The following is a 566,804-nucleotide window of genomic DNA, read 5'->3' as shown; positions in this document are numbered from 1 at the left end:
CCTCCGGCAATAATCAATGTTGATCTCGATATTCATAAGAAAAAACTTCCCAAATCTGGTTTCTTCATTTGGCAGATTAAACTGACAGCAAAAGTAGAAAAGTAAATTGTTGTCAATTTACTTAAATTACGTGTGTATTATACATAAGCTGGTGTGGGGGGGAGGGGGAAAGGAGGAAAAGGTCAAAACGAAGAGGGAGAGAAGAAAGAAATAGCTTACCTAACAAATAAATCTACTGTACTGTAAGTATCAGTTACACTACTGTTAATACAAAGATTTCTTATTAAAGGAGTCTAAGGAGGAGTGGATTTTTAACTTTCCATTGAAAATTGAAAAATTACAAATACTACAATACAGGTACCAGAATAGCATTTAACTCTTACTACCAACGGCCCAGTAACAACAGTACGATAGTAGAATCCACTAATATGTTGCACAGCTGAATAGTATAAACAAAATGAATCGAATTATCAGCCTGGGCATGAAAACCGAACTTGATCCACTCTCAACCCCAGCCCCCCCCTCCACCCTCACATCTACAATGTAACCATGCCATCATGCAGATGTTAGATATAACGTACAAACTCTACACTAGTCATAACAAAATTGAAAAATTTAAGAGTGTTCCAAAATAACCAAGGGCAAAAAAAAAAGAAAAAAAAAACAGGATGAAATTGCATGATATCTAAGCTACATGACAAAAATCGTCACTGACTTTACACAGCTTGCATATATTTCAGTCGTTATATGTAGTAAGAGCGTATTAACAGAGTACTTAGTTTAAATGAAATCGTATGGTCTCTCGCAGATGCTAGATCACATCACCGTATGACACACTCTCACAGCGACGACGACGATGCTCTTCCCTTAATGCATCACGCCTCGTTAATCTCCTCGACAAACACTACATCCAATTACTGACTGATGGCCAGAAAAGTATGTTTGCACTTCATAAAAAAATAAATAAAGAAAACCTGTCATAGCAGGGTGACAGGGTGTGTTAAAGCAGAATGAAATATCATTGCAGAAGATGTGTCTGCAGCAAGCAGCACAGAATACAAGGTTATCAAGTACCCTTTTAAGTAACTTTTAACCCCTGACCTCTGACATGAAAAATCCACACCATACAGGTATAAATTTCCACACTGATGCCGATCAGCATGGGCTACACAGTATATAATACCATTCATGCACTCCGGCTCTCAAATAAACCAATTCATGAATTTTATCTTTCACCCACAAAACATGACATTTGCATGATTTACAAGAGACTTTTTACTGATCACAATGCTTTCACCAATTCTGACAAGACGGCTGGGTAATTTTGTTCCACGCTGAGTGATGGCAGAGTGAGGGTTTTGTCACCAGCTTTCAAGGCCACTAAGGCCAGCTGAGATGAGGGCGCTGTACTCTGCTTGCTGGTTTCCAACGAGAGCATCGGCAGGAGGCCGTCCGTGACCGCATTGATCATGTAAGGATCTTTTATCAAGTGTTTGTTGGATGTGGGTTGAGATAGCTTGGAATCTTGTCTTTGTCTAGGAAAAAAATAAATAAATGAACTCAAAATTGGCTTCCATTATGTGACTGCAATGGTTGTATCATATGGGTTGAGAAGGTTTTACTACACACCAGAGCTAGAAAACACTGGTCAGGACTTGTTGGGCCCTGTGGGTTCACAATGTTTTCACAGTGACAGGGACCGAGTATGACAGTGGCTCTCTGAAGTATGGTACACTCAAGATAAGACCTTTTTCTATCGCATATTACTTCCTTTAAGAGAGTGAAGAATGACAACCTCTGGTGAGCAAAGTGCTCCTATTAATGTATGATCAGCTATGACATTGATCTGGTTCCTTTGACCAAACTCTGAAAGAAAAACATCATTTTTACTCCCAAACCATATAAAAACTGGGGCTCACCTGAATTTCCTTGGAATATTTGGCCCTGTGACTTTCTTAGGTCCCTTTTCTCCTCCCTCGACTCCTTCGAACAATTTCATGAGAAGCTCTTGGCTGGCAGGAGACACTTTGAGTATTCTCGCCGTGGGTCGGCCGGGGTGGTGTCTCCTCACCACCAGGGGCGATGAAGAGTCCTGCACCGGGTCCTTACTGAGAAACAAATCTCTCTCCCTGGGGCTACTCAGGACAGATTTACCGGTACTTTCTACCGTGTAAGATTCACTGTTTCTATCCTTTACTTTATTGCTATTGTTATTTAGGATGGAAGTCTTTGGATGGACTTCCATCGTCGTGTAATTGTGGTCTTCCAGTTTTGGTCTCGTCATATCATCCTCGAGTGTCGGAGATATTGGTCTTATTTCTGGAAGAAAAGGGGAAAAAGGGAAAGGAAGTGTTAGGATGGAAAATATATATATAACATTTCACAGTTCTACAGACAAATGTTGAAAAAAAAAAATTATTACTGATATTTTTCATTCCAACTCCTGGCATGCTTATCAAACTTTTCCACTAAAGCAAAATCAACATATGCAAATGTTTTTAGCAGCTAGACCAAAGGTTGGAAAAATAAGGTGTTTGCAAAGTAAAACCTAACTGCGCCCTGTAGTCACAAATACAGTTTGGCTTATGAGTAACATTTTCTGCAAATCAGATACATATATGGGCAAATACACAGTAAACCAACACGAAATGATCACAAAGAGGTTTTCCACCCATAAAATTGATATTTCCAATGTTCTGTAATGTTCAATATTACTCATTTGAAGCAAAGAGCTAGAGTAAAAAAGTTTCAACTTCCTACTTAAATCTTGAAAAAATGGCCCATTAGAATCCTATAGGAAAATAACGGTTGAACATCGACATACGGCAAGAAAATACAACGGTTGCAAATCATTGACATATATCTACATTGACTATATGCCAGCATAGGAAAATGTCCAAGACTATATATGTTTTAAACTTTATGAAAAATTGCCTGCCATGTGATGTATGTCAATGTGTTACAACCGTTTTATATTATGTATGTCAATGTGTATGTCAATGTGTATGTCAAGTTTATGTGTATATGTCAATGTGTGCCCGTTATTTTTCCCATAGGATTCCAATGGACCAAAATTTCAAAATTTAAGTAGGATGTTGAAACTTTCTATGCTATCTCTCTGCTACAAATAACTAACACTCATCCTAATAAAACAAAGAAAATACCAATTTCAATACTGAAAGCTCCATGTGTTGATTTTCATGTTGGTTTACTGTGTAAAGGCCTATATATATATCAAACTCTTACAGAATCCAGCAAATCTATTGTTGCCTGATTCAAATTCCACACACATTTTTTTTTTTTTTAAATTTTTTTTATAAAATGCTAAAGTGAACAATCATCTTCCTTGTCAACAAAGTTCTGCTTGCCGAGAAATTGATACGTACCTGAAGGATCCACGTTGGAATGTTCTGATTTACATAAGGGGGGCAAGACGGGCAGGTACATATTCCCAGGGGACATCGTATTTACAGAGTTAGGCTGCTGCCAGAAAGATTGGGGTAGCGCTCTCAACTTCATCGGTAACGGATCTAAGAAAAAAAACATGAAAAAAACATGAAAATTGAGAATGTGGATTATCATGTTACTATGGAAACAAAACAATGTGCATAAAATTATCTGTTTTCTCATTTTTGAAAGGGTGGCTGTTATGATTGAGTTCTTCTTGAAGCTACATTTAAACCTAACCTTTACTTACAAGTAGGTTGGATTTTATTGTCATCTCAGTAATCTAGATATTATTAAATTCACCTTGTTTTTTCCAAATTTGTAAGCCACTGTTTGTATTCGTCATTCTTAATAGAACAGAACAAATCTTACCTAGTAGAAACTCTTACAAAAACACTTGTCGGCAGGGGAGAGTGGGCAACGACTTGAGCTGTTTTCCTACGACCCGCTCCTCAGAATCGACCTCTCCCTTCCTTCCCCATTCCCCCATCCAAATCTCTGCCTGTCTCTCAAATGAGCAAATGGTATGTTTTCCTGCGTATTAAACTGCATTGCTCTTTGTATTCAATGTAGGTGGGTTATGTAACACATTCTTTAGGTAAAATGCATAGCTACCAGAGTTAAAATGTGGAACCCGAAAAAAAAATATTATCTGCTAATTTTACGTCATCAAAATCACAAAAAAGAAACAATGAGATTACTGTAGGTATGTAAACTTCACAGTTTTGCACATTAGAAATTTGCACAAGAGTTAGTCACATTAGATGTAAGATTTTGTCTTTCAAGGATATATATACAAAACACTGACAATGAAAGAAAAAATAGATATTATATTTGACAGCAGGTTCATGGGCTGCTCCACTCATAATACTATCCTCCACACGAGGTGGGTTTTCTCCCACACTGTAAAATCCTCCAACATGCCAATCCTGTCCCATCTCAATTCCCCTGTCCTCCTCCCCTCCCCCTGTACGCCTCCCCTCCCCGTCAAGCATTTTTAGCCACCCTCAGGAACAATGATTTTTTTTTTTTTTATCTATAGCTGTTGAAACTGCAACTAAAAATTTCTCCTTTACCAACCCCGAACCCCTCAAAGCTAAAATATGCTGTCAGATATTCCAAACGTAATCCCACATCTGTGTAACTAGGGAAGTGTTGTGAATCTTTTTTGATTATTTATTTTAAAGCCTACAACTGGATAACCTTCAAGTGTTGTCAGCCCTGGGCATATTGAATTGAATCATGGCTTAGCTCCGAGTGCTGCCGTTTATTAATTTTCAGTATGGCTGAGCTGTTGAGTGAGTTCAAAATTATGTTGCCTGCACCCAGCGAGACATATCTTGTAAAATAAAAAGATGTAGATTTTTGCCCATTTTTTTCCATTTTTCCTTTAAATTTAGACAAACTCGGGGAGATTTTGAGTAAAGGTTAAAACGGAAGGGTTAATTAATGGGTGGGGTCACTAGCCTCAAAATTATATCACACAACTCTGTTCAATTCACCATAATTTGTTTCTTATTAACATGAAAAATGTTTCTAATTAATACGAATACAGTATATAGTTTTGATGGAATCAGCTGGGTGGAACTATTTGATTGGGTTGACTTCAATGGCATTTGAAAAGTTACCATTTGCAGTTAAAAGCACAAACTGTGCAAAGTAAAGACTGAGGAGCTTAATACAGTATTGGTTTATAGTACAGTACAACATACTTAACATTCTTATGTACCTTTATATACTAAGTAATTACTACAGTATGCATTTATATACTGTATACTGTAACCCTCAATCTCTATAGTGTGTTACGAAGTCCAGATATCATGGTTTGGGAAACGAACACAATAAAGTAGGTTAGATAGGTTTTGTTTTAAAAGAATCTAATGCGTGTCTCTTGGTAACAAAAATATATAACTTAGCATAAATACACATACCTTAATACTTAAAGTTAACTTAGCGCGCACGCAAGGTACCTCGCTACCGCTGGGCTCTCCGTCGGGGTGTCAAATCCCAGGGTAGTCTGTAACCGGAGTGCGGGTGTGTCTGGAAGATTCCGGAAGGCGCTTTTCGTATAAATAACAGCTCCGGTATAGAGAACAGGACCAGGTAAGGTAAATAATAAGTTCAGAAGAATGGTATCCAAAAGAGAGTTAAGAGTAAGTCACACACAGCGTGGTTGACATGGTGAAGAAAGGCCGGAACGGAAAAGGTAGGTTTTGTAAGGGCTATGCAGACATCGTTGTGATACGTGGCGTGACGTATAGGTTGGTGCCACTGGGAGAAGAGACCGAGCCACTCCTTGAAAACTAATATATATGGCATTCGGTGAGGTTACTCGACCGTAGCTTAGAACTGCACTGATTGTGCTTTACGTTTACAAATTAGCATTATAATACACCATTAAAGAATTGCATAACATCAATTAGCGTAGTTAACCTTTAAAGTAACATGCTACATCATAACATTCCCCCCCATAAAGTGGAAAAATACAACCAAAAAGGGAGTCTTTTTCCCTTGAAAACACTTAGCATGTGATGATAATTACACAAATTAAAAACACTTTAACCACTCACATATATAAACAATTAACCGACACGGCTGAGTGCGTCTGCACATATGTTTTCCTTTCCAGGTATATGAACTATCTTTAGGTCATACCCTTGGAGGAAAATACTCCATCTCATCAAACGTGCACTCTTGTTCTTAAACTTATTAATGTAAACCAATGGATTGTGGTCGGTATATACAGTACGACAGTTTGATATGGACCGTTAAGATACACTTCAAAATGCCCTACAGACAAAATAAGAGCCAATGCTTCCTTGTCAATTGTAGAATAGTTTCGTTGACTTTGATTTAATTTTTTGGAAAAGTAAATAACAGGATGTTCCACTTTTTGGTCATCCTCTTGAAATAACACAGCGCCGACTCCGACGTCACTTGCATCGATAGTCATGCTGAATGATATCTTAAAATTTGGAGCCGCAAGTACAGGCTCACTTATAAGAATGAGTTTAAGATTCTCAAATGCGGTCTGACAACATTCTGACCATAAAAATTTATTTTTCTTTGCTAATAGGCTAGTGAGTGGACTGGCCACATCTGCAAAATTCGGACAAAATTTCCTATAAAATCCTGTCATTCCCAAAAAACGCATTAGTTCCTTTTTGTTTGAAGGAACTGGAAATTTATAAATTGCTTCAACCTTAGCTGTTTTGGGTAAAACCTTACCCCCTCCCACAACATGACCAAGATACGTAACGGAAGCCTTTCCTAGATCACTCTTGTTTAGATTTATTGTTAAGTTTGCACTCTTACAGTAAGTCTCTCAAAAAAAACCTTGGTTTGTTCTATGTGAGATTGCCAGCTGTCAGAATATAAAATAACATCATCGATATAGGTACCACACCCTTTAAGACCCTTACAAACTATGTTCATGAGACGGGTGAACGTACTTGGTGCATTTTTCATGCCAAAAGGCATTACATTACATGCCCATACACCATCCGGTGTCACAAAAGTCGAAATTTCTTTAGCTCTTTTAGTTAAGGGGACTTGCCAGTATCCCTTCAATAAGTCATATTTACTCACAAATTTTGAATTCCCAATACGATCGATGCAATCATCGAGACGAGGTATAGGATGAGAATCGGTGACTGTCACTGAATTTACTTTCCTATAATCTATGCATAACCTTTGGGATCCATCTTCCTTGGGTACTAGTAATATAGGTGAAGACCAAGGGCTATGACTAGGAGAAATAATCCCGTTCTCAAGCATATATTCAATTTCTTTCCTAACCACAGATAGTTTTGAAGGATTGAGTCTATATGGGTGTTGTTTTATTGGTTTTGCATCCCCAACATCAACATCATGGAACAATACACTTGTTTTTCCTGGAATATCGTGAAGAATACTGGAAACGAAGAGATTAACCGTTTCAGATCTTCCCTTTCATTCCGCTGTAGGTGACCTAACTTGCTGTCAAGATTGCAAAGAACTTCAGAGTTCGTTTTAGTCACTTTTAAGTACTTTTCCAACAATTCTGTCTCATCACCATTATCCTCTACTACTGACATCACACAAAAATTGTCTTCTCCCCTCTCATGATACGATTTCAACATGTTAATGTGACACAGACGGTTAGACTTACGCCGTCCAGGAGTATCAATAATGTAGTTCACATCACTAATTTTCTTTGCAACACGATACGGTCCAGAGAATCTAGCACGCAATGGTTCACCGTGTACTGGCAGTAAAACTAAGACCTTTTCCCCAGTCTGAAAACTTCTTTCTTTTGACTTCTGATCGAACCTTTTCTTCATTCGATCTTGACTCTTTAACAAATTATCCTTTGCCAATTTGCTAGCCTTGTGCAATCTCTCATTCAAATCTGATACATAATCTAGTACATTGACCTCAGCAGGCGAATCTGTCAACCACTTTTCCTTCATTAACTTCAAAGGCCCACGAACCTCATGCCCATAAATTAACTCAAAGGGGCTGAAACCCGTAGACTCATTTGGTGTTTCTCTAGTTGCAAATACCACAAAGTGGATACCTTTATCCCAATCCATCTGACTTTCGTGACAGAACGTTTTTAGCATATTTTTAAGGGTTTGGTGGTAACGCTCTAGTGCACCTTGGGATTCGGGGTGGTAGGCAGATGACGCCGTTTGCCGAATACCTAGTGTTTGCAATACTTCTGAGAACAACCCGCTCATGAAATTTGAACCTCGATCATGTTGTACTTCCCTAGGAAGTCCAACTCTGGTAAAGAACTTCAAAAGTGCATCAGAAACAGATTTTGCCGAAATATTTCGAAGTGGGATTGCTTCAGGGTATCTGGTAGCCACGTCCATTATCGTCAAAAGATACATAAAACCGGACCTGGTTTTGGGGAGTGGACCAACACAATCAATGATAACTTTATCAAAAGGCTGCCCTACTGCGGGGATAGGAATGAGGGGAGCACTCTTAATTTTCTGGTTTGGTTTACCTACAATTTGGCAGGTTTTACAACTTCTACAAAACTCACTTACATCTTTATATAACTTTGGCCAGAAGAAGTGCCGCAGTATGCGATCTCTAGTCTTCCTAACGCCTAAATGACCTGACATTGCATGGTCATGAGCAACCTGAATGATATGAGCCCTGTACTCTGACGGGACAACAATCTGATGAAAAACTAGCCATTCTTCATTGGCTGCTACTTCTGGGTGCCGCCATTTTCGCATAAGCACCCCAGACTTTGACATATAATACCCTACTGGTATCTTAGAAATCTCCTGTTCAGTATGAACCGATTGCAGAAGTTTCTTGATTTGATCGTCAGCTTTTTGCCTTTCGATCAAGTGTTGTTGATCTAAAACCAATGGTTTGACAACATCAGCATTTTTTGCTGGATTCTTATTAAATTGATTTTCTCGAGATAAATCATTAAGATTTTCAAAGAATGTTCCTGCCAGTTGGAAACATTCATCACCTGTTGGAACATTAGTATCATTCACATTAGGTGCTTTAAGAGCCATAGAACGAGTTGTTACACAAGCCGGAAAAATACCAGGAAATTCTGTTAACAACCGTTCTGTTTCCTCATTAGACTGAGGTTGGTTACATACATGGACACAGGGGGAAGTGTGGACTTGGCCACCAGCAATATCATTGCCAAGGAGAAAATCTATACCGTCGACCGGCAACCTCTCTACTACTCCTATCTCGACTACCTTAGAGACATACTCACAATCGAGCTGAAGTTTAACGAGGGGGGCTCTCACGGTATCCTCTCCCATACCCCTTACTAACACATGCATTGGACTGGTTTCTACGCCATGACTTGGGGAAAACACATTACGCAACATCAAAGAACGTGATGCCCCAGTATCCCTCAATATATGAATTTCTGAAAAATCAGTAGTGCCTGGCCTAGTAACAGTGCCAACTGACATAAAATTATCGTAGCCATGTGGTTTGAGATTTGCCCTAATTTTCTCAATTTGACTACTAGAAAGCTTGCTTCTCGAAAATATGCTATTGTCCTTAACATAGTTCGGTTGAATGAGTGGGGATCCCATAATTAACTTTTGTTTACTGGCAATAAACGCCGTTGGCTTTTCAATTTCTCTCAACCGTTTGAAACAACTTTCATAAACATGGCCAATTTTGTGACAAAAACTGCACGTGGGCCTATTTCTGGAACCTGCATTTCCAAAACTACCCCTTCTTGTGTCAGAATCATTGCCCTCTCCTGATCTCCCATATTTGCCCTTTCCTTTGAAATAATTTGGAACTCTGGGATTCTGGGATTGACCAAATGAGCTCTTGTGAACCAGCTCATAATCATCTGCAACAATGGCAGCTTTCTCCATTTGCTCTACCCCCCTGTCTGAAAGATGAGTTCTAATCTCCCTTGGAAGACAGTTACAAAATTCTTCCATCAAAATTAACTCTCTTAATAGCTCAAAATCTACTCCAACTTTCTTAGAAGCAAGCCACTTATCAAATAGTTCCGATTTTGTTCTACTGAATTCTACATACGTTTGATCTGGACTTTTGCGTTTTGTATTTCTGAACTTTTGACGATATGCCTCTGGTACTAGCTGGTAAGCATTTAAGACTCGTTCTTTGACTTTTACATAGTCTGAACCTACAGAGTACGACAATGACGTGTAAACGTCTTTTGCTCTTCCTGTGAATACACTATGAAGCAATGTGGTCCAATATTTGTTAGGCCACCCTAACTTTCTCGCCAAATTTTCAAACGATGTAAAAAATCTGTCTACGTCATTTTCATCAAACTGAGGAACTAGCCTTATGTTCTTAGAGAAATCAAAAGACGATGAAGATTGCCCTATGTGACTTTTCGTTTCCAGCATTTTAAGAGCCATTTCATGTTCTAATTCCTTCAGTCTAAATTCGTTCTCTATCTTTAACTTTTCACTTTCACGTATCTCTCTTTCGTTTTGCAATTCTAGTTCCCTAATCTTTAATTGGATTGTTAATTTCTTTAATTCTTCACTTTCTTCATTAGATTTTGGCATATCCTCCCCTTTTCCTTTGATGAAACCCCATTTTAGTAAATGATTACCAACTATACGATTCAACTGAGGTTTCTTAGCAGCTGGAGGTACTACGATACTAAGGTGTTTAGCTAAGTCTAGGAGATTATCTTTGGATAAATCATCTACATTCTCTATAGTCAATTCAGTATGTGATACAAATGCTTCAGCCGTTGTAAAGGCCATAGCGAAATATAAATACACCGCTATTACATACATAGAAACACTAATAAGACAAGAGACACTAATTAGATGCAAATTTTGCTAATCTCGTATTTTGAAAAATTTGCAAGTTTAGCCAATTTGTTCGTTTCCCGGATAGGCCCCCAAATAATATCTGTTACGAAGTCCAGATATCATGGTTTGGGAAACGAACACAATAAAGTAGGTTAGATAGGTTTTGTTTTAAAAGAATCTAATGCGTGTCTCTTGGTAACAAAAATATATAACTTAGCATAAATACACATACCTTAATACTTAAAGTTAACTTAGCGCGCACGCAAGGTACCTCGCTACCGCTGGGCTCTCCGTCGGGGTGTCAAATCCCAGGGTAGTCTGTAACCGGAGTGCGGGTGTGTCTGGAAGATTCCGGAAGGCGCTTTTCGTATAAATAACAGCTCCGGTATAGAGAACAGGACCAGGTAAGGTAAATAATAAGTTCAGAAGAATGGTATCCAAAAGAGAGTTAAGAGTAAGTCACACACAGCGTGGTTGACATGGTGAAGAAAGGCCGGAACGGAAAAGGTAGGTTTTGTAAGGGCTATGCAGACATCGTTGTGATACGTGGCGTGACGTATAGGTTGGTGCCACTGGGAGAAGAGACCGAGCCACTCCTTGAAAACTAATATATATGGCATTCGGTGAGGTTACTCGACCGTAGCTTAGAACTGCACTGATTGTGCTTTACGTTTACAAATTAGCATTATAATACACCATTAAAGAATTGCATAACATCAATTAGCGTAGTTAACCTTTAAAGTAACATGCTACATCATAACAAGTGCCATTATGGTAGTTATAAAATATTTTAACTCACCAAGCACCCTTCCTTCACATGACTATGGCAACGTTTCTCATTCACAACTGCAGGCAATAACTAGCTGTACATACTGTATATATGTGGGGAAAAAATCTATCACTAAAGACACACTGGACAATTAACAGTATCTACGGTAGTGTTGAGCATAGATACCACATACGAAACACCCTCCCATCAGGTAATGTACTGTATGTATAAATTTATGTTATTTTCATGCACTAAGTTGCAAGTTTCCACACACTGATTAGTTTTTTTTGTATGATTAGTCTTTTTTGTATGATTTACTATTCTCCCCTATGTACTGTAATGTACTCCAGATTTCAACGGACTTATTTAAGTTGCATATTACTTCAAGACAGTTTCCACATACTGTAAAGTGGAAAAAAATTCTACTTTTTGGTAAAATTTACTATTCTCCCCTATGTGCTGTACAGGTACTCCAGACTTCAATGACAGACCTATTAAAGTTGCATATTACTTCAAGTTTCCATACTGTAATGTGAACAAATATTCTAAATTTTTCGTAAAATTTACTATTCTCCCCTACAGGTAATCCAGACTTCAACGACAGACCTATTAAAGTTGCATATTACTTCAAGTTTCCACATACTGTAAAGAGAAAAAAAATCTAAATTTTTCGTAAATTTTACTATTCTCCCCTATGTACTGTACAGGTACTCCAGATTTCAAGGACAGACCTATTAAACTTGCATATTACTATCAAGTTTCCAAATACCGCAAAGTGAGAAAAAAAAGTCTTACTTTTTTGGTATGATTTTCTATTCTCCCTTATGTACTGTAAAGTACTCCAGATTTCAATGACAGACATATTAAAGTTACATATTACTTCAAGAACTGATCACACCTATATGCTGTATGGCAGTTACTATTACAAATACATACAGATATTAAATTGACTTTTGTTTGCATCTTGGGTGAGAATATTTGCACTTCCTAAATGCCATGCACAATTCTCTGTTGACATGACCTGTCAAAGCGATCGGCAATATGCGGCATCGCTGACTTTCCCAAGTCGCTCGAAGATGACAGTTATCATCTCGACGATTTGTTTTTCTGATATAATTCCTCGACTTCAACCCGCCTCTGGAGTTTAGCCGCCTCTCAAAAAATATTGAAGATGCTCTGTAATGCAAATATTTCCAGAGCCAGAGGGAATTGTAGAAGCGTATATATATATATACATACGTACGGCCTTCGATGACTTCGTGCACGCAAACAAAAATGTTTCAAGCGAGGTTCGATGGCAGAGAACAACCATGGAGTCTAATTGAGCGGAGCTATACGACTTTCAAGCAGTACTCTGTTAATTATTAATGGACAGAGCACTTTTCTAAAGTGCTTTAAATAATCATTACCGCAAATTTTCTTGACAACAACAAGCAGCAAATTACAGTTTGGAAGAAAATTGCACTCGTCTGTCTTACCTCTGAAAGCGATTATCTAAAAAACTAATTTATTTTATTTCCGGATTGCATATAAGATTACGTTGTCGTTGTATTATTACTGCATCATAAAATATTAGTTTACTGTCAAACCACAAATTTGTACTAAAACATTATTGACACACAAAATGCAAGTGTTTCATGCATATTGATAAGCACATATTATTTCAGACATCTCTGATAGAATTTAAAATTCCTACAAACAAATATTGGGTAAATCCATAATATGGCAATTGGTACATTGCATTGTGAATGACGGGAATGTTTTGACAAGAGACAATAACATCTGCTTTTAATGATAAGCAGACGGAAAAAAAAAATGATTACCTTATCCCATCTTCTGAATCTGCTATATAAACAAAGATCATGAATATTTCAGACACTGATAAATCACAATTTCTCTTGTGTTTATTACAGTGTGTATTTATTACAGTGTTTATATCACACTAGAATGCACAGTTTGATTGAATTTGGATATTTCTAGTTTGAACTACTTAAACTAGAGTAAATATATATACTATATTTTTAAGTCAAGCTAATATGAAAGGCCCATACAAATGTTTGATTTTTCTTATATTTTATTTTTCGAAATTCAATTTGGATGTTTTTCACAGGTTACAGATCATTCAAAGGAAAGTACTATCAACACTCTCAGAGCAAGTTAAATGCAAAAGATCTTCTTAACTATTTTTTTTTTTCTTCAAAAGTATTCAGGACTCAGTAAAAGTTGATGGATTATCCACCAGCCAATACATCCTGGAGGTTAATGAAACTTTTCTTTTGTTGAGGCCTATAGACCGTCTTTGAAAAAGGAAAACCCCTAATGTCCCTCCTAATTTCCATTTTATGATACACACATTTTACCACTGTTCAAGTGACCTGTACTTTGATGCAGTTTAACTGCCATTCATATGCCACACAAGCCTACAGTACACACTGCTACACGAAAGCATTTCCCTTGTATGCCCTATCATTCATTGTTGATGCCCTACTGCACTTTTTCTTCTAAATGCAGCTTCTGAATCCTGTTGCCTACGTCAATAAAAAAAAAAAGAAGATAATGGCCGTGAATGTCTAAACCTAATGTACTGTACTACAGTACACTGTGAAGTATATATTTAAGCTTTTAATGATACCAAAGTCATATTCTGGGACATTTCGGCCTTGGATCTGTAGTAATTGGAAACACGGAATTAATGAACGACAGTAGTTGTAATAATTAGGTAACAAACAAACATACAAACACACTAGTGCATACAAAAGATTTAAGATACCATAACAAACCGCACAGGTAGATCGAATAATCTACTCACATGATAGCCCATGTTAGTAACCATAAACGAAATCATGAAATTTTGTAAAATAGGAAAATAATAGGAATGACCCATTTTTAGTCCATCAAAATACTGTTGGACTGATTAAAAGCCAGTTACTGAAATGAAGTCATCTTTAAAATAGTTTACACAGTAACGTCAGTAAGATTATCATCGCATTCTTAAACTAACAATTTTTTTCCCCATATAAGACACTGCGTTTTAAATTGTCTTTAATTGCCCAAGTACTGCCGATTCTCCTTGCCCCGAAAAAAGGAGCAAAATACCCTGGAATATTGGCAATTTACAGCATTTATTAAAAGCTTTTTAAAAAAAATATGTATATATATATATATATATACTGTATATATATATAAATGTATATATATATATATATACGATTTTCATTTATATATACCAGAATACTACGCAGAGCAATGGCCAAAGTATGATTCATAATGACATTGACGAAATTCAACATAACTTTGGTGATCGAAGAAGACTTCCATTTACACAGTCAAAAGAAATATCTCATTAGAAACCAAGCGGAAATGAAGCCGAGTAGAAAACACAGGCTTTTATGGGTGGGGCGTTTGTTGAGCTCTGCGATAGATGTGCTCGGAAATTGATTGAATTATGCCGGCAAGATGTTAACGTTGTTTCTATGAGTGTGTAGTAGGATGACTTCGCTTCGGTATTAATGGGGAACACCTTAAAAACCAGGGTTAGGTCACCAGCTGCTCAGCTGACAAATAGTTACTATGCCTTTGTTAATAGTATCTTAGTAAAATGTCATAATGTGTCATAATATTGTCACTGGCGTCCTTGGCACCACCCTTTTGTCTTGCGAGTTGCTAGTCCCTGTTTTTAAGTTACAAATTACATTATATAGAACAGTAAAATAGGCAGCATATTCTGCATAGACTGAGGCCTGTGTACATACAGTACAGAATAGCACAGTAAAATGGATAACTGTCACTGATAAATCTAATCAATATTTTTCAGAAAAACTTACTTTTAAAACTTACTTGAATAACTTTGTATACAAGACTAATTGTGAACAAATTTTTCGTTTTTCATCAAAAAAGATCCATTCACAAAATTGGAGAAAGTTATTTGGGGACTTTGCAGTTAATAATTGAATGAATTAAGTACCACTCAGCACTGTTCGAACTGTCAGTACAAGTGCTTTGAAGCATTATAGGAGAGTTCAGTATACATAACAGTGGTATTAGCAATGGAAGATTGTCCCTACAGTAACTAGCTGAAATACTCACCCAATTATTAACACCCTCGCTAGGACTCACAAGCCTTCTTCATCGTTAAAGACATGTGAGTAGGAAGTTTGTTCTTTTGTTTAGGGAAGTAAACTTTTTTTCTAAAGGATATTTCCTTAAATTAATCCTAACTGTGGTAATAAGGCAAGATGCTACTTTAGTCATGAATATTCATATCGCATTCAATATGTCTGTTTGGTAACAATGGCTGCCATTGAATATTCATCATCAAAATTTGTGATCTGTACATTGGATCGATCTATTGTTCGAACTGGACCAGCATCTTTAAAACCTTTAAGCAGCATACAGTAAATGGAAAGCTTTAAATGGGAAATACTATACTGTAAACTATACCAGCCAACTGTGAAAAATGTTGCAAGTTTCATTTAATGTAACAGATTTGAGGTTCATAAATTTAGTTTCCCATTCTGAAGAAAAGGACAATGTTGCAGACAGCACTGCTATATATACTGTACACCTTTGCCTTTGCACAGCATATTGCAGTATGCAATACCAGATATTAAATTAATCGCTCCAAACTGCAGCATAAATGTAGAACTTTGCTTGTTTAAGCAACTTTGGATGTCCAGATCACATGACTTGTCGAATACATGCAGTACCACCATATAACTTGCCTGTCTTCTTTTACCAAACAAAAAGGCAATTTTGAAGAGCTTTCCAATATTAAAAGATTGTCAACAAATTAACAAACACACTTTATTGATACTTGAGACAGATGACAGCTCTTTCATCGAATGAAAATTTAACTGTGCATGCTACACTGTACAACAGTTACCACGGCAACAGCTTGTATTTGTGCTCTGTTTTGCAGGATAAAAGCTTTTTATTGATTGGTTTGCTTCCTAGTATTGTGTAATTAGTATTAGATTGGTAGTGAGCAACTCGTCATTAAACGGCCTCTTCTTGAGGTTTTCTCTCAGACTCAGAATACCAAGATTTGAACATCTCAGGTGAGGAATCGATTTGATGAAGGATGTACATGTGGTTAGGAAGACGAGAGTTCTGTACACTACATCGTACATGCGATGAATCATGTATGCAGATACTGTACATTATTTGGCGTTTATTCATTCGATTTGGCATGTTAGTAGTAGTAGTAGTAAGTTGAGTCTCGTCTATCCGACATGCTCAGTGATTAACCTCCGCCACGTATCACGATCTAGCGCAAGGTTTATTGCTTCCTCGAAATTGTAAATGTTAATGTGTACATATGGTAATATGAAAACTGCATACCATCCTCTCGGCAATACTTGTACAGTACTGTACCTGTCTAGATTCTACTAAAGACTATTTAGCACTGGGTACTCCCTTTGACTCTCCTCTGATGGGTCAACACCCATCACCCTCTTCCTTTTCAAGCTATCAATCTGAAAAGTGATGAAGTTTCATATCATTTAGAGCTACAGTATGTTATAGCCATCATGTGATTGAACAAAACACCAGCTTGTTGCAAGTTGCAACTGTGTTGGGTGCAAAAAAATCTCCACTGCACTGTGTTATACAAGCACAAATATGAGACTGCAACAGGAATTGTGACATAACACCTAAAAAATGAAATAACTCAAATACTACAACTACCAAGTTTATTTGTAACTCTACTAACTTGTGAACATAAAATTGAAAAGCAGAAGATAACTGGACTTCAGACAGTTGAGAAAATTACAACTGAAATTCATGGTCCAGGTTTGCTCTGAGTGAATGATGTTTGTAACATGGTGTCTTTCATGGAGCTCTCACTGTGTGGTTTCCTGTCCGAATATAACCATGTTTTTGGGATTTGATGTTGAAGCCATACTTACTTCAAATATCCCCATCAACATTAGAAAGTCACCTGCATTTATAGTACATCACAATCATCGTGACAAGTTGACACCGTTACAAACATCATCCACATAACTTGCACATTTTTTCTGCAGCACTGGAAGGGGTAGCAATGGGATTATACCAACCCATTTTGAGCACATTACTCTCATCCTACTGAGGGAAGCAATATGGTGCCGCCAAATCATTGAGTTGAGATATTTTTCCCAGCGGTATTCCAGCATTGATGATGTTCGTAACAAGACACCATGCATGGTTTGCTCTCCCCCAGTTGCCAGTTTTGTGGGATTTTGATGGGGCCTAACATCTAGTTTATATTTAGCAATGATTCCGACATCATACCAAAGTCAAATATCTCAATACAGTCCATCAACCTTGGGCAATCACCTGCAAAATTCATCTATAGTACATTATGATCACATTGACAAGATGACACCGTTACGAACATCATACTCATAACGTGAACATTGTTTCTGCAGCACTGAAATGGTGGCAATTGGAATGAACCAATAGAGAATATTGAGGGATGCAATGGGTGCCTCCAAATGAATGAGTTGAGATGAATTTCTCAACAGTATTCCAAAATGGATGATGTTCGTAACAAGACACAATGCATGGTTTGTCATTAGACACCACAACCAAAGTCACTCGTATGTAACATGCATGGCTTTCATGTACCAATTTTGCAATGTTATTCAGGAGACCACAATAGGTGGTACATATTAAAAATATATACACCCCTTCTGTATCTGTGTGGAGGAATTTAAATAGCATTGCAACAAGCGATGATGTTCGTAACAGACTAGACACCGTTACGAACATCATTGAGTGAGTTACTGCTACGCAAAATATGCACGGTCCCCAATAATATTTGTCCCCCTGTTTAGTAGTTGGGAGTGAATGCTATACAGTCATACCTGTTTAAATGGAAATGATCTTGTTCTCAGGGATATTCTGAGGCATATGATGTTCGTAACATATATAGACACCGCCCGTTACGAACATCATCACACATTTGGTGGTCCATATTTTTCTTCTCTGCAAGTTCACACGTCTCATCATTTGATATTAGGTAGAGTCATGTCATGTCTATAGATTTCAATCAGGAGAGGTCTGTATTTTGGCAACCTTAAAGCAGTAGTATAGGTCCAATTTGGTGGTCATTTCATGTCACAAATTGGTGTCTTTTTTTAGTGCATTTTCGTGTGAAATGTGGGGATAAAAATTTAGTCACATAGTCTTATGTCATAATGTTATCTTATGTATCTCCTGTATACATCTATTCCAGGAATCAACAATGGATTGCTAGTTGTGACACCTATAGTGCTATTTATAGGGCAGTTCATAGCGGTGGGGCAGAATCTCTGCAGTATCATATTTGTGCATATATGTAAAATGAATTGCTATTGAGTAAAACTATATGCGCTTTGTGATTCCTGTAGTTAATAGTAGCATGAAACTCACTCACTAAGTGACTTACAGTAAACTCAACTATCCTTTACATAATTGTTTACACTATTAGTTTCAAGACTTGAATTTGGACTTCTCTTTATTGTTTACTAAGAGTGAAACAATGGACCAACTCTCCACTCCATGCATGGATCTCCCTCTGTGGCTGTCTTCACTATTGTTCTATGTTGCTCTCAAATATGGCGCAATTATGAATCAATTTTTCTTTCAGGATGCACCTCTGTCTATTAGGATGTTTATTGATGTATTTTGTCTTCGTGGTATGTATGCTGAGCAAACTTGTGCAGATATGGATTTTACATTCTTAGAACTCTTTCTATACTACTGTTCCTGGTTTTCCAACACGCTGCCTTGAAGAACGCGATGCTTTCATCATGGCAGCACGATACCTTGCCTAGGGTTAGATCACGTTTGGAATTTGTTCACTCCGAGCGATTGTGTGATACCCTGTCGATGTAACATCCTCATGATCATATGATCACAGACTTGATGTGGGGGACTGAGGTCTCTATCTCCAGATTTTCTTAAAAATTATAATTTTCTTCAAAAGTACCTTGCCTAGACTTGACTTTTGCCATCTCACTTGACTTTTCAAATGATTGGGAAAGAAGCCTTAGCTGTCCTTAACACTACAAGCTAAAGTACTTACTACAATACTACATTGTGTCTCTTCAGTTAACATTGAGTAACACATTGGACAAGTAACTAAGTGAATCTGGTGAGAAGTAAAAAATATGGTAACCGATGGCAACCAGCTACCTCAAGGCCAAAAGGGCAAAGAGAAAGCTCTGAGTGTTGATTTAAATATCCAGAATACTTTGGATCCGTAAACCCCTGCACAGATTTCTCAATCCCTTCAGGTTACCGATCATCGATTCGAGAATGACAAAGTTAGCTCTATCACTGTGCATCACAAATGTGTAACCAATATCTGTCTTTAACACTTATGCATAATTCATGAACATCTCCCGTTCCAAGAAGCAAATTTCAGAAAATTGCAGAATATCCACTGGAAACTTAAGACTTGTCAGTACCACAGACAGACAGACAGACAGATAAGATTGAAGGTACAGTGCTCAATAAGTTCTTTCCTCCATGAGATTTTTCAGTCAACAGGGAATGCAAATAAGTGCCCAAACTATATATACAACAGACAAGCAAGGGAAATTATCTATTCTCTGGGAGCCTTTTTACTCCATAAAAATCATCACATACATCAATTGTATATATTTATGCAATCTGTTTAACATTTAACACAATTTACAGTTTCTAAGATTTTGCAATAATTTATGCTACAATGATGAAAGTAGCTTTTTAAAGTTTGCTCATTATGTACAGTAATATCCTATTAAACACAAGTTTGTCTCACAGTACTTAGTAACTATAAAGTAACTTTGTAAGCATACACTTCTCAGTGTATTTGTATTTGCTTTTTTTCCAACCATGCTAAACGGTTTGTATCTGAGTTAATCTTAACACAAGACAGCCAGAGTGCAGTTTTTGTGAGGAGACAGGTCGTGAGCAAAAAAGTATCAAACTGTTGGTAAACTAAGGCATGGTTGTAAGGAGATGGCAAAAACTTGTCAGATGAGAGTCTTGCCCTTATTAGTAGTACTTACACAGCACATCGTAGTTCAGTCCAAAACATTCTTATTTGGACCCGAGTTGTCTTTTAGTTTAGACTAATATTCTTGAATACATACATTATGAAATGGAAACAAATCTCCAGTACTTCTACACTCTGTGACTTGGAAACAACTGTTTTGGTTCAGATACGACCACGAAAACTTTTGAGTGGCGGGAAATGTGGCTTACCCCTCCATGACGTCTTGAAAGGGAAGGCAGGGTGGGGGAGTGGGGAGGGGGAGGAGGATACAAATTTTCCAACAGCATAACATCGTTCTATGCAATTATGGCTAGACCTCAGAAAGAAATACATTTAATCATGTAATATTATAGAAGTCTTAACTGTACCCCTCTTACTGCCCCTTTTGACTTAAAACTGTGCCAACCACCTCGATTGTAATGAAAGAGTTTGCTGCAAGCGATATTCCAAAGCCAATTCAACCTAGTTCACAGACGTTTCGTTAATGAAGTTATTCATCAAACTGCGGGGCAGATGAAAAATTCATCACCGAAATGTCCCCCAACTGTTCGTTTCGTTAATTTTTCATCAAAAACTTCAAAAGGAATAATTTGTATTAGAGTATTACCGCATGCACGGTCGGATTGTGTTATAGTCTTTCTGAATTTAAATCCATTAGTTGCTTCATCACACAGTGACATACAAGATTGGGAAGATATGTTGCCACGGCAACCATGCTCATAAAGTGGAAAAGGTTGGGAGGTAATCATCCTCGCTCCTGACGATATATCAATGGCAGCCGTATAGGATTACAAGATGAAAAAAGAAATTGTAAAAAACAACAAATAATAAGAAACAAAGAGCTTATGCGGGAGAAGGATAATTACAATGATTAATTGAGAAAATTCAAGAAGAATTATAACTTACTGACCTGACTGACATTGACTGATATTTTCATCTATTTTAAGGCAAGTCTAAAGTCTAGTATTTTGTATGACTAGGCGCGAGCTTAATGTGTTTGTGTCATAAATTTCCTTTTGCTTTCACGTTACTGGGATTGAGCAGATGAAACACATGATTCTTTTTCCATTGACCAAATTTAATCAGACATACAAAAACAGCCCTGAACAGATTCAAAATTTTTACCACATTCATTCATTGATCATCTGGAGTGCATTTATAAATGCAATTTGTGCAGTTAAATTTTGAATTTTGAATATATATATATATATATTTTAATAATTTGCATAATTCACATTTTAGTTCCAGAATCCAGCCTACAAACTCTCTCTCTATAATTTTCCCTTCATATCTACAGTACTATACCATTTATTCATTACATACTAATATTACATGGCCGCCAAAACCTGTAGGCTGCTCACTTAATCTGTTTATTGCAGAACATTCTAGCAAGAAAATGTAATATCACATTTTATACTGTACTGTGCCTACTATAACATATGCACTTACTGAGCTCTACACCAAACACAGTAATACAGTAATGTCCATATCATTTCGGATATATTGCTGCTTGCTTGCAACAGCGGCCAAGATTTGAGTACTACCGACATGTATCTTCTGATAACAGATGAATTGAAGCAATCCTAATCCCAACTCGTCATTGTCGTGGCCAGTTGGGGTTTCGGGGATCTATTTTCGAGATTTTTTTTTTCATAAAGACATTTTACCGTCGCTGATTGACATTTATTCCCAGGAGAACAGACATTCCCGCAATTCATGAATGTCATGAAAACACAAGAGTTCAGAACTACAGTATATAAGTACTAAACTGTACAAAGCCACCACACTAATTGAGCGAGCCCTGGAAACTTTGGGATTTAATCTCGGGCGAGATGCCCTGATATTGAAACTGAAAATGATTCCACACTTATTGCAAGAGTTAAGGATGATTTCACGAATGGAGCAAGGCAGAAAAATTTACAATTATACTGTATACAGTAAGACAGAAGGTGATTCAAGACAAATATTAAGCAGAATTCTTTTTTCTTTCTTCCCCCCACTGGTTTGGCATTAATTCTTGCAACAGCATGTATAGTAGTACATCTAGGGCATAGAGAAATAACTTAATAAGCTGTACATACTATGTGTCTTTATACATAAAGTATTGCATGATACATACTGTACAGAATGGAAATAAAGAACAGACATTCATGAAGGGGGTTTTAACTATGTCAAAGGCAGACTCTAGTTATTATATCAACTTTTGTAAACCTTTCAGCCATCACAACTCTTGCCACTTGTTTCATCCCTGCCAAAGATATTTAACCCTTCACCCTACACTTCCTTTAGACATAGCAGAGGGGGGGGGGGCAGGTTATGTTTGCCAGTAGAATAAAAGGAACTTGCATTTTCTGCCAGTTGAGAGGATAAACACATGATAAGTCCAATAACAAATGTTACTTCAACATTTGGCAAGACTTGTGTACCTTCTGTACCATTTATTCCTGTATGTTCCTGCTTATTTTCAGCAAATATATCACTAGGCTGCTCCAGTAAGCTATTACAGTAAACTGACCTACAGGTGCTGTAATTCAGGAAATACCAACTGTGGTTACTTAAACTTAGCTATCAAGTAGAATTTTTAAGCACTTCCATTTTGAAAGCAAGTGGCTAAAATTGTGTAATACTGCTCAAGCCTTATTGTCCCAACCGGATGCTTCCATAGCACTTTCTCTTTAATATCATGAAAGACTGCATATTAGTGGTCTAAACAGGAATATTCAACTGTTTGACTAGCAAGTCTCTGAGGTAGCTGATGTCTTAATTTTGCCACGTTTTGGATTTCGGTAGCAAAACTGACTTGACATGACTCACAAATGTAGCAATTCCTTTCCCTCCTTGATCAATCACACTGCTCCCCTCCCCCCCCCCCCACCCTCTTCCTCTCTCTTTCACCTCTGACCCCATCAAGAAGAATCAGTATGACCTACCTTTCTTGGTCTTTGGTTTGGATGCTGCCGATGCGAGTGTAATCTCGTCTTCCCGATTCAGGCCTTGTCGTAACGACCCATTTTCGACAGGATGTCGCTTGATCCGTTTCTTTAATTTGGCCCCAGATTTGGTCGAGACATTTCTCGGTTTGGTCGCGACAATTTCTTGCCCGTGGAATTGGAAACCGGGGGGTCTCTCGTAAGTGGGTCCACTAGCCGTGCTGCTACATGGCGAAGGAGGCACATCCTCGTGGTCTGACCCCTCGCCCTCTGACGAAGAACTGGAACTGCTGAGAGGGGCGGGGGGACCTCTCTTGCTGGATAAAGTTTGCTTGGCAGCCATCCACAATTTCACATCCTTGAATTACTGCCTGAGCTTGTGAAAACCTCAAGTGTCTGCTTTGGGTTTGAAGAATGACGGGCTGTTGTCGTAAATGGCTGCTGTAATATCCGTGGCTGTATCTTTAAGACCGGAGAACCGCCATCTGTCTGCAAAATATTTCTAGTCTCGGAGTATTCTTCTTAGACTTACTGTTGGTGTGCAGTGCTTTCATGCTATTGTGAGCCAGTCTGTGTGGAAACCATAAGTTGTAGAGATCTTAAAACAGACATTTTTTCAAAATGGTACAAAAAAGGCCACTTAAACAATGCACCACCACCTTGATTCCAAGGAGTTACAAAATCTTAAAGACTTCCAAGTTAGATAGTTCCATCTAACTAGGTGATAATAGGCCTACAGGTATTAATCTGTCATCAATATGTACCTATTCATTCATGCAAGAAACATGTCGGTTCTCATCCGAGGAGATTTTCAGTGAGCTATGTCCCAGATGTAAGACAATTACTGCTTTAATATTTTGGGTAGATGAGGGAGGGTGCCTAAAGTCGATTGGAGGTAGAGGTATAGTGGGAGAACAGCAAAATATATTAGTTTATCGCCCATAAAAGAAATTTGAAATGTATTCCTTTCACATATATATGATTATTCTCAAGTAGCTCAATAGGCCAATGCTAAGACTTTATTGTTTGATAATTAACTGTTTACAATGGATTGGTAAGGTTCAATTAGCCTTGCAGAGCAACATCAGTAAAACCAGTCTGTTTGAGTCTTGTAGAGTACTGTATGTATGAAGACAATAGGTCTATTGTCTTATCTTAATTACTAGAGACATCCTTCAGGTACAGTGAAGAGAAGGTATTCCTCTATATACAGATAAAGACTAATTACGGACATTTAATTAAACTCCAACTGTCTACATGAAAGTCTGGCTAGACTGTATGAAGAGCCAATTTTAAAATTTCTAATTTACCCTCATTTTCAAAGAATATGTTAGTATAAGATCCTTTTTTTACTTTTGACTGTGATTAACTTGTTCTGTGAAGCGCCCAGAGTGCAGCTACTTCATGTTTCTGATTCAGCGCTATATAAATCCACTAATATTATTTACTATTATTATTACAACTATTATTTCACATATGCAGAACATACCGTATATATACAATGTTGAATGCAATGTCTTTTGCCACATAACTTGTAGAACAACATGTCAAACCTATAATATAATACCAAGCATTTTAGACATCTTTCATAAATTTCATAAATCTGTCTGTAATCCTCTTTTCATAAGAAAATTAAAAAAGATTCCTTCATTATCACAGGAAGAACTGAAATACTTATTTTTTAAATTTTAATTCCTTATATTAGTTATTTTACCTGACTGCCACTTTAATAGTCCTCTGGTCGCAGATTCAAGATAAAAAAGAAGTCCTTTCTCGAAAACATTCAGTTAAATCCAACACCATTCATGAGAATGAGGTTCACATTATTTGAGAAAGCAAGAATTTTCTTTTTAAAGAAAGATGTCTAAATGTCACTTAAATGTAACAATCACTTTCCATGAAATCAAGAAAGAAAAGAAATTTTCCACCACATTCCTTCCGATCCACAGTACTTTCAAACACAAACATGAAAAAATGAAAACATCCAGAGAAAATGTCTAACAACCAGACACTACTATATTTCTTCCCTAACTATATACAAGATTAGAACAGTACATTACAGCACTGTAACTCCACTTGACTCAACCCAGCCACAGAGCTGCAACTCAGCCAGCTTTCCCTGTCATTGAGATGAAATATGAACGCCGAACGTAAACAACTTTGATCTACAGCAATTTAGATTCTATTGGCGAATTTATTCTCCAAAAGGCGACACCCGATTGCAAAATCGAACAGGAGACTGGGGAGCTCTGGTTTGTTTTCTTCTACAAAATTGTGTTTAGAATTTTTCTTCTTCAGCTGCTGGCTTCCATCGGACAGATACGAAAGCTGTTACAATATGACGCCGACTGGTCAAATAATGTACCTGTTGGATAAATGTCAGTTGTACTTGGCACAGTTAATATCATCTACTACACAGACAGTAGGTTTGTATGTAGATGCTTGGATCAACAGTCCTTGTTGGTAATAATCTCCCCAGCTCGGCTGGAGGAGTTGTTGCTGAGTCAAGCTGCTGTGTGGAAGTGAAAAACCACAAAAGCAGTTTGTTTTGATGAGAAAGGAAAGCCTCTGTTCTGTCTTGTTGAGTTGATGAGGTAAAAAAAAATGAGAAGAGTCACAGATGTGTGTAAAAGACTGATGATGCTGCTGTGGATACAGATTCGAGGAGGAGTGAAATCTGTGCATGGATGAACAAACTGAATAGTGTGGAACTGGAGAGTTGATAAGATTACAGAAGCTCTTTGATGAAAGATGGAAGTAACAGATTTATGAAAAGAGAGTGACAAACACAGAGTGAAAGAGGGAACCCTTAAAAAAGGTCACATTTTCCTCCCATTTGCAACAGGTTAGGTAGGAGCATGGAGGTAAAACAGTCTGTTTTTACCTCCATGGTAGGAGGAAGCTAGCTTTGAGCGGTTTAGAATATTTCACAGTTTGTGATAAACAGTTCTCAAGAAACATCTTTATGATCATCATATATGGTTAGAGTCTGGATGTAAGAGGACTGAGGAGAGACAATCAGTTTATAAAGCTTTTTCGGTTTTATTCCTCATGCTATGTCTTTGGTGACTTTTCTTGAAAATTATTTCACTGAAACATTGTGGTACTAGAAAAGAACCATATCCCAAATTTCCAAACCAATCACTGTCTGATTGTAAGACTGTACATACAAGTACATGAAAAGCAAGGTGCCAAACATCTACTATAACCTTTAGCAGACCTGTCAACTTTCTCGATTCTTGCCAATTTTATAAGTCAACGCTCTTGCTCTCTCCATTTTACGTCGTTATCTCCAAGCAAAATCTTTTTTTAATTTGCTTTTCTCAATAGCAATCTGCAGCAGAATGCACCGCTGTGTTAGGAACCACAAATCTACTTTTAATTTTTCTCAGGGAAATATTTGTATAAAATGCCTCAGTTGTTGTGTAATGCAACGCTAGCCTAATAAACATTATTGCAGAGGTGATTTAATACCGTACAAAACAAAAAACCGTTTCTATGTTACTTTTTATATCACCATCTTGACTTATTTTGATTTTATCCAATTTGACCTATTGTATTTCTTCCATAATATTTTAACCTCCCAGTTTTTTCCCCCGTTTCCTTTTGGAAACATTGTCACATTGAATACGTTAACAATTCTGTTCCATTGGAGAACTAGAGAAAAATTGTCATTTCTCATCACTCCCCCACCCCCCCCCCCCCCATCCCAACAATTGTTTTATTACAAGACTAGTGATCAGGATTAAATCCCTTGTTCTTTCCATCAATCTGAAAGTATTTCATTCTTTTGCATTAGTTTTTATTTAAACAACATGGGAGCATCATTCAAGCATTCTTATTGAGAAAAATTTACTCAAAATACAAAAGTTTCTGAAAACTCCCCCTCACACTTCACTCTACCCTCTGCAGCCACCTCCATAGCCCCCATCGCCACCCCACTGTATCAACTTTCGACTGGTTCTGTCAGTAAATTATCCTTTTGAGAGGTTTTTTTAAGTACTTTATTTGACCTTACAAATTTATTTGAACTAGGACCAAATATGAGACATCCACACATGTCCAAGTTGCAAAAAATAAGGTTGCCATTTTTTTTTTCAAGTTCCTTGACCTGGTAGAGAATCTTGCAGAGTATTAAATGTTAGAAGGCTAAAGGTATAAAACTGATGGGAAAATTAAACTCTTGTCAACTTTTAGAAGCCACAGGGTACCCTAAAAAACAGAGCTATGCCCATATCAGTAGTTGCATTTCACCCCTGCTGTACAGTCACGATTTCTACTGGTTCGTTTCATACTGTACATGACTCATCACTATAATAAACAATAAAATTAATTGCTCCCTGGTGACTGCCAGTAGGCAAGGTCTTTGCCTCTGGATAAACAGGTCATGAATGTTTTGCATCCATGGGGAAATTCCCATGGGAGAGCATGCAGGCAAAACATTCTGTGTGGTCACAAAAAACAAAAAGAAACAAATAAATAAGTTGTATGTAGGACCATGACTACAAAACATTACCTAAATTAACTTTGGAAAGGCAATGGACTTCTGCAGTATAATTTTGCAGCATCTAGTGTAATCTTATGTTTGATATAATTTTTAATTTATAACAATAATGATGTGAATTTTTTTTTTTAAATTAGAAAATTGGATTGCATGCAGTGAAACTGTCTTCAAACTGTCTTTAATACTTGAAATACTGTATATGAATTATTGTGTCTAAGTGACCAAATATTGAGAACCGACTGGAATAATTAATTTCTTGTTTGGTAAACTGCATGTCGTAAAACAAAAATTATAGGGGTTGGGGAAGGGAAGGGGGTTTACTTGCAGTGCAACCTTATTCAGTGAGTCACTTTCCTGTAATGCTAAAGTTAGTTTTGGTAACATTGTGAAAGAACTTGTCATAGGCTGCTATACATTTGTGGTCAACAGCTACTGTAGCTACAGTAGTTGCATTTGTAATGATACAAGGTCCTTCATGGTAAATATCTAAAAAGATTCATTTGATGGTCTTTTCTTTGAGGTAACAATTATCAACACTGTGATTTAGTGTCTTTTCTTGTCCTTCAAAGTGATAATTTCCAATGGCTGAAGCAGATTTATTAATAAAGAAACGTTTGAAGTTTACTGCATCTTTTGGTCAAATACCACATCCTCATAACATTTTGTATCCATGCGAGGATATGAATTTTGTCAAATTTTGTGATATTGTGTGAATGCAACTGTTAACAGCAGAGTGAATGATGTCATTACAACAATTCAGCTTTTTTTTTTTTTTTTTTTATAATATCTAATTTATTCAAAGAGGAAATGCATATTTCTGCATCAAAAGTCTAATTGAATTTTGATGAAATTTCACATACAGAGAACATTCCCAGCTAAGAGTACATTCCGAATGTATCAGGTTTCAAGGACAAAAAACAAGATGGTGATAATAATAAAAAAGAAAAGCTTTTGAAGAAAACTTCAATGTACAGTATGATCCAAAAATAGCATTTATTCAAAATCATCCGTATCTTGAGTATAAGCAACAAGTTTTTATTCTTTGAGATAAGGTTTCAATAAACAGTGTGGAACATGATTCTCTTTTGAAATAAGTGTCATGTTACCTGCCACTAGAATATCCCTTTAAAGCTTCAATCAATGCATCATTAGCCCAATAACTGGATGACAAATTAAAGGAACTCTCACTGGAGTAATTAATTAATAACACTAGGTAGAGCTGATAAAATTCATTTCCTGCGAAAGACTTGCACGATAAAGCCATGTTATGTTTAAAGCAGCCCACAGGTATTAATTAATCTATGATGCAATTTATTGTTTGAGGTAACAGTTGTGACAATCAGCATTAAAGTAAATTTTTGATTCATAAGAGATTTTGTGCTCAAATCTCCGTTCAAAATGTAAGTACACTGTGATTAATAAGGATACCTTACTTCCAGAGAAAATCTCACTCAAAGTAGCATTATCATACATAGATCGCATTTTTCACCATCTGGTGACACTGTATTCATAACAGTTGGCCTGTTCACTAAAGGATGGATAAGTTGTCTGAATATATTATCAGCTACTGTACAGTTTTAGTTGACTAATATGGAAGCAGGAACAATCAACTTAGCATAAAGTTTCAATGGTTTGTTATTCTAACTGTGAGGAAACCAAAGTTCTTCACATTATTATAAACCCCCAAAAATAAATAAATAAAATAAATAAATATTTAAAAGAGAAAATGATTTTAAATTTGATTAAATTGCTAACATCTCATCGATTCCAAGCCTATTAATTGGTTGTTCATGTGTACACTGTCACTTACAATTAATATGTCGATGGAGAGGTACTCAGTTACTGTATTTAAGAATGAGTGAGTACTACAAGGCTTGTTCAGAATGATACAAAAGTGACAACCTAATGCTGACCACAGCTTTTACCTTTAGCAGCTTGGCAGTGGTCATTTATCAACTTTTACAAGCTTGGGTGGTGGATTGAATGACCCTAATCTACGCAGTACCTGTCAACACTAACCTACAGCACAGTAATAATCATCTACAGAATAACCACTGATATATGATCCTCTCTAGTTTTCTTGTTGGACAACTTTGAAATAGGCTAGCGACCACCCTTTAAGTTCTAAACTACCAAACCAGTCATAATTCATGACCAAATATTTGACAACCCATAAAAGTGTTGTAAACTGATATCACTCATAAATTTATTACATTTATACAATTTGAAACATTTGTGCTACATAGCATTATAGGCTATCACATATAGTATACCATACCTAACTACATTACTGTTCATGTAATCTGTTAATTAAACAGACTTGAGAAAAATAAGAGTGTACACATGTAATGTACAGTACCAGTATTCACAATTTTGTGTATAAGTTTTCACTTGATTTTTGTCAAAAACAAGAATAGTTGCTTGAATTTGGATCGCCTAGGGAAGATTTGTGATTCAATATTTACAAAGTTTGCTCACTTTGACTAATAAGAGGTCATCAATATTGCTTCCAATACAAGCTAGAAAGTTAAAATATGGTCACAGTGACTCAGCTAGATTTTAACACACATCTTTTTCCTTAAATTAGACATTTAAGTGTCCATTAAATTGAGCCCTCCTCTGTGTCTGGAAATTATATCAAGGATACGAGCCTTGACGAAAATACTTTTGAAAATTTCTAGCAATTTTTAGCATGCTTAAAATTTGGGACCAATACTGGCGACCTTTACAGATAACCAGGCTTGGGGTAATCGTAATCAGTAATCGTAATCGATTACAATCGATTACATTTTTTGAAGTAATCGTAATCGATTACATTTGTGAAAATTACCAAGTAATCGTAATCGTAATCGATTACGAGGGCAAAGTAATCGTAATCGTATTACATTTATGATTACAGTGAAATTTGAATGAGAAGGGCAAAATTAGTAGAAATGATTAAAACTAATTCTTACTATTGGCTTTTAGTGTGACCAAAGAAGTGTTCCTGCTTCTAGAATTCTCTAGCACAATAAACTTATACTAAGAAGTACTGGGGATTTGATCGCCATATTCAAGGATTTTTTATCACCTGAATTATTCTGTTCAATGCTGCCTCTCAGCCTTCACAATCCTTTTGCATACACAACTGGTTGACATTAGTTGACATGGTGTGCTGATTATAGAAAATTATTTCATTATTATATTAAATACTTAACAAACAATAACAGTCAGGCTCACAAAATACACCCTTTAAATTCATTTCAGTAAGTAAATTTGATAAATAATTCCATTTGCCATGTTCAGTGGGCCACAAGGCTCAGGTGTAGCAGCTATTGAAAGCACATTGCTATTTATGTCAGTCTATTGTTCTCATTTGAATACAGAAATACTGCAAAACACATTGGCAGCTAGCATAAAAATTCTTGTGAAAACATCACGGACGGGACATTTCAATGTCCATTAGTAAAACGTTAATTGTACTCATCTCATGTTGTGGGGAAAAAAGTTATTCAGAAATTTGCCTACATTCCATTGTCCAATAACCCATCCTCTTGGTGGATCAGAATTTGCTTTACCAGAGTTGACCCCTTTTGATAAAAATAATTTACTTTTACTTTGGCCTTCCATGTCCCATGTACAAAGCTGTTTAGTTTTATTTTGGTGTTATAATGTAAAAGAGTTTTTAGTTTTGCTGCTATGCAGAAATTATTAGTTTACAAAGTATAGTGTTGCATGAAAATCTTCATTTGTTTTACTTTAGTATTTGTCTGTTTACTCTTTGTCTGTTTAAATTGTATTTTTTACTGGACTTATGGGTTACACATCTTAAACGTGTTAAGGCATAAATGTGTAATGCCTGGTAGGAATTGTAGATATACTTCCACAATTTTGTCTGTATACTGTAAATGCCCTTCCTTTGCCCTATTTCATTGCCCTATTTTCCGGCAGAGAGTTATATTAAACAGATAGGCAGAGGATTGTGCAAGTAACCACAATGTAATCGTGATTGTAATCACGATTACATTACAATGTAATCGTAATCGTAATCGATTACTTCAACTTTAGGCTGTAATCGTATGTAATCATAATCATATATTCTCAAGTAATCGTAATCGTAATCGATTACATTCAGATGTAATCGCCCCAAGCCTGCAGATAACTGTGGGTCAGAGAAATTTAGACACAAACGATACTACAGTAGTTTATCTATACACAATAATTTAAAATGGGCTCATTGACTAATAAAGGATTCATTAACTGCAATAAGGTACGCACTCAAAATATGTAGAAAGATAAAAAGTGCATGGTCAATCATGGTCACATTATGCTAATTTAATTGCCACATTTATGTCTTACTGTCCTACTAATGTCATAAACTTGTCTAATGTGCTTTAACCCTCCTCACTGTCTATTTGGCTTTTTCATAGCATCCAGGAAATATTGTGATAGCATTTATATTAAATTTGAGATACCAATTTTGGAAAAATATTGGCAATGGCCTTTAAACCTTCAGTGTGGGGCAGTTCTATGGTCACCCAGCATAATGCAAGTACATAATAGTGGACCAACTGAAAGGTTAGCATTCATTATATATTAATAATATATATTAATAAGGATTGACTGGATTTGAAATGTCTATGGCCATGCAGATACTTGATTTGCCAGATTCAGCCAAAAACATTGGCAACTTTACCTGGAATATAGTTTGGCATATCAACCAACAAGACATTTTGGGACAACCTGCTGCACAGAACCGTTCATGAAGCCACAACTGCAAATCTTGTGGGGAGCCCTGGACCCTATACCAACATGGCTTCCTATCTGAGTTTGGGCTGTTACTTACAGTATATACCATTTTGCATTACCCTCATTCTGTGCCTCCCCCCACACATACATTTGCTCACATTTTGCTTTCCCCACTCTCAAGTGTCTGGAAATGTAACATGACATTTGTCAAATTATGGGTGCAATTTGCCCCCTGCTTATTTTCATCCTTGCTAACAAATTATTTGACAGTGTCAGGGTCAATGCCAATGGACCATAGCAAGTGATATTACTTGGGCCTAGATAAGTAGGATCTGGTACCAGGAGTAGCCTAGATGATAAGTCCTGGCTAATACTTAAGTTGTTGCAACACTTGCTGATTGTTATGGTTGTGAATGTTAAGTTAGTGTGTCCCCTAAACTGGCTTAAATTTGCTTACTGTGTTATACATGTAAATGTAGTTGCACTGTGATAAACTTTGTAGTTGCAGTGTTCGAAAGCCAAAATTGTAACCACCTTTTCCATCGCAACTATAATCTTCATAGCATGAAAGGAACTCGCCAAAATTGCCACAGTGAAACATGGAAACAATAATTTTGTACTTTGAAATACTTCCATGGATTATTCCACCCGTTCAGTGAATGAAAGCTGTAAACTTGAACAGTGCATGCCTGAAGTATGGGGAAATTTTCCTTCATTTGGGCAGTGTGACTCCTAACCTTCACAAGTATAATTCTCGTTTCAGGTGGAGTTTGTTGCTTTCCTTACTGTTTGCTTGGCTAAGTGAGACTATGTTGTTACTGGATTATGTATAGGTAGGCCGTATACGCTACAGTACACGTGTTACTTGTACACTCAACCTATTACTATAACATTTGTTAGGCCTACATAATTGTAGTGTTATTGTAAATAAACTAAGTGTAGTGATACTTAAGCTATCGTTAGTACTGGGCATGATACATACAGTGGTTATATTTTCGCAAACCTACTCTGTCTAACGTTAGAGCTAACTATTAATATATAGCCGTAATATAGTACAGGATTAGTAAGGTTAAGTCAGCGCTAGTGTAAGTTATCCTACGTCACTACGTGTATTTGTAACTGTACTCTGAACCACATACTCGTGCAGGGGCTGCTAAATGAGTGCCTTTCGGTGACAAAATGTTGATTTAAAGTTTGTCACTCACTTTCGCACTAGATAACGTTATGTACTAACACACAAATTACATAATTTATGCATTTTACCTTACCTGTAATTCATTTACAAGTCCATTTTTCGTTCTCAGTAAAGCGATTTTCCAGTTACCAAGCCAACATGGTAAGCGGTTGTCTGGTTGCTTACAAACAACTGCTCAGTTTCTATGGCTCATATGATGATGTCATTAAAATTCTGCCAAGCCATTGGCTAGCGATGAAGTAAGCTGTTTGGCGCGTAATTTTTTACTATGCAGCGACCGACTATATGGGAAAACCCCCTAAACACAGAGCCGTATATAGGCTCTGCCTAAACACGGTAAGTACCTCCATGGTTTGACCCTCCAATCCGGGAAACGGAGGTCAGTTTCAATTCCCAGATGACGGAAATCAGGCTGAAAATACTCAAATTAGGGTTGCCATTGTTTATCTGAACAAATGAGGATAAGTTGTCAACTTGTCACTACTTGTGCAGGGGTCTAATGTGAGAGGTTGCCCCTCCCCTTGCAGAAAAATTGATTTGAAGAGTAGTTCATAAAAGTGGTACCAGACTTGACCCTGACAATATCTATTGCCTTCCTGTGCTCAAATTAATTGTTGAAGCTAGATGGCCAAAAAACCGCATAGAAACTTAGCGACTGTATTCATTACAATTTTGTACAAACTATGCCTAAACATCTCAACATTTTCACAACACTTTTGATGGAATCCAGTTGTATGGTACCCCTTCTTTCAATATAGTGATGACCTTCATCTACTTAAAAAAAAAAGAGATTTTCATATTGCTCATGATGTCCCTTAAAGTGCTTTGAAGCATGACATAACATAAAAGAATAAAGGCCTACATTTATACCAACTTGGTGGACCGATCCGATCCCAATTAATTGTGCTATTGAGCGCACTATTATATGATTGTAAACTTGACCAAGGACAAATTAAATCAGCTGTTAAAGGAACACAAGTTAAAGGAATGATCGCTATAGTTGTTGCCAATTTCTCTTCTTTCTAGTTCAGTTGTCTGATTGTTATGGGGACCCCGTCAAGGAAAGTTCTCGGGAACCGACTTTGGCCCACCGATGGGGCCAGTGGCGGTCTGCTAGTGAGTCGATGGATAAATCTACATAGGCTTGCTTGTGATTTCTGAAGTATTATCTTTTTATCTTCTTACAAAAGATGTTTAATACAATGTGTAATTCTGCTTTATCTCGTGTTGTTGTCATGTCGATCAATATAATATGGTAGAAGTTAGCAGTCACTAACAGCACACCCAAATATACATACTGTTCTTAAGAATAGAGGGCAGCAACCCTAAATAACAACTTATAATAATCAAAGGTAATATATGTCATAATACAACAATTTCCTCTGCCAGGCCCAATGACAATTGCCACTGGCAGACCACTGGTGGCTTGCTATCTGGGCTATATGTAACAGCTAGAGGCTTCCCTTTAAAGGGGTTGTCAATTGTAAATGGACCTAATGGTAAATATCAAATACTAAATATTTAATGGTAAACTTTTGTAACAATCATCACAAAGTTAGTTATATATATTGACCAATTCATAAAGTTTTACACTAATGGTGCTGGTAATTAATGTGTAAATCTGGAAGTGTGGGAGACATTCAACTTTAAACATTGGAACAACCAGAACTACGATCATGGCTGCCGAGAGTTTAATGGCACTGCTTTTTTCTGACCTTCTAATGTATGAAAATTGGCACTTTTAGGCCGATTGCTGGAAGTAATATAGGCCTACCCCTTGTGGCAACTCCACCGCCCCCATCCCCCTCCATTCTTCATCCCACCCCCCACATACATGCCCATCTGATTGTCATGCACAATTATGCCCTCATAGCTGTCAAAACAATGTAAAGGAGAAGAAAGTGAAGTCAGAAAGGAAGGCTAAGGTATTTTAAACGGTTCATTATGGCTTAATTAGTGCATACCTTCTGTATATTGTAAGTACAAATCAAAGTCCATTGTGGGAAATTGTATGCTTCGATTTCCATTGGATGTTGCATAAGATTGGTATATATTTGTAGAGCCATGCCCTTTTGGTATAGCTGGCCTGCCTTAGAATTCGGACACCGGAACTGGTCAAACCTTTCCGTTCAGATTGGGAGACCCTTCAGGGCGTGGGGTAGACTTGAAATCCATTGTTCTAAGACACTATGTTACTTTTACGTTTTGTCAACTTTTGCAGCACAATTGAAGTTGTTTCTTTAATATCTCTATGTGAGCTCTCTAGTCGGTGTCAGAGAACACGCTAGTGGATTTAATACACATGGACTAGAAAACAAAAACCATTCGTCTATTCCATTCTTGTCGTCATCGGCAGAGACCCGGAGCTCCCATCACCCCACCCCCCAGGAATGTCACCACCGAACATCTTTTCCCCCGGCGTTACATATTGAAGGGCTCATCACTGTGTATGTCAAATAATGAATGCCCTGCAAATATGACTGAGGGGGATCTCTTAAAAAAATATAAAGAATACAATTTCAAAACTGTACATGAATAGACATTATGAGTATACTGCGCATATATTTAAGGCTTTCATAATTGATGATAAACAGATGATTTGTTCTCATTACACATATGTATATTGCTCATCAGTACTGAGCAAGTTGCACAATTGATTGAACACACACATGGCAATGAAGGGTGGTAAATAAAAAATGCAGAAAATGTTCATATATAAAGAATAAAAGTTTTTTTTTTTTTTGTCATTTTGCATGTTTTGTCTCATTTCAGTGATAAACATATCATAAATCAGCTGATAAAAATTCAACTTCTGTTACCAAAAAGAAGATTTTTTTTTAATTATTATTATTTATTACTAAAATATGTAGTTTAAATATTATGAAAGTTGTTATGTAAAGCAACCTTTAAGAAGACAAAAAATATGGACTTATTTAAGAGTCACATGTCATCTTCTTTCATTTATAAAAATTTGCTAAAATATGTCCTGTATCAGAAGTCAAAATGTCCTTCCTGTTATCATAGAATAACCCAGCTGAAATACCTATTGGCAAATACTAGATGTGACTTATTCCTGATTTTCATGGAAGCCTTTCATACGGAATGGTTTGATTCTTATCATACATTCGTTCGTATAAAAATAAATTAATGGCACACTTTGGTTTTCGATACTAAAAGATAAGATCCAAACCAAACAACTTGGAGAAACTTGTCCAGAGACGGATCTAATCCTTATCTGAACAACAACAAAATGTCCCTTATAGCTGTGTGGATCCCTTGTTAAAACTGTCACAGAACAGAAATTAACATCCAAACAACACATTTTGAACATGTATACAAAACAGCCTCTCTAACCCTGCCCCCTCCCCCTCCCTCTTCCTCACCCTCCTACGTGTCAATTCCAGGCACGAAATGAATAACTGTCTCTGTGGTTGGTAATTATAAAGAGAACTAGTATCCACTGACACACAATGTTACCTAATGTCCAAAAGACACTTCTTTTTGGAAGCTCAGACTTTGTGTTTAAGAATTCCATTGGTCCAAAGTGACTGGAAATAGCTGCAAAAGTATAGAGTTGTCCCACATTTATATTGAATAATACCATATTTCAGTTTATCAGTAATATCAGTAATATCAGTTTATCAGTAATATCAGTAATATATTTCAGTTTATCAGTAAAACATCTTCATTCTACCAATCATGATTTCACATTGGAGATCAAATAGATTTGTGTACAAAAAATAAGTACATTGTTCTTTGTCTCAAAGTACTAATAGTAATAATATTGAGGATTTATAAAGTGCAGACATATCCACCGATAACGGTGCTCAAGGCACATCACAATATTGCCCTGGTCATCAATAACCTGTCAAACTTAACATGGCAGCAGCTAAACAGTGCCCAACTGACGACAGATTATCTCACAGGTCCCCATTTATACACCTGGGTGAAGAGAGGCAATGGAGATAAAGTGCCTTGCCCAAGGACACAACGCAATGATCTGGCCAGGACTCAAACCTGCAAGCTTTAGAACACCTGGGTGAAGAGAAGCAATGGAGATAAAGTGCCTTGCCCAAGGACACAACGCAATGATCTGGTCAGGACTCGAACCTGCAAGCTTCAGATCACAATTCCACTGCCTTGACTGCAAAAGTATAGAGTTGTCCCACATTTACTTGAATAATACCATATTTCAGTTTATCAGTAAAACATCTTCATTCTACCAAATAATGATTTCACTTTTGAGTGCATATAAAGTTGTGTACAAAATATAAGTACAATGTTCTTTGTCTCAAAGTAATAATAGTAATAATATTGAGGATTTATAAATTGCAGACATATCCACCGATAACGGTGCTCAAGGCACATCACAATATTGCCCTGGTCATCGATAACCTGTCAAACTTAACATGGCAGCAGCTAAACAGTGCCCAACTGACGACAGATTATCTCACAGGTCCCCATTTATACACCTGGGTAAAGAGAGGCAAATGGAGATAAAGTGCCTTGCCCAAGGACACAACGCAATGATCTGGCCAGGACTCAAACCTGCAAGCTTTAGATCACAAGTCCATTGCCTTGACTGCAAAAGTATAGAGTTGTCCCAAATTTTTTTTGAATAATACCATTTCAGTTTATCAGTAAAACATATTCATTCTACCAATCATGATTTTACTTTGGAGAGCAAATAGATTTGTGTACAAAATATAAGTACAATGAACTTTGTCTCAAAGTAATAATAATAGTAATATTGAGGATTTATAAAGCGCAGACACATCCACCGATAACGGTGCTCAAGGCGCATCACAATAATACCCTGGTCATTGATAACCTGTCAAACTTAACATGGCAGCAGCTAAACAGTGCCCAACTGACGACAGATTATCTCACAGGTCCCCATTTATACACCTGGGTAAAGAGAGGCAAATGGAGATAAAGTGCCTTGCCCAAGGACACAGCGCAATGATCTGGCCAGGGCTCAAACCTGCAAGCTTTAGATCACAATTCCATTGCCTTGACTGCAAAAGTATACTTGAATAATACCATTTCAGTTTATCAGTAAAACATCTTCATTCTACCAAATAATGATTTCACTTTTGAGTGCATATAAAGTTGTGTACAAAATATAAGTACAATGTTCTTTGTCTCAAAGTAATAATCATAATAATATTGAGGATTTATAAATTGCAGACATATCCACCGATAACGGTGCTCAAGGCACATCACAATATTGCCCTGGTCATCGATAACCTGTCAAACTTAACATGGCAGCAGCTAAACAGTGCCCAACTGACGACAGATTATCTCACAGGTCCCCATTTATACACCTGGGTGAAGAGAAGCAATGGAGATAAAGTGCCTTGCTCAAGGACACAACGCAATGATCTGGCCAGGACTCAAACCTGCAAGCTTTAGATCACAAGTCCATTGCCTTGACTGCAAAAGTATAGAGTTGTCCCAAATTTTTTTTGAATAATACCATTTCAGTTTATCAGTAAAACATATTCATTCTACCAATCATGATTTTACTTTGGAGAGCAAATAGATTTGTGTACAAAATATAAGTACAATGAACTTTGTCTCAAAGTAATAATAATAGTAATATTGAGGATTTATAAAGCGCAGACACATCCACCGATAACGGTGCTCAAGGCGCATCACAATATTACCCTGGTCATTGATAACCTGTCAAACTTAACATGGCAGCAGCTAAACAGTGCCCAACTGACGACAGATTATCTCACAGGTCCCCATTTATACACCTGGGTGAAGAGAGGCAAATGGGGATAAAATGCCTTGCCCAAGGACACAACGCAATGATCTGGCCAGGACTCAAACCTGCAAGCTTTAGATCACAAGTCCATTGCCTTGACTGCAAAAGTATAGAGTTGTCCCACATTTATATTGAATAATACCATTTCAGTTTATCAGTAAAACATCTTCATTCTACCAAATAATGGTTTCACTTTCGAGTGCAAATGGAGATAAAGTGCCTTGCCCAAGGACACAGCGCAATGATATGGCCAGGACTCAAACCTGCAAGCTTTAGATCACAAGTCCATTGCCTTGACTGCAAAGTATAGAGTTGTCCCACATTTACTTGAATAATACCATATTTCAGTTTATCAGTAAAACGTATTCATTCTACCAATCATGATTTTACTTTGGAGAGCAAATAGAGTTGTGTACAAAATATAAGTACAATGAACTTTGTCTCAAAGTAATAATAATAGTAATATTGAGGATTTATAAAGCGCAGACACATCCACCGATAACGGTGCTCAAGGCGCATCACAATATTACCCTGGTCAACGATAACCTGTCAAACTTAACATGGCAGCAGCTAAACAGTGCCCAACTGAAGACAGGTGAACTATTTACATATTTACATATTTGCAGACTTATTTCATAAGCTATCTAAGATGGGCAGTGCAACATTTGAATAAAAGAACAGTATATTAAATATGTTCAATAAAAGTATTGGGTGAGAGATTCAGTTTTGAAATCAGTAGGATTTATCTGACTCATATCATCATTGTGTCTTGTCTTCTTTCTCCTCCGCCCCCCACCCCACCCCCCCCCCTCCCCCTTCCAGGTTGTCCACTTCAGTGCTGTTGATTTCAGGACTGTGCGTATCATTTCACCATACCTCTTTGCATAACACTCTCTCTCTTCTGGGTCACCTTCGAACCTCTCTTCACGTTAAGGGAAAATATTGTTCATATAAATCGAGCTGCTTGCATGCCACCAAACATTTCTGTGGAAAAGGAAAGCAATATAAATCTTGTACTGTTCACATATTGCTGACAAATCAGCGGTTGTGCATATTGCTCATTTCCATTTTGCTTGTTCTTAATATATCAAAGTTTCATTTGGATTAAAAGAATCACAGTAAGAATCAAATCGAGCTGCGATGACATTTTAAGCTTGACTGCTGTGCCAAAAAAAGTCTTGCTACATTAGTTATTGAAATATAATGAAAATCAGTGAAAAGTATAACAGAAAACCATTTGTGAGCCTGTTTTTTTATGATATAGTCATTTATTAAAACCATTTGATAAAAGAAGACATCATCCTATAACCCCCCCCCCCCCCAACTTCTCCCCTCTTCACAAACACACATACACAAAAACAAACAAAATAACACAGACACATTTTTTAGTTTATGAAATATACTAAGAATTATTCCTCTCATCCCTCAGCACCGAAACAAAGCAAGAAAACATGTCTGCATCCTAAAAGATTTCAGTTATATTCCCCCACTAAGCTGAGTAAGGTTGAGTATGGGATAAGTTGTTGTTCATTAAGGTGATTTACATTCCCTCTCAGAATCAAACACAAACCACATGTTAGTCAAATTTGGTCCAAAAGTACTAATTTAAAAGTAAAAAAATCAGACACTTTCTCAAATCGAAATATCAAAACACATCCTAGTGTAACATTCCTGGCATTTTTTTAAATCACTGCTGAAGTTTATCTTGTTATTAACTGCTTTATATTGCTTTACAGTGACTTTATAAGGTTAAGGTGGTAACACTTGTTAAAGCGCACATTACTGTTAAAACACTCAATGGCGCTATAGTGACCAGCTAATTGCCCTTACTGAAGAAGAAAAATAACATCAACAACCAAGTTTACATGGAGTTTACATGCAACCAGCTATTTATAAAAAAAGATCTCATTGTGCACTGATATTTAGTAAACTTTTGGACCACATCATCAGAATCAGGGCAGGGAAATAATTGATCTGGTATAGCATCACAAAATGCTACACAAACTGGTCAAAACTGCTATACAAGTCCAAAGATGTATAGTAGGGTTGTTGTTTTCCACAGAAACCAGAAAGTACTAGCATCACATGGAATTCTTTGCTGCTTAAATATCAGGTCACAACCTTCCCCTAATTCGTTTAAATAAACATTACAGTGATTTTACTTCAACTTATACTGAGATTGAAGTTCCCGCTTTTTCTTCCTTTTCTTCTCTTTTTGGTAGTTCTTTTCTTTATTCTCTTTTGTAAGTTATTTGTGTACTCTATGTACAGGGAGTGTATCACTAGATAAGCCCACAAGGGGTTTTTTTATACACATCCTTTCACATTCCATAACTCTCTGTATTAGCTACAATTGATGTATATATGTTGTGAAAAAAAATAAATAAGTAAACAGACAAACAAATAAACAAAGAGACAAAATTCAGAGCATTAAACAGCTGGTAAACAAAATTTGAAGACTAGATTATTCCCTGCAGGAGTCATTTAATAAATTTCTTGTCCTTTTGAAAGAGAACTGAATGGCTCTAAACAAGTCTTTGGTGGAGTAGTGGGTGTGAACTTGTGAAGAGAGGTATGTAACAATCAACATTGATCTTTCTTTTAAGGTGGCATACTCCTATTAGAGTCTATATCCATCCGCTCGATTGTTCTCCTTCAGGAAAAGTGCCAAAAAGCAGCAGGAGAACATCTTTTTTGACCTGTTATCAATCATGATTCTAGTTTTTTGTGGCTTGCACGTTGAAGAGCATGAATGGAAGTACATGTGGTGAGAAAATAGGGTCAATTGATGCAATTTTAGACCCCTTTAGGCCTCCCAGGAGCAGCGTATGAAAATTGTTTACTACTGAGTGAAAAGGTTGTTTACAAGTGACGAAACTTCCGGCTCGGATAGCCAAAAATCTGCACGGTCATGGTACAGAAAATTGATGGTGCCATTAAAGGCAAACTTGTCAGCTATCCGGTGATGGATAGCGTTTAGCTAGTAAAAATTTCTATCTAGACTTAGACACCACATTACTTTTGTGATTTAGTGTGTAAGTCATTGGGGCTTTTAATGGGCGTATGCTACCTTAACATTTTGTACAAACTAGTGTTTTCTTTCATAACCATCACTGAAGCTACTTGAGCAATATTCTGTGCAAGGTCTGCAAAGCTATTTGTTTATGTACAAACTATTCTCCATTTGCCTATAGTCACTCCAAAACTTACTGGTTTGGATATTTACGAGTGACGAGCTTACCTGTCTCCCCACAACCTTAGCACCCTCATTCTACCGCGCCTAGAATGTCCTGGTAACCTTTTAACACTGTGCACCCTCTGTGACCCGGCTCCACGGGTCACTGCCCATCCTTCTCATGAGACCAAAGCCCCTCCAAAGTGGTCTCTGCCTTGGGGTCGAGCAGTAGTCCTCCCCGACAGAAGGGGAAGGCTACCCCCTCGACTCCTAATCTAACATCGAATTTCTGACGCTTCCGACGGGAGGGGGAGTGCTTCCCGCCCAGTAGGGAGGGAGACTACCCTCTACGACCCCGTCCACGTCTGTACCCCTTAGCTCTAACAAAGAGGCCTAAAAATAGCAGGAAGTACTCTTAAGTTAGACCCAACGCCCTGAACACCGTAGTGTCGCTGTGGTGAGGAGACAGGTAAGTATAGTGACAACCAATAATGAGATATATGTAACGTTACTTCACATAGATAAAAAGGGTTTACGACACTATTACCCTAGTAACTCAAAGTGGCTCTAAGTTACTACAAGTTACTACGAGTTACTACCGGTTACTACAAGTTACCACCGGTTACTACCGGTCAAGATAAAACAATCTTTACCATGAACTCACCGATAAAAATAGGTGGTCGCACGAGGACTCGTTCGGTAGAGGCACCCCCTTTTCTCAGGTCTCTTGGCCTGTACTGGAAGGTGTTTTGTCAAGTCAGTGCGACCGCTCCTCCGTCCGGCTGCGTTCCACCCCCCTCGGGGGGAGGGAGGCGGGAATGGAGACAGGTAAGCTCGTCACTCGTAAATATCCAAACCAGTAAGTTTTGGAGTATTTACTTCGCTCCTCGCTTACCTGTCTCCCCACAACCTTAGCACCGAGTGGCACTGCCCGATGGTGGGAGGCCCGAGGGGTGGGACCTAGTACCCGCCGGACCTCGCATCACCGCGCTACAAAATGCCGCCTCAGCCTGTAAAGAGTCTGAGAGGTAACAGGTGACAAATGTCGTTGGTGTTCGCCAAGCTGCTGCCTTAAGGATGTCCTCAACTGGGACTCCTGCAAAGAGAGCTGTCGAGGCCGCTACTCCCCTGATGTCATGGGCTCTCGGTGTAGTTGTGCCAACTGCGAAGGGGCGGATGATCTCTGTCAGCCACCGAGAAATGGTATCCTTAGACGCCGTTGAATAAGGTGCTCTGGGTAATATGAACAGGGTCGTGGTTGTTCCTCTCAGGTATTGGGTCTTGTTCAGGTACCATTTGAGAGCCCTGACTGGGCACCACAGTTTGTCCTCTGCGATTGAGGAGAGAGTCTTTATTTCGGGGATAAAGATGTCCCCCGGCAGGAAGGATAAGACTTGGTTCTTGGCTAAGAATGATGGGTCGGGAACCATTCTTACCCCGTGGTTCTCGAACCTGATATGGTTCTGTTTGGTAGACAGGGCATGGAGACAGCTCCTTCTTCTTGCTGACGCGAGGGCGATCAGGAAAAGTGTTTTCTTAGTAAGGGCTGCTAGCGAGGCTGAGGCCAAGGGTTCGTATGGCGGTTTGGTGAGTGTCTGCAGCACTGCTGATAGACTCCACGAGGGGGCGAGTCGTCTGATTCGAGGACGCCTGTTTGCCATCCCCCTGATGAGCTGGGCAATGTCCCTGTTGTTGCCCGGGGTGGACCCATCTGCAAAGCCGCGGTGTATGGCGGTAATTGCCGACCTGTAGTTCTTGATGGTCGACACTTGCTTGCCCTCCTCAAAAAGGGAGTGGAGGAAGTTTACCACTTGTGCCAGAGAGGTCTCGGCTGGCAGTACCTGTCTGTTGTGGCACCATTCCCCGAACTTACGTAGTTGGGAATCGTAAGTTGCCATGGTTGTTGTTCTCCTGGCGTCAGCCGCCACAGCGGCAGCTGCTTCCGAAAAGCCCCTCTGTCGGAGGGAAGTCCTGACAACTTCCACGCAACTAATTGTAGCCCTTTGATGTCTGGATGGTTGAGGGTCCCCCGTCTCTGGGACAGCAGGTGGGGCGTGTCCGGTAGGATCGCTGGGGTGTCCATTAGAAGTTGTAGGATTTCCCCGAACCATGGTCTGCGGGGCCAGAATGGGGCTACCAGTATGACTCTCCCCCTGGAGTGACGGATCTTTCTCAGGACCTGGCCGATCAGGCGTAGGCTTCCAGATTGTCCCATGGAAAGGACAGGGCGTCGATGTGGTGCGCCCTGGGGTGGAATTGCCTGGAGCAGAAGATCTGAAGTTTGGCGTTCTCCGCCGTTGCAAACAGGTCCACCATCGGTCTGCCGAGGACTCTGAAGATCCTGTTGCATGTTTCTTGGGACAGTGCCCACTCGTTGGGGTCCATCTGTCCTCTGGACAGGGCATCGGCCATCACATTTAGTTTGCCGGCTATGTGGGATACTCGTAGTGTCATGCCGGAGTCCCTGGCTCTCATTACGACTTCCCAGGCCAGCTGACATAGTCTCTCGGAGTGGGTGCCCCCTTGCCTGTTTATGTAAGCTACCACGGTGGTATTGTCCGTAAAGACGGTGGTCGCTGTGTTCTGCAGGTTTCTGTGGAACGACTCTAGGGCACGTTTGACAGCCAACATCTCTAGTGAGTTGATATGCCATGATCTTTCTACTGGGGACCACGTCCCCCAAGCTGTTAGGTTGTTCCAGTGGGCTCCCCACCCTGTCAGTGAGGCGTCCGTCGTGACCGATGTTATTGGCAGGTTGGTGATGAAGGGAACCCCTTGGTCCCAGTTCTCTGTGTCGTGCCACCATTGCAGATGGGGTGTGATTTCTTCCGACCGGTGGATCGGCGCCGCCTTGTCCAAGGTTTGTAGGTTGGCCGTCTTTTGTAGGTGGAGTTACAGCGGGCGCATGCGTAGTCTGCATAATCTCACCACGTCGACCAGACTGGCCATTAGCCCCAGGGCTCGGAGCCACGTTCCTGTGGGTGACTCTTGTAATGATATGATCTGGGCTGTGGTCGTTTTGACTGCCTCGATCCTTTGTTCTGAGGGACTGGCTATCCCTGTGGTAAAATCTGGTATGGCCCCCAGGAACTGGATCGTCTGTGTTGGTGTCAGCTGTGATTTTGTTTCGTTGATTATCCAACCCAGTTCCTGAAGGGTTCGTACCGTCTTTTGTACGTTGTCTGACGTGTTGGACTTCGACTCTCCTACTATGAGCCAGTCGTCGAGGTAGGCGTATAACGTCACTCCTCTTTTCCTGAGGTGAGAGATTACCGTTCCCGCCACTCTTGTGAAGACTCTTGGCGCCGTAGACAGGCCGAACGGGAGTGACCTGAATGTGAATTTTCTTCTGGCGTATTGGAAGGCTAGGTACCGTTGATGGTGACGATGTATCGGTATGTGTAAGTAGGCGTCCTGTAAGTCTACACTTGCCGCCCACATGCCCTTTCTGAGTAGGGGTAAGATTAGATTTAGTGTCTCCATGCGGAAACGTTTTGGCTCTACGTAATTCTTGTTGAGGGGTTTTAGATTTAAGATGGGACGCCAAGATCCGTCCCGTTTTTGTGTTAGGAAAAGAGAGGACCGGAAGAGGGGTCCCGCCTCTCCCGATACCTCTGCAATTGCCCGCTTTGCCAGCAGGGCTGAAATTTCCCCCTCTAGTGCTGCTTCTTGGACGGGGTCCGTGGGTGTCGGAGTTAGTCTTCCTCCATCCCCGAAGGGCGGACTGGAGGTGAACTCTATTCTGTACCCTTGTGAGATCGTCTCCAACACCCACTTGTCCCCGCCCATAGTTTCCCATTGCTGGGTGAAAAGTGATAGTCTCCCCCCCACCTGCGGAATTGCCGCGGTGAGGTGGGCACCCCTAGGGCCGGGCGGCGAACGGCGGTCTAGCGGAGGAGCGGTCGCCGTCCCGTCGGGTCGTTGTCAGGCCTCTGCCTGAGCCTCTTGTTCCCCACGGTCGATGTGGCCGACTGGTCGTTCCTCATCCTCTGCCCCGTGGGGCTCCTCTTGTGGGTGTTCTGAGGGACGTTCCTCTGCCCCCTCTGGTTGGCCTGGATTCTCTTGGGCGGTGTGGTCTTGCCCTGAATCTTTCTGAGGAGCGGAATTCCGATTTGGCCAGAGTTTCTCTGCGCGAAACTTCTTCCTGCAGTTTCTGTTGGAAGCTGCCGGCGAAGAGATCATCTCCCAGGAAGGGTAAGGCTAGCATCCTGTCCTTAGCTTCCACGGATGGCCAGTGGATGGAGGAAACGATGTTTTCCCTTCTGGCCTTCACTGAGCGTGTGCTACTCGAGCGAACTGGTCGAACGCCAGTCTCACAAGCGGTCCCAGGAGTAGTAAAAGTTGGCCGGCCTCGTTTCTGGACACATAGCTATCGTCCTGTGGAAGTTGTTGGTGATATCTCATAAGCACCTCCGTGGTCAGCATAAGAACGGAAGTAAACTTCATTCCGGAGCGTGCAGCTAGGTCAACATCAACTAGCAGCTCCTCTAGCTTCTTCTGGCTAGGGTTTTTGAAGATGTGTGAGGAGGAGGAGCCTTGCTCGGACCTCAGCTTTTCTCTAGCCTCCTGCGGTATGGTCGGGCATTTGAAGAGGGTTTTCCATGCTTCGTCTGGAACCCTGATGGCTCGTTCCGCTTTGGCCAGAAACGCGGTCCATCTCTTTTTGTCCGCGATCGCCTCGAACCTGTCATAACAGGAGGCGTCGACTGGTATGGTAGATCTCGGTCGGGTAGAGGTCTCCCCTGTAGCTGTGAGTTTAGAAACTCGGGTCGGTTTAGCTGTCACTTCGGGAGCGTCTTCGAACCCAAGGTGCTTCCGGAAGATTTCGGCCGCCCGCGTAGTTAGTTCCGGGGGTAAAGTACCTCCCGCCATAGGAGTCTCCTCTTCCTCGAAGTTGCCTGAGAACTCCTCTTCCAGAGGGTCGAACTCCGGGGGGACATCGGAATCGTCCTCCAGACCCGAAAGATTTACGGAGGCTCTGCAGTCCAGAGTGTCCTCTCCGAGGGCGACTGCCTCCGGTTCCTGGGGCGGTTCCGGGACCGCAGTGGTCGTTGTTGCCGCTTTCCGGCTCCCAGCTTCTGTCTCCGCTTCGACTCTCTGTTGCTCTCTCTCGAGGAGCGGCTTGAGGAGACCTGTCAGTTGGGCTAGCCACGCTGGTTCTTCCTCGTGACGTTGTTTGTGAGGTCGATACCTCCTCTTAGCCCTTCTATATCCATCGTCGGAGGAGTCGGAAGACTGGTCTGATGCTGGCGACCATCCCCTCCTGGTGCCTCGTCTGGGAGATCGGGACCGTGATCTGGTGCGGTCCTGTCTAGCCGGCTTGGGCGAGGAATTCCTTCCTCTGCTGTCTCGGTCTGGGATCCCAGCCGGGGCTCGTGATGGCTGTGGTTCTCGGTCCCCGCTCCGGGACCGGTTCTGTTGGACAGCGACCCTCCGGTAGCTGGCTCTCTGCTATGTGCCCCGGAAGGAGCTCGGATTGGGCTTGTCGGTGCCCGTGACACCTGCCTCTCCGGCGGGTTGATTCTTTGCGACCCAGGTTGGGAAGCCTTCTCGAGGCCGGCGAGGCCGGACTTTTTCTTGGGCACTTTTCTCTTGGCCGGAGCCTTGCCCTTGTCTTTGCCTTTTCCCTTGGTCATAACTGATCCGGACGTCGCCGGGACCGTGGGAGGCACTTTCTCTTTCTCTATTTCTCTTTCTCTATCCCTTTCTCCACCTCTCTCTCTCTCTATCTCTCTCTCTCCTTCCTCCTCGGCCCTCTCTGGGCCCTTCTCCACCACCTCTCCTTCCTCTTCCTCTCCTATCTGTGCTCGGTCTCCCGCTCCTAGGGAGCCGCTGGGGTTGGGGAGTAAGTCTAGTTTATCCTGTAGCGTGCTTCTCTGACCTGCTAGCCAGGTGTCGATGTCTAGCCATTGACTGGGGGTGAATTCAATGCACACCAGACAAGGATCCCTCCGGGTGCACGTACGGCACTTGGGGCAAAGATCGTGCTCATCCCAGGCCCTCCCTGGCCGGAACATAGAGCAATTGACGCATTTCAGCTGGCTCCTAGACATGACTGAAAACCCCTGGTTAAGGAGAACTAATTCTAAATGTAGGATAGGAGAAGGGGGAGGAGGGGGAAGCTAACAAGGGAGAGATAAATAATATACATGTGGAATAAAGTCAATGCGAAATTACCTTAACACCGTGCCTCGCTAGAGGCCCGCGGCTTACAAGGTAACAGAATAGGCCTAAGGCCAGCCCACAAGGTGGGGAAAAACCAGGAACGAGCCTGGAATACGGAAGGGACAAGTAAATAAACATAAAGGAAACGAAAAGGCAAGAGAAGTAGAGTAGTTAACAACTAAACAACGGGTGAGGGAAAAAACTAACGTAATAGCGTGTGTAGCCAAAAAAGGCGGGAACTAGCGTAACTACGGTAAACAATTCGCATAACTGCTACCAGTGCTAGTGTTCTGCACAGAAAAAACGGAGCGAACGCCGCTCCCAAGAAAACAGCCCTAAAACCTCTTTTAGAATAAGAAAAGGATACTTATCGGGATGCAAAGGCTTCAAAAGCTTCCAATAACAGTGGATGGGAAAAAATTTCCGATCCTAGAAACCAAAATGGACGAAATTCGGTGGAAAGAAATCCGCTCGAAAATATACGATGTAGACTCTTTGGTTGGTAGAATGAGAAGGATGGGCAGTGACCCGTGAAGCCGGGTCACAGAGGGTGCACAGTGTTAAAGGTTACCAGGACATTCTAGGCACGGTAGAATGAGGGTGCTAAGGTTGTGGGGAGACAGGTAAGCGAGGAGCGAAGTAAATATTAGTTAGTGTTGGAATAACTTCATATCAAATTTTTCAGCCTTTAACACAGAGCTTGTTATAGTGCCTGAAATGAATACAAACTTACCATTTAGTTTCTGTTTGACTTGTAACACCATATCCAATTAAGCCTCTGCAATGATCTACAAAAGCCAAATATAGAGAAAAATATTGCACAAATTTCATTAAAGACTGAGAATTGAATGTCACAAAGACCTTTAGAAACCAGACAGAAACCCCTCCCAGGAGTTACTTGCAGTTAAATAAATTACATATGCAGCTCAAGAGTAGTTTGCAAGCTGATAACCCTGGCTGAAGTTAATACTGCAGATGGAGTGCAGTATAAATATAAACATAGTCATTAAACATTGACCTGTTGTCCCCAAATAACCTTTGACCTACACCAAAAACATTAGGCTTCTTGTACTTAATGAGATATTGTGTTTACAAGCTGGGCGTCACAAACCACACACACACACACATACGCCATCATGAATGCAAAGGTTACGATATTCATCGAAACCAAAAATGTGGTTCACCAATGAAGCATGGGTTTTTTGTGCATTTTGGTGCTTCCAAAATTTCTGCCCCTCCTAAACTGTTTGCTTGCCCCCCCCCCCCATCCACTTTGGAATTTCTGGTGCCACCACTGATTACAGTGTTTACATAATACAGCCTTACAGGCACATACTTACATCACCATCATAGGTTTATGAATTGATGCAAGAAGAACGTTGCAGTTAAAACAAATTATTGAAAGAATTCTGTTTTAATAAAAGTTAGCTTTTAGATCCTTACCATCCCAAATTATTTTTGATCCAGTCATGGCAGATCTGTGCATATTTACTCAGGCATATCCAGAAAAGAGATGCTATTGTAAATGATGCCAAGAAGACCAGCAGTGCCACATTGTAACAGCTTCCAAAAGAAGAGACTGAAACAAAATGGCATCATGATGTTAGTTCAATACTGAAAATATATGAAATGATAACTGGCATCTACTTACATAATTGGTCCTCCAAAAGGGACCAGCCAGCCAGCCACCTGGCCTCAATTTAAAAAAAAACAAATCAGAGGTGGTAGGAAGGAACTAGGTAGGGGGGGGGGGGGGAGGATGGAATCTGTGTATCTTATTCAGTCCTTACTCAATCCTGGTCAACAGAATTTACCTAAATGTGTCAATCCCTTTCCGACCACCTCCATCTGTCTTTCCCAGGATGTCAACCCTTGAAAGTCAAAATTGTTCCTTTCCCCTCATGATCAGAGGAACCATGAAGGATAATGAGAAAGATCATACTTAGCACATGACAATGAAATGTACCATATATAGAAATCAAACATAAAGATGCTCCTTACTTTCAGGGCAAGTATGTTGTGGAGGCAAGTCAGAAGCATCCTCTTTGCCTGAACCGGTGGTTACTCCTTCAGCTTTGTGAAACAAAAATGAAAAGGGTAAACTTATTGAAGATGTGGCATGATACCTGACTAATACACACTGTACATGAACGGGCACTCTAGATCCCTGTGTGCAGCGGTCATACCACAAGACACAACTCCTCCCAGTCTGAAATTGATGGGTTATATACTGTGTTTACATATCCATCCAGTGCAATGTACCTGTGGGACTGGTTTGGAATCGGATGTTATTTCTTTGCTGTATATGTACCTCCATTTCCTGTTTACATTAGAACTGGTTTACAACAGATCATTAGAGCAATGTTGAACCCGACGCACTGTCTTAAATTTGTAATGTCGATGCAGCTCGGGGCTGACCCGGAACTCGGGGTTGACCGGGGTTGACAGTGGTGACCAAGCTTCCACTGTTGTTTTATTATGCGCAAATTGCCACAACTGTAATCGTAGCAGCTCTGTACATTACGTAAGTTAAGGTTTCACAGCTTCTAGTTAAGAAACCTAAACTTCCTATTCAGTGATCACAAGTGGGAAGCGGGAGGGGGGAGTTAGGAGGGGGGTCGTGATATCTAGCACAGAGTCTTTTGTCAATGGGTGGGCTTTAAAAACCTATTTTTTTTATTTTTTTTTATTATTGTCATCTTTAAGGAGGGTAGTCCTGTTCAGTGCAGAAGCACTGCTTTCCAGAGGAGCCCTCCAATTTAATGCGCAGCATTAATCCATAATGTAAAAGCGGCTTCAGAGTAACAATTTCCTGTTTGGACTGGTAAAGTCAATCAATACACTGACAAGCACATGAAACCCATCTAATACAGTATTCCACGCTAATGGTGCAGGAATCTCAGCATGTTCATGCACCATTAGCATCACACAGATTAGTCGTCCATTGTATATATGCACTGTAGCTCCATGTGTTAAATGGTTCATAGCTCACTTAGGTAGCCCTTGCAGGAAAAGAGTGATCAGTGAAAATGAGTGAAAACTGTAGTAAAGATATCATGTCCCACTATGAATGTCCAGAATATGAAGCCAATGAAGAAAATATTCCTGCACGACAGAAAGCTTTGAACCTGAACAGTGTCTTGCAAGGCAATGCTGTCACCATGGAAACCAGTGTTTTATTTGAGCTACATAGTTCTGTAAGTTATTCTCTGTCTCACACTTACACATTGGATTTTATAATACAGTATGACAGTGAAGTGATTTTGCCCGCAATATAAAGAAAGTTAGAAATCAATTAAACTGGCAATGCTGTCACCATGGAAACCATTGTTTTATTTGCTACATAGTTCTGTAAGTTATTCTCTGTCTCATACTTACACATTGGATTTTATAATACAGTATGACAGTGAAGTTATTTTGCCCGCAATATAAAGAAAGTTAGAAATCAATTAAACTGGCAATGCTGTCACCATGGAAACCATTGTTTTATTTGCTACATAGTTCTGTAAGTTGTTCTCTGTCTCACACTTACGCACTGGAATTTGTATGACAGTAAAGTTATTTTGCCCGCAATATAAAGAAAGTTAGAAACCAACTAAACTGGCAATGCTGTCACCATGAAAACCATTGTTTTATGTGCTACATAGTTCTGTAACTTGTTCTCTGTCTCACACTTACACACTGGATTTTATAATACAGTATGACAGTGAAGTGATTTTGCCCGCAATATAAAGAAAGTTAGAAATCAATTAAACTTGCAATGCTGTCACCATGGAAACCATTGTTTTATTTGCTACATAGTTCTGTAAGTTGTTCTCTGTCTCACATTCACAAACTGGATTTTACAATGCCAGTATGACAGTGAAGTTATTTTGCCCGGAATATAAAGAAAGTTAGAAACCAATTAAACTGGGTGATCGGACATTGCAGTGAAAAGTGAAGTCGAATGGGAACATGTTTACAGGCAAATACATTCAAGCTTTAGGGGATGGCACACTACATATGAACTCCCATAAAAACACCCAGACAGAGTACGTACTGCGAACTTCAGTGAAAGTTCCCAAAGTTGTTGCATGCCTTGAAAGAAACGGGATACACAGAAAAATTTGATGATGTTACACTCATTACTGGACCTATTTCTTTTTGAATATTGGCCTTCCTATCATCAGTGGCGTAGCCAGATGCTTTGTGCTACAGTCTTGCCCCCCCCCCCCCAAATGAAATCCAGTTATGTATTCAAATTTCTTCTTTTTTACATTTTTTTCGAGTTCTAATCACAAGTATTCATACCTCAAGGCTCATGTTCATACTTCATATAAGGTCAGAACTTGGTAATCAGACCGAGATATTACACATTTTGGGCCTTCATCATACCCACATACGGAGACCGTTGATCAATATTGTCCTACAGAATAAGCGCCAATAATTTGGCTGGTTGTATAACCATTACAAACTAACGCTAGCAACCCATGTGCATTTTCAGCGACCAATGATGCCACTCATATATTTCTTGGTAATTCCTACCATCAACCATCACAGGGTTGTCCCCCTTAAGAAAAATCTTTCCCCCTACGATAGAATGCTGGCTACCCCACTGCCTATCATTCTAGAAATTCTGCAAATTATAAATGCTAGACCTCATGCTGGAAAAAAAAGAACTGTAGACAGAAACTGTCAGCGATCTCATTGGGGATTATCTCTTTCCATCCATTTATCTACAACAGATCTCTACAAACTCAAATTTGTGATGTTAATAGAGGTGTGATACCTCACCCCCCCCAACCCCCTCCTATGACGTTTGGCGACACCAAGACGCCGCATCCACTGTACCTAGGAAATCCATCTTATACTTGAAACTGTCATAACGTCATCTATCAACAAAGATTGACCAAATATATTTTATGATGTGATGTTCAACTTTGACAATTTAGACATGCAGATTTTAACCATCTACGGTCTGGTAAACCGAGTCACTGAACATTGCTGATGACATACTATGGTATGAGATGCCTTTGTTATGTAGACCCATATATAGATATGCAACGTTAGCATGAGCTCAGGAGTGCCTGTTGATGTGGGTGTCCGAAGTGACGTTGAAGTCCCATATTAATGTCTCTCAGCAGGTTTAAAATATTGAATCATGTAACTGTAGCCAACTTCAAACCTTCTACAAGTTTGCTCTTGTGTGCCTACAGTAGTACTGTCACTCAAGAATAACAATTGATTTATGCAACTGACACTAGATAATATCTTTGAGGTATGTCATATGAGATGAAAATACCAGAGGCTCGTGCACAACAATACTGACCCAGTGCCATGCGTGAAGAATATGTCAAGATAACCACTTTACAGGATACATTAAATGTAGCAGACACTCAATGTTAATAATTAATGTAATGTAACAGACAAGATAAACTTTATGGGGTTTCTATGAGATATCACTAAACACTAAAATGTTGTAAAAACACTCTCAACCTCTGCATTTTGTAGATATTTTGTGCAGATGGGATGGCAAGAGAATGACAACATATTTGGTGTATAGGTATAACTATTTAAATTGGTGAAATCAGCTTATTTAGTCTGTCGAGAAAATATCATGCTGACATGACTCCATGCAGAAGCATACACAGGCAATGTACCTTAAGATTTAGCAAAAATTAGAAACATAGAGGAGAGAGAAGATGCAGAAAGGGAACCTTGCATACATTACCAAAAGAAAAAGGACCAGAATATTCCACAAAAGAGAGAGGGGTTCAAAAGTATCTATGGGTACATCACATGCTTAAAAGGTATCAAAATGTGTTGAAAAGTGAAAACCATACAAATTTCAGACCGTGCTAAACCAAATACTGGCTACAAGCGTACAAAATTACCTGTGTCTTTGCATCAGTAATGGCTTCCTCATAATGATTTCTAATTTTGAGTGGACTGAATGCTGGAGAATGCTCCTTAAGGTAAGGTAAAATTACACAAAACTTTGAGTGGCTTTTTATCTACAGTTTGGTATGAAACTTACTTCCCACAACCTGAACGAAAACATTTGGGCAATTTTTTATGCACGCATTTACAATAGTAGGAAATAAAAGCTAATTCAAAAGTTATTTTGAAATATTACAAGGTGATGACTTGTCAGAGAAAGGTTAAATATAGGATGTATTTCAGCCAACAACTAGGGGTTTTCTTTATATTTCTCTTTCAAATCTTAATGAGTTTGACACACTACTATATATTACTTGTAAATGGAAGAAAAGAGTTTTAATACTACAACTATATCTTTTTGGTGAGAAAAAAGAGAGGGTGAGAGTAGAGGAAGGGGGAGGGTGAAGGAAAAGGGTCTTGCAGTAATGAAAATGTTGTATCAGACAGATACACTCTTCAACAATATTATTCTTGCCAGAAAGTACAAAAAAAGTCATTTCTCTCCACTCATCATTATAAAATCAATTACCTTTGAAACAAATGGAAACTGGAAATACTGAAATAAACTAAAGTATGAGCCAAAAGAGTCATTCTCCAAATTTCCCCCAAAAAATTGTTTTTTAAATTATTCCAAGACACTGTATTACTTATCTCATCCAAGCGATGTCAAAATTCTGATTTACTGTGCATTACCTTCTTCAACTGGTGCCACAGAAGCAGAAGTATTTCCACACTTAGCATCGTGGGTGATGTTACAGGACTGCAACTCCTGTGGAGCGTAGAGAAAAAGTTTAAAACGATAATTTTCAAACTGAAAAATAACTTCACAACCACATGTCATGTCATGTATGATCGTTAACTATCTCACCCTATTGAAGCTATGAATCCTTGTTCACATTGGAGAATGCAGGACAGGGCAAATAACAAACACACTTGTCATCAACTTCTTAGTCTGAATGTTCATAGGACCATCGAGGTTTCCCTTTCCGGGAGGATCCATACTGGGCCAGGGCATTCAAAGGTGTACGGGCCGAGATAGATCCTTTTACTTGCCCTCATCACTTCCGCATCAAACACAGTGTAATGACTGGTACAACGTGCACTACTATAACTAGCTCGCTGATTTGTACACAATCATCATGATCATCTCGGTCAGATTGTATTAAGGCTCTAGAATTTCGACGCTGGTTCACCACTCGCTCTCCGGGTGGACGCATCGGAGGTCAGCTTTTCTTACCTCTCACAGGGAAAATAAAGTCCTGATCCCCCTTGCATTCTCAATGTGAGGAAGGCCCTTGGCTCATTTTAGTGAACATTAGAGGTGGAAAACCATGTATAGTAGATCACTTGAAATCCAATCTGCATGACCATCCCAGAAAAGGGACAGGTTTCAACAACTCTCCTCTTTTCAATTAATATTCAGAGAATGCAATAAGCAGGGAATTAAATGTTGCACCCATGCCTTAGACCAACACTTACTATCCTCGTCCAGTGCAGAGTCATATAACGAGTATATAATAATTTGTAACAGTGCATTACATGATCTCGCTTTCCAAACTTTTTTCCTTGGCAAGATGCAACCCATAAATAAGTAGAGCCTGATATTTCCCCATAATATACCTCCATGTGATTGATGATAAAATTGCCCATTGACTGATCTGACTGCAATTGATTGCACATTGACTGATTTGATTGCAATTGATTGCACGTTGACTGATTTGATTGCAATTAATTGCACATCGACTGATTTGACTGCAATTGATTACACCTTGACTGATTTGACTGCTATTGATTGCACATTGACTTATTTGACTGCAATTGATTGCACATTTACTGATTTGATTGGGGTTGATTGCATGTGTCTGATTTGACTGCAGTTGATTGCACATTGACTGATTTGATTGCAATTGATTGCACATAGACTGAAAGTAAATTAAAAACAGAACACACACATTTATCAAAACCTAGGGACACCCTTTGAGAGCAAGGATGTTTACTGTCAGATTCCATCAGAAATAATGTTCACCCATCCTGTTAAATTTAATCTGACCCAACATTAGAGATTGGCGACCCATGCCTCGGGAAGCGCTGTTGTAGGATACTGACATATTAACAGTAGCATTGTATTTAGCATGACGTAATTATGAGATATCATATTGTAATATGTAATAATGTAATACAAAACAGAGTATTTGGTATATTTACAATTAACAAGATATACATAAAAAATTTGCAAATATATGCTGCAAACGAACCTCTCTTCCCAGTTCAGTGCAATTTGTGCATAGTATGCAACATTTGCAGTTGTTGAATTTTGGCTGATAAGTGTTCTCTTCACAAAAATCACAGCAACTTTCACTACAAAATAAAAGAAACAAAAACTGTATGGTATCTGTGACCAGAAATCAAAGTGGCTGAGAGATTACTTTCTACATTTCAAGCTGTAAAAGGAGAGTCCAGTGGAAATGTTACTTTATGGCTAATGAAAGAACAATATATACACTGTTAAAGCATCACGGTGAAATTTGTATGCAATTAAAATTGTATATTTGTAATAATTTTTACCTTGGATTGGACAGGGTTCCAACTTTGTGTTAAGGGATGTGAAGTTATTAATAAATACCAAAATGACTGTAGTGTATTCATATGTTAATGCATCGCAATTTTGGAGAATAAAACTTGGATGTATGTTTCCAAGGGGGAAAAAAACAATAAACAAATCTGTCAAAGTGAGTGATTCTATGACATCACACCTGTTTGCTTCAAGTTCACGTTTGGCAAAAAACATGTCAACTTCAAATGTTATCTCCAAAACAACACACAGGATTTGAACGGGAATTTCACCAGGATGCTCGGAGTACGCTCCTCGCATCGGCCAAAAGTGAACTTTCACCTGGCTATCCTTTTAACAACTTGTGATATTGATGATTGAAATTGTTTACGGTTTGTACTGTACCTGAACTAGAGGCAGAGAGTTATGATGTCATACATAGTTGCACACTAACAGCGAAATGATTTGCGTTGCTATATTTTCCTTTTGATTTTCTTTCTGACATAACAGTCAGAAAGCATGAAGCTAGTCATACAACAGCCTGTGATTGACAAAGTACACAGTAGTTGTTAACAGAGCTGGAAAAGTTACATAGCAGAGCAGAGCAACTGCCATTAAGTATACAAGATTTTCAGAAAATGAGTTGAGAAAAATTTTAATTAAAAAAAGTATAATAAAAAAAATGTGTCTTACGAATTATCACACTGTTCTCTTCTATAGTTTCCTTCAGTGCAAGATTTATCCACGTCACTTGTAAAGCAGTGTTTATTCTGGGGAAATCAATGGAGTCAAAAAATGTACAGTATATCAGTATGTGATAGCAAAGACAGATAACAACCATAGCAATAACTCTTTGGGAGGATTACACATATAGTATATATATATATATATATATATATATATATATATATACCATAGTATATCAAGTTCAGTAAGAGCAGTATAGTGCTCAATAAAACTGGTGCAGAGCTGTATAGATATATGTAACACGCTATTCCATGGCGTTGCAACTCAGAGTTTCACGCACACATTGAGTTCTTTTCACTGCAGCGACCATCAATTTAAGGCATTGAAGACTCACCCCAAACCCCATGCCGCTATCTGAAAAAGTTAACATTCCGTTGCTTGCAAATGGAGTTTTTTCATGCCGCTACAAAATGCAGACAGTAATGAAAAGTGATACCTTGTTATCTTTTATCTAGACCTGAGATGTCCATCGCTGCTATATGTACACTGTGTTGTGGGTATTACCGTAGCTGCGTGTCATGACTGTGCACTAGTGTCTAATTACCGATGGTAGCAAGCTCTGTGTGTATTTTCTGGGATCGATGGTGGTGTCTATCACTTCTGTTACACCTCATTTGAAGAATCGAAACTAGGTCAGATTACGGGCATGAGACGTTTCTTTGTGCGCGAGTCTTCAATGCCTTTAACCGAATCTTGCAAGGAAGACTTTTTCCTTTCGGGGCTGTCAGGGGGTTTCTTTGAACGGTTGCCAAGACAACATTTGGATACAACTTTGCTATGCTTGTTGATTGTATTGTAGCTTTTCTCAGCTCTATTTCTTAATATGAAGAACTTTACTTCCACACAGAGATTACACTGGTCGGAGTTGCGCACATGTGTATCAGAGTGCTTTAGGATTTCCCAAGAAACTTTTTAAGTCCCAGATATGTTTGAGAACTCAGTTTCTATTTGGTAAAGCTCGAATGGTTTGGTGTGGTTGTTGTACCTTGTCTTGAGCTTCCACTAGCCAGACTGATATATACAGCTGTCTCAACTCTCAAGGGGGGTATCATTGACGCCATTATGTAAGCTACAACGCCCTCAACTAGCGTGGCAAAGTTGTATCCTAATGTTGTCATGGTAACCATTCAAAGAAGCCCCCTGACACCCCCGAAAGGAAATGTGTGCGTGAAACTATGAGTTGCAATGCAATGGAACAGCATGTTTTTATAAGATCTATATATCTATATATTGTAAGTACAGAACACACTAACCTCTTCTACGCTGCAAACTGGACAATGGGCTTCATGGTCTTCATCTTCGACCACTTGGGCCATGGTAAAGAAAAAAAGGCCTACTAAATATAAACATAGCAAGCTACATTTCAGGTCCTGAGGAGAAAAAACAAGTACAAAATGTATGAAAATAGTTAGTGGTATAACATAACCACTCACGAATTCTACACAACATTTAATGTAACAATGCACACAAATGTTTATGTATTTATGTATTGAACTATTGTGGATAGCAACACCATGCAACAACATGTCAAGTATGAAGATTATCCAAGCTTTGCTTTGTGGTTCCAAGGTTTTCAAAGTTGAACTATGTTGACCGCCAATGACCTTTGACCATGGTCAATTGTAGGACACATCACACACCTGCAAAAGCCTGGAAGCATTTTTTCTTTTAAATATTTTGATGTTATTCAATACTAAAATTCCACCATTAATAGTTCAATAGCTTGATTATTGTCAAATTCCATGAAGCAATAACATAAAAGTAATAATATTTAAAATCTTCCACTCATTCAGATGTGGTTAATACTAATGTGTAGGGCGATGCTTACTAATACTCAAACCTATCACAGAGTGCTTTTTTGATCAATCGTATAACATTTTCAATCAAACTTGTATCGGTTAATTTACCACCCAAAAGGAGGAAGATAGTGCAATTATTAAAACATCAGAACAACTGACAGCAAGAACTATAATTGACCACTAATAACCAATTATAAAATCAGAAATGATTGTAAGTTTATTCATACAGCAGAGATGAAAATATATTCTAAGATAGCAATTATAACTTTGATTTTTTTCCCCCAAAAATTTATAACTGGTAATATTAAGACATAAGGACAAGGATGTGGATGAGGACTGGAGTAGCAAAGCTTTTACGAGCAATTCCTTCTTTACAAAGCAAAAGTAATAATTGGAAGAAAGAACTACATAGAAAACAATATGACAGAAACCGTTCAGGTTATAACTACAAATGGTGATAAAAATCGCTAAGGAACTGAGATTGAAGTTGGAATCAAAAGGAGAGTAAAGCATGAGCCTTTTTTAACACTATTATCTAAATTGTTCTAGATAGTGGCAATGTGGCAGCAATGTACATATAATTATATACGTTAAACAATGTTTGAGGGGGAGAGGGGGGTGGGGGGTTATATACTTGTGAACCAACTCATAAATTTCGGACCTGAACCTCTTGAAACAAAACCTTTATGGTAAAAAATAGGCAATACATACATAAGCATAATTTGCATGCAAATGAAAACAAAACATTCAGATTACCTTTGAAACTTTGTAACTTCCTGCCATTTTCTCAAAGTTTGTCTAACACTGAGGTGAAAATGAATCTGGGAAAATGAAACAGGCATTATGAAAACTTTATGAGTTCTTTAACTTATGATGGTAAATGCTCATCAATTACTCCTATAAATTTTACAGTACGAAAAAAACTACTAATGACAGTGGGTATGCCACAGAAATATTTCCATCTAAGGAGAAGGAAAATAGGCTATAGGCTAGGCCCAAATGCAATTTTATCCATGTATTATTCAGTCTCTTTTCTCACATCACTTTGAGCAAGTCCCTGCCAGTTTTGGCCCCTTTCCCACTACAGAACGTATGTTAATAACATCTAATTAAAAATGTCAATTCAAAACTCAAGCTTCAATAGCTACTTTTGACGACGATGTATGAACGTTGCACAAAACAATTAACTGAACCACGAAAAAGTTTGCAACGAAGAAATTATTGTGGTATGAACTTGAAGGTATGTTTTACTTTTGCAACACTTAATGCGAAGAGAACAAACATACTGTGAGATGAGAACTCTCAGTATCAGAGATGTCACTTTCCCACAAAATTGATACATTGTCTCAACACTCACTACTCATAACATTACATGATATATATTCTTTGAAAAAATTCAACTATAACTTCGTACCATGATCGTTTTTTGTCGAAATGTGTTTTGATACTTGAGTGCACACATATAATAAAGCCTATATAGCACAAACATCGCTACCTCTACACAAGGGGAAAGTAATGATACAACTAGTTGTTAATGTAGTGAAGTGAAATTTTGTTGTATGCACCCTTTTGAATATTTACATGTATTACGTAATATACTGTATTGTAGCGTTAGTTGTTTGCACATGTGTATTTCTTTAGTTCTGGATACGTTGTTGTATGGAGAACATCGTCCCTGCAGAGCTCCGGGGTTCGCCTCGTAAACCCCTTATTGTTTTGTCATATTTCATTATTCTTGGGTCGAATATAGCCCAGATTTACTATATATCTGTACTGTCTGGAGTCTGTGAGGAGATGTCCCCCTTTTAAGAGGCAGGATGCCTCAGGTTTTGGATGGTTCGGCTTCTGGCTCGAAGCCACTGTTTTCCAAGATGGCGGATGTACTGTATACCATAGCGAGCTGGCTAGAGTTGATGGAGTCTTGATGTCCGCGATCTCCTTTACCACGAGCGTAGAGTCCTCTTCTTCTTCTTTATCGCGAGCGAGTTGACTTCAGTATAGTAAGAGTTTAAGTCGTAAATATTATTATTGTTTAATGCCGTACGTACCCTTATTGTTAATTAAGAGAATCAGTTTTTAAGTGTTTGGCTAGGTTGTACTTTACCGTACAGAGTACATATGTTAGGTTGTATTTTTGGACCTTGGTTCTATGGGTTTATAACGTGTCTTGTTTATTGTTAAGCACGTGTGTAATATTGCGTACTTTTATACTGTAGAGTGACAGTACCGGTTAGGTTGGGTTTAAGTTACAGAAAGTTATTCACAGTTACGTGTATTGTATATATATTGTATTGACAGTGAAGTGTATTAATTATTGTACCTGTATTTCAGTATTGTACTGCTCGCAGTGTAAAGAGCTTATACCATATTTGTATTTTGTATCTTGAACATTTTTGTTACTGTTGTTACTATAGAGTTGTCTCAGAGCTTGTCCTTTAATCTTAGCCGTTCTGGATAGCTATAGAGTGACAAGTTTCTTGAGAGTTTGTGGGTTCAGGAGGTGTAAATTCCTGCTGTCTAGGAACAGTACGGTGAAAAGGCCTATAATGTGTTGCAGCTGGCATGTGTTGCCCTGACCATTATGAAGGTGTTAAAAGTCCTCGCCTGTTGGCAAACATTTTGTATTATTCATATGCAGATTATATCATAATGTTCATTTTGCATTGTTCTTTATACACTTCATACATTTTTATTATTGTACGAGTGCTATGTCGTATTGCAGGTATTGATCCTTTAATTGTATTTGTATTCATGTTGTATGAATATTTTGTAGTATTTCATAGATTGAGCATAGGTTCTGTGCATATTTTCATGGATTGAGTATAGGTTTTTTCCCGAGTTAGGATAGATTTTAATAGGATAGTAAAGAGTCTGTTAAGCCATTTAAGTTCATTAAGCCATTTGTTCATATGTATATTATCATTTTGTAGAGTTTTGCAATAAATCGTCAACCGTTGTTTCAACGCAAGAACACTCAACTTATGAGTTCGAAGCGTAGGACCCTAAATCCGGTAATTTCCCCCACCATTCCGCGGTTCGCTTCATTAAAAACAACATGCTTTTGTGTAGTATAAAGGGCGCTACAGATGCAAGAATATTTCCAGATGATGCGAATTAGTGACTATTTGCCAATCAGATCATGGGAAATTTGGAATTTTAAGCATCATATGACTATTTTTAGCATGAAAATCTCCGTAGTGGAATTTTTGTTAACTCTGTACCTTTCCGTTGATTGTTAGGATTATTTGTCTTCAAACCAATTCATCGTATGATTGGAAGAAATGTTGGTTCTTTTGAGAAGAAGTTGTGTTGTTTTTTTAAAAGAAAAGAAAGATACATTCATTCAACAGTGTGTTTATATGTTACAGTATGTTTTGCATAGGCTTAGTTGTGAGTGTGTGTACTTGGGTTTTATTTCTCAATAACAAAAAGTTTGCATCAGCCCTGAACACTTAGAGATCTGCTTTATTGGCTCCAATTATAGCACTCTATAGCTAGGAAAGTTTTGTGATTGTAGTCGAACTCAAGGGTCGTAAATCGTCCTCAGACTGTACAAAATTAGCCGGCAATCCGGCATAGCTTTCTTAAACCCATTAGGCTGGAAGCTAGTCACTTCGCCCAACCTTGCCATTTCGCCCAACTGCCATTTTGCCCAACCTTGCCATTTCGCCCAACCAGCCTGGTCATTTCAGCCAACCTTGATTAAATATTGATTTCCCCTTTGTTTGTATAATAACTTCCATTGTATATGTAACCGCCTTAAGTAGTGTAATCCTCCCATTATACCCAAAATAACTGCTCAGACTCTGATCGATATCGAGCGGACCTCACTTTATTTACCAACCACGAAGTAATATAACCCAAAATAAATCAAATTGAACTAGTGAAATAGAAAAAATAATATAATTCTGACTGAATATGAGTAAAAAAATGGTTGGGCAAAATGACCAACACAAGGTTGGGCGAAATGACCATGATAGTTGGGCGAAATGACCAGGCTGGTTGGGCGAAATGACCAGACTGGTTGGGTGAAATGGTTGTTGGGCGAAGTGACCAGAAAGCATTAGGCTCATTGTGTTAACACTGCGTAGAAATGAGTTCATGTCTTCAGTTTAGTTAATCATGCAGCATTCACACAAAGACCCTCATACAAGGAAAAATATTTGCAGACTAATTGGTAAGCGAGGTTATTTTACGACCAAGGTAAGTCGATATTGTAATCTCAAGAAAGTTTCCATGATTGATAGGTCTATACAGCAAACCTTTTACTTGAAGTTTAAGCAATTTGAAGATTTTACATCTTTGGGTAAAACACTGCGACCCAGCCGCTGAACCCTGCGTTCGTAACAATGCTGCATAATTGATGGCTAGCGCATGTATTAATCATGTTAGGCTACGGTCACACAAAGTTTAACTAAAACAGATGCCTTCTATTCGGTGTACATCTAGCCTATGCATAGGTTCTAATATGCAGGCCAAGCGCTTTCCTTGCGTATCACAGTACACAGGGAAAACATATAACAGTACTAACACTTATTTCAGCCTAACGAGGGCTAACTAGTAACACCTTACCTGACAAGCCCAACGTTCTGGAAGCCTGACGTTACCTGTAACTGTGAATCTTTTGCCGGTGGTTGATCGTGAGAGTTAAACATTCGATGTCAGTGGGAGCGTGCTTCTAAAAGAAGTGAATTCCGTTTGATTGCAAAGTCAGTGTCAAGCCTAGTTTCAAACCAAGATTGCGCAATACAACAAAATTCCCCAGGTGTGGCAATCACTGATCTACACAGTGGTGGCAATTGGCATATTTGACTATTTGGTACCGTGGCTGTAAAGGGACATTTCGAGATTTCGACTTTTTCGTTTCGAGATTTCGAGACTTTTTCGTTTAGAGATTTCGACTTTTTCGTTTCGAGATTTCGACTTCATCGTCATCGTCGTCATCATCACCATCATAATCATCATCATCATCATAATCATCATCATCATCATCATTAGTATTATTATGAACCAGTGGCGGCGGGGGGGGGGGGGGGCTCAGCCCCCCAATAAAAAAGTTGAGGGGGCAAATGCATGAAAAGCCCCCCCAATATTTACCAAGGCTCCGAAACGTGCATCTGCCCATTTTTCAATGCATACTTGTCGATCTGTCCGATGCACACGTATACTCTATAGGTGTAATAATTTTAGTAATTGCTGGGGGACCCTCGGCCCGTCCCCTGGCTATAGACCACATTGTCACCCCAACCGCGTCTTCACGCCCCGTGAAAAGTGGAAGCAGTGAGTGTGAGTACCGGTAAGCGTAACACAACTCGTCTTAGGCCAATGACTTGCCTCATTTCAGCCAGTTCTCCAACACCCCCTTACTTAGTGGCGGAGCGTCCATATATACAGTCAGGGGGCGGATGCCCCCCCCCCCTGACGGACTCAATTGGACTGCTGGCGCCCTTTTCAGCTTTTCACTACTTTTTACTTATTCGCGATTTTTGACTATTTTATTGGGCTCTCATATACCTATTGACATTTGTCATATTCTGTTGGTGTAATTTTCCGACAAAATGGCGACGACACCTATTTATTCTCCGTTTATCTGCAAATTAGCAAGGCCCCGGAAAGGGTCATTTCCTGCAATCTAGGGAGTATCTTTACTCAAAAATTTTCTGTACGCTCCGCGCAAACCTGTGGTGGCGCTCCGCTTAGATATTGTCGAAAGCGCCCCTACATACCATTCTTGCCCTCCCTGACCAATACTCTAGCTCCGCCACTGCCCTTACTACACTCAAAAACATCTTTGCGAGTACACTACGAGTAATAGCTACTCTCTTAAAAAACCATCGAATATACAAATTACAATGTTTTTAAAGACTTTTACGTGTAATCTGAGAAATTGCAGGCTTGAGACCCATATTTTAGGGCTAGGTATTCGCAGCATAAAACACTCGGAAAGTGCTGTTTCCGGCCATCTGGGGGTTTGAAAAAACCCCAAATTTTCTTGTACGCTCCTCGCCAACCGATGGTGGCGCTCCGCTTAGATAGTCTCCACACATTAGCCCCCCCCCCCAATAATTTTTCCGTTCCGCCGCGCCTGTTATGAACTATAACTACCGAAATTCTATTAGGCCCGACACTTTAATTCCAATGCATAATGGCATCTATGACATGCAAATCAATAACGAACACTTTGAAATTGTTTTGAAATTATTTGAAATAAATATATTAGTCAGCTAATTTAAATCTTCCACGTTATTTGGTTTCATTTTGTCTTTAATAAAACTAGAAGAAAATTTCTTTGATAACAACGCTGTTACTTTCATACTTTATAAAGTGAAACCACTATTTCTGCTTTAAAACAATATCCGAAGTTTTCCGTATCAATAACCCGAAAGATACAAACAACACTTCGAAAAATCTGACTTATGGCAGAAAATGGAGAATTACATTTGTGGGTATTGACCGTTGCTGCATGTATTGACTGTACACTAGTGTCTAATTACCGACGGTGGAAGCTGTGTGTGTATTTTTTTGGATCGATGGTGGTGTCTTACACTTCTGTTACACCTCATTCGAAACAAGGTCATATTACCGGCATCAGACGTTATTTCTTTGCGCGCGAGTCTTCACTTCCTTTAATCCGCTAGTTTCTGTGGACTCAAAGAGTATCTCAATACTGATGAACTGAGGAGGATATATTCTTAATTTATAAGTGTCACGTACTATTACATACCTATACAATAGTGTCAATTGAAGAAGTACTCCCAGTGCATGATGGCACTGAGACCACTGGGGGGGGGGGGCAAATTAGTATTGACAAGGCACCTGTTTTAAGTATACAACACTGACAAATTTCGGAGGCTAGGGGAAACGACCTCCCACCTACAACGCTTCATCGATGTACCATATTGTAATTTATTAAATATTTAAAACTTGCATGTCAATCATAGTTGTGACAAAACTTTGTCATATCTCCACGAGGGGCGTTTATCCATCTTTATCGTTCAATTTTAGATCGACTTCGAAACCGGACTAGCCCTTTTTCAACCGACTGATGTAGCTACAGTGACTAGCTGAGCAACTTACATTATAATTACCATTGTATTAGCTTGGAGTGTATGGGCCCCAAACCTAAACCACTGTTGATAGTTCTTGTTCTCCTTCTATGTCGATTTTGCAACGCAAAAATACACACCAGACAGAGGAAGTTCACTTGGGATACAGGGGTGAATGTCTCGGAAGTTTACGCGTTTTCATGTATTTCCTGTCCTCTCGTAGAGCGACATTTAAAATGTCATAAATAGGCTACGTACGGCAATTGTGTCGCGACGTGCGTATTAATCCTTTTGAGAGATATCACGCATGGGTACAATATGTCATGTCCGGTACAAAATGGCGTCGGCTCTCAACCTTCTTATTCCATTTAATAATATATTTCTCAACTCGCTGGCGCTACATATATAAGTTAAAGGGAGTGAAGACTCGCGCACAAAGATGCCGGTTATCTGACCTAGTTTCGAATAAGGTGTAACAGAAGTGTTAGACACCACCATCGATCCCAGAAATACACACACCGATTGCTACCGTCGGTAATTAGACACTAGTGCACAGTCAAAACAGGCAGCTACGGTCAATACCCACAACACAGTGTACATATAGCAGCGATGGACATCTTAGGTCCAGATAAAAGATAACAAGGTATCACGTTTTTATTAGTCTGCATTTTGTAGCGACAAGAAAAAACATTCACTTGCAAGCAAAAGAAAGTTAACTTTTTTCTGAGGGCAGCACACGGTTTGGGGCGAGTCTTCAATGCCTTTAATGACAGAACATTACACAACACTTATAGATAGTCAAGGACTGAGAGGGGGTGCCCGGGGAATGTAGATGGAGGGTACCGCCAATTCGAATAAGAAAATTCTAACCGGTAACTATAGCTACCACCGACGGACGAGCAGACTAAGCGAAGAGTATAACGTTGATGGAACATGTCTACTTGTACAGACATATTCAATAACAAACATGGAGTTCCTTAACTCTAAGGAATCGGGGTACAAGCAGGCTGTTATGATATACATACTACGAAGGGTGTGGGGAGGGGGGGGGGTTTGAGGTTCCGCTTGAAGAAAAATCTATAACGCTCAACAAAACATTTCAGAAACTGTCTGGAGGACATTTGGATATTCAAAGTGAAGAACAAGGAGAACCAGTTTAGGTCTTCACGGTATCAATATCATGCAGGACGTAAGATACCTCACATATTTGCCAGGGATGCACGGCTAGGGGTTTGGACGACCACGAGGGACTAAGTCAAAGGCACGCAATGTTTAGCCAGCTAGGAACCTAGGGTTATTAGCCTCCAACACACTAGGGAGGGTACTGGGCTATGTACACCCGATGATTCAAGCTTTCTGTACCATTGCTGATATGAGGACTTAGGTTCTTAATATACTCTGGAAGATCCGGCATAAATTAGAACAGAACAAGAAATGCTACAATCTTGCATTCAATTTGATGATGTATCTAATTGTTTGTAAATATAAACTTATCCTACTTGAACAGTAATTTGAGTCACTATATCGTTCCACCGTCTCATAAGTATCAAAGTTTCAAAGAAACACCTCCAGAGGGGTTCATTACACACTTTTAACCCCACCCCCCACCCCCGCACCTCCCCCTTATAAAAGTTTGAATCTGGAATATAGACAAATGACACTGCATAAACTTATATTTTACTTATATTTTAATAAGACATTCACGATTTGTAACCTTGTTTATGGACAACAATACAACATCATAAATAAACATTTCAACCGATTAACTACTTTGATGGTGCCATGCATTAAGTACTGTAAAAAGTAACACATCATTTTTAAACACACACATTTATAAAAATACTTAAATTGTCGATTGTAAAATGCTTCTAAAATCGTTTAGAATGAGTGGAATAAATCTGGGTAATGGCAATGATATGAAATGGATTGAAAATATAATATTATAGAAAAACCTAAAATATAAATATTGTACCTTGTAGAAAGATTTACTGCAGAAACATAGCAATAACTTTTTGCCTTTTTTTCTGTTTGTAAGACACTTATGGTTTTTCTTCCCTCCTGATGATTAAAATATTGTTCTTGACTCACTTGGTAGCTCATTGCTTTAAAACTTATACTTATACAAGGGTACCAAATATGTGATGTGTTCAGGCTAAATGGAAGTAGAAAAAGATTCTTGATTTCATCTGACTGACTATTTTTCTTCGTAAAAGACTATTAATTTGGGGTCTTTGTTTATCAGTTTTTCAAGAAAAGTGCTGCTTTTTCTTCTTACATAACGTAATATCTATCTCTCTCTCTATATTAAAAGAAAACTTTTTTTCAGAGCTAAATGTTTCCAGATTTTTTTATTTAAATAACCTAATATCTATTTCTCTCTATCTCTATATTAAAAGAAAATTATTTCAGAGCTATATATATTTCCAGATTTTTTTAAATAACCTAATATCTATCTATCTATCTCTCTATTAAAGAAAACTTATTTCAGTGCTACTTTATATATTTCCAGGTCTCTAAAATCCAGGGTTGAAAATTGCAAAACCATTCGTTTCTTGAAATGTACATTCCAAGGCCATACATTCAAAGGCAATTCATTTGCATGATAGACGTACATTTCAGGCTGGTAGCAAACATGTCTGTCCATACCTAGGCAGCTGATATCAGTGTGATCCACTCAAGGCTGTATTTTTCACTGTATTTCATGTCTGCCAGTAGATTCCTCGCTGACTTACATCCATGCAGGCAGCAGCAATATCATGTAAGCCACTTCAGAACTTTCTTCGGAGTGTCTGCAACCTTTCTTTCTTCGAGCTAATCTGCAATATTCCTCACGTTGGAGTTATCACCAACCTCGCTCTCTTTGGGTAGTAGCAAGTTGTGGTACAGGCCATAAAAGGTAACTGCTGTTGACCAATCTCTAAGTACCTTGGTTAACAGAGAGAGAAAAAGATGCTTGTCTATACTGCAATATGGCAACAAGACATAGTGATCTCAAATAAGAACTCTGTCTCTGAAGAAGATTCTGCTGGAATTGAAAACTTGAGCTATTTAAGTAATGAAATTTGAGATTTTAACTTCAAATGACCTTTGACCTCAACCGAAATTAATAGCAACCAAGAACTACCTAAGGGGTATACCTACTTTCTGTGTATGGGATTCACCAACACTGATCATATAATTAATTAAACCTGTTGACGAGGTTTCAAGATTTTAACGATACTTGACCTTCAATGAATGTTCTTTGATCTCCACCAAACCTAGTAAAGAGCTAGTAAAACATGAAGGAGCACCTGCTACCCAAATAACACCACCACTGCACATTGTTGAGTAAACCTGTTTACAGTGATGCTACGTTGTCTTCACCGGTGACCTCAAATGACCTCTGACCCCGCAATCAATAACAAACAAAGCCGAGGAATCATAAAGGTCTGTATACATACCAAGTATGAAATTCATTCAAGCTCATTTTAGGTGAGGTATTGTGTTTACAAGTCATGGTGTCTCACATACACATGAACATCACCATGGTTAATATAACTTTTTAGTGAGGAATCAAAAATGAAAGAAAAAATGAATTTGGGGGAAAAAGTATATAATTTGTATAGTTAGTATCACTTTTTCTGTCAGTATCTCACAGGACTTACCAACTGTGTCGTTCTTGCCTGTGGCTATTGAGGTGTGGGTGAATAACGTCTCATCCCACATATGGCTGGACATAGGAACAAAAGTGGCAAGTGAAAGAAAAAATACAGAATTTATTAAGGCAAACACAGCTAGAAACGAAGCTTAAGTTTATGATATATTAAATGATGGTGAGAATTTAGTAGAATTCAGCTTCATGTTTATAATGTGTAATTAATCAGAGGGAAAACAGGATAGTGTGTAAGTAATAAAACTGTCTATTGGCTGACACATTTTCATGGTGTTACACAGAAATACTTCACATTAAGACCTACAATATCTTACCACTAAAACTGACACAAATTTAATGCAAAATGCAGCTCTAAACACAACACAAATGATCATGCAGCCTGGCTAATCATGAAAATACATTTCCATCCAAAATATTTAAACAAGTGAATGGAACCACCTCAACCCCTCCTGTCTCCCCCCCCCCTCCCCCTTCTCTACCATATAGACCGATTCAGAAAAATTGTTAAAGGCACAAAAGCTATTTTCCTTTACCTGTTACCCCTCTGAAATATTCCCAACAGTTGAAGAATGTTTATTAAAGTTAAGATGATTCAATATTATACAGTAAGGTGACCATATTTTCGTGACTGAAATAGACCGATTCAGAAAAATTGTTAAAGGCACAAAAGCTATTTTCCTTTACCTGTTACCCCTCTGAAATATTCCCAACAGTTGAAGAATGTTTATTAAAGTTAAGATGATTCAATATTATACAGTTAGGTGACCATATTTTCGTGACTGAAATTGGGGACATATATTGCGTGACTGATATGGGGGAGGGGTTTAAAGGAAGGGGCAGTTCCCCTCCCCTTTGGAAAATTTTTAAGTGCCTAAGGTGCTTAGATATAAAATGGTGATACTTTGAAGCACTTTTTAAATCAATTTTATTTTCAAAAATGTAGCTTTTTCTTAAATGAAATCCACTTACTTTACGTGGTTCTTTGAGAGCTTGTGATTTGCTCATGCTCACACTGTAAGTGTCGTTGTGTCGCCGTAGTTGCCATTTATACGGTCGAAAGAGTGCTATAGGCTAGATCGATCTAACATATTTTTAACAGTGTTTCCACTTTACACTAGCCCACCTGAAATACTGGTTATAAGTTCCGTTCTGTGACTGCACACTTGACTAAATTTTGTTTTTACAATTATTTTACTAATGTGGGATATTTTCGAAATTCCTGAACATTTTGACAAATCGGGGACATTTTCGGGGACACTTGTTCATCAGGGACAGCACACTGTAATCGGGGACTGTCCTCGAAAATCGGGGACGTCTGGTCACCTTATTATACAGGTCACAGCCGCTCAGTGGAAGGCCATGAAACATTTCATTGTAAAATAAACATAAAACAATGTTTCATTTTAACACTAACTAGTTACTGTTTACCCAGTATAAACTTACTACTTAAGGGAAAACACCTTTTTGCAAACCAGTTAGCTGAAACTACATCAGTTTGGAACTAAAATACGCACACACCAAACCAAAAAAAGCCAAATAAATGGTCAACAGTTATAGGAACTTTATTAAATACTTGACTACCATAGCACTTCCAGTACCCTATCACCATTACCTCCACCACCCCCCCCCCCCATGAAATATTATAATTTTCACAATTAACAATCCTCAAAATCTGGATATAAATATTAGCATTTTTAGCATTTTAATACTTGGAAAAACTACTGGCTCCTTACATTTAAACGTCTCCAGCTTGGCCTTTATCCGCTCGCTCATGTATAGCACAAATGCTACTGTTACCAGCGCTGTGCCAATCATAGTTACGAAGAAGACAATCAACCCTGTTTGCATACAAGAGCAATCTTCTGTGAAATAAAAGACAACAGAATGAACAAGAAAACATGGAAATCATTCCAAATGGGTCAATAAGAACCACAATGATCATGATACTCTTTTCATATGTTCTGTGAGATGTGAGTGACAAGGTGTACTGTATCATTTTTATATAACATTTCATTTTCAACAGATTAACTTGAGATATTTGTACGATGATTTCTTACCAAAAACAAGACCTTTTCCTTGTGTCTAAAAATGCTGGTGAGTGCCAGTGAAGAGAGTATTAAACAGTTTATTTGCAACAATACAATCAGTTCTGATTCAGAAATGCAATATCATATACTGAGAAATATTTGCACTGGGAGAGGATGTTGTTCTTTAACTGGAACCTGGTTGAAGACACATTAACAAGGTTTCCACATTTGATCAGCACCAATACTCGTTCCTTATTTGTTACTGTTGAACATATTTAAATAATACCTTATTTGAGATAACACCTTATTTGGGATCACATGTTATTTGGGATAACACCTTAAGATGCCGCATGCTTGCATAGTGTTACAACTGTCATCATTGAAACCCCAAAACCGAGAAACTGAGTGTCCTCTGGCTCCTATATAATCCAAAAACCAACTTACCCGTTTCAAGAGAGCTTTCAGGCACCGTGCAATTGCATTCTTGAGTACTCAGGGTTGTGGTTCCAGTAGGGGTGGTGGTTCCATTGAGAGTTGTTGATAAATTGGGTCTTGTGGTGGCACTTGTAAATGTCTCTGGATATCAAAAAGAAAATGGAGAAAAGAAACAATATTGGTGTAACACTCACATCCTAAATACTATGTGTAAAAGTAAGTTGACCTGACGTTTCAATCCTAGCAGGATTTTCTTCAGAGGCTAAATGACAAGTAACAGTAACAGAAGGGACAAAAACATGCACAGAATACAGACAGGTTAATGAGCACAGTGAACACAATGAGATAGATGTAAGGGGATTAGTACACAAGGGATGGAGAGAAGAAAGCAACAGGGGAAGAGGAGAGGTAGGAGATAAACAGTGGAGGGACAAAGAGAGGATTAAAGGAACGGGGTAGGGAAAAAACTGGAGGACAAAACAGAAAGGTGTGGAGAAAAAAGGGGGTGGAAGAGAGCTATGAGAAGAGGAGTAAATGGGGGAGGGAACAAGTGGAGAGGGAGTGGGGACAAAATACTATAATGACAACCTAGAAATACAGCCTACAACAGTAAGAGAAAGTTGACACAATATGCTCTATATCAAGAGAACATTCTTAGGTGGCTGAATATTAATAAGTCCACCAACGGTAATTACTTACACTTACTGTATGACATGTAAGTAGTTACAGTAGCATTTGCATAAATCTAACAGTCAGCTCTTTAGTTGCTAGCCGCAAATTTTTCGAAAACCATTCCGTTTACACATTTTATAGCGATGATACAGAACTCCTGTTAATGTTTCGCATATCTACCACCTATCAACGACATCATAATAAAATCTGCAAACTTGCAATGAAATGATGTGGATACGTTCCACTGACAGCGCAGAAGCAACTCGCCTCCTTTAACTTGTACAGGTTACCAGTGTGACATTCTGCCCATCTGATACTCCCGATGTTTACGAGATATTCAGGAAGTTTCAACTACTGAGAGTGACAAAAAACATAGTTAAGATACATTAAATCCATCAATGTTTTCATTCTCACAGGCAATTTCCAACATTTTATGATGTTAAAAGGGAATGCAAGCTTTTAGTTTCCTCAAAAAAAAAAACAAAGCTGAATGGAAACAAATGGAGACGACACAGTTATTCACCCATCTTATTCTCTCAACAACAATCAGGTGACCTTTTCAACAGAAGAGTACAATCTCCATCATGTAAGGTTATGACACCCCATGTTTAAAATGGTCTTTAGTACTTAGATAAATGTATGTGACTTTCACACAACACACAGACTAACACTTTTTTTGTTAACTTAAAGTTTAACTTTGCATTACCATGAGTCTTGTTGAGTCGCTTTCCGCACACAGCGTTAACAGAATTGTTGCATGGATGAATTTCCTACAAAAGATGAAAGAAAGGAAGGGAAAAAAGTAAACCATGCAATGCAACAACTGGATATTACACATGAATATTAAAGATGTCAGGAGTTATGGTAAGTGAATATAGCTAGCAATTAAAAATGTTCAAGTTTTGTTAAGCTTTTTCAAAGTTTTGTTTCTCATTTTTAAACCAATTTGATTCTAAGTGTCCTAAATTCATATGTGCTGTTTAGATTTTGTATATTATAAACATGAATTCAACCCCCCCCCCCCCCGTAATTGTTTTCATTTCGTATAGTATGGTGTGAAATGGTACAAACCATTTTCCCCATTGCAGTGCAGTTGGTACAGAGAATGCAGCTCTGGCACGTGTTGAAAGCAGGTTGGTATGTGTACTCTTGACATGGGCAGCAGTTCCGTCTGCGAAGGAAGAGAATTATAGCCAGTGAATAAATGAAAAGGAACTTTTGTAGCTCCTTGACAGCTGTTTATGTTGGTTTATATTGTGATGAGCTAAATCAATATAATGATACTCACATTTTGTCTAAAAATAGCATTCCAAACATTTCCATGGGAATTATGAAGGAGATTTTGAAATTACCGTACTAAACACTGTACTCTACTTCTCTCTTCCAACCGTTATGATGTATTTTATACCACTCTGGGCTACCTCCACGACATCCTAATCATCTATCATGGGAAGCATGGGAGAGCATGGTGGCCAATTGGCTAAGGCATCAGACTCATGATCCAAGGATTGCTGGTTCGATTCCTGCCTAGTTCATTATGTTGTGTCCTTGGGAAAGATGCTTTATCTCACTTGCCTCTCTCCACCCAGGGGTTAAATGGGTACCTGTGAGGTAACTTGCCATTGGGCGCAGTATATAACTGCTGCCGCCTGGAGGGATTGTCTCTGGGACAGGTTATCATTGAGCAGGGGTAATATAACTTGTAAGCGTTGTGATATGGTTTACCATGAATAGCGTAGCTAAATGCCTAATATAATTATTATTATTATTATGCGAAGTAATAATTTAATACTCTCCCTGGCCCAACTATCTGGAAAAAATATAGAATGTAAGTTGAAAAAAACCTTAGTCTTACTTGCGGATTTCAGGTCCAGTTATAAAATCTACCCTGCTCTTCATTAATTCATAATTCTCTCTCATGATCTGTATCTAGCTCTGAAATCTGTTCTCAGTTAAGTTTTCCTCTTTCTTGCTTTTTTTGTTATGTTAATTTCATTTATTTAATGTGTCTGTTGGAATTTCAGTCTAAAAGTTCCTTCTTTCATCTTTCTTGGGAATCTTCTTAATCATTTATATTTTATAAATCTACCTCTAGGCATTTTGTTTCTTCTACTTGTTGAGTATTTTATACCAATTACAAAAGATTGACAGATTAGTTTTGAAACTGGAAAAGAAGTGGGAAGGGGGGGAGGGGGAAGCCTCTCTCTGCTGTTAACATGACCAGCTCCAAACTGATCGAGCATAAATACACTTGCGAGCAACAAACACAAACAAGAACCTTTACAGAAGCTGTGAACCACAATATGTAAACAGCTTAGTTTAATCTTGCATACAGGTAGAAGTATTATTGCAAGCAGTAACAAACAAAAAAAGTAAGAAAGTGTACACAACATCATATTTGAACTACATTATTACCATGGAAATAAATCATTACAAATTTCTACATGATAAATGACTAGATAAATAATTTTCATCCTGAACAAGTCCTAGTTGGTTATAGCTCCTACCATTATTGAGGGAGAAAAAAAAAAACTTTGTTAGCCTAACAAAACTGTGTTGTTGTCACACTGTCCACTCTATGGAATCCTGAAAATCGATGAGATGGTAAAATTCTGAAAATGTAGTTAAAGTAAATGCTTATCATCTATAGCAATAAGATGACGATGATCCACAACTTAGAGCTAAAAAATATCAGAAACATCTCATATTTTTAAATCTCTGTTCTTTTTTTCAATTGGAATTTACACAAGTTTATTACAAAACTCTTTTCAAAACTCTATTCGAAACTCTTCCAGAAAACTTCCTAGTTGACATATAGTCCAGACGCCAATGATTTTCATTCTCATCAATACCTTCTTTGCTCTTTGAAACTTGTTTGTTATTTCCCATGGTACATGGTAGATCATAAAGTGCAACTTACGTACGGCCACACGTATGGCCACTGTTTCTATGGTAACCTTTATTACAAGAATCAGCTTGATCATCTTCAACAAAGCATTCTTCGTTCTGGTGAAAGCAAATGGAATTAAAGTATATGTTTTATGAAAACAATGATATATGAATTGATTCTCAGAGGCTAAATTAATACCATCTATTAAAATTAAAGTTGATGACTCTGGGTGGTGAAAAGTCAATAGCTACACAGAACTTTGTTTGTGGTTTAAGGCCAAGAATGATTATAACTCTAATCCATCGCAATACTGCCAGTTTAATATTCTTTTCTCTCTCCTTTTGTCACATAAACGTCAGCTTTTCCCCTACTCCTTTTCTTTTCTTCTTTTTAAAACGTTTACCCTCTCAAAATCAACATCTGTAGTTACATCTGTAACGTTTGTTGTTGCGCTTTGAACCTACCTAGCCTAGATATGTTCAACTCTCAAAATTATGGCTATTTATTCTGGCTGAATGCTAATGGATTTGGCATTTTCTGCCTGTAGAAGTTAAGAATAAAAAAAAAGATAGTCAAAATATCAGGAGGATTTTCAACCTATTTTCAACCAGCGTATCACTGCTTATTTATCAGCAAATAATATTGTGCTGCTCCCATAACCCAGTAATGTAACTGCTGTGTGCTGTAATTCCGTACAATGGCAGTGGGAACTTGATAGTAGCCACTAGAATTTTTTAACGATTGCATTTGTTAGCAATCTTGTGGATGAAATTGTAAAATTCTAGGCCTGATAATGAAATTTCAAAACAAACTTACATCTTCTTGGTTGGCAACAGGACCTGACAAGACTTCTGCTTCTTGACCAGAGGCAATCGCAACCAATACAACGCATGCAATACAGCCAAGAATCTAAAGGGAGACAAGTTTTAAATGCAGACGGTATGTTAAAGGCATTGAAGACTCACCCCAAACCTCATGCCAGGCTCTGAAAAAGTTAACTTTCCGTTGCTTGCAAGTGAAGTTTTCTTCTTGTTGCTACAAAATGCAGACAGTAATGAAACGTGATACCTTGTTATCTTTTATCTAGACGTGAGATGTCCATCGCTGCTATGTACACTGTGTTGTGGGTATTGACCGTAGCTGTATGTATTGACTGTACACTAGTGTCTAATTACCAACGGTAGCAAGCTGTGTGTGTATTTTCTGGGATCGATGGTGGTGTCTAACACTTCTGTTACACCTCATTTGAAACTAGGTCAGATTACCGGCATGAGATGTTTCTTTATGTCTTCTCACCCTTGAAGCCAACAAAGTTAATAAGAAAAGCCAGCCTTTTTAATGAGTCTCCAAAGTACTTCTGACTTGCTCTAAATAGATTTTCTTGCTCCTCCTGATCATTAATTTAAGTCCTGATGTTGTCATGGGAACATGGAATAAACAAAATTCAGGCCATTAAACATGCACAAATGTTCGTCATCTTTTCATCCATTTTCCTGTTTTTTTACGCTTATTTTTTTTGGCATATCTTGTCAAAAAGGGATGACATGTTGGATCAAAATGTACTATAAAATGTTTAGGATATGCACTGAGTTAAAGCACAGTATCATTCTGTACATAAGCCATCATGGATGTTGAATATGAATGAAAAAAAAATGACTTCGGTCAGCTTGCGGCTTTGATAAGCCGATGATGACTTCCTAGCAAGTTCCTGCTTGCAGGAGGATCTAAAATACATACATACATACATACATACACACAAACATACATAGATCATTAGGTCTGTGTTAAAGAAGAGTTTCCATATCATAGACTCAAAATTTTTAAAGACCAACTATGGAGACAAATTTTTTGGGGGGGTTTACCATTAATTTGGGAGTTTACATACGCATAATCAACATGTGTAAAATATAATCTTCGAAAACCTACTATAACCCATAAAAAAACGACCACGAAAATGGACATTTTGGCTAGTCACGTGACATGACCCTCTGGAATGTCTGCAAACAGAGATTGACCCAAAGGAGTCTCTGGTCACCGTGTGACGTCATAATTGGTATACCCCGAAAAATCAAACACTGAACTAGGCACTGTTTATACACAGATAGCGAACAATTGTACTGTATTTGACTTCCAATTTTGAGCGTTTAAAAAGCTGTTACCTTAAAACAAGAACATATGAAGGTAAACAACTAGATTTAAGACAATTTTAAGCAGACAATTGAGTAAAATGGGTTATTTTATTAGCAAAATTTCCACTCAAATGGAGGCATCGTTTACACAGCGGAGGGTCAATAGGTACATACAGTAAAATATACTGTAGAACATGCAAGCAGCTTGCCGATTCCGTAATACAATTTGATCGCAAGATACCGCAAACTGAACAGAAGAATAGACCTAAAAGATGCCTCATGCGTGATATGTGACAGGAAAATGGTTTACGTTACTGTCACCGAATTACCCCAAAAAACACTAAACATAATCGAACAACTACGAGAAGACGCTGGCCCGAATCGACCAGGGTAGCATAAACATGACTAAGCTTTAGCTGAACATAGTAGGCCTACTTACTCGTTTTAATATCCAAAAGTACAAACACAGAAAAAGTATCCTGTCAATAAACCAAATTTAGCAGTGAATATCCAAATCCACGCTTCTCGTTCAATCCTGGGCGAAATACTACCGTGACTTTGTGTAATTCCATAGAGTTAGGTCTAGTTGAAACAGGCCTTGACCAGTAACATCCCACAATCAGATACTGCATTTTTCCTATAAGGGTCGAGAATCATTCCGCAGGATTGTAGCAAAGTCAATGCTAACTTAGTTTTAAGGACAGCTAAGAAACAAGAAGAGAGTCATAAATTTCAAACTCCTCTCCCGGCCAAAACCAAAATACTAACAGATCTATGAATAAATAAACTAGTGCAGAATAATAATTAGATACAAAATTTACCTGACTCACTTTGCGCCTTGCCATGTTGCTATTTATTGGAAAGGACGTGTAACTGGAACCTGTCAAATATGAAGCAGACAACATAAACTTCATTCTTGTTTTTGTGGTTATTGAAATATTTGTTACACACCAGCATGCATGATAAGATCATCCAATGTTTTCTGTGACCTTGTACTCAATAAGATGGACCCCATACCACATATGGTGTTTTTGGAGTTATTGTGCCTTCAAGGTTCTAAGACTTTGACCTCTGTTGACCTTTGACCTCTACCAATTTCCACAGGTCTCTTGTACTCACCAGGATGGATCAACATAGTTATTATCAACTTTATCCAAACTTCACCGTGGGAGTTTTTGTGTTTACAAGGTTTGCGGACTTTCACCTCTAGCTATTGGCCTCAAATGACCTTTGACTACCACCAAATTAAATGACAATATTCAGTTCACCCACTTGCTAGTTTTTTTAGATAAGTGTTAACAAGCCTTAGAGTCACACACATGCACCCACATGCGCACCCACACCATCCTAGGAGGATATTTCTGATTGGGGTTATGCTGTGTTACTGCAATGGAAATAATTGTGTGGTCCTGGGATAAAGCCACTAGAATGTGTACATAGCATTTTCAGATGTCTAAAATGCATGTGAGAAATGAAGAATTATTATGAAGCTATTTTTGCTTATTGCCGGTTCACATCCCGTACACCCAGACCTTGCTAACTACAACCTGTGCACACTTTCATTATTTACCTTTGAAACCTGTAAAATGGGCTGTGCTATGCTTTCGTTTCGTTTCGTTTATTTGGTTATTCACTTCATGTATAAACACAACAGATTCAACATAACATAAGTTGTTATTGCAGAAATTATATATGCAAATGAGGTGAAAGGAAGTGCAGAGAGGCTTGATGATGTGCACTTCTGTATACAATACAAAAAAATGAACAACTACAAAGACTAGCAGAAAACTAGGTATTTAATATTTATTTTTTATTTATTTAAAAGGAAGTGCACAGAAACCTGACAGGTGCTTGAAGATGTGCACTCCAGTATACAATACACAAAAACAACGAGAAAATGAACTAAAAAGACTAGCAGAAAGGAGACAGCTATAGCTGGTTCAAACGGTACTAATTTAGAATCTGTACCATTCTTTACCCCTAACCCTAATTCCTAACCCCTAACCCTATTCCCTATAGTACTTCCTAACCCTACATCCTAACCCCTAACCCTATTCCCTACTTCCTAACCCTTCCTAGCTCCTAGTAAGCTTTCCCATTCATATTGTACGGATTCTAAAGTTAGGCCAGGCAAACTAGCCACCTTTACATTCTTTGCAAAGTCAATTCAAAATGGGCATATAGTTACCACTTACCGGTTAGGATTTGTTACTCATGAAATCGGTACCGCTACCCAGCAGTACAGTGTAACTTTGGGAAGTTTGGCTAGGCCAAAAGTTAGGCCTATAAGCTAGTAGCAGTAGAAGGAGACTAGGCTAGCCTAGGGCCTAATTCAGCTGCATGTCTTACCGAGGTCTTACCGAGGCCAAATGCTTTTCGAATTGTCTAACTAGCTTATGTAGCCCAAACGCATTGGTTGCTGTTAACTAACACAGTAACAGTAACAGTAACAGTAAATTTGTCATAACACAAACATGTGACGAGGTCTGTGATTCACTCACTATTGCGCAATATTTACCGCAAGTTATACGATTTTGGTAGTAGCCTAGATTTCAAATGTGCAAAGAAGGCGATAGTTACACTAATGGCAAATGCTATAACATAATTTTTCACTCAAACAATATACTTCTTTCATTCCTTCTTTGAGCGGGGAGAGACGGTCAAATTCGATAGAGACGGGTAGGTTTTAATCAACAATATATGCATACGCAGTGTTGTGTTCTAAAACATAATTATTCACACATACAGCGCTATATACGGCTCTGCATACATACTGTGTAAAACGCCCTCAAATCGGTGCCATCTACTATTCGTGGAAAAACAGTGACATCATTTACTGTATTTTTGTTGAGTTTGCTCAATATGAAAGATTTGGTAGTAACGGAACTTATAATCTTACTTGTTTTGCTTTCAACATGTCCTTTTGAAATTGCTAATGCCAGGGTCAAATACAGTCCAACAAACACTTGTAGCTGACGCAAACATATTTGATGGTGTAATAGCTATCGGTAATGTTGTTGTCCGTTCGCTTCAATTTTATGGTTTAACATTGTAGGTTGGTAATCATAAGGATTTGTCTTTTTTTTTCCTTTTTGGACAAATGTTGATAGCCTACCCAGTCTCATGAAATACGAATTTGCGTGTAGAGGGCATTTCCTATGATAGGGGTGTTTCCTGTGTATGGTAGAGAGAGTTGTTTTAGTCTCAGTAAGATTTAGAGATTAAATTGACTTTCAGTTGGAGTTGCAGATGAGTTGCAGTTCGAGACCAACTTTTGTTGGTCTTAGATAGTGGGATGGAGTCCGGATGGATTCTTTCAATAAAACAGTCTACTTACCTTGGGCCTCTTCCTTCCTCCCTTCATTCCGCCCCACCCTGTTCCCCTACATCCAACTCCCTCCCCACCAAATACAGTCACAAACATGGCCCCTCGTTCTCTCCTTAACCCTCTTCTTTCCTCCTTTCTTCTTCCCCCTCCTCCTCATTCCCTCTCCCTGCGCCCACTCCCCTTAGGCTTCTCCTCCTCTTGCCACAGTCACACTGTGGTTCCCTTTACCCCTCGTCTATTCTCTTCTTCCTTCCCAGCACCAAGGTTTTTTCTTTCTTATCTTATCTTCGCAAGGAAGAAGGAAAGGCAGAAGAAAAAACTAATAACCACGGAAAAACTTTTAGAAAGTAAAAAAAAAACAAAAATGAAGGTAGCACCTATACTTGAACAATATATATATATATATATATATATATATATATATATATATATATATATATATATATATATATATATATATATATATACAGGTGCGTATCCAGGGGGGGGCGTTGGGGGCGCGCGCCCCCCGGGTAAGAAAAAGAGAAGAGAAAAAAGAGAAGAAAAAAGAGGAAAAAAGAGGGGGAAAAAAGAGGAGAAGGAGAGGAAGGAAGGGAAAAGAAAAAGAAGAAAGAGAGAAAAAGGAGAAAAAGAGGGAGTAAAAGCAAAACGCGAAGACACCGGGAAGAGAAAGAGGAACAGTGACATCATTACAGCGCTGAAGGGTAGCCAGTGACGGATCAATGATTTCGTAAAAGTGTGACTCACCCTACCCCTTACACCGACAACTCCATTTTTTGACGTTTCCATTTTCCTCTCTCACTAATGATCTATATATATACTATATATGGTCTATCATAACGCGTGTGTAGAATTGTGCTATGAAACCAACTGTGGCTGGTCTCGAACTCGACCATGTCGTCGGGGAACATGACGCATTTTGGGATGGGGGCGACCGCCCGCCCCCCCCCATTCAGCATTTTTTAAATGATATCGCTAAGTAATTTCAAAATAGAAAGTGCTTAGGGGCAACTTACAAGGCCTGGGAAGTGTCATTTCCAGCGATCTGGGAGACATTTTCGGCAAAAATTTGCTTGTACGCTTCGCGCTAACAAATGGTCCTGGGTAGTGCCATTTCCAGCGATCTGGGAGGCATTTTCGGCCAAAATTTTCTTGTACGCTTCGCGCCAACCTATGGTGGCGCTACGCTTAGATAATTTGCCTACAGGCTTCGCCCCTCCCTTGGCAAATTCCTCGCTACGCGCCTGTTCGAATTTGTAACGCAAACAGCAGATATCACATCATATCAGTGAGCATGAAAATGGCGTTCCAGGATGAAAAGCCTCAAAACTGTCCGACTTGCCTGAAAAAATAACCAAAAATTTTCGCTGCGCGAAGCGCGCGTTCAACGTGTTCATGTCAATATCATATAAGCAAGCATCGGTTATTACATCGCATGCCATCATGTACCGTACGGTCCGTTCAAATTGCGCAGTATACCGCGGGATGCTAATGTAAACAACGACATGTCTCATGTAGATGTATAAAAAGCATGGAGGTCCAATTATGTCAAAACTCTCTTTTACATTAGTAATGGCGAATTAGGGCCTGCACCCCCGCCGCGCAGTGGCGGAGCGTCCATATGGTCAGGGGGCGGATGCCCCCCCCCCCCGACGGACTCAAATGGACTGCTGGCGCCTTTTTCAGCTCTTAACCACTTTTTAATTATTCTAGATTATTGACTTTTTTATTGCGCTCTCATCTACTTATTGACATTTGTCACATTTTGTTGGTGTAATTTGGCGATGACACCTTATTCTTCGTTTATCTGCAAATTAGCCAGGCCCGGAAAGGGTCATTTCCTGCGATCTAGGGAGTATCTTTACTCAAAAATTTTCTGTACGCTACGCGCCAACCAGTGGTGGCGCTCCGCTTAGATAGTGTCGAAAGCGCCCCTTCAGACCATTCTCGCCACTCCTGACCAATACCCCTAGCTCCGCCATTGCCGCCGCCATAGGCGTAGGAGCCTAATTTGATTTGGGGGGGCTGTAACGACTTGCCCGAAAAATATAGCAAACATTTTTCGCGCTCGTCCAACATTTCAATGTGCATATCATATAGGCATTCATCGGTTATTACATCACATGCCTTTACCCGACGAATGCTTATATGATAAGCTCACTAAGATGTTGAATGCGCGCGAAGCGCGCGAAAATTTTGGTTTTATTTTCCGTGTTATCACCCTTTCATATTGGTTATAATTATTGGGGAAGTCGTTACGATAATAATAATAATATCAGTTTAACCATTGAAAAACCATTGCAAATTAACCATTGCAAATTATTCTTCTTTCAGTAGGTGCCCGAAAAATTATCACCATATTGCCCGAATTTTCACTAAAAAAAATGAAAAACACATTGCAAATTATTTTTCTTTCAGTAGGTGCCCGAAAAAATATCACCATATTGCCCGAATTTTCACCAAAAATTTTGGTTGGGGGGGCTGCAGCCCCCCCAGCCCCCCGCCTCCTACGCCTATGGCCGCCGCGCCTCCTACGCCTATGTGTGTAGTGTTCGGTTTCGGAAATATCTGCTATTTTTTCATTTCCTTCAACCAACTTTTATAATAGCCGTTATAACAGGTTTTAATATTTGTACACCAATAAATTAACTGTGTCTGAATTTTCGAAAATTTCTGACCAACATTCTACATCACACTTCCCTCTACTCGTTAAATTTGACCGGTCTGTTAGGGGTTGAAGGAAGTTTTTTCTATATTGGTTGTCCATAGATGAAATTTTGTACAAGATTATGGGTATGTTTTGAAGTGAGTTTATTCAAGAGAAATGTGAATTTTCAAATTCTGAACAAATATGGGGCTTAAAACCTTGAAAAGTGGGGCTGACGGGTATTGTGGGCCGCGACGTAGATTTACCTACAAAAGCAAAGACCCACAGGAGATGCGATCAGGTCGAACATGATGTGTGCCGGGTTGACAATCTTCAAAAAGGTTATGGATGGAAAAAAAAACTATTAGGAAATACTTGGTTCTCAGGCAAAAAGTGTACATCTGGTTGGTCATTTCAAGCCCAAGAAGTGCCGTTTCCGGTGATCTGGGGGGTTTCAAAACAAGAAATTTTCTTGTACGCTGCGCGCCAACCGATGGTGGCGCTCCGCTTAGATAGTAATTCGCGCCCCCCGGGTTTGAAAATCCTGGATACGCGCCTGATATATATATATATATATATATTATATATTTTACTAAATGAAAATATCAGACTTTAAGTTATTTACTCTTTATCTTGAATAAGTCAACTTTCCACATTTACAAGTTTTAATCAGTGTAAGGAATTTCCAATGGTAAAAATCTTCTTTTGTTATGTTGGGTGTTTTAAAATCTTATTTCAACACCTACTTGCGCTTGACGTAAATGGCATTTGTACATGGGTTCCTTGGGATCAGTGGTCAGCCTTTACTGGATATATGGGCGCAAAGTGAATCTATGACGTCAAAACCATGTGCGTACTTTTGAAAGGTTTGGGAGATTTGGGTTATATTCAAATGTCATTGAATGTATATGGAACGCGAAAAGTAAAAATTTATGCTTTGGTAAAGTTGGTGTTGTTTTGCATCTTGGGGGATTATTTTATACAAAATTACCAAAACAACAAAACTGTGGACTATTCTTTAAAGGAGGTTAGAAATGGAGTAAGATAGTTATGGAAAGAAGATTAGGTCAACTATTGAAAAGTAAACCTTTTTTCTTGAAACAACTTCTTAAGCACAATGAATTAACGTACACTTTATACATAACAACAGAAATTATTATACTTCTGTAAAACTTATGAAAACAAAAATCAAGAAATAAATAATTTATAACGACATTGATGTGAAAAGCTTTTCAGTTTTGATTTTCAAATTAACTTACTTTCGTCTCTGAAGCTTATAGCATTTTCATTTTCATATTTTGGATTGGAGTGGTCCTGCAGGTGTTATACTAGGTGGTACTAGATGTGCGATTTTATTAAAGTCGAATTCAGTATAAAAATTTAGTGTCCAAGCCAAAAATACACTCATTTTACAATAACCAGTTGAAAAGTGAACGCATCGTCTCAGGGCTTCCTATCACGAGTATCCGAGGTGGAGTCGAAAAACATGTATATATATAATATTTTTACATCATTCGTTTGATTGGGGTTTATTGTGATCGTTGGTCATCTACCAACTTGGAGTGAGTTTGAATCTGGTGAGCTGGTTTCGTCTTCGAAAAACATAAAATCCTGATGAAGAAAATGGAAAAGATAAGAAGTTAGATTAATTCCTAATGAAAGCTATTTAGTTTTCCATAGCCAAACTTCAATCGTAGCGGAAGTTCAAGCTATTGTTTTCGTCTCTTAATTTGAAGTATAAGGGGGTGGGGGAATAAACTTAACATAATAATCATAGCTTTGATATTTTCTCCTGTTTTATCAGTATTCTTTATCTCACATTTGATACGACCTTTAACCGAAATACGGCGGCGGATGAGGGTTCAATCTGGAGGAGGGGGGTGGGGAAGTGGGACATGTGATTTTGATTTCAGAGGGCAAAATATAAAGTTACCTCAAAAGTTCCCGACAAAATATCTCTTCTCTTCATTCCTTACCACAACTTTCATGATTTGAATGAGTTTGCAAAAAACGGGCATTTTTTTTTGTAAAGAGGAACACTTTTGAAGGGCGAAAACGGAAACGCATTTTAGTACCAAAAAGGGCATTTTTAATTAACGAAAGGAAGTAGACCTATATTCATGGATCAAAATGTGCACGATCAGGCTTTGACAGAACACTTACCAACAGAAATACGAGGCATATACAGAGAATTTTAACTTCAAGTGATGTGTTCTCGATAACTGTGAGTAGAAAAAAATCAACAAAGGAACGTGAAGCTGGTTTGACGTGACGTCACTATCATTACGTCATAAACCTTCCATGAAGCCCCAACGCTTTCCTCTGTCACAAATACATCCCTGACAATCAACGTGTAGATACCCTGTTCACCGGTATATGAGTTATATATCGGTTTAATGCTAAATGGACAAAGGGAACACATACTTCAATAAATGATTTCTACGCAAATATATTTATACCCTGTATACCGGTATTACCGATATATCATCAATGTCCTTATACGGTTTAATTAGAAGTCGACAAATAGGAACGTCATGTTAATAAGGATATACATCATGTATACCGGCATTACCGATATATCACCAATGAGCTCACTGTTTAATTATATGTTGGCAAATGGAATGTCACGTTAATACATACATACACCGTTAATACCGGTTACCGATAGGCCTATATATCATTAATAAACTCACTATTTATTTCGAATGGAATGTCACTGTTATACATACATGCACCCTGCATACCCGGTTTACAACATATATACTCCAGCAATAAACTCACAGTTTAATTCAAAGTCGTCTGCTTTCGTGTAAAGTTCTTTAGCAAATCCACTGTAAAGTTTGCTGATAGAGCCAATTTTCGAAGAACCATCTTTAGAATAGATCTATATTAATAGAAAAAGATATTGAAACTGCGTCATAGTAGAGAGACCTACGGAAATCAGTATACATTAAAATGTAACAAGTCTGCCATTAAAATAGCAACTTAAGACACCATATTATATCGTTAAAAGCTTCTTTTCAACGAAAGGCAAGTCGTTAAAAGGTAAGGGAATGGGTTGCAATATTCCTGGTCTTTCTCTCCACCGCACCAAGAACTGAGTACAAGACTGTTGAATATGTCCGTTCCCTGAACCAAATCGCCAACCTGTCATGGAAGGAATATGTTGGCCTTTGAAATTCATATCAGTATAGCTGACTATATAGCACCCCACGACCCCCCTCCCCCCCCCCAAGTATTTGGGCCATGCGTTCTTCATTACACGCCCACCCCCATCAAGACTCGTGTCGCCAAGTTTCAAACTTGAATCGACTAGAATAATTTTGCTTACTTTAGCCCCATAGAAATAACACAGTGACTCGAGTCCATGACTCGATTCGAGTCGATTCGAGAAAAGTCATTGGTAATGACTCGACTCGGCCTCCACATAAAGTGACTCGTTACTACTCCGTTATATACAGTAAGCACACGTCTAATTCCGAGTCTTTTCCCTCCACCAAATCAAAATATCTGAAATATATATCTTCTTCTTTCATTTTTTTATGTAACAATTGCCTCTTCTGTATAATATGTGCTATACCTATATCAATAAATTACATAGGCGTTTTACATTCCCAACGGTCTTACCTGAAATTCAACTGGACTGGAGCAAAGTGTGTTCTGACAGATACATCCGGGACCTTTGGCAGACGCAATCATTTCACCATCCACGTCCATGATTTCGAAATATGGTCTTAAAATACTCCATCTATTTGTAAAACAGGGATGTAATCAGTATATGCATTCAAACCGATCAATATATAATACGGTAATTCTGGTCTAGTTACGCGCTTTGTTGATTTGTTTCAATATGATGAGCGTTCGTTATGTTCTTTATACGTTTCGAAATCTATACTTCCCCATACCACCCCCCCCCCAGGCTACCACTAGTCTATTATGAGTCTAGAATGAGAAGGATTCCACATCTCCCCACCCCCACATTCTCCCATCCAATACCCTCTTCTCTTTCATTTGATAACAACGATGTCTATTTTGATTTTCCCTTTGCGCAGGAAATACTGTCTCCCACTGTAGACCATGCACCCATCTTGACGGCCCAATTTATAGTTCAGCTGATACCAGAGGGTACAAAAAATGCGTGTTCCAGAGGTCAATGGTTTGTGTTTCGTCCTAGGCAATATTTTTCTCTTTTTATTTGAAGTCTTTCCAACAAACTCCAAATAATTTTTTATGATCTGCTTATTCATAGAAAAAAAAATACGAAAATAATATTTACCTTTGACAGACTGATCCAAATACCTCCCCTGCGGGTGCGTCCACTGCTATTTCATCTCCACAGTCTGGACCAAACACAAAACATGTACATCCGATGCACGTTTTACGTTCACGAGCCAAACGAATTACCTCCTTTGTAAATAGGAAAACAAATGAAGAACTTTATTAGTTGTAAAAGACATTAAAATCAACACACCGCTATTATAACGGCGTCCGTACATATTGAAATCGTTGTGTTATGCCGTCGACGCAGACGGTAACTGGAAGTCCATCATACGTGAAAGCCTCGTACTGTGACGGGTCCATGATGTCAAATGTGGGGCAAAGGGGGGGGGGGGGAGGGGGAGATGGGGGATCTAAATTCTCCCTGACTGATTTAGGAGAGAGACAGATGAACCTTTAATAGAAGCGCTTCATGTTCCCAGAGGAGTGGTCTCATTCATTCCCGACTGAACAGTAAAACATCTTCCGACTGACTGAGGTTCTACCCCAGATCGACATGCCCGTACATTACCATTTTCGAGATCACATCATTTGAAGCTGACACGTTTTGTACCCAAAGTAAACGAGAAGCAAACAGGTGTGATATCATAGAAGCTGATACATTTTCTTTTATCTGTTTCTTTATAATTTGAAAACAAAATATCCTACTACCCAAATTGGGATATATACATGCATCTCAATACGAACACACTACAGTCATTAGTATATATTTTATTAATTGCACACATGGAAAAGTTAGAAACCCAATCCAGTCGAAGGTCAAACCAGTTAAGTGAAAAATGAACGGAAAATGAAAACATATTCATTGCTCTCAGTGTACAACTATAGTGACGTCAAACCTGTTTGCTTCAAGTTCACTTGCGGTAATATTGTGACAATTTCTATTATTGACATCTTGAGAACACCATGTAGAATTTAGATGCACATTTCACCAGGAAGTTTAAAATACGTTCTTCTTTCGCCAGTCAAAACTTTTTACCTCCTGGCCTATCCATATTTCCATGATTAATATTGCCATGCATCTCTTACCGTTCGTTGTTTGTCGAATATGCTTAGAACAAAGTTCCTGGCTGATCCGTAGCATCCACCTTCAAAATCCGTCGATCTTTCAAGCACATCGTAAACGAAGTTTCCGTAGCCGTCCAGGATGCGATATCGATTTCGTGTTTCAATCTTATTAGTAACTTTATACGAAATTAAAAGAAATGAAGAAAAAAGGATCATGTTCAAATTAAGTGTTAAAGATACTTTCAGTCAAGCTCTCCTTTTCATTTTTTCTTTCTATTCTAATATATATTTTTGAGAATGATCAGTACTTTGTTCCTATAATTGTTGATGAGCGCCCTCTGTTTTACTTCTTTTCTTTCCAACTTGTGACGTCAACATTTCACTGGTATTAAACACGATCCTGTACGTTCCTCCCAGTACATACTATATAAAAAAAAAGTCACCTAAAAAAAATAGGGCCTTGCACGAAATACCCAACAAATTGATCCCCTCATATCCTCAGTCCCTATATCGAGACTGTATAACCGTGTTACTCGTAACGATGTTACGTTAGTAAGATGTCAGTGAGGGTTTTTTTTTCTGAAAAGATCTTGATTCCACGCTTTTCCGTGGTATAACAAATTTTGTATTTTCAAAAAGTCAGAATTCACTATATCACATGTGCACCCTGAGAATCATGTTACGTCTATACGCAGCTGATAAATCAGTTCATGATCGTGAAAACTTGAAAAGGGGGAAAGACAGAGGCGTGTATATACATAGACGGCGAAAGATGGTTCTATATGGGGTACCCCTTCCCCCATATTACTTCGTTTAGGTAGTCACGGGAATTGTGATTTTGATTTGAAAACGCAAACCGCAAATAGACCCACAAAGTTTCGTTAAGTGGACCCTCTGTGCACCACAAATTCCAGTATTTTTTCAATGTGTTCTCAAAAACTCGACACTTTTTAAAAAAGCATTTTTCTTAACGTTACAACAAAATAGTACTATTCTAATTACAGTTTTCTTTCTTTCAACGAAAGGTTAGCTTTCTTTTGAGTTCACAAAAGACACGTAACAAAAACGGGGGGGGGGGGGGAGGGAGGTATACCGGTACTTAAATTGATGAAAAGGGGCAATTTAGACGGGGTTAATTCTCACAAAACTGGGTACTCTTGATTGCTTATTAGAAAAGAACCTACCTAATTCTGACCTTCTCATTCTAATGATTCAATAAACTGATGAATATAAAATTAATTTAGACGGGCCTTAATTCAGCAAAACCTAATTGTGACCTCACCTTCCAATGGTTCAATAAACTGGTGAATATAAAATTTGTTTAAATCGGCCAGAGCCTCCAAACCGACACCATCCAGTGGCAAGTTCCTTTCCTTGTTGGTCACCTGAAGAAAATAATCAAATAAAAAGTGAAATACAGGTAATATTTATATATCATGAGTGTGTATACCATCAGGCTATACGAGTTTTAAACCCACCCCTCACCCCTTCGTTTTCCCTACATAGAAAGATAAAATACAGTTCATTCTGAGATCACACCGGGATAAAGGCTCATGCACTCACCAAGTATACTCCTACAAACAAGAAACGAACACTAAACTTCTTTACTTTAGATAGAATTGAATTAAAGTTTAGAAGGCAGTTGAAATTGTTTTCTTACTTTTTCTTCAGAGTATGGCTGGGCCGTAATTGTTTCCGGTGATATTGACGTCATTCTGGCAATATTGGAGACGTTATAGGCGACGAATAATCCTAATCCCTCTAAAAAAAATCGGATGATCCTATACAAAACAAAAATGTAATTACAAAAAATATGAGATGTGCGCTTACTGCGATATTTTTGTTGTATTCTTTTGAGAGGGTGGAGGGGGGGGGGTGGTGGTAAACAGTGGTGATCTTTTAATAACCTAAACGGAAGGGTTTACCTCAGCAGGGTGCGTATAAATATTGAAAGCTATCAATATAAAAAAGGAGGGTTGACTTTATTAGAGTCCCTGAATCTGGTGGAAAGTGAAATATGCTAAATTATGGTTTAGGATTTGAAATTTATGAGTTTTAAGTGTTTTAAGACATTCTTAACTCATACACTTTTGCCTTGTTGGTGTTTATAAAATGTAAGAATTTTTCCATTTCTTCTTTGGGATAAGACTTGACTATTTTGTGTATTGTTTTTAACCCATGTTATAGTTCGGATCTAATGATGGAAAGTTGTAAAAAAAAATAAAACGCAACGCAAGAGACAAAGCCGCTCTAACTAATTAAAGGAAAGCAGCATTAATTGCGTCCAATTAGTAATGTCAGGAAGTTTTAGTAAATTTTTCGTTTAATGTTGCTGTTACACTATTAGTTATACAGTATGTTGCAGGACATAAATATTGTGCCCTTCGGCAAATGGTTAGTCCCCCCCCCCCCCCCCTTCTTAGAATCCGTTGCAAAGTTTACAAATATTAAAAACAAAATTTCTTTTAGACGAATCTGCAAATGTTAAAACAACTTACCTGTTCACAAGTAATTAAGAACTGTTCTTCTTGAAAAAATGTTTGACATCTTTGAATATACCGGGCATATATATTAAAAGGCGCACTATATTCTGACTTTTAATCCTGTACTGTACATGTATAATAAGTCACGTCCTCGGCCTGCCTCTGAAGAAAAATCCTGCTGTAGGTAGGATCGAAACATCAGACCCTCTGTTTATACCTACATTGAGTTTTGCAATGGATAAGTTTGTTAACAGTTTCTCTGTTCACATCTCTCTCTCCTCCACCTCTCTAACACACTCTGTCTCTCTTCGACTTGTAAGTAAAAAAAGGTGTATGCATAAGGCTTCGGCTAAAAACATATATATGACAAAACAAGATTACCAATTGTTAACTATAGATTCAGTTATTTTTGGAAAATAAGATTGAGGAGAACAATAACTAGTGACGTTACTGTCTCGTTGGTTACGGGACTGTACCCCATGAAGAATTTAAATCAACTCCATTTGTCGATAAGATTTAGTTGTGGTATATACGCATGAAAGACATATTGATTGGATAGTACAACTCTGGAGGGACAGCATTATGTTTAGCCTTGTTCATCGACAGTTTCATAATACTTAATTGTCATGCAGAGAAAAGACGTATCAGTTAAACGATTGGTTATCAAATAACGGGTTCACACCTTATAAAGCTAAAGGGTTAACAATCGGAACATTACCATCAACATGATAACCTGACAGATGGTTTGTTAATGTAGTACAGTGAACGTTTCAGATTTCAGACAAAAGAAAATTTTAAAAATAGAAAAAAAAGACAGCTAGTCGCGTTTTGCGTTACCGTACTGTGTAAGGTCTGCCGGTTTGAATCAAATATATTTGAAACTTGATTGCTAATTTTTATTCCTCTTGATCGCACATTATTTAGTGTATAAACTACTTAGAGGGTTTGTTACATTCTCATTCAAACAAATATCAACATTTCGCTTAGGCCTATCGAAATTACATACCTTTATTGTGCTAAGTGCGCATAGCCTAGCTTACTGTGCACATAAGAAACGGATTGGACTTTTTCGTTTTGTCAGCATTTGGTTATTTTGTAAGTGAAACTTAGAGGGCCTGATAATTCGATTCTTACAGGACCTTCTTTAGAAGCAAACTGAAACAAAAAATCGACTGAGAGCATATGTATTTAGAAAGACGTACTGGCAGACAAGTTCCATTTTCAATTGAATAATGTAAAAAAAATTTTAAATGGACACTTCAAAGGACAGTGGTAGGAAAGGAAACAGGCGGTGAAATGGCCACAGGAGATCAATGGTGCTGCACTTTTTTCTTTTTCTTTTTCCGAATACGTCATAGAGCGGAGCAGAATATTAAACAAGCAAGTCACATTAAAACTGGTTTGAAACTTAGGACACATTATAACCTTTTTCTTTGTTATCAATTGTGATAAATTTTGCAATGAAGTGTAACCGATTGACATGGAATGCACATGCAAGCACTCATGACTTAAAACCAGATTTCAAAATCAGTCTTCTGTTTACTTTCATGTCATTTTCATAGGTAGAATGTAAGCAATTTTAGAAATATTAAGAAGAGAAAATTACAGAATAAATTGAATCAAAATTGAACAAAAAAGTGGTGGTTTATAAGGAAATAACGTTAAAAGCCGTGGCAGTTAATTTGTTTCACAGTTTTCCTGCACGTTTAGCTTTAACGCGTATACGCAGATTTAGTTGGAAACAAATAACTTTTAATTGTTTATTATGTCGGATGGGGTGGAGGAGGGGGGGGGGGGGAGAAGGCAATGATCAAATACGCTACCACTTAAGTCGAATTAATACACCCCCACCTCCGCCACCCCCCCCCCCTGCCCAACGTCCTCCCGCTATCGAATCCTCAATCACAAAAGCGGACTGAAACAGTCAGGGTCAGTAAACAAAACACCCTGATTGAATTTGGATATTTTTTTTGGCCCTAGAAACCTTTTCGCCCTGGTTACGCTGCTGATTTCTAAAGTGGAGTTTCATAGAAAACAATTTATTAAAGTTAAGTGATCTGTCATGTCTGATCTTTAGATCTATATTCACGTTCCAATCAATCGGACTTTCTTGATCAATCAATATATGAACATGAATAGAAGTGGAGACAACAATGTGACGGTGTCGAGAAACATCGATATGTGAAAGGGATTCCCTCAGGCTTTAGTTTATCGACTTATAAATGCTGCCAAAAACAAATGTTTAGTTTGATTCCTAGAAGCCAAAGAAATCTTTAAGTGGCAAGCAAGCATCAAAGTGGCATCCAAGGACAACGACTGGTTGCTAGTCTATTTGCAGGCGTTTTGTATAATAACCCCCATTTCATAAACAATGTACGAGAATTGTAAAAAAAAAAATTATATTATATTAAAAAGCCGGATATGTCATTTAAAGGCAAGCAAGCATCAAAAACCCCGAGGAGCGAACGGTTGCTAGTCTATTCGCAGTCGTTTTGTATAATAACCCCATTTCATAAAAATTGTATGAGAATTGTATAACAAAGAAGTGTATGGTTTTATTCCAATTTAAGCCGAAGATATCCTTAAGAGGCAAGCAAGCATCAATGCCCTAAGAAACAACTGATTGATAGTCCATTTCAAGTCCTTTTGGGTAATAATCCCCATTTCACAAACACTGTAAGGTAATGATTAATATTGGCATACATTGTAAATTGTCGTCGTCATTATGTTTACAAACCAATGCCATATAATGTTATATACTTATGATATGAATACATTGGGGATCTATATATATATATATATATATATATATATATATATGTGTGTTAGGAACATGATTTGAACAAAACAGAGGCCCCTATAAATTTTTATTAAGTTACCTTCACAGATAGTGGTACAGCCATTCAGAGGTTAGGGGAAAATGACCTGTCAGTGGCACATTGATATACCATATGACATTGTGTTGCTGTACTATTCATTTTGCTCTGAGTTTTGTTCCTTTCTACCCCTCAGGTATGTTCTTTTTACTTTATTGTACTTATTACTCTTATCTTTAATAGTTAAAGGATCTAACTGATGTATTCTTATTATTATTCATGGTAACATTCAATAGAAATGTCCAGATATTGAAGTGCACCTTTTTATCAATGCTAGTAGTTTTATATGTTCTTAATATAGCCTTAAGCTGTATGTTACCTGTATGGTACATACGGAGAGCCAAACGTTCCATAAATGTCGAAAAAGAAAGTGAAGTGTCCAAGTTAATATATATATGTCCAAATCGATATCAACATGTTACAATTCGATATCAGCATGTTACAATTCCATATGAACATCTCGAAACAAAATACAATATGCCATTGCGTCTATCAACATGTCAAATTCAACATCAGCATGTCGAAAACTTGTAACAGCATGCCATTACTACATTGGTCATGTCAACATGCTATATTTACGTCGTGCTATAATTTTGGCACTTCGGCGCGCGCCAACGTTTCGTATATGTCGAGATTTATTTCAGTATGTCCAAAACTTGTGTCAGCATGGTGAGCGAAGAGTGGTGAAGTATTGCCATGACAACGTTGCACATGGTTCGTGTCGTTCACACGGTACTATGGGGATAGCACCACGCCTCCGAACTCGTCTAGAGGCAACGTTAGAAATAAGAGTATGTATACCCTAACTTTAGCCTTAGTCTAGGCATTGCCTAACTTAGCATAGGCTAAATACAAGTAGAACTTAGTTGAAGTAAATCCCAAAGACAGAGCACGGACTGGATCAAAGGGAGAAAGGGGCCTAGTGAAATTTCCCCAAGAATATTCTTACAAACTTTCAATTTATTACCATGTTACTGTTACTGTCAAACGTTGCCTCTAGACGAGTTCGGAGGCGTGGTGCTATCGAAAGCTGGTTTTCTCTGACGCATTGGTTTATTTCTCCAACCAAACGCTGTATGGAAGAAAAAGTTTCTTGCAAAAAATTCATTATGAATGATTACATTAAATGAACTGCTTTGTTTGGACAAAGCTTTGGCGCGACTAATACGAATAAGGGCTTGAAGATATTCTCAATGGTATATTTTCCACCTACTGCAGCAGTTTAAAACGTATTGTAACGCCGCCAACGTCTGGTAGTGAAAAACCTGTCTCGAAACCAACTGGAGGAGGGTAGGGGAGGTAGATGGTGGACGGGTACAGATTAACTCTAAATCAGGAGGCAGACACCAGAGTTGTATGTTTAATAAAAGTATAATTTCTCATCTCGTTCTACATCTACAGCGTATAATACACAATATTGACATTTGCCCAATATAACGTACTGGGGTCGGGCACAACCCAAGGATACGCAGGCATAACACTGGGGCTGCGCAAGGGTCGGGCAATCTAAACGTCGGCAATCCACCGGTGTCGGGCAGCACAGGCTTCGGGCATTCCGCTTGACTCGGGCAGGGCAGGTGTCGGGCAATCCGCTGGACTCGGGCAGGGCAGGTGTCGGGCAATCCGCTGGACTCGGGCAGCGCAGGTGTCGGGCAATCCGCTGGACTCGGGCAGCGCAGATGTCGGGCACTCCAAAATGCCTAAACATATTTGTTTGGACTTAGGCAAATATCAAAGGCTTTACCACGAGCCGCCGGAAGGAAAGTTCCTCGTCTTGCACTCGACCGACTCTCCGACTCTCTGACTCACTCATTTACGAAAGAACCCTTCATTAAAATACCCCCCGCAGTGGCGTAGGAAGGTACTATTGAGTGGGGGGGGGCTAAAGACTGATGGCCGGCCTGGGAGAGGGGTCTAAGGGGAGGGGGTGTCCCCCTCCCCTTTGGAATTTTTTTGCATTTCCAGGTGGCCTCAGATGCAATTTGGTGCAATATAGCACACTTCAACACCCACTCCATTTTGTAAAGAATTTTGCATTTTCACCTGGCCTTAGATGCAATTTGGTGCTTCAAATGAGATTTTTTTCTCATTTGGAAATGAAAAAGGGGTTTTCTGACTTGCGGAGCGGGGGGGGGGGGGGCGGAACGATACTTCCGCCCGCCCCATATTTTTCACTGGGGGGCTGGCGCCCCCAGCCCCCCCGGTTCCTACGCCCTTGAACCCCCGTATACACACGTCCGTACATAAACTGTAAAAAAAAGGCTTAGACCAATCATGGACTACCTGTATATAACTACGATGAGTTGCGACCAATGGGATCGACTCACACACCCACCGCCGTGCCTGCCTATGCCAGTCACGGGAATACATCGATATAGCAAAATTACGTAATCAGTTCCTGTTCCTGTTCCGGATAAACATCTCTCGTTACCTCCACGGAGCGCAACAGATGTAACCCCTGAGGGAACGAAACGTATCTCACTAAGGAAAAGTCGTAGCTTTCCGCTACAGTATATTCAACCATAGTACCGTGTGAACGACACGAACCATGTGCAACGTTGTCATGGCAATACTTCACCACTCTTCGCTCACCATGCTGACACAAGTTTTGGACATACTGAAATAAATCTCGACATATACGAAACGTTGGCGCGCGCCGAAGTGCCAAAATTATAGCACGACGTAAATATAGCATGTTGACATGACCAATGTAGTAATGGCATGCTGTTACAAGTTTTCGACATGCTGATGTTGAATTTGACATGTTGATAGACGCAATGGCATATTGTATTTTATTTCGACATGTTCATATGGAATTGTAACATGCTGATATCGAATTGTAACATGTTGATATCGATTTGGACATATATATATTAACTTGGACACTTCACTTTCTTTTTCGACATTTATGGAACGTTTGGCTCTCCGTAGGTACATTGTTATTTGATATGGTGAAGCCACTGCAGCTATGCCCAGGAACGAGGTGGTTCCATGGTGTCAAATTACTTAGCAGGTATAACCTGTGCTGCATAGACTAATTAGATGGATTGTTCTATTGGAAGAGGGGTTGATTAAAGTAGCTACACAGCAAGCTGCATAGGGTAGACCCCCTACAGAGGTCTGGGTGCACAGGATTGGTGGAATTGTTTAGGTTACCATGGCAATCCTATACCAGGTAGAGATATTGTTCTTGTTAGCTGTATACTGCCTGTGCAGTGGTAGCGTGTGGGTACAACTATATTGAAACCTTTGTTTTAATAATAAGTCGTGAGCTAGCCCCCTAGTTCATGCAGGGAAATGTTGCTAGTCTAGGGGTGCACAGAGGATTAAGATGTTAGAATAAATATTAGCACTTCTGTGTGCAGCTGTGTGGGTCATGGGTTAGTTTGGTGGATATGTTTGTTAGTCTATGCGTGAGTGCGTTTATCTGTAGACTGATTAGGTTTATCTGTTATCAATAAATTCATGATGTTGCACTGAGGTTGATATGATATAACAGAGAGCTGTAAAGGACAATTATGTTCTAGATTAAAGGGTTGTAAATACACATTGATATACCATATGACATTGTGTTGCTGTACTATTCATTTTGCTCTGAGTTTTGTTCCTTTCTACCCCTCAGGTGGCCTATATATTGGCTCATACCTAGGTCACCCGAATCCCCGGGGTAACATATATATATATATATATATATATATGCGGGAACAACCGTGTGCGAGTTGTAGACCACCGTTAATCAAATACATAATAACTTATGTTAGAAACGTGTAAGTTAATGTTTCATCTGTTTTCTTTCTTCACTTACAATTCTTTCTTGGAGTTTAAGTTCTCAATTTCGTCATTTCTGATGCGACGTTGATTCACTAAGCAAACTGACCACATAGTCTGTATCGTTGCATGTGCCAATCCGTGATTTTGTGTGTGGGGAGGGGGGGGGGGTTGCACCCGCCCATTTTTTCAAACCCCCAAACAAAAATCAAAATGGTTATGAGCACCAATTTGCATGTAGACCTAATTACAGTTCTAAGCTATAGCATAGATATGCCCTTGCCTGTCTAAAACGTGTTTGTGCTGTTGGGGAAAGACCCCCCCCCCCTGGACCCCTCTGCATTAGAGTCGGCCTTAACGGCTCCTTTTTTTTAAATCATGGAACAGCCCCTGTCGGTGAAGAAGAAATAATATAAGATATGATAAACGTGATATGATTTTTCATAGACTAAGGTATGTTATACCATGTCTAACGAAGTAAAAAGTTCTGTAACTAAAGAACTGTAAAGTTCTGTATTTCTTCAGGGGGTGTCATTATACCCCCTACAAGCCCTATAGGGTTTCTTAGTACACTTCCTTTCACACGTTTTGTTTCCTATATCCTTCACTTATGTTGAGATTGAACAAAAATAAATGAAATGAAATTAACTATATCGTCAAATGAGTCACTGAAAAAAGAAGATGTTTGTAATTGGTGACCAATAACTGAAGAGTTTACGAAACTATAAATGAGCTAGAATATAACTCCAAATAAACTCAAAATGAAGTGATCAACAACAAGAACAAAAAAAAAAACAATACAACGAAACAAAACAAAACAAGAACGACGAGAAAAAAAAGAGAAAAAAATCCCCAAATATGAACTTTAATATAAGAGAGTATATAATATCCATCTTGTATATAGCAAGTTCAAGATTATTTGGATCAAAGGTGACATAGAGCTGATAATCATCAGCATAAACTTCATATATTTCATATGATATGAACATATTTGTTTTCCGAGAACCGAAGTAGATAATGAAAATGCAAAAAAGGGGAGGAAGAACTAAACTGGGATATTTGGACTGTTTGTGAGCGATGTTCAAAATATGACTTAAACCACCTTAAAAAAATTCCACGGAAATAAAAATCTGTTTCCGATGTAGATAGTAAAAAATGGATGATCCACCGTGTCAAAGGCTGCAGACAAATCTAGTAGTACCAATAAAACACATTTCTTGTTATCAAGGGAGTTCGGAGATCATTTTAAAGGTCTGCTGTATAGACTCCAACTATAGCACGCTATCATGGAAAAGTTTCTTGAGATTACGTAATCGACCTGCCTTGGTCGTAACATGTCCTCTTTTTACCAATTAGTCTGCAACGCCTGCCACATATATTTTTTCTTGTATGAGAGTCTTTGTGTGAACGCTGTATGATTATAATAACTACACGTACTGTAGACATGAACATATTTCCACAAAGTGTTTACACACAGAGCCTAATGGTGTTAAGAAGCTATGCATGCTAATTGTGGAGCTTGAGGTCAATTTACGACAGTGGCAGGTGTATTACGTAATCACAAAACTTTCCTAGCTATAGCGTGCTATAATTGGAGCCAGTAAAGCAGATCTTGAACTCTTACCAAGGCAGACTCTGTGCTAAAACCTGCAGCGGTACGCTGACTGAAATGGATATTACCAGTTAATACGATTAATATGATGTGCAATTTGATTAAAACGAAAAACAGCATTTTCAATAACTTTTGATATAAAAGATAAATTTGATACCGATCTATAATTTCTCATGTCGTGAACAATCTAAATTCTTCTTTTTCAGCATAGCCTGAAAAATTGCTTTTCTACAAATACTAGGATAGTTAACAGAAAAAGGTCGCCAACTCAGATTTACAAGTTTTAATCAATCTAGTGAGGTATGGATGTGATCGAGACAACAGTGTTTGGATGCAAGTCCTGAGACGAAAAACAAATCTCAGTTGCAGCATTGTCATACAAGTAGTGTAGGATGGTCGGGGTAGGCACATATGGCGTACGTGATGCTTGCCCGAACGTCTTCAACTTTCTCCAGGAAAAATGTTGCAAATGTATCTGGTAATTGGGCAATAGGTACATTAATTGGGAAACACGACCGGGCTAGAGATTACACTCCTCTGAATTACAGCAAAAAAAGGGCCTTCGAATGTTGGTTGTTGTTCAGCATTTCTGTTCTGAAAAACGACGTCCTGTATTTAAAAATCAACGAAGGAACTTTCCTAAAATTGAGTCTTGTAAATGTCTTTGTCGAATGTTAGTTTTGATTTTAATTTATTTTGTCTCGAGATTATTTCTCGAATTCTCTGTCTTTCCACCTTTCTCTCTCTCAGTTTTCTTTCATTGCTCATCATTGGAAGTTTCAAACTCGGCAAGTCAAGTCAATGTGAATTGCCATAGCATTTACATACCAAGCAATTTGGGATTTACCGTTATATAGTTTTAACTGTATACCAAAAAATCAACATCATTTATTGCGTGGGTGAAAACTGATTTACAGACCGTCTTTTATATACTATAAACGTTGTCAACAATTGACACATGTATAAATAAATCATACCACCGCTTTGCGCACGGCATATAGCGTATAAGTTAACATGTATTATTTTCACCTCTCCTGTGTTAACAATAAACCATATATCTGAATGACCATATATACTGTTTATACGTGCTTTTCTCGGACACGGGTCAGGGATTTATATATATTGGTCCCTTAATTGAACCATCTACTCACAGTATTGTAAAACGTTAGCATATAACTAGCTAGCATATATAACCATATACATGCATGGGGCTTGCATAATTATACGTTCATTTATTATTTTGTCATCAATTGCATATGTGTGGTGTTTAGAATGTACGAGGAAAAGTCTATATACAGAGAGAGTTACAGCCTTTAGTCGCCGGATAGTGGTGAATCTATGGTCAACTCGATATGATGTGCTGGTCACGAGAACAGAATGTAAAACTACAGCAGCTAACGCAATATTCACTGCCGTAAACATCACTATTAAGTGATCTAGACGCACGGCGGGATGTATCATAATACAGCAGGCATTTCTAAGATGTACACAAAGGTCAGTCTATGTAGGCCCCATTTATATTTCCATCTGCTTCGATTGGTCAGTAGTTCTTGGAACGCCAATATATAGCATAAGACTAAACTTCAATGAACTTAAAGATGTAACCATCCACAGCCAGTTATTTACTATATATCCCAAACCGATCAAAAGCTCCGAATCGAACTGAAACATTTTGTATCAATTTCATATACCCATTTTCTTATACCTTGGGATCAAAACCGGCGACGATTCAAATCCCAATGTACATGCAAGGTTGACCATGGACGGCTTCGAATAATTGAATTGGCAATGACCTAACTATACTCCGAGTCAACTTAATGTATAGGCCTAACAATGATTTGATCACTGAATGTTCTATTAGTAATATACACCATGTACATGCCCGTTATTACTATTATATGCATGGTAACAAAGGTATGGTTGAACTTGATCCAGTGAGATCAGATCTGGACAGTTCCTCAAAGCGGCGGTCAGTTTCTGTTTCTCGGCAGGTAAAGGTTTTCTTTTTTTGTTCAATTAGTCAATATAGTCTCTCAAGAAAGGGCGCAACCATTTGTGGGGAGGGGAAGGCTAATATGTTTAGTGGTCTAGGGTAGGGGTCGTCTCCACTTTGGGGAATGTTGACAAAATGGCAATTTTAGAAATAATGTTATTTCAACTGTTTAGATTGTAGCGCATACGATGTGATATAATTATGTAATCATTTAAGCGTTTCTTTGAAATATTCTGTATGACAGTGGGGTGGTGTGGAGGGGGAGGGGGGGTTAATGCCCCAGATATTTTCTGAAACAAAATGTATACGTGGTTGCGCCCCTGTAGCTTTCTACTTTCAGCCACAGGACATTGGAATCGGGGAACGACATGTCTCGAACCCCTCTCCCGCCCTCCATTTTTGCCAAGCTCTTCGAATCATCCCAGTTCGATAATCGATCATTCAATTGATCTCAGATCAAACGTTTTATGTTTACACCAACGTATAGTATATTTGATTCGATAAACAAACACGGACAGAACAAAGGGATTTTCTAATTTCTGTTTTTCTTAGTTTCCTAATTTCTATTCCTATAGCTTTTATTTTTAATTAAATGACACTTTTTGTATTTACACGTATACCCTGCGTGCACATACAAGTTTTTTTCTACGGCCGCGTTGATTAATATGGTTTTGAAACTGACCTTCTGAGGACTCAAGTTTCGCGGGAACCGGGCACTTTACCTACGTGAGGATTAAATAATAAATGACAGTGAATGACAACAAGAATTTTATACTGTTTATATCTAAGGTATTTGCTATTTAAGTGGTAACCTTAACGAAAATACAGAAAGGAATATAAATGTGTGACTTTATGACCCAACACAGACCTGCAAGTTCGACGCATTTGTTGTTTTCTCCTGTTTTTCACTATCTTGCTGTATCTTTATTGCTTTTACCGTTCTTTCACCTATTTTTTCCCCAACAGAAATTCATAGTTAGATGGTCTATTCTTACCGTTTGTTTATTCACCTCTTTGTCCTTTGTATGGCTGGCTAAATGGAGAGGGCGCTCTTCAAAATCGAAAGACGAAAAATTTCCACATAGTATTCCCTCCACACGAGCAACAATGATTGAGAGACACATAGGGAGACCATTAGTCGTAGACCCTGATATGCCATATATTGGATACTTAAAACCAGACGAATGGAGAAAATATACTCTTCCAGAGGGTATTGGTGTCGGAAGGGGTAGCAGGGGTAAACAACGGAATAAATTTGAGGAAGAGACAAAAAAGGGTACAAAGGTTGGTGTGGAAAAGACAATACAAGGGAAACATAATGACGTGGATCCGAATCAATTGTTTTTCGACATCGCACTGGACGATGGAGTGAACACGGAAGTGAGGGTTGAAGGAGACGTCGGCCACATAGCAGAGAATATGGAAGAGGAGGATTATGGGATGGAGAAAGATGAGGAGAAAGAGGTAGAAGAAGAAGAAGAAGAAGAAGTTGGAAGCGAAATGGAAGACGGCGACGGACGGGAGCAAAGTAATTTAGTTTAGCTTCGTTTAGGTCATTTAAAATAAGTCTAAAACGCTGTGACATTTAATTATCTTATTTCAGACTGGGAATATATATATATATATATATATATATATATATATATATATATCCGTTTGAACTTGGGAAATTGGTCTTCACAAAAATCTCTATCATTATAAGCTAAATATGATTGTTGATATTTTTCCTTCTTTAAATCAGACAATAATATCGAATCCCATGCGGAAAACTTAGTTCATCGTCAGGATTAAATTGAGTCTTAGGCATGGCAGGGGAACAAAAATTATGTTTGATTGGACTATACCATTTATTTTAACAATGAAATGGAAAATCTTTAAGGGATAAATTGGCAACTACTTCCAGTGGATGCATCACTCACTTGTATAAATGCAAAACTCGAAACAGTTCAGAAACAACTTATTTATGATAAGATATAGAACAATGAATAGAAAACATCTGTCGTTTCATGTGATTTATTGTATTGACCATTCAGGTAAGAGCAACGTACGGTATTGTATTCATTTAACCTTTTGCAGTCACTTCCTATAACTTCCTAATGTGACGTATTTGATGTGCCACGTGAAGAGCTCAGTTTGTTTTTAATATTTCAATTGGGATTCTTGACAAGAATCAAATTTTCAGTTGCAATTTAAACTCCCCTTTAAAATAACGATTGTACTGATTCAAACTGAGTTTTCGTTATTTGGCCTGCAGGATGTCACTTTGTTTTGTCCCCGTAAATCGTTATTTTAGAATGGATTATGTTATACTTGTATTACCTTACAGTTTTTCTCACCCTTTTGAGTTTATTAATGCCTTATATAGGTCGATGCACAATATGCTTCTTTTTTGTAAGTTCAGTCTTAAGAAATGTGCACAATTCTTGCTTGTATTGTTCTTCGGGTTGTTTTAACCATGTATCTATAGCTATGTAATAAGGTGAAATGTTTGTGTTGATAAGTATATTTTATATAAACAGTGAGGCGATCATCTAAATGTTTTGGCGTTTTCTTATTATGACCTATATAGTGTTGATATATTCCCTATTTTGAAACTGGTTGGAGAAATTGGAAGATTATACAACGAGATGTAACCCATGGGTTGGGAAATAGCTTATACTATATTCCATCCATCCATCCATCCATCCATCCATCCATCCATCCATCCATCCATCCATCCATCCATCCATCCATCCATCCATCCATCCATCCATCCATCCATCCATCCATCCATCCATCCATCCATCCATCCATCCATCCATCCATCCATCCATCCATCCATCCATCCATCCATCCATCCATCCATCCATCCATCCATCCATCCATCCATCCATCCATCCATCCATCCATCCATCCATCCATCCATCCATCCATCCATCCATCCATCCATCCATCCATCCATCCATCCATCCATCCATCCATCCATCCATCCATCCATCCATCCATCCATCCATCCATCCATCCATCCATCCATCCATCCATCCATCCATCCATCCATCCATCCATCCATCCATCCATCCATCCATCCATCCATCCATCCATCCATCCATCCATCCATCCATCCATCCATCCATCCATCCATCCATCCATCCATCCATCCATCCATCCATCCATCCATCCATCCATCCATCCATCCATCCATCCATCCATCCATCCATCCATCCATCCATCCATCCATCCATCCATCCATCCATCCATCCATCCATCCATCCATCCATCCATCCATATATATATATATATATTTAAATGAAAATCGTAATGAGTTGGAAAATCAAGAACAGTGAAAAAACTTTCAGCCTCCACTGGGATTCGAATCACGGGCCTCCCGCTCTGTACGCGGACACCCTAACCACTAGGCTATGGACGCTGATTGTATGTCCAGAGGTTCGAAACCGGTAAGGAAGATATATATATATATATATATATATATATATATATATATATACAGTACAGAATTATTATTGTAATTTCGTTTAGTCTACTATTGGTCACCTTATGTGCATTGATATCAATATATTTGTCCATGAACCACAAAGGTGGAAGGGGAACCTCCCCTAAACCTTCAGTTCTCACCTTGTCCACTGTTCTTCAAGTAAAATTTGGTAAATCTTATTTTAGTATATACTATCCGTGGCTAGCGTTGCTACTCAAGGCCAAAGTATTGTTATTGGTTCACAATAACGTCATAAAGGCGTTTTCTGAGCTATTTGTATTGTCGTCGATGGAACCATAATGGATAACTGGCTGTATTAGAAAGAGTTGGTTTGTTTGCTTTATCTGCCACACAGATCATTGTATACACGTATCACGGAATGTAAAAAATATATATATTAATAGTTCACAAAAAGACAAAACATATTATATCTTTGCAGACCGCCCACGGGTCTTTCTATGATATGTCGTTATCGTTACAGCTTATCTATTACTTGTGTTTCATTACTCAGGCAGTTTACCACAAGCATAGTCTTCTAAGATTACGTGCATCATATTATATTGAAGAATGATTTAAGCAAATTTTGGAATTAAATATGGCGATTTTTATGGTCAGAAAGGTGAGTAGCTTCTCCTTATCTTGATATGAAAAATATGTATTGATGATGGTTTGAATCCACGACTGAGGTATATACATAACGTTGCTGCATTTTGATTTCATCGTAAAGAACAGGCTTAGTAGGCAATAGCTTAATATTCTGTAGCCACATAGTTAGCCTATATCTCTTTGTTTCAGGGGGCTGATCCATTTCTGTGTGAATGGAACATGACTTGGTAACAGCAAGGTCTAAGCAAGGTTAAAGGAAGGTCAAAGTGACACAAAGGTCACAACCCGATTCAAAATTTACTTTTTATACAGTTTGCTTGCTGATTTAATAGAACATTGGTTAGTTAAAAACAGACACAGTGTGACTTGAAAAAATCAAGCGTTTACAGCAGTTTTTCGAAAATGTCATTGTGATGAGGTGGTGGGGTGGTGGGAAGGGGGTGTCGGTAAGATTGTGGTGGGGTGATGTGGTGGTGGGGTGGTGGGGTGGTGGGAAGTAGGATCTCACGCGGTCTACCACTCACCAAATACACGCTATTGATACGTTATAAATCAATACTTTGCTATCTTTTGTCGCAGAAGCGGAAGCATCTTATCCTGTGTCTGACCGTTGTTGTAGTATTTTTAATCTATTCCAAAGTTATACCATCTTTTACTCGGGTCATCAACTGGAGACGATCTTTGAGAATGGTCGAAACCACCAACCAAATGGTTAACTCTGCTATAAACGACTATGGAAAGTCATATTTACTAAAAACGATAAATAATTCAAAAATAAGCAAATTGTCTGATTTATATGAAAGAACTCAAAGAAAAAAGATGAAGTTAGGATCTACTATTCTTAAAGACAATGCAGATTTCAATGATAGCACAGACGCAAGGCTGACCCAAAACGCTTTTCACTGGAAGAGAATCGAAAACAGCGGTAATTTTACAGAAACGTTGAGCAGACAGATTTTAAGAGTTTGTCACATCGAAGGGAATCGAAGATTAAGGATTAACAGAGGGATTAATTTCAAAGGTATTACAAAGGGTAATACGTATCTTCCCTACCGTGACGTCATAGTAGCAAGAAGTAGATATATGCCCACTCAAGAGATTGACCCAACGTACGACCTACCGGATATGACGATTGATGACGTCAGGGCCATGACTGACTTACTGAAATTTCGATTAAGTCAGCACGCAGGTAGATTCTCTCACGGACCTGTAAATTATTCCAGAGATGCTCTGCCGGATGTTCTTAAATATCTTGAACCAGAGGTAGGTAATAGCTATTATAATATGCCATTGAGCATATGCATTAAGCAGCTGTGTCCCGTGCTGGAGCCACGTGCCCATTACAGCCACCTCCCCTCCCCCTCCCCCTATCCCTCTCCCTCGTATCTACGTGAATTGAAAGCATATGTTGTATTTTGCAACTAAATACATAGTTATATATTTTGAACATTTTGCAGCAAAATTACGGAGGAGGAGGCAATCAGGTTTTAATTTCATTATATATATACTTCATTTGATTTATTAATAGTTTTGTTTGTTTCACTTTACTTGGGGAATCATGAATAATAACGTATTCTCTTCCTTCTCGTTCAATATTCATCCCTCTCTCACCCTTCCCTCACCCCTCTATGACACAACCCTTACCCCTCTCTCACACAACCCTCACTCTACCCACATGTCATGCTATCCGCTATAACTTTCAACCCATCCCCCTTACTTAATCCTTTCATTTTCCCGTATCCCTCCCACATCCAACCCTCACCACCAACCAGTTCTCTCCCTCAGTTCTTGTTATCTTATTGGTCATTCCACTGAGACTTCTGATACACTTAATATGGTATACCCACCACATCAGCCCATCCCTCCCCCCCCCCCTTCCCCAATATGGTGTCAAAAATTATCACTACTGCATGCCCACACTGCATGGTTTTATTTTGAGAGACGTATTTTACAATTCCGTTTGAACTATCATACAGTCGTTGTATTTTATGTCGTGCCAAGTTTTGACGAGTAAGCAATAATAATTTTACCACCTATCTCTCCCGGAGCCCCCCCCCCCCCCCAACTCGCTTGCAACACCGCACAATAAACTCTGGAAATCGGTCAATGCTTGAACCTTATCATAACTTTGAAATAATTTCAAAATTTATTTTATTAGAATTGTTTTAACGCATAAATTTATGTTCCTTTAAGTTGTGTTCGACTGTTAAAAGGTATGCTGTATTGGCCCCAAATATGCTAGATATTCAAAATATGGTCACTGTTGGTCAAATTCTTAAACTGATTTTATTACAAACCTTCGAGGAAATTTTCCTCACTGAGACATTCAATCATCTTGTGTGTTCCTTAAAAATTGTTTGAGAACAATTTGGAGAGTAAAGACCTCCGGGAAAGTACTTTTCGAAAACTTCTAGCAATTATAGCGTGCTGATAATTTGGGGCCTATACTGACTACCTTTATACAATTGGTGAACCCATAAAGATAGCGACTGACTATGAAATACAGGGGCTACTACGATATTACTATTTGAGCATTTCAACATAGCCACACATTTTACAGACGTGCACTTGTTTGCGATTTTATCGAAACTTTGTAAACTCGGTGAATGACAGTTACCCGAAACACAATCCCAGTGATGACGTCATCATGCAAAAGTCACGTATTAAACGATGGTAAAGGACACTTGACGAGCTGTCTAAATCTAACATTGTGTCTGACACGAAAATGTCAATCAAATTTAAAAAAAAAATTAAAATTGAACTACTGAGAGTGTTTTTGGCACACGTCGCTGTATCCCCCCACCCCCCAAACTATGAGGCAATGTCAATGTAGAATGATTACAAAAGCTAGAAAAAATTGGGAGATTTTGAAAGTTCACTGCTAAAGGAATAAACCGTCAAAGACGCGCCCTTTTGTGTTAGTATGGGAGGGTCTATTTTCAGGAAGGAGAGATATTGCAGAGTTGCGAGGAGAGGGTCGATGGAGCCCTTGGAGGTTTGTGAAAAACCACAAAGGTGAGCCTTTTCCTACATTAGATGTCCCCCCCCCCACCCTATTTGTTAGTGAAAAAGTACCACTTTGCCTTTCTGAGTAAATAAAAAAAGTAGTTAAAAAGTGTCCTTTTATTGAGAAATGTCAACAAAATGTATCGTTCTGATGAAAAACATTGGAATTTGTCGTTCATTCACAGAGGATCTGTTCAAGTTTAGAGTGACTTATGGTTTGCTCTTTCAAATCAAAATCATATGTCTCATACCCCTTGAAGTTTGTGCCCCCCCCCGCCCACCCCTCCCCCATCCCTCAGATTGGACGTACCTCTGCTAGTTCTGCACGAAGAGGGCTGTAGGGAGAAGGAGGGGCTTTACGACAGGGCGGTAAGTTCCGATACCCGAATGGGACTTGGAGTGTGGTTGCCCTGGACGGATATTTGTCTCGGACTCGGGATGTCTTGGCACCTTTGTCCGAGGTCCGGGGAGCCATGCACTAATGTTTTACATACTACCCAGGATTAACGGTTTTATAAAGGTCATATTAATCTTGAATGATTACATAATTCAATTATAATGGTTTTATATCAGAACCTAAAGTGGTCTGGATGATTCCACAAACCCCGAACATTTATCACCAATCAGTCGGTAATCTGACCTGGTGACCCTCATTATGTTCAAGATATGTGACGTCACGCTTTTTTGAATTTTAGCACTAAATTTGAAAAGTAGACAACAATACTTTACAGCTGAATATCTCTTGAAGAAGTGGCATAACGATGATTTCACTCCCACATGCATACACACAACAAAACAACATGATCAACTTGTAAGCAACTTTCGAAGAGAAATTACACACTTACGGCGGGTCAAGACCAACGTGAACGAATCGAGCACTGTGTGTCCAAGTTTCAAAACGTGAACACGCGAGTAAAAAAAATGGCCAAAATTGAACTTTCCGTGCGTAAACACAATCGATCATGATGAAATTATAAACAATACGTACTCTTGGAATGGAGCTGCCCTGGACCATGGGACCGTCTCAGACTCGATTCCAAACCCCTTGTGCATGTAAACGAGGGCGATATGTAATAATCTGCACATATACATCTGCACATATATATATACAGAGAAGATTAGCTGTCTATACGACAAGCCCTCGGGGACATAACATTTGTCTACTATGCGTTTTCAAAACAACAAAATCAGTGAAAAGCTTAGCCATATATATTACGCATGATAGCGTGTCGTGTTCGAAGTCCGACAAAGTTTAGTAGCGCCGAAATAAAGAAAAGAAAAAAAAATCACACACCCATACCCGCACACAAAACAAAACCCCGTACAACGTATCGTCACGGCAAGGGTGAAGGAACATCACGACTATAGGAACATGGGCAGGGATGGGCAGGGGTGGGCAGGGGTGGGCAGGGATGGGCAGGGATGGGCAGGGATGGGCAGGGATGGGCAGAAGCTAAATAAAATATGTCGAGCAGGCTCTAAGTATATAAGCTTCATAGACTGACAATATCCTCGTGTTTGTTCTTAAACTTCCTTCACTATGACTGCAGGCTGAGCCAATGAAATCCATGTTTTGTTATCACCATCTTCATATTTCAGGTTTTCAGGATGCTACCTTCAGCAAAGGGTTTTCTGCCACGCAAGAATCCTTGTTTCGGTGACAACCAAACAGGCAAAATGCGTTGTCTCCCATACGCTTATATAGGAGGAGCTCCAAAAAGTGGAACCACTGATCTTTGGAACAGACTTCGAGAACACCCTGCAATGATTAAAAGGAAAACCGTAGGAAAAGAAGCCCACTTCTGGACGAGAGGCAAACACCCAGGTTAGAAAATGGCTGCCATTCACAGACATCGTCTTACAAAATGTCGCAACGAGCAAAAAATCAAGTTTGATTGTGGTTTCAGGGTGACATGTTTAAGAAAACACAAATATTTGTCGGTGGGGTGGGGGAGGGGGGTGAGGGAGTTTAAAAGTCTATTCTTTTTGCCTCGAGTAGAATAAAAACTAAGAAGTGATTCCAGTTATTCTTATTCTAAGATGATGCAAGTCAAGGAAAAGAAAATACGGTGACTTTTAATTGCCAATTGTTTATCTTAAGTAGGCCTATGCCATTCGCTTTGACTATGAAGAAACCAGAATAATGATTGTTTTAAAGTATACCTGATGAGATCTTATGTGATGTCATGTCATGTCATTTCATCCACAGTTACAATCTGCAGTCATTTGTTAATAATGATATAATTGTTGTTATTATCACCAGCTGCATCGGTTCGTCAATATCTTAGCATATTGAGCGTTGTCCTCAGAGAAGACGAAGATATAATTTGGTGGACACGACACAAAATCGGAGGTTTGTTATAGACCTACCCATGGGCGGCGATCATGGGGGGGGGGGCGGGGGGACATGCCCCTCCAATATTTGAAACAAATCGCCGCCCCTGGACCTACCTGTATCCGTAGAGCGTCTTGATTAGGCTATAATCCATGCATCTGTTCTAATCTACTATCTATGCCGTAATCTGATCTGTTCAAATCTATTCTTATACAAGCTATATTCTGTCTAATTGTATAGTCGAATCGAGTCGAGTCTGGTCAAATGATATTGCCATGTGTACTTGTCTGCCTCGACAAGTGGTGTCACGTGATGTTCTTCGTGCCAATTAAATACGGAAGCTGTCTTACAGACGGATTTCATGAGCTCCAGTGGTATATAGGATTCATATCTGATTCTATACTCCTGAGAGCAAATAAAGCAAAATAAAAAATAAAACTGTTAGCAAACTGTTTATCCACTAAAGAGCCTGCGTAAGAGAATGTGAATAAGTAAGAGGGCCTGACGTTTCGATCCTATAGCAGGATCTTCTTCAGCCTCTATTCGACTATATGATTAGAAAGAATATAGCTTGTATAAGAATAGATTTGAACAGATCAGATTACGGCATAGATTAGGATCTTCTTCAGCCTCTGAAGAAGACCCTTCTAGGATCGAAACGTCAGGCCCACTTTCTTTTACACAGAAAAGAGTGAAAGAGAAACCCTTTCTTTCAGATGAAGCTGTTTATGTCAAACATTGGCTTTATGTGTTAGAAATGAAATGTTCATCTTATAAAAGTGAAATTTTCTTTGTTCAGTATAAACTAAAACAACCTTAAACATGTTTTCAAGATATATCATGCTTAACAAAAGAAAAGTTAGATGGAGCTATACTAACACACACTTTATTACATTTATTATTTGGTTTCTATTGTATTATGCATGTAATTTTTTTCTCTATCTCTTTTTTTATTCCACAGTTGACGCGTCAGCGGATACGTTATGGGACAATCTGAGGGTAGTATCAATGCTTGGGAATCCCCCAGAAGGACCACCCGTTGTCTTAGCGGATGTCCTGCGTGCAGCGCAACCAGATGCCAAGTTTATCTTTATCTTGAGAAACCCAACAGAGAGATTGTATTCGGAGTACTTGTATCTTGACGACTCTTGGAAGTCACCTGATGTCAAATCGCCCACAGATTTTCACGATCGAGTGGAAAACATTATACGTACATTTCAACTCTGTCTAGAAAACAATACCCTTCGTCATTGTTTAGCACGCTCATATGCTCCGGTGAGTATACAACGTTTTTTGTTGTTGTAAGTGTCCAAATTTGTATATTTCGAAATTTGTGGTGCCAATTCTTCTTTTTTCAATAATTTATAATTTGACGTTGCAACTATTGAACTATAAGAATTTGGGACAAAAGTGTACTTGTTTTAAATACATTTCGACGATGTTAAATGGATGTGCATGCATGGGAGAACTTTAAACTTGTCTGAATACCACCAATTGGCGTTCGATTTAGTACCTTAGCATATTACTAAGCACCCATTATATATCATATTTAAGATGCAAAGAATTGTCAACCCACTCGGGTTAAGCTGCTGAAAATTTCGAGTATGGCACCCCTCCTTACGAATCACACTCGGTTAGTGTAAAATTATGATCCTAATTGGAACATTATGATTCTACACCCCCCCCCCCCCCTCCCCCCTTCCCTCAATCACAAGACGCTATCAACGTGCCTGGTTGATAAGTAATGTATTCCGACGAATATATTTTATCGCTAAAACCAGCCAATTCTCCGATACTGTATACCAATATTCTGTCCTCTCAAACCGTGCTTCAAAACACTCGTACTGGCAGTGTAAACAATTCCTATCCTTCCATATGATAGAAACAGGATTGCGTGATTGCTCACATACTGTCAGTACAAGTGTTATGAAGCATGTTATGACAGCCTATACAGTTTATAAAACAAATTGTCCCAACTGGTTGTGCTATATATTAAGCCTGCATGACTTGATTATTATTCATGATCACCTATAATTAAGCACTTCTCACGTGATCTTTATTTCAGCGCATAAATATTGGCATGTACTCTGCACATCTCCGAGAATGGTTTCATCGGTTCCCACGTGACCAGATTCATATCATACGAACTGACCAATGGAGTAGCAACCTTCGCGAGGAATACACGAAGATCCTCCACTTTTTAGATATGGGTGAGTGACGTTAAGGTCATGTCGTAGTGACATTAAGGTCATGTCGTAGTGACGTAATTGAAGTCGTCAGACCTGTACATATTATCTACAGTTATCTACGGATATTTATACGGTTCTGACTGAAGGGGTATAGAAGACCACTCAATCCATAAACTTGTGAACTGTTTTGTTTCATGTACAAAAATTATAATTATCAAATATACTAAAACCGTAAAGTTAACGTCTACTGTAGTAACGTCGTTTTTAATTGACATATACTAACTATCAAAATGTTGCAATTTTTTTTCTTTTTCCTATTCCGAACATTTCTTGGTGACCTTATAATATACTTTCTCAGAAGGATTTCAATTTGGGAACATTATGACGAAACGTTTGGTCTTCCACTTTTGATAATTCTTCTTAAAACTTTAGAACGAATTAAACTTTAATAGTAAGGGGACACTGAGAGTCATATCAGGAGGTAGGGTAGGGGTGGGGGAGGGGCAACATGTTACATTTGGGATACCATTATTGTTAAATGACCTACAGTTAGTAACATGAACATTGTTTTACATGCCACTCTAACTAGTCTGAAGAGTAAGAGCTGATTCTTTTAAGACTCCAGGGTTTATTTATAATCATATGGGGGATGGGAGAGAGGGGAGGGGTGTATAGTGGGTGGACAATGTTGCCCGCGTGGGTATCATTTCGACACATGTCGGTGAAATGTTGCAAATTATTGTGATCTTCATCTAAATGTGTGTTATTTTGCTTCATTAAAGAACATTCCTATAATTATTATAATTCGAGGGGGAAAACAATTAAGAAACCATTATAAACAAAATCGTATATTGTCTTCCTTTCAGCTGAACTTAACGAGAAACAAATGCAAGCCATTATGAACTTGGAGAAAAGCCGAACACGTTCGGAGCAAAACGCAGCTATGGGACCAATGTTACCAAAGACAGAGAAAATATTGAATCAGTTTTATAAACCTTTAAATGAAGACCTTGCTACTTTACTCGGAGATCATAACTATTTATGGCAGTCGTAGCTGATGCTTAATTCTGAATAAATTACAAAAATAACTCATAACGTGGATCTACGAATTATATAAAATTATTTGGCGTTTATTAATGAAGTTATGTCAAATTATCTAAAACTTCAAATTAGCCTTTACATTGATCAAACATATAGAAGACACCAAGTTGGGTTTTATTCTTCAGATGTTTCAAAGTCGATATCAATGTCAACCAGTTAGCCTTGGTATGCCGCACAGGAAGGCGGAGTCGGAGCCACATCGGTTACGTGAGCCCCCTTCCTCTCACCCCTCAGCCCCCCCCCCCCCCCACACCATACATACAGCAGTTTGTTATCAGAACATTGCCTTTTCGTTGAAATATGTAATAAAACTGCACTTTTGTTGAAAACATTCAAACATTGGAATTTGTGTATGGTCAAAAATGCACAATGGGTTCATTGTGTGGGACGTTTTGAAGTGATTTTGGGGCGGCTTGCACTCTCAAATCAAATCAAATCAGTTCAAAGCAAAGTCACACATCCTATCTCCGACCCCTCGAAGTTTGTGTCCCTTCCCCCTCTCCTGCAACCCCTCAAGGCAGATTGGATCCCCTCCCATTTTCTAATATCAAGCAGTTAAATTTGACTCTAAAGCTGATGAAACAAACTGAAAAATTAATTGCTCGATAAATGTGCAGACTATATATATATATAATACGACTATTTGTACGACATTTTCTCCATATTCATGTACTTATTACATTTAAGTTATCTATCGAGAATGAGGGTGTTTCTTTTGCCTTGGGAAAAGAACTGGAAGGGGAAGGGGCATGGCCGCATTAAGGGCACCTGATGCCCTAAGCTCAGCCCAACATTACAATGGTGCCATAATCGGCCTATCCATTGCTTAACTGACAAGACATTAAGACTCAATAAGTGCTGAAAGTGATATGAAAGTTTGATATATATATATATATATATATATATATGTGTGTGTGTGTGTGTGTATATATGCGTATGTGTGTATGTGGGTGTGTGGGTTTCTTGTTTGCTTACTCAAGATTGTCTCATTCGAGTTGATCACTGAACACATAAAGAAACTCTATGTGTTAATTGTTGTTGAATATGAATCATTTTCAATAATTATTAATATGAAATTAACGATAAACCTAATAATATATTAATACACAGAAAGGAAAACAACACAACACAAAGAGTAGTGGGATTAATCTTTTTTCAGTTGGGAGAGCAACTTCATTTTATGTGTTTTAGTCCATGGTAAAAAACGGCAGCCCGCAATAGAAGAGGGTGCTATATCTTAAGTTCGCGACATCTCGCAGGCTAAAAGGATTTCAAAAGGGCGCCATTGGCAAACTCACATTCTACGGTAAGTGGTTTAGCAATATGTACTAATACGATACAACCAAAAAAACAAAAAAAAAGAACAAGACAGAGAATTTTTGAAAATGTGTAGCCTATTTTAAAAATCTATATTTAACAAGTATATGTGAAACAATTGACGATGTATTTAGGGAGTTTGATGGGAGTTGGGGAGGTTTAGGAAAATTCTAAGTAGGTTTTTATATATATTATAATCAACATAAACCCATTGAAGATTATTCAACAAAGCATCAGGCCTCTTGGTAATATTTTGCTGAAAATCGGCTGATAGATTCAGTTTAAGCTCGAAGGTGAGGAGCGAATTGTATATGCACTTGTGGAGTAGGACAGGTGGGTGGTTAGGAGACTAGTTCTCCTCGTGTTTGCAACGTTACTATAGAGCTAACATTTTACTGCAGAAATGAAGACTTTGGGGCGCCAATTGAACAATTTCCATATCACCCATCTCATCTATCTCCCGATACCCTAGCTTATGCCCAGTTCCACGAACAATTTTACAGCAAGATCATCTATAATTCTATAGCTGTTAGTATGCGTATTTCATAAGCCGTTGTACGCAGTGAACCATGTCAAATTCTTTGTTGGCAAAATCTGCTAAAATTTTACAATTCACTGATTCACAATTCACACGACACCAAAGCCTAGTGCGGCGTGAACTTGGAAGCCAGTCAAAAAAGAGTATCAGTGTGTAAGCAGACGTAAACGTAACTTCATATTTGTACAACATGTAAGGGAAATTTTCCAAGTGATTCAGTCTGGAACATTGTATAACCATGCCGTCACTACCTTTAAGAAAGGTAAGCATAAGTTAATAGCGTATAATACATATAGTTTTGAATATCTTGTTAAACTTTTACAATGAACTGTAGCCTGTGATAAGCGTATAGTGTGTTTATCGTTTAACCACCGTGACCAACGAACTGTATATCAGTTATTATGATAAGGCAGTTCAGTTTCAACCTATGGTTAGGCTGTAGTATAGCCTATCGAATTCCCGTGTACAAATGCATATGTATTATAATAATTATACCGTCGGTATGAATACGAGTACAATGCGCTATATGAAGCAGTACACAATGTTTTAATTAGATCCTATACTAATATTGAAAATGTCACGAGTATGATTACAAATTCACATGACCGAGTACTCGAGTAGTATACAAGCCACACTGTTAGAATACGAGGTCAGACTCATTGCAAGTCTGGTACACAGTATATCTTATAGTTTCATTACACATCAACAATATGAAAATAATATTTGATCCTACCAAATATATATGACTGACATAGGATTAATTTCGAATGCGGGTGCCAAACATTTATATAATAGCGCCTCATTCGGAAGAATGATTTTATATTTATTTCGTATTTTATATGACATTGGCTACTCATCTTTTGGAATTTGTTATCTTCATTAAAGTTAGCAAAGGGAGGACGAGTGCATGGTGGTGGTGGTGGGGGAGGGGGTCGGGCTTAAGTATAATAAACTTCGGTACAAATTGAAACCACCCACCCCCCCCCCATTTTAATATGTAAATATTATGCAGTCGATTTATGAATTCATATTTATGTACCCCGATCTAGCGATCCGAATATAAAACTCAAGCCGCGGGCGATACTACTATTAGAAATAGGTTCAGCTGTATGGAAGAGATGTCTTAGCCTCAATATTCATCTATGAATATTCATCAATAAATCGATGCAATGGTTTTTTTTGCAGTACCGTATCTTGGAGTGGGTGTAGGGGGGGGGGTAGGGGGGACAGGAAGTGTCGGGTATCGTAGCATCCATATTCGTGTCCTTATAAAACATATCAGAAGTAATACTTAAACTTAATATTCATAAACAAATTGAATATTCATAATAAAACTTCATTCAACTAATCAGACACACCTCTAGATCTTTTTATTTTGCTGCAGTATCCATTTAGAAATGTATGAACATTAACACATGATAACTCAATAAATCAGCATGATTTCCCGTACCTATCGTTAGCCATGTACTACTGCTTATTACCAGCTACTGCATGTTATTGGATTGACGATGGAGGTAGGGGGTGGCCCGCTGTCCGCCCCCTCCCCTCCGCCACCTCCTTGGGCACGCCACTGTATTAGATACGATACCCGTCGGTGACCAATGCCTTTTTCTCTCAATAATATTAAACCATTTTCGTTCATTTGCATACTTGAACTTTCTTCTCAGCTTGAACGGCATGTACGTTTGGTTATCGTTATTGCGTCACTGTGCTTGGTCACGTGGCTTATATTAACCAATGGAAAAAGGTGGCAAGATCGATTATACGAACTCCAGCAAAACCATCCACGTGATTTTAGTGACGTTAAACCGCATCCGACTTCCACGAGTGCAGCCAAACTAAATCATTATGAGTACACCAATACGTTGGCTATGGAATGGACGCCAGCACTAATAAGAAACCTTACGCACCCCTTCACAGATGAAATGTCCTGCTACGGGCTCATGAGGGTCATCCCCTCCCTTTACAAGAAACAACTAACGGCTGAACAGCGGCAAGCAGAGGGGAATATATACATGCCAGGACGTGACGTCATCGTCGCTAACACCCAGAGGACACTCCATAGATTACCAAAAGCTCGCTTTAAGGTGAAACCAACTCTCACAGGAAAGGAAATGGCTGCGATAAAAAACACTATTCGCCGTCGACTCGATGAGCATGCGCAGAGATTGAATAGCACTCCTTTGACCTTTAACCGCAGCCGGTTGCCACCAGCTTTACTTTACATTGATCCAAAGGTTTGTACCGTAATCGCTTGGATTGTTTGTAGTTAAAAGTTACAACTTTGACATATTTAAAGCATAAAATGTTAGGTTTTTAAATAAATGTCATAAAGATGACTTTAACATCTCTGAACTTTTTTCAAGAGCACACATTGACACTTAGGCAAACCCAACCACACATGCCAAACGGATGTATCAATAGCCTAACCAAAGTTCCTTTCTGCATGCAAGGTGCAAACAATTACAATCGGGTTCTTCCCTCAAAAGATTGATACTTTCCAACTTCAATATACTTTCAGAATATGGAATCTAATAGATCGAAATCTATAACGAGACCTCTAAACTATACACTTACTACCTCCACCTTTCCCCCCACCCCCCCCCCCCCCCGCCCTCAACAACCCTTGAAAGCCTCTTGAATAAACCCTTCCGATACTTTTCTCAAACTTGCTCTACCAAAAAAAAATAATAATCCCCCACATCCCGGAACCTCTTCGCACCCTATAACGAAGGTAACATTTTCCATAATACTTTTCAAAGCTATCGTGTTTTACTTTAGCTGTGAGTCCTAATTATGGAGTAAACCATTTGTTATGCATGTAGTTATCCATAATGTACTTGATTTTGTCACAAAAATTGTTATTTTCATGCAGTGACTTTATTTCGGAGGTCGGTCAGGCTGACAGGTAGGGGCGGGGGTGGGGGGACTAATGTAGTACCTCAAGTAAGCCTCACTGATATAGGGTTGTGTGTATCTTCTATATACGTTTCACAGATCTTTGAAATATTCCCCGAGAGGTTCTTGGATGATTACAAGAGTCCATGCTGGTGGGATCGACATAATAAACTACAATGCTTGCCATATTTTTATGTAGGAGGCGCACCAAAGTGCGCCACCACTGACATGTGGAATCGATTATCGGGCCATGCTGACATCATCAGATCGTTCGGGAAGGAATCACATTGGTGGTCACGTGGGAATCATAGTGGTACGTACATAAATGTCAAAAAGGTTTTTTTTGCCGCATTCATCCATATACTTATATATTCCGTCAACAGTGGGACAAACCAATCCCCCCCCCCTCCCCTTCCCCTTTAGCAGATAACAACAACAAAAACACTCACCAATTGAAAATGTTTACAATTTGACCTTGTTAAGACTAATCACTAAAAAATCTGGACTTACGGTAAAACAACGAAAAACTCCTTTAAAAACGATCTGCCCTATACTTAAGTATAATATTTGCACAGGTGTCTGCAGAATTCCGAAAATAATTCTTTACTTTATTTCTTTCTCTCTTGACAGAAAGAGATGTCAATTCCTTTCTGAGCCGAAACAAACGCATTTTCAAAACAAGCAATATACAAGCTGTGTCTACATCATCGACGCCAAAAACGAGGGTCGCAAGTAAATATATTTCCTTCTTTTGGGCCAAATAATTGGGCTCCATAATCGTTTTTTTTTTCCTTCATATTAATATTTTATTCATGTGTATCAATAACTAGCGTGCCTTCATATCGTTCAATTCAACCTGACGTGTTCTAATCACATAATTAATTTGTATATAAGTAAGCTACAGTACGGAGAGTCAAACGTTCCATAAATGTCGAAAAAGAAAGTGAAGTGTTCAAGTTAATATATATATGTCCAATTCGATATCAACATGTTACAATTCGATATCAACATGTTACAATTCGATATCAACATATTAAAATGCCATATGAACATGTCGAAACAAAATACAATATGTCATTGCGTCTATCAGCATGTCAAATTCAACATCAGCATGTCGAAAACTTGTAACAGCATGACACGTACTACACTGGTCTCGACATATATATATACAGTTTTGGGCATTAACGAAACGTTGGCGCGCGCCGATGTTCCAAAATTATAGCACGATGTCAATATAGTATCTAGCAAGCAATGTTGACATGACCAATGTAGTAGTGGCATGCTGTTACAAGTTTTCGACATGCTGATGTTGAATTTGACATGTTGATAGACGTAATGACATATTGGTATTTTGTTTCGACATGTTCATATGGAATTGTAACATGTTGATATCGAATTGGACATATATATATTAACTTGGGCACTTCACTTTCTTTTTCGACATTTATGGAACGTTTGGCTCTCCGTACTACAGCTCATTAACATGTCGGTATTCTGTTCTTGTATTGATCCCTTGTAGTTTCTCTAACTTGTCATTCAACCTCTGAAGAAGATCCTGCCAGGATCGAAACGTCGAGCCAACTTAATTTTACACATTCTCTTATACAGGCTCTTTAGTGGATAAGCAGTTTGCTAACAGTTTTGTTTAAATTTGATTCACATTATTTATTGTTAACAATTAAATTTTGAGACTTTCGTGAAACCGTCAAAGTTTGCATTTTTTTTAGGAATTGCTCTTAAATAGAGTAATGTACTCAAAAATGATAGAAAACAGTTTTAAAAGAAACTGTGTAGTATATAAAGGCTTTTCAGACGACCTAGAACATTTCAAAAAGTAAAAGTATTGGTGCTTTGGTTTATTGTCGCTAATTAGACATTTCTTCCTGTATAAAGTTCAGTCGAGATTAGTAAAGCACCATAATTAGTGTTCATTAAGAAATATCTTTTATTATAGTACTTCCTCATTCTCTGTTTTGATTTAAAAAAATAAACAATTATACTTAAAACAATGTCAAAGATAATCAACAACAAACTACAGCCACTCCTGTTAATTACAACAACACAAATTAAAATCTGATGCATCTCTAATGTTTATTAATTCCACTTTCATAAATTGGCGTTACAACTGAAAAAGTTGATTACAGTCTTTGACGTTTAATTTAATGACTGTTATCTTTTTTCAATCAGTATCATCCTAATTTATTCTTTCTACAGTGGATGCTTCAGCGTGCACATTTTGGCACAATTACCGCTCCGCAAGAATCCTTGGCAATCCACCCGAAGGACCGCCGTTTCTACTGTCCGATATTATGAGGGCAGCACAACCGGATGCCAAGTTAATCTTCATATTACGTAACCCAACCGAAAGACAATACTCGGAATATTTAGACATTGACGACTTGTGGAAAGGAAAAATTAAGTCACCAGTCGATTTTCACATCCGAGCGGAAAACGCGATAAGACTCTTTGATTTATGTCTGCGAGAAAATACGTTGAGACATTGTGTGGCCATCAATTATGCACCGGTAAATCATCAACTGCACGGTCATATGTTACGTATATATATATATATATATATATATATATATATATATATATCAACAACAAATGAATGATTGTTATTTAACACCTTATAAAATCATGTTAGAACAATCTTAATACATATAATACAGTTGACATTTAGTAAAGTCTGCCTAAATTTAGGGGAAAAGAAAGGTTTCACCGTCACCTTAAAGAGAGAACATTCCGAAAAGTGAAATATTTGAGTGAATATGTGAACCAATTGGAAGGTCAACCAGCTCCTGCAAAGATCATTGCGGAAAAGCTTTCGAACTATAGTTGTATTGTCTTAAAATTACAAACACATTTCGAAATTACTTTCATTGCCGAACGTTTAGAAGATTTTTTTTTGTGTGACCTTTCTTCGGTATTTTCGTGTCAAATGGAAGTCCGGGTTTTCTTTCCAATAGAAGTATTATGTTTACTCCTATTTTTCTAGACGTATGTTGTTGTCGTTAAGTTCATGTCGATCATATTTCTTCATTATATAACTACTGTTATACAATCTCGTCGTTGTTTTACAGAGACTCCATATCAGCATGTACTCTGTTCACCTCAGGGAATGGTTTCAAAGATTCCCAAGGGAACAAATTTACATCCTTAGAACGGACGAGTGGAAGAAAAATGTCACCCTTGAGATTGATAAACTGCTAAAATTCTTAGATATGCGTAAGTATAAAGTTTATCTTAAAATGATACCAGAGTATGATATTAGAGTACACAAGATATCAACATTATATTTCCCTCCCTCCCTCCCTGGACCTGCCCGGGACCGGTACTATCCTACCTACACCAACCCACCCCCCCCCGCCCCTTCCACACCCTTTCCGGATTATTCACAACTGCCATATATATCGTCACTATCTAAACCAATTATGGATCAACCATATTGTAGAGAAAACATAAATTTGTGATCAATAAATTGTTTATCTATATAAATTGAACCAACTTAGATCTTATCTCTTTCGCAGCTCCTATGCCCGACGTTCGAATGAATCTTATCCTGGAAGCTGCGAATGCTGGTGTGCGATCGTCACGTGACAAGAATATCGGACCAATGTTGCCAGAAACAAAATCACTCTTAGATTACTATTTTCAACTTTTCAAAGAGGATTTAGCTCAACTGTTGGAGGACGAAAAATATCTCTGGGCATCTAGTGAAGAATAAATATCTCTTTGTCAACAAAGAATTTCAAAAGTAGAGAGAGAGAGAGGTGGAGAGAGTGACGTTAAAAGGGGAAAATAAATAATAAACCTGGCGATATCATAAGGTGCAGAAAATATAATTATCTCTGAAAATCGATTCACCATAGTTCTACCAAAAAATCATTTTTGGATCATATTTTTTATAGAAATATTTTACCAACTATAATCTAAGATAACAGCTTTCTACTACTATACATTGCCTTTGTATTACATCAGGTACCGTGAAGGACGTATGATAGGTATTTTGACGGGATCACGGAGTGCTGTTGACTGTGTGAAGGTACTTTCCTTCCATAATTATAAATTGAAAAAGAAATAAAAGGTCAAAAACAAAATATCAGCCTCTCACATAGCTATGAAAAGTCTGTATAAGTTCATGAGATGACCATCGTCATCCAGGGGTGTGGGGGTGTACAACATGCCACCCCACCCCAATAAGGCCAGAAGTTGAAAATTTATTATTATTATAATTTTTTGTGGTAATTTTGATGAGTTGGTATTGGTCGACAAAATGTCAATTTTCAGATGCTTGTCATTTTGACGAACTGTTGCATCTCATCAAAACGTCGTCTGCTCCCTAGGAATGACAGGAGTTGCTGCGAATCCGTGTCGTGTCGCAACACCAACATTACACTGCAATATACTTCCTTATATGGCTCCCAAAGCACTGGTGACTTGTTGAGAGGACTTGTGTACTAGAACCCGCCCCCCCCCACCCCACCCCCTTATTCCCCTCACCTTTGTTGTTACCTGACAGTGATTATAGTTTCGAGCACACCTTTGAGATTTGGAGGTGTGAAAAGTTTTCGAAAAATATGAAGCAACTACTAGCCACCCCCCCCCTCCCCTTCCCATTTCCCCTCACCCAACATGGTAGAAATGTACATGTGTTAATTGAGAAGTTGCACTTCTGTATGGTATTATCAAAGCAAGTGAGGATCGTTGATAACTGCAGAAAATCTTGCCGGGGTTGAAAGATGAAATAGGTCGAAACTTGTTGAATCAAGTAAGGCACTATTGTCTGATAAGTTGGCACAATTTGTTTGTGTTCATAAAGGATGACCCCTTATTGCACTTTACTGTGAAGTTTTTTTCACAAATGCTCATGTTCCAATTATCATGATGATACTACTACCACTATATTTACTACTACTACTACTACTACTACTACCAATGATAATAATACGTGTCTTCAAGATGATTGTACAGTGTACAGCTGAAAATTTATACTATTTTATTTGAAATTATTTATTTGAAATGCGGTTGGAAAATAAACTTTTATGTTCACTTTATACCGGTAAATACCATGAACGATATTCTCAGTGGATTTATTTACGATTCTGAAATGGATGAAAGCAATCGCTCTGACTCTCGGAGGAGTCCGTTGCACTTTCTTTCATTCAATAATATTTAGCTTTGTGAGCATAGGACCTTCTCAATCAACTTTGACAAAATGTCATCATCATTAACCAATGTCATGATACGGCCTCATTCAAATGGGAGGTGGAAGGGTGACGGGTGGAGGGGTGGGGATGGTCCCCACGACCATCGTCAGTCGGAGGTAAAACGTTCAGTTGGCCTATTGCCATCGGTGGGAGCACTGGGGGTTGTAAGGGACATTGGTGTTTTGTAATTTTCGTTACTATATTAGATAATAGACATTCAGGGTGAATGTTGCCTGAGAAACGGGAGGCTTGGGAGAGGGGAGGGGAGGGTAAATGTAGTACCAATTCACAAAAGAAAAAATAGAAAAAAATTAATATGCAACGTGGTCTTTCCGTTGATATGTTAAGAATGTCTCCTCCCTTTTTCTTATATAAACCACCTGAACTGCTGTTCATTAAGTATTATGTTTGCGTTCAATATTTGCACGTTCTGATAATAGGTTTTTCCCTGTGTTTTGTACTAATATTTCCACATCAAGAACTTCAATGAAAACTACCCGGTCCCAAAGCTATAACAAGAGCTGTAGCTAACCAGGTGACAAAGATACATATTTACTTAAGTCGAAACAATTAGCACGGATTGAGCTATATATTGTCACGCCCATCGGGCTCGTTTAATTTGTGTTTACTTTACGTCACAGGTATTTGTATCACCATTATTAAAGTCATGAAAAAAAGATTAAAACGTAGGAGTGAACAGGTGCTTTGCCATGGCCAACTTATCGGTGAATGATATGGTTAACTAAAGCAAGTTTCAAAGGAAATCTTGTGTTTTATTTTAGGTGCTAACATTTTGTTCTCATGGCGTTAAAACCAGAGCAAAGAACTTTGTGGCTAGAACTGGGATTCGAGCCTGTGACCCGCGGGGTTACAAGTCTTGCACTCGACCAACTATAGCTATCCAGCCCTATATTTTGTTGCGGATTACAATACTTCCATTCCACAAAAATTTAAATAAATTCAGAAAGGTCTTGTGTCTTTGAAGGTGCATATTAATGAACTATCCGATATTCCAGTTTTCTCGGCTGCTATATATTCCAAGTGATGTTACATAATTATTATTACACGTGCGACAACACGATATTCTGCGTTCGACGTAGAGAATCGTATAGTTTGCCGACGTCACGATTGCTGCAGGTGATACCGTAGCGAACAGTAGGTTGCCCTCTGTATGTAGGTCGGAGAGTTTTCATATGATAGAGTCACGTGATAGTGATAATGTGTGATAGTGTTGCCGTAGCGTTGGAAATCGTATAGTAAAATTTGTTTCATGCCAATTCCCCTAAAGCCACATTAGGACACGGGGCCCGGTCCAGTTGGCGGAGGGGAAGGGGAGGGTAGGTGAGGGGCTACTCATACAGTCTCCCAACAGACCATTGTTCAAACAAAACAGTAGGATTGCTTAAATACACTTTGAACAGTTTGAACGGATGCCATACCATGCCAACAGGTTAAACATGGTTAAACCAGCGCTCGGTTTTTATTGTATAGAGATCTTTTTAGGTGTGTTGTCTTTCTTGACAACGATCTCATTCAGTTCCACCAAATTGTGAGAAAAAAGTCCAGTTCAGTTTAAGGTCAACATATCTTTCTTGTATTTTATGGTCGGTTCTTTTCCTTTCATTTGTCTTTTGTATTGAAGTGTCTGATCATAACTCCATGGTCAAGGTGAAATCTGCTTATAGTGTAGTATCACACGATGTGGACATTCTTGTTCACAGTATGCTTTATAGCTTTGGTGGAATAGATAATATATAACAGTATATCATGGGCATAATTTTGAAGAAAAAGTCAAGTTGAAGTTTACTTCACTGGGCGACCAACAGTCTCATACATGGATCAAGGGTAACAACTATTTTACTGGTTAACCAAACCTTGAAAAGTGTAGGTAAATGAAAGTGGACAGTTTTCTAGTGGCGTTGCAGGGGGAACGGACATGAGGCACATGCCCCCCCCCCCCCACCAACAAATTGTAAGTCTACCTCCAAAGTTATATAAATTTGAAGTTGGTGTTATGTTGTGGAACGATAAAAACGCCTCACCCCGTGACCCCCACCAGGAGCCCATCATCGTCATTTCAACATAACGGAGGCTTACATTTATGTAAATAAAAACTGGTATGGGACAGGGGTCAGGGTACATCGTAAACAATAAACCTTAATATATCGATCAAGGGAGTATGGCCTAGAGGTATAAGAAAAGGTGTGTTTAGTCTCACCAAACTGACATCACTGTCCCCGCCCTCTAATCACCCAACAATTATACTAAGGGGATTATTTGATCGTTTCTGGAAGGGCGCTACCTTTTACAATCTACGCTTCTCGTTAGTCAAGTAACGGTTTTTCACTTACCATTGATTATCACTGATAATTTTTTCTTATGCATTTTGTTGAATTTTGCTGAATATCACCTTTCTGCTTCAGTAAAATTGAGAGGTCATTTAGTAGTGGAAGGTCTTTCCATCCAAGGCAAGATTGCGTCCTTTAACAAAAAAAATCATTACTTCCACATCTCGCATATCCAAAGATGATAAAATCCCCCTTTTCATTGATATAACTTCAAGGTGATTGGACTAAATTTAGGACCGTAATTTTTATTGTCCAATGACAAGCCTTGTAAAACCTGTACCTTAATTTACCTTTCGTACACATGTGGGCAAGTGTGCGCAATAAGCATTTTACGTATCATTGACCAAAACTACCAAAAAGGAAGAGGTTCTACTAAGGAATATTATTGAAGTCAACGTTTGATGTAGAGTTTCTTACAAAATAATTTTATAACGTCCACAATTTGAGACCAAAGACCTTCGTGTCTGTTTTTTTATTTATATTAACTGCGATGTTTTCTGTACAGTCAATGTTTATGGATGAGGGGGGAGGGGTTATTTTTTGTTTTTTCTTAATAGTTTAACAGTAAGTTTTATATAATATCAATTTATCTGAAATTTAGTTTTCCATTGATTCAACAGCATTAAAAAACGCCATGTGTAGATTTGTTAAAAAATTACCTGATAATATTTGAGCCCGTAATAAGAATTTTACTCTTCTAAGAGCTCGACCAATTTCAACCCCCTCAGCAACCATTGGAATAGTCCAACGCAAATTTAACGTTTACCCTCCTCAATCGTGTTATCGGTGCGTGAACAAACGTTATTCAGGGCTAATTTCTGCGATTGAAGTGGGAGCGTTTTGGGTGGTACAGGAATTGATACGGAGGGGGAAAAAAGGATAATAATCAAGATCAACATATGACCAAATCTATCTATACGCTACGATAAAAGAAACCTTGCCAAATGACAAGTCACGTGAAAGTAGTAACGATAATGACGCGTACACGATGACTTCAAGTTAAAGGGTGTGAAGACTCGGGCAAAAAGAAACGTCTATTGCCGGTAATCTGACCTAGTTTCGAATGAGGTGTAACAGAAGTGTTAGACATCCCCATCGATCCGAGAAAATGCACACAAAGCTTGCTACCGTCGGTAATTAGACACTAGTGTACAGTCAGTACAAACAGCTGCTGTCAATACCCACAGGACAGTGTAGAAACGAAACGATACTGTCTGCATTTTGTAGCGACACGAACAAAACTTCACTTCCAAGCAACGGAAAGTTAACTATTTAAAGATGGCGGCACGCTGTTTGGGGCGAGTCTTTCATGCCTTTGACGTGTATCATTTTCTTGAAAGCAACTAATTCTGCAGGGACGCCTGCACATGACTGAAAAGGTCCTGCAGGGGGCCAAATATGTTTGGTGGGCAGAATCTTGTGTGGTCCATTCTGCGCAGTCACTGGCAGCTGCACCGCGAACTTGTGGTAGCAGCGTGTAGTGTCTAGGTGGGAAGCCCTCGGTAGGGGGGGGGGCAGTTCACTTGAAGCTCATGCAATTTAGCACTTTCATGAGACATTTTCTGGCACCCAAGTACCAATATATTATGGGAAATTAAGTTTTGTCCCCCTTGCTATCAGTGAAGGGTCGGAGGGGGGAGGGGGGGGGGGTTATATCATTAAAATCATCACGTTAACAACGTAGATACCATTGACTATGCTTCACAAAGTGGATGCATAGATTAATTATGCAACTGTTACTTACTGAATTCTTAATAAACGACAAAACATCTGCACACACCAAAGGGAAAAACAAGAACAATCAATACTCATACCTCACAATTGTTTCGTTTATTTAAATACATAGAATATGATAGTGTTAATAAATGACATGTCACAAATGCTGATAGACTTGATCACACAAATGAGTTAATTAAGATACGTCTATGAACAATGTACTAACTTTATTCCACTTACAATAAGACTAGAAACAATGTTCTGAGTCAACTCTTGTGAAAAATTTTCTTGTCGACAAAACATCTGCACTAATATTATTACCGTCAACAGTTCAGAACGAGAACACCTTCAGTCTATAGGTATAATGTTATGCACAGAGAAGGCTTAGCAGGGACTCCACGAACCTGTGATTTGCTTCAACAACTCCATTGAACACTCCTCCTTTTGAAAATCCTGGATCTGCTCTTGCAGCTAATGTTAAATTAACGTACCAAATGCAGACTCCATGAACCTGGGATTTGCTTCAACAACTCCATTAAGCTCCCCCCCCCCCCCTCCTCTTATTTAAACTCCTGGATCCGCTCTTGCAGCTAATGTTAAATGAACGTACAAAAAGCAGCTAAGCCTATATATCCGAGGATACAAAGGGCAAAGGTTATGAACAATGCAACGAAAAGTACAAAAGCCAGAGCAAAGGTTATAAAGGTATAATGACAGAATTGTAATATATAGATTGAAAGAGAAAATGAAATATACACATTGCATCAAAATGTGAAAGATCAGACTCGGTTTGAGAAGGAAGTGAAAGAGTTTTACTCTTTTGCTCTTGGAGCTCAGCAAATCTAAACCCATTTAGCAAACATTGGAATAGTCCACAGCAGTTCCACGTTTAATCTTCAATAACCTTTCAATTGCCTATCGGTAGCGTGAACAGACCTTACACAGGGCTAATTTCTCAGATGAAGTAGGAGCTGTTTGGCAGGCATCAAAGCCAGACTATTTAAGTTTGAAAAGTAAGGAAAGAAATGGGGGCAGTAGATTAAAAAAGAAATGAATATACAAACAAATTGCATCAAAATGTCCAAACTAAGACCTCGGTTTGAAAAGAAAGTAGTGAAAGAAATGGAATTAAGGGTTCCTGTTCAAACTTGTGAGTCTAAACATAATAAGAAAATACAAAAACATTATAGAACAAAATTTTAACTGACCACGAAATGAGCTGTTTTCTTTTAAAATAAACAATTTCCAGACATACAGACAAACAAACCGTGATATGTTTATAATTTGATTTTTAACCATACTCACGAAAATGTCACTTGATTTAAAGGAACTTTGAAAGGTAATAAAATAATATCACAAAACAGATAAACTAAAACAATAATTATTTGCATACTAATTTTGCATATATCTGATTTAATGCTTCTAATTAGTCAGCTATGTATAAAAAAAAAAATAAAAGATTTAACTGGTGGGATCCTCTCCATCTTAATTAAACATAATAATATTATTACTGACAAATTTTAAAAGTGATAAATTTGCAAAATTGATCATATTTTTCTTGTCCAGTTTTGGGCTAAAATGTATTGTGTAATTTATGTGTTCACTGAACATAATAGATGTTTGCCTGGCGTAAGCACACCCCTGAGGTCTGGAATAAATGATCATTTTTAGTTTTTACAATACAGCCATAATAACAGAAGAAAAAAGTATTTGAACTTTACATCAATGTTGTAACATTATTAATTGGATGAAGAAAATTATGTTGATTCCTAAAAATTTGTTAAAAAAATAAACATTTGAGAAATTTTATAAAATTTATATATGGATTAACAAAGTAGAAACCATCAAAGCATTTTTGGCTTCCTTTATGAAAATATTTGAAGAAATTTTTGTTTAGAGTCAATAAGACATCAAAACTTATTATTTGAAAGAACCTTTATGAAAATTTACATACATTATTCCAGTGAGTTAAACTTGATTGTAATGCTACTACACAAGCAATGCATAAAGCATACATAAATTGTTTGGAAAAAATACCTAATTTAGAGTAGCATATTAACTAAAATGTCATGGGATATAAAACTATGATGTAATTAACTGGAAATTTCATTATTCACAAAAAGTTTTGGCAGCTGACCAAGAAAGTAGAAAAACTTTGTGCAACTCAGAGGTCCTTGGTATTAGGCAAATTTCAGCTAAACTAATATATTAACAGTTGGGCTTCCCGGGGGGCAGATTGGGGCAGAAATCCCAACCGAATCTGTGATCTGAACAGTGGTGCTGGAAGACTTCAAGCAAACGTTACATGCACTTTTTATGACCAAGTGGACATCAGTGCCTTTTGACACCTCAGACCCAGCGGTGCACTGGTTCAAAGCCACTTAACTGGAAAGCCAATCTGCCACTGGGCCTCCCCAAAACAAAAACACTTCAAACAGTTCCTGGTGTCCTTGGAATATGGATATTGTAATGCTACAAAGTAAAGATTTTTTAATATACAAATGAGTTCTTCCTATTTGGCATCTTTCTTTATAATTATTTCTTATATTTCTAAATAATGTGGTTTTTGATAAAAATTTGTTAGTAGCAAGCCCCGAGAGATACTTTTCTCTGTATGAATGAGATGTCTGACATCCCTGAGAGGCTTTTTGCTTCCATCCAGAGTGAGAATTGATTTCTGTTCAGTCTTCCCACGGTCCCCAGACACCGAGATGGAGGGCAGGGTTGCTGTTCAGTGAGGGGCTGGGGTACCTGACAGGAACAGATGTATTGTAGTATGCCTTCAGTTTTGCAATCATAGATTTTACCACCTGGGTGAAGAAGAGAAACAAAAGAGAAGAATTATTCACAAGTTGAAATTCACGAGAGCTGATGCTGTCACCTTTGATAGCTGTGTAAGTACATGACGGGGAGGGATGAAGTCCCTTCCCTGTCATGTTCTGGGTTGTATCAAATGAAAATGGGTCGCAAAAAATAGCATTGAGATCGCCACTGACTAAGGGCTGGATAGCTCAGTTGGTAGAGAGCTGGGCTTGTAATCCATAGGTCACTGGTGTGGCTCTTGTTCTAGCTATAACTTTCTTTCCTCTTTTTCACCTTTGATAGCTGTTCAGCTATCAAAGGTGAAAAAGCATATTGTCCCCCAAATTCATGAAACTATCACTATTCTGTCAGTTTTTCAGTCAGTTATTTTATTTCAAGTACCAGGTACTTAAGAGTGCTCCAGTTTCCGAGTACAAAGTACATGTCTGCATACTGGATCTTGGGGATCCGAGTGCCAGTGTTTGAGTTCAGCTTTTTAGAACAAATATTTATTTTTGAGGCACAGAGCAGAGCCTATAAACCAAACCTTGACTCACAAGAAGACTATGAACTAGTAATGCACTGAGGCTATTACATTGTAGGACCATTAGTATTGCACTGGGGCTATTACATTGTATGACCATTAGGCCTAGCCTTTGCTAAGCATGTAAGATCTCCCTATTCTTGAGCTTTTCTTAGCAATCTGACATTGAAAAGAGACATCAGATTTTTTTTTTATATAATCAGATAATTTAAAATAATGGCTAACATCCTATACAAATACTACCAAGACACAACAAGAAACAAAATGAGATCCCTAATGTGACACTGCATATCTGTGGCAGACTACATGAAGGATAAAGCAAATGTTTACCAGTACTTAGACCCAGCTTACTTGTTTTCCAACAGCAAAACCTTCATAGTTTTGATCTCTGTAGGCTGTCATGTAATCTGACAGAACTCATGTCTATGATCTATCTTGTGAAGATTATTATTATTTTTAATATTACTGTTATATATTTTTTCTTCTTCTATTTTAAGACAATTTTTTCTTTTCTTGTTTACTTTTCTAGCTATTATGCATTTATTTTGACAACACATATTTTCTTCATTTTCTCCTCTCCCACTGCATTCTAGGTTGTTACGCACTAAATCAGGTGTGATTACTATCTTATTTTACCCCTTCCCCTGTCCCTGGGGAAAAAGCCATGGTCAATGATTTGGCCCAAAGTTTAAAGAGATAGTTAGCTCAGTTCATAGAGAAAATCTAGCCAGAAAATGTCTTCACTTTACCAAAAACTCATGCTGAGTTCAGCACACTAGTGAGCAAGGCATTACTTAGCGGGGGACTAGTGTTTGTTGTATGATCTGAGGAATGATTCTCTACATGCTATGATTGAAAGCTATGATGGTTTCTATGGCAACACTTACATCTGGTCTCTCATCAGACATGTCCTTGTATTCATTTGGGTCTGCAGTGATGTTAAAAAGCCAAATTTTCTGACCAGGTTTATCTGCTGGGATAAATGGCCTGAGGTTGGACTCTGGTGGTGCTTTGTAGGTACCTCTACCTGGAGGACAAAGAAGCAAAGCTCAACAACACAAGGTAAATATAAACAAAAAACTATTTCTGACACACAGCAACTTAACAAATGGCAGTGGTAGATTCCCCTTCAGAAGAAAAAGAAGGGAGACATGATGAGCTCAATTGCCATGAAAGTGTCGCTAAGGCTGGTGTTGCCAGATACCTTCAGTTGCAATCAACCAAATTGAGATATTCATATATATATTATATCATAACAAAATTTAAATTGGTTGTGAGGATGTGGTTTTCACAAAGTGAAAAAGCAAAACAAAAATTGTTTGATACAATCAACTTTTGCCATGGAAAGATTAACTCTAAATTAAAGCTCCTTTTCGTTACCAGGGAAACCTGTCAGTATCTTCCAATCTCCCACTCTGAGTGCTGCTCTCATGCTGGTGTTATATTCTGCCGGCATTTCCATCTCGTTGCTGAAGATGTCATTCACTGGGTATTGGGTGGCCTCATCCAGGATTTGATGATTCTCGGCCGATATCAACGGATCAATGTTATGAAGAATTTCCTTTCTGGGATTACTTGCTTTCCCTCTGGAAGGAAATTGTGAATTACAAATAAATAATACAATGACATATTCATATCATTAATGGGTCAAACGAGCATTGAATTTTTTTTTTTTTTTTTTTGGCTTTTTATTTTATATAGCGCTTTACACCAGCGATAGGTCTCAAAGCGCTTTACAGACGTTATATATTCTTATCATTAACAAGTCTAAAGAGTACTGAATGTTCGTATCATAAACAGCGTATAAAATATGCGCCTTTACTATCATCACCAATCGACGAGTTCTACTCACTGTAATGCCATCCATTGGTTAAATCCGTCCAATGAGAGGCCGCTGATGCTGCCCCCGGCGACGCCCTCCACCAGTGTGGGGAACCAATCGCTGACATGCATCATCTGTCTCTGTACAGTTCCCCTTAAATTTGATGGCAGGGCACCCCCAGACATAAACCCTATGCCTCTCATGCCCCCCTCCCATAGCTGATTCTTTTCTCCTCTGAGGGGCCAGTTGTTGCCTGCTCCAGTTCCACCATTGTCTATTTGATACAATAGAGATGGGAAACAAAAGAAAGAATTGTCAAGGTATTATTATTTGGGTTTAAAGTCTTGTTCAGGGCCAAGGCCCTCTCACACGACTTTACAACTTAACCCTGGTCATTGGTAACTTGTCACACCGACACACCAAAGTATGCACAATTCAATCAATCTCTCCTGGGGCACCAAAGTGTACCACAACCATGTGGTGCAGCCACGAACCCGAGCATGCAACTATATTTAAAAGTTACCTCGCAAGTCCCCATTTATACACCTGGGTGAAGAGAGGCAATCGAGAGAAAGTGCCTTGCCCAAGGACACAATGCAATGATCTGGCCAGGGCTCGAAGCTGTAATCCTTAGATCACAAGTCCACTGCCTTAACCACTTGACCACAATCCCCTTACATTATACAGTTAAAAGTTTAATAATGAGATTATGCTCCGTTGCTGGAATGAACACATGCCAAATATAAGCTCCACACTGACACAATCATTTGTTCTGAAATTTTTGTTCGAAACTCTCTCCTTTGCACTCATAAATGGAAGTCGCTGAAATATGTTTATAAATTGTTTTTTTCCCCCTGAATTTCATAGAGGCTCATAATTTAATCTTAAGGCCAATTATGAAAACTGAAACTTTGAAAGTCAAGTTCACTTTCTGCCACAGAATCTTGTCATAACATTGTCATAACCACACACATGGTCCAAACCCCATTTAAGTGTTAAAAGAGGTCGAGTGAATGGCCAAGTTAGTTTGAATTTTCATCTCAGATGTCAATCTTGAGTGTATTTTGCAATATGGCATATAGACCAATCCAAATGAGTATTGTTTACTGTTTTGAGTGAATTGTTGTACACAAAAAATGTTGTACATAAAAATATATTTTTGCTTCTTCTCCTGCTTGGTTTTTACCATTTAAATAAGTGCAATGTCATGTTTGCAATGTTGTCAGTAGCGGAGCATCCATACAGTCAGGGGGGCGGCCCCCCCTGACGGACTAAAATGGACTGCTGGCGCCCTTTTCAGCTTTTTACCACTTTTTACTTATTCGCGATTATTGACTTTTTCATTGCGCTCTCATCTACCTATTGACATTTGTCACATTTTGTTGGTGTAATTTTCTGACAAAATGCTCTAACAGCGGAACACCCATACAAACTTCCGATGACACCTATTTATTTTTTCGTTATCTGCAAATTAGCAATTTGAAAGGGTCATTTCCGGCGATCTAGGGAGTATCTTAACTCAAAAAATGTTGGTACACTCCGCGCCAACCTGTGGTGGCGCTCCGCTTAGATAGTGTCGAAAGCGCCCCTACAGACCATTCTCGCCCCCCCTGACCAATACCCCTAGCTCCCCCACTGAATGTTGTACATATATAAAAGCACACCATTACAGCTACCAAGCTACTAGTCCAATGAATATGCTGCACCCAGTTCTGACAATTGTTGTAATACTGTATTTTCATGCCACCCTTCAAAGCACTCATACTGACAGCACAAGCAGTATTAATATCCTGTTTCTATGACATAAAGGTCGGGAACTGTTCATACTGTCAGTAACAGTGCTTTCAAGCATACCATGAGAGGACAGTATACAGTGGAAGTACCATCTAAGAATAGTGCCAATTGGCTAGTTTGTATCCTGTGTAGTCCTTTAATGAGGTGATCACATGATCAATTGCACCATGGAAAACAAAGCAAAATATCCGGTTAAAAGGAAGTCACAAGGTTCAAATTGATTTGATAAGAGTGGATATGATAGTCATGAATATGTTCAACAGGCATTTCAGACCTTACCGAGAGTCGTGTTGCCAAGGTTGGATTGACTTTCCTTCAACTCTTGTCATTTAATTACCATACATTTGAAAAGTGATGTCCTGTCAAGTATAGGGACAAATGAATGTGACAGCCTGATATGTTATCATTTAAATGAAAATTACTCCACCAAAAAACAAATTGACAAGAAAAAAAAACTCCAAACCAAGAATGACATTTAAATGGGCCTAACATCAGAAATATATATATTTTTTTGAAATTAAAAAAAAATTGGTTTAAAAAAAAAAATGCATGAATGCAAGGAGTTGGATCCTTCATTGTTTACTCAATTCTACAGTGTTAAAAAAATATCAGTATGACCACGTTTGATGTTATTCTTTGAGTTTTTCAATTATGCTATATGCTGAAATGCTGGGATATTTTGGCAACAAGAAGGAAGCAAAGTAGGAGTTACTTTCAACTATATTTCCTGGTTGCCCTTAGTTTTGATGATGCCCCTTGCATAAATCTTGGATATAAACACCCTTTTCTGAATGTAATACTTCATTACAGAATAATAATATCATTATAGGAATAACTATTGTGCTTGAAACATTTCTGGGGGTAGAGGCTTCATTACAAGTTCCTTTAACATCTCAGTTCTGAAAATTGCTTATTTATTCATACTCTGGACTTGTGTAATGCCAAACTTTCTATGATATATCAAAATACATCTTAGTTGTACTTTCATTCATCTTGGCAAACCGTTGCAACCAAGTTTTCCGAATGCATTCCTGTTTGGCCTAACCACTTCCTGACCTGGTTGACCTATTGAACTAATTTTGCAAAATGATGGTTTGGAACAAATAAAAGAAATGTAAAATCAATTTCCTTTCGTCCATAAAAGATAATGAGAGCTCATTTGGCATTGGTTGCCAAGAAACTTCATTTCTTTCATTAGAAACTGTTATATTTAATTTGAGCCTTACAGCCGGTGGAACTTTTTTGGGACAATCTTTTAGGGAATTGTTCTACAGAAACAAAGACAATTGAACTCAAATTCAAATGATATCTAAAAATAGGAAGGCTAGAGAAGGGGGGGGGGGGGGGTTAGGGAGGAGGGTGTAGAAGGATGGAAGAGGAGGTAAGAGGAAGATGCAAATCAACCAGTGATGGTTGGTCTAAAAGTCCTTTGTTTTAGCAAAATTGAGTAAGCCAATCTCAGTCTATCTAGATCTCCCATTTCTGGTTTTATCAGTTGTTACTGGTTGAAAGGATTGGTACCAATTTAGGACTGAATAAATTGCATGGCCTATGGCCTGTATTCTAATGAAATAAATTTCTTTTTCACCGTTTACAGTAGAATTCAATGCTCACCTGTGGAGAAGATGAGAAGCGTGTCGTCCCACAATCCCGATGTTTTCAGTTGATCGATAACATTTCCAATGATTTCATCCATGCAAGCGATCATGCCAGCATGCGTTCGCCTGTCCGTATCTTTGATAAAGTTATACGGCTTGATGTACTGTTCGGGTACTTGTAGGGGGTTGTGAACTGATTGTAAGGCCAGGTATAGGAACAGAGGCTGAAAGATAATACGAAAAAAACAAATCATGAACAGAAAACTTGACATGGATATCATCAACAAATAAAATATGCAGCAATGATATGAGTTACGAAAATGTCTAATGTCAGAAGAATCGACTTTTCGACGGTCTTGCTAGCAATTGGCAAGACACATTTATTGAACACTATCTGGAAATTTGAACTGTGACAAAGGCAATTACCTGTAAACAAAATGTGTGCTATATTGAAGGCTGTTTGTTCTGATAGATATACTTAGGGTGTGTCTGGCTTTCATTTATGCAGTACTTTTTTGGGTCTACTTGACATTTTCTTTTACCATGGTACATTGACATATCTTTCTGAGTTATTCAAATAAAATATAAAATGAATGACAATTTCACACAGCAATTTTCATGTTTGTAGTTCTACTATCTCCCTCCTTCGGATCCTAATAAAAAATCAAAGACGATGGCAACACAAGAACCTACACAGGATGGATAGCAAAATGTTGCCACAATAACTATATAACCGTTGGTCTTTCGTATCTAGCAGATGCTACAAAGTTAGTGTCCTCTTAATCTCTATTAATCGGAACGAGATGAAAGATAACAATTGTCTTTTAACGACAGTATTTTAATGACAACTGTTGAGCCACTTGCAATATAACTTGAAAATAGTTGTAGTTGAAACAAAATTTCATGGCATTGAATAAAGTCACTGAGTTCAACTAAGAACGGGATTTGCAGTTCTTCATCCGACCATTTCTTAATTCCCTAAATGTTCAGGTTCTTTTGAGTACCTTTGACTTATCATGACCCTGGATTATTTGATTGGCTCTATCTCTAAAGACAAACGCCGAGTAATTTCCGACATATTCCCAGGCTGGTCGGTCCATATCCATAAAGTCGAGGCCGAGCCAGTGTTCTGCGGGCGGGAAGAGAGGCATGGGCCCACTACGATGATGGGTCCAGTAATCACCCATACCAGACAGATAACCTGAAATAATTATGCAAAGTTGGAACAGGACCCAAAAGAAATGGAGTTATTTTTTAAGAGTTTTAAGAGGCATAAAGGAGCATCATGAATTTTCATTTGGCACATCTGAACAACTTTTAAGGACACAATGACAGAGGAAGGGATGAGCTACTGTGTCTGAAAAGATATAGGTTTGAATTCTTCAGTCCACCCAAAAACAAATAAATTAGACATTCAGTTCAGAAGTTTGCCAAAAAAAAACAATAATAATTTGCATTAAAATGAGGAATTATCGAGATTAATCAGACATATATATCCCTGTTTAGCACAAACGTTTTTTTTAAATTCTAAACCTTGTTGTGTAAGGTCAGGATACTAACAATTGAATTTTATTTGACCACAAAGTTGTATTAAACCTACCAAAGGCAGTGTCAAATCCTCTGTTTTGTGGTAAACATTCCTTCCTGTAGAAGCCCAGGTGCCATTTGCCGACCAAATGTGTCGAATAATTAACTTCCTTCAATTTTTCAGGGAGGAAAACATCTGACAATGGTACAGAGTTTGCTTGGTCAGCCACAATCACAAAATGCTGAAGTCCAGTGTGTATCTTTAAAGGTGTAAGAAAGAATGCAAAAATACAGCTTTGCATGGTTCAGAGTGAGAGCTTGTGGACAAAGTCATTATATAACATAAACCTAGTGGTGACATATAACACATACGTTATGTAAGAATCTTTTCTACATAGCTTGTCTCAAATTTAAGTGCACACACATGCTGAGGTGAAACACGTACAGCATTACCCTAACCCTTCCAAAAGAATATCCCCACCCCCCCTCCCCAAATAATGACTAGAAAGGAACCTTTTATCAAAAAAAATTCTGGAGGGATCAGAGAAGAATTTTCAAGGACCAAGAACGTTTTTTCAGGACATAACTACCTGATAGCGACCTGTCATGAGTTGACTTCTTGTAGGTGAACAGATTGGCTGCACATAGTAATTCTCAAGTTTGGCTCCATTGGCAGCAAGACTGTCCAAGACGGGTGTCTTAATGACAGTACCATGGTAACCAATGTCATGGTAACCATAATCATCTGCTAAGATGAAGACAATGTGTGGCTGTTTCGATGCACAATTCACAAATGCAAGGCAAAGGAACAAAGCGACGATCTCTTGAACAGGTAGCATTTTAAAACTGGAAATACAAGAAAAAAATAGCAGTGCCATTCTTAAGATTCAGATGACTTGTAATCAACAATAATTCATGGTATGATATCTGGGTGGTAGCTCAGTGCAAAATGTTTGTAGTAAAACATTATCAGGTACTGTACATGGAGGTCTTGAAGCATAAAGACAAAGTACATAAAGCCCATTTTCTCACCAAACCCTCCAACATTACACACAAGCTTTAATATTCATCTTATTTTATCCCTCAATCATTTTAGAATTTGCCCAGTTTGCATAGCATTTTGTAATATGTAATCATCGAGATAAATTATTGAATAATTCCTGGTATATGTAAAGCTTTGCATTATGTGCACTACAAATATTTATCTACAATCTACTGTGCAATGAATGAAAATGGCACCCTAACCAGTTACACACTTATAACATAATATGCCTATAATATTGACAATATTAATGAAATTCTGATGGTGAAATACAGGAATGTAACAGCATAGATATCACGCCTGGCTAATTCTGGTGCCACCTAGGCCTATATGTGCAGCTAAGGAGTTAATTTGTATGAGCCAAGTGCAAGTCTGCAGTCCTTGGATTTGCCTAACTAAGTTAGTGTTCATATCACTTACATGACCTTTACAAGTTGAAACAATATATTTTACCGACCTTTCCCTTCCAGCCAGGGTAGAATAACTTGCCTAGATCTGTGGATCCAAGATGGATAGCGGCTTATGAGACTCTTCTCTTTGCAGTGTTCAACCAGTTATCGTTCCCTGCTGCACGGTCTCCGACTACCACCTCAATAATAATAATAATCACGTGAGTACAAGGTTTGTTTTGTTATGGTTCGAGGTCGACATCATTGAGAATGTGTGACCATTTTCCTAGTTTGGATAACTGCTTTTGTGAGTATCGAAATAGTAACAAAACAACTACCACTCAAATCTAGTCACTTGTACGTACTTATGATCAGCATACGCAATATACAATACACTGTTAGTTGCTGTGCTACTGTACGAGAAATGGAATATGATCGACTGTATCGCAAAATGACTTCGAATCAAGAAAACGGACATTTCGCCAAAAATTCAGACCATAATGTAGACATGTCATCGAGGGGGGCAGTAGAACCAATCGATCACCAACGGTGTCGATATCCGTACTGTATCGTTTGGACACCTATACCGATTCTAACGTACGTTTAACGTAACTTAGACTAGAGTAGACCTAGTGTACAGTAGGCCTATGTCTATAGTTTTTACTTAGGCTAGACCAGTTACAGTTACACAGTAACAGTTTAGGGTTAAGCCTAGGCTATAGCCTGATTGCAGAGGTCTCCAAACTAATTTGGAAGAGAGACAGGGTGACCTTGGGCCCTATCTTTCATCTGGGGAAATGTGTTAGTCAGGGGGAATGGTTCAGTCGGGAACTCTCCTTTTCCTCTGTAGCTTAACATTAGGCTGCTGAATGTTATTATTCCACATCACGTACTAACATAGAGGACAAACTAAAACGAATGACAGCGAATGACAATTGACTTTGTACAGGGTTAATTATCATTTGCGAATGACAGTGAATGACAGCGAATGACAACGAATGACAACGAATGACAACGAAGGACGGTGGTGAGTGGAGATAGAATGATTAACGGAGTGGAGTAAATGCGGTTATTGGTTTCCTGCACAAAAATGATTTGAGGATAATTGCATGTTACATGGTTGCAGGATTTTGGTGTAATTTACGGATAGAACCCACAGGGAAAGTTTTTGTGGGAGAATGTGCTTGAGTGCTGTGCTTTTGACATTTACCTCTGTAGATTTATATAGAAAGATAACTGAAGTAATTGTTAGGTGCTGGCTAATTGGTATGTTTGAAACTGATATCCACCATTAATTTGGGTGGAATATGCTATGATATCGTACTATTTAGATGCGTTTGTATCTTGTCCGTACTTTACTAGGTTTGCATGGCTTTAATATACCCACCAAGTCTGAACTGTGATATCCGGTTGAAGCAAATGTCTGTGCTGTCATTCGTATTAGTCAACGCAATTTTCTAGTGTGTACAACATATTGTCATTTGTTATGTGTAACGCAATTGTCATTCGTTTTAGTAACACCCTAACATAGGGCCTACTAAGCCTTATAAATTGAAAACATTTACCCACTGTTATTTTCTTATGTTTCCAGATGGTTGTTTCCATTCATTGGTCACATGGGTATTGCCACATCAACAGGAATCATCAGGGACTTTGCAGGTCCTTACTTTGTTTCAGTAAGTAAAAATGCTCATCTTATATTAATGTAAAAACTGGTGTATCAGCTATATGCAATGGGTCAATCCTTCCGTAAGACAATATCAATGATTGTAGGTTTAAGGTACAGTAGCATTCAAGAAGTTTAATATAGACAGCATCTTCAAAATTGTGCATTTTGTTGCAAAAGTGAATGTAATAACTAATATATACTTTACTCAGAAAATCAACACTAAATACCTGTCTTGATTTGATATTTACTTTTTCCCCCATCTACTTTTTTCTTCTTCTCAACTTGAAGGAAGATGACATGGGTTTTGGTAAACCAACAAGATATTGGAGCTTATATCGAGAAGATATTAAATCAACTGTTTGGGACAGTGCAGTGCTAGATGCCTCTGAAGAATATAAAAACAGAATGGTATCATTTGATTAAAACTTCATTTCTTTATTTTCTTTTCTTTATAAGTTTATTTTACTCCTGAATATGCCTTATGATAATTGCAAGCAGTATCCTTCAAATATCACTTTTAATTTTCAGTGAATATTATTAATGAATTATTATTGAGAGCATTGTTTAGTTTCATCCAGAAAATGTAGGTACGCAAACATTCAAATGACAAATTAAATTTTATCTCCTTGATGAAATTGTAACATATCTTGGAAAGGTGTAGTTTGAGTTTTAAAATGAAGTTTTAGTACGTTCTCTATACATTGTTTAAGTTACTAATGTATTTTCTAGTTAGCTGTATGTGAAAAGCAGGTGGTACCTTTTGAAATGTACAGTAATGTAGCCTACCCGTCCCAGTCATGAAACTGTTTGCATTATTAACGTCAAGTCACATATGACTACCCTCAAAACAAACAGGTAAAAGCACATTATCTTCTAGACTTCATCTAATTTTCATGAAAGAATTTGGATTGAAATTGTTGGCCTTTACAGTGTTGAAGATAATTCATCAGCTGACTGCACCCATGTGGGATGAGCAGAGGTACTACAAGACAACATTATACTAGTGAATGTGGGGGGGGGGGGGGGAGTGGAACTTGGGTCTAAATGTAATTACAAAAATAAAATGAAAAACCACAAGTAGCTTCCAGGATGATGTACAGTTGTGAGGAGAGTAGAGCAGGACTACTTCATGTGGGGAAATTTTTTTTAAATAAACTGGAGCACTGCTGAAATATTGCAAGATCTCAAAGGATGTAGGAAAAGAAAAAGGCAAGGGCTGTATATACTGGATTGCGGGGAACAAGAAAGGCTGGAAGATTGAACAAAAACAACTAGTAACAAAATGGGTATGGAGCGGGAGGGGTGGGGGAGGGAGAGGGATGTCCTATGATGCTGTATCATCACTTGGGAGCTCCACCAGACCTAGAAAACTACTTTCTCTGGAAAGTGGCTAACCCATTGAATGATAGTAGTTGGGTTAATGATCTATTTGATGATGCAACCATTACCATGACAAACAACTACACTGAGATAGCCAATCTTGGTTTACATTTTGCCCTAGGGCAGCCATTGGCTTTTACAGGGCAAAAAAAGTTAGCTAAAAAATGTTTTGTTAATGTTTCTACTTCTTCCCTCAGCATAATCTTTGTTGTGATAATTGTCATTCGCATGTTGCGATGGCCCTAAACTTGATGCAGTACAAAGGAAGCAAGTCTTGGAATATGGTCAAACTCTGTGTCCTCATCTTAATTTTTGGGAGATCTGTGGGGTGAGTGTATTAATGTATATTTACTAATAGGGGAAGTGGAATACAGTTTTGTTACTGTACTCAGGGATATAATATAGTGTTTAGAGCTTACAAAGCCATTTTGTTGATTCTTATGAAGTAAAGTTATGAAATAATGAAAAAAATAGCATTTTGTGTATTAATTAGCAAGTTACATACATAGACATCTTTGCATTTGTTCTTAACTTTGTAACTTTACTGGAAACATGCAATTTACTGCTGAGGGAGTCTTAGTATTAAAGGGTGTGAAGACTCGCGCAAAAAGAAACGTCAAATGCCGGTAATCTTACCTAGTTTCGAATGAGGTGTAACAAAAGTGTTAGACACCACCATCGATCCCAGAAAATACACACACAGCTTTCTACCGTCGGTAATTAGACACTAGTGTACAGTCACTACATACAGCTGCGGTCAATACCCACAGCACAGTAGACAACGATACATCAATGGACATCTCAGGTGCAGCTAAAGATAACAAGGTATCAGTTTCATTACTGACTGCATTTTGTAGCGACACGAACAAAACATCACTTGCAAGCAACGGAAAGTTAACTTTTTCAGATGGCCGCACGCGGTTTGGGGCGAGTCTTCAATGCCTTTAGGTGTCTAAAGGGTCTGTCTCATCATGCAAGCAATTGAGCACAAAATATATTGTTCCTTTCTGTATTACAATCAGCAAGTACTAGAGCAGTACATGTTTAGGGCATTGCATCAGTCTCAGAACATTTAACAGTGATTATCAACACTTAGTGTAAGGCGTGAACACTTTCATATATCAAAAAACCTAATTTCTATAATATTCTGGGGCAAATGTAAGATGTTATTGTTTTAAAATTCAGTGGATAAATCCAGAGAAATACCTAATGAGTACAAACAAAAATTGGATTTTGTGTAAAGTGTACTAGTGTTATCATATGCAAGCAGCTTCTGTAACAGATTGTTAAAAAACTTGAAATAAACTGCTTATAAATGTGTGATCTTCTTTTATCTCCCTTTCTTCCGTCCATAGATTAAAAGGATTCCTCAAGACATACTTACCAGCCATTCTAATATATGGAACCCTTTTTTTCATGATTGCATACTTTTAGAAGAGTGCATACTTGTCATCAGGTCTAAGGTAGAGATATTTTTGTGAAAGGTGGTAGAAAGTACTGGTCAGAATTGACCAGAAATTTCCAGTTTAACAGTATAAAGTGTGGCCAAAAGACTTTCTAAAGAGAGACCAACTTACAATGAAATCCCTCAGGAAAAAAATTGACTTGATTCAGACAGAGATGTAACAAAACTTTTTTTTACTTCAGAAGAGGATTATGTTTGGGAGGGGGAGGGAGGTGGACTGGACTTGGATTTAGATGGGATAGGGGAGGGATGTGATGGGGGCTAGGGGTGGCTATTCCTTTTGCCAGAGATTGTATGTTTTATCATTTTCTTACTTAAACAGTGACAGTGCCAAATCAGTTCACCTGTTCAGTGTTCTATCACTGTGTCCTGTTTTTTACCCTTAACAAGCTCAACAGAGCCATGACAGCTGGTATTGTACTAAGTGAAACAAAACAAGACATTTATTTTAGGGAAAGAAGACCAAGACAAGTTGTCTTTGTTGATGCCAAGAATCTTGATATGGCCATGATGGATATAGTGAAAACCTTAATCTATCTAGTGTCCAGAAAAGAGGGGGAGAGAAAAAGTATAAAAATGAATGCTAATTGTCATCTGTTTCTTGACAGCACTTTTTGAAGATTTGTACAATTGTCAATGGAGCCAAATGGCAGTCGATGTATACCTAATTTAAATGTATAGTTGTCAGTGAGAGATATCTCGAGTTATGACAAAAGACTGTTATGTTTTGTTTTTGTGAAGAAAGGAAGAGATGTATTTTTTGTTTATTGGTCCCAACAATAGCTGTTTGTAAGGATTTAAGGAAAAATCTTAACTCCTTTCATGGAGAAGTAACCCGTTTCATTTTCTGTACATGGTGAAATGTTGCATTTTTGCTACAAAGTCATATTTGCCTAAAACAACAATGTATTTTAGCAATGTGATAGTTACATGTATTGATTGCCGGTGCACTGCTAACATTCAAAGTCAATTCAAAGTGAAACATTTTAATCATGATAATAATGTATAGTTGTATAGTGCTTTACATTATGTCTCAAAGCACTATTTCATGGGACTGGAGTAAAATCTTGAGAAGTACAAATGTAAGATACGTAAGAGTAAATTAGTGGAATAATGTTGTCAAAGCAAAATAAGAAGAAAAAGATAAACAAATCAATCACTTAATCAATGAAACAAATATAAACAAGGTTAGGAAAAATAAAAACAAAGATCAGTTATTAAATTACTTGATAAAGAAGATGATTTTTTAAATTATAGTACTGAATTTGGAATTGTGTGGTAGAAATAGCAACTTGCAGGAAAGTATCACAGAGGATCTAAGTAAATATAAAACCTTGATTGGCAAGAACTATGTGATCCGGATTGTAGATTATCCAGATCCATTGTTTATTACGCAGTGGCCAAAGATAGGCTGGCAATAGGGTATAGGATAAATTTAGCTAATTGCATCTGCCAAACCAAGTAGCTGAATCAATAGGCCTGAATGTTACTACGATTATAATAGAGTTAACAGAGCTGACGAGTATTCAAGATCAAAAGAGCACTGACAAAATACCATGCCAAAAAAAACAACAGTTTTTAACATTTTTTCGACACTGAAAGGGGGAAAGCAGTTGCTCCCCCTGGCTACGTCCCTGTTGATAAGTGCATGAAATTGCACGTGAAGCATGATATACATTTTGTAAAACTCTATTGGAACATCTATTACTTGTAATGAATTAATGAAGGTCACAGAAACTACCATTCATGTTGCATACATCACATAAGTTGTACAGTGTCTACCTTGCATATGTCCCATGAAGTAAAGTAGTATTAATTATGTGGAGGAAACATGTTGAGAAGTTTATCATTAGTCTCTTCAGTCTTTCATTGTTGTAAAATAGTTTTAAACTTAGTAAGATCTTCTTAAAGCATAATGGAAAATGTATAATATCAGTTTTAGACATCACAGGCCTGGAAAACTGAACTAAGCAGGGAAAAGGAAAAACCTCTTTTTTAGATCTTAGAATTTTTGAAGTTCAGTCTGGAATAGTGAGGAAAGAATCCTCATAAGAACACTTTTAACAACTTATATGATTTGATTTATGTGAACGAGCAAGGCCTTGTTTTTTTTTACAGAAATATGAGATAAAAGTCACGTCGGAAATGCATAAGTTTGAATAATTTGTCGACAAGCAACCACTTTCAGCTTGATAACATCTTCCTTCACTTATCTGTTTGCTATGATTATTTTTTTTATGGTTGTTTAAAAATAAGAGGTGGTAGCCACCGTTTAAAGTGACATGGTAAGGTTCTCTTCAGTGTGGTAGTTACCATCAAGAAGGAAAGGGACAGGTTAGGTTTGCTTCGAGTAGGGAAGAGTTTTGTGCCATCTCCTAAACTTAAATGGTTCACTTTACATAGTGCATGCATAGTTGGAGTGTTGTGGTCAAATGGAAAGGCAATAGACCTGGCAATGGTTTGAGTCCTGAACAGATTCTTTATGTTGTGTTCTCGGGAGAAGGCAGTTAATCTTCATTGCCTTCTCGTCTCTCTGGTGTTTAAATGAGTACCTGCAAAGCGCACTTGTAAATATAGTTGTGGGCTGGTTTGTCGCCGCACCCTATGGGATGTCCCTCAGGGTACACACAGATAGGTAAGACTGGCTAATGACTCAACATGACCTTTTAAACTGAACTTGGGAAATACCACACAATCATTGTTTCTTAATAGTGGATATAGTTAGGCTAGTCTAAGAACACCAACAGAAAACTGTTGAGATGTTTAACAAACATGCTGTATTTCTTTATTGAAGGTTTTATAATTCAAATACGGTTTCTGTAACTCTCATGGTTAATAATTTTGAATAAGGTGGCTGGGAAGGAAATTTTGTCAATGATATTTTGAAAGAAATATATATTTATTTAGATGAAACATTTTCCACTCTTGCTGTGTAAATAAATCAATTATAAAGTGTAAGTGCATTGTTTTTGTCATCTGTTGTTATGTGTGTATTTTGTTACTGATAATGTTAGCTATTTTAGCAAGTCTCCTATCCACTGGAATCAATTTCTCAGAATTTTGATATCAAATATGATCCTTTACTAAAAATCTAAAATGTACATCAAACCTGACCTGCTATATTAATGAGTTATATTTCCAATTCAGCTGAGAGACAATAAAAAGTGCCCGTATTAATAAATCACAAAGGTATCCTTCCCCCAATTTTTGTACTTCAGAAGTGCCCTCCAGGTTTTCTTTGTAATGAAAAGTGCCCTTTCATATATCACTTCGAATAGTGGAATTGGTCTAAAAAACAAAATGCATGAAACGAAGAATTAACTTAGAATTAACTGGCTTCTGCTACCCCCCGACAGGTTTCATTCCAAAGTTATGATAATGGTCTGTAGGGGCGCTTTCGATACGATCTAAGCGGAGGGCCACCACAAGTTGGCGCGGAACATACAGAAATTTATTGAGTAAAGATACTCCCTAGATCACCGGAAATGACACTTTCCGGGCCTTGCTAATTTGCAGTTAAACGAAGAATAAATAGGTGTCATCGCCATTTGTGACAACTCGGAAGTTAATATGGGTATTTTGTGATAGCAGAGATGAAACAAGTATAGGCCTATGTTACACACGTTCCGATTGTCAACTAACAAATAACCTACTGCACTAATCAACACACTGATCATGGAGCGGCATATCATGTACACTGCATGCTGACTTACAGTTTGGTCTATATTACTATTTCAGCCACTGCGATCGAAAACCCCATACAGTTCTTGGAAATAGTTTCGTACAACGAAAGTGCCGATAAATTAAAGACTGCCATTAGAGCATTTTGTCAGAAAATTACACCAACAAAATGTGACAAAATAGGTAGATGAGAGTGCAATAAAAAAGTCAATAATAGCGAATAAGTAAAAAGTGGTAAAAAGCTGAAAAGGGCGCCAGCAGTCCATTTGAGTCCGTCAGGGGGGGCCTACGCCCCCTTGACTGTATGGACGCTCCGCCACTGTTGACCCAAATACCAAAACATATTTCCCATAGCCATAAATTGGTTAATAATCGTTGTATGAAAGGAAAATCTGTATTTATTATTTCCCTTATTTAACCAACTGAAAGAATATCACGTTTGAAAGATAGGTGTGTACATTTAAACAGTTAAGACAAAGATTACAAATCTTTACATTTCACAGTTGTTTATTTCTTGTTTGCACAGTGTCAAAGAAATTTTCCTTCAATTTTTACAAGTATACAGTAAATAAAATATTCAATAAAATATCAGTATACCATTGACACTAAGAAGCTACATGGAAGAACAAGGCTTCCTCAATCTTCAAAAATGAATTATTTGAAAATGCTTACATTTTTCTGTATCCCTCAGCTTCTAATTTCACTGCAAGGTTTCCCCCACTTCTGTGAAAAACCTGTAAAATTTCACTTTCATATGTTACACATTTGGAATATCCTCATCAATTCAGTCACAAATCCTTTTTAGGACGTTTCATCCTCGACAAATCTGTGAAGCTGCATACTGCCCTAGATCCTATGCAAAAAGCCTTAGATTCCATACAATTCCCCTTCTAATAACAGCATAAAGACCAGTAAATTTTCATTCAAAAATCACTCCTTCTCTTCTTGTCCTTTTATCCTTCACTTCTAATTCTCACTATCTTCATTTATACCAACATTAGAGCCAAGGTAATCCTCCCTCATCTCTTTAGATGCTACCTATCATATTTAATTTAATTTAATATCATCCTTTGTCTTCTTCTTCTTTTTCTTCTTTCTTTTCTCCCTCTCACCCTTCTCTTCATCTTCATTCCTTATTCCATCTCCTGCTCTCTCTGCAAGGTCCTTCTTTGCCCCCTTGTCCTTCTTTCTTACCTCCCTCTCACCCTTCCCTAAATCATCATTTCTTATCCCATCTCCTACTTCCTCTGCAAGGTTCTTCTTTGTCTCCTTTTTCTTCTTCTTTCTTCTTCTTTGACTCTCACTACCATCTTCTTCTCTTTGTTTTCCTTCAACAACACCAGAACCTATTCCATCTCTCTCACCCTCTGGGTCCAACGAGTTCCGTACATTATCATCGACTCCATTGACTTCTGTTATTACCTTCCTTTTTCTCTTTTGCTTTTTCCTTTGTACGTCATCTTCTTCACTTTTCAGAACAGAGACCTCTTTCTCCATATTTTCTACATTGTCTTCAACATTTGTACTAATAATAGATTCATTCATTAATTCTTTATTCTTATCTTTCTTCTTCTTTTTAGGTTTTCTTTTGCCCTCTTCTAAACAGTCTTGAGTATCTTCCCTCACATTATTTACACCAATATCATGACTCCCCTGTGATTCTTCAATCAAATCTTGTCGCTTCCTCTTCTTTATCCTCTTACCGACGTCTGCCTTGACATCGACGTCATTATCTGCATCGTCAGATGTCAGTGTCACTTTAGCATCCTCTAAGGAATGGTCAAATTGTTTGACATCTTCAAAATCATCTTCATTTAGAACAGATTTGTCTCTAGTTTTGTCTTTCTTCCTCTTTTTCTTCTTCTTTTTCAAAGAGTTTTCCCCTTTAATCCACGACGAGTCCGCCTCAGCAGAGTGTGAAAATCCTCTCTTTTTAGATTTTGTTGTTGCATCAAGGCCATGTTCTGATGCATCCATTAGTTTACTTCTGTCTTGTTTTACTTGTTCAACCTCTGCATATTCATCATCTTTACAGTTACCCTCCACTTCTCCTTCCTGGGTTTCATCTTCTCCTACTGTTTGTTCGCCTTCTCCTTGCCCGGTCTCGTTGGAAAAGTTTCTTGACTTCTTGAAAAGAGCCACGAAGAAACCATTAGTTTTGTCCTCATTAAAAGAAGCTCTTAAACATTTCCTTGTTATCTCCTCGTCTAGTTTTTCTCTCAAATGCGAATAATTCACATCCGTTTCGTAATACTCCTCTTCGTTCTGATCTTCACCCTCCTCGTCTCGTGAACTGGCTTTGGTCGGGCGATGGTGCCAAGAGGGCAGTACGGTCTCCAAGTCAAATTCTGGGTTAGCTTCCAGAATCCTCCAGACAACCTCTTCATTCTCCTCTCTGTGTACCGAACAAGTCGAGTAGATGACTCTCTCTACCGCTGGAAAGCTCATCGCGTGGTTCAGAATCCGAAGCTGGAGACCTCGCAGTAACTTCAGTCTGGTGCGGCTGGTGGTCTCACCTGTCAGATGGTCCTTTCGTGACACTATTCCTGAACCGGAGCAGGATGGATCGGTCAAGATGTGAGTGACCTTCACATATTTGGGATCTGTAGGGTCAACCTCTAAGAAGTCCGCACACTGGGCTTCCACGTTGGTAGAACCTGACTTCTCCACCATAGCTTTTAAGGTTTCTGTCCTCTTTTGGTCCAGGTCAAAGGCAAAGACTTTTCTGCGATAGATAAATGACAGAATTCATAATATTTGATTGCACTGCATTCCTACAGTTATCTAAAAATCACACATAGTTACAAACAGCACTTCCAACAGCATTCAGGCACCTCAAGATCCAATTTCTGGCCCTGGTGACAATTCTGTCACCAGGCTCCCTTATTGAAATCTTCATATTTCCTAAGTATATAATGAGTATGAGAATACATTCTTCCATATCCAATATTTCCCTGGGCCCCTCAACTAACCTTGGGCCCTATAGCTGAAGGCCCTGACCCTCCCTGATCTTGCCATGCCTGACTACAATCAGTTGTGCCCACTGCATGAACTAGTGCATTATTCCTTAGGAATGCTATATGAAGTATCTCTTTTGCCACAATTTGGTACATAAAACATTCTGGGATCTTTGCATTGTGTATTTGAGAATATTTTAGCACAATGGAATGTCTCATAGTTTATGACTCATTAACAGCCTAGCAAACAGTTCAGCCTAGAGGGTTAATATAAAGTCACACTGCAAAATCTTCACACTCTTAAAGTTTTGTTGATATTATTATACTTGCCTTTGCAATTCAAACTTTTCAGGAAACATGAAAAAACTGTTAAGAAAACATGACTTTCCACAGAAATCAGCAACATTGAACTGCTAAATATAAGATATAATATTAATACATACCCTGTGTTTTGCATAATACATGAGAGATGGTTTGTTTTGTTTCCAGGAGCAGCACATGCGTCTACCACATGACCGTCTATAGGTGGCGATAGGACCCTTGCTGGTATACAGGAAGCCTGGAGAAGGAAACATGAAAAGAAATGTATTGAATTGTGCAATTAAATATCTATAAAACAGGATATTAAAAGCAGGTTATGATGGGTGCAGCTGATTGCGAAAGAAAAAATGCTGAAAAATGACTGAAATTGCTATATAGCAATCACTACTAAAGCTAAAAATTGAATTTGAAGGTGTACAGTCTTGTCTGATGCCAAGGCCCCCCCCCCCTCCACGACTTAACAAGACAACCCCAGCTCATTGGTAACTTGTCACACCTACACACCAAAGAAAGTGTGCACAATAGATAGCTCAGTTTGTAGCACACAGGACTAATCCTGAGGTCACTGGTTCAAGGGTACAGCCACAAACTGACGAAAGTTCCCATTTATACGCCTTGGTGAAGAGAGGCAATGGAGACAAGGCCACATAAATTTTTGGCCGGGACTCGAACCTTCAAACCTTATATCACAGGTTCGCTGCCTTAACCACTTGACCACAATGGTCAGTTTGTAGCACACAGGACTAATCCTGAGCTTAATGGTTTGAATCCTGTTCTAGCCAAAATTTCTCTCCTTTTTAAATTCGTCTATAATTTCTGTTTGTGTTGGTTGTTCATATACTTACATCTAGAACTGCATTTTATGGATTATAGGATAGGTAAATATCAAAAGTGTAGTAAAATCAAAACAGAGAGCTGTCATATACAGTAATTAATGCAATGCTTGTCTCTAGATTCTTCGACGGTGTCCAATGACCATGAACAACACTGTAATAGCTAAATATAGCACACAACTGAAGTGTATGATGTCAACAGAGGAAAACCAAAGTTTGGATATATGCATTTGCACTGCCTACTTGTAATAACAATTGAGAAATTTTCTTGAGTTGCTATGTTCTAAATCAAGGTTGGGTCCATCATTCGTCATCTCATGAGCAGAATGAAAGTAGGTTAATGTTAAATTTCACTCAATGATGTAATCATGGTTAACATCTAAGTGTATCAATATTAAAACTCTTAAGTTTCTGTTAATTTTTAAGATATCAGACTTCAAGTCATAAACCTAAGATTCTACGAAATAAAAAATCGTTCTTTGGGAAGCCAACCTTATCCATCAAAATGATCTTCTTATCCAAGGTGAGGTGGTGTTTGAACAATGGAGTTGCAGGAGAAAAGACCAGGACATCTGGAAGGTGCAGATCTGACATAAACTGCCACGGTTGTAGGGACTTGGTGTACTCGTCCATCAAAGAACTAAAAATTGGTCAAAATTGAATTGAAAAATCAAAAAGAGAAGGCAACAGACAACTGTTAGAAAGAAAAGTGTTCTAATTCTTTGCCACTGATACTAATACACAGATTTTGCTCTGGCATTATGTCAAAGATTTTCTCGAACCAGAAAGTTTGCGGTAAATAAGATTATGAATGAAGACAGCCTAAAAGATTGCTTCGTCAGATGTATGTGACAATTGAATAATTACTGATTGTTTTATGTTCAAGTTTTATTAATCATACACTGTTGTAAACAGAATATTTAACATGAAAAAGAAGTACATGGTCAATATTCAAAAGTTCAGAAATTGTGTCTATTTTTTTTTCTAATGAAATTATTTCTAAAATGACAAAAGAAATAGACAGGCTAATAGATTTTATGATGATAGGAATTGTGGTATCACAGTTTGATCAAAATCAATGCAAAAATGTACTCACAAATCAATGTTTTTTTTTCATTTATAACTTAAAACTCATAATTCAATGAACATTTTACATCCATATCTCCAACCAAGTTTTCCTTAAATGCAAACACAACAATTTCATGCCACCACAGACTCCCCTCCTCTGTTTTCCCCACTAAAAATGTTGATACATTATATCACTTGTAAATCAAAACCTGCTTTCATATTAATGATTTCTTTTGTTTTCTTCCTTCCTTTAAATTTAAAATTCATTTTACATCTTTGTCTCTTACCTAGTCATCTTTTGCAATGGCAACAATCGTACAATGCAAACACAGCAATCTGATGCCACCATTCCCTCCCCCTTCTAAATATTCCGCCTCAAAAATGCTAATATCGGTTACATCACTTGTACACTGAATAGTAATTATTTCTACATTTACTTAAATTATCAAAATGCAAACTTTAAAAAAAGTACTTACCTAATAGCTTTGGCATCCTTGCCTCTTACTAAGTCGCCTACCTCCTTCCAGCTTAAAATGCAAATACAGCCATCAGCGATGAAGGTCTCCTCCACTTCTTGTACTGTTGTCTTCAGTAAATTCACTCTCACCCATCTTGGCATCGGATCTGGGAAAAGCATATTTTAAGCATTAATGACGAATAATAGCAAGCTGCATCCTTAAAGGCATTGAAGACTCGCCCCAAACCGTGTGCCGCGCTCTGAAAAAATTAACTTTCCGTTGCTTTCAAGTGAAGTTTTCTTCTTGTTGCTACAAAATGCAGACAGTAATGAAACATGATGCCTTCTTATCTTTTATCTAGACCTGAGATGGCCATCGCTGCTAAGCCTGCTATGTTCACTGTGTTGTGGGTATTGACCGTAGCTGTATCTATTGACTGTACACTAGTGTCTAATTACCGACGGTATCAAGCTGTGTGTGTATTTTCTGGGATCGATGGTGGTGTCTAACACTTCTGTTACACATCATTCTAAACTAGGTCAGATTACCGGCATGAGATGTTTCTTTGTGCGCGAGTCTTCACACCCTTTAAGTTTGTTATAGAAAAATCCTGCAAGGAATAAATTGTGAGGATAGCCACCTTTTCCATGTTACAAAGATTAGAGATGAAATGTTGAAACATTGATTTCAAGTATCAGTATACGGTATGTAAATGCCCATATCATAATAATCACATCAAGGATAGTTTTACATGTACCTTCTTTGGCTTGTAAGCCAAATTTTTCCAATAACTCTTTCCCATTTGATGCACCCATGTCTTCCTTAAGTTTTTTCAATGCGTCTTTCATTTTCCGTTGGTAGGGCCTTATCCCTTTACGGAAACTACCAGCATCTCTTCCACCAAGACCTTTCCCGAAGAGAAGTTCATAGGTAACAACTCTCAGGAGACAATCTGATAACATATTGCTTTCATGAGCACCAGTCTCTTCAATAAGCTTCTCTATGATTGGTAGATATCGCTGTGTTTCCATAGTAACTGCTGAGAGACGGCTTTTATCCTAGGGGAAAACAAAATGGAAAATAAATTTCTCAATTAACATTTTAGCAACTTTATGACAGTATATCAGCTTGGCTTGAGGCAGACTGGCCATACCCATAATCTAACAATTTACTGCAGTCACATATCATGGTAACAGACCAGAAACATAATAAATAGAGAATGAGATGTTGCTGGTTGTACAACATTATGCACCATTGTTATTGCTTTTAAAGGATGTGTTAACATGGGAATTTGATGAAGGACATGCAACACAGAACATTATAATCTAGGCGAGGGGTTCCCTAACTGGGTAGCATGAACCCCCAGGGGGTGAGTGAGTCCATCTCAGGGGTTCATGAGACATTTCTGAAAGTCAAAACTAGAGTACTTTTTGTTGAACTAAAATCTGATATATCATATAATTTAGTAATGTACAAAAGTTGTACCCATCGACAAACTCTTTTCCCGTTCCATACGCATATGTTGCCATAGTAGTACCGTACCGTGCGTGTGATAACTAACTGAATTATGAAACAGACACATGCCGCATGACTTTGGTGAAGTTGGTGTACGCATGACAGTACGTCATGAAGATAAAGTGCTGATCTGATATTGAAGTTTCCAAATGAATATTTGTTCATCTCATTGTTTTTTTTTTCATTACAATATTACACGATGACCTTTATGAATCTTTTACGAAGCACTGTTATGCGTATTATAGTATAATTATGACTCAGATAGTGTCTCGCAAAGTTGGGGGTTCGTGGACAACTCTGATATCCACAGGGGGTTCGTGGGGGGATAAAGTTAGGGAAACCCTGATCTAGGCCTAACCCTTACTTACGCGAGACAAACTTAGTTAGGTGTCTAGCCTAGGACTAGGTAGGCATACGTTATGTAGACAGTGTAACTGTAGGCATACCCAGTAACTACTTTCGTAAATGAGAGACTTTATTGAAGCCTTTTTCATTTTAGCCGCCTCAAGAACCATCGCCGCAGCATTAAGTAAGGCTGCAATCATCTCTGAGTAGCTTCCCCAGTTCTAGTACCCCAATATCGTCCACAGAATGCGCAGGATAAGTGACAACTAGCTGCACACTTCCACAGATGCAACGCGATGTTATTGTGCAATCTGCGCTAACACATGTTTTTGAAGTCAAAGTATAATTGCAACTGTTTGCGAGATGGAACTGAATAATCATAAGTTTTATTAAAGGGGCCGTCTGTGGTATTAAGGAGGTTTTTGAAATAATGATGAAAACAAAATCCTTCCAAGGAATTCACAATTTAGAGAGTTTTTCTAACTTTGCTGATACATGGTTAACTAAAACTACAATAGTTTGGAGAACAGTATTTTCTATAAAAATAATAATATATCTAATAATGTAATAATGAGATAAGTAAAAACAAATGAATCAGCCCATCTCTTTGTTTTAAAATAACAATTAAAAATATGAAGAAAATATATTTTCAATTTTTTTTTATGCATTCATCTGCAGCTGTATCCATCAAATAAAAATAATGATATTAATTCTGATATAAACATTAAAGTACTCACCATAAAACTTGTGAAATCAAAGTTAATTCTACTCTGTTATTTTTTATATCAAGGGATACATTTGTTTTTCATGTGAAAAATTTCATTTTGAGAATGATGAACTAAATTAGAATAAATGAAGCAAAGATCAATTAAAAACTGTTCTGTCATACATTCACCTAATAAAAAAACACACATCAGCAATATTGTTTCTACATTAAATTAGTTACATTAAAATCATGGCTTAGTCAGTCATCTCACCATATAAAAGAATGAAATTACTGTCATTGAAACATGTATGCACACACATATTCAATGATTACTGTTGCTTCACGAATGTTAAGAAAAGTCACCCAAGATAGAGCCTGGTCATGAAAACCAAACTGCTTAGTGATCCATTCTTAGCACGGCTGCCCGAGGCCCCTAACATCGAGACAGTAAACTGTATGATCATAACCATGTTACATCAGATATGTATCACGTGGGAAAGCAAACAGATACTACACATAATCTTAGCCAAAAAGCAGAATCTACAGCGTTCTAATGGTAACTGACTGAGCACTCATTCAAACGTTCTTCCGCTTTTACGAATATTTATATAAAGCTACAGTATGCTGCAAATAACACGAAAGGCCCTTTTAACTGGTAGCACGACACTTTACCAAATCCTACTCGTTTAATTGATTGCACACCGAATAACTTTGAAAGGCGGTGACATAGCACCGCACAGACATTTAACACATTTGGTGTGGCACCGGTTGAACTGACTGTAACACTGAAGTTACGCAGAATACTATTACTAGGCTCGAGGAGAACATTTTGCATAATTTTGACGTCGAATAGCCCCATTGTTTTGGATAAAGGTATGCACATATAGCTATATTTCATATTTCTCTTCATTAGTTATCTCTTCTTTGCATACATTAAGTTCACGAAGGGTAAATACCAACGACTGCAATTTTTATGATGATATACAATTTTAATATAAGTAAACGTTGTAATGTATGTCACTGCACAGCCGTATCCTCCCAATGTCTAGGCGAAGTTTACGTTAGAACAACTAGCAATGCAGTAGTCATACATCCGTATCATGGTCTGTGTGCCTATAATTTTTAAGTTAGGCCTTACTGAAACAGGTAAAACCTGCTGTATGTATAACATTTTTATGCCGAGGTTGCCTAGCAATGGTTAAATGTCTACAAAACTCATTCAGTCCTAACCACCAGATGTCATAACATTGGGCTGAATTAGGTCAAAGGTTGAAATGTTAAAAAGTTGAAGGTTCATGTTTGCACAAGTGAAAGTTAATTGCTGCTCCCTGGGTTGGCATTTGGATTCTAAATGAGGCTCATGTCAGACTAATACTTCATGTTAACTGGTGGAAATTAATAATTGTCATAATTTGCTAAAGAGTTGCTGTGTATTGAAATGATTAAGATTAAATTATATCACTGATAAGTTAGCAATTTAGTGGGACGTTAAATTTCAATTAGCTAGGGTTCCAATTGTGTAACATAATTACAACTAAGTAACCACCATACTCTTTAGTGGGATTAGGTGTAAGAAGTTCCTGTTATTTTGACATAGACTATACATAGGTAGCCGTAACATTGTGTATGGAGTATTCAATGCCCCTACCTCACTTCCCCCCACACCACTTGATAGGTTACAAATTTTGCAATTTATGATGAAATTATGAAAATATTTTCTATTATTCTAGAGTAGAAATCTATCAATCTTTTTCATTTGACCATTAAAAGCAATATTGAAGATATATTTTTACCAGACTGGCATTTCATTAGACAAAGATGTATACATGAAACAGAATATTCTAATATTGAACACAAGTCATCTCTAGAGATCTATAACATATAGTTTATTTGGAATTTAAAGGAATTAACAGTTTCTTCACTGCAGTGAATAAACTATTGACTTCCTTCTATCTGTGTTTCATACAGTATTTAAAGAGATCGAATGGGCCTTAGAACCAGGATCACTACTTGTAAGAGGTTTAAAGTATTAAGCCATTGAGCTGTGGGCCATCCCTATTGCAGATTAAAGCTAAGTCCTACCGGTATCATGTAAATTGTTGCAGAGGATTAAATGTGAGGCAGTCTGGATTTAATCAATTTATATACAGGTCTACAGTACACAGTTTTTTTTCACTTTATGCAGAATTGTATTTAAGTACAGTTTCTTAACAGCATTTTCTCTCGAGATTTATTTAGTGTCTTGTGGTAGAAATAAGATACTGACTTAAAGAGGCTTATTGTGCTTCTCATACCATGAAATAAAAATAAATTTGGTTGCCATAATGTTACAAGAGGTTATTAAAATCTGGAGAAAGTGCAGGGAATAAGTCAGTGTTCTCATTTTGTGTAGCAGTTTTGAAATCTTTTTGTCTGTTATAATGTACTACAGTAGGTCTCCTAGCTATGTACAAAATGACATATACACCTTTGCATAAATTTGTATCTATAAGCAATCTGCCCATATTACATTTTGTGGTGCGATACTGGATAAATCATTTCAAAGAAAACCTCAAAGGCTTCCACAGTTAATTCCATAGCAGGTACCACTCATATGTATCCTTCTTTGCTTAATAAGTATTAGCGCTGAAATGAGGATTGAAACTAATCCCCAAGGCATACAGTGCACACAATTTTTGTATCAGAAGATGGTCTGCAAAGAGTTTGCACAGAGCACTGATGGTGCCCAACATTATACCTTTTGGTGAATCTAATAGGATAAATGCATTCTGCAGGCTACAGGTACTGCAACATGAAAGTTAACTGTTTGATGTTTTCACAAATTACTTTAAAAAAGATGAATCGCTGCATCCGCAACCTCAACAAGATTTCAAATCCTGTTTCTTCTCTTTTTTTAAGTAACTTTGACGGTTGTATTATAACACAAAATTTGGTCTGAAATGTAATTTGCAATGGGACTGATAAAACGAAATGTCACAAATTTATAAAAGTATTAGTGCAATTGTGTCTGGCAATATGGTTTGGTTAACTTTGTGGCAATGTATACAATGAATGATGCTTCCAGTGTCCAGTGTTTACATACTTTATGTCGTATGCTCAGTGGTTTAGTATAATATTTACATTTCTCTGGATGAATCACCAGAGAGATTTCTTTATTAGTATCATTTGTCTTTGTGAATATATGCACACATATATTGTACTGTTCCATAATGCTGAACATAACATTACAGCTTTCAAAAAGTTACAAAAAACTGTTTAAATTTCTTTTCAAATAATCACAAAATATGTTAATGTGTCTGAAGATGACCATGTCATAATGCTGAACATAATTTTGGGCTTCAAAGAGTTTCAAGAATGCTTTTTAAATTTCTTCCGGGCTTGTGTATTTACAATGAAAGTCATCAATGTTGCAACAAAAGTGTCTGGATTAATTACAAGTTTAGTTGTAAATTTTCTGAATAGAAAGGAATCATTATTTATGATATTTGTATTGTATTTTAACATTATATTCTGTTGTAGTAATGAAATATCTTTGAGTTAAAATGCTCTATGTTGGTCTCCTTACTTGGTAAATTGCCATCATATTTACGTAAATATTTGACCTATGAGGTAAAAATGATTAATGCAAACTGGAGATGGAATGAAAAAATCTGCAGTATTTTCTTGTAATTATCAGCTCTTGAGCTTGCCAGAATAATATGATACTATTCCCAAATTTTAAAATTTTGATGCAATAGATTTAAATATGAGAGCACCACTGTAGCTTTAGCCCAGAAAAAAAAAAAGTTATGTGGAATATTAATCCTACTTTGTAACTTTTGGAGTTTAAGACAATGATCTCTGTTACAACTAAGTAAACATGAAAAAGTCAGTGAAGGATAAATTGTCAAAACCATACAAAATCTTGTAAACCTGAATCAAGTCCCCACGTAACCTCCTAAGCTCCAGTGTGGTGAGATTCAACAGTTGTAACCGCCTATAATAAGGAACACTCTTTAAAAGGAACTAATCAACCTAGTAGCCTTCCTCTGGACCTTCTCAAGTACTTCCTTATTCTTTAGCAAAATATGGGTATTGTTTCAATTGTAACTATTCTCTTAAAGATTTCTGACCATTTTAGGGCTGCACTAGGTAGACTTGCCGGAAAAAAATGAAAAATTGTGCGAGCAACAATTAACATAAAAAATGGCAATATGTATAGTATCCTTAATCATGGCAACATTTCTCAATGGGAAAGCTCCATCCCTAAGACCCCTCCCCAAGACACAGATAACCACCCTTGATTGCCCCCACCAATCAGAAACTCCTTCCAGTGGCCCAGAGAAGATAATTACGTCAATCCCAAGATTCCCTACTTGAAGTAGTTCCTTGAAATGTACATAATATGTGGAAGATACTCTATTTCTTAAATTTGTCATTCATGATCGAGTATGTACTGTACATTTACTTCAGGTGCAGGGGAAAGAGGTACGTACAGTAGCTCGGAAGTTTCAATCAAATAGTGTTAGTTTATTGAATCATGTTTAACCCTACACACACCCACATTGTTACATAATCTGTTGCAATATTTATACCAGCAAGAGCCAGACGGTAAAGGCAAGACTATCTCTCAAAAGAAAACACCTCATATTAATGAAACATTCGCTCCGCACGATGATGGAAATTTATTCGACCTTTTCGTCGAAAGGGAATCTGATTCCCATCATACGGAATTTAAGATTCGCTTATGTTTTGCACCCCATGCGTGTGATCAAAGGGTATGAGACATGATGCATCACTCCCTAGGAAACGTGTCCCTACAAAATTTGTCTTCCGACGATGCTTATCTGAGGTTAGAAGTTAACGGATCACAAAACTGTTTGTTGTTTCTTTCCATTTTCAAAATATGTGACATTCGCCGAAAATTTCTCGGAGACTTCAGCTAAAAATTTTGACAAAAATTCCACTTCACCTCGGGCTTTTTTTTTTATCTCCCCTATTTCTTATTCAAAAGGGTAAAAGAAGAGGCTGGCCTGTTGCCATGGTAACTCGGGACGAGAACAAGCTGACGTAGATGCTAAATTTAAGGCCGTATGTCTCATCTCATTTTGTAGCCGTGGAGTGACGGTGCTGCATACTGCAACTCCTGTGTGTGTGCAGAAATGCAAATTAGGTTAGATTAGCGTGCATTGTCTTTGAGCAGTGTGAGCTTAATTTACCCTGGCTATGCGGATGTATCCATAGATCTAGCAGAAGCAGCAACAGCAACAGCAGCAGGGAATTACATGCACAGAGAGAGAGAGAGAGAGCCGCCTATAATTTATGAGGTTCATTTGACGATGCACAAGGTGTCTTGACGTAATAACACTCGGCAAAGAGAAAATCCATTACGGATTCAAACGTAGGGACTCGCTGCGTTCGAGAGGGGAGAGGTTTACTTAATAGGAGTCTTCCGGTAACAGCAGACCCGCACGACTAAAGGGAAGGAAGGAAGCAAAACAAAACGAAAGATGATAATTTCTTTCGCCTTGAGACGAGCACGTTAACAGACGGACAGAACATCGAAAGGAATTAACAGGGAAAGAAAAGCAAGGATTTTTCATCCGTCTTTGATTTTCAAACGAACAGAATGAACAATTTTTTTCAATATGGTGAAGATTCTTTTCCAGATGCAACAACAATATGGGAAATTATAGCATAGACATCTGCGACTGGGAAACAGAGAGTGGGGATTGTCTATCGGACGAGCCGTCACATAATTACAGCGATCGGATAATACTTTGGCTGTAGAGAGGTTATCCTCCTTCCCATTCAGGATATTTTTTGTTTTTCTGTTTTATCAATTCATTAATTATAAATTCAAACCTGTTTGAGCAGATACCATCCTTACCAAGATGTCTTCTGTGAAGGTTGCAGTGAGAGTCCGTCCATTCAATTCCAGAGAGATCAGCAGAGATGCTTTCTGCATCATCGATATGCAAGGTTGCACAACGAGTAAGTCATCCAATTTTCATAGTTTATTTTGTTGTTGTTACATCCAGTTGTCGTGGTTGTTGCTTGTTGACACAGTTTGATTGACATATTTACTTCTTATCAGATATCGCTGCAAGAGCAAATAAAACTGACTGATTCGGTAGTCTCTAATTTAGTATAATTTATGTGAATGCATTTAGTATAAGTACCGTAGTACTGCGTAATCAAGTTGGTCAACATTCAGTATACATATTGTTAGCATGTCTTAACCCAAATTGATAAACCAAATCTTTCATTTAAAGAAATGTTATAAACATAAACTCTGTGGTAACTTTTTGTTCATTTAAAATACAAAATTTTTAAAACTAAAAAAAAAAAAGTTGTCAGAACAATTGCTGTTTTTGTGTTAAAGAAACACATCACTTCTCTTGTTCGATTTTTGGTATATCTTTGTACATTTTTGGAACAATCTCAGTCACAATTAAACCTGGTAACAGCTTTGAGCTTCTAGACTGCACGATATTGATGTGGTTTTAGCATTCACCGAAATCAATAATAGACATTGGTGACTGGCACAACTTGTGGTAGTCTTTCAATATGCTGATTCATTTTAATCAAGCCATGAAATCGTTCCAAATGTTTACGAAAAAGATCGTTGAGTGCCATGATAAAACTTGACATTATACTTCCGACAAAAAGAAACAAAATAACCTGTCAAATATTGTCATGAGCTTACAAGTGATATTTTCATGGATTAAAAAAATTTGTGCCTATTTTTCATTGAATTTGATCACTTTCCAAGTTCAATACTGTAGATCAATAGGATAGGTGTTTGGTCTGTCTGTGAATCTGTTTCACAGTGCTCGATATGTGGTTGTTTGGGAGTTGTTAACAGAGGTTATCATACAGGAATATATACTGTATATATATTTAATATACATTACCAATTTTTTTTAGTTCTGGGATAAAGTTCTGGTAATCTGGTTCCTTACAGGTGAAATCTTCAGATTTAAGTTTGGAGGAAGCGGTTTCTCTTAGGATTTAGTGAACAAAAAAAAACATTTTGTTTTTTTCACAGGGAAGCAGACGTTATTGCAATCATCTATGATTGTCAATTGATATGTACATAGCGATAAGGTTACATGTAGCTACTGCGCAGTGTACAGTAGTAGTGCACATAATTCAGTAGACCTCTTGAAGAAGCTCAGTGAGTGTCTGTGCCAGATGAGGGGCCCCGTAAAGGGGGTTGGAATTGTCGTACAGGTCTATTTAGAGCTGTCAGCTACCTCAAATTTGAGAGGGAAAAGTTCAAGGGCTACTATGTATTCTTATTGTATGTATGTATTTTTTTTTTTGATCCTCCTGCAAGCAGGAACTGGCGAAGAAACCTCATTGGCTTATCAAAGCCGCAAGCTGACCGAAGTCAGTCTCTTACATTCGTATTTAACATCCATGATTATGAATTGTCAACAGCTCTGTAACTGGACGACATACATTAATCTTGGAGGGACTCGAAACAGGGACCTTATATTTGGGAGGCACCGGGGTTAACCACTGAGCTACCACTCCACAATCACCATGCCAGAGTCCCTGCCAGCTAATCTCCCTGCCACGGCCATAACCTTTAGACTTTAGTGGTACGTGGGGTAGGGAATGAAGGGGAGGAGGCAGGGATTTGAGGGGAGGGGGAGTGTCAGGGATTTGCTCCACTCATTTCTTACCTGTCTGTTCTCAAATCCTGCACTTTCCCTTCTAGCTTACATGCCAAACTTTGTTACGTTTTAGTACTGGGCTCTTGCAGACATATTTCCGCTAAGTACAGTAGTACTGCACATACTGTACAGTAATTGCACCAATAAGATTCTTGCAAGATCATATCATGTATACATATCTTTAAATACATACATGTAGTAAAGCCATGAATTCTTTTTGCACTTTGGCTACAGTTGCGGAAATTAACCTAAGAAATTGAGATGGAAATTATACAGCACTCATGAAGAATGTGAGAAATTCAAGGAAAATTCATGAATTTTGCTATTTGAATAAATTTTCTGCAAAACCTTGTGGAAGTGACTGTTGTTAAAAATGCAACTTGGTTAAGGATTTCCCCATGCAGGAAGCTTGCATTTACCATAATCAGGAGGTTGAAAACATTAATTTATTCAGTTTCAAGGTTACAAGGATTCAAGGGAAAGAACTCACATTTTGACAACAATGAATCTGTAAAATGCAGGTTGAATCATGCATTCATGATAAATGTATGGATCTATGTTATTTCAGGTTGACATTGCTGAAGAAGTAAATTTACGAATGTTTAATTTATACTGTACCTTGTATCATTAATTGTGTGAACTAACTCGTCTCATATGGGAGCTGCAAAGTGCTTTTGCAACACAGAGGAGACCTCTGAAAGGAACGTCTATATATATATATATGGCTCCAATTGGTTTATGTAATTTATTTTTCTCATACCTGTCTCTAGTATGCTATATCTCAAAATAGTCCCCAAATTCCCTCCAAAAAGAATTCCCTCAATAAGGATACTTGTCGGGCTGCGAACGACTTCTAAAGAAAAGACTCTTAATTACCCAGTGGATAGAAAATCTCAAATCCTAAGGTACTGTTCTTAACGAATTCCTTTAAAAAAAAAAATTCCAATCGAAAGACGTTTGATGTCGGCACTTTGGATGGTAGAATGAGAAGGAAGGGCAATTACAGGAGGGGCCTGTCTTAGAGGGCGCACAGTGTTAAAAGGTTACCAGTTCATTCTAGGCATGGTAGAACGAGGGTGCTAAGGCTGTGGGGAGACAGGTAAGCTCGTCACTCGTAAATAACCAAACCCAGTAAGTTATGGGATATTTACATTTTCTCATACCTGTCTCTAGTGTGCAATTTCCCATCTACCTAAGGAACAAGAGAACAGTCTAGCATTGTGCTCCCTGTGACCCTACAAGCTACGGTCATCCTCTTGGCTCTGAATCAATTATTTCTCAATCTCTTCAATCGTAAAAGTCCGTAGATAGCTGAAGTGCTTTAGCAACCCTATAATATCTTCCATAATATATTTAAGACATACTGTACTATGTACGTGTGTATCAATCAAAAATTTATCAATGCTTTGACATTTTGATTTGACAAGTTTTGATTTGATTTGGTTGTTATTAGGTTTACATTATGATGTGCATAAATTGTAATGAAATTAACAGCATCGTAGCAGTAATAGCCATGTTAGATACTAATGCAATGCAGCAATAAAAACCATTGGAAGTTTAGTAAATAGTGGTTACTCACTGAGGAATGGCTGTAATATAAAAGGCAGTGCTGCAGCCTTGATATATAGCTGATTGTTTTTACTTTGATGTTCCTGTACAATGCCCTGCAATTTTTGTTTTGAGAGGAATTACGTTATATTACCAGATGCATATTGGGTTGGGAAGGGCTGGGGGTAGGGGGAAGGGGGTGTGGGGAGGGTATAATCAGCCAGCAATCAGTGTGTACTGGTGTTGAAGTTGCTTGTGTTGGCACCTGTAAGAAATTTGTGAAAATCATTGCTGGTGATAATTATTATTAGGAGGGGGGGGGTCATGGTAACCTCGCAGGGAATAATTTAGTGGGCAAATTTTTGTGAAGCATTGTTTAAGGCGCTGATGTTTGTCCCATGTAAAATACTATGATTCACATTAAAAAAAATGGTTTTCCATCTTTCCACTTGTAAAGTTATCTGACCATTTTGTATTATGCAGAAATTTGTAATGTGATACTGGATAAATAATTCCCTGCCTTGACCCCAAGGTACATTAATTTTCAAATTTGAAATAACATTGTTCATAGGTGTGGCATCAGTTTTTACAATGTACATTGTTCTGTGTCCTTGCCATTACATGGACAATAGAATAAACAATGCCATCTGCAGAGTTCATAGTACTGTTTGTAGTTTGGGTGGGGAATGAGGGGGGTGGGGGAGGAGAAGGGGGTGAGGAGGAGGGGAGGAGAAGGGGGAGCATAGCAGATAATGGGAGAGAATGGGGTATCGATCTGTAACCTACACCGATACTATGATTTTGACCATTATTGATGGTCAATATTATATATTATCAATTGAGTTAATTTTTTTGGCCAACAGTTATCTTTCACTTGGTTTCTACAGTAATTTCATTGTTGTTATTTTCCATACCTGGTGTTCAAAACAGTACAACCCGAGCCAATATAAGTATCTGATGGTTATACTGCACACATATTTAAATACAATATTACTTCAACACAGAAGCCTACTGTACAAATAGTTTGTGTCATGTCCATGGCAATCATCTACAGTATGTAGGCTGGTCTTCCTACAGTAGGTTTGCCCATCGGTTAGTAAATCATCGTTGGGTTGACATTCTCACTAGCAATATATATACAGTAGTATTGTAGCATTATATGAAGTTACCAACAGTATGTTCAGGTGCAGATTGAGTGGCAACTGCTTCTGCTATAATTTATGATATAATTTAATATTGGTACTAGTATATAATACAGTAGTACAGTTTCTGTAGTACTGTGCCCCATTGTGCATTTTATCTGTGTGATGGCTGCTTGGTCATACATCAATAGATTCATCACTTCTGGCCTTTTGGCTATATATAGATAATATATGTACAGTAGTAGCCTTTGCTATATCATTTTCTTTCCACAGAGTTTCTAGTCCACTGCATTCTCATTAGGCAAACAGTTGTATCATATATGCTTCTATAGGTGGCCTATTTGAGGGGAATTTGTAGTGCACAGTGGGTTTGATGTGGTCCGGTGATGTTGGGAATTTTACATTTCACCAGTGTAGAACTTCATGTCAAATGTACCTGTCAAGTGCATGGAAGCTTTAATTTGTATTATCACTGCCAGAGCAAAACACTATTCATAAACTGTACATCAAGTGTGTACTACTGTATTACCACATAAATATAATTTATTTTGCTACATACAATTATATTCTACTGATCATGGTCATAATTTTGTGTAATACATTACCTCAGTGTAGACAGGTTCGTAGTTACAAGCCTTCTACAAACATTTCGCCCGGTGACTGGTTTCCGTTTGACATCGTTGAAGGGTTACCGTAATGTTTTCATTTTGTCACTCCCAGGGGGCGATATGTGATACTGGAGAATAGCTTGTGCTGTACAAGAGAAACGTTTCATATTTCCGGACGGCTGGATGGTCGCCGGATGCCCAGAGGCCATCGTTCTTTTATTTGTCAAAAAAACAATAAATGCCATTACAGAATATGATTGACAGTAAATTAATTGAATCGCAGCATTAACCTGACACTGTTAGATCAAGTGATAGCCAAATTTATCAGTAAAGATTGTGGAACTAGTGGAAGGAAATTCATTTTAAATTTCTGTATATGAAATGGTTTTGCACAAAATGAAGTTTCAGTGGAGAATTAAAGAGAAGAGATAATGAAAGGAAAATAAAAGGGCTTTAGTATTAAGTTTTAGAAAATTAAATATTTGATTCTTATCAAATCTGCTAAAACATTGTATCTGATCACACATGGTCAAGTTATCACAAGTTTGCTGTCTGATGATTTAGATTATTAAATTAAATAATTATTTAGATTTTAAAGAAAAAAAAACCCACATATGTCAGATAATAAAATGAAGAAAACCTTCTATCAACACAACATGAATACTGAAATGAATAAATATATATTTTATATATTCTTCCAGGTACTGTTTTTATTTAAACAAGGCACTTTGCTTATATTGCACATTGTTGAAAACAGTAATAAAGAACTTTTGAAATTAACCGCCTTTTTTTTATATTACTATTACTTTTAGTAGATTTAATTGTGATGAATATATTTCATGTAAGACAATAGAAAGAGCTTGGAATTTGAAGGATCCATCAGTTCATTCATTGATGATCTTTAACTGTTAAAGGTAATTTTACAATAATCTCACAGAATTCTTTATAATCACTTGCATATGCATTACAAAACTTCTGAAAGGGACAGAGAGAAGACCCCCCCCTCCTCCCCTCCCAAAAAAACAAAAGCAAAATTGTAGGAAAGGACATGTATACATTAGATAACCTATGATAAGATGGTAACCTGATGCTTCACAGCTATATAATATAATAAAACAATTTGAAATTCTCTGTTTTTAGCAAAACATGAAGGTTTCTGTATAAATTACTTTTTGTATCAAATAAAATTTAACCCTTCAATGTAGTGTATTCGTATAATACTGTAGCAAGAATCTTCTCATGTGGAAAGCCAGTGCAGATATATTCAATAGAGATCTGTAATATTTGTACAGGTATAATCATAGTCAAATTAGCAGAACTAATATAGTCAGCATTATATGATGAATTTCAGCTTACTTAATAAAACTCAGTATGCTACCGTACGTATGTACTGTACATATCGCCAGAAATCAGTTTGGAGACACGCCATCCAATAATGGCATGTATATTATATATACAGTATACTGGTAACATCACTCGATATCTACTAAAACGAAATACAATATTCAGTGATTACGAATTACGCTTGCAGGTTTGGCATTTCGTAATACGGTGGCTGTACTGTATTGATAGTGTGGCCTTCTTCGCGATCAATAAGAAAGATAGGAGATTCATTGTGTCCGTGAAAAAACTTTAATTTACATGGCGCAGTTATATTGCAGCAGAGTGTGCATAATGATTCAGCCAAGCAGGGATGTATATGTACAGTAGAATAAGGTTCTTCAAGATTAATATTGAGTACAGTATGAATAATATTGTATACATACTGGGTATGTGTGCAGTAAGCATGGTAATTGGTTGTGTTGCAAAAATATATGTGGGTATAAATATAAATATGTGTGTATATGTAGATACATTTATTATATATATATATATATATATATATATATATATATATATATTATATATATATATATATATGTGTGTGTATGTAGATATATATATATGTGTGTATGTAGATATATATATATATATATATATATATATATATATATATATATATATATACACATATATATATATATATATATTTATATATATATATATATATATATATATATATATATATATATATATATATATATATACACATATATACATATATATATATATATATATATATATAAATATATATGCATGTATGTGGTGCATCATTTTCAGTTTGTGATGGAAATATATCAAATTTTGACAGTAAATTTCATGTACAACTATGAAAACCTAAACAGAAGAAAGTATCATTACACATAGAAACAATTTACTGTTGTATGGTAGTGTATAGCTTGTTATTTTCTTTTTATATGTACATACCACAGTCACTTTAATTTTGTTAATTAACTTTCTGCAATAAGTGAGTCTAACAGACTACAGCTGAAATATATTGCTGAGAGACTTCTTCTGTCTGCGTGTGATAAATTTAAAAAGCTCTCAAATACTTTTTCATGAAAGGTTTCTAATTTTTAAATTAAGTCGAACTGCTCAGTGGGATACTTAACCTGCTTTTAGAAAATTGTTAACGAGGATTTCGTATTAACCCGAGTGCTACTTTGTAAATTTGACAGTCGTTATTAGTCATCAGTTTAATTGAGAAGAAGAAGACTTGATATATAACACAATCAAACCATGAATAAAGAGAGTCTGCGCTAAAGTGTTAAGTTAATGACAACATGCAGAAACAGTGATGTAAGTTGTAGCTAGCTGGTCACATGTAATTTTATTGTGAAAAATTACCTGGTATGAGGGGGGGGGGGGAAGGGTTGAAATACTGGGTTAGGGAGGGAGGAGGAGGAGGCAGATTTACCGTAGGAGATATGTCCTGTTGTCATGTCTTAAATTAAATCTACTGTATGCACTTGCAAAATGGAGTACTTTAATACTGTACTTTCCACCTACAGTGTGTGTACCTGTGTCCAATGGCAAACTGTATAGTTACTGGAATCTTCTTGCACAAAATTGCTCTTGCATGAATACAAGTTTATAACAGTTAGCATATATACAGCCTATAGTACCTATTACATTCAATGATGGATATATATGTTTGAAGAGCAGTTCTAGGCTATTCAGGATCCAGTGGAAGAAAGAGGAGGTTGGAGGGAGGGGGGGGTGAAGAGCAGAAGGCTATTCAGGATCCAGTGGAAGAAAGAGGAGGTGGGAGGGAGGGGGGGGGAGACCCAGGGCTAGAACCTTGCTTCTCACCCTTCTTATTCCAAAAATTTGGAAACTTAATCAGCTTTCCTGGTGTTATAAGCATACACACAGTATATTACAGTATAGGCTCTGATATCGGACTATGCTGCAGTACATATCATGTATATCGCAGAGTGGATCCTCAATACCAAAACATCCATTATGTGTTAGTATCTACAGTTGTAGGTTTCTGTACTTCTTTACATAAGGGAGCCCTCTTAAAAACATTCTCAAGATAAAATTCATAGAGATTAAATGGGTAATCATGGCCTCATGGGTATATAAACATAATAATCTTATCCTTTCTGTAATGAAATATAAAGTCAAATTTTGATATGTGCCTGTAACTTTGAAAGCTGTCGTGTAGTTCTCTCTGTTTGGTTGCAAGTTTATTTATAGTGCCATTCATCCTTTTGATGTTTTAATCCCATCCTGCCCTTCTCCCTCCCCCCCCCCCAACAAACAAAAACCCCTGTTTGTCTGCCCTCTCCAAAACTTGTCAGAATTTTATTTTTTAGAAGATAGATTCTGCCTGCTCCTGGAAAAGCTTTGGGTCCCTCTAAGAAAGGAAATCCAGCCCCTGTTTTTTACGTCTATAAACTTAATTGCATCAGTTTTTAAAACGTCTGAAAACTACAAGAACAATATCGAGGTACTTGCAATTATTTCAAAAATATCATGTGTATGAACAGTATGATATCATACAACTATACATTATGATTTCTATCGTATCCTACTTGTAATTGTTATTCTGGTAATAAGCAAATTGTGTTTTGATTTCATTAGATTATTACTGCCAATTAAGGACTGATAAACCAAATTTCTCGAAAGAAATTACCAAATTGCCGCTACAGTATAGTGTTGTACTACTAACGTTATTTAATTGAGAAATTAACATACTTGGATTTACAATCTACATGATGCATCTTTTAGAGACTTGTAGAATCTGTTGGCATATTCTCCTTCCACTTTTATCAACCACTCATGACCAACTGTTCGAGCCTGTGATCCAATAAGGACGTAATAATCTACTTGCCAAACTTACGACATGGAAATCTATACATTAATCAGAAATCAAGCGCTCTGAGCTCACACAAGTGGGTTGCCATGGCGATATCGAGGCAGACGTCATCACTTAGCGTCTGCCAGGGGATTAGAAGTAGCTCGGTCGGTTCTGTTCTTTCCGTCGGCAATCGCTAGAAGCCGATCGTCCAATGGCTATGCGACGTCAGCGATGATCCGGGCATTATAGTCAGGCCGACCAAAAAGTCAACGGAAAAGAGTTTTGGGCATGCATTGGTTACGTGAGACTTTACGGATGGTTAGTCATCGCCACTTGGCGAAGAGATTGATAAAAAATAATCAATGCCGATGGAAGAAATATTTAGGAAGATGAAACTGTTTTAAAAATATGAAGCTTGGAAGAGTGGCTGGATCAGACAATTGATATCTGGGGTTTTTGGTGTGAAATTTAGATTAAAAATTAATTTTGTATAAAGTTTAGTTAAAACTGTTTGTATGGTTTAGTATAGATGGTATAGATGTCATCATGGCCTTAATATTGGTTTGTGTCAGAATATCTGATACAATCTTGATAAAGTTTTGATGTCGCACAGCGGGGCAAAGTTTTAACGGTTGTTATTGTTTTATTTTTTATTGTTATTGTTTGCATCAAATTCATATGGCATTGAAACCCTCAGACAGGTTAAATGATAAATTGGCATCACCCTCCATCACTTAAGTAATACTGAAATCAGACAGAGTAATGGTTATAGGCCCATGATCCCATCTGAAGGCCTATGATCCATCTGAAGTTTACAGCACAAAGCTGGTTCTATTCACCAAACCTACACATCTTTAGGAGTGTTAGCTCAGTGGTTAACCCTGATGCCTTGCAATCATCAGCTTCCGAGTTCGAGTCACTCCAAGATAAATGTGTGTCATCCAGTTACAGAGTTGTTGACAATTGACAACTCATAATCATGGACGTTAAATATGAATCTAAGAGACTGACTTCGGTCAGCTTGCGGCTTTGATAAGCCAATGATGGCTTCTTCGCGAGTTCCTGCTTGCAGGAGGATCTAAAATACATACATCTGTCCTAAATACAGTGTACATATTGGTACTGTATGGCTAGTTGTAATTTTGATACGTTTATTCGGACACATATACAAAATATCCAAAATACCAAACAACAGATCTATTAAGACATTAATTGAAGAAAGTTGCATGATCAATATTTTCAGCCCACGAAGGAAAATTTGCTTGCATCGTGACGGATGTTAGGTAACAAGATTATAAACAGCAGCTTTAAATTCAAGTTGGAAGATATTAAATATCAAAGTTTTACTTTGCTCCTCTTACATGTCTCCATCTCTAACATATGCGCATTCCTATCTACGGTACCTAAACAATTTTTGAGTAAAACTGATCAATTTAATAAATGTATTTTTGCTCTTTTTTTATTCCCCCACCTTGACATTAGTTATCTCTCTTTCTCTCTTCAGGCATTCAGAATCCTAAAATCCCAAAAGAACAACCAAAGAACTTTGAGTTTGATTATTCTTACTGGTCCCACACAAATGTAAGTATATGCTGTATAATGATATTCAATATCATGTGAAAGCACATGCAGAGAAGCTCTTGGCCAGGATGAGAGTGAAACCAGCTACTTCAGGGAAAGAAGTCCTGTACTGAGTTTAATATACCGTATCTCCCTATTAAAGGCGACACAAACCCAACTTTCATTATCAGTCTATCGGATAACTACTGTTTCATGACAAAGTGCTGATACGGTTCATTAATTCCTATCAAATTCAAACCTACTTGATACAGAAACCAACTAATAATCTAGAAGTTCATCACCTGCAAATTCCCCAAAACAGGGCAATGTTGAGGGATTTAGTTTGCTTGTTTATTAACATGGCACATGTCAAACATTTTGTGAATCATTTATCCAATTGGCATGAACAACATAATAATAATAATGAGAATCAGCAGTTCCCTTTATGATGCTTAAGCGACCACAAAATGTGGGAGAAACCCGCAAGGGCTTCTTGATCACAACTTACACGTCGGGTGGCTTCCAATTCAAACATTTCAACTCAAAGTTGGAATCTTTCCAATTTACAAAGTCATTTAGATGGGAAAACCGTACAGTAGATTGCTCTTGGATGAAAAACTCACCTTACTATGACCTGGCCGGGTATCGAACCCGGTACCTCCCGATTGCTAAGCCTCATTGCTTCAAATGCCACTGCCTTTATCCACTCGGCCACAGCACCTTCCCCAAACAGCTAAGAAACATCTTATTCCATTTGGGAGATATATCAAAGACTTAATGTTTCCTTCATACACAAAGTTGAAGACTTGAACAAGTCTAAGTATGACATGATATTTGAGCTATTTGTTCTTTCAATTTCCTATGTTTTTCTATATTTATTATAATATTTATTTTGCTGTAATGGAGATGGATTTTGAAGAAAGCTGAATCTAAAATATTGGAGGTCTGAACATAATAACCTAATGATGGTATTGGGTATCAGTATCAACACTGTGAGCATTCTACCTTGAAAATATGAATAGAAACACAAAGAGAAAGTGAAAGGTTTAATACATATATCATAGTGGTGCTTTGACATCACAGATTTATAAACTTACATCTCCCAAAATTACATCTCATATAATTTACAAAATTACATCTCCCAGACAAAGACATTCAATCCAGTACATCTCCCAAACAGAATAAGATTTTTCTTAGCTGTTTTGGGGGAGTTGTATTTCACAAATATCTTTGTCACATAAGCTCAAGATAGATAGCTGGGATTGAGTCCCATTTTAAAGCCACTGTGTCAAAGAGGAAAGCTGCAGCAGCTGCAATATTCCCTGCAGCCAGGCTGCATAAGTATCAAACAATAGAGATGACAATAGAGATAACAATAGAGATGTCAGCAGTGTCAACAATAGATAACAATAGAGATGTCAGCAGTGTCTATTGCGTGAAATGTGAAAACCACCAAAGTTAACTTCCTACTCAGCCTGGCTTCAGTTATTTTACTCAGCTTCATTTATTCTGCAGCCCCTCTCGACCAGTAGAAATTTGTTGACAAAGTGCTGATACGGTTCATTAATTCCTATCAAATTCAAACCTACTTGATACAGAAAGCAACTAATAATCTAGAAGTTCATCACCTGCAAATTTCCCAAAACAGGGCAATGTTGAGGGATTTAGTTTGCTTGTTTATTAACACAGCACATATCAAACATTTTGATAATATTTTATCCAAGTGGCATACCTCTGTGGACATCATCAAGGGTCTTAGGTTTTTCCCTTTTCTTTTGCATGGACATCAAGTGCTTTGTTCAATCGCCTTTTTTAAATCGTCACGTTTAATCCGTCCCAGACTGAACGAGAGCAATGACATGGCACCAAACCACCATTGGACAGAGCAAATTTAATTACCCGAGAGCCTTAACATGTTACAGTAATTGATTTTTCTGCCAGGAACAATTTGCAATTAATGTTTGCTTGTCATTAGACGAATGGACATTAATATAGGATCGATTACTGTATGTCCTTCTGTTGGGATACAACACACACCAATTACAGACAATTTCAAAGTAGGCTAGTAGATATATTCATTGTGTCAGTAAAAGCAAGTACTGTATAATAGTGATTGGATGTCTTTGTTTGTCACTGTTTTTTGTTGTTGTCACTGCTCCAATTAAGAAGACCCTTTCGTAATTTAAATCACCGTTTAATCCCAAGTGATGAAGTCACCTGATCATATCTTGCCAACACACAGTATAAACAACATCCTACCACACAGGCTGTATGATATGTTGTACGGTTTCGTAATCATCTCAATCTTAAAGAAAAGAAAATGGATGGTAGTATAGCTCCATGACGACAGTACAGATTATTGCGTAATACCAAATAAAATGGGCAAAAAGTGGCCAACAGCAGAACTAGCCTACTGTACAGTAGGACTATCAAGTGGCACCAATGTTCTTCAATTCATTAGGGGTTTTTTTGCTATTATTTATTGTTTTAATCTTTTTACTGTGTAATACCAAATGGATAATTTGTTATCTTATATTTCCATTTTGAATCATCAATGTCTGCAAGGATAAATATGCAAATCACCCTTAACATTCCAAGTAAACAATGAGTTTGCAGTTATCTCACTTTTAAGTCTTTGACATTATCAATTTAATAGTTTAGCTGCATACTGTACATGTGATGACTACCCAACTAGAATGTTTGTGTAAATGTCTGTCAAGTTGTGTGAATGTATTCATGTTACACTCAAACACATTCCTACCAGCAAGCTCGGCCATCATCGCCCGCTGCAGTTTTTTTCCTAATTTCCACACAGTTTAGCAGACATACAGTTACAAAATCGAAAAAGAGACACTCCCGATTCAACGTTTAAAATTTTTGGCATCGATAGCTGTAAGATAATCTGACCGAGGTTTGACTCCAACAACAACAACTGTTCGACCTCTCTTAATTGGTTACTTAGGAGTCAAGTATTTTCATGTCTAATTTGAAACGGGTTTTGATCCCTTCTCGCAGTCCTACGGTAGGTCAGAGGTCGACACATTCCGATCATGCTCTCAGGTACAGCAATAGGTAGGAAGTCATCAACTGAGAGGGTATTGATAGGTAGTACAAGACAGTAAGCCGTCCTGTTGTTTGACGTTTCTATCAGTGGTGGTCAGCTGCTATATCCGAATGTGGTATACTTTAAAACACCGTCATTTTAATGAAGCAATCAACTTCAGCCATCCTAATATCCCTTTAATATTTTAGCATTCCCTTATATGTATGTATGTATGTATGTAAGCAGGAACTCGCAAAGAAGACTCATTGGCTTATATATGTCTCTTTAATACTATATCCTCAGATGAAAAGTGAAATTTTTCATTCTCATCGAGAAATAGCCAATTTCATATTACTGTTGAAATATTTTTTTTAAAACTCATGATGTCCTCATAAGTCTGCAACTCGCATTATGCACGGGATTGTTCACAGAATGTCATCGACTCAGAAATGGAAAATTAAACTAGATCATCCAGACGAGATGTATGTTTGTCGTCTATAATGACAAGACTCTTAAGGTGAAGCGGTAAATTGAGCAGATCGACGGAAACACTTTTTTATTGGTTCGTTTAATTCAAATTTTAAAGCAACGCGTCAGAGGGCGAAGTATGTTTGCCTCCGGTATGAAACAATCTGCAGGGCAATTGAGTAGAAATGTAAATATTTGAATGACTGCATTCTTGATGTACTATACTGTAGTGAAAAACATACAGCAAAGGTTTAGCAAACTTGTGTATTGTGCACTGTTTTTTCTGATGTATCATGTGATGTAAATGTATACTGTAGTTGATGGATGCCACGTGATGCCATGCATTATTTTGCCACATACGTCACTAATATCTGTCTATTTAACACATTTGCAATTAACATTTGTGCTGGCATGTCAAGAGACTACCTGGTAACCTATTAGCAATGATCCATCACCTTAGCTCTGGAAATAGTGCCTTCCAGTCAATAACCACCATCTTCAGTTAACCACTCATTAGTGGTGTCACCAAGGGGAGAATGGGGAGGGGGCGGGGGCATGTGTCCCCCAAATATTTGCTGCCCCAATCCCTCAATCAACCCCCCCCCCCAAATGAAATTTGCCTATCTAAAAAAACCTTAGGCAGTACACTTCTACCAGTTGACTAAATATTAGGTCTACCTACAAAATAGGTGGGAAGGGCTTCTATGATCCTGTTATCATGTTAGTTATTAAAAATATTCATTCTTTACTTTTAAGATATAATTCCTTTTTACCAAGCATAACTTGTATAAAATAGTTTCATCAAAATTGTTGATTAAGCCTCAAGCAAATGACATAGTGATTGGGGGTTGGGGGAGGGGTGGGGTGGAGGTGAGAGTATTTGGATTAGCAGTGCATCTAGATTGATGCCCTGAAACTGTCTTGAATACTCAAGAATTCACAGTGATATAGCTAAGCTACAGTGCATTTATTTCATTGCTCTCTCAGTGTAACTCTCCTATAGATGTATGACTACAAACTGTTGACATTAATTCTCTTGCAGTAATGTTGGATCGTCATTTGTAAATACGCAGACCAGTAAATCTTTGGGCTTTATTTACACAGCTGGTACATATTCGGTCCGTATGCTTCATTAGGAATTCATTAATTAATTTGTCTACCATATGCAATTGACATGAACAAATTGACATTAACAAATTGACATATCAGTAAATTTTTCAACAGGTAGGACAGAGGTGGATGACTCATTTCTCATTCTTCAAATGTGTCATTTCCTGCATAAAGCAATCCTTCCAAACGGCTGGAATTGACGTTTGCATAAAATATGTTCTAATTTGTCAGGGAAATGTATCTAGAGTTTGTAGTATGTCATGTCATGGCCACAAAAAAAAAAAATTGATTTTGAAGGTATATACTGCACATGGAGTATGTCCAAGATTTTTAATGGTTATAACAAGTTCTCAATGTAGGATCAAAACGGTTGAAGGACTGTTACTATTTACAATTTTACTTTTCTGTGCTCAAATGAGAAAAAAAATCTCAAAAAAGAGTAAAGCTGGCCAAATCACTGTCGAGAAAATTTTCCACTGTCTTTATTAAATCTTCCTGTATGGCCTCGCACCAAAGAACGTAACACAGAGGACATAATGTTGGATGAAATCCTGATGTATAATAAATTAAACCCTGTCTGGAGACCAATGTTGCAAACTGTCATGTAATTATAGATTTCAGTCTAGTGGATACACTTTGAGCTATTAATTTCTATACCGACTAATTGCAGACGGATTTCACCGTATGCCGGTAGAAAAAAGGTACTGAAGTTTATCAACCAATAGACATTAAGAACACAAACATTGGTTAACAGTCATCAGTCACATCATCAGAATGATTTCCGTACATAACATAAACCCCTAAGCATTACTGCTTATTAGTAGCAAATATATTGCATGGCTCTGAATAGGCCTGTAGAGTGACAGACCTATGTTGTACAAATTCAGGAAAAAGGCCAGTGAGAATTTGAGAACTTGCATTTAATTTTTAGCAAGTGGCAAAAATTGTGAAACTCTAGGACAGATCCGACAGAGTGAGGTTAAAGGTAGTCAGTATAGGCCCCATTTTTGTGCACGCTATAATTGCTAGAAGTTTTCTAAAAGTATTTTCCTGGAGGTCTTTACTCTCCAAATTGTTCTCAGACATTTTTAAGGAACAAACAAGATGACTAAATGTCCCAGTGAGGAAAATTTCCTCAAAGGTTGTAATCAAAACAGTTTAATAATTTTGACCAAAGGTGACCATATTTGAATATCTAGCATATTTGTGGCCAATACAGCATGCCTTTAACTATACAGCTCTCGCAGATCAGATACATATGCAATGTCACTTTTATATACTCATGTTTTTATCTAGACTTTTACTTTTGTACAACTCTATTTCATGTGCTGATCCCTTGTTTTGTTTTTTATAGGTTTTGGTCTGGTTTATAGTCTTCTCGTGTTTTTAGATTTTTGTGTTCCTATTTTACATACTGTTTAAGTTTCGTTTATGTGTTTTCTAGACTTTTTATTCCTTTGATTTCTCTGTCTTTTTATTTTTTTTTATTTTCTTTTAGGTTTTGTAAAGCGCCTAGAGGCCTTTTGGCGCTATATTAAGAACTTATTTATTATTATTAATATATTGTAATGATAGAATCCATACCTTGTTATGCAAAAATTGTATTGATAATATGGATATATATGATAAATAGTGGTGGTAGTGTACTTGCTTAATACAACACTGTATTTGTGTCTGTGCATAGTGTGTGCATGTACTGTAGCTGTCAATATATTGCATCATAATATTATTATTGTACGTGACTCATTGTCAGCAGTTCCTGAGTTCCTTCTGTTGAGTAGGTGGTAGGCCTACTTGATACCTTTCAACATCTCTGATTCACCAACCTTGTAACCTTTTAGTTTCCTTGCAGTAGACTGGGTTTTGTCAAGGAGTTGTACTCATGGTTTTATTAGTGATAATTGTCAGTTCATATTAAAAAGAGCATCCTTGACTTATAGGAACAGAAATAAATAAAACATAAAATACAGAGGGAGAGCAAATCATGCGAAAAATGGAATTTGTGACTGTAGCATGTAAATTGCTAGTAAAAGCTTTTAGTTGTACAAAGTTTGAAATACATTGATCTTACCAAATGTTACTATAAGGGAAGTGGATATGTCCGTATGGTGCTGAGGGGTGGGAGTGGGAGTGGGGAGTGGGGGTGTTAATTAGTGGATAAAGAGGAAGGTGAGGGGGAAGAAGACAAACATCATCACATTCCTTTTCTATGTATTGTTTGGCTCTGTTACTAAGTATTGCAACACTACAGATACTTTTAATCCTTCATGAATTCGTACTTATATTTTTTTAAACTAACCAGAAATAATTAAGCTAATATAGGCTACTCTTTCAATATTCTTTATTAATTCTTGGTTTTCTTTATGCTTTTCACTTAAATTGTTTTTGCTCTCTTCATTATTTTACATTTTCTTCATTATTTTACACATTCTCCTACACAGGCTCTCTAGTGGATAAGCAGTTTGCTAACAGTTTTATTTTATTTTTATTTTCATTATTTGTTCAAATTTTTCTGATGCATTAAATTATAGATGAAAACTCCTCCCACTACAAAATTGTAGAAAGAGATGTAAATTGGTTAAAAGTCTCCCTCATAGATGAAGCACTTAACAGTTGTGAGTGGTGATTTAATCTATTCCCTACTGTATATGAATCAGATATTCCCACGCACAGCCCTCCTACTCAGCATCATCTAACAGCTAACATTCATTTCTTGTTCAGAAAGTGCTTGAGAAGCTTGAAGACAACAGTTAGGTTGAATCAGGGTGATTCCAGCAAGGGGAAAAAGGATTTAGAAATATAAAATTGGGCGTAGGCCTGCCTCTGCATTATCGAGCTTGTCAACAAACTCTTTAACTGATTTCATAATGTTGAAAACATTATCTGAGGTCAATGGTTCAATCTGTCATTGGTTTAAATCAGGCTTTTTTTGTTGGTTCTTGTTGTTTTTTTAAATAACCAACATTGTATTAAAATTTCTGTGCGAATTCATAACTCTTACCTGTGTATAATATCTTAACCTGGACTTGGTCTCTCGTGTAAGATTCCTACATATAGCAATGAAATATTAAGTACTTACAATATGCAATTTAAATATAATATATTTGAGAGGAAGGTCACTAGTCACTGTTCTATTGTAATATGTAACAATAATAAGTTTAAAGGCATTGAAGGCCCGCCCCAAACCACGTGCCTCGCTCTGAAAAAGTTAACTTTCCGTTGCTTGCAAGTGAAGTTTTCTTCTTGTCCCTACAAAATGCAGACAGTAATGAAACGTGATACCCTTTTATCTTTTATCTAGACCTGAGACGTCCATTGTGCTATGTACACTGTGTTGTGGGTATTGACAGTAGCTGTATGTATTGACTCTACACAAGTGTCTAATTACCGACGGTAGCAAGCTGTGTGTGTATTTTCTGGGATCGATGGTGGTGTCTAACACTTTCTGTTACACCTCATTCGAACTTGGTCAGATTACCGGCATGAGACGTTTCTTTGTGGGCGAGTCTTCACACCTTTTAAAGGTAGATGAGATAGTACTGAAGGAGAGTAGAGACAGGTTAGTTGTGGTTGTTTGTTTACTGGAAATAAAACCTGTGGGATTTAAATGGCAGCTGCAACTTATACAGCTAGTACTAAATGCCTTTGAGGTAAAAACAAAAGAATTTGGTATAAAAGCCCAAATTTACCTTGTTTTTTGTAGCAATTTATACAGGATCTGTTTAATTACACCCACAGATATTCTCTCCTTTCCAGATGTTTCAGTTATAGAGGGAATTAAAAGCATCCTTGACACTATTGGAAGGATAACTTCAGGCAAACATGCAAAACATTCAAGTAGATTTAGTACAAACTAGAAAAACAAACAACAATTTACTATACTGTCAGTGTTAGTTACATTGCAATAACAAGTTCATGTTTTTCAAAAGAAAAAAAAAAAAAAAAATCAGAGTTGGAAACCAATCAATATAGTTTAACACAGATCAGGCAGGTATAGTACAGCAGCTAACTTTAGGTGCAGTAGTTCCATGCTGCATAGTTCCAACAGTAGCTATACCAGGTATACCTAGGTCATTCCCCCCACCCCCCCTCCCCCCAAAAAACAAAGAAAGCATTGGAGTTTGAAATTTATAGCCTGAGCTAAAGAGTCGAGTTCAGAACATATCTGTTAGCACACAATAGTGAAGAATGCTAACTGTGAAAGATGCAAAAATAAATCCAAAATAAGTCTAAAATGTTTGATCACATGACTCATGTACTCTGTGCAACTTAAAACATTTCTGTTTGATTCCTAGTTTCTTATTTTCCTGGTTTCCTTTGTCTCTTTTCCTACTTTGTAAAGCACTTTGAAACACTGAATTAAGCGCTATATAAATGTAATTTATTATTATTATTATTATTCACTCCAACGTAAACTTTACCATCATGTTCTGTTGGTGAGAATTAATACTGAAATGAATTCTTCTTATTTGGGAGAGTTGCATGATTCTGCAGTAAGCTCTGATTCCCACAAACATGGACTAGCCCCCCTTTTTTTGGGGGGGTCTTGTTTCTTCACTTGTTGGGGAAAGGGGAAGGGAGCAGTGGTAGGGAGTTCTTTTATACGCAATATGGACTGGTTCCCAATTGTAACCATTGTAATACATAATGTGGTGTGAATTCTAATGATCATCATCATCTTACCAATATTCACACAACATCCCTTACAGCAATTAATTAATTTCCTAACGAAACCATTTCTATTTATTCATCATAACAACCAATTTCAGCAGATGCTTGAGTAGCTCCTACACACAATACAACACAAGATTATTGTACGGTCAAATCGTCCAAAGCGACATAGATGAATTAAAGGATGTTAAATCTATATGCAACAGAACAATTTATTTGAATGGAAACGGCTGAAGTACGTTGCATCCATCCATTTCTTTTTACCTTCGCTGTACATCGTATCTATACAGGCCCCATATATATCTTTGTTCACTTTATCCTGAAATCCGTTTAAACTAACTTTTTATGTATCACAGCTTTGTGAGTTTTGCAGGCTTTTTTCCTTTCCTACCAAACTACCATCCTTTTTTTGCAATTAATCAGAATAAGAGATAACCACAGCTTCTTTGTCGGACACGATTGTGATGTATTGATGCCTTTACTGTATGTATGTTCATGCTGCCTCTTTAGAATTGCCATGAACAAGGATTGTGCATGGTATGTGTAATTTGTCTGTCTGTCTGTCTTCTGTGTGTGTTTAATCAAATAGATCACTGACAAGCAACTTATTACCTTCTGTACAGATGGATAATGACCTCCGTTAATTAGTGGTGTCGTCCAATAGCCAAACTATACACTAGCACAGTATACGGTTTGTGTGGTTTTCATACACTGATTGGTAATTTAAATTATTCAATACTCAGAAAGCTAATTTTGACATACACACATCTGTCTGTTCATCCCATGCAGTGCTTACATTATGATGGAATCTCAGACTTATGAAAATTTAATGCTGCCTTGCCAAGCAGGAATCATATCATATATATTTCATGGAATCTCATACTTATGGCAATATATGCTGCTTGCCAAGCAGGCATCATGTCCACTCAGCATGCCATATGTTCAATATGAAAACAACAAGTATGTAGATCTATGGTAATATTTAGTGTGGGTGAGTCACAAGACAACATCAGGACAGATCAAAAGGAGACGCCTCCTCTTTACAGAAACAAACTACATTAAATTAGGCAAACTATGCAATGTTTGAACCAAGATGCTCTTTTGTTGAGAGTGAAATCACGCTGATGTTCAAGTTGGATAATAAACACATGAAATTAAAGGCATTGAAGACTTGCCCCAAACCGCATGCCGCGCTCTGAAAAAGTTAACTTTCCGTTGCTTGCAAATGACGTTTTCTTCTTGTCGCTACAAAATGTAGACATTAATGAAACGTGATACCTTGTTATCTTTTATCTAGACCTGAGATGTCCACGCTGCTATGTACACTGCGTTGTGGGTATTGACCGTAGATGTATGTATTGACTGTGCACTAGTGTCTAATAACTGAAGGTAGCAAGCTGTGTGTGTATTTTCTGGGATCGATGGTGGTGTCTAACACTTCTGTTACACCTCATTCGAAACTAGGTCAGATTACCGGCATGAGACGTTTCTTTCTGCGCGAGTCTTCACACCCTTTAAAGGAAAGGAATGTACTGTACAGTAAGTTTGTATGTATTTATGTTACATGTAGTAAACTCTTCTACTGTAGCGCTAGTAGTGTGTTTATACATTTAAAGATGGCGTACACCAGATTCAAAGGGTCCTTATCTTCTTTCAAGTCGGTTGAAGCGAGATAGGAAAGGGAAATGGAGTTGGACATTAGGCAGCCAGGGTAGTTGAGTACGATATGTGAAATCTTACACTTGTCTGTCCTTTGGTTAAACTAGGAATAGAAATGATACAAAGGAGCAAAATACAAAGAGTAAGCAATTGAATAGTGTCAGTTTACTCTTAGTTTATAATTGAAAAGGGCTAAGTCCCCCCCCCACCTCCTTCATCCCAGCCCAACCCCCCCCCCCGATCAAATTAATGATCAGACCTTTGGCTTTGAAAACTGTTTCCATGGTTACCAGTGAATAGTAGGAAGTATTTTATATTCTTATTATCCTTTGCTGTCCAGTTGGATCTGTTTTTCTTTTGTCAACTGATGATAATGGTCGCCAGCCTAAGGGCACTTTGGGAAAAGGGTTCAGTTGACCCATGGCTTCTATTTTACCTAACATCTCAGAATCTTTTGCCACATTTCACAAAAAGTGTCCCCGATTTGAGTAGCAAAGCTGTTTGCTTTATCAAGCAGGGATAATATTTAGGCCAATGTAATCAGTAATTTGAAATGGAATGGAATCTGACAAATTCTTGCCAATGGCTGTCCAGTGCCTGCCCACCTAATCAAATTGTATATATACAGTTTTTAAGACAGAAGTTGATAGGTTTTTGCAGGCAAGTGACAAGCATCTATCAGAGAGAGATAGATATATAGATAGAAAGCATTAATAATAATTGTTAAGATGTAAACCGTCCAACTCATCGAAGCTTCCTGGATTTTTAATAGCGTAGGAGTTGAGTTTGAAAGTATAGGTTAACTTGAGATAAAACAGCGTTTCTTCAAAGTGAAGGAATGAAGTAATTAGCATGATGTTTCGTTTCCTTTCTTCATAAATATCTTGTAGAACTTATCTGTGTATATGCACGATTTACTTCCCTCCTCGCTTACCTGTCTCCCCACAACCTTAGCACCCTTGTTCTACCTTGTCTAGAATGAACTGGTAACTTTTTATCACTGTGCATCCTCTATGACCGGCCTCCTCCGGTCAATGCAATGTGTATATGCACGTTTTGGGTCTTGTTCTGATCAGTAAGGGAAGGGAGGGATTCATGTTAGTTTGACCAATCCATTGCACTGAGTTATATATGCTACGTGCACGAGACGGTGAGGAGGGATTAGGACAGATTAGGAGGGATTAGGAGGGTGGAAATGCATTTCATCTGTCACTCACTCTCTCAAGGGGGCTATACTCACCTATCTCAGCACAACAGATGTATTCCATGTACCATTAAATTTTACTTTTCATAAGATTTGATGTAGGTTGTTATGTTCGTAGTTTATCGTTTCTCAGTACCCAGTACGCATGATCTAGGGCAATTTTTTAAGTACGAAACCAACGAAGAATTGCCCACTAGACTTTTCCCACTAAAATTTGAATGATCATTTATGGTCTGCAGTCAAAAGAAAACATTTCCTTGCATGTTTATATAGCATAATGACTACGAATATATTGTCACTGGTTAGTATTTAAGCTGAGGTGTGCTTCCTTGTTAAGGAGCCATTGTAGAAAAACTGTGGCTGCTGATGGTTCGTGTCAATTGCAAACAATCAGAATTCCTAGAAACTTCATAGTTAAGTCTCATGTCATATGGTTGCCATGTGGTTTTTAAGGATTGACGTTAGGTTGTAAGGTGTATAGGCCTAAATTTCCTCTCTAATGAGTTAAAATTCCTTAGAAATGGCATGAACACAAGAAACATGTACAGTTTGAGACATGTACAGTTAGAGTAAATGGCATGAACACAGGAAACATGTTCAGTTTGATTAAATGGCATGAACACATGAAACATGTACAGTTAGAGTAAATGGCAAGAACACATGAAACATGTGCAGTTCGATTAAATGGCATGAACACATGAACATGTACAGTTAGAGTAAATGGCATGAACACAGGAAACATGTGCAGTTCGATTATATGGCATGAACACATGAACATGTACAGTTAGAGTAAATGGCATGAACATAGGAAACATGCACAGATAGAATAAATGGCATGAACACAGGAAACATGTACAGTTAGAGTAAATGGCATGAACCCAAGAAACATGTACAGTTAGAGTAAATGGCATGAACACATGAAACATGTACAGTTAGAGTAAATGGCATGAACACATGAACATGTACAGTTAGAGTAAATTGCATGAACATATGAAACATGCACATTTAAAGTAAATGGCATGAACACAGGAAACGTGCAGTTCGATTAAATGGCATGAACACATGAACATGTACAGTTAGAGTAAATGGCATGAACATAGGAAACATGCACAGATAGAATAAATGGCATGAACACAAGAAACATGTACAGTTAGAGTAAATGGCATGAACACATGAACATGTACAGTTAGAGTAAATTGCATGAACATATGAAACATGCACATTTAAAGTAAATGGCATGAACACATGAACATGTACAGTTAGAGTAAATGGCAAGAACACATGAAACATGTACAGTTAGAGTAAATGGCATGAACACAGGAAACATGTACAGTTAGAGTAAATGGCATGAACACAGGAAACATGCACAGATTGAATATGGCATGAACCCAAGAAACATGTACAGTTAGAGTAAATGGCATGAACACATGAAACATGTACAGTTAGAGTAAATGGCATGAACACAGGAAACATGTACAGTTAGAGTAAAGGGCATGAACACAGGAAACATGTACAGTTAGAATATTGGCATGCAGAATCTGCAGTACTATACAACATGTAATATCAGTCTTGTTTAAAATGTCTGTATAGTCTGTAATATTTTGAAACATGTTTCCATACCTAGCCTAGACATTATCCACTCTTGCATGACTAGAGGATGAAACTGCAGAGATGTAGCTAATGGCCCACTCTGCATGTAAAAATTTGGGTTAAACTGATTGCACAAAGGGGAAAAAATAAATTTCAATGAGAGTAACTTTTGATATTCGGAATAATCGGCAGTTGTAGCCAAGATCCTATATTGAGTGAACTTTATGGGAAGTAGAATTCGGTTATGAAATACAACTAGCTTCTTTCATCACTTCATACCTTCCGATTAATGACCAAATACAAGCATGATTACTTTTTTCCCTTTCTAAATCTACTGTCCTAGATCCAGCTCAGCTGTTTTAGGAGTAGTTTTGTCAGGTTGTGGGTTATTCAGTGCTACAACTCTGTATTTTTCTTCAGTCTTCCCTTACATGCCCGACCAGTATTTTGACACTTGATGCCATTGTAGAATTAATTTGTGATTTATAATGATCCTTTGATATTCTTTCAAGTTCCTTGAAATTTTGCCAATTTTATTCTATGGATTGAAGCCTTAGCTATATATAAATTTTCAAATTGCAAGAAAATCACATAAAATAAACGATATACCTGTTGTATTTATACTGAATCGAAAATCATTTGACCCATCTTTAAGAATCTAACTTGATCCTCATCACCGGAAAGAATGTCAAAGAGAGATTATTCGAACACGCAATAATGTAATCGTTTTATTGCCGCATTCATGTACGGAACTTAACAGAATAATTCAACGAGAGATCTACAACATTTGCGGCAATCTTGCTTCGTTCTATGGTTGACGATGGAGGACGGTAATCCAATCACCCACTTGCGTGCGTTCGGGAACGTGAAAGTTACTTTGAGTATATAAAGCTCCGAATGCATAATTCTCAACTTCCCTCCAACGTAAGAGAGAGCCTCCTTGTTAAATTTAGCATCGCCCTAGCAACCGAGTTGAAAATGAGGGAAAAACTGACGTAGATTCTGAACAGATTGAAGCTGCTAGCCTTTAGATTTGTTTTTCTGATGTGGAAACGATGTGAGGTACGACGCACCTAATATGTCAAATTTTCTTGACGAACTGTTTTCCGAAAATTTGTCGGAGAGTCGCAAAACGTGGCAGAGACCTACAGCAACAAGTGGACTTGAGAGAATCGGCAAAAGAATCATAAAATGAGATATTTTGATGATGTCAAGACGTCGATGAATCGTTGGAAGTCTGCACGCAGGCACGCACGCAAGGCTGCTGTATAGGAGTGATTTGTAAAAGTGGATGAGATTTATTTGTTGGGGTCAGGCTAGTAGAATTTATCGGGGTAAAAGAAGAGAAAGAGAGAAGTTGCATAAAAATGGGTAATATGTTGGAATATCGGTATAACCACCAGTTCTTGTACTGATCTACAGTAAAACTCATGTTTAGGATGAGAAGTAGTTTTAGGGGGCATGAAATGAACCAAAAAGTTGTATCAAAAGTGCTAATTGTTTGAATATTGATATTACCAATTTTCAGGATTAATTGACTGTAAACAGTGTTAATGGAACACGCAACACACATGGAACACGCAACACACATGGAAGTCACATGTGATTAAGGTGATTGTCACATGGAGTTAGGGTGATTGTCACATGGGATCAGGGTGATAGTCACATGGGGTCAGGGTGATAGTCACATGGAGTTATGATACACTATAAGGAAAGAAGGCACAGGTGGGAGGAGGGGCACAAGGGAATTATAGAATCATTGATCTTTGTTTCTTTTGGATTTAGGTTTGAATTATACTCATAGTTCCTTCCTCTTCCCCCACCCCCCCCCACACCCCTACCCCTTCTCCGGCCATTATTCATTTCATTCATAGAACTTTATTTCAGTACTTTTGATATAAACAACATAATAATACACAGAACATGTTTAGGTCCTTGGAAACAGACACTGTGTTGTGAGTAAGGTCAAAAAAAGGTGGAATCGAGAAATGATTAGATGTACGGGTAGGGTACGAAAACTGAAAGGGTGTTCAATTTGACAAAAAGTGGAGTTTAATGTTGACTATGATCTTTGTTAATAGTGACAAATGGCGGCCCTTTTTTGGAGGTTAAAAATAAATTTGAATTCTAGAAGCATATGTACTGCCCCAAATAATATTACCCTCCACTTTTAGCATCTCCAGAAAGTCAGTTTCTAATTGTCAGAAAAGTCTGTCCAGGTGGGGGAATAAATATGCACCACAATCACAGTTTCATAGTGAGAGATTACATCGAATGAGTATGTACAAGCTCTGTACTTTGAAACACATTAATAGATGTAATAGCAAATAAAATGCAAATTTAACAGGCTTTGCTTGTCAAAATACTCTCAGCTGCCTTTTTGCGAACGCCATCTTGTTGGCTGGAAATGTCAGAAAGTAATAATGATCAACAGAAAAACTGTTACACTGATTTATACCTTAGTTATATGCCATGACGAAGAAATGAATATATACATGAACCCATGCATAAGCTGCATCTTCCCTCATCAGTGAAAACAGTTCTAAAGTATCTGGAACTGAGTGATTCTGTAACAGACGATGCTCTATAGCGGTGACAGTTTAATTCCTCCATGATAAGAACTGAGTCTTTGAAGGCCTGTCTACCAAAATGTCAGCCGGTAATCTGCTGGAACACTTAAGCAAGGAACGAACGTTGGATGGCATTTAAAGGCCAACGGATGGCCGATGTTAAAGATACATGGTTGCTGTTAAAAGTTTAGAACATCTCCAATATTGATATCAGGATGTTGAGTTTCTGTTTTCATATTTTGCCATCGTATTACACTTTGGTAAACCAACTGACTTTCATTTTTGACTTTCATTCTCTTAAAAAAAAATATATGTTGTGAAATTTTAGTAACTTTCTCTTCTTTATGATCTAAGAAATCAATATTACTCTTATAAGTATGACATGTGTTATCATGGCAACTTAAGTGAGAAATTATAAACCACCGGCAAAACAGGCCTCAAAATGCAGGTTACTTTACTGACTACAAATGCCGGGGAATTTTGCCACTCGCAAGTAGAAATAACGTCCCTTGTATTTTTCTGCCATTGGACACATGTTGCTTTTGTATTAATTCAAGGAAAATGCGAGCGGGAATTGTCATTTTAGCAATATTAAGAGTTAAGCTGGCAGGTTTTAGCAAGTGTCTAAAAATTATGAAATTCTAGGCCTGGCAATTCACCGTCCAGCTTGAATTTTAACTGTAACTGATTACAACTCTGAAGTAACTCATTACAACTCTGAAACCAATCGCTCCTAAACAGTCCATTTTTTTTTGAGGAAGAAAAAGAAACTGTTTCAGTTTCCAACCATGTGCTATGCAGCAATCGTCTAAAAGCCTCACAATTTTAGTTTTTTTCTTCAGTAGTAATCAATAAACTACTTTGAGATATCAATAGAAATGTTGTCCTTGCCATGTACTTAGAGTGGAGTAGGGCAAAGACACAAAGCCTACCTAAAGGCTGCTCGTTTTTAATTCTTTCGTTCAATTAGCGAGATTCTTATCCTCACTGCGGTGTAATCCAATGACGACGACATTTGCATCTAATTTGCATACAATGGACGGCAAGTTCAGTGCGTTAGATACCAATTTGAAACATTGTTTACAATGTCTGCGTTTATTTGCCGAGTATCAACATTTAATTATGTAGGGCTTAATTATATTATCAGTAGAAGACCATATATAATCATATTAAAATAAGAGATGTCTGAAGTCTTTCATCTACGTCTTCGTCCAAACCATAGTTGATTTTGATGTCTTGCAAGGTTTTTTTTGTTTTGTTTTTTGGTATCACAATGATCTTGTGCAAATTGAGATGGATGCAATATGGTAAAAATTAACTGCTCATCTTTTATAGGTTGCCATATGCTGCAAAAATACTTGACAGTTGCTATGGTAATTAGCGATACTACAAGTAATGTCCAGATCTATAAGTTCAGTAGGGGTTTATTTCAGAGTACAGTAGGAACATCGGGGGGGGGGGGGGGTGGGAACTAAAATGACAGCTATATATTGCTCTTCTAAGTGATGATGAGTTACAGAGAGGATGTTATGTGAAGTGATTCATTTCATTGGATGAGATTATGGAGACTAAATGGGGAGACTCCAGCCATATGCCCTAAATTAACAGGGTTCATTGTCGTTTAGGTCCTTTCTAGTTCCCTGGTGGGGGGGTGGGGGGGTGGGGGGGACTTGACAAGCTGCAGTCTCTGACATCACTGTGAGTTCCTTTTGATGAGTCTCTGAAGTAAATTTTCCTTATATGTACTTATCAATATGCCATAGATGTACATTAATTAAAGAATATTTCACATAATCTATAAAACTTTTTCCTTCCATATCAAAGTTACTTCTCTGAATTCTTCTTCACCTATCTCATCACAACTACTGCACTCTTTTTTCCCACCGTGTCAAGAGCCACTTGATGAATATTTTACCTTTGACCTCACCTTTACTTATCCATAGATTTAATTATCATTTAACACTGTGTTCAACTGAGTTCATTTTACACTATAAAGATGTGCTTTTGTACTGTATGGAGAACAGAGAAGTAAGACACATTTCCAGGACTTTATCAAATCTTTCGCCTACTTTGTCCATTATTTATTATATTTTAATCTCTGTTTTTTTCTCTTATTTTTTCTTTTCAGGATGATGACCCAATGTTTGCATCTCAAAGGAAAGTCTATGAAGACATTGGGCAGGAAATGTTGTCTCATGCCTTTGAAGGGTGAGTGCTAAAATTCATGCTAGGCTTCATTGTAGCCTTGATACATTATATACCAAGCAAGATGCTTGAGCAACCTAGGAAAGTTGCTCAGCGTGTAATCGGTGCTCAATTACCATCGTTGGAGTACTTGTACCATGATAGGGTTTGCAAAAAGTTGAAACATATCATGCAAGACCCAACACACCCTTTGTTTCAGCACTATAATTACAACCGCTCTGGACTGCGTTTATGCCCACCACGTACACTTAGGGCCCGCTACAGATACTCATTTGTGGCTAATTCTATCCATATATTTAATTCACAAGTGAGAAGATAAGTTTCTTATTTGTAGGACTTGCTGTATATATGTTTGTATTACTGTATGTGTATCACAGTCTATTGATACATATACTATTGCTGTTTTTTCTTTTCTTTTTTCGATTCCACCTATTTAAGCCGAATTTCCGATTGCGGACAATAAATTCAAATTCAAAGAAGAAGAAGAATCTCAGGAAAAAAAAAGAAAAAAAGAATGCTAGATTTGTTCCTAAGATATTCCTCTTAAAGCAGCATTTTACGTCCTTTTCTATGATATTTCTTAACCCAACTGACTCCACTATGCCATAACGACATACATAACTAGCTTATCTATTTAAATCTTACTTCAAATGGTGGTATAAGAGTCGAAAACTTTGCAACTTTCAACTTTGTTTTTCTCCAAGATATTTTCCGTTGGGATCCCCAATAAACCTCGCCCATAATATGAATATTTAAACACTACGAACATCATTGACCAATACGTAATACAACACCAAGCTTGATTTGTGTACAGTCTATATTGCAGTTGTACCAGGGAGTTCCATAACAACTCCCTGGTTGTACCAACGCAAAGTCTTGAATCTATTTTTAGCAACGGCTCATAACTAAACCTGCATCTCTGATTGGTTGAATTCAAACTAGTGGGTTTGGGGAAGTGTATGTGATTAATTTTAAATGTGGAATTTTGTCGTGGACACCTTTCTCATTATCTGCAAATATCCTTAATTACTCGTCAATTAACGATGTTGGCAGGGAAAAACTTGGCTGATATCTTAGTTTGCTGTTTTGTGATTGATATATGTAAAAAACTCAATGGACATGTCAAAAAAGTAGAAAACGGCGACCAAACGCAAAATGCTGCTTTACATATTTGTTAAATCTCCTTTTTAAGGCTAAATTGACGATGACTCAGCACCTCAGTGCAGGTCTAATTGTTAATTATAATCCATTGTTTTATAAATTCTACTTACTCAATCGAACCATGTTCCCTTAACGTATTATCAACAGCAGAGCAATCCATGATGATATTCAACACAATCTGTCCTTGACAAATTTGGAATGTTATGTAAACATGTCATTTGAGGCGGTAAAAGTCTTTATGTATGCCCATGGAGTTCTTGTGTTGCATATCTGAGGAAGTTTACTATTGACATAGTCCAAGGGGGGGGGGGGGGTGGGAGGCATAGACTGGATCATGTGCATCATCAGGCAGCTAGTTCTATCCAGTTATCTTGGAAAAACAGTGTACATGTATGCATATATGTATTTCACTTTCTCACTTGCACTTTCTCTCTTAGCAAACTCACTCTACAGTGTCTAGAGTGAACACTAACCCCCCCTTCCCCTCTTGTAGGGACCAATCATTTCTGGTCACTGAAAACACCTCACTTCACCACCCGAAGTGTCATTTCTAACATGGACTTTTATTTTTTTTGTATCTGTGCGAATTTTCATTTCTGTTAATTAGAAAGTTTTGAGATGTTTACAGCTACAGTCAGTTTAGTAGTTCTTTGATGTTGCTAAGGTTATGTTGTGAAAGCAAAACAGTGTCCATGATTGGGTCCTCTAAGCAGCTCACAAAATTGTTGAAATGTTTTGACCCAGGCTTCGAATACTTCATATAATTTTTTTTGCTTTACAGATATAATGTATGTATATTTGCATACGGTCAAACCGGTTCAGGAAAGTCATATACCATGATGGGAAAACAGGAAGGGACACAACAGGGCATTATCCCTCAGGTAATTTGCATGGCAGTCATTTATATCTTGACCAATATGATGGACAAGCAAATTTTGACAAACATATTTTGACCAGACAAGAAGGGAAGAAAGGCAGTTGTATAGTATATTCTTTTGTCACCATGTGACAAGAACCATGTCTGGAGCCAGACACAATCATTTATCACCATGCTCCCTTTTTTACATCTTCATTTTGCCTGAAGTTTATTATGACAATGAGGATACATTAATCTTTATCCCATATTTGGCCTGGGCCTTCAAATTAACCCCAAACCCCAGGGCTATGACCTCCTGCACACTTCTCATCCGACCTGTGTACTTTTCCAGATATCTGGACAGAATCTGGATTATTTTCTATTTTAGCAAAATTATGGACCATTTACACTTCCATCTGTACTATAAAAGTAGTATTTTTCTGAAATCTAAAAACCTCTCCATCTCCTCACCTAGACGGTCACTTCTCCGTCCCAGCTTTCAGCCATTTTACGATGCTTCTTCCTTCAGATTGTGTCCACAATTTTTGGCGTGACTCATTCATATTTGCTCTGACATCAAATCCAGCTTTACTTTCATTAACCACAGGACAGGATGCAAGCATCTCGATATGCACGTCTGTCCTCTCACAGTGCCCATGCATTAATATACTGCAAAGTATCGGATTTTATACAGAGCAAGTTTTCCATTAGCCCAAGCTTTATGTCCTTCAAACCCTTAGGGTCGATCGATACAGTGAATGCATGTGGGAAATACATCATCGATGGTAACCCGGCCCCAAATGTAGGTTTAGAGTTTTTTTGTAGCGAGGTTTAAAGTGACACTGTTATAATTCATCTAAAGCTTAGAGAGGTGTAATCAGAGTTTGATTCATTTTCCATATGTCATAATATTATACAAAGACAACCATAATATCAACATTTTCTGTAGTCAAAAGCCCTTCTGAATGGTATCCGATATAGATGACAGATGGAAGAAAGTTAATTTAAGTCCAGTTATTAGTTAGGCTGATTAAAGTGTAAACCATGGGTTTTATTTTATAGATTTTGTGGGGCCACAAGTGATATTTTTGCACCCAATCTACAGGTCTATATTATAAAGAGACACATAGTTACCACAATATCAACATTCTCTGTAGTCAAAAACCCTCTGAATGGTATCCAATATAGATGACAAACTATTAAACAGAACTTAATTTGAATCATCACAGTATAATGATGGTATGATTAGTCCAATTTATTATTAGTCCTGTAAGGCTTTATTGATTTTGTTTTGCCTCAAGTGAAATTTTGTACCCAATCTGTAGGATGAGAAGGGTGACCCTCTTTGATATGCCGCAGGCTTGCATGACATCATAGATGAGATTAAAAGGATGTATCCGTAACATCTTTTGGAAGTAGTATTTCATCCTAATCAATCAAGCAATCAATCAATCAATCATACCTACAGAAAGCCAAATCCATCATATCCCATTGGTATCATAAAATGTTGACATAATTCTTATAGTATGCTCTTACAGTTCCATTGCTCGCATTAATATGGTTTGCCAACCTGTTCGTGGGACACAGAAGATTGGTCTGGGTATTGCCCACATGTGGGGTGTGTGGAAGGTGTACACCCATTCCCCTTTTCACCTCACATAAGAAACAATTCAAAATTACTTTATAGCACAACCTTGTGATTAATACCTAATTATAGACCAGCTCTGTAGTATACATGTGCCCCAGAATGCACCATTTGACATTTAAAATTTCAACATTTCAGTCCCCCTACATCACGGTCAGCTTCATACACCCCAGGGCCACAGGCCTCCCTCCCCCTCCTTAGTAAAATCCTGGATTTGCCATCTATCAACACACAGTTTCAAATCAACACTAAATACAGCGTGAATCCTTTCACCGCTCAAATTTTGATTAAAAGTTTCCTTCACGGTTCATTAGCTATGGCTTCACACTGGGGATTTTTTTTTTTTTAATTCTTTTTTCACATCTCAAGTTTCAAGGCTTTCTTCGAGATGACTCACTAATTAACGAGTTTGACGTTCTTAAGCCGCAATTTTAGGTGTAGATTTTGCAAACGCTCTCAAGGGTATACAAAAACGCAAAGGACACGGTCAATATATAACAAACACCATTAACAGAAACAAACATGATACATAATACTTGCTGCGTGTGTGTGGGCGGAAATATTTTATCGAATGCAAACATCTTCTTCATAGAAAAAACCTGCTTATTACAAGCTTCACCTTGATTCCAAGATTCGTATAATTATGGAAATTGATTGGTCGCAGGTACGGAAGTTACGGATATTATATAGGCTGACATTTCACGTCAAAGTTTACGCAACAGTGCAGTAACCTTTATAGTTATTGATTAATCCTTCTCTCATTCTGTCAGGGTTGTTGTTTTTCTGCTGCTTTTTTTTTTCGATGACTGATGAAGCCAAAGAATGACTTTCCCATCAATCTCATTATCCATAGTTACATGAACACAAATTACTTTGTAATGCAAAAACAGCATGGCCTTATGATGAGAAACTTTAGAGCATAGTGTATGCTCAACTTTAAGTTCGCATTAACTTTTCATGCCACTGCAACCTCCTTTAATAGTATGAACAAAATTAGTCAGAGCCAATACATGGATGTGGTTGATTTTTGCAGCATTTGCATTGTTATAAATCAGGCCTAGAATTTCACAATTTTTGCCACTTGATGAAAATTGCAGGTACTTCAAAAACTCTACACCATAGCCAAAATGCATAATCCTGTAAACTTAGCAAGTTAATTGTTAAAACAAAAAAAATACCAAAAAAAAAACAACCACAAATTGTATTAGTGTGTGATACTATCCATAATATGGTAAGATTAAAATAATTAGCTTTCCCGAAGTAACATTCCCTACTCTTGTATTTTTTTTCTTTCTTTTTCCGCAAGACAATACTTCTTGCCGTTTCTCGTTTTTGCTCAAAGTACTTTGCTAATATTTCCTCTGTTAGATGTGCGAGGAACTCTTTGACCGCATCGACAAGAACAACGACGGCAACCTCCAGTTCTCCGTGGAAGTCAGTTACATGGAGATATACTGTGAGCGGGTCCGGGACCTTCTCAATCCCAAGAACCAGAAGAATCTCCGAGTCCGAGAGCATCCGCTTCTCGGCCCGTATGTGGAAGATTTATCCAAGCTCGCAGTCACCTCCTACAATGACATATCAGATTTGATGGATGAAGGAAACAAAGCCAGGTCAGTCCTCCCTCCTACTCTCACTCCTCAGTTCCTCATTTCCCTCCTCTTCAAATATTTCCTCCCTCCTTCTTTTCCTCTACTCCTTCCCTTTGCGTTATCCTCTTTCCTCGCCTCTTACCTCTCCTCTCTCCTCCTCATTCTCAATCCTCTTCGTCTTTGCCTTCTGCCTACTTTAACTTATACTTTACCTCCTCTTCTCCTTTCCTCCAGCTCATTTTTCTTAAACTTCTTCTTTGCCTTCTCCTCCTCTTCATCTTAAGGGAGGGGTTGGGGTGGGGTGAGAAGGTAGGGGAGAAAAGGGAGAATATGAGGTGCGGGTCAAGAGTAAAACTAAATGTACAGTTTGAAAATTGGAGTAGCTTCAATTGAAATATGTTAGCTTCGATTGAACTACTTGGGTTTAGCTTGAAACTAATTAAAGTGGGCCTTGATTGAACTCGATTGGGCTTTGGACTAAATGACTGAGAGAAAAAAAATATTGCTTTATTGAAAGCCACCATCCTAGTGTCAGGACATGTGACTGTTTAATAAGTCTATTATGTTCTGTCTAATTTTAACAATACAATAAAAAGAACTTTTGCACAATGTGCTATTGACCTAAGAGATTCTACTTTTCCAACCATTGCCCATACAACATAGGAACTACAGTATGTCATATCAGGTTTTAACAGGTCTATTTGGTTTTATCATTAATAGTTGTTTACTGGGTTGGAGATTATGTGCTCTTACTTAAAAACTTACCTAGTAAGCCCAGAACAAAAGAAATACATAGAAACAAAAGAAATCCTGGGCAATTTAATCAACCCTTTCCTCTTTTTTTCTTCTCTCTCCAGGACTGTGGCCTCTACAAACATGAACGCTACCAGTAGTAGGTCACACGCTGTGTTCACCATCGTTTTCACCCAAAAGAAGTACGACGAATTGTCCAAACTCTCCACAGAGAAAGTCAGCAAAATCAGTTTGGTTGACCTGGCAGGAAGTGAAAGAGCTGACTCTACAGGGGCTAAAGGTGTAAGGTTAAAGGTCAGTCGAATTTCATGTGTTTGCTGATGTATTTACTTGAATAAGTATCATTTTGACAACAGAAATACCAAAAAATTTTTAAAAGAAGAAAAGAAACACATCTGTATAAATTACATAAAATTGCAAGGGGGAAAAAACTTTTTATATGATTTGGACAAGACAATGCTCATTTGTCACCAGCTTGCATAGTAAAATTTTCTATAGTGTCTCTATGTGCAGGTGTCAGCAACTTGTCCATACATAGAAAACAGTAGTGCCTATTCATGGTTTTGTTTGTAATATAACTGATAAAGAAACGACAAAGAAAATTCCACTAGGAGATTTGAAATGTATGATCACATTCTCCTGAACATTTACAGTTCTAAGATTTTAGACAAAAAAAGGAACATATGTTCTTCATGTATGCATTGAATTTCCTCAAATATATTGCTTTTATTTTTCTGGTTCAATACCCAAAAGATGAGGAATTTACATCGCCCCCCCCCCTCCCTCTCCAATCATGAGTAATAAGTTTTCAGTCCATGTTTGTTTCCATGGATACTATCGTAAATCACCAAAGGCTGGAAATTTTTCAAACGTTGTCCCTTTTGAAATAGATGAAAACTCATTCCGTAGTCGTCTGCGCCGTGATTTAGTAGCCGAGTCGTATGTATACAGACCATAAATATATATACATCCAGGGCGATATAATTCAAAAGATTGCGGTTCATTCAAAATGGCATAAAATTTACTGCTCGATACAATGGCTGACGATCGGTGAACGTCTATGAATTAGGAACAAGTTCCTCTCCCTTATTCGTTGCGGATCTATCGTAGAGAGTCTGACGTACGGTACAGCCGGCAATTTATCTCTTGAATTTATTCCCTGGCCCCTGGGTATATCGAAGGAATCAACGTTTGCTACATTGCCAGTCGTAATTGATTGTACGAGGGGGGGAGGGGGGTGCATATAACTCGGGCTTGAATTTCACAGTCTCAGTCGAGTTCAATATGGGATTAAACATGAAAATAAATCATGGTCATATAGTAGAATAGCCATAGGAACGCCCTATTGACTCCTGGGATTGTAATACTAAAATGGCTAGATTATTGGCACTATAGCTGTCCACTTACCTTTGTGCATCTAGACATGTTGTATGGACAGCACCATCATTTTATATTGTGCTGCCCCCTGTTTCAGTTGTCATGGACACTGGTGATGTTTCAAAGAGGGGGAGGGACGTTGGGGAGGAACCAAAGGGGCGGTAGGGTGGGTAAGGGAGGGGGCAGGAGTGATATATAGCCTCCATATTACTTTGGATATTAGACATATATTGACCTGCCACTGCAAGAGATTTTCTTCCCATCCATTCAACATCCCCCCCCCCCCTCACCCTCCTCACCCCTTCTTTCCTGTTGAAGGCCTTTGACTGTATGCATTTCTAATTTTTATTCATCCTACACATATTCTTTGTGATCACACAAGTTTTCACCATAACAGTGACAAAGAACATGTTTCAGCACCTCTCCTTTTAGCAAAATTTTACAACGTAAAAACTGTTAGCATTATACATATTTCCATCTTGACCAACTGCAATCTCAAATTTCATCCTCAATATGCCAAATTATTGTCGTATTTGCTCCTCCAAATTTACTGAAAAGTAAACATTAATACAGTAACCAGTGTCAAAAGAATATGTTATTTTCCCCGGACAGAACTGAATGAATATTTAGTAATTTACATTCAAACTTTATCCGTCTGATTGTATTTTGGGTTTTTCTTTGCAGCAGCTTTCAATTTGAAATGTGCGTGATAATATGTTCTTTAGGAGCAGACATGAGAAATTTGTCCCCTCTCACCCCCCCTCCCCCCATTTTTTCTCCCTCTATCAATAATTATCATAATTAACTTCTTTTTGAATGACATTTTTGCCATACAAGTATAAGTGCTAGTTTTGCCTGCTATTTGTTTTCCGCTCGTACCACGAGGCATGATTCATCCTGTCGTAGCAACACTGTACAAACATTATTAATGTTATTCTTTTTTTCTTATTTTATTTTCTCTTTCTTTCTTGGGGGACTTTAGGAAGGTGCTAATATAAACAAGTCCCTGACAACACTCGGGAAAGTCATCTCAGCTCTGGCAGAAATGGTAAGAAGCGTGAATGTTTATTCAATGCTCAGCATTGCTGTAAATTATAAACCAATATTTTTTTGTTTTGGAGGGGAGGGGGGGGGGGTGGTGGTGGGGGAGCAATCCATACATTTTCTGGTTAAAACCAAATAACAATGGAAAAAAAAAAAAAAAACTGTCTTATGAGGAATCATAGATGTTGCATGTAGAATAGTTGAACTAAGGGAAAGTAGTTTGGTGATATCTAGCCTAAGAAGGTACCTCAGTAGAAGCAGATTAGGGTTGTAGCAATATGGACAGTGATATGGGAGATGAATTATTGCAACAGTTTGTATTTGGTTCCAATTTTTCAGCATTATGATATAATAGTGTTGCATAGTGTCCGCACAAACATTGCAGAGTTATTCAATCTAGGAGGGTACATGTATGGTCTACTAGACTTTTTTAGCAAGTTATTACTGCTTCCCTTCTAGTTTTAGAATTTTTTTCACCCAGATACAGTGGTAGTATTTACTTCTTTGAAAAATATAAAAAATAGAAAGATTTAAAAATTGTTTGTCTTTCTCTTGCTTTTTGCCTTAGAATGTAATGTGACTAGTTTCTTGATCATCAAATATCGTTGGCAATTATTAAACTAAAATACAAGATTTGCTGAAGGTGTCCAATGGAATTCAGCACAAATTTTTTGATTGAAAAAAACCTCATTGCTACATCATCTACTTAATTTACGAAACTCTTAAAAATTCATCTGCTTCCTGTTTCATTTTCAAGGCTATTTAGAACGAATTTATGAAAGCTCATTAGTACCATTTGTCTGTAGGATACTAGGAATCATTTATTCCTTTGTATTAATTATCATTTCGTCACTACCAAGTATTTATTTGTTAGAATTATGAATTGCTCAGAACGAATTAATAAGGTGTTCAAACAAATTAATAATTCATAGCAACAAATCAAAAATAATTCGACAAATGGCATCAATTAGATTTTCTACGAAGACATTACGTCAAGCGTACTCTGTAAGGTAATGAATGTCTTAAGTAATTCTCTGCACTACATATGCTATGATATATAACCTGTCGTATTAATACTTTTGTTCACGGAGTATGCAAAAGTGATATATATCTTATCACTCGTGTAAACCCTAATTTGCATTATTCAAAATATATTAACGACGGCATGTTCTCTTTTTGCGAGAATCTTTCAAACTCTTTGCACGTTTCTTTTTTAATTTTCCAATCATTCTGTGCCGGTTATTCTCTTAAGGCTCAGTTGCCATCGGTAAGATATACCCACCACCCACCACCCAACTCTGACAACTTTTGATGTTTTGATGCTTTTTAAAGGGACTATATATTGCTAACATAACCATCACTAATATTACCAATTTCTGAGCAATGCAAGCTTCCATCGAATCGATATGTAAACTAGACGATCATGGTTGTTTCACTCTTATAGTCCCTTTAACCATATCTCCATTAAAAACATAATATATACAGTATGTAGTTTTCCCATTGGCCACTCAAAAAACTGTTCCCATGGCGACAGTGAAGTAATGCAGTGAAAGTGCAGTCTTGTTGTAGCCTGTAGAATAATGAGAAAAAAAAATAGTTGTTTGTTTTCTGCTGAACAATGTTCACCTGCAAAGCTGCATGAATGTGTTTTTGTTTTACAGCTTTCTTCTCCTTTTTTGATTGTTTTTTATGTGAATTGAGATGTTAAGGATGAAAAGGTTGAAATATGTTGAAGATTTCACAAAACTTTGTAATATTTTGTTTTGTGTAAATTTCAAGGGCCATGGCACTGCCCTTGTGTAGCAACAATGAGCCCTACAGTTGATAGTTACCAAATTGATTGTAAAATTAATAGAATGCTGAGAAGAACATGGCTGGGTAGCAACGTGGAAGGGGAGCTCTTGAGGGTTCCCAGAATGCTTCACACTTTTGTGAGAAGAACAAAAGAAAAGCTGTATATTTATAGCTTTGACAATTGGTGACTCTGAACCGAGAAAGTCTGTGGCGTTGTAGATCAGCAGTAAGCTAGAACTGTCACAACTTGTAACCTTGAATGACCAGCTGATCCAGGTTTGGTCATATTAATTGTGAAATAAAAGATTTATTTGTCTCTAGAAATGCCACATAGTTATGCCATGTATATTAATATATTTCTGTCTGCTTTTTGTTGCATTGATTATTGAATGATTTCATCAAAGTTTCACCATAGAATGGTCAGAAAACAGAGCAGTCGTTTTTAATCCTGGATTAATTTACGTTCAGCCTAACCATAGATGTTATCTGCTATCTTCAGATGCCCCTATGCTTTCCTTGCTTTGTGATATTGTCGTTTCTGTTCTACAACATGGCTGCCATTATTGTGCTTACTATGTAGATTTGTCTCGAATTTTGAAATTGGTTTTCCTCTTTGCATTGAGTAGCATTGGCATGCTTAATGTGGTTATTTAGTTTGAAATCTCTGTACTTTGCCAGAATTGTAGTGAAAGGTCAAACGGCACTAAGAAAGTTGTGAACCATCATTTACTACTTTCGCAACCTCGATAACTTGGTCTTAAACTTTGATAAATATCCATGCTACATTCATGATCGAAGCCTTGCTATCTCTGAAGGCAATTTTAACAAGTAAAACTTTTTTGGAAGAAATAAATTGCATTTGACAAATTAGGAAGTGATCGTGGTTGCCATAGGTTACATTTCAATATAAATTCTTATACATGACAGTCATCCCAAAAGCATGTCTGAATTTGATGCTAGATATATATAAATGACACCATTCTTATACAGTATATCATTATAACCTTGCAGTGTACAAACTAAGTGCTATCCACTTATAATATTACAACGTTCACTAACATCATGTTTTTGCCTACAAGACAGTAGAACTTAACATTAATGTAATAAACATATTTTTAAGATACATCCTTTGAAAATATTCAATATGAATAGTGTGTGTCTTCAACTCATGTCTACCCTCACAAAACAAGTACCCATGGCAACTGCCCCTTGTGAACACAGGTTAAAACACAAAAGAAAACACACATAAACGTCTGTGGTTCACCTATGTTTTTGGAAACAATTTCACAGATAAAATCACATGTGTTTATGTGTGCCTATTAGGCAACTAAAATTGTGTGGTGTGGATTTGACAGATGTTTGTGAGACAATCCAAGCCATGAATAATGCAGTAAACAGACAACTTGGAAAGTTCCACGTCACAATTAACCTTGCTAGTACACACAGTTTCACTCATTGGATTTCTTGCCAGAGGTTGCCACAGAATCCTGTGTAAACCTGTGTTTTGAGGCTTCCACACTTTTTCTCCAAAATTCCAGGGGTATTCAGGGGTGATCACTGCTGAATTTTTTCATGAAAGGATAGTTTCCAGATAAGTTGAATTATGCTAGGATACTAGTGATGAAAATTCAACAACAAAAAATTTTTCTCTGAAAATTATATGTAAATCTAGATATCTGCAGTAAAAAGTCTCAATCTTACCATTTTTTCTCACAAGTATCTATTCCGGTCATGCTCGGTCGTGAAACAGTCACGGATGTGTATTTTTCTTGCAAATTATTTTTATCCTTCAATTACTTGAGTAAGAATATATATATATATATATATATATATATATATATATATATATCAGAATAGGATATTTTGGTTATGAGCATATCTCTAATTTTCTTTTCCACAATTACATTTCCTTCTGAAATATATCCGTCGTTGTGACTTGACAGATATTCGGTAATAAGAGCCGACATGTTTCTATTTTAAACTGACATCTGGCGTGATAATTTGAAAACTTGAGAACGAACAGGTGCAGATGTGATAGTTGTAAACTCTCACGTTATAAGAAGAATTAGGGCTCTCGTGCAGACTGAACAAAATGCATATGTGATAAGACAGATCCAAATAACTAATTGTAAGAATTCCCCACCTTTTTTAACATCTTAGCGCTTACACTGGTGGTTACTATTACTAACATTAGCAAATTGTCCCAACTGGTTGGTTTCTATTACCAACCCCTACATTGCAAAAATTTCTTTGTTTCATATGTAGCCTAGCATAGCAAATCTTCTACATTGACTATACACTCGAGTCTCCCAAACATCAAAACACATCATCTGCAATGCTACAATAGTCATTGTAATTGCGAAAACGGTACCACAGATTAACCGGTTATAATGTGATAAACATCGAACAAGATGGCCGCCGATCGTTTGTGCACGTCCATGGAAAATCGGTCATCTATTGATTTTGCCATTCTTCTCTTCCTCCTTCGCCCGATCCTTTCACCCGTCATTCGTTTCTGTTTTTGTCATCACTCTCCTCTTACGGAAGTTGTAATTTTCCCCTCGCCCGTGTTGGCATCATTGCCAGTTGACCTACAAGCAATCATTAATACAGGACGGCCGGATGGTTCTCCCCAGGGTTTCCGTGACATTTATGCCAGTGCTAACAGAGAGCTCTTAACTATAATTTCAATTCTGTTTGCTCAGAGATGGGAAGACATTTCTGTTGCCATGGTGACATCCAAGTGACGAGCAGTTCCATGTGTGTTCTTTTGCAGCTCGTGTTTGCTAAATACCTCTAATAGTGTTGCTATGTAGATGTTGTCTGCTGCTCGGTGTTGGACACCTCATTCGTCTAATTTTGATGTGAATGTCTTTTGATCGCTATCTCAATGTTGTTGTAGCAGTTAATCCTGTAGATGCAAGAATTCAAGACATTTTTATAAAACGTCGTGGCCGAAAACTAAAAAAAAAAAATTTTTTTTAATCTTGAATAAGCAAAGAAATTAATGTAGTTAGCTCTTTTAGGTAAAGTTGAATCATATTTCTGAGTCAGTGTATGTTTATTTTGTATTATACATTTCATGCCAAAAGCGTGAATCCTCTGAAACGGTTCGTAGCCATTTAATCGATGACTCTCATCTCGTCACGCAATATTGCAAAACCTCGGCTTGTGCCGCGTTAAGTGGCATTCGTCTTCCTCGCCCGCATTTTACCATTGTTTATATAAGAGACTGACTACCATTGGTCCTAACTCTTTGGGGATTTTCTTTCAATTTCGGTAGATTTAATGATGATTTGATGAGATCTTCAGCTGTAATGTGAACCTGTTTTTTCTCATACTGTCTTATTAATTAATATTGTCCTCATTTTTCTGCCAATCAATCTATCATTAAACAGGAAACTGGGCTGTTAAATATCATTATATCATTTCTTGGAAAACAGATATAGAATATTTATCCCAGATGTTGTGAAGCTTGATGTGATGTTTAAATTAGCTGCGTACTGGTAGGCATGTTGATAATTTTGGACTGGCAGAGCAATTACGGTTAAGGTTCCAGGAAAAAACCATTCCTTGAAAACAAATAAATAAATTCATTCTATAAGTGTAGGGTTTAGTTTACACAGCTTTGAAAGTTTCCGTAATATGGTCTTCTTTATTTTAAGTCAAGAATATTAAGAGATGTACAGTTATGAAAAATGTTTTGCTCCAAAAATTGCATACAAGCTTTCATTGTATTAATATACACATTAAAGCAACAAAAAACACAAAAAAAATTGAGATGTCAGAACTGATCGGACAAACCTTGAAAGTACAGGAGATGTTCACCTCATCAGGGCTAGAATTTCAATATTATTGCCCAAAAATTCTAAAAAATGCAAGTAGTTAGGAAAAATCTACTTGCTAAATTCAAATTCTTACTGGCATTTTGCTGAATTACACCACTGTACACACACATTGGATTACTGTGCAGGGGAATATGGGAGCACCACAATAGTATACTTTCTGTTGATAAGCAGTAATGCTGGGCTTATGTCAGGTAATGAAGTTATTCCAAATCTTTGACTGATGGTGGTTAATTAACTTATCATGAATTTCTGGTTTAATAATCTATACTACAAATAAAATGCCAGGGCCTTTTTTCTTCTGCTTCTGGCAAATAGTGAATGCACGGACATTTGGTCAGTAGATAGCCTGAATTTTGAGTGCCTGCTAAATCGTTGATTGAAGTTTCAATTGTGTAGTGTTTATCATCTTTTTATACAAAAATGTTTTAGGATTTATTTTTCTTATCAAAGCTGCTTAAGATGTTTCTCTAATTGATTTATTAACCGTTGATCTCAATGGATTGCATGCATCCACCTTTCAGTCGAGCAACAAACGAAAAAAGAAGAACGATTTCATTCCGTACCGTGACTCTGTGCTGACGTGGTTGCTAAGGGAGAACCTAGGAGGAAACTCCAAGACAGCCATGGTTGCTGCCCTCAGTCCAGCGGACATAAATTATGATGAAACTCTTAGTACTTTGAGGTTAGAAACGGATAGTTTTTAATCCTTTCATAGACACTTTTTTGTCAGTCAGATTCAAAGAATTTTTTATACTTTGTATGCATTAGGCTGCTTTTTGGCTTGGAAATGTTTCCAAACAAAGTTTTGTACTCTAATTTATATTTAAATACTAGCTCATTATGTTATCACCTCCACTTAATTAATTCCATTGAACCATGATTTTCCATTTTTCCATAATATTTTTTATCAATTTAATATTTAATGAATTATTTTGACACAGTTTGATATGATATAACAGCAAAAATTTTGTACCAATACTGGAATATTAATGTATGATTTTCATCAAAATTTGATTCTTTTGATACATGAAGCACATCATCTCCAAAGATCATGTTGAAGCTGTAATTTAATCAATGTTTCATGCAATTGGGAATATGTGTGAAAAGTATCGTCCAATACTCTGAGATCCAGGGCCCATAAATATATTGTCAGAGATCCTTGTTCGCATGAATAATTTACATTTTAATATAGACAAAAGTATGTATTCTTCCTCTGTTCCCCTGTAAGATGATGTCATTCACCTCACACTGGCCATATTAAGGTAGATTCTGAAATTTATGCAAAATATTCTGAAAAAATCTCTTTTTTTTGGGTTTTGCAACATATCATGGCATGTGAATCATAGGATTTGCATAGAAAGAGAGCAACTTTGACGACAACTGCTAGAAACAGTTTGATTTTTTATGCTGTCGGGGAATCCTTGTTGATAAATTATCTTTGATATATATTATACCGTAGATATGCAGACCGAGCCAAGAGCATCGTGTGTAAGGCTATCGTCAACGAGGATCCGAACGCCAAGCTTATAAGAGAACTGAAGGAAGAAGTCATGAGGCTTAGAGAGATCCTGAAACAGGAAGGGATTGACATCAGTAACGCTAGTCTGACGAGTACCATCGCTCAGAGAATAACATCGCCGTCTAAAGAGAGCGCCCTCGATAGGTTGAAGGTAAGCAGTGGTGGAAAGATGTCTCATGGTATTGCTCAATCAGGTTTCCATAGAAACCATTGTGCACACTGACTATTTCGGGAGCAGACAGCTGTCCATAGATATACTCCGTTATGACTTATTCTTGAGGTTTTGTCGTACGGTCGGTTGTCATCCATTAACAGTATACAAGAATCGACGACGATGATCTAGAAAGACTAATGAAAAATAAAATATATTTTTGAAGTAGAGAACTTTATCTCCAAGGAAAAGAGTTTGCTTAAACAAAGATTTAAAGTTTGTGACAAACAAGAAGAAGGTTCTGTCAGGATGGAAATGTTAGGCCCCCTACTTCATCTACCACTAGTTGTCAACATTGTCTGAAAATTAAAGAGGGCTTGCTAATCTTGTACTTGTCAATACTTCTTTTGAGAAAGAATGTGAGCAGTTTTTCTCTCCCAATTTCTGCGACTTTAAAACAAGAGTTAATTGTTGATGGAAAACTAAAGATCTTCAGTTTTTTCTGCCATTTGTTTCTTGTCAGTTTTGTCACCTGTTGACAGCAGATGAATTGTTTATTCTGCTTGAGAGTGAAGGACACTCGATCCATATCCTGTCTGAGATATTCACCTGAAAGCAGATTAAAATTGTCAAGACACAAAAAATTATATTCATGAAATGTTGATGAGTGTAAATGTTAAAAATGATTGAACGTGAAGGTCATGGCTATTACAATTGAAAGGTCAGAGCAATTTTTAGCCGAAAATTGCCCCAAGAAACATTGGTGGTACTTTGCCCTTAGCGGTTTTTCAAAACTGTGAAGGTGGAAGAGTTAAAACTGATTAATATTTTATTTTCAAATTCTAATGTGAAATTATGCAAAAGTAAAATCCTGTGGAAGCTTGGTGATATAGGATCAATGATGAAAACTAGAATAAATTTTTTAGTAGAGAACTTTATCTCCAAGGAAATGTGGAAGGAAAGAGTTTGCCTAAACAAGGGATTTAAAGTTTGTGACAAACAAGAAGAAGAAGAAGAAAATTCTGCTAGGATGGAAATGTAAGGCCCTCTGATGTCTGCATTGACCTAAACAGGCATTTTGCAGTAGATAAGTAGTTTGATAACAGTCTTTTTCTCCCAAAGAGTTATATAGTGTCAGAATTCATATCTAAAAATATCCCTTACCATGACAACAACTTATCAATTTAAAGTTAAGAAGTGTTTTCAGTTGGTAATAATGTTGATTATCTTACTAAAATATGGAACAATTTCTTCAGAATGAAAGACACCACCTATCCATATTTTAATCAAAAGTTGTCCCGCTCTCAAAATCGGATGTCCATATCGAAACACTTGCACGACTAACGAAAGCCTCCCCGGGCTCTACTGTACCTCAGTTTGGTCCATGTTGATGACATCGACAGTATGTTTAGAGAATACTGTTAACCAGCTTCCCCCACCCCCCCCCCCCTAAAGAAAACAAGGAGTTTATTTACCCACAAGATATAAAGTTACAGGATAAACAGTCAAACTTAAAAAAGGAAAAATGTTGTAATTATTTGTCAACACATTTGTTCCAACATGGCCAAACTGGACCAAAATTCACCACTCTTGGTCTGTTTGGGTATGATTGGCTTTTCAGGGAGGGAGGGACGGAGGGACGGAGGGAGGGAGGGAGGGAGGGAGGGAGGGAGGGAGGGAGGGAGGGAGGGAGGGAGGGAGGGAGGGAGGGAGGGAGGGAGGGAGGGAGGGAGGGAGGGAGGGAGGGAGGGAGGGAGGGAGGGAGGGAGGGAGGGAGGGAGGGAGGGAGGGAGGGAGGGAGGGAGGGAGGGAGGGAGGGAGGGAGGGAGGGAGGGAGGGAGGGAGGGAGGGAGGGAGGGAGGGAGGGAGGGAGGGAGGGAGGGAGGGAGGGAGGGAGGGAGGGAGGGAGGGAGGGAGGGAGGGAGGGAGGGAGGGAGGGAGGGAGGGAGGGAGGGAGGGAGGGAGGGAGGGAGGGAGGGAGGGAGGCAGTAGAGGGGGGAGGGAGGGAGGGAGGCAGTAGAGGGGGGAGGGATTGGTTGCATTCTCCAGACTGCAATCTAGTTAAACTCCTAGTAGCAACATTGGACATGGTCGGTGAATTCTCAATCAATTAATTCCAAGGAGATGTATGTCATTTGTTTGACTCAGTGGAGTGGCTTGTATGGGAATTAATTGTGACTTTAATGAGTGGGATTTGTTTCGATTAGTGCGCTCTTGACATCTGCTACATGTTAGAGGAGGTCAAATTCTAGCGAAGCATCGGCTACGTTGCTCTCCCGATAATTAGAAATGACAAGGTTACCCATTCTTTCTTTCTTTCATCGACCAATCGCAAAGGCTGTCTCCTTCAATATGTAGTTCAAGCTGTTATGATTTGTTCATGACATCGTCGTCAAGTCGAAGGAAAGTGTTTATAAAGGGTTACGTGTTCACCCTGACATCAACTACATTCAAGTTCACAGAATGTAGGGCTAGTGGCTGTTTGTTTCATGAGTAATTAGTCATAACGAGGCTTCCCAGGATTTTTGTGTGTTCTGATGAGGCAACGGCAAAGATATTGACATCATTAGGCCCCCTGAGTGGGGTTCAAGGGCACAGCATAGGCAAGGAATCAGTTATTTATTAGTTAATTACTAAATGAGGGACATTAAGGTGTAAAATTTGTAAGGTGGTATGAATGTTTGTGGTGGTAGTAGTTTTTTGGGAAGAAGGCTAGAACTGAATAAAAAATATGGGAAGAGTTGAAATATCCATTTGTTACTGGGAATAAATAGATTACTGGTAAAGTTACCTTACATCTTACATCCCTATCCAAGAATTTTGAGGGTAAACAGATGCATTGGTACCTCTCCTCCTTTAATACTCTGGTGTGGGAAAAAGCACTTGAAGCTGAACTAACCTATATATCAATGTATAAATATTAATTGATCATTCTGTGACTTTAGATACTACCCAATATACACAAGAAAACTGAAACAGTCTCATCAGACCTTAATAATAAATTTCCATCTGTCTAGATCAACGTTGAAAGGGTTTTCTTTAATTTAGCCAGCGTGATGGCCAAAAGTGTATATATCAAAAAATGATAAATTTTAGCAGAATTTTGCAATATAAAACACTTTCTAAGCAACGTCAATCACTGAAACATTGATCGAAAGAAGTAAGATAAATCGATTAGGATAAAATGGGAGCTTATTCTTTCAATGTCGTATCTGACTCACAAAGAGTTCTCTATAAACGGCGAGCCAGTATGAAAGTAATTGTTGAATTTATTCCTATCGATATTCCCCATCGACAGATATCTAATTGTTAGACAGAGGCAGTTTCAAGGTTAACTATCTAATCCTACAGCGATGACATCAATAATTCTTTCATCTTCCATTGTAAACCGTCGTAACAAAAGTACATGGATTATATTTTTATATCAAGGTTACCGTTCATTAACTTTGGCGACGTTGTACTTCAATATCGTCTTTTTTTCGTGAAGGACATTTCAGCCTGCAGTGCTCTCATTAGTTGTGTTTATAGCAGTATCATGCAGTGATATCATATATGTAACACAAAGTGTATTAATGACTGATTTGTGGAGTGGTGGCTCATAGCTATGTAGTTAAGTACAAAGTTTGTAGAGGAATCAATCAGTGTTTGGCAAGACTGTTTTTCAGTGGGAGTGTGGGGGGGGGGGCAGGGAAGGAGAAGAATAGGTTACTTTGTACATTACACATTATATTGAAGCCAGTGCTTTACCATATAATTTTAGTTCCTATTTGTGTGAAACTCCATTCCACTTATTACTAGAAATATCTGATCTAGTTAAAAGAAATATAAAAAAAAATATAGCATATTTATTGACGGTAGTTGTAGGTTTCAAATTTGGCATTTAAAACTGGAAACTTGATCACTTCATTATAAGTAATTGTGGGTTTGAAGCTTGGCCTTTAAAAATGGTAAACTTGATCAAGTCATTGTGGGTAGTTCTGCGTTCGAAACTTGGCCTTTAAAAATAGAAACTTGATCACTTCATTATGGGCATGCTGTGGGTTCGAAACTTGACCTTAAAAAGTGGAGACTAGTTTAATATCCCTGCAGTCAGTTGTGGGTTAGATACTTGGTTGTCAAAGAAAGAAACTGGCTCATGTCATTGTGAGCTGTTGTTGGTCAATTTGAAACTTGGCCATTAAAAAATATAACATGCTAGCTATTATGGGAAGATGTGGACTTGAAGTCAGCCTTTGAAAGTGAAAATTGGGTATAACAGTCAGGCAGAACAAAGGTTTGTTTCTACCCTTTGTTTATTACATATCAGAGCCACATAATACCACCTTGTTATGATACATACAGCTCTGATACTGTATCACTGTCATCTACTTCACCCGCAGGAATCTGAAAAGTTGATCGCAGAACTCAACGAAACGTGGGAAGAGAAGCTGAAGAAAACTGAAGATATTCGTCTACAAAGGTGAGAACAATAAGCCATTGTTTCAGAAAGAAAAGCTGAATGAATATTAAACAATAGCAATTGTTATTTCAGCAGTCCCTATTGTGTGAAATGTTGAGCACAAAACATTGTCCTAAGTATGCTACCCCTTTATAGCATCCGGGTTTTTAAAAAAGTTCCTACCTTTAGATAAAAAATGTTTTAAAAAAATAAAAATGGCTTAAGTCATACTTCCTTTTACAGATTTATTTAGGTAAGGAAGGCTACCATGAAAAAATGTGAATGCAAAATTTTTTATTAAACTTTAATGTGAATGCCATACAAATACATATTTAAAATTAGTCAAGTAAAGACTGGAAAGATAGTATGAAATTATTGTGGTCAATTTAGCATATAGTCTAGCAATTTTTTAGAAATTTTTGTTTTTGAAGAACAGAGCCGCAGGTTTGATAATGGAACATCTGCAACATATTACTAAGGCAAATTCAAGACAGGTTTTGGACTCATTAATGGTCGTGTTATTCACCAGAAGCAATGTCGAGTATTGTTTCTATCGCCACAGGGAGGAAATGCTAGCTGAAATGGGCGTGGCCATACGTGACGGGACAACTGTAGGCGTCTTTTCCCCCAAGAAGGCCCCACATCTTGTCAACTTGAATGAAGATCCATTTATGTCCGAGTGTCTGCTGTACTACATCAAAGAAGGAACGACGAGGTAAAAATAAACTACGTGCGTCAGATTTAGCCTCGCAGAGTTAGAATGGGATGGAATGTGAATAATGTTTGGAATTTACATCAATTTTTTTCTCTGAGTGTTGTTGTTTCCTTTTTCACATTTTGTTTATATATTTTTTTTAAATATGTGATGTGCTTTTGGCAATATTGGATCAGTTTCAATGGTTTAATATTTCTGGTGATATAACTTTATTTTAAATTAGACAATACTTATTTATTATTCTTGATTATTTTTTAAATTTATATTTATGTATGGTTGTACCTGTTACATTGTTCCACCTCAACTTTTCTATTCCAGTTTAAAATTTCGATCGAAATGTAAAGTTTTAGTTTCCCTTCATACATACGTAATTTAACTTGTACAAGATATAAAGAATAATGTTAAATTGTTTACAGTACATATAATTAGTATGTTACCAACAACATTATGGAAGTGGAGGAAACGTGACATTAGCGTTTAACATGTTAGCTATTTGCCTGCATTTCTTGAACGTCATAAAACATCTCAATTCTGGTTACTCATTTCCCACTGCTGAATGCTTCACAAGTGTCTATCGTTGAAACAATAGAATCTTTCAAAATTCAACGAGAGGACAGCATTTAGGAATTCAATAAATTAAAGGTATTTTTAAGTTTTTACATAGTGATTCGTAAACATTGCAATGTACCATTTCAAAGTCATTCTTGAATGAAAAGAAATTTTTAGTTTACATAATAAACACTTTACTTCTTTTCTGAATACAAACGGGAAAACTTCCGTCTCTGAGAATTTATATAAATAATTTCAGAAGACTAAGCTAGGACCTCTTTCAACGACGGGGTCGATATCTATTATGTATCATCGTACATTTTACTTATAGGGTGGGATTAGCTAACTTTATAATCGTACATTTTACTTATAGGGTGGGATTAGCTAACTTTATAATCGTACATTTTACTTATAGGGTGGGATTAGCTAACGAGAAGGTCCTCCAAGATATTCAGTTAAGTGGACCAGAAATCAAAGAAGAACACTGTAGGTTTGAGAACAAGAACGGCGAGATAACCCTCGTTCCATTTGAAGGATGCACCTGCTTTGTTAATGGAAAACAGATTGCAGAACCATTCCCACTGAAAACTGGTAAGGCTCTTTTAAACCGATTAAATTTTTAATATTCCCTCGTAAAAGTCATCGCGAACGTTTGATACAAAACTTCACGCAATTTCTTTATATTACTGGATTGCAGTATCGATTTTGATCATTACCCTGTTTATCCAGAACATAAAATACTATTTTCACTTTATGCAAATTTATGCAAGTTTATGCAAATATCATCATTATGCATATACAGTATCAAAATGTACATGAAACCTTCTTGACTTGATCAAGCCTTTTTCTGACCAAGGTCATATACTTCCTTCTATAGTTGTTAATTAAACTTAGGAACGAAACTCAAAGCTGTTACACTCACTTCTCAATGCACCTTTATGTTTTTTTCGACATACAATACATACTAACTTCTTGTCAAACCATACAATAGCCATTCTTCTCAAAAAGTGCTATCCTTGAAATATCTAGCGCCCACACCTTTCGTGTTCTTTTCTCCCTTGGAGCTTTGGATTCTGCACCAATCATTGCAAGCCCCCGACGACATAAAACTGGTTTTAAACATTCACCAGCCATTCAGAACCAATTTGCGGAGACTTCATAACTTCTCCCTTTGCCAACTTTATAATGCTCTGTTTCTTTCAATCCCCCCCCCCCCCCTTTCAGGATACAGAATCATCATAGGTAAATACCACGTCTTTCGGTTTAACAACCCGGAGCAGCTGAGGCAGGAACGTGAGAAGTCACCTCACTCGACCCCCACCAACACCCATCTCACCCCTGCAGGGGACGGACCAGAGATGGTGGACTGGTCGTTCGCACAGACAGAACTTCTCCAGAAACAGGGGATTGACATTAAAGAGGAGATGCAGCAAAGGTTAGTTTTTTTAGTAAATTCTGTTTTAAATTCCCAAAGATGGCGTACTTTATAATTCCGATGCTTGTGTTTGTAAGTACCTCTGTTGGGCAAATACCTGAATTCAAAGTGTGTGATCGATTGCATAGCATAACAGCAGATGCTTCAGCGTATCAAAAATGTCCGAAAAGTTTATCAGGATGAATTGAATTAACTAGGTTTAAATACATAGATTCTTTTAGATGACATTTATTGCCTGTTGTTTAAAAAAATAATTTCCACGATCTGTGTTTAGAGTTTTTATTGATTACAAGTCATTTATCATGCTTTGTCAACTCCAGCAAAATATTTTGTGTTCTGTTGTCATGGTAACATTTCATCCATTATAAGAGTCTTCTTGTTCAAAGGTTGCTTGCCCTGGAAACACAGTTCAGGAAAGAAAAAGAAGAGGCAGATCTGCTCCTGGAGCAACAGAGACAGGTGAGTCATCAGTCTATATTTAGACATCGGATAAACAAATGTCATATCTTCATATCAGAGCATCGTGGTCACATGGTATACGGCTATAGTAAATCAAAGGATTGCTGGTTCGAGTCCCGGTTGAATCATTATGTGTTTGTCCAGGTGTATAAATGGGGACCTGTCAAGTGCTTAACCTAGTATTAAATAGGGTTGAGTGTGCTGGATATCGGTTGCACCCTATGGGATGTCACCCACAGGGATGCACAGGATAGTCGGTCGCACTGTGATGTCCAGGAGCAACTGTTTGAATTGTGCATGCTTGGGTGTGACAAGTTACCAGCGACCAGAGGTTAGCTGTTTTAATGTTGGTGTGAGAATTGCCTTGGCCTTAAAAAAGGACTCTAAAGCAACTATAACTAAATATAAGAAAGTTTGTAGCACAAAGTACCACTGAAAATAAACAAAATCTAAGTGTCTAAAACTTTCCTTGGTTTAAATTTTCTTGTGTCATCAGAATGGAGAATATATAAATGTATGGAAGAGTGAATTGTACTTTGGTCTCTTTTAGTAATAGACACCCATGTGCAAAACCACATGGGTTTTATCCGTGGGATTTATCCACAAGGTACAATTCAACAGTGTAGCTGAGAGAGAAGGAGATTATTAATGAGATTAAATTATTCCATTACCACTGTAAACTAGAAATATGGCAAAACAAATGCTGAGCTATCTTGTGAATTTTTGTTATCCTAAAATTTAAAGTTGTTTTTCTTGACGGATGGATGCTTTTGACATGATATAAAGTTAGTATAACTAGTATAAAATTAAATTGGAAATACTAATTACATTCCATCTGTATCAGTCTTTTACATAATCTTATATTAAAACTCTTCAAGTATTGGATTGGAAAATATGCGACATTTTGAGTAGACTGAAACGGCTTAAATATTTTGATGTTCTTTTAAAGCTACCCTACCCATTAAAGTATCGCAATACAAAAGCACCTTTCTGCCATTTTTCCTTCAGGATTATGAAAGTCGCCTGCTGGCCCTCCAGAAGCAAGTCGAGGAGGTGACCCTCCTGTCGGGAAACACCACCCCGGGGAGCCTGAGCTGCGATGAGGACGATGATCACATCGAGAGTAAGTTCATGACCATTCTCTTCCTTGCAGCGGTGTTCTGGTATATTTATCAATTTTCGCTGATTATCATTTCGTTTCTGTTTCTCGTGAGTTGTTATCTGGTCCTGAAAACAGAGATGAGGTGACATGCGGCCCAGAGAGGGGTGCGGAAAGGTTAGAGAGACAAAAGAGTCACTTACCACCCCCCCCCCCGATGAAAATTTGTACCTATATTGAAAGCACAATCGAAGAGGTAGTGTGTCAAAAGTTGTGGAAAAAATGCTATTAAGGGCATTTATATGACCTTCCCACCTGCAAGACAAAGCTAACAAATTTCGACAAAAAAAAGTCGTTTTTAATGTGTGGTGTGTTTTCTCAAGAACTGTTGGTAGATTTGTCAAAATACATTGGGGTAAGTACTCTTGGTTAACTGAGAAGAAAGTTTTGAGAAATATATCGAGCTTTTATCCAACGTTTACTAAAACACATTGTTGATACTGCTAGAAGTATAATTCACAATCTTATGAAAGTCAGAGGCGCTCATCTTGTTTCCTTGGCAACTTCATTGATTAATTTGTGTTATTTCTAGTACCCGTCGCTGAGGCTTCCACTTTACGATGCTCTCAAGTTACTCGTAGCGTCCTTGGAATCAAGCTCGATATATTTCGTGCCGGTATCCCATCATGCTTTGGGTATAATTTACGAGTTGCACGCCTCTCTATGGTCGCTTGTGAAATGTCAAAAAAAATAAATTCAAGCAGCTACATTCTGTATAAACTTGTAACCAGAAACCAAATAAGAAATTAGATTAGGAATAGTTTCGTTCTTAATTTCACAAGTCGGTGTCGGTGACAAAAATTGTAGATCTTTTTTACTAACATTTTTCAGAAAATTTATGTTCATTGAGTTACTTTTTTCTGTTTTTCAGTTTTCATCCGTATATGATTTCAGTTTTGATGTGATTTTGCTACAAACGATATATACATATATATATATATATATATATATATATAAATCTGTTGGAGTTGTTTGAATTTTTCTTTACTTCAGACCAAAATACAGTTTTCTTTTCAGTTACAGTAATTATTATTAATAACGGTATTCAGACAATCTTAATATTTATTTACATACATTTCTGTTCCTTTTTTCTCTACATTTTATTGTTGACTGCTCACTTTATCTCAGTTAATTTAGCAATAATTTATACAACTTTAATAATTCAATTTCTACTGATTTTGTTACTTACAATTTTTATTATTGTTTTGACTGGAAACTGTCGTTGAAAATAGGCAAAAACCAGCAAAAAAAGAAGAAAAATATTTCATGACAGATCGATGTAAAATTAGGATTAGAGAGTAAAAAACACATGCTATCCTCATATGGGCTAGGTGGGAGAGCTGGGGGTGGGGGGGGGGTAGGGGGAGGTAGAGATTGTAATTTGAACAGTACACCAATAGTTGGTGGAACAAATTATTCCAAAACTATTATTAAAATAGACGAACTAAATCGTCTTTAGATCTCAGATTTAAACACAAAGTATGCAATCAGGAATATTGTCTTGTGTTTTCAACCGATGATGCACAAAGTTTTTCAGGTGACCAATGAAAATGGGACATGGGTTTTTGGAACAATATACCTTTAGCTACCTCATGGGTAAATTAGTTATCATCATTCCCCCCTCCCCCCTGCCCCCTTCTTCTCACACAAATGAGTTGCTCTGAGGGGGTCTGTGTAATATTTCTAGTCCTTTTGGTGTTCTGTTGATCTGGGTGATAAAAGGAGCATGAAGGGAGCCAATGGGGAGAGCTTTGGGAACATAACATTTTAGGACCAAAAAATTCAAAAATTCAAAAATATGATATTACATTAATTTAACATGGTCCATCCTTCCATAAATAGCTGACTTTGGTAAGAGTCTTTCTGGCAACACAAATGGTACATTTACACAGTTTTAAGGAAAAAAGTACCAACAAACATTGCTCATCGTTATGTGCAGAAGGGAAAAAAAACCTTTTTGCTAGAAGAATGCTAAGTTTTTGAATTGTAAACGTTTAAAGGTTGTTTTAAGAAATGTCGGTTCGATCAAGTTAGTCGTGCACTAGTTTGACCATCCCATTCGTTTCCCTTCTGTTTTTACCGAAAGTTGTCAGAAAGACTAATTGTTACGTTGTCTGATGGAACAAGCTGCAGATCACTGCCCATGTGACTTTAGGAGGTCATTTGGTCAAGTTCTTTATACTTCACTTTTGTGAATTATCGCACCACAATTCTACCATCAGATCAAACATCAGCAAACGCTTCCAACATCTCTGATCATAGCAAATTGTGTTTTAAAAAAGACCCCAACAATACAGAAGACTATTTTGACATGTGTGCTTCAAGTGTTCCATAGTGATCTGAAAGCGCAATTTAAATCAATTTCTTTGGTTGAAAATATGGTTTTTGGTTTAAGAAAATGGTTTCATGGTAATTTACATTTGGTGCTATATGTTTTACAAGTGCCTTTTCTTGTGTCATAATATAAGTTTAAAAAAAAAACTGTCCATAAGATTAATTTTTTGTGTTAGTGTTTCTTGTTTTGGTTCAAGTAGCCATGGAAACAGATTCTTGTGAGATCGTCATTGGTATCTTGATATTTTTGAAAGAAAAGCTTTATAATTACACATTCTCAGTCAGTAGGGACAACTTACTCAATTTGTTATGAGAAAAATTCAAGATCATTTTTATCAAATTGCATTTCAAGAAAACAATCATAAATGTTTTGAGGAAATCATCTCATTTTGTGATCTGGCAGGGGAGCTTAAATGTGAGGGTGGTGATGGTGAGGGAGTTGGGGGGGGGGAGGAGGTGAACTGGGTTAGATGGTTACATTAATCTCAAGTTAAAATCTTCAAAGTAGATGAGCATGATTTATTTGTTGTCTTTGGTTTTAGTAATTTTGAAATATTCAGCAAGTCAGAGGTATTCATTGAAACTTCTTCATGTATTTAAGTGCAATATGTGAGTATCCATCCTGATAACAGTAGGTTACGAATATTCATTATTTAAATTATTTCATCCTCTTAAGTATTCAGTTACATTAATATGCAAGTTGTTGTTGTTATTGTTGGTGTTTTTTCTGTTGTGTTTTTATGATTAAGTAGTATCATATTTAAAATATATATATCTGCTTTATGCCAACAACAATTTCACTTATCCCTCTATGCCAAACAGTTTTTCTTGTGCTTCCAAAAGTTTATGTATGCTGTTCAGTTGCCTTTAGAAGAATTAATTTGGTAGAATTTTTGGTCTATTTGAGATGGGTGTTTTTTCCTTCTTAGTTTTAATATTTTATTGGAGGTGGAGCAAGGTGGGGGTGGAGAGGGGGGCACTGGGAGGGGGAAGTGGGAGGTAAGGTGCAACTACCTTAATGATACTCTGTTTCTCCTCCCTTAAAATTGTAAACTGGCTATGGAGAACATTATAATTGTTAGTTTGGTACAAAAAAAAATGTTTCATACCTTGATAAAAATTTAACAAGAATACGCCATCTTACTTGAGATGGTATTTTTGTACGTATTAAACCTAGAACTGCTTCTAGGCAGTGTTCCTTTCTTCCTAAATTCTGTGGTCAGTATCTGTACTAATTACCACCAGATAAATTAATTAATTAAAAATTAATATCTTTGATTGGGTTTCATCGATTAAAATGAAACCTGACGTTTCCTAAATTTTCATTATTTATTGTGTGTCAGTGATACCTGAAATAGTCAAATTGTGACAGGAAATGTGTACTAAAAACCATCAATTTGTGGTCGAGTTTTGTGTATTTATTTTCTAAAGTGAACCTGCAGTGACTTGCTTCAAGAACGAGTTTGGTTTCAAAGGATACTGTATTTTTTCCCCCTCCACACCACAGCCTGAAGCTGTTCAAAATGTTAGTAGCCAGCTCTGTTGCTAGGCTACAATCTTTGAGTTTTTGTTCTTGGTTACACAAAAGCTTTTACATAAATGTTTAAATTATTGATAGTGAAGGATTAATTTGTTCATTCTATTTTTGGTTCTTCTCCCAAATGTTGCATATTTCCAACTTATATTGGTTGTTTGCCCTATTGCAAATCAGCTATTGCCACAGCTAGCTGTTAATGTCAATGCCTCATCTTAGATCTAGCATATTGTAAGCCTGGCATTAAATGTCACTGTGAATTTGGCACCTTAGGTTGTGCAACGTGTAAGCTCAAAGATATGTATGTACAGAGCATCTCCTTCAACTGAAACAGAACTACAACACCATAACACCGTCTTTCTTTGTGGTGTTTGACACCTTAACTAAAACCCTGTTTTTGTTCAAAACTTATAACTTGCTTTACTTTGTTGCATCCGCTAACATCCAATTTGCCTGGCCGTCTGCAAAAGTTGCATCTGGATGAGTCTCTATTAAGTTCAAAAACTGTTTTGTTAGTTTTGATCAAGTATAAATCGTGTTACCATGGATACGTACTAAAACTTTGAAGCCAATCTCTGATCACTCACGCAGGTTTTGATCACAAATTGTTTTAAAAGTTAAGTTTCCTCTCAAAAGTTTGCAGACAAATCCATTTGAGCAGTACTCTGTCATTCCTTTTTCATATTTTTTTATGTCATTTTAAAGCTTTACAAAAATGTAAATAGCAAAAAGAGATTTTATAGAAATAAATGTATAGCTCACAATCCATTTGTCTTTGTCTGAATCAAATTTTTAATCATTTAAGAAAACAGCTTGTAGTATTTAGTGTTTAACAATGTCCGTGTTTCCATGAAAACTGACTTAATTTAAATGCCCACAAAAACAATGGAACATTTGATATCATTTAAAATTGTTTTCGGTTCCAATTCCATTGACGATTAAACAATTAACACTGGTTGTCTTCAATTTCCCAAAATCCACCCCCCCCCCTCCCAATTGTAATTTGGATCGGTGCAAATAGAAATCTCAGTTCTTTTGCACATTACACGTTTAAATGTTTTACCAAATGTCGGTCGTTTATATCTTGCAATTTATCTTGTTCACTTTTGCTATTTTGAGACGAACAAATTTCATCTATGAGCACCAATGTTTGAACCGTTTGCCGAAGAATTGAAACAATGAAGTAAATACTGACCGTGCCTTGCTAGATCCCTGTTTGATGGTTTACATTCCAGACTAGTATCTAGCATATTTTTTTCTCAACCTGCTTGGATTTCCTGTCTTGGTCCCAGCTCCCCCCTCCCATCCCAACCCGGGGAGGGTTGAATATCTGAACATACAGGTTCTTTATTTTATACCATTTGATGATGGGAATAATTTTATACCACAAAATATGAAAATAACAACTAAACATATATCCATTATAAAAAGGTTAATTCCCATTGACCCTTAATAAAGCATGTCAACAGGAACATCCTATCTCACTCAAGGGACTTTAAATCTCATTAACCTAAATTTCAAAGAATCATCCTCCTAAAACCTGACCCATCAAAAGTATTTCAATTTACCCATAATGCATCACTGGTGATGTCAGGACCACACACACAATTATCCTAGGATATTAATGACAATTGTTATCCCAAAAATGTCTTCCCTCCCTGTTTGTGTCGAGAGATTGGAAGATGCCTGCCGTGACTCACATACTCTGAACACTTGCAAGGAAGCCCGAACCATTCTCGTTATAAACTGGGGAGCCGCACGCACCACGCAGCTGATAACAGAGGATATAATTAAACTGAAGGACTGGATTGATGAGTCATCGTCTTCTTTTCTCGTCAGCCTCTCGTTTAAACATCATCTGAGAGAGGGAGGATGGGAAGCAGGGAAAATCGAGATCATTTCGTCCATGTCAGCTAAATGGATTATTCAGCTTGGCATTTAAGGTCTCATGCAATAGATATTGTCATGAGCTATTCCTGTGTTTTAATTGTTTTAATTTAACAGATTCAGCAGTTGTTGTTGCTTCTATGATATTGTAATATGCCTTCATGGAGGGTCGGGCATAAGACGTAATGTTACGTTGTGTCGATACTCAATTGTCCAAATTTTATATTTTTAATAAATTCAAACAAAGTCAGTTTTATTCTGACTGTCAAATGAATGAATATAATTTCCATTCATACAAATTTTGTAACATTTCAACATTATTGTCATTATTAAAATTAAAATTCCTTGTAACAAGTGCTATATATAGCAAAACGAGGCATAAAGAAAGAGCTTAATCTTAGATTAAGTAAATTGTTGTTTGTTAAGTGATTATATTTTTAGGTTATTTAAAGCTATCTTCTAAGATTACTCATACTGTGTAAATGCAAGGTCATAGAATGCTCTTGCCTTGAAAATTCCAAGGAAACTATTTTTTATTATGTAAAGTATCACACCAACTGGATGAAACCTGTACTGAGAAGCCCTCATTGATTCATTTTGGAAGCCTCTTGATCTTCTACAAGACTTTCTCCTAGCCGCCTTTGTTGCTGTAGGATTGATTTTACTGCTATTGCTTTAATATTTAAACATTTTTGTTACTATGGAAACAATGTTGGATGCTCCTTGTAACAATGCTTCAGAAAGTGAAAATGTATTTACAAAAGCCGTAATGTTGACTCTTTGTTGGTTATTGTATTTAATTCACAATCAGCATTTTGGTGGTTTCCTTAATTTAGATTAATAGAGATCATACGTCCCCCCCCCCCGCCCTCCCCCTCTCCTGCTCCTCTACTCTCCCTTCCCACCACAAACTGACATTGATTGTTCCTACTACATAGATATGCTTGTAGTTCATGACACATCAAACAGCATACTTAGAGCCTGAAACTTAACTATTTACCAACATTTCCCCTACCTCTCCCCCAACCCTCCCGCCCCTCCCCAGAAACCTTTTAAGCCCCATCCTTTTCTCACTTGTAATTTGTAAAGCAAAATGCAAAATTCTGGCTTCTTCCATCTTCAAGGTGTAAACATTGTTTTGCTTTTCAAAACAATTATGTATTCATAAATGACTCCCTGATTAATCATGTTTTGTTCCTTTTGCCTTTATTTTTATTATGCTCTGCTATTCTTCTCTTATTTCAACATCTGCTTTGATAACACTTTTCCTTTGTATGATATTTGTGTAGTATCTTTATTTAACATTCATTTATGATAGCTTGCCACATACAAAAACAAAATGCTTTGTCCAGGGATTGCTTCTTTGTCTTGTCGTTCACAAAGAGCTTGGAGAGTCTTGGAGAAGTTTGTTTCCTCAACCATCCATAAGTGTGTAACATAAATTTTTACAAAGACTTGTATTGGCCCAATGTTTTAGCTTGTTAAGAGGCCAAAGAGTTTTCTAAAGGTTCCCATCTCCCATCCCCTTATGCTCCTCCTCCTCATCCTCCCCTCCCCCTTCCCAAAGGAAGTTGGTGGGGGAGGGTGGATTTGTTCAGGACAGATACTTTTACAAAGCGTATACTTTCTTTATCTTAACTGTTTCAAATTTTTAATACCCACAAATTCTGATAAACATGAAATTATTTGCTTAGTTGTCTGGTTAATTATGAGCAAAGTGAACCTTTCGTGTGACTACAGGGTTCGGAGAAGACATTAGACATGTTTGACATGAGTCAGATAGAAACGTAACAGTTACTTCTGGTTCATATTCCACGTATAAATCGTTGTCTCTAACATTTGTTTCTTTTGTCTATTTTTAATTTGTAACTGATATATCCCTGTAATACTTAGAAACTGCTACAACAATTTACCTCTCACATAAAGATGTAGAAACCTGGAGGATTATAAAAACTATTCATTCTACAATGTATACTTTCAACGCAATTAACCACTAATCACTGTACTTCTGCCCAACGTGTGTCTCATCTCATTGCCCACATTGTATTTAGGTTTAGAACTATATGTTAATTTATTTCACTTTTAGTCAAGTTATTTGAATTTATACCTTTTTCTTCCTTTTAATTTTATAGACATGCATTGTATTGCATGAATCAAGATAACATCAAATTTTTTATTTTATTTAATCAATTTATTCCTTTGTATTTTCATTCTTTCATTTTTACCGTCAAGCTCTGCACGCCAGATTTCTCTCTGTTATTAACATTCCCTCCTTTTTTCAAAATTTATATTTTTTATATATTTTTTTATTCTAACTTTGCCAGGAAATGAAAGCTCATGTTGCATTGCCTCCAAAGTTTTATCTGCTAGATGAAAATCTTGGGAAATTATTTTCCTGTAGGTTTTGATGTAGCTCAAAGTTAGAGAAAATTTCTAAGTGATGAAAATGCTTTGAACGTAGAACTTACAAAAAGGGGATATACAGTTCCAAAATAAGTTAGCACCGGTGTTCTTTCTGGCATATTTTTGGTGTAATACTAGTTATGAAGTGGTCACATGCTAAATCATTTTACAATCCTCTTTACTACTACTTGTAGCGTATATTTCCTGATAAAGACATTAAATGATGTTATTTTGACTGGCTCAGTCTCTCAAAAGAATGTTGAATTCTTTGGTGGCATGCAAAGTTATTCAGAAAAGAAGATTTTTAGCTTAAAAATGGTAAAGTTCTCTATCCTGGCAAATGTTAGTTTTTTTCCTGACTAATCCAGTAATTACATAATACTGAATATTCAGTTTATACTTAATTAGAAAAGGAGCAAATTACAAGGAGTATCCAACTTATATACTGCTAATTAAATATGCTGTTTCCATGGTAACAAATTTGTTTAAATAAGCTGGCAATTGGATGATGGAGGTGAGTTGTTTACTCTCTTTAATTTGCTCCTTTTATCTTAATATGAGTCAGATGGATTTATTTGTTTTATTGTTTATATTGGATAATTATAGTAATGAAAGGTCGTCTGTATTGCAATCAAATTTGTGACATATCTAAATTGACTAACAATTTACAAGAAATGCTCATGTTCTCCAAAATTCAACCCAGAATGTGACTAACATAAACAAAAATGTGCTAAAAAGTAGTATAAACTGAGAAATTTAAACTTTCAGTTAATGTGACCAATTTTGTTTTGTTTCATTTTGTGGTAGAAAATATGGGTGCAATACTGACTTCTAACATTAGATATAAAGTCAAATGAGAACCGTTTCTCACAAATGAACGATGTTGCTGAAATGGACGCAATGGTGTTATAGAGTTTGATTATAGTATGATAACGTTCAGTGATAAAAGTTTAATTATTACCAAACGTTATCTATTTAATTTCTCTGATATAATATTAATAATCTGTTGTCAAAAGGATAAAATGAGATAAAATATGTATATAATATACTGGACAAAAACAGAGAGAATTTGCAGTAAAATAAATTTGTTGAGTTATTCCATCAAATAATATTGATTTTCATTCCTCTCTCATCAGGTTTGACAGAAGCTGAACAACAGTTGGCTATCTGGGTGCTTCGAAAGTGGAAGAATTACAGATTTACCTCCATCAGGGTGAGTACGATCTCTTCTTTAGCGATTACCGTGTCTGGCACATACCGTATGCCACAAGTAAATCCACATGATAGATTCCATTATAAATACGAACCAAACGAACCACCTGGATGGATGGTTCTGAACAAACTTAATATGACTTCTTCTTTGATACTATCAATGGTGTGTATACCTTGTAGCGTAATGCTAACTAAGCTGAATGAAACCCAACATGTTACTTTAAAGGAGTGTAGCATATAGTCTTCTTTGGTACTGTCAATGGTGTATATCTCTTTAGTGTAATGCTTTATAAATTAAATTGTATGTCTTTTAGATCCTCCTGCAAGCAGGAACTCGAGAAGAAGACCATCATTGGCTTATCAAAGCCGCAAGCTGACCAAAGTCAATCTCTTAGATTCACAATTCACGTCCATGATTATGAATTGCAAATTGTCAACAACTCTGTAACTGGACGACATACATTGATATTGGAGTGACTCAAACTCGGGACCTTGTGATTGAAAGGCACCGGCGTTAACCACTCAGCTAACACTCCTACTAAAAGAAGAATTAAAAACCCTACATATTGCTTTTAAGGAGTGTACAATAGGTTCTTGTGTATAATATGGTCAATGTTATGTAAGCCTTTGTATGATTCCTGAAGCTGAATCAGACCTGAATGCTTCTTTAAAGTAGCTTAGAGTGAGTTCTTGTATCATAAAACAATTTCTGTGTATTTCCTTCTAATAGCATGATTCTAGAGACCTATAGCTAGTTTAAAGGAGCTTAGCATGAATAAGTTATCTGATATCTCGTACAAAATACTTTCTCATTTGACGGCATCCATCATTACATGTCATTCACAGGACGACCTTTGGGGAAATGCCAAATTCTTGAAGGAAGCGAACGCTATCAGTGTTGAACTCAAGAAGAAGGTAATGAACTTTCAACATTTTCTGTAGGGTGGGAAAACTCTACCAACCTCCAAACGCCTCTCTCTACCTTCACTAACACCACAGAAAAATTATGAAAAATAATGTAAAAACACAATGGTATTGAGCACAGATGAAAAGCAAATGAGCAAAGGCTTTGTTCTAAACTTATAATTTTTTTATATTTTTTATTAACCACCATTCTTTAATATCCTTCCCTCCAGTAGCAACCCCGTCCCCTCACCAACCACTCCCTACTCCACCTCAGACAAAATTTCTTATCAAAGTTAGTGCTTTTATGACATCATTTGCATAACCTGTCAGTTAGAAGTTATCCTATACCTGATGTTGTCTATCTTGATCTTTGTTTTTCTATACCCATTTTCAAAAATTCTCAATTTTCTGCCATTTTGGAATTTGTTTTGGTTAAAATGTAAAAACTTAAAACTAGAAAATTATCTCTTTTGTGCAGGTTGAGTTTCAGTTTGTACTTTTGAGTGACACCTTGTATTCACCTTTGACCTCTGACCTCATGCCCAACGACGACAGTCTGGTGACATGGCAGCGCCCGTTCCCGAGAACAGTGGTGGCTGCGGAGGTACAGGACAAAAAGAATGGTGCTACACACTATTGGACCTTGGAGAAACTGCGGTAAGGCATTTATAGAGAAACATAACCAAACCATAAAAACCATAAAACCAAACAGTCGATAGCTGCCTAATATGACAAGCAAACCATTTCAATTAATATTTAGTATTCAATTCTTCGTTATTTTGCATACATACAGTTTAACTATGTGTGCTACTATACTGTTTGTACGTGTGTGTGGGTGTGTGCGTGTATGTATGTATGTATTCTATATAGTCCTGCAAGAAGGAACTTGCGAAGAAGCCAACATTGACTTATCAAAGCTGCAAGCTGACCAAAGTCAGTCTCTTAGATTCGTATTTAACGTCCATGATTATGAATTGTCAACTGTCAATTGTCAACAACTCTGTAACTATCATTAATCGTTAATCTTGGAGTGACTTGAACTCGGGACAATTATGATTGAAAGGCACATTGAAAGAATGTAAGACAGCTACTAGCTTCTGTAACTTGTTCTATTCCCAAATCCCATTGGGGGGGGGGGCGGTGGGGGGAGGAAAGGTATTTACATTGGAACATCAATTCGTCTAAAGTTTTCACTGCTGACCATTATGTGATCAGTGGTGACTTTAGGCTAGCATACACTTACTGTTATCGATGTATCTGGGATCTACATGTAGGATAAGTTAAATATTTGCAGAATGTGTACAACATGCTTGAAACTTTAAGCTATCTACTGCCCTCCTGAAGTCAAAGCTTGTTATTTTTTGCCCAGTCGGTTTCCAGGAATCAGCTAGTGTTGTTGAAACCCTCAATTAGTGGTGCGTGCAAGCAAACCCATAACTTCATAAAAGATAAACAAGAGACAATTTATACAACATTTCACTCGTCATTCGTGGGAGATTTTGAAAGCATATGTAGGAATATTCTTGACATAGGTCATGTAACCGATGCGTGTTTTTTTTTTTGTATAAATCTTGTTTTTTTAGCAAACGGCTCGAGGTGATGAGGGAAATGTACGATAACGCTGCAGAATCTACGCCAACTAGTCCGGAGCCCGGAGTGAACTTTGAAAATAGTTTGACCTGTAGAGATCCCTTCTACGACAGGTTTCCATGGTTTCGACTAGTAGGGAGGTAGGTCACTCATTGGTTGCTCATCGCGTTCCTATTTTAAACTTTAAGGTATAGTTGGTTGCAGTGAAGTAGGAGGAGCTACAGTTGTCACCATTGATCTGGACAATACACTTCTTTGTTTGTTTATTACGTTAATAGTAACAACAGATGGTCCAAATCTGGAGAAAGTTATGAATTTTGGTGGAAATTGCGGAAGTATCGATTAGTGAGCTAATGCACATGTATTAAACAGACATAAAACTTGGACACTTGGAGAGACATCATTAGAAAAAAAAAAGTTAATTCATGAACTTATTATATTTCTATTTAAGGGACAATGTATATTGAAAAAAGCCATAAGAGTTGCAATGGGGATACAAAATATCCACATGGGTATGCCTAAATACAATTTCAAGTTCTATTTATTAAACATTTGTGCAAACATGCCAATATATGTTTACTTGCAAGATTTTTGAAGGATTCACATGGCCTTTCTAAATATAGCTCTGAATTGTTATCTTTAAAGTCTACCCCTTTCCCACCCCTACTGCAACCCCCCTCCCCTCCTCCTCCCTCTTATTCAGACTCCCTCAGTCGTACACTCCTAGTTAATACTACTCTGATGTTCGCTCATGGTACGGACATCTGTTCTCACATGTTTTCGTCTTCTTGTTTTTTCCAACAGAGCATTTGTTTATTTGTCCAACCTACTCTGTCCCCTCCCCCTGGTACATCGAGTGGCTATCGTCAACGACAAGGGGGACGTGAAGGGATACCTCCGGGTTGCCGTGCAACACGTGAGCGAGGATGAGAACGCTCACGAGTACGGCTCGGGAGTACGGCAGTCCGGCACGGCAAAGATCACTTTCAACGACGAGGAATACTTTGACAAGAAATTCAAACGGAGTCCAACCAACGTCTCGCTCATGAGCAGGTCCGATATGTCGGAAGATAACATACGGATCGTGGAGGGTCATCGAGACAGCTCAGAATGCAGTAGGTTTCAGTCTAATATTAAACATTTAAAAGCAACTATAAAATCAAAGCAAACAGAAATATCATTTTTGATTTTCCCCCCAAAAAATGCAGCTTAGTTTATGGTCACCATGAATACTTGGGGAACACAAATATCGTCACAAAATGTTGATTACCTTGAAAAGTTAATACTCGAGAGAGAACTGTGACAGAAAGTGTCTGACAAGTATGTTGTATGTCTTAGGAACTTCTTGACCATTTTAGTATATCTATCATATTTTGTATTGACCCTTTAAACATATTTCAACACTATTAGTTTTTCTGATACACCACATTTTTAGTCACATAGTCTGCTGACAACATTGTTTTGCTAGACTCTAAAAATTTGTCATATATTGTCCAATTTCACCACTCTGTAATATAACATGAAGTTTTACATTAATATATGGAAGAGCTTCATAAATCTTTGTAGAAGAAAAAAAAACATTTTTAAATTTAATATAAGATAATGTTGTTAAAAAATAACCTGATGGTTTCAATGGTCCATTGTTTGCAGGGTATAGAGAAATGGTCTTTCCTGCTGCTGGGAGGTAAACACCAGCTGTGACATAAAAATGAAACAAATTGATATGGTTGTAGTAAAGATGTTGTCTCTAAGCACCCATAGTTGTACAAATATAGACACCAACCCCCAGGACGGTGCTAATAAAACGGTCCACATCTTCAGTAAACGCCCCACCCTATAGAAAATCCTGCATACAGACCAATATGCAGATCAAGGGAACTGGACTATGTTTACTATATTATATTTTGTTAATATATGTTGTTAATTATGTTTATATATTATTAAGCAAAAGCAGATGCTTCTGCAACCCTTCTTGTTTTTTGGGTTTTTTTTTTTTATTGGTAAAGAAAATCCAAGGAAATAACTGAGAAAGGATGAAAACGATTTTCCACTCAAATTTTTTTTTTTCCCCGCTCAGACCTTGAAGAAGCAGCCCAAGAAATGGATGACGTTTGCAAGGCGGAATCGGTCACTTCGCAGAGTGATGGGGTCGAACCCGAACACCTCAAGATAGGATCGACGTTTACATTCCGCGTGACAGTATTGCAAGCATCCTGCATATCTACGGAATATTCAGACATATTTTGCCAGTTCAAGTAAGTTTTGCCCCCCACATTGGTTAGCAAAATAATCAGTGACTGTTTGGATTTAGTCTGCGAGACAGATTGATGGCATGCTTTTAATTTAATCTGTACTTAATCTATATTTCTGACGTTCCTACGTGATGAAGTTTTCTATGTGATGACAAAGAACAAGGAAAGCAAACAGCAAAAGGAGAAAAGAATTGGTAAATGAATTACTTAAAAGATACAAACCATTTTTCTGTGGTAGAGGAAGGGGAGGGGTGGGGAGTGATAAGATTTTACTCATAAAGTTTGTCAAAATTCCCATAATTAATGATCTATGACTGATTTTCAATAACTTCAAAAGTAGTATATAGCTTACTTTTGTATCAAAACTTAGAAAAGATTATTTCAAAAATCCAAACACCGGATTTTCTATGAATGTGTCTCAAATATGGAGAGTGCATCTCAAATCATCTATTTTTTTTTATCTTATCTCATCTCATCGATTGTGCTATTTTCTCTCTCGAAGTTTCTTGCATCACCATGACGAAGCATTTTCCACGGAACCCCTTAAAAACACCCCTAACGGGCCCCCTATGGGCTTTTATCACGTGCAGAACGTAAGTTGCGCCAAACAGGTTTTGCCGGCGCTGCCAAAAGATTTCCATTCACCAGCTTTGTGTTTTATGTGCCTTTACCTATCATTTTTGCTCTCTGCTATCTATTTTATTATTATTATGATTTATAATAAATGTTTAATCAATGTCTCTTTTATTTTTGTGCGTGCGTGTTTTCTTTACCTGTTTTCTACACGCCCTTGCAAACTTTTAAAAATATAAACCCAAAACTTAAGAATCTTAGTTTCTTAAAATGGAGACAGATTCCAAAAATTTTACCAAGAAAGAATGAGAGAAAAACTGGAACAGGAGTTTTATGTGAGAATAATTCGGCATGCTATTTATAAAAGCTAATTTTAAGTCTTAGCTTTAAGTGCTATTTCACAATTTTTTTTTTTATGCAAGCTGATTAAACACCAACTTAAACACTCCAACTTTGGAAATATTAAAACTGCCTAACATTTGATTACCTTATTTCTTAAAAAAAACGTTTCATAATTTGTAAAGAGCAAATTTTAGGTTTATCTGTGGCTAAATTGTATCCTTTGCATAAGTTTGTCGGCACAGACTTTAAGGTCAAATTTTACTTCACTGATGATTAAGATTTTTTAGGATGTTGCGGAAAAGCCCGGATTGCAAGATCAAAAATTTACAAAGAGACATGGCTTTTGGTTAGAATATGCTCAGTTCCTAGCCACACCCAGACAAGAATATTCACACCTTTTTTTCAGATTATTTCTCCAAACCAGAAGCTTTTTCATAACTTTGCATAATTTTACTTAAACTCTGTATTTATCAATGATTTATCAAACATGAATAATTTATCAAAGTCTGTAAAGAAATGGGTAAAAAATAAATAAGAAAATGAGAGATATCTTGCTAGTTTACAGAGCTTCATTGCTTTGTTTGAAAATTTTGTTTAAAACTCTTTTATCATGACACAGGAGACCTCGTGAAAGATTTTTGCTGGAATTTCAGTTTTCTTTTAAAATTGAGGCCAATTTTATTAATGCGATTGTTTCCGCAGGTTTGTTAGGATAAAAGAAAAACCATGACCCGAACTAAAAAAGAGATAATCGTTGCTTGCTGTAATTTGTCGAAAAGGCTGTTTCCATGGAAATAAATTTCACTAAAGGCTGTTTCCATGGAAATTAATTTCACTACATATACAAACAAATCTTAAACAGTAGTTGCAAGTTATCGAAACATAGCGGCGATTAAATGCTATCATCTCCAACTTGGGCGTCCGCGAGTGTGTTGAAAGTAGTTTAAAAAATCAATCTTTTCAAGAAATAGTAAAGCTAAACTTAATTATATTTTTTTCTATCAAAAACAGAAACAACAACAAAAACATCAATAACCAAAATCATTTGAGAATTAATTTAACTAGTTGGCTTTATTAAGTTTTTTAACAACTTTGCTCAATTTTTCTTTCCTTCTGAAAGATTTGTAAAACATATCCTCAACTGATTATATTAACTCCAGAGTTTACTTTAAAATGTCTAAAAACAAAGTTTTGGAGTTATAAATTCTCTCCCTTTTCTAAAATGTCAAAATCCCCTGTTTCGTTATTTATACAACGTCTGCGTTTTCCCATCGCCACAACACATACCTCTTTTTTTGCAGTTCGCTGTCTCAAAAATCGCTCCGCTTCACGCCCTGCTTCGATTTTACTTTTCATGACGCAAAACACCTGCATAAAATTTCTGTTTCTCGACAGTTTGCTGCATGGGCATGAGGCATTTGTAACTCCGTCAGTTGAAAACAACCACACGGGTAGGGCCCTTGGCGTATACTATGTACAGAATGTAAGTGGTTTAATCTGTTTGAGAACTGAATCGCTCTCTATGAGTCTGCAAGTTTGGGTTGGGGATCGTTAAGTCTGTTCGGTTCTGCAGAAATCAGGCGACATTCTCATAATTATTGCAAAACGGTCAATGTCATTTATAATGGACATGGTATGTGGTTTAATATGTGCAATTGGCTGCTCCCAAGAAGTGGGTTTTAGTAATATTTATCTTTTTAATCCATATACAGAAATGTTTTGTGTTTTTATCATGTTTCGTGTGCAAATTTACTTTGACGTTTTATGCCTAAATTTGAGAGCTCTTGGCAGACTTACGATGAATCAGTAAGTCTGAAATTCGTTTTGATGTTAAAACCGACTTAGTTGAAGAATATTTCAAAATATCAAATAAGTGGGATGGTTTGATTTTTAGTTTACTGTGAAATTAAGAAGTGACCCCACCTAGTGAATTTTAATTAGTCAAATTGATTGTAATTTATAATTTTTTTTTTACATATTTTTGGGTCATTTTCTTTTTCTTTTTCAACATAAAAATTTCATTTAATGTTCAAATTGAGGAATTTATCAATCTGGTCCGAGGGTCTAAATTGTGCCCTTTTGCTCTCTGATTTTGATGTAGTCTAGAATTCTGAAGGCACTAGTTGCAAAGTGTCAAGTTAAAGCAACAGCAAAAACTGATAGTATCCATTTATGGGGGAAGCTTAATCTTTCCCTTTCTTATCACTCTCCTTTTTGGTTCCAAAAAGAGAAAGGAAAGAATGTGAACAATATTTGCAAATTATGATGTTGTAGGTAACGGAAACAGTTTTTTGAAAATGTTTTCTATGTTACAAAACTAAAACCAGTTTTCATCTGTGTGCTATATCAGTTCCACAGTTTACGTCTTTGGTAAACCTTTGCTGAAAACCTTCCATCATTTTATTTTTGTTTTTCTGTTCAGCCATTTTTCAGTACAAGCTTTTGTCTTTAATTGCCTTAAATGTGCCCAGTACACTGGTGAAAATGCATGCTTTTTAGCAGTGTCTGTTTTTACTCTTTAAATGTTGATACTTGTTTACATACTAAAGGAGTGGTCAGTTTATTAGAAGTGGTCGGTGTGGTAAAAGAAGGAGCGGTCAGTATGCTATATATTTATGTCTTGGTTTCAGGACTTAGCTTTTAGGTTATGATTTGTAATTTTTATATATAAATTTCTTAAAGGGATATTTTGGTAGCAAAAGTTAATTGCTCTAGAAAATTGAGATTGTCTGCATCTATAGGTCAAAGTCACAGCTTCATAGCATACTGTATGGCAACTTAGAAATACATTTGTCATATATTGGTTTTATTTTGCACCTGGCAACAACAGAGTGAATGATGTCACCATAGCAACCAATACATGTATTATAGTCTTGCTATTATGATGTCATCCCTCGTAGTATAAATATGTTACAAATCCAGCAATATACAATTCAGCATAATTTAATGCCACCTTTTTGTGGAAGTACCTATTCCAGTTCTTGTTGATTTATTCATTACATATTAATGCATATGTTTGTTTTTAAATCTTCCATCAGTCGACAGAAAAGTAATCAAAATATGTTGAGGTGAAATCCCTTTCCCCTCTGCTGATCCACAATAAATGTCCTAATCATGTTTGATCTTTCCTGTGATTTAAAACAGATCTCTGTGACTGTTACGAAAGCGTTCGTCGACTATATAAAGACCTCTCCTGTTGTCTTTGAGGTACTGGGGCATTACCAAGCACACCCTCTTCATACCCAGAGCCAACAACATACCAGGTGAGGATATTGTCAATTTTTATACAAAACATATACTAACAAATAAAAACAAAACAAAAAATAATTATTGTGCACACAGCTGTTTTTGGTGCTTGTGCAGGACAGCAGTAGAGGCTGATACCCAAAGTGCAACCCATACACCTGATGAACAGTTTAGAAGATTGTCAGAAGTTATTGTAAGTGTGTGGGGGGGGGGGGGGGAGGTAGGTATTCCTTGAAATGATTGCCACAAAAGTTCAGAAGAGGGTTATTTCTTCTCTAATTTCAAAACATAAAACTAACATCATTTATAATAATAATAATACTTCATTTTTATATAGCGCCAAACAAACTATGAAATAATTCTCGTAGCGCTTAACATAATAATAACAATTATAACATATATGCTTTGGTGAAAAGGTACGTTTTGAGAGCTGATTTGAAACCGTTCACAGTATTGCACATTTTTACATGTTCTGGAAGTGAGTTCCACAGGCACGGTGCAAGTGTTAAATATCTCATGTCTTTCTTGTTCGCTTCCTCCATCTTAGCATAATTTCTGTTTTACTTTACATATTTCTGTTTTACCGTGTTTTTTTATTGCACCAGATGTCTTTGAATTAGTTATATTGCATTCAGGTCAAATGTCTATGTTCTTCTCATAGTAGAGCGGACCAATTTTTTAATAGCTAATGTTCACATCAGCAGCATTATTCGTAGAACTAAAGCAAGTTGTCTTTCCGTCGCATTTCAGAGTCCGACCTTCGAAGCGCATCTTCCCGCCGACATTACCACTAGCCAGACCAGGTGAGCATCTTAGATACCTTCAGATATGTACAGAGGGGCAGAAAGCTTCCAAAAAATTGGGGGGGGGGACCAACATCAGAGGGGCAATTTCTCATTCCACAACCACCACTTGTTATGCTATAAACCAATACACACCGGCCATATCACTTAAATATATATGATGTGTTAGTATGCTATCAATACTATTTATTGAGATTGTTTATTGTTAACCGTGCTACAAGAAGATGAGGGATGCTAATTAAAAATAGCATGTACACACTAAAAATAAATAATTAAAATTAAATATTAAAATTAACAAAGGCTTAAGATATCTAAAAGACAGTTCTTCATCAAAGGGGCACTTATTATTTGCCAATAGGGCACATTTGCTATTTTGGAAAAAAGTGGGGGAGCACGTGCCCATTAATCTTGGAGTGACTCGAACCGGGGACCTTATGATTGGAACGCACCGGCGTTAACCATTGAGCTAACACTCCGTAATTTTTCATTTCCTTTTCCAGTTCCATCTCCAAAAATTGGTCTTATAAACACTCCAAGTACCAGCCACCTTCACTCAAAACACGATTTGTTGGTCTGGTTTGAGATATGCGAACTGGCTCCATCTGGAGAGTAAGTATTGGCCATTCATCTATCTTGGTTTTTTTCCCCGTTTTAAAGTTTCATTCTTGCAGGATTTCTTCATCATAAGAAAACTTTGCCTCCGAAGAAGATCCTTGTGAGATTTATAAAACGGACCATTTATCATTTATGCATTTCAGTTTTCTAGACAGTTATTTTTAGTTGATAAAGCAGTTAATTTGAAAGATATTTCTCATCTCATCCTTTTATTCATGTGTCTTTTTGATAACATCAAATTTTAAAATCTGTGGAGTCAAAGTTGAAAACATCTGCAAAGTAACAAACGAGTTGTCCGCATGGCAGGACTGAAGTGACACCAAAACGTTAAGTATCATAAAAATGCCCCAGATGATTTAAATATAAAAAATTAAAAATTAAAAATATCTTTTAAAAAGTTTTCCACAGTTGTTATAATAAAATTAATGTTAATGATAGTATAGGTTTCGTGATGGTGATCAATTTACCCGATTTAGTTATGATGTGAAAACCTGGTCTATGCATTTTTTATTTTATTTTTTATTTTTTTAAGACTACAATCAAACTGGAGGGTACGCCATTGTCTTGGTGTGATCATTTTCTGGAATCAATGCTACAATAAGCTGACAATTCTGTCTCTGAATAAACCTTTGTACTATTAAAATATAGTCAAAATAAAATAAAACTGTTAGCAAACTGCTTATCCACTAGAGAGCCTGTGTAAGAGAATGTGTAAAAGTAAGATGGCCTAACGTTTCGATCCTAGCAGGATCTTCTTCAAAAGCTAAATGACAAGTTTAGCTAAATGAGCTACATGACTACATTAAAATATAGTATTTGATAAATATGATTTTTTTTCGTCTACAGGTACATTCCCGCGTACGTTGATCATCTGGACGATACGCCCTGCAACGGCGTCTTTTTGCTCCACCAGGGCATCCAGCGACGAATCGCAATCACGGTGATCCACGAGGCGACCAACGAACTGGTTTGGAAGGACGTCAGAGAACTAGTCGTAGGTCAGTGCCAAAGAATCGTACTTGCTCGTAGGATATTAAACTGTTGATACATAAAAGAGATAGGTATTGTAATGGTGTCATGTTACCTAGAAACTGCTAGTTTCTATTGGAAACTGAAGTTGTTCATCCATAGTGCATTTCATACATACATACACCCATACACACACACACCCATACATACGTATGGAATAGGTTTATTAAACCCCTCAAATATATCTACGTAAGTACCACATATCTTTCAATAAATCAAATTGTCATAATTTACTAAACATTTCTGAATATCCAGTGGCTTTGCTGGTCTAATATTCATGCAAAAACTATCTGTTTCATCTTGTAGGACGGATCCGAAATACGGTAGAAGTTACGGAGCCAGACAGTGAGACTTCTGTTCTATCTCTGAACCTGTTACCAGCCAACTACATCGTCCACCCCGGGGATGACAGGTGAGGAGACCAGTGCATGGTATATAGCCATGGTGTCTAGTGGCGGGGGGAGGTGGGAAGGGACAGCGGGCAGATCTCCCATCAATGACAAACCACTCCCTAATCATTTTTTTATAATTTTAATAGAGTGCCTTTCCCATCTGTCACAATCTAGATCTGGCTAACCCCCTCGCCCCCCCTCTCTCCCCCTCTCTCCCCCATCTTCCTCTGAAGCTGACTGCACACCCCTTGTGGGCACCCCACCCTACCCTGCCAAGATAAAAAAGATTGCAGAAAGGATGTATTTTCTAAATATTGAATGATATAAAAGTAACTTTGACATGTTGTAAACTTTGTCTGCTTCATGCAACAATAGTTTCCATAGCAAGTGGGACTGGTTTGTTGGCTTGTAAAGAGAAATAGTCTTATTTTGATGGTAATGCACTCTTTATCAGTAGAAATTTTGTCTTTGGAAAATCTCCACAGTGATCAATAGAAAGAGTGCATGAGTTTTATACTTCAGGGAACAATGGTTTTATGTATTCTGTTATTTAAATGAGTTTAGTCAGCTTTCATAACATTTAATTCTTCATTGTATTCTAACGACAATCATAACATTTTATCTGATTTTATCCTAGAACTTTCTTCCGATTTGAGGCGGCTTGGGACAGTTCTCTTCATAACTCCATCCTCCTTAATCGAGTCACCCCCTATGGAGAGGCAGTGTATCTTACCCTCTCAGCTTACCTTGAAGTAAGTTGTTTTTTCCTTCTTTTTTCCTTAAATTGCTTTCACTTCTTTTCAATTTGGAATGTATCTTTTGCTTGTACATCCAACAAATGTCACAGGAAACCCCCATAAGGCATAGTGTTATCACATATGCCATATTCTGATCTCATGGAAAAGACATGATGCATTCAGCATTTGCCAACTTCACATTTTATCCTCACATGGTTATGAATATCTGATGAGAGCAAGAAAAGATATGAGAGTAATAAGAAAAAAAGGGAAGAGAGGTTTAAAGACCTTCAGAAAATTTCATTTTTCCTCCTTCTTTGAACAGTTTTCAACTCCTCACCCCCCCCCTCCCTCCCTTCATACCCCAAAAGAAAACATACTTGAAACTGGCCCAACTTCACCAGCGACTTGATGTAGACCCAAGGTCGCTAAACGGAATCATGATGTCATTTATTGACACCTTCTTACTTACATCAGAATTTGTCTAGTTTTTTTGTATTTTACGAGTTGTTTGGTATTCTTCACATCTAGCTTGAAAACTGCGGTCAGTCTGCTTGCATCACCAAGGACATCTGTCTCCTCATGTACGAGAGGGATGCAAGGACCAGCCCCTCCCGCACCCTAAGGACCCTCTTTGGGAGTTCGTACAAACCTATGGAGATGTAAGTCTTGAATTCACTTGTGATAGAAGAGTAATATTTTTAACTTTATTGTCTTTGAAAGATTTCAATTTACATGTTCAGGTCTTGGGTATATTTTTAAGTTTGTTATTTATCTTCTAGTAGAACTTTTGCCGTATTTCCTGCCAATCCCCCCCCCTCCCCCCACTGCATAAATCATTCCTTGGCATGTCCCTGACACGAGATGGAGATGTTTGCTGATGATATACATTGTGGTGAATTATCTGTTTGATTCAGATGAGAGATGAATTGGTTTTGAATGTGACTTCTCTTTCCATGGAATGATATAAATGTTCCATACTATCCAGGAAGATTGAGAATGCCTGTTTCAAATCGTCAACATTATTTTGATATTTCCATTTTTCATACATCTTCCGCCCTGCAGCAACAAAGTGAGCGGAATTTATGAGGTCTCCTTGCGAAGATCTGCAGAAGCCTTGAGTCCAGGTTTGTAACTCTTGTTTCTCTTTCTGTTTTCTTGTTTTGTTTTTTTGGCGGGGGGTGGGGGTGGGGGTGGGTGGGGGGATTTGATTTAAAGTGAGGGTTTACTCTGTAATTTTAAAGAATAAAATTCATTACAAAACTTAAAAATTGACTTAGTCTGACTCTTCTCAAATGTCTCTCAGATTTAAAGTAAATTCCTTTCCATTATCACGAGCGATTCCTTTGATAAAACTACTTTTTTGTACTTTTTTTTCACAAGTGAATCTTGAATTTCTGTTTATCTTTTCTCTCATTCATTTACCATCGACTTCCCAAAAAAAAATATTTGGACCAAAGAGGATGCAGTGATTCATTCAAAAAAATTGAGGTAGAAAATGAAAAGTGCATCATATTCCAAATCGGTATTTCCTTTCTAGGTCATATCTCGGCCATTTTCAAAAGTAAACGGTATTCGATTGGGTTCACACAACTTTCCTCTGTTTCCAGTTATTTCTTATCTTAAAAGTGCTATCCTGAACACTAACTCCTTGCTAATTGACTTTTGTCTTCGCTCTTTGTGGTACTGGGAATCTGGATGTGGGAGATTTGTTTTTATTCTGTCATCTTTTGGTTTTGACAATTAGCTTATGTTCACTTTGATGAATACGACAAGGGGGTGGGGGGTGGGGGAGGGGCAAGGTCTGTCCTATTGTCCTATAATACAGTTTGATGCATTTTCCTCCCCCCTCCCCCCAAAAAAGAAAACCTTTCCAGAACATTGACAAGAAAATGGTACATTTTTCTTCATTCTTTTGCTAATACTTATAAGAATATCTGGTGCTTTGCCCAAAACCAAATCTCCACATACAAATCTAATTTTTTTTACAAAACCAAAAAAACTTCCCACTTACAGGCTTCTCGCTCAGTCACAATGATCTAAGAGAACTGCTTGAATCGACTGCTCCTAACTCGCCACAAATTAGTGGTAAGAATCTTGATGGTTAATGTATTAGTCCTGGATAGATCCTGCTTTTCTCTATGTCAAGCCTTCTTTAAGCTCTGATTGTCTTCATATCTTATGCAAATTTTTGTGAAATTTTGTTTGTTTTATCATTCTTAATTTTTTTTCTTTTCTTTCCTTTATTAGTCAATAGTCCACTTTTGTTTGGTGTTCATATTTTCTTTTTTTCTTTATAAAAAAAAACAAAATCCATTTTCATATTTCTTCAAAAGTCTTGTTTAATCATTCACATATTGCTGCTCAAAAAAAGTGTCTTTGAATAAAAATGAAGGGAACGTCACAAGGCTTTGGAAAGGTATTTGTATGAGACATCAAGGATTGTATTGAAGCAATAGGGGATGTCATGTTTCTGGATAATTTGTGTGATACAGAAATGGTCAGTTTAGTAAAAAGAGTGGTCGCTGATTGTATTTCCTATGCTGTCTTTGGCTTTGTTGTTTTCTTAATGCTTCTTCCCGTTTTGTCATATTTTTGTTTTCCTTCTGTTTCTGTAAATGTAAGATTGCTTTTGCAGCTTTTATCAACCAAAAATGCAACATTTTAGAAGGTGTGTTTCTGTTAAAGTGTGAAATGTTGCTATCTCTTGTCTTTAAAAGTCCCTGCTTTTGACTTTTTAATCAGCCCACTTTTTATTTATGAGACACTATACCAAGAAGAGGAAGAAAGGTCAGTCAATATTTACAAAGGTCAAAGGTCGTACGAATAATTGAGGTCAGCCACTGTAGCACAGCCAGGGTCAAATACTTTGAAGAAACATGCAGGGTTTCATTCATCTGCAATATTCAAACTGAGAGGAGACATGTAATCAATCAAATATCAATCAAAAGTATTTGTTTGTATTCCAACGTTAGGGGGAAAAACAACATAAGCAAACAATGCAATCAAAATATGTTTGCATGTATTTTAGATCCTCCTGCAAGCAGGAACTCGCGAAGAAGCGTCACTGGCTTATCAAAGCTGCAAGCCGACCGAAGTCAGTCTCTTAGATTCATATTTAACGTCCATGATTATGAATTGTCAATTGTCAACAACTCTGTAACTGGACGACATACATTAATCTTGGAGTGGCTCGAACCGGGGACCTTATGATTGGAAGGCACCGGCATTAACCACTGAGCTAACACTCCTTGAGTAGTAGGGGAATACAACAGTATTAGGAGCAATACAACAATTCCTCATTTGATTAGTTGTTTAAAGAGATGCCAACCATTTTGTATATATGTAATGGTTACCTTACTCTCCTTAATGACGATGGCACTGCACTGTGTGGTTTTGGTAAAGACACAAAATATAAGAAATACTATTATGCTGGCTGTGCTACAGACTGATTGAATGAGGCTAAAACACGATCCATAGTCCCAATATCGGCTGTACGGTGTTGGGTGTTGGGTTCACGCAATGTGGGTTCTACTAAAATATTTTGAGATTCTATGGTGGTTTACTAACACTAATACATAAACATAACCTGTGGAAATTACTTTTAAATTGTGTGTGCCTGAAATAAGTCTCTTCCAGGCCTTGATTAATTTTTTTTTTTTTTTTGGTGACTTGAAATGGTGAACAGGTTTGCATGTGATACAAAAAACAGTGTAACCTCAAATATAATATTACCTCTGAAATGAAGAGTGGAGTGAACAGGTTTGCATGTGATACAAGAAATAATGCAACCTCAAAAAATATAGTGGAGTGAAATTATACAAGCATCATCAACCTTGGTAAGAAAAAAAAGCCAAGGAGAAATTTTCTTCGCATCATGAATTTTAAGATGCTTCAGAGAAGAGAAATACCGATGTGAGGATAGTTAACAGATAATTTGGCTATAGGACCTCGAAAGTATTGGAATACAACCGTCTATTATTAAGTTTGGTGAAGGTAAATGACCCACAGTAAATATTTGCTGTTCTATAATTATTACTTGTGTACTGTATACTCTGCATGTGTTATTGCCAACCTTCAGCTTGCCACCACATTTAAAAATCGGAGCAATATTTTATGGTGCAAATTACTTGGAATTATGTCAATCAATAGATTATAACAAAATATGTGCCTTCATTTATAGTCTTCAGTCAATCTCTGGCAGGCAAAATTAAGATTTTGTACAATAACAACAGCTGTTGTATGTTTAGCTACACGATATATATTGCTTGCACATTCAAAGAATATTCTGGGCTATTTTATATTATATACTATTACTGCTGGATCCATGTAGTTCTCAAAGTTCTGAACCCACCTACCTCCCTCCCCACCCCTCCCCTCCTCCCCCTTTGCACCTTTCTTCCTTGTCCAACATTATCCTTGAGTTAGAAAACATAATTTGCAACGATAAAACAAGTTGTTCTTGATAACCCTTGCCATCACCCTCTTTGGGTCTTCTTGGTATAAAAACTTTGAATTTTAAGTCTGACGAAATAGAGCAAGCAGAAATTGAATACAAAGCATATCATATTAATATGCACAATTATATTGTTCCTAACAAGTAGTGGAAGAAGGGATTTAATTACTTTTCATACAAATTTTGTATCTAACAATGCACCTTTTGCAAATTCCATACTTGCAACAGAACCCACAGAATCCAGGATTTAATTCAAAAGTCTGGTTTTTACACCATTTGTCCTATGTACACTGCATTTGAACGTTTTTTTTCTAAAGAGAATATTCATCCATTATTTTCATTCTTATGTGTAGTTAAAAACAGTTAAATGGATGTGAGATTATATTTATGAATATGCATGAGCTGTTTTGTTTCCCTGTTGTGTGTATTCTACCGCTGTCGTTTTGTGTAAAATGTTTATCATTTCTGTATCTTTGATATGCATTGGAAATTGAAGAGACAGTAAATCGCTGGGATAAAACTCCTCTTCAATTTTCATTGGCTGTCACTTTTTTTTTTGCACAGGGCAAATCTGCATTTGAGTTTAGTCATATACCTTTGTCATCTTTGGTGCAATTACCTCATTTAGGGATGTATTTTGTTTATTTCTTGCTCAAATTAGTTCCCTCAAATTTTCATTGAAGGTCTGGGTTTTGAGATGCTTAATTTATTTATTTGGTATTTTCATTATGTTGAGTTTTTGTTTCATGTAAGTTTTGTTTCTTAAACAAGAAGGTTTGTAGTAAGATGTATGACACAATACCTAGGACCTTCTCCACCCCCCCACACCCTTTCCCCACCCCTCTGAACTTCCTCTCATTCCAAAGCAGTTTCAGTCCCTGTAAAACTTAAAGAAATCTGAAAAATAACGGAGAGAAATTTCAGTTTTTAACCGATAAGATCTTTCGGTCCACCACAGGTACACAAAGACGTCAACGTAAAGTCATCGACACATCGGGCACCTACGTAAGGGGAGAGGAGAACTTGAAGGGATGGCGCCCTCGTGCTGATTCTCTCATCTTAGACCATCAGTGGGAACTAGAGAAACTGGCCCGATTAGAAGAGGTATACATGGAAGGGAGGATTGTGTTAGATGAGTGTTGGTGGGGGTGGGGGGGAGGAGGGAGAGGTAAGGGTAAAATCAAACATCTGTGGGGAAATTGCAGAAAATTAAAGTGACAACAGTTGCTTAATTCATTTATTACACTTTACTCTTTTTAACTGTTGGGGTAAATTATCAAAGAAAAGTGTGAGTTCTGTACGACGTGCTTAGGATTCCCAGAATACCCGAGAAGAACTGAAAAGATAATGGAGAGATGAAGGCTATGATGTTGATATTTCTGTTGTTGGTTTTGGTGCACATAATTAAAATCATATGAGACAAATTTTAACTCTAGTCATTGCCCTCAGTGTTTCATATGAAATAACCTTCATGATCTCAAATACTTATTTTACCACCAAACTCCAGAAGCTGATTTGAATGACTTAAACATTTAAACAGTCTTATTTCCATCTTCCTTCATAAATTTGGAAATGATATAAGAAAAGGCATGTATGTATATATTTTAGATCCTCCTGCAAGCAGGAACTTGCAAAGAAGCCATCATTGGCTTATCAAAGCCGCAAGCTAACCGAAGTCAGTCTCGTAGATTCATATTAAATGTCCATGATTATGAATTGTAATTGTCAACAACTCTGTAACTGGACAACATACATAAATCTTGGAGTGACTCGAACCAGGGACCTTATGATTGGAAGGCACCGGTGTTAACCACTGAGCTAACACTCCGTAATTTTTAATTGCTGATGGCCGTATTACCATTAATGTATGGACATTTTAAGTTAAAATTTTCAGCCAAGTTTTAGCCATTTTAAGCCAATTTTAAGTTTAAATTATGTAAATATATGTTCAATTTCATTTATAACAAAATACATTTAATTAAGTTCTTCTGTTCCATCTCTTTCTCTATTTATGGAATATGAATATGGTTCTCAATAACCCCCTTCTTTTTTTTGCAGGTGGAGAAAGCTAGACACGAACTCTTGCTACGCGAGAAACTAGCTCAGGATCAGTACAACACTCGTGAAATTCGGGACGGTCAGATCAATCTTCTGCAGAAGGAGATGTCCACCTCCCAAGACAGCCTGCTTGCCACCGACGGAAGTGACGAGACAGATTCCTCCGAGCGGGAGAAATCTCTGATCACCCGCTGTCTCAAACTGCTCACGCAGTCTCAACCACCACAGCTTAGCCCACCGATTGGAAAGGTAAAATAGTCTAGAAAAATTGCCTGGCATTTGACAAGAAAGATATAGATTTGGAAGTATTCTAGAAGAAGAAAACTGCCAAACATTTCATGTAATAAAACTCCTCTTGGACGTGTGTGTTTGTTTGAAGATATTTCCTTAATAGTCATCAGGGGTGTAACAATCGAATGAAGGGTAAGAGGGGAGGGATGATGGTGGCACAAGGAATTGATCATGTGTTCAGACTTCTTGCCATAGGAGAAAACATTAAAATGAATTACCACCCAGAATACATAAATATATAGTATGTTTTGATACCCAGAGTGGGGGGGAGGTGAGGTTGAGGAGTGGGAGGGATGGTGGGGGGGGTTTAACTCACTGATTCTCCCACATCATTCATTCACATTTTGCATGTTATCATCATAATATGCGGTGGTTTATACTAATTGACTGCTGCGTGGATAGTTTCTTTCACTAACAAAGGTCATTTTGATACCTCTTTTCTTACCCTCCTTCAACCCCTTTTCCCACTCACCGCAATTCTTCATCCTACTTTCCACAAACCTCCATGACACCCCATGCTTTTTGCTTTATTTTTGACCATGCGAAACTTTGTGTTATAACCATCTACTTTCTCATATATAAACTATCTTTGCTTTTTTTATAATTTGTACTGAATTGTTTCTTTGTTTTTTATTTTGATTATAATAATAATATAAATTTCAACCCCCCCCACATACACACACAACATGCTACCCCCCATCAAAATCTCCTGTGTTTTTCCCACGTTATTAATCTTTAACTTTTTATTCATTTTTTTTTAATTTTATGCTTTATTTTCATGTCTTATTTTTCCATCTGGTAACACACCTTTTGGTTCTGCTATTAATTGCTCTTTCAAATCTGTTCCGTCTCTTCATATTGTGTGGCCGATTCTTTTATCTCCCGTCATTTGCATATATCCAATTTATTTTGCTTATTTTGAAATTACGCATGATTCTTCCATATTTTTGTCTCCATGTCACTGCTATCCCACCAACCCACTCACCCACCAACCCACTAATACTCTCTGCCATTCCGCTTTGAATTTTGGTTTTGCATCGGGTGTCCTTCATACTCACCCATCTACCCTCCTGCCAATTTGGTCGTGCATGCCACCCAATACCATCACCTCAGGTCATGGAACTGCCGTTGGTTACACTTCAGTCTGCGGACGAGGATGGCGAGCAGCCATGCGATGGCACTGTAACCTCTACCAATGATATTGTTGCCAATCCTATGATTCAGGAGGCGTCGTCCCTTGAACCACAGAACGGAAGGAAGGTGCCCGTTCCAACCGACCTACCGGGCTTACAGCGGACAGGCGTTGAAGGAGATCTGGACGAATTTGGGCACCGGAAATACCACCGTCCTATGTTCGTACCGGAGGTGGATGAAATCAGAATAAGGTAAAGCAAGGGTGGGTGATGGGAGTATGTAGGGGGTCAGTGAGAGCATGAATAGATCATTTGTATGTATGTATGTATTTTAGATCCTCCTGCAAGCAGGAACTCGCAAAGAAGCCTCATTGGCTAATCAAAGCCACAAGCTGACCGAAGTCAGTCTTTAAGATTCATATTTAACGTCCATGATGAAGAATTGTCAATTGTCAACAACTCTGTAACTGGACGACATACATTAATCTTGGAGTGATTCGAACCGGGGACCTTATTATTGGAAGGCACAGGCGTTAACCACTGAGCTAACACTCCCATGTGAATTGGTGAAAGCCCGAATTCAAAGAGTATTTCATTGGCACAACTTTGTATTACAGACATAGTTATAGACCAAAGTCAAAATATGCCTCAGAATACACCGTTAGATGTGTAAACCTTCATTGGAGTCTGCATCAGCTACCCTGGGCCCACACCTCCTATTTTTTTTAAATCTAACTCTGGCCCTTCCAAATGGGTCCATGCCAACCGCCTAAATCGGTCGAGTGATCGAGTGAGACTTTGAAGTTCTGTGCACTTCACAGGAAAAATACGCTTGTGTCCCTGGATGTTTATCTCCTATTTATCAGTGAATAATTCCAAAATTCTCAAAGGAAAACACAAAAATTTGGAGCGTACCATCGAAATCGGACTCGATAAAGTTACTTAGGGCTGTGTCTGAATTCCTCTTTCCTCCCTTCAGCCCGGTGGTGTCTCGGAGGGGTTTCTTGAACTTCCTGGAAGAAGAGACCGCCGGATGGGTGACCAGATACGTAGTGGTGAGGCGGCCATATGTCTTTATCTACTCAACCGATAAAGATCCCGTAGAGAGGGGATTAATCAATTTGGCATTGGCCAGGATTGAGTACAGCGAGGACCAGCAGGCTATGTTGAGGGTAAGTGATTCTGAAAGAGTAATGGCCGCCTCACCTCCTCAACAGGTGAATACTGAAAACAAATTTAATCAGCAGAATCAGTGACATAACCTGGAGTAGTAGTGAGAAGGAGAGAGACCCTCTCCCCTGTACCCAGAATCAAGCCTTCCCCCTCCCCACAACCCTTTTCCCTCCCCTACTCCCTGCCACAAACAAAATAGAAAGACAATTTTTACATATTTACATAGTAAATGTGTAGTCCGAAATGTGAAATGGGTTAACCTTCAAGTTGTCTTTGGAAAATGAAAATTGAAAACTTCCCAAACCCTTCTTGCACCCCTCTCCCAACCATCTCCCTCAATGCATATCCTGGTTATGACACTGGAGAGAATTCTGAAAGGCATCTGCATGCTTCTTAAATCTTTTTTAAGTTTAATAGTGAAAAGGGTGCTGGCGGGATGAATGCTGATAGTTGATGTAATGCGTTATCCGACCATTGTTGTATATTTTTAGAAAGCTTTATTTTACCACTTATTAAATGCTGCCTCCAAATATGAAACTAGTTAAAAAAGACTTCATATTTTATATGTAAGGACAATAATTCATTTTATTTCCCTCAACATTATTGAAATTTTAGATTGTCTTTAAGACTTTTCACAAATGAGCCTGACATTTTTATAGTCTTAATATGAGACTCTTCCCCTATACATTGGGTAAGGTCAGATCGGACCGTGAAACGTTTCACGGAAGTGAAACATATCCATAGGTGGCAGCAAAAACGGTGGTATCCAGGGGTGGACCAAGGTACCTCCCAGGTGCCACCTCTCCTGAAAATTTCCCTGCACTTTAAGTTAGCTTCATTCATTTATTTAACTTCATAATTTTGCTCCGAAAAAAAAAATCAAGCATGTTTCACATACAGGAAATCTTTAATTATTGCCAATATTTTCTTAATACGCATCGCTGGGTCGGTGGTAATTTTAGAGTCTACAGATCAGTATCTCCCGGGGCCTTTTTCTTTTTCCCCGAAGAAAGCCTGTATCTGTCAATTGTGTCTTAAACTTCGACCTAGTTTTACATTACTGGTCTTTCTAACTTATATAGGAGTTCTGTTGATTCAGTTTATCGGTTTTCAATAGTATATCGGCGTCAATAACTGAACAAATAAATCGTTGCGGTTTCTTCTTCTTTATCTTCTTCCATTTTTTATGGCTGCTTTGAAGCAGCAATTGTCGTCATGAGACCAGCGAGTCAAGAAACAGTCTCTTGCAGACGTTGCTGTTTAAGTATCACTTGTAACTATTCTTTCGGTCTACAGACTCCCAACACGTTCACAGTCAGTACCAAGTACCGAGGATTTCTACTTCAGACTCTGGCAGATAAGGATCTCTTTGACTGGCTGTATGCATTCAATCCTCTCTTAGCCGGTTCTATTAGGTAAGAGAGCGGTAGAATTATTTTTATTTTTATACAAATTTTGACTTGTCATTTAGCCTTTGAAGAAGATCCTGCTAGGATTGAAACGTCAGGCCAACTTACTTTTACACACTAATTTTACATATTAGGAAATTCTTAATTTTATATATATATTTTTGTTTTTTCAACATAAGTGGTTTATTATCATTTGCCTGTAGGATTGCCTGAAAAGTATGTTCTCCAAGTATAAATGGAAGTTCTGTTTCTTTCATTTTCTATCGTTGAAATTAGATCATTTTGTTTGTTCTTTTTTTCTGTTTTGCTGTTGTCTACAATGTCTGTCGTTTAAGTCACATGTTGAGATCAATTTTCCGAGGAAAGATTAGGAAGGCTACGATATACAGCTCTGTGAAAGTGCCTTTCACACGCAGCACAGTACACTCTAAAAAGTCACTTGGACACCCCGTCTTTCCCCTCTCCCACTCCCTCCCCTCACCTTTCCTACCCCTCTCCAACCGACTACCATTCCCAATATATTCGCCTTATCTGTTGGATTTGCTTTTCAACATAAAAACTAGTCAGTTTTCCTTTAATATTGTAATTTCAATCCTTACTTTACTTTTACCCACAGATCTAAACTTGCAAGAAGGACCAACGACATGGCCGTGTAGACTTCGACAGCCGCCATCTTGAATCAAGCACAGAGAATCCATAGCAATGGTTGATATTCTGTATATACAAACAGCTCTCTATTTTTGCAATGAAAGTGGTCACATTGATAGTGTACATTAGGTCGGGGTCCAGAAGCCGTTAAAACCTGTTATGATTGTCAGTATCGATATTTGAAAAAAAATTCTTGTAATTTGTTTGGAAAGTTAAAAATATCTTATAAGTCTTATTAAAACCAGTCAAGAGATGAACATTGGGGGTTAAATTTACTCACTCTCCCAACAGGGTGTGTATTGCTGGGATATCCTTTGACCTGTAGGTCACCAGGTGTTAATTAGGTATAGCATGGATATATGTATGTGATATGCTCTCAGATGTTAATTACTCCTTATGCAACTATCTGACCGGCTGAAAATGTGTCAATACTCTAAAATAAAAAAAATAAATAAAAACTGTTTTATTAATAGCTTCACCCACTATTGTGAATGCAACAAAAGCAACAAATGTCAAAGTGAAAAGAGGCATAAGTTTTTAGGGAAGGGCCCCCCCCCAACCCCCTGTGCTGCGGGTGGGTTCCCATTTCCTTCATGATTCTATGCAACTCATGCTTGGTGCAATTTTTGTACGCCGTGGTTTCAAACTTTGAAATGCCTGTGAACGAACTATGCGTAACGTGTGCAGTGTACTGTTTCCCATGACGTGTCGACTCGGGAACAGAAAAACGAAATTGTGGAATTGTTAGAAATATCGGGTGATATATACTCAGATAACAGTGGATCAGGAGTCATCAGAGATGTAGAAGTCATTTCAGGATGTCTCGGGCCACTTGAAAGAAGGGAAGGTATTTCATAATGCCTGGTTCAAAGATAAAACCATTCACTTTTGAATATGTTGAAGAGTGTGCAGTCAAGTTTGCACACTTTTGTAATTGCTTAAGGACCAGTGAAGATCTCATAAGGATTAAGCGTGGTGTCCTTGGGGGGGTGGTGGGGTTGGGGGGGTATATGGATATGGGGATAGGGTGGTGAAAGTGCTTATAATCACCAGTATTCATGTATAGAGGGCATGGCATTCTGACACATATACCATCCACCAGACTAGAAGCGAATGCACGCCTCACTTTTAAACAATTTGCATGTATGTACATTATTTGCTAGGACCTTTCAGTGGAGTGTAGTTTGGAAATTACGAATTTGAGAATTATCTTCTTTGACAAACGGACCAAGATTTTATTCTTATGTGGATCACTATCGAATAATGGTTTATGTGTGAAAACAAACAATTCGGTGCTTTTGCTTTTCTGAAAGGCTTTTACGAAGGTTGTATGTATTTGAAAAGAGAGTTGTGCATAAGTAGTTATTTCAAGCCGCCTCCTACGATTACCTCGCTGTACAGATTTTAAGGCTTATCCACCGTCAAAGTGTCGCCAAATGTATTCGTTGTTACAGTAGTCTAAAAGTCGTATCATGATCGTCTATTAACAGAACGATTTATCCAGTATCTTTATCATGCTCTGTGGAAGATTGTCAGAGTAAGGAAACAGTTTGTTGGAAGTCAGACGATAACTTGTATGTAAAAAAAAAAATCAGAAATTTGAAGATAAATAACTGCATCTAGTGAAGTTTCAAGAAGAAGAAAGAAAAAAGAGAAGGAACTAAATTACACAAATTTATAAATAATTTTCAGGTTTTTATTTCATACAGAGAATAAAAATAGAAAGGGAGTGGTTTTTTGGGGGGCAAATGGTTGGAATGAACATGTGTTCTAATATGTTTATTTGTTCCAAGTAGTATTTTATCAGAAACTATCAGAAACGACTGCCACACAGTTACAAGGCATGCTGAGTTTGTGTCTTTGTGGATCTTCTCGATTATGATGTCAAATTCTTTTGGAAATATAAATCAATATTAAACTCTGTGGAATAATTCTGTAGTCATTCCCATGTATGGAGGCAGTTTAGAAAAATGTTTAAGGTGCCTGATCAACCGCAAATGAAATCTAAAAGTTATGAATGAAGAATGTAGAAATTTATTCTTCTGATGCTACCATGACAACCATGGTTACAGAGAAAGTAATCTTAAACACTGAAGCTGTCAGTCAGAATTGCTCAGTTTGGAAAGGAAAGGGGTGAGAAAAAAAAACATTTTTCTTGCTAAAAGCTTCTCCTTCTTTTGTTTTTATGAAGGATAGCATTACTTACCTGCTTTTTATGCAAACAAGTTCAAATTAAATTTGTGCTAATTGTGGATTGGAAAGAAAAAAAATAGAAAAAGCTGTGCAATTTATTTAATATTTAGCAATGTTTGTTTTTAGTGATGTATTCCTTGTGCAATAGCAGTCCATTACTTGAAGTTTTATTTTTCCTATGAAAACAATATAAATACATATATAAATATCTATATATTTTGTTTACCCTACTTAAGGAGTAGTGCTGCGTATCCCACGTCTTTTGTCTGTTTGAAAAATGTATATTTGGTGCAAGTCCTTAAAACTGTGTAGTAGCTATATTTAATTAATACTAAAAGCAAATTGAAAAGTTCAAAATTTTCAAAGAAAATTGGTTTGTGCAAAAATGTCAATGATAGAGTTCTGTGCAAGGATAATGTAGATAAGTTTGTAAATAAAATATGTTGCAAGTGGTATTGTTGATGTAAGTTATGCAGTATTAAAAAAAAGTATATATATATATATATATATATATATAGATATATATATATAGCAGCATGAATATTCATTGCAGAATTAGCATATTTGTGATCAGGAGGCCTAACCTGTTTTCAACTTCTCATGCAAACTATTAAAAAAACATAATTATGATCATAACTTGACATCTGAGGTAGTTATAACATGTCATGATGTAATGTTGTCAAAGAGTGGGAGTGGGGTGGGGAGGGGGGTCACATTTCTGCCATGTTGTATTACACATATTCATCAACTGAGATCAATTCTGTGGGCAAACCCATTTTCAAAGGCAGTACAAACCTCATATTTTGTTTTAACTTTACGCATTTCTTATTTTACATATTTAGGTTAAAAGAAATAAGCTTTTTTATTTTTTTTGCTTGCTGCAATCTAGTTACCCTTGTTGCTTTCAATTGGTTTTTTCTGTCAGTCATTTTAAGTTAGCAATCTGATAGGAGTTATATAATTTGTTGGACATACTGAAAATTGGTTAAAATAAAGCTGTATCATGCAGCTAGCAATCAGTACTTGAGTGTAAATTTAAAATTGTTAAAAAATTATGTTGCTCTGAAAACCATTTTATACTCACTTATTCCATTGACATATAAGTATTTTTTTTTTTGTTAAGTAGAACACCACCCGAACCATTTGCGTGATAATTAATCTCAACTGTTTTTTTTTTCCCCTTTCCTTGTTTTTATTTTGCGTTTATCTTCCAAACAAACTATGCATTTGCTAGCATCAGATTTAGTAGTACAGACTGCTCTTACCGGTGTAGCTAAGGACAGTTTTGGTATTGCAGGATGTGCTATGCAAATGTCCAGTACAGTCCATCAATTGTTCAATATGATGACAGGTTTTACTATTTTGAACCTTTATTATTTACTTTATAGGGGGATGGAGGGGTTCATAATATCAAAGCACAAGTTCTTGCCAGTTTTAATTAATTGGATATTCAATCAAGTTTTTCTTATATGGTTAAAGTGATACAAGTGTTTGGTATTTAACCAAGGCACACGTTTTGTTATTGACTGTAACACTTTCACCTGCTACGGTAACTTGCTTCATCCAGTCTTGGGTGTTCAAGCAAGGAGCTGCCCATACACAAATAAAACAGGAATATCATAAGGTTAGAATCATGATAAAATTGGTTTGTTTCCATGGTAATATCTCCCACCATTGACAAACCATTTGGAACACATTTTCTTAGTTTGATTAGCTCTTCGTCTAGACTGATGAGCTCTTCGCCAGACGTGTTAATCCTTGCAAATCCAAAATTGACCTAGCCTAACTTGCTTGAAGACATTGGGATAATAGTTTTGCCACAGGTAATTACAAGAACAAATCTATCCAACCATTGATAGGAAACATAACTGTAAATTAAGTTAATAAGTGGGAAATGTATTTTTTTCTTTAAACTTAAGTAACAAACTGTATTAAAGAAGCGGTTTTGAAATGTATAGAATGGTTCATGTTATAAAGGGTAGCAATTGCTTGTTACATTTGTAACTCTGTGTGGAGGGGAAGAGGAGCTGTGGGGGAGGGGGGTAGTGGGGAGGGGGGTAGTGGGGAGGGGAGGGGCAGTGGGAAGGGGAATTAGAGGAGAATCAAGTTTTAAGCATGCATTGTATAAGCCAAACATGTCATCTAATAGGAAAATTGTACATTTTCTGTTCAAAAGCTGCACAAAGTCGCCCTATTAAATATAAAACACAAACAGCACCTTGCTAAGTCCCCAAAGTGTAGTTTTAATGGGATAAAGTTATGAATGTATTATCAAGGGCAGCTTAGACCATATAAACTAATTCAATTTCTACATGCAAATTTTAAAAATAGATTCATAACATGAAATAATGAAAAAGTTTAAAAAGTACCAGACAATACAGGCATTTTGAAACTTTTATGCCATTTATTTCTGTGCATTATATTTCAGTATTTAAAAAGAAAAGTTTTGAATTCTCATTCAGTACTTAGGCATCTCTAATGAGTATGTTATCGTGGCTCAACATTACATGTATATTGATCAATGTGTGTATTATGTCTCATTAAGCTGCAAACTTATCTAATTGAATGTGACTGGTAGGTTAGAAATTGATTGCAATGTCTTATTGGCTGCAGAGAAGAAGTCTCTTCATTAAAATGCAATTTAAATGTTTTTCAAAGTAATTAATTATGTAAAATATATACCGCAGGATCTATAAAGCAATCTACGTTGAAGAAACAAAGCAAAATGGAGATTTTGTCAGAGTTTCAGAGAAAAAGAAGACAAAATTTCATTTCTTATTATAGCGCATCTAACAGGAGAGTATACAAAAACTGAAATAATGTGCTGTGAACTCTATGAATTACTTTCGCTGGCACCTGTTGACGCAAACTTGATTAAATATCTGATGGAACGACTTAAAAAGTCGTCGAAAGTCATAAAACAAAAGAAGAGGTCAACCAAAGTTTTATGGAGTTTTAACTGCCATTTATTACACATACCATTCTGATCACAAGTTCAAAAGTATCTTCAGTTAGAGATATTTTTGTTTAGTTGACTTAAAGCCATCTTTAAATATAAATGATGAAATAAAGAATATAAAAGCTTTTTAAATTGTTAATGTTATGACACATATTAAGTTAAAGTAAATTTGTTGTCTCCATTTTTCCCTCCTTTTCCTATGTTCTTATTAACCCCACAGTAAGGTCAAGTGTCATGTAGTAAAAGGTGATGTGCATTCATATAGTAGATCCATGTTAACGTTTAACATTCATTATCAAGAATGCAATTTCTTTATAGCATGCAAAAATACTCATGTGAGGTCAAAGGTCAATCATACTGCTTATCAATCTTATTAATTGTATTGTGAATTTAGCTTGCTTGTACATAGATAATGCTTCATGATTCAATGGAAATAATTAGATTAAATGAAATGACAAAGAAACAAAAATCCATTTTCCTATCACTTGTCTTTTCTTTTTGCAGTGATCTTTATACATAATTTACATTTATACATATATACACATATAAAAATATACACATTCTACGACTTCACACATAACCTCATAAATGACCTTCCATGATTGTCCAGGAAGGGGGGGGAAAAACTATCGTTTATATTTTAGCTTTAAAACAGTTCTGGTGCATTTTGGGCATTACATACGAACGATCATGGGTGCAAAAGATGAATGATCGTCATTCCAAACAAGAAATTTATTTCACAGGGCTTGTCATATCATCCAAAGTTTTCCTGGTCATATTATTACCCTGGAGAGTGTGAATGCTTGCTGTAACTGAAATGCTTACGATTGTACTCATTGATCTACTGAAAAAGAAACAAACAAAAGAAAGAAAGAAAGAAAATCAAATTATTTACATAACATTTCTACACAGCGACTCTGTGGTGTCATGTTGCAATGAAGCACCGTCCATCCTCTGGTGTTGCGGTGCGTGGTAACTCGGCGTGTTCATTAACGTTCCTATGCTGTCTTCAAGACATGTATAGCTGATGGACTGCACTGATGGACACATGTTTTGAAAATCCAATTTATAATCATCTCACTTTCTCACATAAGACTAAAAGGCTAGAAAGCCTTGAATGAAAAAACAGCTGAAACTGCTACAACGAGGCAAGGAGACATCAAACTAAGGAAATACCTGGTTCACCTCTGATAACTCCAAACTGTTATGTACATACAGAGTTGTAACCAGTCAATTCATTTTGAGTTGAGTAGTTGCCTGTGATTTTCGTGAGTCGAGTTGTTGGCTTTAGTCCACGGTACTGTTTCTATGGTGATATACTTCACCACCTCCCTTGAGTCGTTGCACAACACTGCTGATGGAAGATTGACTCCTACCTTGGGTCACCGACAAACAACGAAACGATCGGTACTGCCCCTAAATATGCTAGATAGACCAATAACAGTTTTTCTCCTCTTCTTACTGTCTCCTCAAAGTTCTTTTCTCTTAAATGAGAGGTTTTATTATTTTGGCAATCTTTGGCATGATTTTTCTTATAAATCAAAGAATTCACAAATCAAGAAACTTCCAGGAGCCTTCGATCCTCTTCATAGAATTTCACCAGCTCTCTCTTTTTTTTCAAACTAGCTTGTTGCTCCTTGCAGAATCTGGCCGCATCTTCAACGATTTGCTTTGGAATGTTGAGCTCTTTCAGCAAGGCAAAGTTATCTTTCAGTAATTCCTGCCAAAGGATAGAGATGTCAAATTCCATAAATAATGATTTGCCTATGAGCACCCCCCCCCACACCCAAGAGGTCAAACGTATCCATAAAGAGTCCTCTTTTATTAAACCTTACATGTTACACATTTATGATATATACAATACTTTAGTCTTAAAACAACTCTACTAGTTATATATGTATGTGTGCGTATATATATTCATATATATATAAATATATATATATATATATATATATTCTTGATTTTCCAACTCATTACGATTTTCAAATATATATATTCATTTGCCTTTGTCGTTTACCTCCATTTCATTAACATTTAGTCTGTTCAAAGTATCTCTATCGAGATCCAGCTTTAGGAATCACAAATGATTTTGAGTTGGTTAGCATCATGTTTGACCTCTAGAGTAAGGCAAAATATGTCACCAAAACAGAACTAGTATTGTTCGATGCAGGTGACAAACGCCTACAGCGGAATTACGACTTTCTTACCGGTTTTCAATTTTAATTATATATATATATATATATATATATATATAGAGAGAGAGAGAGATATCTTAGCTCAAAAATGCAAGTGCTTCAAAAGTCTACCTGGTACTCTTCCTCTGTCAAAGTCATCAAAGCTGCTAGGTCGACCTCCAGCTTTGGCGTCAACTTCTTGATGAGGTCCTTGCTGGGGTCCTCCTTGATGGGGTCCTCCTTGATTGACCATTTTTCAACATCACTGCAGTTGACTCTATCCTGTGATCCTGCTTTTCCCTTTTCTTGTTCTACAGAAGAAAAAAGTATTGCAGCGTCTATCAACATGCAAAAAAGTAGTTCAAAAAAGTAGTTCAGACCAGCACGGGGACTGAAGAATTGCCTCTAAAGGTAATACTTTGGTCCACTGGTCATGTAGACAAATACTAGCTCCAAAAAACAAAATAAGACACCCTCTATCACAATACACTTTAAATCCCCCCCACAATACCCCACCCCCTGTTCACTTTATCACCAAATAAACAAACAATATGATGAAATAGTGAGTGTTCTTTGGAAAAAAGGTTGGCAGGGAAGAGGACATTGTACAGACATGATCCCAGTTCTAATCCAGATAGCACAGGTTGTCTGACAACTGTGACCACCAGCTTTAAGAGGAGCACTGATGCCATACTGCAACCCAATTCAGAATCTATGTTACCAGCAAGCAAACTTCCACATATCTGGCTTAATGTAGTAGAGCAAGTCAGTCAAATTCGTCCAAGAATTAAGCACTGGGGAACCTAGACTAGGGATACATGATCTCTTACATCCAAAAGTTAACAAATTCTTCATGTAGCATTTTTTTTAAATTTATACCAACAAAACAGCCAAGAACAACCACTTCCACATCAACTCACATCTGCAAAACTGTAAAATTTGAACTTCAGAATTAAATACACTGCTATTTAACTGACAAGCTCAGAGAATCTATAAACCCGCCACATCTTACCATATTCAATAGCCTTTCTACCGAGTTCCAGATAGTCTAATTTGTCTTTTTCTTCGTCTCTCTGACTGGCGATGTCAAAGCAGAGCCACCTGAAGTCATCTGCTGCCTCAGGTGTCATGTTCAAATATGACCCAAGTCTTTCTTCTTCTGCCTCGTGTAAAGCCTGACGAATAAAAACAGAGAATAGAAACTTGAAAATGGAGTTGGGAGCTTCAAGACCGATCGATAGGAAGATATGGGATTGAGATTCATTTGGATAAAAATTCATTTTCAAAATTTCAAATGTTCAATTTTTTTTCAAAATTTTCAAATTTCAAAATTCAAACATTTCCAAATTCATTTGGATAAACATAATTATAGCAGCAGCATCACGACAGTGTGCAATATTTGTCAGGACCAGTCAGAACAAATTGGGAGCACAATCTGAAACTGTATCACCATGATAATATTCATGATTTTTTTTTTTTTTTTTTTGGACATAAAAAAAGGCGTGTTATTTATATATGTTTGTTAAATTCCAACTATAGAGAAGTAAGACAATAAAACTCTACAGTAATTGAAGCAGTTGAAAATGCAGGCAGGTCATAGTAAAGCCTCTGTGGAGTGAACCATAATTACCAGCAACTCATCTTGTGACAAAACAAACACAGAACCCAGGTTTCCTTTCAGCTTCCGCACTGCAGCGTCATAAGGCTTTCTGTCTTCATCCATATCTGGAAAATCAAATTTCAGGGAAATAATTTATCCAATGATCCTTGCAAATATGCTTTGCGAAAAAGTGACTAAGGAACCAGAAAGCCAGTTTGCTTTATAAGCAGTTACTTGCCACATTTCGCATATTAACATTAAGGTATTAACATTAACAGTAAAATTGAAAACAAGATTTTAAATTGTTGACTATAATATCAGGCCTTAAATTTCACAATTTTTAGGGCAAGACCACTTTGGCCTTGAATGGGGCAAAATTGTAAAGGGCACCAAGGCCATGAGGTAAGGCACCAAGGCCAACTTGCATCTTAACGAAGGGCAACAAGGCCATAAAGAATTACCATCATGAAACAATTTCTGTTCAGGTCCTGGCAGCTGTTTTAATGAGGCAGACACTACAGTAGAAGGTGGTATCTCTCACTTTGCTTTCCTTTTTGTCAATAGATTTAACCCTGACTCTTATTCGAGTCCTTCCTCACCCTTAGCAAAATCAAACATCGTTATGGTAACTCAACTCATAAATTTATGGACAGACTCTGATTATGGGGGTATCTCATGTAAACTGTAAACCTTTATCAGATTACTGGAGTAGTCCTCAATCCATGCCAACACTAATTGAACAGAATAATATTCACCCAAAAATGCCTTTTTTGAGTTTGATGGGTTGTTTATAGGGGTGGTTAGGCTTATGTGGTTAATGCTGAAAATGTAACTAACAACAGTAAGTTCTTTTTAACTTGTTTATTGATGCTGAAAAATTATTCAAAAAACAGCAAATCAGGTCCTAAGAAATGCAGTACATGTACACAAAAATTAAGAAACCGAACTGCCATCACTCATTGGAAGTATGCATCATCAAAAAGGGTTGATATTTGTAACCAGTTCTGGTTTAAAGCACATGGTCAAGTATCTATCTATTCGGGCTCGGATGCTGATGAAGAATCAATACTGTCCACCTGAACAGGCAACAGATCAGCAATGATGTCAATCATTCCATCAGCATGATCAACGTCAGAAGACAAGTCATCGACTGGAGAAGATGAACAGGCAGATGAGTCTGAGTCTTGATTTGTGCAGGGTTCCTAGGTTTGTATTTCTTTACGTTTGGACGCTTGGTGTGGATTCCACTGTTCCACCATCTCGCAACAGCTGGTGCAGGGTTGAAGAGCTCTGGTTCAGGGCCCTGTGTAAATATATGGAGATCTTCTATTGTGGAAGCTTTCAGGCTGAGACGCCAGTCACCCAGAGAGCGCTTGATGTAAAAGAACTGACGCACAACCTGTGATGTGGCAACTGGTAAAACCAGGATGATTCGTATGAGGTGAATAAGGTTCGGGTATTTACCAGATTTTTCTAGCAGCATCTTCCTCCAGGGGGGGAGAAACTGCTCCTTCTGATGATGTTTTTTGATGTCTTGCTTTGCCTTCATCCACTCCTTTTCAATTTTGGTGACATCACATCCCTTCTTAGGAAGCAGTAGCTTGAAGTGGTCAGATATGGTTTGGACCTCATCCAAACCATAATCCAACAATGCTTCAGGATCAGATGGATAATTGGAAGGATCCAGGATTTCAGTAGCCATGATCACTGGATCATCCTTGAAGCTAGAAAATCTGGTCCCGATGCAAGATACAATGGTGTTGATGATGTCTGTTGTCTGCCGTTTGAATGGCTCTGTCGACCTGGCTTGAAGTTCAACACCATTGAAGAGGAAGGTGCCTTTTCCATTGGCTTCGTTGACAGCAGCAAGTACTGGTCTCAGGTGAGGGCCTGGAGTTATCCTCTTCCTCCTTAAGCTTGCTTCTGCAAGCACAACACTGGTTCTCACTGAAGAAAGAGGCAGGACGTCACGCTGAAACTCGAGAGATACCTCAGCCATGTTGTCAACCAAATCCTGGTATAATGCCATGGGTAAAACAAACTTGCAGGATTTCAGAAGCTTCAAGTAACTTATTATCTTGGCGGCATCAGCAGCTGGTACATCTCTCCGCTGCCCAGTGGCCTGCTCTTCGAATTGTGTCACCACACACTGATAATTCGTGGCCAGACAGTTCAGTGCTTTTCGTCTGTGGTCTATCCAACGGGTTTCTTGTGATCGCGATGACTTGACTACATTGCTCTTCAAAATCTTGGCAACATCTTTTCAGCTCACACTTCCTGACGGTCTCCTACAGTTCAGCGGTTTTTAACCGCTTCAATCTGTCTTCCCGAGGCATTATTGTACTCTTTGGCTTGTCGTTTGTCCCTAGATGAGTTTTTACTTTGGAACTTTATTTAGAAAACGGGAATTTTTTTTGGCAAAGTGATCCTAGAGCATGTGATGTACGTGTTCGGTTATTTTCCCGTTCTTTTTTTTCGTGGGGAAATTTATTTACACACCAAACACTCCGCCGTGTGCCACTTATCCTTGGAATAATGTTTGTGTCTCAGGGACGCAAGCCCCCCAAAAAGTTATCGTCACGTTAAAACAAGAGCCCAAGGGCACTGTGGTTCCTTGCTTGGGGTATATGACAATACACCTAATATTATCAAGCAAGATTGGACTCAAATAGTCCAAGTAATTGTGGTCCTACATGTTCCCATAAAGTAACCAACACTTTTGTGATCACAAAATGTGATCGGATTTTGCATCAAAAGGCACTTTTGAGATCTAAATATGGCGTCGAAAATGTAAGAAATATAAGAGACCTACAAGCGTGTCAACAGATATGATAACATTGGTGACCTCAGATGACATGACCTTTAAGTTTCAAAATGTTCCACCACTCCGTTCACAACTTGTCCCAAAATATCAACCATGTCACACCTTGGCATTGAGATTTAATTGCATTAAATTTCAAAAAAATAACTTTGAACTTGTATACATAACTTCACACACAAAGGTCACTCGGAGGTCAACCAATTGACATTTTTGATCGGTGAGACCTAAATAGAGCATGACTGTAAAAATTCAAACATATTTTCTTTGCCCATTTTCTCCCCCCAAAATACTACTTTTTTAACATTAGCTGACCTTTGGTGACGTTGAACCACATGACCGTTAAGTTTGAAAATATTCCCCTATACCATTTGCAACTTGTCCAAAAAAATTAACCTTGTCACACCTTGGCACTGGGAGTTATTGCATTAAATGTCTGAAAATTAACTTTGACCTATTATAACTTCGCACATAAAGGTCACATGGGGGTCAACCCATTGACATTTATGATCAAAAGGTACCTTTAACATCTGAAAATAGCATCGAAACTGTAAAAATCCACAAAACACGAAAAGGTCACCAGAGGTCAAATTGAGGTCAAGGGTCACCAAGATGCGGGTCGACAATTGGATAACATTGAAGCAACTCCCAACCCTAACAGACAATTTGTTCTCAAGTTATCGCAAAAATACTAGTTTTTTATCATTAATTGACCTTTGGTGACCTTGTATCAAATGACTGTTAAGTTTGAAAATATTCCCCTATACCATTTGCAACTTGTCCAAAAATATCAACCTTGTCACAACTTGGAACTGGGAGTTATTGCATTAAATGTCTGAAAATTAACTTTGACCTATTATAACTTCGCACACGAAGGTCACATGGGGGTCAACTTATTGACATTTATGATCAGAAGGTACCTTTAACATCTGAAAATAGCATCGAAACTGTAAAAATCCACAAAACAAGAAAAGGTCACCAGAGGTCAAATTGAGGTCAAGGGTCACCCAGATGCGGGTCGACAATTGGGTTACATTGAAGCAACTCCCAACCCTAACGGACAATTTGTTCTCAAGTTATCGCAAAAATACTAGTTTTTATCATTAATTGACCTTTAGTGACCTCGGATCACATGACCCTTAAGTTTGAAAATATTTCCCTATACCATTTGCAACTTGTCTCACAATATCAACCGTGTAACACCTTGGCACTGGGAGTTATTACACTTTATGTCTGAAAATTAACTTTGACCTCATATAACTTAACATACAAAGGTCACCTTGGGTCAACTTATTGACATTTTTGATTGATGAGACCTAAATTAGAGCATCAAACTATACAAATTCAAACATTTTTTCTTTGCCCATTTTCTGCCCCCAAAATACTAGTTTTTTAACATTAATTGACCTTTGGTGACCTCGGATCACATGACCGTTAAGTTTGAAAATATTTACCTATACCATTTGCAACTTGTCCAAAAATATCAACCATGTCACACCCTTGGAACTGGGAGTTGTTGCATTATATGTCTGAAAATTAACTTTGACCTCGTATAACTTCGCACACGAAGGTCACACGGGTGTCAACCAATTGACATTTTTGATCGGAAGGTACCTTTGATATCCAAATCTAGCATCAAAACCAAACATTTCCTTTTTTGCTCGTTTCCTCCCAAAATAAGCACATTTTTTCTAATGTGACCTTTGACCTTTTGACCTTGGTTTCAGATGAAGTTTAATCTCCTGATTCCAAAAAACAAAACGACAAGTCTGTACAACCATCCTAACTCCGACCGAAAAACTTTGACCCCATATAACTTCGCACATAAAGGTCACACAGGGTCAACCCATTGACATTTATGATCAGAAGGTACCTTTGACATCTGAAAATAGCATCAAAACTGTAAAAATCCACAAAAACACGTAAAGGTCACCAGAGGTCAAATTGAGGTCAAGGGTCACCCAGATGCGGGTCGACAATTGGATAACATTGAAGCAACTCCCAACCCTAACGGACATTTGGTTCTCAAGTTATCGCAAAAATACTAGTTTTTTATCATTAATTGACCTTTGGTGACCTCGGATCACATGACCGTTAAGTTTGAAAATGTTCCCCTAACCAGTTCACAACTTTTCCCAAAATATCAACCTTGTCGCACATTGGCACTGGGAGTTATTGCAGTTTTAATATGTTCGGTTTTTGGACCATAACTGACCTTTGTGGGCACCAAAAACAATAGGGCACACCTTCTCCATATGGCGGATCTATAGTCCAAGTTTGGCCTCAATCCAACTTTCCCTTATTGAGATAGAGCGTACCCAAGAAAGTGTCACAGATGCACACACAGACACACACACACACGCCAACCTGACTGCATAGGTTCCTTTTGCTAAAGCAAGGAACCAAAAAGCTTGCGCCCGATCGAACAACAATTGCGTTTATTGTATGAACTACTTTTACTAGTTTAATCGTAAAGATGTGATTGTGTTACTGCCTGTACTTAGTGAATGGGATACACAATAGATAGGGCAGATTGCTCAGTGCCTTAGCTTAGCTGTTTGACAAGGGCGGCCCAGCCCACCCCTTCTTTCGCCCATCCTGCCGTTTCAACCAATTTTCCCCCACCCCCTCCTCTTCGTCCGCCCTGGTACTTCCCTACTCGCCAACTCCGTAGTACTAGCTCCATGCTTTGACCTTGCAGCGATTCCAACAACCAACTCTTCAAAAATCCCTGTACCTACAGTGTGCATATCTCTCGCTAAATTCCACACAGTTCAGTTCAGAAATTTGCGGCCTGCATATCCAACTTCAAGTGATCAACAAGGTTCTTGCACAAATGCAATTTACCTATCTGGTATGAACTTCATTCCGTTTTTTTTATCATGTTTAACAAACTTTTCAGACTCTGACCTCTGTTGAAATAAGATGGATCCACATACCAAGTATGAAGTGAATCCACCATTAACTTTTTGCAATGATTTACACAGCAAGTGTCACATACATTAAGCTCAATTACACTTACTATCACCATTGCATAGATTCCTTGTGCATCCAGCAAGGAATAAAAAAAAAACTATATTGCAACCTGTGTACACAGAATCCGATTATCAGTCTTACCAGTATGTTGTTGGCCAAAACAAAAACAAAACAAAATTTTACAGACCTATAAATTGCTTATAAGTTGCAGACATCAATTTTTTCCAGAATTTCAGACATGAGGACAAACATTTTTATGTTTTCTCATGATAAATGTTAATAGTAACTACTGTAAATATCTTTGTAAAACAAGGGCCCAAGGGCACTGTGGTTCCTTGCGTAGGGGTATATGACAATACACATAATAATATCAAGCAAGATTGGGCTCAAATAGTCCAAGTAATTGTGGTCCTACATGTACCCATAAAGTAACCAACACTATAGCCAACACTTTTGTGATCACAAATTGTGATCAGGTATTTGATCAAAAGGCACTTTTGAGATCTAAATATGGCATCGAAAATGTACGAAATATAAAGTCACCTACAAGCGGGTCAACAGATATGATAACACTGGTGACCTCAGATGACAGGACAGTTAAGTTTGAAAATGTTCCACCACCCCATTCACAACTTGTCCCAAAATATCAACCGTGTCAGTGTCACACCTTAGCATTGGGATTTAATTGCATTAAATGTCTAAAAATTAACTTTGAACTTGTATACATAACTTCACACACAAAGGTCACCTTGGGTCAACTTATTGACATGTTTCATCGGTGAGACTTGATTATAGCATCAAACTATAAAAATTCAAACATTTTTTTCTTTGCCCATTTTCTCCCCCCAAAATACTAGTTTTCTAACATTAATTGACCTCGGATCACATGACCGTTAAGTTTGAAAGTATTCCCCCATACCATTTGCAACTTGTCCAAAAATATCAACTGTGTCAAACCTTGGAACTGGGAGTTATTGCATTAAATGTCTGAAAATTAACTTTGACCTTGCATAACTTCGCACACGAAGGTCACACGGGTGTCAACCCATTTACATTTTTGATCGGAAGGTACCTTTGATATCCAAATCTAGCATCAAAACTAAACATTTTCTTTTTTGCTAGTTTCCTCCCAAAATAAGCACATTTTTTCTAAAGTGACCTTTGACCTTTTCACCTTGGTTTCAGATGTAGTTCTATCTCCTGGTTCCCAAAAAACAAAAAGACAAGTCTGTACAGCCATCCTTACTCCGACCGAAAAACTTTGACCCCATAAAACTTCGCACAAAAAGGTCACACGGGGTCAACCTATTGACATTTATGATCAGAAGGTACCTTTGACATCTGATAATAGCATCAAAACTGTAAAAATCCCCAAAACACGTAAAGGTCACCAGAGGTCAGATTGAGGTCAAGGGTCACCCAGATGCGGGTCAACAATTGGATTACATTGAAGCAACTCCCAAACCTAACGGACATTTCGTTCTCAAGTTATCGCAAAAATACTAGTTTTTTTTATCATTAATTGACCTTTGTTGACCTTCCATCACATTACCGTTATGTTTGGAAACGGTCCCTTACCCCATTCACAACTACTCCCAAAATATCAACCATATTGGACCCTGTCAATGGGAGTTATTGCTGTTTTTAATATATTGGTTTTTGGTATCTAACTGACCTTTGCGGGCACCAAAAAGAAACAATAGGGATCTTCCTCTTACTATGGGCTATCCACCCACCAAGTTTGATCATGATACATCATTTCCTTATTGAGATATCGTGCACTATACACACACACACACGCCAAGTTGAAAGCATAGGTTCCTTGCTTTGCAAAAAGCAAGGAACCAAAAAGGGCCATGGAAGTTTATTCTTCGTTCGACGACTAAGTTTCCACAGATGCCCTGAGGTGCTTTCCCTTGTTAAAATTATGCAAGTTAGCTCATTAAGCTCAACTTCATATTGTGTGCAGATTAATTGGAATTAGTCACTTAAAAAAGCAACTTTCGGTAATCGAAAACCTATTAAGTTTTGTTCACATGATTGCATCTCAGCAGTGCTAATAAAAAATGAAAGCTTTAATGTCATTCTTTGCTTTAAAACCAGATACATTTATTTGCTACAACTCTTGGTTATTGGTACACTATATCAAATTTATAATAATAATAATTAGAACAAAACTAACCTAGGACAGTCATTTCATCACTTAAGGCGATAAGAGTCGTGTCTTCTGGCAAGCTTTTTAAATAATCATCATCATCAACTATGGTGTCATCTTCTTCCGAGCAAAGTTCAAAGCTTTCTTCTAGTGAAGTTTTTTCTTTTGCTATAGCTTTGAGGTAGGAAACTGACGAGTGTTGACTGCAGAACTTGAAGGGTTCTGTCAAATCACCTATTTTCATCTGGCAATATGTATGAGCACCATCTTTGGAGGAACATGCATGAGTGTACGAGCTTGAGTCCGAATTGAAACGTGGTGATGGCGTGTGAGAAACAGCAGAGGCAGCCATGACAAAAAACCCTGAAAGGGAATAAGAAAAAAACTAACCACTCAAAATGCAGTATATCATGCCTCCAAACTTAAAACTGAACTTGTATAATCCATTCAAACATAGATCAATTGATCTCTATAACAGACAGTGACTACTGTAAACATTGTGCAATGGCTATTTATAGGCCTATATGTAGTTGCCTTGTTCCAATGTTATTTCAATAATCTGAACAGTAACATCACAGTGGAATTCACATCTGAAATCGACTAGAAGGTTATGAGGCCTGAAAATCTGCTTTAACTTGGAACATTTATAGAATATCCCACTGGCTTTCAGAAAGGCAACAAAAAATCCTGCATGGAAAATGTGTTGTTTTGAGTTGTTTTCAAAAGCTCTCACGAAGGGAAACTCCAGAGGTAATTTGGTAGGCCTACATACAAAAGGGTACCGTTATTTTCCGCACACGTTACTTTCCGCTGAAACGAAACGGTGTTTTCCGCAAACAAATTTGTCAGCGGAAAACAACGTTTTTTTCAGCGGAAAGTACCGTTTTTTTTGGGAGGAACAGAATGACTTACTGAAATGATTAGGCACATGGAAGGATTTAGGAAGATGGATAAGATAGGACTTGACTGTAACAGGATAAAATGTAGCTTCGAGACTAGATTTAGGATAGCTAAGGTTGTACTTGTAGCTTAAGCTGTAAGCACTAGATTAGGCTGTAAGCACAAGTTTAATTTTAATTAAACAGCGCCACGCTTTTGGGTTGTAGTTTTCGACATGCCTTACTTATACAGCCATTTTATTTCCAGCGAAAATCAAAGATACTGCCTTTTACACCCTTTTTTTTAAACAATCATTACGCGGGCCGAATTTTTAATACTATAATTATATACTCAATCCTTCATAACGCGGGGGTCCCTTTGCCCTATTATCCGCCGACCGTCTCATACTTCTTTAATAATTCGTAATTACAAACACCCCAAGCTTCCTCTAAATTATAAGCAGCTTAACTTTTCTGACATGAACTCAGTCTAACCATCCTTGATCGACGTTCTTTGATACTTTCTCATGTTATTTTAATCATCCTGCCTGAATTTGGTATCTCAAAATTGCGGAAAAAATATAGTGTAGCATGGTGGGCTCATAATTGACGCACTTAAGGATTTGATTAACGATATCTATCAAGGAAAAATCCAAATCACTCGACTGTATGTTTTTTTCATATGTGTAGTTCCTCGGAAATGTTATGATCTCAAAATATTTAAGGTTCTGTTCTTATGCACCGTACAATTGAGCAGAATTTGACCACAAAATGTCTGCCGTGTCAAGTTCTTTCATACCCCTAAATTGACACATTCGTTGTAAAGCTAACTGTAGTGTAGGCCTTAGTATACATCCATTGACTTTAGATGCTGTTTGCTATGCTCTGAGCCTCTAAGCTCAGACTGGTCAGGTTCCAGAGAGCAGTGTTATCATATTGAGGTAATGTTGGTTATTTTTAGGGAGTAAGATTTCCAAATGACCAAAAAATGTGCAAAACTGGTGGGAGGGTGTTAAAAGCTTAAAAAATACCACAATTTGGTCAGCAAATAGCTGAAATGGATTCAAACTCATGAAATATGTCATTCTGCTTGACTGCAAAAAGTTTAGGTGGCCTGCTGTATCGTTGCTAGTAATAATTGAAGGTGCGTCAATTACGGGGGTGCGTCAATTATGAAGCCTTTACTATACAGGTAAGTGAAAAATAGGTGCTTTCCGCAGAAGATTTTTTTCAGCGGAAAGTAACGTATGCGGAAAACAACTGAAACCATACAAAAGGATACCTAGGCCTAAGAGCCTTCTATTACAATGAAAGCAAACGGAAACAGAGGAAAATCACAACAATAATTGTTTCTATCACATACTTTATTGTTGATTTCGTATAAACGGGATATTTTCTCTTTTTGGTATAATCGGAATCGGCCCGATTATGACAAAAATAATCGGTAACCGCTATTTTCTGTTAAAAAAGCATAATCGTTTGAACACTAGGCCTAGCCTAGGCTAAATACAATCGATGAAAACACCCGGTACGAGGACTTGATCCAATGTTTCTTAGTTTCACTGTGAAAATCTTGGCCCATTTCGTTAAAGATTTGTAGATTGAAAAAGTCGTTACAATTTGATTAAATTAACACTACAACTACTCTTGTCTATCATTGCTGCTAGGCCTAGCTTACATCGCAATTCGCATAGCCTAGGCCTAAATGTATAACACCCTAATTACCCACTTGTACCATACGTTAGGCTAGGGTAACATTTGGTTTGAGATAAGAATATATACATTACTTACGTTATTGGGTCGCAAATTCAATAAAAAAGCAGTAACTTCCAACTACGTTGATAAGCATACATTCACCGGAGAATGAAACCAATCTAGGCTTAGTAGATAGACTGACTCCTGACGGTTTGTCAGGAACGTGATAACAGCAAAATGGCCGCCCGAATACGTAATATTAAGAATTTCTACTGCAATGTTATAATTTTGTAAGATACTTCCTGCTTGGAATTGCGCCCCCATTTTGCTAAGGACTATTTATAGAAATTTAACTATCATGGGACTATTTCAGGGCATGTAAATATATGTGTGTGTGTTGTGTAATCCATAGAAATTGATGTAGTATAAATTTCTATGGTCTAATCAGACCATTTCATTGGAGATACAAGTATCAGACTACAAAGAACGAACAGTTTTATTTACAGTCTTATGTACAGTCTGGTGAAAAACTGCAAAACTCCTTTTTTCCCGAATTATAACTGATAGCATGTAGAAAATGCATCATGAAAGAATTAGGAGGTGTTTTACCACCTAATGGGCTGCTCTATAGGCCCCAACTATAGCTCGCTGTCATGGTAAAGTTTCTTGAGATTACGTAAACGACCTGCCTTGGTCGTAACATGACCTCTTTTTTTACCAATTAGTCTGCAACGCCTGCCACATGTTTTTTTTAATTTTTATTATGGGGGTCTTTGGGTCAACGCTGTATGATTAACTACAGTGTATACATGAACATATTTCCACACAGTGTTTACACAAAGAGCCTAATGGTGTGCAGGCTAATTGTGGAACTTGAGGTCGATATACGACCGTGGCAGGTCGATTACGTAATGACAACACTTTCCTAGCTATAGCGTGCTATAATTGGAGCCAATAAAGCAGATCTTTAAATACTGTGACTTTTATAGTGCCTTGACTAAAAATATATCGAGGACTGATTCAACTTCATTATTTGGTTATTCATGAATGTTCATTTGATGGAAAAGTGTGATCAAGGTAGTAAAATAATCAGTTAGCGTGGAAAAGAATTGCCAAGCTATCTCCAAGAATTAATTTTAAGTCACTTCAACATGAAAAGAAGGTAGTTTATTTATGTTCATCCCTTCAGTAGTTAATGTTTTAGCCTACATTTCAATGCATGTCTTCAAGACGACTCAGTAACCATATATACAGAATTATTATTGTTTTTCATCGTTTTGTACTGTTTCATGCTGGGTTTGGTTTGCACTGACCATTGCCAGGTTGTACTTTGTAATTATGACTAATACACTTGACTAGCATTGAAGCTTTAAAACTCTGTCGAATGTGTCTTGGTATATTCTGACACGAAACAAAAACAAGTCTTCACTTTTTGGTGTTAACGAACATAACACTCGTTGTTAGAATATGGCACAGTTAAGCCTAACGAACTAAGCAGTTCCATGCTTTGTCGGCGAATATGTTTTCACCAAAATGACTGATAATCTTGAAGTGTGGTTTTTGATTTTCTGCATTGAACCTCTAACGGGGTCTTGTGTCATTATCCTTAGTATGTATTTTATAAGTAGCGCCAACTCGCAATAGGCTGCTTGTTAAATACAACTTTTTAAAAAGTTTCGTATATTGTAGTATTTAGGGCTCATCTTGGGGATTTCCACATGCATGTTTATTGTTAGGGCCTAGCCTAGTCTACTTGGGCCCTTAGTACTATATTCGACTTTGCGCATCCAAGCCGTCGTGATATCGATGTTCAACAAACATTTTAAATTCATTTAGAAATGAATATATTTAACACAACATGGTTATGAATGCTTATAAGGCACATAACGTACTGTACAAGTTCAACCAATTTCCTGTGATCATGGTATTATGAGTGATGCCTTCAAGGGCGGCGGAAGCACTTTTAATCTGGGGGGGGGGGGGGCACCGACGTCGAAGGGCACTTTTCAGAAATTCGATTGGACTGATGCAACCTGATATTTAGTACCCAATATAACTCTTATTGTATTATCTTATTTGCGTATACACATCACGCCATCAACGCCCCCCCCCCCCCCTTCAAGGAAAAACTGCATACTAGCACTGCAATATGTGCAAATTGGGAAACAATTTTTCTTCGAGACAAAATTAGGTGAAATCATTATAAAGTCCCTGCACACGCGATCGATACATGCATGAAAGCAAATGAACTATGTCAAAATACGAAAGGATGGGGTAGGTTATGGGATATTAAAACTATATTCATTATTAATAGTAGGCTATAAATGGCTTCCGCTTATTACAAAGTCACAATGTAATATAGCAATGCATTTTTGGAAATGCATTAGAATTTTTTTTGGCAAATTGAATATGCATAATGGCACCATAGGCGTAGGAGGCGGGGGGGGGGGGGCTGGGGGCTGCAGCCCTCAAACCAAAAATGTTTGTGAAAATTCGGGCAATATGCTGAGAATTTTTCGGGCACCTCAAGGGACGAAATAGTTTTAGAGAATTGATTAGCAATAATTGCTCGACAATTCTTGGAAATAGCAATTAGCATTAGCAGGTACTGCATCTTTTGCTAATCAAAAGTAATATTGATTAGCTACTGGCAATTCTTGGGTAGCAAATTGCTATGCGAACCCAGTTATTTCGTCCCTTGCACCTACTGAAAGAAAAATAATTTGCAATGTGTTTTTCAATGGTTAACCTGATCTAATTATTATCATTATTATTGTAACGACTTCCCCAATAATTCTATCCAATATGGAAGGGTAATAAGACGGTAAACGATTGTATGTTATTGGCATGCGATGTAACAACCGATGCATGTCTATATGATATTGACATTAACACGTTGAAAAAAATTTGGTAATATTTTCCGGGCAAGCCCCCCCCCCCAATCAAACTGGGCTCCTACCCCTATGAATGGCACTCACCGGAATGTTAGAAACCTTGTGGTAGTAAACATTTGAGTTTGACCCACAGAAATTCATTAATACTTCTAAATGAGGATTAGATCTCTTACTGAAATATCGCTGACCTAATAAGGTGATCAAGAGTACAATTTTTATGTAGAAAAAAGGGCACATTTTTAACCTGAGGAAAAGGGGGGCACGTGCCCCCTGTGCCCCCCCCCCCCCCCGGTTCCGCCGCCCTTGGATGCCTTCACTGTATAGGCCTATGATTACAAGTCGAGAGCATGATCCGTGATGTTCGTGAACAACCTCCGTGCAAAGTCAATGGGATTTTACTATTTTACCACACATTAAGTCCCATCGACTTAATGTGTGGAAAGATCGTCGAAGAGCAAGGTTCTTCTTAAGAAAGTCTTCCGAAGATTGTTGAGAATTAACTTTTTGGTGTAATCATGGAGCTACTAACGCAACAAGGCGCTTCGTTCCATGTGTAGGCTAACACTTTGGCGGGCCATCAGTCTCAAATCGTGGGGAATCGACATAGACCGATTTAAATCGACATATATACCAATTTTCTTCGACTTATATACCAGTGTCTAGATGTCGATTTAAATTGAGACATACCGATTTATTTTACTTATCATCGATTGAAATTGGCATATGTCGATTTAAATCGATGATATGTCGAATTAAACTGGTGTAAGTCAATTTAAATCGACATCATAGCAGCTTAAATCGATGATTATGTCAATTTAAATCGGTAGAAGTCAATTAAAGCTGCTAGAAACTGGTATAAGTCCAAGGAAATTGGTATATGTTGTTTCCCTACGATTAGGGACTGATGGCCCGCCATAAGTGTAGTACTCGGAATGTGCAGCACTGATAGATACCCGGGCGATTTTGCCATTACATAGTTTTCAGCCAATCAGGTTGCTCGTGACGTCAGCATCAATAAAAACGATCGCTTGGAAGTTGGAAGATATACAATGAATCAGATGAATGATAAGGTCCACGGGTCTTAAAATGTCAAAACATGAATGAGTTTATTGACGTCACTGAAACATGCATGCATGCTGAACAGATTAATATTTGTTGTTGATTGACGTGTGACACTTAGTTAAGTCTAGTTACGGGTTTCCTTCCAAACTCCCCAACTGTTTACTATTAATGCTTGGAACACATGTTAACTTTACTTATGTGTAGTGAGTTGGAAAATTCAGGACAGTGAAAAAACTTCAAGCCTCCACCGGGATTCGAACCCGGGCCTCCCGCTTTGTATACGGACACCCTAACCACTAGGCCATGGACGCTGATTGTATGTCCAGAGGTTCGTAACCGGTAAGGAAGGTCGTAATTAGATCTACTGTAGGCGTTTTTTACCTGTATCGAACAATACTAGTTCTGTTTTGGTGACATATATGCCTTACTCTAGAGATCAAACATGATGCTTACCAACTCGAAATCATTTGTGATTCCTAAAGCCGGATCTCGATAGTGATACCTTGAACATACTTTATGTTAATGAAATGGAGGTAAACGACAAAGGCAAATGAATATATATATAATTGGAATCGTTGTGAGTTGGAAAATCCAGAACAGTGAAAAAACTTCCAGCCTCCACTGGGATTCGAGTCCGGGCCTCCCGCTTTATATTCGGACACCCTAACCACTAGGCTGCGGACGTTGATTGTATGTCCAGAGGTTCAAAACCTCTCTCTCTATATATATATATATATATATATATATATATATATATATATATATATATATATATATATATATATATATATATATATATATATATATATATATAATTCGTCACATTATAATACTCTCTAGTTACTACGAAAGCATTTCTAAGTGGTCAGCTTTACGATGGTCGAATCGACCAATATCAGAATGTCCAATACGTTCGTGTGACGTCACAATTATTAATACATTAATACATTACATTACACATAGACCATTCATCCATAACAATCACTAATGATACTATAAAAAACATGCATGTCTTACTGTGTAAAGCAAAACACATACAGAGTGTGACATGAATATCAGATTTTAAGAGATGAGTTGTTTAGTATTTATTCGTTGATACCAATATTAATCCGTCTATGTTATGGGTATTATCTTGATTTTTAGTTTTATTTTAGTTTACAACATTCTTGTCTGGCAGGCAATACCGTAACAGCGACAACTGACACTATATAAGATGTAAACGTCTGCATGAATTTTAAGTCACGGTGATCCATTACATAACATAATCGCTTTACATGTATGACAACGCATGTGGTAACGTCATCCCCTGCACTTTCCGCATGCAGTTTTCCATGTTTCGTCAATTATCATGCTGTTGGAGAAACAAAAATGTAGTAAGGCACAAAAGAATTTAATTTATTGGCGTTGAATAATTACACGATCCTATCGAGAAGAATGTTTGAATATTCAAATCATTCGTGTCTTCTACAATGACGTCATATAAATGTTACTGTAGATTAATCCAAATTATTGTAGGCCCATTTTAAGGCCAACCAAAAAAAGAAAATCAATAACAAAAAGATGTTTGAAATCTTTCCATGATTCGACAAATCAATAAATAATATTCATATTAGCAACCTTGTCAATATCTAAAAAAATATATATATATAAAAAAAATAGGCAGCTCTGTCGAATGCGATTAGATTTTCAAGACATTGGAAGGAACAAAAACAAAATAGAGTATTCTCACTTGAAATGCTTTCCCATTTGATGCTAAGCATTCCTCCACCATCGGGCCAACATTGGCAATTTCTCTCCATAGAGATTTGGTCATATCTGACCAATCAACAGTTGAAAACAGCTCTACAGTTGATTTTCTTTGTATGTCATGTTGGCTGTTGCTACCTCGAAAACTGTGAAATGTATAGTGAAAATGTTATAGAGCTGTGAATTGCTATATCACGTGTTACACACACACACACAAAATGTTGTTACAGCTTATTATAAACTGCAGTGTCGCTGCAGATGTTTAGTTACGTCGTGAGAGTCCCTAGCTTATTTTACCTATTATAGTAATCTGGGCTGAAAATTGCATGCTATTTTGTGAATTTTATCTTATGATGAGAGAAGGACCATTTTAGATAATTTAGCAAAATTAAATGACATAAAAGCCTATTTTTAGAGCCCGAAAGAAAGAACTTCTATACTTGAAAATGTATTCAATATAATAAAGAATTTCGGGCTTACTTGAAATGTTTTCTCATTCGATGCTATTATCATTAGACAATATTTAAAATGTGTCAATTGAGCGTCAGTCCCGGTGGAGTATTGAAGAGGACAAATGACTCAGACTTCCTCGCCCTCCCCTTTCACCCCACCATCCGTCCCAATATGCTGTTTACTGATCTCTGATAGTTGAATTTGTCACAATTTTGAATCTTATATACATGAATTTGAAGCAAATATAGGTATATGGTGTAATATATAATTGAACACTGACAAGAAAAAGTATGTTGTGTCGCCTAATTTATCACTATATTACTTGGTCTGATCTTGGTTTGTATAGAGAGGGTTTACCCGGGTCGTGTAGATAGGGGATGCATGTGAAGTTATCTGCTATAGAGTTATCTGTGGTATTGCGTATTGAGATGCATCATAATTTTAAAGTTGAAAATAAAATATAAATTTTTGAAGAAATTAATAAAAACACATTTGTCAGTGGGATTCTATGATATCGCAGCTGTTTGTTTCAAGTTCACTTCGATGCAAAGTTGTCAAAATTCACCAGAATGCTTCAGGCGCGTAGCCAGGAATTTGCCAAGGGAGGGGCGAAAATGTAGGCAAACTATCAGAGCCGTAGATACGGCATTGCAAACTATCTAAGCGTAGCGCCACCATAATTGGCGCGAAGCGTACAAGAAAATTTTGGCTGAAAATGCCTCCCAGATCGCTGGAAATGGCACTTCCCATGCCTTGTAAGATGCATCTTAGCATTTTCTGTTTTGAAATTACTATAGCGATATCATAAAAACATTAACAAAAAAATTTTAAAAATATGCTCAAGGGGGGGGGGGGCGGCTGCCCCCTTCGCCCCCCCCCCTTGGCTATGTGCCTGGAATGCTTAGACTTATGTTCTTCTTTCATCAGTCAAAAACTTAAATAGTCCACCTGGACGTATACCCGTTTGCGCCCTATATGCCTTTTATCATCCATCATGTTTCTCACCTGACAGTAGTTTCCTCGAAGAAGAAATTCAAAGCATCTTGTGATACGGTACTCTTGCAGACTTCTAGATCCGTCTTAGGGTAATAGTGCAGGTAATTCACGCACATCTCATCCAGAATACCGTAACCTCCCTAAAATTGACAGCATTGATAATATTGAAGGTATTTAACATTAAATTAATCTGTTTTGTTTTGGTTTTTTACTAGAAAAACTGCTGCCCTATACTGGACAAAGCTAATTTACCGTGTATTATGGAGTTGAATCTATACCGATCACAATGGTTTCACATAACCCCTTGCTGCAGCCTTGGCGTATATCCACGGTTGAGGACACATTGCAGCGTTAGTCTCTCATTTAATTGTTTTTCATCCGCTCTAACACCCCACCAACCCCCACCCCTCACCCCTCCCCTACACACACATGCACCCAACTCCGACGACCGTCTTCATAATGTACGATGGGATGTAACTGTTTTATACCAGGACATTCGTTCACTGTAGAAATTACCTTCAGTTACACATTTTAACCCTTATTTTTATTCCCCGTTATACGACCTTTCCACTGACCCATGCAGGGAGTTGATAGCCCAACACAACATGTCTGCTTTATCAGTATTGCCAATCGACTTTGGTTGACTTTTCCTGCCTCTATAAGTTAAATACTGCACTGTAAAAAAAGTGTAATTTTACCGAAATTTACCGGCAGCCAGGATTCCGGTGGAGCGACGTACTTTTACATTTGCCAGTAGAAAAACATTAGGACGTTATTTTACGGGTTATAGGAATCACCGTTTATAACCATGGTTATATATGCTACAGGGTGCACACGTCTTGTACTTACCAATGTTACATTGACTCTGTCCTCTGTATTAAATCGACATGTGGTTACCAAAGTGTCGCCCTGCATGCCAATGAAATATAAAATTAAAAGTAATTGGACTTGTAATGCATAATATGGTCATGTTATGTAAAACCTGTACGATGCAATCGTTTTTGCAGCGTATTCTCTCTTTTTTTTCTTTCTGGATAATATTATAATTATCATCAGTTATTTTTACGACGATTAAGCGACCACAACTGTGGGAGAAACCCGCAAGGGCTTATGGATTACAACTTACACGTCGGGTGGCTTCCAATTCAACATTTTAACTCAAATTTGGGAATCTTTTCAATTAAGAAAGTCATTTCAAATGGGAAAACCGTAGATTGGTCGTGGATGAAAAACCCACCTTACTATGACCCAGCCGGGTATCGAACCCGGAACCTCCCGATTGCTAAGCCTCATTACTTCAAATGCCACCGCCTTTATCCACTCAATGTTTAGCATGCTAACACATTGCTAAAAATTTCAAAAAATATACTTTGTGGATTTTTGTTACTCTCCTACTTAGGCTATTCGAAGATACTCAGGAGCGTTCAACTAGACCAATAAATTAGCTCTTACCGGGAGAATCAAAACATTATCCGGCAGCAAGCGTATGTCCTGTAAAATCAAGAAGGTATAGTATTTGTAGTATAGCATCACTGTAAATAATTGACGACCCAAAAATAAGATGTACTGAAACGATACTTGACATATGTTGTTAAAGTTGTAAGAACAGTTTTATTTACATATAAATATATTGCCCTTGGTTGTCCATTTCACCGATTTATCTTTCTGCTGCACGATCGCCCACACTTAAATTTTTCTGGAAGATAACTTTGGTGGTTTGTTCTTAAATCCGATAAACTTGCAAAACTGTTTTAAATGCAGTGCAAGTAACACGGTAATTATAGGGTGTAATCATATTTAAGTATAAGCGAAAGTGTCGTGAACTATGTAAAACAACTAATTACTAATAAAAAATAACACACACTCGTTTGTTATTAATGATTTAGAATTATGCAAAGTCGTTTCCTTACCTTCAATTCCTCCTCTTACCTCCCCTCACACATATTTCCTTGCTATGAGCCACTGTGCGTCATGACTCGGTAAAAGCTTAGCCTCGCCCTAGCAAAGTTCTGAGTCAATTTAAGTATATATGAAGTAAGAGAAGCCTATTTGATTACATTTATAAAGACTATTACAAGTTCTCTGTGACATATATATAAACACCGCCCTCTAAATATATATTGTTGACCCCATCCCTCCCCCCTCCCCCACCCATGTAGGATTATGAATCTTCACCTGGAAAAATGTTGTGTAATGGGGATCTTTGTCTAAAAGTGGTAATTCCACGTCTCCTCGAAAATGCTTTGTCTTGATTTCATGTCCACTGAGGTGAGCATGGAGTTGAGATGCAAAAACTTGGATTCCTTCAGTTGGTAAACCCTGTATACAAAATATGAAAAAGTTAACATGTAAGTGAATTGAATTGTCTAAATGGATGGATGGATCCATCCATCCGTCCATCTGTCCGTACCGTGTCCGTCCATCAAACTAATATTATCTAAACTTATCTAATCTCATCTAATCTAGTTGGCTGAGCGAGCACTTTTTTATTTAATGGGAGGGGTTAATGATGACAGACGGTACGTGACCGCTCCACCACCTCGGTCTTCCCGCTTCTCTCCCCCCCCCCCTTTCCACCCTCTCCCACATCCGGATAGAACGTTAGGCTATGTAACTATGCGCATCATCATAAGGGAAATGTTATACTTACACTTGTGCACGAAGGAAGGCAGAGACCATTCCATTCGAAGTCTTCTTCTTGTGGAGGGATGACAAGGTTTGGAGAGTACGTCACACCGACTTCCAACACCCCGATATCAAACCGTCTAAGGGTCTTAGTATAGTAATACCGAATACCGGAATTATCGATGAGACCTGAATAGAAAAATTACCGGTGTGAAACCTGGACAACCCAATAGATGTGTGTAACCAGAATTGAAAGAAAATGTCGATTCAAAGGTTACAGTTATTGTATTAAAATCTATACCCCCTGGCGCTGATTTTTTTCTTTTTCTGTACGGTAATCATTCTTTCAATCATTTCATGCATAAAGTTGACTATTTTTTATTAGCTATACGATAATGAAAATGAACAAAGTATTGCTGTAAGAAATAAACTGTAAAGCGAAGAAGAAAATAGGGACAACACATGAGCAGAAATATACAACTTTACGACACGACATTATAGTCATTAATTTTTTTCGTCTGTAGCTGACGGTGTCATCGCCATGAATTCAACCGATGCGATGGCTCAACCTCCAACGACCCTTTCCTCTCCATATTTCTTCGGTGATTTTACTCCACCCCCCCCCCCTTCCCCACCACCGCCTCAGAACCTTTCTCGATAGTGTACATGTTAACAACTTACCTGACAGTTTATGTGGGTTGTTATAATGCACCTCAATCATAAGATGTTTTGACCAGGCAGAACCACCCAACGGTACACCGGCTTCAATGGGATAGACCAGAGGCTTTAAAATAAAGGTAGAAAGATTGAAAGGCAAGAGGTTCCATATATACTTGAGTGCAACCTTTTTGTAATTTTATAGATTCGATAAACAATATAAGTATATAACCGCTCATGTTAGTAACCGGTTTCTTAAGACCTTTTTAACCAATCTATAGTTAGTCAGACATAAAAGTGTATAAAAGGTGTTAAAGTGTTCAAATTTAGCATACAGTCACTTTATTTTCATAAACACTTCGCAACCTCGGAAATTAAAAGGACTATTATGTCGTCATAATAATATTCAGTTGGGCAAGAAATGAGAGGGGGGGGGGGGGAATCTTGACAAATATAGATATGATGAGAATCTGTCTCATGGTTTTCAGAGTTAAACGTGAAAATATCTGGTGAGTAGGGTGAAGGCTCCGACCATAACAGAAATGATGGAATTCTGGGGAGGTGGAGGGGAGGGGGGGAGGGTTCGGACTAAATATTATCAACACATACATGATGCAGATCATAATGGTATACAGTGAACACATTTTGAGCACGCTTCGCGCATTACTAATATGTTATCTATAAGTATCCGTATGCACTGCTATTTCGGTAGTAATTTCCATATTGACCGAAACTTGCCTCGCTCCCCTCCGCCTCGCCCCTCTTAAAAATACAAAGCTGGATCAGTCAATGGTATTTACTTTTACCTGTGTACATATAACGAGAAAGAAATAAGTGTGTTATACCTCTGCTCCCATAGCCCAAGCAGCGATCACCTTAGAGCAAACATTAAGTTGTTTTGGCTTTTCCGGACAGGGTCCACTGTAATCGGGAATTTTGTTATCTGGAGGAACCTCACAATGATATAACTCCATATGATGCACAATCATCTCATTACCAGGAGTAATAAGAGATTCGTACTGGAAAGAGACAGATATGTTACTTGATATAAACACTATATTGCTCTCCATTTCTAGTGCAACTATACGTGTATAAACAGAATTCGGGATTTGATGACGATGACGTCATAATTCATTTGGCTCAACATTTTGTCTTGAGCACCCGGTTCTCGTTGTGGTCACGATAACTATGGTGGATATTGGTAACGTTGATCCACGATAGTATTCATAACATGTGTGACGAAGTTATATACAACACCATAACTATCGTGGATCAACGTTTACCAACATCCACCAGGGAGTTGTTATGGAAATAACAACTCCCTGCATCCACCATTGTTATCCTGACCACAACGAGAATCAGTCGGGTGCCATGAGAGGTGTACCTCTTTCTGCCTTGCATGTTTCTTTCATGATTCAATTTAACACAGAAAGGGGTATATTGACTAAGCAGATTTGCACATTGGCGTTTGTTACATTTTTTCCTTCTTAAAATCATATAAAAAATACGGAATAAAATCATTTAAAATGTACAATTTGAAACAATTGCATAAAAAGACGGAAATGAGTTTCATAGTTTAGTCTCATTGCTCGTGTCACAGAGTGCATATAGTATACAGTCTAACGAAGCTCCTAATCTAGGCTTGCATCTGTTTGGCTTCCTCCCCACCCTCCCACCCCTCTCCACCCCTCCCCTCCCCACCCCTCTCCTGTGAATGATCACCTGTGGCGTCAGAGCAACAGAGGGGATTTACAACTATTGGGATGTAAGGAAAACACATTTGGCATATGGCACAGTATTCTATCGATATCACTAATAGTAAATATACCTGGGTTTATGAAACTCCATGTTTATTTTGGTTTGTGTGCATGGATTCAATTGGTTTTGTACAACAAAACAGAAATCATATGCTATGTCGCATTATAGGGAAATGAATATCACTCTGTCGATACGCTATGAGCGATAAGCTTACCTGTATCGTAGCTGACGTCATACAAAATGACAACCAATCAGAAGTGAGAATGATGATGACGCTTATTCTTAAGAACGATAGAATAATAAAGGAACTTACGCAATATGTAGAAGGTTCATGAAGGATAACATATTAAAAAATAAAAAAATATAAAAAATATAAAAAAAAGGATAACATATTAAAGACGCATAATAGATGATAAATACCTTAATACCGTGGACTTTCTCCTGCAGATCGAACCGAAATGTTTGGCACCAGTACGTAGTATCGTCGACAGGAATTTGAAACTTAGAAAAAGAAGAAAATAACGGAATACATGACTTTGCAGAAAATTGGTATAAAAACCAGAGCTTCATTCAGACTTGGCGTAACAACGTACTGATTTTGGCAGTAGCTTAACCTAATAAAAAAAAATTATTAAATGTTTGTATCATTTTCTTTAGACTAATCCTATGACGAATGTTCATTCTTTAAAGTTGTTACAATATTGACAGTAGAATATACAGTTTTCCTTAATCATTATACATGTTGGCAGAGACACAGCTTGAAGTTTTTTTTTTATTGATCATTTGAAATGAAAGTTTGATCAAAGAAGGAACGAACTCTAAGCATGTACGAGTTTAAAACTCGAGGTCCTGTTTAAATTAACGTTGCTTTTGTAACAGAGTCCGGACAAGGCAGGCATCATACTTATGTTACATCATAGCCTATATATATACATTCATTTCTTCCCCACCCCCCTCCGCTTCCACACACACACACATACCTCTGTACGATTGTCTCCGTCAACACGTTAGTCCAAACCTCTTAGTTTGACATTGGCTTCTCTCCCTATGTTCTATGCGTGCACGAAACACAATGCTCTAGCGAAATATCGATTTAGTAGTTCCATTAATCCGCTGATATATGTAATATATAACCCAGCTACCGCTAACTTCCACCCTTATACTCGGCCCGGTCTGGCCCCCCCCCCCCGCCCGACATACATTTGTCCACCCCTATATGCGCACACTGTCGTATCGAGTACTTACTTTGTTTACAGTAAACTCCCTCAGTTTTGTGTCTGGGGGTAGGTTGGGTTCATACTGGTACTGGTTACTTTTCAACAATGACAAAGGTCTTTCAACGACGTCCATGGTCTCGAGGTTCAGTTTTCTGTAAAACTCTGGCATTTCATGATCTAGCATGAAAAATGTCCAAGTTGTTCCCCACTGCGAGGAAATTAAGATTAGTCTCGATCAACAACAGCAACAATTAAAAGCAACAAAGAAAACAACATCAACAGAAAGAAACATCAACAATGGGAACTGGAAAGTTGACAGCATCAACAAGTGAAAGGTTGACAACATCAACAATGGGCCTACGAACTGAAAAACGACAATATTATCATAATAATAATAACGGTGATTTATAATGCGCGCATATCCACCCGGAAGGGTGCTCAAGGCTGCGTGGGAGAGAAAGAGAAAAAAGAAAGCAAAAAGGAATGAACAAAATAATTATTGGTTAACATTGATGAATGCTTGACGCATAAGATGAGTTTCCAGATTTTTTTTTAACGAAGTGAGGGAAGCACAACATCTAAGTTCCATAGTGGTATATCCATTCCATGCAGAGGCGAGGAGTAGCTACTTCGAACGATCTGTCACCCCATGTATATTTAGGCCGATGTTCTTGGAGTAAATCATGTTACTGAAGCGAAGACGTCGTGTTGTAGTGTATGTCAGGAGCATGTCAAAGATTAAAGAGGAAGCCAAACCATTCGACGATTTGTAGGTAATTAACAGGAGCTTGTAAATTATTCGGTGAGAGACCGAAAAACCAATGTAACTCTTTAAGAATAAACAATGAACAACGAGAACTAACAAAATAGCAACAACGTTTAACGACTGGGAAACAACAAGAAGTCTCTTAGATTTGTCATGTAACTAAGGGTACATGCACTGTCAGTCCAAAAAAAATTATACTTGCTTCAATTTGATAATCTTCTGGATCTTTCGTGTTGAAATATCGTGTTATATCTATTTCCAAGAAAACGTCGCCATCTTCGTATAGAATATTTGAGCTCTCCATGTGGTAGTCACATCGTTCATCTGGCAGAAGAATTCCTTCCTCATTAGTAAATGCATCCTTTGGAGAGAACAATGTGACAACTGGTATAGTATCTCAACACGTCAAACTGGGAAATTTCTTTCCCCCCCCCCCCCCCTGGATAGGATGTCATTACTTTTAGAAGGATTATGTTAACTACCAATCAGCTTTTACGAATTAGCTAAACCAAAATGTTTCTGGTGAGATTCGGTTGGACATATTATGGTTTAAACAAATATATACTGTTACACTTTTTTCGCCAACACTATAGAGAGAGCATGGGCACGAAATCATTCAACTGAATCTATGTACTGTCCAGTTATATTGAGACTGTAACCATGTAAATGATTATCCCTTATAACTGGCAGCATACAATTAACATTATACTGGAACGTATCATATTAGGCCTATCTGAATTTTAATACTCCACAATGTCTGAGAAATATTGCTGAAATATCAGAACCTGCTTGAAAGTAATTTTGATTACAGTTTAGCAGATTTTATATTTTTCTTGGGAGACAATTTTGATGACCTTTCATGTAAGTTAACCTCCATTCCATCATATTGCAGAAAACAAGAAAAATCGTATTAAAGATGCATGAATATTTGAACAATATACGTACAGCAATTTCGATTGGTCTATCTTCTGTCCATGTTACCATGACAACATCTCGATCTTCTTTACCACGAGGAGAGAACCCAAACCCAAGAAATCCTTCTGATTTCATATTTCCGGTAATTTCTGCCCGAATTTTAAAAGAGATTGTTTCGTCATAGTTCAGATTCCAATAAAGAACAACATCACCTCGAAGCAAAGAGAAAGAGGAGTAGAAAGGAAAAGTCTTCGAACGCTCGGATTCTGAGATGCTCTCCTCCGAACCAGATGGAGAATTTCTTCTCCACTCTGATGAGACTTTGAATGATATAGTGGGCATCACACAAGAGAATAACAAATATTCCCAAATCAGAAATGAAAGTAGGTTCCACCTCATTTTCAAAACAAGTTATGATAGTATAAAGGAACAAAACTGAGAATGATAAGTCGGTCGTATTTTCACAGGTCCTAAAGCATAATATGATTTTTATGAAACTGTGGAATCAGAAATGCGAAATATAAAAACCTCACAGTTTAGTTTCAAGATTTGAACTGAATCCTTTATCAATTCTTTCTCGGCGTGTGTGTTTGTAAAATCCAATAAGTAGAAAGAACTGTTGCTAATAAAAACAGAACGGTAACTTTGAGAGATAAGCAGGAAGCTATACAATTCATCACTACTTCAAAGAAGTTCGACAGAGTACATTTCAAAAGAGAAAGAGAATCCTAATTTAGATTTTTCCGACTGTTTCAAGTATCATTGACGTATCTTCTCTTTGTTTACAACCGCACTAACGTATATCATTTATCCTACAGATGACGTATGATACCTTAAAGAGCTTCTTTCCTCTTAGTCTCTCTCTTTTCATTATACGGAAGGACATCACGTAGTAGCCTATACTGCTACACGTATGAATTAAAGGAACGCTTTATGCTTTAAATAGTAATTATCTTGTGGCGTGAGTGCATGGCTTCATCGCGTAGCAACTGAAAGACAGAAGATATGCCGACGATATGATACGGGTAGACTGTGGTGGCGAGGGGGGGGGGGCAGAGGGGGGTTAGGGAATTAAAAAAAGGTATGATTTTTTTAGGGGACAAAAACAACCTAATATGGACCAATGTAGTTTAGTATGCAGTTTGTATAGGCTAATGCATGTCATACTGCGAGTGGACGGATGTTCATTGTCAGCTTGCATTGAAGAGCCACACACACGTGTTAGCTGGACGGAGGCTTGCGTAAATTTGGTAGTGTATTTTTAATATTTCTATTCGTGATTTTACTTTATGAAGCACGGCTAGTCTTCACCGACAGAAGCTATTATTTTGTCAAGGCTTATGCTATGTCATAACTGCAAACTTGGACTATCCCTTTAATCCCTAAAGACCTTAATAAGATCCTATACTGTATTAGAACACCAATAGCCGGTGATCTCTTACCCTTGAAGAAATAATTAAGAGGCTCTAACTTAATTAGATCCTCATCCATTTTAGAGTAACAGGTTTTCCCCCTTCTTTCATTCATTCTCTTTGAAAAACAAGTTATTGATCGCCGTTTGTTCCTGCATCAAACAGAAAGAATAACGGTCTTGATTAGATTGGAAAGATCCTCGAGAATGGTCGGTTGAGGTCTCATAGTCATACAAGCTGTTACGTCTAGATATTAACGATCAAAATTCTGTTAAGAGTATGTACACTACATGCTCGAATTACACCATTATGATGATATAGTCCATCGGGGCAGGCTTCAAAAAGTGCTTAAAAACGACTTTCGTTGCACATATTCAGTACCAAGGTTTGTTGGTTGGAAGTTGTAGAGGGATGTCCTGGGAACATTTTTCGCGATGTTGGATGATTGGAGAGGTGTTATTTTTCGAGTAAACAACAAACAAATGACGTCACTCTTATACGGTGTACGACAATAACAACAGAGCAGTTCCTTGCCACAGCAACATGAAAATGGCATTTAAATGCATTTGAACTTATTAGAACCAAGATGTTTTTGCTGACAGGTATAGAGGGATGTCCTGAGATTATCTTAGGAGTTGTTGGATGCTTGGAGGGATGTTATCTTGCGGGCCAACAACAAATTACCTCACTATGAAGTGTGGGCTAAATTAAAAATCAGCAACGACTATTCACAGCAACAGGATTATAGTTTTTAAATGTTACTAAATCTATTTAGAACCAAGGTTTGTAGGTTGGATGATGTGGAGAAATGTCCTAAGAATACTTGAAGAGTTGTTGGATGCTAAAAGATGTATACAATACTTTACGAGTAAACAATAAACATATAACGTCATATATGGGCTACCGTATGTTTTCCTTGAAGAACTAACGCCGTAGATGCACTGATGACCTTAAAGACGACTGTCAACAGTTAAAGCATTGTAGGTGGCCGATTTAACGGGGAGGTGGTGGTGATGGGGGTTATTATAAAGCTGTATCCATGGCATTCATCAGGTTGCATATCATACAATGTTTGTGTCGTCAGTTATCATTTACCACGGGAAAGACGCAGACATGCAACAGATGGGGCAATCTTCAATAAAAACAAAATACTATTGAACGCCTGAAATGTTTTAATTGAAACATATCGTTGACCTATAAAAACATTGTAGGCAACAATTTTTTATTGTTTATAAATACCGTTGGTGACAACCTCTAGAAGACCTTCAGATAGAGACAATATCAGTTCAATGATTGTTTGAGAAATCAATTTGAACACTGTTAAGGGAATGCTATAGCAAGGAGCTACTTACTCTAACCAGGGAGCTGCTATTCTAACGTAAGAGTAGCAGCTCCCTGCTCTAACCATACAGCTCCTTGTCTCAGCATGATATATGCTCGGCCCACGGAACCCCGGAATAGAAACCGTTGCAATAACTTTTAGCAATTACATTTAGCCGTTTTTTCTATCATAAAATGGCAACCACAGTTAACAGCATTTTTTTAATTCAACAACATAACCAGTTTGAAGCTAGCAGTCATGATGTCCCAGAGAATTACACTAGCACACCGATAGTGGACCCATACTACGTGAAAGAAGGGTCTCGTCCCTTGTCTGATACTATTCCGGCCCTCAAATTCCACCATAACTGGAATTATTCTAATTTGAAAAGTAGAACCGCAAATTTTTGAGACTTTTCGGCTCGAATTAAGGATGATTTCGAATTTGAAATTTATCTCAATTATACTATGGTAGTATAACGGGATCTCAAATCGCTCCACAACTCGAATTAGTTTCCCCACGAAGGTACTATCATATTTTCAGTATTTCTCTGCGCTTAACTTATCGGTCAAGTATTTGAGATTCCTTTGGTCTAAAATGTGTCTGCTCTTAATGGATGCCAGTGATCTGTAATCCAGCATCTTTTGTCTAAGCGTACCAAGCACAGTGGCCAAAACGTGCGCCACCAATGCTGCTGCTGATGTCTGCTTTCAGTGGCTGCTAGCTACTACTCTGTACATTATTATCAAACGTTAGGAACAGTCTGTCATGCATTGCACTTGCCTCATATAAGTAGGTATAGGCACTTAGTTCCGTATTGACAATATTCACAAGAAGAGGGATTACTCACTAATCTGATACTTAGAGTAGACATAGCTAAGCGTCCCATTGTCGTTCAGTAGCATTGATAGAAAGGTAATAATGTTAAGCGTTCATTAATTTGTAAACATTGAAGAAGAGTGTGACTAAATTTCAAATTAATGTGTTCAGAGCATAGGTTCAGAGACACATAGCATAACTTAACCTAGCCTAGGCCTATTCCTAATTGTATTGTAACTTGTAGGGCCTTACTTAGGTTTTATTTAATAATAATAATAATAATCAGCGGTTATATTTTTACGACGCTTAATCGAACACAAATGTGGGAGAAACCGCTAGGGCTTATGGATTACAGCTTAGAATTGCTGGAGTGTAAATTGCTAAGCCAAGCTAACTTATTGTACCATAAATAATGAGAAGCATTTAAGAATCTCTTAAACAAAAGTTTCTTACTACTGCTACTGCTAGTACTAACTTAGTAGTATTCCTATAGGCATGGATGAAATTAGGGGATTTGAGTGGGCTATGTGTTTTTCAGCACCGGGCACAATGTAGTTGAGCTGGTTAAGTCACTTGATGCCCTCAGTCCGTAATTTTGTGTAAAGTTTGTTGTTATTTTTGTTGGACTATTAAGTTGCTGAATATTTGTGCAACCAAGTACCAAAACAGGCTATTAACGTTCCAAATATTGTATTCTCTTGCCCTTTGCAAGGCGTCAGAAGGCCACTTAAGAAAAAAAGCATTGGTATTATTTGTTTATATGTTTATGAACCAGATTGCTTAGAGCAGAGTAATTGCCATGGAGCTCTCAGAAGAAGAAAAGAATGAAAGAGTAGACCAACTGTTAAAGAAAGCAGATGAACTTCTTGGAAGAGTGGATGATCTTAAAGAGCAACTGGACCATTCGGAGGGAGGCTACAGTAAATTGATCGGCAAAATTGAAGCAGAAAAGAGCTTTGTTTCAAGTGTGAGTATTGTCTCAGACCCAGACAGAAACATATTGTTTGTGTAAGTGTGTTTGCTTGTATGTGTGTTTGTGAGAAACACAGTGAAATCACAGAAAAATAAATAAAGAAGAACAAAACTGTAAAATAAAAGCAAGCGAAAAAGGCTCTCATATGTATTTTAACAATGCACAGACATTTATAACTTTGCTACTTTCTTAAGCACAGTGGAGGCTTTCTTTTTTGTAAAGAATTTTTGTCCTTTGGAGCACCTTACTATTACAGTTATGCTTAGTTGTAAGGGTAGGCTATATCGCTACAGTATATCCAAACAAAACTGCAAAACTTGTGCATAAGAAAAATGCATTTCTTTTGCATATATGAAAAATGCATTTCTTTTGCATATATCCTTCACAAACAAGAACATTTCTTATTAATATTTGTGAGTGGGGATGTCAGTGATTTGGTGCCTGGAAAATGTATTCCAAGTCCCACAGGGCAATGTTGGTGGGATATGTTCCATTATAACATCTTTGAAGAAATACATTTGAAGACGTTTGTTTGCTTTTGTTCCACATGTCGTACTACAGCTTCTGTCGAAAGATACGCCAGTGAAGGAGAATTCCCTCCGCAGCACAAATTTGATTCATTTGGAAGCCTTAACCTACACAGCAGAAAACATCGGTCACGTGACAAGGGTGATGAGCCCCTTGAAGTTCTTGACCCAAGATCAGGATAAAATCAACATTGTGGTGGACGTCATTGGCCAGAACGGGAAAGTCTGGGTGAAAGTCACAGCCAGAAATGCGGAAGCTCTGCACAGGACGTGGCTGGGTGAGATTTTGTTTGGGTTACACTCGTAGAGGCTGCACTGTATCAGCTAGTGCATTGAAAATCAAAACTGGAGTGTTGCGTCCACCCTATTCTATGCATATGCTAATCATTTTAGACTACAGCCCACCCTTAAGCTGATTCCTGTCTAGTACAGTAGGTACATAATTGTTTGGGAATAAATGTTTATACTTTGATAAAAATTTGGAAATGTTGCTACCTGATCTGATATATATAAAGGCACAATTATATCAGAGACTAGGTAGATTTTGACAGTTTTGATTGTTATCTTACAACAATATTGGAAATTTGATAAACCCCAGTTGTCACTGGTTCGAATCTCATTCTAGCCATAAATTTCTCAGCTCATTTCCATTGTCTTAAACTTACCCCGTCAGTTTTTCCATTTAACTTTCAAATATCGTATTAAGATGGCAACTTGTGGAATAGTTTCACCAAGATATTCCGTAAGGCTGTATTAAAATGAAAAAAATTTGTAATGAATAATTCATCAGATTTAGTAGTAGGTATCGTTAACAGAACTGATTTTGACCGTGGACCCTAGATAGCATTGAATATTAAAAAGGAACTTCACATAATTTGTGTCTGCTGATTTGTATCTGAAACAGATGGTGGGGATTACGGAGACCATGACATCGTCCAACAGGTCCAGTTCTATCAGCTCGCAAGTCAGCAGAATCCCGTGGGGTACACCCATCCCAAGGTCCATGTGGTGTTTTACAACGGGGTCACTCAAGATATTGTAGGTAGGGTGTTGTCTTGTGAAGTTGTGTTAATACATTTAAGTGTATGTAATTTGTATTTCAATCATGAGATACCCCAAAAATATGATTTCGTATCAAGTTAAACTACTATGTATGCATGAAAGTCACATTTATTAATACATTTTTCTCAGTCACCAGCAACTTACCTATAGAGAGAGTGAAAAATGAAAGGTGTATTTAATTTAATTAGACTGTGTGTAGGGTAGGCATGATAAAGCTCTTTCCACAAGTTAAACTGGTTTATCACAGGAACCTGTTCCATTTGGTCTGTATTACTAGTTCTGTGAGTTGTTTCATTTTAATCATGCTGTAATTATGCAGTTTATAAAAACAGAAGGTGGGGGGAGGGGTGGCCCTGGGGTTGTTAAAACGGACACCCACTTAGGGGGTGGGGGCATGTCTGGTGCGTTGTAGGGCAGAGTTAGGCTATCAATCAGATCTATAGTTTGGTCTACACTCAAGGATGTGCTTATAACTACTTTAATTTTGGGGGGGGGGGGGGGGTGAAGATGTACACCCTGCTGGATTCGTACCTGCATAATGAATCTAATTACTTCATGACGGTAACTTTCTTTTAACATACAAATTCAGGGCCATGTTTTGGACATTACAGCCTTTCTGTGGTATTTTTATGCCATTGAATGAAACAAGCAATATATGTATGTTATGCACCAGTATTTGCTTAGCACTTGGCAGTAGACATTGGATTGTAGACACAGCCAAGTGCTTTCAATTAAATTTTTTTTTTCTCTTTGCTTTCAAGTCACATGAATTTCAGAGATGATCATTTTTCCTTGTTTCATTTTCAGATGAACTGTCAGAATTAGGAGTGACCGTCCATGGTCACATCTTCAATGACATCGATGAAGCTAAAACCGGGAGGCCGACCTTACCGGTCTTCCCTGGGGTAGATGACCAAGAAGAGGTAAAGTGACTCCCCTTAAAAAAAATTGAAAATCAAACTTTCTCTAATTTTACTAAAATTTACTGAATGCAAACAAATGAATTGGCTAGACAAGAGGCAAGGATTGCTTTCAATGACAGCCTTGCATTATGTTAAACTGAAAGGAGTAATATTCATAAATGCTTGATAAACATTCATAGAGAAGTGATGATGTCACATCCTATGGAATTGACAAGACATTGTAACCTTCACTGCAAATGCTGTGCGACGACATCAATGAAATTTAACAAATTGAAGAGTGCCAGGGTACGTAATATTGCTGGCATATCATTTTGTTAGCTCTATTCACATGTTTTACTTGGTTGGGTGTTGGTGGGGGGGGGGGGGAGGTGTGGGTGGGAGAGCTGGAGTAACAGAGGCCTAGAAAATGGGAAATACCCAATCATACCTATAAGGACAGGATTCTGGATTCACAAATTTGACATGCTAGAATTACAAGGCAGAATCAGTCAGCTTAGCCATCTTATGCATATACTTTTTGACATCCATATATACTGTACATTGCTTATAAAAAGAATTATCAACACACATACATATACCCTGAAATATTTCACACGGTAAATTTCATGTAGACATGATATACTGAACTTTGCTGCAACAACTTATACTTGTTAAACCTCTTTTCATGTTATCAGATCTTTTCTCTTCACCCCCCTACCCCTCCCCCCCACTCTCCCACATTTTCCCATATTAGCAGTCAACATCTGAAAGCGGTGTTTCCAACAAACCCCTGGTTAACATGGACGTTACCACATTAATCGCCTTGGTCTCCGAACTCAGCCACGGTGGCTGCACTTTCTCCTTCAAGGAATCCTACATCGAAGACCTTGCCAAACAGGAGAGGAAGACCCCATTTCTTTCACCGATGGAAGATTTCATCAAAAGTAAGCCAAGATAAGAAGTCAAAACAATTGTGTTCAATTTTAAAAGGTGTATTCCTTTCAAAATGGTTCTGAAATGAAGATGTAGTCATGTGTTATATTTTCTTTCTTACCCGAAACATGTTCATTTTAAATGTTTTTTTTTTGTGGTAGGTGCAAGTACCCTCCGGAAATGCACCTTCCTTCATCATATGGTGTCGACTTGGCTTTTAGGGATTTTCGAGTGACTGCAGTTGATTGCTTTAATTAAAATTGCTGGAAATTTGAAATACAGTATATGCTCAGGTTTGATAAGGTTGTCATCGTGTGTTTCTTCTCGGGTCGGTCTGTTTTGTGGCATCAAACTCGGTCTCTTATGCTGGGAGGGACTTAGCAAAGAATCAAAGGATTTTGCCAGTCAATATAGGTTAAATTCAATCTACCTAGAGTGAGGGAAAAGATATAAGTTAAGAATGGGCTTTCAACTTACAGTTTGGAATATTGGTTTTCAGTTCCAAATAAGAGTCTGCCACTGGAATATATCCCTTAAATTTTTTTTGGGGGGGGGGGGGCAAAAATTCTAAGCAAACGTATCAGTAAAAAAACATGGAACCTTAGGATTACCTAGAAATGACTTTAGAAATGTGAACATATTGGTAAACCAAAATTAAAAACTCAGGAAATAATTTTTTGCCAAGTTTTACTTTTAATATTTGATACAAACTCTTTCCCCTCGATAGATAAAGACTTGATCGTATGCAAGACCGCACTGCGGGATTTTCAAAATATCCTGGACACCATTGCTGGTCCAAATGAGTTGGCGAGAGCCAAAAGGTTACTAAAGAGGATAAGGGTCGTTGAAGACCAGCTGTCAGCACGATCGGAGACCCTGACAGAAAGCAACAGAATCAAAAGGAATTCAAAGGTGAGCAGGATTGAGAGACGAATGTCCAGCGAGAGGTTGTCCCCCCCCCCCCCTGCGCCGTTTGTAACGTGCAATGTAAACTCTTTTGTGAGAAGAAACCTTAGGAAGTATTAAAGTTTCAACAATTTGAAATTTTGTTGTCAAGCAAAAATAACAAAATTTTCTAATATCTAGTCCGTTCTGAATTTTTTAAATTTTTTGTGACTTATTTTGCAGAATTTCTGCTATTGAAATCCAGAATATGCTCAGGTTTGATATGTTCGTCATTGTGTGGTTTTTTTCTCAGGGGGGTCTGTTTTGTGGAATCAAAGCTCTGCCTCTTACTTTAAAATCTGGTTTTATTTTTCATATTAAGTTTTTTTTAATTGATTCATTTAAAAGGATCCTCGCACCCTCTCTGATCAGCTTGGAGAACATGTGTATATTAGTGAGTTCAAGAACTGTTTAGTTTCTTTGAGGAGGTCAAAGGTCATCTGAGGGCAGTCGAGGTCGAAATCTGAAAAACCTTTATAACTTAATATAACTTAAAACTTATGCGTTTATAACTATATAAAAGCATGATAACTTGTTTTGTAGATCTCCCTGACTTAGTTCAAGAGTAGTCTGTGGGAATATGTAGATTTTGTAATTTTTCAATCAAATTGTTTTCCTTTTATCAGATAACATTCGGTACAGGAGATGCCTTGGGGGCGATAACAACAACCGGTAATGTCAGCTTTATTAAGGCTGCCAGAAGAAAGGTAAACATGTTTACATTGTTGTAAGCAAACTATCAATGACAAAACAGACTAAATAACTGAGTGAAATTTGAATGACAAAGGAATAGTCTCTTCCTTAATTCCTCTCTGTTTGTTTGTTTGTTATTATAATTGATTTGCAATCAATTGTTATGTGATATGCTAAGTGGCATTTTACAATTCTTTTATTTCTTCTTCTTTTTCAACATAAGGCTGGTGGCATGTGCCTCTGTGTGGCATTACAGTCAGCGTTCTGTTAAGAAATGATTCTAATTGAGTCTGTGATTAATTTTTGTGTTAGGTTGCTTTTCGTTCTCCATTTGTTTTTACCTCTTACCTACATTAAATCTGTAATATTGAAAAATAATCTCAATCAAGTAATTTTGTTTCCCGAGGGTTTACTAGGTAAACTAGTAAGAGAATACTTTATGCAAAAACTGCAAGATTTGTATGAAACTATTTTTCTTTCATGTTTCTGTAACTTACTGATCGGAAACCTGTGATTATTATTATGATCAGTTTGGTTAATCTTTCTTCGCAGGGGGTCGCGTTTCTCGTCCACACCCACCAATCCCGTGCCTTGACAGAGAAGAAGCAGAGTAACCCAGAGAAGGTGTTGAACCCACAGATGCCCACACACGTACCCTCCCTGTTCGCAGATTCCATCCACGTGGAATTAGCCGAAGAAATCCGCCTCGGAGGCGGCATAGGGGTGGATTTGTTCGTCTCGTCGTTGAAGTCAGAACCTATGCAAGAGCTGGCCCCGGAGGAGAACGGAAACGACGAAGTCGTGTCTTGGAAGAAGGCGAAAGACGGAATCGAGATAAATAGTGAAAGGGCGCCATCATTAGGGGTCGTCGTCGAGGTGCAAGCGAGCTAGTTAGCGCAGTAGGAAGTAGTAGCGGGCAGATGGTAGTATGTAAGTATTATACAGACCCCATGCAGTTGAAAGACACTTCAATTATTGCTTCAGAGATGTAAGAACTAAGTTATTTTACTTTAGATATTTTCAGTGGGAAGAAGTGAGGGGGGTGGGGGGTTTGGGGGAATAAAGGATTCTTTGATGGGGACATGTAGTAAAGAACAGCGCCTAGAGAATGTTTAACAAAAAGGGCAATGAAAATGTTTTAACTACAATTTTGACATTTACTGAGAGCTGATGAGGGTCGTAAGGGTACTTACAGGGTCAGATAGGTCGCTCAAACAGTTGTCTTTCAGGATGCAATTGAATATTTTTTTTATGCTACAGTTAGCTATTCTGGTTTTGTGGCTGATTTATTGAAAGACCACTCTCAGTTCACTTGAAGTAAGATGTCCTTTTTTTTTTTACAGCAGTTGATTCATGCCAACATTTCTTTTGCCAATTTTCTTTCTACTTTTCCTCTCTACAAATAATTTCTATCAGTATTCTGAAATATTTGACTTTTGGTTTGTATCCACCCATTGTCACTTGTATAAAAACTTTATTTCTCCCTCCTGTGAAAAGTGATCCTTTGGCAAGATTTTTTTTCCCCTCTCTAAATTAAAACTTGCATTGTTTAATTTTTGTTGTGTTTGGGCAAGCATGAGGGAGTAGGTAAAGGTGCTGTTTGATAAGTTGCCAGCAACCAAAACACTAGCTCAACAAAACAGCAATATATATAAGGTAGGTTCCCCCAAAATTGTTGGGTCTGTTCCATTTATTGAACCATCTTTATCCCTGGTTCCCATCCTGTTTCCTAGACAATACATGGTGTGATTTCTCAATATTTTTTCCCCCAATATCACCCAAATATGTACTCCAGTCTCCATGGTTGATGATTAATGATTTAAATGCACATTGACTGTATTGATTACAAGCAATTGACTGAAATCATTGACTGAAAATTAGAAAAGAAAGAGCAAAACTCAGGAAACCTAATTATCAATTTCCAGGGAGGGAGTTTACTATCATATTCCATGGGAACCTTTGTCTACCAATCCCTTTTTTTCCCTTTCTTTTTCATTTTTTGCTGCTGCATAGCCTGTCTGGGATCCAACAATAAATTCTCAGAAGGCCATTTTTGGGTTGTGACAGAGAGTTTGAGAATAATAGACCATATTAAATACAGTATGCTCTGCAAGCGATCAAGACCATATAGGTCCTGTAAGGGAGGGGGGGGGGGTGCTTAGTATTTTTTACACAGTTCAGACTGTCTTTATACAAGAGCTTCTCTCTTTGTAGATCTAGTCAGGTTAACGAAAAAATAGTAAATCTCAGAATAAAAAAAAATAATTAAAAAATGAAACAGAGAGAAGAAATCAGATCATGGATTTGCAATGACAAAAGGACTGAAGAAGTCTATTAAACTATGAAAATTCTTTTAAATAATTGTAAGGTTGTACCTAAGGATAACTTACTTGTAGGGACAAAGCAAGATACATAAAGTTTTATGCTGATCATGTTCATAAAGTTAATTTAATTTGGAATAGTTTGTCAAAAAAAACTTTTTAGAGCAAAGAAAACTTATAATGAATTGGATTGAAAATCCATGGATAGAGTGTCAGGGAAAGAGCATTGCAGTGGTGGGTGGGAGAGAGGGTCGGGTGGGTGGGAGAGAGGGTCAGGTGGTTGGGGGTGAGGGTCTGGTGGTTGGGGGTAGCATAGTTGGGGGTAGGGTGGTTGTAATAGTTTCATTGAAGTATCTTCTCCAAATTAGTTATGTCCACTTTTAATTAAAGTGTCATCAATTGTTAAGTCATTTTTTTTCAGTTTATTTAATTTAAAATGTATTCATCACTAAGGGAAACTGGGGATAATTCCTTATCAAAATCATGAGTAAATAATGTGACTTGAAAAGTCTGATTAAGGTGTTGGCATATTGTGTTTTATTGATTTCTAAATAGTTTTCCCTCGCTAGCGTAGCTGTAAACAAAAATCCATTTAATCAGACTATTTTCTCTGCAGTGGTTGTTTTCTTTAATGTTCATATAAATTTTTAATTAAGTTGTAAAACTACATACATCTTTTTGCATGATTTGTGTTCTTGGGTGTGCATGCTTATGTGTTGAGGGTTTCATGAAATTGTAACAAATCGTTAAATTTCATGTTAAGAGGTGAATTTAGACATCTTTAAATGGATAGTCTATTTTTCTCAATTAATGGAATCTTAATTATTACGGAAAAATGGGTGACATCTTGTTGTTTCACTCTTTTTTTTTCTCTTCAAATTTGAGGGTTTTAAAAAATCCAATATTTGCTGCAGGTGTTAAAAAGGTATTAAATCTTTTGTTGTGCTAATTAGTGCTACAGTGGTATTAAAAGTTGTGCTGATCATGATTTTAGTGTGACCATCTTTGCATTTCTTCAGTTTTGCTATATTTATGAATTGATATATCTTATTGTGACTTTATTCTTGGATTAAAACTCCAAAATTATTAATTTATCAAAGGAACGATATTCCTTGTTGTGTTAATTTATTTGTTACATACGATATGACATTCATTTGAAGTGAATTCTGTCTTCGTTAAGGCTAAACAACGAGAATAGCACGTTGTAAAGGGATCGTGTCTTGTATGGAGGTTTGTCAAAGTATTCAACAGTCAACAGCTGTGTTTAATACCAACTGCCCTGAGCAGTTTGGAATATAACTGTAGACTAGCTGAATGTGTGTTTCTTGTGCAATTGTAAGACAATAATTCAAAATCTTTCTCTGCAAGAGAACCTCGCTTTGGGATGAATTTAGTCTGTTATTTCTTTCGCTGGCTTTGAAAAGAATAGGTACTTCTCATTTTTGTCCACCAAACACTTTACGAGCATCCATTTTGCAGAAGTATTTCACAGTGTTTCTGATATTTACGGTTGTTTTCAGGACTGTCTGGAATGGGTAACTTTACGAGATGTTTTCAAATGCAAAAGGGATATGAAAATAACCAGTGCAATAATTCAGAATACTTTGACAAATCTCAATAACACTTCTAACTTTTCCGTATCTTTCAGCCTACTTTCTTTTTTTTTCTTTCTTGCCGTTTGCTTCATGTGGAATAATTATTTTTGTGCTTTTGTTTCGAAGGGAAAGTTTTCAATTTTTTTGATGTGCTAAAGATCATGTCTCTTAAAAAGACTAGGTGTTTGAAACCACCGGATTCTTTATTTTTCTGACAAGTGGGCAGAGATGATTTGAGTTGGTCTAAAAATCCAGATGTTAAAAAAAAATCAACAGAACTTAATTCTGTTTCTTTTTTTCTCGTTTTCGATTTAGAAATGAGATAAGGCGTTTGACATAAAAATGTCACATAGCCAAAAATGGAAAAGTTGAAATAATAGGTTTTGATATTTTGCATTCAGGTTCAGAAATGAATAGTTAAAAACCTCTCTCGGGAACAAAGAGGATGAGAGATATTTTAAAGTTAGCATTCTGTGATAACAATTATATTGGTTTGTCATTGGCTGGATTTTTAAGTCTGGGGTGAAAATATTTGACAGGTTGGAGGAAACTATTACCAACTACCTTTTTATGAAATTTTACAAAGGAAAGATAGTGGTTGGTTGGAAGGTTGTTAGATGTGTGGAATGGCATTCCAGATATCAATTTATGAACATGTTCATTTAATCTATAAAATGTTTCATAAAAAACTGGGAACTCTTTTGTGGAAGCAGGCTGTTATTGCTTGTGCTACTCGATAAAAGTTTCAGGGGTATACCAAGGTAATTGTTTTAACGGTAAAACGGGCAAAGTCAACGAAAGAGTGAGCAAAAATGTTGACTCTCAAGGGCCCTTCAGTCAGCCTTTTGAGTGTTTTGGAAGCAAGTCAAAACTTGACCTTGTGCATGGATTTTCAGTTGTAGTAATTAAAGAGTTATCTTCCCCCACCCCCCCCAACACCTTGATTTATCATGTGTGCTCCCACAGGAAGGTGCTGATTTAGAAAAGGGGGGGGGGAGAAAAACAAAAGTTGTTATGAAAAACATCAGGTATCGTCAGAATGTACATTTATTAAAACTGATATGGACGAATTAAAAACACAGAACTGATCAGAAAATTTGCAACGAGTTTGAAAAGGTTTTGAAAAGCCAGTTCTATACAATACAAAGTACTGTGTTCTAAGCTGTCCAGTTCTTTACAATACAAAGTAGTGTTCTAAGCTGTCCAGTTCTTGATACGGCAGTAAGACAATATTATGCAATAGTTAGAAGTGTTTTTCATTACTTTGTATCAGTTGAGTGATATATTTACAGGGACAAACATCAACATGTTTTGCTGTTTGAAGAATTTAAAATGCATTTTGAGGACCTCTTTATATTATGAAAATTGTAGCCGTCAAAAATTTTCCATGACAAAAAATTCTGAGGTGCACAAAGTGCTTATCAACAATGTCATGTGCAATAAGATCGGAGGGGGGGTGGAGGGGAATCAGCCAAAAAAGGATCCGAAAGTTTTTGGTTTTAAATCCATGGTTCAATTCTTTACTCAGAGGAAGAAACAGCAACTTTTGGCCTGTAAATTACCTTTCTGATAGACCTTTGTTTTTGATATTTTTGTTTGTATATTGGAAGAGTTTGGATGGAGATCAACCAAAGGGCCTAAGATACTTGTCTTCCTTAAGAGATTTATGTATGATCATTTGAGTTGTTAAGAAAATGAAAAGAAAAATAAAGAAAAGCACAAAAAAGCATCAAAGAAGAAAACAAACACAATTATTTTCATCTTCACTTATTATTGTTTCAAATTGTTTCTTGTTTTTTTCCATCTCTTTCAAGATTTTGAGACTGAAATTTATACTCAACTAACTCAAGTGTATTTGTCATTTGAAGGCCTAATACTAAGGATACATTTCTTTACTAAAGAAGAAAAAATGTCTAAAGCCTTCAAAATTAGAATCTTACACTTCTAACACTGACTTTTGTACCTTAACCCAGCAGTGGTGTCCAGAGCCAGGTCGAAAAATGTTATCACCAACCCCCCCCCCTCCCTTTGGATGCCATTATTCTGATGTATGTTGAGAAAATGAGAATACTTTTTTCTCTTTTCCATAGTTCACCATGCCAGCTAATTGATCCCAAGCCCTGGGGCTGTAATCCCCTGACCAGCATGCACACACCACTCCCCCTTACCCCAATAGCCTCCTCACAGCCCTGCACACACCACCCTTCCTATCCCTATAGGCCTCCAGTTGCTGAGGATGTGTAACACTGCAGGAGAAATGGTGAGCAGCAATAATGCATTCCAGAGAGGTGTCAGAAGTTTGCAAACACAATTTCTCACCTCAACATATTTAGCATTGAATTAAACCTTAATGACAGCAGATGTTTGATTAGATAAATTATTTATCTACACCTGCCTGTAGCTGGCTATGCAATGGTTGTTGTCCATAATATTACATACCGATTAGTAAAACATCAAATGAAACACTTATAGCACAATGTGTCTCGAATAACAAAATAATTTAAACATGAAGATAAATCTCATAGAATATATTGAATTAACACTATAATGTTCATCACAAAGATATTGTCATTAAAGACAATCAGTTTACTAGACAAGAATACAAAATAAAAACACAATAGTCTTTAAAACACCAATACTTTCTATAAATAGTGTACCCATCATGAAATAGTACTGAAATCTAATTGAATACGGATTCCAACAAAATTTAAAGTATCATTTTAGATATCAGTAAGACTTGACCACTAAAGAAGTTAAAAATTCGAAACTCTCTCTCCACCCACCCCCCCCCCACCCACTCTACCCCAACAAGTGACAAAAAGCCAGGTAACATGTCAAATTGCAAAATTAGTTACTTTTTCACAAACTTGACAGTTTCAATAGTATTGCTCATCAACATCAATAACGAATACAAAATATACAGAAAAACAAAACATGAATACGAGGATTCTACTGTGAAAGCAAAACTATGCCTGTTATATTCAACATTCAAGTACACAGGGCCGATACGAAGCAAGAATCAATAGAAAGAGAAAATAGTTACTTAATTCATCAATTTTTGTAACAAGACGGAAATACAACAGCATACTAATGATCCCCATTCCCACTTAATATATGATATGGGTGGGTTTTCCCCCCAACCTTTGACCCCCTGCCCATCCCTCCCTTCACAAGTTTACATTTTTATCTGTTCACTCCTTTCCCTGTTTTGCTTATAAAAGTTTCCTCTCTCGCTCTTGTATCTCAATGCACTTTTTCTTGCACATGTGTAAAACATGAAGCATGAAAATTCCCAAACTGCCAATGTTTGGGTTTTGGAGACACATTACCAAATAAAGAACATGAAAAGTATGTATATTGCACCAAGTTGATAATTTATCAAGGTTTGTTGAGCAGGGACGGAGAAAAAAAACAGAGGGTAAAAAAAATGATGACTAAATTTGAGAAACATGTTTAAAATTCTGCTGCTGGTTGAAAAATTGTCAAGTTCTTTGAATGGTTGTGATACATACATTATGTCACTAAAAATGTCTGTTGGACATAAAATATATTAAACTTACAAATATGTATTTGTATTAATCAAGGTTGGTTGATAGCACAAAAATGACACTGTAGACTCTATTAACATATGCAAATATAGAAATGACCTCCCTCCCCCCTCCCCTCCGCCCCCTGAATAGGGCTGGATGGCTCAAAGACAGAGATCAGGACAGTCATGTCCTGAAGACACTTCAAATAATCCATTCATAGCGAAACACTTCTATGCTCCCTCAAGATTTGCTTTACAATTTCTGACTTAAGGGATATCACTTTATAACGACTAAGAAATAAGAACTGTTTAAAATACAAACTGGCCCTGAATATAAAAATATGATAACTTCAAAAGTATGTGATATAAACTAATAAAAAACATTTTGAATTCATGAGAAACATTTTATTTGACAATGCAGTATGAAATATTCTTCACTGACCTCAACTTACAAAAAGAAACGACTGAACTCTCAAAGACAAAACTATTCATGCCAATAGGGTCAGCTACTGTATATCATAAGCTTGCTATTTCTGAACAAGCAAAAGCACATACTGCCGAGCTTGGAACTTTTTCAAAAATTTTAAATCCAGGGTGAAGCAGTCACCTCAGGATTTACATATCTACATAATGTCTGAAGCAAACCTTCCTGACTAAATAATTATTCATTATCGTAAATCTAAAAACAAAATGCTAAATCGTAGCAGACTGTCAAGCATAGGACAATGTGAAAAATAAACCTAAGGATTAAGCTGAGATAAGTGAATTCTGGAGTGGAAGTGACAAACCTACAAACATGCTAGCTTAACAATAACGGTCAATTTTGGAATCATATGTGAAAAGGTTCATCAAAGTGAATGTTAGGTAACATAGAAATGACTTCCATACATCACCTATCACCCCCCCCCTCCCATCCCTCTCTCTTCCATTACATAAAAAAGAGGAAAATAATGCTGTGCGCCTTGATTAATCAGTGACTGTATAACGTTCATCTCTCTCAAACGATGGAATTACTTCCTCCGGCTTGATGCACTACCTTGTCTCCGGGAGGATGCACCTGTTGGTTAAACATATACAAGAGACTACCATCAAAATGTCAGTCACTGATAAAAACGAAAGGGTGTCTGGAAGACAACGGTAGGTAAACGTCACGTCCTTTGCAACTTATCTGACTTCCATTTGAGGACATTGCTACCACTCCTTTATAAGCTGAGAACAAATAGAAATGTGTCTAAAACAATTCTCAATCAGTAAAGAAAAAGAAAAAAAAAGAAGAAGAAACAAGTTTGGGATTCCCTTGAAATGCAGGAAGGTCGTTAGCAAGATTTTCACAATTCTAGAAATGAAAAGAGGAGGCTGCTTTATTTATCAGTCAAAGCATAAGGAGAGTTTGGCTGAATTTAGGCGGCTCAAAAATAATAGGGCGACTTTTTCGTCCCACTTTCACACATCTCATTTTGTCCTTCACGAAAAATGGAAAAAAAAAATTCAAAACCGAGTTGCATTTGAGTGTGTACCAGTGCTGTGTGAGAAAAGATGTGCAAAGGATATGGTGAAATCCTTCCTGATCCTATAATCATATTTATATATATATTTTATGCTGATCTTTTCATATTGCTGCAATAATATAGAGAAAAGAAGATTATTTGTTATCATATCTGGAAATAGAAGAGAGTAAAAGAAGAAAAATTCAATGTCTTGAATGATATTATGAAAAAAACCGTCCTTCTTTCCCCAGCCACTAAAGCTATATGCTGAAAAGAAAGCAGCTGTTAATATAAACTGAGAAGGAATAGTTACAAAACATTTGTATTTTGTTTGTTAAAATTTTACTGATATATACACTTATTTATATATTATATTTCCTCTCTCATCTCACCCTACATTTTGGATGGTTTAAGAATTCTTTTTTTTAACAAAATCTTTTCACTCTACGGTGAGGTGGGGTCACTACCAGTACTTTTCACAGCTCAAATTGAACCAGTGACTTAACATGTTTCTTTACTATCTCTTTGGAGGAACACAACTTTTTTTACTAAAGCTTCGTAATTTGATGTATAACCGACTTGGGTCATGGTTTACAACATAATGGTTCAACTGTTTATAATTTTAAAGAAATTTTCCACTTCAATTTGCTCATTACTGTGTGGAGGTGCAGTCACAGCAAGAGGTGCAGTCACAGCAAGTGTCAAATAGATTTAACGGGAAGAATACTTTGATTGAAGGCTGGAGATAAAGGTTTCCCATCCAACTGGGACAGAGGTGTAAGATGAGGGTCTGTGGGGTTCACTGGCTCCATCACAGAAAGCTTTCCTGTTCCTGGAATATAAAACGAGACAGCAAAGAAGTAACCTTGTCCCTAACCATCTTAGAGAAGTGTTTCTTGACCTCTTCTACTACTCATGCCCCTCGGCAAGTTAAAATACTTTTGCGCCCTCTTTTTCAACTGTGGATGAACTCCCTCTTTGCAGAAAATTTGCTGTTCATCCCTCCAATTTCTCAACCCCCTAGAGTCCTGCCTCGCACCCCCAGGGAGTGTGTGCCCACCCCATGTACAGAAACACTGACTAAGAGGGAAAAGATCATTTGTGCAACAGAATAATATGTTACAAAACGTAACAAAGGAAATAAACATTACTGAAAGATAACTTTTTTAATTTTACCAGATACTTACAAATTCAATTTCATACTTGGTAAGAATGAGACTTGAGTAAGAACAATGCCACTAACTTGTACAGACTTATGTTTATCTAGGTGCAGGTACAGTGGAACTTACAAGAAAACATAAATTTTAACAACTTAACGGATTCAATTAGAGTATGCAATTGTAGTTAGAAGAAAACTTGAGTATAAACTGACTGAGATATTAAGATCTTAATTGCACAAGCAAATGTAGTTAAAGTGATAGTTGAATATTAAAGTGACAGAGTTCAAATCTAAATTTTACAGGGATTAACTTCCAAAGAGAAAGCAAGAATAGTTAGATTTAACTCAGATAGTAAGTACAGGAAGTGCAAACAGTACAGGACTAAAATCAAGGTGGGTGAAAAATCAACCAAGCATAATTGAATGAGGAACTGAAGAAAAACTCTTAGTTTTCTTCAAATTTTGGTGACTGTGAAAGTAGACTGAATATTAAGACTAAATTACACATAGGGTCACAGCGGGAAATCACGTACAGTGATAGTGAAACTTAAGTAAGTGACTTGAGTAAAGAACATCTACATATTTATTTTAAATACTCTGTATAACAAAATGTTAGCCAAGTTTGATTTTTCAGTGAGAAAGGTCACCTTTTCTTAATATTCATGTGCAATGAAAGTAATCCCTATATGTATTTATCTTGTGTCACAAGTGTTAGCCCAAAATGCAATATGAGTGAACCTTGAGTAAGTGACGAGTGTGAAAGTATGTGAGATTTAAAGTCACATGGTTCACTCAAATGCAACAGAGTGAGAAGTGAAGAAAACTTTGGTTTTTCTAAAACACAAGGATACAGTATATGAGTTAAATTAAGCTCAAATGTGATCAGACAGAACCGCAAAGTACAAAATTACAGAGTAAACTGAGTGACTTGAGTGAGTGACTTGAGTGCATGACTTAAGTAATTTCCTTACTTGCTCTTCCAGCAGATTTTTTAGCCTGCTGGGATACCGAAATGAGATTTTCGTCATCGTCATCACCGGGGCTTATTTTGCTTCGATCACCTTGAATGTAAAATTGCTCAAAAAAGTCAGCTATCAAACTTTTGAAATTTCTGAGTCTACTTTGATATGATAATATTAATGGTTAGACTGGTTAGATAGTACCTCTGGCACAAACAGATTCATCCCTGTTGTTTTTGATGCCTATGAGTTGGAAGCAATATATTGATCTTATTACTCTATAAAGCATATATTTATGTTTTATGTTTATGTTTATACTACACTGATATTCCACCCGATATATCTACACTGAATTTCTACTTATTTTACAAAATAATTTCTACTTAAGTGAATTTCAACTTACATTACAATATTTGAAAAAACAGAGTCTTCAAATATGATACAATTTAGTAATTAATTTTGAAGTCAACATGTTGACTCACGATGTTTTAAAATCTGCTGAATGATTGGCAAAAGCCAGTCATACTTTTTTTCGTACTGTACAATACACATGACAAGCCGAGCTAACTACTACTGTAACCATGGAAATACAGCCATGCTATAACACTGCAGCGTACAAACAAAACAAGAAAACAGGCAACCTAAAACAAAATAAAAAGTATTCATATGTAATAGTCAATGGGCCCGATGTTTTGATCCTAGCAGCATCTTCTTCAGGAGGCTAACTAAAATTATTTAACGACATTAGATAACACACTGCAAAATGTTGACAAAAGAAATCGTTACTTTGAACCGAATTAAGTCTGCTGCCACCTCTTGATGTAGGTCCACCTGTATCGTTGGTCATCTTAAGAGAGACGGAACTCAAACTGGATAAAGCGCCTTCAAATGGGGGAAACAAATAACACCAATGAATCTCTACATAACGTACTAATAACAGGGAATATCTAAGAAAATGCTCACCAATTGCATCTCAAAGTACCTTTCTCACTTAAATTAACTTCCTCAACTACTTTCCTAGACTCCTTCCCCCCTGTCCTACCTCCCCCCTCCCCACCACCTGACTCTTTGCAATCTCCCACTAAATGCAAGAAGAACAAGTCCCCAAACAATGTTTTTTAAATGGTACATAGACCTCTTCACTTTTGCTTGTGAAAAGTCACAGCAAGAAAAATGTGAACATTGCAGGCCCTGCCTCTCCCCAAGACCTCTATCATACCCCACCCACTCCCCTGATCCTGCCACCACCCCACCTTTCCAATCTCCTCCAGAATAAAAAATTTAAAAAAAAAACACTCCAAGGAAAGGAAAGGTAAGATGAAGAAGGAAGGTAACATGCTGAAACATGTTTAGCGTGGTGAAATACAAATGTTTGCAAAAGTCCAAAACAACTGCCAAACATTGAATTTAAAAATCTTAAACAAATTGTCCAAAAGTCCAAAAAATGCCATACTTTTAAATAAACAATATTAAAGCAGCCTTTTGCCATCGCTAACAAGTTTACAAAACCCATCCAGTATTTATCAAATAATATCGTTAGTGATCATTTTAAGCAGCAAACAAATAATGGATTCCATCGAAAGACAATTTTTGCAAGACTACCTTTTCCCCATTAGACTTAAATAGCTCAGTGGTGAAATGGAGCTTAAGGTTAATGAATTTGCTATCTAAGGATGGCAGGTTTGAATCCTAGCCTGCTCATCACAAAGTTCCCATGTGCAAGATGCTTAATCTACATCGGCACTCTATTCACTCAGGTGTAAAAATTGGGAGCTGCGAGGTAAACCTGTAATGTAGTTGCACCTCATGGGAAATCCCCTGAGGGACACTTAGATGTGGCGCACTGTAGTGTCCCAGGAGAGACTTATGGGTTGTGCACACTAGGTCTATTGGTGTGACAAGTCACCAATGACCAGGGGATGAACTGTCGTAGAGTCCTGTGATAATCCCTAGCCTTGGTGCAAGACTGTAGACCTTCAACATTAGACTTTTTCTTCACTATCTCAAGTGAAGTTTATAAGACTTTATTTATTACCCAAACAGAATTGTCACTTGAGCGAAAATCAATTGCACAACAAACCCGCTTTAAGAATGAGATAGCACTAGGGTACACAGACAGGACAGGTAGGGTAAAGGGAGGGACAATAAGGTGATTGAAAGTCTTGATAAAACCAAGAACCAGTGAAGAGTGTGACCTTGTAAGAAGTGACGCTAATAGCAGTGCAAGTGGAAAAGAAGTGTGCTTTCAACAATTCAAGTACTATGTTTGGAGGCTGGGCGATTGGAATTTATCTCTTCCACTTCGACACTCTCCACAGGAGGAAGAGGTTGGGACTTCTTAGCTGAATGCAATCCTGATCAAAAAGAGAAAATTGTTACAAGCAAAAGGCTAACATTTTGACAAACATTAACATTGCTTTATCTGTCTTGTATTGGGCTTGCTGACATGAGAACTTCACACCATCTCACGTGGCAATCTTCTCGATGCCCAACCTTCTTTTCCATTACCATGTCATATACCTTAACAATTTTCTGATAAATTATTCTAAATTTTCTTTCAATTCACGAATATGATTCAAAGTTTATATCTGTGCTGCGTAATAACTATTAACCTCGACACTGTTCTTGTTCTGCATATTTCATGCAAAATACAATTACCTAACATTTCACCCAAAATAAAAAACAAAGTTTCCAATTAAATTTGTAACCGTGTGGTACAAGCCGATTGGTTTCATCATGTGTTTTATATCGTGGAACCACTATAGCAGCAATTCACAATTATGCTTTAATACAAAATTGCTGTCTTTCATAACTCTCTTTCTTTGTGGTCATAATGATAAACTATTTTGATTGTTTGTCCTTTTTCTTGTGGGGGGGGGGGGCAGCAATGCCACAATTTGTTTGCTCTTTCTTTCATTCTTTTTCCTCTGAATAAAATTCTCATTTGATATTTGGACAGACAGGCGAAAACAAATTGTATCATACAACTGATGAAGGATGAACACAGTGATACAAGCATCCACCCTCACAAAAGGACAGAGGTCAACTGGAAATATCGACAAGCACTGAAATATGTTCGCAAATTTCAACTCTCAAAGCTTTGATAATATCTCAGAAAATTAATGTTCAAACTTCATCGATATCAGAACATGAAATAGTGACTTTCTACCCAAACTTACTCTCGCTGTTTCCCGTCCTGCCTCTCGACGGAGAAGCGGATCTCGGAGGAGGCCCTGGAGATGTGATGCTACGAGAGGCAGCTCTACTCTCTCCGTCAGGCGTACGGGGTATCTTAGGTCTGCTTCCGAAGGCATTCGTTCGTTCATTGCTGTCAATAGAAGGGGGAAAAGATTGTTAGTTGATAGAAAATGGTACAAGATGTTGAGAAAAAAATATATAAACATATCTGATAGATATTATGACGGATCCAATACTACACGATCTGATGTACTTCTACTTCCTTTTGCTTTACCTGGGGCCCTGCATAAGTTACAAAATTAAAATGCCATTAAGGGGTTGTTCAGCATACCCCTTAGGAAGGACTTTCCTATTTATCATACAAGCAAACTCCAAATATCTTATTTATCATACAAGCAAACTCCAAATAAGTTATAAGTCATACAAGCAAACTTGATCTGCCTTTGGGGAGGAGGAAGAGAGATATAAGAGGCTATACAGCAGCTGAAACAATGCATGGATACTAAATCTCCTTTCTCTTTGCTCTGTTCATTCACTCACTACACTATGATGTGTGCAATGTTAATAAACCTAATAAACATTGCATGGATACTAAATCTCCTCTCTCTTTGCTCTGTTTATTCACTCACTACACTATTGTGTGTGTAATGTTATTAATAACTTACGGAGGTTTAGGTCTCCCTTCTGCCGATCTAGCTGTTTTATCACTTCTTTGGGGTTGTGATTGTATATCCTGATCTGTCAAAGACTGGGTAACCTGTGAGATGAAAAAAAAAAAAAAAAAAAAAAACAAGATTAATAACTGACAGGGACCAATGAGTATCATATCCACTAGAAGCGGCTAACTGTTCTCCCTTCAAGCTGATTTTTCTCGTAACAGAAAAACAAGAGTTAACGAATACATTTTAGAAACTGTGTACTGGCCAGATTTCTATGACAATTTAGTTTAACCTTAAAAAATCGGGGAGTTAATAGGCTGGGTGATCCCTTGCAGTAAATGTCAGAGGGAATGACAGGAAATATTAAAGGAATTACAGGAAATGTCAAAGGAATTACAGGAAATATAACAGAAGTTATTATTATTATTGTATGCAGTAAAATATTACAGGAATACCAAACTGCAGTGGTCAAGGGATATCATTAGGCATCCTGTCAAAAACGAAAAGCTGCAGCAAGGCTGCATCAATATCAAACAACACATAAACTCATCCAACCAGCAGTGTCCATTGTGTGAAACTGCACAGCACAAAGGTTATGCGTTACTCAGGCTAGCTGCTGTTATGCTGCAGCCCCCTCAACATTTGGCATTCGACACAATTGCTTTACAATACTCTCACAGGTCCGACAATTTTCAGAAATATTTGCCGAAAATTTTTTCTAGTCAAACTATTCAGAACAGTGTGTTATCATCTTTACTTAGTATTTAACAGTTGTGCTTGAATAGTAATATTTTAAATCCAAATTCCAGTCTCTAAATATCTGTCATTAAAGCCAAACTGAGAAGGAAACAAAACTTACCCCTACATGATCAACTTTCATCACATCTGGCACATTTCCTAGAAAATAAGAGCAAGAGAAAAAAAAATCAAAATATGAGAGTTAAGAAATTTTTAAAAGAGTTAGAGCTAAGCAAGCAATTAGGAAATTGTATAAGTATTCAAAAATACAATAATATTCTTACAATTTACTCATGGTAACATTTCATTATAGTTCTTGAATCCAAATCATTGTCAGTCTTGAACATTTGAAATCTTAAACATTCCCTTGTAATTTAAATACCAAAACATTACAATAGCTTTGCTAAACCATGGTAGCAGGAAATATATTCTTACTTTAAGGGAAGTCATGATCCCCAAGGTCAGATTAATGAGCAAATGGGGGATTGGGGTGGGGGGGGGTAGGGTGAATTGATGTTTCTCAAATACCTTGACATAACCACTAAAATAATGTGAACTGTCGTTTGCTTCTGTTGCAATAATCACTGTTGTCTCAACCCGCTTGTCTTCTACTGGAGTGTTGCACCTAAACCCAAATCCAGTTGAGAAACATGACGTTATACCTCCTCTGTCTCCCCCCCCCCCTCTCAACTACCCTACCCCTTTTCCCACTCTCTTCCTTTCCCCTTTCCTTCTCCTATAACTGCCACATTGATTGAGAACATTCAAAGTCCTTACTTGCACTGCCCAAGCGACTATGTCCATCCCCTCTGTTGGATCCTCTACTACCGCTACGAGTAGAAGGCCGTTGAAGAACCTGCTCCCAAGAAAAGAAAATAACCAAACAAAATGCTGTTAAAAACGATGATATAAAGGAAACTAGAATTCCTTGAGCCAAAAAAAAAGAAGAAGAAGAATGACAAGTTCCAAAATGCACAAGACACTCTTGTTATAAAACAGTGTGAAATTCAAGCAAATGGATGATAAATTTAGGACACAATTTCTTTAAGCATAATTTAGGTTTTTTTGGAAGAGTATTTCAGGTTGTATACATTTATGGATATAGACCTCGAATGAAAAAGTCTGAATAATCTTAATAAACTTTGGCAAATAAACTTCAAATATATGATCTTCCCAGATGCTTCAATAACTACATCACTTCACATAATCCAGCTAAAACCAGATATGGTATCTTCATGTCATGTACCTCATGTGGAGTGGCGACCTTGGATTCTCTGTTCATAGCAGTTCTGAAAAATAAAATAAAACAGTACACAAAACAACCAATCAGCTTTTAATCCAAATCTCAGTGAATCGATGAATATTCATCATCTACAGCATTTTATCCGAAACAACAGAAAATGTTACTACAAATGATACAGAAAAGGAAAACAAAAATTAATGTAAATCAATTATGTTGACAAACATTTTGATATTTCTGCACAATCAAATAAAGTTAGCTGTATATGAAACAGTAAATGGTAACAGGATCCAATGACTGGATACACAACATCATGTAAAATACTGTACATAAAGGAATACATCACACTCAGTACAAAGAGCATGGAGTGGGTGGGATATGGGGGAGAGGTAAAGGGGTGCTTTTTGGGGGTATGTTAAGGGGTGAGGGCACTTACCCTTGTCTAGAAGATGGTTCTTGACCCCTCTCAGATCTAGCTGATGTTACAATCTGAAGATGAAGATAAAAGAAGTTTTAAATTTTGTTCTTATTACTTCACCTATATTCCAGCCTCTCTGAACAGACTATGTTATAGGAACACTCCTAGATAACCATTCCTTCTGTTCCTGAGGTATCTAACTGAGGTATGCAAATGAGGGATCCTCTTGAGGTAAGCCACTCAATTACATGTTACCCTCTGGTCAGAGATATCTGCACCAGAAATGTTGATATTCTTGTAGAGACATTGAAGAGTTTTTCTTACAATCTAGCAAGTCACTGTTTGTGATTGTATTCGTACTGTAACGGCTGTACCTGATGGCATGCCCCGGGAATTATGTCAGGGCAAATTGTCGACAGTGGTCTGGTCGTCCCAGGTGACCAAATTTCAGTGAGAACTGACAGCGCAAAAAAAGTCAGCTTTGGTGGTCATCTAGGCGGACGACTAGTGGTTTGCGTCAAATTCAAATTACTTTGTACTTGAATAGCCCCATCACTTTGGAGATGGTCCTTATAGACCAAACTAGTCTTAGACCTACAGATGATCCAACTGACCCAAGGCTGGTGTTCTAATCACCAAACCTACACATCACTCCTACTCTGTTCATATTGATCATTCCAAACCAAATTCGCTGTTCGGGGGCGACCGAGATGTAAGACCCGGTTTGCCCGGTGATGTAATTCAGTAATTCCCCCTCCCTCCCACCTTCCATTCCTCCCTCACTTGTGCAGACAGCAGTGCTGTGGATTCCTACGCAGCGTATTAATCAATATTTTTACTGAATATTGTTAACCAAATTATCTCTACTGGCAGAAGATTGCAAGCACCCTTTCCCCAACCCCCCCTGACATATATATATATATATTTTTTTGGTAAATAAATGTAATTATTTACACATTGGAACACACACAAAAAAGGTATACACTATTCATAAATTATTGAAGAACACATCAGGCTACATGCTTCCACGGAGTCACACAGTTATCTGAAATATAAAAAGGGTGTGCAATCCAGAGTTTTTTCTGAAAAAAAACTCAAGAACTCTCAAAAGTACAGGAAAATGGCAAGAGGATGAGGAGGGGAGAAATACTAAGAGGGGGAAGGGGGGGAGGGTGGTGCTAGCATGGTAAGAAGGGAATATCAAGGTATAAGACTTTCTTAATTAAATTCTTATTGATTATAATTCCATTAACTTGTATCATATCCTTTATGACAAAACAATTCGATAAAAAGAATCCACCTACCACATCCTCCTAAAATCATCTGTTCTTGGTTTTTTTTTTAATTCTCAGCAATCATATATTCAATATTATTTTACTCTGGCCCCGTTTTTATTCATTATCGTACTTGACTACATAACGAGGAAATCAACCATAAATGCAGAGCAACTAGGCTTCACACTCAACCAAAGAAGAAGCTCAAGATATCCAAAAGAAGTCCTATGTGATCTAGATTTTGCGGATGATATTGTCCTATGTAGCGATGATCAGCACAACGGTCAAGAGCTACTGCAAAAGGTTGAAAAGCATGCTAGAAGTGTGGGCCTTAGACTTAATGAGTCAAAAACTGAATATCTCACAGTCAACATCAAAACCCAGGACAAAATCGACATCAAAATAAGTAGTGGTGCAAAACTAAATGAAGTCGACAACTACAAGTACCTTGGTTCCCTTGTGAGAGACAGTAAAAGTGAAATCAACAAAAGAATTGGCATGGCATGGTCTGCTTGTAATAAAATGGACACTGTGTGGAAATCTGGCCTCAACAGAAAGACCAAACTAGACATTTTTAAATCAACTGTACAGTCTGTCATCATGTATGGCTCCGATACATGGACAGTTACGAAGGAATTGGAAGCAAAACTAGATGGGTGCTACACAAGACTTTTACGGAAATGTTTAAATGTACATTGGAGTCAACATATGACAAATACTGAACTGTATGGCAACGAACCAAAACTATCCTGTAAGATACAACAATGCCGTCTCAAACTAGCAGGGCACTCATACAGGAACACCAAGGAACCAGTCTCTCAACTTATCATGTGGACACCAAAACATGGAAGGAGAAATAGGGGAAAACATAAGCTCAGCTATATAGATGTAGTTGCTAGGGACATCGGGGTGCTTCAAACTGATCTTCCTAACTTGATGAGGGACAGAAATAAATGGGCAAATCTCACATGATTCCGACTTCTGTCGACTAGAGAGAGAGATATATTCAATTCATGCATATTCATTCAAGAAGAGTATATAAACAAATTAAAAAAACTATAATTTTTTTATATTTCTCTTGTGTCTTCACAGACAGAAACAATGGAAGATAGACACATTTATATAGAAATGAGACGATACCTTCATGCGATTAAGGGAAAACAAAATACTAGAAACTGTTCTATAGGGAGGGCTAGTAGGTAATATAGGTGGTTACTGAGAGGTTCGATATAAGTGGATACATCTGCTACATGCAACAGACAAATTTCTACCTGACGGGATACTCCACTCGCCGACAGGTGTGTTAAAAACTGCACAAATTTTGATGATGTGTGATAATTGAAGATGAAAAAAAAAATTGTAAAATTTAGAAAAAAGTTAAAATACAAAAATTTAGAAATAGAAATGATACTAAAGGAAAATATCTAGTTATCGACAAAATGGAAGCTTATTCCTATGCCGGTGATAATCTGAGAATATTTACTGAAGAGAAAGCAACAAACTACGATCTAAAGTGGAAATGAAAATGAAAACCTGTTGTAGATTCAGGGAATAAGTTAGTGTTCAAATTTTGACTAGCAATTTGTGACGGCTCTGAATTTTGTTCCTTATATTAAATACTATGGTTTATGTGTTAGAAACTGCTACAAAGTTTGGACTTGTATAGCAATGTGACCATTTTGTATGGCACTTTGCGATGCGATATTGGGTAAACTATATTCCAGGAGATTGTCATTTACAAAAGGGGTTGGGAAACGTATAAATTTCACAGCAACAGGTCTAATTGGATAGACACTTTAAAGAAGCTATGTAGTACACCATTATCTTTTAAAATAATGAATCTTACCAATCTTAAGTTAAGATAATCTTCAACTTAATATCTAGTTAGGCAAGAACAGCTCTGTCTACCTCCTTTTTTTTTATCCCACCATCCCCCTCCTCCCTCCCTCTTTTATCTTTTGCTAGAAGTGGTATTGTAGGTTGTTTTTCAATAGGTTTGCTAACACATCATGCTTTGGTTTATTTCTCCTTCTGCTTCTATATCTCATCAATATCTAAATAATCATTTACAAAACTTTCCTTCACAGATAAACCAATTAATCATTAAGAAGATCTTTCTTCTTTACAGCCGTTACGATCCATTTCTTTAACCCCCATCCATCAGATGTAAATTCATCTCGAGATTTTCGCTCACCCCCAAATATTCTGTCGTGAGTAGTTTCTCTCCAACGAGCTCCCCTGCCCTGGGATTGATGATCTCAGCTTTATCCAGGTCAGCCTCCATAGCATCTTGGTCTTGATCCTCCTGAAATGAATATTCATGAATAATATCAATATTCATAACATTCAAAATAATTGTTCATTAAATACCAAATGAAAGAAGGAAAGCAACAAAACTTTTTTTTCAGTAAATAAAAATAGAATAGAAATAGAAAACTGCTTCAAAACAGCAGCTTTCAAGAAGAAGAGAGGGTACAGGGACAGGAAGAAGAAACTTTCTAAAATAATACCTGTGGAAATTTAGTTTATTTGTCACATTTGGTTTGGGTATAAATTGATGCTTTTAATTTGAATACAAACCTCATCATCTTCTTCCTCATCATCTGAATCTGTATCATCCATGGCTATTTCTGAGAGGAAACAGAAAAATGTGAAGAAATATAATTCAGATATTACGATTTTGATAAACACGTAATGTGATATCTCACAGAATTTACAAACCAAGTTTTCTCCAATTTTTACCAAGAAGTACATTATATCATAAACTTTGAAGTGAAGGTTTGACATTTGTCATTTTAATAATCATCAATAATTGGACACCCCTTAATCTTACTATAAGCAATCTAATGTGTTTATAATAATTTCCGCTGCTTAAAATTAGTGAATTAATAACAAATAAAGGGCTCTACCAAACATTCAACATATTTCTTTTCTTATCGTTGGTAAACTTCAAAGCTTTTGAGTAATTTTATTATTTCTGGAATTTAAATAACAGATACTAATTTTAAGGGTAAATCATTTATCAACTCTGTATGGTACAAATAGACTGTGGACAAACCAACTCAATATGTTACCATGGAAACTACCTCACCTGAGTTTAGCTGTTTGATGATGAATTGTAACTGTCTGTTCATCTCTGGGCTGTCTTCTTTCACAAAACACTTCAATATTTCTTCCATTCCCTGTTTATGAATGGTAAACAGAAATAAATAGTAAACATAAAGTAACACTGTCATGTACACATACAAACAAATAGACCATATGAGTTGCAAACATTCCTGTCAGCTTTTTATTCATTGACAGAAAAGAGAACTGTGCGTAAGGTGAATGGTACAAACTTCTGACCGCAACTAAGATTTGTAAATGCTAAACGGAAATAGTAAACGATAAAATAATACATACACATAGTCATACAGACAAACATACAAACAAACCCATCAGCTTTTTTATGATGGATAATAAGAGAACTCTGGGAAAGGTGAAACGCTACAAACATCCTATAGCTATAGGTTATCCAATTACAAGTAAGATTTATGAAAGAAAATAATAATAAAAAGTAAATAAAAAGAACATAATAATATTGATCATAATAATAGAAGAAATAATATTACATACAGTAATTCAAACAGACAAACAAATAAACAAACCCATCAGCTTTTTTTATGATGGATAATAAAAAGAACTCTGGGAAAGATGAAACGCTACAAACATCCTATTGCTACTAGGTTATCCGATTACAACTAAGAATTATGAAAAAAAACAAACAAAAAACATAATAATATTAATAATAATAGAAATAAAAATATTACATACAGTTATGCAAACAGACAACAAACCCGTCAGCTTTTCCAATGATGGATAAAGGTGCAACGCTACAAACATCCTATTGCTACTAGGTTATCCAATTACAACTAAGGTTTATGAAAAAAATTCATAAAAAACAAAATATTAAAAACATCATAATAATAATAATAGTAATTATAATACATAGAGTTATACAAAGAGACAAACAAACAAACATTCCTATCAGCTTTTTTCTGATGATGGATAATAAGAGAACTCTGGGAAAGGTGCAATGGAACAAAGATATGATTGCTACTAAGTATGTTTATGGAACTAACGTGTTCCTCCAAAGACTTCTTGATCAAATAGTAAAAAATGGTTTACTGAGCTTACCATTGCTCTGGCTTCATTTCTGATTTCTGGAACCGATAGAATACTGTAGAGGGTACCATTCACATAGGGTCTGATCTGAGAGGGAAGGTGAGAAATTAAACAAAACATAATCAACTTTGTAATCGATCATAATAATAACATCATAAATGAAGCAGTAATGAACAGGATTGAAACAATTGTCTGAAATAGAAATAGAAAATTCATGAATATTGAGTAGAATTATTCAGGTGATTTCATGAGTTTTTATGAGATTATGAGCGCATGCTCAGAGCTCTGTCTCTCTCCGTCTTACACATTTACTCCATCTCTGTTTCCTTTCTACCTCATTTTTGTCAAATATTCTCTTCTTATTTTCTCTCGTATTTCTCTTTAAGTTACAAGAAACTTTCCACTAGCTTTAAGATACTCTTCCTATATTCTAACAGCCTCTCACATCTTAGGTCCCACCTATACTTTATTTTGGTTTTTTAAGCAAACAAGAAGTACATTCAAAATGAATCAAATAACATGTTCATTGCAGCTACAGTATAACTAATTGAAATCAATTTTAACAATTGACTACTTCCATGAAAGTTACAAGTATACGATTTGTTGACTTAAGTTACCTCTTGATCTTCATGTCCGAGCAAGTCGCTTAAAACTTTCAGCACTTTTCCTCTTTCTGGACCACATGTCTTTTTCCCTGTCAAGAAAGAAAGCCCAAAAAAAAAGAGGGAAAAAAATGAGAGAGCATACTGAGATGACTATTAATTTGATAATAATATGAATAAATTTTCAATGTTTGCACATAAACTCCAAATACACCAATAACACATCCCTTGGGCAGCTGGAGCAATTTACCTTCAGTAAACGTTTTCATGACCTGTGTCTTAAGAAACTGTTGACTTCAATGGCATCTAAGTTCAAGCATTTTTGAAGCCCTTAAAGGGTGGGAAAATTCCCTACTCAGTCCTACTAGATACCCCGCCAATGGTTTCAAATTTCACCAATTAAAATAGCATAATATCTATTGTTTGGTCAAACATGTTATGAAGATAATTAAAAAAAATTCAGATGCCTTCGTCTGCAATGAAGTTTGAACTTAAGTATTTACAATATCATAGTCTAAAGTCTTTCTCTCTCTGATATAAACCGTAACATACATACAGATATCCGGGCCCGCCGGACTATCCGGCTAAAACATTCTCCGACTGTATAATGAAAACTTATCTGGTTCCGGTCGAATCTACAAAAATATCCAGTTGGATTTTTTACTTCGATATCTACCCACAAAGGGTAGAAAATGTAAAGGCATATACCTTATAAGTGGAATTCCTTAAAAACAGGCCCTCTTTTTAATTTTCAAATTTTCATGACACAGATGAACAGCTGCTGACAAACTGCTTATATAGGCAGCTTTCATAAAGGTCTGCGTAAATAAATGTGTAAAACTAGCAGCCAAAGACGACTAGATGTTTCGGTTCTAGTAGGATCTTCTTCAAAGGTAAACATCCTCTCCGGATTCAGATTGAGGCCACTTCTGAAGAAATACCTACAGGATCGAGACATCACACTCTCTGACATTTTGAGAGATGAGGAAGAGAGATGAGGAGAGACGGGGGGAGGTTACCTTGAGTTCGGAGACAGAGGTTCATGAGGAGGGCGACAGAATACTCCAGGGTGTAGTCGGAGAGTGCGTCGCTGTCCTCTAATATCTGCACCAACCAAGAAATGATACCGCTTTCGATCATGCAAGTTTGAAGATGCCTCCTGTTAACGATTAAATGGATTGAGAAAAAACATTCGATACTGTCAGTTAATCAGCTAGAAAGCTTCTTCCCCCCCCCTTCCTTCCTTTTTAATTGTTTTCAAGTTTATGCACTTTTTTTTATATATTTGTGTTTACTTATATGTCCCCTGAAATTGTCACATGACTTCATTTTAAATTGTAATATAGACTTTTGTGCCAAGTATCTGAGGGACCTTTCATTGCTAAACAAAAGAGAAAGTCCTGCACAACATTATGAGGTCCATACTAAACTGGCAAAGTTCCATCAACAATTTGAAAATTTCTATTCGTTTTCTGAAGATGCAATAACGAGGAGCTTCATGTTGTTGGTAAGTATTAATGTAAAGCAATGCCCTCAAATTTACATCGTGATAATTCATCAAGAAAGTAAATGGGATATGTTTAAGAGAAAGTATGTTCATAAATATAATGTGAAAAATCAAAACAATTTAAGGAGAAAGAAAACTCACAGTGAGATGCCTGTGCAAAGGGGCACATAAACACCTCCCCCCACCACCACCCACTCTTTCCCCTCTAGTTGTTGATAAAACCTCAAAAATGTCTCTAATTAAAACTAACCTTTTCCATTTTTGTATTAAAAAATTCTTTTTTGCTACTGAAAAAAAGTGACCTTTTGTTGATAGATTAAGATTTTTTTTAAAAAGTGTCTATTTTTGTTGAAAAACATTGAAATATTGGACCTGGTGGAACAGAATGCATATAGGAATTTTGTCACAAGGTACCTTAAGCCTGTGGTTTACCCTCGCAATCAAATTCACACTGCCCCTCAAAGTAGGTCCGTCCTCCTCCCCCCATACTGAACACTTCTGCAACCTCTGTTGAGATACTTACTTTAGACTGAGCTTCTGAAGAGTGCCCAGAGCATTTTCTCTGGTGATTGGGTCTCTCTCGTCCGATGTGAGGGTCTTCTGGAGTGCCTGGACAAGCTCTGGATAGGAGCCCAGATAAGCACGGCCTTCAAAACCAAACAAAAACAGGTAAAGCAGCTATAACATAATTTCCATAATTCCCATGGCAACATTGTTTTTGCTAAAGTATTTTTTCAAGAAGAATTACATGTTTATTTACATAGTACATATACATAATATTTCTGTTGTGAAAAATGCATCCATACTTAGTACATTTTAATATATGAAAGTTAAACATGTATGGTAAAACTATACCCCCGTGTGGAGTCTATGAAAATTTAAAGAGCACATGGAAAACATGATTTACTTGTTACTCTGCAGAAACATTACTTTTTATTTAGATTTGAAGACTTTTCGCCAGTTATTCAAGCTTGCATCTTATCATTTGTCGGTTGCATCACAGTGGTGTACCTACCAACAGAGAGAGAAGCAAATCCGTTGAAGAGACGACACAGATACTGCTGTACAACCTCATCCGAATCAACCAGCATCTTCAAAATAGCTACCTGTGATGAAAAATAAGTAAACACAATGGAAAGATTATTATGAAAGACTTGTAACAGCAAAACAAGGCAATCATAGAAAAAGATCATTTCTAAGCTAATATGTGGCATGATTAATTATATGACCAGAGGCTCATTCTCATGTATTTCTGGTTGGGGGGGGGGGGGGAGGAGGAAGAGGCTTATCCCTCAACAGGTAGAGAGAATATTACCAAAAAAGTCTAAGTGTACAGAACATAATTATACAACATGTCTGTGTGGTACAAAAGTTGAAGATTTTAGAACATCGATTCCAAAATTTAAAAATAATGCACTACTTTGCATCTGGCCACCTTTCAATTTACAAAAATTTCTCAAAACGGGAAGGGATACTCCTCTACATATTACATCTACATAAGAAAAACAAAAAAAATTTCAGCTGAAAAAATCACCTGATGACATCATTCACTATATTGTTGCCAGATGCAATCACAAAATATTCACCAATGTTTTTAAAATTCATATCTTACAAAATGCTATGAGGATCATTTCCATAATTTTTTATTCATCAATCCAATTTCAGTCACCTCTATTATCCCTTTAAATGCTTATAATACATGTATATACAAATCAAAGATCTGGACTCTTCCTTGGTTAAAATTACGGATGAGAACATAATCAGCTGAGTGTAGCCCAACTTACCCTGTGATCTGAGGGTTCTTTGCACCCTAACAGATCATGCTGTACATACGCTAATATGACTGTATCTCTCTGCTCTCCTGACTCACTACGAGTCAATCGCTGGAGACAAAATATATCAAATAAAATGAAACGCAGACAGAAAAATATATTACATTCTCCAGTGAATGACAAAAAGATTACAATAGAATTCTATATCACACACTAAGGTAAAGGTTTCTTGCTTCAATATGTTACATGTTACTTTGTCTCAAAAAACAATCCTCAGTGAACATTGAAAAGAATTTCTCCACCATTTATGATTAAAGGGATGTCAATATTCAAACAGTCCTGTTGGTTGATCATATTTATCAAAACAGGTCAATGTTAGAGCAGGTCACCCTCTCTATATATCCATTCAAGATACGTTCAAGATACTCATTCACCTTTGCTTCATTTTCGCTCATTTTAATTAACATCCCTTTGTTAATAATGACATCATCTCCTGATTCCAGGTCTTATTGGTAATTTCAATCCATCGAATTGAAGTTCGTTACGGACCGAATCAAAACATTATCCGGTGGCTTCATATCAAAAGCTGAGAACCCAAGTTAAACTTCCAACAGCACTCGTCCACAAAAAGATTGGTAAACAGTGAACCTTCAGCCACAAGAAATATCTTCCATCAAGAATATCTCTTTTAATTCGGTGACTACAGTAAACCTTCACCAGATATTTCTAGTAAGAATACAGGCCAGCACCGCAGAAGGAAAAGCAAGGACTAGAGGTGATTTTATCCTCACCCATCTCAAGGCAGGAAGGGCAACGATGCTTTCTTCCTCCAAAGTATTAAATAAGACGATAAAAAAATACTGATGGGTTTTAAGATATTTATTTTTGCCCTTACCCATCTCAACGCTTGAAGGAGTAAAGCTTTCTCCCTCGTCTCGGCCGAAACCAGGTCTTTCTTGATATGATCGTAATCTAGTGACGGTAGCAGGGGTACATCTTCACTGTGTACAGAATATATCAAAAGAATAATCAATAAAAAATAGCTAAATGAGTAGATAAAATTATTAATACCCCACTATCAGCTGTCAGACATAACCCCCACTAACTAGAATGGTATTTTCTGCTAAGGAAGAACTTAAGACAGTTCAAATAAAATTATCTTACTAAAATATCTTATTTGTGTTTCAGTATGGGCATTTTCTTGACTGGTATTTGGCAGTATGTGATATTCCAGGAATACAATTGTGCAATTTTTATCAAATGTAACGGATCTCAGGGGAATAATGTTTGAGTGTGACCTAAACGAACACCAGTAGTTAACAGAATACAGTCATTCAACTCATTCAACTTGTCAACTATTGAACGATAGGTCATAACAGTAACGATGAGTCAGGTTCCATTCAGAATGAGCTGGGGGAGGGAGAGGGGGGGGGGGATTAGGGTTCATCACTCTCAAGATACTGTATTATCCATGTTTTGCACCAGCAATAGCTCACCATTATCACTTATAAGGTTCTCTTTTGCTACTAAAAAGTTTTTGTCATATTCTAGATAGAAACAGAGAATTAAATGGAACCAAAGAGGACATTTCAAACTTTGTCAGCTCAGCAAAATGATGGAATCAAGACCATGAATAGACATCACACGATGATATGAAGAGGGCGCTGCTTTAGAAAATGTTTAAACATTGAATTGAAACTAAACTTTAAGTCTGTGTAGAAAGGTTTACACATGTTTACAAATGAGAGGTAAGAAATGGTAACACATCAATTAAGAACCAAGAGAAGAAACCATATTTTACTTGAGAGTCTGCAAAATTACAGATCTGGAAAAAACTCAACGAGGAAACTGATTGTAACTTCAACCAATTTGATTTTGAAGAGCATGAATTTCACATTCTCACTGAAGTATTCATCTCACTGATGTGACAAGTATTCATCAGTAATATTTTGCATTATATGTACGAAAACCTACCAACAGTTCTATAATTGTAAAATCTGGGGAAAAGGGAGTTGAGTGAAAGCAATGTTACTTGAAATGGGCAAGGAGATAGCATATCCAAACTTTTCAGTGTTAATTTCTTGAAAAAGTTGGTTGCATTTTCTTGTCTAGAATTACAATCATACTTCTTTTCCCCACAAGATTCCTTCAAATCAACGGTATGCCGTTCAGTAAGGATGTTGTGAGGTATTTATTTTGCCTAAAAAGCTGCAATGAGCTGTTAATATGCATCGTAACAATATATGACGTTATCAGGATTGGCTGGATTGTTATATATTTAATGCATATGTTGTGAGGAGGCAGGTAAGTGATCTACACTGCACAGTAATAGCAAGAATATGAAAGGATTCATAATATTGAAGTAAGGGACTTTGCATTTGTTTCAAATGGAAAATGAAGAGAAAATGGAGAGATGCACATTGCAAAACATGAGTTTAAAAAAAAAAATCATGATAATTTTACAATTGTTTTGCAGTAGAAATGAGGACATTTGATTTTTTATTAGTTATGACATAAAACTTGATAGAGAGGTTAGTAATTAGCATTGCAAATTATAGGACAGCATATGCAATGGAGTGAGAACAATAGCTATTTGTTAGCTATGGAAATGAAACTTGAGAGATAGATTAGTGATTAAAATCATGATGAGCAGGAAGATGCAAGATCGCTGTACAATGGTTTGCCAGTAGAACTGAGGAAACTTGCTATCTATTTGCAACGAGATGAACGATAAATGAGCAGCAGGTCACACCAAACGAAAGCAACATCTCTCCTTTAGTCGGTTTGCCACAAAAAATTTTAAAAACAAAGAAAATGAGAATGAACTATTTAGTTACTAAAAGGTAGAAGCAGAATGAAGTTGACTTTTTAATGAAAGTTCAAAAGAAGTAAAGTTGAATGAGAGGACAATTGAAAGCCACGCTATTTCTGTTAACTCTCTTTTACAAAACTCACTTTTTCTCTTCAATAATAGGACTGGGGAAAACGAGTACACAAGGAAAAAATATCAAAGTTACCAAAAGACGAATGAAAATAAATTCAAATGAATTAAATGTATGAAAAATACACACCGGTAACATACTGTTACGTTAAAAAGTAAGTTAGCCCTTGTTTCTTTGTGTTGTTGTTTGTACTAAGTAACCTTTGTGATGCCCAGAGAATATTAAAGTTTAAAGGATTATGACTGAATTCTCTGTTAGGATTTATAATAATCTTACATAAAGATTAGAATTTAAGAATACAAAGAGGCACATTCTTGGAGTAAATGTAACAGTGTTGAGTTAACAGCTTCAAAAATTGCATGCCGTTCCTTCGCTAAATTCTCAATATATTTGTCAAGATGCAACAACTGATGCTAGCAAATCAAAATCACCATGCAAACTAAAGTTAGTTCAACCAGATACCACCAAAGAAAATAAAGGTATTTTCAACAGAAAGAGATAATCCATGCAAATTTGATGGTGGTGTTTCGATATGTTTAATGTTTCTGTCACTGCAGCTCCATATCTATAACACAGTACAGGAATTATGGGACACAAAAAGTTACCGTATACCAACATAAATAATTAAATATATATATGATTGGAAATGACAAGTACAATTTCACACTAAAACCATTTTTTTTCATAGGCTGCAAAAAAGTTTGAAAACTAGTAGCATAAATAATCTGTATGATAACATTCCTATCTCTTTAGCTTCCATTCAAAGAGATATATCAATATTAAGCTTTGAAACATTTAAATTTGTAGCATTATTAATAATTGAAATATTATATCATATTAATAAGATCATACCTGTACTGGGCAAATGATGCTTTCAATAATGAGTTTGCCTGAATAAAGAAAAGAAAAGAGAAACAGAAATAATGACAAATTTTTTAAAGGAAATTGACTAAAACTTCCTTTGTAGAAAACCTGACAATACAATGGTAGTCTTAAATCACAAAAAGGCTTTCAATCGGCTTTCTTCGTAAAATTTACATGATTTGTTCCCTGCTATGACCTCACAACTGTGCAAAATGTTAATAGTTTAAGTGGTCAACTTTAAATTCAAGAAACTGTATTTTCTTTCAGAAGGGGGGGGGGGGGGGACGGGGTGCGACACGGCCTATTGTGGAAAAGGAAATGAACTCTGCACTCAACTTTCTGCAACCTAATAAGTTTCCTTTAAGTTTCACAACACTGAAACAGAAGTTTGTATAAAAGAAATAACACAAATTTTGTACACCGTGCAAAAGCAAGTTGAAATTACACAGGAAAAAAAAAACATGTGGGAATGGAAAGGGAGTAACTGATAGAAGAGAAACAAGATATTTGACTCACTGTTGGTGGTCTGGTAACATCCACCGATTCTCTAAGCTGGTTGGAAAATAACCTCTGACAGACACTTTGGAGGTAGTCTGGGGTTACCTGAAAGAGAGAAGAAAGATTTACAACTGAATGCATGAAATAGTGCCGTATGGTACACAGGAGAGGATATGATAAGTATTTGCACAATTATTGGAAATATTACATTCTTTGGGAACTAAAAGTTCTACATTGTCCATCTGTTATGTTAATATATCTTATCAAAAGTAAGCCCAACTTTATACAAAACTTCCAATGTTCCATGTTATTCAGTTCGGCCATTCAGTAAATTCATTCTTTCAGTTGATTTCCTGTTAGATTAAGAAAACATTTGATACAATATTACAGGGTTCCTTGACTGCATTTACAGGGTTTAGTGAAAACCTTGCCGAGCAGCAGTAAATTTGTGTGCACCGCATGTGTCCCTTCGGCTGCACATTGCTCACCTCTAGAGTAACTTACCTGGTTTCCACTAATGCAACTTTCAAGGGTGTCCACTAGCTCGGCCGTAATGCCAATCAGATTGTGATAGTCAGCCTGAAAAAGAGAAAGAAAAACTTTTCATGTTTCCATATTTGACTAGTTTCTAAGATGGTCTCTAAAAGCTGAGGTCCTACAATATGGAACTCTTTGAGTGAACGTCTCAAGTCTGTACATAACATTGCTAACTTTAAAACTTGTTACCTGGCCTGGTATCGTAGAGACTAGAGAAGTGGAAACATAATAGGGTGTGTGGGGTGTGCGGTGTGGGGTGTCCTTTGCTTTGTTATGCCAGTGTTTTACAGGTTCTACAGCAGGTTTACTTACACAGAAATATATTAGTCTTGCTTTACAAACTTACTTGTATTTTGTTGTATCTTCTGATGTAGGTCATTGTTCTCCTTTCTGCATCAACAACATTTTGCTGAAATTTTTGCATTTGACCAGAATTTTCTAAAAGAAAGGATACAAGAAGGTAAATATTATATGAAATAAAGATGATATCACCAAAAAGCTATCTTAGCTACTGTGGGAACATTGACAAAACCTTGAAAGCATTTATCTAGAAATTAAAAAATGGATAAGAACAACCGTTTGCTTTAGATCTGACAAAGTTATCTATTGGGAACTTAAAATCCTCATCTTATAAGAGAAAGATCTGCAATGGGAGAAGGCTAATGTGCTTGGTGAACCTTATGCCTTTTCAGTATTTTTCTGTGTACATATATACTGATACTTTTCATGGACTTCCTCCACCTAACATCTATCTTTCTATACCTCTTCCTTTCCCACCCCACCGACCCCTCCCCACCCCCCCCCCCAGTTTCTTCTTCCGATCCAGGACTTCCAGGTTTCCCTCACAGCCCAGGACTGCTGGATTATCTAATGGATCACTTTCTTAGCATTACCAAACCAGTAAACACTTCAAGAAAGTATACTTTTGAAAACGATATAAATTTTCTCAAATACTTACTACTGTTAATGTCTTGCTGTGAGAATGAATGAATGAATAAATTAAGGAAGATATCATTTGAGACAAGGAAACAGAGTTTCAATTACAAAAGTCAAAGACATTAACACTACCAAAACTTCAACATGAATGAAATATGTTTTTTGTTCTTCCAAAAATTACCTGTCATTGAAATAAATAAAGACAGTCATCCTAAAAGTTCTTAACACTGAAGGTCACCAGAAATACTTTTTTTCACAAATCAATATTTATTATCTGAGGATACGTAGATTTCAAACAGCCTCGGCTGAGCTTGGGCCGGGAGGGTCAGGGCAAGAAATTTCTCCAGTCTCGTCTGCAAGTCTGGAATCCAGTTCTCAGCAAACAGCTCCTTATAGGATGGATGTTTTGTTGGATCGGGAACAAACGGCAGGGCATAAAATGGTAGAAACTCCGTGGTCTGACTCAGAGCTGCTCCCTTGGTCTCCAGGAATGATTTGAACCCTGTCATCGCATCTTCTAACTTGACTTTACTCTGTAATAATCAAATTTTTACAATTGAGATTTTTAATTGCATTTACACTTTTTTTGTCATGAACATGGTTGTTCTATTTCCAATTTTTGGGGTGGGGGATTTCATTTCAGATAGTATTCCAATGAGGGTGAAGTGTTTATTGTTCTGTTCATACAGGTTTCTCAAAGCTACTATTATAAACATTTTTTCCATAAATTACATAAATGTGCATTTGACTTCTCATACATTCGTAAATGATGAGAAATGATACATAACAAAATTACCTTGTAAATTGCTGGATATCAATGTATGAAATTAGTCAAAACAGTTGGATAAATGCTTATACACTCAATCATAGGTTTTACCTTTTTTCCTGTATTCAGTTGATATTTGATGGGAAATATTGCAAAATAAATGTTGAGATAGAATTCAAGCTTCTTGCAGATGGGATCGGTCGTACGGACGCTCTCTGGAACATTGTCGTCCCACAGTCCGAAGAATTCTCTGCGATTTCCGCTTCTGAAGAAGGTGAGCAGGTCACTCTGCATTGGAGACAGAAACATTTAAAATGTCACTTACAAGTTGAATTTTCAGACTGCATATGAGCATTAGACTTTTAGTTGTCTTCTCAGGAAAGTGAAAAGTATTATGACAAAAAAAGCACAGTTTTTGGTATATAATTTTAATTGTTAGCATCATCATTTTAACAGACGTACAAAACTAATTTTTTGTTTGTTATGTTTATTTTTTGTTCTATTGATTGCTCATTTGTCTCATTTCACTCTCTGTCCATCTGTTTCTCTCTTAATGTGTTCTTAGTTTGTTTTCATTTTAGTTAGCCTAGCTCTGAAGATGATCCCGCTAGGATGGAATTGTCCGGCCCTCTAACTCTAATATAGGCTTTTTGCAGTAGATAAGCAGTTTGCCAACAGTTGTTTTTCTCTCTCTCCAAAACTAACATTTCTTAGTAGTTGTAACTGGGTCTAGTCTGATTTGCCTCCCAGGAATATGCAGAGGCAGTTAATCATCTTACGCTGTACTATCAACCCAGTAATAGTTATCCCTTTCAGGCGAGTTGAGAGATTTCATGGAGTTCCCACAGATTACACATTTCACAAAGAGTGAATCTTGTATGAAATTGACACAAGGGTTTTTTGTTCAATTATAAGAAATATGTAACTAGTTGCTTTATCATTGAGACAAATCTGTTGTTATAATTACAGATATGTCAAGTGAAGTTTGAGTACTTCCAAACAACACATGTTTACTCTTTTAGTATGTACACAGACATGTATCCGTATGACCCTAATGATACAAAATGTATGCAATATTAAAGCTATATTTCTAGCCTAGCCCACACTTATTTCTGGTTACTCTCAGCAACCATCACAATACCAGGAAATCATAGTTGGTGAGTTCTTGTAATACTCATTTGTTTGACCCATCATAATATAGACACACACCCTCCACCACATTCTTCCCCTTTCTCACTCCTCCCCCTCTCCCCCCCCCCCCAAACCACTTAAGAAAATACCATGATCACCTGCATATCAGCCTTGTTTTTGTCCCAGGACTTCGGTGGAAGTACAGCCAAGGTTTTTCCATTTTCTCTGGCTTCGCTCTCAAATGCAGTGGAGGTACGGTTGTATCCACAAAATTCTAAATACTGAAGAAAAAGGCCAAGAGATCAGTCACTTTAAACGCAACAACGATGTTAGGTAGCAATGATACTTACAGAGTACTAGTAAAGTGTGATATGGCAGTTCATCTTTCCCTAAATATGCAAATTGTCAACATCCACAGTAACAGAGACTACAGTATCTATTCGATAGTGAATATACATGTCACGACCTGAAGAACTAAAAAATGAAAAAGTTGCCACAAAACTGTGTTCAGTGTCCTTGAAACATAGGTTGTAAACAACAAAGAGATAACATAACAGAAAATTAGGCAGTTACTCCCTTTACATCATTAATGAGCATAATTAGCTAATTATGTTTATTAATAAATGAAACTAGTATTCAGAAAAGACTAGTAAACTGGTCAATCTTTGATGGATTTTTTTATGGGAGTTGAATCTATTTTCATATGATTTCTAATCCCTATAAGAGTGATGAGGACAATGTTGTTCACAGTGTCTGTAGCCCTTACAGCATATCAAGTCTAAGAATCACATCACACAGTCTTTACACCTTGCTTCTTCAACATTTTCAAAACATTCTTCATTACTGTGTGAAGTTTTTTGAAAATCTTTATCAGCAGATGTGTTTGTTATTTGGGAGATGAAATATCAATTTAGAAGTTCAGTTACTGATTATAGCAATGTTCAACTTCCCACCTACCACCCCCCTTTTCCCCATACCCTCATCTCACAATACAAAACCACAGGAAAACATTGTAACCTATTACCTCTTTCACAATACTGTTGAGTTCACTTTCAAATCCTCCCAGTGTGTTCGAAGAACTTCTTTTTGAACCCATGTTCTCACCAGCAGAAATAATAATGAGATCAAGATGTATCTGTTAGAAGAGAAGACTATGAGAAATGAACACCTTATAAAGGATAAATAAAATGTAGGACTACACAAGGAGTGGGGGTAGGATGCGGATTGATTGTCCACTCAGCTTTACTAATTTAACTATGCCTTATCTTTCCAAATTACTACGCTGCTTGTCAGTGCAGCAAGTTAGCCACTATGACAACAATATTGCATTCTGATGAAGTAACTTAGCACCCTTGACCAAACTGAGAACAAATTCACTGTTTTAGATGTGTAGCTTCTCAAAGTTATGCTTTCAGAAAGTGTTGGGAATGGTCCTAAAAAACGGCTACTTCGAACCTGTTTCTTAACCTCATTCAGACCCCAGGTGCTAATTAATGCCACATGAAACTTAGAACTGAACTGTGCTGCATAAATGTTATATTATATATATTATATTTAAATTGTCTTGTATCGAAAAGTGTCTGCATATGGAAAGTTTATCTGTGTATTCCACAACAGTCTACTGAAGTGTCAAAAACGCTAAAAATGTCTGACTCATGTAGACACATTTCCCAAATTTAATATAATATTTTGCTCTTGATCAAAGTCTCATATGTGCAATATGCATGCTTATTTTTCTCTCATCATTGAAAACCAGTGTACAGTAGGCTACCCTGTTATCTGAAAGATCATATATGAGCACTAGCATGTCTTTGAAGTGAGTTAAAAAAGCACTAGGTCTACTGCAATGCTCATTTTTTCCCAACGATAACTATCCTAGTTTTACTACTAGTAGGCCTAACCTAGTACTAGTATTGCTTGATGCTTATTTACCTGATGATTGGTTAACTTAAAAACATAAGCAAGAGTGCTATCCTTATTTAACAAAACATGATCAGGTTACCAAGTACAAGTATAATAATGCATATTTAAGCAGCTGTCAGTTAATAGCAACAGCACACACCCTTCATTTTTGTCACTGATTACGTAAACACTAAAGAAAGGCTCTCAGAGTCCTATCGATCATTTATTATAGGCCTCCTGTTAGTGTTACTGTTACTAGGCTAGGTCTACCCTGTACTTCCAAAGAATTAAAATTTAAATGTTGCTTTGATTTGTCACAAGTAGAATGGTAGCTCTGGTTCGGGCCCTTGTATTAATTGGGTAGTTGGAAAGTTTCACCTCACCATTATTACTAATGTATTAGTATATTAGCTAGTAAGTTGTTACAGTTAGCTTCCTGGGGTTAATAATAAAAGCCCACTTTTGGCTGCACTGTGAACCCTATAGCTAAGGGCTAGGCTACTGTACAGTAGGCCTAGCATTTATCACAACACCACACTTGATCAACGTGAGGAAATGCAGCTTATGCGAGGTTTTTTCATTTAATTGGCCCATTGAGTTGAGCAATGAGCGACAATTAAATTAATTGTATCGAGGAGGAGGATACACCTTCGTGCTGTATGAAACGTACTTTATCCTTACGTTAGGCTAACGATCAAACGAGAAGAAAAATTACGATGTCTTACATCAGCTTTAATTATCCTTAACAAATACCTTATTAAAAGAGGAAAGAACTACCTTTCATTAACAATTCACAAGATCTGAAAATCCCCAAATTAGACTTCCTTGCATTTCGATTCAAGGTTATTTCTGTGGTGTTAGGATTTTGTAATTTGTAGTCAATGAAAACATTTCGTCTGCAACCGAGCGAATGATCTTCCTTCTTAGAGTTCATCTGATTGGTAAATTTCCTCAGTTCTGCGTATGTTAGCCAATTAAAAGTAACGATATGAAATGTTATATTATGATGTCCCGGAAGTAAATGAGATGCGCGAGGGCATATGAACTTTGAATATTATTCTCCATGCGTTTGATCTGAGGAGTCATCAGTTCACAACTAATATTTAGTCGATAATCTTCCAGCCAACTATAAGGTTAATACAATTGACTTGTATTTAGTAGATACTAACTTATTAATTCATCAAAACATTTATAGGCCTAGAGTAATAAAGAAAATCGTGTCTGTTCCTCTGTCACTGTGTCAGTAGGTTCTCGTACTGTACGTAGGCCAAGCATAAGCGTAACTTAGGCTAGGCCTACAGTGCAATTTGGACCTACAGTAAGTACCTAGGCCTAGGCCCAAATTAGGTCTAGCATTATTCAGTAAGTAGCCTCGCACAATTACTACTATGCCTAAGTAGTAACAGTAGGCCTACTAGTACTGCAGTAACTGGTAATGATACTTAACTAGCCACAAAATTATTATTATTATTAAAATATCTTGCATGTTCATAGAAGGGTGAACAAAATGGGATCTGAATTAACCTAAGGCCACCAACTATACTAGGAAGCCTTGGGTCTAACTAAGTTTTAGGCCTACAGTACGCTATTGGACTAAGAATGATAGTACTATAAAGGCCTACTAGTACCATATTCCCTTCCAGTTCACAACAAGAACTTGTGGAATGCAAAGCATCAATCACTTTTTCAGTCAACATTTCAGCTAATCGGGAGAAGAAATAGTCAAATTTGTTTGAGACAGGATTTGAACTGTAAAACGTATGGTTAAACATTTAAAGGATGTGAAGACTCGCGCAAAAAGAAACCTCTAATGTCGGTAATCTGACCTAGTTTTGAATGAGGTATAACAGAAGTGTTAGACACCACCATCGATCCCAGAAAATACACACACCGCTTGCTACTGTCGGTAATTAGACACTAGTGTGCAGTCAGTACATACAGCTGCGCTCAATACCAACAGCACAGTGTATAAACGATACAGCGATGGACATCTCAGGTCCAGCTAAGGATAACAAGGTCTCACGTTTCATACTGTCTGCATTTTGTGGCGACACAAACAAAACGTCACTTGCAAGCAACAGAAATTTAACTTTTTCAGATTGCTGCACGGGGTTTGGGGCTAGTCTTCAATGCCTTTAAACTAAGAATCTTTACTTTAAAAAAAAATTAAATTTTACTGATTTCTTTCAGATTTAAAGTGCATCATTCAACCATGTCAAACATCACACATTCTGACAACCCTATTGTCTTCTTTGACATATCAGTCGCTGGTCAGGTGAGAGTAGCTGACTTTGTAATCTTGGTAGGATGGAGAAGAATAGTTCTCTACTGCCACATAGCTAAGATGTGTGTGTTACTCCTATTGTATGTACCATTTTGAATGCAGGTATCAAACTTTACTTCAGCAGAGCATATAATGTACACTATCCAGTAGACTTGATGACAGTTGATATTTATTCTTTTGAACCATGAGAACATTTCTGAAAACTTGTTCGTAAGACAAGAATGTCAATAATTGATTTCAAAGCAATTAAGCGTGTCGTCATGATATAAAATGATTATCTTTGTATTATTAGTCTTAAATTCATGGTCAACACAAGAAACTCTGCAGTGCCCTGGCATAGTGGTGTTGTGGTAGATTGTACCTATGAATGGAACTAAAAAAATGAATGAATTTCCTTAGAACTGCATTATTAAGATTGAACTGTGTGATTTTAAAAGTTGCCAAGTAGAATAGGTGATCTATAATGCTAAGCCTCTAAAGTTGTAGTATAATGTAGTAAATGAAAAGTGCAGTATATATGTAGTATAATTAAAATGTTGTAGTATATGTATATGTGATCTTCCCGCAAGCAGGAACTCGCGGAAGAAGCCATGGAGGCTTATACTGTAGACTCGCAAGCTGACCGAAGCCAATCTCTCGGCACACATCCATTTAACGTCCATGTTGGGAAGTTGTTATTGAACAACACCCTTTGCCAGACGACACACCTTGCTGTCGGCGGGGAATCGAACCGGGGATCTCATGACTGGGAGACTCCGGCGTTAACCACTAGGCTATACACTCCGCCAGTATATTAAAATGTAGTGTAATATTTTGAAAACTATCATGATTTAAACTTGTTCAACCTCATGATTAAATAATATTGTTTTTATCTTCTAGGAGGTTGGCAGAATGAAAATGGAACTGTTTGCCCACATTGTTCCTAAAACAGCTGAAAATTTCAGGCAGTTCTGTACTGGTGAATTCATGTAAGCTGGAAAGGTTTTTTCTTCTGTACTTTATGATTACTTGGAAATTCAACATGATTTCAAAAGGGCAACCAAAAGTCAAGTTCAGATTCCTGCACAATGTTCTACTTAAATTATTTAGAGAAATGAAAGTGCTTTGTTTTTATGTGGTATGTACGCTGACTTGGCTCAAGGTATGCTTATACCCAATAAGTGGCTCAATAATGTGGACGTTTGATGAACACAGATGAAACTCTTTACAACAATTGTAGACATTTCATATCCCATTTGTAAGTCATTCATTGTTAACCTATCATGTAAATTTAGTTCTGCTTCTTTTGAAGTGAAATTCTTCAGCCCAAAAATATACTGAAAATGATGAAATGGTCACATAATCTTCTATTTTGGAAATTTAAAACTTTTTATCAATGCCAACCTGGGAATTTGTGTTTACTGTAATTTCAGGATTAATATAAAGGGGTATATTACTGTCCAGAAAAGTTTTCCTCCAAAGTTTTAATATGATTACATTTAGGTGCTGCACATATAACATTAAAATACTACATCTTTACCCTTTTTTGGCATATTTGTTTTTACAGGAAGGATGGTGTACCTCAAGGGTTCAAAGGCTGTACCTTTCACAGGGTGATCAAGGATTTTATGGTCCAGGGTGGAGACTTTCTCAAGGTAATTGTTACCTCTAAGAAAAAGGAAAACATTTTGCCCCACAATGCTCACTATGTCTCTATTATTAAGTATTATTTTATTTCCTTTTAGTTTAATCATAGTGTCTGAATATTCATTACTTAATTTGCATTCTTTTTTCAGAAATATTATTAGATCTTCTGTTTATCCTTCTTTTGTATATGTTCAATTTGTTCAAGGCTATAATATACTATTTATAAGTCGAGATATATACGTTCCGGAAATGCACCCACATCTCTTTATTTCTTTTAAAATATTTTTATGACTCTCTGCTGACATGATTATTGAACTCAATCTAAGGTAGGATATTTGGGGGCAATTGGGGGGGGGGGGGTTGGGGGGAGGGAAGTGAAAGATGGATTAAATGGAATTTATTTTGCAGAGCTCTGTTTAATAATCATAGAATCTTTGATGTGATTAGATGTTCAGCAGATTTCATCCATGGATTTCTTGTTTAGTTAAATTGATTACCTACACTACAACAAGAGGTTTTCCCAAGGTGTGATAACAACAGATGAGAGCTCAACATGAATACTTTTTGTGCAAAATACAAAGGAATTGGTACAAACATCAAAACTTTACTTGATAGCATTAAATGTATGATCAATTCGATCAAGTCGAGAGGTTAATTGCCTTAAACAACTATATTTTCTGCATTTTAATTTTTTAAAGTGTACATTTTGACACGTTGATCATTATTTGACACAGACTCTTGTCCGAACGATGCTAAATCAACACAAAACATGTTACTTTCCCGCCTCCCTAGTCTTCCTTTCTCTTCTTGAAAAGCTGTATAGACATCTAAATACACTTCTTTCTGTAGTAAGTTCCTGAGTGTAAGGATACAACTTGCAAGTGTGAATGTTAGAGAACAAATAGTAGGAAACAAAATTGTAAAATTCTATATAATATTAAAGCCTGTCAAAAATTTGGAACAAATACCAGTAATACATTCTTTCAAATCGACTCTTCATAATGATGTGTAGGGTTTCATACGGTGGTTGCACAGTATTATAACTGCGCTACATCATTCCTTGCAGGGTGACGGTACCGGAATGGCCAGTATCTATGGAGACAAATTTGCTGATGAATCGTTCCGACTGAAGCATGATGGGCCTGGATTACTATCAATGGTGAGTGTTTAAAATCTTAAGAGATGTTTATTCCCTTGTTCCAAAGTTTATGGCATAATATTGATGGCACTGAAAAAGACATATAAACACTTTGTGATTGTTATAAAATGGTGCTGAAATTTGGTTACTCTATCTCTCTCTCTGTGATACAGCTATGAGTGTAGTAAAGCTAGTAAGATGATTACTGTACATAAATATAAGTAATCTGTAACCTTTATGAGACTGTTGTCACCACTAGTTGCGACAAGGCTTCTTAAAGGCATTGAAGACTCGCCCCAAACCCTGTGCGGCCATCTGACAAAAGTTAACTTTCCATTGCTTGCAAGTGACGTTTTGTTCGTGTCGCTACAAAATGCAGAAAGTACAGTAATGAAACGTGATACCTTGTTATCTTTAGCTGGACCTGAGATGTCCATCGCTGTATTGTGTGTACACTGTGCTGTGGGTATTGACTGTAGCTGTATGTACTGACTGTACACTAGTGTCTATTTACCGACGGTAGCATGAAGCCGTGTGTGTGTATTTTCTGGGATCGATGGTGGTGTCTAACACTTCTGTTACACCTCATTCGAAACTAGGTCAGATTACCGCCATTAGACGTTTCTTTTTGCATGAGTCTTCAGACGCTTTAAGCTGGAGGTGAGCCCAACCATCTGCTTAAACACAGAGTTGCTGATCCCCAAACTTTGACAATTAAATTTTCTTTCTGATCTTTCCAGGCCAATGCCGGCAAAGACACTAATGGCTGTCAGTTTTTCATTACTTGTGCAAAGTGCGATTTCTTGGATGGGAAACATGTCGTGTTTGGTAAAGTCATAGATGGTTTATTAGTGATGAGAAAGATTGAGGTAAGTTTGTTTGAAAATAACAACAAAAGTTTTTGTTTTTTAACCTATTAACAGATGATAACTCAATAGTAAAACTTGAACTTCATTCATAACTTGATATGTAGGTACACAGTGCAAGAAGCTCGCTGATCGCTTGAAGTCAACACTTGTCATATCTTTCAAAATTGTGTTTGCAGCATAACATTTAATTCTGTCTTACAAATAGTAGCAGAGCAATTTGGCTGAGTTGATGTGATAAATGCTTCGACGTTTTTCGATGCAAAAATCTCCCATCGTGTTCTCTGTCTTTCTTAGGCAAAAGTTTTGAACATATTTTGCAGTTATTACTTCCCTATTTTGGTTGCTAGAATGTACCAACAGGTTCTAACAACAGGCCCAAGTTGACTGTGATTATCTCGCAGTGTGGAGAGTTATGAGCGGCACCCGTACCATCTCTCAAGAGCAAAGGCAACCAACGATGGAAGAGGCAGTCGGTTCAGTCCCCGATATGTGAAGACTACTGGTACAACTGCAAAATGTTGAAAAGAAAGAGCAGACCTTCCATAAAATCAACAATCTTTTAAAAGGTGAAAAGAAGGCCCATGGACCCATATGCGGTAGACATTTCGTGGCAAAGGAGTGTAGCAATCCGTGGCCATGGAAGCACAGATGCCCAGGCTGGCGAAACTATATGAACAGATTCGTACCCAGCTGATGTTTTTAAAAAACTTGGGGGAGGGTTGGGAATGCGGGAGAGGTGGAGCCCAGGCGTGATAAACTTGAATATTCAAGTTTATAAGTCGGTCATATGACCGAACAATATTACAACGTATGTCATTAGTGTTGTTAGATATCACAAGTAATAGTAGAACCTATGTTTGTTATTTAGTAAAAAGGAAGCTGTTATGTTTTTCTATTCAGTGAAGTTTCACCTTTTATAGGAAAGTTAGTATTTAGTATTTTAGATTGGAAACTGGAACTGTAATTTGCATTGGATAAGAATTTGTTGTCACTCTGACTTAGGCTGTAAAAAGCAGCTCTTTTGCAAAATCCAGCCTTTGATCTGGCTGGTGAAAAAAAAAACATGCCAACAATCTCTTACTAATAGGGTATGCAGACTCTTTAAGAGATAGTCCCGTGGTTATAAAATGGTGGTAAATTTCTGTTTCCATAGGTCAAACACTCAAAATCACTTTCTAGTAGTATTTTCTAAGGCAAAGATATGAATTGGTAGTTTTTATCTCTGACCCTCATGGAAAATTAGTAAAGATTCCCTGACTTATGTTTTTCTTGAAGCTGAGACAAATCCTTTTCCTTCATTTAGCTAGGTTTGATCCTTACAGAGAGAGGGTTCACTTTTTGAGTAATTAAGCAAAAGGAGGAATTCTTGTCAGTACCTTCATGTTGTGTGTATACAAATCTCAACACTTATCATTACAGAATTATTTCTAATGTGGAAAACCATTGTCATTTGCGGAGGCTTCTTGGGTCGTGTGTAAACAGTAGATTGCTCATCGACCTTTGACCTGATCATGCCAGGTAGCTACTCCCTTTCTAAGGGACTTGTGAAACTCACTCGATGTCAGGGGACTGGGGTTGATATGAGGGTAGATCAAGATATTCCTTTTTTTCGATCCCGGGCTTTATCTCGACTTTTCATTAAAAGAACCGGTGTTAAATCAGATCTGTCTCTAGCTTGAATAGGCATGAGTTCTGTTGAGTAGGCCTACAGAGTATAACTATGTGTATTGGAACTTTCCATATTTGGAAATATTGGAGTAAAAATAGAGAAAATTTTTAGAGAAGTATACATCAATTGTGTAAATTACCAATGGGTACATTATCCTTTAGGTTTGATCATTTTTACTCTGTAGTGACAGTTATTTTAATAAAGGTTCTACATTAACATCTTGCTCCATTGTTTTAGTTACGAATCGTTGAAATCTTTTGAATTTTTTTTTACCTGTAAGGATGCATTGTTATCAAGTAAATGTCATCCCATTAGTATCTGAATTCAGTTATGAAGGTGTCTAATGTATCCTGACAAGCATTGAATTGGTAGGATGCAGTTAGTCATCCCAAAAGTTATTACAGCTGCTGATGACAAGATGTCATCACTCACATCGTCTGAACACTGAAAGTTACCTATTACATGGGTATGATAGTTTTTTCCATTTGGGCATTTGTCTAAACCCTCCCCCCCTCCCCATGTGTTGTTTACTTGTGACCTTTGACCCTGTCATATGTTACACAGACAACAGTCCACGCCCAGGCCAACTCCCACCAGCCTCGAACTCCACTGACCTTACAGTTCAGCAGTAGTTTGAGAATCGCTTTTCACAAAAATTGAGGTTTTAAATGCAAGTTCTGACTTCTAATATCGCTGTGATTATTGCAATCATTTTGGCTTGCAGGTTAGTAAAAGCCTAAAAATATTTCTTTTCCTCTTGTGAACTTTGACATAACTTATTACAGATAAGTACACATGGTTTTTTCCACTAATACAACCTACACACTACGAGGAGTGATGATTTCAATCACTTTAAGACATCCAAAATATTTTCAAAGTTTTCCATCTCAGGAAAGCTATGAAGATGAGAGTTTGACAAATGTTGTCAACTCCCTCTATTATTATTTTTTTACTCTGAACACTATCAGCGTCGATTTAATCTTCATATGTAATGTGGGAGCAGCTTGATGGGACAGAAAACTTTACCAGCAGTCATTTCCTTTTTATTATTGGCAATTCCTTCTCTCAGCAACACCAACAAATATAGTCACACCAAACAATACTGGAACATCATACAAAATGAAAGACAACAAAACAACTTGTTATACTTTTAACTTTCCAGTTCTATTTGCCATATTTCCAGCACTTCCACCCAAGATGCAGTGTTTCATTAAATAATTAAAACTGATAAATTCATTTAAAATAAAGTAAGAGCTCTACTCGACGACAACGGCGTCGCTTCCTTCAGTCTGAGACAAACCTTCGATAAACAGACAACAATTGGAGCAGAAAAAAATTTCTTATGCAGTATGTTCTCTGGATCCAGTGTGAACTGATCCATAATTGAAAATTGTACTAACTCAAATTCTAGAACTATGTTTGGACTGCCTCACCTTCCAACGTCTAACTAAATTTGAGAAGGCAAACTGAAACGGGTTGCAAAAAGATTTATGTTTAAGTAAACTGTCATTGTTTCCAAAAGTTATGAAAGGAACTGAATTAAAGACTAAAGTGTTTTAGACTAAAGTGTTTTACATTTTTTTTCTCAAATTTTTACTTCTTTTACTTTTTTTAATTATTTCAAAAAGTTTCACTGTTTTCAAGGAAAATAAACAAAGTTGAAAAATTCAAATATTTCATTCTCAAAGTTTTTAAAGACAAAACAGAAGGAAATGACCAGACATTTAAAATGCAGCTGACCAAAAGGTAATCTTTTCTTCAAAATTAAATTCAGTGTAAAAAAATTAACAGATTTGCAAATGTCCAACTGCAATGTAACTTACCAAAAGAATAAAATAATTAAATAAGAATTTGGGAAACTAAAAGTATTCAAAATTCTTTTGAAGACTGGGAAACCATTTTTATGATCAAAATTAAGCTTCTTTTTTTGCATATTTATATGAAAGAACAAAAAGGGTTAGGATATACACTTCAAACAAATTTAAGGAATACTGTGTCGGTTGGGTACTAAGTATATTCCATTGTTCACACTGCATGAGGTCTCGGGTACAGTGACCTGGGGATTCTCCTAATTCTAGGAATAGGTAACCAAGGTCCCAGGATTTAAAAATCTCTCTCTCGTTGAAAGCTAATAGTGATTGTTGGAAAGGTACTAAATCTTACATTATACCAGATATGAATGGATGTCAACATTCACTTAGTATAGCACACACCGGTTGTAAAGAGTCGCATCATGTCAGGGTTGAGTCCAGAGTTTAGGATATCAAAATTCTCAAATACGTTCATGCATTCTGCATAACGGGGAGACTCGAATGTCGACTCTTTGCAACACAGGTTTTTACGACGGTGTATGCATTCACGACACAATATTATAGGCTTTCTTCAGAGAGAGAGAGATATAATTTGAGCACAAGGTTTTTCTGTGTGCTGATTACTACTTTTAAAGATAACTGGCCCTGTTTCAGTAGGGGCAGCGAGGGGGGCATACATGCCCACTTTCCAAGGGTAAATGGAACAGATTCTCCTTCTACCTTGAATGATGTTTTACATCAAGTGAAGGATTTGCATACAATTACAACCACAAATGCTTTTGCATGTATGGTGACTTTTTAAGAAAGCAAAGAGAGGGAAAAGGATACAGTTGTAATCTTCCAACTTCCCTCAAGAATGGATTAATGCTTAATGACGGTAAGATTACCAAATAAAATAGACAGCTGCAGGATTAAAGATGGTATTTTTATTTTGGGCAGGCCAATTGAATGATAACAAATCCAAACAAATGACAGGAAAGCTAAGCCAAAACTATGGATAATCATGCTTAGGCACTAAATGTTGTATTCATCCAGTTCAAGCTACTAAACATTAATGTACAAACATTCTTTTTCTTTTCTATGCCAAATCAGGAAATGTTTCTTGTTCAAATTTTTTTCTCTTTTTTTTCTCTCCCTTCCTGGTTGCTACAGACATTTTTTTCATGTTTCTCATTGTAGAAATAGTAAAAGTTCTCTCTTAGCTAAGTATCTCCAAAAAGCTATTTCAAAAGGTAAACATGCTTATGCAACTGGGTGGCTGAACTGGCTTGATTGGAGGCCCCATTGTCTCTACTCCTCACTCGTCACAGGGACCTGGGTAACAGGCTCTGGGTTCTCCTGGCTTGGTCTCTCCTTATCATTACTTCCCTGAAAGTATGAAAAAAACCAAACACTCAATGTTTAGATAAGAACATAGAAGACATGTGTTCAACATTCCTTGCCAAGAAAATCTCATTAAGCAAGGTGCACTCATCTTTCTTTGCCATTGAATTTCTTTATCTGCCTCATTATCTAATTCTTATGTGCTAATGTGTTACTTTGGTAAGGGGTGTGGGGACCAGGGGCTTCTTATTCCTGCCACTTTCCTGATTATATCATGGGCAGAATGGAATTTTTTGCTTCTCTTGATAATGTTCATAGGTTTAGACAGAACTGATATTTGACTATTCTAACTATAAAAGGATGAATCCTTATGAAAAAACAAAAGAAGGCTAAATCTTCACTATCATGAACATATCCTCCATGAGTGTTACTAAGCTACATGAAAAAATAGTTTTAAGTAAAACTCTACCCTTTCCCCCCCCCCCCACCTCAAGCCTAAAAGCTGGATAAACAAAATTTCTGATCTTGATAAAAAATGTAGTGACGTCGGAGGAACGAGATGAGGAAGGTAACCCTCACCTCTGAAGTAAATCACTGATTGATTAATATCCCCCTTACCGACTCAACAAGTTACTCCATTAGAATAAGATCCACATGAAGGCTTGTTAAAAAGGGGTTTTTGCTATTTCATAGAATGGGAGAGTGAGGAAAGAGAAGGAGACATGCCATGCATGGTAAACTCGCTAACTTGTGATCTCTTAATGCCGACCCGACCAACTGATACACAACTGTCGGCTTAAATCATAGGTCCACAATCGCAATATCACATGTTCAAAAAAAGGAAACTATCTGCATTTGGACAGGAGACTGGTGACTTATTAGGTTGAGATGATAAGTAATGAAGTAATTTCTTGTTCATATTGGCATGAATCTCCTAAAAACCTGGAGTCGTGGAGGGCCTTACCTCCTCTTTGGGGGTACGACGTGGTCGACGGCGGTATCTTGGTTGATAGCCTTGCTGACCATCCTCGCCTTGTTCGCCATTCTCCTCCCTGTTCTCTTTGTTCTCTTCTCCCTCACGGGGTCGGTTGTTACGATAGCGGTTACGATTACGGTACGGACCACGGCGGCGACGTGGGCCCTCACCATCGCCCTGATTATCATTTTCCTGTACCTGCAGGAATAAAACGTTTTTTTTTTCAAAGTTTTGCTAGTGCTGACGTTATATCTCTTTACATATAAGTTTTATGTGTTTCAAGTCCATAAAAGATGTAACTGGTTTGTAGCAATTTGTATTCCATCAGATTGATGTACCTAAAGAATTTGGATCCCTCTGAAAGGTGCATTTTTTTCTGAGTTTGAATTAGTCCCCAGACACATTGTAATCAAATATTTGAAGGAAAGATAGAGGACCGGGCGAATAAAACATAACATTAATTCCACAAGAAACGATGTAGTGACGTCGGAGGAAAGAGACAAATTTAGTGTCGCTTTTGCCTCTGAAGTAAATCACTGAAAGGTTTATCTCCCCTCAACCGACTCAACAAAACTCTTCCTGGGAGGATGACCAGAAGGAGACTTGTTTAAGAGGGGGTGCCACTGCAGAAAGCAAACCAGTTATTTTTAAGCAAACATAACGATCATCAATGCGGAAAGGATGAAAGTGGTAGACACCGGTGAAAAGCTATCAAACAGTTTCAAAGGTTCAACTCCTAAAGCTGTCTCACCTCTCCATCTTGTTGGCTTCTTGGTCGACGGGGGCGATAGCGTCTCCTTCGGTAACCCCCTTGACCACCATCTTTGTTGTTGTTGTCTCCTCTTTCATTACCCTCCTCCCCATTCTGTACTTGAGCACCTGAAATTACCAGCCAAAAAAAAAAACATAACCCCACTTAGTTTCTTATTTGTGTAAAGATAGGTAAAAAAACAGGTCATTTCCAGTGATCAATTCTGACATGCATATACTCATACAAGGGATGTTAACAACACTCACAATCTGTGTTTGAAAACATATAGAGTCTGATATATAATCCTGAAGCAAAATCACACCGATTAATAGAGGAAGGAGGGGAAAGAAGTAAGTTAGAGGAACATGTCATGTCTTGTTACATAGTGTTGTGTTCCACAAATAACCTGCTCTGAATACTAATACAAGAAGATTTCAGACAACTTACGGAAGGTTTGGTATACACACACACAAAACACACCCCCCCTCCCCCCCCCCCTTAGAAAAAAAAATTCACAAAATACATGCAGACACATAGATTTTGGTCGGCTATGTTTCCATCGGCTGAGGCAAGTTGCTTTGAAAGCACAAGACATATCAATCACACACAAACAGATATTATCTTATCAGTGGAGAAATGTTACTCTATGAGAGAAGGGGGAATGAAGATGGGAAAACTTTGTTTCAATTTGGTGTAAAAATTAGTGATACAGACTTCAAAAGGTACACATGGGAAATGGAGGTGGACTCGTTGTTTTTTGTTTGTTTAGTTAATCACTATTAACCTCCCAATCCCTTCGCTTCTGGTCAATCTTTCATATATATTAAAGATTCTCAGATACTGACCGTCACTGCCCTCTCCAACTTGTTTCGGGCCCAATGGTCTTCTGCCTCCTCTTCGGTTACGGAATCGGCCGCCGCGGAATCGCGAACGGTCTGGTGCATATTTGCTACCCTGTACTGGCACACCTTCGGGGCCAGTAACATTGTTGGCCTCTGTGCCCTTCAGAAACAAAAACCACAGAATATTAAAATTTGTTGGAAAGAAACAAGGATTTATGTTGTTCAAAACTTCACACCATCAAATACCTAGTACAACAACTTCCCACTAGAAACAATTCAATGAACAAAGACACTTCTATGTTCATAGTGGGTTGGAGTTGAGTTGTACAAACATGCTTCAAGTTATGTTGACATATGTGCATTCCATATGAAAAAAAAAACTGTGAAGATGTCTATGTGTCAAGCCGGACGCTGAGCACCAATTTGACCCTTGATAACATTTGTCAACATGAACAAATGCTATTATTTGTCAACCGTAGTTGCATTCAAAAGGCCCCCTTTGCTTCCAGATCAAGATTAAAAAAGAAATAGATACATGCAAAAGCTTGTAACTTTTAGCAAAGCAGGGATTATTTTTTATCTGCTATTGCATTGTAAAATCTTTGCAAAATGGACAAATTGCTGTAAAAGTGCAAAGATGTACAGTATAGCAGTTTTTGTACACAGTACGAGCCATAGTATATTTTGTAAGGGAACATTCAGAGCCTCATTGACACTGCTATACAATATTCGAGCAGTAAATTATTACTTGCAAAGTTAATCTTTGCAAAGCATTAAAATTAAGCACTGATTGCAAAAAAGAGATTGCAAATATGTGACACAATTGTTGTAACATCAATACAAGGCATTTTCCCTTGGGCTCATTTATATTTTTGAGCAATGTTACAAGGTAAACGGAACTAGTGGTGTTCAGTCCAAGTTTGATTCCTGGTACGACTGGGTTATTTTTTTTGGAGAAAAAAATCCCTGGGACTTCTTACCAATTTTACTTGATTCAACCATTTCATTGTAAAACAAATGTTTTCAACTAAGTTTTTCTTGTTTCTTTATAAACTTATTTCAGCTTAACATAAAAAAAATAAACCAAAAAAAATAGGTTCATATCAGTGATTCAAATCAGTGAGATTTAAATAGACCGACACTGCTTTAGGAAATCAGGAAGACTGGTAAAACCCGCTTTGGTTTACTCTCTGTACTCAAACTCAACATCAAGAATAAATCGCTTAAAAAATAATATGCTTTCAAACAAGCCTAAAATGTGTGTGTATGTTCCTAGGTATTTCGTACGTGTGTATGTTTGTATGTGCCTAGTGCTTTCAAGTTCAATAATTACCTTAATTCCTTGCACTACGTCAAATTCGAGAACTTCTCCCTTTACCAACGTGTGTGTGTGTTTGTATGTGTGTGTGTTCGTCTGTGCGTAGTGCTTTCAAGTTCAATAATTACCTTAATTCCTTGCACCACGTCAAATTCGAGCGCTTCTCCTTCCCCAACACTACGACGTAGCTTCTTTGGGTTATTCTTCAGGATTGCGGTCTGGTGGCGTAAATAGAATCACAGTGATATAACAAATGTGGCACTACGTTGACCAAATACTTCCTTAATATCTTCTTTGGCAAAAAAAAAGGATCCACCGGATATCCTGTCTTGTCCGATGATTTATTTCATTTCATTTTTTTTTCTTTCATTTATTTATTTTCAGTATAAATATAAATATTTATATAAAGGACATCAAAAGTGAGTATGTAACAAGAAATTATTTTAAAATGTTAGTGTACAAAACACAAAAACAATAAATAAAAATATACATATATATACACATATACACACATACATATACACATATGTACACATATATGCACATACACACACACATATATACACATACGTACATATACACATATACATATATATATATATACAAAACGTACAAGTGCAGCTGATCCGGTTCCAATCTGATCTACACAACAATCCGTCCATGGTCTATAATATTGTATGTTTTTTTTGCAAGGAGTATGAACATGGTAAAATGGAATAAAAAAAAATGAGAATAAAACTAGATTTCCTTCTCTGTTACATTTTGAACATACTGTATTTTCACAAGTTCAGGATAAAGGAAGAGAATGGTTTCTTTTAAATGGATTCTTTCTCTGATTTCAATTAAAACGTTTGCATCCGTACTTTGCAAAACAAATAGAAGCAGTTTTACAGAGGCGAGTCACTTACTGTATGCATTCTGGTAACACACTAGTAGCACTGACACTTAGCCAAATTTTACAACCTGAGTTGTAGCTGTGACTGAAAGCAGTCTGAGAAGTTGTAAAAGGAGGGTGGCTTATGGCACAATATATAGGGATCAACAAAGGTGACTATATGTCAATATGAATCTGATATTGTAAGAACCCTAGTTGACAACTTGACGGTTGATCATTCCATATACATGAATATATATATTATCATATTATTCAAGAATCAAATACAGCCTTACAACCACTTTGAATATGAAATGATCAAACCCATGTCAAGTTTTTTATTTCCTCACCTGATGGACAAACACATCTTCTTGGGTGTCATCTCTGTGAAATGGAAAAGAAAACATTGTAAAACATTTTTTTAAAAATGTCCCCAAGCCAGAGTGTCCAAGAAGAAGTCAATTGAGGGTAGATCTGTAAGTTACGAAAAGTTGTACAACAGTTCAAAACAACTATGTCATAATCTTTTCAACCAGTGATAACAGCAGCTACTATTTGGGAGGGGCTTTTTTGTATTTCTGGGCAAGTGGTGAACATTTCTGAACAGTTGGGAAGAGAAAGGATGAACTCATTGAAAAGGAACTCCTACGTGGGAAGAGTTGCACTTGTAGTACCAACCATACAATAATAAACTTACTACATCATGATCATCACAGTGCTGCAAAATTTCTTACCTGCAAATAAATCCATAACCGTTCTTGACATTGAACCATTTCACAACACCAGAAACTTTGACGGCTAAAAGAAGGAGAAGAAGAGAGACAAAAAAAGAACAAAATGTTTAAAGTTGTTGAATGGAAATTAAATGCACAAATTTGCTTGGTCTATTTAGTAGTGTTGCGCCGATATAGTTACTATCAGATTTTGGTGATTACTGTTTTTTCAAATTCCAATATCGCCAATACCGATAACAGTAATAACAAAATAAAAACTTCAGCCTAACATTAGGCTCTCTGTGTACAACCCCCTTTCATATGAAGTTTGTTTATTATCTAGTATGATGCTACCCAATTGTTCATTCAATGTTGTTTCTTACTTATATTGTATTCTTAACATGAATTCTGAATTAACTGAATTTTTAAAATTAAAACTACAAAAAGGGAAAAGCCCAACCTTTCCAGTCGATATGTGTACATTGCAAAATATCGCAGAATGAACAAACAAACCACACAGTACTAAGGCCTGACACTAAGTGAAGGCTGGAAATCTTTGCAAAACATGTGATGGAACGATCACAAAATTTGTGAGAGAAATGCTAAAAACAGAAGACTTAAGCAGAATAAATCTCATTTCATGATGAAACAGATTTAGTGTATCCATAAACAAGACTTTGCAGTACCAATTGTGTTTATTTCAGCAAACACGACAACACTTTCACCACTTTTGTCACATACCTAAAAACTATCCTAACATTGAACTGCTGTGGCATGGCAACTAAGCCTAACCACATAGATCTGCACCTGCCTTGTGCTTGAAATATTGGTTACCACACAAGGAAAAATTGTTCACCAGGGTTTCCCAAACAAGGGAAATTTGTCAGTTAAACCAGGTAAAGTGGAAAAATTTTCTTTTCAATCTACAGATATTTTGGATTTTCAAAATATCTGCTTTTTAAACTTTGTTGCAATGCACCTTTAACACAAATTTGATGACCAAGATGTCAACTGTCTTTATCATAGGTCCATTGTTTTTAAATAATATATTATCACCTGCACTTGAAAGACAAATTTCCCTTGAAAAGTTTCTAATGCATTAAAAACATGTTTTTAGTACACTCTCACTGATTTTTAATTTGAGCTCTACGTTACAAAATGAATTGAGAACTAACCACCGGCTTAATAATTTAGCTTTTGCTATGTTCTTCTTTAACATCACATAGTACTCTTTGTGATAAACATGAGCAAATGAGATCATTGTATTGTGTCCTGATGAACACTTATATCCTGAAGAAGATGCACAGACCAGTCCAAAACTTAACTTGAATTCCTTAAGTGAATGCTGGGATGCTCTAGTCTACCTTAGAGTTAGACTTGCCTTTGCCGAAGACCTATGCTAAACATAAGCTAAAGTGAATGTCACTGAGCTGGGATAACTGGGGGTCAAGTGCCGTTATCATGAAATCTGGGTCTGACCATGGCCTAGAATCCCACACGTCATGCAATATGCCCAACTTCTAGGGTATTTACATATTTGATTTTTGTGTTAAAATCCACTGACTGACTTTACCCCACCTGATACTAGGGGTAGTTGAGAATCTGACCCTAAAGTTGGGACCCTAAAGTTTGGGCCTAACTTTAGAATCCGTACCATATGAATGGGAAAGCTTACTTCAAATCAGCAGAATAGGGTTAGGGGTTAGAAAGTAGGTTTCGGGAGTAGGGTTAGGAAGTAGGGGTTAGGAAGTAGGGTCGAATGGTACGGATTCTAAATTAGTACCAAAGTTTGTATCAAGGGTATGTTTTGATTACCCTCTGTTGAGAGCGGTACAATTATAGAATACAGGCCCATTCATTAACTCTTCCCAGCATCCGGATGCGCGGATGCGCGGTGTGTCTGTACATGTCCGTACACGTATGTCGCCCTCTAAAATTCCATCACGTATTTCATTTTGACTCCGCATCCGCGCATCCGCGCATCCGCGCATCCGCGCATCCACCCGGGAGTACTAGGAATGGACTTAAATAATTTTCGAAAGTTTCCCCATATACCATTACGTATTTCATTTTGACTCCCTCTAATTTCCATCACGTATTTCATTTTATCACGTATTTCATTTTGACTCCGCATCCGCGCATCCGCGCATCCACCCCGGGAGTACTAGGAATTGACTTAAATAATTTTCGAAAAAGTTTCGACATATACCATCACGTATTTCCAATACTGAAAGTTCCGAATGTACGAAGATATTCCACATCAATAGTGTGTCGTTCTTAAAAGGCATCCGTACATGTGTGACGCCCTCTAAAATTCCACCACAGAAGTACTAGCAAAAGACTTAGGAAATTTTTGACTCCGCATCCACGCATCCGCGCATCCACTCAAAAAGAAAGAACTGGGACTTTGACATTTTTTACTCACATACGTACTGGGGTGAGAGTGAGCATCCGCGCATCCGGATGCTCAGATAGTATCATCGAGTGGCCCTGTATTCTATAATTACTCCTTGAGAGCCTAGGCTAAATTTGTAAATGTTCAGCTGTAGAGTACCTATCTCAAGCAGCCTAGGCTAGTATAAGTTACTTATTAAGTAAGAACTTGAGCCTAAAATCAGGTCGTAAAATGTTAAAACCTTCTTTGCAAGTTCTTAAGTACTGGGTATAATCTAACGCTACCGAATTTAAGACGGTGCATAAAACTTCACATTAAACGAAGTATACCATCTCAAGTAGCATCACATTCCTCAACGTTTCCCACACATGTGCCTTGATTAGTGTGACATACTCATGTTCTCTTATTGTAACGCGAGTTAGCGTTAGTTAGACAGTTTGTATGAATCTAGGCTATAACGCTAGGTCAATGGAATGTGACTAGAGCCTACCGAAGTCGGAGCAGTGCAGTATAGATAATGCAACAGCATGATTTACAACGAAAAATGTTTTCAACAAAATCTTTACGTGCAAAACACATTCAACAAAATGAAACATCTTACCAAGTACTTTCTTCTCCGGGGCCTCCTCGGGGGTCGTGGGTTGATCTTCTGGGCCCTCGGACATCCTTCCTGGGTGGTGTTTTTCGCCCTTCGGTGTTACAAGGTCTCGCAAGCACGGATGTTCTTTGTGCTGTAAGCGTTGCCGAGTTAAGTAAACTGATATAGTATTAAATAATATAATTATATTCTGGCTGTTTATTACCAATAACAATTATATATATATATATAAATAAATATATATATATATATATATATATATATATAAATATAAATAAATATATATATATATATATATATATATATATATATATATATCTATATCTATATATATATATACATATATATATATATATATATATATATATATATATATATATATATATATATATATGTATATATACGGTATACATTGAAAGATAGATATATAGATATATATATATATATATATATATATATATATATAAACTGATATAGTATTAAATATTATAATTATTATTTAGCTGTTTATTACCAATAACAATTATATATATATATATATATATATATTTAGATAGATAGATAGATATAGATATATAGATATATATCTAGATATATAGATATATATATCTTTATGAAATTTTAATTGTAATTGTAGTGGGTTGGAAAATCGGGAACAGTGCAAAAACTTCTAGCTTCCAATTTTTGGAACCCGCCCCCCCCCCCCACCCTCCCTCCGCTTTATATGCGGACAATACTAAATTTGGAAACAGATGATTCCCCCGAAGTGATTGCGTATTTTATGACTAAGTGTCTGAACGACTGTGTTTAGTTACTCGTTTTTAGCCTACATAAACACATGTGACAGGTCCTCTGGTTAGACTGTGCATTCAGGATAGCCGACGAAGTTATATAATCAGCTATGATATATACCTTTAAAGCAGCATTTAACATAATTGACAAGAAGAATATCTGGAAAACCCGAATTGCTATATATAGACGTATTTTAACCAACTTGAACACCACATTAAATGTATGACATACCAAGACTTTAAAATTCGGTCTGTGCATGGTCTTCACCCTGGTAAACTTTGGCTTGTGGTACATGTGTGTAAAAGGTAAATCAAGTTAGATAATTATAGTTGCAATTTGGTTAACAGGTATATGAATATATATTTGACTACAAGGCTATGTCGATCAGTGGTGTAAGCAAAGGGAGAGGGCCAGTGGCGGCGGAACCGGTGGGGGGGGGGGGGTTTGGGGCAGGCGCGGCGGAACGCAAAAATTATTGGGGGGCTAATGTGTGGAGACTATCTAAGCGGAGCGCCACCATCGGTTGGTGCGGAGCGTACAATAAAATTTTGGGTTTTTCAAACCCCCAGATGGCCGGAAACGGCACTTCTCGAGTGTTTTATGCTGCGAATACCTAGCCCTAAAATATGGGTCTCAAGCCTGCAATTTCTCAGATTGCACGTAAAAGTCTGTAAAAACATTGTAATTTGTATATTCGATGGTGTTTTAAAAGAGTAGCTATTACTCGTAGTGTACTCGCAAAGACGTTTTTTGAGTGTAAGGGCAGTGGCGGAGCTAGGGGTATTGGTCAGGGGGCAAGAATGGTCTGTACGGGCGCTTTCGACACTATCTAAGCGGAGCGCCACCACAGGTTGGGGCGGGGCGTACAGAAAATTTTTGAGTAAGGATACTCCCTAGATTGCAGGAAATGACCCTTTCCGGGCCTTGCTAATTTGCAGATAAACGGAGAATAAATAGATGTCGTCGCCATTTTGTCGGAAAATAACACCAACAAAATATGACAAATGTCAATAGATAGATGAGAGCGCATAAAATAGTCAATAATCGCGAATAAGTAAAAAGGGCGCCACCAGTCCATTTGAGTCAGTCAGGGGGGGGGGGGGCCCATCCGCCCCTGACTGTATGGACGCTTCGCCACTGAGTAAGGGGATGTTGGAGAACTGGCTGAAATGAGGCAAGTCATTGGCCTAAGACGAAGTTGTGTTGAGCTTACCGGTACTCACACTCACTGCTTCCACTTTTCACGGGGCGTGAAGAAGCGGTTGGGGTGACAATGTGGTCTATAGCCAGGGGACGGGCCGAGGGTCCCCCAGCATTTACTAAAATTATTACACCTGTATAGTTTACGTCTGCATCGGACAGATCGACAAGTATGCATTGAAAAAGGGGCAGATGCACGTTTCGGAGTCTTGGTAAATATTGGGGGGCTTATCATGCATTTGCCCCCTCAACTTTTTCATTGGAGGGGGGGGGCTGAGCCCCCCAAGCCCCCCGGTTCCGCCGCCACTGGCTTGGGGGGGGGGCTCAGCCCCCAATAAAAAAGTTGAGGGGGCAAATGCATGATAAGCCCCCCCCCCCCAATACTTACCAAGGCTCCGAAACGTGCATCTGCCCATTTTTCAATGCATACTTGTCGATCTGTCCGATGCACACGTATACTATATAGGTGTAATAATTTTAGTAAATGCTGGGGGGACCCTCGGCCCGTCCCCTGGCTATAGACCAGAAGTTTTACGTGCAATCTGAGAAATTGCAGGCTTGAGACCCATATTTTAGGGCTAGGTATTCGCAGCATAAAACACTCGAGAAGTGCCGTTTCCGGCCATCTGGGGGTTTGAAAAACCCAAAATTTTCTTGTACGCTCCGCACCAACCGATGGTGGCGCTCCGCTTAGATAGTCTCCACACATTAGCCCCCCAATAATTTTCCTCTTCCGCCGCGCCTGGAGAGGGCCAGGCAACGAATGCATCATATGACGTCATTTTTGTTCTAGCAGGGACCCATACGTCAGACCCCCTACATGGACGATTCACCTTCAATGACCACAGGGCAGCACCACTGACTTTCTAATATATACTCCTTCTTTCGCCTCTGGTCCTCCCATAGGAGTTCAGGCCCCTATTAAATCAGTTGCGGGAAGTTTGAAGTTATTATTATTATTTATTAGCATAATATTGTGTTGAGAGCTACTCAATCATATGAAATCCAACTTAGATTTCTAAATAGGCCTATGCCTTCGAATTCACCATTTGACGTATAAGTATGTTTTTCTTCAACGCAGTACAGCAAAACGTGTCTATTTCGAAATATACTGAACTCAAATGCATTTGAAATAATTAAAAAACAACTGGGTTCTCTCATTTCACGAACGTTTTGCAAAATGGTATAATGTTCCCGAGAGGCTGGAGCAAAATATCACCTATCCTGGTTCTCTCGCGAGTCAGAGTATATTGTTGTACTAAATACTGTAGTCAAATCTTTCTGATTACGACTTGACACAACTTTGGGGCCCTACAATTATTCCGAAAAAATAATTTAATTAACTAACTTAGAACAATATTATCAATTTTATAAAGATGTCTTCATTTCAAGATAATTTCCTTCTATTTAATAGAATAAATTATATGGTAATGATGATGGTAATCAATATATTATATAATGAAATGTTGGAATTTTAACCGCAATATCAACAGTCTCGGAATGGAAAGATTTCCTTATATAATGAATAATACAGAGCAACCTACATGAGTTGCTAGAAATGAAATTCTTTTCATGTTATATTTTATTCTTTAGATTAGAGTGTTATCAACATAATTCAAAGGAGCTCCGATTTAAATCCACATATTTCAGTTCAAAAAGACATTGTTTCAGAACAATATCTGTTTCAAGATTTCGCCAATATTTATTTCGCTTACCACAACACTGCTTGATAAATTGACAAATGCTTTTGCAATACTGTGAATTGGCAACATTTGAGAATGGGCTTGGTTCTTGGAAGTTACAAATATATCTTGGGTAATTTGTGTATTAAAATAAATTTATATGCTATCACCATATGCCTTAGAATCATCACTCGAACAAAATATAATATAAATATGTATTTATAGCTAAATTTATGTAGGTTTACTCTTTTTCTGACTTATTGTGAATTATTTTAAAAAATCTATAAGTTTATTTACCCCATAAATTTATTCTTCCCTCCCTTTTAGGGGGTGCATCAATTGAGCAATTACTCCAGACCCTCTCGAGTCAAAATTTCAACACATCGCGATACCTTGTGCAAGCTGTCGTGTAACGGTTGTATGCATGTGTCGTGCATGAAAGGTACGTTCGGATTTCATTACAAGTCCAACGTGCATTAGCCATATCCGTCGACGATACAATAGCTTTTTCGACGCTCTTGAGCCTTTCCCTCTGCACGTGAGTACATAGTGCGGATTTCTTTCTCTTCTTTACATTTCTTAAATGTTGTCAAATTAAGGTTGTAATGAATACGCTTTGTCTGTGTGCTGCAATACATGTTATTTCTCCGCTTGATTGGTATTTATCATATTCAAAAGGCTGTTAGAAATACATTGAAAAAATCAACGTCAGAAGTAAGGTATTGATAGATCGTTAGGCTAGGCGCTTCCCGCTACCATATTGCAGGGAACAGACACTTCGGCATAATGTTAGGCTACATTACAGCTAGACTCATTGTCAAGTAGTAAGTGTAACGACAGAGAAACGTGACCTGTAACCAACGACACAATCAACGACTATTGCAGACGAGGCAATAACCCATAGCCAATCACTTTCAGAATTTATTTATGTTAATACCAAGATATTGCAACTCCGCAAATGAGTATCGTTAATCGACAAATATCAAACTAGGCTTAGGCTCAATAACACTGTTTGGCTATAGGACTACGTAACAAGTACTAAGTATGGTGGTGTACCAGCCGATTCACATGGTAGTAGTAGTGTTGTACTTTAATATTAAAAATTAACAATGTAGTTATCATTCTATCATGTAATACTATTTTAAACAATATTAACGTGGATGTTATATATAAGGCCCCTATGTTATGTTACAATATTATTGTATGATATTAATATGAATCTGGTTGGTGTACGGTAACTTAGCGTGTTCCTTAAATTTGTATTCTGTGTTATGCATATGTGGTTGCACTGATAGCCACTGTTGTTGCAGGGGTTGTTAGCCATATTGTAACCACATTTTCAATCAACATTTTTAATCTACAAAGTTTTAAGGAAATGGGCAAAGGGAACATCAATTTGGCTAGGTGAATAATTTTAGTACCTTTCTATTAATTCACATTAATTCCTGCTGTCACCTTAGCCCCAAGCCTTGGTGGAATAGCAGTTTTGGGGACAGAAGGTGAGATTCACCTTTATGTTGCTAAGTTTTCTTATGCCCCATAATATCGATGATAAAAAATTTACCATTTAAATTTTCTGCCTTTGACGTTCTGGCTTTGCTTTATTATTTAAATATTGAAATTTTTCAAAATGAATAGGAAAGTCGCTTTGATATGCATATAACAATGTAGTGAAACACTTAAAAGGTAGAATACGTAAAAAAAATTCCCTTGTTTTGCTTGCTTTCCAGTTATACTCAACATTCACGATGGAAGATGATTTTGGTGGAGGAAGTTCTGGGGCATCTAAGACCTACCCTGTTCAGTGCTCATCTTTGCGTAAGAATGGCCATGTCATGATCAAGGATCGCCCCTGCAAAATTGTGGAGATGTCCACCTCAAAAACTGGAAAGCACGGACATGCCAAGGTACATGCTGAGCCACTGATTTTCTGCATCATAAATATGGAAATTCTCTGTTCATGAATCCAAATTCTATGAAATTCAGTGTTTTTGAATCTTTATTCTGTTGTTTTTCATTGCCAACTGTATTGTGCAATTAATAATAATTATTTTATATTCCATAGCACCTTACATGCACTGTATCTTTTCTCCTCCTAAAGGTACATATGGTCGGCATTGATATTTTTACTGCAAAGAAGTATGAAGATATTTGCCCTTCTACCCATAACATGAACGTCCCTCACATCAAACGCACAGATATGCAGGTAAGTTTGAAAAAGATCTGGAAGTGTATGTGATGACACCTCCTGTGTGGTTAAATTGCGGAAAAGTGAACAATGGGGATCTTTCAATTTTTATACCGAGGGTGCTGTCACAGCGGTCCTAACTGTTGCCGTAGATACGGCTCTGGGTCCAAATACGTGTTATCTACACCATATACAAATCTCCAAAGAGTTTGTTTTGCACTGTAGGATATCTCAAGAAGTCTTTTGCTTCATAAGTTGGTCAAACAGCATTTGAGATCATAGATAGTGAAAGTCTGGATAAAGGAAACCTTGTAAACACGATTACTCCAGATGTAAACGCCCATGGACTTAACAAGTGCAAGAAACCCTTTGCATTTGTTGGAGGTCAGTGGTTACACCAGTTCTAAAGAGGTCAACACAGGGAATCACTAATCATCTGCTTGGCTTGCTTTCTGGTTGTACTTGAAGCATCTCATCAATGCTACTGCTATGTCCTTGGAGAATGCTAGTGTTTACTTTTACTAAATTAAAATAATGGCTGCCAGCACAGTAGGTGTGAAAAAATAATTAGCAAAGTTTGGAAATTTGGGGAAAGATAGTTTCAACTAGTTATTTCACAGAAGGCGTAAGAATATTAGTTTACTACTATGAGGTCACTCCAAATCCCCAGGGTTTATTTCTCCTTTAAAAGAATGATTTTTGGCACAGAATTAAGTGTCATTTATGTTATAGACTGGCCATTAAAGACCACTGAATTGTCAGTTCAGGTTGTATTGCTGTAGCAGTTTTAATATTTTTGAGAAATGAACCTTCGAGGAGCTGAGGTTCGTCAATGAATTGTCTGGACGATAGTCTAATTCACAAAAAAACTGGTCAGTTCCATAGGTGAGAAAAGTCAATGGGGAAAACAGGACTTGTGGGGTTTCAAATGATATGTTCACAATATATCACAAATTTGTTTGAGGACAAATGGTGTTGAATGTCATCCAAAGGTGCTGCTCTGTTGTTTATATGAAGTTAAATGAACATGTTCTTGTGTGGAGTAATTAGAATTTATGAAACAAAAGGATCAATGAAAAAGGCCTGTACTGAGGAGCTGATGATGTCATCATTCATTTTAATCCTACAGGAGAATTAAAGGAGCATTCGAGAGGTGAATATCGTGGAAAACTGGAATAGCTATAGACTCATTACTCAAAAGCATTCTCGTTCTCTGGACAAAAAGATATCCAAGACTTAAAACTTTGTGTCTAAAAGCAGCATTTTGCTTTTTGTCGCCGTTTTCCACTTTTTTGACAAGTCCGTCAAGTGTTTTACATATATCAATCACAAAACAGCAAACTAAGATATTAGCCAAGTTTTTTCCCTGCCAAAAGCATTAATTGGCGAGTAATTAAGAACATTTGCAGATAATGAGAAAAGTGTTGTCCGACAATTTACACATTTAATATTAACCGCATGCAGTTCCCCGAATCCACCAATTTGAATTCAACCAATCAAAGATGCAGGTTTAGTTATGAGTCGTTTCTAAAAATAGATTCAAAACGTCGAGTTGGTAACTTGATACAACCAGCGAGCTGGACTCTAACAGCTCTTTGGTACAACTGCCATAGACAATCTACACAAATCAAGCATGGTGTTGTATTACGTATTGGCCAATGACGTTTGTAGCTTTTAAATATTCATATTATGGGCGATTTTTATTTGGATCCCAACGGAAAAAAATCTTCGAAAAAAACAAAGTTGAAAGTTGTAAATTTTTGACTTCAATGCCACCATATGAAGTAAGATTTGAATAGATAAGCTAGTTATATATGTCGCTATGGCATCGTTGAATCAGTGAGGTTGAGAAAAACCATAGTAAAGGACGCAAATGTTGCTTTAAAGCAGGGTTGTCCAACCTTTTGCAGAGGAGGGCCACATGGAATGATTATGATGAAGGAGTGGGCCGCATGAACCCTACGCTCGATTTTTCTATTTTTTGCCCGAAGCCCAAGGCAACAAAATGTGAGCACTGCACCCGGAGCGCACTGATTTATTTTCCTTCCCGATAAAACAGATGAATAAAGTTCAGCCCCCCCCCCCTCCGCTGAGAGAGTGTCACACAAACTGACCTGTATGCAGTTTTTTTGACCCAGAAGGTTCAAATGATTGATTATATAGCTTCAAATTGTTATCAATAAATCTGCTCACTAAAATTTCACACGGTAGAGCATCTCTGGCGGGCCGGACGCAACCCTGCGGCGGGCCGGACTGTGGCCCGCGGGCCGTAGGTTGGACAACCCTGCTTTAAAGTCATCGTTTGAAGGAGCAGTAGTAAGCAGCAGGATTGCTGGGTCTTAGTCTTACCATCACTAGTGTTGTCCTTTTCTCTTTGTTGCAGCTCTTAGATATAGACGATGATGGATTTCTATCCCTGATGTCAGAGGGTGGTGATACACGTGAGGACATCAGAGTGCCACAAGGGGATATAGGTGATGAAATTAAAGAAAAACATAGCAAAGACGAACAAATTCTGGTAAGTTGGTTATCATATTACTATGTTTTTGCCAAAGTGTGGCGAGTACCCCGAAGAAGACCTACCTCATAAACACAATGACTTCTGAGACCAAAGTGTGGATGGAATTCGTACTTCCACTTATGTCCATCCACTTATGTACAAATCATGTTGCTGTATTCTGTAGAGTTCAGGGGTCATTTAAGGTCGTCACTTCCACTTCCACTTCTGAGACCAAAGTGTGGATGGAATTCGTACTTCCACTTATGTCCATCCACTTATGTCCAAATCATGTTGCTGTATTCTGTAGAGTTCAGGGGTCATTTAAGGTCGTCAAAGAGCAAAGTCTGAAAATGCTTAACAAATTATATCAAAAGTGAAACTTGTATGGACTTCATACTTGTTATGTGGATCCACTTGAGGGAGCACAATACCCTACCGGCTTATGTGGAGGTCAAAAATTCAAGTGAAGTGAACAGGGAGGGGTCGATGAGCGAAAACCTTGAAAACACTAATACTGACTGTAAAGGTTAAAGGACTGTTGCAGATATGTGTGTCCACGTTAATGAGTTACAAGAATCTTGTCAACTGTGAAGGTCAAAACCGTGCAGCGGGTCTGCAAGAGTTGAAGATCCTAACTTGGATCAAAACTTGGAATCTTGTCTGCTGTGTTACATTATATATTCACATGGATAACGACTGAGCCGTTTCAATTTTTGGTTTTCTTTAACTAACCTGTCTATCGAAGACTGCATCATTGCAGCACTTGAGTCTTATCTGGTTGTGTCCTACCGCCCGATTCAGTTGAAAGGCTAGTAGCAAACTTATGAAAGGAGACCTTATACTTAGTATCCCAGTGGAATTTTGCATGCAGTTCTTACTATATTGGCTTTATCATAATCATTGAGGGAATCAAACTTGACCTGATATTTACCCATTCTTCTGATATTATTCTAATGTTAACAAAGATGTCTTGCAGGAAGTTCAAAGTAAAAAATTAATATTTTCATCTCCTTATGTTGATCTATTAAAACTATCCTGCAATGTTTTTTTGTTTCAATAATTATACCACACTGTATAAGTTGATGTAGATGTAGGAAAAACAATAGTTAAGCTACACAGGCAATTTTCGCACTGCTCTGGCGTGTGAGCGGTGTTTATGATTCCTGCTACAGACCAGATCGACTCATGACCAAGTTTTGTGAAACATCCAAATATAAAAATGTAAAGATGAGACATGGACAATACTTTTAGACGAGTCGCTAAAAAGTCTAAAACACAGAATTGTAAACAGTTTGTGATTCTAGTCTTGCAGATGACATGAAACGTAAAACAATCTCGAAAATCTCTTCTCGTTCAGGTACGAAGTGGTTTCTCGAATGTACGAAAGAAATGGTACAGACAGACTTCTGTACAACATGCAATAGCTTATAATAAACTTACAATGTTTTCCCTGTAAGGTCAAGCAAGGTCAAGACTAACACCAGTTTGTATTCACTAAGACAAGGATCACTAATTGTGAAATAATAGCGCTTAATTACGCAAATCTTGCGGCTGTAGGGTTGATTGGTTAATATAGATCAATAAAAACATTGGGAAAAACCTGGTCGTTACCATTTTGTTACCAAATTGAGTTTAAATCATCAAAGATAATTCATAATTCAAACCTCTCCCTAAAATGATTACGATTATAACATATTTGAAATTTGGTTATTTGATTCAGTTTTAAACAGTCATTCATTTGGAACGTTGAATTTACTTTACTTTTTCAGACACATCTTTGCTTGAGAAAAAACTTCTCTTGTGTGTTTACCCAACAATGTATTGGAAATGTCAAAGTACTTAATTTAAAATATCAAAATGGGTCAATGGGATATTTTCGGTGCATGTTTTTTTTTTGGGGGGGGGGGGGGCGATGCTGAGAACAAAGCTAGGCCTGCTACATTGGAAGGATGACAGGTCTAGGCCAATGCAGCAATAGAGACTGCAAAACGCCAACAACAGTACATGGTTGAATGTTACGCTAGTAAACAATATAATTCAATTTATATTCTTGCTCATCAGTGTAGATGGTGCAATAAAGTTCAATGAGTAGGACAGTAAGGTATCAAGTTGACATGGATGTTACATTGTGCGGTGTGTGGTTTGTGGACAGATCAGCAGTGAACAATCATTACAGAACAGATGACTCTTAATTTCTAAGTTGTGCTTTAGGTTTTAGTTTTTTTGAGTTTAGTTTTTGTTTTATTTTATTTGAATCAAGTCATAAACCTATAAAGTCAAATAGGTGTTTGTGTTTTGTATGTATGTATGTCTTGGCTTGTAAATACTATAACTCAAGAAACATGGTGGTTCAATTTCACACATGGTATGTGGATGAACCTCAGTGAGTAGAAGAACCCTATTGTTATTTGTACTGGTGAAAGGTCATTTGAGGTCATCAGGTAACAGTTTCAAAATCTTGTAAACACCGTAACTTCAAGAACAATGCTTGGATGAACTCAATACTTGTGATGTGGATCCACCATAGTATGCAGATGGAACATATTGTTATTGGCATCGTCAAGGGTCATTTCAGGTCAAGAGGTCAGGTCAAAGCCTGAAATCCTTATAAATACAATAACTTCAATATCAAACCTTTGTTGCACTTGATACTTACTGTTTAGATTCAAATCGGTGAGTACAAGAAACCTGTTTTGTTTTTTTGGCACTTACATGAAATGTCGTATGCAGTCACCAGCTTGTCTAAAATTCGTAACCATTTGATGTGTGATTTTTTTCTTAATCCTAGGTGACCATTCTGTCAGCTATGAACGAAGAGATGGCTGTGGGTGTCAAGAATATGACCAAGTAGAAGAATTGACTACAACGAGTAAGAGGAGACATACACGGTGGCCAATGCCTAGCCCTAGGTATTCCAGAGAGCCCTCCTGTCTATTACAACTACTACTACTACTTCATGTGACCTGGCTCTATGCTATCTTTATCCTCTTAACCGGTTTAAAAAAACAGTTTCAGTTTACACTTATTGTTTGGAACTTAATTTTAGATTGTAAATCAACACACTCCTTTTGAGTTTGGCCAACCATTTTTACCTGAAACACTATTGTGCCATTGATCACACTTGGGACGCCTCCCTCTAGACTTTGACGCAGAATGAGAGTTGTAACGAGTGAGTAATAAGTGAATTTGATTGTTTAACGTTATCAATATTCTACACTTCTTATTCATTCCTAGATGCTTCCTATAATGGTAGGTGTCGTACTAAAAAGGGCGAATGATAAAAAACCAGCAACTATTTTCGGACCGTGGTTCGTTGTTTGGAAATGCAACTTAAAGTCAATGCTAGTCCAGCCAATGAGCTTACATTTTTTGTGGGGTTTTAGTAGCAGATTGCTCTGAAAGAAATCTATAAAAAATATAAAAAATCAACTCGTACAGCTGCATTTTGACATCAGGACGGAATGAGGGGCTAGTAGAAATGTGCAAGTACCAGCTCCTGTTTCTCAGGAGTTTGAACTTAATTGTTGGTATTTTTGCATGAGTTTTTCTCACTCATGAAAAAGAGCATGCTAACATCAACTAATAAAAGGCTTCAAAGTCTATAAATTGTCATGCATTTTCCTGCATTATTATTTTATTCATTCTTCCTCAGTTTACAAAAGGGATTCGTAATTGGTCGTAATCCGTTTTTTAAGTTGTCAGCCGGTTAACAGAATTCAAACATATTCTTACTAGCCTAGAAGTATACATAATATTCAAGCCTAGCTCAGTTTGTCAATGCCTTTCTTAAGTGACAAACAACCGCTAGTCACATATTGCTAATTAGCCGTGGCAGAGATTTGAAGGTATGTGTGCATATGATCATATAAAGTTTCTATATTTATTTTCAGTTTCTAGAAGTGGTAAAAAAAAAAACAATTTGACAGCTAGATTCAAAACTGGAAACTGGATAATGATTGGTATTCTTTGCAAGTCAAATAAATGCATGCTGTAAGCCAGAGACTCTTGGTTCCTTTTCTTTTTTTCCCCATTCAAATGACTGTATGTGTGAGGATGTTAAGTTCATTGTGCTACGTTTAATGATCGCATTTTTAAATCACAAGGTCTTTGAACCTCTACTGGTGTAATGTAAATTAATTGATAGGTAAATTGTGGTATTCTTGTTTCCAAAACTATTGTTTGATCAGAATGGAATGAGTGGAATGAGGGTCGTTTTTTTGTTTTTTGGGGGGGGGGGGCAAGGGCGGGGTGCGTTTATTGGTCTTACATTTTCCCACACATTCACAAAAAAATAGTTTGCTACCTTTGCCTAAGTTTGCTAACAACTTTAAAGCACAACTTTCACTGAATAATGGTTTAGCTCCACACTTAAATGTTTTTTCAAAATGATTAAAACAGCCAATCATTGTTTGTGACTAAATTGTATTATACAAAGATGTTGTCACATTGCTGTCTATTATGAATTGTATTATTATAATTATTGTTTTTCCATTCATAAATTGACAAACTGATAGTATTAAGAAATTTTAATTTGCCATACAATTTTGTTCTGGATGATAATGTGTTACTCTTTCAGATTTACATATGATAATGTTATTTTGTGTGTTTAGGGCACCCGTGAACCAAAGCCACATATTTGCATAATCAAGGAGAGTCCTTCAGTGATCATGGTGACAGCATCCCCAGTGTGTGATGTTACGGTCCTGATGATCTAGATCCGTGAGTCAAAAGTTGATTAGGATTTAGGGATCTAAAATATTCCACTTGCCCCATACAGGCTGGTTTTTTTGCCCGGCAGAATTTTTAAGTATTTTACTTATTAAGAAATAGAGGGCGGTATAGACTGCTTATTTATACTTAATTTCTCTAAAAGTCAAAATTAGTGATCATATCATCAAATTTGTATTTTATTATGATTGTCTTGTTTTGTTTTCTTCTTGTTCTCAGTATCCTATTCATTTTCATGTTTTTTCTCATATTTGATTGCTTAAAAGCAGCAAAACAATGGGCTACAGAATGAAATTGACTTGGGGAGTTTTTCCATCTTTATGATGGTGTATCAGAAGGATTTAAAAAAAATTTAAAAAATCATTGTTTTTGGAGCAAAAAGTTGTTGTGAGATGGCAGATTGTTAGGTATGAAAGTTTGCACCGGTTACATCTTTTTCATTTTAGCAAATCTTGGAAGATTTGTTAGTGCTGCAGCTCAAATGCTGTCTTATTTAAATCAGCCATGGTCCTGCATAAAGGAATTGGTCACTGGTGTGCTTTGACTGTGCTGACAACTGAGCATCTAAAAAAATGTAGTTCAGATTGTCTTAATCCTGGGAGCTATCACAGCTTCATCTTTGGGAATTGTGGGGTAAGGTCTGTCATGGACATTTTGATGCAGTCTGAGGGGGGGGGGGGTAGGGGGGCTAGGGTGGCAAATGGCACATGAACGGCAGGGTAAGAAAGTGGGTCGGTTGGTAAGGCTATGAGAGGGGAGAATATCTACGAACATTGCCGTAAGTAAGCTTGGAAGATTGGACATTTCAATTCTGGGTGAGTTGGGTTTTGCTTTTAAGGATTTTCTTTTTGGTCAGGTTGTTGTTGTGAGATGGCAGACTGTTAGGTATGAAAGTTTGCACCGGTTACATCTTTTTCATTTTATCAAATCTTGGAAGATTTGTTAGTGCTGCAGCTCAAATGCTGTCTTATTTAAATCAGCCATGGTCCTGCATAAAGGAATTGGTCACTGGTGTGCTTTGACTGTGCTGACAACTGAGCATCTAAAAATATGTAGTTCAGATTGTGTGTCTTAATCCTGGGAGCTATCACAGCTTCATCTTTGGGAATTGTGGGCTAAGTTATGTCATGGACATTTTGATGCAGTCTTAAGGGGGGGTGAGGGGGGCTGGGGTGGCAAATGGCACATGAATGGCAGGGTAAGAAAGTGGGTCGGTTGGTAAGGCTATGAGAGGGGAGAATATCTACGAACATTGCCGTAAGTAAGCTTGGATGATTGGACATTTCAATTCTGGGTGAGTTGGGTTTTGCTTTTAAGGATTTTCTTTTTGGTCAGGTTAGGTTGTATTTCCTTTTGGGATGAGTGTTTTCATTGGATTATATTTTCGATATCTTCCCGTCTGATGGAGAATCGGGTGTTACATCATTCAGAGTAACGCTTTGCTGTTTGCGTTCTCGAACTAGGAGGTCATGCAAATTTTTTGTCATGTAGGAAGGAAATTCTCAGAAAGTTAACGATGTTTTGACAAATACTTCTCTATCATCTTCTGTGGCACACAAATTTGTATTTGGGGGTCTGCATCAAAAATGTATTGTACGGTGGCAGAGGCGAAGTACCCAAGGGAAAGTTCTCCAGAGTTAAAGCAGTACAGCAGGTCACAATCAATGCTTTCAGTAATTCTAGGAATAGCCACGATGATAGGAATATCCATGTCTTCTCCCTATTTATACTTTAACAGGTTGAACAAAATCATTTTCCTTCAGTGTTAGCCTAAGCACGACCATGTAAATCGTGTTGCAGATAAGGATTTTAGAAGTGGTTCTTGTGACCTGTGAAGTTCATATCGTATTTGACTTTTGTGTCATCCACTCCTCAAAGGGATGCTTATGAAGATTTTGGTGATGATGAATATGCAATGCATAATGGTGTTTGGCCCTCTGTGAAGTTGTCCTATCTCATGGCTGGGTCAGAGGTTACGGCAACTTTTCTTGTGCCCGTTCACATTTGTACTGGATTCGAAAAGCAGATCTCGTAGGTGGACATAATCATTGGTGTACAGCTAAAAACAAGTCTTCTTAATGGATCAAATGTGCAGTGTACTCATATTATATGATAGCATTACAGGGCAGGTCCAGGGAGGCCCTCCGGGCCCCCCATCCTGGACCTTTTCCTTTTGGCACTGAAAACTATGCTGCAAATATAATTGTCTCCAGAGAAAATGAATATGGTGAAACGATTCAGCCTACAGGCATGCCTACTTTATTCTGAAACTTTAGTATCTACTGGAACTTGTCTCCCGGGCCGCTTCCTGGATCCGCCACTGCAGCATGAAGCAGTAAACAATACCTCTGGGATTTTATCCAGGAAAGAGCAATGTGGACTCGATCCAGATACACTGTAATAAGTTAATAACAAAGCTTTGCTATTGGACCAGAAAGAGGCACCATTTGTAGCTGACAAATAATGCCATAAGAGAGGTACCTACAAAGTAGATCAACAGAAAATGGGATTCTGAGAATTTCTTTTTGCAAAAATTTGAATACTTCCTTGCTACTGTAAATGCTTGTAATGTATGAGCAAATATTAATATTAAGGTCCTAAGTTCATACAGATCTTGAGCATAAAATTCAGGTTTGGTTTTGCAAGGTTACTCAAAGCAAAATATCTAGTCTTTTATGAAAAACTTTCTTCGAAAGAAACGTATAATAAACTGGATATATTGCGTACTTATCTTGTTTTATATTTTGGCATTGTGTGTTCAAATATAGGACAGTAAGGATAGGGTATGGACACACCCCACCCCCCCCCTTTCTCCCAACCCTACAGTGTAGTTGTCAAACCACTTCGCAACCACCTTTTCGTGTTATCTGCAACTACTACATGAATTTTTTAACAACCGCCCCACGCATCACCACCGCGTATTTCTAGATGTTAAAATAAGATGGTATATTGGTGTTTGTCATGTTCAACATAAAAATAACGCTTTGATGCACCACGAATACAGTCCCACATGTTGCAACAGGACGCAATCATGGCAGCACATGATGTAAATCTATCAACTGAATGCGCTGAAAAGTGGAGGGCGCTCTGAAATATCGGCATCTGAGCCGTATGACTATCAGGATTGGGACTACGTTACTTCGCAACGTATGTTACGTATGGAGTTCCGCGTATACCCACATTAAATTAGCACTGCGCTGCCCTTTCTTCTCACTATCAAACTCTGTGGCGTATTTGCCAGACGTGATTTTCTGTGAACTGCAGGCTGTGTGGTGTTAAGTTCCGTTTTGACTTTTCTTAATCTTGTGTTAAACACTGAAATAAAAATGTTTGGTAGTCCTTTCAGAGGGTTCAACGATGATCCATTTTTCAGGTAAAAGAATGATTTTGGGCAGTTGGATCCTTGTTTCTGTTGCATAGATGACTAACGTAAAGGCTAGGCTAGCATAAATGCAGTACAATTACGTTAGGCAAGGGGAATATACAAACCACTCACGATTATTTCGTAATGCGAACTTCGTTGCAAGAAATTTCGACCGCGTTGTAACGTTAGTTGGACCAAGTGGTCGCCACTTCATTGCCAATTAACGTACCATTACAAACTAGTTAGTGAAGTATGTCGGTTTATTTTGTACTGTTAGGCCTACGTACGAACTTAATGTATATCTTACATTTAGACAACACAAAGCATGTTTATTTGTGGTAGTTCGTACGAACGCACACTAAATATGTAGTTTCTATTGAATTCGTACAAAAAGAGAACACACGGCATAACTCAATGTTCCAGCAATCTTTTGTTGTAATCATGGGTTCGTACAGACTAGATAACAAAATGATTAATTTTGTACTGTTTTTTGTACGAAATAACATTTTCTTACACTAAAAATACTAAAAGGATGTTTCTTGTTGTGTTTGTGTTATTTCTTACTGGCAACGCACTCTAAATATGTCAATCCTTGGTGATTTGGTACAAAAGTAGAATACATAGCTTCGTACGCACATACTGAGTAATGGTACGTTCAACAACAGTGAAGTGGTGACCACTAATGGACTAGGCCGAACAATAACAACTTTCTTAATAAACTTTCTTTTAGCATCTCATTAAATTTGAAAATATATTGTCATCCTTGCCTCCTAACAATAAAGATAATGCTACTAGCCGCTTACCAGTCAAAACGTCCCTTTTCCAAAACGTCCCCGCTTTTGGTCAAAACGTCCCAGTTGGTCAAAACGTCCCCGTAAGTCAAAACGTTCCCGTCTATCACATTCATTCACAGTTGTGAATATATATTAATTTTAAGTTATAATTTGGCTAAGTTATCGGCATGCAAGTTGAATTACAGGCGCTAAATAAATCATTAAGGACTATATCGTTTAATTATATTTGGTATGAAAAAGGTATAGGCTATATGTTTTTCAGTGAATTAAGGAATTAAGGAAGTTCTACTACAAGAATGTAAATAGTAAAAAATCCTTGCAAAATGACTTATTTACGTCTATTTTACTTTTGATTTCGGACATTTTGGTGCAATCGTTATGCCTAAGGCACAAATCATTTTTTGTAAGTAAAGGAAGCAGTGGTGCATCAAGTTTAATTCAACCAATTTGAAAATTGTACAGTATCCATGTTAACAGTATCTCACTGTATCTCTATCTCTCTCGAATATGTTGATTTCAGTCTAAGGTTTGAGCATAGATAGTATCTTGTGTGGTGTTTACACATGACTATGTAAACCTAGTAGGGCTGTGAGTTTTCGTTTAAAGACCTAAACGTTTAAACGGCCGATTTTTCGTTCGTTTAAACGTTTAAACGTTCGCGAAATCGCGAGAAAACGCCGAGCACGCTTAGCGTGCTAGCATAAAGGCGTGGGGTCCATGGGACCGCCCTAGGGCCCTGGTGGGGCGAAGACCCCGGAAAAGGAAAAGGAAATTTTTTGCGTGTGTGGCGATAAAAAAATTCGCAGTTGAGGATGCAAAATACTGACAACTTTTTTAATTTAAATTGTCACGAAGCTGATGAAAAATTTTAAATGACAAGTTAGAGTAGCTATATTATGTTATAAAATGAAAAGAGATTTAATCTGTCTTACAATCTTTAAAAAGTTTAACTTACAGAACCTCCGATATTATGAAACAAAAAACGTTCGGCAAAGCCCCGTTTCTAGACTGCCTAACAATGAATAGCGCGCACTAAACGTACATCAGTTTACAACTGCAGTACGGTTTAACCCAACTTAAATACTGCGGTAGGATACTGTACATGTGCTCAGAATTTTCCCAGGTACAAACTGCGCGCTCATCCCCTGTCTAACACCTGCTTGTTAACATTTTTGGCACGTTTCCAAGAAACGTTTCATGGAGTATTCCCCATGATACACGAGGCACAGTTCATACACGCAGCACAAGATATCAAGCTATGGCCATCTTTATGAAAGTAAACCTTGTAATAAAATATGTTTTAGGCCACACGGCATGATTAACTAATGCTAAACATTAATTTCCATGTTCTTGTAGAAAACGTCAAGTTCGCAAAATACAATTAGTTGTGTTTTTGTAGTTACGTGAGATCCGTAACAGACGAGGTGGTTAGGCTATTTGCTATGCACTTAACTATGGTAGGACATTATTTTGTACGTATTTTTGGAATTCTAGAAAATACTTTCTTTTCCCCCAGCTTAACACCAGTTGTGGTCTTACGGTTTATTCATAAATGGGTGTACTAGAGCCTTGTTTACATGACATTAGTTGCATTTAGCACGATATGCCAGTTTCGCGTAAATTTTTCGAAAGTGTTTTGCTGGATCTTTCGTAAAAATTGAAAGGACCGAACTTACTTTTCGTACACAATTGGTAATTTCTCTACTGATTTTCAGAGTTTTTTTTTTTACCAAGTCGAGTATTCGACCCGGTATTGTCTGGTCGGAGAGTTCAACGTGATGGACAGGGATTGTAATCATTTCGATTGAACATGCATTGACTGGATTATCTGCGCCGCCGCTGTCGGCTCGATATAAAGTACACTTGTGCCGCGAATCAGGAAGTTTTCACAAAAGGATAACAGCGTTCAAGTTTAAGCCATTCATATCGCCGGATACATCGGGGGGGGGGGCAAAAGTAGGATTACGTTCGCGGTTTATGATTAGACTGATCGTAAGTTGTGTTGTTATTTCGCGTAGTAGACAAAATAAACACGGGAATTGATACGCGATTTTTGCCAATAATTTAATTTTCAGTTGATTTCATAGTTTCGTTTAAACGTTTATTAAACGTTTAAACGATGTTTCGTTCGTTTACACGTTTAAACGTGTAAACGGCACAGCACTAAAACCTAGTTAAGATATATCACATAAATTATGTTGAATTAATTAAACTTTTTCAGACAATTTTGTTGAGTCCATGAATCTAATAAAATCTCCAGTGCTCTAAGCAACTCAGAGAACTTTTAGCAAATGAGGTACAATTACATAATCTCCACTGCAAAGTACTAAACTGTTCTAAAATTGAGGTCAGATAATAGATAATACTATATTGTGATAGTTCTGAGTGTTTGCAACAGTTTATAAAATGTGTCATGAACAGGAAAAACCTTAGCCACCATTCCTTTGGGGGTTGAGCCTGGAAGGGGGGGGGTGTCAAAATACGGTCGTCACTTTTCAGTCTGTATCATTGTGTAATTTAGTCATTGCAGTAAATCAAGCCTGTAAGACATAGGATGATTTGAAATATTATTTCTCTTTGTTTTTGGTGGACAGAGATTTCCATGAAAATCACAGGAGAATGATGGGAAGTTTCTTTGGGAGTCCTCTCACTCACCAAAGTCCATTTATGGCCATCAGTGATGGCAGTGCTGGTCCCCATGGTTACCAACTTGAAGAGAGAGATAGAAGAAGACACAGACAGCCAAGACAAGAACCACAAAACGATTTATTCGTAAGCGTTTTCTTAATATAGAGCCACATTTATTTTCATGTTTATCCAGGGCTCATGTAGACAGTTTAGCAGTAGAAAAGTTAAATCGTGGAAATTTTTACTCCACAACAAGTTTCACCTGAAATTTTCTGCTTTGTTTTTGTGAACAGAATAGTATTTTGTACATGTATGATTACTTAATATGAAGCCATTTTCATTTTAATCCAGTCCACTATGCCTATGAAAACTGTACTTTCAGGGCTCTTGTAGACAGTGCAATACTTTAGATAGTTTAGAAATAGAAATGATGGTAAATCATGGTAATCCTTAATATTGAAGATTAATTTCTAATCTGCAACAAGTTTCACCTGAAATTTTCTGCTTTGTTTTTGTGAACAACAGAATAGTATTTTGTACATGTATGTTTACTTAATATGAAGCCATTTTCATTTTAATCCAGTCCACTATGCTTATGAAAACTGTACTTTCAGGGCTCTTGTAGACAGTGCAATACTTTAGATAGTTTAGAAATAGAAATGATGGTAAATCATGGTAATCCTTAATATTGAAGATTAATTTCTAATCTGCAACAAGTTTCACCTGAAATTTTCTGCTTTGTTTCTGTTAACCACAGAAATGGTTTTTATGTTCATGTTTGCTTAATATGAAGCCGTTCTCATTTTCATATTAATCCAGTTCAATATGCTTATGAAAACTACTTTCAGGGCTCATGTAGACAGACAGTGCAATTACTTGACCAAGTTTAGATATAGAATAGTTAAATCAGAAATTTTAATATGGGAGATTAATCTTTAATCTACACAACAAGTTTCACCTGAAATTTCCATCCCTTTTTTTTTTTTGTTCTTTTTTTTTTTAATGTTGTAGCATGTTGTAGATCATTTAAAAAAAAATACAGCTTTTTGCCTTAGCCTGCCAAATTTTGCAATGTTATCATGATCATCAAACTTAGACTATTTGACAAATTAAAATGGCAGTTGACCAAAAGTAACATCGTGTTAATAAGAAACAGTTGTAAGATGTATGTTAGCTAGGTCGTAATTATTAGTTAGATTGTCGTCAATGTTAACAAAACATTGCCCTGATCATCTCACTGATGTTACTCAGTGGGTTAGTTCTATCTTCTAACAATGTGATTTCATCAATGGTTGGATCAGATTTTGCCAGAATGAGATAGATTATGCCTGAGGCGGTCATAAGTCAATATGCTCGAGCAGTAGGGATAACAGATTAGATGTTCCTTCTTCCACACTCGGTTTTCACCATCTTGAGGTTGTATCTAGATCAAAATTTGGTTTAAAAAAGGGAATAAAATAAATATTTAGACACCGCTTATACTGTGCAGTTGTGCTGTTCACATGTCTATTAAACACAGTGCACAAAGCTTGGTTACATTTAAAGTTACTGTACATAGACTTCCAGTTATGTTTGATTTATTTATTAAAAATCCCAAAGCAAAACTAGTATTCACCTTACTCCGTTAACAGACCATGTAAATCAGTCCTCTTGGCATACATTCTAAGTGAAATTTTCTTTGAAAGTTTGAAAGAAGAAAAATTTGTTGTATCGTGTGTCAACAACAATATACTGACTTAGAGGTTCGGTTCTAGAACCGTAACCGAGAGGGAAAGGATGAAAAATGTACGTGAACCGTTCAACGACCGTTGAGCTTTACCTCAAGTGGGCACCAAGACCCTTCTGATTTATTTGTTTTTTTTTTACTAACTCAAATGTTTCTCTCCTACTGTGCATCTCTTCTCTGGCAGGCAATGTCACCATTTGGCGGATTCGGTATGATGGACAGTGTGTTCAGAAACATGGAACAGAACTTTGTAAGTGCAATTACATTATGGTTATCGTCCGACCCATTCCGGTACTACGGTTCTGTGGTCCAGGAATACTTTATCGTAGTAGTGTGATGGGTCAGACGCTAATCATAATGTAATCGCCGATAAGTTAAACCCTCCAATTGTGCCGCATCACAATTGGAGGGTTTCTTCGGAAAATTTACCTGATTCTCGAGGAATAATTAGATCAGGTATTGCATTGCAACATTCTATGTCAAAAGTGGCCGAGTTTGTTACACATGTTTGTGTAGCAGTTTTTATTTATACAGGACTCAATATATTTCACAATTCTGTAGTACATGGAAAAAAACATAAGCCTCAAGCATTTGTAGGCAAATTGTAACCTGTAAATGTATGCATATAGTACAGTAGGACTATCTTAGCTGGGATAATTGCAGAATAAACAATTGTCATCCCTTTGCTTTTACCTTTCACTGCCTAGCCACTAATCTTTGCTACTCCTATTTGAAAACTTGACACATTGTTCACTTTGGTTGTGAAGCAGAAAGCTTGCGTTAATGTTTAAATATTTACAGATTTATTTTGAAATCTCCCTCAGTTGAAACTGTATGCATTTATTGAGTATTTGATTTAGGCTCTGGGCTCACAATGCGTTATATGTATTATGCAGATATGAACATGAGAAACTATAGATTGAATTGTCTTATAATTTTACACCATCGGGGGGGGGGGGGGGGCGGGAGCTATCTAAGTTGTAATTTATAGATGTCTACCGTTTGTAACACTGTTGGGATCGACCAGGACTGTCTTCGGCCTTTTGTCGAGATCTAATATTAAACTTGTCATGAACTTGTGGAATTTTTTTAAAACATCAGTTGCTGATGTAAAACTTATTCAGATGGGTGTAGAACTTGCTGAAATTCTTACACAATGCAGAGCTGTAAAATGAGTTAAATCAGCATCAGTATGAGTACAAGTCGAATTTCCCCTCGGTATGAGAACCAGCATGAGTACAATATTCTAGTACTCAATCTGGTCAGGTCTATTGACTAGAATTCCAAATTCCCAGGGAGTAAAACTAGGAGCATAAATCCAGGATTGTTGAATATGATAAAACACAAGTATTTGTGTGAACATCACTACATGTCTAATGCATTTCTTGATATTTATGCAAACATATGTACCTGGAAATACATTACTGTCATAGTTCAAGGTACATTGTGATACATTTACCAACCTGTCTTGAAAACTTTACTCATACCAGAATTAGAGGGGGGGGGGAGCAAAAAGCTAGGTGAGACTCTCTGTCTCGGATCTGGGTTTGCTAGCTATATACTCTGCTCTCATGTCATATTTTAGCTTGAAAAGGTGATATTTTCAATCCATTTCTCTTTGAATTGTTTCCTGTAATTAGGAGAGACTGGCTAATGACCCTAACAGTCATTGCTACAGCCAATCTTCAGTCATGTCCTTTTCCAACACTGGCAGTGGAGCACCTCAATACTATGAGGCTACATCATCAACACAATCTGCACCAGGCGGGGTATGTATGTTACTCTCCTCTAGGTGTCTGGTTTCAGTGCTTTGGAGGGTTGGTTGGTTGAGGGAGGAAGGGAGAGAGGGAGGGAGGGGGTGAGAAGAGGTATATTGGTCTGATACATTGGTGTAGTCCATTATCTTAGAGCTCTACATGGGTCTCAAGCACCCCTGTTAGCAGCTTATGATATTGCAAACTAGGAACAAGTCATTTGACTGAGGTACTCTGACACCAAACGGAATTAGTCTAAAGAAAGAGACACCTGTCATGGATTTGAATTTGACACCCTTGGTTGTAGTTTCTATGTGTGTGTCCTAATGAATTCCTTGTAAAGTTAGGATTGTTAGTTTGTGTAGCTATCCTTATACAAGTGGCTATCAACTTTGGATGATATTTGTAACTTACAGGGTTAGAAACTTCCAAGCAACAGTGACATTTTACCAGTTCCTCAGAGGGGCAGGAAGGCAAGGAGCAAGTCCCCATCTTTTATTTTATGTGTGTGTGTGGGGGGGGGAGGGTGTTTCCCTGCTCACTTATCTATGTTAATAAATGTATAGCCCTTCCTAGCTAACAAACAAGTTGTTTGATCCCTCTTCTTCTAGATCAAGGAAGAAAGAAAAACAGTTCGGGATTCCAGAACGGGCACGCAGAAAATGGCCATTTCCCACAAAATCGGTAAGAGAGAATCCAGTGAATTTATGAGAAAAGAGTCGTCTAGCTGATGACCACCACAACATAAGCTACTGATTGGATTGCAGTACTGAAATAAATATCCCAACTCACCCTACCTTCGATCAACTTATTTACTGCAAATTCCTTTCAAAATGCAATGAAAGTATATATCTCTTGTTTAACTTGAAGTACATAGAGTAATTTGTAGTCAGTTTCAATTGTCTTTTCCCCGCAATGGTGGAATATTGTGTACAGGTATTCTTTATAAGTTTCTGTGGGAAATGTCAGTTCTGTGATCCATGGCAACTAGAACTCAATGGAGAAGTGCATACATTGCCAAGCTGGATAAAATTGCAATTCTGTCACGGTATATGATTATGCAAGGCCAAATCTCAAGGTAAGTGAGTGTTGATCGTTCTGGTCTGTGTGACAACAAAGACGCTGGGTAACACCGATTACAGCTCTTCTGAGAACTTTGCAATGTCATTGATTTCATTCTATTTCTAGTCGAAACCAATTATTTTATCTCTTTCAGTAAAACTGTTATTTCATGGCAGTTTCTGCTTAATAACAATAATAATTATACAGAATTTATAATACGCCATCTATCTACAAAAAAAAAAATCAAGTGCGGGATACAAAGAGAAAAAACAGGATACCAAAAATTTTAAAAGAACTTAAAAAAGGCGACACCGAAGACAAACCGTGACCTAACTGAGACAATGACATCAAGGAAGGTCAAGGGGAAGTTTGTTCCAAAGATGTGAAACTAAACAGTACAACTTGAACAACTGCCTTAATTGGAAGAGTATCTGAGAAAAAACTTAAAAAGCAATTTATTCGGAAGACCTCTATCAACGAGTTGGAACATATGGACGTATAAGTTTCTTTTATGTAGTGAGGTGCGGCGATATTATCGAGTGCCTTCCCCAAGTTTAAAGAATGATTTTGAAAATTTCACCAAAATGGTAACCAGTGGGACATTTTGAGAATCCGCACGAGATGTAACCATTTCCTGATATCGGGTATTTTTCTTAATACTCGCGAAAAACGTGCGCTGCGGCAATTTGGAACCAGCTTATCTTTCGCTTATATTTGTCTTTCTTGAATAAACCAAAGTGCTTGTGTTGCAATTCCTTATCCGTAAATGTTGTATGTTTTTCAAATGATATTTTCCTGATATATAGTATGCAAATTGCTGACTCATATCCCAGATCACACTAGTAACTGTTTTAAATATAAGGACCCATGACCAGACATGAGATTTTTCCGCGGATTCCCGGAATATCCGTGATTTCTTTTCTACATCTGGGACAACAACTATTATCCTAACACACTATAGCATACGCAAACTGGAGCCTATACCGCGATTTTTGCAAAGTTCCGTGATTTTTTTTACACCCCCAGGCTCATCCCTATGACATGGCTGTAGTGCTTTGTTATGCAAAAGGACTTGCATTCCTTGCCAGTAGACTGGGTTAATTTTTTTTCTTAACCATGCAACATGTTTATCATCACTTTTCTATGATACATTATACTACAGGAGACAGAGAGCATAAAGTTGAGAAAAAAAAAGATATGAAGTCCGGTCAAATTGAAGAAAACCAAGAATTTGTGAACTTGGATGAAAGTAAGATGCTATTTTTTTCATTTTTCATTCCGGAGGAAAAAAGTGACTCGCACACCTGACCTTACTCCCTTTTGTAAACTTACGAATGTAAAAATTTCTGCAGATCGAGACAATTTGACCTTGCATCATCAAAGACATATTTATGTTGGGACGAATTTTTTTGGGCAATATCCAATCTTTCGTGACTCTTAAATGATATAGAAAACGCTCAAGAAATGTCATGACGGTTGTATAAAAAATTTAAAAACAACATCAAATAGGCGTGGTAGGAATTGTTAGTATTCCATATGCAATGTGCTTTGGGATGAGGCGTTAGTAATTGTGAAATTTGAAAATCGTTTGATACAAAATCATCAGTGAGTAAAGAAATCTGATGGCCGCAAGAACAAGAAAGTTCGTCTCTCCCAGCGGATGGTTCGTTTGGTTTTCCTTGCCAAGAGTTCGTTGACCCTGGCTCGAAGATGTGACAAAACAATCTTGATATTGGTGCACAGTCTAAAAACTTTGTAGTACAAACAGATGCTCGACACAGTCGAGCGCTGTTAGTTCACCTTTTAATTCGTCAGTGATCCGTTAAGCCTAAGCTAAAGTTGACAATTCCCACGATTTTCGAATATCGAAAAATCCTTCGCGACCCAATCATTGGGTCGCCACCCATAAGTTGCAGACCATGGGTCTATTCCCACAATGAAGTTTGAAGTAATGCAAATATTTTGAAAAATTGAGCGATATTTTCAAATCGTTAACAGAGGATGCCCATTCCATTTTTGCCTGGTATATTACGTCATGTTTTCTTTGCTGTATGTGAAATTTTGTCAAAAATCATGATTGACGATAAATAACGAGCCTTTCTTGTCCTTCTTTGAAACAGCTGATGCTGGGAGATTTAACCAAGAATTCAAGCAGAAGACATCACGGTTTCATCGTCATAGAGACTCACACACACACAGGGGACAACCGTTAGCAATTGACCAGGGGCCATCGTGAGTAAACATTTTATTCATCTGATGCAAACAGCCTTCCTTGCTATATTCTCTATTTAGACGACTTTTTGTCCCGTCGATACATCACATTCTGACAATTAAGACCAACCAATCAGGTGTAGTTCAAAAAATATCAGAATTATAATGGATCAAATTTAAATAAAAAATAAAAAAAATTAAGCAGTGAGAAAAACTCAAGAATCCATTGGATTTTGAGCATTTCGTTGCCCAGCCCACATTTTTTATATAATATTAATCACACTCAAGGAGCAACTTGAATGCTTACAGAATGTGACGTTTTCATTTTCAGGTATCGCGAACGAGAAGAAGATGACCACCTCGGCCGGCCGCAAGCGCCGGGCCGCGGGAGGAAACGGGCCGTATTCCACGATGTTTAACGGAATGTCGTCGTTTCCCGTAGTGATTTCTGTCGACTGGCCTGGTGGCAAAATAAGAGGTCAATGTTTTTCAAGGATGTACAGGCATTCAGTTCGCTTTTCTAAAGTCAATCGGTTGTGCATTTGGAACTTTCACCTGCTTCTGGGCTCGTAGTTTACTGTAACCCTCAGATCTCTTCAAACTTTATGTGAGTCTTTGGAATGTATAAAAAACAAAAGTAAACAAGAGAAGTAGAGACACTTGTAAATGATCTAAAGTGAATGATGTAAACTTTTGCTTTGTAGTATATTACATTTGAATTAATTAGTTAACCAATGAAAATGATGCAGTGTCAACAGCCTCCATTTATTCAAGAGTGAACTAGACAAAACGGAAGAGGATTTATTGACAGTGACAGTGGATAAAATCCAACATTCATTGTGTCATAGCACTCCCCTACCCTTCCCCCCTTCTACGACTACCCCGCCCTCAAGTTAGTGTAGCTCTTGAAGAAGGCTATCCTCTGTGTTCAGTGATCATGTGATGGCAGCATAAAAACAGAAGAAATGTGTGACGTCATTGAATAGTATTTAAAACAGGAAAACAAATTTGTTGAAAGTAAGGATTACTAATTTAATACAAAACAGTCAAATTCTTACTTTCTGCCGGCTATTTTGCAATGAGAGTTCTTTCAAAAATATCATTTCGAGGGAGTCGAGGGACTTTATATATAATCCATCCATGTAAGTGCAAAACATTTATGTTTATTTCGGTTCAAGCATTTGATTACAATTTCTTGCAATTATCTGTCAGCGACGGTTTTTGTGTGTCGAACATTGTACACGTTGGTTTGTGAAAATCAAAATTGTAGTTTTGTAGGACCATCTGTTTTTGGCTAAAATGTCAATGTCTTAAAAAAGACATCTCCTAAGGAACAAGGTGAGTTCATTTTGCCCTTATATTTTCAATATTGCAGCTTGTTGTTATAGCTAGTTTTGGATCAATTCAACAGTGTTCATTTTTTGGTTTCTGCTTGATTTTGATTTCGGTTTGTTTATTCTCTGTTCTTTTTTTGTTCTTTCCTGTGTTCTTTTTTGTTGTAGTTTCAAAATTCTACAAAATTCTCAAAATTCTACAAAATTCTACAAAATTCTCAGAAGTTCATATTTCATTGATCATAGTCAAAGTCAGAAGGTATTAGCAATGAATTGTACCATAACAGTATGATGCGTATACTACTCAGAAAACCGACACGCGTGGAAATAACATTCTCTATCGGTCCGAAATTTCGTGGATCATATTTACTACTTTTCGTGCATTTTCCTCGTTTTTTCTGTCGATGGTTGAATTGTTATTCAATTAGAGCAGAATTGTTTGGGCTTGTTTAATGAATTTTTATTACAGAATGGACTACAGCTATTATAGATATGGTGTCCTCATAGTCAGAACTTCATAGCCCAGAAGAAGATCATGCATTTTTTGTTTTTGCCATTATTTGAAGGAAAGATTGGTAAAATGAAATAATTATTTAGACATGATTTGAGATATTCTGGACTAGACAGAATGGACAGGAATTTCACCCTGATATAATCTTTATCTAATTTATTTTTTCTTTTCGGAAATGTAGTCACCAATTGTCTAACATGTGTGTACAGGTTGTTATTAGCAAGAACTACACAGGAGCAAGAGGATCTGGGGAAATTGATACTGTAAGATTATACAGTGTTATCTGCTGGTTATCTCATTACTGGTTAATTAGTTGAAGCTGCAGACTGGTAATCCTGACAGCTTGCTAAACAGAATTTGACTGAATCACAAGTTAATTATGGCATACAGTTAGTCCTTGTAAAAAATTGCTGGTTATCTCTCTCACACACACAAGCACCCACACTCACACACACCCAAGCACGTACATGTTTGTTTTACATTCAGACCGAGGACCCCATTGTTTTTTCCATTGTTCAAATCCATGTACCCTAATCTTAACAATACCCCATACAATAGAATTCTTCCGAGGACGTGGTGATTCTTTAGAAATCACATCCAAGGACCTGGAATTCTTTTGTTCAAGTCCTCGGTCAGAATACAAAACAAATGCATACCCATACACGCACACACACATGCAAAAAAAAATTTTGATTCTTCACCAACAAACTAACATTCCATACATTAACCTTGGATGAATTGTTGCTGTGTTTATCAGGTTCTAGAGGTGGTAAGCAGTCGTTTGCCAACCCTGGAATACCGTTTGCATAATTCAGCAAATATCTTCACGGTGAAGGATTGTAATATCCAAAACAGCTGCGTTCCCTCAGCTGGATTTAACGGTATCGACAACATCAAATTGCAGGTGAAACTAATTTAAACACTTAGGTTTGTAAATATGGTTAATATATTCAATATCAAGTGGCACTCTGATACACTTGGCCAAGAACACAAGTACTGGACTTTGGCTTGCCCAGGTTAAAACTCCTGGGTAAATCCTTTATTATTGCTTCAGACTATACAACACAATGTGAGAGAAACAGTTAAAGAGAAAGAGAAATGGAATGCTTGTTGACTGTTGAGGAGAAAGTAAAGTTCTTGCCATGTTATTCATTAAGAGATTGTTAATTGATGTCATACATAAACAGTTATCAGAATATTTTCGGCGGCCATATTAATATTTGGTCTTTTCAAATATTCCATCACTCATTTTACTTTGATGTATCCAACTTCCTCAGTTTCAATCCTCCTCATGAGAAACTTACCATTTGGGATTGTTATATCTGATCCTGTGCTACCTGTACTTCTTAAATAAAATTGTATTGAAATAAAGGTATCAAAACGAAACACGAGTCTTTGCATCATTTTAACAAATGCACCTGATCGAATACCCCGAGTACCGTATTGATGTTTGTGGAGGTGACAGGTCATTTGAGCTCACTGTTTTGTGCATCATCAAATCCGGGTGGGATGTAATCTCAAGTGCAATAACCAGGGGCGTAGCGAAGGGGTTTTTGTTGGGGGGTGTGGAGAATTTGATTTGCCGACGGATCTGGAAGTGGTGACTGAAATGGGAGAGGGGTCTAAGGGGAGGGGGTGTCCCCCTCCCCTTTGGAAAATTTTTAGTTTTGAAACGTCCTTAGATGCAATCTGGTGTATATTTTAAGTCAAATTTGATTTGCCGACGGATCTGGAAGTGGTGACTGAAATGGGGGAGGGGTCTAAGGGAAGGTGTCCCCCTCCCCTTTGGAAAATGTTTAGTTTTGAAACGTCCTTAGATGCAATCTGGTGCATATTTTAAGTCAAATTTGATTTGCCGACGGATCTGGAAGTGGTGACTGAAATGGGGGAGGGGTCTAAGGGGAGGGGGTCAACCACTCCCCTTTGGAAAATGTTTAGTTTTGAAGCGTCCTTAGATGCAATCTGGTGCATATTTTAAGTCAAATTTGATTTGCCGACGGATCTGGAAGTGGTGACTGAAATAGGGGAGGGGTCTAAGGGTAGGGGGTCAACCCCTCCCCTTTGGAAAATTTTTAGTTTTGAAACGTCCCTGGATGCAATCTGGTGCATATTTTAAGTCAAATTTGGCACGGAAGAAGCTCCCGTTCTCCTTTTCTCTATTCAGCTTTCCTTCTTTCTTCCCCTTCCGCTCTCTTCACCTTTTCTCCTTTTGCCGACAGACCCAAAATTTGCCGACAGCGACAAAATTATTGGGGGGGGGGTGTGACACCCCCCACACCCCCCGCTCGCTACGCCCCTGGCAAAAACCTTAATCCGTTAAAACAGATAAGAGTTCCGTGGAATTTAATTGTGTTACAAACTTCACTTGACTTAAGAAAGGTTTTTTTTTAAGGGATGGGGAGGAGAATCTCCAGTATTCTTGCTTTGAGAGCTTGGCTTCCCTACAGTAGCTAATGTTGTGGCCTAGGGAAAAGGTACAATGGCAGGATGTATTCTCCTTCTTCTTTGAGAAGTTTTGATATGTTTAAAGGGTGTGAAGACTCTGGCAAAAAGAAACGTCTGCTGCCGATAATCTGACCTAGTTTCGAATGAGGTGTAACAGAAGTGTTAGACACCACTGTCGATTCCAGAAAATACGCACACAAATGAATTGCTACCTTCGGTAATTAGACACTAGTGTACAGTCAGTACATACAGCTGTGGTCAATACCAACAGCACAGTGTACAAACGATACAGCAATGGACATCTCAGGTCCAGCTAATGATAACATGGTATCACGTTTCATTACTGTCTGCATTTTGTAGCGACAAGCAGAAAACTTGCAAGATCGGAAAGTTAACTTTTTCATAGCGCGGCACACGGTTTGGGGCTCTTAGTTGCAAAATGGTGAAACAGTTGTGACCTATACTTTGAACAGAGATTAGATAAGATCATTATTTCACCAAATTTATGCCCCCTAGACACAAGTTTGTCTTGCAAGAAAGGAGTAACTGTGGACTATATGGATTTTTGGTTTTCTATCTTTGCTTCATTCTGTACAAGCCAAATCCCAAAATGACACATAAAAAAATCTATGAATTAATTGAAATTTAGATTAAATGCCCCTCTGCAATGATGGTTTGGATGAACGACAAAGAATGACAGTTTAACAAAGTGCTGCAAGGCAATAATATACAAATAAATACATTTATTTCTGTACATGAGAAAGAAGACCAGAGAGAATTAATTTACATACAACAAAAATATTCATAATAATATTACTTAATCAATAGCATGATCAGAAAATGATTAAATATTCGCTGCCTTGATATGTTCAGTGGCATTGAAATTGTCCCTTGAAAATCATGCCAGAAAATTAACTACCTTTGACAAGTGTGATGAGCATGTTTTCACATGATTAAATTTTGGGAAGAAAACTAAGAACCTTCCAAATGCAGTCAATTTTAAAGCTGTTCATTTTAAAAGAGAGGCACTAACTTATCACAGCCCCCATCAAGGTTATTATGTTTTGAGTTTGGTTATGATAAGTAACATGCTAGCTAAATTGCTATGTACAATTTGATTTCAGTATCAGGAAGGAATGAAAAGAAATGGGGGATTCTGAGGCAATGCCCCACAAATTTCAATAATTCCCACCTTTTTTTCACTCCAAATTTACTGGTCTCTGTAGTAGACCCCTATGGTGGATCCATGGAAATGCACCCCTCAAACAAAAATTCTGCCCCCTAAACAAACACTCTGCCCTTCCAAATTTCACAAGCTGACTACAGGCCCGAGAATCACCACTTACCACAGCAGTGAGAATCATTTCATGACTCAAAATTACCCTGCACATTCCCCCGCCCCCCCCTCTCCCACAAAAACAGATTAAAACAAATGGAAATAAAAAAGTCTGATAATTTGAGATGTTAATGAGAGAACTGAAGCTTCTCAATTGGTCATTCATTCCTAGAGATCCCATCTTGCCTAAGATCAAAAGCACCGTCGTCTTGCTCATGCAGGTGCTAAGACGACTCGTTGCACTCTCAAGATTAGTAAATTTTGCTGTCACAACGGATGAACAAATATCAAAGATAATATCTCTTTTTAGATATAAAACATTTTTCTGATATTTTTTTACACAATAATATTACTCAATTTCACGATAATATTCTATAATATATGTAATCATTTCAAAAACGTGTACTTAAAAAAGCAGCAAGAACCCGAAGTACAATCGAGAATACCTCTGTTATTATTCCGAGTGATTAATAGAACTTTGAAGTACAAAATTAGTTGGATCCTGATTTGAAATCACCATATCTATTATAGAAACTTTCGGATCCATTATTTTGATAAAAATCCATATCAGTTGATATCAAGGTTTTGTATAAGCTAAAAAATGTTTTTTTTTTTCTCCCTATTATGGCAACATTTACATGGCCTCTGATCACCTTTTAAATGGCAGTGGACTGTGGCATAAATTGATACCGGCTCAGAGATCCAACCAAAGACACTGGGGCCTTGAAATAATCGTCCCACTTCGCATCTCAGACAACACTAGCAACTTTTGTGACCAATGGGAAATAAAAACCTTCAGAACCTCAACTCTAGTGAATCCTTCGGCGTCTCGGACCCTATGACGTAACGATTCTGAGTGGGTAAACCATCAGCCCCTCCCTAAATGGCCAATGGGTAACATTCTTGTTGCAAGGAATTATGGTAGATTTTGAGTCAGTAATTACTGCATCTCATTACGAAAATATTTAGCAAATCTTATTATTTCCTGATGCATCAACTAGTTTACTATTGTATCATTAGTGCATGATGCTGTATTCTGTATCAACGGTAGAAAGTCTTTCCTTTTTTTCCCCGCTCAAAAATGGCACAACTAGTAGCTAATTAGCCTGCAGTGCACATGGATCTGACTGAGGGTGAATTAATGGCACTACTCAGTTCCTGAACAGATGGTAACTTTTCGATAACAAATCGAAACTCTTTACAAGCAGTCATACCATATCCTATTCTGAATCATAAGTTTATGGGAAACCTGATTACATCAGTCAATATCGTCGTTAAAAACTGTCTAATCAAAGCACCTTATTAACTGTGCATTGTTTGGACTATTCCTGGGAGTAATTTAGACTGTTAGGATTCTCCCAAAAAATGTATTTTGAAACCTTTTATATTCAGAATTTTAGAACGATAGAATCTTGGGAGGGATCACTGATGACATCACAGGTGCCATAAATTGATCCTTACCGATGAGGTTTCTTTCTATCACAGGTACGTTATAAATCCTTGAAACCATTGACAAAGACGAACGCAATAAATAACAAGTTAATGTTATGTACTGTTGTGACCTAGAACAACCATATGGTCAAGTAACTGGTGAAATTCACAGTTTCTCCATGAGCAAGCAAGTAAAATCCATTTCTGCTCATGAAACCAATTTCTGCTCGAGTACAAAGATCTGGCAGTCACATAACCATCATCATCATCAAGATATCACAATTCCAAACACCCATCAAGGTGTCTCAAATCAAACTGTCAAAGCCCAGAGAGAGGTTGATAAAAAAAAAAAAAAACATCTCTCTCAAAGGGGGTGGAATGGCGGTCTCTCGCCCATTAACTCCATCCTCTGCAGGTGTTCTCTCTGGAGCTGGGCAAGGGCAGGGTCAATAACTGCTCCAGGGGGTGGAGGAAAGAAACCTGGGTGTGGCACAGCAGCTTGAGGATGGGCGGGGTTGATCATAGGATGTGAGGGTGGACCTACTGGCGTCGGTGGTACCATGTGAAGTGGGGGAGGAACCATACCTGCCTCTCCCGGTATGACACCGGGTATGTACGTATGGTGGATGTGCTCCTGGGGATGGAAGTGAAGGTGCGTATGTGAGTGCGAATGGGAGTGGTGGTGGGGGGTAGCCTGCCGCCCGATGGACACCGGTGTCTGCCGGGGATGGTCCTGCACCATCACCATCCTCTCGTGCTGCAGCCGCTCCGCAGATACCCTCTCTGCGTTGGAAGGGCCGGCTTCTCGGCTGAAATGAGCTGTGGCGGCCAGATGCCTCTCGTGTGCCCTTTCGATGGGTATAGGGTAGCCCTGGATGGCGCCAGCGAGATGGGCGGCATTCTGGGCGTGTATGGCGCTCTCTCTGACTGCCTGCTCGTAGGTGATGAGCTTCATCCGTTCGTGCATCTCCCTCTCTCGGATTTCCATCTCCACCGCCTCTCGGTGTCTCTCCCTCAGCTCTTGCTCTCTCATCTCCCTCTCCCGCAGTTCTCGTTCCACCAAGTCGATCTGGGCGTCCCTGCTTCCCAGAGCCAGTGCCGTCTCCATCTGATATCTCAGTATCGGGTCCGGACCCATCAAGTGGTTCACGTTCACGGCCACGCCCGGCGGAGGTATGCCAGCAGGTACCGCCGAATGCGGCCTGGCGTATTCACTGAGCGTTCTCAACGCTGGCGTTTCGTGGCCAGGATAGGCAACACCTACCACTCCCCCGTGGGGAAAGGACGTCGAACTGTGGGGAGTCTGAAAGTGAGCTGGACCGCTGATCTGTGCATCAGCAGAGTTGTTAGCGGGTGGAGTGTCTGGCTTTCTCTGCAAAAAAATTTATCAAAATTCAAAATGGAATTAGAGGAGCCGAAAGGAAAGAAAATGAAAAACTGAAGCACTTTAGAATATCATATAGGTGTATTCTTGTCACTTATTCAGTCACACATCTTGATTTTAAATCTTTAAAATTATCCAGGATGAAATGAAAAACAGGTCGAAAAGTTTGTTGCTCAAGAATAGGGTTTACCATTTCTGGTGTTACTGTAACACTGTCAACAGAGTGTGTTTGTTTACAACATGAAACAGTAAAAAAAAAAAACATATGATGACAAATTCTTAACGAAAGAAACTACAGAAAGGTTTAAATTTCTTACGGCATATCTCTCTTTCTCCTTTTCTTTTTCTCGTTGCCGTTCCTTTTCTGCCAACTCTTGTTTCTCTCGCTCCAGTTCTTTGGCCTTCTTGTCCCTCTGAAGTCTTTTATTGGCTAGCTGGGATTTCTCAAATGGGATAAAAACGAGGTCGGTTCGACTACAGGAGTTATACCCTCTATACCAATGGCGAATGAACCTGGGTAAGAACAAAACAAAACATGGCTGTTAGGTGGGGTATCACCTGGGGAGACCCTCTCAACTGATATCGACTGCAAATATGACGTCCATTTTAATGATTAACTTTTTGTGTAGGTGAAACTGACAATGCTGTCCAGAGCCAGCTTGATCCTTTAAAGTTAAGCAACCAGACTATTTTTGGGAGTCTTCATTTTTCGTTGAGACTATTATCAAAATGAGAATAAATTATTCAATGTCCCATGTTTCAGTGGGTCTTTTAATTGACTGCAAGCCAGAGCCCCCTTCCCCCCCCCCCCCCACCCATTGGCCCTTCCTTATCAGGCCTGGAAATGGTGCTCTTCAAAGTTTGACAAAGATCAGTTGAAGTGTTAATTCCATATATTACTTATTGCACTGTGCATCAGTAAAAGCTGCGGTTAAGTATGTATCAGTTTGTGTTAAATATGGTAATTATGGTTTTCAAGATGAACCCTTCATTAATATGCATTAGATTATTTGAACATACAAGAAAATTTTTTGATTGAGTTATTTGGATTTTCTAAAACATCGAGGTCTTGCCTTTTCGTATCTCCGAACATCAAATTTGCTTCTCAAAAAACAATATTTAGCAAGATAACATAAGAGCGACCAACATGTACAAATTGTAATATGTTTGTTTGGTGAATAAAACACTAGCTTTGGTCCAGTGATACTGTCAGTTTCACTGTGGGTTACACTTTTGGGATATCATTGGGATTTACGGATATTTAGTAACAGTGCAATCTCTGAGATTGATGTAGACAACCAATTGTCCCCCGGATGACCGCCAAAGCTGGGTTTGGTTTCCGAACAGAAATTTATTGGTCTCTGACAGCCGATAAAAAATTTCCCCCTGCTGGGAGTTCTGGCAATTCTCTGTAGACCAGAATTTAAGGAGATGCAAAACTTACAGTAACAGCAGAATCTGTTTAACTGCTGAATTTTATTTTGCACCTATCCCCATTTCCATCTACAATTGAAGGTTTACCTCGCTTGCACTGTTACTGATGTGGTCATTCCTATCTACCACCACCGGTTATGCACCTATCCCTATTCCCTTCTATAATACATTGAATGCTTACCTTGCACTGTTACTGATGTGGTCATTCCTATCTACCACCACCGGTTATGCACCTATCCCCATTCCCTTCTATAATACATTGAATGCTTACCTTGCACTGTTACTGATGTGGTCATTCCTATCTACCACCACCTGTTCTGCACCTATCCCCATTCCCATCTATAATACATTGAATGCTTACCTTGCACTGTTACTGATGTGGTCATTCCTATCTACCACCACCGGTTATGCACCTATCCCTATTCCCTTCTATAATACATTGAATGCTTACCTTGCACTGTTACTGATGTGGTCATTCCTATCTACCACCACCGGTTATGCACCTATCCCCATTCCCTTCTATAATACATTGAATGCTTACCTTGCACTGTTACTGATGTGGTCGTTCCTATCTACCACCACCTGTTCTGTACCTATCCCCATTCCCATCTATAATACATTGAATGCTTACCTTGCACTGTTACTGATGTGGTCATTCCTATCTACCACCACCGGTTATGCACCTATCCCTATTCCCTTCTATAATACATTGAATGCTTACCTTGCACTGTTACTGATGTGGTCATTCCTAACTACCACCACCGGTTATGCACCTATCCCCATTCCCATCTATAATACATTGAATGCTTACCTTGCACTGTTACTGATGTGGTCATTCCTATCTACCACCACCTGTTCTGTACCTATCCCCATTCCCATCTATAATACATTGAATGCTTACCTTGCACTGTTACTGATGTGGTCGTTCCTATCTACCACCACCTGTTCTGTACCTATCCCCATTCCCATCTATAATACATTGAATGCTTACCTTGCACTGTTACTGATGTGGTCATTCCTATCTACCACCACCGGTTATGCACCTATCCCTATTCCCTTCTATAATACATTGAATGCTTACCTTGCACTGTTACTGATGTGGTCATTCCTATCTACCACCACCGGTTATGCACCTATCCCCATTCCCTTCTATAATACATTGAATGCTTACCTTGCACTGTTACTGATGTGGTCATTCCTATCTACCACCACCTGTTCTGTACCTATCCCCATTCCCATCTATAATACATTGAATGCTTACCTTGCACTGTTACTGATGTGGTCATTCCTATCTACCACCACCGGTTATGCACCTATCCCTATTCCCTTCTATAATACATTGAATGCTTACCTTGCACTGTTACTGATGTGGTCATTCCTATCTACCACCACCGGTTATGCACCTATCCCCATTCCCTTCTATAATACATTGAATGCTTACCTTGCACTGTTACTGATGTGGTCATTCCTATCTACCACCACCTGTTCTGTACCTATCCCCATTCCCATCTATAATACATTGAATGCTTACCTTGCACTGTTACTGATGTGGTCGTTCCTATCTCTCACCACCCATTGTGCACCTATCCCCATTCCCATCTATATTATATTGAATGCTTACCTTGCGCTGTTACTGATGTGGTCATTCCTATCTACCACCACCTGTTCTGTACCTATCCCCTTCCCTCCTATAATACATTGAATGCTTACCTTGCACTGTTACTGATGTGGTCATTCCTAACTACCACCACCGGTTATGCACCTATCCCCATTCCCATCTATAATACATTGAATGCTTACCTTGCACTGTTACTGATGTGGTCATTCCTAACTACCACCACCTGTTGTGCACCTATCCCCATTCCCATCTATATTACATTGAATGCTTACCTCGCGCTGTTACTGATGTGGTCATTCCTATCTACCACCACCTGTTCTGTACCTATCCCCATTCCCTCCTATAATACATTGAATGCTTACCTTGCACTGTTACTGATGTGGTCATTCCTATCTACCACCACCGGTTCTGGTGATGGTCCCCTCGATACATGTTCCTCCTCTCCTTCATCCCGTCTCTCTCCTTCCCTGCCTCTTTCATCCTTAGCTGGCTTTAGCTTATCCTCTCTCGGCTCCACTTTTGGTTTGACCATAGAGGATTCGTTACGCTGGTTCGTTTTGCTCTCTTCCACCAGCCTCTGGTTAACTGTATCCAAGGGCTCTGACTTGACATTGACTCCATAGGGGTACGGGTAGGGCACACCGGGGTACCCAGAGCGCCTCCTGTAATAGTCAATATTCTCTTGCTCGGCTCGGAAGTCAGCTGGCTGTGGGTTACTCTCTGGAGATTTTGGTTCCTCCTTGACTCTGAAGGGTAAGGGATGAGGTGGGGGCGGTGATCTGTTCCTCTGTTCTACGAGCTGCTTGGGCCTCTGAGGAGAATCATGTCTTCTATGAGCATCTGATAACAGCGACAGAGGTGGCATCCCTTTTTCCCTTTTATCGGAGGAAGCGAATTTATTTTTGCCGTTTTCTCCGTTTCCAGGTTTCGGATGTTCCTTGGAATGAGCCGTTTTCTCCCAATAACGATCCTCTCTCTGATGAGGATTCGGCCCCAACCCTCTGTCCCTTTGTAAAGTGGGTAACATCGACGGTGACGGACCAGACAACGACGAAGGTGATCTCTTTAGAGATGCTGTGGTGGATTCTTTCCTCTGTGCAGCCAGTAACTCTTTGTGATTTATTTCTGTTTTTGCAGGGATACTGCTGCTGCTAGATGCTTCAGAGTGCTTGCCATCCTTCCTGGTATTCGAGGGGAGCAGTGGTTGCCCGAAAGCTGCTTCCATGTTCATTGCACTTGTGTACCTTCGATAAAAATCGCTCGAAGGTTTCAGGGACTGTTCTGCAGGGATCTGGGTCGGATCCCTTCTCCTAGACGGCGGTTCCTGTGTCCTACGCTGGTGCATGATGGGAAAGTTTGACTCCATCGGAGCATTCGATTTGATACCTTTGTGGTTTGCACTCGCTGGAGGAACGCTGTTGGAGGAATGTGACGTGGCCACAGTCTCCTTCATCGGGGATGGTTTGTCTTGTTTCCAGGGTGCTGGCTGGTTCTCCCTCCTCTCGTCTTTCTCCTGCCTCGGTACCCTACGATGGGGCTCCTGCCCAAAGGGATAACCTAGATAGGCAGGCAGTGCGCCAAAGGAATAGCTGTTGGCATAAGCTGGTAGACGGACCTCGGCGGGTGACGAGGGAGCAATCGACGTGGGCTGCTGCTGCTTTGTTTCCGTGCTGTGCCTCGGGTCGTGAACCGCAGGGTTACCGTGAGCGTCCTTATGGAGGACTATTGATCCAGACCTCCCCAGGCTCTCCCTTGCTCTCTCGTGCTGACGGAGGCCTATAAATTTCCTCTCCGCCTCCCTCTTTGCATCCAGGGCCTCGCTTCTCTCGATCTCTGTCTTAATCAGCTGCGACAGAGTCGCATCGATGGCATTCGACATGATTTCCCTCCTCTGAGCGGTCTCGATCATTTCCTGGGTCTTACTGGATACACCGGACCTAGACATCACATCCATCTCAGAGACTGCCCTCTTTTGTGTTTCATCTGTCTTTTGCTCTTTAGCAGGTGTTTCCAAGACCTCTGTTGGGGCCTGATTGACGTCCGCTCTGGGTACATTCTGTTTCTCCACCGTCTGCTCTACTACATTAATTTTTTGATTTACTATTATTTCCGGGAGATTCGGCTGTTTTTCTTTGGACGGACCCTGACTCTCGTCTGCTGGGCCAGATTTATCCATAGGCGCAGGTCCAGTTTTCAAAGGTTCTGGCTTTGTGTCAGTTTCCATTGGGCCAGGCTTTGCTCCCATTGGGCCAGGCTTTGCTCCCATTGGGCCAGGCTTCGGTTCCATTGGGCCAGGCTTTGCTTCCATTGCGCCAGCCTTTGTTTCAGTTGGGTGGGGCTTTGTATCCGTTGGGTGGGGCTTTGCTTCCGTTGGGCAGGGCTTTGTATCCGTTGGGTGGGGCTTTGCTTCCGTTGGGCGGGGCATTGTATCCTTTGGGTGGGGCTTTGCTTCCGTTGGGCGAGGCTTTGTATCTGTGGGGTGGAGATTTGCCTCCGTTGGGCGGGGCTTTGTATTCGTTGGGTGGGGCTTCGTTTCCATAGGGTGGGACTTTGTTTCTGTCGGAAGGGACTTAGTTTCGGTCACGTCAGGCTTCGTTGGTGCTCCCTTTACTTCTGCAGGCTTCTTTGAACTTATGGTAGCCGATGCTTCGAGTTTGGCATCTTTTTCCATCTTGTCCACATGTGCAACTGGTTGCTCCTGTATTCAGAAAATCATAATATTTCAGGGATTTAAACTCTACAAAGGTGTCAGTGAAAAACACTAACGTAAAATGAAGCTTACTTCTATATCACATCACATAAGATAAATGTAGAATACTTGAGAGCTGCTTGGTCTGAGTTTCATGCGATGTAAACGCCAAACCCTCTTGCACATCACCATACACCTCCAAACCACCCCCCCCCCCCACCCGCCGCTCATCCCAACGAAAATTATACCAAATCCACAGCAATTAATGCCTAGAAGTCTTATAAAATGCCTCCAGTCATTTCACATTAGCTGTTTTAGTTATCCATTTCTATTTCTCTTGGTAACATGGTACCAAGTTCAATGACATTAATCACCAAACTGTACACATTACAAAACATGTCCACATTTTTACATCGTGTAATCAGAATGACTTCAAAAAGGTACACTTATCGTTTTTAAAATCATTTTATCCTTTCAAGCCGAGAGGAAGCATTTATTCAAAGTAATGCGTGCAAATTCAAAGTTGAAATTTGTTCATCGAAACATCTCTGACCTACCTGGTTAATATCGACATCAGAGGATGGCTGTTCATCCGTCTCTGGCTCGGTCAGGTTCTCATCTACCACATCGTCCTCCTCTTCTTCTCCCGGCTCTTGTTTGATCTCTGGAACACTGGCCGGGCTGTCAGCACCGAGATCCGATTCACCTTCCAGTATCTGGACATCGGAATGAAAGATAATTTTATATGACCCAACATGAAGGGGGTAAAAAAATATTATGAAACATATAAAAAAAAATTTAAGTAGCTAAATTTAAGTAGCTTAGGTTACAAAGATAAATATCAGGGAACAAGCCTTACATTAAGAGGCCAAGGACCAGGAGCCAGTCGAATCCACTTTTGGATCCCGGTCCTTTGGTTTTTTGGCAGGACGGGGAGCCATCCTGCCAAGAACGGGAGCCATTTCTGACAGAAGAAATGTTCAACCCAACGTTGTTATAAGAGCACTAGCTAGCCAAGCCAATCAGCTGTCGCCTGGTTGTTCAGTTTAGAGGCAAACCGAGCGCAAAATCTTGGGGATCTGGGAGTAACAATCGCCGGCGCCCGCTAAATGTAAGGCTTGTCAGGGAATAGTTAAGTGTATTTTTGCATTTTTGAAGGCTCATATACTCTGCCTCTTCTAAAATTCTATAGTTCTGTGTACACAAACTGCTGTGCATCTTTGCATTTTTATAGCAATTTGCCCATTATGCGGCGTAGCATTTTGAGATGTGATACCGGATAAATTATTCACTGTATATTCTCCCTATATTCTTACATTTTATGCTGTTAAAAATGATCCCAATTGTTGTTCTATTTGTGCTACAAAGACAACTCAATTTTACATATATATATATATTGTATATCAGCTGATCATTATATAAATGATTATTTTGGCATACAGGTACTTCCCTCAAATTAAATTGGTCTTTTGATATTTTATATGTTTATATTTTAATTAGGTTTTTAAAAAAAAAATTGTGTCAGGTATTCTGAAGGAAGGATTTGAGAATTATTGAGCGTTATGATTAACTGATGACGAATACTCATAACCATACCTGTTTCACTCTACTGCCCTCGCTTGATGAACTCATGCCACTCGGTGAGCTTCTGGAGAGGCTGTTACTCTGTCGACGGTTGGTCAATAAGGGACTGCTGGGCTCGCTTGTGCAGCGACCGCGACGAGAACCGGACTAGCGGAACGAAAAGATGATAGCACTTGTAAATTTCATTTCATTTTGCATGTTAAATTTAACATCTCCTTCATCGTCTGCCACGTTTCATTTCTTTGTGAGTTCATGTAACAGTTTCTCTTACAGGGAAAATGTCATCTCACAAAAGTTGGCACTCCTAGCCAAAATTACAAACCATATAAAATACTGTTCCTTGTTGTTATTTTTTTGTTTTCTTTCAAATCATCAAGTACATAGAGTTGATAATTCTTCTAATATTTCATTCATAAAATTGTAATTCTACACCTACCCCCCTCCCCCTTACCCAGAGGGCTGCAAGTACTGGTTTGCTTCCCTGGTCAACTTTTGAAATCAAGGGAAGCCATTTTCAGTAAAACACAGGATACATTAAATTCATCATATCTCCAAATAGGGACAAGATGGGGTTTTCAAAGTACAGAGTGGAATATTTTCTCACTTTATGGTGTAGATTTTCTGCCTTTGGAATATATCTTCAACAATTAAACATTTTAGACATTTATAACTGTCATCTTCAACAAAAATTCTGCACCATTCTACATTAAACTTTTCTTCAGCCGGAAGTTCAAAATCCTTTTTTCAGAGGAAATAAAGAAAAATTTGAAAGATAATGAAATTTGAAAAAATTGAAAGAAAAAAAAAAATTGAAAAAAAGAAAATTGTTGTCAACTCACAAAGTCTTGTCTTCTCTTTCTGAGTTTTTGCTTGATGACTAGAACCTCCTCTTCCTTGACAGGCTTGAAGAGGTACGGCGGAGGGTCCTTAGGGGATTGGATGGGGGGTAAATCTCCATACTTCTTGAAGTAGCCTCTGCACTCGGTACATAATAGCACCCTCTCCCTTCCTCCATGATGCCAGTCTCTCGAAGCTGTTAGAAAAGGACAGGGAAAGGAATCTGGTGAGATTATAATCCATTTAAAAATAAACTAAAATGCATTGTGGTTTCGATGATGTAACAGCAGTTTTCTTCATGGATCTGACGTAATGTATAGTGAAGGTGTACATGTTTACAAGGCTTTCAAGATTTGACCTGTTGTCCCATATGACCTTTGACTTTCACCAAACTCAATAAGCTTCTTTTTTACTCAATGTTTTACACATCCATACCAAGTATGAGATCTGCCCAAGCTTCCAATATTGGGAAATCATGTTTTCAAGGTTTTCACAATTTGACCTCTGATGACTCCAAATGACTTTTGACCTCCATCAAAAACAGTAGGCATCTTTTACTCAATGTGGTACTTCTACACACTAACTTAGAGGTTGGCCCAAGCAGTATTTAAATAATGACAAATAGGGATGGAGAAAAAGACCGTTCCTTGTTGCATGACGGTGCACATGGAATTAGTTACCTCTTGAACACAGGCTGGCCCCAAGTATTGGTTCATTTATCGGGAAACCCAAACTTATTTTAATAATTGCTGAGGATTATGATGACATTTCTTAACTTCTACGTCATTATCATCATTATTATTTAGTAATAATTATTTTGGGTCAATAAAATTGCTAACAATGAACCAACTTCACCTTATAATAATGAAATTTATAAATGGATTGAGACTCACTACAGCTCATTACACTTTGGAGAGGTCGAACAAAAGTCATATCAGACCATTGCACCTCCAAGAAATGCTTTCCTGGGATTTTCTGGCAACAATTTCATACTGAAAGTAAATGCTGAATAGCATGACAAACCATTTACACTCTATTTACACACATGAAGTAACATCAAAGTTTGAATATCTCTCATTTTGGATTAAGATTTTTTACTTTATCTGCTTTTGGAGAGTTGCTTGTCATAAGTACTCTTATTGTTTAGATTATTATCGATGGATGGGGTAATGTCTCCCTTTAAATGTCTGTGTGGAGAGAGACGTCCGTAGTGTGCAATTCTATTCCATGTATGTCAATGATGACAGTAAGGTTTCAGTGAATAATTAAAGGGAGTGTGTCTTCGCCTGATGAAACAAAACACAACTTTCAGACTCACATGTGGTGAAGCAGTGTCGACACGCGTAGCCGCTCATGCCCTTATCGCTGTCGTCGCTGTCGATATCGCCCTCGCTTGCAGAACTGACGTCCACTGTGAAATATCAAAACAAGCTTGAGACATAACACGAAACACTCACAAAATAAGTTTGGCTTCAAACAGTCATCAAACATTTTAAACACGGTGAGGATTTTTTTGGTCAGCTTTGTAAATGAGGAAGCATTTTATCTGATTTAATAGGAAGATTCTACCGTTTCTTTCATGATAAATGTCTAGGTTAATGACATTTGGTAAAAACATTTCAAACTGTTGAAATTATGGTAGGAAAGTCTTAATTCAAGGTTTCATGAATATGCATATAAGACTGAATATGTAAGTATCATCTATTCTTTCTGTGCTACAAATTACAGAATTCACCAATAAAGCGGGTACTAACTAATGGTAAAATATACAGAAGAATTTCAGTTTTGTTATTAGTTTTATTAAAATTTCTGCAATTTTGAAACTAACTAAGATAAACATTAGTTTGAAGATTCATGAGGCTTGCAAGGCAGAATAAATATGAAAACAGGAAAAAGGTTTGTAGAATTTTTAACTACTACCGTCCTTACTCGAATCGCTGCATGGTGGAGTGGCAGGTTTTGGTTCTGTCTTGATCTTCTTGAGGCCGTGACGACGATGTCGTCTGTGACCCCTGCTGGATGCAGCTTCCGGTGTCTTCTTCCAGTAATAGTAGAATTCAATTAGTTCTCCCTGATTGTGGGGGAAAATGAAAGATTGATATAAAGTACAGAACCAAGTATTAAACCAAGTAAACTTTCAGCAATTGAAATGTTACCATGACAACGGTAATACCTGGAATCTCACAGTATATAAAGTAATAATAATTATAATTATAATAATAATCATAATCATAATCTCATAATAAACATCATTATCATCATAATAATCATTATAATAATAATTATCATTAAATATCATAATAATAATAATAATAATAATAATGATAATAATAATATAATAATAATAATCATAAATATAAATCATAATAATGATAATAATAATCACTAAAGAAGATGTGCCATCCATTCAAAAGTACGACTTTTCTAAATTAAAAATGCTATATCTCTAGATTTGAAAGAAACATCAAACAGTTGCCAATATTCATGAGAATTTTTTTTAAAATATAATATAAGTTTATGGACAAAAAACAAACAGTTCCAATCACAAATGAAAGCTAGATGGCGACTTAGTATAACTTTAGACGGGATAGGAAAGCTTACCGTCTCTTTGAAGGGTAGGTATTCTGTCTTTATTCGGAAGAAGTTTTTCCCAAATTGTCTCAATCCTCTGACAAACATTTTCTATAAAGTAAAATATGACCAGAAAGCCAGCTAGCTTTGCGATTCCTTGCCATGCAATTGGCTCAAAATTCAAAATACTGTAACTTTCTGATTAATGTAGGGCAAGTGAGTTAAATTTGTCCAAGAATTAAGTTAGAACCAGAAATCCCTTCTGGACATCATTCACTCATAAGGATATTACAGGATAGAAGTTTAAACCGAAATGTTTCAATATCCAGAAAGAACAGTCTTCCTACGTAGAATATAGATAAATCAAATTTGAGGTAGCAATTCCTTTAAGTAATTGTTCAGAGTTTCATGACATTGTGAATATGATTATTATCTTAAGTTTTTCATTTGTTAATTTCCATAATTTTCATTCACTGTTATCCAGACGGGAATAGAATGAATTTTACTACTTACGATCTCGTCATGATTCCACTTCCTGTCGATCGTCTTTGGGACCGGGTTTTTTACCAAAGCTTGAAGTGCCTTCGAATAACTGTAATTGTTCTCGTGAAGCTAAACAGGAGGAAAATAGTAACAAAAGTAATTAAATGGGGGTAAAAAAAAGTGGATTGTATGCCATACTCAGATCTCAATAGTCTCAGGACGTCGTCCAAGAAATATGTGTTGGATTGGTGTAATAAGACACCATTCTTAAGAAGACCAATTTCCCACAAGTGCAGTTAATGAAAGACAAATAAATCATAACTTAAAATATTGATTTAGTTTGGACAAAAATTAGCGAGTGGGGTGAGGAAATCTTTATTACTTGATGTTACTGAGGTAAACCTCTCTCCATAAGCATGCTATGAAGAATGGCTTCATATGTTTTGTCCCGATAGGAAGTTTTGTAAAAGTTTAACTTTTAGTAGATCCATAACCTACAGCCGGCCTGTAAAGTCTACAGTCTCCAAAGAGGTTGTTGACATGACTGTGTGTGGTGGGTAAGACCAATATTACTTGGTTTGTTATGAAATGAACTAAAGAAGCACCTTATTTGCAGTTGAAAGTCCAAGTGTCCCATCACAGCTGATATAAATGTGATTGAATGAACTTATGTTATCCCGTTCAACACCACGCACGTACTGGGCTATCGAAAGGAATAACTATAACAACGCTAGCGCACATTAGGCCCAACTCTGACCACTCTCATCAAATTTAATATAAATATGAGAAGGAATGACATGACTCTGACAATGAGGAATATTACTTACCGCCTCTAGCGCATTAATGGTAGTGTCATCTTTGGAGGCCATTTCACATCCTTCGTCAGGAGAGCCCCCGTCGCACATCCCGACAAAAGCTGCCATACTCCTGCAAGAACGGCAAGGAAAGATTGGAAACACACAAAAACAAGGGATATTGAGCAAAAAATTAGAAATTCTTTGCAAAAAGGTCTCTCGTCAAGATTGTTGGATTTCTGTTTCTATTTTCAGAGGTAGATGGGACAATAAAACTGCATGATGAAAAGGTATCCTGACAATTGAGTTCATAAGACTTTCCAGGGGAAGAACTGGATATAAATTTTTGCATCAAGAACATCAGCAATTTTGGAAAGTTGGTTTTGTCATGAAACATATATATTGCAACTATTTACTGGGTTAGAATATACCGCTCTCTGGTCAGTTATTAAACCTGTCCGCACATTGCCCAAACTGAGTGCAACCCTGACGCAACATGACAGGGTTGTGACCTACCAATTAAGACACATATTTCTTAAAACCTGACCTTTTGCAAAATGAACAAGTGATCAAAGCATGCCATGAATGCCTCTTCTTTTACGACTAGAAATCATCTAGGTCACAAACTGCCTATCTTTTCGTCAGGATTGATCATATTTCATGAAAAACAGGCAGTCCTAATCGCAAGCAAACACAAAATGCCAACTGCAAGCGAGACTAAAGCACAGGCACCTTAAAAACTGGCAAAATCACTTGTAGTCTTTAGCACAGGTACACTGCCTAACTATCCACAACGTTTTCCACGTCATGACGGTCAAGTTGCGTTAAGTCAGTCGGTGTACAGCTGGCTTCAGAGATAAAGTCATTCTCACCTGGCAGCCTGTAGGTACATGTTTAAATCTATGTCGTTCGTCTTTGGTTTCCAGACCAATTCTTCGTAGTCTGTGATCACCTCCCCTGATGGTTCCGGGAGGGGCCTAAGCGCGGGTAGGGCGGCCTGGTGACTCGGCCCCACTCTGATTTCCCCTTGGGTGCTAGCTAATCGCCTGAAAAAGGAAACGATGAGCAAATCAAAACCTCCGGTTTGGTTGACGGACGTGTCACTAGTCCAGTGGATGGTGCACACAAGACCAACTCATTCTTCACTTTATTACAGGGGGTGGCCCAGAGCTTGCTTAATGTAAGACCTGCACAATTTGAACTTCAGATGTTGAGAAATGATGAGAGCTGTAAGTCATGAATGGTTTATCAATTTGACCTTTGACATTAACTGTGATCCAAAACAGAAGCTCTGTGAACATAGTTCCAACGAGCTGCAAATCAAACTTCCATGAAATGCATGTGGCTCACGAGCCACAGTTCGGCCACCCTGCTATAATAAATTATATTGCATATAAACTATAATAAAACTTACAAACATCAACTATATAAAACAATAAAAAAACATGTAAACCCTTTCAAATATTCACTACAAAAATATAAATACTCTAGCCAAGTATTTCTTCTATCTCCCAATGGTGCATTAAATAGTGGCCATCCTATATCCTAGTGTCGAGCTATTGACTGACCACTGACCGTTTGCCAAATTATGATTATTGTGTCACATTTGAATCATTGCTTTCATTTGAGAAACCAATCTCACCCCAACACTCGGTAAGTTTCACCTACAGAGAATAGAAAATACTTAGGCTATGTCCGTTAACAGCCTACTGAATATTTTCAGGCCTGTGTTGTTAGGTTTTGTCCGTTAAAGGCCTACTGAATATTTTCAGGCCTGTGTTGTTAGGCTATGTCCGTTAAAGGCCTACTGAATATTTTCAGGCCTGTTCTTGCCGGAAGTGACCTATGCAGATCTACCTTGTTTCTGGGTTGTATCCGAGAATGAAGAAAAACGTATCCGGCTCTGCTGTAAAATCCTTTGCAGCTTGGATGTCGCCATAGTGATAAACAGAACACTGCCCTCTGTTGAAATGAAAAGTGATACATAATTTTAAGGTACGCTACAATACCCTCTATTTGTCCTCTTGGTAAAAATTTCATCTCGTGATTAAAAATGGCACCGGTAGGCTATCACACTATATAATTTGGTTCGCTTTTCCAAAGCCTTAATTATTTTATTCAAAGAACTGATGCAACAAATGCACAACTTGGAGAATGGTGTATGCGAATGAGATATAATAGTCTACCTTTCTTTTGATTCAACTATTGGAGTCTTTCTACTTACAAACTTTAGGGTATTCTGAGCAAACTGACGGGATTCAATATTGGTTTTATACGAAACTAGAGCTGTGTAGTGCTATCATGCCAATCAAATGGACTGTGAAGAGCAGACTTTGCATGCAATGATATTTACTTATTTCTCCTGGTCCATCATTTTTTGGGATGAGGGAAAGTACAATGGGCTGGTAAAAACAAACATTGCAGTAGCAAAGTGAATCCGGCAATTTTCTCTGTTCAGATTTCAGAATCTCTCAGAGTTGAGGTTCAGAGAGGGATGTGGACATTATCACACCATAGTGTTATAGTTGTCAGAAAGACAGGGGAGTGAATAGCAATGTAATATAACATTATCCTGTTAGCCTAACAGTCACTTTCATAGGTACTTTTGTAGGCCTTTACCTTAAATGAGATATTGGATATATTTCTTACATATCAGAGCTGAATAATTTTAGAGTAGCAAAGTAGTATAATATTATCATTTTAGCCTAACAGTCACTTTCATAGTTACTTTCTAAGGTCTTTACCTTAAATGAGATATCGGATATGTTTCATACATATCAGAGCTGAATAATTCTCTATTCTTGATGATAGGATCTTGAATCACCAAATCTATGCCAGTGTCTGAAGGGGGAAAAAATTTAAAGACAATTTAGCAATTTCATCCTATATTTCACATAGCAGAGACAACTCAAAGATAAAGTAAAATTTGTAATACCTATTAGATAGCATATGCATGTCCAATATCAAAGAATGTGTAAAACTGTTATAAAGGAGTTTTGAGACATTTAAAGTCATTTTAAGAACACATTCAACAATTTCAGGGTTACTGAATTGGACTCAAAAACTTTGAAAAATAAAATTAAGGTATTTTAGAAATACTTCTCATACAAAAATGGCAAAGATTAAATTATATGGTATTTTTATGTTTACAAACTATGACCTTAAGATTAATTACCTGTCACATTGCCCCCCCCCCAACTCCTCACCCCTAAAATAGATAGTTTGATCGATAAAGGACATCAATTTCTAATGTATGTCCATTCTAACCAGGATAAGGACATCCAGAAACAATTATGAACATATATTTGTATTCAAACAATTCCGCTAGGTCTTTTCTTTTTACGTCGATACAGACTGCAGGGACTTAAAGACATCTACCTAATTGTGGGTATGTTTGAGAGGACAAAGACATCAAGAGACCTGTGTGAACATTTAGGAAGATGACTTTTATGTTATAAAGGCTACATTACTGCTAACCATTCTGTGTATGCCTGTCTTGTACCAAAGGTTGATAGACAGAGTCGGGCACCTCTGATTGCCGATAAAAGAACCGCACGACTACTTGAACGTTGTCCTTCTTGCTCTGATGAAATGGAAAAAGGATGATGAAAATGATGAAAGAAAAATGGAAGAAGGGAAACTTTTTGGTGGATTGGTGATATATACATAAGCCTACATATTATTACCTGCTTATTGAAGATGCAGTGGGAGGGGGGGGGGAAAGATTTAAGCAGGAAGTTCATCCAAGCTTTAGTTTTAGAATTGTCATGACTGCACAGGTTCCAAACTTTGATTACTGTTGATGTCAAATGACCATTGACTTCTACAAGAAACAACAGAGATCTTGTTTTCGATATGGTGCATCTGCATCCCAAATATGAGGTTCACCCACCATATAGTTTTTGAGCTATTGTGTGTACAACCCAAGGTATCAGACACACACAAGCTCCTGTTGTAAACGCACACACCCACGCCATCACCATGGCATTGGTTCCTATTGCCTTCAGCGAGGAATCAAACATCTTTTAATGCATGACGGTTGGCTCGTTTAAAATAATTTATTCTTTGTTTCAATATTTTTCTTCTACACCTTTATCGAAGTACTAGTAGGTTTTTCATATCTAATGTCAAATTTTGATTGTGTTTTGAAGGCAGCAAGTCCATTTAATGGGAAAAGAACGAAGAATATGCTCTGATGGCCTCTGAGACTTAGAATATTTCCTGCCATGAAATTCCGTAAAAAATTTTTGTTTGTTTGAGCAGTTTTGTTCTTACCACTTTATATTCTATAATTGTGCTGATGTAAAATGGCTGATCCGGACGGGAGTTCTCAACGTAGACAGTATCTAAGATAGAAAGAGAATGAAAATTTTGATAAAAGAAATTCCACTTTAATGACATCATGATAAGTGTTGTAAATCTTGAAACGGTATTTTAATACACACGTATGCAATAGACTGAGGATTCTAAGGTTTGCTAAATCAATCCCTAAACAGAAACACTTCGAATACATATGGACGTTTTTCTACAAGTTAAAAAATAACAAGACCCTCATGTACTTTTTATGCCAGATTCACCAATGTGTCGCACACAAGTTTTGCTCCATTAAAATCCACCAAATTATTTCCTTTTGTCCAAAATGGTGGTATCAGCTGGTAATTACTCTACATTACTCATGAATGCAATAAATTCAACAACTTCAGAAGAAAGGTTGGTATACATGCAAATTAGAATATGGCACAATGATACTGTCAAAGGTTTGTTGCAACACTTATACAAAGACTTAACAGCTTATGGGATCTATGGTATATCTACTGTATACTTTTAATGAACACAGGGACTCGAGAAAAGACACAAACACATTGCTCTTAGCTACTAGTTACAGAAGAAGAGAATCTATTTGACAATGCAGTTCTCATATAAATCGTCCCTTGTTTCGCGTACTGACGAATGTTAGAAAGTTATTTATCACGATCCAAATCATTTCACTGCTTTGCAACTGAATGTTTGATCACAAATAATACCTTTTAAGCAGTATCTATAAATTTATGTTACAGAAAACAAATTATAGTTTATAGACGTTTCAAATTTAAAGGATGTAGAACAATTTTAAGGGCATATAAATGTTTTAAAAACATTCGTCACTACGTAAAACAAAATAAAATATTTTGCATGTTCGTCAGTGCGTGAAACAAGGGACGAAATGAAAACTACAGTAATATTAGAGGGCGATATAGTTAAACTGATAAGGATCTCACAGGCTCCCCAGTGCAGAATTGGTATCAACTGATACAAACCCAAGCATCTGCTTTAAGTTTTGTTCAACGTGAGTTGTCGCGTTAAGGTTTTACTAAAAAAAGCATCGGTGACTTGTTTTTTGTTGAACATAAAACAGCAATGTCAACTTTTCTTCTACATAACAGTAGTTATAGCATCAAAGTTTGGTTAATAGAGATGTCATTGACATGACATTACGTTGTCATGCCATGTTACTACAATATTGAAACCTGTAGTTCAAAAGCTTTACAACATTTTGTTTAAGATAAAAGGCTACAACCATTTTTAAGTTTTTGTTCAGTGACACAACAATAAGTGCAAAGACAATGTGCCGAGTTCTATGAATGACCTATGATGCAATATTATTTAAAGTCTTCCATATTGGTAGAAATTTACCTCCGATCTCGTACGCCTCTTCATCTCCAACGTCACAAGCTATGACCTCCCCATCTTCCCCTCTTGTTATCTTGACAGGCGGATGCTTGCCTCCATGCTTGCCTTCATCTAGGGAGTTGCTCCTCTCAGAGTCCAATGACCTCTTTCGTCTAGGTTGAACGGTCTCCTCCAATTCTTTCTTTTCTCCCATGCTGGATGTACTTCTACAATCAAATAACAGTAAATTTTATTGAAATGTATCTGAAATGATCAAATATCATTCGACTTTCTGCATTACATCCTCCCCATGATTTATGCAGACAGATTCACTGAGAGTGATGTTGAGAAAGTAAGTTTTGATGTCAATTTCAAAGACAAGACCTTTATTTCATTGAATTGCTGAGCAAATACAGAAGCATGCCAAAATGTGCAAAGCATGAATAATGACAAATAACATACAGTAGCTTCCACCTACTCAATTAGTTCAAAAGTGCATTGCTTGATACCAAGATCATCTGATCCAGACAGACTATATGTCTACCTTACTTAACAAGTTTGATCATCTGATACCCGCTTATTGCCTTGTGTTGTGAATTTTAACTTTTAATATGAGGATTAAACATAAAGATGTCTGCTGATCAGCATATTTTCTGATGAACTTTAACTCAATATAATTTCAGGTTTGGTAGTCACTTCCTTCTTAATAATTCTGTTTAGTCTTTGGACAAATCTGCAACCCATTCCTGGACTACTAGAGGGCTTTTATTTTGCCATTTTTGGACATGACCTTTGAATGTAGTCTGTATGCCTAACATTATACTTTACAGGTTACTAATTAGACTAAACACTAATAAATTGAATATGTCTAATTATTAAATAATGTGATAACATTAAAAGTTATTTCAATGTCAACGCGACTTTACTCAGCAAACCAATAATTTAGATAGGAGGGTGGTACTACAGACTTCAGCTAGCATTAACAGTAACATTAGTTGTCTTGTAAAACTAAAAGTAAGAAAGAACAACGGTGCATTTGACCTACACCGTACTGTACTACCACCATGGGTAGCTCAGATTGTGACCAAATTATACCCACGGTAACTTAGGCTAGTGTAAAGCAGTGTAAGTGTACAAGCTAAGGCCTGGTGAAACTTAAACAATTCGTATCATACGGAAGTTTGCAGATTTTTCTAACCGAGAGTGCTGCCTCATAAGGAATCCTGTAGGTAGTACATCATAAACTGAATAAAATCCACAGAATCAAATTTGATTCTGGTAATGTTTTCACTTTTTTTGGAATGAAGCTACCTTAACTCTCCAGACAGATGTCACCAATCCATCGATGTATTAAAAGGCTAGTGCTATTTAGACAATAGCCTAGAATGTAGCAGCCACCGTACCAAAGCGGAAGACAACGAAGAAACGTAATAGCGCCATCGATTTTAAAATACCGCTTTGTGGCTGTCATTCTGAGTTCTGAAGTCCCATACACCACCCCCCCCCCCCTTCTTTCCATCCTCCGTTCTCGCCTCCCCGTCCCTTACACCCCCTGTACCCGCACAAACGACACAGAGGAGTACAGAACCCCTTCTTTTACAAATTAAGCGATGATACGTGTGTGTTTTTAATATATGAACACGTATTCTTTATTTGTTTTATCATTTTTTTTTTCATTTTTTTCTCTGCTAGCTTACCCTGCACAATACTCTACTGATGTTTAGTTATAATGAGCATGACATTATGTCTGGCCACCTTGTCCATTATTAATGAGTACCCTTACATTTAATTGTCCCAATGTTCTCCTTTTCATATCTCAAACGATTAGGTGCATACCACATAGGTATCTAATAATATGTACTTTGTTGAATGTCATTTGCAACATTACTAGGTATATATTTTACCTTCCTTTAATTTCCTCCCCCTCCCTCTACTACCCTCCCCATCGATAGTGTCTTCTCTTTCTTGTTGTTCTGTTCCACCATCAATCGCTGTTTTGAAAACAACAAATTTGTTGTGACAACTCAATTTATCCGATCCTCCTCAGGTTGGGCGATTAACTGTGTGTGCTACAAATAAATGCAATGTGAGAAACGGTGAATATTTTACTCCAACTTACGGAAACACCCGTGGACATCAAAGGAGCAGACATTTATCCAAAACGTATATTCCTTACTTTTTGTTGCTTGCTTCTTACTCCATTCTAAACAAACCTTATTCTTACACACACGCGCGTACCCACCCCCCCCCCTCCACACACACACAAACACAAATGTTACAAACGAGATATATTGTTTTCCAGCTGTATGTGTTAGGTCGTTGGAACGCCATTTATATTATTTCCATACCACCAGTAGCTTCAGCGTTTTGAGTTTTCGTGTGCGATACGTATAAATTAAACATGAAATAACCTTCTAAGGCCTCCTGAACTGTTTACGTATTTTATAGCCGGAAAGAAGAAAGTATTAAGATGGCAGCTGGTCCACCTCAAGAACGAAATCAAGGTAACTATATCTTCTCATGTAGTCTTTTATTTCGAGAAAGACACGCGTTTAGTTTTTCAGTACATATATCATTGAAACCAGTTTTGCGATAATGTTATGACAGGCCTTGTTAATGATATAGTCTAGGCTTCTGGTCTTAGCCTACATATTGGGGAAATTTCCGAAAGGAATTCAAAGATATAGTCAGGCAACGATCAAGAACACCATTGTTTTCTTATAAGTTTATTTCGCTATATTCACGAATAAAAATGCCTAACGTGAACTTAAGTTGAAGAGGAGTTGACCTCACCAGAGTTAGGCCTAGACCTAACTTGGCCTAGACCTGGCCTAACATTAGGCCTAGTGTGATTTGCTTAAAACAGCAGAGCACATGACAAATATTTTCTTATCACAATTGTCTATGCATTCTTAAATTAATTTCCCTATTCACAGATGCAACAGTTTATGTTGGTGGTCTGGATGAGAAGGTATCAGAGGCAATCCTTTGGGAGCTCTTTCTACAAGCTGGACCTGTTGGTAAATGCTCTTTTTCATTTGTGGATATATTCATTTGTCACACTTAAACATCACAGACAAAGGGCAAAGGCTTGGTTCAGCGGTAAGAGTGTCCGCCTCATAATCCTTAGGTTCCAGGATCAAAATTCCACCAGGAGCCAGATTCTCTTGACCTATTCAAAGATCAGTGCACTGCAGTGGTGATGTGCTGAGTCTTCAGTGGATATGGTATTTCTGGTTTGTGATCTTGGGAAAAGGGGTTTGTTTCTGTTCTCCACTTGGTTTCGAAATAAATTTGTTCGTCATGGCTGCAATGCAGTGATGTCGAAGAAGTGCCTTTCCCTACCTCGTCAGATGGGGACGTTAAATGGCAGTCCCGGAGCAGGAATGGGAGTGAATTCACACCCCTGCCTCGTTATCCTCTGAACGCTTATTCAAAAGAGAAGACTTAAAATAAGCCAGTGTTTCATCCAAGATCTAACACGGATAGGGTCTCTAATAAGCTGTAAGGATTCCTGATCCTTGTGTCTTTAAACTAGACTATTTTACAAATGTGCAATGCATGGTAATTCGAAATAAATTTGTTCGTCATGGCTGCAATGCAGTGATGTCGAAGAAGTGCCTTTCCCTACCTCGTCAGATGGGGACGTTAAATGGCAGTCCCGGAGCAGGAATGGGAGTGAATTCACACCCCTGCCTCGTTATCCTCTGAACGCTTATTCAAAAGAGAAGACTTAAAATAAGCCAGTGTTTCATCCAAGATCTAACACGGATAGGGTCTCTAATAAGCTGTAAGGATTCCTGATCCTTGGGTCTCTAAACTAGACTATTGTACAAATGTACAATGCATGGCATCAATTCACAATGTGCTGCCCTGGACATCTGATAATACTTTTCTGTATTTTCTTGCTTCCTTATAGTCAATACTCACATGCCTAAAGACCGGGTTACTCAGATGCACCAAGGATATGGCTTCATAGAGTTTATGGGAGAAGAAGATGCAGACTATGCGATTAAAGTGATGAACATGATAAAAATATATGGCAAGCCAATCAGAGTAAACAAAGTAGGTCGAGCTAACTGCCTCCTGTTTGTATTTCAATTTTAGCTGAAATTTTCAAGCTAACTTCTTCGATCTGAGGTGAATTAATTTCTTTTCGTAGAACCACAAAGATATATACAGTGAGGAAAGCATTACAGTTTTTACACAACCTATTCATGCAAGTGCAAATAGGTATACAATTTCTTCCTACGTTCCTTTTTTTTTGCTGCTTAATAGTTGTAACACAATCTACTATCAACAATCTACAATCTACAATTTACTAATTATCTTTCAATTATGGGAGGTCTAAGGTGATGAGAGATTGGAATTCTACACATGGGGTGCATGTTGCATGATAATAACTGTAATGCTTATCAAATAATGTTGTAATTCAAATAATCAAATTCTGACCATATTTTTTTTCTTTTAATGAAACTTCCCTTTTGATATTTTTTCAGGCTTCTGCTCACCAGAAAAACTTGGATGTTGGTGCAAATATTTTCATTGGAAATCTGGATCCAGAAATAGATGAAAAACTTCTGTTTGATACATTTAGTGCATTTGGAGTTATACTTCAGACACCAAAGGTTTGAATTTTCACTTGTTTACATGCAAAGAAAATTTATGTGTGATATGAATGCAGCATTCAGAGATAAAAAAGGAACATTTATTAGGCCAACATTGTTGTTGATTATATCAAGTGTTTCGACCAATTACCAGTTGATTTTCACCAGTTTCCAGAAAAGTACTTAGACTTTTGGCTGGGAAAGAATAGACAAACAATGGGACTTGGAGAGAGAGAGAAGGGGGGGGGGCACATGGGCTGTATAACTGGACAGGCTGGCTGCCTAAAATCAACATTATGTTTTTATCATTGTACGAAATCACAGAATTTTTTTTTCATGATTTTAGATAATGAGAGATCCTGACACAGGCAACTCCAAAGGTTTCGCTTTCATCAACTTTGCAAGTTTCGAAGCAGCAGATGCAGCTATCGAAGCCATGAATGGCCAGTACCTCTGCAACAGAGCCATCACAATATCCTTTGCCTTTAAGAAGGATTCAAAGGGTGAACGACATGGCTCAGCAGCAGAGAGGCTCCTGGCAAAGCAGAATCCTCTGGCACAGGCAGACAGACCTCATCAATTATTCGCAGATGCTCCGCCTACTGCCCAGTCGATAGCAGCCAATCAGGCCGCAGTTGCGGCTGCTGTCGCCCAGCCCCCTCCCCCTCCTCCTATTGCAGGTATGTGTTTAATTCTTGTTTACTGTTTTCAATTTAATTAATTAGAAGTGGATGATTGCACTCCAACTGTCGACAAAAAATGATTAATTTCTCTATTATGAACAGGTCAGCACACAAGAAATAAAATTAGGGCACAGAAGAGCGAAAGACCGGATTTGTAAAGTACCAAGTGGCTTCATTAGTATAATTAAGAATGGTCAATGTACTCCTACTGTCAAAACAGCTCTTCAATGTATCTGTTAACTTGTAGGACAAAATTTTGTTAATCAGTTGAATAATGATTTTAATACCTGATGTTTTTTGTTTTGTGTGCGTCATATTTTTCTATATGACCTCTGCTGTGCAAATCTGAGTTTCATGCAAGTTACAAGGAAAGGAAAGAAAAAGACAAGAGGTCCTTAGTTTGTACTCATTATTGGCTACTGTACAGGGTCGATGTCTTTTCATTGACAAAGATCACTGCCAACTAGAAATTGCACAGAACACACGGAACACAGGAAGTATTGTTATGATACTGGTGTGAATGTATGGCATGCTGTGTTGACAAATTAATAAACGTAATACATGTCTTGAAACACTGTATATGTATTTAATGTCTTTCACAGGGCCTCCAGACGGGATGGGCTTACCACCTTCCAACATGCCTCCGCCACCATTCCCTCCCACTTCTATGCCTCCTCCACATATGGGAGTACCACCAGGGATGCCGCCACCTCCCATTCCTCCTGGTGGCATGCCACCAATGTCTGTACCACACGGTATGCCAAACTCTGGACAGCTTCCGCCAAGACCTCCTGGTATGCACATGCCTCCTCCACCTCCTGGTGCATATCCTCCTCCACCATCTGGTCATATGCCCTTGGGACCCCCACCAGGGATGGGTCCACCACCAGGTGTTCCTCCTCCCCCAATGCAAATGCAAGGTGGTCACAACATGAACCAGGGACGGCCTCCACCACCATTTCCACCACCATTTGGTGGACCCAGGGACCAGCACGGAGGAGGAGATTCAGGTCGTGGTCCACCACCATTCATGCACCACAGAGGTCCACCTCCCATGGGACAAGGGGGCTATGACAGACCGCCAAGGCCTCCTCCACCATTTCCAAGAGGACCTCCTAGAGGTAAGTTACTAAGACAGCAAAAATTACCATTCAGAAACATGTATTTCATGCTAATCAGCAAAATTATCTCATTGTAATGAGAAGAAGGATCTGTTGAGCACCATTACAATACCAGTGATGAATTTGTGATTAGGCCAAATGTATCAAAGCAAATATCCACCAAGAGCAATGGGCACTAACTGTTTCATTTTATAGTAAGTCCATTGTCCTTTGTTTCCCTCCCCAGAACCCAAATTGTCACCCAAATTATTAAGTTGATTCCAACACTGACCAACTTGACCTCAGGAAGAGCTTCTGTATGATATCGTAGAATCTTTGAAACTTGCCATATTTGTTGCATAGTATTTTGAGCAAAGCTAAAAAACATTTTTAAAACCAAGGTTCACACATTTGGTCTGTGTGTTAATCAGCTTTGACAAATCCAAGCTGCAGTACAATATCTAAAGATATAAACTGCATTTTCCTTTTTATCACTTCTCTGTGACTGATTTTTAATCTCTCTCCAGGTCCACCACCCCGTGGCCCACCGCCACCGTTAATGCCGCAAAGGGGAAGGCCACCACCCTCTAGATCCTGAGACTGGAAAGGATATGTGTATATTGGATAACCTGACAAAAAGTACTTTTGATCACTTCACACTGAACTATTGGTGTCTCGAAAGCTATCACCTACGCTCTGTAAAAACTCTGAAGATAGTCGGTATCTACAGCAGCCGTAGGACCAGATTTTCTTCGACGTGACAAAGGAAATGTTTCTTTCTCTATGGGAGGGTTGGAAGATTGTAAAAGTGAAATTGACTGCAATTTTGTAGATACTAAAACAGGACCAGTATAAACTGTTCTCTGAGTTCAAAATTTGAGCATTGCAGTTCATCAATTTCTTTCTACATGTTAATATGTACAGTTTAGTGACTTCAACTTCCAAATTCACTGTGTAGATGATTTTCAACTTGTATGTACAACAGTTAACTACGGTTCTAACTACCCATCACTGTAGTGCTGATATGTTGAACATAGCCTGGCACTCCAACTGTATTTACAACTGCCCTATAGGTTTGCTCTGAAGCTCTGAAGTGGTTCCAACCCATTCATTGCAAAGGACATGTAATCTCACTCACTGATCTCAACGTTCCTAAAATGGTTCAGTTTTTCTTCAGTTTGTATGAAATTTTGCTCGGAATATACTGTAGTTAGTGCATTTCACGAAAAATCCAAATAGAAAAGTTCCTGGAAATGTTGGTTATCCTGACTTAGATTATTGTTGGTATACATACAGTGTCTTAATAAGGTTACCCGCTACTGCTGACTTGTGTATCAATCTTTGACATGTCAGAATCATGTCGATGGTAAATGGAACTACAAAATGCCAAAGTTAAACCGAACTCATTTTGCTCGGAATATACTGTACATAGTTAGTGCATTTCACGAAAAATCCAAATAGAAAAGTTCCTGGAAATGTTGGTTATCCTGACTTAGATTATTGTCGGTAAACATAGTGTCTTAATAAGGTTACCCGCTACTGCTGACTTGTGTATCAAATCTTTGACATGTCAGAATCATGTCGATGGTAAATAGAACTACAAAATGCAGAAGTTAAACCGAACTCATTTTAATTGGCTTGCAGTGTACATCACTCATTGACTTACGTGGCGGGTAATGAGGGACATAATAAAGCTGTTTTAAGTCATGCAAAATTCAGGCCTGCATATCGTATAAATATTTATGATGTTCAACAAGGATTTCAGTCAATCCTCCCATCACTGAGTTGAAAGCCTCAACTCTCCTGAGACTCCTTCATTTTTTCTTTTATTACTTTTATTTTTCATATTATTTCCTGCAATGTCTTGATGATAAAGTTGGAAATAAAATTTTGTCATAAAAAGGAACTAATGGCGTTAATCATGAATTTTGGAAGCCTTCATTCTTCACAGAGATCAATGTCTGGATCATCCCTTTCTGATCCCCTTTCACAATCCTGTTGAATTTGTTGCAAAATGAACCCCATATCTCCCGTTTAAACTTGAAAGCTTTTAGAAACAAATTACTGTAGGATTGATAACACTGTAGGATAAACTGTATCATTCATCATTGTGTAATAACAGAATGTTCAGTGTGTGCAGTGGAGATAGTCACCACCCTCCACCCACCCCCTCCACCCCCCCCCCCTCGATATGAAAATGAATGGTTGAGACTATAGCAGGCATTTAATCCAGATTATTACAGTGTTTCTTTCAGCCTTTCCTATGATTGTTCTCTTTTCTTTTGTCTCAAGACATGTGGTTGGGGAGGGGGGACAGGAAGGGGAAGCAAAATCCTTTTTATTTTTCCAACATTTTCCTTGCCTATCACTGATCCAAGTTTAGTGGCAACAACGTAAACCTGAACGATGTTGTTGTCCCGTAGTCTACTTATGAAAATCCAATATATCACATTTTGTAAAATGAGGGCGCATTCAAGATGGTGGCTTTCTTTGCAGGAACGCTGATTTTCCTCTTACAAATTTTTAACAATTTAACACCGTCAGGAGCGTTGTATGAGGACCAAGTTGGAAAATTTGATTGGTAATTACCGTAAGATATATGTTGTGTAGTTTCAAGTGATACACACAACAGGAACGAGTTATTTCAGTACTTTTACATTGCGTATTCCCGCACATGACCGGCCAAAATCAAGTAGGCTAGCTTGCCTAACTCAGTAACACTAGTAACAAGCCAAACGTTAAACATCTGAGGCTTACAACTTACACTAGCGTAAACTTTAACTTACACTAGCGTAAGTTGCCTAGCACAATTTAGTAGTGATGGCCAGTCTATGATAGTTTTAATACAATGGCAAAAGTTAGCCAAGGCCTGGTAAGTTGCCTGACTTACGAAATCCCAAGGCAAGGCTACATTGCAAAGACGTTACTGCTTCTACTATTTCTAGGCCACATATTTAATCCTAACTGAGATTACTTAGAGACTGGTTCACTAACTTACTCTTACTATGCCTAGGTTTTCTTTAAGTACAGGCCTAACTAGTATGAATTAGACCTGATCCCATCATTCCAATCAGATTTATTCACCTGATCACAGTCAGTGAGTTTATACTAGATGCATCCAACCATGGAAGAAAATATACAGCAACACAGTATGCAGTTCACAATGCAATTAGTAAAAATAGTAGAAAGTGTAATTGAAGTATTGAGTTCAGTAACCAAACCCTGGTAATCAAATCATAAACATAGTATATTTTATGAACTATTACCAGATATAAAAAATTATTTGCATGAGGGAAGGTTCTCAGTGAAGTAGGGTTGGGCGATATTTGCTTTTTAACGTCACGATAAATAGTTCAAAAATTATCGCGATATTTCGATAATTACGATAATTTTTCCTTGTTGTTTTTAGTGTGTTCGCAAACACACTAAAAACAACTGCCGATTTACCACCGGTGTTTTTGCGCAGCGAACACACCAACCCCTGTTGCGTGCGAGCATAATGGCGTGGGGTCAAGGGGTCCGCCTTAGGGCCCCAGTGGGGTTAAGGGATGGAACCACTTGTGTGGGGTCCAGAGGCGAAGGCCCCGGAAAATTTTAGTATTTTTGCGTGTCTGGCGATAACAAACTCGCAGTTGAGGATTCAAAATACTAACAACTTTTTGAATATAAATTGTCACGAAACTGATGAAAATTTGAAAATGACAAGATAGAGTAGCTATATTATGTGATAAAATGAAAAGAGATTTAATTTGTCTTACAATCTTTAAAAAGTTTAACTTACAAAACTGACGATATTATGAAAGAAACTATGTTCGACAAAGCCCCGTTTCTAGACTGCCTAACAATGAACAGCGTGCACTATACGTACATCAGTTTACAAGTTAACTGCAGTGTTTACCCCTACTTAAATATCACGGTAGGCTACTGTACATGTGCTGCGGATTTTCCCAGGTAAATTGCCAAACAACCCCCCCTAACACCTGTTTGTTAACATTTTTGGCACGTTTCCAAAAAACTTTTTATGGAGTAAACTATTTTGACTCCACTCTAGAATTAATTAGGTCAGTCAGTAAAGGATCTGTAAAGTTATGCGAAATATTATTTTAGACGTTTAAGAAAATTTATATCCCCGTAACATTAAGGTAGGTAAAACCATGAAGGTAAAAACACACCTCAAGCCAACCGACTCATCCGCATGAACAAAACAATATGTTCCCCATGATACACGAGGCACAGTCTATACCATACAGACAGCACGATATCAAGGCCCCAGTACAGCCCAGTACAGTATGGCCATCTTTATGAAAGTATATCTTGCAATCCCATGTTTTAGGCCATTTGGCATGATTAACTAAATGCTAAATATTGTTTCCATGTCCTTGTAGAAAACGTCAACTTCGCAAAATACAATTAGTTGTGTTTTTGTTGTTACGTGAGATTCGTAACCAACGAAGTGGTTAGGCTATGTACTATACTCCTAACTATGGTAGGATATTTATTTTTCCTTTTTTTGTGGAAATTCTAGAAAATACTTTCTCTTTCCCCCGCTTAACAGCAGATGTGGTCGTATGGTTTATTCATAAATGGGTGTACTAGAGCCTTGTTTACATGACATTTGTTGCATTTAGCACGATATGCCAGTTTCGCGTGAATTTTTCGAAAGTATTTTGCTTGATCTTTCGTAAAATTTGAAAGGTGTACCAACTTAATGTTCGTGCACATTTGGTAATTTCTCTACTGATTTTCGAGGTTTTTTTCTCTATACAGTTAATGTTGTAAAGGACGGGTTTTTTACGAAGTTCAAAAGTCAGTAAATGAAGTTGATAAACTTTATTTTGTTTCAACTTTCTTAACCATGGAATGCTAGAATAAACATTTACACATAAAACGGAGAAAGGATAATCGCATTTTTATCCACACTTATTTCAAATTTCTTTCACAAGAAATTATCGTCATTTGTTCAATCCTCAAAAAATATTGTCTTGAAAAAAAATTAAAGCGATAATAATAATTTTCGATATATTGCCCAACCCTACAGTGAAGGCTCTATTACAATACAGAATGCAGGTGCGTTGAAGATGCTATGAGTATAACACGCCTGGCTCATGTAGACACACTTCCCACTTCTAATTTAATATATCATTCATGATAGGCCTAGTTAAAAAACATTGTTAATTGGAATTTCACATGGTTTTTCACCTGTTTTCTACAAGATTGCAAATAAGCACTGCTGTGACTTGCTATGTCTCCCAACGATCAGCTCAATAAGCACTGAGTACTTCAATGCACCTTTTCTCGAAGATGGGTTGAATAAGAAACCAGAAACTATCAGTCCATGGTATGAAGCTTCTCCAAAGTCCTGAATAACGTGATTCATTTTACAGGCGACAGCAGTACATAGGTCATGTGAAGGAGGCGGTACTGGAATATGGTGGGGCTAGGAAACACATATTTGTGTCATCTGACTCCAACGTGCTAGCAGCTATCCTTGCTAGGAATGGCAACATTGCATGGCGGCATATCTTTCCTCATGGGGAGGCAGGAATCATCAATGCTTTATTATACACCGGGCAAGGTAAGCCAAAGATGTGGACTTGTTGTATACGGGACCCCTGATTAGTTTTGTAAGTTAAATTTGGTAGAAAACTGGATCAGGAGGGACATAAAGTCCTCATCAAGGACCCAATAGATGACAAAAAGCTAAACATAATACCTCAAATCCAGTTGCAATTGTTAAAATAACAGTCTAAAGCATTCTGAAAACTTTAAAAAAAAACAAAAGACAACTCAGGCAACTAATTCCATTCATTTGCTTTGCCATGAGAAGAAAGTCTTATAAACATCTTATCTACAACAAACTTTCTGCAATTTAAGGCAATGACCTAGCTAGTGTTCCTTGGAAAAACTAAAAGAATCCCTTTTTGCTAAGTTATCAAAGCTGTGGACAATCTTGTATTTAAACTCGAATTAAAGCCCCTTGCAACCTTCTAACTTCCAAGGTGGTGAGATTGAGAATCCGAAGCCTCTCATGGTTGGCAACATTCTTCAGTGAGTGAATCAAAAAATAAGAAGTCTTTGGCATTGTTACAGAGTTTCTTTCCTTATGAATTTTATATTCCTTTGTATCATATCGAGAAAATCTTTTTCATTTTTTCGCATGTGCTTCACTTCTTAAAAGGATGCATCATGTAGTCAATATGAAGTGAAAATAAAATTTACATAAAATACACTTTGTGCCAGATTTTGCAAAATTTAAACCAGGCTCTCAGTTTTAGAATTCTTCTGTTGAGAAAATTCAAAACCACTCTGTAGAAGAAAACAAATTGTCATTAGTAGGTTTTAATATTCATTTGTAAGAGTTTCTTCCCTTTCAAGAGCAATGCAAACTTTGCATCTAGCATAAATTGTTTTTGCTTTATCACTGCACACAGAGCTTTTGACTGTCTCAAATAATGGCTTTGTTGTTCGATCATGGGACCCTAACTCAGGCTCATTGCAGTGGGAGGCTATCACTAGCTCTGTGCTCTCATCAGAATCGGGGTGAGTTGATTTATTCTTAAAACCATCTGTAACCTTCTCTCTCCCTTACAAATAATGCCATGTCATTCTTTGTTATCTATTTGGACACTTTTGAATGATTTTTCTCTCATTTTGTATGTATGTATTTTAGATTCTCCTGCAGGAACTCGCGAAGAAGCCATCATTGGCTTATCAAAGCCGCGAGCTGACCAAAGTCAGTCTCATAGATTCATATTTAACATCCATGATTAACGAATTGTCAATTGTCAATTACTCTGTAACTGGACAACATACATTAATCTTGGAGTGACTCGAACTCTGGACCTTATGATTGAAAGGCACCGGTCTTAACCACTGAGCTAACACTCCACACAAACACTCCACTCTAGTAATTGAAGGAACAGAGAGCAATTTTTCCTTCTCAGCTATTTGCCTTTTGGCTTGTTCAATATAGAAGTACTGTAAATTTTCATTGAAACAGTAGTTGGTGTGAAAAGTTTGCAGCACAGAATTTCAAACGAGCAAAAAACTGAAATTATGGAGGATATTTTAGCTGTATTTCATTACCAAAATTTACGACTATAACCACTACCTCCCAGGGACGAAGACACATTGTACTTTACATAACACTAGAAACACTGTAGTTTGCCTGCACAATACTGTCATTGAAGCCTCATGGTTATATGAATTCGCTTGGGAGTTAATGTGTCATACCTGTTAAGTCTAAATCATATTCACAGTTAAACTGTACATTTGTTCCTTGTGAAGAGTAACACAGGAGTTGAACAACGTCTGTCGCATCTGTGTTCCTCTCGGTAGTTAATCGCCTTCAAAGTTTGATGTTATGTTGTTTTCCCACAAACAGAGAAAACGTTCCCGGCGTGATGCTGTTCCAGGAAGAGGGGAACCCCAAGAAACCTAGATTAGCTGTTACATACAATGGAAACGTGATTGTCCTAAACGTTAAAAGTGGAGAAGAACTTTGGAAAGAGTCACTTCCAAACAGGTTTGGCTTTATTTCCAGTAGGATTCTTAAGTCTCGTGGAGTGTGTGTTAATGATGTCAAAAATGCATAATGTTATCTGTAGTTTATTCTCTTGAGTAGTTCATTTGTGATAATTCAAACCTGTGCACGATTTGCTTGGTGGTCCCGTTACACAGATACTCAATATGGAAGTAGTGGAAAGAGACAACGTGGTAATTTGAAACGTTACCTTAATATCAGTCGATATATAGTTTAAACGTTTGTAGTTCATATTTCATCTTCCTCTTTAGATAAATGGTTTCTATTGAATACAGAAAGTAAAGACTTTTCACAGATCCCAGTATAAATTCCAGTATAAATTACAAAATTTATAAATAGGACACATAATAATGATACATAATAGACGTAAAAATGTACAATCATGAAAGCATGAACGAATGAGAAAAATGATGGAGGATTAGAAGTTTGAAAGATTAAAAGGATCTCAAAAGGATTAAAAGGATTATTTGTAATTGAATGCATCTGCCTCTGTCATATTTCTAGTGACTCCATCCAGGATTACCTGATCCAAGTTAACCTTAATGATGAAGATGACGGCGCCCTCGTTGTGCTAGGCAGAGTCCCTGGAATGGGATTTAAAGTGTTTAGATATAATGCTAAGGATGGCACACTTCTTGGACAGGTAGTGTTTTATTATTTTTTTATTTTTTTTTATAATTTTTTCTTCCTAGCTAAGAGGGGGAAGTGCTGAGGATAATTCTTCTCTTTGGAATTAGATTTGAAAGTGTTTATTTGTATGTTTCTTACTATCTGTGTCCTTTGTCTTTGGCTATATTAATACATATATATATATATATATATATATATATATATATATATATATATATATATATATATATATATATATATATATATGTATATATATATATATATATATATATATATATATATATATATATATATATATATATATATATATATATATAGATATTTACATCTTTATTCCTTTCCCTTCTTAAAGGTCACTAGCCTTGTCAAACATTTATGGATTTTTTCTAGTGTGCTTCATATGTTACATTCTTTGTTCCACAATTTTATGTATATTTTTCTGTACAACTTGCATATACGAGAAATAAATTTTCAACTTGATGAAAACTATGGCCTTTGCAAGTGCTCTCTGTCATCATGTGATCATAATTAAACCACCAGAATTCATTAATGAGGCTTTTTCCAAATAAATCTTTCATACTATCCCCATACAAAAAATTGCTTCTCATTGTAAAAAATAACAAAAGTAATAAATCTCAATATCTTACAAAAGCCAAAACAAAGCAACATCTATTCAACAAATTTATAAACCCACTCCTTTATTGCATTCTTCAGACCCAGGTACCATCTCCATGGTTACAAGAGGATACTTCATGCATGGTCCTCTCTGGGGATAAAGTGGTCTGTGCCGACTCTCAGAGTAAAGCTGTTAGAATTGCTACCATCCAAAGCAGACAACAGGATCAGACAGGGTTCTCATCTATACCTCTAACGGTAAGATTCTACACCAACATATGTAATAATTCCTTCTCTGTGAAAAGTTTGTCTAACATCACTTCTATCAGATGCTTTCAAAGTGTGATTTGTGGTCTAGGTCCTGTTTTTGTTCTTACTTATAACCTTGCTCTATCGTTGTATATGAACGGTTCATGTCGTGGAGTGAAGACAAATTGTTTAGACTCAAGGAAGGTTAAATTTTAAACATTCATGTGAAATAACACCACCCATGGTTATATTTCAGCAGCAATCTGTTGTTTTCTCCCCCTTTTTATATTTCTTCTCCTTTTATCTGTGTTTTTTTCTCCGCAGACATTACAGTTACCAGCCACCGGTTTTCATGTCGAGCCAATCAATAAATATTCTGTCGGGGATCACAGATATTTTGCCCTCGGACTCGACGACAGAACTCTAGCTTGGTTAAAATTAGAAGGGGAGGACATCAGGGTGGTAAAGACCTTTCCACAGGTAAGGAGTTTCTTTTTTTTCAAATTCTAAGAGAAATTAAAACCTGGTTGCATTAGTAACATTTAAGTTCAAAGTTGGTATTGTTATGACAGTAAATCCGTTTGAGGCATAAATGTACTAGATACATTGGTGTGCAAATAATAATAATAATATTGTTCAATTTATATAGCGCTTTATACCAGCGATAGGTTTAAAAGCACTTTACATACGTTTTATTACTGTCTGGTCAATGATCACCTGTCCCAGAGACAATCCCTCCAAGCGGCTGCTGCAGTTACATACTGCGTACAATGACAAGTTACCTCACAGGTACCCATTTAACCCCTGGGTGGAGAGAGGCAAGTGAGATAAAGCACCTTGCCCAAGGACACAACATAATGAACTTAAGCAGGAATCGAACCAGCTATCCTTGGATCACAAGTCCGACGCCTTAGCCAATTGGCCACCCAATTGGCAAAGACATGTTTAACATGAGGCTGCTTGTCTCACACATGATTGGTTGATTAAAACAGGATTAAAATATGCAGAATGCAGCTAACAGTTTTGTAACTTGTTGCAGGTGTTTGCGACGATAGTTCTACGACCAAATGCACCCTGAAAATATATAATAATCGAACAGGTGTAATTTGTCTATCAACCTGCCCTCATAATTTATATTTCTTTGCTATTTCTTTCTTCATGTAGGTTTCATCATTCACCTTTGACTACTACAAAGATCAACAGATATTAACGATAGTCTCCGGCCGAAATGAGGTAAAGCAAGAAGGATTTCATTTCATACCAATCAAAATTATACAAATTAAATACACTAAAATACTCAGTTTAATATATGCAACATTTTCCTTTTTGTTTTACTATCTTATATTTTTTTTGCCGTACAACAGGAGATGTTAATCCAAAGTCACACAAAGGACAAAGAAATCACAAACTTGAGGAGCAAAGCAAAAATTGGAGCCAGCAGTGGTTCACCCAAGAAGGTAATCATTTATGATTCAGGTCTCTTCCTTATAATTCAGGTCTCTTCCTTATAATTCAGGTCTCTTCCTTATAATTCAGGTCTCTTCCTTATAATTCAGGTCTCTTCCTTATAACTCAGGTCATCTCCACTAATGTGCAATGCAACATAATTTCCATTCAGTTTCACATAATGAAATTCAAGTGAATGGAATAATAGAAAATCAAATCCATGTAAAAGTTTAACATGATCTAAGTTGATTTCACTTTTCTTACAGGTCTATGCGATGTACCTGGATAGGAAAGATAAAACCGTGGGAAGCCGTACTCTGTTACAGACATCTGACCATGGACTACATTTGGTGCAGCAAGGAGGTAGTAACCCACTAGTAAACGTACATGATATTACTAATGTGAATTTTGCATAACCATTGTGCGTACTCGTGCAATCCTTCCTGCTGCATTTATAAAGCTTTCTTGATCCTGTCCCCTGTGAAGGGGGTGTATGCAAACAAAAATCTCCTACTTTCAGCAAAATAAACGGTTTGGTGCGTCCAGTTGTTGCACATAGCATATCGTCTGATATATATGACATATGTACGTACAATGACAAACATCCAGAAATGACAAAGAGGGTTACGACCTAGGTTTTTTTTCTTCATGAAGTGATTAGCTGGTTTGATATCAAATCCTACTTCATAACATCAAGAATATAAAGTGACTTCCTTCTCTCACATTATCATTAATATACCATAAATACTAAACAGCCTCTAAACATTGAAGTTATAAACATTTTTTATGCTTAGTCAGTTTAACCCATCATCTCCCATTGTATAAAAAGCTTTTAGATTCATCAGGAGTTGTTGTCCTGATTAAGTGACAACATAAAGTGACAGAACAAGTTGTGAAGCTTAAAAGTTGGACTAAGAAGTTTGTCTCAAAATTTTCTGTCTTTGTTAAAGCCTTGATACATCCTTTTTTCTTTTTAAAGAAAATTTCAATCGAAAAATGTAATTGAAATTTGTTGTTGAATCTTCTCGATGTGAAATTTGGACCCCTTCCCTTCTTTGCACCTGTCCTAATTGTGTTTTGTCTAAAGATAAATTTGTCATGATTCCTGCAGGAGATATTAGTTGGAGCCGTGAGGAATCATTAGCTTCTGCCGTGTCTGTGGAGATGGTCGACCTCCCAGTATCTGAGACGGAGGCTCAATTTGAAGATGAGTTTGGAACTAGGAAAGGAGGTACCAGTTTTATATTTGTGGATCAGTTAACTGCTTATAAACTTTGCATTTTGTAACAGATCCACTCGATTTTCCACAGAAGTAGCTTCATACGAATACATAATGCATCTAGAAAGTTTGGGAGCAATTTAAGCATTCTTTGTTGATAATCAATAATTCATTATTAATTTTTTAATTAAGCAGATGTTGTATTTGTTTACATCATTGTGTAAAGTTACTCTTGTTACTCTAGAGAACAGGTTATTGAATTTTTCAGAACGATTCCTTTATCGAGATCAGTAAATTATTGTATTTTAATTCTCCGTTCTTCCTGATGCTGGTATGACGTTCCTACAGATGTATGTTCAGAGCTACTAGTTTCACATCTCTGTTTAGTTAATATCTGCTGTTAAGTTATAATATCAATTACAGGCATACCTTAAGACAAACAACTTTAATCAATGAGATAAACATAGGGGGGAAAACAAAGCCCCCCCCAAAAAAAAAAACTAAATAAATAAATAAATAAAAAAAATTAAAAAAAAAACTTTCTAAAAAGAAAATGAGAACTGTTTCTTTGGTTCTAGTTATTGTTGATGAGAAATCTCTACATATCGCTTCATCTTCCTAATGTTTGAATTTGATTCATGATATTTTGAGATGACATAGTTGCCACTGCTTGTAGTGGATGGTCTGTTGTCAGAGTGCAATGTCACCAGTACACACTGTTTAACGTAGGCATACCTGGATCGACAGCAACGCAACAAAGAAAACAATAGAACCAAAGAACAATGAAAAGCAGTTGTAGATTAGAGTGTTCTACCTTGTTGAATTGTTTCATCATCCAGGTCTTTATTTATTCATTATTTAATTTGTTTTTATTTCAGATAATATATTTTCCATGTTTGCAAGGAGAACCAGTACACAGTTTGCACAACTACAGGTATTTCATTATAAAACATTGCTAATGAGTTGCGCATATATGTAGTAGAGTCCCATACTGCAACCTTTAGGCTGGTTGGTATGATTATCACTGTTCAGTTAACCTCATGTCAAATGATGTGGCAGAACCGTAACAACTTGTAGCCCCTAAAGCGAGGTCGTCTGGAATGTGGAACTGTTTGGTTGACAAAGTTATTTAGTGTATTATATTAGTTATTTAGTGTACTTAGTTTACATTGACTGTGTTAGGATATCAAATTTATCAATGATTTTGATAAATTAGCAACAAAGGAGGGTGGGATGGAATTGGGGGGGGGGGATGGGTTGGAAGGATCATTGCTATAGAAAGTATTTCATATTCTTTGGAAATGGTTGGAAAATTTCCATTATTTAAATCCTTTCATCTTTTTGCTTTGATTTTCGCCAGACGTACTTTGATCATCTTAGAAAGAAAGTGGAAGCCTTCCAGAAGGGGAGCAGTCACCATGACCACAACGTGGAGCAGCTGACATACGCCGTCAGGTTCGACGACACGGACGAGATCATTGGAGAATACCTAACCAGAGATGAGTTCAGCCTCCATAAGATCATCATTGTGGCAACCAGAGCTGGCAAGGTAGGTGGTTTTCATGTAATGCAAAGTGCAAACTTATCTCCGCTTTGTAGTGAAAGAGGGTGGTACTGTAGTCTTAAAGGGTGTGAAGACTCGCGCACAAAGAAACGTCTCATGCCGGTAATCTGACCTAGTTTCGAATGAGGTGTAACAGAAGTAAGTGTTAGACACCACCATTGATCCCAGAAAATACACACACAGCTTGCTACCGTCGGTAATTAGACACTAGTGTACAGTCAGTACATACAGCTGCGGTCAATACCCACAGCACAGTGTACAAACGATACAGCGATGGACATTGCAGGTCCAGCTAAAGATAACAAGGTATCACGTTTCATTACTGTCTGCATTTTGTAGCGACAAGAAGAAAACTTCACTTGAAAGCAACGGAAAGTTAATTTTTTTCAGAGGCGGCACACGGTTTGGGGCGAGTCTTCAATGCCTTTAAGTCTGGTACACTCGTAGCTATGCACTTTGTGTTTGGTATTGTGGACATCGTCAGCAAGGAGAGTGTGATATGCAATGCATGTTGGGAAGGCTGTCAAGTTTACTCAATATAGTTTCAAGTACGACAAGCCCAAAAAAATGTTGGTTGTAATGTTACTCTTCATGAAAGACTAGGAAGGAAAAGTGGATTTGAAACCCTCGATGGTTTAAAGTCCTTTCTTTGGCGTTTGATTGAAAGTGAGGTTTAATACTGTATGCCTATCATTTGACACATTTTAGTAACTTGTGTAGTTTTGTCCTTGTGTTCCACAAATAGGTACTGAATGAAGCTGTAAAAACCCGATCAAGAGTCGGGATGTTGATTAATTTCCTGAGAGTCAGAGAGAAAGATTGTTAGGGGCCAAAGGGCTGGAGGGAAGCAAAATCTAACTATACATAGATAGAGCACTCTGCAGGGTAAGCCAGGAGAGTACACAAGCCCAAGTACGGATGGCATGACAAAGGGCAAGATTGCGGTTTTTCTTTGTAGACTGGATTGAATCCATCCCATGTCGGATCTGATGGCAAATAACCTAGGCTCATGAGTAAGAGGAGTCCTGAGTTTTCTGGTCTTACAAGCAATTGATAATTTATTCTCACAGGTGTTTGGACTGGACTCAGAGGATGGATGCATTCTGTGGAGTCATTTCCTACCAAACGTTGAGCCAATCACTCGAGGAGGAAAACAGTTGCTACCTCTTATGATTCAGAGGACCACCGCCCACTTCCCGAACCCTCCGCAGTGTACAATCATCGCCAAGTCTAAGGTATAATGCGAGAAAATGCTTCAGTTTGTTACTTTCAGATCAAACTCACCTTCATTTTAATTTAGAGGTCTCATTTGTGATAAAAATGTGTCTGCATGAAGTCAATATAACTGACAGGTAAGAGTTTAGAAATAATTTTAAAGTGTTGACTTGATCTTCTGGACTGTCGATACGACCATAATAACACCATTTAACTGTGGTCTGAAGTTATTTCTTTTATTCGATACATTTGCAAGACTTGCTTAAATTGACCAGGTAGATGAAGGATGCACATAAGTGACTAAACTTTTCACTACAGTCACTAATTATCATGTTATTTCGGTTGGAATTTTCTTCAGAGTTTTTCTTAATTTTCTGTTATCTTTCTTTCCAGACTTCAGACAGACATGTAATTTTCTCATTTAATCCCATCAATGGTAAACCATCTCTACCAGAACATCCCCAGGGACAAGAGCTGCCTTTCACCTTGAAGCAAGCCACTATGCAAAACATTGTGGATCAAGAGTTTATGAAAGTCATCCTGTTGGTAGACACAGAGTATAAGGTAAATCAGAGATACTTTTTTAAATTAATTTGACGACAAAGAAATTGAATAATATCCTTATTTTGATATGATGTGGACACAAGGGTTGCACCTGTGGCAAAACTTTGATTTGTTTGAAAATTTCCTGATGGGTTTCTTGATCTTATGTGTAAATAACATGACATCACAGGGAAAAATTTAATTAGTATTGCATCACAAAATGTACACAAATTTATGCAAAATGGTCAAGTCAAAAGATATATCTCATTTTTAAAATTTTTATAACAGAAAAATTGTTATAAAAAATTTGAAAACTAAATCATTTCCTGTATCATATTTTTTATCTTGATTTTATGCTCATGACAGTTAATAGGTAAAAAAATGTTGAAACGTCTTTTTTTAAGAAATGTAGGTCTACTGAATATTGAGTCAGGTTTAAAGGGCTACTAAATATTCATGTTAGGGATAAAAGACTACTGAATATTCAATTATGTATGTTGTGTAAGAAGAAGATTTGATTTCCAGAAATATAAATTACCTTTTAAAATTGAGTCATGGACTGTCATATTGTTAAATAAAATGGACATCATGAATGTAGGGCAGTAATGTTTTTTTTGAAAATATTCTTTCCATAGTCAATATGAATAAAATTTACAGCAATAATATAAAATGATGTTTTTGGTATACATACAATGCGTTAGACATTTTAAAGCGTGAAATAGTTTGTAAACATATAATTTCCCTTTGAAACCTTTAAAATTTCTTAAATTGCTAGTTTATCCCTTTTCTAATTCACAGGTTTATGCATACCCTGCAAATTCTGAATCAGTCGTCCGGGAAAATGCAGACAATATTTACCTCTTTACAGCCGACTCAGATAGCGGGGCTTTGAACGGCTACAGACTGGGGGCAGCAGACGATACTCCAGCCAGTCATAACAGTTTCAGACCGATTAGAACTGCAGAAGAGATATGGCACGTCCAACTGCCATCATTACTTCAGACGATCACTCATGTCGTTGCTAAGAGACCTGCAGGTCAGAGTTCATGTTTTGAATTATTTTAATTCCATCAATGTCATCAAAGAGAACTACTCTTAAGAATGTGACCATATATCTTCATTTCTGTTTTCATTCTGTGACTCAAACTGTGTCGTTATCTTTGTCTTTTCGACAGAGGAGGTACATTCTCAGGGTAGAGTTCTCGGCGACCGGACGGTTCTCTATAAATACCTCAATCCAAACCTGGTAGTCGTCGTCAGTGAAGGGGAAGATGCAATAGCAAAGAGTCAGTATTTTATAGTTTGCTCCTTCCTTTCTTTGCTGTTTTGTGTTCTTTCTGTTTAATGCATTTTTGAGGTGGTTTCTATGTGATGTGATTTCTGTTTGATATGATTTATAATTGCAGGTTGCTGCTTGATTTGATGCGTACATATCTTCAGTCTTCACTGTATTATGTCGAAGATGCAATCCATGAGAAGATGGCTTGGGAGATTTCAGAAAATAATCCCAACTGTTTAATGGCCAAATCACTCTCAGGAAGATTTTCCTCTGTACTTAGTACAACTTTTTGACCCCCCAAAAAACCAGACGTGTTTGAAAATTTTATAAATCCACGCTCATGTGAGGTAGAAGAAAGTACATATTCAGAAATCTGAACATAACGAATCCCTTTTCTCGCGATCAGATATGGGTTTGGTGTTGTAATAAATGTTACAGCATATCATTGAAATCTGAAGAAAAGTCTGTTGCTGCAATACAAACACTACCGTCTTGACCTATCACACTTTCCTATTAGAGATACTCAGCCTAGCCTACTTTGCATGTAAGAATCAGGACTGAATCGTATATTATATTAAATTAATGAGGATAACTGTGTTTATTGGAGGAAAAGAAAAACTTGAGGAAAACTTTTCTTGAGCAACTCTACTGAATCTTGTGAGAAGTGAATTATGGTTATCAGACAAGCCAACCTCCCAAACGTTGTAACCCTGAAGATTTCCAAAAACAAAAATCCCAGAAGATTGGTGCTAGAAAACCTGGCCGAAAGCAAGTCAAATAAAAAAAAATACATTTATGACATAAAAAGTTTTGACAACTTTGTGTTAATCTGCTTTAGTAATCTGCTTTTCGTCAGTTTAAGATTTTTCATGTGAGATTTGGAGATCCCACTGTGTGATGAAACATAAAATTGTGAGTCTCACAGTGAAATCACAAGAGTTGACACGTATTGGGTTTAAAGAGATAATAAGCAGCTCTCTGAACTCATCACTTTCCTATATTATTTTGAATTTCAGGTCACGTGACTGTGTATCTTATCGATGTGGTGACAGGTAACATCGTCTTTCAAACGGATCACAAGAGGGTGGAGGGACCAGTGCATGTGGTGCACTCTGAAAACTGGGTTGTTGTGAGTAATCAGCTGTTTCTATGGCTACCTTTTTGATTCCTTGCCGGAAGGCTCAAGGAATCTATGCGATGGTGATTGGTGTGTATGTGTGTGTGTGTGTGAGTTGATATTTGCTAAAAATAGCTTGTGAACATGGTAAGTTAACATATTTAGTAGGTAGGTCCACAGTCAGTGAGAGAACCTTGCTGATCAATTTAAATCAACAATGACGAAAGCTTGGGATTATAATCTCAGTTGGCAAGGAATCACAATAAGCCCACTGTCTTTCTGGTTTATATCTTTGATCAACTGGTTGCTATGTAACAAAGCATAAAGAGCCAATCAAATGACTACATGGGCACAGGAATGTATTGTTTTGTTTGTTACATCATAGTCATAACAGGTGTTTAAACCACTCTTCATTCATACTTAGTAAAGATTCCTAAATCCTATTGGTCCATTCAGGTCAGCTGACCGTGGTTAATCCTGTGAGTAACGCACGGTAAAATTACGGGGCATCACTTTAATAAATCTTTGGTTATATGTAACCAAAAATGTTTTGTTTTATGATTTTTCCCCCACACAAATGGTATTGTATGAATGAACGGGGTTAATCAACGGTCTAGCATGCGTTACTCACATGATTAATGCACTCCGGGTGTTAATGCTATCCCTGGATGCACTCGGGCTCCGCCCTCGTGCATCGCTTGCATTATCCCCCGATCGTGCATTAATCCTGTGATTAACGCACGCTAGACCGTTGATTAACCCCTTAAAGAATGTCTGCTACTTTACAAAAGAAAATATATACCAACATTACCCTAGGCATATGAGGCTTTCATAGGGATATGTATCTAGGTCCTGCCAGCTGAGAAAATGTTTATTCCATTAGGGAGGTACCAAGTTTTTTTATCATAAACCTTGGCGTTTTTGTTTGTTTTTGAACCTTGGCATTTTTGTTTGTTTTTGTTTTTGAGTAGTAGGTGAACTGATTAGTATGTACAAAACTCTAATGTATACAGTAATCCCCAGTGTAGAATTTATTGTATATTCAAATCCAGACTTGTTTTAATGAACTTTTGACCCTGGAAGTTTATCATAGATGTGATGTTTTAATTTGAAGAAGAGACTTAACTTAAAGGAACTATTTCAAGTCCTTCAGATACTTTGAGAATGGGGGTCAGCTCTTCAATTCTAGATGATTAGAAACTCCAACGGAAATGATCTCATTTCTAAAATAGTTTAATGAAAGAATTCCTCAAGTATATTTAGGTTGCCTCTTTCTGAAGCAGTCCGTGTCTATAATAGTGTCCCAATAGTCTAAAGTACTAGCTTTAATTTTTGGTCAATTCTTTATGATTTTGTTTGAACTGCTTAAGAGTTTTCTGTATTCTTTCGATCCTCTTACCTCGCAAGGGGAGGATTTATAGAGTAAACAAACTGAAACTGAATTTCAGATTTAATACATGAGAGTTTTTCCCTCCTACATATTCACTCTCTTGTTACTCTCTTGTTACATAATTATTGTGTTGATATCTCCTAGTATCACTTCTGGAACAACCGTTACAGACGCAACGAAGTGACTGTCCTGGAACTATTTGAGGGAAGTTCTCAGAAAAATAGGTGAGGAAATGTTATTCTCAAATCAGACTTTTTCTTCCAATTCGTGAGATATTTCATCCTGTTAGTGTCACAATTCTGTCTTTTCTTTTCTGAAGGTTAATTATTTGTCAGGTTTCTCAGACAGTCTTCCTTTTAAAGACTTTTCCTTTTTTTTTCTTTTTTTGAGTGTCCCTCTTCTCTCGTGAGCCTAAGCAGCCATCTTTTACAATAACAGTTAGTTCATGTTCCTAACATACAAAATACAATTGATGTGTTCCAGTTACAGATGGATCATAAAGTGAGAATATTCTGGGTTTCTTCTTCATCATTAGAAATTAATTTCTCTCTCTCTCTCTTTAGGATTTTTAAGTACAAAATTCTGACATCATATGGACAAAGCAAACGTACCACCTTTATAATATGACTCAAGGCCATAGTCTTGATATATGATCCAACATGATATAATGGATTGTTTGCTAAACTACCTGTTCCAGCCACTTTGATATAAGGATACCTTCTCAAACATAGCAATGGTATCATAGTGCAACTTGAAGTTGTATGTTTGTATGTATTTTAGATCCTCCTGCAAGCAGAAGCCATCATTGGCTTATCAAAGCCGCAAGCTGACCGAAGCCAGTCTCTTACATTCATATTTAATGTCCATGATTATGACTTTCAATTGTAAACAACTCTGTAACTGGACGACATACATTAATCTGGGAGTGACTCGAACCGGGGACCTTATGATTGGAAGGCACCAGCGTTAACCACTGAGCTAACACTCCAGTTAAAGCTTTTATTGGTCTATCACTCGTCAAAACTCATTTTGGCGGCAACATTCCTCTTTCATGATTTGTCTTTGAACCAACAATTTACTTTGTTACAATCGCAAAACATTAAGAGAAAAATAAGCTGTTGCTTCTGACTGTTGCATGTTTTTATTTTTGCTTCTTCCTAAGAAATTGCTCTTTAGACGTGGCAGATTCATCAATCAAAGTGACTGATTTACCTAGTTTAGCATACTGATGATTTAGTTCATGCATCCTAAGTGCGGCACAAAGTTCAATAGAGAAACAAAAAGACTTGTGTGTGATCTCACAGATAACGTCTTATCAAATACAAGGATGTCGTATATCAGCCCTCATTCTTTCTCTTAAGAAGACGTTTTATCTTAAAACAAGGTCTTTCACTTTTTGTAATTTCTCTTTGCTTTTGATACAGCACCGCATTTTCCTCTCTGGATCCACCGAGCGATCCCCTGGTGGAGAGACAATCGTACATCTTCTCAGAGTCTCTGCAGGCCCTCAGCACCACTCAGACCGAGAAGGGAATTACAGCTAAACACGTCCTCAGTAAGTGACTACGAATAGCTACAAATTATTCGAGAGCTTCGGTTATCCAACCGTCTAATATGATCAGCTACCCTCTAAGTCAAATGAATATATAGACTAAAAAAAACAGAGATAAATACACTTACTCAAGACTTGAGAATTTTACGCTATGGTCTACTTTTAAGTTATGCATAGATGGTAAATGTATAGAAATATTTACTACTTTAGAGCCGTCAATCATCAGGTGTAGACAATGCAGAGTTGGAGAACATTTGGGAACCATCCAAACCAGGTTTGTGGGAAATTTATGGTCCTTGCAGGATATCACCATGGAAAAAATTAAAAATATGAATATCGTAACAAGAATAATATTTAGAAAACTTATCGTTCCATTGTAACCTGTCCTGAGGTAGCAATGTTCCGGTAATCCTTGTTAACGAGTGTCTCTAATTCTCTCGTAGTGGTGTTAAAGTCTGGTGGTATCATCTCTCTACCGAAGAGATTTCTGGATCCAAGGAGACCGCTGGTTCCGACACAGATGCACAAAGAGGAGGGTCTGATCCCGTACATTCCCGAACTGATTGCTCCTCCAACGGCCTACATCAACTACAACCAATCGGTCAGTCTCTCTTCTCATCTAGTATAATCGTGTGAAATTCCAAGAGTTTAGGGAAGCCAACAGAAAGCTCCTCTATATAAACCCTATCCATGTGATGATATCGGATATCGGATGAACACTGGCTCATATCAAGCCTTCCCATTTTGAAGAGTACTCAGAGACTAAAGAAGAAGCAGGTCTGTAAATTGCGGCACCCATTTTTATCCTCGGGATAACCACTCAACGTCTCCATTCAATGAACAAAGAGTCTCTCAGTATCTGACTAATTTCTAAAATACTTCTGTGGGGGGGGGGTTAAGGAACCCCCCTCCCAGTACATCACCAATATGGTGCAGCCATGGTGAACAAAGTTTCAAAACGATTGAAAGAACAGAATTAAACCCCATTTCCTAATTTGAGTTCCAGAAATACCAAATCCATGGAAGATTCCCCATAACAACACTGCAAAGCAGTAATCTTTGAATAGGGTCAAGAAAATCTGGTTCCTGGTGAGCTTTCAATCTGGGAGTGATCGTGCGACAGATACTCAAACCGTTACACTGTGACCTTTCTCTTAAAATTGATTCAACTATATTGCAGCATACACTCTCTCACCATGGAGTGCATTTGTTTGAACACTGGGAAATGTACTATTAGTCTAGTGCAGCATTGTCAATCGGAATGATTATATCTTGAGAAAATCTGTTAATTATAAAAACAATTTTTTGTTTTTTTGTTCCTTTCTCATACAGGTATTTGGGATCGAGAATGTGCACACCAGTCCTGCAGGTCTCGAGTCTACATGTTTAGTCCTAGCGTACGGCTTGGGTAAATCGAAAGACAAAATTCTCTTCTCTTAATAATCATAATAACTATAAAAGCATATTATGATTGCAGAAAATGTGTCATTTATAGGAAGACAAGAATATAATTCAAAATCTCATCTTACTCTCTTCTTCCTAAGTTTAAGTCAGAGTAACTTGATTGTAACTTACTTTTAGCAATAAAACCTTTGATGCTTCAGGGAATTAATCGTTACTTCGTTTCACTTAGTCTTCAAAAAAATTTTACCTTTAAATTTTTGATTTCCTAATTGGAATATTGTATCTATGAGAGACTTATACAACATGCCATGTCCTCTGAATCAAACAGTTTGTCAATGCACTATTTTGTTTGTGTATTTTTTTTTTACTTTCCTCTGCGGATTTAATAATTTGGTCATTGTAAAGAGACACAAAGAATTTTTCAGTGCTACTGGTGCGATAGCGTCGATCCCTCTAATATTGCCAGATGCATTCTTTAACATTTGCAAAAACCCATATACAAATTACATATCATGTTAACTCATGTTGCCAGAATGATAAGTTTCATTCAGGGTTTGGAAAAACTAAGATCAATAAATTGTTTGAAAAACCATGAACTTCTACCCTCTGAAATGCTCCCTGATATCTGTGACAATTTCATGAATCACCTAAAACTCCCACACTGATAATGTAAAGGTAAATGTACCCTTTTCCCTCTTCCTGTTTCCGTTTCAGATTTTTATTTCACCCGCGCCACCCCTTCTAATCTCTTCGACGTTTTGAAGGAAGATTTTGACTACCTCCTGATCGGCACCGTCCTGACGGCTCTGTTGGTTGCAGCCGTCGTCACCAGGCGTCTGGCATCCATGAAAGCATTGCGACAGGCTTGGAAGTGATACTCGGGAGATTCATCAGAGTCTGTGAGGGTAACGTGCGATGGTCTTGGCAGCATCGCTTGGTGGTCGGGGTATGCATGTTGTGTCCAATCCAGTGGATCTGAGATCTCCGGTGGTGATCGAACCTAAGCTATTATTATAACAAGAGTGGATGGAAGCTGACTAGGCTTATACAGAGCTTTGAAAATGAAACAAAAATTGTGAAAGGGGCATAGAAAGAAGGAAAGGAACGAAATGAAAAATTGATGCAGTTCGTTCATCTCTGTCTCTTAGTCTAGTGTAGAGGAAGCTGTCGTTTGAATTTTCTAAACCATCTGGTCGCCGTTTCGTCTCAGAATTTTGTCTACCTCTAGTGAAACTCTTGGGTTATCAACTCATTAGTAACCTAGGTATTTTAGCGGGATGTTTCGTTACCAGTTCAGCAAGGTAGTTTCCTTATACAAATGAAAACAATCAATTTCAAATTTAGCTCAGATACTTGATGACAATTGGAAATTCAACTCCTAATATTCTATGCAAATGAGTAAACCCTTGGGCCCAGGGACATGAAGTTGGGGAATTCCTATGGTGGTTGCTGATATGTCATCAAATAACTGTCCATCCTTCCTGGCTGACTAATGCATCATTTGATATGAACCAATGAGAATTGATCTGTGTTTGTATCCGTTTTAATAGTATTTCTACACCATCGGTAGTTCATCAGGTGGGTGTATTTGTTGACTGTTTGACATCTTGAAAATTAAAAAAAGAGGAAAAAGGGAAAAAATGGAGAAAGGGCTTAGGATGATTGAATTTTCAACTTTCCATGAATTATTTCTGAAGTGATTTACTGATGAGATGTTTCTGATAAGTCTTAGGATTACAATGAATTTTTTAATTTTTTGTATGCAAGTTGCTGTGTCATGGTGCTCAGTAGCCATAGTGATAGGGATGGGTGGGCAGAGGTGTTGTATTAGAATTTCCACCTTGACTTATAACTTTGGGTAGGGTAAAGGAAGTGGCATGTTTGTTGGGGTTGTGGTGGGAGGGGGAGTAAGGTGAATGTGTTATGGTGTATAGGTTGTAATCTTTATGGTTAAAGTATGGAGGTGAAAGGGTTAAACGGCTTGGTTGTTTTATCAGCCATGAATGTTAAAGTACTTTTATTAAGATTCATTGATATTTCATGTTGCCATTCCATGTATCTCTTATTCAGTGTTTATAGTAACATTAATATGACAAGTCATAAAAGCATTAGTTTTTATGAATTGTTTCTTTTTCTGTTTAAAGTTTTTCATGTTCCAAAGAGATGAGTCAAAGGCATTGATGTGATTATGTTTAGGGTTTGTTTAAATGTAATAATTACACATTACTGGGTACCGACTGGCATCGGGTGCTCAGTGTTTAGAGGACTCATTTATATGGAATGACTTTTAGGACTAAATGATGCCAAGTCTGGAGTTGCCATCGATATGGGAAGATAATATGGCTGACCAAACTTCATTAGATGTTTATTTGTGTTTTTTCTTTTACATTCAGAGTGTAACTAACGATTGATAATTGTCATTTTTACACCTGTGTTAAACAAACTTGTGATTGTTTACATTACTTACTTTAACATTATTTAATTGTGCAATGAATATTCATTCTAATGAAATCAAGATTGGAAGTACAAAATACATGATTGGTATTCTGAAAAAGGATTCATCTTCTTTTTTTGATCATTTTTGGTTCCTTGCTGGAAGCAAAGGATGCAGTCAGGTCGGTGTGTGTGTCTGTGACACTTGCTTGGGTTCGCGATAACTACTGAGTGATGGATATTTGTCATACTTGCTATGTAGCTGTATTATAGTGACAAGGTATGTCCTATAATTTTTGGCACAGACCTTATGAATATTAATAAGGTCATGGGGTCAAATGTAAAAAATCTTTACATTGCAGTAACTCTGCAACCTCAGATAGCAACCAAACGTTGTATACAGTTGGTGGTTAATAGCTGGTACATGTAGGCCTAAATATTTTGAGATTATCTGGGCCCAAGAAATTTTTTTATCTAAACCCACTAATGTGGGTTGAGCTTATATGATACTTTAGTTGGGAAAGTGTGTGTCTCTTTTGAGAAAAAAAAAACCTACTTCTACAATTGCTGGCTGGTTTTGTGAAATTTGCAGTGAAGGTGCCACATTGGGATGGTAATACAGCTTGTTCATGAATAGGTGATAGGATAAATGGAGTGGTAATTTTTGCAATTTTCATAATTTTTCAATGTCTTAGCATTCTTTTTAGAGTTGGTTATGACTGATTATCGGGAGGGAGGAAGTTCATCAGAGTGTGGAACAGTCGAAATTCACAATCCATTGCATATCAGAAGGCAGATCCTTCCTATGCTAATTAGGTAGCCTACTTACATATGTGTGTGTCAAGTTTGGGTCAACAATTTTTGGGGGTGGGGAGGGGGGGTGTTATTTCCTCAAAACATTTCCAGATAGTAAAGGATCAAAAAGTGTGAGGCATGTATATATAAGTTTGGTGTAACCTTGCACTTTGACCTGGACTTGTGGTTTACATGAATCTGGCTACCAGAGAGGGAGACATAGCTCTATGGTGTTGAAATCTGCTGTTAGACTAGTTGCAGACTAGATATGGTACAAATTAATCTGAAGAGACAATTACAATAGAAAAGACAAAAGAGAAGAAATAGATTCTCTGTGAGTCAAATTATTATGGAGAGATTTTGATTCAAAAAATCATCACAAAATAATTAAAAAATTGAATGAGGCGTAAGTAGTTTCGATATCAAGTAAAATACAAAAAAGTGTAGAAACTTTATAAACCTTTGTAAAATGAAAACTTTTTGATTATGAGAGCACCCATGAGCTCTAAGGCATTTCTGGCTATGATATGCAGGGTCAAATATTATATGAACACATTATGGTTATAATTTTGTTCAAACAGATTGGTGGTAATGATACAAAGAAGGAACAATTACTCTGTTAGTATATTATCATTCTTTAGTTGGCTGGATTAGAAATAAATGTACAAAAGGGCATCTCATATTGGAAATGATACTAAATATAGCATCTGAATTAATGGGCAAAACAAAATTTCCTGTTTTGGACTGAATGGTTGTTATCACTGGCTACATTTGGAGCGACTACCGGGTTGCAGCCAAGTAGCCTTCACCCTCAGACTTGAAAGAATCACAGTAGGGGGTCTGTGATGTCATCTGGGCAAATGTTCTTTAAAGTTTTACTTAGGCTATTTCTTGTTGAATTATCCCTGATAGTTGATACAATGTTTGCTAAGCTGTCAAAGTTCTCTGTACTTAGAACCAACATGTATCTTTAATTGTATAAATATTCTTTTCCTCTGTGAATAAATGATGGACAAAATTATGAAGAAAAACAGAGACATTTTCAGCTGAATTGTCCTAATAACATCATCCATTCTGCTGTTGCCAGATGCATTTACAAATTATCGCAAAAAAAAATTGAAAGATTTCATTTCTTCGTGATACAAGATGGTGTGAGGATGCAGCTTTTATCTAAGGACTCAGAACAATTTTTGGAAATTTTGTTAAGCAATCAACTTCAGCCATCAGAAAGTCCTTTAAAGGAACCAGGATTATCCAGTTATGTGTGATTGTTACATGATTTGGTGAGAATGATACTAACATACAACAAAATATGGCATTAAAACATTGAAATAAAAAAAAACTTCTGTGACGATATAATAATAAATGGCTTAACTTTCAGCCTTCCAATGTTTGAATATACAATGGTTGCCTGAACAAGTTAAAGGTACTACTCAGCTGCTGTAAAAATTAAAGCATAAAAAAACACAATCTTGAAAAGTATACTGTGTCACTTTCAGCCTATGAATATTCATAAAGTTATGTGCAACGAAAACCTTATAAAAAAAAAGACGCATAACTGTCGGGTTAGTAGTTGAGTTGGTTAGGAACATAAAACACTAGTTATGCCTTATATGCCAAAAGAAGACATTTTTAAAAAATAGAATATTATTTCAGGTTTGATGAATATTAATAGAGAGTGGTTTTCTCAAACAGGAAAAAACCGATGACAGTATGTGAAACATGCAGTTGAAGTCCACATCTAGAAGCTATTCGTTTTAACAAAACTGATTAATTTTAATATCTTATCTGTACACACTGAAGTGTAACATATTTACTCCATTGTGTCCTCAATTTACCTATGCATTGATGCCTCTGTATAATATTTCTTGCTTCAAAGAGAAACCAGCTGAAATTTCTTTCTGAGATTTAAACACTAGACAGCAATGAAACCAAACATGTCAGAGATTGTGGGGTTCAAGCTCTGGCTGGCCAAAGTAAGGTGGGTTTTTAAATCCAAGAGAAATCCAGTCTCATCCCTTCTGAAAATGGTCTTCCAAATTGTAAAAAAAAAATCCAAAATGAGCTAAGACTACAAATTGCATAGCCATCTGACGGGAAGTATAGGTTATAAATCAGGCTGCTTTGCATCGTTCATTAACTGCCTGACAGGTTAATTATATATCTAAAATTTAAAAAAAAAACATTTTTGCTGAATTCGTTCACTTTGGGGCCACGAGCTGGGTCACCTAATCACTGAATGATAGAACTGAAAGACCGTGGTTGTAATTTGATTTGTTTGGCTTCCCATCAGCAAGTAAACCCAAAGTCATTGAAATAAGTGGGAGGGAGGGGAAGGGAAGGGGGCTTATGAAGGTAGGGGCAGGAGGGCACTAAATAACAACTGTGAAGTAGGAAGAGTCACTAATTATGTACCTATATCAAACCATACATTAAAAGTATTTCGGTGTTAGTTGAAAAGAGCAAGTTATAAACACTTTATGACAAGCCAGTACTAGTTCAAATATAGATCTGTACTCCACCCCCTCCCCCCTCCCCTCCCCACCCCCTACCTCTTTTCCATTCTTTGAAAACAAATATTTGTTTGACTTCGCAGCTTAACCATACTACTGAATTCTGAAAAGATTGCACAAGGATATCAGACAAAGAAGTCATGTGACATGTTTCCATGACTACAGACTATTAAAATGTGACAATGGAATGGATGAATGTCCTCATGATTTCGTTGAGGAGAGGTAAAGTGCTGCTGAAAGGTTAAGTCCCACGCTGATTCCAAAGAGAATGGCCACCAGAAGAGACTTGAATTGTGAGGCACCTGAAAGAAAACATATATATATTATAATCATAATAATGTATAAAATAATAAAGGACAGTGAGCTTAACCTTCTTAAGTCAACGGTGTATACAAAATCACTATGCAGGGGTATAGGATGGACACCATCATCATTGATCGGGTGAGGCAGGAAGGGGGGGGGAGTGGTGGGGACAAGTTAATATGGTCATGGATATTGATTTTGACTGTCAACAATTCACTTGACCGTTAATGAGGGCAAAATAAGTAAAAAAATGAAAGTGATGGTTACCAGCTCCATTAGTACTGTCATTTTTGCTAATAATATATTCTCTTTTAAATTTAATTTTCATATGCTCCAAGTTTACTGACTGGGACAACACCTTCAGTGACCTTAAATGACTTAAGAAAAAGAGGTAAATCTCCCTCCTCCCCTCCCCCTCCCCTCCCCTCCCCCCACACTCCTCTTCTGTCTTGCTAGGCTACTGTACCTACCTGAATATCGTCTCTTGGTGTACTTTCCTTTCCTATCGTCTCTACTCCCCATCCTTGTCCTCCTCCTAGAGACACTACTACTTAATTCGTCTGAGCTGCCGTCGATGCCCGAGGTGCTCTCCTCGTCTTTGTCTTCTTTTCTTCTATTTCTCTGTTTTTCTGAAAGTTCATACAAATAATATCGATATGAGATTTGTTCCATAACAAAGCAAAGAGAACCTATTAAAACAAAACTCCTTCAGTGCGGAAATGTGCACCGTACAATTTAAATTTTGACTCTTTTGTATGGAACGAGCAAATTCTTATTTGAAATTTTTGCTCACAAACTGAGTGTTTCCTTGTTTTCAATATGGTTTCACATCATAGTGGCTGTAAATATATATCAAATATGTTATATCTCAGTATTGTCACTTCAAAAGAAATTTTTTGAAAAAAGAGAAAAAAATGTGTGCTCACATGGGACACAGACACACACAAGTATCATTTTGTCTTAATATAATAGAGAAGTCATATTTTGACTTGTTCAAGTCTTTCACTCTTGCATGTGAAGGAACATAGAAAACCTGGTGTCTTTCAAACGGTTATAGAATTTGTAATAGCAATAGCTGTCTGAGGTTGTTCTTCTATAATAGCATCACAGACAATCACATCACTCGATAGCATCATTGACAATAGCATCACTTGATAGCATTACTGTCAATAGCATCATTTGATAGCATCACTGACAATAGCATAACTCAAATAGCATCACTGACAATAGCATCACTCGAATAGCATCACTGACAATAGCATCATTTGAATAGCATCACTGACAATAGCATCACTCACATCACTAACAATAGCATCACTTGAATAGCATCACTGACAATAGCATCACTGTCAATATCATCATTTGAATAGCATCACTGACAACAGCATCACTGACAACAGCATCACCGACATCACTAACAATAGCATCACTTGAATAGCATGACTGACATCACTGACAATAGCATCACTTGAATAGCATCAAATATGATGGTTGGGTTAACGTCTTCATGAAAGGGGTAAATGAGTATCTCACTTAGGATTTGCCCAACTTAAAACTCGTAAAGTTATTTACATTAATCATATGTAGATTGTTTCAGTTGAGGAAATTAAAATAATAAAAGTGAATTTTGTTAGACCAAATACTCCCGAATAAAGACACGATTAAGGCCCTCAGCTCACACAGACCGCCTGATGTTATATCTAATGCCATCGGCTTTAACCTTGATCCAAGCATTAACTGAAGATTTTCACTCATATTGGACTATTTAAAAATGCCATGCAGAAATCTAACAGTTTCCTTCGCTACCTTGTTGGGCTCTCAAGGCAAATTGGGCCCTTACTGCTGACTGGGCCCCTGAATTTGGTAAATCACCAGACGTGGGACCATCCACTACAGAGGATGCTGCTGACCCAGGTAATGAACCACTTGCATAATTAAATCTAGCAGGAAGGACTACTGGCCTGGATCCTACCATTTCTGAAGGAGGGGGATTGTGGTCACCATGGATATGTGAGGTCCAGATGTCTGGTGATAGAGAAGTTTTAAAGAGGAGTGAAGTATTTCAGATTAACTCATTAATCTGACAAGAGATCTGGCAAAGAGACAACAAAAGAGAATAAAAGTCCAAACCAAAACCCTGTAGCAGATATGTTAGGAATATCTAAACTATTTTCTGGCCTGCCTGCTCATTAAAGGCATTGAAGACTCGCCCCAAACCGTGTGCCGCGCTCTGAAAAAGTTAACTTTCTGTTGCTTGCAAGTGAAGTTTTCTGCTTGTCGCTACAAAATGCAGGCAGTAATGAAACGTGATACCTTGTTATCTTTTATCTAGACCTGAGATGTCCATTGCTGCTATGTACACTGTGTTGTGGGTATTGACCGTAGCTGTATGTATTGACTATACACTAGTGTCTAATTACCAACGGTAGCAAGCTGTGTGTGTATTTTCTGTGATCGATGGTGGTGTCTAACACTTCTGTTACACCTCATTCGAAACTAGGTCAGATTACCGGCATGAGACGTTTCTTTGTGGGCGAGTCTTCATACCCTTTAAGAATTGGTTGCATGGTAGCTCACTGAACATGTTACCAGATTTCTCTTCCGAGGGTTTCTACCGTGGCCATGCTTGGTTTTCTGCTAGCATGTTTAGCCGTTTTTCAGACCAAGAGTATCCGCAGTTTAAAAGGCGCCCTAAGTGATCCAGCCTCGACCGAGTCCAGAAAAGAGGAAAAAGGAACGAAAAAACCCATAATATTTACCTTTCCTCTTCTTTGGTAAGTTTCCTGGTGGGCCAAGATTAAGGGAACCCATGCCGCCCCTGACTGGTCCTCGACTAGAGTTAGATGGTCCTGGAATGTCACGGTTGGTACCAGCAGTCCTTTCTCCTGATGGGATGGTAGTTGAAACATCTTCTTCTTCTTCTTCCTCCTCTTCTCCTTCCTCATCCACTTGCTCTTCCTCTGAAGACGGTCCATAGAATCCATCGATCTCGTCCTGGACTGGTTGAGGCGTCGGTAAGGAACTAATCAAAAGTAGCAAGTTTAAAAAGTTGCATTTGAGTGAAGTTTATAGGAGTCTAATTTTTCTTTTTTTTCTTTTATTGTGGTAATATTCTTCATGTTGCCAATTTATGAAGATTGAGGACATTTTATCCTTAAAGCCATTCATTAAGTTGCATTGATATTACAGTTGTGTCTATTATAAACAGACATGTGCAACATAGTCTTACCATCCGGTGACATGGTTCGGTAGATTGGTTAATTGTCATCTGGACCTCCATACGAAAAGGGGTTCATACGTTAATACGTGAGATGATTCGACTCACCGATTCCTCTTTCTCGATTTTATTAACCCGATGAGATGAGAGATCGCCCAGAATACCGAGATCAGCAGGCTCAGTGCAGACAGGAGGTAACGATAATTGTGATTTTCCAATTCTTTCCGTGGGACGATGGAAACGGCACTTTCCATCGGCAAGGAGAGCAGGAACAAGAGTGACATGACCGCTAGGAGGAGGCCATCAATTCTCCTCAAGCTGTAAGACAACAAAACGTTAAAAAGAAATTCAACCTGTTGGAGAAAGAGGATGTTATTTCTGGTGTATGTGACGACTTCGATCACCGTTCATGGAAAACGAATACCAAGGTGGAAAAAGTAGCTTTCCGAAATCCTTAAGGTGACATAACACTGGATAGTTAAGGTATTCTTTTGGTGATGAAACTGGAGGAAAGTGTAAAAAGGGGAAATTACTATACTGCCAAATCTTAAGATGTTAGGGTATTGTGAGGGAGGTAGGTAGGTAGGAAGAAGGGTTGACGGTTACCCGACCACCCCCCCCCCCTCCTCAAGTTCTCTTCTTTGATACTGTTGAATTGATGTAGGGTGTTTTTATTTTAAATTCTTTAGTGCACACCTACTCTGGAGGGAGAAAATGTGGGGGTGGTGGGTCTTCTCTTTCTGACCACCATACTGCTATGCCCAACAATAGTGTATATTGCAGTTCCCCTTACTTCTTCCTGAATGCACTCACTTTGGGGTTTACATCTATTCTCCAGAATCTGAAACAAATACTCACCTGTCTCTACCGGACAGTAAAGTTGATAAAATGAAGAGTGATAGACCAGCGAGGGCGACAGAATGTCTCTGTTCATAAACACCTGCAGGAGTGGGGGGGGGGGGGAAGGGACGAATAATGAAACAGTTAGAAAGGAAGCACTTGGTCAAAGTATGAACACAAAATGGCAGGTCTTGAGAAGAGGCATGAAAACTGAATCAGCAAAGAGAATGCATTGCATTAGAACAATTGGCAAGTTGGATGTAACCAGGAACCAAGATTGTAAGAGGGAAGGGATAGAGGGAGCAGGGGCATATATGTTCGAGAACTTGAAGGGTCCTATAGCAATTGGCAACCCTAGTGCTGTGGCTATAGATTTGGTAGGTTTCACCCAAAAAGGTTTGACAACTCAGGGAAACAACTCAAGCCACAAAAGTAACCATTTCAACTTACTTAGCCATAGAATGTGAGATTTGTTTATTTGGTCATTGTGTATGCGCATATCCGTGTGAAACAAGCTGTATGTTGCAAAGACGGCTGCAAACCGCACGAATGTTATGACGAAAATGAAACCCCATGCTCTGGGCTGTATCTATGGTAACAAAGAGAAAATATCATATGGAATAATACAATGGTAAAATAACAAATGTTTGTGGAGTTTCAATCAAATGGGACTGGGAGTTAACAGGGTGGTGTAACAGGGTAGAAGTGATGGACATGAAGGGGGGGGGGGGGGGGTTGGGGGAGCGTTGCCGGGAACTAACTCCTGTCTATTGGGTTTATCTATGGTAGCAAAGGGAAAAATTGTAACTGAACTAAATGAAGTATATATATATATATATATATATATATATATATATATATATATATATATATATAGATATATATATATATATAGATATATATATATATATAGATATATATATATATATATATAGATATTTTGATATAGATATATATTTATTTTTATATTCTACTTTAATTTTTCTTTACCCAACGTCTCTTGTCTTTCCTCTTTTGGTCCAGTCGGTGGGCCATCAATCGAGGGGCGAGAATCCTGTCCTGTCTCTCAGTTTCTCGGTTTACTGTGAGTAGACATGGGGTGCAGAGTTCAAAGATGTCTTCAAGTTCTCTATTAAAGTCTGAAAATTCTGCCTCAAAATTTGCCTGTGATATGAATATAAAATTGCATCAAGGTAGCGATCATAGTTTGAATTAACCAATACCTCTGCTGATATATGAATCAAATTTTTGTTCATACCTGTAGATGTCAACTTTAAAAAAAGTAAATCCTAATAAATCTCCCCCTCTCCCCCCAAAAAACCCCCTCCCTTTCAACATTTCACAATTCTCCTGTCTTACCAATAACATCCATACAGAAAGCTTTGTGCTATCTGGATGAACCTTTGTGAGTTTAGGCTGATCTTGTCCAGCTCACTCTTTGTCATAATATTACATTTCTAGAAGAGTACCTCATTCTCATATAAACACTAGGTTACAATGTGAGGCACAAACAATATCTCCCCTCAAATTAGGCCGTTCCTCAATCTTATATGACTTATAAGTGACAAATTTGAGGCATTTGTCCCATATTAAAGATTGACAATACATTAGAACAGTGCCTCATTCTGGCATACACACATTATGGTTCACTGATATATATTATCAATATATATTATCACATATATCAATATATATTATCAAATATCATCCCATCCCATTCAACCTTACCTCATTAAGTGGAACAAAAGCAGTCAATTGCTGTATTTTATTGATTTGATTTGCTTGGCAATCATCACACAGGAAGTTGTGATAGACTGGGGGATGACCTACGACCTCTGTGTGAATTCTTCTTTGATTGAGTTGTGAATGGTACATAGCAGGGATAGGTTTGTTGTAATCTCCATCCTATAAGACAAAGTACAAAAAAAAAAAAAAAAGAAGAAGTTTGAATCACTAATTGTTAACACTGAATATAAAACTAACAGGGAGACATTAAGAGTTATGATATCTAAATAACTCTTCCTTTTTTAGTATTTCATCTACAGACTGTAACAGCTAGCATTTTATTGAATTGTATGTGGTTTGTAATATTTTGAGACAAATAATACTGACAGATATTTTGTTCACATATCATGTCAATGGACCAAATATTGCTCAAATAATAACTCTCAAAAGTTTGTCAATCATGTACTAATTTTACTTAGTAAGCAATTTTTAATGTCACATTTATTAAATGGTCGGCTCACACATTTTTTGCAAAATCTGACTAGTTTTAACTGTAAGCAATTAGGGTCTTAAGGATTACTGATAAATATGAGATTAATATTCCACCATTTTAGTCATTCTTGCATAATTTGAAATGTGAACTTTTGCCTGTTACTTCTAATTCCATAAAAATTAAAGTTTGGGAAACTTACGAATTCAACACAATATGCTGTACTATATAAGTCAGCATCATTTACTCACCTCTGTAAACCCATTGTATTGTTCACAGTGGGGACAAGTAAACGAATTTCGTTTGAAAATGTTGACAAAAACTTTCTGGGAGCAGAACCAACACTCTGTCCTAAATGAAACAAGTTTTCTGGAAAAGAAGAATAAATGTTCTCATTATTGTATAAAAAGCAATTGGATAGTTTTGTCTATTTCACAAGTAATTTGTAGAGAAACTTGAAAAACAACAGAAGTCTATAAACAATCTACCCTGATGGTATCAGTAAGTTTTATTTACAACCAAAGAGCTTCAAAGTTTGAAAAGGTCTCAGCTGTGAAGGACCCAGCCATCCAGCAACCAAAACTGAATTGACAGTTTTTGAAGTACAGCAAAACCTCAGCCTTTGTAGTTATGCACCTATGACATCACACTTGTTCAAATGTCAACATCAGTTTTGTTACAATACCTATAAACATCAAATGAACATCTGTACATGGGAATTGGATGAACGTTTCACCAGAAATCCTAGATTATAATCCTCTTTTACACAACAAATGTATATATAATGCTCCTGAACTATCCTTCTTAACAACTATATTTAGCTGTATATATCAGACATTGATTTAGACGACACCAAATGGTACAATTCCAGGGCAAACCATCCAAATACATAGGGTTTGGTCTGAACATTAATTAATACCTTAGAAGGTACAGCAAGAACATTACAAACAGGAAGATTCCTCCAACAGTGAAACCTTTGACTGTTAGTACATCATTGATAAATTCTGTCGACATTTTATCTTCTGGCTTCAAGTCTGTCAGAATAAACAAGAGAGAACACAAGGCATAAATGTTGCATCATTTGTGTGTGGTAACACTTCAAACAATGACACACTACTTTCATCTTTAAATAAATAATAGGTCCCAGGTTCGAGTCACTCCAAGATTAATGTATGTCTTCCAGTTACAGAGTTGTTGACAATTAACAATTCATAATCATGGACTTCGGTCAGTTTGCGGCTTTGATAAGCCAATGAGGCTTCTTCGCGAGTTCTTGCTTGCAGGAGGATCTAATATACATATTTACAATAATATACCTCAAAAGGAACGCTAACAACATAACCATTAATGATTTAGCCTTTAGAACTGCAAATAAATATATGCTCATATAAATTTACGTCAGAGGAATACCTTTTACGACGTGAGGGAAAAGTCATCAGATGTTGGATTAATCTGCTTGAAAATATATGCACCAGTTTTGATCATAAGCAGTCCAATAAGGGCCTAACTGAAAATTGGCAGAGGGAAAAGCCTCTCTCTCCTGTCAAGTCCTGGACTTCAGTCAAATTGACACCCACAGATAGAAGGCTGTGGATGGTTGTTAGCAACAAATTTAAACTATCTCTGGATTAGAATACGTTGTTAAATCCGTTTCTTCTCATGTACGGTAAAGTTGTATGGTACCGATAATGAAACATGACCCTACTTTCTTGATTACGCCTATAGTAGTACGCCGAAGAGCAGGGGGATACTATGCCGGGCCTAGTACTACTACTACTACTACTACTACTACTAGTACTAGTCTACTAGAATGTTTTTCGTGGAACTAGGCCATCCATACTTTGGACTATACTGATTCAGAATATTGAACTCAGTAATTTCATACGGCTGGTATCTACAAACCCTACACATATCACTTGAAATCCAGACATCTTACGATGATTCCGTACCTTAAATCTGAATTGTGCTAACGCAGATTCCGAAGGGTCACTAAACATCCGAGTATCAGGATGTGTCATTGTGTGCACACCATCGGCATGGATGGTGCACGCATTGTGCCCACAGCAGTTGATCACATAGAAGCTACTTCCGGCTTGTGGCTTGCAGCAAATTGAAAACCAACATCAATAGAAATTGAACTGAGGCCAACAGCTCACCGCTGTAATTTTACGTTGAGTCTTAACATTAGTCTATGAAGTGCACAATTAATTTTCCAGATTGTGAGAAATTCTTAAAAAATAAATAATTACACAGAATTGTGAGCCACTTCTTATGGGTTATGTATGCCGCAACAGTTATTACCACCTCGCAGCCGGCTTCTAGCTTCACGGTCTACTGCCTTCACCACTCATATGATAGGCCTTGGCTAGGGGTGTAACTAAAACGAATGACAATTGCGTTACACATAACGAATGACAACATGTTGTACACACTAAAAAAATGCGTTGACTAAAACGAATGACAGTTGTAGGGTATGGTATGTAGTATAAGGCTTATACTACATGCCATCTCATTGGTGTTATTGTTATGTGTACTTACCCTTTATTGGTGTTATTGTTATGTGTACTTACCCTTTATTGTTATGTTAATGTTTGTATGGAATGCCTTGCAGCTGGTGTACTGCACTGCCAAGGGCGTAGGAACCGGGGGGGCTGGGGGCGCCAGCCCCCCCAGTGAAAAATGTGGAGGGGCGGAAGTATCATTCTGCCCCCCCCCCCCCCCGCTTCGCAAGTCAGAAAACCCCTTTTTCATTTCCAAATGAGAAAAAAAATCTCATTTGGAGCACCAAATTGCATCTAAGGCCAGGTGAAAATACAAAATTAAGTTTACAAAACGGAGTGGGTGTTGAAGTGTGCTATATTGCACTAAATTGCATCTGAGGCCACCTGGAAATGCAAAAAATTCCAAAGGGGAGGGGTGTCCCCCTCCCCTTAGACCCCTCCCCCAGGCCGGCCATCAATCTTCAGCCCCCCACTCAAAACTACCTTCCTACGCCACTGTGCACTGCTGTATGCAGTGCAGTGTGGGAGGAAATACAAGTCAGTTCTACACATACTACCAACCTGTCAACATCTCTTGTATTGTGCCTTTTCCATCCAACCCTCTAAGTAGTAGTGTACTCTACACAGTAATGACAGCACAGACATTTGCTTCAACCGGATATCACAGTTCAAACTTCGTGGGTATCTAGATCTAGTAAAGTACGGACAAGATAAAAACGCACCTTATAGTCTGATTTTGAAAAGTAAATTTAACGTCATTTTTCCGATATTAATTGTTAGAAACTAACAATATTATAATCTTGAAACGGCTTCAGTTATCTTTCTATATAACTCTACAGAGGTAAAAAGCACAGCACTCAAGCGCATTCTCACACAAAAACTTTCCCTGTGGTTTCTATCCGTAAATTACACCAAAACCCTGCAACCACGTTATATGCGATTTTCCTCAAATCATTTTTGCGCAGAAAACCAATAACCGCATTTACTCCACTCCAGCTCTTCTCAATACTGTCCTTCGTTGTCATTCGGTGTCATTCGTTGTCAAGCGCCTTCATTCGCTGTCATTCGCAAATGATAATTAACTCTGTACAAAGTCAATTGTCATTCGGTCATTCGCTGTCATTCGTTTTAGTTTGTCCCTTGGCTAGTGTCGTTCTCAATTATCTTCCCACTTTGCTTCGACTCCGCGAAGTCACTCATACAAAACGGACATTGAAATTACTCATTAAGATGCAACACGATAGAGTCCTTGTTGTAAATTCCAAGCAAATGACGATGAAGAAAAAAGTAAGTGGTAAATGTATATATGCATCCTTTTTGAGGTTATGAAGTAATAAATTGTATTTCACGACAAGTACTTTAAGTATGCACACGTGATCACCAGTGGCGGCGCCAGGAATTTTTAGTTGGGGAGGCTAAGGGGGGGCTGAGGCAATTTTTTGGGTGGCTTACAAGATTGAGTGATTGCCGTCCTTGGGGAGGGGTATAAGGGGAGGGGGTGCCCCCTCCCCTTTTGAAATTTTTCCCAAACCTGGAAAGGCCTACATGCAAAATGGTGGCATTTAGCGAGGCTTTTGTCACCTGAAAATTTCTCCAAAAATATGCATTTTTTTGTGAGTAACACCTGGCGGATAAAGCTGGATTCTGAATTGTTTTTATCAGTCACCAAAACAAGGCTTCCTGCACCACAACTGAGTCACTATTATCATGTGAAAAATTCATCAAAATTTCCATTGACCATTGTAGCACTGAGTTATGGCTGACAAAATTTGGGTAGGCTATATTGTTTCAATGAGGTTTTTTTTTGCCTATTTCAGTTGGGGGGCTAATGGGGGGGCTGACTACTTCAGTGGGGGGGGCTAAAGCCCCCCCAAGCCCCCCCCCCCCCCTTGACGCCGCCACTGGTGATCACTATGCATCACCGAAGATACCTAAGAGTTATCATATGGAGATTAATTTACAAAATGAAAACAATACATATAATACGGTATTACAAAAAATATATACTATACCGTGCAAGTAGACAACACTGTACCATGTTGCAATACAAGTTTGTAGGCCTACATCTATGATGGTGTTTTTTTTTCAATTGTAACTTTCATATTCTTTAATAAAGGAATGTACAGTGTAAAAAATTAGAAACAGCATGTCATCATTGTTAAGAGTTATATAATTAAAACAAAGACATATAACCATTTTATAGGGGGAGGGGGGGGGGTGGGGAGGAGCAGTGGCGGAGCGTCCATACAGTCAGAGGGGCTCAAATGGACTACTGACGCCCTTCTCAGCTTTTTACCACTTTTTACTTATTTTCGCGATTATTTACTATTTTATTGCGCTCTCAAATACCTATTGACATTTGTCACATTTTGTTGGTGTAATTTTCTGACAAAATGGCGATGACACCTATTCATTCTTCGTTTATCTGCAAATTAGCAAGGCCCGGAAAGGGTCATTGACGGCGATCTAAGAATATCTGTACTAAAAAAAAATATGTACGCTCCGCGCAAACCTGTGGTGACGCTCCGCTAGATAGTGTCGAAAGCGCCCCTACAGACCAATCTCGCCCCCTGACCAATACCCCTAGCTCCGCCACTGGGGAGGAGGAAGAGTTGCATATTTTGAGAGAGCGTAGCTATATTTCTTCTTCCATCTTGAATTTTTTGTTGCAAGTATGTGTGTACCTGTTTCTACTCGGATAATCTGATACAACAGTCAGAAAGTAAATAACATATTTTGGGCAGTTCCATTCAAAATTATTTGCAGAAGTGATATGTTCGAGTGGGTACCCAGCAAACACAAAAACGTGTTCAGGCTATTAGTTCAAAACATTCTTTTGTTAAAACATTAACATAACATTAATATCTCATAAAAACGTTATGCCGACGTTTTCATAACACCACATTTAACGTTATAAAAACATATTTTCTAGGCTTTTTTAAAAATGTTATGATAACGTTTTGTGTTTGCTGGGTATTGACCTATTTTACAACCACCTGCATCATCAACACAGCTATGTAACGGCAGCTTGGTTGTTTCATTACTATGAGGTACCTTTCAATTAAAACATGCAGCAATTTTGCGAAGATCTTTCGCTGAGCTTCAGCGCTATTGTGTACTTAAATTAACTGCCACAAAAATGTTCACGGAAGAAACTTATCTCAACATTACTTTTTCAGTCTTTATTGATCATTCACTGAGCATTTGTCTAAGGTGTATATATGGCTCCATTTAATTATTAACCCCTTTCCCAATAGTCCGGTAGCCAGGCTGGGTCCAGGAGGCATGCCCCTTTAACTTTCAGACTATATTGTTCTCCCGTCTCATCCACCCCGGTCTGCTTTATAGACCTCAACTATATCTGAGCACGCTATCATAGAAAAATTTCTGAGATTTACGTAATCGACCTGCCTTGGTCGTTAAAATGACCTCTTTTTACCAATTAGTCTGCAACGCCTGCCACATATTTTTCTTGTATGAGGGTCTTTCTGTGAACGTTGTATTATTAACTACACTGTAGATATGAACATTATTTCCGCACAGTGTTTACAGAAAGAGCCTAATGCAGGAAGATATGCAGGCTAATTGTAGAGCCTGCAGTCGATTTACGACCTTGTCAGGTCGATTACGTAATCACAAAACTTTCCTATAGCTGCGAACTATAATTGGAGCCAATATAGCAGATCTTTAATTAAGTGTCCACTATCATGTGAACTAAATCATCACAAGTAACAGCACGTGAGTATTGTGCTTCTCCTTTAATAATTGGTTCTTGTCCCTCCATAAAATGTTGGTGCCCCTCAACTCCGGAGTACCTGCATGCTCCCCAGTAGCCCAAACATTTCTGTAAAGCCGTCTTCCCTACATTTCGGTCCAATCAAAATTAATATGGTGAACAATATAGACGGCTGGGCATTGTGCCTTATGTATCTAGTTAAGGGCCTCTTGTTTTATTATCTATTATACAACATCTACTTATATTCCGGCCATTTGATTGTTCAACTGCTAGTCGATTGCATGCAAAATCCGCTCTATTGCACTCTATGAAATAGAACCATGTGTTATACTTTTATTATAGCACTTTTATCAATGGTAAGAGAGCAGAGAAACCTGTCTGTTCAAAACAATCTGTTGCATGAGTCAGTGGCGTAGGAAGGTACTTTTGAGTGGGGGGGCTGAAGACTGATGGCCGGCCTGGGGGAGGGGTCTAAGGAGAGGGGGTGTCCCCTTTTTTTGCATTTCCTTTTTTTGCTTTATTTTGCATTTCCTTTTTTTGCATTTCCAGGTGGCCTCAGATGCAATTTGGTGCAATATAGCACACTTCAACACCCACTCCATTTTGTAAACTTAATTTTGTATTTTCACCTGGCCTTAGATGCAATTTGGTGCTCCAATGAGATTTTTTTTTCTCATTTGGAAATGAAAAAGGGGTTTTCTGACTTGCGAAGTGGGGGGGCGGAATGATACTTCCGCCCCTCCACATTTTTTACTGGGGGGCTGGCGCCCCCCCCCAGCCCCCCCCCCGGTTCCTACGCCTTTGGCATGAGTGCATTTTACATCCAATTATATCCAAATTTGAAGGTGTTGTATAAAACAAATAATAAATGGTTTCCATTCGTGCAATAGTGCAAATATTTCATTCGTTGAAAGATGTAATTTGTTCTATTCAACTCGGCTGCGCCTCGTTGAATGGAACATTCCATCTTTCAACTCATGAAATATTTGCACTATCGCACTCATAACCATTTATTATTTGTATAATAACGTATACTCTTATTCATACTTTGTAGCGCTAGGTTGGCGTTTATGTCATTTTGCCATTGAGATTCAGAAGGGCCTACCGTATACTAGTTTACTTGAAGATTGTACATTTGGGAACATATGCTCGTTTTCTTTCTTCAAAAGTAAGAACAACTGTGTAAGCAGAGGCTAAATATCCGTTAGTTGTAATTTTTTTTCAACTAGTATATTTTTTCCACAAAATTCGAGCTAATCTAGATTATCTAGTGCATCAAGTGCTTCTATATGTGAAAGTAAAGGTATATTTTAACGATAAGATCACGATGTTGTCGAAACCTAGTAACTATAACCAGGGACGTCGCTAGAGGGGGGTGTGGGGGGTGTCTCACCCCCCCCCCCCCAATCTTGGTAAAAATGACGATAGTTGGAAAATTTGAGTGCGACAGTCGGAATTTCCGACTGTCGGAATTTCCGACTGTCGCCAGCTTCAATTCGGAATTTCCGACTGTCGCACTCTAATTTTTCTGACTGTCGCACTCTTATTTTCATATGTTCTTGTAATTTGTGAGTGGCATAAAATTTTCGATCAAAATTGACCTTTAATCAGTCATATTTACCACGTTTTCCTCGTCACATTGAGAAATTGTATCTCGCGATCCTTATACTCCACCATACAAAACTTCGTATGATTTTGAATACTCTAAAAAAAAATACAACGTTCGCCAGCTTCAATTCGGATAATTTATGTATTAATTTTGCTATTGGGTGGGTCGACCCTGTTCGCTAGCTTCAAGTAAGTTCAGGATATACAGGGACGTAGCCAGGGAGAGCAGGGGAGCCACTGCTCCCCCTTTCAGTGTCGAAAAATATGTTAAAAAACTGTTATTATTACACTGCTAATACACGGCGATAACAATATTTGTTTTTACGCCACTGCACATCTGGCTGTCTTAAAAAATATGAAAGTTTATATTGTCCATCAGTTAAGTTCGTCAAATGTATTTCTGGTATATTATGTAAAAGAACTCTATATTATGTAAAAGAATTCGAACAGGAAACAAAATCTGCTGATAATATGATATCATATGATAATGATGAAACTGGCAACAAATTGCACCAGATCGCATCTAAGGACCTTCAATTGTTCAAAAATATCTCAAAGGGGAGGGGGAGACCCCTCCCCTTAGACCCCTCCCCCATATCAATCGCAAAAGGTGCTCCCTCTTTCAAACTCCTGGCTACGTCGTTGGGGTATACATTGTCTCTACGGTATACAATTAAAACGCCAATGCTAATCTACGGAAGCTTAAAAGTGCCATCAACATAAGCAAAAACTTTGCCCCATAAGGTACAAATGTATCGAAAAAAGTTCGGAACATAAGTGCAGTCGCGAGAGATGGGTTGTCTGACTGACACTGACCGTATCGTTGACGATTAGTGCGGGGGGGGGGGTACAAGGCAGCAGTCGGAATTTTCTGGCTCCAAAACCCATCCAGTTGGAATTTCAGCCACTACACCCCCCCAATCATCACGCCTTAGCTACGTCCCTGACTATAACGTACAGACACCCACCCGCCTTTGCGCGAGTCATTGTTTTGGTTGTACCAAGATGGCGTGAATGATCTTCAAATCGCTGGAAAGCGTATTGTTGTCAGCAGGTGCAATCACAGAAATGTATACATTTCTGTGGGTGCTATGGCTTCTACATGTGTAAATTTCTGTGATTGTGCCTCGTTCGCTAAGTGGAAACCCTGGAACCTGTTTGAAGCCAGCAGTAAAGAGCAAGGATGCATTGCACAACCTCAAGAATCGACAGGAGTCAGAAATTTAGCAATGCCTTCCCGTTGCGCCGTTTTCAAAATAAAATCGCAAAACTGCGGATTATCTACTTTAAACATTATTGGCAAAAATTCTTAATATTAGGCGATTAATATTCCACCAAACATGCTCTATGTTCACTCATCTTCAAGAGCTGTTTCAAGTGCTTTCTACTGTTATCCTGAAGTGTATGTTCGTGTTGACTGCTAGCTTCAGACAGGCCGTCAATTGTGGAATCAGACGGCGGGTAGGACTCACAAATTGTAATTGTTCCCTAACACCGACAGTCTTCAATCTCTCCTCTGAACATACTGATATTCGCCTTCTAATTCCAAAAGTGTTATCGTCAACTTAGTCGAGATGTCAGAAGGGACGAGAACTGTAAGAGAGCGAGATTTGATGTATCGTATGATCATCAGGTAAGGTCAGCTGTAGCCTAACAATAACATGGCTTTGTCCAAACTGTTGGCTAGGCCTAGACTAACGTTAATCATATTTGTAAAATTAAGGCCTTGGTTATTCTTACGACGAGTCGTAACAACTATTTATAAACTATTCTTACGACAAAGGCAAATTCAAGAGCAGTAAAGTAAATAAACAACTGCGCATGTAGTAGGGGTAACCCTAACCCTAAACATAACCCTAAACCTCGATCCTAACCCTTACCCTAACCCTAATAGGAAATTATTGTTACTCCTCGTCGTAAAAATAGTACTCCTGGTCATGAAAATAGCAACTGCGCATGCGTAGTTGGAAATTGTTCTTATGACTAGTCGTAACAATAGCCAATTTGTAAAATTAAAGCCAGTTTTACAGCGTTACTGTTATCCCTAGTTTGGCTTAACCAATACAGGCCTACGTGATAACTCGAATAAGACATGTTTACACAATTACAGTTTAGACAGGTGTTCTGTCGTTCTCATGCTAATTACTGTGTATTGAGGACAAAACTTTAACTTTAAGCTAGCCTACATACTTACTAGGCCTACATAACATAGCATCTCCTAAACATACGAAGGCCTATTTACAGTTAAAATGAATGGAAGGAATCAAAAAGGGGGAAGGTAGGAGAAGGTCTAAGGGTAGAAAGGTCTGACATAATTACTTCTTGGTAGGCACAGGCCTATAAGATACTAGGATGACTCAAAAGTAAGAGTATGTTACCTCAAGTTTTGTGTAAAGCTAATGTTACAACAGGAAACCACCCTCAGTTTCTGTCCTATTGGCATTCCATCCTATTACTCTATAATACTAGTCATAGGCTACCGCTCTACCTCAAACAGTGTCATACATCAAGCTTAAAGTGTATGAAAACACAAGTTTAGTTTGTCAAAAGTTGAAGAATGCATGAGTTATGTAAAGCAACTTGCTAACATATGGAACAGATGGTATCATGTTTGCAGTATTAGTCTAACAACCCTGTGTAAATGTCAGGATGTTGCTTGTTACTGCCATGTAATATGTCAATGCAATATCAAAATGAATTTGCCAAAAATAGCAAGATCTGAGCAATGTCATCACCATAAGTCAACAGTTACAGCATTTGCTTTTAAATATTGATCACCAGGGAGCAGTTATAAGAATAAGGTTCTTGTATCTTTAGTAAACCAATAGCACTTGAAAAGTACTCCGATGAAAAAGTACTTGTACTCAGCTTCTAAAATGCCGTACTTTGACACTGGTATTCAGATCCTAAATAGCAGTATTCAAACTATGTTACTTGGTACTCAAAACCTTAATTGTTTGGTACTTGGAACCTCAATTTGGAAGTACTCTTGGATGAAGGTACTTGACTACAACACTGCCCTAATCTAGGGTATTATGTTGTTCTAGGCCTAGTCTAATTTTGGTCTTGAAATGTATGTATTAGAAGCACATGTAACATGCTGATAATTACAATCTTGTGCATGCCCCAGTGCTAATATTGAACTGGAAGCAAGTGGTCTTGGAAGTAGGTTATAAGGAAGAATTATAAATTAAAAAAAACAATTAGTGACTACTGTGTATACCACAAAACCACTAACAGTTAACATACTGTACATATATCTCATGTATTTATGACAAAGCATTCATGAGAGAGAAAAAATCAATTGGAATTTTAAAAATGTTATATAGGCCTAAAGAAAAAAGAAAAAAATTGCTAAACATGTTATTTTACTTTTACAGTCAGCTACTGCATGATGGACATCACGAAAGTGCACAGCTACTCAGCAAGGTCATACAGCCTGTGCCTGACTGTCCCCCTTCTAATCGGCTACAGAAAGTTGTGCAACTTGGACTGAGGTCTGAACCAAACAGTAAGTATATCAGGGATGTCTCACAAACCCATATTTTGGTCCTTTTCCTGCCTTCCATTATTAGAAGCTTGAGGGGAGAGAAGGGGAGGGCGAGGAATTAGTTGTGCATTTAGTGAATAGTTCCATTTTTGTTTGTCTAGAGGTGATTACATTCAGAGGATGCAGGTACACAAGGTTTAATATCAAAACAGATTTCGGTTATCTCCAGACGACTCGTATGACGATTGCAATTTCTGCAAATTTAGTCGTTAAGGAAGATTAATGTAAAACGAAGCGCAAATCTGTGTGCTATTATCTAAACATAAATTGTTTGTATTTCAGACAACCTACAGGGACAGTTTTGGGTTTTTTTAACCATAAAGATGGGTTTAAAGGCTAGTATTGTACAAGAACAAATGAGATTTGTTGAATATTTCTATCCAAAGCAGTTGTCTTTAAGGATAATCCATAAAGTTTAAACAGTTTCATATAATTAGGTTTTATTGGCTTTCATGAGTGTATTGGATTCTGTCGAACATCTCTGACAAATATTGAAATCTTCTAATTTTGTATCCACCATTTGGCTCCATCATTTCATCCTCGTTATAAACTGCCAACCTGCTCACAGAAAGCTCTAAACACTTTGATGACACTACAACATATGACCGTATTCTCCATAGATTAATTTGTTATTTTGTTTATTTATATGTATCCAAGAATATGGTCTGTTTTGTTCTCTTACAAATCAAATTAGGAAAACCATTGAATCAGTATTCCGATACACTGGCTCCAGCTTCTGCCATTGATCTGGATTTTGATACAGAGGGTAAGTCACAAGCTGTCACAGACACCCTTAATTAATTAATTAATTAATTAGTTACTTGATAGTATGTATATTCTCATCACAACTCTCGTTCATCTGCTCATTTTCATCCGTAATAGAATTGTTCATCAAATTAAGTCATTGTATTTCTCAGTTCTCACATATACATACGAAAAACAAAAGTAGATTACTTTGAGTCATGTTGACTTCTCTTATGAAATATGCTTTCTTCCTAAATAATTTGCAGACTTCTTTAATAGGTCTTACCTCTCATGTAAAACAGGCCATGACAGTTTTGCTACTTACTGGGTAAAAGCTAGTGGATTTTGTTGTTTACCAGTAGAAGAAAACATTATTATTATTTGTAGTAGACATTAAGAACATGAACACATGATAAGATTGTTAACAATCATCAGTCCAAAAAAATCATGCACGTTTTCAGTAAGTAACGTGTTGTAAGGCCATTTTTATCAGCAAATATCATTGTACCTGTACAATAACCAAAGTCTACCAATGGGATTTGATTTTAGCCAGAAGAATGTTTTAAGCACTTGAATTTTGTATCCAGTGGCTTAAATTGTGAAATTCTAGGACTGGTAAACCGCTATACAATTTAATATGCAAGTACAGTTAGCAAAGTAACATTAAATGTGTTCAGGCTAAATGCAGAAATTCTTTTACGTTTTTGTTGACCAAATCGTCTAGTTCAAACCAACGAGCCAGAAGCAGCTATGTATGAGACTTGTTACGTCACGTCTCACAAAGGAGCTTGTCGAACTGCTGCTTGGAGTTTAGACGGTAAGTTAACTCACCTTCATTGATCATGGTTGTCTTGTGAATCATTTAAATGTGTATGTGTGTGTACAGGGGGGGGGGGTATGAGGGGAGTCTGACCTCTTGAGCTTGTTAGCTAGTCCTTATCTCATCCCCCCAACTTGAATCCCCACTAATGATCTTAAAATAATGCTAAACGTAATGTGATATAAAATAGTAAATGGTTTGTGTCAGCAACAATTGTTTCATGCACACATAGCTGACCAACTTATTTATTGGTCTTCTCTTGTGCCCCTCCCCAATCACTGTTAAATATTCTGTGGGCCTACTATTGTAACTTGTAGATGCCCAGACAGTTATGAGGTGTTTCAAAAGGATTCCATGTTATGATATTCACAGTATAAACAGAAAAGAGCAAAGGAATTTTATGGCTAGAATGGGATTGGAATAAGTGACCTCTGGGTTAGAAACCTAGCAGTCACTGGTTGGAATCTTGCTCTAGCCATATCTCTCTTTGCTCTTTACTACCATTGTCTAAAGTATAGTTTTCCATAATTCATAAACTTGTATACTTTTCTTGTAGGTCAGTTAATTGCCACTGCTTCTGCAGATGCTTCTATTAAGGTGAGAATGCAACAGATAAAATGTTTCACAATCGATCCTTAAGTTATTCCTGATATGGAGTCGAACATGTTCGGAATATTCACCGATCACCGTAAGAGTAACCAGACGATAGGGATGTAAAATTTCAGTAGAGATTTTGTCAATTTCTTTTCTTTGACTGTTGCATTAACTTCACAAGTTTTAATAGGGGAGCAGGAGGGTGATAAGAAGGGGGAGGGTTAGGGGGGTGGAGCAATAAATCCTTCAAACACTTGATTAAGTAGTCATTTACAGATCTACCTTAATATTGAAATACAGTTTCAGCATTTATTCGTAAATAAACCTGAGAACAATTTCAAAGTTTCTGAATTGTACTTTTTGTGATAAGATATTTCGCACACTATAATAGGTTTTGTGTAACAAGAAACTGTTTTCGTTTTTGTTGCAACTTTGTAGCAATTGGCTTTGAGAGACCAGATGTATACAATTCCCAGTAGACTATCACACAGCCATCCCCTCGTAGCAAATAGATCTCTGTAAAACTTTGTGCCAGCTTTCGCAGTGGCGTGATATATTTATTAGATTTAAGAGGGGCATGGTAGTCGTCAAGACGTCAAGTACATAAATTACATTCAAACTATTTTGTTCCGTAGTTTAAGACTTAGAAGCATCTTTCTTTTGCCGCACCCAATGTTAGTGGGAAAGCGTCTAGTAGTTATCATGTCTATGTAGCAGAGCACGACGCAGCTTAGTGGAATCCACAGCAATATGACTCATCTTCGTTCTTCCCAACGTGATCTTTTGCAGATTTTGGATGTCGAGCGTATGCTAGCCAAGAGTTCTACCCCGGCTGCCATCCAAGCCATGGAAAATCAACAACAGAGTGTGGAGAGCCATCCGGTCATCAGAACATACTACGATCATTCTGCTGTAAGTATGAAACCAAAGACAACGGTTTTATCCGTTTCTCCCATCCCTTCTAACCCACCCAATCTCTGAATCTTCCTCAAAAATGGTTTCCAGTGGACCTTATGGTCTGACATTGCATCTGTTAAGGTCATAGTGGGGGTTAGGGAGGGGTGGGGTGATACATTTAGTGAAAATTTTTGAAGAAAAAGAAATTTTTGAAGAAAAAGAAGAAGATATGAGGGATGAAAATTAGAAAGTATGAAAATCTCAAAGGAATCATAGCCCACAAACGACATATAAACGACACCATTTCGAATGTTCTGAACCTGCAGAAAGTTGTTTGCTCAACATTTCCAAGGTGAATGTTGAATTTGTCTCTTGTAAAATATCCTCAAAGTATGAGTTTTCTTCAAATTGAAACATTTTAGATTGCTTTAGCTCTAAATTAGCTTTTTGACTCTTTAATACTACAATATGTATACTAAAATCCCACGTACATGTTGATGCAATTCATTACATGGACTTGTCAAAATTCACTTCAAATCAAATCCTTCTGGTAAATTAAAGATCACCTTAGGGCTGAACTATATTTCCATTTGTCACAGTCCAAAAGAAAAATGCTGGGGAGGGGTCGGGGTTGGGGGGAATGCAATCAGCTCCTCATTGCAGTTAATGGAAATCCATTATTGTATAAATTCTAATAACCATACCAAAACATTTTTCGGTAGATCACCCTTAGATGACAATCAACAGGGTTTAGATTTGTGTATATACACCTGAAAAATGTCATTTGGGTTTATACGAGTCTGTACATGGTTTCCCAGTTTCTTTTTGTAGCCATCTGAGCAACTGGGCTTAATAATGGATTGCATAATAACATAATTCATTCAGCCACGGTGATTGATGAGCCCCCAGATGTGTGAACGGCCACTATTATTTGTCAAGATATAAAAGTGATATAGAATATGCAATCGGACTGATAGTAGTGATTTTTGACTGTCTACAATTTTTTTCCCTAACAATTTTCACTTTGCATGTGAACATTACCAGCCTTGTTCAGAAAGACACTGAGTAACAAAGCCTCACCCACTACTATTTGTTTAGGGTGGTATTTCTTTATTTTTTTCACGGCCATCAACCATGTATTTAAATTCTGCCATCCATTTCATGTTATTGCCCCATCGTAGGAAGTGACGGCCGTAGAGTTCCACCCGACGTCTCCCGTGCTCATCTCAGGGAGCAAAGATTACACAGTGAAATTTTTCCAGTACTCCAAGTCGACAGTCAAGAGAGCTTTCAAGATTATTCACGAAGTAGAGAAAGTTAAAAGCCTGGCCGTGCATCCAACCGGAGATTACGTCCTGGTTGGGACCAAACACCCGACTTGTAAGTAGTTCATCTTCGTGGTATCAGAGAGAAACGAAATTGAAGAACATTGTCTTTAGTCTGATTAACAGGGCTGTGAGTCTTTAAGATTTTTTTATTTTTTTTTTATTTTTGATGGTAATATTTTTCAAGCTTACTTTTAGCTAATGTTTATCTTAAAAAGAGACAAAAATATCTGGCAGACATCATGCCCCTAACTCGAGATATAATTATTTGAATGTACTTTTACCTACTTTGATTGGCTAAACTCTTGTTTAATCTATTGTTGTAAGGGCTTGTGATGTCATCATGGTAGAGATTCTGCAAAAGCTCCACTTTCTAGTACTATAATCTTCTCGACGATGCGTAGTGCTTTTTTGGAATGTTTGCTTTGTAGCCTTCAATTTTGTCTTTAATTCAGAATAAAAAACTTTTCCTGCATGGATAAATGTTTGAAATGTTACAAAGAATACAGATAAAAAGAATTGGCTTAATTGCCGTGATGACACCATTCCCTCTGCTGTGACCAGATGCATCGAAAAAGTCATAATCTTTGCCACACTAACAGCTATGAGCTTGCATGGCTTAATAAAAAGGGACTCAGATTTGTAACCTTTGCAAAATTCATCAGTTTTATCTGCAGTCAAAGGAGACAGGATATTCACAATTGTTTTTTTTTTTAACCTAAATTGTATTTGCAAATTTGGATGTAAGGGATCTCTTTCACAACAGAAATGCATGACATTAATTTAAGTCATGTGAATCCTCCACGTCATATTTATATCAAACGTATCTTTAAGATAGAAACTTGTGGTTACGGAGAAAAGCTTTCTGTGCCCAGGAATTCACCTTTTTATCTCCTTATATATATTTCTTTTTTTCTTTGATCACAGTGCGGCTGTACGACATCAACTCTTTGCAGTGCTTTGTTTCCTCCAATCCTCAAGACCAACACAAAGGAGCGGTTTTATCGGTAAGTGTTCCTTTTGCTTGCTTCAAAGATACATATTTTTAGTAATTTTTAGTTAACACAGAAATAAACAGGAGGATAATCTCCAGCAACCGTACCGCTTCCAGAATCCGAATTGCAAAAATGCAAAATTTGTTATAATTTTTTTTATTTTTTTTTATTTCTTTATTTTTCTAACGTGTTTAGGTGAAATACAGCCGGATGGGGAACATGTACGTCACCGGCAGTAAAGACGGTGACATCAAGATTTGGGACGGAGTCAGTAACCGTTGCATCAACACATTCTACAAGGCCCACGGTGGCGAATCCGTCTGCTCTGTAAAGTTCTCAAAGAACGGAAAGGTACGCCATAGATCGTGGTCTCAATAAGTTTTGTAGAATCAACAAATTTCTTGCGGTTTGGTCCCTTTCGAGTAAGATATATTATTCATTCAGCATATCCATGCATACCGATAAAGAATGTGGGTGGGTTTGTGGCAACTTGCCGTTAATGCCAGAATGTCATACGTGTCACTTAGCCGGATCATAGAGCAGGGGTCCTCAACTGGCAGTCCGAATGCCAAAATTGGTCCGGGACAGATTTCAGTCCTGTAAAACAGAAATCAGCCTTTAATCCTGCACTTGTCTGGTATGCTTGGCTTGTTAAGACCTTAGGCTTGCTTGTACACCCAATATCGTATTAAATACACTGCAAATTGTCCAATCTAAGGAAACGGTTTTGGTTCTCGGTGGCCCTCTTAGAGAAATTAAATTGTCATGTGACTCACGAATTGATGAGTTTGACAGTTGAATTAATTGAATGCTTGTTGGCAGTTTTTGACTAGAATGGGGGGGGAGGAAAGGGGTGGGTGGGGGAAGGGGGAATCTACCAGTTCTTCAATTTGAATTCGTTTTGTTTTGATCATTCAAGGGGAATATCTGAAATTTCAATGAGTTGGCAGGTCGCAACGTTGAAAGACCATGTACTTTATAAACAATGTCTAAAGATGTAACTGATGAATTAGTCGTGCGTCTAGACACGAATAGTCAACATAAGGAAAAGTTAGACATAACCAGAAAAGGACTCAGGGTGTCATGTTACTTTAAAATCATGGAATGTTACCTTCGGATTGAAACAGCTGAACAAATTAAATTATGAAGATGTCAAATTTTCTCCCAGACGCTGTCGCATCTAATTATGTGCTTCAAACCGAATCCTGGTTTATTCAGTCAGAGCTTGGATTGGTGTAACTGCTTAATCATCAGGGGGCCACAAAATATGCCACCAGGCAACCAAATTAACTATTGAGGTCATGCTAAGGACAATCCCCCCAAAAAGGTTCTGTGCCCTTTTCGTGAATACAGATGAACAGACATGATGGCATTGGAAAAGAAGTTAGATAATTAAAGGAACAGATCAGTGCCAGAGCTACCACCACGGTCTGAAATTAGTTAAGTGTTATAAGTATAATCGTGAACATTGGCACTCCTCAATTAACCATATGTGCTGTCAAAGTGGGAAAGGATTAGTCGCTGCGACTCTGTCGGGCTCAGCTGAAATAGAAGTACGATTATGTTTGCTGGTGCTGGCTCTGACGAAGAATACATCGTCTCTCTGTTATCTATTCTCTTTTGTTTTCTGACCACACGGCATATGACTTTTGTCTTCTTTCTCTGAACAGTATGTACTATCAAGTGGAAAGGATTCGTTAGTGAGACTCTGGGAGCTGAGCACGAGCAGAACCCTGATCACGTATACCGGTGCAGGCTCCGATAAACAAAGGCACAAGAACAACGCTGTCTTTAACCACACAGAAGACTACGGTAAATGATAACAACTCAATCTCCAGAAATAGGTCTGCCTTAAGAAAAAAAAAAACCCATCGTAAATCATCGGTTTTTCTTGCATTGAAGTAATAAAACTTTTCAACCCCGGTAGACTTGCCAAATGGATCAAACTCAATTCTTAATGTTGATGTACCTAGTAGGTAGTGTGGTCTGCAGTGCAAATATCAGTTCTTCTACTCACCGACGTGTTGCAGTCCCCCCGTAAATTAGCGTGATCCTTTTCGCAACGAATAACAATTTCTGTCTTTTCCAGAGCTTTCATATGTGTTTGGTGGACATAGTCGTAATCTGCTATTATAAAAAAGTACTGTAGGCCTTGGCTAAGTATTGAAAAGTAACAAAAATGTTCTTTTGGGTGCACTGTTCTTGAAACATATTTCCGATTTTGGAGACAGTTGAATGAATGGAAGGCGGTTTTGCCTTGAAGATTGCAATCAATACAGGGATGCAACCTACTCAAAAATGTTAGAAGGTTTGAAAACTCCCAAATATCAACAAAATTTCAAGTTCTCCTTACAGTGTATTAATGAGTAAAAGTGACTGTCTGCCTGTTCACAGAAAGACTTCTTTTCCCCCATTAAAATTAATTCCATTAAGATCTGATGGTCTAGATAATTTTATTGGTTTAATTTAGTGAACTTCAAGGGTTTTAAGAAGTCATAAAACTGGCTCATTGTGAAAATGTCGTCTATACACCTGATGATCGTGGATGAACAACATTAGCTTGAATATCAAATTAGGAAATTATCAAATTAGTAAATTAAATTTAGTGTGCTAATTTTAAATGATAATTTGGAGGTTTCATGAGTCTTGAAAAGCTGAATATTACTAAAATGTTACCAAAACTTACTGTGCATCTTCGTAATTTAGATTATTATCAATTGGCAATTCTGGTTAGCATGTGGCTGCTCTAATCCAGATAGAACCTTTGATTTTCGAAGTTTTTTTTTTAGTCGTCCATGAACTGCTGCACAAAATCTCCATCTGGCTGGTCATCCTCGTTTCAGGTGGAAGAAAATCATATATGAGAATATACAGAGGACTTAGTTTCAAAATCAGACAAGTTTACTAATGGCTGTGATATTTTACTGTTTCCCACAGTCCTGTTTCCAGATGAGAAGACTACCAGCCTCTGTTGCTGGGACTCGAGGAACGCAGAGAGGAACAAACTTCTGTCTCTGGGTAAGTGCCCCATTCTGATTAATTAATTTCCTTAAAGTGCTACGGACACCTAGCCAATTTGCCCCATATTCAGTACATTTGTTGTGTGTGATAGTCTCATTCAAAATCTGTTGAAATTTATGGAAAAGCTCCTTTTGTTTCCAAGATATATACATTTGAAGTTTTTGATAAATCTGGGAAACTCATTAAATATGTGCAAACTCTTGTGGAGTGTCGTTCTCATCAAAATGTCTTACTTTAGCCCGTAATTAGTTAACCTATTATTACAAACCCACATATATCATTTGAATTATGTGTTGTTCCTCTTTTCAAAGAAGACAATAAAATATTTCAAAAAATTTGCCTTAGGCCAGAAAAAGAAATGAATAACCTAACAGAAAATTAGTCAGTCACTCCCTTTACATCATCAATGTGCATTATTAGCTAATTTTTTATTAAGAAAAAGACTTGAAGCTATTTTCATGATTTCTAAATGCCTATTAGAGTGATTAAGACAATGTTGTTCATATGTGTCAGTACACCGTCAAAAGACTGATCGAGGCGTGACCTAGAATTAAGGTTTTTCCTGAATTTGTTTTGGAGATTCAACATGGCAAACAGATAGAGATTTATTCTGTATTTCTTTCACTTTTAATACTGAGTCCAACCCTTTTCTGATCATATTAGCATCTTGTGGTTGGTGTATTCCTTCCTCATTGTAACTCAAGAATGGTGAAGCCAGCTTGTCCATTAGATTGATGAGCCTAGCCTATTGATAGCACAATTGATGACATCAAGCCAATTACATACATTCTCAAGTTTAGTAGCAAGTCACTGGTAATATTTGTCTTGGCAACAAAATTGTTAGAATCAAGCAGTCATTCATTTCTTGGCTAGTTAATGTTCAAGCATTCAGTAATTGTAATTGTTGATCGCAAAGATAAATAGGGTTCTAAAATATGCGACTGAACTTTAGTGTTTTTCCAAACTTTGCATCTCTGACAGAGTGTGATTAACATTGACAAAGGAAAACTACAATCTACCTCGCTAGTGTCATACAGATTTTGGATTAATGTCAAAGATATATAGAGATTGCCCTAAATCCATGCTATATATGCTTATGTGTGTACTTTGGGTAGACTACAGTGTTAGGCTAGGTATAGTATAACATTAGGCTAGCTTTTACACTATGTAGCATATACTGTTTATACCACTCGCTCAGTACGGCATTTCACAAAGTCGTTCCGGCTACAGCGAAACATGGATAATCCAAATCTTGATTATGTGGATTATCACGATCTGATATCCATCTATTTGTAATGTAGTGTAACGTTCATGCTGTATGATTGTGCATAGTTAACAGGCAAATTGTAATACAAACGCAGATAAGTGTAAATCTTGATTTTTTTTTTTTCTCAAGTTGGTATTGTCCTTCGAGACATCTGAGGCCTGGTCTTCTAGAATGCCTAAAGAGTGGTTGCTTGCCACTCATAATTTACCAAGTTATTTTTGGCTTCAACCCATTATTGAAAAGGTCATGTTTGTTGGCTTGTAGAACGTCATTGTAAGCTACTTGTGCTAAATTATGCAGTCGTTTCTTCAACCCCAGCTCTTTCCATGACCACTCCCAACCCCACAAGTTCCCCTTTCCTCAAGCCTCCCCAAACCTAACATTATTTCTGCACACATGTCACAATCTCAAAATATCTAGTGTTAATTTATGCAGTGAAAAATTCATACAAATGGTTTACTATAAAACTTCTTCGCTGAAGACGGACACAGGCGGGTATGAAATATACTTTTTGAAATATAATTTTTTGTGCTTTGTCCATGTCATCATGTGTTGTACACCCTTGGTCATTTTTTTTAATATATATTTATATACATAATACAAATTTGGAACCCGAATTTGTTAGACTATAATATGGTATGTACAGTCAGGAAAAGGGAAACGTAAGGGAAATACCCAGGTGAAAAGCATCAAGAGAATTCATCTTTGGTATAAGTGTCTGTCAGGGTCATTATTTAAGGACCTTTGGGACTATTTGTGGCTTTTTGAAGGACAGGAAGAGCTGTATGGGAAAGCCAGTTTGCATTTGTCTGTCAGACCCTTCATTCCTTCAAAATAAACTCATCACTAGTTTTATATTAGCTCTTTTAGTATCAACATTGTCATCTAAGTCCTGTAATAGTAGGTTTACGAAACAAAACACAGGTTTTGTAGTTTTTGGAGAGGCTTGACAACCTGTAATATACACCATGGCTGGTTATTTATTTGTTAACTCTGAGAAATGTTCTTTTAGTTAGCAAAATTTGTTTCAACATTTTCTGCATGTCCAGGTCAAAACCACACCCTAATAGCATTTTTTAGTGCAGAGATGATTTTTTGTTGTTGAAAATCTGGCAGTGGCAGGTGTCATCAAATAGAGCTTTTGAAGAAACTACTGTGATGACATCACAGTCCACCCACTGTGGTCCACTTTCTGGAGTAAGCCTCCGTAAGGGATAGTTTACCCACATAGTCAAACTAATGTGATGACATCACAGTCCACCCACTGTGGTCCACTTTTGGAGTAAGCCTCATTAATGGATAGTTTACCCAGTCAAACTAGGGTTATATTCAATCAAGCATATCTCTTGAGAGTTGAAAGGCAAGATTTTTAAATGGGGTGTCGGTCTAACAGTGTGGAATGTTTTATCTTTAAAAGATCAATGTTACATTGTGTGTCACAGAAATGTACCTCGAGACTGATCATGGATAAAAACCTGTGATCATATTTTTTTATATATTTTTTTTTCTATAATATTTTGTGGTTAAAGGTGTACTGGTGACCCTGCTCAGATGTCACAGTGATTCTTTTTATACAACTCCTTTCTTCCAGACCGCCTTTACCTTTAAAAACTACCTCTCAGGGTTCATGTAGTCAGCCCTCAATTACGGGCATTGCTCACCTGTGGTGTAATGTTGAGCACCTTGCCAATATTTTGGCAAAGACTTTCATAAACTAGCTATTAACTGCTGTTCACCTCTGACCCTATTCTAGCTGCAATGAATGGAAAAGGGTTAGTTTTCTCAGAAGAAGGCAAAGTGTGACAAAGGCTTGACAGCAGATAACAAGCCAAAGAGGAAAAAATATATAACATCATTGTAGGAGTATAAAAGTTATCATTGGCTGTATCCAGGGGTTCTGGTATCATTAATTCTTCCACTTGTATTACAACTTTTGCCAGGGGTTTGAGCGACTGGGTACATGGAGGGCCTATAGAGAGGTCAACATAAAGGAGTGTGGATAAATGTATATAGAGGATGAACTCATGGAAACCCCTCCTCCTCCTCCTCCTCCTCCTTATGGTGTTGTTTTCTCAAATTTGAGCTAGTCTTGCCAAGGCTACATATATGCTTGTTTTTTCATTCTTTCAAGCGTGCATGCTCTATCGGTTAAACTTAACATGAACTAGCTTCCCATAATTAGCTGCATAGAGATCACTGAACCCAAGATATACTGTAGAGGTACTACTTTTTCAGTGCAGGGGGGGGGGGGGGTGGGTGAGGGTAAAGTTTTCTCTCACAGAAGCAATAAAGCTGACCCTGGATGCATCCACATTTGAGAACAGGTGGTGTATCAATGACACAAAGAGAGAGCCTTAAGCATGTGTGTGAAAAAGGGTCACATTGATTGTTGATATAAAATCAAGTAGTTAGAGATACTAATACAGTCGTCTTTGGAAATAAACAGTTGTGTGTGTCTGATGTATAACTGCCAAAAAAGTTAAGGCGTATACCAAACTGCTTCCACATGCTCATTGTACATTGAAAATCTGCAAATGAATTTAACACTAGTAAAAACCAACTGGGTCTTAAAAATCGATTCCTTTTTCCGTAATTTTCATTTTGTTTTGGTTTTCTGTTCATGCTTTGTTTTTGTTGTTGTTTTTTTTTCTGAGAAAGGGGCCACTCTAATATTTCTTGTGGTTTAAATATTGTCCATATTTACAGCATTTCTTGCAGCTGTGAACCCATTCTGTTCATATTGTATCTGTAAGAGATTATCTTAAAGGTCTTGTTCACATTTGAGGAATGCAAGAGGGTTTTTCCCTCTGGGAGGTAATTAAGCTCACCCTCGATGTGTCCACATCTGTCCATATTTGCTATTCATCTTGCACATAAACTTTGTGTGTTGATGTTGTTGTTGTTGATGTTAAAAAAAGCCAAGAGATACCAACAGCTACCTCATGCTCAGTGATATATTGAATCCCTCAGTGAAACACCATCAGTTAAACACCATCAGTAAAACACCAAACACCTATAAAACACCAAACACCTATAAAACACCAAACACCAATAAAACCTCTGCACATAAACGTTGTGTGTTGATGTTTGTTGTTGTTGATGTTGAAAAAAGTCGAGAGATACCAACACTACCTCATGCTCTCTGATATATTGAATCCCTCAGTTAAACACCATCAGTAAAACACCATCAGTAAACACAAAACACCTATGAAACACCAAACACCAGTTGGGTCAACAAATAAATATTTTCCTCTGTACTTTCTGTTCTTGTTGTTGTTTTTTTCAGTTGTTTTTCTGAGAACAGTGCCTCTGTAACACTTCTTATGGTTACTTGGAGACTTGAACTCCTGTTACATCTGTACATGAATTTCTTGAAATATGAAGTGGTTGTTCTGTTTTGAAGTACCCCCTTGTTATTTGCTGTCTGAATTTCACTACTAATGTTACACCTCTCACACAGTGGCGAAGCGTCCATACAGTCGGGGGGGGGGGGAGGGCGGATGCCCCCCCCTGACGGACTCAAATGGACTGCTGGCGCCCTTTTCAGCTTTTTACTACTTTTTACTTATTCGCGATTATTGACTTTTTTGTTGCGCTCTCATCTACCTATTGACATTTGTCACATTTTGTTGGTGTAATTTTCTGACAAAATGGCAATGGCACCTATTTATTCTTCGTTTATCTGCAAATTAATAGCAAGGCCCGGAAAGGGTCATTTCCTGCTATCTAGGGAGTATCTTTACTCAAAAAATTTCTGTACGCTATGCGCCAACCTGTGGTGGCGCTCCGCTTAGTGTCGAAAGCGCCCCCCTACAGACCATTCCCGCCCCCTCTGACCAATACCCCTAGCTCCGCCACTGCTCTCACAGGTGTGTTAACTTCAACCATGAGTATTTCTGGTAGTAGTAGCAGTTAGTAGTAGTAGCAATAATATGTGAAGGGACCCCCCTTTGCTTCTGTGGTATGTGAAAATGTCTTCTAAGGTCAAACTTTAACTTTTGTGAGCTCTTGATGGACTCCATATCATTAGGGGCTTGGAGCTTCCCATTCTGAAATAGTTTTACAGATCTGACAGGCAGGGGCAAACAGATGTTTGTTTACATCGTTTTCTAAGTAACTAGAAGCCTTATTTGGAAATGTACATGGAGTGTTCAAACAGAATTCCGATGATGTTGATAAACAGCTTTTAACTAGGCTTACTGTACTTGTTCAGCTCTTGAAATCACAGTGAGAGACCATTTTATCGGGATTTGTAGTAGTCATCAATTTTTGTTTTGATAACAAACGGATGTGTAATCTTAAGTCCCTGGCTAAGAATTAACATAAAATAAACCTGTCAAAAAAGAAAAAAAAAAGGCAAGAAAAATTGCTGTCATTATATGATGCTGATGGTAGTGCCCCAGAAGAAGGATATGGGCATGGAATTTAGGGGCATGCTCCAACAAAAGTTTTTTTTGTCCCTGTCTTTCCCAACTGATAGTTTTGGTACCCAAACAGGTTTACACACACACGGTTAGTATGTCACTGTAGGGTTTAAAAAAAAAAATAATAAATAATAAAAAAAAATAAAATAAAAAAAAAGGATATACACTGTAGGAGAGATGTGTAAGTTGAACAGTGCTGGCTATTAGGGGGGGGGGGGGATACCAATTTACCAAATTACCATATTATGGGATATTTAGTTGCAATGCAATCTGAATTTGATGTAAACAACTAGTTGTTGTCAATCTGGAAACCTGGAATTTTATGGGGAATTGCAAACACTAAAGAGAGAGTCATGCATCACTTTTGATCCATCTTAATCTTGCCCTATTTGAATAGCTGCTTGTCAGGAAACTACAGTAGGGGTATATTGCAAAATCTCCCTTCTTCCAAGAAGGATTATATGAACTGCTTAGTTATAATCACAGATATGTATGTTTTAGATTGTACAGTATCCAAGTACAGTATACATATGTGTGATGTTACACAGTAATGTTAGAATAATGCTAGAATTGCTAGGTCACAAGCTAACACAAAATACTAACTCTTTATCAGTTTTCTCTCAAATCTTCAGATGTGTAAGTTGAACAGTGCCGGCTTTTGAGGGTGATACCAATTTACAATATTATGGGGTATTTAGTTACTATCTGAATTTGATGTAAATAACCAGTTGTTGTCAATCTGGAAACCTCCACAGTTGAGTTTAGTCAGACTGACTCAGAAAAGTCTCTCTTGGTTTTTTTGTTCATCTCAGGACTTTGGATTTTCTTCTCCCTCTTTGTCTACCAGCATGAAGAAGATCTTACTCTTGTGTTTACTTAGCAGCAGGAATATAAGGTCATGTGTATGTCAATTGTCAGATAAAGTTTAGAAGACATCTGATATAAATGGGTCACCTCCTGAAAAGTGCCAGGAAATCAGACAAAAAAAAAATTAACTTTTTCCAAAAGTCAATAGGGCAGAGCTCTGCATTTGTTAAAGTTTTACATGTATAGATATTTTTATGTAATTTGAAAGCTTGAATGGAAGTTAAGAAACTTCCCTTCTAAATTATCTTGTATTTCATGAAGATATGGGTGACATGGTTTGGAGAGAGAGGGAGGGGGGGGGGAAGGTGGGGGTATGTGGAAGAAGGATAGTGTTGGTGGTATGTTTGTCGTTGCTTCTGGTGCTTGCTTTTCTACCAGTGGTTGTTTTTCTAGGCTCCCTGTCAGGTTACCACACCATTCAAAATGTTTGTTTATTTTCTTCAAAGTGATCTCAGGTCATCCAAAACAGTAAGCACATTGAACGGATAAAGCCATCGCTAGTGTCAGTGGAGTATGAGATCATAAATGAATTGTTTAATGTGTTGCAGTTGGGGAAATGTTCAGAGGCGAATTATTTTCTTTTTTTTAATTCAAAAGTATTCATTAGCACAACCTCACATTTATACCTAACTTATTACAGTCTAAATATGCCTCAGAGTGCACCAGTTGATATATATATATATAAAGTTTGAATTTTTATTCTAGGGCAGGACCTCCACCCCCCCCCCCAGATCCCTTGCCGAGGGACCACGCAGTCACAACAACCCCACAGCCATACCAGCTCATTCAAAAAATTTGTAGATTAGCCTACAGCACGTCCATGAAGGTTCATGCCCCTACCAAATCCAGTCAGGGGGGAAACTGGAATTTGGTATCTTCCTCTCCTCCTCCACCCCCTCCCCCGCCCATGCCCCCTGCCCTCTCATCCCACCTTTGAAATCCTGTGCATATCCCTATTCTGTTGAGTTTTGGATTGGTACATATATAGTTGTAATTCTGTTGAACAGCAGTTCCTTAAGCCAAAATAAAAAGGTTGAAGTTCACAGTTGAATGGCAATTTAAAAGAATATTTTTTGGCAATGTTTGTCTAACATGGGTGTACCTGTCATTTCTTACTGCTGTGGTTCAGTCAATATTTCTATTATGTCCAAGGGTGCCATTCAGTGACTGACCCTGTTTGAGGCCACACAGTGTATATTTCCAGGAACTTAATTTGAGTCTTAAACCCCCCATGGAGTATAAGTGGTTGACCAATTGACCATCCAATTAATGGATGAAAGCCTGAAGGTGACCTTTTTTCTTTTGTCTGTATTTACATTAAAAAAAATTCATGGGGAATTGCAAACACTAAAGAGAGAGTCATGCATCACTTTTGATCCACCTTAATCTTGCCCTATTTGAATCGCTGTTTGTCAGGAAACTACAGTAGGGTATATTGCAAAATCTCCCTTCTTCCAAGAAGGATTATATGAACTGCTTAGTTATAATCACAGATATGTATGTTTTAGATTGTACAGTATCCAACTACAGTATACATATGTGTGATGTTACACAGTAATGTTAGAATAATGCTAGAATTGCTAGGTCACAAGCTAACACAAAATACTAACTCTTTTTCAGTTTTCTCTCAAATCTTCGACTTGTTCTTTTTTTTTTATATTTGATTGATATGGGATCAAAGCCTACTTAATGTACAAGTGTTTCATGTTTAGGTTCTGAAATTTTTTAATACACTTCAATTCTTCAATTCAAATTTATATCTTATATAATCGTACAGAGGAAGACATTTCACGCAGTGCAGTAGTAAAGTAGCATAGTATGAAGGATATTAGAAATCAGAAATACTGTTAACGAGGCTAGTGACTGTAAAGAAAGAGGACAAAGTAGCCTCAATTTGATAAAGACATTTACAGATTATAGATAAGAAAGAGACAGGACAGAACAAAAGTGAGAAAAAAGAGAGGAAAAGAAAAGGAAAAAGAAAAGAGATGAGTAAAGAACAATATAATTAATGAAAAGAAGAAAGAATAGAAAAACATGAGAAATAACTGATTAAGATGAAAAAGAAGAGATTAAGATGAGAAAGGAGAGATTAAGATGAGAAAATAGATTAACATGAGAAAGAAGGGATTAACATGAGAAAGAAGAGATTAACATGAGAAAGAAGAGATTAATATGAGAAAGAAGAGATTAACATGAGGAAGGAGAGATTAACATGAAAAAGGAGAGATTAACATGAGAAAGAAGAGATTAACATGAGAAAGAAGGTATTAACATGAGAAAGAAGAGATTAACAAGATAAAGAAGAGATTAACATGAGAAAGAAGAGATTAACATGAGAAAGAAGAGATTAACATGAGAAAGAAGGGATAAACATGAGAAAGAAGAGATTAACACGAGAAAGAAGAGATTAACAAGAGAAAGAAGAGATTAACATGAGAAAGAAGAGATTAACACAAGAAAGAAGAGATTAACACGAGAAAGAAGAGATTAACAAGAGAAAGAAGAGATTAACATGAGAAAGAAGAGATTAACAATACATGAGAAAGAAGAGATTAACAAGAGAAAGAAGAGATTAACATGAGAAAGAAGAGATTAACATGAGAAAGAAGAGATTAACATGAGAAAGAAGAGATTAACATGAGAAAGAAGAGATTAACATGAGAAAGAAGAGATTAACATGAGAAAGAAGAGATTAACATGAGAAAGAAGGGATAAACATGAGAAAGAAGAGATTAACATGATAAAGAAGAGATAAACATGAGAAAGAAGAGATAAACACAAGAAAAAAAAGATTAACAATACATGAGAAAGAAGAGATTAACAAGAGAAAGAAGAGATTAACATGAGAAAGAAGAGATTCACATGACAAAAAGTGGTCAACATAGATTATTTTTTGAAGCGGGTAGTTGAGATGATTCCCAGGTCCTCTCATTCAAATAAACTTAGAACTTCCGTCTCCCATAAATTTGCCTTGGGAAGTAACAATTTGATGTTTATTCTTATGACAGACACCTTGGATCATCCCATGGCATCTCTCTGTATTGTAGCAGCTGTCCTGTTTTTTTTTTATTCTTTCTTCTCTCTAACAAATCCAAATCAACGAATTTGATAAGCACATGGCTCTCTGAAAGTTTGTCCATGTTCTACCCTAGTGCTGCAATGATGATGATGATGGCAAATAAAGGGCCATCTTTCCTTCCAACCATCCTTCCTTCCCCATCAGCCATCTCGCTTGACACCCATTCTCAACCACCACCCACCCATCCATCCTCTCCCACCACCCACCCATCCATCTTCCATTCCACATTTTAGGCCACCTTCAGCTAATGCTTTACAGGTGGATACATATAACAGCCTGTTACAGGACTGTTCTCCAATCCTAAGGCATGGTGCTTGCACTAGGATGGACTTACATTCATTTGCATATAATTAGCTTGATCTATCCATATCATCAGATGTCTCCCTCTTGCCTCCTTCAAGGATATCCTTCCTCCTGCCTCCTTCATGAATATCCTCCCTCCTATCTCCTTCGTGGATATCCTCCTTCCTGCCTCCTTCAATGATATCCTCCCCTCCTGCCTCTTTCAAGGATATCCTCCCTCCCACCTCCTTCATGGATATCCTGCCTCCTTCATATATATCCTCCCTCCTGCCTCCTTCATGGATATCCTCCCTCCTGCCTCTTTCAAGGATATCCTCCCTCCCACCTCCTTGGATATCCTGCCTCCTTCATACATATCCTCCCTCCTGCCTCCTTCATGGATATCCTACCTCCTTCATGGCTATCCTCCTTCCTGCCTCCTTCATGGATATCCTCCCTCCTGCCTCCTTCATGGATATCCTACCTCCTTCATGGCTATCCTCCTTCCTGCCTCCTTCATGGATATCCTCCCTCCTGCCTCTTTCAAGGATATCCTCCCTCCCACCTCTTTCATAAATATCCAGCCTCCTTCATAGATATCCTCCCTTCTGCCTCCTTCATGGGTATCATCCTCCCTGCCTCCATGGATATCCTCCCTCCCACCTCTTTCATAAATATCCTCCCTCCCACCTCTTTCATAAATATCCAGCCTCCTTCATAGATATCCTCCCTTCTGCCTCTTTCATGCATATCCTGCCTCCTTCATGGATATCATCCTCCCTGCCTCCTTCATGGATATCATGCCTCCTTCATGGATATCCTGCCTCCTTCATGGATATTATCCCTCTTGCCTCCTTCATGGATATCCTCCGTCCTGCTTCATGGATCTCCTGCCTTCTTCATTAATATCATCCCTCCTGCCTCCTTCAGTGATATCCTCCTGCCCACTTCATTGATATCCTCCCTCCTGCTTCATGGATATCCTACCTCCTTCATGGATATCCTGCCTCCTTCATGGATATTATCCCTCTTGCCTCCTTCATGGATATCCTCCGTCCTGCTTCATGGATCTCCTGCCTTCTTCATTAATATCATCCCTCCTGCCTCCTTCATGCATATCCTCCCTCCTGCCTCCTTCATGGTTATTCTCCTTCTTTCAAGGATATCCAATACCTTAACTAAATCCAGAGAAACCTACACTCATGTTATCCTCTGATCCATGTTTTGTCTGTGATACCATGTTGATGATAAAATTATTGACATAAGTAGGGTCTCTCACAAGTTTGAGATTATGAAACTTTATCCTGTCCTAGTGTCACGGATGTCAAATCAACAAATGCACTTCTTTTTTAATGTTTTTAACCAACCTTTGAGCATATATATATGCTTCCGATACCTAGTGTTTTACATCGCTCCTATCTTCCCATCTCCTTGTAGCAAAAATAAATAATTTTTCCCATCTAATCAGCATATAAAAATATGTAACATTTTAGCCCATATTTGATCTCTGTCTCCTCCCCTTCCCCTTCCCCCTTCCCCCTTCCCCCTTCCCATTCCCCATTCCCGAACAATCTGTTTTGTCTTATACATTCTCATCAATCAAGTGGGTTCTTACGCCAGTGATGTTTTTTTTTTCTTTTCTGATAACAGGAGGTTTCTGAATCAAATCTCTTCCATCTGTAGAAAACATTGAATCAAGGGTGTCAGTCCTTCCAAAGGCTGATTCATCCACATTCCCCCCCCCCCCCCTGAGATCACTGCCAACACCTTAGCTGGAAACTGATGTGACCCAGATCTGAATTCCCATTTCTAAGACAAAATGATATCTTATTATGAGTTCAGATCCAAATATTTATTGCCTATAGGGCCTTTTCCAGTTAAAGCAGCAGTTTTGCATGCCGTCTGCTGGATCTGGAGATATCTATTCTTCAAATGTACATAAATTTCTGGCACACTTTCTCACCTTTCTTATATACATAAATGCCTTCTCACAAAGTTTAGCACTCTTGCTCTACCCTATTAAGAGTGCAACTGGTTTATATACCCATTTGGCACTATATGGGTACACCCTTAGCCACCAGTCACTTTCTGTCACTCTCCCCTCTTCATTTCTACCACCCCCCCCCCCTCCCAATAAAAATTTGGCTAAACGTGAACATTTTCAAATCATGGACTTGCTCTACCATGTTCAGAGTGGAACTAGTTTATACCCATTTGGCGCTTCATGGGAACACCCTTAGCAACCAGTCGTTTCCTGTCACTCTCCCCTCCTCATTTCTACCACCCCCCTCCCTCTACCCCCCCCCCCAATAAAAAATTGACTAAACGTGAACATTTTCAAATCATGGACTTTATTATCCATGCGAATCTTCCAATTCCTGGTTTTCCAGCTTTTCACCAACTTTTGTTGTCAAAGATGGAGACAGGTAACACCTCCCCCGTTCGTAGTTTATCCAAAAACTGGTGAGCTTTGAGATTTTCTCGAGATGTTACCCTACAATCGATCGACATGTCAATGTCGTGTAGTTAATGGTGGTTTAGACTATTAGTAGCTACTAGCAAAATCGCACTGTCATGGCCTCTGAGATTTTGTATCGATTGAATCTCGCCGCATTTTGACAAAAGGTACAAGCCAAGACTTAATTGGTCCTGAAATTTGGTTTAAAGGGTGTGAAGACTCGCGCAAAAAGAAACGTCTAATGCCGGTAATCTGACCTAGTTTAGAATGAGGTAACAGAAGTGTTAGACACCACCATGGATCCCAGAAAATACACACACACAGCTTGCTACCATCGGTAATTAGACACTAGTGTACAGTCAGTACATACAGCTGCAGTCAATACCCACAGCACAGTGTACAAACAATACAGTGATGGACATCTCAGGTCCAGCTAAAGATAACAAGGTATCACATTTCATTACTGTACTGTCTGCATTTTGTAGCGACACGAACAAAACGTCACTTGCAAGCAACGGAAAGTTGAACTTTTTCATAATGGCCGCACACGCTCTGAGGCGAGTCTTCAATGCCTTTAAAGAAAAAAGAAAAAAGTTTGACCAAAAAAACGGTACAATAAAAACTGCTTTAAAAAGAATCTAATCTTCCATCCATTATCCCATCTTCTGTCTTTGTCTTGGGTCTTCCACTCTCTACTGTGAACAGAAAGAACTATTTGTTGGTCTTTTGACTAATACATAAACTGACCTAAGAATGAACTATGCTTTCTATTAACAACGCCTATTCCATCTGTGTCGGCTGCCTGTAGTAGAATGAACTCTCTAGCTTCAACATACATGTCTGAGTATATATAGCAAATATCACTCTGCACTTTCCTTGACTTCTGATCAACCCTTGTCCAGGGGCTGTGGCTCCCTGAGTAAACATGTACCACTTTGGAAAACGACAAAAAGAAAAAGAAAGAAACAGAAAAAATAGAACCAGGTGTGATATTTCTGTCCTATTTATAGTTTAATCTGGTGTCTATAAATTTCCTTAAGCCTTCTTCTCCCACCAGTATTATTATTATTTATTTTTTTTTTTCGTCTTTTTTTTCCTCTCTTCATAAATTTCCTTTAAATGTGACAACTTCCTGTGATTCCGGCAATAAATACTCCTCTAAAATATTCCCTTTTTTCTTTCACGATTTGAAAATTGTCACGAGTGGAGGCTGCAGGTTGATGCAGCACTGCAAAAAAAAACCTCCTCTACTTTTGGAGGGATAAGCTTCTGTAAGCTAAAGTTCATCAGTAATTTAAAAACAAACTTTTTTTTTAACATTGCTGAGAATTTCTCAAATTTATTTATAAAGTACTTTCCTGGGATATTCCTGATCCTTAAGATTGATCCCAAGGGATGATAGGGGATTGAAGGCCCTATCACACTAGGCATTTTGCAACGCGACATGACCATAAACAATGAAATAATGTTAGTGCTTTATAGGTAGTGAAGACTTGTGCACAAAGAAACATCTGCTGCCGGTAATCTGACCTCAGGTGTAACAGAAGTGTTAGACACCACCATCGATCCCAGAAAACACACACACACAGCTTGCTACCATCGGTAATTAGACATTAGTGTACAGTCAATACATGCAGCTACGGTCAATACCCACAGCACAGTGTACATAGCAGCAATGGACATCTCAGGTCTATATAAAAGATAACAAGGTATCACATTTCATTACTGTCTGCATTTTGTAGCTACAAGAAGAAAACTTCACTTGCAAGCAACGGAAAGTTAACTTTTTTCAGAGGGCGGCACGTTGTATGGGGCGAGTCTTCACCCTTTTCACTCTAGGCGTGAAGCAGCACTTCACGACACGCCACCATAAAACTGAGTTGAAAAAAATTCAACTTTTTTCGATCATTGCTGAGCGACTTTTTTCTTGTGACCAATCATTGGTTTTATAGGAACAAATCTGCTTTTTTGACGCAACAAAGTTTAGTGCATTTTTGCAAGAAATATATACATATATGTAAAGGAATTAGCTGTCAAACAGCAGATGGGATAATTTACATGTAGATTTGTGAAAGACTTGCATGATTTGTACAAATGGTAGCAACAGTCTTTGTTGTGGCTTGTGTTGACTGCTGAATACATATATATGTACACAGTGCACAATGGAAGAGTGAAGTAAAGTAATATGGTTTTACTAGTACTAGAGTAATACACATGCAATCACTGTTTGAATGACCAGTTGCATACATGTATGGCTGTTTGCATGTGGCCCTTGCGAAAGCTGGCTATAGAAATTGTACAACATAAAACACTGCTTTACACTTTAATACCATCGGTTGGAATGAAAAAAAATGTCATTTAACTCTAAGTCAGTGGTATAGTTCGACCATGATATCAGAGTATTAGTATTGACACTTCCAAATGAAAAACAGGGAGGGGGAGGGGGAGGGGTTGGTGAGAGGGTGGGGGAAGGGGATGTACATTGATATCACCACATCTGCCATTTAGACGGTGGAACATGGTAATGACTGTACATTGTTTAATTTATCATCCCACCCATTCTCTCCTCTCCCCATAAATCGAGACAAAAATGTGCACCATTTTTCTGTCAACTTTTCAGTGGCTTCCGAGGAGAGGCTCTAATTACGCTGTGTACCAGACTGGTTAGTCCAGCCGCTGTCATTAATTGCCCTCTGATGTTTAGTGTAATTTCCTCCAAGACCAACAAAAGAGAAAGAAATTTAAAGTGAATATATATAGAAATACAACGTGGACTGCTCCAGTAGTGTTGAATGGATCTAGAATATACCATTTGAACAGATTCAATTTGTTATCAGTCCTATTTGCAATCTATTCATGAATAGCACCACCAATATCTCAATTCATTCTGCTAGGTAGTCATAGGTACAGTATGTGATATATTATTGCAGTGGGTTGACATCTGATTTATTGTATGGTTCATATTGCTAGACATATCAGTTTACTGGGAAGCTACAGTATTGTAGGTTAATATTGATAGTGCTGATAAGCATCCTCTCCTCCCCCATACCCCCCCAACCCCTCCCCGTCATACCTTCTCATTGTAACTCTCCATATTATTCCTGGTTTCTTTCCTATCTCTGAACCGACAGGTCGATCATATTAATGCCACTTTGAATATCATGAAAAATAAAAATGTTCCTTATTAACATTGAATGCAGTGCATTCTGGTGTTAATGACAGCTCTCTATGAGTTCACAGTAGGGGGTAGAAGGTTTTAGGACCCCATAAAAAAAATAAATAAATAAAACCATGAAATTGGTTGGATCCAAGATTAACTAAAATGTTTTATGACCTCAAAAAGCAGTCAGCAGGTAGATCCCAAGCTGCGGTTACAAATCTTTTCCTTTTCCAGGAATAGAACTGGCCAGCAACTTCCAGAATAAAACTGACTTTATCTGGTAATGTTAGGTTAGTGTAGCTTGAAGCCTGGGAGTAAAATTCCCAGGGACCTAGATTGAATTGAATGAATATGGAAAGCGTAAATCATCGCTAAATTCAGGGAATCAAGTTCAAAGAGAAGATTATAAAGTTTTGTTGTCATATTTCTGTGAGGGTTTTTTTTTGACAAAATGTCAGAATAAAGTGACTATTCCAGCTCCTTTGGATCAAAACACCATTTCCTGGAATATTTGATTTTAATCAGTGCAACTTATGCCTTCATGGGTGTAGTGAAGAAGAGGCCATTTTTGTAAATTTGAGTGATATGCAATATATATGCAATACGCAGTAGTAACAAACCTGCCAAGAAGAGGATGTTCAATCTGACCCTTGTGGGGGTGGGGGTGTCATCCACCAGTAGAAAGTAAAGTTTAGACATTAAATGTTGCATTCTGAGGCATATTTGGCCCATGAATTAGATTTACACACAAGGTTGCACTACATACTTTTAATTTTTTGTGTGGGATAGGGAGGGGACTAACCATGACCCCCTCCCCATCCCCCTTGATCCACACCTGTAAGTCTATTTGATACTGCATAGAATTTTTCTTGATTTCAATTGATTCTATATACAGTATTTATATATATATATATATATATATATAGATAGATATAAATACATAGTAAGTGAGTGATTGGAAGTAAACCAGCCAATGTTTGGTTTTTGCATAGCTTTCAAGCAAAAATAGCTCATCTTCGGTGCATGATCACCGAAAGTGGCCATATACATACATATATCTATGTCTATCTATATATAAATGTTCACACACACATGTTTTGTTGTTTCTTTCAGGTCACAATGGTGTTGTTAAATATATCCTCCACTCAGCAACTGGACCTGGTCTTCTGACATGCAGTGATGACTTTAGGGCCCGCTTCTGGTACCACCGAGGAAGAGACTGACCCTGTTTCTTCTTCTCCGTCCACTCAGCAGCTACATGTACAACCACGTAATAGTGCATGCATGGTGATACTTCTAGGCAGACGGTCAGAGGATTTTCCAGCCAGAAGATAAAATTTGACTCTCTTTGCAACGCATGAGGTTTTCATTCCATAGAGCCCTTGTTTTTTTATCGTTTTTGAATTTTGTGTTACTTTTTTTTTTTTGTACAAATATTTTGCTTCAATCTATAATGGTTGAGCTTATTGTACTTGTATCTATTGAGAGAAGAGAAATATGACACACACTGGAAAACAGCACGCCCAAGCTCAGTGGTGTAGTAAGGAGCATGCTGGCACTGGGCAGCAATAGAAATCTCCCTCCCCCCCCCCTAGTATTTAAGAAAATACACGAAAATGTAAAAAAAAAGAAGCTGAATTGAAAACTTGTCTTTTTAGATTAGTGCAGATTAGTGGTCATATTATTTCAGTCCAGGCTCTGGGAATTCGCACCGGCCACACAAGCCTAGTTACGCCCAACCAACAGAGAGGAAGTTCGTCAGGGAAGGATAGAGTTGGGATTGGAGGTCGGTTTGGTAGGTGGAGGTGATGATGGGAGATTATCCAGTGTAGAGCAGATTAGGGTAGGGGGAGATGTGGGGTCAGGTAGGTAAGGATGTAAGGGTAAGGTACAGTAAGTAGGGGAAGGGGTGAGAAATATCGGTAGTACGAGACTTAAAGGAGGAAAGTCAAAAAGGGATGGGTAAGAGCAGGGTGATGAAAATCTTTGAGATTGCTAGCAAATAATTTGCTTTGGTCATTGATTGAGGGGATTGGTATTGGTGTCTCTTCTTACGTTACTTTTTTGTATTCTCTAAAATGTTCTTATAGGATTTCAGACAATGCTATCAGGAATTTTTTTTGTAGTACTTTTGTTAAAAATGCATTTGGTAAACTTGATACCAAAGGTGTTGACAAAGGTGACAAGCAGAGGTATCAATTATTCCCACAGATTTGTTTGTTTGTTTTGTATCACCCATAAAACTAAAAAATATCCGTAAATTGTTTGTAGTATTATGGAAATATTTGAAGTATATAACAATCGCTTACACTCAATAATTGAAGTATATAACAATCGCTTACACTCACCTCCAGAAGCAAAAAGAGAAGAAGAAGAAGAAGCATACCTGGGTGTATAAGGGAAATCTAGGTTGGTCCCTTTTATGTTGTAGATATTGCCAGAATCTGAATAACCACCTGACGAAACACATTTGTTAGTGTTTTCAAGATGTAAAAACATGTGTCATAGACCAAATAAAGAAAAACACCAACATGATTAGCTCACTGTATCCATGTTTACTTTTTGTTCCTCAGTATTTAAGATTTCTATGAAACAATTTGAGAGTGTTTAAATTACTCATTATAGCAGTTAGTGAACTGTGTGTTTCCCAACTCTGATATTCCCCTCCATCTACCCTCCTCCCCCATCTTGCTTCAGCTATCACTTTAGTGTACAGTAATTGTGACACACAAAAGCCACAATCATATGTTAAAAGGTTATCCCCCTCCCCCCCACTCCCCTCACACATGTGTTTGGACCCTGTTGTAGATGCCTTTCTCTGTGCCCACCCCCATATACTTGATGTGTATCCACTTCTCTTGGGTAACTTTCATAGTTACGTTTTACATTTGATTGGTATTTAATGTAGTTAAAAGATTTGGAAGTCAAATGTTCTGGCTGCTTAAGCCTCAATGATTCCTCCTGCGGTAAACTTCACAGGTATCATGAAAATATATGGGGGGAGGGGAGGGGGGAATCGACAAAATGGCTTAAAGCAGATGTCACCACATGATTAAAATAATACAAAGAGGGGGAGGGGAGGGGTAGAGAATGAGAAAGGAAGGTATTATGAGGAAGGAGGGTAGTTAAATTTTAACGAACCCACAATATAATCCAGTTATAATACTGAGGCGTAGCTATAGGCGGTTCATTAAGCTAGTGTCCCTCCCCCCCCCCCCCCTCCCCAATCTCAAGGAGCCAGCAAGAGTTGCTTCTCATATTTTGAGCTAGCAGATTACATCTGGCAGTCTACGAAGTAAAGGTATAGCCAAACGGAATCTTCAAGAGCCCCAAACTGCAGCTCCCATTTTGTCGAGATATGAAAGATAGATGTGCGCCACTGTAGAAATACTATGCGTTATGAATACAATAATATAATACAAAACCACAGTGTATTGAAATTTCAAATTATTAGAGACAAAAGTTTCCATATGATATAAGCAGCTTGAATTAAAAACAACCTAGACAAGTGTGTATTCCAAAGATATCTTGTATAATAATCATCTCTAGGTCGTGTTTATTATTCCGATGAGTGCGTATTACCCTTCATAAAAGCTTTAGCTTTGGTTCCTTTAGCTTCCAATTTTAAAAGACGTCTTTTCCTTTTCCGTTCTACCAGCGGTATACTAACGACCTTTGACCTCTTATCAAGCGGGTCCCTCAAGGGTCCTTGGCCCTTCTTGGATTTTCTTTGAGTCATGATGGGTGGAAGGAAGCCGTCCTGATATTCCGACGGTTTGTTGCAAACGGGATAGCTTGCGCCGCCGTCGTAGAAAGGTTGACGAAATATTAGAGGTAGATGGATATTTTTAAAGACGGTCGCTGCATGGTAGGAGGGAAAATCTTTCAGACGGTCCCGTTGAGAGGAGTTGAACTTGAATGATGAAGATCTCAGCTCATCCATCAAAACTCCTAGGTCGGATTTATCCGCCGACAGCCGGTCAATTGAAGGTTAAATGTTCGAATATAGGGTTGCCTGCGATATATACGCTAATTCTTGACAGTAGACTGGTGGGATACCACCTGATTATGGGAGGAAAAAGCACAAAATAATCATAATAATAATATTGTGATATTTACGAAAAGGCAAACCATCAAGCTATCATTGCTACGTGTTTTTCTGTATGTAGATCGCGTATCTTTTAGAAGTCCCGGAAATTACTCTGATTAAGTCTAGACAGGGAGTATTAAAGGACAACTGTTGATTTAGATAATGCTTTTCAAGAGAGGGGTAGGAGGAGCGGTCTCTCCCCCCCCCCCCCCTCCTTTCCTAACATATTTTGGGGAATACAAAGTAGCTGCAAAAAAACTTTTGTTTACAACAAGGTACGCAGTGGGCAAATATCTACTAGCATCGCTTCACCTGCATCCCTTCCTCAAATTACATTTGACCGATGTTTTCTTATGCCCCCACCCCCACTTAAGTTCCGGTTCGATAGCTACCTATTACTTGCCTTCTCCTTCACCCAACCCAACCACCCACCTCCTCCCTCACCCTTTGAGAAATTCTGGACCCGCCGTTGATTGAATTTAATCTGTCCGGAAGGAAGTTTCGTTGTTTGATAAACCTAGATGAAAGGGGTATGAAGACAAGACTTTGAATGTGACTTTCTGACGAACACGAATGAGCGAATGGTCTAAGTTTGTTTAGGCAGAACGACTGAATTGTTTCAAGTCATTTCTACGGTAGCTCTTAAGGGAGGCGAGTTGTTTACTTGGCTTCTTGTATAACGTGACAACTCGACAAATTTGTGTATTTTTGTCGAGTTGACGTCTTACGCTAACAGTAAACATCTTGACGTTGCTATACGTTGCACTAAGCTTGACAACACATTATAATCAAGACGATTGTTGTCGAGTTGACAAGTTTTGCAAATGTTATAGACCTTGTCGGATACACCACCTACCCTACCCCCCCCCCCCACCCCCACCACCCATGCCTTTGAAGTCTTTCGAATTCCTTAAGTACCGTATGTTATAAAGATCAAAGTACATACTTGCATATCCCATAATTCCCAGTCCTCATTATTGACCCCAGTCTTGGGATGGTAGGGGCCTACATCCCTACCCGCCCACTCTCTTATCAGATTTGCCTAGATGATTATGTAGGCCTAAACATATCTTAAATATACGTCTGTAATGGGCACCCGTATGATATAGGCCTTTATACTGGACTGGAAATTAGGCAAACACGGAGGTCCTTAGAAGGTGTCAAATAACAATGGGTATACTCTTCCGTCAACTTTGATAATTATTTGTCCTGCTTATTACCATGATGAAATTCATTATAAAGTTCATAATCTTACCTCCATTGCCTACTGCCCTTGACTGCCAATTGCTCTCTTAAGTTGTAATTTCTCTAAGATGAGCGGTTTTACAAGTTCAGCTCGTGGTAAAACACATGTAATCAAGACTGGTGGTGCTGTTGTTACGTCCTCAAGTTTATCTCAACTATACTGTGAGAGCCACAACATAGATGAAGCGTTATAATCTAACCATTTATTCCGTCACTTATACTTAAGCGCGCCGACCTGAGCTGCGCTTGGCGCTTGTTATTTTAGCGTTATTCTTTAAAGCGTTGGTGTCAGAGCGTGCCTGTATAGTAAAATCAAGGATTATGTAAAAGCTCCGAAGGCTGTTGCGCATAACCAAAAATAGTCCTAGCACGGCGAAAGATTTACAGGACATCGTAACTGCATATAAATTAGGACATTCCGGTAAGTTTCTCCATCCATTCTTTTCTACAACACGTTATCTCGTGAAAAGACTAGCTCATTGGCCCTTATCAACAGTACGAGGAATAATACCCATTTTTCAGTTGGCAGACATCACTCGAAACACGGTAAATTACTCTTGAACAACTACTCCTATAAAACCTGGAAAGTGCTTCCAAATGATATAAAAACTGTTAAATTTTATGTAAAGTTTAAGCGCAAACTTAAAGCCCACCTAATTGAAAACTATATATACGCTGACTGAGTATTGATTATCTCATGTTTATTTTTCTCTACTCTTAATTGTTACCTTCTTTCATTGTTATTTGTTATTTACTGGTCGCTAGCTCGATAAACTACTATTGTTTTTCTAGTGTCCTGTTTATACTTTACCACTTTGTTCTACTGTTCTTATGTATAGACGAAATAAATGAAATGAAAATGAAATGAAATATCCAAATGAACATTTATATCCTGAGTTCTTGTTTTATCTTACTGTGACGGTTTCCTGATCTGTACTACGAAAACAAACATTCGTTTCGGTCGTCATCTGACGCACGATTCAGTACCAGAGATCTTGTATTTCTAACGAGATATATTCGGATGCAGATAAAAATGGACGGAGCATCATACCGGAATATCACAATTTATTCGCAGTTGCGATGTTACTTTTCTGCTATGCATAGGCCTATAGGTAAAATATTCTTAATTCGGTACAAATTTACAGAACGGCAAAAGTCAAGTATCTATAGCGCCTCCGGCACTGTAACATATCTTGCCGCAAGTTGGCTTCATCTGCGCATCATGAAGAAATTATATTGTCAAAAACATGTAGGCCTACGCGTGGAGACGCGCGGTTCTATACTGGTTTCACCTATTTTGTGTGTAAAAATACGCCCAAGTTGGCTTTATCATTAATGTATGCTATACGAACGCGCTGCAAGAAATGATATCGTCAAAACTAAAAAGGTGTGCAGGCGCGCGTGTAATAGCTTTACATTTTGTGTGTAAGATCAAGAGGCATATATGAGTCATCACCAATCTAGTGCCTTCGGCGCTAGTATACAAAATCTTTGGTAAGAAGTATATGGGGTCATGAATCCAGCTACAAAACCTTTGCTCGGAGCAAACCGTACGATGTTTTCAAATACTAGTTGGATCTCCTCATTCTATCTACAATGACTCGTGGGTTATCATACTTGTCCTATATATTCTGTGTGGAAAGTAATTTACTGCTGATTTTGGTCAGTGTTAAAAACAAAATGCATATTTCACAACTAAACGGCCTTGCTAACGCTAGTTGGAGTTATACACAGCATATACAATCATATAATGCCTTCAACATATAGCCTATGTAGCCTACATAAAAGGAAGGGGGGAAAATGGTAGATTGTGTTGTTGTTTTCCCTATCTACTAAAAAAAGATTCCCCCACGTATAAACCAATATGGAACCCATGCATTTACCAGTCACGGGCGTCGTGCCTAGCTTTAATCTGCATGTGGGAGGGGGAGGGGTGTTCCATCATCTAGTTATACGTCACTGAATATTCTTAACGTTGCTAATACAAATCATTCACAAACCTAACTACATGATGTATGCCTATTAAAGGATGCGCCACATCGTTCGAATCTATATATATCTCGGAAATGCCTTGCGTGGTGAAAATGTTATATTTTATGCATGCGTTTGTGCTACACTTCGCGTGTTTCTCAGGTAGTATTCATCTATCATAAACGCTATTACTTATTCGATGACGGGTATCTTATAAATGAAAAAGGAAGGGTGAGTTCAAGGAGGGGGAGGGGTGGAGGGACAATGCTGTATCGTTAATATCTCTGAAGTGAAATGAAAGACAACACTGTTTTCGCTAAATCATCATCCTGATGTCATATATATAGGCCTATATATGAAGAAAACCTGTTTTGTAATCTGAAACTTTGTAATCAAATCCTGCATCGCGCGACTATGATCGACAAACAAATGGAATCAAATAAATTCCATTAGAAAAGTACAGAACGTGATGTCAAATCCAGTCTGAGCACACAACCCTTGCTTCTAGAGATCGGAGTCATTGCATGGTATCGTTGCAATGCTACGCAGGCAACTGATCTATGATCTTGGGCAGGTCTAATCTTTATCGTTACTATACTTTCAATTTGTGACATATTTACGACTTAAATTACTCGTTATGGAACCTCTGCGACTAGACCGTTGATTGCTAGCTACCACGTGCTTATAACGTGATCGGGAGGGTTTCCTCGCGTCACGTGGTTGTGGTGTGGTTGCATCATGTCCACCTAGACTACCGGGAAAGATTTCATATTTTTCCTCTCCAAATTAGATTGTCAAAGGCATGCAAGTGCAATTTACGATTTATTCACGACTCATTGTTCAGATATGTTTGAGCTGATTTAAACAATTTCCACTCTCTCCGGTTTGAATACTGATGTAACGTTACCGTGTAAAGCTATATTACGAAATAACATTTTACAAAAGCAATGCTGTGTATGCTAAAAGGAAATGGTTGGCCAGCTCTAAATAGGTTGTAAAGTTGATTCTATGCGGTCAACGAATCAGGCAAGCAAAGAGACATATATTCAGAAATGTAATCGGTGTGACATAGTTGAGAAATTCACTCCTGAGGCCGATTGGCGTACGCAGAAAAAAATCTAAAAGGTGAGGGGGGAGCAAGCAAACGCCACTGGTTCTTTATAACCGGTTAACCGGTTAATTTTTTTAGAATCGGTTAACCATGCCATGTCGAGGGCAGGCGGTCCGAGGGTCTTTCTTCGGAGTTTCTTATCAGATATTTTTTAACGAAAGAGCATTGTTTTGGTTCATTTACTATATACCCCATTGAATTGCCTAGGGGAAGTACCACCTTTGTTCCCCCAACCCGCCACCCCACACCCTCATCGAGAAACGCCCATGCTCTGAAGGTGCGAGATGGGGGAATGCGAAATTGCCAAATATTCAGGGCATCTTCCCTGCCAGTGTATAGATACTGGCACACCGATAACACCGAGGAAGGGGTGGTGATGAGGAAGGGAGGGAGGGGAGGGGAGGGAGGGAGGTAATCTGCCAGCGCACCGTATCCCGTAAATGTCCTGAATATTCCCTTCACCGTTCCTCTTGACTAATCCATCAAATTGAATATGAATTTAGCAAAGTGTATCGCATTACTAGAGATCTACCACACACTCGTACGTGATTGATAGATCTGTACCTTTGCACTGGAAGCCAGTTTCCTCTGCGAGGGGAAGGGCACATTATACACAACCGTTTACTGTAATGAAATCTTGAATAAGGAATCCTAACACATGTTTGAGCTTAAAGGGTGGGAGGGGCGGGGGGGGGGGGCAGTGACTCTGTTCAAGGGGGAAGTGGTTTTGAAATTGCCGCACAGACGTGGAATTGATTGCTAAAAATTATTGGTGACCATGGTCCATTCCCCCGCCTCTGGTGTCGGGACCCTGTGAATGGGACTACCTTAATGATCTCACTGCAGGACGCATTCGGTTCCGTCCTAACTACTATTGGGTGTCGTCCTCCGAACCCTTCCCCATCCCTCCTCCATCCCTCTCCATTTCAAGCACCCTCCATAACTAGGTAGAGTACCCGAGCAAGGAATCCAGACATAGCGTTACTTATTGTTACCGTTATTTCATCTCTCTTAAGGCGTAAATTTAAAAAAATAAAACCTGTTCGAAACGTGTATACCTGTTTTCTTTAATTTGATTCTTTGTTTTGCTTCGTGGTTTTAAATACCTTAAACCTGATATGTTTTTGTTTTTTAAAACTTTTTGTTTTCAGCTCTTTCGCATGCTTTGTCACCTAACCATGAGTATAGCTATGTTACAGTGACATGTTAGCGATTTTTTTTTTTTTTTTTTTGTAGTCCCAAGGTTGGCCGATCATGTTCTCGATTTTGACCATATACGTCACATAGTACGTTCGTGTGTAGTTAAGTCCACCAGTAACCATTCCGTCACGTACCTCCAAGTGGTGTTATTTTCCAGAAAAATGACTTTTCTCCGTGTTCGCGCTCTACGGTGATTTCACCGATATGTCTAAACTTTTGGCACGCACAGTTTAACATCCTCATCCACGTCTTATGTCAGGGTGTCAGTGTACATACCTTGTCCCTATATACATGAATGCGGCACGTACCGTTATTGGCGTGCTTTATTTGAAATATGACAAGGTACCTCTATGATCATATTTGTCAACTTGTAATTTCAGTTTATCTAACTCTTTACGGATAAAAACTGATCCATAAACATGCTCAAGATATATATTAAATCTGCGCACGAGTTCTCTAGGAAATCTTTCCCGAGTTCATTGACGGAAAAAAAAGAAGAGAAAGCAACGATTTCGTTTAGACCACCCAGACACAGTTTTCCCTTCTCTCTTTTCTGTTTTTATTTTGTGTATACTTGTGTTATTTTTGAATGACAAAGTGTTAGACATACTAGCTACATGTTTAGACAGCCTTAACATACTCCAGGGTGACGCTTCGTAAATTGTCGCATCAATAATAATCACTGCCGATTATATCAATCCATGACGATTATCCCCTTGCCCCGCCCTCCCCCCCCCTTATCTTCCCTGTATCAAACGTCAGGGATCGCGCATACGTCATCGAGGTAAGTTCTCTGGCACCCTCTCGCCATCCCTCTCACAACAAACAGAAGCTTTATTTCGTGACAAAACAAAAGTGTACGGTTAATCATTTCATACTCATTTGATAGGAGGTAACTAATTTTTAAAATATTTCATATCGCCTTCAATCCTTCTGATTTTTTTGTTGTTGCTGTTGTTGTTGTACGTATTCGGTAACTTACTTCATCCTCTTCAATATACATACATGAAAATTAATGATGAAACCTGCAAATGCCAAAACGAAAAGTCCTATGTAGGTGGTCCATTTAGAGAATTTTCCAAACAATTGTTAACCTTTCCAGGAAGATGTGTGCTACTCTAGATGTGGTAAGGTATACCCATGAAGGTACATTCACCATTTTGCAAAGGGGGTGGGGGCAGGGGTTTGAGACTGATTAACGTTTATAGAAATAAACCAACAAAGTGGCAATTTGTTTAAGAATTACAGCTGTACACTGTTGTTGGGTAGAAGTGGACGACGTAAAACGGAAGCTGCCGCATTTTCAGAAAAACACAGGAATTACTCTCAAATTTCTCTGCAAATTCACTCAAGAGTCCTGGTAGCTCTCCAAGGATATACGTCGTTGTTATTGTAGCGCGCGTGCGCGTTACAATATTGGCTTTACTGGGCAAGTGAACGATACCTACATGACTGGAAGTTGAAACTTAAAGTTTCATATTGTTTCTGTACGTTTGCAGTTACAGAGGCTAGCTGCGTAGCACGTTGTAGGTACATACATGACTATACTCCCTGTTGTCCGCCCAAAAAATAACACCATGAACAACCGAAAAAATAATACTGCAAACAATCCACGCGCACGACAATACTGCGTATTTGCAGCCTGCAAATGCAGTTCTTTTTAGTTATATATTTGATGTTTTCTCGTAGCGAGGTTTAGCGGATCGTATTTAAAGACTATATTTGGGGTGAAACCCCGGAAGCTCTAAACATTTAGTCAGCCAAATATACACCCCAATCTGGTAACTGTGTAGACATAAGCTAGAAACAGAGAGGATTTTGTTATCATTTTCTTCATTGTTGTCCTATTACGCTTATGGTTAGACCATGCTGAATTCGGCACCAATTTTGCGACCAGATTGACATCGTTTGGAGACCGATTGCTTTTATTTTCATAGCAAGGGGGAGGGGGTGGGGGACCCAACACCTCCGCGTATGGACTCCCCCGGGAATACCTGCAGCACCCTCCGGGACCTCTACGTGAGATGACGTGCAGTGTATAGGCTCATATATATGTCAGCATGGTAGGATAACGAGGATAGGTTTCATTGGGTTGACCTACTTTAACAATGTGTTTTGTCACCGTTGCTATAAAGCTGTTCATATTTGCACCTCCGTCACAGTCATTCTAAATAAATGGGCAAAACATTTAGGTGAAGTTAATCATAAACATACTAGAAAGCAGTTTAGTTCTTTGCATTGAAAGTATGTTTAAAGTTATAGTGATTTATGACCTTGAGGAATGACATGTTAGCATTAAACCTCATCGACATGAAAGACATACCTTGTAATACGCTGTCGACACGATTTGAAAAACATTTAAAGGGCAAAGTTAAAGATTAATTTTAGCTGACATTATTGGTTATACCCAGTACAGAGTAGTGTCACTGTATTTCTGTTCTATCTTAAAGCAACTTGTTGGATGCAGTGGTAAATGATTTTCTTTGTGGACCTAATTTACCTGCAGGATTTCCATTCTGCCCTCTGCAAGTAAGCAATGGCGGGAGTTACTCCCTGGAATCTTCTTTCGAAATGTTTTTAGCACTGAATAATAGCTGCAAAAGCAGCCCAAAATCAAACAAAAGAATTGCTCAAAATAAGGTTGGGTAAATTTAACACGTCTGGTGCGCAGGCATTTCATACTTTTGATCCCATGGTTTCTTATGCACCGCAATATCCTCAATAACTTCGGTATCTAACGATACTTGTCGCCAGCCTCAATCCCCCACCCCACCCTCACCCACCCCATTCTTTTAAGAAATCTCTGGACCAGCCTTGCACTGCTATGCAAACATTATGTTATAATTATCTTGACAGCAAAAGGAACATAGAGTTAACGAAACTTAAAATTTCAAAACATCACCCCGCCCCATCTTTCCCCCCCCCCCCACTTTTTTCTTGTCATTCTCTTCTCTTATATTTTGTATTATTTCTGTGAATTGATCCGACAGGGGGATAACCGTTCCGGTGGCATAAGATGATTAATATTATTGTTCGACAAGAGAAAAAAAACTTTGCTCTAAGAAATACCTCTAAGCTCTTTTTGGGCCGTAAAGCTGTTTCTCAGAAACAAAGGTTTATCAAATAAAGACGTCCACGGAACAATTTTTTTGAACAGAAAAAAAACCCATCAGCCATTTCAAATTAGTTGATGTTGTATCCTCAGCATCTTGCTTTAAGAAAGATCTTTACCTACAGAGCGCTAGATACCAGTTTTGTAGGTGAAGGACTAAGTCTTGGATAGAATGATTAATCCAGTGCTGTTTCCATTTGCCTTTATTGTTGGAATGGAGGGGGAGGGGTGGGGGCGGTGATGGTTGGTTCTATGTCACGTTAACTGCATATATAATCCGTACCACAAGGTATAGCTATGTGAGAGTTTTCATTCCGTGGATACCGGTATGTGAGAATACCGGTATGTGAGAATACCGATATATATGGCACAGAAGGCTATAGGATGTGGCAATTGTCTTAGGGATTAAACGACGTTGCTCAAAGTTTTTTATGTCATCATTTTAAAAACAATACCATCCACTTTACTCTCTATTTGGGAGAGAAAGACAAGGGAGGGGAATGCAGGCGGGTGGGGCGAGGGAGTGGGCGGGTGGGCGAGGGAGTGGGCGGGTGGGGCGTGTTCAGACGGATATGAAGAAGAGGATGGCTAAAGTCATTCTCTCTGACGAGAGGGATATCTTAAGAGATAATAAGTTCCTTAAAATTCCTCTATAATCTTTCCATCTTTGGTGGGATCGTATCTTTCTTCAGGTTTCATTTTTGAAAGTCTAAACCGGGAAGTGCGAAACAAAATTTCCTTTGTTTTGCCCGTCACCTCCCCCTCCCCCCCCCCCCCTCTCTCTTCTCCTATAATTTGATAACGAGAGTGACAGCATTTAAAGCCCCGTTCATCCTATAGATTCGATACAATACGTCCTTAACACGACTAAAAAGAATTCGAAACTGTGTAATTATTATAGTCGACCCGTTTTCCATGCACTACTTTTGATACGGGATACGATACGGTAAAAATATAGTTGATAATCATTTAAACTTTTGTCTTACGATAAATGAAATTTGTCGGACTGCGACTTTTTTTCTTCTTCTTTTTGTTGTTGTTGTTATTATTGTTGTTGTGCAATCAGAATGGTGCTATGGAGCACGAACTAAAGAACCCTTTGACCTATGTACAATTCTATTATGGCGTTGTATAGTGCTATGCGTGAAATATAATAGGTGCACCGTGAAGATTTGTTGTCAAACCGTTCATGTTATGCGCCGTTTCATATTATGTACGACGGTTCCGGTTATCACTTCTAGAGCAAAGCGGTACAATCTGGTTCTGATTTTATCCAAGGGGTTCAACACATCTTTACAACGTTACCAATAGGATGATGCCTTGTTGTGTTGTGAGGCGAAGTGTATGCCTATACTTTTACACGCCATGATCGTTGGTTGTAAGAGAGGCAAAAAGTGTCAATCTTTTACCAGGATCATCACATCACGTGCAGTTGTAATCTAGTCCCTTTTCGAAGGGACACTCGATGATACTTCAGTGAAGAACATCGTCGTGATCACGTGGTCACCCCCCCCCCACCCCATGCATGTAAGGGGACTAGGTTTGAGAATGGATCGAGTTGCTTGTTTGTTTGTTTGTCGTGACCAAGCAACGTTATCTTGGATGATTTATAAAAAATGTATAACCATCATAATTTTATTCGAAACACTTCTTTGGACCTGAGGTGTGACGCAGTATTTTCATACTGTCTCAGTAGATTTATGAAGGAAGTTCTGAAGTCAAAGAAATAAACATTTTAATCCACCCCTCCCCCCCCCCCCCCGCTTTCTTCTTCCTGTGAAGTTTTCTTCAGATGTAAAGAAACGAAGTATCTAAATTTAAAATTGTTGTCATAAATATTATCCTGGTATATTTTTATAGTGCCGAGAGGATCTCTTTATACACCTGGCAGATATCTTCTCGAAAATACAATCCCGAGTTCAACCACCAAGGCCAAAGAATACTGGACATTAAACATCACAACATTGTTTGGTAAAATACTTTGAGAATCAAAAGCCTTGTCGTAGATTCTGAATGATTTATCGTAAATATTCCATTGCTATAAATAATGTTGATCGATCATTATTAAACGTTTTATGTACATTCTTGTGGAATGTTTACATTTTCAAGTAAAATGTGAGTTTGGTGCCATACAATTCTGTACTGTTGCGCACGCAAGATCGTTCAACATCCGTCCTTCAGCACAGTGCCAGTTTATCCAATGGGCAGATTGAGCCAATAGTGTTTAGGTGTCCCGAGGTCAAGGAGCCCCCCAGATCTATAGGACCTCCGTGAACAATTCTAGTCACACATAACTTGTTTTTGTTCTTAATTATTTATCAAAATTCATGCAAAATTCGAATAAAGTCTTGTGGTTGAGGGGGTGTCGGGTAGGGATGCATGGGAGATATGGTGCCTAGGGGTTCCAAATGGCGTTAATACCGGGGCCGACTCCTTTAGCGGGTATGGGTACAGGCCTTTTTATTAGTGACGGGGGTTGGGAATGTGGGGTTCTCCGATTACAGCTATAGTTGGTCTCTCCATGATATCACTCTATAGCAAGAGTTTTTGCTGGGAGATGAAACAAGCGTGACATTCCCTGGCGCATTGTCCCTTTGGCTCGAATAAATGTTTTCAAGGAATTCATTCTAGTTTCCCTCAGGATCGACAAGCCAAGGGAAAAAGTGGGAATCCTTCTGTCACCTTTTCCATGATGACAGGGTATTGCCCCTTTAATCAAAACTGCTTGGTATCGTGAAACCCCTCCTCCCCCATCTCCTCCCCCTCCCCCTAAAATAGCCTTCTCACCGCTCTTATGGAACGCCATTTTAACATTTAATCCGGAATTTTAGATATCTTAAATTGTTTCTTATTTTAGATATCTAAAATTCTCTTTCAGATATCTAAAATTAAATTCGAGATATCTTAAATTTAATTCGAGATATCTGAAATTTTATTTCAGATATCTGCAATTGAATTCGAAATATCTAAAATAGATTTCGAGATATCTGAAATTCTAATTCAGATATCTGAAATTTAATTCGAGATATCTGAAATTTAATTCGAGATATCCGAAATTTAATTTGAGATATCAGAAATTCTATTTCAGATATCTGAAATTGAATACGAGATATCTGAAATTGAATTCAAGATATCTGCAATTCTAATTCGAGATATCCGAAATTGAATTCGAGATATCTGCAATTGAATTCCAGATATCTGAAATGCATATGCAGAAATTCCCGATTAAATGTTAAAATGGCGTACGTATGGAAAGCCATTTTAACATTTAATCGGGAATTTTCAGATATCAGAAATTGAATTAGAGATATCTGTAATTGAATTCGAGATATCTAAAATTCTATTTCAGATATCTAAAATTGAATTAGAGATATCTGCAATTTAATTCGAGATATCTGCAATTGAATTTCGAGATATCTGCAATTCTATTTCAGATATCTGAAATAGAATTGCAGATATCTCGAATTCAATTTCAGATATCTTAAATTCAATTTCAGATATCTCGAATTCAATTTCAGATATCTCGAATTCAATTTCAGATATCTGAAATTCTCTGGGATTTCGAGATATCTGAAATTGATTTTAAGATATCTGCAATTATTTGTAGATATCTTAAATAAATTGGAGATTTCTGTAATTTAATTTGAGATATCTGAAATTATTTCGAGATATCTGAAATTCCTTATTAAATGTTAAAACGGCTCTCCATACGCCCTCTCCTAGTCCTCTCTTTAATCCTTGCCTCACCCTCTGCCACCACACACATACACATTAATGTGTAATCAACGTCTTTAAAAAACACTGCTCTGAATGCTAAGTAAAGTAAGTTTGATATCGGCCTATACAGGATGGGAGGGGGGGGGGGTAGTTGTTATATCTTCCAAATAGAGGTAAAGATATAGGTACAGATCATTTATCCCCTTAACAGAGCTCGTTTTGTCTTCACATTTTGTTTTTCAAAGTATTGTTATAAAATAATGCTCACAACAAGCGCTTAATAGCTCCGACTCTTTGCAAAGATCACCTCGTATAGCACAAGTCTGCACAGTAGTCTTATACAGACAATGACTCTTTGTGTAAGAGGTTTTTTTACGTGAGATATCGAGACTGATCTGTTGTGATATCAGTAAAGGTAATCTAGTTCATATTAATGTTAATTGCACCTACATACAACTTAAGTTTATACATTAGCAAAGGAGATCAAGTCGAGACAACGCAATGCAAATAAGTTTTCTACCGAGAAAACTGTAATGGGGGTTGCTCGAATGTGGCTTTAGTGTTCGTGTTGGTTGTGGGTGGAGAACGGGGTGGGGGGGGGGGTTGGGAGGGACTCAGCAGAAGTGGTACAAACTGACGGGCTTGTTGATAGGTTGAACATTTTATAGATCGGGTTTTCAAGTGGAATTGTATTGATGTCATTGTCATGCCAACGGGCTCAAATCATTTGGCTCTCCAAACTGTTCTTCTCTCCTGGGCGGCCATCCAGGGTCCTTTGTAATCCATCAAGGTAGGTAAACCGGTAACCCTGGGAAATGAAGAAGACGGGGAAAACAATAGCTCATCATTTGTTTCTGTTTTTCTTTCTCTTTAGCTATGTACCTTGCCGCATCACACACGAGAAATGACGACCATTTGTGACTTAATGTTTTGACACTTTGGAGCCGTGCAATACATTTATGGCATAAGATTAATTATATTGTGATCATTCTTAAACCATTTATCGATACCTATGAAAAAAAGTTTTGTTGAAGCGGGAAAAAAATACAAAGGAAACAGTTACTCCCTGAATAAAATCCTCATATTCTGCCCTACTTTGTTTTACTCTTGGAAAGTCACGTTTGAGACGTGGTGACGGCGAATGTAAATCGCTGACTACATCCACGTACGACAATATACAGACGTGACGAGATCCAGTTAAGTCGACTCGACAAAAGGAGGTAGAGCAGAGGACGGAGGAAGAGGGTGGGGGGGGGGGGGGGCTGATAGAGGTGTATAGAGAGGGAAGATAGAGTGTTGATTTTTGAAGCGGGCAGCGAATGGGGTAGAGTGCACGGGACAGAGAATGAGCTGAGGGTCGGACAGAAAATGGGGGAGAGAGAGGGGAAATGGATAGGGATAGTCTTCGGGTGGATTTCAAAACACGCTTAAAAGTAAAATTCTGCTTGGTTTGAAACTTTGAAAAGCAGTTTTCAATAACGTGACATTTCGCTGGCAGTTATGGAGGGTGGTGGTGGGGGGGGGGGGGACGTGAAATATGCGTCATTGAGTAGAATATCGAGGAATTTAATTCAACTTTTGATTTCTTGCCGATCCCACAATTATTCTTTTTCACAAATTCTTTTTATAAGTTCGATATGCCTAACAAAGACTGATGCATATTGTGTTTTTTTCTAAACAAAACGGCGTGTCCCCTTTGTGCCATCTCATGAGTTTGCTTGCAATGGTCTTTATGGTTTTAAAGAGGCCTAGAAATTAAATGACCCGATGGTGTTCATCCATGCATCATGAGCCAAAGCGCTTGTATTGACAGAATGAACAGTTCCGAACCGTTATCTGAATCTAATGCTAGTACCTGCACTCTATACTATACTCTCATACCATGCTTCAAAGCACTTGTATTGTCAGTATGAATAGTATGAAACGCTCATACTGTCAGTACAAGTACTTTGGAAGCGTGACAAAAGTACAGTATATATATACATATATATATATATATATATACATACATATATATATATATATATATATATATATGTATATATATATATATATATATATATATATATATATATATATATATATATATTTATATATATACATTTTACATAAATAAAATAGCCCAGCTCGGGCATGATGAAAACAATTGTCTCAACTAAATGGCAGTTCTATAATATATGGGCGGGGCCTCGGTATAACATATTACTAATAGTTAATACAACAGTGTTTGATTTTTGCAAACTTCGCGGTTCATATCAGCAACAGGATGAATAAAGTTACGTTGTTTCTCACGTAAGGAATCACTGAATGGTTTAGTTAATTAACGACTTTGTTTTCCTTTCAAAAGATTTTATAATTTCCCAGTCAATGTTTTTTTTATACATAAATGTAGCTAAAACATGACTCCAGTAAAATTTAAGGAAAAAAAAGAGACTAATATATGTTTACTGTCAAAACTTTCAATTTTTATTTATAATTCTTTTCTGTCTCATTCAATATTAATTTTCTGTCATTTCGCATAATATTACAGACTTAAAATAACATCGCACATTGTTTAAATAAATAGACAAAGGGACCAGCCTTTAATTTATAATAACATTAATAGGAAGAAGCAATTGAATATAACAAGAAGGAATGTTAACAGAGTTTATCTTTACGTTTAACTTTCTTAAGCACCAAACAAGCGGACATTTCGTGATCGTTATACATGGTACAATCTTATTCTTTAATTAATTCTTTAATTAATCTTTTCTTTTAAATCTTTGTTTTCCCTTTGTCTCAATGACATATTAAAACACATGAATTAGAAGGAATCTACGATTTATTTGGGTAATCAAAACTTGATAACAAAGCAATACATTGTCTTGATATGAAAATTAAACTTGTTATTTACCACAATCATAAATTTCCGTTCCTTGCAAGGAGGAAACAAAAGTCGAAAAACAAAACAGTTCAGCGTAATAAGTTAAAGATTTAAAAAAAAAATCATTTGGACGCTTTCTTTAAATAATTTATATAACTTAAATAAAATTAAACATAAATAATGACGAAATTCATAAATAGACAATGGTAAGCATAAGATTTTCAACCATCCGTTAGTTGGACCAACTCGTTAGACGTTACGTCATTCGTGATTTACATATATGAATTATTCATTAGCAATTGTTAATAAAACTGTTTCTATTGTTGTATAAGCTTCACAACTTTTCAAGTCACACTTATTTTAACCAATAAGGTTTCGGAGGTCATTTAGAAACTTCCTCTCGTTCGTATATTTAGCTAACCTTCCTAACAAAATAATTAATAATCATCATCAAAATTATGATTAAAAAAAATAATAATAATAAGATAAGACACAAAATAAATGAAAAACTTTCTTGATTAATCACTTTGAAACTGAAAGCCCGTTGTAGTATACTCTTCTAACCATTCAGGCATAATCGTTTTGACCAAAAAAAAAAAGTGTAATTAAGTGTAATTACACATAGCCTAACACAATGTATGTATATGTAATTAAATACATAGTATAATGATGCCATAGTCATTGTTTTTACTAATGAGGCCTGCTCATTAGACGCACATTATACCTGCATATACACTTTCTTTTCATATAGTTGTATTCTATAAACTTACACGACGAGATACTATAGCCTATATCGTAACATATACACGAATTCCATGGTGACGTAATTAATTATCGTTAGAAGCCTAACATAACAATATTCACATGGCTAGGAATAAATAGCCTAACATGACAACATTCACGTGGCTAGATTTAGTAGCCTAACATTACAATATTCACATGGCTAGATTTAGTAACATATAGCATAACAACATTCACATGGCTTTTTGATTTAGTTGTGACAGATGTTCAAAATGATTGTAAAATATTTCATTTTCTTGATTTTTACAGTAATTGAAATTTTAGCATGTCTTAACGACAGGGCTTTTTTACTCATTTTTTTTTCTTGTCCCGCCTTGGAATACCACCTGCTACGCACATCAAGGGTGACTGGTGTGCTAATCTCCACAGACTCTGCGGCAGGCCACATGATTTTTCCTGTTGCAGTTTGTCTTAAAGAGATCCTGTACTGACAAAACTTCACGTTCTGGGCGTCAGCCCGACCAACATCGCGGATCGATACTTAACAAATTCCTCAGTGACCCCGCTGGTTAAACAGGCGGTTTTAGATCCCTTCCAAGAGGTGACCCTCTGCACTTTGATCCACCGAACTGCGAGCTCGGAGCTGCGATGTGCTATATACTAGCCGATGTATTCACCATGAAAAGTCATTGGATAATGAACATCTTCGGGAATCTCAGCTCGACCGATCTCTTCGAAGCTCTTCGCGTCTAGTATCAACAGGAAGGAGTTTTGTTTGGCCGTGTTAATGACGGTGCTCATAATAATCCCTGGAAGAGATTTTAAAAAAAAATAAAAAATTGAAAGTACAAACAATATAAATATTATGATTTAAAGGCGACAACAGCTAATTTGAAACAAACAATCGAACCAACAAATAAACAGAGCGGCAATAAGGATTAATCAATAGACGACGTTCACAAAATAAATGAAAGTTTGTTTACAGAATCAACCACTTTATTGTGTTAGGTAAAATGGCCTGATTCCCCCCCCCCCCCCTCCCCACCCCATCTCACTCTCACTTATCTCAACCCGCCATCACTCGGTAAATATATTTCAAATTCACCGGTAAGAAATGCATTTTTCTTTATATGTTGCACAGTACTATTCAGCACAATGAATCCGTTCCAAATAAATATTCATGATGGTATGAATATGCATATATTCCATTCAAACTTACCATCATCTTCTTCGGTGGAATTCGGTCTCTCAATGAAGTTTGGTTCTGAAGGATAGCAGAATTTCTCGTACCATGTCTTACATTTCTTTGTTGGAAGATCAACTTTAACGAGCTAAACAAAAAGAGAAAAGTATACACATATTTAAATCAAGTTGTCCGTTTTCATCTTGTTCTTCAAACGAAACTCTTGTAGTTAAAGATGTTTTATTTATGTTTTATTCAATTTTGAGGCTTGAAAAACTGACAACCTTTTTTATAATTGAAAAAATGGGGATATTTGTGGTTGTAAGAATGACAACACTCCTTATGAAAATGTAACACCGTCGTCATGTTACCATGGTTACAGGTTTTATGTAAGGAAGGACTCTCGTGCTGAGTTATTGGTGCAGTTTGATGACGATGAGGTCATCGTCGCGTTTGCGCTCACGTTCTCTTTTGACTTTGGGTTTTCTAGAAAAGTGTTGCTGGTGCGTTGGTGGACAGAGGAGGTCCAAATGTATTTATTCGGATGAATCAGACATATTTTACCATCTTACTGATCGCCAAGCGTGCATAATAAAGTCATGCGCATTTTCTCTGCTTTGTTAGAATTGGTTTAGCGTGTTCTGGTCATACAACATTTAGGTTTTGTACTTGCTTCGAATGTACTTGAAGAATTCCCCCTCCCGCCCTCCCCCCCCCCCCCCCCCCCGCGCTCAGGAAAGAAAAACTTACCGTGTTCATGAATTCACCGGCGGCTTGGTTTGCACATCCAAAAGCGTACTTGTACTTTCTTCCAGCGAAACCGTTGTAGTTGATTCTCGGCATGTCAATCCCGATTTCAGAAACGACCTCGTAGTTCAGGAAAACTGTTCCGTCGTCGCGAATCATTGCTGTTGCCTGCGTATCCGGTAACGTTACTATGTTGACACCTTTTGTAGTGTTCTGTTGGTTGGTTAAAAGCAAAGGGGCAAAATCGTAAACATCGCCAATTTTACGATGGAAATAAAGGTCACTTATACTCATTGGATACATGAAGGGAACGGTTGGGGGACGATGGGGGGGGGGAGGCTTGACCCCACCCCTCCTAGCTCCCACGTTCACTTGTTGAGAAATCATTGTCAACATTAATGAATATGCATTGCATTATAATACGTATCATCCTGCTAGCCATGGCTAGTGTAATTTTCTGAAGCTACCAATAGCTAGCGCCTACCGTGTAGGCTAATGAAAACCCCCCAAAAAAACGCGCTTGGATAGTTCCAAGTTTTCTTACCTCATTAACATTAAGTGGAAGGACGAATCGCCTCAGTTCTGGTCTCGGGAACGATCTGCTTCCCGTTTTGTCACCGTTCCGTAAGTACTCGAGGTAGAATTTGTTGAGGATGGAATCGTCGTCATAGCAACAAAGATCGAAAACAATATGGCCGTCTTCTTCGTACGAATTGACTACGTGCATACCAAATAAGGCAACTGTTCTGTATTTGACTGTGGTGATTTTACCGGTCTTCTTTTCGATAACATGAAAGAAAGACTCGTCTTCAGGTTCGTACTCCAAACAATGACATACGGGTATTTTCAAAATGGCGGACATGGCCAATTTCGACACATTGCAATATAGGGTTTGTTCCAAAAAGACGAAGTAATTGTCGGTCATGCCGAAACTGTGATAGTATGAAGGTCTGGTAAGACTCCTAGCGGGAATGCTGCAAAGAGTTTCGGCAGATTTTGAAGGGTCGTCTGCGAAATAAATGAAATGAGTAACATTACTGAATTAAGATCAATGAATATTCATATATCTGCATTTAAAGGTTGTATTGTATATTGGAATTATTACATAGAAAATAAAAAAAACAGCAATGATTATTTTCTTGAAAGTCGAGATCCAATGATATAACTGTTATTCAATTGATATTGTTTACTTCTCTCACCTGTTTTCCCAGGTGTGAATTTGATAATATTATATGAACTTCCTCCAATGTACGTCGTTCCTATGTTGTACGTGATACCATCTCTATCCTTCTGAGCATGCGCTGAAGCCGTCGCGAGGCCCAACGTGTATAGCAAGTTCATCTGTCGAAATTAAAGAAAACACGTACATAATTAAAAGCTATTGTCATGGGAAATAAAATCGACCGCTCACGATTGAAATGTTATCGGCATTGCAAATTAGCTACGTGTTTAGTTTCTCACTAGCCGGGGTGATGATGTGGAGGGGAATAACTTTTTCGCACCCCATTTTTCACTCCCCCTTTTTCACTACTGGAATGACTCAAATCGTCATCAAGGGCGGCGGAACCGGGGGGGCACAGGGGGCACGTGCCCCCCCACTTTTCCTCAGGTTAAAAATGTGCCCTTTTTCTACATAAAAATTGAGGAGTCTCAAGTTTGCAAGAGGCCAGGGAACCAGAATGAACACTCGGGAAGGGCCGTTTCCAACCATCTGAGGGGTTTGTAAAACCAAAAATTTTTTGTACGCTCCGCGCCAACCGATGGTGGCGCTCCGCTCAGATAGTCGTGCATACAACTTTGCAAATCCTGGCTACGCCGGTGACTTTTAATGAATTTCCGTGGGTCAAACTCAAAGCTATTTCGAATGGAAAAAATATGTTAAGATATTGACAAGAAATAAACTCTAATTCGGAAGATTCCTACATTAGCAACTAGCATGATTTCACCTCATTTTGTCTCAAAAGAAAACTTGTTCCTTGTTTCCCAATTTGCACATTGGATATTGCAGTGCTAGTATGCATATTTTCCTTGAGGGGGAGGGGGGGGGGGCGTGGATGGAGTGATGTTTATACGCAAATAAGATAATACAATAAGAGTAATAAAGGGTACTATATATAAGGCTGCATCAGTCCAATCGAATTTCTGCAAAGTGCCCTTTGATGTCGGTGCCCCCCCAGATTAAAAGTGCTTCCGCCGCCCTTGATCGTCATCGCAACCGCCCACCCTCAATTTCCTCTCCTTCACCCCATCTCCTCCCCATCCATCTCCTTCACCCCCCCTCCCCTCACTTCCCCTCCCCTTGGTGTAAGTTAGGTAAACTCACTTTCTTTGGGTCGGATGATAAGTCTTCCACGTTTATCTTCCTAGGGTTGAAGGTTTCTGTTGAGGTATACACATCATCTCCGACACGGAAGAAATTGATAAGGTTGTTGTCGGTTATATTGAGTGGTATGAATCTGGTCACAAATCGTTCGAAGATTGTCCTGCAAGGGTCTGGAACGCCGAGTGTGCCAAATTCAGACAGGATGATTTTGTTGTACTTGCACGCTTTTTTGTACGCGTCGCTCCGTAAGAACCTGTTCTGATAGAAGACCTTCCCCTCTCGGAATGAAAACTTGTGCATTAATGCAAGCCCATCGAACCAGTGCTTGTATTTCTCCTCGCCGACTTCAAACTTGCCTGGACCATTCCTGAGTAAAGACCCGGTCAGCCATTTTGGTACTGACCCTGTATGAATGAAAATAAGAAAGAAATATACACATGATTAGTCAAACTGCTGGCAGAACCTGTTGGTAGTGTTAAAGTCACATAGTTACTATATCCTGTCGCGGCATAACACGGAATTTCGAGAGAAAAAAAACACTTGAGACCGCCTTCTTATCCTATCGAGTGCAAACATAAGCACCGTGATGTATTAGCATTTATAACAGCATTAACAACACACTTGGTACATAGTATTACTGTAGGTATCAACAGAGAAAACAAAGCTTTTAACTATACATGATATGTTAAATAAGATTTGTGGAAATTTGTGGGTTTTATTTTCAAGGGGCCGAATTAAGAAAAACAAGCAACTTTCAGTATAGGCTAGTTTAGCTTAACGTTGTTTTTCTATTACTAGTAGTATACAATCCATATATATTATAGATAGTTTTGATGTTATTTTTCACTTGGGTTGATCATTATTTGGTCAGACCATGGATGTTTTATCTCCATGGCTCAGACGTTCATTGTCCACGTGGACAAACATGAAGCGTTTAACCTTAACTGAGGACACCACAATAATTTACTTATCGACAATAGTCTGACGATCGATCGATGACAAAGTGAGCCTGCTTAATCGAATTTTCAATCAATGTCCGTTGGTCCGTCACCCGAAACATTAACCACTTGATTAGCTGGACAGTAAACAATTGGATTCGAGGTCAAGGCTGCAGGTTTTCCGCGAGTAACACACCCTGGGAAAATACGCACCATCACCAGGGATTTGCAAAGCCATCCCCTCTCAGTTTGATGCGTCAAAAAACTCTACATACAAACACATCAGGAAACACGTGTGTACATATCGTTATATACAGTGAGGTTAAAGATGCAAGAACGCCACTTCCACCAATCATCCACCCACCCCCCCCCCCCATGTTTTGCACCCATCTTGTAACTTTTGGAGTTCATTTTGCACTGGCACCAAAAAAGGTTCGAACATATTATGCTGTAAAGTGTGCACAAAGAAAAGTTTGAACATAGAAAAATGTGTGGGTCTTGTGAGATTCATTTACAGTGTATGTTACTTTCTCAAATATATATACATCGCGTTGGGGGGGGGGGGGGTTGTTCGTGTCGCAAGCTCAATTATGTAGCGCCTTTTACGAATGTACAAAATATATTTATATATCCCAACCCCTTTTTCCGAGAAGGCTGTTTTTTTAGGGAGACAAGCAGAGATAAAAGGTGGTCCGGATTAAGTACTCAATCTTCTGAACTACTTCCTGTTTAACAGTCTTTGATACCAAAAATAGAATGGAGCCGACTCTAGAAAGTTTCCGATTGGGACACAGGATGCTGAAGGTTATTATTCATTAATGATTGGAACATTAGACTAAGATAAACACATGATATAGTGGATAAAAGGACGCTAGACAAATAAAACATGGCCTTCCTTAAATAATGTTAGATGATACTATAAAGATTTCACAATTGTATAATGACAGTCGACATTACATTACGAGAGAGATCAGTATAGGTATATGAAATAGTGGAACATGTTTATTTGATCTGTTCCGCGAAGCGCCCCCCCCCTCCCCCATGGGATGGGGAGGGGGAATTCCTTTACTTGGGTGAGTTTAACCAATAACTTTATGTACACAATATCTGCACCATGTGTACAATCTTATATTTGTCTTTTTTAGTTCATCCTGTCTTCCTCCTTTAACAAAATGTCCTCACATTACTATGTCCACGACGGTTCATCCCACATTAACTTGGTCTTTTTCCTACTTTTACCGTCCATTCTGATTCTTTGTATAATGTCTATGACAATCTCGTACATACGTTTTAGCACGCCGCGATTTTTTTTACTACACTGGTTCAATCAAGGGGGAGGGGATAAACTTTATGACTGACTGGCACAAGCACATATTAAAAACCAAACCTCCTGAAAACCGTCGTAAAGACTTGCCACATGCAAAGGATTAGAACTAAACGTTTGGGTTTCTAACCAGACCTTTTGACCCATAGAATACACATGTCGAAGTTATGAACAGCGGGCGCTAGATGCAATTTGACGTGTCACCCGAAAAAGTTGGGTCTTGCGCAATATCCGAAACACACGTGCGTGTTATAGACTGTGTCAAGCCATAGCAACAAGACACCTTCAACGATACCGATGTAAGCGGTCAGCGCTGCTAATATCTCTCTCTCTCATATCAAAGAGAATGTTCTGATAACATTTAAAGCCGGTGATTCTCATTTTGCCGGTTATATGATCTTTCTTTCTAACACGTGACTAGAGATTTTCCATACTATATCAAATTGACGCCTATGGAAACTAGTCACAAATGGACTCCAATGAAGTTATCCTTAGTCTATATTACTAACAGACTTATAAGTTATGCAGACATAAGCATATATACGGTATTTCTCAGATATATACTTCAAACAATTCTATAAACTTGCGGTTCCCTAACTTAATCATCATTGAAACGCTGTACAACGACGCACACACGCAGGGAACATGTATCCATGCCCAGTGTTTCCATGAGTGTGCTTGCTGTGTGTTAATTCAGAGACTACATTGCAAGAAGTCATAACATTACACACTGTGTGAGGTCCTCATAATCCAACTTAGTACCCGGTTCTCGCAAGGACTGGGTCACATTCACTGACGCTCATTTTCTGTTCCATAACTTAAAATGTTATTGGCAACTTGGACTATATTTCTTTATTATGTGTTGCGTTATGATGCGTTCATGACCGTGCAGACCCGGTGAGGTTAACAATCAATAAATTAACATACTTCAAAGTCTAAACGAGTTGCAGGTCAATGGTCAATAAGCGATTTATCGATTTATCGATATGTTGCTAACCTTCCTTGAATGGAACACATGAGAATGCTACGCGGCGTGTATAGCCTATTTTAGGTCTTCTGTGCTCATATGTTGCATGAGATATACAGTTATCACCTTCGCAAAATACTTCCTCTACTTTTTTTTTTTTTTTAATCCGACGTCTCTCTTTCCCCCCAAGAACCTGACATATGTTCCAGAACGGCTGTATATATAAGGAAGTTGTTACGTAATAATGTTTCGGATTGTGGGCCAACGAGGTACGATAACATTAATGGCTTACAGTGATGTCTAGACTGGGTTTAACTGATAACGACTAACCATACGTTTCGGTTCCACATCTTCTCAGACATTATACTGGTAGGGGAACTTTACTCAACTAAACATTAATAATCATGCAACACCCCCCCCCCCCCGCTAGAAGTTGCTAAATCTGGTTTTAACCTGCTACAGTGTTATCATGTATTTAAGTCGTGACAAAATGTAAAAAGGTCATTTTGTATTGACCCCAATGTATATGCTATAAAGATAACGTAAAATAACATCTGGTCACGCAGACTTAAAAGTTCAACTATCATTTTAAACATTCACCTTCAACCCCCACCCCCTTCCCCCTCCCCCTATCAGAAACATCCGCGCGGATAGTACCGGTAGGCCTACCTTTGAATAAATTTATAATATTTGTAATATTTGTGGGTATATCATATATAGATCTACTATGTATAAAAGACGAATAAATTTGCGTACACGCGGAAGTGGTATAGAGTTATTACTTCAATTAACAAATGCAATAAACAATTAATGAAGAAATTAATATAAAAACTTTGCTCATTCTTGTAATCTTTCGTAGACATATTTTAATTAAAAGGCCAGAGATTAATTTAAAAAGAACCTGTGACAAGGTTCACTTACTGTGTATCGATTACAATTATGAACATCGATAGTAGACAATATATTTGTAGTTAAACCTTATTACTAAATATTAATTTATGCATGGAATACTCTCATAAAGTAAAGAACATTTGCAGACTTTTTTCCCCTTTAAAAAATACAGACACAAACTCACAAAATTATTCACTCGCTGTGAGGTAGAATAAAAAAGTAAAGAAATATATAACTAAACAATCAAATAATAATAAAGGCTTTAAACTGAAAAAAAAAACAATAGCAGCAAAGGATACGTAAGTATATGTTTATGAATACAGGTAAAGTGAAACCTACCTTGAATATTGGTTTCAATGGGGGCCTCGAGCTCCTTCGGAACACTCTTGAAAAGTATTCCAAAATTTGGATCTTCAGGAACCATTGTCTGTTAATAGAAGGCACAAAATCCCACTTTCGAAATAACCGCAAATATAACAATAAACAGATATGAGAACGGAGAACAAATCCTTTTTGACTAATTGCTTAAACAGTGTTTGACTCTATACTAAGTATGACGAAAGCTTTTCCACTTTACGAGACAAACTTCTTACACTACTACTATCTTGATTTGCCGCGGCCGACTTTAAATTTTCAACTGATCCGCTATCATTTGTCGAGCCATATTATATGCTTCGCGAACTACCGCACGTGCCGATTGTCGTGCAATATTTTTTTTTTTTTTTTTTTTTTTTAAAGAAGGGAAAGGAAAAAAAAATAGTGTGTTGTCACTGATTCCACGCAGACTAGTCCCCAAACGTTCTGTTTTCCAATATTTTTTGTATCACAAGTTTTATTACAGTATTGACCTTACCAAGGAAACAGCATGCGCCTTCCAAACATGCACAGATTGTGCTTTGTGTTCAAGGAATCAAGGTGGGAATATGTACGGTATCCTTGGAACTCCATCATGGCATTAGCTTGTATGTGATACAGGAGATGCTAAGTGGTATGAAGTACAATTTTGTAGTCTGTTGTTGTTTAGTTGAGATGTAAGAGGACAATATACATATAGGCTTAGCTAACTTATCTCCTCTTTTAAGGTGGGCAAAGCTTTTCCAGAGAGGGCAGGCATAACGTAGTAAAGGAAAAAGCTGACCATGGGGGGGGGGGTGTATGAGTGTACAAAGAAATATTATTGGGGGTTCCTAGCCCCCCACCACCTGACTTTACATCGTTTCCGAGTGTTCAAGTTCGGCGGTGTTTCTCGTGTCCGTGTCAAATGATCTGAGTTGGTTGAATAAATAAATGTGAATCGAAAACAAACAAGCAACTTGTTAAGTTTTATCTAAAAAAATCATTAAGATAGAAGGAAGAAAAATAAAGAAATCTGACGTTGGGACGATAGAATGATTATTGAGAATTAAATCAAACTTATTAATCATGCCAGGGAGGAAGAAGCAACCTCCAACGAAGAGGAGGTTGCATCGTTCAAGTTAGGGTGGGGCACGAGTTACTGATATTGCACAAAACACATAAGACGTAGTTAGTATAACCATTAGATACATATAGGAGTGAGAAATTTCCACGGGGCAGGGGCCGAGGGGTTTTCCAGGAGGTCATGAGATATAGGTAGAGACAATTGAAATAGCTTTAGTAGACCAGTTCCGTCAATGCACTGTGTATACTCAAAGGGGAATCACACGTTCACAGTTCCGTATGGGAGTATGCGTAGATCTGTGGCGCCAGACTCTATTTAATTTGGATTTCAGTACGGGTTCCTGAATAAACTCAAGTATTATTTTTGGTGGAACTAGTCTTAATACAATAAAATGGTAGCATGTGTAAAATGTGGCTTAAATAGGAAAACCAGGTACCTGAAAAACTTATCTGTTACTTAGCCCATCAAAATTGCTTCAGGAATCAGGTCATAAGCCTTTGCAAACGAAAGCCTAACTACATATGTAATCTACTTGAAACAAACATTTCTCTTTAGGATTAAGCGGCTAATAACTCGGTAATAAGGACCCACCAAATGACTGTTAGCACACATAGATCTCACATGCGGTCTAGAGGAAGGGGGGGGGGCCGGGTGGAGGTTGGGTCCCCACTTTCAACCTCACACAAAACTCACAGCATGAACCAATGGACTTCTAAAATTTAACGCTAGGGCCACACCTCCTACTTTATAAAATCCTGGATCCTTTTGTTGTATGATCGATGGGTATTCATTGTCCAGTGATGTGAAAATATAACATTGTTGGTAAGAGCATGGTAAGAGTCACTAAAACTTTACAATTAAAAACCAAGCTGCAGCATTAAGGCTTATGATTTAAAGCTAAACCACACAACCAATTACCACCTTGAAAATAGTAAAGAAATTTACAGTTGGAATACATTACGTTTATAATTCAGTACATATAATAATGACGGCAGTATTCATAATCTTCAGTTCAGTTGCTATGGGGATCATTAGGCCTACTATTTGAAATCAATAGGAAATGGCTCATCTTGGTCACTCTTATAGATTTGGGTCTGTTTGCATCATTTCTAATTAGTATATAGTCGTAAGCCTAAGGCGTATTCGACCTTGGCCTTATTGACGTACAGATATTTGAAGACGAGATGCCACTCCATGGACGCTTATCTTCTCGAGCCTGTATTCATCATGAAAATGACCATTTGAACTTCATTTAGGCCATACATAGCTTCATAAGTACTCAAACATGAACGTAGTACAGAAGTGTAGTATTGTACTAACATTTAGGTAGCTAAACTTGTGTAAGCCTAGCATAGGCATAGGCTAATGTAATAATGCATTATAAAGGCTACATATAGAAATCCACGTTTAATCGTGTTTTCTGACAATTGGAATACGCTTAGCAAAGCGGATGCGCAGCATTGACAAGATTCGAACGTTGCGACAAATTTAGATTGGTACTCATGAGAATGAGTTAGCAACGCTGATCCTGGTTGCTTATAATTCAATAACAATATCGGCTAGGCTAGTATTATTATAAAAAGTTGACAGCCTTCGGACGGTATTCAGGGACAGCTCATTGCTGCCCTATCGAGTAGCATTGTGTCTGTAATTGTGCTGCTTGTGTTGCTAGCTCGGACTCAAGAGCGCCTTCCACCACATCAAGCTAGTGTAATAAATATGATATTGACTTGTATTTTTCAGAATAACAGTCAAGGCCAATATTACTTTACCTAGGGCATGGTGCCTTTTATTTAAACTTCGCGGGCTTTCGGCAGAGTGTAGGCTACAAAACTAACGTAGTATTTGTATGGGGTGTATGTATCCTACTACAGTAAGCATAGAAAGATTAAGCTGTCAGCGTAGGCTTGGATCTCTAGACTATAGTATAACAGTATTAGCACATACCATTGCCTATTCTTAAGATAATTTCTCTTAATCTTATACTGACTGGCACAGGATAACTTAGAGTGAACCAACCTTACATTACTGGTGTGATTGAAATTCTTCGGTTGGTTGCCGGATAAAAATTATAACGCTCGCTGAGAAAGTGAAGCGTGATTCTCGATAGAAATGGTAACGGCGACATTGTGGAAGCTAGTTTATTATATAGTATTGTGCCAATATGTTAAATATTCACGAAGTTCACAAGTGTCATAGTCGTCGCGTATCACATGGTTAATAGTTCATTGGCACATGTGCACCGGCGCGTTGATATTTAATCTAAATATATACGCCACGGACTAATAAAGCAAAAACGAATATGGATTTTTCCACAAACTGAAATTACATTTTTCCATATCTAACTAGCCTAATGACCCTGGTCAGACAAATTGTTTATTATTGATCCATTCATTTATTTGCCTGTCCCTCGAGGCGCTGTTTATGGGCTTGAGCGGGAAAAGTTCTGTCAGTCTCAATAAAGTATTTCTTATCAAAGCCTGACTTTAGTGACAATGTTTCACCGTGCACAAGCATAAATGAGGAGGAGGGGTAGGGCTGATGATGCATGGAGGGGAAGGAGGGGAGTTGAGTTGGGGAGGATACTCCGAGGAGTGTGGACAAGTCTTCTTGTGCAGCTTTTTAGTCGGCCTTTTTGAAATAATTTTTTAATACTACTCGATATAAAAAAAAAATCAAATAACAATGTAGTTCATTTTAGCCCGAATGAGTAAACATTCTATGTGGTAGTTTATTTACAATAATGAACACACTAACTAAAAGCTTTGAACAATTTTAATGTGCTTCCTGCATGCGCTTAATGAAACAGGAGCAGACGACATGTTAAGAATGGATTCATACGGTAATTACTGAATACAGTCCTCAGTGTTCAGTATCTGGACGGAACCAGGCCTGACGAGAGGCCGGTGAGGGGTCAGGGGTGATGTGGGTCAGAGGAGGTACACGGTGTCAAACGGGGCCCTGGGAAAATGGAGGAGTCCGGAAAATATGAGACAAAATAATAGGCTTGCCGAAAAATGGATGGAGAGGCATTCATAGTTATTGACTGGGAAGGGGGGGGGGGGGGAGAAGTTGTAATAGCGGACAAGCATCGATACTCGAAGGCATGGCCCGACCCGGGAGCCCTGTCCCGGTAGTGTCCTCGGTTTACCCGTATGTTACCCTGTTTATAGACTTCCTGATCGTCTGAGCACGTACGGTAGCTTCTGGAGTGATAACATTGAGTTTCTTATGATCTGAGCCTGGTTGTCTCTGACAATAAACGAGAACGTGCCGGTATCGTCTAGCTTAGCATACACATGTGGACTTACTAAATAGCACGTGCCAACAGCCATATCTTTCTGCCAGTCCGTGTGCCCAAGAAGTACAACTTGATCCAGGGAAGAACATGAAACCTTACACAAATTATTAAGTGGAACACAGCCAACATACTTGTTCAGTAGACCTATGTTGTATGTGAGCGATGACACATACACGTTCCCTACGATTTCTTTCTGAGGTTTCCCTCCTTTTTTTCGTACCGCAAAGCGCATTTCAATGAGAACAAGGAAACGGACTGTGTGTCCTTTGAACTCTGTGGTTCAGCACGTGACAGTGCGGAGTAGTGAAACACCAACTAAGAGGAGCAATCATGTGGTTTCACGAAAATGACCCTATAAAAGTACATTGATAGTCGGCAAACTACAAGAAAACGTTTATATTGGAAAATAGAATAATTGAAGTTAAGTCGTATATTAAACTGTTAGATTTCACAACTAAATTCATTGTTTATATTTTGTCTAGTAGTAATGCGGCGTTTGTTGGATACTGCTTCCTTTTTTCCCTACACAACTTGCATTCTCTTTATACCGGTGACTGGGTCGAACGGAAGACCGGCTTGCTACAACTCATGAAAACAAGCAAACCAAGCATTTTTGCATGATGAAACAATCGATTATTGCAAAATACTCACAAAAAATATAAAACTGTAATTCTGTACCAATTAAAAAGAAGAAGAAGAAAGAACTTGATAGTATACAGGAAGTAATGGCGGATTTAAAAAGTAGCAAGTGGGAATGTGAACTCCTGCCTCACTTCCCATATCTACACTTATAGCGTGGACGATTCTTTCTGATCGTTTATTATTGTTGTTATATTAATAATAATAATGATGATGATGATGATGATGATGATGATGATGATGATGATGATGATGATGATGATGATGATGATGATGATGATGATGATGATGATGATGATGATGATGATGATGATGATGATGATGATGATGATGATGATGATGATGATGATGATGATGATGATGATGATGATGATGATGATGGTGATGGTGATGGTGATGGTGATGGTGATGGTGATGATGATGATGATGATTATGCAAACATTTTGAGGTGCACGTAAGTGAAATTATAGTTAGCGGGAGTCGAATTTTCAACAGTTTAGGTTGTAGGCTACCGCACATACATATAATATATTTTTACATTGTGCACTATAAGATTTTAATATTCTGTCTGCCGCCCGCTGGAAGTGGGGTCGTGGTCGGGGTGGGGGTGATGATACCCAGTTAATTGTATTCTTAGTGGGGGGTATACGTCGTTGCGCCCCTGGTAACATTTTTGTAATAAAGAAAAAGTAAACTAACAATAGCCTATAGTTTGTCCTCATATCTTGTTTTTGTGAGAGGCGTTAACATTTAAATCGCTGATTATCAACCAGTATGATATGAAGCGATCAACCATGCAGTTTGCTATCGCAACTATGGCACACATGGCATATGTATACAGAACCGTAAATCAATGCATGTGTTCTTCTTACATGTGCATGTCGGCTATAGAAAGAAATCAATATGAAAGAAATGTTATCGCGGAATCGGTCTTGTATAAGACATAAGTATATAGTTCGTTATGAACGTCTAAACGATGTCCTTCGAGGGCTGGGAGGACCAAGGAGATGAATTTGGTGGAAGGGGCAGTGACCGATGTTGGAAATTCTTCGAATAGATATACGGTACCAGCCGAGTACCGGTGTGCTTTTTACAGGGACAATCCGGTCTTATGTTTGTTCTCAGTAACAATGGAGTCTATAGTTTGTTGTTGTTATATTTCCGATAATATCTTAGAAAGATATGCTAGGAATTTTTTTCCGGTGTCATGAAGCTATTGAAAACTATAGCCTCTTTCATTTGTATAAATTTATAGAAAAACATCTTTAAGGATACTGTTTCATGATACAGATAATCCGAACAATGTATTACAGGTGGAAAAGACGACGGCGCGATTATGTAGTAGATAGCGCCCTTGCCCTTCTGAGAACAGTTTTCCCGCTGTTGCCTAGGAGACAAAGAATGGAACACAAAATTTGCTGTACGGTATTCTATAAGTGTCATCTGAATGACGCAACTGCAGGAAGTGGAAATGGAAGTAGATACTTTATAGGGCTGTATATAGGCTATGTGGACGATATATATAACCATAATTTGAAAGGTAAACAAATAAAGATTCCGACAAAATATTTCAACGTTGCTGAAAAAAATTGATGTTATACCAATCGTGTGATATAGTAGGCCTATTTGACAAATCGAGTGAGACCGAGGTATATGTTTTATTTATTTATTTATTTGTTTTTCCACAGAAGTACAAAGTGGAGGGAAGTCTCCCATAAAGCTTAAAAGCTTAACAGTGTGGAAGACTCCCTGTAGAAAGAAAAGAAAATATATATAAACACATATACATAAATATAAATACAAATGAAATGTTCATTATATATATAGTAATTACATACAGGTTTAATTTGGTAGTAGTCAGTAACTAGCTATCATTTCCTTACATAACCACTTCTTAAAGGATGTGACTGACTTTTTACTCTTTAAATCGTTCGTTAGAAGATTCCATGTGTTTGTTGCACGGTTTTGTGGGCTTAAAATACCAATGATGGTATTGTAGAGATTGATTATAGTAGGCATGGTGCGGTGGTGCATAGTGTGTGGTGCATGGTGTAGTGAGCATGGTGTAGATTGTATAATTGGCATAGTGGGCATATGTGAATATGGAAAGGGGAGAAATGGGAGTAGTGGAAGGTGAAATCGAATTTCTGGGCATGTATATGAGACTTCAGTACACGTTGTATACTTGACTTATCGGGCGATATAGGAATTCAATGTTTAGTAAGGGGAAGGGTGTGAGGGCGGGGGGGGGGGGGGCGGGCGTGTTAATCGTAAAAATGCGTTTCCACCTACAAGGTAATCTATACTCCTCCATGTAAGGTATAATTTCTTCAGGTCCTGAGAGTTCTTCATTCGTATAAGCACTCGTGTACCTTACGGAGAGTCGATGTCGTTCGACTGATTTTGTGGACATAACTGAGTCGTGTGGAAGATTTGCAAACATTAGATCTGTTACATTGCCAACTATTTACAAGAAAAAAAAAACGAATTGCATTGGTTAGGTATTAATTCATACAATTTATCTTCGGCCCGGATTTATGCCATTCCATCCTTCTCTGAATGAGATGGGGGTAGAGGGGAGGGGCGAGGAAGGTTGGTATAGTGCGTTGAGTTTGTATTAGAATCCTCCTGGCCCATAGGAGGTCCCTGAAATGATTTCATCTATAATTATCGGGAATGATGGAAAGAGTTGTAGAGCCTCATCGTTTTAGATCTTGTTTTCTCCATATTAATACAGATAAAAATGTCTTTGCCTTTTTACCTTTGTAGATCAACCTCTATTATATGATGGATGCATCATTCAACCAATTTTTGGCGATGAGTATGACGATGATGTAGGTGACGCTGATAGTGATGACAATGTTTTGTGTAGATACATACCGTACAGTGTAGATACATACCGTACAGTCAAACGGATTTACTGCCCGTTTACTGTCATATATACGTTCAACCATATTATGTTTTATACATTTTGTGACCGATGGCTTCGGGGAAGATTAGCCCCGGCTAACCCCAGTCACCCTCTTCTCTGCGAAAGTTCCAAACATAAAATTTTAAACCAGAAAGTTCTAAGATAATTAATAAGAATTTCGTAGCCAGTTAAGTAACCCAAAACGAATATGGCTGAATTGAGAACTCATATATATAGTTAAAGCTTTATATGTCTTCTGCTATATTTTTGAGTTTCATCAGAGTTCAGTTATAAATAGTGAAAAGTAGCATTGATTTGCACTATGCCATGAAAAAGATTTTCATCCATGCAACATTTAAATAATCTATGGGCATATTGGATATCGAAAAAATCAAACGGTATGATAGGTGGGTTGCTATGACGTCATGGTATTTCCGGCGAACGGGTCATGACGTTATACTTCATGCGACAGACGATGCTCCACGTTTTAGTATATTTAGTTTGTATGGTTTGCTTTTTCTGTCGGCCAATGCAGCTGGTATCATATAACGGTATCTCCGCAGAAACAGAACCGGTTTTTCCTTGATGGTGGATAAGGTACGCACGTGGGCGACATATTTTGGGTGACGCTTTTGTAAATCGTTCATCGTAAATTACGGATGGTCCACGCATTTTGTAAATAAATCTATGTGCATGCCGAAATTATATATTGCGCTACAGACCTATCGCGGAGGTTCGAATTCCATTGGCATGACGTCACTAACTTATATGACTTAATTTGGGCGTATCAATATTCACATAACTATTATTTTCATGAAATATTGATCAAAAGAAATCTTTCTTTGAAATATTGATCAAAGAAATCTTTCTTTATGGAACTGTCTCCACTCCCCCCCACCCCCCCCCCCCCTTCTTATTGCACGCGATTTCAAAGAATAAATAGTTTTGTCAATTGACTCACTTCACACAGAGGTTAATCAAATTTAAGGAAAATTACGTTGTAATGAAATGTTAATGTCATCATGCATGATGCTTATGGAGTCATGGATTCTTGAATGATTACTGACAGTGCAGACAGTTTGTCAAAAAAGAAAACCAAATTGTGAAAGTGTTTTTGAAAAACAGGTTGGATGACAATTTCGAATGTGATGATTGTAAATATCAGGGAAGTATACATTGATCAATACAAATAAGCACGTATAGATTGAGAATAAAATGTGAGACGCTGGGGTGGAGGTTGTGAAAGGGATGGGACGGCAGGAAGGTTATGGAGGAGTACATGAGGAGTAGGAGGGAACAGGGATGTTTGCCAAAAACATTTCAGAAGAGAGGGCCATCGCCCCCTCCAAAGGATCCGTCCTTCATTACGATATGTGTTAATTCGCTTCATGGGCTGGATCAGGAAGTACATTTTTCTTCATCAAATGTAGATAAACGCGCCGATGATTGATAAATTTGAATTCGATTTTCAACGTTTTGTCACCATGTATAGTCACCATGTAGTGACTTACATTGCGAATTGTTCTAAGGGTTCCAAAACTATCGGAAGTTTTTACCAAATCAGGCAAAACAATGAGGGATATTTAAGTTACGGGATGACATCGGGCATATGTGGAAAAGAGGTCGAGAAATAGATCACCTTTAATGATAGGACGGTACGGGCATTCAAACATCTTGTCACTTATACCATATATTATCATTTTGTGGTTTATGGGTCGGCACCGATAAACCGTACAATGGACGCTTCTCCTGGTATATCCAGGCTGACAGTTTTACTCGGTATTGAAAGAATATTGTTTGGGGTCGATGAAACGTTTGGGTTTTTAAAATCTATATTTCATTTCGGCCCCGCCATGTAGATAACAGTCACGAGTCTAAAGTCAGCTATTTCTGAGAAATGAGGTTACGGGAACGTACCTGTTGGGAACAGGAAATATAGGTTTGTACGTTGTTGCCATGGTGACAATCGCTGATCTTGCACTGTGCAATGCCCTTGTTGAAATGTTCCGTAATCGATTTATTTGTAAACAGAATCAGATGTCTAGTGCCGCTCATGGATGAAAACCTGTAATGTTAGCGAAACTTCTAGCATTTGCATAATAAACAGATACGGGAAATATGTCGGAAGTAAATCCCGTTGAGGAAAGCTCTTTTGTACCCCTTCGACTGAGCTGTGTGAAGTTCTTCTTTATTACTTCGTCATCGTTCACCGAAAAACACTGATATGTACAGAAGACTAAGAGGGCCGTCATAACAAATTTAGAGAAGGATATAGAAAGAAATAGCACGGTAATCCAACAATGATCCGTCGACAGCAACGGAAGAAAGAAGATAATTTAATACTCATCAAGCATAAACAACATCACAGAATAAGGCTAGGTTTATAAGGAATGAAAGGGGAAGAAAATCATCTCGTTACAGCATTTCATAAGGTGTATCAGTGGCGTGCCCGTGGGGTGGGGGAGCGCCCCTACCTCCTTCGTCACGGTCGGGGAAAATGTTTCAGTCAGGAATTGTTGACATGCAGTCAGGGCAAGAGTTATAGGCTCTCCTGAGTGTGCACCCCTTTTTCAACCTGACCCAAAACAAGTCAAGAGTATTTATTGGCACAACCTCGTCATTACAGACATAATTGATAATCTATATATGCCACGGAATGCACCATCATTTTGACGTCTAAACGTTTCACTTCTTCGGGAGGGGGTAGACCCCATACATGGGAGTCGGCTTCCTTTAGTCGCCCTTTAGGCCCAAACCACCGCCTTTATAAAAATCAAATTGACTCCGGCATTTGGTCCATTTCGATTCCCCACCGTTGAAATTCAGTGCACGCCAATGGGAAGGATCCATTCTCTGATGGGGGAAGTAAGATTCGAAATATCTGAAGAATTTTCAAGGTTATTACAAACCGAAACATTTTACGTAAAATAATGACTTTTCATTGAATTTCATGGAGACATACTAATCCTACCAAATGTCTTACATAAACATAATTGAGAATGCATTCATTCACCTTGAATGCTTCTTACGAAACTCGATTTTGACCGCAACATTATACTCCTTCCTATAGAATATCACTTGACCCGATAAAGCCCTGTTATATGACGTTAAGATATAACAGTCGCCTCTCTTTTACAAGAGAGAAAGAAAAGTAAAAAACCTTGTCCTCAGATCTGGTGTCACCGGAAATATTCCTTTAACCGCATCTCATGAACGTAGCACGATTATTTTCCTGTTGTTTTAATTATATCTTAAATCTTTATCATTCTCCATTTTTTTTCTGTGATCGTAATTAAACAATGTGAAAAGAAAGAAAGAAAGAAAGAGAGAGACAAACACAAACTAGATCGGAAAACTTATCCCACCTTTCATAAGTTTGGTTAGAAACGAAGGCCTCATTTTTTTACTTCACTTATAATTGATGTGACCTTGTTCACGCGCAGTCATGATCAACTTCATCCGCCAGATGAAATCTTTTCTGACCAATATTAAAGGGAGGTGTCGCCTCTCAAATAACGTGTTTTATAATTTCTTACATTTAACTGTTGAACGGTAAAGAAAGAGAAGCAATTCCTTCCAGGCAAACTACTGGCCGCCCAAGCTATAGAGGTGAGAATGCTTCTTGTAATTCTTTCACAAAAATGTCCGAAGTCGTAAAGTATGCAGACGTAAAAGATGAAGGAGTCAGAATTCACAAAGATTTGAACAAATTTTAAAAAGCATAAAAGGAAGGATAAAATTATCTTTAAAGATGTTACCCCCCCCCCCTCCAACTCCTGGCTTCAGACCAGAGACATTGTAACCGTGCCACGAGAGGTCACTTTCTTATTGGCGCTGGTATATTGTTACTTCCACATAGGAAAGAAGAAAGAGGGTGGGGTGCAATAGGGGGCTGGAAAGCCGTGGCTGATGGATCCATTCTTTGTAGGCAAGAAGAAAGTGGTTCCGCGTGACGGGTGCAAGACTTAAAGAGGGTTGGTAAGAGAGGCGTAAACGGGAGGCCTAATGGTTATCGTTGACAGGAAATAGTGAGGCATATATACACTTATTCATCGTTCAAGTTACAAGATGCATCTGTTGTATATATGTATGTTTGTATTTTAGACTCCTCCTGCAAGCAGGAACTCGCGAAGAAGCCATCATTGGCTTATCAAAGCCGCAAGCTGACCGAAGTCAGTCTCTTAGATACGTCCATGATTATGAATGGTCAATTGTCAACAACTCTTTAACTGGACGACATACCTTAATCTTGGAGTGAATCGAACTCGGGACCTTAATGATTGAAAGGCACCGTTATTGTTTAGTGATAATGCTACCGTTATATAAACCGTTCTGTATACAAAATCTGTTATACACGATACAACTGATTCATTTATGTAGCGCTTCATCTCGATTCCAAATTGGTTATTCCTCCCTCCCCCTTTAACTTTGCTGACGGTCACAATTATAGCAATGACCTAGGCCTTGCTTTTATAAGTTGACCAACGGGAGAAGATTTATGATTGTTTTAATGTGTTTGGAAAGTTCCGACGGATCCATTCGCTGACGAGGCTATTCTCAAGTAACTTTATTGAGTGCATGAGTCTCCTTATCACCTTGACATACCTCGTTGGTCACCTCCTAAAGATTAAACCACTGACCACAAATATGGTAGAAAGCTTTGTAGGAACAGGAAACGCCCTAAGCTATAAATATACTTTCGATATCCTCGACGGGGATCTCCCGCTAGCTAGGAAATATAGGCTTAAATATGTTTTATTTATGGAACGGTATTATAACTATTATTAGGGGTACATGTGTTCACTGACTGACGAGTTTATTCGGTTAAAAAAAATTATGAAAAAAAAGAACAAAATTGTTTATTTTTACTAGAACGGGATTTGTAGCATTGACCTCAAGATGACATACTACCAAACGGAGATATTCTATGGGCGGCCATTACTTGATGGAGTAAACTCATTTTTGATGCAGTTTATTTATTTTTTTCATGAACTTAACAAAAATTTAATGAAGATTTTTTTTTGGACGGAGTAAATATATTAGTAAAGGAGAAAATTAAATTTTGGTGTAATTTATTTTTATATTTTGTTTTTGCGGTAATGGCCGCCCATACTATTCTGCCCTATAGTTAGTGGCGATCGTTAGAAGTCAGTCACACTCTAAAAAACAAAGAGTGAACATTCACTCCAAAGTCCAAAGGAGCGGAAATTCACTCCATTAGACGAAGCCGAAGTACTTAATATTCACTCCAGTTACAAAGGAGTGACCCATTTAGCCAATCAAATGCAGTGACCCATTTAGCCAATCAAATGCTAAGGACGCTCACTCTTTCTTGGAGTGAAAGATCAACCAATCAGTATGCGTCTTTTTTCGAATTTAGAAATATTTGTGTTTACGCCATTTTTAATTCCTTTGCCTTCCCTTGTTCTTGTAGTTGCGTCTTAAAACATGTCAGTTTCGCAGTGGCTTGAAGAAAGGGGATTCGGATGTGATGGTATTCAGTTGTTTGGAGGTAAGTTTATCAAGAAAATGTTGAAAGAACGTGAAATTGTATAGAATTTACAAGATCGTCATGGCCGCAGGTCGTCTTTGCCTATACAGTCGATTGGCTACAGGCTCTTTAACGTTACGCTTAACAGTGCACTTTAGCGGAAACATTTAACATTAGGCTTGACACTATGCACATTAGCACGTAGGCCTAGGCTAGTTGTTGGAGGTAAGGACTATGCCTAGTGTTAGGCCTATGAGTAATGGGCCAGAAGTTAATGCAGCTAAGGTCCAGGAATTGTGTTTCTCTTCATAACGTTTTTCTGATGTTTTGTTATTTCACGTATCAAGATGTAACGTCACAAACTGAAAAAATTACCACTCACCAGGTTGTTTTTGAATACATATTTATTCACAGGTGGGAAATTCGGAATAAGGGGAAATTTTCTGAAAGTAAATGACAAAACAGTAATGGAAACAATCAACTTCGGTCGATAAACAATTGCAATAATCAATCATAACTATCATGAATAGCAATAGCAATATCAGATATGGTATATATCACTGCAAATAAAGATCAATATATCAATTCAATTTCAATATGCAGGAGAACAATACTATACGGCTTTAATATTTAGCATTCACAGTTTAGTTTAGTTTAGTAGAAAAAAAGGATCAGGAGGGACACTTAAGTCCCCATCAAGGACCCTATAGAGAGAGAAAAAAAACTGAAGACACAAACACTCAGACCCGATTACAATGCTTAAAGTGCTTGTCCAAAGCATTCTTAAACCCATTGACACTACTTGCAATTACAACTTTCTCAGGCAAACCATTCCACTCATTCACAACCCTATTAGAAAAAAAGATATGCCGAGTATTAATCCTACTATGTGACTTTTGGAGTTTAAGACAATGACCTCTGGTACAACTACTGTTAGCAAACATGAAAAAGTCGGTAAAGGATAAATTGTCGAAACCATACACAATCTTGAAAACCTGGATCAAGTCCCCACGTAACCTCCTAAGCTCCAGTGTGGTGAGATTCAACAGTTGTAACCGCCTATTATAAGGAACACTCTTTAAGGAACTAATCATCCTAGTAGCCCTCCTCTGGACCAGTAAAGACAGCAATGCGTAATACTGTAGAAAACCAGTCAGAGCCTTAAAAGGAATACCAATAATAAAGAACATTGCCTTTTACCAGTTACTACATCAAAGATCTACCGCTTCACAATCCACAAGGGAATGCAAATATGCATAGAATATACTGTACAATTCAAATTTGAACGGTGTTGGAAAATCCGAATGATTCGTTACAATGCAGGTATGTTAATGGTCCTCCTTTGCAGCAGAGAGAGAAACTTACGCCAAAAGATTGCATAACCTTCTAACCCCTGAAAGGGAATATCCTAAGAGAGTTACAAATGCCTACTACAACACAGTGTATGGACATAACAAATAAAACACACTCCAAAGCAAACACAATATTCAACTACTTTAAGTCGGGGTATACTATCTGTGAAGTTGAGTAACTTCTTCATTCACAGTACAGGCAGTAATGACTAATAATAAAGAAATCAGTCAGAGCCTTAAAGGAATATCAATATTAAACAACATTGCCTTTTACCAGTTAATAATACAACAAAGATGTAACCCCTTTCACTATTTAATTAACAAGGGAATACAAAATTAATATGGACAAAAATACAATTAAACTGTTAACTGTGTTAGAAAATGTGAATGATTGCTTACAACAGGTATGTTAATGGTCCTATGTAACAGAGAGTGAAACTTATGCCAAAATATTGCTTGAACTTTTAACCCCTAAAAGGGTATATCATAAGAGAGTTACAAATGCCTACACACAGTGTATGGTCACGTTAGTGCAATACAAAAAAAGGACCATTTGTTGTGTTTGGTGTTAAGTTTATTTAGCTTTCTTCATTCTGCATCAACTTCTGGATAGTTTTTAATAGACAAAATTGATGGTGATGTAAAGACGTTTTTTGTCAACTAAAGTGCACCACAGAATTATAAAAAAAACATACGTCCATTGTATCCATATAACAACACATATTTAATTGGGTAATAATGTTTTGAAATACCTTTGTCATTTCAGGTGCAGGCTGTGGGCCACCAACGTTGGCCAATTTGTTAAGGAGAAGCCCCTGAAGTGTACACAACCTTTTCTGTTGGGCCTATGTCCAGACAGGAGGCCAACCCAATTCTTTTTCATTTGTGATTCAACAAGCTCACCAGTTTGGGACTCCATCACAGTTGCAATTGACATAATTTCATTATGTATTTAATCTTCGTTTTGCCCTTCAGTTAACTATTTAATTTCTTTAAATGGCTAGTATTTAAGGTGTATGGTAAGCCCAGATAAGGTAAGTTCACAGGGTAGGTCTCTGAATGTTTCTCTGGCAAATGTGTGGTCATTTATGGATTTCAAAGATTTAAAGGTATGTAGACAGATAGCTAATATCATCACCCCCCCCCCAAATCTTAAAGAGAGGGGTTTGGACATTTTGCTATCAAATTTAATTAGTTAATTAGGATATTACTTGAAAATTACAGCTGCTATTTTGACTATTCAAAGACCATCTTACTCAGAATTTCATACGCTTCTATATGAATGGGAACTTTGACCTGTATGTATCCCTTTAAATGCCCACTTTTTTCTATTCTGTTTTAACAAGCTTGATAGTTTTAAGAAGCAAATGAAGGTATGCTTTATTCATAACTGTTATATTAATAATTAAAAGATTTAATTTAACCTTAAATGGATAATTGATTCTTTATTAATATTTATTCAATAGCATTTGATGACGTCGAAATTTAGACCACTAAGTCTTGACACACTTTCAATTTTTTATATATTTTTCATTCATCATTTTTAAATTATAAACTTTATATGGTCCCAATGCATCTGTTTCAAAACTGGACACTCTTAGACTGTTTTCATACTTCACCATTATTTTAAACTTAATAAATTTTGTTATGAGTACTCTATAATAGGAGGGTATTGTTTGCAAAACCAAATTGAATAGTAGTGATCCAACTCCCATAGTTAGAAAATATACTTACTCGTGCCTTAATATGATTTAATAATACGTATGTAACTTTTCTACATCCCTTATAAACCTCTACTAAGATTTTAAGTTTTCATTTTGTATTTTGTACGCTGTAGCCATCCCTTTGTTATTGTAATTTTCCCCCCTAACATATATGTATATACATGATTGTTTTTGTGTTTGTGTAAGTAAGCATACATGTTTATATTAACATGGGTGTATATAAATATATATGTATGTATATGCATATATATATATATATATATATGCGTGTGTGTATTTGTATTCAATTGTGTATGTATGCATATGTGTATATATAGGTATTGTGGGAGGTGGGGGTGGGGTGTGTGGGTTATACGTATTTGGTTGGTGTGTGGGTGGAAATAGGTGTTGCTGTTTTCTTGTATTGTTCTCTCTATTTACTTATGGTGGCGCTCTACTAGACAAGCCCTCAGAGTTTTTCCCTGTAGTTGATATATGTTTGTTAACTTCTCTGTGTTTATATTGTGAAGAAACAAATAAATGAAATGAAATGTACTTAGTTAATTTCCTTAATAATTTTTGCATAAATTGTTATTCTAAACCTAATAGTTTTTGCATCCCAGAGGTTTGACGGGTTTTAGATGCACTTAGGATGGACCGTTTAATTTCCATCTTTCAGAAATTTACATTGTGCTACAACATATCCGTTTCACAGTCATTGACAGTAGTATCCCAGTGTGATTGTTGTTCTTCTTATATTTTTCACAGATTTATAAAGGCACCAAAACGAGTTCGAAAATGATGAATGTTTGCATAAAGCAAATTGAAATTTTAAGATTGTCAAAAGCATTATTTGCAAAAACATGTTTGAGGTATTGCAAGCACACTCTGATATACTTGTTTCATGGAGAAAACTATAATTATTTTAATTATTAAAAAAATCGCATTCTATGAGGGGGAACATACAAGTAGGGGGAGTGAATCATTCAATGCATATTTGTGTGCTTTAGTAGTTTGTAATTTTGCTTCATTCTGTTTTTGTATCTGAAACTTGGTATCATTTTCACTTTTTAATATACATTTAATACCATAAAATGGTGACTTTGTCCTTTTTTACATGTTTTAACAGTGTCCAAATCTAGTCAATAATCTTATCATCAGTGTAGTAGCCTATTCAGTTGTCTTGATCTTAGGATGCATCCTTGTACAATAGCCATATTTCTGTGAATAGATCGGGCCTTTACATTAATCCTCAAACTCATTCTATTGAGCTCATTCCATTCCTTAAAATCAGCGGTAAAATATCATTAACTCTTTATAGAGTGAATTTCACTCTTGACACAAGAGTGGTTCTCACTCTTTCTAGAGTGAAAAAACCCCACTCTTTTAGAGTGAAAAGCTCACTCTTTTAAGGAGTGAACATTTTCACTCTTTTAAAAGAGTGAATTTCACTCATCATGGAGTGATCACTCACTACACTCTAAAAAAAGGCGAAAAATTCACTGCAAAAGAGTGAAAAGTCACTCTTTTGTTTTTAGAGTGCGCAGAAGCAACATCACCCTACATACCGTACAACCAAGGGATCGCACCCACGTTCCATTCGATACAATCTAGGAAGCAGCATTATACAATTTTCAATGTTTACCGTTAATATACCCAGTCAGTTTTCCGCTGTTTATAATTGTTAAATATATACACGGTTTATTGACTTATATAAGTTATGAATGTAAGAATTAAGCGTGAATCTTGACTAAGGATACCCCGTGAGGGTCCATGCACTAAAGTCAGAAAATATAGGGTTATCATTAAATCAAGGTCTATGTGGGGCAGGGCAAGGGAGGGTGCAAGAATGTATGTATGAGTGGAAGGGGATATAACTGTATGGATAAAATAATTATACGCGATTCGCTATACTCTACATTATGAATGTAGCATATCAGGGTAGTGCTATTTTAAGCTTTATAACTCTTAACTGTTTTTCATATCCTATTTATAGATATGTACTTTCATGTATTTATACTGGATTTTTAAGAAACTTGAAGCGGCGCCTTCTTTTATGACGTCAGACTTTGCATCTATTTTTGAAATAAGTATAAACTCTGTTTTACAAAATCAGAAAGTATTTCCCACGGTGAATTTTAGCAAAAACATTGTGGGGGAATCCCCTTTCTATAGTTTTCCCATCTGTGACTTTCCCCTTTTAAACTTTGTTGTTATGAACATTCTTCAAAGTACACACACACCTTCACAAGAAAAACAACTCCGGTTAACAATGTAATGACATCATACATACCGTATTGCTGATAAGTACATTGACGTACAACCTTCTGTTGATTTGGACCGAGTAGTTTGCACGTGATCTGAATGATACTAGAACACTGTTTCGTGTTAGGCCACAGTTGTTCATATTTTCGATGTTTTTTGTGTATTGTATACGGGAATGCACATTTTCAAACCCCTGCCGGGTTTCTATGCACTTCCTTTCACCTCATGTTTATATATAATTTCTGTAATTACAATTTATGTTATGTTGAATCTGTTGTGTTTATACTTGAAGTGATAAACCACTTAAACGAAACGAATTAATATTTGTAATGATTCCCAGAAGAATGATACCCTATCCAGGGTTCTGCCGCTGCCGGTCGGCGCCGGTCGGGCCCGACCAGCACGCTGAATTACCGACCGCCACAATCTGCCTGAGTGACTTTTCCGACCGGCACTTATTTTCGATAGGAACTCCAAAAAACAGCTCCATAGCCGGAGGGTCGAACGTACAGAAACAATCTGTTTGAGACTAGGGGAAATCCAGTTCATAACTGTTCAAAATATCCAACACATCACAGTGTCATACTTAGTAAAAATTACCAGAGTTCCGCATTCCAGACCAATGACTGTTTTCCGTTTCCAACTCCCGATCGTACTTTTGATAGTTTCATTTATATCTATTTTTATCGCGCGAGACACAGGCACTATCCAGCTAGCTAGTACACATACGGCCGTTAACGATCGTAGCGGGTGAATTTACATCATATTGCATTAGGCACGAGTGACAAGGGCTGGAAAACCTTGCGAACCGTCCGAACCAGGTTCGAGGGAAATCCGCGAAAAAAAAAATCGGACAAAAAAATATAGAAAAAAAAACGGGACGAAAAACTAAAAAAACCCACAAAGGACAAATAAGTACATCTATAAAAAAAAAAGAGTAAAATTTCACAAGAAAAGTTTCAGAAACAAAAGGAAAATGTTCAGAGAGCGTGCTCGCAATTTTAGTCACAATACCAACGAGTAATGATGTGTCCCCAACCCACTTACAATGGCTATTTCGCAAGCTTCAGGGTATACGTGTCACACGGACACACACGGCCCAGCGCGGGAAGGTTGCTGTAATAAATCAGCCTCGCGGGAAATGTTTTGAACAATATTGCCATTCCACGTTCTTTTATATTTGTATTGTATGTTGGTTAGTAAACGTTTTCTTTCGTATGAATTTGACTTCAGTTCAGTGTTCCCACTAAGGTGCGGGATTCCCTTCAACTGTCCCGCAAATCCCGCAAAGAAAACATTTGTCTGCTGGAAATCCCCGCATCGTTTTTGCATTCGCGATGAGTTTATACTCAATGTACAACTTATTCACTTGACCGTATAGAGAAAAAAAAACTGAAAATCACTGTGTACCAATTGTGTACGGAAAGGTGGTAGGCTACACCTTTCAAATTTTACGAAAGATCGAGCAAAGCTCTTTCGAAAAATTCACGCCAAACTTGCATATCGTAAATGCAACTAATGTCATGTAAACAAGGCTCTAGTGCATCCATTTATGAATATACCGTAAGACCACATCTGGTGTTAAGCGGGGGGGGGGGGGGGGAAAGAAAGTATTTTCTAGCATTTCCAAAAATACCGAAAAAATAATATCCTACCATAGTTAAGTGTATAGCAAATAGCCTAACCACCTCGGCGGTTATAACGGATCTCACGTAACTACAAAATCACAACTAATTGTATTTTGCGGAGTTTACGTTTTCTACAAGAACATGGAAACAATATTTAGCATTGAGTTAATCATGCCAAGTGGCCTAAAACATGTGATTACAAGGGTAACTTTCATAAAGATGGCCATAGCAAGGGGCCTTGATATCGTGCTATGCGTGTATGGTATGGACTGTGCCTCGTGTTTCATGCGGTGTGCATGCGGAGGAGTCAGTTGGCTTGAGGTGTGTTTTACTTAACCTAAATGTAACGGGGATATTTTACCTACTTTTCTTGAACGTCTAAGATATCATTTCGCATAACTTTAAATTAATTCTAGAGTGGAACGAAAAAAGTTTACTCCATGAAAAGTTCCCTGGCAACGTGCCAAAAAATGTTAACAAACAGGTGTTAGACAGGGGATGAGCTCACAGTTGTTTGGCAAGGTACCTGGGAAAATTCGCAGCACATGTACCGTGGTAGTTGGGTAGGGTTAAACACTGCAGTAATAAACGGCTAGTCTGTACTCTGGTGCTCCAGATATTTGTCCTAACTTTTTTCATTAATTATGAAAAATTCCAGACATGAGATCTCATTTCAAAGCTGTCTACATGTGGCTCAGAATACTCGGGAAGGGCTGTTTCCGGCCATCTGGGGGGTTTCCAAAACCCAAAATTTTCTTGTACGCTCCGCGCCAACCGATGGTGGCGCTCCGCTTAGATAGTCCTGCCGGCACTCAGTCCACCCTGGGCAGAACCCTGCCTATCAATAAATTGGGTGGCATGGTGGTGGTGTTGAGGGAGGGGTAGGTCAGTTTGTGAACATTTCTTAAAGAAATCCCTGGTAAATGAAAATACATAATGAAATGTATTTTACATGCATGTTACGTGATGTATACACAACACAGGATGGTTTCTTACATGGGCTATATGTAGGCTATGTTGTATTTCTCATAGTTTGCACGTGATATACTAGAACACTGTTTCGTGTTAGGGTATACTCATCAATGCGTATTGAATCAACGTAAAAACCTTAGTGGGTAACCATGAGAATAAACTCGCGGGGTAGGGAACAAGAATGGGGTGATTCCGACGTGAAACCTTGGTGTAGCAGTCAACTTAAGTTTTTATTTTTTTTACTTTAGATTCGTCTGGATTGTATTGGAGATGTGCGTAAAAGCTATAAAAGACTCCCGTGAGCTTCCTTCGCCATGTAATCATTTATGGTTCACCACAGAAGTTATGAAATTAACGAGGAACAAATACCAAGCTCATAACCAGCCTCTTTTTGTGACCTCGATTTGTCCTTCAGTAAGCTGAGAATCTCGTCACAGTTTTGAATTATAATTGAAATATCCGAAGTAAACAACTTTGAAGACTAATGTACAAACTGCGCAAACTGGTTGCAGACGGCCTTTGACTTGTCAATCAACGAATCAGAAGGTCGCTTCTATGTCATAATAACATTTTACTCTAATTACTTCAAGGGAACAGCTGTATAGTTCATTTTCAGTTAATGTCCAAATTCCGTTTGTAAGACTACGCATGCGCAAGTCCTAAATATACCCCTTATTTACCGCCTACTTACACCCTATTTCTCCCCACACCTCACCACAAAATGCAAAAGTGAAACAAATTTGAGCATGCATGGTTCTTCAGCATGATGAGGCTGGTAAACGTCTATGGCAAGCCATGTGGGACAAACACCGCATAATGTATCAGCGTATTAATTGGAATTTATACGCGTATTAATTGGAATATATACGCGTATATATTATTAGCCAATCATATGGCTTAAATATATTCGCATATTAATTCGAATATATACACGTATTAATTCGAATATATACATGTATTAATTCGAATATATACACGTATTAAATAGAATACATATGAGGATTAAATCCAATATATGCACGGATTAATTCGAATGTACACGAAAACACATTTCCGCTCTTGCTGTGTACATATATCAACGATAAATAATTTGGCGGGCTCGCGAGATCGCTTCAAACAGCGAAACTATACACATGTACAACACATGTATATTCCAATTAATACGCGTATATATTCGATTTAATACGCGGATATATTATGCGGTGTTTGTCCCACATGGCTTGCCATAAACGTCCAAAGTAGATATTATATACCTCTGCCTTCCAAATTGTTGTTTTCTGGGGGTGTTTTCAAGTCTCTTTAAGTCCATTCTAAACTTCATTCTAAACATTCTAAACCGACACAATAGCATAAATTAGCTCTTGTAGAATTTAAATTAAAGTGACGTCACCGGGGTGAGAAAAATACGAAGTATAATTTCCGTAACTTATACAATGAGAAAGTAAATGAAATAAAAGAAGAGACCAATTGGAAAGTAAATTTTGATAAAATTCAGGGACGGAGTGGAGCCTACATGTTGACCGACTCTGTGATCCAACCGTCGGCGCTGAGACCTTGCAGCTAGCGCCACCCTATATAGGTGCCTTAGGTGGCTCGAACCCAGAGGCGCTTCGGTTCCGAACCGGTATACGGAGTAGGCCAATCCGCCCCTGGATGGATTTACATATTCTTCAAGTTCGTTGTATGTAAAAATACGACTATTGATTTCAATAAACTACAATATAACTCACTGATATGAATGATGTAATAATAGAACATGTACAAAATAAATTAACATAAGTGTAGTTTTTAATTATTATTATTGATCTCCCCTTCGGAAATGTTTTCAATGTTGTCAAGTGCTTCTTAGTTCAATACATATTTCATGAGTCTTCAACTAAATCGTGAACTTTCAATATACGGTATATTCTGTTTGATGTTTGCGCTGATTAACAATTCACTACAATTTCTTTCATAAAAAAAAGTTGCTATTTTTAAATCGAAACGGATGAAACATCTTTACATTTATTTTCAGTGTCTTTAGTATATAGGTGGAATTTTAAGGCCACCGTAAATATTTTCACACTAGCCTAATCTATATTTATCAATTTCAAATTTGTTGGCTATTTGGGTTTCTTTTTTCTCTCTCTCTCGAATCGTGATCAACGAACTTCGCATCTGTTCAAATAACACATTTACGATTGATTTTTTTTACGCAACCCGTGTGTACGACACATATTTTCAGTGGGAATGGACTCGCCAGACTTTTACACAGCGCATGCGTCGGAATCCATTCCGTTCCACGTGCCGGTTCCCACTTGGGCATTTTGACAGATCTTGGCAAATTTTGATCAACACATGTTCTTATGCTAACGAGTAATGAATCTTTATACACGTCGATTAGAATTCCTTTATGTTGGTCAAACATTTCATAAAAAAAAAAAAAATATTAAAAAAAAGTGGTGACCCTTGGGACGGTTCGCTGTCGCATCCAGGGTCTCGATATTAATAAACGGGTTTATCTGTCGTGACTTCGCAAGTGACCAACAAGGACGCATGTAGTTAAACGAAGTAAATCATCCCCCCAGCCCCCCCTACCCCTCGAATATGATCAGGATAACATAAATGCACGTTTGTGGAGAGCCGTTGGAGCAAATAGTTATATGTGCCTCTGTCTATGTCTTCTACAGAAGTCTATGTTGAAAGATGAAACCGACCATGAAAACCGATTCCCATTCCCAAACCGTTCCATACACACGCACACACACACACACACACATAACTCCATCCATCCGTGTGTACCCTATTACCGTTTACCAGAGGCGTTGAGGGCCTGGTCGGATCCAGGGGCCATTTTACACTTGTAATACAACTCACATTTTCCCGTTTCCCTCTATATTTGCTTTGGCCTCTAAATTGACCTCGGGCCCGGGACTGTATCACCCACTGAGCCCCCTTTCGTGTGTTATATGATATTTGCGAATAGGGTGGTATTGAAGGAGACACACACCGAACCATTATATTTAGCTAATATGATAGCTACTTTTAGGATGAACAACTCCCATGACCAGCGACTGAAAATCTTGCTTAATTTGTTGGGGAGAAGTTCTGCCTAAAAGTCGGCTTTGTTACTGTGTTTTGTTATAGTGTCAATAGGATATGAAACTTTTTACTTTTCTTTGTACTTCTTTTTCATATTTTCTAAGTTGTAGGATGTTAACAATGTCGCCACTGAAATCCAATGCCAATTTTTATGTCATTTGCAAAATGCAATCTCCGGTTGTATAAACTATGCATGTAATAAAGAAAGAACACTATTAAACACTGAAACACACACGTGTGGCTTGGATGCACACTTGTTCAAGTGGGTCAGTCGTGTGTGTGCCAAGAAATATGAACATATTTTCTCTATCCGAAATAGAGGGATATTTGTTTTTGCTATAAATTGCGGAATAAATTTGTTCTTTATTAGTATACGTATTACTTATAGATCAGTGATGGCGGTTGCGGTTGTGTCTCTTTTTAATATCACCAGGTCAGTTCAAACCAGCTTTGAAGCGAAGACAAGACTCGAAGAATTCTACACGGAACTCAGTTTATTCAATCACTGTAACGCATTTAACGCATCCGTTTATACGCATATCAAATGCCGAAGCTTTTGCCCCAAGGCCCGACGGAGGCTGTAGTACGTTCAAAGACAGAGCTCCAAATCGAGTAATAGTGTTAAAACTTCTTTCGATAGAATACCGACTAGAAACGTGATTTATATGAGTATATATTTATAAAATATAAGAAACATATCAAATCAGTTACGAAATTTGTTCCAAAATACATTCGTGGAAACATCTTTTCGATTGATCCTTATGTAGTGCGTGGAGGTCACTGCAGAGTTAAACCTGTCAGGAGGAACTGGATTGACGGTACATGGGACACTTATTGATCACCCTCTTCCCGCGAATAAAAATAATAGGAATGATAAAAAAGAAAAGAACATATAAATTTGCTAACATTATGTCTGTATGTGAGAGAGAATAATGCCCAGGTTGTTCTCAATTGCTTATCAAACATTAATTTCACTAGCATGATTTTTACACGAGAAAACGGAAATTGGCTGATTTTTTTTGCGATTTCTTTTATTTTTTTGGCGGAGGAGGTGGACCTGGTGGAGGTGGTCCCGATGAAGCCGGTCCAGGTGGGGGTGGTTCCGATGAAGCCGGTCCAGGTGCGGGTGGTCCCGATGAAGGTGGTCCAGGTGCGGGTGGTCCCGATGAAGGTGGTCCAGGTGCGGGTGGTCCCGATGAAGGCGGTCCAGGTGCGGGTGGTCCCGATGAAGGCGGTCCAGGTGCGGGTGGTCCCGATGAAGGCGGTCCAGGTGCGGGTGGTCCCGATGAAGGCGGTCCAGGTGCGGGTGGTCCCGATGAAGGAGGTCCAGGTGCGGGTGGTCCCGATGAAGGAGGTCCAGGTGCGGGTGGTCCCGATGAAGGAGGTCCAGGTGCGGGTGGTCCCGATGAAGGTGGTCCAGGTGCGGGTGGTCCCGATGAAGGTGGTCCAGGTGCGGGTGGTCCCGATGAAGGTGGTCCAGGTGCGGGTGGTCCCGATGAAGGTGGTCCAGGTGCGGGTGGTCCCGATGAAGGAGGTCCAGGTGCGGGTGGTCCCGATGAAGGTGGTCCAGGTGCGGGTGGTCCCGATGAAGGTGGTCCAGGTGCGGGTGGTCCCGACGAAGGTGGTCCAGGTGCGGGTGGTCCCGACGAAGGTGGTCCAGGTGCGGGTGGTCCTGACGAAGGTGGTCCAGGTGCGGGTGGTCCCGATGAAGGTGGTCCAGGTGCGGGTGGTCCAGATGAAGGTGGTCCAGGTGCGGGTGGACCATCTGATGAAGGTGGACCTGGTGGGGGCGGACCTGAGGGTTCTGGCGGTTGGGACACAGGCCCATCTGCTGTGTATGTTTCGTCGTTTAACGTGGTATCTGCTTCATCGTAAATCTCTGCTGTATCCATTTTTTGTTTCTTCTCCTTCTTTAGAGATTTCTTTCCAGAGCGCACATCGTTCAGTTTTTTAAACCGTCTATGAGAGAACGGGTGACAAATTATTCATACATGTAATAGACGAAAATGTGTAGTTGTATATTCAGGTGTAGTGGATAAGATCAGATACGGCGTCCCATACATACTCCCTCCAACCACCTTTAACATGGCGAATATAATAACGTCTATAATGTAACATTATAACCATATAGCGTCATGCATATATGACACATATCATGACATACAGGCTACTGCATTTATCACAGTAAAATTTGCAACGAACCGATCTCTTTATGTTAGTTCTACGTTGCATGCAGACAAAAACTGTTGTCATCCGTGGTACTTTAAAACTTTTCGCTTCGGCATAACTTAAACTCTACGACATTAATACACTCCATGCATTTAACCAAAATTACCTGCGACACTGTAGAAGAAGGGTGGAACCAAAAATACCAGAGAGCATGATGGGCAGGAGAAGGGGGTAAAAGAGCTGCAACGACTTGCTTGGATCTGAAATGAAAGAATCATATGTCATGAACTTGAAGGCAAGTTAATTTTTTCAAACAGCGCATGCGTAGTCTCACTTTAGGTCAGGTGACAAAAGTGAAAAAAAGAAAACTGACTAAGCAGTAAGATATCGCAGAGCAATAAACGCTACCTATATATATAGATGGAAACGTGAATATCATCTACAAGTGATTTTACTACATAAACATGTAAGGTCACGTCAGCCACGTATACCTTATGAATGCAATGTCAGATTGACTTTGTTGAGTTATTTATAGAAGCATGGACATTGTTTGCCTGAATCTGTTGAGCCTTTTGAAGTGCTATTCCGTATAGTTTACAACATTATTTTGATATGGTAACAATAGTTTACACTATATCGACATATCTGTTATAGGTGACATGCACATTCTAGTTAGGAATACACTATGGACATATTGCTTAAACAATACTATGTCTGTTGACTCAATTTGCAAATTCCATACAGATTCAAAGAATGCAAAAACGTTAGAGGACCATGCCATTTTTTCGATCCCTCGTTTTTTTCTCTTCTCTGCACCGCATAATCCTGTCTATCCATACACTTAGCAGGTGTCTTCCTGCTCCCACCCACCCCCCCCCCCCCTCACCACCCCCATCTGCCTCCATTCTGTCCTTCACCCATTAACTTACATTGCTAAATTTCCATGTGTAATACTCAATTTATATCCCGCTGATCCTCTGCAGCCAAGTTATCCCTTGCTTCCCGTCATCTTGCTGGTTTTAATCTATATTCCTTTGTCTCATCTGCCTACACAACCTTTTGTCAAAGACCCCGACAGAGGTTGAGATGAGTGGGGGAGGGGGAGGTAGGGGGTGATGAAACAGGGATCAGACCAAAGGTTACTGGTGTTAAACTTGCCACCTGTGGCGGCACCACTCCCGTGTAAAAAAATCAACTCTCTAACAATTATTTTCGGTATGGCCCCTGCCCCGATCTTCGGGATCCCTGTATAAAGATCTTGCTAGAATCACACGCATATATTGATACATGTTTCTATACAAAGGCTTTTCTCAGTAGATATGGTTTGTGAACATTTTTGCCCCCCTGTCATTCTTGAATTTCATGGAAGTGTACAAAGCTTGCCAGTTCGCTGTACCATTGATACGCACCCACTCACTAGTGGTTTAGGTTTCTGAGTTTAAAAGTCAAGTTGACAAAACCACATCATATAAGCTCGTAAGCTGTCGTGTTGCAAGACGTACCTACAGGGTTATAAAACAAAATGCGGATTTGGAAAAAAAAATGCGTCTTTTATTTTTAATAAATTCCCAGATTAGCAACTTGGTTTTCAGTTTGACCCCCATTTCGTAAAAAAAAATTGGACCCTTCGGTGTATCATTTATAAACGCCAGTCACTAAATGGTAAAACTTCTCTATTTGGCAAAGGATGGAAATTTCTCCAGAAAAAGCTCATTCCCAAGATGAAAGTCATGCCCACAATGATCCAGTTTTCACGTGTGTGTTCTTGTGCGATTTTCTTTGTAACGATTTTTTGTTTGTTTTTGGCGGTCTGAGTTTAAAACAAAGCAATATTATTATGTACAGCACGTAGCCTACTATACGTAAATAGACTGCACTTCAGTCAGAGGCAAACACAAAAACCAATAGATTTCAATTTGTAAGATTAAGTTTTGTAACTAGTAAAACTTCAGACAACAGATATAATAATAATTTCAACCAATCATTTCATTAATCATGTTTTTAATTATTTTTTCAGCACAAATCCCCTCAAAATCTAACCGCTTTAGTCAACTAATCCAAAAACTTAAGGAAAATTATTTTTTCTTCTTCTTTTCATTTTGTTCTTTGCCTTTTTTCTTTCTTTTTTTTTTTAACAAGAGGATGAGCATTGTTTTATTTCATTAAGTAGTTGCTAATTGATCTATGAATGAGTCATTTAATAAGTTAAATCAATGATAAATTCGCTGTATGAATAATTATTTTACATTTATTATAAAGAAACAAGGCCAAAGCCCCTTTTTTGTAGCAAAAGCGAAGTCATTATTGAGTTGGTAACCTTTTATAAAATAAAAATTACGTACTTTTTTATGTGGTCAAATACATTAATGGTTTAAACATGAGTGGTTCTGTGTGTTAAATGATACCAAGGATATCAAAAAAATTGGTCCCATTATTTTAATGAAATGACTTTCATATCAAATCAATAACTAAAACATTTTGATAATTAAAAAGGCAAATAATAAAAAACGTGACAGAATGAATTGTAACTTCCGCCAAACACATGTAGAGTCATGTTTGAGACACAATTGAAGCCGGTTTATGTGGTTAATAACTCTAGCCAGGGTTCACGTTTACCTTGGAAAAACTGAAGAAAAAAAAACGTTCTCGCTCTGTAAGTGTTCCCTTGAGAATTATCCATACTTTTTACAAGAAAATTAGAACGATTCGGGACGTAACAACTGCAATCACAAGATCACGTTTAAATAGTACAAGTTGTCTCCATAACACGCTATAGTATCGCACAGGGAATATACGAGGTGAATTTTGCCATCACGTTGGTTTGAGAGAATATTTGTGGGGAACCAAAAACGTTTGCTGTTTGGGGGAGAATACATGTGGGTAATGTTTTCTGAGAATCTCTGAAGCACGATGCAGGTGAATTGTCGTCGTTGATCATAACACGTTTTAGGCAGGTTATAATCCGACCCATATATTTTGATTGAATATTTTTTCCCCAGGTATATAGCCAATCAAATGTTCTTCCTGGTGAATCTTTTCTTTTACTCTGATTTGGTTTAGAACAAAAAAGCAGACTATTCCATATACACGCCTGTATTAAAAGTACATAACACAAACATAATTATATAGGGGAATTACTTAGAGAGCAACAACTTCTCATTCTACCACACTCTCACAGTATAGATCCTGTTAACCTATCCTAATAATTGTTGCGGCTGAACTGGTCGCTGCCAGTTATTGCTGTCAGTAGCATTAGAAACCTATAGCTAATTACATCCGTTTTGTATGTGAAGAAAATTGCGTGAGGTGCGGGGCAGGAACGGCTTGGTGGGTTGGGGTGGGGGTCGGGGTGGGGACTTATTGCGAAAGGTTACCCTCTAGCCGACGGGTTGTGTGGGGCATAAATTGCTATCGGCTCAGTGATTCAACCGCCATTAGTCAACTAAATTACATTTCTGTCGATGTTCTCCTTTTACGTTTTTCTCATGCCATTAATTAACACGGCAATGTTATCGAGGACTTTAACTTACCATTGATGGACATCATGGTGAAATTTTGTGGGAAAAGAACTGCAACAGAAAAGAAATGTTGATAACTTCCTGTAATGAATGTATTAATGAATTAGTTAACTAATTTATAAATTTTGTATTGTTTTAATATCATGTCAACAATATCGCCACCACCATCCTCTACCATTACCATCACCATCACCACCACAATCACCATTACCCTCAACAACATCATCATCACCACGTCACCATCACCACCACCATCACTTCAATCACCTCTACTATTACCATCACCTCCACAATCACCCTTAACATTACCACCACCATCGTCACCACCAACACCACCCACCATCACCTTTACCGTTACCATCACCTCCACAATCACCATTATCATCAACAACATCATCGTCACCATCATCACCACCACCATCCATTCCATCACCTCTACCATTACCATCACCATCACAATCATCATTACCCTCAACAACATCACCATCACCATCATCACCGCCAACACCACCACTATCACTTCCATCACCTCTACCATTACCATCACCTCCACAATCACCATTAACATCACCACCACCATCGTCACCACCAACACCACCACCATCACCTCTACCGTTACCATCACCTCCACAATCACCATTATCATCAACAACATCGTCGTCACCATCATCACCACCACCATCACCATCACCACCAAGACCATCACTCCCATCACCTCTACCATTACCATTACCATCACCACCACAATCATCATTACCCTTAAGAACATCACCATCACCACGTCACCATTATCACCACCAACATCACCACTATCACTTCCATCACCTCTACCATTACCATCGCCTCCACAATCGCCATTATCATCAACAACATCATCGTCACCATCATCACCACCACCATCACCACTATCACTTCCATCACCTCTACCATTACCATCACCTCCACAATCACCATTAACATCACCACCATCATCGTCACCACCAACACCACCACCATCATCTCTACCGTTACCATCACCTCCACAATCACCATTATCATCAACAACATCGTCGTCACCATCATCACCACCACCACCACCATCACCACCAACACCATCACTTCCATCACCTCTACCATTACCATCACCACCACAATCATCATTACCCTTAAGAACATCACCATCACCACGTCACCATTATCACCACCAACATCACCACTATCACTTCCATCACCTCTACCATTACCATCGCCTCCACAATCACCATTACCCTGAACAACATCATGATCACCATCACCACCACCCACCCACCATCATCACCACCACCATGAAACCATCCCCATCGTCGTCGTCAACGCAGAATAAAACAAAGAATATTTATCAATTGAAAAAGTCAGCTAGCCCTTTAACCCATGAATGGAAAGTTATACCATGGAGCTATAATCTGTTTATAGCTCCATGGTTATACTTACTATGAAGCAAAAATACGCAATGTAAATCAGTCTGATCTCTAAATGTTACTCCGCAAACGTAAATACCGTCATCTGATTGGGTGAGACTGTGAAAATAAAGACTGGAAGGCTTAGCTGTAAAAGAGAGGTAAAGAAATGGAAAGATTTTTTTAATTTTTTAATTTTTTTTTTTTTAAATGACGACAAAGCCTATGAGTTTCAATTGCATTAAACTACTCGGGTTTTCTTTTGGTAACGCAGGAATTAACAAAATATCTAGTTTGACCATGATATATGCCTATCATAGTGAGATGAAAAAAATTGCTAGATGCTAGATGCTACATTGATATTAGAATCTGGAATTTTGGGTGAAGCCCATCCATCCACCCGTCCGTCCGTCCATGCATCCGTCCGTCCATCTATCTGATGTCAACTTGGGGTACAAAGTCATTTTTTAAGAGGTTAATAAAAGCATTTTAGAAACAACTCTTTGATCAAAGTCCGTATTACTATCACTATAAGTGTTGAAAAATAACTCTTTGAAGAGTACGAAGAAAACCGGAAACCTCACAACATAGCTGGACAGCATATAGTTTAACTCGTAAACCGTTAAAGGAAACCCTCCCCACGCAACCCCAAATAAAAATAAAAATAACATTTCATTTTTGTATTCTCAAATAACGTGTTTAAACAAATAAAAGAGTTATTGGAAAATATTAAAAGATACGTCAACGGGAACGTTTTTGCACCAATTTTTAACGATAAATTTAACAAACTTTCCGAGTAGTTCTCATAATATCAGATGACAAGTGATTCAAATTGAGACATCCTTAGAGAGGATTTATCAAAACGAAAGGTTAATTAGCAACTTTATAACGATTTTTATGCGACTCCTTGCATATCAGTGTCATAGCATATATAACGAACAGAGAAAACGAATTTGGTTAAATGAAACTAAGCTAGAGAAACTAATGAACAAGATGGAATGCCATAAACAAACAACCCCCCCCCCCTAAAAAAAAGGCAAAATAATCTCAAAACCTCTTTATTAAATGATTTGGCCTGGGACTTAAAAGAGTGACATTTAGACTATGACATTCCAGACACTTCATACACTTGCAAGACGAATGAATATCTTGAAAAGCGGAGGTGATGTAGAAAGAGACAGGACAAATAAATTACACAAACACTTAAATAATTGTCTACTTTCTTTGACGAGAATGCGAATTGACGTCATAATTAAATGTGTGTGTGTGTGTGTGTTGGGGGCATGACGTCACGAAACATCAATTTCCACTTAATAGGAATACTTTCTGAGTGAAAAGGACATTCCTGCCATTTTGGAATCTTCTTATGTAATTCTTGTCCCTTCTCATTGTCTTGATGTGTTTTCAAGCAGTCTGTTTTTCTACTCACTGGTTGTAATAGTATAGACTGTTCCCAATTTGCTATCTACGAATTCCTTTCTGCGATCTAAGAATTTCCAGGAAAAGTGGGGGTATTGCTTAACAACAAGAATGCCACCTTTGTACACAGTTCTTTGTACGCGTTTTACTGCAAAATGTTTTCACGATTAGATACAACATTAGCTAAAATCATAGGCGATCATGTGGCGTGTTCACGAGACGGGAGTTTCCCAGGCAAAGGTGACGTAACGTTTTGCCGGCCTGTGGCATGTGGCAATATACAAATGATCTTGTACCGTTTCATAGACAACCTATGCGACGCATTCGATCGTGTAGATCACACTGTGTAGGCCTAAAAGTAGTTCGTTTCTTGACACGACCACAGCACACTTGCAGGGTTAAACGACTCACCCACTCTTTATCCGTAGGAAAAAGATATCGAAGCGATTGGCAGACAATGTAAGGTTTGATAATACTCAGAAACTTCTATTGTTGACGAAGAGCTTTTACAGACTTTTAGAAACGGGTTAAATTTGGGCGGATATTTTGGATTTTTTTATTAAATGAGTTGCGATCATTTTAGAGCCATAAATTCTTTACTGGTAGGATGGTTGGGGGATGGGGGAGGAGGGTAGAGCAGACTTGAGGGGGTGGAAAGAGCTGGCGCAGTTGATCTTCTTAAAACTTTTATATGAGAGAATGTGTTATGGAATGTTTACCAACCAAAATCACCCCCTTATGGCTAATAAATAAAATCTTTACCATTTCCTACTATTTTGGGTACGGCGTGCCCATTCTTGAACCATTCAACCACGCCGTAAGGACTCTCATGCATCCAATCAACCTCACAGTGCAGAGTAACTTCCGTGAACAGCCGTGCTTTAACTTCTCCTAAAAGGGGTGGCGCTGTAACAGAATGATAAAAAAGGTAAAAAAACGCACGCTCTAAGACAAAACAAATTCTCTTGATATATGCAATGTTACAAAGCACACTTCAAAGTAATCACAATCATGCATGGCGTAGGTTACATATAAATAAATAAATAAATATATATATATATATATATATATATATATATATATATATATATATATATATATAACATAAATAAATCAATAAAATCAATTAGTAGAAAATACTGGATATTTAAAAGGATACTCCGTTGTTTTACGTCATACAAGAGTTCCAATGGACATTTGCAATAGATATAAAATGAAGTGTAAACGTGTGTATTTCCCACTTGTGTTGCTATATAACTTTCCGTAAGTGAGGACCATTTTCCTTCAATAATTTTGCGTCGTCTTTCATGATACTTGTGTTCTTGAATTTAAAGGGACGCCAAACCTCCGATATTTCACACATAAATGAAGGTTTTCCTAACTAAGCTGTTGAGTAGCAAGTTGAAGTTAGTCGCAGACTCAGCTTACTTGCTTACCTATATATATATCTATGCATATGGTGGTAATAACATTTATGTCACCTTTAAGCTCGAATATCATCGGTTTCGAGAAAAAAATGTAAATTTTTCAGTCTAATAGTTGTCACGCAGCTCTTACATGTTTCCAACTGGACAGCGCTTTGTTCTGAAAACCTAAGTACATTGGAATATTATGTTTTCATGAAAACGATACTTCAATAGAAACTGACCTACAAGTTTACGTAATGCAGTTGTAATTTAAGGTTACGGGGGAAATCAGTTTGACAACAATATGGTGCTGCTTAGATCGTAAAATAATTGAGGTGACTACCTCTTAACGAACGAATAATGTTGTCGTATAAGAATATCGTGTAACAAAAGACAATTCTTTTAAATATTTTCAACGTTTATCTCACATGAACGTTCGCACAATTGTTTGAAGAAATGTCAGAAGTATACGTATGGCGATTCAAAGATTAATTATCAATGATGAGATCAGAGCCGTATATAAACATGTATGTCTCTGGGTAAGATTGATGTATAGCGCCACCACTACTACCTCTGTACGCATATAAACTATGCCATATAAAGATAACATACGGATAGTTCTTCTCCAATGCATAACGATATGACAATCGTGTCTGTGAGTTACTCCACTATCAGGTACAACATACAAAGAACTTTGCCATGCAAAGACTTGCCATAGTCATCATGAATTTAACATTAAACGCTGCGTAACGATTTGAGGTCAATATAATGACGTAACGCGAAATAACGACTTGACATAAAATAATGACTTAACGCTGTACAACGATGTTGACATGAGCATAATGACTTTACGCTGCATAATGGCTTGATATAGCAGAATGACAAACGCTACATAACTTGACTTGACATAACTTAATGATTTAACTTTACATAGAGACTTCGTAAAATTGTTGAAATTTCTTTATACGAAACGCACATCCTCATAGCATTATGTATCGCGAGGATATCATTATTTTCAAATATTGTGAAAGTTTGTAAAATGCCTCTGGCATGCATGACAATGGATGATGTCACAAGGGCAATTTTGCTAGAAATGCCTTTGTTTTAATTTGTCAATCAACAATCCACAGCGGAAAAGAATATTTCTACAAAAAAAAATCCTTTTATGAATTCTAAGTACAGAGAACTTTAACAGCTAAGCGAGCAATCCAAATTTATCAGGTTTCAATAATAAATGAAAAAAACGTTTATAATAGTCCAGATGACGTCACAGAGCCCTTACTGTGATCCAACTTCCCTGAAGTAGTTAAAAGCTTATCCAGTGAAAATAGGTAACATTCAATCAACCATATTTCGATGAGGAGGCAAGACATTGAGATGGTGGTTTCACCTAGCTGTGAAGAATATATTTCTCTTCAAGATTAGGTTCACATTGTTTGTCAGCCAAAAATAAAATAAAAATCCTTTCAATATTAGTGCCACAGTACCGCACATTGCGCTCGAGGAATCCGCACACGTACACAACACTACGGTCTGCAAAAAACGTCGTTTCAAAGATTGCAACGTTTATTCATCAGCCAATAACCACTTTGGCCTGCGTAACAGTTACGAATATTGGTGCATCAATTGTGACAAACACGCGTGAGTATAATGTAAGTACAAATCCAAGCGCCATGCATGAAGAAGGGAAAAAGCGAAGTAAATCCTATAATTGAATCCCGTTGTCATCTCAACGCATGGATGATGATGATGATGATGACTGTTTTGAGCTTTCATTAACGTTATCACTTGGTTTTATATTGGCGCAGGCGCATAATATGGTTATTTCAACATGATAATGTTTTGTACATTTCATCGTCGAGATCAAGTGGGCTAAAAACGCCACGCCATCTAGCCTTACCGTTCGAACTACTTAAAGGCATTGTCTGGTGGAAGATGTGGATACATTGTCCTCATAGTTCTAATTTTTCTCTTTCGAACCATGTGAAAATTGTCCCCAATCGACGTTTTCTTCTTCTAGAAATCTGGTTTTCAAATTCACCAGTTTCTCACCAAAAGCACCGTTTGTTAGAACCCATCAATTTGGTGAATGACGTAGTGCAGGCAAATAGGCAAAACGAGCGACTTGAAGTTAGCTCTACCATTTCAGCAGCAAATACACTCTTGCGTGTACACTGGCAGGTGATTGCCTATTATATCTTACGTACACATTGGGAGTGAACGTACGTATACAGCCTACCATGCCCAGTTGGTACGTACATATAGCGTTGCACATTTGAAACTCAAACCACAGTTCATAAACTGTTCATCGAAATCGCTGAAATTAAATTCACGGATCAACTTTACAGTAAAAGGAAGTTTGAAACATCGAAAGATGAAACGCGTTGGGGCTGGACAGCGCGATGTATACACAACGATGAGTCTGCTGTTCAAACTTACCTCGTGTTACACAAAAAATCACGAAATCACCGATGCACTACATATTTGACTGCTCAACGAATTTTTTAAACATATATAATTTATAAGAACTTTCACCGAAAATTAAGGAAGAAATTAATCTGTATTCAAACGCGGATTCTGTTTTGATATACTGTAGGAACTGTATTGAGCGTGGATTATATCGCAATCTGCATTAGCGAAAATGACGTCACCTTTACTACTGTTCAAAGTATATTCGAAATATCCATCCTAAACGATTAAAAAATCGTTTCTCTGTCAAACGCAACGCTAATATTTTGTAAAAAATGTTTGGGAAATTATTTATCGTTTTTTTAAGGTAACTTCTAAGGGCTACCAGACAATTCTTTTAAGGCTCTAAGTATCTTCAAACACCTGGGCAAACTTTGGGATTTTCCCATTTTCATATCAACAGGCGCTAAAACGCTTATAAAAAATAAACAGTCGGCAATTCTAATACTAGTTACTCTATTTTCGCATCCGCAATGCCTTACCATATTAAAGTTACATTCAGGACCTAACTTCCCAGTCTACATCCGTTATGATCGTGCATTTAGTGTCATTGTCGAGCAGGGAAAATAGTCTGCATTCCATTGCAAGAAATTTCGCAGAGATATCAAAATATAGAAAGGAAAAAATATATGGAAAAGTGGGGGGGGGGGGGGCGGGAGGAGGTACAGAAAAAGGAGAGGCAAGAAACATAGAGCATATATATACAGTCACGAGGTGATGATTTCTACTACAACGTGTAAGTTTGTTAGCCGGTTATCGTTGTTGTTCCGTATACTACAGTATAGACTATGATTACGCTTCGTCTTCAGGGGCGTCAATTCAAATTGATAAGTGGGTGGGGGAGGGGAGGGGGGGCAGGGGCGTAAGTGACTGAAAATGGATAAAACTAAATAGTGCTAGCGTCTTGGCGCAAAGCCTTTATCGAGTAGGGGTCCAGGAGCCACGTTAGGGCCCCTGATGGGATCCAGTGGCGAAGATTTAGAAATTGTCAAATTTTTCTTCTATTTGGTCCCTGAATGGATATGTCAGTCATAAATACATTTAAACAAAAGTCACATCTGACAAGTGATGAAGCTTAACGTAAGAAAAGACTTGGCTATTTAAGTCTTTAACATCCGGGTGTCACTTATAGGGACTTTATCATGATTAACAAAACTGAAACTTATAACCCCAAACCGGAAACATTCTTAAACATGTTCACGAGAATAAAATCCTCTTGTTATACAGATATCTACAACATGTACACATATGACATATGGTATCATAAGTAAACTATTGGGTATCTACGTAATATTCACTCCATCGTGTGTTTTACATATGTATATTAACGAGGCTCTCCAAAAGACTGTTGAACATGCACAAGTTGGTAACGCTCTTTCTTAATTAAGCTTAATAAAGATATTTCCTAGTGATTGTTCAGCTATTGTTGCTTTTCCCTCGAAGTGTATTAGTGAGAATCGAATGAGTTTGTTCTTGTTGTACTTCCTATAGTTTCCATCACCTGCACCAAAAATCATCAACGGCATTTGTGATAATATTTGTTACCTGGGAATTGGTGAGACAAACCATTCAGAAAGCTGTCAATCCATTAGAAAATTTGGGATAAAAACCTACCGTATATTAAGTCAGATAGGCTTCATCAAGAAGAAATCCCCACACACGAAAATAACACTTAAGTTCCATTAGCGAGAGATATATGGATATTTGCCACAGTCAAGTTAAAGGCTCAGTCGTATTATCGTTAATTATCGTCGTTACTTTAAAAAAAAAAAGAGACACCAAAATGGTGGCGCTATAATGTAAAGTTTATACTTGCTCAAGTAAGAGCGCGAAGTATTGTGCAAGACGGACTATCAGAACAATCGCACCACATATAGAACAGGCATATAGAACTTTTAAAAAAAAAACCTTATATCGTTATATCTTGAAGGGAAAAACACCGTTTGCACTACATAGTCTCTTTAAGATTTCGAAGTCAGTTTTTCGTTGCTCGTTATCTCATCTCACTACATGTAATATATAAGGAGATGAGATATTCTACTTCACCTCAAATTGGCCTAAATCGTGCGGAGGTTCTGATATCTGCAACTCTTGTATTGAACTGCCCTCTTCTTTACTTTTTGCTGAAACTCGTGTTAACGAGCGCCTCCAAGCTTGAGCGCCTCTGTCACACAACTTACCATGGGGACGTTTGAGTTAACTCCTCCTTTAAATTCATAGACAGAACGCTGGATCGTAAAACGGATTAGCGTCTGTAACCTTTATCAGTTATATCGGGCAAAGAGGAAACCTTTCTGCTGAACTATACCCAATTACAAACTAATAACGTATCCTATGTACATATGCGGCGGCCCTGGATTACCCATCAACTGACTAGAAGATGTACACACATGTAACTAAAGAAATAAACAGTTCTTCACACAAGTATAGACTTGCTCGATGTACTTTTTGTGGGTCACCACCCCCCCCCCCGCCACCTCCCTGAACACCTTGTATGATTTTAATAGCTTCACCTGTTCACTTTGCTCGCGGAGATTTAGGACAGTTTGAATTGCTTTAGTAATAGTAGTCGCGCCCCATCTATTCCATAGTTCTCAGCGGTAAACACATATCAAAAAATAGCTCATGTGCAATGACATTATATCATGTTACACGTGCATGTTACTAGCCTACGATGCAGTCTTACCGGTGAGCTATCTGCTATAATGCAATTCAGTTCCGTGTTTCTTGGAATTTGTATAATATTGTAAATCCCATGATATGGTACATGGTATATTACCGGTAGATCATGTTTTTTTTTTTCTTCATGATATGCGGTCGCTGAGATATGAAATTATAGTATCACGCTGGGAAACACGAGTGTAGTAATTTAATATGGTAATTGTTACCTTAAGAAATCGATACTGAGCTGTTTCCAGAAAAAGCGTACAGACAAAACAACTTCCAAAATACCACAGGAAAAAAAACAAACACATACACAAAAGTTGGTATAAACAGAAACGAAAGAGGGGCACCCATCACTCCCCAAAACGAGTGTTTATGTAGAACATAATCATTCCATTCGATTTAAAGTAATGGTCGCTCAGACACTTTTGCATGTCAATTATTGCAGGTCCATCCACTCCCTCCCCCCCCCTTCTCCGTCCCCTCTGCCCAAATGCTTAGAACTTAACAAATGTGCCAACGAGTACATACGCTCCTAGTAATTTGTGGGTCGACATAAAAAAAAGTCGTCTGTCTAGTTGCGGTCGTTGGATTGCATATATGTATAGGAAGTTGGGGTAAAGAGGGCAAGGGCCGGGTGTAGCGGGTTTTAAGCGAAAGCTATAAAATACAGTCTCTGATTTTATTTCTATCTGAGCAAGCTATTAAGGATTGCCAGAGGGGATGGCGTTCGCCTTAATTCACCTTTCATTGCAAGTTTAATTTTAATAACTGTTGCATAATTCCCTTTCGTGTCAAACTTAGCAACATAAACTTTCAGTCAGGACTCATAAAAGCTGAAAGTTTGCTGGTATATATAGGGAGGGGCTCGCTCTTTGGAAGTGAAAACATAACAGACATTGACACAGACGCACACACAACTGACAACACAGATCCATACACACATCACATCTTTCCGTATATCAGTGCTCGAAAATATTCCTTTCAATATCGTAGCCTATATTATTGTCACAACGTTGAAATTTGTAGAGTTATACTGTTTTCCGATCGATGGTTTGAAATGGTTTGATGGATGTATTTAATCCGTCATCCCATTCTCCTGCCAATTCGTTGCATTGTTTTAACTAATCATGTTTATGAATAATTTATAATGAATGGTGTATAGACTTCACTTGCAGCTGTCGTCTGCTGGTCTAGAAGTTACTAGAGCAAGCTGGTTTTATAACAAGCGACATGTCATACCGTTATGCACAGCATACATGCAGCTTTCCCTCTCTTATAATTACATTCCTTGTTATTAATAGCAATATCGTCATCATCATCAGCACTGTGCCAAAAATATGCTAGAAATTCAGTAATGGTCACCCATGCTCAAATTGAAACAGGTTTTCACAAATGATACTCCTACACTTCACACAGAGGTATAGTCATCCACACTGAGCCTATTGAAGAAATAGCTTATTATTAGTTATACCCTTCAATCAGTCAATTATGGCTGGGAATAATATCCAGGATCAGAGCATCAAGGAAAGTACTTTAAAAAAAAAAACGTGTAGCAAATTTTTGGCACGCTAAAGCTTTGGTGTCAGCAACACCGATGACCTTTAGCCAAAAAAAAAGCAGAAATAAAAATGATGAGGATAATCTGCATAAGAAAATTGTGCGACGGTGGGACGGAGTGGGTTATACAACCCCCGTTCTCCTGTGTCCAAAATTACTTTGGGATGGTTTTTGTCTAATCTAGTTTAGTTTTTAATCGTGGCTTGTTATGTCATAGCGTTACTGCCAGTGAGAAACAGAGAGATATCACCAGCTCTGAATTTAAAAAAAAAATGGTTATAGCTGCGCCTCTATCAGCCACGTATTATGAGGCGTACGTCGAAGCACGTTACTGATGAATGTCTCACGGAATCTGTTATACTGCGTGTCACTAAGTTCAGCAGTCAGTATAGGCCTGCACTAAGTGTTTTTTTTTATATATGTATTTTTTAAATATTTTTTATTTGGGAAAATAGCCGATTACACCATCTACCTATTAGTCATTTCGTAAAAATAGATCACCATTTCCCCTTTTACTTACTATTACTTACTACTTACTATATATATATATATATATATATATATATATATATATATATATATATATATATATATATATATATATATATATATATATTTATATATATATATATTTACATATATATATATATATGTTGTTCTTCCATGTTGACACATTTTCTATGTTTAGGCCTACAATATTTAAAGTAAAGTATAACAGGGAACCTTTCGCTACGAACTTTCACTTTGTAAGCTGTCTACGAGCCCCTTCATATAGACAATGTCCTGTATCATGTTGCCCTATACAAGGATGTCTCACTTCCTAATCCCAGGTATACACCACTTGTTTTTATAAGGAATATGATCATACTGAACAAGACGAATCTGAGACTGATTATCCGCTGCAGCAACAAGTGAAAAAAAAAACAAACACAGCACAACATCGAAACGAAAACCCCCAAAAGAAACCCAATAACAACGAAACTTACGTATAGGCCAATCGCTTATACTGAGGTGGATTTAAAGGCATCTGAAAAAGTTAACTTTCTGTTGCTTGCAAGTGACGTTTTGTTCGTGTCGCTACAAAATGCAGACAGTAATGAAACGTGATACCTTGTTATCTTTAGCTGGACCTGAGATGTCCATCGCTGTATCGTTTATACAATGTGCTGTGGGTATTTACCGCAGCTGTATGTACTGACTGTACACTAGTGTCTAATTACCGACGGTAGCAAGCTGTGTGCGTATTTTCTGGGATCGATGGTGGTGTCTAACACTTCTGTTACACCTCATTCGAAACTAGGTCAGATTACCGGCATTAGACGTTTCTTTTTGCGCGAGTCTTCACACCCTTTAAAATCGGTACGTGACGTAGAATACTAGCCGGTTGCACGGTTATCCAAATAACCGGTAAACCAGGCTTTGCCAGCCTAACATATGCAAACCTATATATATTAACCCATTCGCGACAGTGATGCAGGAGGGAGCTATACTGCTCTTTGTGACCGGTGCACACGTCGTGTCTTTCAGGTATTCCTATTCAGGTCAGTATAATTTCACGAGAAAAACGCGTTTTTTTCGCCGATGTCATAGGGGTGGTATAGATAAAACTTGCGGATCATAGATAAATCCGTAACGTCAATATGTTGACATTTACCGTCTGGTTAATGTAGAGGTCTTGACGGCAAAGAGTAATTGATTGTGAGCCTGTGAGGGACGGGTAACCAAGTCAAAACAAGACTGCTAAACTTAGCCTATTTATTTATTATCTGTGGAAAATCAAATAAATAAATCAAATCAAATCAAATCAAAACTGCTTTAATCTCCAAACTTTCGTAATCATAAATTACAGTGAAAACATGTGAAAGAGCATGTTTAAGATTTATGTTTTCAATGTTTCTCAAAGACAAATAGTACTGAACATGTAATAGTGTACTCTATTGTTTTGTGAAGTTAAACATGTTTTTTTGAAGTTCTAACAACGTGTAAAAAAATAAATAAATAAACATTTCGTTCTTGTAATGTCAGAGAGGAAGCGGAACATACCGCCAACGGCAACCCACTATATAGTGTTTTACTACAAGTCAAGCGTCGGTATAGAACTTGTAAATGGATACAAACTTTCACTTCCAACCACGTGACTGTAGACCTTCTATGTCGCAACTCTGACGTGGCGTGTGCTGTGTGCAGTTTAGCGCCCTCGACATTTCGCTAAATTGCATTTCTTTGGTAATCATATAATGTACGATGTATACGGTACATCGTGGTATGGGCAATTTAAATTCAGACGTGTCGCCGGCTCGACCTTGCCACCGTGAAGTAACATACTCAAAATTCTCGTTTATCATAAGAACTGAAACCTTTGTCATATTTTGTGGACTGTAATGACCCCTCCCCACCCAACTCCCCCCCCCCACCTCGAAGGAATATTATCTATGAACAATAACATCTCAGCATCTATATACGGAAGCGTAGAAGGGACATTGTATTGACGAGTTACCGACTTGACAAACGACAAGTATATCTGCAACTGACGAGTTGACGAGATGGAAACGTGACCAAATTCAGAAAATTGACGTTTTGACGAGATAACGGATCTCTTCAATGCGTCAATTTTTTTTGCAAATTGACGAGTTGATCACTTACTACCATCTCGACATAGTGACAAAATTCAGAAAATTGTGGTTTTGACGAGATAACGGATCTCGTCAATGCATCAATTTGCAGAAAATTGATGCATTAACGAGCTACGTTATCTCGTCAAAACCACAATTTTCTGAATTTGGTCATGTACCATGTCGTCAACTCGTCAATTTGCAGATACTTGTCGTTTTGTCAAGTCGGTAACTCGTCAATGCAATATCCCTTCTACTATACGCTTCCGTATCTATACGTACACAGAGGTGAACAAGAGCGTTACGTGAGGCTCGTCAATGCACACCCTGAACCCGGTGATCTAAATTCGCTCGCGTAGTCTTGATACAGCAGCATGTGGGTCAATGAACCTGAACTTTGGAAACTTGTTTAGTCGAAACCATGATGATTTTAAAGTCCATGGTTTCTCGGCGATTCAGGCTCAAGATCATGTCATCACATATTAAGAGAGTGTTGAGAGTGGACCAATTAAGTTGCTTATTTTTCGTGCCTATAGGCGATCTTAGTATCTTGGCTGACTTTTCTTTAAAAAAAAAAGGTTAAAAAAAAGGTACCTCTTCATTTTGTATGCCGCCCGTGATAAAGACTTACTCCAGTGATTTTGATCAAGTTCGGCGATAGCATCAAATGTTGTTCTTGTGACCGCTGATTCCGGATCAGAGAATACTCTCGAAAAAACTCAGATGGTCGCAATCAAATTATACGCTTATACTCAGGAATTCATTTAAACGCACCGGTGATCACATTTCGCTCTTGATTTGCAGCACAGAGAATAGTCAAAACCAGAAGATCGCAAACAAATTCAAACTTTTAGCAATTACCAAAGTCAAATTCCGACCAATGGTCTTCATCGTCACCGACTGCTGACTCTTTAATTCTGTTTCTTTTCGAGATCCATTTTCAATCATGTTGGTTCTTTTGAGCCAACTTCGCCCTTAACTGCCATCTGAATTACACGGCAGAATATAACAGTCAAAATCAGCAGCTCGCAATCAAATCATTTATTTCTCACTCTTCATTTCAACGTATATATACGGGAACTAATTTCGCTCTTGGTTGCGGATCAGAGAATAGTCCAACCAGAGAGTTGCTATGGAACATAACAACTCCCTGGTCCAACTCATGAGCTTGCAAGCACAGCATACTCTGTTCCTTCATTGAAACTCATTCCGGGATCAAATGTCGCCTTTTGACTGCGTGCCAGAGAATAGTCAAACTCATGAGCTTGCAATCAAAGCATACCCTGTTCCTTCATTCAACCTCATCTGGGATCAAATGTCGCTTTTGACTGCGGGCCAGAGAATAGTCGAACTCAGAGGCAATTGCAATCGAATCATACTCTGTTTATATAATTGCACACGTGATCAATTGTTTTGTTGATTGCGGGTCAAGAGAATTATTCAAACTCGCAATCGAATTATACCGTGAAGTTACCAATCATGAGTATAATCGATCAAGATTCGCTCCCACGCCGATCTCGATTTGCAGGTCGAGGAAATATTATTTCTTGATGAGATCGACTATACAAATCAATTGTTTAGTTATTGGAATTCATGTTGGAATGCGTCTGGTTTAAAAGCTTACCAATTCTTCGAGTCACGGATGCTTGGCTGTTCACACTCCCTTGCATGATATGGGAGTCATGTTGCTGCTGATGAGAGATTCCATTTGGATTCCGCGGCGTTTCAATGTTACCGCCTGGGGAGATAACATGAAAGTAAAAAAAAAATAATAATAATAAGCTAGAAGGAAATATTAAATCGATCGATTTCGAAACTGCGTAAAGCAGCACGGCATTGAGTTCATTCTCATATTAGTTGTCTCTCTTCTGCTTTTCTTACGGGTGGCAAATTTGATTCACGCAGTTTTATAGAATCGAGTATTACGTTGATGATAATTCGTATAAATTTAGTTAAATTTGATAAGCGCCCTGATAGATCTGCATATTACATTAATACTTTGAGTATGCTATTTATTACCAAATCCACATGCTTTCCTGAACAGCAAATATTTTCAAGTTTTTGTAATTCTCTCAACCTCCTCCACCCCCCCCCCCCCCCGCCTCCTCCCACCTCCTTAAAACAAAAAGATTGTTTATCTGTTTGTGTTATATGCAAGAAGAACGTATCGATAATGTACATGCCGTCAGTCGTTAATTGTTTGGGCCTATAAATCGGCCTCAGTAAAAATCTACCAGCCGACAGTTACGGCAGAGCGCAAGTAAGGAGTGCGTCATGTAGATTTGGGGCTCTCTACATGAGAGGTGTGTCACTATAAGGTGGTTCCAAATTTCGTCAAGGGTCGATCCAAATTTCGTCATCTTTACTGCAGTGGGTATTGGCTTAAAAAGTGTGTAATCCAATGGCCAAAACGAGTTGAAATGTGAAAAAATCGGCGTAAATTTTGCCCACATGTCTGGTATAAAGCTTACCAATTCTTCGAGGCGCGGATGCTTGCCTGTTCACACTCCCTTGCATGATAGGGGAGTCTTGATGCTGATGAGAGATTCCATTTGGATTCCGCGGCGTATCAATGTTACCGCCTGGTGAGATAACATGAAAGTAAAAAAAAAAAATAATAATAATAAGCTCGAAGGAAATATTAAATCGATCGATTTCGAAACTGCTTAAAGCAGCACGGCATTGAGTTCATTCTCTTATTGGTTGTCTCTCTTCTGCTTCTGTTTATGCTTTTGAAATTTATTAGTTAAAATGTAGATGTGATGTAAATTTTGCCCACATATCGTGCAATAATGTTAGCAAACGAACATCGGCGAATTTGGTTATAATCACGACACGACTTTCAAATAATTCATATAACTGCTTTAATTAAACGTACGAAATCAATTTCGTTATGCTATTAATTTTTTTTTCTTTGTAATGAAAAGGGATGTATATATTGTAACTTGTGTAATAAAAGTTGGTAAGAACCGCCTAATAAAGTTGAGTTTTAGGGCAAAACAGATTACGACAGGTGATGGAATGTTTAATTTATGAGGCAAAACTTTCATTTTGAAATACGAACATACTCACGTAGCGCAATGTGGTTGTATCGATTTCAAGTTATTATTGAAATACGCCGCAAAGGTTTGATCTTTGAAACTGATTTTCAAAGTGATTTTTTCAAAGTGAAATAGCTCTTTTCCTTTTTCGTGACTAATTCTTATTCTGATTATTATTCTTCTTCCTTCTTCTGATTATTATTATTTTTATTATTATTATCAAGTTGGCATCCACGTGGACGTATATACGTCAAGAAGTAAGGTGTAGGCTATATAAGCAAACGTTTTGTAGGTAATACTTTTTTCTGTGGGGTTGGGGAGGGGAAAGGGGTGGGGGAGCACGTGCTCTGAGGACCAAGTAGTTTATTCCTTTTGATACATAGCTGCTTTAACGTTGTTCTCAAATTCGCTACTTTGAAGAGTAGGGGTGAGGTGGACTGGGTGGGTGTAAATGCCCGACACCATTGACAATATATCATTGCCGCCTGTTTGATGGGTGGGTGGGTGCCTTGGGCCAGACATCAGCTGTGAGGCCACAGGTGGCCGTAAGGCAACCGCATGTTGTTAAAAATCTTTACTATAGGAGTGAACGAGAACGTGACATCTTTATGACAAACTCTTATAGTATAAACAAGGGCAAACCGTTGTCGTTATTTTATAGAACAATCGGTCTAACCATGATTTATTCCGCCATTCTGATGACATCCAATAGGGTTGCATGGCTGTTGTTCCCTCAGACGGCCAATTGCAAGGCACTCGTTGACCTCATCCACCAAACATTGTCTCTCTCGCATTACACTCCGTGTTTCACAAGTGCAAGTTGACCATTCACTCCAAGGTCCTAAACAAGAGACATGGTTAGGCTTATTATTTTATCATGTAGTTATAACATATTACCAAATTATCTTTCAAAGTTAACTTACAACTTAGGTCATCCTAATCTGACAATTTACATTATGCAAATAAACAAAACAATATGCTGCAATTATGACACCTGCCGGGCCCCCCTTTGACGTCTTCGCTTTTCCTTAAATATATTATGAAATTACACGGCAGAATATAACAGTCAAAATCAGCAGCTAGCAACCAAATCATTTATTTCTCACTCTTCATTTAAAGGTATACACGGGAACTTATTTCGCTCTTAGTGACGGGTCAGAAAATAGTTAAACTCATGAGCTTACAATCAACGCATACTATGTTCCTTCATTGAAACTCATTCCGAGATCAAATGTCGCTTTTGACTGCGTGCCAGAGAATAGTCAAACTCATGAGCTTGCAATCAAAGCAGGAAACTCATTCCGGGATCAAATGTCGCTTTTGACTGCGTGCCAGAGAATAGTCAAACTCATGAGCTTGCAATCAAAGCATACTCTGTTCCTTCATTGAAACTCATTCCGGGATCAAATGTCGCTTTTGACTGCGTGCCAGAGAATAGTCAAACTCACGAGCTTGCAATCAAAGCATACTATGTTCCTTCATTGAACCTCATCCGAGATCAAATGTCGCTTTTGACTGCGTGCCAGAGAATAGTCAACCTCATAAGCATACAATCAAAGCATACTCTGTTCCTTCATTGAAACTCATTCCGGGATCAAATGTCGCTTTTGACTGCGTGCCAGAGAATAGTCAACCTCATAAGCATACAATCAAAGCATACTCTGTTCCTTCATTGAAACTCATTCCGGGATCAAATGTCGCTTTGGATTGCGTGCCAGAGAATAGTCAACCTCATAAGCATACAATCAAAGCATACTCTGTTCCTTCATTGAAACTCATTCCGGGATCAAACGCTTTTGACTGCGTGTCTGCAGAGAATAGTCGAACTCAGAGGCAATTGCAATCGAATCATACTCTGTTTCTACATGTAACTGCACACGTGATCAATTGTTTTGTTGATTGCGGGTCAAGAGAATTATTCAAACTCACAATCGAATTATACCGTGAAGTTATTACCAATCATGAATGAGTATAATCGATCAAGATTCGTTCCCACGCCGATCTCGATTTTGCAGGTCGAGAAAATAAATCAAGATTACAAGGTCGGAACCAAACCGGGTCTTTAAGTTCTTATTTATTGATGAGATCGACTTTTCAAATCAATTGCTTAGATATTGGAATTCATGTTGGAATGAGTCTGATGGTATTAAACTTACCAATTCTTCGAGTTGCGGATGCTTGGCTGTTCACACTCCCTTGCACGATAGGGGAGTCTTGTTGATGTTGCTGCTGATGAGAGATGCCATTTGGATTCCGCGGCGTATCATTGTTACCGCCTGGGGAGATAACATGAAAGTAAAAAAATATATATAGGCTATATAAGCTCGAAGGAAATATTAAATCGATCGATTTCGAACTGCTTAAGGCAGCACGGCATTGAGTTCATTCTCCTATATTGGTTGTCTCTCTTCTGCTTCTTAAAAGTTACTTAAAAAGCACTTTTCTTACGGTTGGCAAATTTGAATCACGCAGTTTTATAGAATCGAGTATAACATTGATGATATTTCGTATAAATTTAGTTAAATTTAATTGATAAGCGCCTTGATAGATATTACATTAATTCTTTGAGTATATGCTATTATTACCCTCAAAAATGCATTACATTGTGGGGCTCTACAAATGAAGGAATAAAGGACTATTTTATCATGTAATTATGACAGATTACCAAATTATCTTTCAAAGTTAACTAACAAATTAGGTCATCTTAATCTGACAGTTCACATTGTGCAAAAAACAACAACAATATGCGGCATATACAATTATGACATCTGCCGGGCCCCCTTTTGACGTCTTCGCTTTTTCTTAAATATATTATGAAAATGAAAAAAAAGCTATTGTTAATTCCATATTATGCCCTCCTCTTACCCCCCCCCACGGCCCCATCCCCTCTTGTCACACTTGGAAGGAAGAAGCCTAACAAATAGGGTTGGGGAGAGGGTGGAGGGCAGAGGTCCGGCGGTGTTTAGGGTGCCTCCTCATGAAGAATTCTATTTTTTGTTCATGCCCCTCCAATAAAAAAGAAGGCTATTTTAGCCTGGGCAGACAATTTGAGCAGTTTTACAACCTTTCAAGTTATCATATTGCATGTGTATGATCTACAACCGGTATATATTGTGTATTCTCAATGTTACTTTTATTATAATTACTGTGCTATATTTAGGAGCATGAGGTATACGAAATGAAAACTTTGATTGTCTGGCAACTTTTTCGCAATTCAAAGTATCCAACTGAATGATCCAGCAACGCCCTTTAGTGCACTCCTAGTCGGTAAAATTTGCGTGTGTGTGCGTGGGGGGGGGGGAGGGCAAGGGGGCATACTCAGTCCCTCACTGTTCAAACGATTTGGGAAGGGGATCTTCTCCCTGTCAACTATAATCTTAATAACCGCTGTACACTCGAAAGGAGAGAAACCCCCATTTGCGTTACCCGTAGCCTTAATAGCCTTGTATACTGTCCCGGTGGGTGAAAAGAGTTAACCGTTATACCGGGCTTTAAACCCCATGTTCTGAAGACATCCAATAGGATTGCATGACTGTTGTTCCATCAGGGGACCATTGGAATGACAATAAGTAACGTCATCCAACAGACATTGACTTTGTCTCTGTACTTTGCGTGTTTCACATGAGAACTTTTGACCAGCCACTCCAAGGCCCGAAAGCTGCCTGTTCGCGTTAGGTTGGGCAGGTAACAAGGGCGTAGGAACCGGGGGGCTGGGGGGGCGCCAGCCCCCCAGTGAAAAATATGGGGGGGCGGAAGTATCGTTCCGCCCCCCGCTCCGCAAGTCAGAAAACCCCTTTTTCATTTCCAAATGAGAAAAAAATCTCATTTGAAGCACCAAATTGCATCTAAGGCCAGGTGAAAATGCAAAATTCTTTACAAAATGGAGTGGGTGTTGAAGTGTGCTATATTGCACCAAATTGCATCTGAGGCCAACTGGAAATGCAAAAAAATTCCAAAGGGGAGGGGGACACCCCCTCCCCTTAGACCCCTCCCCCAGGCTGGCCATCAGTCTTCAGCCCCCCCCCCCCACTCAAAAGTACCTTCCTACGCCACTGGCAGGTAATCATTCTGTTGTGTGGTTCTGTGAAGTGTTTTTTCCCACTTCAGTTTGATCACACGTTCATATGACAATTTTCAATGTTTTAAGTCCAAACGCTACAGCCAGTGCATCGATCGATGTGAATGCTTATAGGGTTTCACTGGCATCTTATAGCTCTTGCAGTGTTTCTCGAACTTTCCGTACATAGACTACAGTGTGATCTGCACCCTAGCATGAAAACATAGCGAGACTTACAAATATGTGTACGATATATTAATACATTGTTTTTCAAGTCAGAAACAACTAATGCAGGCCCCCATAACAGCTCGCCTCATATAGGCTACAGTTCTAGCACCACTGCAAAGCCTACTGCTAACGTACGTTCCATATACAGATGGGCATTATGACCATTATTAACTGCCTTGTCAATATATAACATTTAAAAGGTTTCATCCCCTTCCGAAAACCATACAGTTGAACCACTTTTCACCAATAATTTAAGGAGAAGCAAGTTTAATCAACGCCATCCTGAGAGAAGGGAATACTGGCAGGCCTCCTTGACATTTTTATATCCAATTCAAAGGGGCTGCAACACTGCTTTAACGACAAAAACGAAAATATTATACATTATAATGGAAAGTTAAAGGATCAGAAAGTTTTACTTGAGAATTGTCCATCTATTATGTTGAAATATCCAAACTATTACCGGAGCATACCATATACAAAATCCACAAATCGGATCATGTTGGTATAAGATCGTAAAACAACTTTGATATTATAGGCTTTCGCGGATCGCATCAATTTTGGAAACCTTTACACGAGGGCCGAATCTGGAACAAACCAGTACGCTGGTACCAGGCCCCACCCGCCCCTCCCAAAAGAGGTTTATTCTCAACTTTAATCAGCAAAACTTTTATTATCGTGAAAGTGAACGTTACCGTGTGCAAGTTGCGCCGTCTGCTGAGCACATCCAGTCGGGTTGCATTGCTGATATTCCATAAGGGGGCCACGTGCGCGACACGTGCTGACGGCACCCAACAAACACCGTCTTTCTCTCTGTGCTTGACGCGTTTGACACGAGCACTCTGCCCAGTCACCCCATGATCCGAATACGTTCTGTTGTGCCTGGGCAGGCAATTGATTTTGGGAAACTATACGAGAAATTGAAAATGAAGCACGTATAAGTCCGTATTTCGTTAGCATGATTTTCTGAAATTATCACAATTGCAGTTCGTCACATGATCTGATCGCACGTACGTTTGAACTAAGCGCAGTACCATTTTACTCTGTAAAGAAGTTCTCTTCAACGCAAACTTTAGATACTATGCGAGTCTGTTCAGCGGACTCTTACATAAATTACGATTGTCTAACCTTGCAAACTTGACGCTGTTCAAAGATTAGAGCAAACAACTGGAACTGCGGAGTATATTTCAGCGTCAGATTCTCCAATAGGCAGATGATGCAATTGTAATGAGACCCACAGATCAAGGAGTCTCCGTAGATACTTCAAAGAAAGACTAACCAACTTCCTGTGTATAGTGTCTTCAAAACTTGACAGGGGAAGGGGGAGGGGACATGGTGCTGAGGGCTCTAGCTGATGTTAAGCTGGCTGAATTTTTATATGCCCCTGCAGAAGACCACGGACGACTAAAGAGGCTCAGGTAGTGAGAGGAACGCAGTCAGTTTATTTTAGAGGGCAGATTGGCGCAGGCCTTGCAAAGTCTACCTGAAGGTTACAAGGAATGAGCAACTTCCTCTTGACCGCGATTGTTTTAGATGCGAGATGGATACACCTATAGGATAAGATATACACTATAGAATAGGATAGGCTACATTATGAAATCCTCGACGAGTTTGTACATGTTTTCAGAAACAGTTAAATGAACGCTCTTCTATTAGCTTGTTGTTACGCAAAACACGGCAGAAGACTTTTTATTTTGTATTCACATCAGTTCAGTGGGGCGGCACTTCCAGTGTAGTTTATCATGACGCACGAGCACATGTATGCGCTATCACTCTGCCATTGTATGCATCCATAACGGTCTACTGTATCATAAGACGTAACACATAGGCATACCTTGAGGTTGATCCACGTCAATACAACCGTTTGGTGTACATTCATGGGTGTTGGAAAGAGGAAATCTGCCATCACAAGTAGGACTACCGGGCCTTGTGCACTCACGAGTTCTTGATCGGGTAGAGGTTGTACACGAACATGGTCCCCACTCACTCCAGTCAGTAACAGGTGTCCTAGAATTACATCCATCGTGGTCACATGGTTCCTCCTCAAAAACCCCGCCATCTTGCGAACAAAGCCTTAGGTTGACCGCGTGACATTCCCGCGAACGATGTCGCGTAGTTGTATGACAGGTACACGTGCTCCAACTTGTCCACTCTCCAAACCTTTGAGTTGGGTCAGCATCTCTCAGACGTACTGCGGCCGCCTGCCTGGCTGCCGCTAAAGCGTTCTCTCGCTCGACAGCAGGTTGGCCGTCTTCTGGTTCGTCACAGTGTGAAGGAACACAGGGTTCTACTTCCCATGTAGAGTCAATATACTGACACTGACGCTCATCAGCTACAAAGCATTGTCTTCTTCGTTCTCGTTCCTGTCTTTGACAGTGACATGCAGTCCACGCGGACCAGTCACCGATGATGCTATCGCCTTGTCCGCCTGCAAGGAGAATGAAAAGTACCGCAAAACGGCAGCCAACCGTTAGCTCTTGCAATACCGTGATTTTTTTAGCTTTTGGAAGTTAAAATGGAAAATTTCTTATGTAAGGCTTTTGTTTTAGGACTACGTTGTAGTTGGGTTTGATTTGAACAGAGCAATACTTGGTTGAAGGCATGCATGACTCGAAACATGACGACCACACATGGCAACTCCAAGTGGGTTCCATTGCTTCCATACCAACCAGGGATGTACAAGACCATTTCCATATACGTTGATGTATCCAGCTATGTATTTAGTGCTGCCAGTTAATCCTTTTATTTCTGATGCCTTGCTTAACAGTATTGTGAGGCCTCTGATATGACGTTATGCTACTCATTTGTGCTAAATTATAAAGATATTCCAACCACTGTAACAAAATGTTCTCCCTCCTGTTTTAGGCCCCGGCATTTTGAATTTGAAACATGCCTCATGGCAACTAACTAACGGATATTGGAAAAATACAGGCACCTGCACGTATACGCATATACTTCATAGCAACAAGACCGAGATTGGAAATATTGCATGTGTTCACAAGAAACAAAGCGATAATGACAGTAAGATTCTCTGTATTAGTCGGTTTTTAATCTTAGTTAGAGATTGAGGGGTCTAAAAATTACAAGTCATGTTCATAATGCAACACGCCAACAGCGAGAAGGGGGAAGGGTAGAGAATGGGGTAATGAGAATGTGAGCGTGAAGATTTATCGTGTGGGGGGGGGGGGTCCAGGGGCACGCGAACTGTATTCATAATTGTTAAAGGGCTTTTTCGACATGGCAAACTTCACTGGGACGGAGGGGGACCAACGGGTACCATTATTTTGTTTGTGGGTGTGGGGGGGGGGGGGTCCACGTGCCCGCCCATGCATCGCCCTCCTTGACGACGCCCCTTTACTTAATACTCAGCTTTAAATGATAACTTCTTCATGAAAAAAAATAAGCGAATTTGGAAGATCTGAAGCCTTGAGGAAAGAAATCTCCCCATGCAGTTTGTAGTCCGTTGTGGATATATTTGAAAGTAAAAGTAGTCAAGAAATGCCACCTTTTATTTATCATCAGCGACAACGTGACCATCATCATCGTCATCCTATAATCATCATTACAGTAATTTTCTTTTCTTTCTTAGAACCGATCCCTTCCATCTTTAAACCAACATATAAAAATTCATAAAATTTGCCGAGAGATTAAACATAATACCTGCGGAGGAAGCTGGACACACTGGTGGTTCTGGTTTGCACAGCCTGGTGGACGGTCTGCAGTTCCTTTGGCGGGGTGGGCACACTCTCTTTTGCCTTCCGCGGCCACATGTGACGTCACATTCTCCCCACTGTGCCGCAATACTTGCAACTTTCAGTTATAAGTAAAACAACGAAAGCAAGGAAAAACATTTAATTGGCAGACATATATACCTGCAGAATGTAAGGGCCCGGAATGGACGGGGTGAGTGGGCCGTCGGGGAGGCGGCGTTAACGATGTACAAGTTTGTATAGGTCTACGTAGTATACTGTGTGCGCAATTGCATCTATTTGCCCTTAAAATATTTTTTTTTTCTTAGCTGCACGATGACAGGGAACTGAAATCTCTATCTAGGAAAGAAATCATAATGATACACCTGCACTGACAAGGGGTATAGACGCAGGAAAACAAGGAAACATCAATTTTGAAACACTTTCGTGGAATGTTCCGCCCATTTAGCGGAATTGTATAGTAATCTGCAACTGCAAAGATAGAGGGATTTTTCCTTGCTTCCAGCAGTTCGACTCGCGACCTTTGCGTGTACATTTTTATTTCTGGCGGAATCTGTTCAAAACATCAATGAAATCATATATGCGAAGGATATGACTATAAATGCATGGAACAAATCAGCTAGATCGTCATCATCGCTATTATTTAGGAGAACATTAATGCCCTTGCCATCGCGAATTAACCGGATACCATGTTCACCGTAATGGGAATGCACGGCAGCTCGTATTTTGGTTACAGTAGCCTATCACTCACATGGGCCTAGGCTAGAATGCACCAAACAATACACCGTGATATTCAAATAGAGGTTGTCGGTAGCTAAGCCTATTACATGTTATAGCCTCACGAGTTAATTCGTCCTGAAGCCTAGACTACTAAGCTACTTACCCCAAAGGCTGAAAATCAAAAGTTTAAATTGAACAGAACATTTCATTCCTCGATTGTGTGCTCATTGGCTAGGGTTGAACTCCTGGGTACTTCTTGTGAAAATGTCGTTTTAAATATATACAAATGTATTTGGAAAAGAACTCGTAGAAATTACTGTAAAATACAATATGTAGTTGGCTATATAATGCTAACAATTAAGACTTAACTGAACAGGATCAAATTTGGAAAACGCGCGTGCATTCTTTAAACTGCGCGTTCAACAGCGCTAAGGTATGAAACTGTATGCCATAGATTTGCGATATAAAAATACCCATGTGAGGAACATTTTGTGCGCCGGCACGCGCACTCGGTCGGTCAACTATAGTATGAAATTACGCGCACGTAAACAAGGAATTTGGCTACACCAGTATATAGGAGTGTACAAGAGTGTATAACCTCCAAAGATTGTGTAGCCTATACCGGTACCAATTTATTTGCAGTTACAATATATTTAACCTGTGGTGCATAAAAATATATATTCCTACTACACGGCTCAAAAATAAATACAGAAACGCATCACTTTCAGTTAGCAGTAAAGTATCTATAGCGCCTCCGGCTCTATTACATAATATCTCTGTGGAAATCATACTGTGCGGAAAATAAAACGCACTCCTGCCTGCGCGCTCGTCTTGTTGACCGTTTTTACGTAAGAATATGACTTGCGCTTCTCGCGCTACGCGCGAATGCTATGGGAGAGATGTATGGGGCTATATAGGATATGGCCTACAAAATTGTGTAGGCCTACTGTAATAAGCCTACTGTGATAGGCATACTGTGATAGGCTCCAGCAAAGGTTGCTTTAAGGGAAGCATTGAGACATACTGCTAAACAAGTAGGAAAGCCCGTGACTACCTTGCTTGGAAAAATAAAGTCGCAATTTAAGGACGTTAACATTAACAATTTCGAGGAAGCAATAAACCTTGCGCAAGATTGTGATACGTGGCGGAGGTTAATCACCGAGCATGTCGGATAGACGAGACTCAACTTACTACTGTGATGAATGTTTATCGTTGCATATAAAAGAAATACTCTTTCATTATGATTACGCGTGTTTCTTCTTCTTCTACATTCCAAACCAGCTTCACTTGTTCTCCTTACTATTGTAATGGGATTAATACGTATTTATCGTATTGAGAAAAATGTGGGGGCGGAGGGGGGGGGGGAGACGAGAGAAAAGAAGAAAATTTAGACTTCAAATGATGCATTACTAAGGCATAGTTAGACTATAAATTAGGTCTGTAACTAATAGCTCTCAACGCAACTTTGTGATAATAAATAACTTTCTCTTGATTAAAAAAAAACAAAAGTGTGTGCGTGAGGTTGAAAAAGGGATCGATGTTCCCTAAAGCAATGGCCTAATTTTTCTTCGGCTGAATGTAAAAAAAAAAAAAAAAGTCTTCAGACTGAAATAATCTCTCTGTACAATTATTAACCAAATACAAGTTAAAGCAGCATGTTCAAATTAGACGCCCTACTTAAGTTATTTAAGTTATAAAGTTGTAGAATTAACAACTGATGATTATAAACTGTCTTAATAATAGCATTTACGTTTCATACTGTCCTGAACGATCACTGTGTTGTAATGATTTTCTACATTATTACATTCTTTGATTTTTAATCTCTTGTTTCTTTATTGATCATGTTTTACTTTGCATTTTATGCTAATAAAAGTCATTGAAAAAAAGAAAGAAAGAAGAAGAAAGAAAAGAAAGATGAACATCGCGAGTGAATTTGAAGTAAGACTTAATACCGGCGTTAAATGTTAAATATATATACATAAAAATATATATATATATATATATATAATATATAAATATATATATATATGTATATATATATATATATATATATATATATATATAGGCTATATATATAGGCCTATATATAGGCCTATATATATATATAGAGGCCTATATATATATTTATATATATATATATATATATATATATATATATATATATATATTAGTCCAACATTAAGGTAACAATGTGAGTGTCATATAGATTAATGGTAAGTATTTTAAGGATTAAATCGACGATGACGTCAAGTCCTCATTACAAGTCTAAATGTAAATGCTTAAGCCATTTTTTCTTCTAATTTTAATAATTCAGCCAGAGCATATATTTTATTCAAACTTGCTAAACACACTAATAGAACAAACTCTTTATAGATGGATGACAAGATATCAGCTTTTCCTTGACAAATCAGTCATTCATTGTAAAATATTCATAACGCCATAATAATCTTATTACGCTTGCATATTGACTTTTATGTAGCACCTACATAAATAGTCTGTGTGCTAGAATAAGAAGTCCAGCCGTTTTTGATTAATGAAAATATGATGTTTCATACGCAGCTCAAATAAGAGAGTTCAATACAAAACTCCATGGATCGGAATCCTGTAAGTTTCGACTTTACAAACATATCAAAATTGATTTGTAGCATATATACAGTGATGCTTTAAGCTTCAATACAGGTAGGAGTTGGTTCCACTATACTTACATCTATACGACTCTTAAAAGCGAACCTTTCGGAGTGAACACGTTTTTCCAAAATAGAAAATCCAATTATCTGTCAAACTTTTATGAAGAGATTACAGGGTAGCATGAACTGCTATTTTCGTTTCGAATAGGTTTGGATTTAATAACAATCATAAATCATGAATCTGCACATAAATGGAAACATACATACTACGTGTTCCTCATGCAGTACACGTGACCTATGACCTAAGGTACTGCGACGGAGACGCTTTTTGTAAATATCCATTGGGTATAAATTGGGTTCAATATACTCGATTCGACTGTAAAACATTAGCCTACGCGATGCACAAAGGAGTTTGAAGAGCACGTCTGTAATAGTCAATAAATGAAATCATGGCCAAAGGGGGAGAGTAAACAATAAGAACAATATCTTTCAGAAAGAACGACTGAATTCCGAAAATTAATCATACCCCCCCCCACCGCTAAAGTGAGCCAATGTCTTACTTTCTCTTATCTTGCAGGGAGAAAGCGGGGGCTTTTCCTCCACACTCCCCCATTTTGTTCTAAGGAAAAACGAACTTAAAAAATGCGAGCCCGGTAACATAATCTAACCCGGGGCCCGACCTGGGGATGGGGGGAGGTGTGGGGCGAAGATGAAGGAGGGGGAGGATCCTACGGGTGGATGTCGGCTTCAACGACTTAACGAACAAACACATTCCTTCTTTTTAATAGCCTGCGTATGCCCCTTCTCATAAATCGTCTATTGATGTATAAAAAAAACCTACTCCAGGATCGTGTTTCAAGGAATCGGTGGGGCCAGAGATCATTCTCCTGTGCAGCCGCAAAAGTGTGGAATGACTCACCTCAATCAGTAAGACATGTCAACAGCTTCGGAACCTTCAAGATAAATCTAAACACTTACCTGTTCATTTATGTAACATTTTTTCTGCTGTTTCTGCAAAGCGCCATGAGCACCTTCGGGCGGATACCGGCGCTATACAAAGTTTCCATTATTATTATTATTATTATAAGAGTCGGGCGGCGGTGGGGACGGAGGCGAGTGAAAATGCCATCGGTATTGGTCAAAATCCTATGAAGCAAGTAACTATACTAGCTATTAATACTATCCCAGAAGCTCCGATCCTCAAATGTATCTCCTGTCTAGAGAACTCAAGTCGTAGCCAATCCGGGGCGTTGAAATAGAAATAGCCTAGTTAAATATCTCAGTGTGGATACTAACTGCAGTTAAGAGTGGCAGTAAAATGTTTATGTGGTAGGCTCTAAGCCGATTCAATCTTTTAGAAAAGCCAACTTGCGTTAATTTGTTAACCTCTTCTAAGTGCAAGCCATATTCTTGTTTTCATTGCTGTAATTGGATTGATCTTGTAGAATGTAATTGTTACATGTCTCTTTATATCAACTTGCTGTTAAATTATCATGGGTGGGGAAGGAGGGGGTTTTTAATGGGTGGTTGGGGGTGTTTTCCACTTTTCTACTTTGTGGTTTAAACCTAGCTTACTCTTTTCTGCTAGTCTTCGCAGTTGTTCGTTTTCTCGATGTTTTTGTGTACTGTATTTGGGAGTGCACATCTTCAGGGGTGAAGCCAGTATGTAGCACTGTAGGCCCGTGTCTACACTTTTCATGGGCCAAGTCATTCTTTTTATCAGAA

At 37.8% G+C, this 566,804-nt stretch overlaps 26 protein-coding genes and 1 long non-coding RNA gene across 56 annotated transcripts; 12 read left to right on the top strand and 15 right to left on the bottom strand.

Moving 5' to 3' along the window:
• Positions 1–701: 701 nt before the first annotated feature.
• Positions 702–34,071, bottom strand: LOC139975657 (uncharacterized). Of its 2 annotated transcripts, none has more exons than XM_071983744.1 (5): positions 33,943–34,071; positions 23,443–24,012; positions 3,387–3,530; positions 1,920–2,319; positions 702–1,535 (listed from the first exon to the last, which is right to left on the bottom strand). In XM_071983744.1, the coding sequence occupies exons 2-5, from the start codon at positions 23,783–23,785 to the stop codon at positions 1,283–1,285; spliced, it is 1,140 nt and encodes a 379-aa protein (XP_071839845.1). In that variant the 5' UTR covers positions 23,786–24,012; positions 33,943–34,071; the 3' UTR covers positions 702–1,282. The 2 variants fall into 2 exon arrangements, with proteins under 2 accessions (XP_071839845.1, XP_071839846.1); XM_071983745.1 differs by lacking the exon at positions 33,943–34,071 and adding an exon at positions 25,157–26,001.
• Positions 34,072–38,134: 4,063 nt separating this feature from the next.
• Positions 38,135–64,806, bottom strand: LOC139975658 (uncharacterized). 5 transcript variants are annotated; one of them, XM_071983748.1, is made up of 10 exons: positions 64,571–64,806; positions 60,755–60,819; positions 59,453–59,569; positions 58,146–58,222; positions 57,157–57,259; positions 55,595–55,670; positions 50,984–51,049; positions 50,426–50,561; positions 49,716–49,770; positions 38,135–40,626 (listed from the first exon to the last, which is right to left on the bottom strand). In XM_071983748.1, coding segments are annotated over exons 2-9 (603 nt in total). In that variant the 5' UTR covers positions 60,782–60,819; positions 64,571–64,806; the 3' UTR covers positions 38,135–40,626; positions 49,716–49,769. The 5 variants fall into 5 exon arrangements, with proteins under 5 accessions (XP_071839849.1, XP_071839848.1, XP_071839847.1 ...); XM_071983747.1 differs by having other exon boundaries at positions 50,984–51,055; positions 64,606–64,805; XM_071983746.1 differs by having other exon boundaries at positions 50,984–51,055; positions 64,571–64,803.
• On the bottom strand, positions 45,005–45,448 carry LOC139976405 (uncharacterized). The gene has a single exon (XM_071985117.1). The coding sequence runs from the start codon at positions 45,446–45,448 to the stop codon at positions 45,005–45,007; it is 444 nt and encodes a 147-aa protein (XP_071841218.1).
• Positions 64,807–68,714: 3,908 nt separating the features above from the next.
• LOC139976023 (uncharacterized) lies at positions 68,715–81,391 on the bottom strand. Its single transcript, XM_071984410.1, has 10 exons — positions 81,368–81,391; positions 79,671–79,729; positions 77,537–77,629; positions 76,751–76,836; positions 74,902–75,001; positions 74,537–74,600; positions 73,168–73,299; positions 72,430–72,558; positions 70,689–70,753; positions 68,715–69,969 (listed from the first exon to the last, which is right to left on the bottom strand). The coding sequence occupies exons 2-9, from the start codon at positions 79,692–79,694 to the stop codon at positions 70,713–70,715; spliced, it is 669 nt and encodes a 222-aa protein (XP_071840511.1). The 5' UTR covers positions 79,695–79,729; positions 81,368–81,391; the 3' UTR covers positions 68,715–69,969; positions 70,689–70,712.
• Positions 81,392–85,898: 4,507 nt separating this feature from the next.
• On the bottom strand, positions 85,899–92,929 carry LOC139976118 (phospholipid scramblase 1-like). Its single transcript, XM_071984556.1, has 9 exons — positions 92,609–92,929; positions 91,771–91,891; positions 91,393–91,495; positions 90,132–90,286; positions 89,101–89,231; positions 88,452–88,572; positions 87,606–87,708; positions 86,988–87,046; positions 85,899–86,435 (listed from the first exon to the last, which is right to left on the bottom strand). Exons 2-9 carry the CDS (start codon positions 91,822–91,824, stop codon positions 86,370–86,372), a joined length of 792 nt encoding a protein of 263 aa, XP_071840657.1. The 5' UTR covers positions 91,825–91,891; positions 92,609–92,929; the 3' UTR covers positions 85,899–86,369.
• Positions 92,930–95,403: 2,474 nt separating this feature from the next.
• Positions 95,404–105,516, top strand: LOC139976232 (uncharacterized). 2 transcript variants are annotated; one of them, XM_071984813.1, is made up of 4 exons: positions 95,404–95,795; positions 98,401–99,236; positions 102,121–102,343; positions 103,809–105,516. In XM_071984813.1, exons 3-4 carry the CDS (start codon positions 102,302–102,304, stop codon positions 104,382–104,384), a joined length of 618 nt encoding a protein of 205 aa, XP_071840914.1. In that variant the 5' UTR covers positions 95,404–95,795; positions 98,401–99,236; positions 102,121–102,301; the 3' UTR covers positions 104,385–105,516. The 2 variants fall into 2 exon arrangements, with proteins under 2 accessions (XP_071840914.1, XP_071840913.1); XM_071984812.1 differs by lacking the exons at positions 95,404–95,795; positions 98,401–99,236 and having other exon boundaries at positions 101,957–102,343.
• An 851-nt stretch (positions 105,517–106,367) lies between these two features.
• Positions 106,368–126,142, top strand: LOC139976404 (uncharacterized). The gene is made up of 14 exons (XM_071985116.1): positions 106,368–106,933; positions 107,500–108,183; positions 111,526–111,751; positions 112,190–112,279; positions 113,223–113,536; positions 114,327–114,471; positions 115,317–115,503; positions 118,456–118,513; positions 119,074–119,643; positions 120,404–120,617; positions 120,935–121,036; positions 122,519–122,829; positions 123,388–123,532; positions 123,835–126,142. The coding sequence occupies exons 1-14, from the start codon at positions 106,910–106,912 to the stop codon at positions 124,029–124,031; spliced, it is 3,267 nt and encodes a 1,088-aa protein (XP_071841217.1). The 5' UTR covers positions 106,368–106,909; the 3' UTR covers positions 124,032–126,142.
• Positions 126,143–129,670: 3,528 nt separating this feature from the next.
• LOC139976221 (arylsulfatase B-like) lies at positions 129,671–141,314 on the bottom strand. Its single transcript, XM_071984792.1, has 9 exons — positions 141,165–141,314; positions 140,256–140,511; positions 139,739–139,925; positions 139,143–139,339; positions 138,155–138,362; positions 134,777–135,020; positions 134,305–134,510; positions 133,812–133,951; positions 129,671–132,388 (listed from the first exon to the last, which is right to left on the bottom strand). The coding sequence occupies exons 2-9, from the start codon at positions 140,502–140,504 to the stop codon at positions 132,260–132,262; spliced, it is 1,560 nt and encodes a 519-aa protein (XP_071840893.1). The 5' UTR covers positions 140,505–140,511; positions 141,165–141,314; the 3' UTR covers positions 129,671–132,259.
• Positions 141,315–141,443: 129 nt separating this feature from the next.
• On the top strand, positions 141,444–146,637 carry LOC139976226 (transmembrane protein 222-like). The gene is made up of 5 exons (XM_071984798.1): positions 141,444–141,693; positions 142,688–142,772; positions 143,054–143,173; positions 144,343–144,473; positions 145,501–146,637. Exons 1-5 carry the CDS (start codon positions 141,464–141,466, stop codon positions 145,577–145,579), a joined length of 645 nt encoding a protein of 214 aa, XP_071840899.1. The 5' UTR covers positions 141,444–141,463; the 3' UTR covers positions 145,580–146,637.
• A 1,517-nt stretch (positions 146,638–148,154) lies between these two features.
• Positions 148,155–157,108, bottom strand: LOC139976220 (28S rRNA (cytosine-C(5))-methyltransferase-like). 2 transcript variants are annotated; one of them, XM_071984790.1, is made up of 6 exons: positions 156,890–157,108; positions 155,686–155,986; positions 154,947–155,094; positions 153,895–154,042; positions 152,692–152,807; positions 148,155–152,016 (listed from the first exon to the last, which is right to left on the bottom strand). In XM_071984790.1, the coding sequence occupies exons 1-6, from the start codon at positions 156,986–156,988 to the stop codon at positions 150,339–150,341; spliced, it is 2,490 nt and encodes an 829-aa protein (XP_071840891.1). In that variant the 5' UTR covers positions 156,989–157,108; the 3' UTR covers positions 148,155–150,338. The 2 variants fall into 2 exon arrangements, with proteins under 2 accessions (XP_071840891.1, XP_071840892.1); XM_071984791.1 differs by having other exon boundaries at positions 156,812–156,929.
• A 1,081-nt stretch (positions 157,109–158,189) lies between these two features.
• LOC139976217 (kinesin-like protein KIF1A) lies at positions 158,190–256,008 on the top strand. Of its 9 annotated transcripts, none has more exons than XM_071984779.1 (39): positions 158,190–158,367; positions 162,488–163,467; positions 174,147–174,223; positions 192,646–192,725; positions 194,665–194,764; positions 197,753–197,997; positions 198,834–199,023; positions 201,089–201,154; positions 202,403–202,417; positions 207,314–207,474; positions 208,252–208,462; positions 212,842–212,921; positions 213,463–213,615; positions 214,580–214,755; positions 215,389–215,599; positions 215,986–216,058; positions 217,067–217,181; positions 226,512–226,588; positions 227,434–227,502; positions 227,972–228,150; positions 229,077–229,223; positions 229,888–230,198; positions 231,161–231,338; positions 233,646–233,733; positions 235,395–235,513; positions 236,247–236,299; positions 236,800–236,908; positions 237,761–237,912; positions 238,250–238,355; positions 238,973–239,087; positions 239,604–239,734; positions 240,138–240,199; positions 241,089–241,160; positions 244,487–244,632; positions 245,587–245,835; positions 246,991–247,262; positions 247,990–248,182; positions 249,480–249,598; positions 250,209–256,008. In XM_071984779.1, the coding sequence occupies exons 2-39, from the start codon at positions 163,368–163,370 to the stop codon at positions 250,246–250,248; spliced, it is 5,040 nt and encodes a 1,679-aa protein (XP_071840880.1). In that variant the 5' UTR covers positions 158,190–158,367; positions 162,488–163,367; the 3' UTR covers positions 250,249–256,008. The 9 variants fall into 9 exon arrangements, with proteins under 9 accessions (XP_071840880.1, XP_071840875.1, XP_071840879.1 ...); XM_071984774.1 differs by having other exon boundaries at positions 247,990–248,227; XM_071984778.1 differs by lacking the exon at positions 233,646–233,733 and adding an exon at positions 231,838–231,928 and having other exon boundaries at positions 247,102–247,262; positions 247,990–248,227.
• A 15-nt stretch (positions 256,009–256,023) lies between these two features.
• On the bottom strand, positions 256,024–269,967 carry LOC139976223 (uncharacterized). Its single transcript, XM_071984795.1, has 6 exons — positions 269,785–269,967; positions 267,143–267,478; positions 259,197–259,291; positions 258,579–258,741; positions 257,699–257,877; positions 256,024–257,112 (listed from the first exon to the last, which is right to left on the bottom strand). The coding sequence occupies exons 2-6, from the start codon at positions 267,465–267,467 to the stop codon at positions 256,948–256,950; spliced, it is 927 nt and encodes a 308-aa protein (XP_071840896.1). The 5' UTR covers positions 267,468–267,478; positions 269,785–269,967; the 3' UTR covers positions 256,024–256,947.
• A 4,465-nt stretch (positions 269,968–274,432) lies between these two features.
• LOC139975931 (dopamine beta-hydroxylase-like) lies at positions 274,433–285,257 on the bottom strand. The gene is made up of 13 exons (XM_071984226.1): positions 284,808–285,257; positions 284,065–284,223; positions 283,125–283,304; positions 282,300–282,380; positions 280,967–281,140; positions 280,146–280,248; positions 279,490–279,653; positions 279,015–279,158; positions 278,292–278,330; positions 277,689–277,748; positions 276,849–276,979; positions 275,374–275,536; positions 274,433–274,995 (listed from the first exon to the last, which is right to left on the bottom strand). The coding sequence occupies exons 1-13, from the start codon at positions 285,174–285,176 to the stop codon at positions 274,984–274,986; spliced, it is 1,779 nt and encodes a 592-aa protein (XP_071840327.1). The 5' UTR covers positions 285,177–285,257; the 3' UTR covers positions 274,433–274,983.
• Positions 285,258–288,265: 3,008 nt separating this feature from the next.
• On the top strand, positions 288,266–299,965 carry LOC139976222 (UPF0415 protein C7orf25 homolog). 2 transcript variants are annotated; one of them, XM_071984794.1, is made up of 9 exons: positions 288,266–288,425; positions 289,105–289,296; positions 289,864–290,107; positions 290,734–290,871; positions 291,699–291,814; positions 292,551–292,737; positions 293,454–293,638; positions 294,298–294,378; positions 294,917–299,965. In XM_071984794.1, exons 2-9 carry the CDS (start codon positions 289,129–289,131, stop codon positions 295,253–295,255), a joined length of 1,458 nt encoding a protein of 485 aa, XP_071840895.1. In that variant the 5' UTR covers positions 288,266–288,425; positions 289,105–289,128; the 3' UTR covers positions 295,256–299,965. The 2 variants fall into 2 exon arrangements, with proteins under 2 accessions (XP_071840895.1, XP_071840894.1); XM_071984793.1 differs by having other exon boundaries at positions 292,548–292,737.
• On the bottom strand, positions 298,339–331,492 carry LOC139976219 (lisH domain-containing protein ARMC9-like). 8 transcript variants are annotated; one of them, XM_071984785.1, is made up of 33 exons: positions 331,340–331,492; positions 329,685–329,795; positions 328,819–328,941; positions 327,641–327,817; positions 327,048–327,296; positions 326,786–326,801; positions 326,174–326,265; positions 325,795–325,869; positions 325,309–325,395; positions 324,781–324,818; positions 323,942–323,962; positions 321,882–321,987; positions 320,999–321,097; positions 320,230–320,320; positions 319,738–319,861; positions 318,727–318,866; positions 317,723–317,799; positions 317,118–317,192; positions 316,033–316,123; positions 315,522–315,571; positions 315,136–315,246; positions 314,213–314,251; positions 311,686–311,738; positions 311,256–311,298; positions 310,787–310,865; positions 310,131–310,168; positions 309,278–309,369; positions 308,594–308,742; positions 307,676–307,768; positions 306,201–306,296; positions 305,427–305,516; positions 304,024–304,128; positions 298,339–302,866 (listed from the first exon to the last, which is right to left on the bottom strand). In XM_071984785.1, exons 2-33 carry the CDS (start codon positions 329,754–329,756, stop codon positions 302,820–302,822), a joined length of 2,838 nt encoding a protein of 945 aa, XP_071840886.1. In that variant the 5' UTR covers positions 329,757–329,795; positions 331,340–331,492; the 3' UTR covers positions 298,339–302,819. The 8 variants fall into 8 exon arrangements, with proteins under 8 accessions (XP_071840886.1, XP_071840887.1, XP_071840883.1 ...); XM_071984786.1 differs by having other exon boundaries at positions 329,685–329,811; positions 331,340–331,465; XM_071984782.1 differs by lacking the exon at positions 331,340–331,492 and adding an exon at positions 330,946–331,112.
• Positions 331,493–331,562: 70 nt separating this feature from the next.
• Positions 331,563–340,757, top strand: LOC139976227 (peptidyl-prolyl cis-trans isomerase H-like). Its single transcript, XM_071984799.1, has 7 exons — positions 331,563–331,695; positions 332,753–332,837; positions 333,726–333,814; positions 334,393–334,480; positions 335,539–335,631; positions 336,351–336,479; positions 336,827–340,757. Exons 2-7 carry the CDS (start codon positions 332,775–332,777, stop codon positions 336,893–336,895), a joined length of 531 nt encoding a protein of 176 aa, XP_071840900.1. The 5' UTR covers positions 331,563–331,695; positions 332,753–332,774; the 3' UTR covers positions 336,896–340,757.
• Positions 339,288–349,912, bottom strand: LOC139976224 (uncharacterized). The gene is made up of 8 exons (XM_071984796.1): positions 349,753–349,912; positions 346,778–346,841; positions 346,394–346,427; positions 345,298–345,387; positions 343,855–344,011; positions 343,010–343,137; positions 342,247–342,456; positions 339,288–341,327 (listed from the first exon to the last, which is right to left on the bottom strand). The coding sequence occupies exons 1-8, from the start codon at positions 349,814–349,816 to the stop codon at positions 341,250–341,252; spliced, it is 825 nt and encodes a 274-aa protein (XP_071840897.1). The 5' UTR covers positions 349,817–349,912; the 3' UTR covers positions 339,288–341,249.
• A 3,891-nt stretch (positions 349,913–353,803) lies between these two features.
• Positions 353,804–365,563, top strand: LOC139976228 (eukaryotic translation initiation factor 5A-1-like). Of its 2 annotated transcripts, none has more exons than XM_071984800.1 (5): positions 353,804–353,961; positions 355,154–355,330; positions 355,525–355,629; positions 357,995–358,129; positions 360,900–365,563. In XM_071984800.1, the coding sequence occupies exons 2-5, from the start codon at positions 355,172–355,174 to the stop codon at positions 360,960–360,962; spliced, it is 462 nt and encodes a 153-aa protein (XP_071840901.1). In that variant the 5' UTR covers positions 353,804–353,961; positions 355,154–355,171; the 3' UTR covers positions 360,963–365,563. The 2 variants fall into 2 exon arrangements, with proteins under 2 accessions (XP_071840901.1, XP_071840902.1); XM_071984801.1 differs by lacking the exon at positions 353,804–353,961 and adding an exon at positions 354,902–354,922.
• Positions 365,564–366,044: 481 nt separating this feature from the next.
• Positions 366,045–379,609, top strand: LOC139976225 (myeloid leukemia factor 2-like). The gene is made up of 8 exons (XM_071984797.1): positions 366,045–366,212; positions 369,592–369,769; positions 371,536–371,601; positions 372,992–373,120; positions 373,717–373,789; positions 375,330–375,416; positions 376,288–376,399; positions 376,710–379,609. Exons 1-8 carry the CDS (start codon positions 366,166–366,168, stop codon positions 376,795–376,797), a joined length of 780 nt encoding a protein of 259 aa, XP_071840898.1. The 5' UTR covers positions 366,045–366,165; the 3' UTR covers positions 376,798–379,609.
• A 1,772-nt stretch (positions 379,610–381,381) lies between these two features.
• Positions 381,382–403,835, bottom strand: LOC139975811 (uncharacterized). The gene is made up of 18 exons (XM_071984007.1): positions 403,677–403,835; positions 402,503–402,705; positions 401,105–401,175; positions 400,307–400,412; positions 399,574–399,670; positions 398,687–398,791; positions 397,702–397,875; positions 396,863–396,962; positions 396,066–396,164; positions 395,583–395,663; positions 394,911–395,052; positions 394,300–394,392; positions 392,984–393,177; positions 392,157–392,291; positions 391,118–391,276; positions 388,234–390,569; positions 385,137–385,332; positions 381,382–384,807 (listed from the first exon to the last, which is right to left on the bottom strand). Exons 1-18 carry the CDS (start codon positions 403,691–403,693, stop codon positions 383,800–383,802), a joined length of 5,316 nt encoding a protein of 1,771 aa, XP_071840108.1. The 5' UTR covers positions 403,694–403,835; the 3' UTR covers positions 381,382–383,799.
• A 971-nt stretch (positions 403,836–404,806) lies between these two features.
• Positions 404,807–410,774, top strand: LOC139976024 (uncharacterized). The gene is made up of 7 exons (XM_071984411.1): positions 404,807–404,982; positions 405,415–405,498; positions 406,398–406,543; positions 406,978–407,106; positions 407,432–407,765; positions 408,371–408,889; positions 409,396–410,774. Exons 1-7 carry the CDS (start codon positions 404,949–404,951, stop codon positions 409,464–409,466), a joined length of 1,317 nt encoding a protein of 438 aa, XP_071840512.1. The 5' UTR covers positions 404,807–404,948; the 3' UTR covers positions 409,467–410,774.
• A 520-nt stretch (positions 410,775–411,294) lies between these two features.
• Positions 411,295–433,191, top strand: LOC139975504 (ER membrane protein complex subunit 1-like). Its single transcript, XM_071983478.1, has 23 exons — positions 411,295–411,449; positions 414,253–414,443; positions 415,300–415,408; positions 416,253–416,393; positions 416,916–417,054; positions 417,756–417,914; positions 418,230–418,385; positions 419,070–419,138; positions 419,270–419,362; positions 419,618–419,714; positions 420,463–420,582; positions 421,449–421,504; positions 421,931–422,119; positions 423,205–423,369; positions 423,743–423,913; positions 424,691–424,928; positions 425,068–425,178; positions 426,188–426,300; positions 427,823–427,902; positions 429,103–429,233; positions 429,674–429,831; positions 430,563–430,638; positions 431,349–433,191. The coding sequence occupies exons 1-23, from the start codon at positions 411,346–411,348 to the stop codon at positions 431,507–431,509; spliced, it is 3,027 nt and encodes a 1,008-aa protein (XP_071839579.1). The 5' UTR covers positions 411,295–411,345; the 3' UTR covers positions 431,510–433,191.
• Positions 433,192–434,188: 997 nt separating this feature from the next.
• On the bottom strand, positions 434,189–445,338 carry LOC139975505 (uncharacterized). 3 transcript variants are annotated; one of them, XM_071983480.1, is made up of 12 exons: positions 445,200–445,338; positions 443,870–443,984; positions 443,202–443,319; positions 442,464–442,640; positions 441,726–441,899; positions 441,186–441,324; positions 440,754–440,835; positions 440,004–440,213; positions 439,438–439,700; positions 438,485–438,703; positions 437,149–437,307; positions 434,189–436,677 (listed from the first exon to the last, which is right to left on the bottom strand). In XM_071983480.1, exons 2-12 carry the CDS (start codon positions 443,962–443,964, stop codon positions 436,577–436,579), a joined length of 1,737 nt encoding a protein of 578 aa, XP_071839581.1. In that variant the 5' UTR covers positions 443,965–443,984; positions 445,200–445,338; the 3' UTR covers positions 434,189–436,576. The 3 variants fall into 3 exon arrangements, with proteins under 3 accessions (XP_071839581.1, XP_071839580.1, XP_071839582.1); XM_071983479.1 differs by having other exon boundaries at positions 444,900–445,305; XM_071983481.1 differs by lacking the exon at positions 438,485–438,703 and having other exon boundaries at positions 444,900–445,308.
• A 6,638-nt stretch (positions 445,339–451,976) lies between these two features.
• Positions 451,977–480,816, top strand: LOC139975507 (cleavage stimulation factor subunit 1-like). The gene is made up of 12 exons (XM_071983482.1): positions 451,977–452,428; positions 454,176–454,306; positions 455,040–455,111; positions 455,814–455,906; positions 456,466–456,506; positions 457,293–457,415; positions 458,582–458,780; positions 459,653–459,732; positions 459,916–460,071; positions 461,391–461,532; positions 462,658–462,738; positions 479,395–480,816. The coding sequence occupies exons 1-12, from the start codon at positions 452,370–452,372 to the stop codon at positions 479,502–479,504; spliced, it is 1,287 nt and encodes a 428-aa protein (XP_071839583.1). The 5' UTR covers positions 451,977–452,369; the 3' UTR covers positions 479,505–480,816.
• Positions 480,817–497,170: 16,354 nt separating this feature from the next.
• Positions 497,171–510,294, bottom strand: LOC139975995 (carotenoid-cleaving dioxygenase, mitochondrial-like). 2 transcript variants are annotated; one of them, XM_071984333.1, is made up of 8 exons: positions 510,144–510,294; positions 507,044–507,131; positions 502,585–502,988; positions 501,461–501,602; positions 500,806–501,269; positions 500,265–500,474; positions 499,551–499,662; positions 497,171–499,140 (listed from the first exon to the last, which is right to left on the bottom strand). In XM_071984333.1, the coding sequence occupies exons 2-8, from the start codon at positions 507,126–507,128 to the stop codon at positions 498,992–498,994; spliced, it is 1,566 nt and encodes a 521-aa protein (XP_071840434.1). In that variant the 5' UTR covers positions 507,129–507,131; positions 510,144–510,294; the 3' UTR covers positions 497,171–498,991. The 2 variants fall into 2 exon arrangements, with proteins under 2 accessions (XP_071840434.1, XP_071840435.1); XM_071984334.1 differs by having other exon boundaries at positions 510,149–510,288.
• A 9,899-nt stretch (positions 510,295–520,193) lies between these two features.
• Positions 520,194–524,616, top strand: LOC139975880 (uncharacterized). Its single transcript, XR_011795941.1, has 2 exons — positions 520,194–520,487; positions 522,585–524,616. It is a non-coding gene; the product is annotated as an uncharacterized lncRNA (long non-coding RNA).
• Positions 524,617–531,943: 7,327 nt separating this feature from the next.
• LOC139976245 (uncharacterized) lies at positions 531,944–562,815 on the bottom strand. 3 transcript variants are annotated; one of them, XM_071984833.1, is made up of 13 exons: positions 562,616–562,815; positions 561,683–561,832; positions 559,857–560,450; positions 558,718–558,930; positions 555,897–556,016; positions 554,417–554,581; positions 553,171–553,281; positions 552,324–552,437; positions 540,751–540,894; positions 538,604–538,717; positions 537,167–537,205; positions 533,803–533,896; positions 531,944–533,426 (listed from the first exon to the last, which is right to left on the bottom strand). In XM_071984833.1, the coding sequence occupies exons 1-13, from the start codon at positions 562,659–562,661 to the stop codon at positions 532,499–532,501; spliced, it is 2,832 nt and encodes a 943-aa protein (XP_071840934.1). In that variant the 5' UTR covers positions 562,662–562,815; the 3' UTR covers positions 531,944–532,498. The 3 variants fall into 3 exon arrangements, with proteins under 3 accessions (XP_071840934.1, XP_071840935.1, XP_071840936.1); XM_071984834.1 differs by lacking the exon at positions 553,171–553,281; XM_071984835.1 differs by lacking the exon at positions 558,718–558,930.
• Between the last annotated feature and the right edge of the window lie 3,989 nt (positions 562,816–566,804).

Source organism: Apostichopus japonicus, chromosome 11, assembly GCF_037975245.1.
Source record: "Apostichopus japonicus isolate 1M-3 chromosome 11, ASM3797524v1, whole genome shotgun sequence".
In the NCBI taxonomy this organism is placed as follows: domain Eukaryota; kingdom Metazoa; phylum Echinodermata; class Holothuroidea; order Aspidochirotida; family Stichopodidae; genus Apostichopus; species Apostichopus japonicus.
The sequence above is the reverse complement of the archived record's forward strand: the minus strand, read 5'-3'. Positions and strand labels throughout refer to the sequence as shown.

Coding starts and splice junctions, on each gene's coding strand:
- LOC139975507 (XM_071983482.1), top strand. CDS start 452,370: ATGTCAGAAGGGACGAGAACTGTAAGAGAGCGAGATTTGATGTATCGT. Junction 455,112..455,813: donor TCTGGATTTTGATACAGAGG/GTAAGTCACAAG, acceptor CAAATCGTCTAG/TTCAAACCAACGAGCCAGAA. Junction 461,533..462,657: donor TAACCACACAGAAGACTACG/GTAAATGATAAC, acceptor TGTTTCCCACAG/TCCTGTTTCCAGATGAGAAG.
- LOC139975995 (XM_071984333.1), bottom strand. CDS start 507,128: ATGGTTCCTGAAGATCCAAATTTTGGAATACTTTTCAAGAGTGTTCCG. Junction 501,603..502,584: donor TATCATCCGACCCAAAGAAA/GTGAGTTTACCT, acceptor TAATTTCGACAG/ATGAACTTGCTATACACGTT. Junction 499,663..500,264: donor CCGGTGAATTCATGAACACG/GTAAGTTTTTCT, acceptor CTTTTTGTTTAG/CTCGTTAAAGTTGATCTTCC.
- LOC139976245 (XM_071984833.1), bottom strand. CDS start 562,661: ATGAAATGTTCTGTTCAATTTAAACTTTTGATTTTCAGCCTTTGGG. Junction 538,718..540,750: donor ACCCAAAATAGTAGGAAATG/GTAAAGATTTTA, acceptor TCTCTTTTACAG/CTAAGCCTTCCAGTCTTTAT. Junction 533,427..533,802: donor CTTCTTCTACAGTGTCGCAG/GTAATTTTGGTT, acceptor GTTCTCTCATAG/ACGGTTTAAAAAACTGAACG.
- LOC139976222 (XM_071984793.1), top strand. CDS start 289,129: ATGGAGCTCTCAGAAGAAGAAAAGAATGAAAGAGTAGACCAACTGTTA. Junction 290,108..290,733: donor TCTGCACAGGACGTGGCTGG/GTGAGATTTTGT, acceptor TATCTGAAACAG/ATGGTGGGGATTACGGAGAC. Junction 294,379..294,916: donor TTAAGGCTGCCAGAAGAAAG/GTAAACATGTTT, acceptor CTTTCTTCGCAG/GGGGTCGCGTTTCTCGTCCA.
- LOC139976223 (XM_071984795.1), bottom strand. CDS start 267,467: ATGGCTGCCTCTGCTGTTTCTCACACGCCATCACCACGTTTCAATTCG. Junction 259,292..267,142: donor TGATGAAATGACTGTCCTAG/GTTAGTTTTGTT, acceptor TTGATTTTCCAG/ATATGGATGAAGACAGAAAG. Junction 258,742..259,196: donor TGTCACAAGATGAGTTGCTG/GTAATTATGGTT, acceptor TTTATTCGTCAG/GCTTTACACGAGGCAGAAGA.
- LOC139975505 (XM_071983480.1), bottom strand. CDS start 443,964: ATGTCGACAGAATTTATCAATGATGTACTAACAGTCAAAGGTTTCACT. Junction 443,320..443,869: donor TTCTTGCTGTACCTTCTAAG/GTATTAATTAAT, acceptor CTTCTTTTCCAG/AAAACTTGTTTCATTTAGGA. Junction 440,836..441,185: donor ATCTCACATTCTATGGCTAA/GTAAGTTGAAAT, acceptor CCACTCCTGCAG/GTGTTTATGAACAGAGACAT.
- LOC139975657 (XM_071983744.1), bottom strand. CDS start 23,785: ATGGCTGCCAAGCAAACTTTATCCAGCAAGAGAGGTCCCCCCGCCCCT. Junction 3,531..23,442: donor CAAACCAAAGACCAAGAAAG/GTAGGTCATACT, acceptor TTTTTTTCTTAG/ATCCGTTACCGATGAAGTTG. Junction 1,536..1,919: donor AATATTCCAAGGAAATTCAG/GTGAGCCCCAGT, acceptor TTTTTTTCCTAG/ACAAAGACAAGATTCCAAGC.
- LOC139976220 (XM_071984790.1), bottom strand. CDS start 156,988: ATGATTGCAGCCTTACTTAATGCTGCGGCGATGGTTCTTGAGGCGGCT. Junction 155,095..155,685: donor TGGCTTACAAGCCAAAGAAG/GTACATGTAAAA, acceptor TGCTTTTCCCAG/ATCCGATGCCAAGATGGGTG. Junction 152,017..152,691: donor TGTATTATGCAAAACACAGG/GTATGTATTAAT, acceptor TATCTATCGCAG/AAAAGTCTTTGCCTTTGACC.
- LOC139976405 (XM_071985117.1), bottom strand. CDS start 45,448: ATGTTGGCTGTCAAACGTGCCCTAGAGTCGTTCCACAGAAACCTGCAG.
- LOC139976118 (XM_071984556.1), bottom strand. CDS start 91,824: ATGACGTCAATATCACCGGAAACAATTACGGCCCAGCCATACTCTGAA. Junction 90,287..91,392: donor GTTTATTGAACCATTGGAAG/GTGAGGTCACAA, acceptor TTTCGTATAAAG/TTACTAATAAGATTGAAACA. Junction 88,573..89,100: donor TTTGGATCAGTCTGTCAAAG/GTAAATATTATT, acceptor TTTTACAAATAG/ATGGAGTATTTTAAGACCAT.
- LOC139976404 (XM_071985116.1), top strand. CDS start 106,910: ATGGCGATTTTTATGGTCAGAAAG. Junction 114,472..115,316: donor CCTCCACTTTTTAGATATGG/GTGAGTGACGTT, acceptor TCTTCCTTTCAG/CTGAACTTAACGAGAAACAA. Junction 118,514..119,073: donor TATTAGAAATAGGTTCAGCT/GTATGGAAGAGA, acceptor CTTTCTTCTCAG/CTTGAACGGCATGTACGTTT.
- LOC139976224 (XM_071984796.1), bottom strand. CDS start 349,816: ATGTCCGAGGGCCCAGAAGATCAACCCACGACCCCCGAGGAGGCCCCG. Junction 342,457..343,009: donor GAAGCCAACAAGATGGAGAG/GTGAGACAGCTT, acceptor TTATTCCTGCAG/GTACAGGAAAATGATAATCA. Junction 341,328..342,246: donor GTCGTACCCCCAAAGAGGAG/GTAAGGCCCTCC, acceptor TCATACTTTCAG/GGAAGTAATGATAAGGAGAG.
- LOC139976227 (XM_071984799.1), top strand. CDS start 332,775: ATGTCAAACATCACACATTCTGACAACCCTATTGTCTTCTTTGACATA. Junction 334,481..335,538: donor AGGGTGGAGACTTTCTCAAG/GTAATTGTTACC, acceptor CATTCCTTGCAG/GGTGACGGTACCGGAATGGC. Junction 335,632..336,350: donor GGCCTGGATTACTATCAATG/GTGAGTGTTTAA, acceptor TGATCTTTCCAG/GCCAATGCCGGCAAAGACAC.
- LOC139976024 (XM_071984411.1), top strand. CDS start 404,949: ATGGCAGCTGGTCCACCTCAAGAACGAAATCAAG. Junction 405,499..406,397: donor TCTACAAGCTGGACCTGTTG/GTAAATGCTCTT, acceptor GCTTCCTTATAG/TCAATACTCACATGCCTAAA. Junction 406,544..406,977: donor AGCCAATCAGAGTAAACAAA/GTAGGTCGAGCT, acceptor ATATTTTTTCAG/GCTTCTGCTCACCAGAAAAA.
- LOC139975811 (XM_071984007.1), bottom strand. Junction 401,176..402,502: donor AGAGGCGTACGAGATCGGAG/GTAAATTTCTAC, acceptor TTTCTATCTTAG/ATACTGTCTACGTTGAGAAC. Junction 384,808..385,136: donor AGGAGAAAGAGAGATATGCC/GTAAGAAATTTA, acceptor ATTTTTTTGCAG/AGAAAGCCAGACACTCCACC.
- LOC139976225 (XM_071984797.1), top strand. CDS start 366,166: ATGTTTGGTAGTCCTTTCAGAGGGTTCAACGATGATCCATTTTTCAG. Junction 369,770..371,535: donor AACCACAAAACGATTTATTC/GTAAGCGTTTTC, acceptor CTTCTCTGGCAG/GCAATGTCACCATTTGGCGG. Junction 373,121..373,716: donor CACAATCTGCACCAGGCGGG/GTATGTATGTTA, acceptor CTCTTCTTCTAG/ATCAAGGAAGAAAGAAAAAC.
- LOC139976232 (XM_071984813.1), top strand. CDS start 102,302: ATGTATCATAATACAGCAGGCATTTCTAAGATGTACACAAAG. Junction 102,344..103,808: donor TTTCTAAGATGTACACAAAG/GTCAGTCTATGT, acceptor TTTCCCCAACAG/AAATTCATAGTTAGATGGTC.
- LOC139976023 (XM_071984410.1), bottom strand. CDS start 79,694: ATGGCAAGGCGCAAAGTGAGTCAG. Junction 73,300..74,536: donor GCGACTCAACAAGACTCATG/GTAATGCAAAGT, acceptor TTTGATATCCAG/AGACATTTACAAGTGCCACC. Junction 72,559..73,167: donor TGAAAGCTCTCTTGAAACGG/GTAAGTTGGTTT, acceptor TTTATTTCACAG/AAGATTGCTCTTGTATGCAA.
- LOC139975931 (XM_071984226.1), bottom strand. CDS start 285,176: ATGAGGTGGAACCTACTTTCATTTCTGATTTGGGAATATTTGTTATTC. Junction 284,224..284,807: donor ATAGACCAATCGAAATTGCT/GTACGTATATTG, acceptor TTCTCTCCAAAG/GATGCATTTACTAATGAGGA. Junction 275,537..276,848: donor TTCGAGGAAACTACTGTCAG/GTGAGAAACATG, acceptor TACATTTCACAG/TTTTCGAGGTAGCAACAGCC.
- LOC139976217 (XM_071984773.1), top strand. CDS start 163,368: ATGTCTTCTGTGAAGGTTGCAGTGAGAGTCCGTCCATTCAATTCCAGA. Junction 207,475..208,251: donor GAAACTCTTAGTACTTTGAG/GTTAGAAACGGA, acceptor ATTATACCGTAG/ATATGCAGACCGAGCCAAGA. Junction 245,836..246,990: donor TTAGCCCACCGATTGGAAAG/GTAAAATAGTCT, acceptor CCATCACCTCAG/GTCATGGAACTGCCGTTGGT.
- LOC139975658 (XM_071983747.1), bottom strand. CDS start 60,781: ATGGCAGGAAGTTACAAAGTTTCAAAG. Junction 59,570..60,754: donor GAAGTTACAAAGTTTCAAAG/GTAATCTGAATG, acceptor TTTTCTCCTCAG/GACCTGAAATGTAGCTTGCT. Junction 50,562..50,983: donor ACAACATACTTGCCCTGAAA/GTAAGGAGCATC, acceptor ATTTTGTTTCAG/TCTCTTCTTTTGGAAGCTGT.
- LOC139976228 (XM_071984800.1), top strand. CDS start 355,172: ATGGAAGATGATTTTGGTGGAGGAAGTTCTGGGGCATCTAAGACCTAC. Junction 355,331..355,524: donor GAAAGCACGGACATGCCAAG/GTACATGCTGAG, acceptor CTCCTCCTAAAG/GTACATATGGTCGGCATTGA. Junction 355,630..357,994: donor TCAAACGCACAGATATGCAG/GTAAGTTTGAAA, acceptor TCTTTGTTGCAG/CTCTTAGATATAGACGATGA.
- LOC139975504 (XM_071983478.1), top strand. CDS start 411,346: ATGGTGGCTTTCTTTGCAGGAACGCTGATTTTCCTCTTACAAATTTTT. Junction 420,583..421,448: donor GTTTGGAACTAGGAAAGGAG/GTACCAGTTTTA, acceptor TTTTTATTTCAG/ATAATATATTTTCCATGTTT. Junction 427,903..429,102: donor GGAAGTTCTCAGAAAAATAG/GTGAGGAAATGT, acceptor CTTTTGATACAG/CACCGCATTTTCCTCTCTGG.
- LOC139976221 (XM_071984792.1), bottom strand. CDS start 140,504: ATGCTACCTGTTCAAGAGATCGTCGCTTTGTTCCTTTGCCTTGCATTT. Junction 139,926..140,255: donor TCATGACAGGTCGCTATCAG/GTAGTTATGTCC, acceptor ACACCTTTAAAG/ATACACACTGGACTTCAGCA. Junction 139,340..139,738: donor AGGATTTGACACTGCCTTTG/GTAGGTTTAATA, acceptor TAATTATTTCAG/GTTATCTGTCTGGTATGGGT.
- LOC139976226 (XM_071984798.1), top strand. CDS start 141,464: ATGATCAGCATACGCAATATACAATACACTGTTAGTTGCTGTGCTACT. Junction 141,694..142,687: donor ACACCTATACCGATTCTAAC/GTACGTTTAACG, acceptor TTATGTTTCCAG/ATGGTTGTTTCCATTCATTG. Junction 144,474..145,500: donor ATTTTTGGGAGATCTGTGGG/GTGAGTGTATTA, acceptor TTCCGTCCATAG/ATTAAAAGGATTCCTCAAGA.
- LOC139976219 (XM_071984782.1), bottom strand. Junction 314,252..315,135: donor TCACGACAGAATATTTGGGG/GTGAGCGAAAAT, acceptor AAATTTGTGCAG/TTTTTAACACACCTGTCGGC. Junction 311,299..311,685: donor GAACCATCTTCTAGACAAGG/GTAAGTGCCCTC, acceptor TTTATTTTTCAG/AACTGCTATGAACAGAGAAT.